Source organism: Bos indicus, chromosome 15 (genome assembly GCF_029378745.1).
Source record: "Bos indicus isolate NIAB-ARS_2022 breed Sahiwal x Tharparkar chromosome 15, NIAB-ARS_B.indTharparkar_mat_pri_1.0, whole genome shotgun sequence".
NCBI lineage: Eukaryota > Metazoa > Chordata > Mammalia > Artiodactyla > Bovidae > Bos > Bos indicus.
The window spans coordinates 39,926,846-40,503,561 of record NC_091774.1 but is presented as its reverse complement, the minus strand read 5'-3'; the positions used below and the strand labels follow the sequence as shown (position 1 = coordinate 40,503,561).

The following is a 576,716-nucleotide window of genomic DNA, read 5'->3' as shown; positions in this document are numbered from 1 at the left end:
GATTTCTATGTGTAAACTACCGTGCAATTGCAGTCATTTCACATGCTAGCAAGGTAATGCTCAAAATCCTTCAACCTAGGCCTCAATAGTACATGAACCAAGAACCTCTTGATGTACAAGCTGAATGTAGAAAAGGCAGAGAAACCAGAGATCAAACTGCCAACATCTGTTGGATCATAGAAAAAGCAAGAGAATAAAAAAAAAATCTACTTCTGCTTCGTTGACTAGGCTAAAACTTTTGACTGTGTGGATAACAACAAACTGGAAAATTCTTAAAGAGATGGGAATATCAGACCATGTTACCTGCCTCCTGTATGCAGGTCAAGAAGAAACAGTTAGAATGGGACATGGAACAACAGACTGGTTCAAAATTTGGAAAGGAGTACATTGAGGCTGTATATTGCCACCCTGCTTATTTAACTTCTATGCAGAGCACATCATGCAAATGTTGGGCTAGATGAATCACAAGCTGGAATCAAGATTGCTGGGAGAAACATCAACAGCCTCAGATATGCAGATGATACTACTCTAATGGCAGAAAGTGAAGAGAAACCAAAGAGCATCTTGATGAGAGTGAAAGAGGAGGAGAAAAAGCTGACTTAAAACTCAACATTCAAAAAACTAAGATCATGGCATCTGGTCGCATCACTTCAAGGCAAATAGATGGGGGAAAAGTGGAAATAGAGACAGATTTTATTTTCTTGGGCTCCAAAAGCACTGCAGACATCGCCTGCAGCCATGAAATTAAAAGACACTTGCTTCTTGGAAGAAAATCCATGACAAACCTAGAAAGTGAAAGTCACTCAGTCATGTCTGACTCTTTGTAACCCCTGGACTGTAGTCTGCCAGGCTCCTCTGTCCATGGAATTCTCCAGGTCAGAATACTGCAGTGGTTAATCTATCTCTTCTCCAAGGAATCTTTCCAACCCAGGAATCAAACTAGGGTCTCCTGCACTGCAGGCAGATTCTTTACCAGCTGAGCTACCAGGGAAGCCCATGACAAACCTACACAATGTATTAAAAAGCAGAGACGTCACTTTGCCGACAAAGGTCTGTATAGTCAAAGCTATGGTTTTTCCAGTAGTCATGTACAGATGTGAAAGTTGGACCACAAAGAAAGCTGAGTGCTAAAGAATTGATGCTTTCAAACTGTGGTATTGGAGAAGACTCTTGAGAGTCCCTTGGACTGCAAGGAGATCAAATTAGCCAATACTAAAGGAAATCAGTCCGGAATATTAATTGTAAGGACTGATGCTGAAGCTGAAATTCAAATACTTTGGCCACCTGATGTGAAGAAGTGACTCATTTGAAAAGACCCTGATGCTGGGGCAGATTGAAGGCAGGAGGAGAAGGGGATAACAGAGGATGAGATGGTTGGATGGCATCACCAACTCTATGGACATGAGTTTGAGCAGGCACCGGGAGTTGGTGATAGACAGGGAGACCTGGTGTGCTGCAGTCCATGGGGTCACAAAGAATCAGACATGACTTAGTGACTGAAAAACAACAAATGATATAAATGCTCCATGATGGACCTCTTCAAGCTACCTATGTGACATCACTGAACACAGAGTAAAAAAGAGATGCACAGTGGCTAATCACTAAATAGTATTAATATTTCCACCATTTAGTGTCAATAGATGGAAACAACTCAAGAGCATAGATAAAAGTAAAATGTAGCAAAGTAATTAAGAAGTGATTAGTTTTGACTTTGTAGTATCTTTGTTTTTAGTATAATTTCAAATTATATATTTATAAATTTTATTTTTAATAATGGCTACATCCAATAACCAGCTCACAAAATTCCTAAAAATTGAACAATCAGCTTTTGTGAGCTGGCACACCACTGGATTCAACCTGCCAATCTGAACTTAACTTCCCACAGAGACCTTTCATGGCTCTTGATGGCTAGGAGATATATCTTCTCCACACTGGACTTCTTCTTCTCACACTTCTCACACTTCTGCACAGACAGGTATCTGCTTTACTTATGTTTTGCCAAGGCAGGAAAGTTCTCTGAAGACTTTTTGCTATTTTTTTGCTATTTTTTGCTATTTACAGCTTAGGTCATTTCCCTTCCTTTATCTTGAGTTAGAAAAGGGGGCAAAATGCCTACTAAATTATTCTTAAAATGAGTTATTGAGAAGTTACAAAATGTAGTTATATTGTTGATAAAAACAGACATGGGTCTTAATTCTTACCATACTGCATGTAAGCTGTTGGCCATTGTTCGATCTCCCTGAGTTTCAGTATCCTCATCAGTAAAAGGAATTATAACAACTTCATGGGTGGTTGTGAAGATGAAATGATGTCTACAAAAAGGCACAGTGTCTGGGACTGAGTAAGTGCTCAACACATGGTGTGTGCTGAGTCACTTCAGTGTCCAACTCTTAGCAGCCCCATGGACTGTAGCCCGCCAGGCTCCTCTGTCCATGGAATTTTCCAGGCAAGGGTTGCCATGCCCTCCTCCAGAGGCTTTTCTCGACCCAGGGATTGAACCCGAGTTTCTTATGTCTCCTGCATTGGCAGGCGGGTTCTTTACCACTAGCGCCACAACACACGGTAACTGTTGACATTATCTTTTAAAGGCCAATGTTATGCAGATACACATATGACGCAACTTATGAAAGTTTAGAATAATATCAACGTCTCGTTTACCAGCTCATTACCAAAGCAAAATGCTTTCCAAAAATCACATTATTTCCATATTCACATTCAAATATTAAAATCAGGAATGTGTCCAGCCACCAAAACACCCAACCTGCTTTTTCATACCATTGCGGTAGAGAGGCTTATTGATTTATTAGTCTAGTTTTCCAGGCATGGGAAATACATCATTTAACAAGGTTGATACATTCTTTGCCCTCATGGAACTTAAAGGCTTGTTGGGGATAAGAACATGAACATAATCACATAAATACATAATTTCACACTGAGATTGAAGAGCAAGGAAAAGATGTTATGAGAAATTATAATCTGGAGTGTTTAGGGGAGCTATCTGTTCATAAGAGACATTTAAGCTAAGATCTAAATGATCAGTAAAGGGACTTCCCTGGTGGTCCAGTGGCTATCACTCTGCATTCCCAATGCAGGGGGCAGAGTTCAATCCCTGGCCAGGGAACTAGATCCCACGTGCCACAACTGAGAGTTCACGTGCTGCAACTAAAAACCCCTCCTGCCACGTGCCTCTACAAAGAGGGAAGATTCCATGTGCCGCAACCAAGACCCAGTGCAGCCAAATAAATAAACATATAATTTTTAAAAAAGATATCTGTTTTAAATAAATAAATAAGTATAAATTAACTAGTTACAGACTAGGGGGAAATGGTAAGGGATCAGCCTTTGCTGAGACCTTGAAGTAGGAGAAAGCTTGGCGTGGTCAAGGCACTGAAAGAGAGGAGCTACATTGTGTAATAAGCATAAAGAAAGGCTATGTTTGTTGTTAATATTAACTATATTTGTTATTTCCCAGTCACTTACTCCCCACTCCCACCTCTCCACTTTCTCCACCTCTCCTCTTTCTAAGGGGGTGAATATTATACCTAAGGTCCCCTTGTGATATGTTTGACTGCACCAATTTGGAGGTAGAAATTGGAACCTAGTTGAGATCAAGCTTAATTACTCAGCAGATTAACAGAATGAGAAATTTAAGAGTGAGCCACAGGGAGAAGCTGAGACACAGGGAGGTGGCATACCATACTGGAGAAGAGAGTTTCAGCTAGTAAGTTGGAAAAGCTCACAGAAGACCAGAGACTAGAAGGAGGGCAGAAGCTGAGGGGTGGACTCCCTATCTCTCTGCCTGCAGCTGGGTCTCTAGCAGCAGCTGCATCTTTGCTGGTAACTTCAGATCCTGCCAGACAACCCTTGGTCCCAGCTTCCATAAGGAAGTTATGGCCATGTTGCTAGCTACTACCAAGGTACCAAGTTCTAGACCTTGGTAACACGTCTCTTCTCAGTGTTCCTTCAACTCAGAGGACAACTGTAACTTCCTCTTATTGCTAATCCTCAGTTGACTCAACTTCCCCTATTTCCTTTCTATTTGAAAAGTGGCTCAAGACCAGCAGCACTGACGTGATCCAGGAAGTTCTTAAAAACACAGAATCTCAGGCTCCACCTCAAACCTATTGAATCTGCATTTTAAACAGGTGATTTGAACACATTACAGTTTGAGAAGTAATGACCTATTTGCGTCTTCAGGAAGATTATCCCCTAAGTAACAAATGCTGCTGCTGCTACTAAGTCATATCAGTCGTGTCCGACTCTGTGCCACCCCATAGACAGCAGCCCACCAGGCTCCTCCGTCCCTGGGATTCTCCAGGCAAAAACGCTGGAGTGGGTTGCCATTTCCTTCTCCAGTGCATGAAAGTGAAAAGTGAAAGTGAAGTTGCTCAGTCATGTCCAACTCTTAGCATGAAAATGAAGTCGCTCAGTCATGGCTGACTCTTTGCGACCCCATGGACTGTAGCCTACCAGGCTCCTCCCTCCATGGGATTCTCCAGGCAAGAGTACTGGAGTGGGTTACCATTGCCTTCTCCAAAGTAACGTATCAGATCAGATCAGTCGCTCAGTCGTGTCCGACTCTTTGCAACCCCATGAATCGCAGCACACCAGGCCTCCCTGTCCATCACCAACTCCCTGAGTTCACTCAGACTCACGTCCATCGAGTCAGTGATGCCATCCAGCCATCTCATTCTCTGTCGTCCCCTTCTCCTCCTGCCACCAATCCCTCCCAGCATCAGAGTCTTTTCCAATGAGTCAACTCTTCGCATGAGGTGGCCAAAGTACTGGAGTTTTAGCTTTAGCATCATTCCTTCCAAAGAAATCCCAGGACTGATCTCCTTCAGAATGGACTGGTTGGATCTCCTTGCAGTCCAAGGGACTCTCAAGAGTCTTCTCCAACACCACAGTTCAAAAGCATCAATTCTTCGGTGCTCAGCCTTCTTCACAGTCCAACTCTCACATCCATACATGACCACAGGAAAAACCATAGCCTTGACTAGACGGACCTTTGTTGGCAAAGTGATGTCTCTGCTTTTCAATATGCTATCTAGGTTGGTCATAACTTTCCTTCCAAGGAGTAAGCGTCTTTTAATTTCATGGCTGCAGTCACCATCTGCAGTGATTTTGGAGCCCCCAAAAATAAAGTCTGACACTGTTTCCACTGTTTCCCCATCTATTTCCCATGAAGTGATGGGACCGTATGCCATGATCTTCGTTTTCTGAATGTTGAGCTTTAAGCCAACTTTTTCACTCTCCTCTTTCACTCTCATCAAGAGACTCTTTAGTTCTTCTTCACTTTCTGCCATAAAGGTGGTGTCATCTGCATATCTGAGGTGATTGATATTCCTCCCGGCAATCTTGATTCCAGCTTGTGTTTCTTCCAGTCCAGCGTTTCTCATGATGTACTCTGCATATAAGTTAAATAAACAGGGTGACAATATAAGCCTTGATGTACTCCTTTTCCTATTTGGAACCAGTCTGTTGTTCCATGTCCAGTTCTAACTGTTGCTTCCTGACCTGCATACAAATTTCTCAAGAGGCAGATCAGATGGTCTGGTATTCCCATCTCTTTCAGAATTTTCCACAGTTTATTGTGATCCACACAGTCAAAGGCTTTGGCATAGTCAATAAAGCAGAAATAGATGTTTTTCTGGAACTCTCTTGCTTTTTCGATGATCCAGCAGATGTTGGCAATTTGATCTCTGGTTCCTCTGCCTTTTCTAAAACCAGCCTGAACATCAGGAAGTTCATGGTTCACATATTGCTGAAGCCTGGCTTGGAGAATTTTGAGTATTACTTTACTAGCGTGTGAGATGAGTGCAACTGTGCAGTAGTTTGAGCATTCTTTGGCATTGCCTTTCTTTGGGATTGGAATGAAAACTGACCTTTTCCAGTCCTGTGGCCACTGCTGAGTTTTCCAAATGTGCTGGCATATTGAGTGCAGCACTTTCACAGCATCATCTTTCAGGATTTGGAATAGCTCAACTGGAATTCCATCACCTCCACTAGCTTTGTTCATAGTGATGCTTTCTAAGGCCCACTTGACTTCACATTCCAGGATGTCTGGCTCTAGGTCAGTGATCACACCATCGTGATTATCTGGGTCATGAAGATCTCTTTTGTACAGTTCTGTGTATTCTTGCCATCTCTTCTTAATATCTTCTGCTTCTGTTAGGTCCACACCATTTCTGTCCTTTATCGAGCCCATCTTTGCATGAAATGTTCCTTTGGTATCTCTGATTTTCTTGAAGAGATCTCTAGTCTTTCCCATTCTGTTGTTTTCCTCTATTTCTTTGCATTGATCGCTGAAGAAGGCTTTCTTATCTCTTCTTGCTATTCTTTGGAACTCTGCATTCAGATGTTTATATCTTTCCTTTTCTCCTTTGCTTTTCGCTTCTCTTCTTTTCACAGCTATTTGTAAGGCCTCCCCAGACAGCCATTTTGCTTTTTTGCATTTCTTTTCCATGGGGATGGTCTTGATCCCTGTCTCCTGTACAATGTCACGAACCTCATTCCATAGTTCATCAGGCACTCTATCTATCAGATCTAGGCCCTTAAATCTATTTCTCACTTCCACTGTATAATCATAAGGGATTTGATTTAGGTCATACCTGAATGGTCCAGTGGTTTTCCCTACTTTCTTCAATTTAAGTCTGAATTTGGCAATAAGGAGTTCATGGTCTGAGCCACAGTCAGCTCCTGGTCTTGTTTTTGCTGTCTGTATAGAGCTTCTCCATCTTTGGCTGCAAAGAATATAATCAATCTGATTTCGGTGTTGACCATCTGGTGATGTCCATGTATAGAGTCTTCTCTTGTGTTGTTGGAAGAGGGTGTTTGCTATGACCAGTGCATTTTCTTGGCAAAACTCTATTAGTCTTTGCCCTGCTTCATTCCGTATTCCAAGGCCAAATTTGCCTGTTACTCCAGGTGTTTCTTGACTTCCTACTCTTGCATTCCAGTCCCCTATAATGAAAAGGACATCTTTTTTGGGTGTTAGTTCTAAAAGGTCTTGTAAGTCTTCATAGAACCGTTCAACTTCAGCTTCTTCAGCGTTACTGGTTGGGGCATAGACTTGTATTACTGTGATATTGAATGGTTTGCCTTGGAAACGAACAGAGATCATTCTGTCGTTTTTGAGATTGTATCCAAGTACTGCATTTCGGACTCTTTTGTTGACCAGGATGGCCACACCATTTCTTCTGAGGGATTCCTGCCCGCAGTAGTAGATATAATGGTCATCTGAGTTAAATTCACCCATTCCAGTCCATTTCAGTTTGCTGATTCCTAGAATGTTGACATTCACTCTTGCCATCTCTTGTTTGACCACTTCCAATTTGCCTTGATTGCTGGACCTAACATCCCGTGTTCCTATGCAATATTGCTCTTTACAGCATCAGACCTTGCTTCTATCACCAGCCACATCCACAGCTAGGTATTCTTTTTGCTTTGGCTCCATCCCTTCATTCTTTCTGGAGTTATTTCTCCACTGATCTTGCTCTGTTCTTTTAAAGTTTGGACTTATTTTTAAAAAAATGATTCAACCTTTCCCAAGAGGTGAGGCCATGAGATCTCCATCCTTTCTCCCCCTGTGCACTTGGGCACTGCAGTATTCTTCTTTAAGATCTACACATGGAAAAGGTGTGGATGTACTCTCCCCTGGGCAGATCTGCTCCCCTCAGCTCACCGTGAGACTCGGCAACAGAACAAAATGCGTCCTTTCTTTAGGTAGGGAGATACAAGAGTGGTCCTGAATGTGGCCGAGCCAGACGTGTCTAGTTCCTTCTTCCCAACTAACCAATGAGGTGAGTGACTCCCTCCAGGGAGACTGAAGTAGTGAGCAAGAGATCAAGAGTTTTACTCTAATGGAGATCCTTCCACATGGAAACATGAAGCCAGAGAAAGGGAGGTTGCTTCCAACACCTACAATAAAGAATTATTGTGAGGATGAAATATGAGGCAGTATATACAAAATACTAAGCACATTGCCTGGCACATGGTCCCTAGTCCTGGGCTGGGTAGGTAATTGTCTCACTTGACTAGGCAGGACTAAGGTGCGTTCTCTCCCACTGACTTTTGGGGCAGATGCATTCATTAGTTCTTTGGTCAGAGCACAAAAGACCATATTCTTTTTCCTGCCTCTGCCTCCATTACCACCCCATCTTTACCTACTACACTGTTCCTAGAACCCTACCATTTCTACTAGAGTGTTTCCCCTTAAATAGTTACTCATTTCCAGTTGCAAGATACCACATGTCCTGAAAATTTTGGCTTCTGCCTATATATGGAGTAGAACTTACGGAATTGAGAGGATAGGATCAGTTCTATCAAGTTCAAAAGATAAACCCTAGATGCAGGAGGGTTGTAGCAACATAGGGTTTGCTGATATTTGGGGTCACTTTAGACTCCTCCTCCAAAGGGGGATCCATGCTTTCTAAAGGAGAGTGTAGTCTAGGATGCGTGTCTTTCTCAACAGTACAGCTGGAAGGAATTCTCCCTCAGACTGTGGCACATGGTCTTCTCCTTAGCTTCAAACATTTGTCTTTTTGCAAATCATCAACAAAGATATCAGACAATATACTGGAACCTGGTAATCTGCTGCCATAACAACAAAGGCTAACTAACATTGGTGGATGCTGACTACGTGCCAGCAGTGTGCTGTTTATTTTGTGTATACTGCCTCATATTTCATCCTCACAATAATACTTTATTGTAGGTGTTGGAGGCAATCTCCCTTTCTCTGGCTTCATGTTTCCATGTGGAAGGATCTCCATTAGAGTAAAACTCTTGGTCTCTTGTGCACTACTTCAGTCTCCCTGGAGGGAGTCACTCACCTCATTGGTTGGTTGGGAAGAGGAACTAGACAAGTCTGGCTCGGCCACATTCAGGACCACTCTTGTATCTCCCTGCCTAAAGAAAGGACGCATTTTGTTCTGTTGCCGAGTCTCATGGTGAGCTGAGTGGAGCAAATCTGCCCCAGGGGACAGGCCTGTATTTCCATTTCTTCCTGTACCTAGCGATGTTTTCAGTGTTGTGGTATAGGATTAAGAAGTACATCATTTCTAAAACATCCAAGTTTTCCAAACAGCCTTATTAGTAGTACAGCAACACTGGATATCCATCCATCTAACTTCTGCCCTTTCAATTATTGAAGTATTGGGAAGATGGGAAAGCATTTGTTGATCCCTTAAAATCCTCAAAGTGGGAATTATTAGTATCTTCAGTTTGTCATGTAAACACAAGCACTGAGCCAACTTATCCAAGGTTCCACAGCTCATCAATGACAGAGCATGGATTCTTACACAGTGGGTGCACTCTAGAGCAAACACCTGACCGGCAGGCCAGGCTGACCCCTGTAACTTCCCTGCTCCCCATGGCTGAACATCATAAAATCTCATTACACCTTTAAGACTGAGTGATAGCACCATCTGAGGAAAACCCCACCTATCTTTCAAGAATCTTCTGTGGAGCCTTTCCCAATTCTCCCAGACACAGTTAGTGGGTCCATTCTCTGTGTTATTTCTACAACCTTCTGTTGGACAGCAAAGATTCATTCAGTTACTGGATTATTTCATTTATCTCTCTAACCTTAGCATCTAGCACAGAGTAGCTGCCAACGTGGTTTCTGTTGAATGATACTCAAAGACATAGACTGACAAATACTAAATTCTCCGAAGCAACCACTTTAAGCACAAAGTCTACACAGATTCTAGAATGGATTCAGTTCTGCTTTATTTAAGTTACAAGACTTCCTTGGTTCCATTTAGTATTGAGGGAGGGTGTGTTTTTGTTTGTTTTTTTCAAGTTCCTTCTATGCTTGCCTTTAGAAGTTGTTGTGCTGGGAGGCAGTAAGCTGGCAGCATATATGATGTCTGTTAGCATTGTTTTGTTCTTGGTGATGTTCAGTTGCTAACTTATGTCCAACTCTTTGAGATGTTAGGGACTGCAGCATGCCAGGCTTTCCTGTCCTTCACTATCTCCTGGAGTTTGCCCAGATTTATGTCCATTGAGTCGGTGATGCCATCCAACCATCTCACCCTCTGTTTCCCCCTTCTACTCCTGCCCTCAATCTTTCCCAGAATCAGAATCTTTTCCAGTGGATCAGCTCTTTGCATCAAGTGGCCAAAGTATTGGAGCTTCAGCTTCACCATCAGTCCTTCCAATGAGTATTCAAGGCTGATTTCCATTAGGATTAACCGGCTTGATCTCCTTGCTGTCCAAGGGACTCTAAAAAGTCTTTTCCAGCACCATAATTTGAAAGAAACAGTTCTTCAGCCTTCTTTATGGTCCAACTCTTAGATCCATACATGACTACTGGAAAATCCATAGCTTTGTCTAGACAGACCATTGTCAGCAAAGTGATGTCTCTGCTTTTAAATATGCTAAGTTTGCTATAGGTTTGCTTCCAAGGAGCAAGTGTCTTTTAATCTCATGGCTGCAGTCACTGTCCACAGTGATTTTGGAGCCCAAGAAAATAAATCTGTCACTGTTTCCACTTTTTCCTCATCTATTTGCCTTGAAGTGATAGGACCAGATGTCATGTTCTGAGTTTTTTGAATGTTGAGTTTTAAGCCAGCTTTTCACTCTCCTCTTTCACCCTCATCAAGATGCTCTTTGGTTTCTCTTTACTTTCTGCCATTAAAGTGGTATCATCTGCATATCTGAGGTTGTTGATGTTTCTCCCAGCAATCTTGATTCCAGCTTGTGCTTCATCCAACCCAGTATTTTGCATGATGTACTCTGCATATAAGTTAAATAAGCAGGATGACAATATACAGCCTTGGTGAACTCCTTTCCCAATTTTGATCCAGCATTGTTTTACTGAACCCAATTTAATTTCACCCAGAATTACTACAAGAAGCCAAAATAACTGCAACATTCACAGAACACAAAAATAATAACTACTACTTATCAAGCACTTATCATAGGCCAAACACCATGACATCCAGTAGTCGTGTATGGATGTGAGAGTTGGATTATAAAGAAAGCTGTGCGCCGAGGAATTGATGCTTTTGAACTGTAGTGTTGGAAAAGACTCTTGAGAGTCCCTTGGACTGCAAGGAGATCCAACCAGTCCATCCTAAATGAGATCAGTCCTGGGTCTTCATTGGAAGGACTGATTGAAGCTGAAATTCAAATACTTTGGCCACCTGATGTGAAGAGCTGACTCATTAGAAAAGACCCTGGTGCTGGGAAAGATTGAGGGTGGGAGGAGAAGGGGACGACAGAGGATGAGATGGTTGGATGGCATCACCGACTTGATGGATATGAGTTTGGGTAAATTCCGAGAGTTGGTGATGGACAGGGAGGCCTGGAGTGCTGTGGTCCGTGGGGTCGCAAAGAGTCAGACATGACTGAGCGACTGAACTGAAACACCGTGACGCACAGTCTACACATATTAGCTCTAAGCATCACAAGTAAGTATTGTTATTTCCATTTCACAAATGAGGAAACTGAGGCTCAGCGAGACAAGGAGATTCGCCTGCTGCCACCCACCAGTAAGTGGCAGAGCATAAATGAAATCAGTGCTGTCTGGTTCCAGAACTGGATCTCTTTCCCTTTCTTCAGTGTCCTCTGGAACATATAGCAGCTGTTGTGATGATTAGAATAGATAATGGGTGGGAAAGTGCTTGGAAAACTCCACAGAGAACTAAGCATGTGAGAGATTATGAAGACTTGTTGAGAGCTTTGGCAAGGGCACTGTGATAATAGCCCCGGGGAGGGGAACAAATTGATCTGGCTGGAGTTTAGGGACATTTCCTATTAGGTAATTGTTCTGAAGGCAGTGTTTCTGAAGCAGTGGAGATGCAGACCCTCTTTTCTTTGTGAAACAGTCCTCATTTCCAGGAACAAAGACAGGAGAGGTTAGTTTGGTTTAAACCAGTTCTTTTCTTCAAGACAAATAAAAAGGTCAGGGAGGAGTGGTGGTGGTGTCCACTTGCTGTTGGGTCTTAGACATTGATTCTGGACTCTCCTTCGAGTGAGAGCAGTAACTTACAACACATGCTGAATGTTTTTCCATTAAAAATGCATTTCAAAAACACAATAGGCCCGCATGTTTATTCTCTGAAGTATAGCACAACAGAACGCACAGATTATTACATATGTTCTGAATGTTTCACCAGACTTCAAAGGCAGAGAAAGGCATTTTCTGTTCTCTTCTTCACCCAACAAACATTTATTGAAAGACTTCTGTATGTTAGGCATTGTGCCAGGCACTGAGGAACATAACAGGACCCTGTTGTCAAAAAAACCCAAAAAACTAAAACTACAGGGTGTTAAATCACTTCAGACTCATTGCAACCCCATGGACTATAGTCCACCAGGCTCCTCTGTTCATGGGATTCTCCAGGCAAGAACACTGGAGTGGACTGTCATGCCTTCCTCCAGGGGATCTCCCCAACCCAGGGAGTGAACCCACATTCCTTACATCTCCTGCATTAGCAGGCAGATTCTTTACCACTAGCGCCAGCTGGGAAGCCTCAAAACTACAGTAGGGGAGATATAAACTAATTTTAAATATTATGATACAACATAAGTGCTGGGCTTCCCTAGTGACTCAGAGGTAAAAGAATCTGCCTTCAATGCAGGAGACACAGGAAACATGGGTCGGGAAGATCCCCTGGAGAAGGAAATGGCCACCCACTCCAGTATTCTTGCTTGGGAAATCCCATGGACAGGGGAGCCTGGCAGACTACAGTCTATGGAGTCCCAAAGAGTCAGCCACGACTGAAGCAACTGAGCAAGCACAACATAAGGGCAACAGGAGCACACACATGATAAAGAAAATTGGATAAGAACATGGTGGTCTCCACCAAGGAGGCTTTTTTCAAGAATAAATGATGTCTGAGCTGGTTTTTGATGATCAAACTGGAATTTTAAGCTGCCCAATCCCTATAATGTGCACTTCGCCCCACTTTGCATATATATCTGGTGCTTAGAAACACACTAAAATGCTATTTGTTATTTTAATAATTATTTAGTAAGCACCTAGTACATGCAAAACACTATGTTAATATTTGTGAAAAATGCAAAGAATAAAGTATCATTCTATCTACCTACTCTATCAAATGGATCATATTAGAATAGAGAAACAAGACATGTTCCAAAATAATAAAAGAATGAGCAATAATGGGGGAAATATTTGCGTAACATGCTATGAAAGATCAAAGAGACAAAATATAAACTCTGAATCAACAGAGGCAGAGAATGGGGTCAATGACTTAAGCATCCACCTTAAGAAGCTAGAAGAAGAGTAAATTAAATCCAAAATATCAATTCATAGGAGGGACATAGTTTCTGGAATGATCAATAGAATTGAAAAAAACTAGCTAGATTTCTCAAAAATAAAAGAGAATAGATACAAAGCGCCACTTTAGAAATGAGAGAAGGTACATAACTATAGATACAGCAGATTCAAAAAGGACAATATTATGAACAGCAAATATGACAACTTTGATGAAATGGATAAATTCCTTAAAAGTATACAACTTACTAAAATTGACTCAAGAAGAAATAGAAAATATGTATACATCCATATTTTATTAAAGAAATGGAATTTATACCTGAATACTGTTATGGCCTGAATATTTGTGTCTTCCTGAAATTCATATATTAAAGCCTAATCCCAAGATGATCCTAGAGGAGGTGGGGTCTTTAGAGGATGATTATCTCATAAGGATGAAGACCTCCGAATGCGGTGCCCTTATAAGAGGCTAAAGAGATCAGAGTTTTCTGCCATGTGGGGACAAAATGTTGGTGAGGACATAAAACAACTGAAACTCACACCCTGCTAGTGGGAGTGTAAACTGGTGCCACTTTGAAAAACAGTTTCTTAAAAAGTTAAACACCTTGCATGCAACCCAGAAATTCCATTCATAGGGATTTACTCAAGAAGACTAAAAACGTATGTCAAACAAAAAAGTGTACACAAATGTTCACAGCAGCAATTTTTATATTAATAGTTCAAAACTGGAAACCACACAATGTCAATTAGGAAAAATGGTGAATAAATGAACAAATTGTACATTGACCCAATGGAGTACTATTCAGCAATAAAAAGAAACAAGCAACTGATATGTGCAATAACATGGATAAATGTTAAGCAAGAGAGCACAAACCCCTAAGTGTTCATATTATATGAATCTATCTGTATGAAGTTCTAGAGAAGCCAAAGCTAATCTATAGTGAGAGAAAGATTAGCAGTTACCGGGGTTGGGTTATTCTGTGATGGAACTGATCCCAAAAGGGCACAAGGGAATTTTTGAGCACAAGGGAAACATTTTTTTATTTTAATTGTGGTGGTAGTTATCAAGTGTATATACATTTGTCAAAATTCATCAAACTATTCAAAATGAGGGCAGTTAGTTGTAAGTTAATTATATCTAACTAGAGTTGACTTAAAAAGAAAAAACAGCTGGGTACTTCCCTGGTGGTACAGCGGTTAAGACTCTGTGTTCAACAAAACACTCTCTGACATACATCACAGCAGGATCCTCTATGACCCACCTCCCAGAATATTGGAAATAAAAGCAAAAATAAACAAATGGGACCTAATTAACCTTAAAAGCTTCTGCACATCAAAGGAAACTATTAGCAAGGTGAAAAGACAGCCTTCAGAATGGGAGAAAATAATAGCAAATGAAGCAACTGACAACCAACTAATCTCAAATATATACAAGCAACTCCTACAGCTCAACTCCAGAAAAATAAACGACCCAATCAAAAAATGGGCCAAAGAACTAAATAGACATTTCTCCAAAGAAGACATACAGATGGCTAACAAGCACATGAAAAGATGCTCAACATCACTCATTATCAGAGAAATGCAAATCAAAACCACTATGAGGCACCATTTCACGCCAGTCAGAATGGCTGCGATCCAAAAGTCTACAAATAATAAATGCTGGAGAGGGTGTGGAGAAAAGGGAACCCTCTTACACTGTTGGTGGGAATGCAAACTAGTACAGCCACTATGGAGAACAGTGTGGAGGTTCCTTAAAAAACTGGAAATAGAACTGCCTTATGATCCAGCAATCCCACTGCTGGGCATACACACTGAGGAAACCAGAAGGGAAAGAGACACATGTACCCCAATGTTCATCACAGCACTGTTTATAATAGCCAGGACATGGAAGCAACCTAGATGCCCATCAGCAGATGAATGGATAAGAAAGCTGTGGTACATATACACAATGGAGTATTACTCAGCCATTAAAAAGAATACATTTGAATCAGTTCTAATGAGGTGGATGAAACTGGAGCCTATTATACAGAGTGAAGTAAGCCAGAAGGAAAAACATAAATACAGTATACTAACGCATATATATGGAATTTAGAAAGATGGTAACAATAACCCGGTGTATGAGACAGCAAAAGAGACACTGATGTATAGAACAGTCTTATGGACTCTGTGGGAGAGGGAGAGGGTGGGAAGATTTGGGAGAATGACATTGAAACATGTAAAATATCATGTAAGAAACGAGTTGCCAGTCCAGGTTCGATGCACGATACTGGATGCTTGGGGCTAGTGCACTGGGACGACCCAGAGGGATGGTAATGGGAGGAAGGAGGGAGGAGGGTTCAGGATGGGGAACACATGTATACCTGTGGTGGATTCATTTTGATATTTGGCAAAACTAATACAATTATGTAAAGTTTAAAAATAAAATAAAATTAAAAAAAAAAAAAAAAGAAAGGTAGTTAAGAGAAAAAAAAAAAAAGACTCTGTGTTCCCAATACAGGTCGCCTGAGTTCGGTCCCTGGTCAGGGAACTAGATCTCAGTTGCTGCAACTGAGAGCTGGGACACAGCAATGAAGAGCCCGAGTACTGCAACAATGACCTGGAACAGCCAAATAAATAAATAGATAATTTATTTTTTGAAAAAAAAGACTAAAGAACAAGGAAGTGTGATGCAGGAAATAGATTACAGACTGGTATTCAGACCAATTGGGTTCAAATCCCAGCCCTTGAATCCCAGAGATGATGTGACTTTGGACAGATTGTTTTCCCTCTCAGATTTTCAGTTTCCTCATCTATATGGTGAGAGTACTGATACCTATATCAAATAGTTGTAGTAAGGAGTAAATATATACACAGAGGAGTAAGTATACATATATGTATTTATATATATATTAATTCAATAGACAATACTAACAGTGTTCTAATATTAATTCTCTTGTATTTAACTTCTACCAAGGAGACAAAAGAACCGGAAGGCTGTGGTATTTCTTAGAAATGTTTAGCCAGCCCTTTGGACCCAAACAGTCCAGAAGTAATTATGGCCCCGAGTCACAGATCAGGCTGGCAGACGCTGGTTTCTACCCTGGATAATGGGACAAAAGACAGGAAATTGTGGCTTGGCAATGGTTCTTAGATAAAAGGAAGGCTTGTAGGACAGACCATCTGGAGGGAGAAAGATGGGTAAGAAGCAGGGAAAGGAGATATAAGCTCAGCTGTGGAAAACAAGGTTTTCCCTCTCTGCTGTGATTCCAAGTTTTTCTTCAGTTCTATGATTGATGGTGTCTGCAGGTAACAAATAATTACCGTGTCCAGTGCAGGGTAGCCTGGTGGAAAGAAAACAGCCTTTGAAGTTCTCAGCCTTGAGCTTGAGTGCCAACTTTTCCATTCCGTGAGTGTGTGATCCTTGGCAGATAAGGTTGGATCTCCGAATCACAGTCTCCTCATTTATAAGACAAGGATAATAAAAGAATCTTGCTCCAAGGGTGTCCTGGGCATTAAATAGTGCAGACTTCCACTGCAATCTATTAGAGACAGAGTTCTCAAAGACAGGAGTTACTGTGAATGCAGGACAAAGGATGAGGCACAGAGCTTCTGGAGGCAAGTCCAGATTGGATGAGAATGTTCCTTCAGCCAGTTGGCCCAGCACCCCAGCCCCGGGGTCAAGAGTGAGCTACTTAAGATCTTGGTGGGTCATGAAAGGATCTGTCCTCACCCTGGTCCTCACCCACATTCCTCCGGGAGGACCTCAACTCTGCTCCCTACTACTGTTGATCTCTGGCCCTAGAATTGCAGAGCAGAATGTGTGTCCTTCCCGTGGGGAAGCATTGCATCACAACTGGGTACGTTCTGTCAAGTGTTTGCCCTGCCTGCTCTTGGTAAGTGACCCCTCTCCTCTGAGGGCCCAAGGCCTCCTGTCCCAGTTGGCATAAGAGTGTCCCACAGCTGCCGCTAGGGGGCGCCTGGGCTGGGAGGGCTGGGAAGTTGGACCACTCGAAGTCTTCCTTGCGGCAGGAAATTTTGTGGTGGCCCTAGGTCTGTGCCTGCAAGGACCTCGCTCTAAATAGACCAGTAAAAGCAACTATACTCCAATAATAAATAAATAAGTAAACAAACCATTATTCACAGAATATTTGAGAAAGGAAAACTGTCTAACGCTGAACAAAAAATCTCTCTTCACCAGTTATGAGGCTAGTCTTTTTCCCATGCATCCTTTTCAAAAGTCACTTCAGAAGCTGTGTAGTGTATTAGTAAGAACAAGGGTCGGAACTCATGGACTGAAGACTGTTTTGGACTCTCCCTGGTGATGAGAATTTGGACCTGTCTCTACTTTTCTGAACTGTTTCTTATTAATAATATCTGAAAGTGTTAGTTGCTCAGTCATGTCCAATTCTTTGTGACCCTGTGGACTGTAGCCTCTGTCCACGGGATTCTCCAGACAAGAATACCAGAGTGGGTTGCCATTCCCTTCTCCAGGGGATCTTCCCAACCCAGGGATTGAACCCAGGTCTCCTGATTGCAGGCAGATTGTTTACCATCTGAGCCATTTGTTGGCTCTGTTCCCTGGGTCGTGCTGCTAAAAATTACCTCATTTTCTACTCACAACAATTATATGAAGGAAGTGTTTGTTATCCCCATTTTATAGACTAAGAAATGGAGGCCTAAGAAATCACTTGGGGTTTCCCTTGTGGCTCAGTGGTAAACAATTCATCTGCCAATGCAGAAAACGCTTCCAATGCAGGAGACATAAGAGACTTAGGTTCAGGAAAATCCCCTGGAGGAGGGCATGGCAACACACTCCAGTATTCTTGCCTGGACAATTCCATGGACAGAAGAGCCTGGTGGCCTACAGTCCATGGGTTGCAAAGAGTTGGACATGACTTAGAGACTAACAGCAACAACAAAGAAGTCACTCGCCCAAAGGTTTAGGCCAGTAAAAGTTGCTGAGATCTTTCTGACTCCGAAGTTTATGCTGAAGCACTTTTATCTCCAGTATGCTCTCTGATTTTTCAATGTACCTTACTTAGTAATAATAATAATGATGATGATGATGATATTGTCTTTATCACATATTTTGTCTTGCAAACTTTAAATTTACTCAAATGATTGTATTCAAGATTATGGCCAAGGTCACAGAAAGACCCTGTGTTTCAGGATGAGTCACCTACACAGAGGTGAGTAGGAAGAGATCTGTGTACAGGGCTGAAGCCAAGACCATGATCATGAGCATGGCAAGGGCCTTCTTAGAGCCCGCTTCAGGAACACACATAATGTCAGCCTGCTTCTCCTGCCTTCTCCCTTTTCCTGCCACAGGTGCTGAGACATGTGGGACATGCTTCCTGGCCACTCCTTTGCCCTTGGGCAGGGCTCTCCAGTCCTCTCATGGAGAGTTTGATGATACAGTCCCCTTTCCTTGGTGCAGTTATGCAGGCTGGCTGCAGGCTGGCTTTATTCTTCTTCTGAAATTTACAGCATCTCCCTCAAAATACAGCCCTGCCATTTATCTAAAATCTTCCTGGGACTTCTCTGGCAGTCCAATGACTAAGACTCCACGCTCCCAAAGCAGGGGGCCTGGGTTCTCTCCCTGGTCTGGGAACTAGATCCCACATGCCACAACTAAGAGTTCGAATGCTGCAACTAGAGATTCTGCAAGCCACTACTAAAGGTCCCATATGCTTCAACCAAAGATCCCACCTTCTGCAACTAAAAAGATCCAGAATGTTGCAACAAAGATAGAAGACCTTGTGTACAGAACTGGTGCAGCCAGACAGATAGATAAACTTTGGCAAAGTCTTCCTCCATTCTACTCCTCTGTTCAGCCACCAGGGCAGCACGGCTCATAATAGGTAAAACCTGGAGCAACTTGCATGTCCCTCCATAGAGAGCGAATTAAACACATTACGCTACATCCTTTCGTGTGTGCGTGTCCGACTCTTTGAGATCCCTTGGACTGTTGCCCAGCAGGCTCCTCTGTTCATGGGATTCTCCAGGCAAGAATACTGGAATGGGTTGCCATGCCCTCCTCCATGGGGATTTTCCTGACCCAGGGATCGAACCTAAGTCTCTTATGTCTCCTGCATTGGCAGGCAGGTTCTTTACCACTAGTGCTATCTGGAAAGCCTGTGCTACCTCCTTAACATTGTTTGTGAGGCATCTAAATTTTAAGTGCAGTTAAAATAAACACAACTCAAAGTCCCAGAGGACAAAGTAGGGACTCGAATGGCTTAAGGATATATGGCTTCAGGTCCAGTGGGAACCAGGTATCCAAACAATGCATTCAGGAAGCTGCTTCTTTTCATCTCTCATCTATGCTTTCTTCTTCTCTATATACTTCATGCTCAGGAAGCAAAGACAGCCAACAGCAGCTCAGACTTTTATGCCACAAGATTCACTACCCCAAAAGGTAAAGAGTATCTCATGCACTAGTTGGAGCTGTGGCTGACCATTTCTGGACCAATTTTGTGATTCAGACCAGGCCAAGTGTTTAATCAAGGGATAGATATTACATAAAGGGATAGATATAACATGAAATTTCTAGAAGGAAACATGATAATAGCCTTGGAATAGGCGAATATTTTCTTAAACATCAAAAAAGAACTAATCATGAAAGCAGAAAAAAATCATAAATTGGACTTAAGCAAAGTGAAAGGCTGTAGTTTTAAAGACACCATTGGAAATGAAAAGGCAAAATTCAGACTAAGAGAAAACAATAGATGCCCCCTAAGCTGTAAAATAATTTTGTCACTGTAAAAAATAAGTGGCCTGTCTCTATATGAAAAGATCCTTAGTATAGGGATTTCTGTCTCACTTACCACTCCATTTCTATCACCTAAAATGGTGGACAATCAAAATTTTTGTTGAGAGATTGAACTGCCAAAATATATTTTTAAATTTAAAATAATGCTATGTACAGATTGATCTCATTTATGTTATAAAATATTTTTATATATATGTAAATGCACCAAAAAAGGATTTAAAGGGGGAAGAGAGAGGTGAGCTTTTACTTTCCCATACTTATGTAGATGCTGGAATTTTTACCAAAATCAATAGAAAACATAAAAATCATAAGGCTAGTGGATTTCAGGGCCTGATCTTTGAGCCCTCAGGCCATGCCCCGCCTGGAGCAGAGGAGCCGTGCCTAGTAGTTTAGGGGATTACATCAGACTGTTCCCCAAGCCTACTTCAAAGTTTCACTCATGATTGATTTTTCGAGTTTTAGTCCAATTTGAGCTTCTCACTTGTGAGTCAGCTCCTCTGAATCGACAAATAGACTAGCTTTTCATTTGTCTTTTCTACAAGATGCTCTCTCTCTCTAGTCATTCCCTCAGACCATCCATTTCAGCTCTAGTGTGAATGATGCCCCAAACTGCCACTGACTCAGGTTCCTCAGATACAGGAAGGTCCTCTTTAGAACAGGATGGGGAATCAAACTGACCCTGGCTCTCTGGGTTGAAAACTTTGCAAGATGCCTTCAAGTCACTGGAATTATGAAAGAGTGTAAGGAAAAACTGCCTTATGCTTAACATGTTTACTCTTTTCACAGACTAAGAGCAGAACAAGGATTCAATATTATTCCCATTTTAAAGAAAAGGGAAGCTGCAAGTCTGAATAACATGCCGGAGGTCACACAGCTAGAGTGGCTCTGGCTCCAATGAAAGTCTCTTTACTGAAGTTTATTCTCTCTTATTCAACTACATCAAGAGAATATGAGCAGGTTCCCCAAGTCTCTTCATCCAAATTTGAAACTAACAGAACTCACCTAAACAATGAAAGAAGTTTCTACTCTAATTGTCCCTGCAGGTCCCATAACTGACACTGCTATGAGAGGGCCCAGGTAGGAGCCATCATGAGTAGATGGATACCCCATCATCTGAAATGTATCCCAGGCTGGGCTTATGAAAACTTTTAAGTGCAAAGATAAGAAGATAATTCCTCAAGAGAGCTTGATTATTTCCCACTCACCCAAACCAAAAGGAGTAGTTTCTCTGGAAACAGATTCCAGAACTTTCAAAAGTGCTCCAAGAAAGCGAGTCAAGATGTAGACATGTGCCTTATAAAGAGTTGGCGCATAATGTCCTTCCATTTGATATCCTCTTGGAAAAATAGCCTCGCCTCAGTACAAAAGTGGGAGCTCTATACGCTATGTGACCAGGTGCCTGATGGCAGTTGACTGGGCCAGAAATGAAGCTGGTCAGACCCATGGCAGAGGCGCTCTAAACTCAGGGAACACATCAAGGCAGTGGGGAAGCACTGGCTTGAATACTGAAGAAAGAAGTGAAAAATCATCAAACTGATTAGAGGCTCCCTAGGACTTTCAAAGTCAGGAGTGTACCCCTGCTCAAGAGAAAGGACTTACATATACCAACGTTTTAATGTCCCCTCAAGGAAATGGCCAGGTTAGCCCTAATCAGTGAAGTCTGCTAACAACCTCCTCCCACCTCCTTCTTCTCTCTCTCTCTCTCTCACACACACAGACACACATGTATCTCCAAACATTTAGTCTCTTCTTTTCTCAAATGTATGTTTTTAAAAAACAAGATTCCCTAGACATCTAGAGAAAGTTTATGTTTTAACATAACAGATTAACATGAAATGAAGAGACAGGAGAAAGAAAAGAAGAAAGAGAGAAAGAGAGTAGTGTAGAAAAATTATAAACAATACAAGAAATTAATAAACATTTCAAAAATTATAATATACTCAAGAAAAATCAGATGAGATTATTGAGTAATGTGAAATTAGATAACCAGTCTTCTGCTGAACTTTACAAAAATTTTTAAATCTGTTCAGAATCACTGAGGAAAAACAGTTAAAATTTGCTGGGCCAAGATGTGGGAGAAAGCAGAAGTATGGTGGTATCAGGAATTTGGAGTTCCTTTAACTAGAGACATTTACCAACTCCAGAAGTGAAGTGAAGTCGCTTAGTTGTGCCCGACTCTTTGCGACCCCATGGACTATATAGTCCATGGACTTCTCCGGACAAGAACACTGGAGTGGGTATCCTTTCCCTTCTCCAGGGGATCTTCCCAACCCAGGGATCGTACCCAGGTCTCCCCCATTGCAGGCAGATTCTTTACCAGGTGAGCCACAAGGGAAGTCTACCAAGAGTTTATTTTCTTTCAGTGTCTTGAGACATTTATTCTCTTATTCTTCTGGACAGAAGTTCAAAATCAGTTTCACTGGGACAAAATGAAGATGTCAGCAGGGCCACATTCCTCTGGAGGCTCTAGAAGAGAATCTATTCCTGCCTCTTCTGCCTTCTGGAGGCTCTTGGCATTCTGGGACTAGTGGCAACATCACTTGATCTTCAAAACCAGCATCTTCAAATCTCTTTCTTCTCCATTTTCACATGACATTCTCCCCTGTGTGCCTATGTCAAACCTTCCCTTGTTTCTCTTTCAAACATGACCTGTGGTGGCATTTTGGGCTTATCCAGATAATCCAGGACAATCTTCTCACTTCAAAACCCTTAACCTAATCACATTTGTAAACCTCATTTCCAAATAAGGTCACATTTACAGGTTTCAGGGATTAGGACCCAATATTGGTAGGGGTCCATTTTTCAGCATTCTAAAAGTAGCATCAAAAAACATCAAGTTCCTATAGTAATGAGTTTCCCCAGTGGCTCAGGGGTAAAGAATCTGCCTGCAATGCAGGTTTAAGATGTTCAAACCCTGGGTCGGGAAGATCCCACGGAGGAAGGCATGACAACCCATTCCAGTATTCTTGCCTGGATAATCCCATGGACAGAGGAGCCTGGTGGGGCACAATCCACAGGGTCACAAAGAGCTGGACATGACTGAAGCTATCTGGCACACATGCACCTATAGTAATAAATGTAATAAAAGATATGCAAGACCTCTACACTGAAAACCACATAATGTAATTGAGAGAAATAAAAATAAATCTGCATAAGTGGAAGAATATACCATTTTCACAAACTGATGACAGTATTTTAAAGATACCAACTCCACAAATCGATTCTATAAATTGTGTGTACTCCTGATCAAAAAGTCAGCAATGTTTTATTGGGAGAAATTGATAAGCTGTTTCTAAAATTTACACGAAAATGCAAAAGCTGAGAAGAGCCGAGACCAACTTGAAAAAAGAGCAACATTGAAGGACTTGAACTACTAGATACCAATAAAAAGTTAAAATATAAAGAAGATACATGACAATTGAACTCTAAAGCAGCATTTTGAAAACTCTAACATGTACAGGGCAACCACATAGGCATATCACTTAAATTATATCTTCCACTCACTGATCCCGCTTTCCAGAGTAACAACATTCATTGCAATGAGGGCTTTTGTTTAGAATAAGTAGAAGTAGCTGCTCAGTAAATATTTGCTGAATTGACTTTCATAACCCAGTTCTCCTGGCAACTTTTTAAATAATAAATATCATATCAACAAAAGGACTAATATCTTCCCATACATGTCCATTAGTGGTTTGGAGAAATGATAAGTGATCTTATACTAAACTTGAATATTGGATATTGGTGAGGCAGTTTTCTAGGAAGGCTTTTTCCCAAAACAATGAGCTACAGACCAAGATGATGGGAACAGTTCTGTACTTGGCTAATATCTAGGAAGCACTCAATAATTCCCTCAGGTTAGGTGTGTATTTTACATCAGTACTTTTATATACACAAGTGGCCCTGGGATCTCAGTCTATTGTGATTCAGCAAACAATACTAGCTATGACCTGAAATCAGTTGCCTATACCAATAATGGCTCCAATGGACCTTATCTTTCTATTGTGGCTCCTAAAATTAGTGTTTCTTTCTGTTATAATGAAAAAGAACAATCCCCATTGATTGCAAAGAGCAATGCCTGATATTACAGAATGATTATATTCAGAATAAATTGAATCCTGCATTGTTCAGTAATAATTATCACGTTAAAGAGATTTCAGTTCACAAGATAAGAAAAAATCCTGTCATTAAGATAATAGCCAATAAGCCAATAACCAAGCTGCACCAGTACATTAAATATAATTAGCCTTAGGTTTTTAAAAACTATTCAGAGGCAAAGTCAAGCCATTCCCTAGGAAGCTGTTACGATTGCCAAGTGCATTTACAAGTCACTCCCCTATCTAAGACTGACAGAGGCCTAGAAGAGGGCACAATGTTCAAGAACACAGTGTGAATAATGCTTTTACTTTATTGTTTTATTATTTTATTTAATGCTTTATTGTCCTTTGTTCCCACTATAATAAGCTAGTTTAGGCCCTTGTCACAGTGGTAAAGAATCTGCCAGCCAATGCAGGAGACACGGGTTTGATCTCTGATCTGGGAAGATCCCACAGGCTGCAGAGCAACTAAGCCCATGTGTCACTCCAGTATTCTTGCCTAGAGAATCCCATGGGCACAGAGGCCTGGCGGGCTACAGTCCACAGGGTCGCAGAGTCAGACGCGCCTGAACAACTGAGCACACACGCACAGACTTCACACGCTTGTCTTAGTTCATTCAGGCTCCTGTAACAAAATACCACAGACGTATAAAGAGCAGAAATCTATTTCTCACAGTTCTGGAGGCTGGATGTTTAGATCAAGGTATCCACTTGGTGTTTAATCACTAAAAAAAGAAAGGAAAAAAAAACTACGAAATGAACATGGCTACATTCCAATAAAACTTTATTTTCAAAAACTTCTGATGTTTAGCTTTTGCAAAGATGGTTAGCAAAAGCTACAAAAAATTAACAAATTCCTTCCTCTGTTAAGAGTCACTGGGAAATAACTGCCTAGCTCTCCTTACAACCAGACATAGCTAGTGGGATACGGGCAAAAGGCATGAGTATCATGATTATTACTATTACATATAAAACACTTACAAAGTGCATGGACTTCCCTGGTGGCTCAGACGGTAAAGAATCAGGTTGTAACGCAACGAGACCTGAGTTCAGTCCCTGGGTTGGGAAGATCCCCTGGAGAAGGGAATGGCTACCTACTCTAGTATCCTTGCCTGGAGAATTCCATGGACAGAGGAGCCTGGCAGGCTACAGTCCATGGGATCACAAAGAGTCAGACACAATTGAGTGACTAACACTTTCCCTTTATAAAGTGCATAATATGTATCAGATATAGATAAGTGTTAGACAAACATTAACTAATTTAATTCACATAACAATCCTATAAGCTAAGTTCTATTATTGTCTCCATTTCACAGACAAAATTGTAGTTGAACAATTACTGAATTTTTACTGAATAATTAGTTGAACATAAGTCTCAGAGATGAAATTCCAACCTAAGACATCTAACTCCAGAGTCCTTACTCTTAACCATTGCATTATGCTTTTTCTTGGGCCAGGGCCTTTAAAAAGCAAATCGGGGTTCCCTAGCTACTCAGTGGCCTCAGGGGATGGCAGAGTCACACGATTCAGGGTCCTGGTTTTCTGATTAGCAACAGGGAAGCAAGGTGCCTGCTAACCATGAACTCCCACACTAGACCACCGCATGAATAAAAATAAACTTCTGTTGAGTCAAGGCACTGGAATTTTGACTTTGATTGTTAGAACATCTAGTGTTCCCCTAACTCACACACATGACAACCAAGACCCACCACAATTTGTCACGGTCCAGAGTCAGAGACCTGGATTCTAGCCCTAGCACAGGCTCTGGCTTAATGGGTAACCTTAGAGAAGCACTTTCCTCAAGGCTACATTTGAAAGGTTAGGGGTTGGACTGGATCAACATTAAAATCAATATTTAATTTCCTATCTTGAATATATTGCTTGCATCTTCTTTGAAACAGGACATGATGGCCAAATAAAGTAAGAAATTTTTGGATACTACTCCCTCATTAGAGATACCTAAGTCTTCACTGATTGAAGGCTTTGAGACAACTTTTTGTAAGGACTTTAACAATAATCATTACATGGAGTTGACCGCAGAACCTCTTAATATTTTTTCCATTGGGAGAAATTCATTAATAATTAGAGGTAACTATAGTTAATGATACTGTATTGTATATTTGAAAGTTGCTAAGAGAGTAGATCTTAAAAGTTCTCATCACAAGAAAATAATTTTGTAACTATGTGTGGTGATAGATATTAAAAACTTATTGTGGTGATTATTCAAATTATACAAATACTAAATCTTTACATTGTATGCTTGAAGCTAATGTAATGTTCTATGTCAATTATATCTCAGTTAACACAATACTTAAGAGGGCTGCTGCTGCTGCTGCTAAGTCGCTTCAGTCGTGTCCAACTCTCTGTGACCCCATAGACAGCAGCCCACCAGGTTCCCCCGTCCTTGGGATTCTCCAGGCAAGAACACTGGAGTGGGTTGCCATTTCCTTCTCCAATGAATGAAAGGGAAAAGTGAAAGTGAAGTCGCTCAGTCGTGTCAGACTCTAAGTGACCCCATAGACTGTAGCCCACCAGGCTCCTCCGTCTATGGGATTTTCCAGGCAAGAGTACTGGAGTGGGGTGCCATTGCCTTCTCTGCTTAAGAGGGATACTAGTGTACTAAGAAGTGTATATTGGAGAATGGTGAAATAGAATTCTAATGCTATTCAAAGTTCTAAAAATGCTCTCATTGGTTTGTTACCTTACCAAGTTTTCCCATACACAGATCCAATCAGGTTACCTCTTTATTGCCACACAGATATGTAGCAATATTACCACTGAGAGCTGGGAACATCTCACATTGTTTTCTGAAGCTGGAATGATCCTTCTCATCTCCACATCACTCCAAGTCTTTCCTATACTTCAAGTCTCAGCTCAGCTCTGTGCCTGGTTCATGAAGACCTCACGGGGTGATCTAACCCACACAATACTTCTCTCTTTACTCAATACACATTAAGCTGTGTGGTCCTTCCATCAACATTTTAGGCTTGGACTTTCTTGAAAAGTTTCCTGAAAGAGGATGTTTGTAGGGCAAGAGATAACTAGAAGACGAGTTCCTTGAGCTATTTTGATATGCATTGCTTGAACAAAGGCAAAATTAGACTGGAAACAGTCACAAACAGGAAATATATGTATTTGTTCCTTGAGGGAGAAATGGGAAAAGAGACTTTGCAGACCTTAGTCAGGAGAATCCATGAGGATCAAATGAGAAGAGAGATGCAGCTCTAGTTGGAAATTTCAAAGTTAGTCTACAAACAAGAAGAGGTTGTATATTGAGATTCACTTATAACGTAGGTTTTCATGTTTAACCAGGCTGAACATGCATTGACTACATACACGTGGCTATGTATTCAGCCGTGACACAACTAAGCCCGTGTTCCACAACTACAGAGCCCACCTGCTGTAACCACTGCTGCTGCTGCTAAGTCGCTTCCGTCGTGTCCGACTCTGTGCGACCTCATAGACCGCAGCCCACCAGGCTCCCCCGTCCCTGGGATTCTCCAGGCAAGAACACTGGAGTGGGTTGCCATTTCGTTCTCCAATGCATGAAAGTGAAAAGTGAAAGTGAAGTCGCTCAGTTGTGTCCGACTCTTAGCGACCCCATGGACTGCAGTCTACCAGGCTCCTCTGTCCATGGGATTCTCCAGGCAAGAGTACTGGAGTGGGGTGCCATTGCCTTCTCCACAACCACTGAGGCCTATGCAACTAGAGCCCATGCTCTGCAACAAGAGAAGCCACCACAATGAGAAGCCCATGCACTGCAATGAAGTGTAACCCCTGCTCGCTGCAACTAGAGAAAGCCTGCACGTGGCGACAAAGACCCAGTGCAGCCAAAAAGAAAGAAAGATAAGACAAGAAATAATAGTAAGAGTTGGCAGGGATGTGGAGAAAAGGGAATATTTGTGCACTGTTGGTGAGAATGTAAATTGGTACAGTCACTATGGAAAATAATATAAAGGTGCTTCAAAAAATTAAAAGTAGAACTACTATATGAGCCAAACTTTCACTGCTGAGCATTTATCTGAAGAAAAGGAAAACACATGCAAGGAGAAGGGATTATATGTATACTTAAGGCTGATTCACTTATATAGCAGAAACTGACACCATAGTATAAAGCAATTATACTCCAATTAAAAAATAGATTTTAAAAAAAGAAGAAAAGGAAAACACTAACTTGAAAAGATACTGTACTCCATGTTCATTGAAGCACTATTTACAATAGTCAACATATGAAAACAACCCAAGTATCCATTGATGGATGAATAGATAAAGAAAATGTGATACACACACACACACACACACACACACACACACACAGGAATATTATACTACCATAAAAAAGAATGAAATCCTGCCATTTGGTACAACATGGATGGACCTTAAGGGCATTATGCTAAGTTAAATAAATCAGACAGAGAAAGACAAATACTGTATGATCATACTTACAGGTGGAGTCTAAAACAACAACAAGAAAAAAAGCTCAAAGATACAGAAATCAGATTGGTGGTTGCCAAAGGTGAGGGATAGGAGAGGAGATAAATGGGAGAAGGGAGGCAAAAGGCACAACATTCCAGTTAAGAAATAAATGAATTATGGGTATACAATGTGCATTGTAATGGTTATAGTTAATAATACTGTATTACAAATTTGAAATTTGCTTAGAGAGTAAATCTTAAAATCTCTTATGACAAGAAAAAATTTATTTCTAACTATGCATGGGGATGGATATTAACTAGACCTTGTGGTGATCATTTTACAGTGTACACAAATATTGAATCATGTTCTATACATGAAACTAATATAATATGTCAAAATATCTCAACAATAACAAAAATAAGTTTAAAAAGTTTATTTAATATTATTAAATGACAATGAAAAGAAAGTGAAAGTTAGTTACTCAGTCATGTCCAATTCTGCAGCCCCAGGGACTGTAGCCCACCAGGCTCCTCTGTCCATGGAATGCTCCAGGCAAAAATACTAAAGTGGGTAGCCATTCCCTTCTTCAGGAGATCTTCCCAAACCAGAGATCAAATCCATCTCTCCTGCATTTCAGGCAGATTCTTTACCATCTGAGCCACCAAGAAAGGCATGGTGGCAATACTTCCCTAAATTGATCTACATATTCAGTACAATCTCTTCCAAAATTCCAGTTGATATAGTTTCAGAAGCTAATCCTACAATGCTTATGAAAATGCAAAGAATCTTTAAAAAGTAGAATACAGTAAGAAAAATATAACTTCTTTCCAAATTTACTAAAACATTACAGTAATCAAAGCAGTGTGGTACTGACACCAGAATAGACATGCAGACCAATAGAATCGAATTTAAAGTCCAGAAATATGTCTATGACCAATTGATTTCTGACAAGGATGCCACAACTATTTAATGGGGAATGAATAATTTCTTCAACAAATAGTGTGGGACAATTTAACATACAAAGCAATAAAGTTAGGTCCTTATTAACTCAAAATGGATTAAAGATCAAATATCAGAGCTAAAACTGTGACACTCTTTGAAGAAAACATAAGGGTAAAGCTTCATGATCTTGAACTTAATCAGTAGAAGTTTAGATGTGACACCAAAAACACAAGTAACAAAAGAAAACTAGATATATTCTACTTCATTAAAAGTAAAAGCTTTTAAGCATAAGAGGACACTATCAAGAAAGTCAAAAGACAAACCACAGAATGAGAGAAAATATTTGTAAATCATATATCTGATAAGTATTTAGTGTTTATAATATATAAAGAACTCTTATATCTCAAAAAAATACATAATCCAATTAAAAAGCAGCTGAAGACACTTCTCAAAAACATATATACACACAGAAGACCCAGGATTGCAAAGCAATTCTGAGGAAAAAGAACGAAGCTGGAGATACAACCCTTTCTTCCAGACCTCAGATAACACTACAGAACTACAGTAGTCAAAAGCAGCAAGGCACTGGCACAAAAAACAGACACATAGAGCAGTAAAACAGGGAGCCCAGAAGTGAACCCACAGACCTGTGGTCAATTCATGCACAATAAAGGAGGCAAAATATACAATGAAGCGAAGGCAATCTCTTTGGTAAGTGTGTTGGGAGAGCTGGATGAAAGTGAAAGTCGCTCAGTCATGTCCGACTCTTTGCAACCCCAGGGTCTGTAGCCTGCCAGGCTTCTCTGTCCACGGAATTCTCCAGGCCAGAATACTGGAGTGCGTAGTCATTCCCTTGTCCAAGGGATGTTCCCAACCGAGGGATCGAACCCAGGTCTCCCACATTGTAGGCAGAGTCTTACCAGCTGAGCCACCAGGGAAGCCCGGGAAAGCTGGATAGCTACGTGTAAATCAGTGAAATCAGAACATTCTCTAATGTACAAAAATAAACTGAAAGTTGTTCAGAGACCTAAATAAAATACATGACACCATAAAGCTCCTAAAAGAGAACATAGGTAAAATATACCTGGACATAAATTATAGCACTATTTTCTTAGGCCAGTCTCCTAAAAGAAATAAAAGCAAAAAATAAGCAAATGGGACTTAATCAAACTTGAAATCTTTTACATTTCACACAGTGAAGAAAACCACAAATAAACAAAAAAAATCTATGAAATAGGAAAAAATACTTGCAAATGACACAACTGATAGGAGGTTAGTATTCAAAATTTACAAGCAACTCAAAAAACTTAGTATCAAAAACCAAAACAATCCAATCACAAAAGCAAACAACTCAATCAAAAAATGGGCAGAAGAACTCAATTGACATTTCTCTAAGAAAAACATACAGATGACCAAAAGGCACATGAAGAGATGTTCAACACTGCTAATTATTAGAGAAATGCAAATCAAAACTACAACAGGTGTCACCTCAAATCAGTCAGAATAGTTACCATATAAAAGTCTGCAAATATCAATAATAAATGTGGGGTAGGATGTGGATAAAAGGGAACCTTTCAAAACTATTGGTGGGAATGTAAGTTGGTACAGCCACAATGGAAAACTTAAAGAGTTTCCTTAAAAAACTAAAAATAGGCCATCATATGATCCAACAATTCCACTCCTGACATTTATCTGGAAAAGATGAAAACTCTAATATGAAAGGATACATGCGTTCCAATGTTCATAGCAGTACTATTTACAATAGCCAAGATACAGAAGCAACCCAAGTGCTCATCAACAGATGATTGGTTTAATGAGAGGTGATATACACATATATAGAGAGAGATAGAGATATAAACATAGATAATGGAACATCACTTGGCCATGAAAAAGAATAAATGTTGCCATTTGAAGCAATATGGATGGACCTAGAGAATATAAAAATAAGTGCAGTCAGATAGAGAAAGACAAATACCATATGATATCACTTATTGTGGAATCAGAAAGTAATACAAATGAATCTATATACAAATCAGAAACAGATTCACAGACATAGGAAACAATTTTCTGGTTACCAAAGGGAGAAGATACAGGGGCGGGAAGGAGTACTTCAAGGCTGTATATTGTTTATTTAACTTATATGCAGAGTACATCATGAGAAACACTGGACTGGAAGAAACACAAGCTGGAATCAAGATTGCCGGGAGAAATATCAATCACCTCAGATATGCAGATGATACCACCCTTATGGCAGAAAGTGAAGAGGAACTAAAAAGCCTCTTGATGAAAGTGAAAGTGGAGAGTGAAAAAGTTGGCTTCAAGCTCAACATTCAGAAAACAAAGATCATGGCATCTGGTGCCATCACTTCATGGGAAATAGATGGGGAAACAGTGGAAACAGTGTCAGACTTTATTTTTGGGGGCTCCAAAATCACTGCAGATGGTGACTGCAGCCATGAAATTAAAAGACGCTTACTCCTTGGAAGGAAAGTTATGACCAACCTAGATAGCATATTCAAAAGCAGAGACATTACTTTGCCAACAAAGGTCCGTCTAGTCAAGGCTATGGTTTTTCCAGTGGTCATGTATGGATGTGAGAGTTGGACTGTGAAGCAGGCTGAGCGCTGAAGAATTGATGCTTTTGAACTGTGGTGTTGGAGAAGACTCTTGAGAGTCCCTTGGACTGCAAGGAGATCCAACCAGTCCATTCTGAAGGAGATCAGCCCTGGGATTTCTTTGGAAGGAATGATGCTGAGGCTGAAACTCCAGTACTTTGGCCACCTCATGCGAAGAGTTGACTCATTGGAAAAGACTCTGATGCAGGGAGGGATTGGGGGCAAGAGGAGAAGGGGACGACAGAGGATGAGATGGCTGGATGGCATCACTGACCCGATGGACGTGAGTTTGGGTGAACTCAGGGAGTTGGTGATGGACAGGGAGGCCTGGATGCTGCGATTCATGGGGTCGCAAAGAGTCAGACACGACTGAGCGACTGATCGGATCTGATCTGATGGGTCTAACAGATACAAACTAATATACATAAAACATATAAGAAATAAGAATTTACTGTATAGCACAAAGAACTGTATCCAATATCTTGTAATAAACTGCAAAAGAGAACAATCTGAACTTTAAATACGTATATGCATAGATGTGAATAACTGAATCACTTTACTGCACACTTGAAACTGACATAATGTACTAATAGTAAATCAACAATAGTTCAATAAAAAAACATGAAAAGTTGGAAAATAATTTGAACTCTATAAAAAATAAAAACCTAATATCAAAATTTATGGGATGTAGCTAAAGCGGGGATTAAAGGGATAGTTTTAAACACCCATATCAGGAAAAAAATTAAGGTCTTAAAGCCATTTGAGTTGTAAATTTAAAATTGGTGAATTTCATGATATGCAAATTCTACCTTAATAGAGCTTTAAAATGTGACTATATATGCATATATATCTATCTCAATAATCACATGAACGGATGTTTGACATCATTTGTCCTTGAAAGAAAAAGAAAGTGAAAGTGAAGTCATTCAGTCGTGCCCTGACTCTTTGTAACCCCACGGACAGTAGCCTGCACCAAGCTCCTCTGTCCATGGGATTTTCTAGGCAAGAGTACTGGAGTGGGTTGCCGTTTCCTTCTCCAGGAAATCTTCCCGACCCAGGGATCGAACCCAGGTCTCCCGCATTATAGACAGATGCTTTACCGTCTGAGCCACCAGGGAAGTCTCGTCCTTAAGAAAACACAAATCAAATCCACAGTGAGATATCGCTTCACATCCACTAGGATGACTATGATCCAAAGACAGATAATAACAAGTGTTGACAAGTATGTAGAGAAAATGGAGTTCTCATACATTGCTGTTGGGGATGTAAAATGATGCGACCACTTTGGAAAAACAGTTTGACAATTCCTCAAAAAGTTAACTGTAAATTTATCACGTGACTCAGCAATTTTATTCCTAGGTATATACCCAAGAGAATTGAAAGCATATATCTACACAAAAATTCGTACACAGATGTTCACCACAATTTTACTCAAAACAAAAAATGAAAACCATCAAAACTTCCATCAACCAATGAATGAATAAACAAAATGTCATCTATCCATACAATGGGGTATTACTCAGTCAAACAAAGAAATGCAATACTGATTTATGCTACAACATGAATGAACCTTGACACATTATGCTAAATGAAAGAAGCCAGACACAGAAGGTCACATCCTGTTTGATTTTACTTATATAAAATGTCCAGAAAAGGCAAATCCATAGAAATACAAAGCAAAACACTAGTAGCCAGGGTCCAAGGGAGGGAGGAATGGGGAATGACTGTTAATGAGTACAGAGATTCTCTTTAGGGCAATGAAAATACTCTGGAATTAGATAGTTATATAGTGGATAATTAGTTATATAGTTGCCCTTTTTGGTGAATAGTAAGAACCACTATCTAGAGGTAAATTTCACAGTATGAACATTCTTAAAAAAAAATATATATATATAGCATAGAAGACGTTATTCCTTGAAGAGAGCTCCAGCAATAAGAATTGGGGCAAGGTACTTAGTCTTTTAGGACATCATTTCTTCATTTGCCAACTAGATAAATACCATCATCTTCACAAGTTTGTGGCTAACTCAGTGTGATTGTATATCTACCCCATGACCTTCCCTGGGGGCTCAGTGGTAAAGAATGTGCCTGCCAATGCAGGAGACGTATATACAATCCCTGGGTGGGGAAGATCCCCTGGAGAAGGAAATGGCAGCCCATTCCAGTATTCTTGGCTGGGAAATCCCATGGACAGAGGAGCCTGGCGGGCTACAGTCCATAGGGTCTCAAAAGAGTCAGACACAACTTAGCAACTGAACAACAGCAGAAGTCAGTATACATGCAGTTCTGAGCCCAGGGCTCCTCAACCTGTTAGTACTCTTGGTTGAATCTGAATCCTTGTATTTTGATAGTATTGCCATCTGTCCAACCTAGCCTTATCTAACCCACTAGATGTTTTCAGTTTCTTTGGTTTGGTTTTTTAATGCCCTCTAGCTTCCTGAAAATTCTGGAAGTCCTCTCCTTAGAGAAAGTAACAATCACTGAGGACCTATTGTGTGCCAGACTCTGGTGTTCAGTTCACTCGGGTCCAACTCTTTGCGGCCCCATGGACTGCAGCACACCAGACTTCGCTGTCCATCACCAACTCCCAGAGCTTACTCAAACTCATGTCCATCGAGTTGGTGATACCATCCAACCATCTCATCCTCTGTCGTCCCCTTCTCCTCTCGCCTTCAATCTTTCCTAGCATCAGGGTCTTTTCCAATGAGTCAGTTCTTCACATCAGGTGGCCAAAGTACTGGAGTTTCAACTTCAACCTCAGTCCTTCCAATGAATATTCAGGACTGATTTCCTTTAGGATTGACTGGTTGTATCTCCTTGCAATCCAAAGGACTCTCAAGAGTCTTCTCCAACACCACAGTTCAAAAGCATCAATTTCATAGTGCTCAGCTTTCTTTATAGTCCAACTCTCATATCCATACATAACTACTGGAAAAACCATAGCTCTGACTAGACATACCTTTGTTGGAAAAGTAATGTCTCTACTTTTTAATATGCTGTCTAGGTTGGTGGTAGCTCTTCCAAGGAGCAAGCACCTTTTAATTTCATGGCTGCAGTCACCATCTGCAGTGATCTTGGAGCCCAAAGAAATAAAGTCTGTCACTGTTTCCACTGTTTTCCCATCTATTTGCCATGAAGTGATGGAACCAGATGCCATGATCTTAGTTTCTGAATGTTGAGCTTTAAGCCAACCTTTTCACTCTCCTCTTTCACTTTCATCAAGAGGCTCTTTAGTTCTTCTTCGTTTTCTACCATAAGGGTGGTGTCATCTGCATATCTGAGGTTATTGATATTTCTCCTGGAAATCTTGATTCCAGCTTATGTTTCATTCCACCTGACATTTCTCATGATGTTTTCTGCATATAAGTTAAATAAGCAGGGTGACAACATACAGCCTTGACGTACTCCTTTCCCAATTTGGAACCAGTCTGTTGTTCCATGTCCAGTTCTAACTGTTGCTTCTTGACTTGCATACAGATTTCTCAGGAGACAGATAAGGTCATCTGGTATTCCCATCTCTTGAAGAATTTTCCACAGTTTGTTGTCATCCACACAGTCAAAATCTTTGGTGTAGTCAATAAAGCAAAAGTAGATGTTTTTCTGGAACTCTCTTACTTTTTTTATGATCCAGCAGATGTTGGCAATTTGATCTCTGGTTCCTCTGCCTTTTCTAAAGCCAGCTTGAACATCTGGAAGTTCACAGTTCATGTACTGTTGAAGCCTGGATTGGAGAATTTTGAGCATTACTTTGCTAGCGTGTGAGACGAGTGCAATTGTGCGGTAGTTTGAACATTCTTTGGCATTGCCTTTCTTTGGGATTTGGAATGAAAACTGATCTTTTCCAGTCCTGTGGCACTGCTGAGTTTTCCTAATTTGCTGGCATATTGAGTGCAACACTTTCACAGCATCATCTTTTAGGATTTGAAATAACTCAACTGGAATTTCATCACCTCCACTAGCTTTGTTTGCAGTGATGCTTCCTAAGATCCACTTAACTTTGCATTCCAGGATGTCTGGCTCTAGGTGAGTGATCACACCATTGTGTTTATTTGGATCATGAAGATCTTTTTTGTATAGTTCTGTGTATTCTTGCCACCTCTTCTTAACATCTTCTGCTTTTGTTAGGTCCATACCATTTCTGTCCTTTATTGTGCCTATCTTTGTATGAAATGCTCCCTTGGTATCTCTGATTTTCTTGAAGAGATCTCTGGTCTTTCCCATTCTATTGTTTTCCTCTATTTCTTTGCATTGATCACTGATCAACACCATAAATACAATAAATACCATTTATTTATAAACATATTTATAAATAAAAATACAATAAAATACCATAATTCAGGCCTCCAGCAGTGGTATAGGTCAGTTGTATTTATTTCTAGTTTAAAGAATAGAAGCTCAAGCCTGGCTTACAAAATCCTCTTTAAGTCACACCATTAAGAAGAGTAGCATGTTGGATTTAGGCAGGCTTCAGTTCAACTGTGCCTCTCAACAAATTTTATGCCTCCCATAAACATTCTAAGCCTCCTGATCTTCAGTTTCCTCATCTATAAAACAAGGACGATGGAAGAACCTTTGTTGTGGATTGGCTTTGAAAATTAAGTGTTGCAGAAGTAGCACACAGCACAGATCCTGAAATACAAGCTAGCCATTGTTTTCCTACATGGACCTGGCTGGTGGCTAAATTTGGAATAGAAGCTCTATGTGTGGCATTCCAAAGCCTTCTCTCCCACTTCCCCATGTTGCCTCTTCTCTTCTCTGTACCTTCCAAGCTACTCACCCTATCAGTTGACAAGCAGAGTGGGTGTTGAAATGTGAGTCAGCAGGGAGAAAGACTAAGAACAAATTATCCGTAGGCATACACATCCAGTTTCCCACAAACTTGTCATTTGTCAATCACAGTGCTTCTTTCATAGGTGGTCTGATGGTTGCCCTCTCTCCCTCTCCCTCTCCTTCCTTCTTTCTCTCTTTCTCATACACGGTGTTTTCTTACTTTTTCTGAATAGCCAGCCCTAATAGCTTCCTGGAAAAATGAATGTAGCTTGAATCAGAATTTCACTGGAACATCTACAGGAAGTCTCACTTCTTTAGCCTTTCTCAAAAATTCTAAGACACAATCTAAAAGCTTGCACAAGCCTCTCCACTTACCCTGTGTCTTCTAGTAAACTGGCTTCTGGCCTCCCACAGCTACATCTGGTCTCTGTGGAATGTGCTTATCAATTTTACTCCAGGGGAATGAGGCCAACAGCCTGGTGCCCTGGTGGCTGAGGAGGCTTGTACAAGCTTATGACATGTCACCAAGTGAGTTGACACGGATTTCAATTTTTTATCTTCTGGTAACTTCCATATAACTCAGAATTCCTCCCTGCATTCACCACCATTTCAGATTCATTCTCTTATTCTGTCTCAATCCCATTCGCTTTCCCAATCAGCCTATTAGTATCAGTGGAGCATTAGCTCTCACTACGATCATTATTAAGTGTTATTATTGTAGCTTACAGTAATCACTGGTCCAGTTGGACTTCAGCTGGACTCCCTGGTAGCTCAACAAAAGGACTTGCCATTCCCTAAACGACACCATGGAGTGACAGAGGGATTGGTTTAGGGTTGGACAGGTCTGACTTTGAATCCAGCTTTCAATTCTAAGAGAACTTGAATACAGTCCTTCTCTTGAACCTGTATCCTCATTTGTAAAATGCAGCTGTTAGTCCCCACCTAGCCAGTTTTTGGTAGGAAGTAAATGAGGTGATATAATAGGCACCATGGTGGTTATAGACATTATCATTCCTGTCACTGTTGTCGCTCTCAGGATTCCAAGAATCATTTGATAGGAACACTTCAAAGCATGCTCTCAGTGCAAACTGTTACCCTGCTGTTAAAAAAATTAACTAGGAGATGTCTAAACCTCATGATTATAAAACCTTTTATATACAGATACCCAACCTCTAGAACTTGAGTCTAAAGAAATGATCATGGATTCAGGGCAAAGATTTAGCTGTGAGAATGATCATCGCATTTCTTTTTTCGGTCATGCCGCATGGCATGTGGATCTTAGTTCCCTGACCAGGGATGGAAACTGCACCCCCTGAAGTGGAAGCATGGAATCCCAACCACTGGACTGCCTGGGAAGTCCTGATCATCGCATAGTATAGTTTATGATGCTGAAAAATTAGAAACAACCTAAACATGAAAAAATGACTTCTTACGTAGAATACGGAACTCCAATTCAGTGGATAACTAGCAAGCTTTTAAATGTGGTAAGAGAATTCTAATGACATGGAAAGGGGCTGACTGTATATATTCTGGAAGTTGCAAAATGCAGTTACAAAACAGAATTGAGAACATGGTACTGAAGGAAGGACTGAAGAGGACATATGAGTGTAAAGAGAAAAGGCCAAAAGGATAATGAGTAAAATTCTTAAGGTGGGTATTCCCTTGCAATATTTTTGTATTTTCTAGATGTTTTACAATGAAAATATTGAGGAAAAAAATTAACTTTAGGGGTAAAGCAAAACACAGACATCAAAAAGCTCACAAATTCTAGTACAGCTTGATGAATGTTGATAAAGTAACACATCTTTATAATTAGCACCAGTTCTGAAACATATCTTTCACCAGCACCCAAGTCATTACTCACCCCACATGGATAACCACTATTTTGATTTCTAACAGTCTAGACTGATTTAGTTTGATTTTAAGCACTTTACAAATGGGAATCATCCCCTGTGCTTTGTAAAGTCTGTCTTCTTTCATTGACATTGTCGGTGAGTGCCCATGTTGTTGTATGTAATAGTCGTTCATTCACGCTCAACCCTGTATTCTATTATATGAACATATAAACCCAATTTATCTACCTATTCTTCTCTCAGGGTACATTTATACTATTACTTTCTTTTGGTCCCATAGATATGCTGCTGGGAACATTCTTGTCCCATCTTTTGGTGAATTCATGTTTGTATGAAATTGCTGATCTGAAGAAATGTGTATGTACAGTTCAGTAGATACTGTCAAACAGTTTTCCCATACAATTGTTCCAAAACACACTTCCACTAGCAGGGTGTGAAAGTTCCGGGCACTTGACTCCAGTTACATGTCAACACTTGACACTGTCTGGTGTTTTCATTTTGACCATTTCTAGTAGCACCACCTTGAGACTTTAATAGACATTTCCCAAATAACTAGTAGAATTTAATATATTTTCAGATGTTTATTACCATTTAGATACTCTCTTTTGTGAAGTATTGTTCAAGTCCTTTGCCCACTTTTCTATTAGGTTACCTGCTTTTTTCCTTACTGAGTTGTAAGAATTCATATAATCTGTACACAAGTTATAACAGACACATATACTGCAAACATCTTTTCCCATTGTGAAGGACTGATGTTTTCAATCTCTAATTGTGTCTTTTGATGAAAGAGAGTTTTAGTATTAATGCCCTGTAGTTCAATAGGATTTTTGCTTTGTGCCCTGGCAAACATGAGCTTCTGATCATCATTCAGAGGCACAAAAGGCAAACCCATACTCACAATGAGTATCTACGCCTGTGAGGATGAAATACAAGCCCTCTCAGAATGAAAAAAAGTGAAAGTTAAAGTGTTAGTCATTCAGTCATGTCCGACTCTTGGTGACCCCATGGACTGTAGCCCCCCAGACTCCTCTGTCCATGGAATTCTCCAGGCAAGAATACTGGAGAGAGTTGCCATTCCCTTCTCCAGGGGACCTTCCTGACCCAAGGATCAAACCCTAGTCTCTCGCACTGCAGGCAGATTCATTACTGTCTGAGCCACCAAGGAAGCCCCCTGGAATGGAAAGAAACCAATAATAATATTACTCCACCCTCAGTACTACTTTTGTTATCTAAGTCCTTGAGAAGGACATGCCATGATGAAATTAACTATGCACCGATTTTCATTTAAGAAAATGGAAACGGAGCTGCAAAAACCTCAGAGAACCATCAGACCACAAATACAGGAGACCCAAGTGTTGGAGTAAGAAAAGAAAGTTTGGGTAAAAGCATCCTAGACTGTCATGGATGATTTTTTAAGGTTATTGGGGAATCCTTGAGCTGAAGTCCACTGTTAGACTTCAGAGTTATCCCATGTGGATCTGCCTCAGTACCCTTTCCATGCTTAATCATTACTGGCAGCATCCCATGGGAAACATGGTCTCAGCACAAACACAGTGATGCAGTTCAGAGTACAAGGGGTCCATGGTCAATTACACTCTCTGTAGTTCAAGTTCTGGTAGGTGCCTTCTCGGAGCCTCTGCATCAAGGTAGGGAATATGGGAGAAGAAGTAGCAGTAAGTAGGGAAAGTGACTAATACGTTCATTTAAAAAAATATTGAGTTTGATATATCTTTTCCTCTTACTGTTTGGGAACCAGCAAAATATACAGAATTTAGCAAGTGGGTCTGGGTTGCTCAGATAGGACATCAGGGAGTGGCCCCTGGAAAAGCTTTGCAAGAAAAGGACTCTCAGGTATCTCCTTACAGGAGACATAATAGTACCAAGGGATCCAGGGGATTTCAGTGACTTCCTGGTTTTTCTACCCAAAGCTCTTTCTAAGCAGTTGAGGAGGTGAAGAGCAAACAGGGAAGAACAAGAGAGAGGCCTTGTGTAGTAGACCACAGGGCCATGCCCAGACTTAGGGCTTCTCATTACCAAAACACCTCCCCAAACATGGCAGCCCAAGATTGCTGACATATTTCTGCTCTATTTGTTTCAGCAGAGCAAATTGGTTTTCTCATCTTAAAATTGAATGTGGCCCAAAATGATTTGTATCACTTTCAACAAGAATTTTGGAGGGAAGCCAGTGTGCATTCATTATACATATGAGTGAACTTCCACGCATGCTTACACACACACATACACACACACACACAAGGTACAAGGATGTGAGCACTCAGATGTGGTCAATCACAGAATCTATGCTCTGCAATCTGGGAGAGAGCGTGTGGGTCCGTGAGTTAGGATTAAACACCACAGCGACCAAGTCACTGAAGCTTGCTGAGTCAGATAGCAATTTCTGCTTAATAGAGCCCTTAGGTCTCAATAATTGCTTTGAAATCTACACATCAACATGCAATTCTCATACTGGGGAAGCCAGAAATCCAAATGGGAGGGCAGAACAATCTCTCCTATGCACGTTTAAGATGCTGAAAAGGCCCATAGTTCTGACTCCTTCTCACATCTGTAAATGAGTATCTGAGACTATCCTTTTAGTACTGTCCAGTCACCCACACTCATCTTTGGGAGTTCCACAGCAGATTGGACTGGTCTGTGAATGAGAGCAAGAAGTGGCCCGTAAATTAAAATTTGGCATTTGCTAGCAGATCTGGCACTGATCCATACAACCAACAAGGGCACCTTTTTCTCAAGACACTTTTCTTCTTACATCTGAAAATTGTCATCATGTACTTTGTTAAACAATTTACAGTCACCTTTCAGGAAAAAAAAAAACTGCTGTAATAAATATGAATATTAATAATATCTACTTTTAGAATGAAATGGCAACCCACTCCGGTGTTCTTGCCTGGAGAATCCCAGGGACGGGGGAGCCTGGTGGGCTGCCGTCTATGGGGTCGCACAGAGTCGGACGCGACTGAAGCCACTTAACAACAACAACAACAACAACAACTTTTAGAATGGAAAATGTGGGAGTAGTCATGCAGACAACAGTACATGGCAGCCGTCTCATCTCAGCACCCAGGAATTGTCCTTCTACTCTTTGTTTTCACACTATTGAATTTAACATACTACATTTATATGTCTGCTATTAGTTAGCAAAACAGCTATTTCAGCAGGCTGGGTTCTGTGCCAGGAACTTCAGGCTGTAGATCCTCATGGTTTATTTGGAACGACAAGCGGAGCCCAGGGAAATGGAGGAGGCAGAGACTTCCAGCTTAAGAGATACTCCAGAAACCTCAACAAACCTGGAGAACAAGGGAGCCCAGGACACTGCTCCCCAGACGTTTGCAGCCTGGAAGCTGTTCTGTACCTGGCTTTATTCTTTGGCCTCTGACTTTCTGGCTCTTTCGCACTCTCCTCGTTCCCCTTTTCCTCACTCCCAGAGCCCCTCTGCAGCACCAACTGTGGCTGCTTGAACAGAGAAATGGGAATTCCCTGGTGGCCCAGTGGCTAAGACTCCACCCTCCCAATGTAGGGGGCCTGGGTTCGATCCCTGGAACTAGATCCTATGCGGCAATGAAGAGTTGTCATACCACAACTAAAGACTTCACATGCCAAAGATCCTGCATGCTGCAAGGAAGACTGAAGATCTATGTGATGCAGTTAAGACCCAGCACAGCCAAATATATAAAATAAATAAAAATAAATATTAAAGTAAAAAAACCAGAGAGGTCATTGGTTGGGAAACACTGAGAAAGGGAGTGCTCTCTCCCCCGCTCTCCTGGACAAGCAGTGGTCACTGTGGGGTGGAGCCTAGCCTGGTCAGAGAGTGTCCTGGAACAGAAGCCTCTCACTCTGTACGGCACTGCTCAGGAGCCCCAAGCACAATTATGGACATTTGGATCGAGAGTTCAGTTTAGAGCTTTAAAATCTTTTTATTCCCCCATATTTGAAACAATACAAAACAGGGAGTTCCCTGGTGGCCAAGTGGTTAGGACTGTGAGCTTTCACTGCCATGGCCCAGGTTCAATTCCTGGTCAGGGAACGGAGATCCTACAAGCCATGTGGCACGGCCAAACAAACAAAAAACTATTATGGAAAAATAACAAAAAGAATAAAGAATAAGGTAAGCTTCCCTTACTCTAGTTAACCAGAAATATTTTTTTGTCTATTTTTTTGTTCTAGTCATATAAATAATATATATAGTCATTATAGAAAAATCTGAAAAATAAACAAATATTAAGGAAAAAACTTTATTTGTGCATCATTCAGTGTCATATTAATTTGTTCTTTGTCTTCTTTCTGTGCACATCACTTTAAAAACAAATGAGATTATACCATATATATAGTTTACTGTGGGTTTTTTCCATTTATATTCACTCTATGAGCATTTTTCCTAGTAATTTTTAAGTTTGCTTCTATTTTTTTTATTCTTAAATTTTACTCTTATTTTTTTTATGAACTGATATATATATTCCATTTTGGAATGGGTTATATATATCTACATTGTACAAAATTTGAAAAATAAGAAAGAACATAGAACGAATGGGATGTTTTCCCTTCATCTTACTCCCCAAAGGAGCCATTAACATTAACAGCTTTTTATAGCCTTCTTGAGATAGTCTATAAATTTACACACACACACACACACACACACACACACTGATACACACATTAGTGGTATATTAGTTTTTGTGCCACACTGTTTTGATTTCATACAGACTTTTATTTAATATATAATTTCACAGAAGTCATCAGCTAAATAAAATATCTCACTCTTTTTTTCTTTTAACTCTTTGTTTTGTATTTGGGCTCCAGAATCACTGCAGATGGTGATTGCAGCCATGAAATTAAAAGACGCTTATTCCTTGGAAGGAAAGTTATGACCAACCTAGATAGCATATTCAAAAGCAGAGACATTACTTTGCCAACAAAGGTCCGTCTAGTCAAGGCTATGGTTTTTCCAGTGGTCATGTATGGATGTGAGAGTTGGACTGTGAAGAAGGCTGAGCGCCCAAGAATTGATGCTTTTGAACTATGGTGTTGGAGAAGACTCTTGAGAGTCCCTTGGACTACAAGGAGATCCAACCAGTCCATCCTAAAAGAGACCAGTCCTGGGTGTTCATTGGAAGGACTGATGCTAAGACTGAAACTCCAAAACTTTGGCCACCTCATGAGAAGAGTTGACTCATTGGAAAAGATCCTAATGCTGGGAAGGATTTGGAGCAGGAGGAGAAGGGGACGACAGAGGATGAGATGGTTGGATGGCATCACCAACTCGATGGACATGGGTTTGGATAGACTCCAGGAGTTGGTGATGGACAGGGAAGCCTGGCATGTTGCGATTCATGGGGTCACAAAGAGTCGGACATGACTGAGTGACTGAACTGATAGCCAATTTGGAAAAGGCAGAGGAACCAGAGATCAAATTGGCAATATCCATTGGATCATAGAAAAAGCAAGGGAATTCCAGAAAATATCAACTTCTGCTTCATTGACTATGCTAAAGCCTTTGACTGTGTGGATTACAATAAACTGTGGAAAATTCTTCAAGAGATGGGAATACCTGACTATCTTACCTGCCTCCTGAGAAACCTGTGTGCAGGTCAAGAAGCAATAGTTAGAACAAGACATGGAATGATGGACTGGTTCAAAATTCAGAAAGGAGTACATCAAGCTGTATATTGTCACCCTGCTTATTTAACTTATATGCAGAGTATATCATGTGAAATGCCAGGCTGGATGAATCACAAGCTGGAATCAAGATTGCCAGTAGAAATACCAACAACCTCCAATATGCAGATGATACCACTCTAATGACAGAAAGTAAAGAGGAACTAAAGAGCCTCTTGATGAAGGTGAAAAAAGGTGGCTTAAAACTCAACATTCAAAACACTAAGGTCATGGCATCTGGTCCCATCACTTCATGGCAAATTAGATGGGGGAAAAATGGAAACAGTGGTAGACTGTATTTTCCTGGGCTCCAAAATCACTGCAGATGGTGACTGCAGACATGAAATTAAAAGATGCTTTCTCCTTAGAAAGAAAGCTATGACAAACGTAGACAGCATATTAAAAAGCAGAGATATCACTTTGCCGACAAAGGTCTATATAGTCAAAGGTATGATTTTTCCAGTAGTCATGTACAGTTGTGAGAGTTGGACCACAAAAAAAGCTGAGTGCCAAGGAACTGATGCTTTTGAATTGTGGTGCTGGAGAAGGCTCTTGAGAGTCCCTTGGACAGCAAGGAGATCAAGCAGTCAATCCTAAAGAAAATCAACCCTGAATATTCATTAGTAGGACTGATGCTATATGCTTTGGCCACCTGATGTGAAGAGCCTACTCAATGGAAAAAATCCCTGATGCTGGGAAAGATTGAAGGCAGGAGGAGAAGTGGGGGGTGACAGAGGATGAGATAGTTGGATAGACATAAATTTGGGCAAATTTCAGGAGATAGTGAAGGACAGAGAAGCCTGGTATGCTGCAGTCCACAGGGTGACAAAGAGTCAGACACAACTTGGCAACTGAACAACAACATAGCTGATTAACAATGTTGTGATAGTTTCACGTGGACAACAAAAGGACTCACCCACACATACACATATATCATTCTCCCCCAAACTCCTCTTCCATCCAGGCTGCCACATAACATTGAGTAGGATTTCCTGTGCTATACAGCAGGTCTTTGTTGGTTATCCATCTTGAATACAGCAGCGTGTACATGTCCATCCCAGACTCCATAGCTATCCCTTCCCCCTGGCAACCGTAAGCTCCTTCTCCAAGTCTGTCAGTCTCTGTTTTGTAGGTAATGAACTACCTGACAACAAACTGTGGAAAATTCTTAAAGAGATGGGAACACCAGAGCACCTTACCTGCCTCCTGAGAAATCTGTATGCAGGTCAAGAAGCAATAGTTAGAACTGGACACGGAACAACAGGGAAAGGAGTATGTCAAGTTGGGAAAGGAGTACGTCAAGGCTGTATATTGTCACCCTGCTTATTTAACTTCTATACAGAGCACATCATGTGAAACACCAGCTTGTGCTGAATGAAGCACAAGCTGGAATCAAGATTGCTGGGAGAAATATCAATAACTTCAGATATGCAGATGACACCACCCTTATGACAGAAAGCAAAGAACTAAAGAGTCTCTTGATGAAAGTGAAAGAGGAGAATGAAAAAGCTGGCTTAAAACTCAACATTAAAAAAATTAAGATCATGGTATCTGGTCCCATCACTTCATGGCAAATAGATGGCAAATAAATGCCAAACTGAGACTATTTAGGGGGGCTCCAAAATCACCGCAGATGGTGACTGCAGCCATGAAATTGAAAGACTCTTGCTCCTTGGAAGAAGAGCTATGACAAACCTAGACAGCATATTAAAAAGCAGAGACATTATTTTGCCAACAAAGTCAGACATGACTTTGCCACCTAGTCAGAGCTATGGTTTTTCTAGTACTCATGTAAGGATGTGAGATTTGGACCATTAAAGAAAGCTGAGTGCCAGAGAATTATGCTTTTGAACTGTGGTGTTGGAGAAGACTCTTGAGAGCCCCTTGGACTACAAGGAGATCCAACCAGTCAATCCTAAAGGAAATCAGTCCTGAAGGACTGATTCATTGGAAGGACTGATGCTAAAAGCTGAAACTCCAATCCTTTGGCCACCTGATATGAAGAACTGACTCACTGGAAAAGACCAATGATGCTGGGAAAGATTGAAGGTGGGAGGAGAGGGGGATGACGGAGGATGAGATAGTTGGATGGCATCACTGACTCGATGGACATGAGTTTGAGCAAGCTCCAGGAGTTGGTGATGGATGGGGACGCCTGGCATGCTGCAGTCCATGGGGTCACAAAGAGTCAAGCAGGACTGAGCGACTGAACTGAACTACCTCTTTCTTTTTAACAGCTAATAGTATGCTACTTTTGGGGGGTTTTTTGGCCATGCCATGGGACATCGGGATCTTACTTCCCCATGTGAACTCATGCTCCCTGCATTGGAAGCATGGAGCCTTAACCACTGGACAACCAGGGAACTCTCTAGTATTCTGCTTTTAAAGTTGTGCCATCTTACATTCACCCAATGCTCTATTGGTAGACACTTAATCGTTTTCAGCTTTTGCCACTAAACCAATACTGTAATAACTCTCCTTGTATATATATGATAAGACATAAATGCAAATAAATCTGCAGGATAAATTCTAAAAGTAGAAGTCCTAAGTCCAAAAGTTTGTGTATTTTAAAATTTGATATAAACTGTTGTTCATTGCAGCACTATTTACAATAGTCAAGACATGGAAGCAAACTAAATGTCTATCAACAGATGAATGGAGAAAGAAGATGTGTTATGTGTTAAATACATACAATGAAATATTACTCAGCCATAAAAAAGAATGAAATAACGCCATTTACAGCAAAGTGGATGAACTGAGAGAGAAAGACAAATATCATATATCGCTTATATGTAGAATCTAAAAAAACAGAAGATACAAATGAACTTATTTACAAAACAGAAATAGACTCACAGCACGGAAAACAAATTTATGGTTACCAAAGGGGAAAGGGCAGTGCAGAGGGATAAATTAGGAGTTTGAGATTAGCATATACACACTGCTGCTGCTGCTGCTGCTGCTGCTAAATCGCTTCAGTAGTGTCCGACTCTGTGCGACCCCATAGACAGCAGCCCACCAGGCTCCCACATCCCTGGGATTCTCCAGGCAAGAACACTGGAGTGGGTTGTCATTTCCTTCTCCAGTGCATGAAAGTGAAAAGTGAAAGTGAAGTCCCTCAGTCGTGTCCCACTCTGAGTGACCCCATGGACTGCAGCCTACCAGGCTCCTCCGTCCATGGGATTTTCCAGGCAAGAGTAACAATATATCAAATAGATTGCTGGGACTTCTCTAGATTTCCAGTGGCTAAGTCTCTGTGTTCCCAATGCAGGGGGCCCGGGTTCAATCCCTAGTCAGGAAACTAGATATCACATGCTGCAACTAAGACCTGGTGCAGACAAATAAATAATTAAAAAAAAAAAAAAAAAACAGATAACTAACAAGGACCTACTATATGGCACAAGGAACTACACTCGATATTTTGTAATAACCCAAAAGGGAAAAGAATTTGAAAAAGAATATGTATATACATATAAATAACTGAATGCACATATATAGTGTATATATATATATACACACATACACACATATATAGCATATATACTATACTATAGTGTGTATGTAGGTATATATGTATTATATATATTATATATTTATAACTGGATCACTGCGCTGTACACCTGAAATTAACATAACACTGTAAATCAATTATATTTCAATTTAAAAAAATAAATTGTTAATTATCTTTCAAGAAGACTGTGGAATTTATCTTCCCACTTGCAGAGTATATGAGCCTCCTGCTGCTGCTGCTGCTGCTAAGTCGCTTCAGTCATGTCCGACTCTGTGCAACCCCATAGACGGCAACCCACCAGGCTCCCCGGTCCCTGGGATTCTCCACGCAAGAACACTGGAGTGAGTTGCCATTTCCTTCTCCATATGAGCCTCCTAGATGGCCCTTATAATCCTTATCTGTTATTTATGTTCTTAAGTGTTCTCCTTCTACATTAAATCATAGATTTTCCTGTATTTAAGAGCATTTAGACCATCCCCATGGAAAAGAAATGCAAACAAGCAAAATGGTTGTCTGGGGAGGCCTTACAAATAGCTGTGAAAAGAAGAGAAGTGAAAAGCAAAGGAGAAAAGGAAAGATATAAACATCTGAATGCAGAGTTCCAAAGAATAGCAAGAAGAGATAAGAAAGCCTTCTTCAGCGATCAATGCAAAGAAATAGAGGAAAACAACAGAATGGGAAAGACTAGAGATCTCTTCAAGAAAATCAGAGATACCAAGGGAACATTTCATGCAAAGATGGGCTCGATAAAGGACAGAAATGATATGGACCTAACAGAAGCAGAAGATATTAAGAAGAGATGGCAAGAATACACAGAAGAACTGTACAAAAAATATCTTCATGACCCAGATAATCACGATGGTGTGATCACTGACCTAGAGCCAGCCATCCTGGAATGTGAAGTCAAGTGGGCCTTAGAAAGCATCACTACGAACAAAGCTAGTGGAGGTGATGGAATTCCAGTTGAGCTATTTCAAATCCTGAAAGATGATGCTGTGAAAGTGCTGCACTCAATATGCCAGCACATTTGGAAAACTCAGCAGTGGCGACAGGACTGGAAAATGTCAGTTTTCATTCCAATCCCAAAGAAAGGCAATGCCAAAGAATGCTCAAACTACCGCACAACTGCACTCATCTCACACGCTAGTAAAGTAATGCTCAAAATTCTCCAAGCCAGGCTTCAGCAATATGTGAACCGTGAACTTCCTGATGTTCAGGCTGGCTTTAGAAAAGGCAGAGGAACCAGAGATCAAATTGCCAACATCTGCTGGATCATGGAAAAAGCAAGAGAGTTCCAGAAAAGCATCTATTTCTGCTTTATTGACTATGCCAAAGCCTTTGACTGTGTGGATCACAATAAACTGTGGAAAATTCTGAAAGAGATGGGAATACCAGACCACCTGACCTGCCTCTTGAGAAACGTGTATGCAGGTCAGGAAGCAACAGTTAGAACTGGACATGGAACAACAGACTGGTTCCAGATAGGAAAACGAGGACGTCAAGGCTGTATATTGTCACCCTGCTTATTTAACTTATATGCAGAGTACATCATGAGAAACGCTGGGCTGGAGGAAACACAAGCTGGAATCAGGATTGCCGGGAGAAATATCAATAACCTCAGATACGCAGATGACACGACCCTTATGGCAGCAAGTGAAGAGGAACAAAAGCCTCTTGATGAAAGTGAAAGAGGAGAGTGAAAAAGTGGGCTTAAAGCTCAACATTCAGGAAACAAAGATCATGGCATCCGGTCCCATCACTTCATGGGAAATAGATGGGGAAACAGTGGAAACAGTGTCAGACTTTATTTTTCTGGGCTCCAAAATCACTGCAGATGGTGACTGCAGCCATGAAATTAAAAGACACTTCCTCCTTGGAAGGAAAGTTATGACCAACCTAGATAGCATATTCAAAAGCAGAGACATTACTTTGCCAACAAAGGTCCGTCTAGTCAAGGCTATGGTTTTTCCTGTGGTCATGTATGGATGTGAGAGTTGAGAGTTGGACAATGAAGAAGGCTGAGCGCTGAAGAACTGATGCTTTTGAACTGTGGTGTTGGAGAAGACTCTTGAGAGTCCTTTGGACTGCAAGGAGATCCAACCAGTCCATTCTGAAGGAGATCAGCCCTGGGATTTCTTTGGAAGGAATGATGCTAAAGCTGAAACTCCAGGACTTTGGCCACCTCATGCGAAGAGTTGACTCATTGGAAAAGACTCTGATGCTGGGAGGGATTGGGGGCAGGAGGAGAAGGGGATGACAGAGGATGAGATGGCTGGATGGCATCACTGACTTGATGGACGTAAGTCTGAGTGAACTCCGGGAGTTGGTGATGGACAGGGAGGCCTGGTGTGCTGCGATTCATGGGGTTGCAAAGAGTCGGACATGACTGAGCAACTGATCTGATCTGAACTGATCTGATATCTCCTTTTCTGTGAGCTATGTATTTTTTATAAATACAGCAGACCATCTATATCCACAGAGGATTGGTTGCTGCATCTCCACAGATACAAAAATCTGCAGATGCTCCAGTCTTTTATATAAAATGGTAGAGTACTTTCATATAACCTACACATATCCTCCTGTATACTTTAAATCATCTCTAAATAATTTATAATAGCTAATACAATGTAAGGGTTTCCCAGGTAACTCAGAGGGAAAGAATCCACCTGCCAATGCAGGTAGAACTAAGAGATGCAGGTTCAATCCCTGGGTCCGGAAGATCCCCTGGAGGAGGGCATGGCAACCCACTCCAGTATTCTTACCTGGGAAATCCCCATGGACAGAGGAACCTGGAGGGCTACAGTCCATAGAGTCACACAGAGTGGGACACAACTGAAGCGACTTAGCACACACGCAATACAAAGTAAATGCTATGTAAATAGTTATAAATACAACATAAATGCTATATAAATAGTTACTGGTTCAGAGCAAAGTCAAGTTTCATTTATTAGAATTTCCTGGAATTCTTTTTTCAAATATTTTCCATCTGTGATTGGTTCTTTATACAGGTACGGAATCTACAGATATGGAGGACTGACTGTAATATTTTCATGGTGGCATAATATTCCACTCTATAAGTTTAATGTGTCTAATTTAATCATTCATTTATTATTAGACACTGAAGTAAATTTCCATTATTTTGGTATTAACAATACTGGAATAAACATCAAAAATCTGTGTTCGTATAGCTGATTATTTCCTGAAAGGAGGTTGTTATAAAGAAATTCATGCAGTGTGAGACAGATATGTATATAAAGAGCTGTCTCGAAATCTGTCTAACTTGTTAAGGGTCCTTATACAAACCAGCAAACTCCTTTTCATAAATTTTGTTAATGTATACTCCTGCCCATCTCACCCTCATCTTTCACTATAGCTAGTATTATCATTTAAAAAAACGTGTTGCTAATCTACATGACAAAAATGACCTTGTGCTACCAACACTGCTTTTGAAAAGCATCCTCATCAAGAACTCTAACTGAAACTGGGGTTGCATCAAGATATGATTACACAAGTAAGGGTGTCTCAGAGCCTCTGGCATCGTCCCAGATTCCCACTGGGACCTGAATGTCACCTGCTATGATCTTACGTTGGACAATAGCACAAACAAAGGCAGCTGTTAGGGTCGTCAGGACCACAGAAGCTGGGATCCTACTGCGCAAAGCTTTGGCCACAGCAGATGCCAGATTTCTGGGGCACCTCTGATTACACATATTCTGGTCATAATCCCACAATCCCACACATGCTTGTCAGACTTTGTGTGCTCAGATGGGGTGTGGAAAATGTGGACACAAATCTCCTTACACATGCATCTTCTTGGTTCCCACTCCCCAAGCCTTGAAACAGCAGGGCAAGCCATTTAGGACAATTAGAACACCCCCATGAATGGAGGGTGTTTAGAGCCCAGGGCCTCAGCTTGCCCCTCAAGCTAGCTAAGGGGCAAAAAGCTCCTGAAAGGCGCCCAGGGCAGTGAATTTCCTGTTTATGGAGGTTTAGAATTCTCCAGGGCAGAGGAGGCTCTTTGAGGAAGCCTCACACCAAGAGTCCAGGTGGTATTACTTAGACTGCAGGCGTCCCTTCCTGTCCAATCCCAGTCTGTCCCACTGAGTACTCCGGATCCTGCTTTCTTCTCTGACATGTCTGCCCGATCCTGCCCTGAACATTCTCCCAGGCTTACCGCCAGCCCCTGGCTTGCTGGCCCTGCTTTCAGCCTGTGACAGCATCCAGTTTCCCTGCCTGCTTTTCTCACTTGGAACCAACGGATCGCAGGCCTTCCCCAGGACCTTGTGATATTAACAGAAGTAGGAAACTATCTGCCTGCTTCCCACACCTCAGGTTAGTTTGGGCACTTTGGGCCAAGGCACACCAGAGACCCTTAGCAAAGGCTCTGCTTTCCTGAGAAAGTGGCTATGCGTCAGTCCCTTCCGCTTCCCATACGTGTAGTGACTTCATGGTCCAAACAAACCCAATCAAGACATCTAATAAAGCAGAGCTATCTCTCATTGTACTACTTCAGAAATTCTCTTAAAGGTAGGGAATTATTAAACAAGTAGTTTTTACATAGGGGAAGATCACTTACAAATAGGATATAAGGTAAAAGTTCTCAAAATATTCATCTCCATCTTTTTTTCTTTCTGGGAACTTCCTGACCTCTTTCATCATAAGTAAAATCATCTATGTGGCTCTAAGAAGCAAACGTTTTGAGGGGATGGGTTTGTGTTGTTGTTCAGTCACTAAGTAGTGTCCAGTTCTTTGTGACCGCATGGACTGCAGCACACCAGGCTTCTCTGTCCTTCACTGTCTCCCAGAGTTTGCTCAAACTTATGTCCATAGAGTCAGTGATGCCATCGAACCATCTCATCCTCTGTCATACCCTTCTCCTCCTGTCTCCAGTCTTTCCCAGCATCAGGGTCTTTTCCAGTGAGTTGGCTCTTAGCATCAGGTGGTCAAAGCTTCAGCATCAGTCCTTCCAATGAATAGTCAGGACTGATTTCCTTTAGGATTGACTGGTTTGATCTGCTTGCAGTCCAAGGGACTCTGAAGAGACTTCTCCAACACCACAGTTTGAAAGCATCAGTTCTTTAGCACTCAGCTTTCTTAGCAAGTCTCACATCTGTTTCCCAGCGCATATAAAAGTTATGCTTACACTATTACTGTAATCTATTGGGTGCAACAGCCTTATGTCTAAAAAACAATGTACACATCTTAATTGAAAAACACTTTATTGTTAGAAAATGTTAACCATTGTCTGACAACGCGGGGTTGCCACAAACCTTCAATTTGTTTTTTAAAAAAATGCAATATTTGCAAAGTGCAATAAAACAGAGGTCTGCCTATACTCATATGACCAAACACTAAGTGAACAATAAGCTACTCTGTCCCAGAGACAATGCCTAAGAAGCCAATCTTAAAAATCAAATCACACTCATCACTGGCAATCTGGAAGAACGTGTGACGCACAAGCCTGCAGCGTCTCAGAACGATTAGAGAAGGAACCTCCAGTTACCAGTCGCTGGCTGAATGTGGTGCAAACATGTAACTATCTTGAGTTGTGATAGCAGATGGCAAAACACAACAGTAAAAGGTAGCAGATCTAACTGGCTAAGGGGGCTTAAGCACAACCTTTGACCAATTAGTGACTTATGCTGACCATGGAGTGACTCTTAGGTATCCAGGCTAAAGGATAAAAACAAAGGGAGAAAACCTGAATAGGTACATTAGAGACTTCATAACACAGGAGAAATAGACTTTGGACAATAAGTTCATCCAAGCTGTTAAAGGAATAAGCAACCAATCAAGCAAAGAAAAAAAGAACAAAAACTTCGTGGGAATGAGGTAATAAGTATTCAAGTTGCCACAATATAACATTTAAAATGTCAAATTTTCAACAACAACAAAAACTATTTCGGAATTCTGAAACCTGACTGGATACTTAGAATAACAAGAAGAGTGCTTGTTTCAGTAGACATGTCCTTTAAAACATAGGAGAGTATAGTGAACAACTTTATGCTAATAAAATTTAAATGAAATTTAATATATAGCAAACTATATTCCCAAGATTAAGTCCAAAAGAAATAGAAAACCTACAGGGTTATTGTTACCATCTTTCTAAATTCTATATATATGTGTTAGTATACTGTATTGGTGTTTTTCTTTCTGGCATACTTCACTCTGTATAATAGGTTCTAGTTTCATGCATCTCATTAGAACTGATTCAAATGTATTCTTGACACTGATGTATAGATCAGTCTTATGGACTCTGTGGGAGAGGGAGGGGGTGGGGAGATTTGGGAGAATGGCATTGAAACATGTATAATATCATGTATGAAACGAGTTGCCAGTCCAGGTTTGATGCCCGATACTGGATGCTTGGGGCTGGTGCACTTGGACGACCCAGAGGGAGGGTATGGGGAGGGAGGAGGGAGGAGGGTTCAGGATGGGGAACACAGGTATACCTGTGGCGGATTCATTTCGATATTTGGCAAAACTAATACAGTATTGTAAAGTTTAAAAATAAAATAAAAAAAAAAGAAATAGAAAACCTAAATAGACTGAAGGTTATTTAAGAAATTGAATTAATAGTCAAATATCTCTTCCAAAGCACCATGTGTTATGAGTGAAGTTAAACAAACTTTTGAAAAGGAAGATAATCTTCTTTTATATAAACTTTCAAAAGAAGAGAAAAAGATGATAAGACATTCAATTTCTTTTATGATTCTAATAAGACACTGAAACTAGACAAGGATGATATAGGAAAAGAAAATTATGGACACATCTCTTCAAGAAATCTAGAATCAAGAATCCTAAAAATCATTGGCAAAGTGAATATAGATGTTTATTAAAAAATAAGTTTCTTAATTTGGATTTATTCAAGAATGCATGATTTCACATTAAAATATCAATCAATTAATTTACAGCATTAATAGATTTTATAAGCCATGTTATTAGCTTCCAGTTTAATTTGTGCTAAAAAACTCTACTAAGAAAATCTCAACTTCGTTGTAACAAATATATTAAACAACACTTTTTTAATATTTATAAATTTTTATTATTTTAATTATACACTCAACATAAAATTTACCATCTTAACCATTTTTAAAGTGTACAGTCCTATAGTGTAAAACACGTTTATATTCTTGTGCAATCTACTTCCAGAATCTTTTTCATCTCACAAAACTGAAAATCAGGCCTTACCTGGTGGCTCAGTGGTAAAGGAATCTGCCTGCCAACTCAGGAGACACGGTTTAATCCCTGGTCCGGGAAGATCCCATATACCGCAAACAATTAAGCCTGTGCTCTAGAGCTGGTGAGCAGAAATTACCAGCTTATATGCTTGACTAGTGAATCCCACGTGCCCTAGAGTCTGCGCTCCACAACAAGGAGGCGACTGCAATGAGAAGCCTTGGTACCACAACTAGAAAGGAACCACCACTCTCCACAGCTAGAGCAAAAGCCAACGCAGCAGCCAAGACCCAGCACGGCCATAAGCAAATAAATCAATTAAATAATTTTTTAAAAAACAGAAAATCTATATCCATTAAACAACATCTCCACTCCACACTCCTTCCTCCCCCAGCCCCTGCAACCACCATTCCCCCTTCTGTCTCTATGAATTTGACTACTCTAAGGACGTCACACAAGTGAAATCATACGTATTTGCCTTTTTGTGATTGGTGTATTTCACTTAGCATAACATCATTGAGGTTTATCTATGTTGTACACATACCAGAATTTCCTTCCTTTTTAAAGCTGAGTAATCGGAAGAAGCACAAGCTGGAATCAAGATTGCTGGGAGAAATATCAATAACCTCAGATATGCAGATGACACCACCCTTATGGCAGAAAGTGAAGAGGAACTCAAAAGCCTCTTGATGAAAGTGAAAGAGGAGAGTGGAAAAGTTGGCTTAAAGCTAAACAGTCAGAAAACGAAGATCATGGCATCTGGTGCCATCACTTCATGGGAAATAGATGGGGAAACAGTAGAAACAGTGTCAGACTTTATTTTGGGGGGCTCCAAAATTACTGCAGATGGTGATTGCAGCCATGAAATTAAAACACGCTTACTCCTTGGAAGGAAAGTTATGACTAACCTAGATAGCATATTGAAAAGCAGAGATATTACTTTGCCAATAAAGGTCCATTTGTCAAGGCTATGGTTTTTCCTGTGGTCATGTATGGATGTGAGAATTGGACTGTGAAGAAAGCTGAGCACCGAAGAATTGATGCTTTTGAACTGTGGTGTTGGAGAAGACTCTTGAGAGTCCCTTGGACTACAAGGAGATCCAACCAGTCCATCCTAAAGGAGAGGAGTCCTGGGTGTTCATTGGAAGGACTGATGCTTAAGCTGAAACTCCAATACTTTGGCCACCTCATGCGAAGAGTTGATGCATTGGAAAAGACCCTGATGCTGGGAGGGATTGGGGGCAGGAGGAGAAGGGGACGACAGAGGATGAGATGGCTGGATGGCATCTCCGACTCAATGGACATGTTTCAGTGAACTCTGGGAGTTGGTGATGGACAGGGAGGCCTGGCGTGCTGTGATTCATGGGGTCGCAAAGAGTTGGACACGACTGAGCGACTGAACTGAACTGAATATTCCATTGTATCCACATAACACATTTTGCTTTTCCATTCATCTGTTGATCGACACTTGGGTTGCTTCAACTTTTTGGCTACTACAAATAACACAGCTATGAATCTGTGTGTACTAATGTCTCTTTGAGACCTTGCTTTTCATTCTTTTGAGTGTATAAGTGAAATTGCTGGATGATATGGTAATTCTGTGTTCAATTACTAAACTAACCACCATAGTGTTTCCCTTATTGGCTATATAATTCTACTTTCCTATCAACAGAGCACAGGTGTTCCAATTTCTCTACATCTTCAACTTCTTACTTTCTGCTTCTTTAACTGGAGCCAACCTAATGACTATGAGATAGTATCTCACTGTGGTTTTTAACTGCATTTCCTACTGATTAGTCATGTTGAGCATATCTTCATGTGTTTGTTAGTCATCAAAAAGTCATTGGAGAAATGTCTACTCAAGCCTTTTGTCCATTTTCAATCAGGTTGTTTTGTGTTATTGTTGAGTTTTAGGAGGTCTTTAAATATTCTAGATATTAACCTGCTATCAAATACATGGTTTGCAAATGTTTTTCCAATTAGGTTTCTTTTTCACTGTTCATTGTATCCTTTGATGCACAATTTTCCGTTTTTATGTAGTCCATTTAACTACTTTAACTTTTGTACCTGCACTTTGGTGTCATATTGAATAATACTTTTAAAATGTGGTATCAGTTAGGCAATATCAGTGGTGTAGATGGTGGGGTCTCCTATCTGGAAGCTACTACAGACAACAGAAGAAAATTGAAAGTAAATTAGTTATTAAACAAGCATTTTAATTAACTGTAACTAACATTTAAAAAAAATTTCAACAGATAATCAGCAAATATTTTTAAAAAGTCAAATGGAGGCCTTCCCTGGTAATGTAGTGGTTAAGAATGGGCCTGCCAACACAGAGGACACAGGTTCAATCCCTGGCCCAGCAAGATTCCACATATTGCAGAGCAACTAAACCTGTGTGCTACCATTACTAGCCAGCGCTCTAGAGCCCACAAGCCACAACTACAGAAGCCCATGCACCCTAGAGCCCGTTCTCCACACCAGGAGAAGCCAGCTCAATGAGAAGCCCAGCCCACAGAAAAGAGTAGCCCCTAATCACGGAAACTAGAGAAAAACTGCGCAGCAACAGAGAACCAGATAAATAAATAAATCTTAAAAAAAAAAAGTCAAATGGAACTTCTAGAAATGAAAAATAAATTATAACCAAATTTAAGAATTCAAGAGACAGGCTTAGGAGCAGTTTACAACAGAGCAAAAAAGAGGATTAATAAACTGGAGGTGAAAAATACAGGTTGAAAATCAGAGTGGTAAAAAATAAAACACTGTAAAAGAAGTATAGGATACAGTGTGAAAATTTAACACATATATAACCGGAATTCCAGAAGGAAATGAGATGAAATATCAACAGATGAATATTTGAAGATACACTAAACTCCAAATTTCCAAACTTAAAGATACATATCAAATCACAAATTCAAGGGAATTTCCCAATTCATTTTATGAATCAGCAAAATTATAATAAAACCTGAATAGGACATTATAAGATAGGAACATTATAGATCACTGTCTTTCATGAAACTAAATAATAATTCTATGTAAAATAATAGCAAACTGAATATGTGCATGCATGCTAAGTCGCTTCAGTCATGACTGACTTTGCAACCCCATGGACTGTAACTCCCTAGGCTCCTCTGTCCATGGGATTCTCCAGGCAAGAATACTGGAGTGGGTTGAATACAGGGATACTTAAAAGGGATAATGTGACCAACTGGGCTTGTTTCAGGAATGCAAGTGTATTAGTTATCTGTTGCTGCATAATTACCTCAGTATTTAAGAGTTGAAACAAAAAAATACCTACTGTCTCAAGTTAGTATGGATCAGGAGTTTGAGAGTTGCTGAACTGGCTCTCAGGATCTCTCATGAAGTTGAAGTCAAGATATCAGCAGAGGTTATAGTCATTTAACGGTTTGATGGAGACCAGATAATCTGCTCTGAAGATGGCTTACTTACATGGTTGTTGGCAGGAGGCCTCTGTTCCTTGCCATGTGGGAAAGGACACAAAAAGCAGCATATTTTATGATTTCATTTATATAGAATTTCTAGAAATAACAAAATTACCCAGACAGAAAGCATTTCAGAGGTTGCTTAGAGTCTGGAATAAGAACTCCAATGAACTGCAAGGGGGGAGAAGGAAACATTTGGGGCAATAGTTTGTTACAGTGGTGGCACAACAGTGTATATTTCCTAAAACTCATCAAGCTATGCATTTAAAATTTATGATTTTAAGATATGTAAATCACACTTATTTGTTAAAACATCAACCAATATAATTCACCACATTAATAAAACTGTTGTTAGTTGTAGGTCAGTCCCTAAGAATGTACGACTTTTTGTAACTCCATGGACTGCAACATGCCAGCCTTCCCCGCCTTCACCATCTCCTGGAGTTTTCTCAACTCATGTCCATTGAGTCAGTGATGCTATCCAATCATCTCATCCTCTGTTGCCCAATTCTTCTCCTGCCCTCAATCCTTCACAGCATCAGGGTCTTTTCAAATGAGTTGAATCTTCGCATCAGGTGGCCAAAGAATTGGAGCTTCAGCTTCAGCATCAGTTCTTCCAATGAATATTCAGGGTTGATTTCCTTTAGGATTGACTGGTTTGATCTCCTTGCAGTCCAAGGGACTCTCAAGAGTCTTCTCCAACACCACAGTTCAAAAGCATCAATTCTTTGGCAGTCTGTCTTCTTTATGGTCCAACTCTCACATCCATATATGACTACTGAAAAAACCATGGCTTTGACTATACAGACCTTTGCAGCAAAGTGATGTCTCTGCTTTTTAATATGCTGTCTAGGTTTGTCATAGCTTTTCTTCCAAGGAGCCAAACGTCTTTTAATTTTGTGGCTGCAGTCACCATCACAGTGATTTTGGAGCCCAAGAAAATGAAATCTATCCCTGCTTCTACTTTTTCTCCATCTATTTACTATGATGTGATGGGAATGGATGCCATCTTAGTTTTTTGAGTGTTAAGTTTTAAGCCAGCCTTTTCACTCTCCTCTTTCACCCTCATCAAGAGGTTCTTTAGTTACTATTCACTTTCTGCCGTTAGAATGGTATCATCTGTATATTTGAGGTTGCTGGTATTTCTCCTGACAATCTTGATTCCAGCTTGTGAGTCATCCAGGCCAGCATTTTGCATGATATACTCTGCATTTAAGTTGAATAAGCAGGGTGACAATATACATCCTTGATGTATTCTTTTCCCAATTTTGAACCAACGCATTGTCCATGTCTGGTTCTAACTATTGCTTCTTGACCTGCATACCGGTTTTTCAGGAGACAGGTAAGGTAATCTGCTATTCCCATCTCTTTATGAATTTTCCACAGTTTGTTGTGATCCACACATTAGGCTTTAGCCTAGTCAATGAAGTAGAAGTAGTTGCTTTTTGGAATTCCCTTGCTTTTTCCATTATCCAACAGATGTTGGCAATTCAATCTCTGGTTCCTCTCCCTTTTCTAAATCCAGCTTATACATCTGGAAGTTCTTAGTTAGCCTATGTTAGCCTTCACCCTGTTTCATTTTGTATTCCAAGGCCAAACTTACCTGTTACTCCAGGTATCTCTTGACTTCCTACTTTTGCATTCCAATCCCCTTGATGAAAAGGACATTTTTTTTTTTTTTTAGTGTTAGTTCTAGAAGCTCTTGTAGGTCTTCATAAAACTCTTCCAACTTCAGCTTCTCCAGCAGAATTATATAAGTTTCTCAATAAATACTAAAAAGGATTTGATAAAATTTAACACCTATAAATAATAGAATCCCAGAGCAGGTTAGGAATAGAAAAGAACCTCTGTAATTTGATAACAAGGGTATTACAAAAAAAAAACAAAGGAAGGAGAAAGAAAAACTAAATTTAAAAAAGACTAACACCAAATGTTGTTGAGGATACAGAACATTTGGAACTCATACATTACTAGTGGTAATGGAAAACAGCACTACCAGTATCATACACTGTTTTGAAGTTTCTTTTAAAGTTAAACATAGACTTAATCCATAACCCAACAGTTCCTGTCCTAGGTATTATCCGACCAGAAACTAAAGTTTGGGTTCACAAAAGGACTCGTATGGAAATGTTTATAGTAGCTGTATTTATAATATTTTCAAATAGAAACAGCTTAAATGTTCATCAAATAGACAAATAAACTAAAATTTATGGTATTTATGGTAGAGTGAAAATATTTTTCTGAGCAAATATGCCAAACACAAAAGAATACATGCTCTACAATTCCATATAAGTGAAATTTTAGAACAGAAAAAAGTAAAACCATGACAGAAATCAGAACAATGGTTGCCGATATGCTGTATGTAGTGACTGAAGGAAGGCAAGACAAAATTTGGAATGTGGATATAAAAATATTTAAGGCTTGATTATGGTACTAAATATATGAATATATTAAAATTCATCTAATTATATACATGTGCATTTTTTTCTATGTAAATTTTACTTTGAATTAAAATACTTTAAAAATCTTTAAATATTTACTGCATTCTCAGTCTTAATTCGGAGAAGGCAATGGCACCCCACTCCAGTACTCTTGCCTGGAAAATCCCATGAATGGAGGGCCTGGTGGGCTGTAGTCCATGGGGTCGCTAAGAGTCGGACACGGCTGAGCAACTTCACTTTCACTTTTCACTTTCATGCATTGGAGAAGGAAATGGCAACCCACTCCAGTGTTCTTGCCTGGAGAATCCCAGGAACGGGGGAGCCTCGTGAGCTATGGGGTCGCACAGAGTCAGACATAAAGTGACTTAGCAGCAGCAATCTTAATTAAAAGTAAACTATTTTATTTATTCTTTATTGGTCATTTCTAAAAATTGGCTTCTGCATTTATGTAGCATGTCATAATAATTCATATGGGACTAAAGGATATTTTTTTTAAATGGTTATGAATTTTGAACATGGGAGGAAGAAAACCCCAGAAAAATCTATGATTGAAATAATACTGAAGGTGAAATATTAAATGTTTTCTCATTGATCTCAGAACTAAAGCAAGTATGTCCATTATCACTTTTATTCAGTTTTATACTGGAGAGCCTAACTACTATAATAAATCAAGTAAAACAAATAAAAGTAAACAGTAGAAATCAAGAAGAAAAAGCTAAAATTGGCCTTATTCATGGAAATATGATTGAGTACATAGGAAATAAAAAAGAATCTATAGGAAAAACTATTGGAATTATTAAGCAAATTTAGCAAGTTGCTGGATATGAAATAAAAAATGTTAAAAAAAAATTTTTACATACCAATAATAAACATTAAAAAATTAAAGAACACCATTTTCAAACAAAAACACCAAATATAAAGAAATAAATAAAATAAAAGATATTTAAGATCTCTACATTGACAATGATAACACTGCTGAAAAGAATTTAAAACATATGTAAATTGATTCAATATTCAAAAACCTATCAATATAGCCACCATATCAAGAGGCCAAAGAAGAAAAAACAGACAATGATATCAACTGATGCAAACAAGCATTTGACAAAATCTATTTCCTATTTGTGATAAAAACACCAAGCAAACTAGGAATAAAGGGGACATTTCTCATCTCGAATAAAGAGCATCTATATAAAAAACTGTCCAATAATATCATATTTAATGTTGAAAGACTGAATACTTTCTCCCTAAATTGAAGAACAAGACAAGGATACTCACTCCTTGCTTTGCGCCCCAGCATGCAGGATCTTAATTCTGTGACCAGGGATCAAATCTGTGCCTCCTACGGTTTTAACCACTCCCAGGGATGCTCATTCCTACCACTCTTGTCCAACATAGTGCTAAAAGGCCTAGCCAGCACAATATGGCAATAAAAGAAAATAAAAGGTACATAATTTGGAAAGGAGGAAATAACACTGTCCCTATCTCTAGATGACATAATTACCTACATAGAAAATCCCAAGGAATCTAAAACAGTAACATAAAAACAACCTCCTAAATTAATAAGTGAACCCAGTATCAAGGACACAGGGAACAAGAACAACACACAGAAATCAACTGTATTTCTAGATGCTAGAAAGGAAGAAGTGGAAAATGAAATTTAAAACAGAGTACCAATTACAATCACTCAGAAGGAAAATATAATAAATTGAAGCTTAAATATTCCCTATTCTTGAAACACAACATTGAGTAAGCAAGAATGCAAGCTCAGGGCATGGGACAGATATTTGCAGTGTACATCTCTGTCAAAGGAATCTTATACAGAATATATAATATGTTCCAGCAATTCACTAAATAAAAGGTGATTTTCACAAAAACTGAGCTAAAATTTAAACAAGCACATCACAAAAGAGGATGGGCAAATCACTAATAAATGGATGAAAAGCTGTACAGTATTATCAACAATCTGGGAGACACAAATTAAAACCATCATCAACACTACTACACCCTTATCCTAAAAGAGAATATCAAGTGTTGATGCTAATGTGAAGCAAGTGGAATGCTCATCCAATTTTTAGGAAGTTTAAATTGGTATAGACACTATGTTTCAAAGTGTCTCTTAAACCTGAATAAACTTATACTCTATGACCGAGAAATTCAATCCCTGAGTATGTTCCCAATGTAAATAATTGCTTATATCAATCAAAAACACATGCAAAAATATTCAAAATAAGACTATTCACAATATACCCAAACTGGAAAGCATGCTAATATATACCAACAGTAAAACAGATCAATACATTTTGTTTTTTTCATAAAACGGCAATCTACATAGCAATGAGAAAGTACTAAATACAATGAAATGGGTAAATCTTTGAGACATAATACTGAGCAAACAAATAGAGACACAAAAGAGAAAATTCTGTATGATATCCATATAAGTGAAACTCAAGAACAGGCAAAAATAATGATTGGCATCAGTATAATGGTTAGATTTCAAAGGTATTGACAGTGAAGGAGCATAAGATACTTGTTGTTCAGTTGCTTAGTCGTATCCAACTCTTTGTGAGCCCATGCACTGCAGCATGCTGGGCTTCCCTGGCCAACACCAACACCTGGAGCTCGCTCAAATTCATGTCCATCGAGTTGGTGATGCCATCCAACCATCTCATCCTCTATCATCCCTTTCTCTTCCTGCTTGTCTTTCCCAGCATCATGGTCTCTTCCAATCAGTCAGTTTTTCCCATCAGGTGGCCAAAGTATGGGAGTTTTAGCTTCAGCATCAGTCCTTCCAATGAATATTCAGGACTGATTTCCTTTAGGATGGACTGATTGGATCTCCTTGCAGTCCAAGGACTCTCCAGAGTCTTCTCAAACACCACAGTTCAAAATTTAAACAGGTTTTATACAGGTTAAACTCCATTTTAGCTGTAAAACTAAGATTTGTTATTTTATGGTATGTAAGTTATAATTTGATTTTAAAAAACCTCTCACACACAAATCTACAGAAATTTTTAGAAATTTATTGCTACATAAATGGACCAGTATTCTATGATAAAGAACTCAGAAACAGATCCACATGTAAAAGAATTCACATTACAAAGTGACAGTTACGTATCAGCAGGTATATGTAATTGGGACAACAAACTGGTCATCTATGCAAAGAATTCGAATAATTAAAAAAAAAAAGTACAATTGGCTATGAAACATATACTTTGCCTATTGTTCTATCAGGTTGTTGGGTTTATATTCTAGTTAATTTGTAGGATTTTATTATATTTTCGGTCAATTAATCCTTTGTAACAGGAGTTGCAAATACTTAATACTTTTTTAAAATTTAAATTTATTTATTTTAATTGGAGGCTAATTACTTCACAATATTGTATTGGTTTTGCCATACATCAACATGAATCCGCCACGGGTGTACACCTGTTCCCCATCCTGAACCCCCCTCCCACCTCCCTCCCCGTACCATCCCTCTGGGTCATCCCAAATACTTAATACTTTTAAATAATTTTAATGATAATTCCAGTTGATACTGTGTTAGATGAAAGAAGTTGCCTGAACTGAAATTAACAAAAAAAAATTATCTAAAAACCTCAATGACTGAAGAAAAGTTGTTAAAATCTGGCATTATGATCAATAGAAGACAAAGTACATGAAAATCTTGACTATAACAATATTATTAGTGACCTGCTGAAATGAAGGTAAGAAAAATAGTTTTGTGGAAAATATATAATTAATCATAGATTATATATATCTTAATTTAGTAATCATCTAAACATCAAGAGCCCGTCAGCAAACTCCCACAGCTGCACAGTAATAAGTGAAATTAAATCATATTTATTACTTACTAACTTTTAAGTCTTAAGTGAAAGTCACTCAGTAGTGTCTGACTCTTTGTGACCCCATGGGGTATACAGTCCATGGAATTCTCCAGGCCAGAATTCTGGAGTGAGTTGCCTTTCCCTTCTCCAGGGGATCTTCCCAACCCAGGGATTGAACCCAGGTCTCCCAGATTGCTCGGATTCTTTTCCAGCTGGGCCTCAAGGGAAGCCCAAGTCTTAAAGATAGCTTTATACATTTTTTGTCATGAAAACTGCCAGTGTAAGAGGGTAAGATATACTTTAACAGTCTGTTGTCTCGATTTGGATCTTAAGTATTTAGACAGAAAAAGTGTGGGTCTCCATTTGTACTCTACCCCACACTTTAAAAATGTAAGGAACTGTCTACAAGTAATATGACAAATGGTTAGCAATTTTCAATTCTGAATGGAAGAAACACTAACATTATGTGACACTGCTACATTAACCTATTTGTTGGACTTTACAGTTTAAAATTTAAAATTTTTTTTAGTTTTATGATATGATACAATCAGTTCAGTTGCTTAGTCATGTCCGATTCTTTTACAACTCCATGAATCACAGCACACCAGGCCTCCCTGTCCATCACTAACTCCTGGAGTTCACCCAAACTCATCTGCATCGAGTCGGTGATGCCATCCAGCCATCTCATCCTCTGTCGTCCACTTCTCCTCTTGCCCCCAGTCCCTCCCAGCATTGGGGTTTTTTCCAATGAGTCAGCTCTTCGCATGAGGTGGCCAAAATATTGGAGTTTCTGCTTTATCATCATTCCTTCCAATGAACACCCAGGACTGATCTGTAGGATGGACTGGTTGGATCTCCTTGCAGTCCAAGGGACTCTCAAGAGTCTTCTCCAACACCACAGTTCAAAAGCATCGATTCTTTGGTGCTCAGCTTTCTTCACAGTCCAACTCTCACATCCATACATGACCACTGGAAAAACCATAGCCTTGACTAGATGGACCTTTGTTGGCAAAGTAATGTCTCTGCTTTTTAATACGCTATCTAGGTTGGTCATAACTTTCATTCCAAGGAGTAAGCGTCTTGATACTATTTCCCTTATTTATATTTTTCTCAATTTTCTAAATTTCATAATCATTCTTTTTGTTCAGTCACTAAGTACAACTCTATGTGACCCCATGGACTGCAGCACACCAGGCTTCCCTGTCCTTCACTATGACCTGGTGTTTGCTCAAACTCATGTCCATCGAGTCGGTGATGTTATCTAACCATCTCATCCTCTGTCGCCCCCTTCTCCTCCTGCCCTCACTCTTACCTGACATCAGGGTCTTTTCCAATGAGTTGACTCTTCGAATCAAGTGGCCAAAGTATTGGAGCTTCAGCATCAGTCCTTCCAATGAATATTCAGGGTTCCTGTCCTTTAAGATTGACTGGTTTGATCTCTTTGCTGTCCAAAGGACTCTCAAGAGTATTCTTCAGCCCCACAGTTTGAAAGCATCAGTTCTTCAGTGCTCTACCTTCTTTATGGTTCAACTCTCATATCTGTACATGACTTCTGGAAGAACAATAGCTTTGACTATATGGACCTTTGTTGACAAAGTGATGTCTCTGCTTTTTAATATGCTGTCTAGGTTTGTCAGCGCTTTTCTTCCAAGGAGCAAGTGTCTTAATTTCATGGCTGCAGTTCCCATCTGCAGTGATTTTGGAGCCCAACAAAATAAAGCCTGTCACTGTTCCACTTTTTCCCCTTCTATTTGCCATGAAGTGATGGGACTGGATGCCCATGTTAACAAAATTAACATGTCTAATTTTTGAATTAAAAAAGGCATTCTAAAATTTAAAAGAATAGTTTCAAATGAAGACAACTTTTAGAACCAGTGTTTGCATGGGCCAGTTTTAGCTTTTTAATATTTAAAGAAAAGACTGCTCCAACGGGCCTAGTCAGTCATTCAGAGGCATGCACAGTAGCAACTAGGACAGGGGTCAGAATGTAACAGTTAAAGGGAGAAAGTTAGAATGGATCAAAGGGCTTAATGCAGCACAATCTAATAGGAGTGTGCAGTGGAAGCCATCAGTCGCCTGTTGGGAGACCAATCAAGAATCTTAAGACACATGAACTTATCCCCTACTTTATATGATACCATTGTCTATTATTTTAATTCTTTTATTCCTCTACAAACAGGACACTAAACAAATTTTTTTATAAAATATTTGTTTAGAGTTTGTACTCATGCTCAGTCGCTCAGTCGTATCTGACTCTTTGAGACCCCATGCACCATAGCCCACAGGCTCCTCTGTCCATGGGATTCTCCAGGCAAGAATACTGGAATAGGTTGCCGTTTCCTCCTCCAGGGGATCTTCCCTACCAAGTGACTGAACCTGCATTTCCTGCATCTCTTGCATTGGCAGGCATATTCTTTATCACTAAGACTTCTGGGAAGCCTGTTGCTTAGAGTTACTGACATGTTTATAAATATACCATCTTTCCTTCATGCTCCTCAGATTTCCATATGCATTCATTTTCTTTTTGGCTTAAGTACAGCCTTTAAAATTTCTTTCAGTGAAGATCTGTGGATGACATAATCTCTCACATTTGTATCTGTCTGAAGTTCTTTTCATTTCTAACCCATCTTGACATACAAAATATGTATGTTATATATAGTTTGTGCACAATTTAGAATTGTAGTTTATTATCTCTTGGAACAATGAAGATGCGATTCTATGGTCTGCCAGCTTCGATCAGATCTTCTGCTGTTGACAGCAATCAATACTGCTCCTCTGTAGGTAATGCGTCTTTTGTCTCTGGATGCTTTTAAAATATTTTCCTCCCGCCTTTGGTGTTCTTTATTTACCTGATGTCTCTAGATACATGTTTTGTTTTTATTCATTCTGCTTAGGATTCATTGGATTTCCTACATCTAAAGATGTGTGTTTTTCAACTCTTCCAGAAAATTATCAGTTATTATGAATTTGAGTTAGGCAAGTGATCACGTGGTCAGTCTGGTTAGTCTTCTGTGATTGTGGTTTTTGTTCTATGAGCCACGTCGTGTAGGGCCACCCAAGATGAACAGGTCATAATAGAGAGTTCTGACAAAACATGGTCCACTAGAGAAAAGGATGACAAAAAACTTAAGCATTCTTGCCTTGAGAATCCCATGAACAGTATGAAAAGGCAAAATGATATGATGCTGAAAGATGAACCTGCAAAGTCATTAGTTGTCCAATATGCTACTGGACAAGAGTGCAGCAATAGCTCCAAAAGGAATGAAGAGGCTGAGCCAAAGTGGAAACAATACACACTTGTGGATATGCCTGGTGGTGAAAGTCCAATGCTGTAAAGAACAGTATTGCATAGGAACCTGGAGTGTTAGGTCCATGGATCGAGGTAAATTGGAAGTGGTCAAACAGGAGATGGCAAGAGTGAACATTGGCATTTTAGGAATCAGCTAACTAAAATGGACTGGAATGGGTGAATTTAACTCAAGTGACCATTATATCTACTACTGTGGGCAAGAATCCTTTAGAAGAAATGGAGTAGCCCTCATAGTCAACAAAAGAGTCTGAAATGCAGTACTCAGGTGCAATCTCAAAAACGACAGAATGATCTCTGTTCGTTTCCAAGGCAAACCATTCAATATCACAGTAATCCAAGTCTATGCCCCAACCATTAATGGCAAAGAAGCTGAAATTGAATGGTTCTATGAAGACCTACAAGACATTCTAGAAATACACCAAAAATAGATGTTCTTTTCATCACAGGGGACTGGAATGCAAAAGTAGGAAGTTAAAAGATACCCAGACTAACAGGCAAGTTTGGCCTGAGAGCACAAAATGAAGCTGGACAAAGGTTAACAAGCTTTGCCAAGAAAACACACTGGTCATAGCAAACACCCTAGTCCAAAAACATAAGAGATGATTCTACACATGGACATCAGCAGATGGTCAACACTGAAATCAGATTGATTATATTCTTTGTAGCAGAAGATGGAGAAGCTCTATACAGTCAGCAAAAACAAGACCAGGAGCTAACTGCGGCTCTGATCATGAACTCCTTATTGCAAAATCCATACTTAAATTGAAGAAAGTAGGGAAAACCACTAGGACACTCAGGTATGACCTAAATCAAATCCCTTACAATTATACAGTGGAAGTAACAAATAGATTCAAAGGATTAGACCTGATAGACAGAGTGCCTGAAGAACTATGGATGGAAGTTCGTAACATTGTACAGGAGACCATGACCAAAATCATCCCCAAGAAAAAGAAATGTAAAAAGGCAAAATGGTTGTCTGAGGAGGCCGTACAAATAGCTGACAAAAGAAGAGAAGTGAAAGGCAAAGGAGAAAAGGAAAGGTGTACCCATTGGAGTGCAGAGGTCCAAAAAATAGCAAAGAGAGATAAGAAAGCCTCCTAAGTGATCAATTGCTAAGAAACAGAGGAAAGCAATAGAATGGGAAAAACTAGAGGTCACTTCAAGAAAATTAGAGATACCAAGGGAATATTTCATGCAAAGACAGGCACAATAAAGTACAGAAACAGTATGGACCTAACAGAAGCAGAAGATATTAAGAAGAGGTGGCAAAAATACACAGAAGAATTGTACAAAGAAGATCTTAATGACCCAGATGACTACAATGGTGAGATCACTCACCTAGAGCCAGACTGGAGTGTGAAGTCAAGTGGGCCTTAGGAAGCATCACTATAAGCAAAGCTAGTGGAAGTTATGGAATTCCAGCTGAGCTATTTTAAATACTAAAAGATAATGCCGTTAAAGTGTTGCACTCAATATGCCAGCAAATATGGAAAACTCAGCAGTGGTCACAGGACTAGAAAAGGTCAGCTTTCATTCCAATTTCCATTCACCACTTCCTGCCTTCCTTCCCCTGACAGGGATTCTCCCTTCACCCTCCTCAGGTTCCTGTACTTCACACTGGGGCCATTCTAGTCCAGGAATATGGTGAATTAGATATCCCATATGACTCTTTGTATCAGTTCTCAAATTTGGAAAACTCAGCAGTAGCCACAGTACTGGAAAAGGTCAGTTTTCATTCCAGTCCCAAAAAAGGGCAATGCCAAAGCATGTTCAACTACACAATTCCACTCATTTCACATACTAGCAAATTAATAATAAAAATCTTTCAAGTTAGGCTTAAACAGTATGTGAACTGAGAACTTCCAGATGCACAAGCTAGATTTAGAAAAGACAGAGGAGCCAGAGATCAAATTGCCAACAACCATTTGGATCATAGAAAAAGCAAGAAAATTCCAGAAAAACTATTTCTGCTTCATTGACTAGGCTAAAGCCTTTGACTGTGTGGATCACAACAAACTGGAAAATTCTTAAAGAGATGGCAATACCAGACCATCTTACCTGCCTCCTATGAAACCTGCATGAAGCAGTTAGAACCAGGCATGGAACAATGGACTGGTTCAAAACTGGGAAAGGAATATGTCAAAGCTGTATATTGTCACCCTGCTTATTTAACTTCTATGCAGAATATATCATGCAAAATTCCAGTCTGGATGAAGCACAAGCTGGAATCAAGACTGCCAGGAGAAATATCAATGACCTCAGATATGCAGATGACACCACTCTAAAAAGTCTAAAAAGTGACACAGAAAGCAAAGAAGAACCAAAGAGCCTCTTGTTGAAGATGAAAGAGGAGAGTGAAAACGCTGGCTTAAAATTCAACATACAAAAAATGAAAATTGTGGCATCTGGTCCATCACTTCATGACAAATAGATGGAGAAACAATGGAAACAATGACAGACTTTATTTTCTTGAGCTCTAAAATCACTGTAGATGGTGACTGCAGCTAAGAAGTTAAAAGACGCTTGCTCCTTGGAAGAAAAGCAATGACGAACCTAGACAGCATATTAAAAAACAGAGATATTACTTTGCTGACAAAGGTCTGTCAGGTCAAAATTGTGTTTTATCCAGTAGTCATGTATGGATGTGAAGAGCTGGACAATAAAAAGGCTGAGCCCCGAAGAACTGATGCCTTCTAACTGTGCTGCTGGAGAAGACTCTTGAGAGTCCCTTGGACAGCAAGGAGATCAAACCAGGCAATTCTAAGGAAATCAACCCTGAATATTCATTGAAAGAACTAATGCTGAAGCTGAAGCACCAATATTTTGGCCACCTGATGTGAAGATCAACTCTTTGGAAAAGGCCCTGATGCTGGGAAAGATTGAGGGCAGGAGAAGTGGGTAACAGAGGATGAGATAGTTGAATGGCATTACCAACTCAATGGACATGAGTTTGTGCAAACTCTGGGAGATACTGAAGGACAGGGAATCCTGGTATGCTGCAGTCCATGGGGTCGCAAATAGTCAACACGACTGAGCAACTGAGCAACAACAAATGAATTTGAATATTGGCTCTTTCCTATTTATTACCACTTCTAAAACAGCTTGTGTTTGTTGTCTAGTCACTCAGTCATGTCTGACTCTTTGTGACCCTATGGACTAAAGCCCGCCAGGCTCCTCTGTCCATGAGATTCTCTGGGCAGGAATACTGGAATGGGTTGCCAATTCCTTCTCTAGAAACATCTTCATTGATATACAACTTATATACCATAAAGTTCACCTGTTAAAAGTGTACAGTTCTTTATTTTTTGGTATATTTAGAGTTGTGCACTATGACCATAATTTAATCTTAGAATACTTTATAACCCTAAAGAATTCTTATACCCATTTAGTAATCACTGCCCATCCGTACCTCACCAGCTCCTGCCTAGGCCTGGGAAACCACTAATCTGCCTTCTTTTTCTATGTGTGCTCAGTTGCTTCAGGCATGTCCAGCCCTTTGTGACCCCCATTGACTGTAGCCCGCCAGGCTCATCTGTCCATGGGATTCTCCAGGGAAGAAAACTCGAGTGAGTTGCCATGCCCTTCTCCAGACGATCTTCCCCACCCAGGAATTGAACCTGCATCTCCTGCATTGCAGGTGGATTCTTTATCAACTGAGCCACCTGGGAAGGCTTCTTTTGCTACAGATCTACCTATTTTGAAAACTTAATATAAATAGAATTCTACAATGTGTGACCATTTGTTAGTGGCTTGTTTCACTTTCCATAATGTTTTTGAAATGATTTCACGTTGGAGTATTTATTTGTACTTTTGACAAATGATATTGTTGTATGGATATATCACATTTGTTTATCCATTCATCATGTGGATTGTTTCTACTTTTGGCTATTGTGAATATGCTGCTATGAATATCTGTGAATTAGTTTTTATGTGGATGTATGTTTTCATTTCTCTTGTAAAATACTAGTGGAATATTCAAATCATACACTGTTTATATTTAAGATTTTGAAGAATTGTGAAACCATATTCTAAAGTGGCTATACCATTTTACATTTCCACCAGCAATGTTTGAAGGTTCCAATCTTCCCATTCCATTTATCTCCTTTTGGAAATATGACTAGACATATGCAGACCTTCTCAATAGAGCTGCCATATCTTGCACCTGTCACATTTTCCTTTTTATTTATTTATTTATTTGGCTGTGCTGGGTCTTTGTTACAGCTCTCGGGATATTCCATCTTCACTGTGGCATGCAGGGTCTTTAGGTGCAGTATGTGGACTCTTTAGTTTTGGCACATAGGATATTTGGTTGAGGCAGGTGCACTCTTAATTGCAGCATGTGGGATCTACTTCCCCAACCAGGATCCAACTCAGGTCCCCCTGCATTAAGAGTGCAGAACGTTAGCCACTGGATCACCAGGTAAGTTCTGTAATGTATCATATTTTCAAACTGTTTATATTACATACAAATTCATCCAACTTTATTCAGTGGTAGAAACTGTGTTCAGTGGTGGAACCCACATTTCAAACAGGTGTTTTATTTTCAATTATTAAAATTTTAATTTTGAGAATTGGTATGGACTTCTCTCAATTCTGTCAAGTTATTCCATGCTCTGTTTCAACCCTGTCTTATATTTATGTAAATATATTATATGTACTGGTGGCTCAGATGGTAAAGAATCTGCCTGCAATGCAGGACACCTGAGTTCAATTCCTGGGTTGGGAAGGGAAATGCAACCCACTTCAGTATTCTTGCCTGGAGAATCCCATGGACAGAGGAGCTTTGAGGGATACAGTCCATGGGGTCAAAAAGAGTCGGACCCAACTGAGTGAGTAACACACACACCATATTAATCAGCTTGGGCTGCCATAACAAAATGCCACAGGATAAGTCGCTTAAACAACAGAATTTTATCTTTCACAGGCTGGAGGCTGGACAGTCAGAAGCAGGATACCAGCACAGTTGGGTTCCTGGTGAGAACTCTCTTCCTAGCCTAAGATGGAACTTTCTGGCCACATCATTAGATAGAGAAAAAGAGCAAGTTTTCTGATGTCATTTCTTATAAAGACACTAATCCTATGAGGGGTTCACTCTCAGGACTTCATTTGACCTTAACTACTTCCTTAGTCCAGATACTTTCACACTGGGGTTAGGACCGCCACACATACATTCTAAAGGGATATGATTCAGTCCATAAAACACATTAAAGTTAGTTTTACTTTAAGTCCATGTCCTTTAGTCTTGTATCTGAATACATAAAGGCTCTATTTCTGCCTTCTATTTTTTTTCTTCTTGTTCTCACAGTTGATGCCTTGCTTCTAAATACGTGATGTTGTTTTACAATGCATTTCTCATTTGTATTGGAACTTCATCTGTAGGAATTCTTAGAGGCCTGGATTGAGTTTGAATTTTTCCAGGGATGATTCTCATCTCTCAGTCAATGAAGGGCCTTACAACAGGGGACCGCTTTGAATACTACAATCATCTTGTATTTTCCTTTACAGAAAACTCTGTAAACCCATGTGCTGGTCAGTTTTGGGTTACAGATTTTCAGATGATTCTTTTCCCCAACATCCAGTACCAAGGACAAGAAGTGTATGCAAGATTTCCTGTTTCCTTTTTTTCAGTAAGATTGTTTTTCTCATTCACCTTAGACTGAGAATGGGGTCCAACTTTATGTAAGGGTCTCATGTTTTGATTCTCTTCCTTTGGAACCCTTTGCTTTGTCTTATAATGCCAATGCATCATGTAGCTATTAAGATAGAGCTTAAGTTCTCCAGCGATGGCAGAAAACCTCAAGGAGAGAGACAAATCTTGGAGTTGCTTGTCTCCTAATTTTTCTGCTTTTACTTTGTTTTGGGTTCTATGGATTGTTAAATATTCTTTCCAGTTCAGAGAAACATTTAAAATAATGGTTTGAAAAAAATATTTTAACTGACATTGTAATCATTTAATTAGGAAAGTATGCTAAATCGTTACATTCATGGCCACCAATGAATTATGTCTTTCTGTGCTCCTCTGTGACGTATTAATAACCTGCTGCTTTAGCTCCAACCATCAGGAAGTGAGGGTTTGTTTCCCCATCCCTTGAGTCCGGGCTGTCCTGTGACTTGGTTTGACTAATATAATGTAGTGTAAGTGATGCTATATGACTTAACAGACCTTTCAGCTTTTGCTTTCCTGAAACACTTCCAGAATCGTGTAATGAAGTCCTACATGAAAGACCACATGAGGAGAGACTGAGTCATTCGAGCCATCTCAGCTGATACCTCAGAAATGTGAATGAGGACATCTGTGAAAGGCCGTTCTCCATCCAAACCACTATCTGAATGCAGTCACATGAGTGAGTCTAGCTGAGACAAGCAGAACCACCCAGTCAGTCCAGAGAATTATTAAAAATAATAAGTTATTTTGTTTCAAGCAACTCAGTTTTGGGGTGGTTTGTTACATATCCATAGGAAACTAGTGTTGTTCGGTTGCTAAATTGTGTCCAACTCTTTGTGACCTCGTGGACTGTAGAATGTCAGACTCCTCTGTCCTCCACTATTTCCCGGAGTTTGCTCAAATTCATGTCCATTTAGTCGGTGATGCTATCTAACCATCTCATTCTCTGTTGCTCTCTTCTCCTCCTGCCCTCAATCTTTGCCAGCATCAGGATCTTTTCCAATGAGTTGGCTCTTAGCATCAGATGGTCGAAGTATTGGAGCTTCAGCTTCAGCATCAGACCTTTCAATAAATATTCAGGGTTGATTTCCTTTAGGATTGATTGGTTTGATCTCCCTGTTGTTCAAGGGACTCTCAAGAGTCTATTCCAGCACAATTTGAAAGCATCCATTCTTCGGTGCTCAGCCTTCTTTATGATCCAATTCTCACATCCATACATGACTACTAGAAAAACCATAGCTTTGACTAGAGGGACCTTTGTTGGAAAAATAATGCCTCTGCTTTTTAATATGCTGTATAGGTTTGGCATAACTTTTCTTCTAAGGAGCAAGTGACTCCAGTCACTCCACTTTAATTTTGTGACTGCAGTCACAATCTGCAGTAATTTTAGTGCCCTAGAAATTAAGATCTGTCACTGCTTTCAATTTTCCCCTTTCTATTTGCCATGAAGTGATGGGACCAGTTGACATGATCTTGGTTTTTTTTTTAACGTTGAGTTCCAAGCCAGTTTTTTCACTCTCCTCTTTCACCCTCATCAAGATGCTCATCAAGATGGTATGGGGAGGGAGGAGGGAGTGGGGTTCAGGATGGGGAACACGTGTATACCTGTGGCGGACTTATGTTGATGTATGGCAAAATCAATACAATACTGTAAAGTAATTAACCTCCAATTAAAATAAATACATTTATATATATATATATTTTAAAAGATGCTCTTTAGTTTCTCTTCACTTTCTGCCATTAGAGTGGTTTCATGTGCATATCTGAGGTTGTTGGTATTTCTCCTGGAAAACTTGATTCCAGTTTGTGAGTCACACAGCTCGGCATTTCGCATAATGTACTCTGCATATAAGTTAAATAAGCAGGGTGACAATATACAGCCTTGTAGTACTCTTTTCCCAATTTTGAACCAGTCAGTTGTTCCATGTAAGGTTTTATCTATCGCTTCTTGACTTGCATACAGGTCACTCAGGAGACAGGTAAGATGGTCTGGTATTCCCATCTCTTTACTAGTTTTCTACAATTTGTTGTGATCCACACAGTCATAGGTTTTAGCATAGTCAATGAAGCAGATGTTTTTCTGAACTCCTGTGCTTTCTCCATAATCCAACAAATGTTGGCAATTTGATCTCTGATCCCACTGGCTTTTCTAAACCCAGCTTGTACATCTGGAATTTCTCAATTCACATAGTGCTGAAGCCTAGCTTGAAGGATTTTGATCAGTACCTTGCTAGAATGTGAAATGAGAGCTATTGTGTGGTAGTTTGAACATTCTTTGGCATTGCCCTTTTTGGGGACTGGAATGAAAACTGACCTTTTCCAGTACTGTGGCTACTGCTGAGTTTTCCAAATGTGAGAACTGATACAAAGAATCATATGGGATATCTAATTCACCATATTCCTGGACTAGGATGGCCCCAGTGTGAAGTACAGGAACCTGAGGAGGGTGAAGGGAGAATCCCTGTCAGGGGAAGGAAGGCAGGAAGTGGTGAAGGGAAATTGGTTACAATCGGGAATTAATAAAATCATATATTAAGAAAAATAGGAGCCAGTATTCTCACTGTTGGAGAAGGGAGTTACAAATATGGAAATGTTCTTTTTTTCTGGCTAATTGGTTCTTTCAGTTGATCTCCACGTGGGCTTCTCCACAGGACTGTTGGAGTGTCCTCACGATGCAATGACTGTCTTCCCCCAGAATAAGCAATCCAAGAGGCAATTCAAGCAATCTGAGGCAAAGGTTGCAACATCTTTTACCACGTGGCCTCTAGGTACCTGCTCTCACTTCTGTAGTATTCTCCTGGTCACACAGGTCACCCCCAAATACAATGCGGGAGGGGACTCCACAGGCCATGAATACAAGGAGATAAGAATCTTTGGAGCCATTTTGAAGTCTGACTACCAACAAACTCACATTAACCGACAAAATAGCTGACCTATAGTCCTCAAAACCATTGCAATGATGAAAGTTAAGAAAATGCTGGGAAGTAACTCATGTTAATGGAGCCTAAAGAGACATGACAATCAAACACACATGAGACATTTTCCTTTGCTATAAAGCACACTGTTAGATAATTGAGAAAACTTGAATGTGATTTGAGGCTTATGTGGGTCAGTGTTAATTTCCTAATTTAGATGACTGTATAAGGTTATGTATTTGGAATGCTCTTGTTTGGAAGAAAGATACACTGAAGATTTGGGGGTGATGGGGCATCATGTTGGTAGCTTTCACTCATCTTTTCTGAATATTGAGATTGTTGAAAGAAAAACACACATCTTTCAATGCAGAGAAATGATTCAAACTACTTAAAATACACATAATCAAGAAATGTTATGCTGCAATTCTTTAACTCAGACACTTTTTTTGGCAGACTTTCTTTATAAGAGTCACAGTGCTTTAAACTTGAAGAACACAGAAAATACCAAAAAAGAAAACAATCACCTATAATCTATAGTATTAATATTTTGGCATGTAGCTTTCCGGTCCTTTTCTGTGCAAACATACATATTCACATATACTGTTATTTTAATCTGAAATTTTATTTTGGTTCTCTCATGCCTAACTTTTTAATGGATTAACTTGTTTTTTATACAATTTTAAAGTTTATACTCCATTTATAGTTATTACAAAATATTGGCTATAGTTCCTGTGCCGTACAATATATCCTTGTAGCTTATTTTATACATAATAATCTTACCCCCTTCTCCAATTTTGCTCTGCTCCTCTTCACTCTCCCCACTGGTAACCGCTAGTTTATATCTATGAGCCTATTTCTTTTTTGTTCTATTCACTAGTTTGTTGTATTTTTTAGATTCCATCTATAAGCGATATCATACAGTATTTGTCTTCCTCTAACATATTTCACTTGGCACAATAGAGGCATACTATTTCTAACGCACCACCTTCATCCTCAGGGCATTTACACAGCTAATAGTTGTCAGTCTCCACTTCATAATATTCTTTTCAGGAGGTTTATTTAAAATAGTACTTTGTGGTTTACCACTGGCCCCTTTTGAAGTGATGATAGAATATGTCAGTATATGAGTCAATCAACCAATATTTGAATATCCACTATGCACAAGGCTCTGCCTCTCAAAACTCTTGGGAGTGCAAAGATGTGAGTGCTAATTTCTTGCCAGAATGCACACTGAGATTCAACTAGGGACAGAAGACAGATATACATATGACAGTGCACAGTAGCACCAGGCAGTTCTGTGCTCGGTGGTGGGGTCAGTGAAGCACTCGGCCTTCTACTATCAGAAGGAGTTCATTGAGAAGGGGGGACTTGGGCTCAGCTTCCGATGACAAAGAGATAAATACAGAGCAAGTATTTCTGGCGAGAGATTAACAAAGCTGCAGGACAGGAATGTTTTAGACACCTGTGGATGGTGAAGAGATGAGTATGCCTAAAAGGTGACAAAGAGAAAAATAGGCCAAGGATTGACTGGGGGGAACCCTGCATGTCATATCCTGAACAAATTTTATTAAATAGGAAGCAACTGAGTTAGATGAAAGCTAGGCTCTAGGTAGGAAATGAAGGTGTAGACAGCTCCCCAGGGCCAACTGGTAGGTAAAAAAAGGGGAAGATGGGACAGTGGCATAAGGGTCCATTAAGGTTAACAACACTGGGTAAGCTCCATACTTGGTGGAGAGGAAAAGATGAAGATGATGAGGAGAAAGAGAATAATTAGTAAAGCATGTTCCCAAGTAAGGTGAAGAGCAGAGAATCCATAACACATCTCTTGATGGAGAAGTGGGTGGAGGAGCTCCACCTAAGAAAGAAACTACATACTCTGAGATAGAAGGAGCAGAGACTGGCCTAAGTACAGAGATGGAATGGTCTGAAGCAGGGACAAGGGTAAAGACATGTTTTGGCAGAGTATCTGCCTAGGATAGGCCTAGGCTCAGTGGGTCCAGGGCAGCAGGTGAGGAGCTATCTGGTCTGGAGAGTCCTGGGGATTATTTACAGAGAGATGGCTTGGAGGATAGATGGAGAAGAGACAGAAAACTTGGAGAGAGTGCACAGATCTGCAGAGGCAAACCCATACCCAGAGACCCATGATTTGGGACCATTTTCCTTGCGTTTAGTCCTTGGTTTCTTCTTCTTCCATGGCCTGGGAATTCTCTGGGCTAGGATTATCTGGGTTCTCCGGCAGCACCATTCAGTAGAACTTTTTGTGATAATTCAAATGTCCTAAAATTTGCACTTTTCAACATGGTTGTCAATAACTACGTGTGACTTTTGAGTAGCTGTGATGGCTAGTGCAAGTGAGGAACTGAATTTAAAATTTTACTTAATTTCAATTAATTTAAAACACCACAAATAACTGATGGCCATCTTATTAGACAGAGCAGCTAATAAGTATCTCCTTTCTTCATAGTAAAGAAGGGGATAAGACCTTGCATAGGAGTGGAGGAATGCATGGTGTCAGATAGAAGAATTTGGTATTGAGAGCCACTAGTTCTTCCAGTGACTACTCTGGGTGACCCTCCCAAGAGTAGGTCTGTAGTTTCAGAAACTCCACATTTTCTTTTTTTCATGATAAGCAAACTCAAAAGGATCAATTACTTTGGAGAATCATTTTTTAACGCATGACTAGATTCTGTGTACTTTAAGGGCAGTCTGTCCTTAAATCATTATGCCTGGGAAGCTGAATTAGTTATCCCAATGCTTCCTGATGAGAAAATATAGAAACATAGGAGACAATTCCACTCAGACCTGAGTAACTTCTGAACCTCTTTTATGCTCAAAAGGAGAAATTCTGGAGTCCTAAAAATAACTCTGGCTTAGCATCAAAGGGATCTGGATTCAAACCTTGGTACTTGAAGAAGTTATCAAACCATTTTTATTCCATATCTATAAAATGGAAAGAATGATACCTACTTAAAAGGGGCTTTGCAGGTATTACATGTAATCAACAACATATTCATATTTATTCCACACTAATTGCCAGGTAGTGTGCTAGGTACTAGGAATCAAATGGCAAGCAAAGTATATATGATTCCTGTCCCACTAGCTTATTCCACTGGTTTATTTTAGTGTGGGAAGATAGGCATTAATCAAAGAGTCACAGAAGTATATACACAGACTGTGGCAAGGCCAGGAAGGGATGGTGTAGGTGAAGTGATTTTTAAAATATGCCTGCAGATTTTTTGACATTCCCCCACTAAACAATAGAATCTGATCCTGCCCACCCACCCCCCGGATGTGGGCCAATCATAGTGACTCACTTCTAACAAATAGAGCACAGGAGAAGGATACTCTGTGGCTTCCAAGGTTACTCATAAAAGAATACAGCTTTTTGTCTGCAGTAGCTCTCTCTCTGCACCTCCCAACCCTCCCTCTCTCTCAGTCTCTTTCTCAGTGCTTACCTTTGAACTCAAAAGTCACCATCTTGTGAGGAAGTCCAAGAAACTTGGAGAAGTACATGTACAGAGAAAGTGAGTTCTCTTGCCAAGAGCCAACACCAACATGGCAGTTATATAAGCAGAGAGTCTTAAAGTGAAAACTCCAATCCCAGTCAAACCTTCAGATAACTGCATCGCCAGCTGACCTCTGACTATAATCTCATGACAGACTGTAAGACAGAACCACCGAGCCAAGCCATTTCCAAATACTTGACCCATAGAAACTATGAAAGATATTATCCTTGTTTTAAGACATTAACTTTTTTTTTTTTTATGGAGAAGACATTAACTTTTAGAATGATTGGTTACCTAGCATTAGATAACAATAGGAAATCACATGATAAAGTCTGGAGGATCTTGAAAGACCCACTATATGAAATAACACTTAAGCTAACAACAGGGTTGGAGAAGAATGAATTAGACAAAGAGGAAGGAAAAGTACTCCAAAGAGCTGTGCTAACACAAAAAAAGACCCTTTGGACAAGTGATAAACCTGAGGAACTACTAATAAAAGTTTTCCAGTGTGCTAGGGACACACAGTTGGGATGGAACAGTCAAGATACCTGAAAAGGTAGGGAGATATTGGATCACACGAGGTCTTAGAATGACTTTTCCTAAAGGTGGTAGAACACTACTGAAAGATATTTAGCAGGTAGGGATGTATTCGGAGAAGGTGATGGCACCCCACTCCAGTACTCTTGCTGGAAAACCCCATGGATGGAGGAGCCTGATGGGCTGCAGTCCATGGTGTCGCTAAGAGTCGGGCACAACTGAGCGACTTCACTTTCACTTTTCACTTTCATGCATTGGAGAAGGAAATGGCAACCCACTCCAGTGTTCTTGCCTGGAGAATCCCAGGGATGGGGGAGTCTGGTGGGCTGCCGTCTATGGGGTCACACAGAGTCGGACATGACTGAAGCAACTTAGCAGCAGCAGCAGCAGGGATGTATTAAGCCCATCATCTAGATTTCTGGTGCTTTTCCCAGAGATGAGAAACATCTGACAAAGGCCATATTCATAGTGGAAAATCATAATTTTGGACAGGTTGTCTGACATACTTTTGAGATACCCGGATGATGTTGTCACTCAGAGAATTTTATAGATATAAAATTGTATCGCTGTTGTTCAGTCGATCAGTCATGTCCAACTCTTTGTGACCCCATGGACTGTAAAATGTCAGGCTTCCTGTTCTTAACCATCTCCTGGAGCTTGCTCAAACTCATGTCCATTGAGTCAGTGATGCTATCCAACCATCTCATCCTCTGCCATCCCCTTCTCTTGCTCCCTTCAATCTTTCCCAGCATCAGGGTCTTTTCTAATGAGTCGGCTCTTCTCATCAGATGTCCAAATTGTTGGATTTTCAGCTTCGGCATCAGTCCTTCCAATGAATATTCAGGATTGATTTCCTTTAGGATTGACTGGTTTGATCTCCCTGCAGTCCAAGGGATTCTCAAGGGTCATCTCCAATACCAGAGCTCAAAAAGCATCAATTCTTTGGTGTTCAGCCTTATTTATGGTCCAACTCTTACATCCATACATGACTACAAGAAAAACTTTAGCTTTGACTAGACAGACCTTTGTCGGCAAAGTAATGTCTCTGCTTTTCAATATGCTGTCTAGTTTTTCTTTCAAAGAGCAAGCATCTTTTAATTTCATGGCTTCAGTCTCCATCTGCAGTGATTTTGGAGCCCAAGAAAATAAAACCTGTCACTGTTTCCATTGCTTCCCCATCTATTTGCCACGAAGTGATGGGACCAGATGCCATGATCTTCGTTTTTTGAATGTTGACTTTTAAGCCAGCTTTTTCACTCTCCTCTTTCACCTTCATCAAGAGACTCTTTAGTTATTCTTCACTTTCTGCCATTAAGATGTTGTCATCTGCACATCTGAGTTTATTGATATTTCTCCTGGCAATCTTGATTCCAGCTTGTGCTTCATTCAGCCCGGCATTTCACATGACATACTCTGCATATAGGTTAAATAAGCAGAGTGACAATATACAGCCTTGACGTATTCCTTTCCCAATTTTGAACCAGTCCTTTGTTCCATGCCTGGTTCTAACTGTTGCTTCTTGACCTGCATACAGGTTTTGCAGGAGGCAGGTAAGGTGGTCTGGTATTCCCATCTCTTTAAAAACTTTCCAGTTTGTTGTGATCCACAAAGTCAAAGGCTTCAGCTTAGTCAATGAAGAAGAAATTTTCCTGGAATTCTCTTGCTTTTTCTATGACCCAAGGGATGTTGGCAATTTGATCTCTGGTTCCTCTGCCTTTTCTAAATCCAGCTTGAACATCTGGAAGTTCTCAGTTCATGTACTGCTGAAGCCTGGCTTGGGGAATTTTGAGCATTACTTTGCTAGTATGTGAAATGAGTGCAATTGTGCAGTAGTTCTTTGGCATTGTCCTTCTTTGGAACTGGAATGAAAACCAACCTTTTCCAGTCCTGTGGCCACTGCTGAGTTTTCCATATTTGCTGGCATAATGAGTACAGCACTTCGACAGCATCATCTTTTAGGATTTGAAATAGCTCAGCTGGAATTTCATTACCTCCACTACTGCTGTTCATAGTGATGCTTCTTAAGGCCCACTTGACTTAGTACTCCAAGATGTCTGGCTCTAGGTAAATGATCACACCATGATGGTAGCTCCAGAAGGAATGAAGAGGCTGAGCCAAAGCAGAAACAATACCCAGTTGTGGATATGTCTGGTAGTGAGAGTAAAGTCCAATGCTATAAAGAACAATATTGCACAAGAACTTGGAATGTTAGGTCCATGAATCAAAATAAATTGGAAGTGGTCAAACAGGAGATGATAAGAGTGAACATCGACATTTTAGGAATGAGTGAACTAAAATGGACTGGTATGGGTGAAATTAATTCAGATGACCATTATATCTACTACTATGTATAAAGAGCTTCCCAGGTGGTTCAGCTGGTAAAGAATCCACCTGCAATGCAGGAGACCTGGGTTCAATCCATGGATTGGGAAGATCTCCTGGAGGAGGGCATGGCAACCCTCTCCAGTATTTTTGCCTGAAGAATCCCCATGGACAGAGGGGCCTGGTAGACTACAATCCATGGGGTCACAAAGAGTTGGACATGACTGAGCGACTAAGCACACATATATAAAACATAAGACCCTGTTTGGGAAATTGAGAGTTATGTAGAGCAGGTCTCCTCCTTCCTGTGCAGGAAATGAGGTTGTTACATAGTCCCACCCACTATAGAGAGTGCCTCCCAGCTTCATTTGAACACAAGGGCTGGTCAAAATTCCTGGGAGTACTGTATCCCAGGAGCACTTGAATTGAGAGGCTGGTTGACAGAGCTGACAGTTTGCAGAACACAGTCAGTGACCCTATTCAGTCAGGGAACTTGGGGTATGGGTTAGCTTGAGTTAAGACAACTAACAGAACTTCAGCAGCTTTAGGGCTAATTCTCGCATTACCCTTGGGCAGGAAATCTAATTTGTAGTTCTTCTCATTGCAGAATACAGCCTTTAACCTGTCTGACCAGGGAATCTAACCACAGTACATGGGAAACATGTACCCTTCAACAGTACTACACACAGTGGCACTTGAACAGAGAACACAGCCTATGGCTTCCCTCATTTGCAGCATAAAATGGTAGCCCTACCCAACCAGGGAACTTACTGCACATTCTGGCTTGATGTGGGTCCCCAGACAGCAAACTGTACAGGCTAGGGTCCTGGTTCTGCTGCCCTCCTAGGGCACAGAAGCTAACTCATAGTCCCCTTGCTATTGAATATAGTACCCAGTCCTGACCACCTAGTAAACCTGAGCAGAGAATCCAGGCAACTGCAGACCCCATCCTAGAGCCTCACTTGAGTAGGAAACTATGCTAGCACTTCTATCCAACTGTTCTCAGCCAGTGGCATATGCCTTCCATCCATGTCCTCAGAGCTTGAACAGTTGCCTTGCCCCCAAATAGACCATAATAGCTGGCCTCACCTGCCCCAGTATATTACCTGCAGACATACCCAGAAACCTAATTAAGTTGACTGATGAACTGCTTCTGTCAAGTCACATACGTAAAGTCTGGAAGAGGAACCCCATTATGCAAATGCACAGATACCAACATAAAGAATCAAGGATCATGAAAATTGGGTAAATTATGACACCACCAATGGAAACTTTATTAAGTTCTAAAAACTGACCCTAAAGAAATACATATCTATGAACTGTCACACAAAGAATTCAGTATAATTCTTTAAAGGAAGTTTAATTAACTATAAGAAAACACAAAAAGACAACTAAATGAAATCAGAAAACTAATGCATGAACAAAATAAGAAGTTCCCCCCCAAAAACTGCAACCTTCAAATAACAAAAACAAAAATTAAACCACCAAACAGAAATCCTAGCACTGAAAAATACAATAACTAAACTGAAGAATTCAAAAGAGTTTCAAAACACATTCAACCACATAGAAGAAAGAATCAGTGACTTGGAAGATAAGACATTAGAAATCATCCAGTAAAAGGGGCAAAAAGACAAAAAGACTGAAAAAAGAGTGAAGAAATTCTATGGGAATTATGGGGCACAAGGAGAAGAAACAATAATTACATTGTGAGAATTCCAGAATAAAAAGGGACAGATAAAGATATAATGGCTGAAAACTCCCTGAATCCAGGGAGAGAAATGGATATCTAGATCCATGAGGCCCAAAGGACTCCAAATAGATTGAATTCAAATAAGGCTATAATGAGACATATTATAATTAAACTGTCAAAAGCCAAAGAAAGAATTTTAAGAGCAGAAAGAGAAGAAGGAAAAGTGATATGCAAGTAACCCCATAAGACTGTTAGTAGAGTTCTCAAAAACTTTTCAGGCCAAGAGAAAATGGGATGACATATTTCATACATTGAAGAAAAATAACTGTCAAACAAGGATTTTATACTCAGTGAAGATTTCCTTCAGAAACAAAGGAGGGATGTAGACTTGCCCAAACAAACAAAAGTTTGGTAATGAAGTTCATTACCATCAGACCTGCCTCACAAGAAATGTTATAGAGTTCTTTGAGTGGAAGTAAAAGAATACTAATTAATATCATAAAAACATAAAAATGTAGTGTAAAACTCACTGGTAATGGTAAATACATAATCATAATTAGATTCCACAATTTGGCAATAGTGGTGCATAATTCACTTACAATTTTAGTTAAAAAAATTTTAGTAAAAATAGCCATAACTATAATAATCTGTTATTAATTAAACAATATTTTTAAAAATGCAAAGTGTAACATAATAACCTACAATGTGTAAAAGTTTACAAATTCTACTGAAGCTAAGTTGCTGTCCATTTAAAATAGAGTGTTAGACATTTAAGATATTGTGAACTTCCTGATGTTCAAGCTGGTTTTATAAATGGCAGAGGAACCAGAGATCAAATTGTCAACATCCGCTGGATCATGGAAAAACTTAGAGAGTTCCAGAAAAACATCTATTTCTGCTTTATTGACTATGCCAAAGACTTTGACTGTGTGGATCACAATAAACTGTGGAAAATTCTGAAAGAGATGGGAATACCAGACCACCTGACCTGCCTCTTGAGAAATCTGTATGCAGGTCAGGAAGCAACAGTTAGAACCGGACATGGAACAACAGACTGGTTCCAAATAGGAAAAGGAGTACGTCAAGGCTATATATTGTCACCCTGCTTATTTAACTTATATGCAGAGTACATCATGGGAAACGCTGGACTGGAAGAAGCACAAGCTGGAATCAAGATTGCCGGGAGAAATATCAATAACCTCAGATATGCAGATGACACCACCCTTATGGCAGAAAGTGAAGAGGAACTCAAAAGCCTCTTGAAAGTGAAAGTGGAGAGTGAAAAAGTGGGCTTAAAGCTCAACATTCAGAAAACGAAGATCATGGCATCCGGTCCCATCACTTCATGGGAAATAGATGGGGAAACAGTGGAAACAGTGTCAGACTTTATTTTTGGGGGCTCCAAAATCACTTCAGATGGTGATTGCAGCCATGAAATTAAGATGCTTACTCCTTGGAAGGAAAGTTATGACCAACCTAGATAGCATATTGAAAAGCAGAGATATTACTTTGCCAACAAAGGTCCGTCTAGTCAAGGCTATGATTTTTCCAGTTGTCATGTATGGATGTGAGAGTCGGATGATGAAGAAAGCTGAGCACCGAAGAATTGATGCTTTTGAACTGTGGTGTTGGAGAAGACTCTTGGGAGTCCCTTGGACTGCAATAAAATCCAACCAGTCCATCCTAAAGGAGATCAGTCATTGGAACTGGGTGTTCATTGGAAGGACTGATGTTGAAGCTGAAACTCCAATAGTTTGGCCACCTGATGCAGAGTTGACTCACTGGAAAAGACCCTAATGCTGGGAAGGATTGGGTGCAGAATGGAGAAGAAGACAAGTGGACAAGAGTCTAGTGGACAAGAGGAGAAGGGGATGACAGAGGATGAGATGGCTGGATGGCATCACCAACTCAATGGACATGGGTTTGGGTAGACTCTGGGAGTTGGTGATGGACAGGGAGGCCTGGCGTGCTGGGATTCATGGGGTAGCAAAGAGTTGGACACGACTGAGCGACTGAACTGAACTGATGGGACTGGATGTCATGATCTTAGTTTCTGGAATGTTGAGCTTTAAGCCCACTTTTTCACTCTCCTCTTTCACTTTCATCAAGAGGCTTTTTAGTTCTTCTTCACTTTCTGCCATAAGGGTGGTGTCATCTGCATATCTGAAGTTATTGATATTTCTCCCGGGAATCTTGATTCCAGCTTGTGCTTCCTCCAGCCCAGTGTTTCTCATGATGTACTCTACGTATAAGTTAAATAAGCAGGGTGACAATATATAGCCTTGATGTACTCCTTATCCTATTTGGAACCAGTCTGTTGTTCCATGTCCAGTTCTAACATTTGCTTGCTGACTTGCACACAGGTTTCTCAAGAGGCAGGTCAGGTGGTCTGGTATTCCCATCTCTTTCAGAATTTTCCACAGTTTATTGTGATCCACACAGTGAAAGGCTTTAGCATAGTCAATAAAGCAGAAACCACAAGAGACCCCAAATAGACAAAGAAATCCTGAGAAACAACTAAGTAGGAGGCAACACCTCTCCTGATTCTAAGGTATACTACAAAACAATATGGGACTGCCATAAAAACAGACATCTAGACCAATGGAACAGAACCAAGAGCCCAGAAATAAACTCAAGAATAATATTTGATAAGCGTGCCAAGAATACTCAATGGAGAAAAGATGGTCTTTTCAATATGGTGTTGGGATACTCAGATATTCACATGCAAAGGAATAAAACTGAACCCATAACTTATGCCACCCAGAAAAATTAATTCAAAATGGATTAAAATCTTAAATGTAAGAGATGAAGAAACTCCTAGAATAAAACATAGGAAGAGAGGTCCTTCACACCGGTCCTGGTATTGACTTTTTAGATGTGACACCTAAGGCACAAGGCACAAAATTAAAAACAAACAAGTGGGACTACATCAAATAAAATTTTCTACACAACAAAAGAAACCATTGACAAAGAAGACAACACAGGGACTGGGAAAAAATTTTTGTAAATCATACGTCTGATAAGGGGTTAATATCTAAAATTATGAGAATTCACATAACTCAACAGCAAAACAACAACAACAACAACCCAACAAATAACCCAATTACAAAATTGGCAAAGGATCTGAACAGATATTTCTCCAAGGAAGATATATGAAAGGCCAACAGGTAAATCCTGAATGTCACTAGTCATTAGAGAAATGCAAATTAAAACCACAATGAGATATCATTTGTGTCTGCTAGAATGGGCACTATGAAAATACAAGAGAAGATAAATACTGACAATGATGTGGAGAGTAGGGAACCTTTGTGCACTGTTGGTGGGATTGTAAATTAGTACAAACCCTATAGACAACAGTACAAAAGACTCTCAAAAAATTATAGAACTACAATCAGTTCAGTTCAGTTGAGTTCAGCCGCTCAGTTGTGTCCGACTCTTTGCGACCCCATGAATCACAGCACGCCAGCCCTCTCTGTCCATCACCAACTCCCAGAGTTCACCCAGACTCACGTCTATCGAGTCAGTGATGCCATCCAGCCATCTCATCCTCTGTTGTCCCCTTCTCCTCCTGCCCCCAATCCCTCCCAGCATCAGAGTCTTTTCCAATGAGTCAACTCTTCGCAGGAGGTGGCCAAAGTACTGGAGTTTCAGCCTCAGCATCATTCCTTCCAAAGAAATCCCAGGGCTGATCTCCTTCAGAATGGACTGGTTAGATCTCCTTGCAGTCCAAGGGACTCTCAAGAGTCTTCTCCAACACCACAGTTCAAAGGCATCATTCTTCAGCGCTCAGCCTTCTTCACAGTCCAACTCTCACATCCATGCATGACCACAGGAAAAACCATAGCCTTGACTAGCCGAACCTTTGTTGGCAAAGTAATGTCTCTGCTTTTGAATATGCTATCTAGGTGGGTCATAACTTTCCTTCCAAGGAGTAAGCATCTTTTACTTCCATGGCTGCAGTCACCATCTGCAGTGATTTTGGAGCCCCCCAAAATAAAGTCTGACACTGTTTCCACTGTTTCCCCATCTATTTCCCATGAAGTGATGGGACCGGATGCCATGATCTTCGTTTTCTGAATGTTGAGCTTTAAGCCCACTTTTTCACTCTCCTCTTTCACTTTCATCAAGAGGCTCTTTAGTTCTTCTTCACTTTCTGCCATAAGGGTGGTGTCATCTGCATATCTGAGGTTATTGATATTTCTCCCAGCAATCTTGATTCCAGCTTGTGCTTCCTCCAGCCCAGCGTTTCTCATGATGTACTCTGCATATAAGTTAAATAAACACGGTGACAATATATAGCCTTGACGTACTCCTTTTCCTATTTGGAACCAGTTCAATGTTCCATGTCCAGTTCTAACAGTTGCTTGCTGACATGCCCACAGATTTCTCAAGAGGCAGGTCAGGTGGTCTGGTATTCCCATCTCTTGAAGAATTTTCCACAGTTTATTGTGATCCACACAGTGAAAGGCTTTGGCATAGTCAATAAAGCAGAAATAGATGTTTTTCTGGAACTCTCTTGCTTTTTCCATGATCCAGCGGATGTTGGCAATTTGATCTCTGGTTCCTCTGCCTTTTCTAAAACCAGCTTGAACATCAGGAAGTGGTATGATCCAGTAATTTCACTTCTGGGAGTATATCCCAAGGAAATGAAAACACTAACTGAAAAAGATACGTGTTCTCCCATGTTCCTAACTACATTATTTATAACAGCCAAGATATGAAACCACCTGAGTTCATCAGTGGATGAACAGATAAAGAAGTTGTGATACACACACACAGGAATATTATTCAGCCATAAAAATGTGGAAATTCTATCATTTGGGACAGCATGGATGAATCTTAAAGGAGTTATGCTAAATGAATTAAGTCAGATAAAGAGAAATACTATGGGATTTCACTTATATGCAGAATCTTAAACAAAACAAACAAACTCAATAGCAAAAAGCCATAGAAAAAGATCAGACTTGTGGTTACCAGAGGTGGAGGAAACTGGAGCAAGATAGTAAAATGGTACAAACTTTCAGTTATAAGAGAAGTAAGTACTAGGCATGCAATATATAACATGAGGACTATAGCTAACACTACCATATGATTTAAAGAAAAGTTGTTAAGAGAGCAAATTCTGAGTTCTCATCAAAAGGAGAAAAACATTTCCTTTCTTTTTATTGTACCTATATGAGAAGATGGATGTTAGTTGAACCTATTGTGGTAATTATCTCACAATATATATAAATATTATGCTGTATGCCTTATACAGTGATGTATGCCTATTATTTCTCAAAAAAACTTGAAACAAATTGTGAAATATACCAGGTATGTAAAAAAGAATGCTTAAAACAAATATATAATCTAATTAATTATTATTATAAACGTCCATGTAACCTATAAAACCTCTCCCATGTCTCCCCTGTTTGCCAGAACATCCTATCATTCATGATAATCACTAATGATGGTTATCATGATTACCAATAAATCATGAAACCAGATTTACTGGTAATTACTTCATGTTCTTCTATCTAGTTCTCCTCCCCTTCTTTCTAGTTTTGAATGTAATTATATATCCCTAAACAATGCTGTTAAATTTTGCTTAAAGTTTGTATAAACACAATATGGATATTTAAAATTTTATGCTTCTTTTACTCAATATGGTATTTTTAGCCTTTATCCATGTTGTTGTATGTAACTGTACTTTACTCATTTTCAGCCCTGTACAGTATTCCACTATATGATTATATCAAAATTCATTTATTCTATTATTAATGGACATTTGGGTTGTTTCTTGCTTGGGGTTACTACAAAAATGCCCCAACAAACATTCTTGTACATGTGTCCTGGTGCACACATACCTGAGTCTCTCTCTTGGCTGTATTTCTAAGAGGAACTTCTGGCTCACAAAGTATGCATAGCTTCAATTCCACTAACTAATACCAAACTTTTCCAACCTGGTTGTACCAATTTTTTCACTCCTATAAGAAAAAGGGATCATCTTCTTAGAAATAAGATAAACTGTATCATTATTATAATTAGACATCTTTGTCTTTCAAAGTAGTATCTTTCTGAGCTGAGTGCTTCCTCATGGTAAATTCTAACCACTGGTTCTCCTTTTTAGTTTCAGGTAGACTCAACTTCTATCTCAGCATGACTTGTTACCATTAAGTGGATCACTGTTTCTCTTACATGGTACAAATTAGGTTCTTTCTTGTTAAAACATGAAGGTAACAAACTCTCTTTTATCATAGGTGTTACATATAATTGTTACATTTTGGAGGAGTTACCCCTTGCAGACCTCAATCTTCTGTGTTTGGTATATTACTGAGTTTGGGACCTTTAGTGGAAGGTTAAGAACATGAAATCTGGAACTGAACTGTCTGTGTTTAAATCCTCACTCTGTACTTTCTAGCAGTATCATCTTGACCAAATTGTTTCACCACTCTGATTCTCAGTTTGCTCATTGATGAAATGAGAATACATTAAAGCATCTACCTCATAGAGTGACTGTAGGGATTAAATGAAGTAATATATGGGAAGTACTTAGATCAGTGTCTAGAATTCTACAGCACGCCGCATATATCCATTTCAGTTTTGTGGGCAGTAGAGTGGTTACGAACATATGCTGAAGTCAGAAGAAATTCAGGACCTGGCTCTACTCTTTTCTGACTATGGCACCATAGGCAAGTCATTATTTCCCTAGAGCTCACTTCCTCACCTGTATAAACTGAGCCAAAGACTGCTGCTACCTTGTACAGGTGCCATGAGGATGAACGGAAATGGTAAATGCAAAATGCCACGGGCTAACTAGTAGTAGTTCAGCAGGTGGGAGCTACTTTTCCTGTCCTCAGATGCTGGGGGTGAACAGCTCCTGGGCCTTTGATTGTTAGCTCCTCTTCACTGACCAATGGATGGATGAGGAGAATAAGACTGTGTGGAGGTTATGGTGGAGAGACTACAAAAGTTATTCCCATTTATGTGGAGGTCCCAGGCAGTGTACCGTTAGCTGAATGAGACCCAGTCCTCTTTCTAATGGCTCAGAAACAGGACACCCCAGTATGTAGTTAAGTAACAGAATACAGCTTCCCTGGTAGCTCAGCTGGTAAAAAATCTGCAATGCAGGAGACCCTGGTTCAATCCCTGAGTTGGGAAGATCTCCTGGAGATGGGAAAGGCTACCCATTCCAATATTCTGGCCTGGAGAATTCCATGGACTATTCCATGCAGTCTCAAAGAGTCAGACATGACTGAGTGACTTTCTCTTTCACCATAAATCAAGTAGTGTGTCTGAGCAAGGAGTTTTGAGGGTACTAGGGAGGAAATATTTATGTGAGTAGTCTACCTGGAAGAAAAGGCTTTTGAGGAGAATCTCAAAAAATATGCACGTAGATGGGAGAAGTTGGAGAAAATACTGATCATGAAGAGCATTGAATCACAGGCAAAGGATTTTTCCCCTGAATTCATTAAGGACTGGGAGACCTCATAATGCCAGGTGACTGTGAGATGGCAGCTAGTGTCAGAAAGGCACCCAGGTATACTGGGCTAACAAATAGTGATTTTGAAACCTTACTATCTGGAACTGCTGTTAGACTCTCTCTGGCGTGTTTAAAAAGATGGTATTTGGAGACAGATATGCCCTGTACAGCTGTAATGCCAAATTAATTTTATGTTTTCCTAACAAATGTCCAAAAACCTGAGTGTTAATGGTGGCTAGTCATTACTGAGAGCCTCATTGTATCACTGTGTTATTGCATGCAAACTAGATAGAATTAAAATGAATCAGTACCTGACTGTGGTGGATACCTAGCCACCGCAGAAAATTGTATTGAACTAAATACAGGCACACAAAAATGAGTACAAGTAAAATGGGAAACGTGTATAAGATGCGGTGGATTCTATCAATCTCAATATTCCGACTGTGGCACACACAAATGAATACAAGAAGGGAAATGTATATAAGATGTGGTGGATTGTATCAACGCCAATATCCCCATTGTGATATTACAGTTAAGACATTACCATTGGTGAGAGAAATGGGCAAAGTGAACAAAGGTTTTCTCTATATTGTTATTTTTTACAACTGCATTCCATTCTCTGAACAAAAATTTCAATTAAAAACGCGCTAGTAGAAGCTATGCTTTGTAGAAAATGTGCTGTCTCCAGTCACATTCCGCTTCTCTCAGTTACCCATATTTAGGGGGCCTCCTGGGGGGCACAAAACAGGCGGTATTATGTATGCTGGTGGCCCCAACTAAAAAGGACAGCAAAGTGCTCCAAGGAAAGAAATCAACAGGGCAGGATTGCTTTGCTACTTTGATCTTAGTGAAACTGTCGGTTACCAATTACCCCCAAACTTTAGACAGTTCTGCCACAGTAGCTCAGCTTTATCCAGGTGTTTTCTGATTTTATCCACGGCGTCTGCTATGTCACTTTAGCGTCAGTACTTCGAAAGGTAGGGTTAAAGTTATTCTATGTGTAAATGAAGTTTACCCCTCCCCCCACGCAAAAAAAAAAAAAATGACGTGAAACTGTCGGAGGTAGCCTTTAAAAATTTTGGGAGTTTTTACCTGACCCATTGCTTTCGAAAAGTACAACTCGCAGGGATGAGTGAACTCGATTTCTTGAGCGACTCGGAGGAAACCGTGTTAGCAGGGCAGGATTATTAGGAACTCCGCAGTTCTCTTTTCTTTGCTATGCTAAAGGTTTCCCTTCCGAACAGTAGGTCTGACTTCGACTTGAATGAGAGCCCTGAACTTTTGTAAAGTGGAAAAGAGGGGAAGTCATGGCAGGCTGGGAATCCGGCCCCGAGAAGGCGTCCACCGCGCTTGAGAACAACGACGTGAATTTTCAGAACAGAAACTTCTCTTGCCCGCACTTGCAGACTTCCGCGAGTTCAGGAGTGCTCCAGGCGGCCGCGCGAGCTTCCGCGCCCGGGAACAGGGAAACTGAGGCAGGGCCGGCGCGGCGCGCGCAGCTCCGGTCTCGGCGCCCGCCCGGAGGAGGGAACCCAGGATTCCAGAGCTCTCCGCGCGGCGCAGCCACCTCAGAGGCGCCCTCCCCGCCCTGGTCCGCCCCGCCCAGCTCGGGACAAAGCCCGGAGCCCGCGCCGGGAAGGGGCAGGGCGGCTCCCGCGCGCGCCCCGCTCCCCCGTGGGCGCGAGACTCCGCCCCGCCGCCCCTCGGGATGGAGCCCGCCCGCGCCCCAACGGCTAGGCTGCCCAGCCGGGCCCGCCCCGAATCCCCATGACGTCACCGGCGGCGGCAGGCCCCGCCCCGGCCCCGGGCGGCAGGCCGCATGACGTCACCGAGGCCCCACCCCTCCGGAGCGAGTTCGGTCCTGGCGTTCATTTCATTCCTGTCCTCATTCCGAACATTCTTAGCATCGCTCGCGCCGTGCCGCGCCGCCCGAGCCGAGCCGAGCCTCTGCAGCCGCCGCCGCGGCCCCGCCGCCCGCCGCGGGCGCCCATCAAGCACTTTGCAGACTCGCTTCCACCCTGCGGGCCAGTCCGCGCGGCGGGGCCCGGGCTCGGGGCGGCCGCGTCCGGGGACAGGCCATGCAGTGAATCCCCCCCACCCCGTCCACCTTTGCCCGGAGCCGCGGGCAGGAGCCCAGTTCGTCCAGCCGGCCCCGGGGCAGGAGCGGTGCTAGGCAGGGGTGGGGTGGCCCAGCCCGGGGATCGGGAATCGGGGAGGGAGCCGGGCTCCGAGCTGAAGGCGGGGGAAGCGGCGCCGAAGTTTGCCTCGGACTCGCCAGGCGCTGCGGCGGCTCCCTTCGCCGAGGTAAGTTGGCGCGCGGGGCTGATGCTGGGTGCGGGGGGCGCGCGGGGCGCCGGGGGCGGGGGCTGGCCCCGTCCGCTCTTTCTCTCCGGAGTCTGCTTTGTGTGCGGCGGACGGGCAGAGGAGCGGGCACGCGGAGGGCCGGGGCCGGGCCCCCGCGCCCGCCTCCCGGCGCTCCTTCAAGGTGAGCGGCCGGGCGCCGCCGCGGGAGTTGCCGGGACGCCAAGTTGGGCCGCGCGCAGCGGAGCCCGCGCGGCAACAGGCGGCCTTGCAGGCGCCGGGCCGGCCGCGCCGCGCCCCCCGCGCCCCCCTCTTGCGCCCGTCCGCCTGCCGGCGCGCACACGCACACACCCTCGGGCAGTTTCCACGTTTTTCTGGGAGAAGTCAGAAGTTCGGAGCGAGCGCGGGCGGGGAGAGCCGCCGGCGCCGCCAGGGAGCCCGAAGCCGGCCCGATCCCCCCCGCCGCGCCTCCCCTGCCGCCCCAGGCGCCGGGGTCCCCCGAGGCCGGCCCGGGGGCTGCGCCGACTTGTGCTGCTGGCGGGGGTTTCGCTCCTTCTTCTCAAAGATGAAAGGAGGCACGGTCGTCTTTGCCGCTTCTCCAGGACTGTTGCTGCCGCCGCCGCCGCTTCATTGCACATTCAAGTGGAAAATTTTCAGGAGTCAGCAGAAACATTGTGTCCAAAAAAGACTGAGTCGCAGTTACCACCAAATCCTGGAGGAGACTCTCCCTGGAAAACTTCCCTTCGGTAGGAAATACTGGGGGATTTGTTTGTTTATTGGAAGAGAAATGATCCCCAGAGGGGAGAAAATCAGTGCATTTCTTCTCTTTGTTCGTAGCAGCAACATTTGTTTTGTTCTAAAGTCCACAGGCCCGCTTTAAAGAAAGTTCAACTTCTATGAGTTTCCTTTTTTTTCTTTTAATGTTTGTAATTTTTTTTTTAAACCGGAGCAGCTTTTTAAATGAATTGAAGACAATGGAGGGCTTCACACCTCCCTTCTTTTTCTCCCACGAAAATAAAATCCAGATCCTAATTTTCTTGGCTTTTTAATTGTTTTAAAAGATTTATTTAAAATTGAATGCTGTCACTGTATAAAAATATTTATGAAACAATGAAATACCAGCCATTAGCATTTCTCAGGAGGCTTGTTAACTTCTCAGAAGCAAGTGGCTGCCTGTGATTTGCAGAAATGAAAATTGACTTCACTAAGCCCTGAAAAGTTAGAGACAGATGATGTTCCAGGAGCGGGTCATGTAAAAAGGCCGAGTTTTAATAACAGTGCCTTGGAGGAAGCCCAGGTCTTGGAACAGAAAGGTCTGTAAGACCTATCAGCTTTCAAAAGAGTTATATATATATATATATATGTGTGTGTATTTTAAAAATGTTACAGATAGTACAATGAGTAGAACACTTGTCTAGTTCTTCAGGACAACCAACCCACATGTTTCTTCCTCCCCACCCTTTCCCTTGATTGTTTCTGGAAGTTTAGGTGGTCTGATGGCTTGGGGTGTGCTGGGTGCCTGCAGGTGGTTACCTGAATAGACAGATCCCTTCAGGAAGATGTGATCCCACTGCAAATTCAGATCAGGGAGTGGGCTCTGTTCTCTGCACTTTGCAGTGAATCTTGATTGGTGTCTTATGCACGGGGGCTTCTCTACCAGGGTACTGTGAGGTGGTTGAGGAACAGACGTCAGGCTTTGCCCAGTGCTTCATCCTTTCACTGTTGGGCTTGTGCCCTTCTGTAAATAGCAGAAACTATGAGCACCAAGCTCATCTGAATGCTTGTAAGGGCCAGACTTAGATCCAACTTTGGTAAGAATCTTTCCTTTTTAGAAGGAAATAGTAGAACTAATTACAAAGTCGCTCTGAAAAGACAAATGTATTAGTTGAACCTTTGTCAACAGTGAGGTTTTGAATTGTTGATTGTTTTTTAGGGAAAAGGCTGATTTTTTTCTAATTTCACTATTTCCATAAATGGTCACAGATATTTTTGTTTAGTGTTTCTTTGTATGTGCAACTCTGTGTTGGACTTTCAGGTTTCAGGTTTTGGACCAAGTTTATAATTCTTTTGTTGTTGGTGTAAAATAATGAGCTGATAAGCTGTATCCATTACTGGTTCTTGCCGATGGTATAAAAGTGCCAATGTAGACCATTTTATTTTTACTTTAATGATTAAGTACTATTTAGTTCACAGTTTTAGGAGAATATCAGACTACCTTTCCTTTCTTTCTCCCTCTTTCTCTTTACAAGTTTGAAATAAAACCAGTGTGACACTTAAGAGTAAAAAACGATTAAAGAAAAGAATTTTTGTGTCGATTCCTCCTCTTTGTGATCTTTTATGAAGTAACAAATAGGACTCCATTCAGGGAACATGCCTGAGAGAGATTATTGGAGATTTTTTTTTTTTTTTTTTTTTTGCTTCTTTTCCCAAAACATAAACCAGGACTCACCATGGCATATACTTAATGAAATTTAATTTAAAGAAAGAGGACATGATATCTTAATTTGAGTCAGACTGAACTGAATATCTCATGGAGAGGTGCTTCCTTGCTTTATGTTACAGTGTGTACCTAGACCCCAGCAGCGTACTAATACTTAAGAGCTGCTGGTGGTGGGCTTGAGGGGGCAGCCTGGGGAAAGTCAGCTTCCTCCTTTCTTCTCCTCTGCCCCTCCCCCTCTTTTGCTTTATATAGAAAGAATACGTTCACATACACACTTTGGGCACTGGTACCCTCAGGTTTTTTTTTTTTTTTTTTTTTTTTAAGAAAAAGGACAAGCAAGTCATAGGGAAAAAAATGTTCGGGTATTTTGCTGCTTTAGTTTCAGTCATTAACAAACAATTCTGAATTTGCTGGTTTTGACAATACAGGACAGCAAGTTTAAGAGGGCATTTCTTAATGGGAAAATTTGGCGGAATATACATACTTATGGGGATCTAGATCATATTTGTTGTCACATTTTCAGTGGGAAAATGTGTGATGGGGACAGTTAGAAAATGTAGATCCCAGATGGTAGATAGGCCTTTGAAGGAATGATCTGTGCCATTAACAATATTTTAAGTTTCTTGCTTCTGAAATGGATTGATCTGTTGTACATGGTGGTGGGACAGGAGTTTGTGCGTCTTTGGGATTACTCTTCTCTCTAATCTCTTGTGTTATCATGTATTAATCATGAGCATAATTAAACTGCCTGCAATGATAATTGTGGTGTCTTATCATTGAAAAGGTTGATGCAAATAACTGCCTGTATGATCACATGTATGGAAAATGATTGTGCTCACATACAAACTGTGTAGATAACACTTTTAAGCATGTATTTTAGGCATTTTATCTTGTTTTCAATAAAGAGATTGCGAAAGGAGAGGAAAAATACTGCGGAGTGAAAGCTGTGCTTAGAGGTTGGATCTGTTCAGTGATAAAAACTTTTGGGTTTTTTTTTCCCCAAAGACTGAAGAATACTGGCCAGAGGGAGTGTCCAGCTTTCTTTGTAAAACCGCAACGAAATCAGAGCCCACCTTTCTGTTGATAAATGCGGGCATTACAGCTTCCTCTTTCGAGTTCAGTGACTGGAACTGCAAAGTGCGAATGTCCTACTTCTGAACTCGGCAAGCAAAGTGTATTGTAAGCTTACTGCCCTTTGACAGACTCCGGCTGTGCTGCTGGGCTATTGGGGGACTGACCGGTGACTGGCGTAATCTCTTACAGCTGCGTGGCGCTTTTTCTTATTTTATCTGTAGAAGCCACAGATTACCCTGTGGTGTTTAAATTAGATCGCAAATCATGTTTGAACAGTATCTATGATGTATTTTAGTTTCTTGTTCACAAAGGTGATAAAATCAAGTAATTCAGATCCATAGTAAGCACCTTAATGTTTCAGAGTTGGCCTTTTTGACAGATACCAATGCCAATTTTGACCCCCTTGTATTGCAATTATTGAATACTTCTGAAATCAAGGATGTTTGGGGGCTTCCCTATTCTGGGATAGTTTGTGGAATGCTAGAATGTTTGGATCTGAATATCTGGAGTATTTTTGTGTAGGTTTTTACATAGCTTTGTTTCAAAGCTGTGGACAGTTGAGAGTTTTCAGTCTGTAAGATTGTCATCATAAGCTTCCTCGACACACTCCCAAGTTTGAACTCTGTGGAAATCCAACCGTTTCTTAAGATACATTAGGGCTTTGTAGTGGTGCAGCATAAGAGAATTTTGAAATGTGTATTTTTATTTTAGTCAAAGCAAATGGGATGCCCTGAAGAGTGGGCTTTCAGGACAGTGTTTCTTACTGGGTGGGTCGCTTTCAGCTCTTAAGTTCTCCTTTTGTCCACTGGCTTTTTGCATGGTTGGGAGGATTCACAGAAAATACTTTCCATAGTCTGGGAGTCCTGCCTGGCTAACTGTGAAACCACTAGTCTCTCTTCTGATTGGATAAGGGGTGGGGGGAGTTCCTAAGAGGCCGTCTTTTCTAGTTTTATGGCAGGCGCAGAGAGGAAGGCTCTGTCCTGGTGGTATTACTGGCCCCCACCCCCCAAGTATTTACCATCCTGATGCAATGCTTCCTGCCCTTTTCACATAAGTTTTTAAGGCTCTGTCATTGGATTTCACTAGTAGTTTTAGTTTGAGGAGCTGGGCCCAGAATTGGAAAAGGGGATTAAAAGAAAAAGTCAGTATTGATGAACAAGTTAAGCACCACCGTTGTTTCCGTTGGGAAATTCTGGTTGCTTTGGAGCATCTGACAGGTTTAGATGTGTATGTAAAGTGACTGAAACACTGTTGCTGGGGCAGATACAACAATGGCGGGTGCTGTTGTTTTTACTGATATATAAACTGAAAAACTGCTGCTAATGGTGGGAAATGTTAATTATGTGAGAACATATTGAACTTATATTCTCTGGCATGAACTTTTAAAAAAAATGCATGAACTGTGCTGCTTTTTTATAGGCACAGCTTTCTAATTATCATAATTCAGTTCAGCTCTGCTCTTGGATGGAGTTCAAGTGCAATCTCAATTTAACTTGAAAGGAGATTTTTTTTTAAACTGAGAACGTTTAAGAAATTTTGAAAAGTTCATCCAAGAATGTTGTCTGCTTAGGTGTGGTTAATTGGGGGGATGAAATGAGTGGCTTTGTATAATAGTTAATTAGATCTGAATATTAGGAAAGAGACCTTTTTTTTGGCTTTGTACTGTATCCAAACCTGCATCTTGGGTATTTTTGCATAACCAGATGCTATATGCTGTTGAGTTTTCTTTGGAAACCAATGTCTTTTTCTGATAGAAAATTAACTAAGTAGATATTTTATTACATCAATGATATAATCTCTGGAAAGACAAACTTTCTTTTGAGAGAATAGAAAGAAAGAAAGGCAGAAATCTTATAAATTCGTTTGACAAAAATCACTGTTAACCTTTTATACCAACCAAGCCTTTAGAAGGTCCTTATGTGGTCATACTTGATGGCATTTTGTGAAAGGGGTCATCTTTGACAGTATTCATTCCAGTGTCCAATGTCCTTTATATTTTCCATGACCTTAGTGTCTTTTCAAAAAAAAAAAGCTAATGAAGCCCAGGTGCCAAATCCTCTCTGGAATCAATTTTAATTGGAAGTAAGAACAACTTCAGCTGGACCTTCCGACTTGCATCCAGTCTGATTTCTGCTGCTGAAATGCAAAGGGAGCCCACGGAAACCAAATGACTTCATTTGCTCTGGCACTTAAGAGCCGGATTCACTTCCCTGGTGGTGAAATAAAAGGAGCCAAGTGTTTTAAATAGCCACTCCCTGAGGCCTGCCCGCCTGAGTGTTTGGAGAAAAGCGCATTGTCTGCTTGCAGCTCTAGCTAGGAGCTGGCCTGGCTCGCCCTCCCCCATCAGGCAGCTCCGTTTCTGAAGTTGACATCTGGTTTTCTCTCTGTTCACCTGATATATACCCACACACGCGCACACATGCAGTGTGCACACATGTGTCCTGCAGGTAACTCGGATCTCTGACATTGAATGTGTGTGTGTGTGTGTTTCAAGTCACTCCTGGGATAGGGAGAGGCACATAGCTAATAGCGCAAAATAAAATGTAAACACAGTAGCCGCCCCACATGCCGCTGCTGCTGGGTTTCTGTCCGACGGTGCTTTCTGGGTAGGCGTGCCTATTGTTATGGCAGCAACAGGCGGCAGAAGTTGGGGCACCATATGGCGGATGTGGGCCTCAGATAAGCTGTCTGGTAATTTAGCTCATCAATAGCATTTTGATATGCTTCATTTTCAGATCACCCATCACCATGGCTGGGGGTGTCTTGGGGGCTAACTGATTCCAAAACCATTGAAACGTCTGTGAGCTGATGCTTCCTTTGGTGGAATCTCTTTCAGCCCTTTCTCCTTCACTGCCTTTTCATTTCAAAGCTTTTTGGAGACAATAGTGGTTAGAGTTAGAAAGGGCTCCATCATCTGAGGGAACCCTCAACCCTGTCTTGAAATCTGGAATACTTAGAAGACCTCATCAGGTATTTTCATTGAAAGGAAAAACAGAAAACAAGCTATATAATAGCATTTCATACTGGCAGAGTCAAGAAATTCCTGTAATTCAAAATTTGCTTTGGTTGTAAATAGTTGGGAGGATAAGACCAGCATGGTGCTTATTTTGACAAAATGTTTCTAGTTTTTTTGTTCATTAAAAATACCTCCTTAATTTTCTTCCATCTTTGCATTTTACCTTATCATTGAGTGCATGGGAAGGAAATCTAAAACAGAGGAGATATATGTATATGTATAGCTGAGTCACTTTGCTGTACAGTAGAATCTATCACAACATTGTAAAGCAACTATATGCCAATAAAAAAAATCAAGTGTGAAAGTGATTTCAGAGGAAGAGTTATCTGTGATTTGGAGGCAAAAAGCAGCTTTCTTTATGACTAGGAATTCTTAAAGAGGGAGATGCTTCTAGAACATCTCTACTCAGATGTCCATTGAATCTGAGCCAAAAGTTGAATCTCTGCGGCTGGTGAATCCAGAGGGACTCCTGCCTTGAGTTGCTGGGGCCATTTCAAGAATTCTGCACACAGTAGGTATATTAGTGGAAATTACATGATGTGCATGACTATGTGTTTATCAACCGCATGAATCTCATTCAGTAAATATTTGTGTCCCTAATGTGTGCCAGGTACTGGGGGGGCCAGGGTAAGACTGTGTGTCTCTTTCCCTACCCAGCCTTCCTCAACACTCTCATTCTCCCTTCCAGGCCTCTCACCTTTTGACTTTGGGATTTCTAGTTCTCGGAACACAGATCTGTTTACCTGGCTAATTCAGGATGGTTCTGACTCAAACCCAGGGCAGCCTCTTTCCATTCTTGTCCCCGGGAGCCTCTGCCTCACCAGTGGTTCCCACCTGAACACGTGCATCACAGCCTCTGTGGAGCTTTCCACAGACTGGGTTATCAGCCCTGGGGCCTTAGGAGGGTGGGAGAGGTGCAGTGTTTTTATATTTCTAAGAGACCTCAGATACTGAGAATTATTGGAAATTATCTGATTGAGAATTAGGTATTCTAGGTATTCTAATTTTTACTTTCAGATGGAATCAGGCTAAATTTGCCCATGCCTCCTAACTCTAAATGGGCTTTTTCCTGTATTTGTGAGGTGATGTACCTAAGAGTGTATACTAAGTCTTCATGGAATTCACTAAGATCTTGTTAGTTTTAAAGATATGACTGCACAGAAATGTGCAAGAGAGATGATGAGCAGAACTACTTTTTTTGTGCTCAGTATGCATCTGTTACCCTCTGGTAAGGTAGCAGTTGTTTCCAGATGTGATTATAGAGGTGAGCGTCAGGCTCCTTGGCAAGGGGTTTAAGGACTAATTCTTGCCTGACTGTTTGCAGAGGTAGTTTTCATGTTTGAGTAGTGGGGATGTTCATGGAGGGTCTCACATGGTCCCCCTTGATACTGCAGAATAAGGGCATAGGAAGGCTGATCGTGACAGCATCCCAGAGATGAACATGGCTTAGGCACTTAGAAATCTAACATTCTTAGGCACTTAGAAATCCAGATGGTCCCAGCTTTGCCTAGAACTGTTACATTGAAACCTTTGTAGGTACTACCATTTGCCTGGGATCTGGTGATCCAGCCAAGGGTGGTCAATGAATGACCATCAGTAAAACACCCCTGCAGAGCTTCCAATTTAGCAACGAAAACAGGCATGTGAAGAGATTAAAGAGATCACAGTCCACTGGGGAAGCTGTGTATTTCGTATTTCAAGAGTCCCAAGGTGCAATTTTTTCCCCCTTACTTGAATGTTTCCAAAATTGGGATGCATCCTACAATCACGGCTGGCCAAGTGGTGGTCATGACCCTGACGTGGTTGCATACACTCATCACAGCCTGCAGAACAAGTGCAGTGGAGAGGAAGAAAATTCCAAAGTCAGTAGCCAAGCAGTCCTAAGAATGCTCTTGATGTCGCCAGTTCTCTTGTTGGCACAGAGGGCAGCAGTGTGTGGAAAGGCATGGGTGTTGATCTCTCTGAGAAGTTTAGTATTATCTAACCCACTGTAGTTTGCCTATAGTTTTCTTTTTATGCCTTCATAAGACTGACATATGATAACATTTCAATATGTATAAAATACAATTTTTAAGTCAGAAGGCGGTGCTCTGGCAAGGTGTTTCACAACAATATTTCTTAGAAATAAAATCATACTGCCTTTAACAGTCACTGGTGTCTTGAGTTGATGAAATTTTCATGAAATGTGTTTGCATCTCTATCCAAAAGGATGTGGGAGATTATATATTATTGATGGGTTGGTTTGAGGGAGTAGATTGGGATGGGGAGATGCGTTCATTTTTACACATTTGTAGTTTTTAGGAACATGTGTTTATGTAATATCAAAGGGAAAAAATATCCAATGGGGAAACTTGATTGTAATCAAGTTTTAGATCTATACCAGCTCATGACTGGCAATGAACCTTCTGTATTACTGTTTGAGGGTTATGTTCATTACTCATGATATAGCCAGAGAGCTGTGTATGCTCAGTGGTGGGGAATGAGGAAAGCTTTGCAGAGGAAGTGATGTTGGAACTAGGCCTTGAAGGGAAGGTTTTTTAAAATTAAAAAACAAATTTTTTTTTTTTTTGCCAGATACCATTTTGGGATTAGAGTGGGACCCAGTTGTTAAATAAACACCCTCCCCAACCCTGCCCCTGCCGCAAATAGCCTCCAGAGTGATGAACTCGACTCTCAAATAGTAATACAGACAGTTCATTGCCAGTTGTGAGCTGGTATAGGATCTAAAACTTCATTATGTTCAGTTAATGAAAGAAGCAAAAGGGAGGGAGGGGACTAGTTGTGGGGAGCTGGAAGCTTCCTGATTCTGGTTTCGAAAAAGGCAAGATAATAACGTACCTGTGTTTAAAAACACAGGTTTGGAGTTGGACACACCTCAGTTGGAGTCTTGGCTCAGCCGCACTTGTCCTATGTCCTTGGACAAATTGCTTCCTGTCTGAGCCTCGGTGTTGCCATCGGTAAATTTTAATAGAATGCCTCCTGTGTGCCTGACACTTAATAAATGCTCAGTAAACAGCAACTTCACATGCTATCTTGTATACCAGGTCTTCCTGGATTTCCTGCCAGGTCAGCCTGGGCACTGACTCTTGAAGAACACCCGAGGCTGAAGCAGTTGCTACGAAGAGCCAGACTTACGGTCTCAGGCGAATGATTGAGATCCAGGAGAGGCTGAGGCATCCCATCAAGTCTGAGACTATTAATCTCTTTGAACCACACTTCCTCTATTCATAAAAGTAGAGGAAATCCATCAGTAAATACGTAATATTTGAGGCTATTCCTTGCCAAGTGGTAGCGCGAACTTCTAAAGGTGGGTGGCAGGGTACACCTTCATCCACTCAAAAGGAAATGTCTTCCTTAGATTCTGGCATGGGGGCCACTCTCCTGACTTTGGGACTGGGTTCTAAAAGTTTTTCCCCTAGGTGGTTGTATGGAACTTGTCTTTTGGTAGAGTAGCTATTTTCAGGGCCCTGGACCTGCTGGTGGAGCCTTTGAGGAATCCCTGCTAGAGTTCTGAAGGCTTCAGCTCTAAGTGTGAGATGAGAGAACAAGAGGCAGACAGGTGCCTCCCCAACCTTTGCTGCCCTCTTTGCCCTCAGTTCTCATCTGGAAAGTGGGCTGCTGTTAACTATTTTGAAGGGCTGTGATGGGTGTACATAAGACTTATCTCAGTAGGCTGGAGCTACATGTGTTTTTGTTGTTCAGTCACTAAATTATGTTCGACTCTTTGCAACCCCATGGACTGTAGCATACCAGGCTTCCCTGTCCTTCACTATCTCCTGGAGCTTGCTCAAACTCATGTCCATTGAGTCGGTGATGCCATCGAACCATCTCATCTTCTGTTGCCCCCTTCTCCTCCTGCCCTCAGTCTTTTCCAGCATCAGGGTCTTTCCCAGTGAGTAAGCTCTTCACATCAAGTGGCCAAAGTATTGGAGCTTCAACTTCAGCATCAGTCCTTCTAATGAGTATTCAGGGTTGATTTCCATTAGGAAAGCAGAAACAGGTATGACTGCTATCAAATTATCTTGTTCCTGAAAGTATGCAAGGCTCTGGAGTTAAATCTTTGCCCCTCTCATCAGATTCCTCTGTTTAGGCCTTAAATGTAATTCAAATAATAATTCATACTCGTGTGTGAATGGCAGACTGACCCTTTGCCAGTTGCATATTTAAGAGAATGTTTATTAATCCAAGATGACTGTCTACTTGAGTTAGTACCTAGGTACTTCCTGGTACATTAGCTGAATCTTTTCTGAAAACTGGTGGATTTGAAAACTGAAAACCTGTGTTTTCAAAGCCAGAGGCCCTAAGCTGGTCTTGTTGCACTTGATAGCCAACTACACTTCAGGGCGTGTCTCTGTCCCCGTGTTTTCAGATCGGGGCCACTCCCAGTGACAGGTCTGAGCTGTTAAGACTGCCTTGTGTGAACCTGGGCTGAAGACCATGTGCAGTTTTGTCTTCTGCTGTAGTCAACCAGGGTACATAGAACTGTGTGTTAATCTGGTTTCCTAGTTTAAATTAAAAATTAACAATTGTTAGGAGAGATAAGATAAATTGGCAATAAAGGCTTTTAGAGGCAGGGGAGAAAGATTTAAAAACAATGGTTTACAACCTGTGAATCTATTAAAAGTCACTGAATTAAACTTTTAAAAGGATGTGTGTGGAATTTAGAAAGATGGTAACGATAACCCTGTATGCGAGACAGCAAAAGAGACACAGATGTATAGAACAGTCTTTTGGACTCTGGGAGAGGGCGACAGTAGGATGATTTGGGAGAATGGCATTGAAACATGTATAATATATGTGAAACGAATCGCCAGTCCAGGTTCGACGCATGATACAGGATGCTCAGGGCTGGTGCACTGGGATGACCCAGAGGAATGGTATGAGGAGGGAGGTGGGAGGGGGGTTCAGGATGGGGAACATGTGTACACCCGTGGCGGATGCATGTTGATGTATGGCAAAACCAATACAATATTGTAAAGTAATTAGCCTCCAATTAAAATAAATAAATTTATATTAAAAAAAGAAAAAAAAGGATGTGTGAATTATATCTCATAGAAGAAGGTAAAGCACAGTGCTCCCAGAATTCCTTATGTGGTGAGTCCATTTGTTTAACTGGTCAATTAATTAAGATTGATATTCAGAGCGATGACTTAATAAGAGTTTATATCTCTTTTACTTTACTGGTGTTAGTGTGGAGCCTAAAGGTATCAGTTAGAACTATCTACAGTGGAAAATTTTTTTACTTACGAAAGTATAACTTCAGTGTTGAGGGATGACTCGCTTCTTAATGATAAATGTTGACCATGTTAACCACCCGTATGGCTTACAGTTTAAACATCTGTGAACTAAATGCTAGAGGATAAGTAAACTAGGAGATCACAAGGGAAAGAGACCTGGAAGGCATGTGAGGCCACAAGTCAAGTCGTGAATCTGATTTGTAAGTTGATTTAAGATAGGGATATAGATTAATTTATACTTCAAGTTTCAGGCTGTGCTTTGCCCTTTTTTTTTTTTTTATAATTTTACCTTGGGCTTTTTTGTTGCTGTGTCCTCTGACCAGATGCACAGTGTCATAATAACTGTCTGTGGTGGTTTTATTCATTTATATTACCAAAGGATTGTTCTCTACTGCTCTTCGTGGCTGTGTAACTTCTTGCCTGGCATGGTCCTGGTTTGTTCTGCTTGTCATGGCACAATCTTTAATAGTACCCTCGTTTACTCAAGATGTTCCAGTTTGGAGGATAAACCATATGATCATCCTACTAACAGGAGCTGATGAGGAAGCTGGCTAACTCCCTTCAATTAAGCAGAATAGAGAGAAAAATCTCAAGCAGGAGACTTCTGTGGTACCCTGTATTGAGCTCATAACAGTGTTATTTTTGGAGTGTTCCAGGCTGTTTCTGAGCTTCAACAGAGGGGAATTTCAGAGAACAACTTTGGTTATAAACCTGTGCTAGTTTCAACAAATTGTTTCAAACCCTCTGCTATTCTGTGGATCAATTCATAACGAATTTAAAAAAGCGTCTCATCATTCATAAGAATGATTCAGCTCTGTTTCATTTCCTTTTGGAATTGCAAAGTTCAGAAGTTTTTCCCAGTGGAATTCTGACAGGTTTGTACTGTGTGAAATTTGGGGATTTCAGATTACAGATTTTAGAAACTAGTCTTGGAGCTCTTGACACTCTTAGGTTTCAGACCTGCTCATCTTTGTTCCTTGGGAGACTGTGTAATGACATCCTGTGATGTGCCTAAACACACTGGAGCGGGTATCCACAGGGAACTGGTTCCAGGACCTTTGCAGGTACCAAAACCCTGTGGGAAATGGCAGGTTTTTTGCATCTAGCCTACACACATCTTCCAGTATACTTTAAATCATCTCTTTAGATTGCTAGAGACTTCCCAGGTGGCACAGTGCTAAAGAGACTACCTGCTAATGCAGGAGACACAGGAGGCTTGGGTTTGATCCCTGGGTTGGGAAGATCCCCTGGAGTAGGAAATGGCAACCACCTCCAGTATTCTTGCCTGAGAAATTCCATGGACAAAGAAGCCTGGTGTGCCACCGTCCACGAGGTCTCAAAAGAGTCGGACACTACTGAGCGCACACACAGCCCAGCACAATACCTGATACAGTGTAAATACTACGTAAGCAGTTGTCAGTAGGGTGTAAATATTATACTGAATGTAAATAGTTACCACCTTGTGGCAAATTCAAGTGTGTTTTTGGTAAACTTTCTGGATTTTTTTTCAAATTTTTTCGATTTGGGGTTAGTTGAATCTTCGGATTTGGAACCTGTGGATACAGAGAGAAGACAGAGTGGAATCTTAAAAATTTAAGAAATTTTAGAACTTTGCCCAAAACCAAAAATAATTGTAAGGACACTGCTCAATTCCAGATGGTTCTTTTGACAACACTATTCAGTTATTTTATCATGTGCTTTAGGCAGTAACTTGGCCAGGTGTTGAGTTTGAAAGAATGGCTTCTGGCCTTCACCGTTGAGAACTGGGAGAACTGTTTCTTCGTTGGAGCAGTTCACTGGGAGAAGGCATTTGAGAGTCCCTCCAGGGCTAGGATCTTGGTCCCTTCACTTCCAGCTGTAAGGGTTAGATAGCCCCTCACTTGGCTCTTCCTGTGACCTTGGGGAAGTCGCTTGAAAACTCTTTGCTTTCCCTTTCTGGGAAGATACTGCAGCCTACTTTTGAGCTGAGCTGTAGATTAAAGAGATAAAATGTTAGAGCCTTAGGCCGAAAGGTCCTGGAGGGGTTGTTATCTGAGTCATCCCCAAACTCCCCACCCAAATCGGGGTTTTGTGGAGGAGGAGCCATACTGCTGAGTTCACTCCACAGCTCAGTTGTTCTCACTCTTTGATTTATGCTAATTCCCAGGCCACCCTGGGAGAATTTGGATAAGAAAGGAAGGCTGACAGGCCAGGTTCTGTCTTGAGCCCATTCTTCAACATTACCTTATTTAAACCTGAGAGCTTTATTTGTGGTTGAAGAAAGTGAATCTCAGAGAGGGTTAGTAACTTGCCCAAGGTAACGCAGCCAGATGAACAGGGCCAAAATTTGATGTCAGTTCCTAGATCCCACGGACTCCACAGCTTTCAGGCTAACAAAAGACTGCATATTAAGCACTTGTGGCATTTGTTAAGATAGATTGTGACACTGAAACAGAAGTAGACTTGCACTCTTCTGGTGTATTTGTGCAGAGTACTTAATGCTTTATTTTGTTTTGTGTTCTTGATGGCCCATTTAACCCATGTTTTCAAAACAAACATGTAAATGTTGGGTGTGACCCACTCCAGCCTTTACTCGGGGATCCCCCGGCTCCTCATGTTGAGAGCGGGCAAGATTCTCTTCTCCCTTTTAGTGTCAGTCTTCAAAGCCTGGGGGTGGGATGAGGGGAGAAGGGCGGAACCTCTCCCCTGGCTCCCTGGGCTTTTGTTGTTCAGTCTCTGTCGTGTCTGACTCTTTGTGGTCCCATGGTCTGCAGCAAACCAGGCTGGCCTTCACCATCTCCCTGAGCTTGCTCAGACTCGTGTCCATTGAATCAGTGATGCCATCCAAATATTTCATCCTCTGTCGACCCCTGCTTCAGCATCAGGCCTTCCAGTGAATATTCTGGGTTGATTTCCTTGTTGGGGACATGGAGGGAGAAGCAGGTCTGGTTTGGAGCTCTGGGCCTGGACCTGCCAGTTTATCTGGTTTTTCTTTGGAATGTGCTCTGCAGTTGAGCTGCAGAAGCTGGCCTGCAGGCAGAGATGGTTAGCCCCCTCTACCACCCTGGAAGCCTGGATGTGGAAATACCCTCATGCTAGGGGTAGAGTTGCTAGGTAGATGACCTTGACTTGACCCCTTGATAGTGGGATTGCTTGGGAACATGGGAGATACAGGTGAATCTCTCCCCTCCCCACCCAGGTGACCAGCTGGAAACTATGTCTTAGCCTGTGGAATGTGATGGACAGTGGCAGGGGCAGGAGGGCAAAGGGAGTTAACCGCTCTGTTCAGTTGTTGTTGTTCAGTCGCTAAGTTGGGCCCGACTCATTGCAACCCCATGAGCTGCAGCATGCCAGGCTTCCCTGTCCTTCACTGCTTCCCAGAGTTTGCTCAAACTCATGTCTATTGAGTCGGTGACGCCATCCAACCGTCTCATTGTCTGTTGTCCCCCTTCTCCTCTTGCGTTCAATCTTTCCCAGCATCAGGGTCTTTTTCGAATGAGTCGGCTCTTCCTATCAGGTGGCCAAAGTATTGGAGGTTCAGTTTCAGCATCAGTCCTTGCAGTTAATATTCTGGGTTGATTTCCTTTAGAATTGACTAGTTTGGATCTCCTTCCAGTCCATGGAGTCCAAGCAGTCCAAGCCCTTAATAAATCAGGTCTCTGAAATAGATAATAAGGACTTTGAAATGGGATTGCCAGTGGGGTTGCTACCCATCTTTGATATCTTGGTTGGCTTTTAGTCCAAGGTTATGGGATGGTTATGGGATGGTTGATACTGTCTTACTTTTGTTCACCTAATTCTGGTGACTCTGAATTAGACTAAATTCTGGGCTAAAAGGGGTCGGGGCCACTGATGGCCAGGACTTGTGCTCCAGTCTTCCCCTCCTTCCCTGTACTGGTTTGCCCACTTCTTACAGCTGTCGTATACCCAGTGCCTTTTGGGTACTTCTGCTCTTGGCTATTTTGGTGTTTCCCTGACTTGGTGTAGATCTCACTAGCACTTTATATATTTTGCAACATAGCCTAAAAGCATGGCTTTGAAGTCAGACCCAGTCCCAGTTATGCTTATTGGCTATACGGTCTTGGGGAAGATGATTTAATCTCTCTGGGCCTCTGTCTCTTTATCTGAAAAATGAAAATATTAAGATAAAGTGAAGTATGACAGAGTATGACGAACAGCCCACAGTGGGCTTCTCCACGGGTCGTCCCAACCCATACTGATGTTTCCTGCTTCCTCTGCCCTCCAGTCCCTGGTCCAAGACCTGAGGGTTTTGTCCCATCCAGAACACCAGTCTGACAGGCGCTCATTTATTTGCTTTTCCATCTTCCTCCTCTGGGTTTAGTTTTAAGCTTTTTTCCAGCTTCTCTTCGAGCTGGATTTCCTGCTCTGTTTTTCTCTCTTCAGACAGTTTCCCTTTTGCTTTCATATTTTCACACACGCACACAGAGACACAAAACATGCTGTCCAGTTTTTTGACCCTTTCTCTTCTGCTGTTATCATTTTGAAATCTAAAAGAGACTGCCCCTTCAGTTTCCTAGGTTTCACCAAAAATGGTCAGCGGCAGAGCACCACTTCTTGATTTTGCTGTCTTCTTGCATTGAGAGCATTGGATCTCTTGGCTTAGAGTGTTACTGGCACTCTTAAGAGTTACTGTTTTGAAAAGGCTTAACTCATTCTGATTCTTACTACGTTTATGAATTTGTGGAATTACACACATTTCTTCCACTTACTATTTGCTTCTGGGCAACCTCTTTATTCTTTTTGAACCCCAGTTTCTCACTTGTAAAATGGACATGCTAGTGCCTTTCTCATGGGTTATAGTGAGAGTTAGCTGAGGGTTTGCATGTTGCCTGGCAGAATGTACCATTAAAGTTATCTGCTGATTATAGTTATGGCTGTGATTACCATCACCTGGTGGCTAAGAATTAAGAGTGCCAAGTATCTCTTCCTTTCTCTTAACTTGAAGGAAAAAGACAGGAACAGTATCTTATTATTTTTATTATTTTAGACTTTCACAATTTTTATTGTGCAAACTTGAGTAGAGGGCAGTGAACCACCCTGGACCATCATCGCTTAGCAACAGTTTTCAACCCCTGGCCATTCTTGTTTCTTTCAAATCCCAGCATCCTCTCCCACATATTATTTTGAAACAATCCCAAAATGTCAGACCATGTTATTTGTGAAGTTTTCAGTATATATTTTAAAAATTATGACTTTTAAAGAAAGACCAACTGTTGGTGTTTAAGAAACACCACTTCCTGGTGCTCTAGTAGCTGATACTCCACAGTCCCACTGCAGTGGGCCTGGGTTCGATTTCTCTTTAGGGAACTGGATCCCACATGCCACAGTGAAGACCCAGCATGGTCAAATAAATTAAAAGAAAAACAAAAACAAAACTGCAATATCATCACACTAACATTTTAATCCTGATTACTTAATATAAAATGTCTAGTGAGGCTGTAAATTTCCTGTTCGACTCATCAGTGTTTTCTTATGGTTGGTTTGTTTAAATCAGGGTCCAGACAGAATTGAAGGTTATCTTTAGTTGTTCTGTTTCTTAAAACTCTTTAAAGATTGTGTCTCTCTTTTTTCACTCTTTACAGGTGATTTGTTAGAAAAGCCTTGTTTCTCTTGTAGAGTTTCTCTCATTCTGGAATATGCAGTTGCATTCTCTTGGTGGTGTTTATCCTGCTCCACTGTCCTCAGTCTCTCCTATAAATGGGAATTTAGACCTAGAAACTTGATCTGTTTCAGGTTCAAGGTTTTGGGGTTTTTGTTTTGTTTTTTTATGACAGGAATATTTCATAACTAGTAATCTGCCAGGAGGCACATGATGTCCAGTTGTCTCTTTCTTTGTGAGGTTAGACACTGATTTATGACCTGTGCCTGTATCTGTTGTTTCACACCGGCTTCGTAAACTGATCATATTCCAGTTCTCTTGTTCCTACTTCATTTATTAGCCAAGATTCTCTCATGGAAACGTTCTGTCATCAGTTGTTTGGTTAACCTGGCATATGGTTGCACAGAAAAAGCAGGTACGTGGTTTTCTTTTTTTGTTTCTTTTAATATCATTATGCAGTTGTAGATTTTAAATTATTGGATGCTTTGACTCCATTGTAGTTTCCTCTTGCATGCATGATGATATTGTTGGGGTCAGTTTACAGCCCCCTTGGACTGTAGCCCACCAGGCTCCTCTGTCCATGAGATTCTCCAGGCAGGAGTACTGGGGTGGGTTGCCATGCCCTCCTCCAGGGGATCTTCCTGATGCAGGGATTGAACCCACGTCTCCTGCATTGCAGGCAGATTCTTTACTGCTGAGCCACTGGGGAAGCCCAGTTTCCTCTTACTGATGTTCGCATTATAGAGTCTTTGGGCCAGGGGAGTATCTTTAGTTGGCTTCTGTGTCCTTTTGATGTGACCCTTACAGTTTTAGGTAGCAGCTTCCTTGCTGTCCCGTGTCTTCTTGTGTATTCTTGGATTTAGAGTGAACCAAATTCTGCAGAACTTTGATTCCTTTTGGTAGGAAATGCTATTTCAGAGCTACATCTTGGGTAGGGTCTCTATTACCCCCTAACCCCCTTCAGAAATGGATCCCACCTACTGTGTCAACTTTTTGATTCATGGTAAAATCTTTCTTTGCACATTTATCTCATGCTTGGCTCCTTTGGCTCTCATTCTACATTTCTGTGCTTGGGCTTGTCATCTTGTCCTTTTCTCCCTTAAGAAAAAGACCAAACTGAAAAATTCCCCCAGGCCAGTTCATGGTTTGACTCTCATGTTGAAGGCCAGAGCTCACATTAATTTAGGCTTCACAGAAGACTTTTAATCATTGCCTTCAGTCCTATCTCCCTGATGGTTTGTTCTGCACCTTGTTTAAATAACCAGAAGGTGAGAGATTCCTTGTCTTATTACTACTCTGAGCCATTCAGACTGCAGGCTATATTTTGATGATATTGTTGGGGTCGATTTTACATGCCTGTGTTTGAATAAATGCTTGTTGAATTAAGTTTTGTACTTTTCTTTTCTGAAATGTTTAAAATAGAATATATTTAATCTCTCACTCATTTAAAGAATTTATCACTAATACATTATTTTTATGAGCTAAAAAATTTTAAAGCTCTGTAATTTTAGGCAGATTTGTTTATTGGAGTCCTAGATGGAACACAGCTATTGTTGGAATAGCTGCCATTGTCGGAATACAGTAGTAAACCTTTAAGTCTAAAATGAGTGTTTTTTTGTTTCATGAGTCTCCTGTTAGACTTATTTTTAGTAATTTCTATCTTTCTATCTGGCATTTCTATGTTTTCGTAATTCTATCTGTAATTCCATTACTAATTTAGTAATTTCTCTCTGGCATTTTGGAAATTGTTTGATGCCCAACGCTGGTGCAGCGCAGAACATGCGCTTTGGCTGGGAAAAAAGAAATCTCATTTTTAAATACATCTACAGTGCTCTCTTCAGAGGTTCCATTTAGGCCTGGAGTTTCAGCTTCAGTAATACTTTTTTTGTTGGTGGCAAAACAAAGCCGAATGCATTCACAGTGCAGCCAACACAACCTCACAGCAAAGTGACTAGCACTGAAATTATCATCATTCATGACATCCTAGGAAATTAACCAGCATCCTGTCCTGTGAAATTTTGGATACTCATTTAACATCTCGCCCCATCACAACCCCTTCCCACCTTCCCCCTCCTTCACCCCCCACCCACTCTCTGCCCCCCCGCCCTCCCCTTTTTTTAAAGCACCAAGCTTCATTTAATGGTTCATCTGTATTAAGTACAGTAGAGTAGGGGCTTATTCCCTTCCTCTTCCTCCAGGGGTACACAGAGAGGGCGAGGGGTCTTGTAATTCACAGGCAGGCCTCCATGCCCTGAGGTTAAACTGGTTTCACAAAGGGAATTTTCTTTATGGTCCTGTGGCTTCCTAACACAGTGGAGGCTTCAGGAGGCAAGTGGTAAAAGCTACCAAAGAAAAAGCTGGACTGGAGCCACTGACGTCATGTCAGTAAATCTGCTGGAGGAGCCCAGCTGGGTAGTGCCTGCCAGGCAGCCCTTGCACTTTGGCCTTGCCTGGTCAACTGGTCTTACTGCTTCTTCCATCCCCGCACCCTCCCCTTCCCCCACAGCATTCTATCCCCCCACCCCCTCATCCCTTTCTCCCATTTTTGTTTTTTTTTCCCCTCTTCCCTCTGTGTGACTGGGCAACTGGACTTGTGTTGAAACCTGAAATTGTTTGAAAGCCACCCCTGAAACTCATCCTGATCTTAATGCCCTTAGGGGAAGGACCGGGGCAGGGAAAACCCAAGGGCTGATGGGCCAGGAAGGCTTGAAAGCCTTTCCTTAAGTGGGACTTTTTTTTTCCAATTATTTATTTGCCTGCACCAGGTCTTAGTCGCGGCCTATGGAATCTTTAGTTGCAGCATGCGGGATCTAGTTTCCTGACCAGGGCTCATACCCGGGCCCCCTGCTTTAGGAGTGTGGAATCTTAGCCACTAGGGAAGTCCCTGTAGGGGAACTTCTTGATGATGAATGAATCTATAGGGACTTCATGGGGAGCAGTCAGAGGTACCAACTCCCGACAACTTTGAGAGCGGTTTGCTTTTCAGGGGGGGTGTGTGTGTGTGTGTGTGTGTGTGTGTGTGTCTAGTGGAGGAAAGAGAAGTCTGGTCAGAGGATGGGTGGAAATACTGAGTTGCAGTCTTCCTGTAATGGATGATTTAAGAGAATGAGTTCCACCATGAGCCCTTTATTACCTATTACTCACTGGTCAGCTAACCCTGAACTCTCCCTGGTTTGCAGTTGTAACAGTTAAATCTAGAACTACATGCTGCTTTCCGACTTTGGTTTTTTCGAGTCACCGCTCCAGATGCGCCTAAATTAAAATATTGCCGTGCTAAATCTATTTTTACATCTAGGAGAATGACATCTAAAAATAAACCTTATCCCACCTGTTTTTCACTTTTGGGAAGTTTGGCTTCCCAAGACTTGTGCTACCAAGTCACAGCCCACAGATCAGGCTTTTGATCACAGCTTCCAATATCAAGTCCACATTCTGCTTTTCCTGCTGTGGGTGTGATATTTTCATTGTTTCATTAGCCATTGTCCTCCTGTTTATTTTGCTATGAATATATTCATTTGTAAATAAGGGTGAAGCATGGGTTCAGAGTGGTTTTGAAGTTCCTGAGTCTTAGGGTCAGAAACATATTAAAAGTAGTATCTTATCCATGAATCATTAGATGAGTCAGTTCCTGAAACCACTACAAGCCTCATAGTTCTTGGCTACAAGCAAAAGCAGGAAATCCAGGCTTCAATAACTTCCTTTCCCAGTCCTGGCTATAGTCGAGTTGGTGGTTAGGTTCTGCTGCCTGCCTTTATAAAGCGGTAGGAAGATATATGTCTGAGGAACAAAGACACTCGAGTCAATTTACTGAAAGTGTTTATTATTTGTGGTCTTGCTGTGAATGTCAGGCTGCATTGGCATACCCTGCCCTGCACAGCTCAGGCCAGGCAAGGCGGCTGGCTGGTCCAACAAGAAGACCCCACAAATGCACGGGGAATGTTTCAGGGAGCTTTAGTTAGGGTCCAGTGAGTCCTCAGACCTGAGGGCATGCAAGCAGACGTTAGGGGCAGAAAGCTCTGGAGTCCATATGTATAGCTGAGTATCCACTGCCTTTGTTTTGTTTGCCTTGTCGGGAGACAGAACAGAGAGGAAGGGAGGGGAGAACACGCGAGTGCCAGCCCGCCCAGCTCTAGCCCGGCTCTTGATCTTGCTTGCAGTTTACTTCCTTCTGTACAGGGTTTTTTTTTTTTTTTTCTTTTAATTCCTTTTACAGTGTTTCAGGCCAGTCTTACTGACTTCAAAATCAATTTGATAACTCTTTTATTAAGTAGTGTAAAAAGTACGGGAGAAATGTGAAATGCTGCCTCCCAAAGTCATGGGTCTCTGTGCTCTGTGTTCTGTGTTTATTTATTCTCTTATGAGCAGCTTCCCCTCCTCTGCCTTGTCAAGTGGGCACAGACTCTGGTGTCTCTCTGTGCTTTTATGCTTTGCTTGTGAGTTTATGGACTTTTCCCGTCTTAAAAAAAAAAATCAAAGTGAGTGTGATGCATTTTCATTTATCAACGCTAATGTTCTTCCCCGATGTTAATTGGTGTTGCCTAGCTAGGGGGATTTGAGAAAGTGGGACTGAAACTAGACTTTTTTCTGCCAGTTTTACATGGAATCATTGGAAGCTCTGATAGGAGTCTAAAAATAGAGTGGATAGACAAATCTTATGAAAAAGATGAGGAAAGAGAAAAAAAAATGAAACCGTGAGCAGTCACTTTTTGGTGCCATCTTTTAACTTGAGCTTGTTTCCAATTCATAGCTGGCAATAGCTCAAAAAGGTCAAACTCTATTTCAGCCTTTATAAAGGCTAAAGTAAAAGGAAATGCAAAAGTTTGCCTGCCTTCTTAATGAAGCCTGGCTGATTCAGAGCACAGCCAGGCTGGTGGGTGCCACTTTGTTCTTACTTGTCATTTGTATTTTGTGTTTGGGTAATTCTCTCTTCAACTTCAGTCTGAGTTAAGAGGTTCTGATGAGCTTTTGAGCAAGTTGGACTCGTTTTGATTTCAGAGGTTAGACTGAAAGTCATAATATCTGACTTTGGTTTTCCAAATTTCAGGCTTGTCCAAAAAACCCCCTTAGTCCTAGGTGAGTCTGTTAGGAAACCACTGGAAATATATTTCTCTTATTAATGTGTGAAGAGTAACTGTCTAAACTTGGAAGAGATTTTTTCCTTATGTTGTGAGAAATACAAATCCAATTATTTTTATTTGTCCTACATTGATCTGAGAGTTAACTTCTTTTTAATGTAGCTTTCAGGATGGGAGTGCAGACTGAAGCTTGAATTGCTTACCATCTCTGGACCAAGTTGTTCAGGGCCAGGGATTGATTCATTAATTAAAATCAATGTAAATGGATTTGTAAGCCTCCTGTAACAGATTATCTTATTAGCAACCACACAGAGCAGCCCATGATCTGGGAGGAATGTGTTTGTTGCCCTAGGTGCAATAGACCCCCCACTGATGGACTCTTTGGGTCTACTTTATGAGAAACCCAGAGGCTTTTGTAAGGAAAGAGCCTTGCTTAACCTTTACAGTGAACAAATTCTTCCTGTGAAAAATGATTTTTAGTATGCCTGCCCCAGAAGGCTTTAGTTCCGTGTGTGTGTTTTTCTACCATGACTGCTTCTCTCCCCCACCTTTACAGTCATGATTCAAGGACACTTCCGTGTATTGGCCAGGTTCGGCCCGTTTCCAGGCAAGATTCCCGCCAAAAACCCTGCTCTAAAGAGAAAAGGAGAAACCAGAAATAAATTCCTTTTTGATAACAACAAAGTGCTTTCTTTCCTCCGACTCAAGCGACCAACAGGCAAAGTACAAAGAAGACATTTATCTGTTATTTGAGGATCTGGCTTTACAGCTGTGCTTCCTTGGAGTGATGATAAGACAAGATGGTACCTTTGGAGAACCTTGTGGTTTTAACAAAAGTCAAAGTTCATGAAGCCGTTGTCATTTCTATTGTTTTTTGTAATTGCGCTGGACAGGTAGATATCCTCTATCCTTAGAGCAGCTCTCCCACCTCTTCTCTGCTGTCTGGATCAAAGGGGGATGTCTTACCCAAGCTGAGTTGAATTCTGTCTCCTGAATATTTTGGGATTGAGACAACAATCCTAGTTGGTCTTTGACGCTCACCCTACAATTCTGGGAAAAGTTAACAGAGGAGTCGCTGTGTGACCCATGGGTATACAGAAGCATGGAATGAAAACTGCTCTGCAGAGAGGAAAGAACAAAGTGGTTCTACAGAGGAGGAGATGAGAGATCTTGGGAATAGTCTCATTTCCGGATGGTTTTCCATTTCCTGGTTTCCATTTCCCATGAGGGCTGGCTGCAGTTCCTGATTCGGGGTCATTTGATAGACCCCTTGTCCTTATAATGAACCCACGTTCCCCTACTCTTATGTGTTTTTTTTTTTTTTCCTTAGGTTAGTGGGAGTGGGTTTCTGTTAATTGAAACCAAATGGCCGACTAGTTTGCTGGGAAACAAGTCCTGTGTAGTGCTCTGGAGAGGCCCTCCTCAAGAGTGATAGCGCATGGCTTCTGCTTGGTCTGCAAGGCAGGGCTGCTGCCCTGGACCCAGTTTTCTAGTTTGGATTCTGTTTTGAGGGAACTAACTAGGTCAAAACAATAAGGGTTACCCTCCAGGGAACCTGTGTTTTAGACTGGAACATTTCAAGGCCTTATGTAGGCCTTTCTGCTGGCTGGTTTGCCACTCAGATTTAGGTAATGCAGCAGCTTGATTGAAATGTGGCAGGTAAGGAATTTTCCCAGTCATACCCCGGGGCACTGAGGAGTTCTGGGTGGTTGAGCACCTGGAAAGAGGCAGGCCAGGTGTGTCATTAGACCTGGGTGCCCTGCCTGGTGGTGCCACCCCTTCCTTCCTCCCCTCCCATTGCTGATCAATGTGGAAAGCATGCGCTCGGTGCCCTTTGGCAGATGCTTGGTGATGATAAATCCAGTGTGTATATCGTGCACGTGTGTCAAGCTCCCTCTGTCAGAGAACTTTCCAGGTTCAATGGATTTTATTAGCAAATGGATCAAATAGCACACGCCTCTCTTAAGACCAATAAGATGTGTGTGTGCCCCTGGGGGTGGTGTAGAGACAGAAGGCCTGCTTTACCGGCTCTTCCCCAGGCTGGGGGGCTGTGGGGGTGGCAGTGTAAATGGACAGGAAGAAGGCTCAGGTGAGACTTCACTTTCAGAAATAACAAAGGAGAAGTTGTTGAAGGGGAGAGGATTTGTTTTGGAAAACCCTTACCAGGTGGATTAGGAGACATGTAGTATTTGTTGGCATCTTTTTTAAATTTGAAGCCATTTTTCGTTCAGGCTTGATACGACATGTTCTACCTGTGGGTCTTTTTTGTTTTTTCTTTTATTTAACTGAGAAAGTTTGGAGACTTCTTCCTTTTTTTTTTTTGATGTGTAGTTGATGTATAATATATAAGTTACAGGTATATAAGAGTGATTCACAATTTTTAAAGGTTATATGTCATTTATAGTTATTATAAAATATTGGCTATGTTCTCTGTATTGTGCTATATATCCTTGTAGCTTATTTTATACATGATATTGATGGTTTGTTCCTCTTAATCCTCTTCTCCTATATTGCCACTACCCCTTGCCTCTTTTTGCCGGTAACCACTAATTTGTTGTCTATATCAGTGAGTCTGTTTCTTTTCTGTTATATTTACTAGTTTGTCGTATTTTTTAGATTCCACATATAAATGAGATCATACAGTATTTGTCTGTTTCTGTCTGACTTACTTCACTCCAGGTCCATTCATGTTGTTGCAAATGGCAAAGTTTTATTCTCTTTATGGTTGTGTAGTGTTCCACTGTGGGCTTCCCTGTAGCTCAGCGGTAAAGAACCCACCTGCCAATGCAGGAGAAGCAGGTTTGATCCCTGGGTCAGGAAGATCCCCTGGAAAAGGAATTGGCTACCCATTCCAGTATTCTTACCTGGAAAGTCCCATGGACAGAGGAGCCTGGTAGGCTGCAGTTCATGGGGTCATGAAGAGTTGGACACGGCTGAGCAACTTCACTTTCACTTTTCACTTTCATGCATTGGAGAAGGAAATGGCAACTCACTCCAGTGTTCTTGCCTGGAGAATCCCAGGGACAGCGGAGCCTGGTGCGCTGCCATCTATGGGGTTGCACAGAGTCGGACACGACAGAAGCGATTTAGCAGCAGCAGCAGTATTCCATTGTGGGCTTCCCTGTAGCTCAGCAGTAAAGAACCCACCTGCCAATGTAGAAGAAGCAGCTTTGATCCCTGGGTCAGGAAGATCCCCTGGAAAAGGAATTGGCTACCCTCTTCAGTATTCTTGCTGGGGAAATCCCATGGACAGAGGAGTCTAACGGGCTACTGTCCATGGGGTTGCAGAGTTGGACATGACTTAGCGAGTAAATAACAACTACCATAACAGTATTCCATTGTATGTGTGTACACACACACACACACACACACACACACACACACACACCATCTTCTTTAACCATTCATCTTTTGGACTCTTAGGTTGCTTCCATATCTTGCCAATTGTAAATAATGCTGCTATGAACATTGGGGTAAGTTTATCTTTTTCAATTAGTTTTTTTTCAGATGTATGCCCAGGAGTGGAATTGCTGGGGTGACAGAGGATGAGATGGTTGGATGGCATTACTGATTCAATAGACATGAGTTTGAGCAAACTCTGGGAGACAGTGAAGAACAGGAAAGCCTGGCGTGCTGCAGTTCATGGGGGTTGCAAAGACTCAGACATGACTTAGCGACTGAACAACAATGGTAGTTCTGTTGTTCTGTTTTCAGTTTTCATGTTCTACAAGTTTTGTTCATAGTGTTTAGTTTGTATATTTAGAAAGTGGAAACCTGGAGAATGTTTTTTCTTTTTTTTTTCTTCTATAAATTGAGAAGAGGTGGGAAAGGGGGACAACGTAGATATTTATTGGGACATGGACATGAGGGGTTCAGACCGAGACACGTATGTTCCCTATGTCACATACCTAATAAAAAGCATCTAAATTTTACATGATACTTTACAGTTTAAACAGTTCTTTCAATAGCATAACTTACTTAAACCCTTATAACCACTTGGTTTGTGTAAGTGAGGAAATGCAGTCTGAGAGATCAGGAGGCTAACCTAGACTCACACAGCCAGTAGTGGTTAAACAGTGACTGGGTGAGCCGTCACCAGGATGCCGCTTAATGCTTGTGGGCCTCCCCTGCTGTGTTCCCTCACCTTTGTCAGCCTCTATTGTAACAGGAGAATATGTGAGGATAAGGCTGCAGTGAGGTGATGTGAGCACGGGGTTGAGGGGGCTAAGAGTGGGAAAGCAGTGGTTTTAAACTACAAGTTCAGACAGGTCTCTGCAGTATTCAGAGCTCAGAAAGAGCAGGAAAGGAAAGGACTCACAATCTTGTCCACTGGACTTCAAACTAGGCTGAATACCTTTGTCACCTCAGGAGTTAGAAAAAAAACGACTCCATTTTTTTTTTTTTCCTTTTTTAAATGCGTAAGACATTTCCCCAGTAATTTCAGAGACAGCCTTTTGCATGCAAATGGAAAACCTAGAAACCGTAAAGGAAAAGTTGATAAATCTGATGTAAAATTAATTTCTGCATGGAAAGTTATGTAACAGGAAATGACAAACTGGGAATGAATGTATGCAATTCCCCCCATATAATGTTCTGGTCACATTCCACCAGTTTGGGTATAGCAGTGTCTCCGTTTTAGATCATTTTGGTTAGTTTTTTTTTCAACAAGGGAAAATAAAATATTGTTGCAGAGAACTTTGGACTTATATTCTGAAATCCCTTACTGAAATTCACATCACCTGTTTATTAAACCCTTTCATTTTGGATACAAATACCCAACTTGTGGGCTTACCAACGGTAAAGAATCCACCTGCCAAAGCAGGAGACGCAAGAGACATGGGTTTGCTCCCTGGGCCAGGAAGATCTCCTGGAGCAGGCAGTGGCAACCCACTTCAGTATTCTTGCCTGGAAAATTCCAAGGACAGAGGAGCCTGGAGGGCTACGACTGAGTGAGCATGCATGCACACAACTTGTGAGCACCTTGTGGACAGGATTAGAATCCTCCTTCATTTTTGTAACTCTTAACATCTAGTTGCTTGATGAAAGCTCGAGTAGTGAGAGAAAAACCAAACTCTACCATGTATTTTAAAATTGTTAGAAAGGTGACATTTTATGTGTAGAGTGCAGTGGGAATCAGTTTTGCATATGTTTTAGTTTCTGCTGGCTTTCTTAAAAGCCACACTGATCTTAAAAAACTTTCCCTTCTATGATGGAAGAATTTCTAGAAATTGTATTTCTTGACTCACATTTACTTTCCCCTCACTCTGAAATGAGAAGTGTGGGATATTTGGATGGCGTTGGTCAGTCATTTTAAACACTGCTGCTTTGGCTCTCTAGTTTGTGATTTCAGGTCTATATTTGGAATAAATTGAAACTCCAGTGCTCTTGGAGGCCTTTAACACATTTGCTGCCAAGGGGCTTGGTTTTGTAGATTTTATTTAGTTCAGTTGATTGTTTTCAAAATAATTTTTCTTGAAGAAACAATCACAGTATCTCCACTGGTTGATTCTGTGGTCATCTCCTTGAGCTCCATTCGAGATGAATTGAGAAAAAGCAAGTCTGTCTCTTAACACATCTTTGCTATATAATCCACCTTTTGAGCAACAAACCATGGCGCTTCCCCATGATGACCCTGTTGTCCACCCCTTTTGAATTTGTGTTTGCTTCTTCATGTGGACAGTGTACACTGTTTGAAGAGTGTGTGTAAGCCCGTTGTGTTTTCTTTAATAAAACTGCATTTATCCTTGTGTAGACAGATTGTGTTCTCTGAGTCTAAATTCTTAGAGAACACTGGGAGCTGTTTACTTAGATCTTTTTTCTTTCTTTAAATAAAGCGCTTCCTCTAGTTTATCAACTTTAAAACTGTTAAAAGTCAGCTGGAAAAGTTGGTTGCAGGGAAAAGGCCTTATTCTGAAGTGGTATGAATTCAGTAACTGTATTTTGGAGGGAAGGCCTTTTATGTCCCCATAAGCCATGTCAGACAAAACAAAACTATAAAATAAGATACAGGCTAAGGTCATAAACCTAAATTAGACCCTTTTTTTTGATCTGGTAAGTCAGGTTTTGAGGAATGAGGGAGGCTTGAATCCATGTGGTGTTGCTCTGTTAAAACACTTCACTGAGTTAGGGGCACAGTTGAGTAATTGGAGCAGATTGTGGATTCTCATTGTCTTTGGGCTTCAAAAAATGGGGAGAAATTTCAATTCACTTTATGCCAGGGTCTGTGTTGGGTGGTGGGTATCCAGAGAAGGAGGAGGACCATAGACTAGTTAAAGGAACTTTGAGGAACTCCAGAGTAGAGGGAGGGAGAGAGTTGTGTTAAGGGGGACTATTCCAGTCTTCTGTGATGAATGGTGTGATGGGGAGGCGTGGGGTCTGCTGGAGAAGAGACATGGGGCTGGGGCTTCTGAGTTCCTTCCAAAGGTACAATAAAGAGAACTTACATAGGGAATGTGAGCTGCTGATCTCTATGGCTTCCTGGACTATGTGGACTACCCTTAACATGAAAAAGATGAGTTTCTGTAAGAAATCCTATCCAACAAGTGACAAGATAATGCAGGAAATATAAACAAACACTTGGCTATAATGGAAGACCAACTTGCTGGAGGGCTGCCTGCTGCAACCTTGGGGGCTGGTCTTCTTGTCCCCATCTCTGGCTGACTCCAGAACTCTTCTTTTGATCTGCTTCAGATCAGATCAGATCAGTCGCTCGGTCGTGTCCGACTCTTTGCGACCCCATGAATCGCAGCACGCCAGGCCTCCCTGTCCATCACCAACTCCCGGAGTTCACTCAGACTCACGTCCATCGAGTCAGTGATGCCATCCAGCCATCTCATCCTCTGTCATCCCCTTCTCCTCCTGCCCCCAATCCCTCCCAGCATCAGAGTCTTTTCCAGTGAGTCAACTCTTCGGATGAAGTAGCCAAAGTACTGGAGTTTCAGCTTTAGCATCATTCCTTCCAAAGAAATCCCAGGGCTGATCTCCTTCAGAATGGACTGGTTGGATCTCCTTGCAGTCCAAGGGACTCTCAAGAGTCTTCTCCAACACCACAGTTCAAAAGCATCAATTCTTGGGCGCTCAGCCTTCTTCACAGTCCAACTCTCACATCCATACATGACCATGGGAAAAACCATAGCCTTGACTAGACGAACCTTTGTTGGCAAAGTAATGTCTCTGCTTTTGAACATGCTATCTAGGTTGGTCATAACTTTCCTTCCAAGGAGTAAGCGTCTTTTAATTTTGTGGCTGCAGTCACCATCTGCTTACAGGCTTTATAATCAGAGAGCTGGAGGAGATAGAGCCACCTGGTTTTTCCATGGGTTTCTTTTATCCCCAGGGCACCCCATAATGGTGAATTCTGCTGTCAGCACTGGGGCCTGTCCCATGAACCAAACCCTGGGCGGGGTGTCTGGGAGGCAGGCAGTTCCAGATGTCACTGGTGCCACCTTGCAGCTGTGCAGGGCAAGGATGTTGGAATTGATCCTCAGTCTTACTCTGGGAACGTCATGGACAAGGTTCAGCAGAGTATCTCTTTTTCTTTGGGCTCCTTCCCTAGCCTGGTCCCTCATCACAACTCCCATCTGTACAGTTCGGTGGCCAAGTCCCCTGTCGTTTTTACTCCTCTTAATGATGCTGAGTGTAGAAAGGGTAAGGAATGTTGACTCCGTCTTAGAGATGGAAGATTTGAGGCTCAGAGAAGTGCAAGGGTATGTAAGGATCAGAGTCCAGCACAGTGTAGTCCTCTGAGTCTTTGCCAAGTGCTTTTATGGCTGAGCAGCCCCTCCAGCAGCACTTCTTTTCTCCCAGGCTGCAAGCCTTTCCTCCCGCTCCGAGTTCTCTTCTGTCTCAGACCGGTTACTTCCTTTCCATCCCCCTTAAAGCTGCTCCCATCCTCTCTTGTCTGGATTACTCTAGTCATCTCGGAGATGATCTCCCAACTTCTGGGTGTCTCATGTGGTCACCGTCATTATCCAGTGATAACTTCTGTAGAAGTTTTTATTGGGGAACATTATTCTTACTGCTTTGTAAATTCATTTAGTGTCATAATTCTCTGAATTAGATAGTATTGTCATCCCCATCTAATAGATGAGGAAGTAAGTAGAGGCACACAGAAATTAAAAACCTTGTCCAGAGTTACACACCCAGTAGGTGTCAGGGCTGGCTGGCCCCAGTGGCCCTTAGCCACTATGGCTGATCCTGGATTCTTGTTGCTCAGAAGCTTCCTCTTCCCTGCGTCGCTCATCACTCAGTCCAGAATCTCATTCTCCTGGGCCTGGTAGATGAGGCCCCCGCCGTGTGATTTCAGTATATCTTTCTAGCCTGGTGTCCTGCAGTGTGTCCTTCCAACAAATTGGATTTTCCTCATATCCCATAGGGGCTTCCCTGGTGACTCAGATGGTAGAGAATCTGCCTGCAATGCAGGAGACCCAGGTTCGAGGCCTGGGTCAGGAAGATCCCCTGGAGAAGGGAGTGGCAACTCACTCCAATATTCTCGCCTGGGGAATTCCATGGACAGAGGAGCCTGGCGGGCTACAGTTCATGGGGTTACAAAGAGACAGACAGGACTGAGCGACTAACACTTTCACTTTCATATCACATACAGGCTTTAGTCATGCTGTCCCTCTACCAGAAAAGCTTCCCTTGGCAGAGAAGCCTCTGCCACCCACGCTGTTTGTGACATGGTGCTCACTGGGATTTCCATGCCCAGTCCAGAGGGCATCACCTGGCACCCTGGTTTGTAGGGCTCAAAGAAAGAGGAGCACCTTCTCCATCTGTCTTGTCTGTAAACCTCCTCCATTTCTCTGTGGATACTTCCTTCAGGAAGTCTCTTCCTTCTATACCAGAAGAAACCTTTACTTCCTTTGGCCCATCAATGCTTTAATCGCACTTTGCCCATCCAGCATGTTTTACTGGCTTTTGTAGGTTTTCAGGGTTCAGGATGTGGCTTGCACAGCCTTATGATCTCCATGGTACTTTGCATATAATAGACATTCAGAATGTATCTGCAGAGTGAGTGAATTTCGGGCCCCTGGGATTCAGTTACTGCATCCCTTGGAGAGCTGGGTGAGCAGTGTCCAGTGCGGTTTACCTGCAAGAGCAGCTGTGTATTGCATGGGCTCTGGGTTCTGCTCTTTATTGAATTTCTTCCCTCTTACAGCCAAGATCCTTCCCCTTTATTTCAAACCCAGTATAATGCAAATTTGTACAGCCATCTTATAAGCAAATTGGCTAAAACCCCAGGTATCCTGGAAGTCCAGTGACCTCGGACGTGCTTTTTAAAAACTGCATGGGTTTTAGTGCATGGAAAGAGTTATGTTAGAGGAACTCGACTCCTGCCAAGTTAGAGACATGTATTATATTTATCTTCTATTCTGGCTGAGTCGGCATTGTGGTTGGTTTGTTTGGGGAGCTCCCCTCCATGTACCTAGACCAGAGGAAGATGATGTATGTATTGGCCAAGCCTCCCGCTAAGCACAGGGAGGGTGCAGTGTGACCACTTGGTTTGGTATGTGGAATTTGCTGGAGGAGCAGCTCTTTGCACTTCATAGATGATTGAGGTGTCTGAGACCAGACGACCCAAATCATACTAATCCTGCTGATGAGAAAGTCTTGCTGCTCCCTTGCAGCCTCCTGGCCAGCCACTCCCACCCACTGTTCCTCGGTTTCAGCCACACTCGACTGTCTCTTCTGGCTGCATGCCTTCACTTCCTCCTGCATCTACTGGGATATGTTCTTGCTGTCGTTCAGCCAGTGCTTCTCTCTAAAGAGAAGAATATGCAGCATTTCACAGAAGCCTTCTCGACTCCTGCAGGTTAATACAACTAAGGCTTCTTTCCCTTCTCTAGTTCCCCATCGCCTCCCCTACTTTGCCTTAGCATTGATTGCATTGCCCTCTATATCTTGGACCTACTCCATTCTCTCCCTCTGAGTCCCTTGAGGGCAGGAACTGAATCTTATCTGTGTATCCTGCCTGGTACACAGAAGCTCAGAGCGTGCTTGCACAAATCAAAGTATTTGGATGTTATAGTCATAGTTAGCATTTGCCAACTGCTCTACCTGTTTGGTTAACAGAGGTGAGTTCTGGTGGTTGATAGTCACTCATTTTGGGTGTCTTCAGGTTACTTTTAAGGGTATGGAGGAATGCTCCAAAATAAAATATAATTAAGTGTATGTTAATGAAAACATACCCACGCATATGGCTTGTGAAGTAGACCTCCAGTGGATGTCTGTGCGATGACTGAGTTAACGCACAAGTGAGTGGATGAATGGAATGAGCCTCTGTCCTCTGGGAATGGGGAAAGGGTGGGAAGGGAGATAGGGGCTGCAATCTTCACTGCTCTCGAAGCTGCACACGTTGCTCAGCTTGAAGGCTGAGGCAAGAGCTGAGCTGACAGAAACTCCCCCAGAACCCACATTTCTTCTTTCTCATCATTTCTGTTTTTGAGAACCAGCAGCTCTTGAGTATCACCTCGCATGTTCCTAGATCCCAAGGTTTTACCCTGTTCTTCAGAGTCCTAGAGTCCTACCACCAGATCTCAACATGGAACATGCACTGCAGCACCCGTCTTCACCTCACAGTCCTCCGTGACTGTGACTGATATCACTGTGGAGTGATGCATGTGGAGAAGGACCGAATGCTCCCCCTGGTTAGTGAAATACCGGGGCTGGGTGACTCCTGCTCTTAGGATGCGCCCCAGTGGAAGTGTGAATGGTGGCGGTTGTCAAAATTTTGCCTGCATCTGTATATGTTTATCTAGGCAAACATGAGAAAAACCAGTTTTTTTCCACACTTCTGACACACACACAAGTGAAGAAAATTTCATCTTCTATTGTGAGAACAATGGTAGCAAAAATTGCCAAAGGTTGGTTTGTATACAGCTGTTACCAAAAGTTGTGTGTTGTAAATATATACAAAATTCTACTTATTCAGTAGATAGCATTTTAGAATGATGCTGTACATGTAATATACAGTGTGGACCTTATTCTACGACATTGTCTTTTTATTTTTATTAGTTACTTGTAATGACATGGGTAATAATTCTTAGAAGTTTACTTCTTCATGCTGCAGTTTGTTGACCGCTCAGGGAAAGGTTGAGCTCCAGATAATTCAGATGAGGCAATAAATCACTTTTTTACATTTGTTGACGAAATCCATTACCTAAATCTCTCAAATATAATTTGGTACCCTCGCCTGTATCTTGCTGAAACTTTTACAATAAATTGAATGAGCTCCATTAGGCAATATGGGTTTGTGTTCTCACTGTGCGTATTTACAAAGGCTGGTATAGGGTGTCAGTGATGAAATCGAAACTTAGTTTGAACTTAGTGTGCGAAATGAAATAAATTTGACTCTTGAAATTTTGCATAAATATCTGTCAGAGCCTGGTACCAAGCATCTGGAGATTTTCAGAGCTGACCTCAGAGAACGTTGAATTATGTTCCAGGATACGTTTTAACAGTGCTTTCCTCCACAAATAAAAGCCTGAATTAGTCAGTGAAACCACTCTTCAGCTCCCTCCAAACTGAACATTTCCCAGTAAGACATGTAATCCAATTTGAAATAAAAATTTCCTATTGTCCTAAGTTTAGGCTTCTGGTTTAATTGTATGGATTCCTGAAGCTGTAAGGAAAAGGTTAAATAGGTATCACTTGAATTATTTTTGAATCAGGATTTTGTATTCCTGATTTATATTCCTTTATATTTTCTATATTCTAGGAAAAATAAAAGGGAAATATATTAGATGCTTTATTTGGAATTAAACTTACAATCATGAGAGCAGCCTCACTGTGTTTATAATAAATAATTACTATAAGAAATTCAAATACCACTTTTTGCCTATGTTATATTTTGGGGGAGTATGTAAATTTTCCTTTGACAGAGGGTGATTCTGCTGTTAAAAACCATTACCATGATGGAGTTCCCTGGTGGTACTGTGGATAAGAATCTGCCTGCCAAAGCAGGGAACACGGGTTCGATCCCTAGCCCAGGAAGATTCCAACTTGCCACATAGCAACTAAGTCCATGCACTACAACTGCTGAGTTTGTGCTCTGGAGCCTACGCTCCACAACGAGAGAAGCCACCACAATGAGAAGCTCTTGTACTGCTGCAAAGAGTAGCCCCTGCTTGCTGCAACTAAAGAAAGCCTGCACGCAGCAACAGTGACCCAGTGCGGCCGAAAATAAATAAATTAAAAATTAAACCAAACAAAACATCGCCATATTTTTAAAGCTGACAGTGGAGCTTCAGGGCAGCAGCCTGCTGTGCTGAATGAGAAACTTGTCATTGAACCCCTTTCCTCCTGGCTCCATCTAGGACCCTCAAGATCCTCTGGGGTGGCTGGACCAGATGTGACACTCTCCATGCACGTGCTCCTGCAGTTCCTGAACGCTCCAGGCTCCAGTGGGAGGGGCAGCCTGGCTGACCCCAGTGGAATCATGGTGGTCACAGCCATGTCTCCTGACACTCCCCAGGACAGTCCTCTTTTCTCAGAGAAGAGCAGGTGTCAGCCCCATTTTATGCTGATGGGAAAGCTAAGCTGAGCAAGGGCCTATAAGATTGGCCCAAGGTTGTCCCTGGACCCTGACCCCAACACTCTTTTTCACCAGGTGATTCCACACTTGCAGATCTCCCTAGCTGTGCCCAGGAGGAGAGTTGTCATTTATAAAACCTGTTAGCTCCAAATTGTTGGCTAGTTGGAGATTTTTCAAAAAGCTTAAGAAAGGGAAAGCAATAACAACATTTGCAACACAACACTTTTTTTTTTTTTTTTAGCAGTAACATGCCAGCAGAAGACTTGTTTACTTGCGGTACTGTCCTTGTGTGCCTGGATGTGCCTCTTGTTTTCTGTGGAGGAGACCAGTTGATGTGTTCTTTCGAAAACACTGGACCCGAGACCTTAGGATCACCCTTCCACTCCTCCTCACGCTTTTTCCTTTGGCGGCCAACCAGCTGCCTGCCTCTGTGTGTCAAAGATGAAATCCCTCCCCTCAAGGTTGTGCTGGAGCTGTCTGCAAGCCATTTTAAGGCACACGTTCAGTGTAGTGATGACTCTTGAATGAATATTCTGTGCCCCAGAATATTTCTGTGATTCTTCGCTGTCAGCTTAAACGGAAGTCACTAGACAGAAGCATGTTTCCTAAGGATCACAGTTGTATCACGAACACCCACAGGAGAGTTCACCGCTCAGAGCAACAGGGCGATGAAGGCTGAAGAACCCCATTGTAATATACTTTTAGAATGTGCCTACTGTTGTGTTTGTCTCAGCTGTCAGCTTCTCTCCCTCTGGCAGGGGCCCCTTCTCTACTTTAGAGCCATAAGTGGTCCCCTCCAGCCATGTATGCTGCGGGAAGCAGACATTAAGCAGGTTGGAATTGCAAATACATTAAGAACAAATTTCCCTGGTGACTCAGACAGTAAAGAATCTGCCTCTAATGCAGGAGACACAAGTTCAATCCCTGGGGTTGGGTAGATCCGCTGGGGAAGGGAATGGCTACCCATTCCAGTATTCTGGCCTGGAGAGTTCCATGGATGCTCCTGGAGAGGAGCCTGGTAGGCTGCAGTCCATGGGGTTGCAAAGAGTTGAAGGGAACTAAACAATTAACACTTTCTAAGAACAAACAGAGCAGAGTAATCACCTTAGTGATGTAACTAATCTTGGGGAGGTCGCCTGTGAGTGAAGCATAACTGCTGTGGCAGTTCCCAGAATCCCTTAGAGAACAAGAATAATTGAAGGGGATATCCATTCAGTACATAAAGGATTGTACCTGCTAACCCCGACCTTCCACATCCTCCCGCCCCCAACCCCCTCCCCCGTGCAATCACAGGCCTGTTCTCTGTGTCTGTGACTGTGTTTCTGTCTCATAGGTAGGTCCGTTCGTGTTGTACTTTAGATTCCACACGTGAGTGTGAGGAATCCCTGAGAAATTCTGTGCATGCGTGTGTGCTCAGTTGTGTCGACTCTGCAGCCTCGTGGACTGTACGCCAGGCTCCTCTGTCCATGGGATTCTCTAGTAGGCAAGAATACTGGAGTGGGTTACCATTTCCTACTTGAGGGGATCTTCCCGACCCAGGGATCAAACCCAGGTCTCTTGTGTCTCCTGTGTTAGCAGGCAGATTCTTTACTACTGGCACCACCTGATTCCACATGTAAGTGATGTCATAAGGTATTTGTCTTTCTCTTTCCAACTACTTCACTTTATGATCATCCCTAGTTGCATCCATGTTGCTGCAACTGGCATTGTTTCATTCTTTTATGACTAATATTCCCTTGTATATGTGTACCACATCTTTATCCATTCATCTGTCAGTGGACATTTAAGTTGTTTCCAAGTCTTGGCTACTATGAATAGTGCTGTATGAACACAGAGGTGGATGTATCTTTCTGGATTAGAGTTTTGTCTGAATATATGCCCAGAAGTGGGATTGCTGGTTGGTTGTTCAGTTGCTAAGTCATGTCCGACTCTGTGACCCCATGGACTGCAGCACACCAGGCTTCCCTGTCCTTCACTGTCTTCCAGAGTTTGCTCAAATTCATGCCCATTCAGCCAGTGATGCTATCTAGCCATCTCATCCTCTCCCCCGCTACCCTTCTCCTTTGCCTTTAGTCTTTCCTAGCATCAGGGTCTTTTCCAGTGAGTCGGCTCTTCGCATCAGGTGGCTAAAGTATTGGAGCTTGATTGCTGTATCATATGGTAGTTCTGTTTCTACTCAAACTAGGACTTTAAAACATTCATTAATAAAGGAATAGTTGAATAAACTCCAGAAAAACCATGTAGTGAATATTATAAAGTTTTTTGAAAATGATGAGGTCATCTTGTACTAATATATTGTTATGGAAAGATGGCAAAGCACTTATGTGAGAAAGTTAGATTATGGATCAATATGTGTAGTGTGATCCTATTTTATTTTATTTTTTAACTTTACAATATTGTATTGGTTTTGCCATATATCAACATGAATCTGCCACAGGTATACATGTGTTCCCCATCCTGAACCCTCCTCCCTTCCCATATTTTATACATAAGTGTGTGTATGAAATGAGAGCATGCGTGCTAAGTCATTTTAGACGTGTCCAACTCTTTGCAGCCCCGTGGACTGCAGCCCACCAGGCTCCTCTGTCCATGGGATTCTCCAGACAAAAATACTGGAGTGGGTTGCTACACCTTCCTCCAGGGGATCTTCCTGACCCAGGGACTGACCCATGTCACTTACATCTCTGGCATTGGCAGGCAGGTTCTTTACCACTAACACCCCCTGGGAAGCCTCCCCTTTTCCTTGTTGGTAAAGACTACAAACAGGCCTTTCACTCTCCTAGGTTTTACTGAGAATCATTGAAAGGAAACTGATGAAGCAAAGGTAACAGAGTAACAGAGGTAAAGTAGCAAAGATGAAAGAAGCAAGGTGACAAATGGACAACAGTAACAGTGAGGCAGGCTTGCGGTCCCTCAGAGGCTCTGCTCCTGCAAAACTGTTGTCCCTGAGCCTTGGTCCCCAACTCCTGGTCAGATTCCTGGACTCATCTGTCACTCCCCAGGGTTGAATGTGCCAACCTTCCTCTCTTCTCAGCTCCCCACTCCATGTCCTCCCAGTATCTTTTTCCATCAGGTCCCTCAGCCCAGGGTTAGGCATCCGCGTGTAATTAAGGTGCCCTCGGCTAAATGTGGAATGTCCGTGTTCAGGTCCCCTGGGGAGTTTACATCTTTTGAGGGATACTCTCTGTAAAAGCCCTATACAGGGGCCGTCGTCTTAAATTATTTCTTCATGGACTCACTCTCGTCCTCAAAATCTTCCACCTGCCCATCCATTTGTCCTTTCATCCCTTTCTCCTTGCTCCCTTGCTCCCTTGATTAAAGCTCCTCCTTGGAGGATCACTGGTCTAGCCCTCAGATATGAAAATGTCAAGGGCCTCTCAGGCCTTTCCAACCATCACTGGCCCTGCCCTCTTCTGTGAGCCCTGTTTACATTTCTGCACTCACCCAACTTTGGTTGATGCTCACGCGTGACTCCTACCCCAGTTATCTACTGAGTGCCAGAGTGTGCCAGGCCCTGTCCTAGGCACTAGGGCTATAGCTGTGAGTGAAACAGACATCTAAAGATCCCTGCCCGTATGGTGCTTGCCTTGGGATGGAGAATTGAGTGGTCCTCAAGTCACCGATTCTGGCTTCCGTTTGGGACCATATAGCTGAGTGTGGTTTCAGCACCTTCTTCTCCCACAGACTCCTTATTACTGTAAATGCCATGCCCTGGAGTCGTTCCTTCTCCAGAGACAGAGGTGTGACGATACCTTGCGACCTAGTGTAACCAGCAGAACAAGTGTGAGAGAGAAGATGTTGTTTCTGTAATAGTTCAGAGGGGCTTCTTGAGAGATTGGAGAATGGAATCTAGCCTGGAGACTGAGGCTAGGGGAGAGGGCAGGTGTTGGGTTCAGTTGGTGGTTGAAAAGGGGAAGCAGGGTAACTGCATCTGCTTTGACTGGGTGCTGGTCACATCTGTGGGACCTGGGTCCCCAGGTCACAGGTGTTCTGCTCCTGGGGAAGCTTGTTTCTGGAAGTAGCGGCAGACCAGCCCCATCCTTGGGAGCAAGTGGGGCTCCTGGAGGGTCTTCACCAGGAGGGGCTGGGGTCAAGGGGGTCACCTCCTCTGCTTGATATGGATTCTGTGTTGGGTTGCCAGATAAAACACAGGGTGTCCAGTTACATCTGAATATCAGAAACAATCAGTACTTCTTTAGTGATAAGTCTGTCTCATGATTTGAATTTCAGAGAAGCAATATTTGGGTCAGAGTTATAATACAAAATTATTCGTGTGTTTATCTGAAATTCAAATTTAACTGGGCATCCTGTATTTTATTTCTAAATCGGGCAACCCCAGCGCTAGGGGTTCCTGGCTCAACAGAGGTGGCGAGGAAGATGAGGAAAAGGAGGACGATAATAACCCTAAATCAGCTGTGGTTTTTTTTTTTAATAAAAGCTTGACATGGGAATACTGTGCTCACTTCCTAGTTTACCTCAAACTGAGACTGTAATTTGCCTCCTTTCTACTAAGAAACATCACAAAGAGGTTGTAGCTTAGTGACTTGGGCTAGTTCTCAGCTCTGGTGAGAACTCCAGCTGGTTCTCTCTGCCCTGCCCTCATTTCTGTTGCATTGGAGCAGCAGGGCAAGCAGAATCACTCGGCCCCTGTCCAGCCCCACTTACTCTCTGAGATAAAGGGGATGTCTGAGGGGGTGCAGTGGGGAGTGTGGCTAGAAATGCCCCAGGTTTTCCTGCTGTCCTTGGGCCACTCATTTCCTGCTGATGTCTCTTCCCCTTTCATTGGGTACCAGAGGTCCTTGATCCTGAATCCTTGAACTTGAACCATTGATCAAGTGGTCCGTTTGTGTTTTTCTCCTGGGCTCCTTTTAGGTTTTGTCTTTTTTCTAGCAGTGCTTTTATTTTAAGTCAGGGGTCAGCAAACTTTTTCTGTAAAAGGCTAGATAGTAAATATTTTTGACTTCGCAAGCCATGGGATCTCTGTCTGTGCTACTCAGCAATGCAATTGGAGTCAGAAAGCAGCCAGAGATGAAATGCAAACCAATGGGTGTGGCTGTTTCCCAATAAAATTTTGTTTATAGATGCAGAAATGTGAATGCTATGCAATTTATTATTCTCTTGATTTTTTCCAACTATTTAAAAATGCAAACGCCATTCTTAACTCGTGGGCCATACAAAAACAGATGGCAGGCCAGATTTGCCAACCCTGTTCTAAGTCAGCAGCAGAGACCATTACAGATCCGAAGCCTGGCTCTAGTCCCCCACTTATGAGCTGAATGGCTTCTCGCCCTGAGGTTACAGCTGCTGCTGCTGCCACCAGGTGACTGAGTGGGCTGGGATCTTAGGCAGTGGGTTTGCATTTCAGCTTCCTATGATGTAAGTACAGACCCACATCCCAAAGTTTGCTATACAGAACAGGTTCCCATGTGGGTTTGTAAACCTCTTTTATTTGTTATTTTTAAAAAAACTTTTAAATTTTGTATTGGAGTATAGCTGATTAGAGCTTCCCTGGTAGCTCAGTTGGTGAAGAATCTACTTGCAATGAAGGAAACCCTGGTTTGATTTCTGGGTTGGGAAGATCCTGGAGAACGGGATTGGGTACCCACTCCAGTATTCTTGGGCTTCCCTGGTGGGTCACATGATGAAGAATCTGCTTGCAATGCGGGAGACCTGGGTTCGATCCCTGGGTTGGGAAGAACCCCTGGAGGAGGGCATGGCAACCCATTCCGGTATTCTTGCCTGGAGAATTCCCACGGACAGAGGAGCCTGGTGGGCTACAGTCAGCGTAGTTGCAAAGAGTCAGACACGGCTGAGTGGCTAAGTGCAGCATAGCTGGTTAACAATGTTGTGATAGTTTCAGGGGGACAGCAGAGGGACTCAGCCATACAGGTATTCATGTACAAGTATCCATTCTCCCCCAAATTCCCCTACCATGCAGGTTGCCATGTAACATTGAGCAGAGTTCCCTGTGCTACACAGTAGGACCTTGTTTGTTATCCATTTTAAATACAGCAGTGTGTACCCGTCGATCCCAAACTCCCTAATTCTCCCTTCCTCCCATCCTTCCCCCTGGCACAATAAGTTTATTTTCTAAGTCTTGTAAATCTTATTTTGAAAATGAGCCATTAATGGTCAAGTCTGTGCATAGAGTCAGTAGTACAGTGAACATATAGGCATTCCTCATTTTATGAAGCTTTGTTTTATTGTGCTTTGCAGGTACTGCATGTTTTACAAATTGAAGGTTTGCGGCAACCCTGCTTTTCCAGGTGCCATCTCTCCACCAGCATTTGTTCACTGTGTCTCTCTCTCACATTTTGATAATTCTCACAATATTTGAAACTTTTTCATTGTTTGCTCTATTTGTTATTTTCATTATATTTGCTGGGGTGATCTGTGGTCTTTTCTGTTACTATTGTTTTCGGACATTATGAACCGTACCCATTTAAAACAGTGAACTTAATCCATAAATGTATGAGTCTGACTGTTCCACCAAGTGTCTGTTCCCTCATTTCTCTCCCTCTTCTCAGGCCTCCCTGTTTCCTGAGACACAGAAATATTGAAAGTGAGCCAGTTAATAACCCTACAGTGGCCTTTGCTCAAGTGAAAGGAAGAGCCATACCTCTCTCACTTTAAAATCAAAAGCTAGAAATGGTGAAGCAGGAAGTGAGGAAGTCATGTTGAAAGTTGAGACAGGCCCAAAACTAGGCTTCTTGCATCAGTTAGCCAAGTTATGAAGGCAAAGGAAAAGTTCTTGAAGGAAATTGAAAGTGCTACTCCAGTAGCACTTTAAAAGAAAATGAAACAGCTTTGTTGCTGATTCATGGAGAAAGCATCAGCGGTCTGGACAGAAGACCATACTAGCCACAACCTTCCTTAAGTTAAGGACTAGTCCACATCATGGCCCTGACTCTCTTCAATTCTGTGAAAGCCACTATTGGTGAGGATGCTGCAGAAGGAAAATTTGAAGCTAGCAGAGTTTGATTCCTGAGGTTGAAGGAAAGAAACCATCTCCACAACATAAAAGTGCAAGCTGCAAATAAGTGCTGATGTAGAAGCCACAGTAAGTTACCCAGAAGATCTAGCTAAGACCATTAATGAAGGTGGCTACGCTAAACAACAAATTATCAGATACCCTAATATTGGAAGAAGGCCAGCTCAGTCTTTCATAGATAGAGAGGAGAAGTCAGTGAATGCCTAGCTTCAAAGACAAGGTTAATGCAGCTGGTGATTTGAAGTTGAAGCCAGTGCTCATTTACTGTTAGGGAAATCTTGGGGCCCTTAAGAATTATGCTAAATCTGTCCTGCCTCTACTATGTAAAAGGAAGAATAAAGCATACCTGGTGACAGAATGATTTGCTGAATATTTTAAAACCATTGCTCAGAAAAAAAGATGGTTTTCAAAATATGACTTTTCATTGACAATATACCTGGTCACCCAAGAGCTCTGATGGAGATGTACAATGAGATTTTCATGCTTGTTAATACAGCATCCATTCTGCAGCCTTGTGGGTCAAGGAATAATTTTGATTTTCAAGTTTTATTATATAAGAAATACATTTTGTAAGGTTATAGCTGCTGTAGGCAGTGACTCCTCTGATGGGTCTGGGGGAAAAGTAAATTGAAAACCTTCTGGAAAGAATTTACCATTCTAAATGCAATTAAAGACATTCAGGATTCATGCAAAGAGGTCAAAATATTAACATTAAGGAAAGTTTGAAAGAAGTTGATTCTGACTCTCCTCTGTGACTTTGAAGGCTTTAAGACTTCAGTGGGGGAAGTAACTGCAGATGTTGTAGAAATACCAAAAGAAAGCCTAAAGATGTGACTGAATTGCTACAATCTCATGATAAAACTTTAACAGATGAGGAGTTGCTTCTTATGAATGAGCAAAGTAGTTTCTTGAGGTGGAATCTATTCCTATGAAGATGCTGTGAAGATTGTTGAAATGATAACAAAGGATTTAGACTATTACATAAACTTAGTTGATAAAGCAGGGTTGAGAGAAAATTGACTCCAATTTTGCACGAAGTTTTACGGTGGGTAAAATGCTAACAGCATTGCAGCTACAGAGAAATCATTTGTGAAAGGGAGAGTCAATCCATGTAGCAGCCTTTCTTGTCTTATTTTAAGAAATTGCCAGAACCACCCCAACCTTTGGCAGTCACCACCCTGATCACTTGGCTGCCATCAGCAGTGAAGCAAGACCCTCCACCAGCAAAAAGATTATGACCTGGGCTTCCCTGGTGGCTCAGTGGTAAAGAATCCACCTGCCAGTGCAGGAGACAGGGGTTCGATTCTTGGTTTGGGAAGAACCCACATGCCACAGAGAAACTAAGCCCATGCATCACAAGTGCTGAGCGCACGTGCCGCCAGCTATAGAAGCCTGTGCACCCTAGAGCCTGTGCTCTGCAAGAAGAGAAGCCACCACAATGCGAAGCCCACACACCGCAACTAGAGAGTACCCCTGCTTACTGCAACTAGAGAAAAACCTGTGCAGCAATGACAACCAGGCACAGACAAAAATAAATAAATAAATAACTGAAAAAGAAAGATTACAACTTGACAAAAGCTTGGATGATGGTTAGCACTTTGTAACAAAGTATTTTGAAATTAAGGTATGTGCGTTGCTTTTAGGTATACTGCTATATTGCACACTTAATCAACTACAATATAGTATAAACATTGTTGTCGCTCAGTTGTGTCTGACTCTTTGCGACCTCATGGACTGCAGCACACCAGGCTTCCCTGTCCTTCACCATCTCCCAGAGTTTGCTCAAACTCATGTCCATTGAGTCGGTGATGCCATCCAATTATTTCATCCTCAGTCATCCGCTTCTCGTCCTACCTTCAATCTTTCCCAGCAGTAAGGTCTTCTCTAATGAGTTGGCTCTTTGAATCAAGTGGCCAGAGTATTGGAGCTTCAGCATCAGTCCTTCCAAGGAATACTCAGGATTGATTTCCTTTAGGATTGACTGGTTGGATTTCCAGGGTCTTCTCGCAGACTCTTCCAGTCCAAGTAGTATAAGGATAGCTTTTATTAATATATGCACTGGGAAGCCAAAAAACTTGTGTACCTTGCTTTTAGTGTGATATTTGCTTTATTGTGGTAGCCTGGAACAGAACCCTCAATATCAAGATATAACTGTAGTTTATAGTGACCATAGGCAACAGTATCAGGAGTAATTTGGGGCTAATAAATAAGTAAGCAGAGGAATTGGATATGAAACACTTATATGTCTCTGTTCAAATGCTGCCTTCTACATATAGATGTGTGTGTTTGGTACTGTGTTTTTAAATGGGAAGATCAGGTTAGGTTTGACTTTCTGTCACCAGATGGAGTCTAGCTGTACCTGAAACACGGGTTAGGAGGCAGGGCCTTTCATTCCTGAGTGTCCTGACTGATGGGGGTCTTGTGTTTTATGGATATAAGATGTGCTGGGTGAGGAAAACAATGGAATTACGCTTCCCACAGAAATCACTCCTGGACTGAGAATCGAGTTTGCACGTGTGCCCTGTAGCATTCGTTCCTGCTGAGTGCTAGGAGATGGGTGGTTATTAGGTTATGTCAAAGTGGTGTTTGCCTTAATACACGATCCTCCTGCAGTAACTCAATAAGGGGAGGTGGAAGGGGGGCAGGGATAGAATGTGGTGACCTGCATGTTTCTGAAACACGGCGCATCTGGAAGTCAAGGAAGCTTCGTGTGGTGATATCAGGGAGTTCTTGGGGACCTGCACCCAGACCTGTGGCAGGTTTGAATTCACGAACGCTGGCATCTCGTGTGAGGCAGGATAGCTTAATGGTCAAAAGAACAGCAACTGGGCCCAGACTGCCTGGCTCCTGGCTCCTGGCTCCCAGCCCACCAGTTTCGAGCCTTTTGCCTTTGGGCAAATTACTTAACCTTGCTGTTTACTGAATAGTACAATAGGGGCATTAATAGTTCCTACCTCATAGACCTGTTGTAAGAGTAAAAATGACTTAATGTACGTGAAGCGCTTAAGATTGTGCCTGGCCCGTGCATCCTTATTGAGATAAAAGTATGAAGAAGTGGCTTTCTTTTCCTTTGACCTCATGCTGTGAAGTCTGGAAAGTACAACTCTGGTAGGAATGGGTCAAAACAGGCTCATAACTCCACCCCCTCCTCCCACTTTCTCATACAGAGATGCATGAGCATCCCTGGGAAAGATCCTGGGTGTTCTTTGTGAGTAGTGGTCCATGGATGATGCTTGGCCCTGACATGACCCGTGGCTCACCTGCTTGAGCTGTCACTTGTTGGCTGTGGGACCTTCAACAGCTTCCTCCCCTCTTAGAGCATGAGACAGATTCGTGGGCATCTCCACAGTCCCCACAGGACTGTCTTGGGGGCATCAAAGAAGACAATGAAAGTGAATAGGCTTTGTAAGCTGCAAAGTTGCTCTTCAGAGGCAAGATGTCCTCTCGCATCCCCTTGGTCTCTCTCCCCCTCAGCCTTTGTGGGACAAGGGCTTTGAGATCATGTTTATAGAGTGACGTGGTTCTTCTGTAAGGATTTCGCTATCTCCCACTTTTTTTTTGGTGGAATTAATTGGCAAAAGTAAAATTTGAATTTGTGTGATAATAACATTTTGATTTCGTGTACTGGCATTTCTGAGTCCAATTCCAAATCCTTTTCCGTAAATTACGTTCTTGTTTTATCCCTGTGGGGTTCTCAAGCATAGGGCAAGGCTAGTTTAAAGTCAGATGTCTTTATATTTATTTCACTGTGATTCAGGCTTTTCTTTTAAAGGAGAAATTCCATAAGTTTCAATAACCAGCATCCTAATGGTATCTAAAGTATCTTCGTCTACCCTGCTTTGGGCTGAGTAGTATAAATTTTACTTACATATGCTTTACATGTAATCAGCGTATTCAATGAAGGGCAGTTCTTTAACTTTTAAGAGTTGGAGAAGTTTGCTCTGGCGTTTTCTTGCAGTGGATATCGTCCAAGAGTCTTTTGAGCAACCGCTGCTGAATTGTAGTTACTTTCTGTGACTCTCTTATAGTGACATTTCCAGGAATCAGGAAAGGGTTCATTGCCCTGGCCTGAGTCACAAGCCCCCTCCTCAGGGTCTCTGCAGGAGCAGCAGCCCCTGTTTGCTCACCCCCAACAGAATAGAAGAAGAGTAGTTAGTTTGAGGAGGTGATAGAAGGTGCCTGGGGATGGGGGAGTGACTGCAAGGGCTTGCTGTAGCATGCTATGGAGGATGTCCTTGTCCCACAGTGAGGGAGGGAAGGAGAGGGTCCCGCACACATCCAGGGTAGGATACTGTCCCACAGGCTCCCCGAAACCTGAGATGCTACTGGTCAGTCAGCCTCACGCCTTGCCGGACCCCTGCACAGTTCCTGGCCACGCAGAGCGTCGCTGAACCCCTGAGATTCCGTGCCATGTGCATGATTCCAGAGGGCTTTCGGTACACCGCTGTCTCTCCCCCTCCTCCTCTTCCACTTTTTTGGTCAAAAGGCCAGGCTAGGGACAAAGATGATTTTGCACCCAAAAGGACAAGCCGTGCTGAGATATGTCTTGGCAGCCTTTTCAGAATCTGATCAGGGAGAAGCCCTGGGTTGGAGGTGTAGGTCATGATTTAAGCATGAGATAGCTTGACCAGCTCTACCAGTCTGGAGCTTTGAGCCCTGAGACTCTGTGACTTTAAAATTCTGCTTTGGGAAATGAATATTGGGGGCATGGCCTCCCAAAGGAGGGGAAGGCAGAGTGGGAGGAACATTTGCCTGGTAGCATTGTCCATAATAAAAGTTCAAACCCTTCCACTCCTCAAGGCAGGGTGTGCTGGTAAAGGGAACCGGCCATGGATTCCCTAATCTGTGTCCTTCTCAAAACATGAACGAGTCCTTGAATCCCCAGAGCCGGTTGCTCCATAAATAGTTACTGAAGTGATTTGGACTATAGATTTCTTTTCTTTGGGAAGGAAGTTTGAAATCTAACTCGATCGTTTTTCTGGGGCCCTGGCAGGCCAGGTGACCTTTCAGATCCTAGCCTGTAATTGGTCCAGCTGGAGAGCCACGCCCAGCTTCTCCTCCTAAGGGAGGGGCATTTCTCTTCATATTGTGTTGTTGTTCTAATTAAATCATGGGTAATGTCTATGGCATGCTTAATTTCTAATTAGGTGACTTTATGGATCAATTTGCATTTAATGTTAAATCTAATGTGGAAATCATTAAAAAGTTTGATCCCTGGGGAGAGGAATAGATACTTATTCTGTGCCTATTAAAAATAACAAATATATGTCCTGTATTAGCAGATGGATTTTTTTTTATGTGGAATTGGAAAAAGTGGAGAATGCAGGACACATAGGTAGCGTGTGTGCTTGTGCACTGGGGAAACGTCTAGTGTTCCGATTTTACGGTGCTTCCAGTTGTAATAGGTGCCATCCACTGGAACTTGACTGCGTGCCAGTCCTGTGGCAAGTCCTTTAAGGGCATTGTTTTACTTAACCCTCACAATAACTCTCTGAGGTGAGCATTAGTGTTATCCCCCATTACAGATGAGGAAACTGAGGCTTGGGGCATGAAGGCCTTGCAGTCAGAAGATGGTGAAGGCAGAGTTTGAATCCAGGCCAGTTTGAGTTCATAATCGATCTTGACTCTTGATTACGTGGGGACGTGCACCCATGGGTGCTTGATAACTGTAGCCAGTAGAACCCTGCAAGTGGTCTGGGTGTCACTGGCGTCTAAAGTGTTTGCAGCTGATGGGAATTTGGGGTCAGCGTAAGCGCTACCATTAGTGCATTCAGGGAGAGAGATGGGTCCTGAGGTGAGCAGCTGAGGCTCTCACAGCATCCACAGGCTAAGAGGCAGCTCCAGCAAGGGCCACTTCCTGTCCACAGCTTGGTGTGAGGTTGGCCCCGGCGCTCCCTCTGGGAAACCTCTTCAGGTTTACTCCACACCTTTGAGCGTGTGTGTACAGCGTGTTTCCTTTGGACAGTGGATCCTCTCTAGGACCTTCTTTTAGACTTTATTCATTCTCTTATTTTTCGTGTTTGACTACCTTGTATTTAGTGAAGACTGTAGAGAATGTGCTCTTGAACCCAGAGTCTCTTCCTTACTGCCTAAGTCTTTCGGTAAACCATCTAGTCCTACTTGCTAGTCTGTTGGATGTCATCTAGTCTGCTGGGTGTCTGAGGACCTGTGAGTGTGGAAGCACCCGGCCCACGTGGTGGGCATGATGTGCACTTGGTAAACAAGTTCTCCATTCCTTTCTCCTGTAGGAACAGTGTCTGTTTATGGATGAAATGACCAGATCCAGGAGCCCTCACGTTTTTTTCTGGCTCTTGCTGGTGCCTACTGTTCATTCACTCAACCACTGTTGACAAATGCACAGCATCCCAGGCCCTCTTCTAGCATCTGGGACACAGCATCACTGCGTAGGACACGGGATGCTCTGCACCCCACCCCCACATCATGGGCCTTTCTGCATGGTGCGGGCAGACAAGCAAGCAAAACAAACATTAAGTGTAGTTGGATGCAAGATATTGCCTCACCACCAGCTCGAGCAGTCATTCATGTCTCTGCTTCTTCAATAGGCGGTTTGAATACCTATTATGTTCCCAGCACTATGGTAAACACGGGCGTGTGAAACTGGATAACACTTGGGAGCCCAGGACTTCTTTCACCAGAAAAAGAAGTGTCTGAGGAACACAGATTACCCTCTTGTGTTTTTCCATCTTAAACATTAAAAAGAAAAACATTTTCACTCTTTGACGATGAATACTCATTTGAACAAGTACAAGCTTCTAAACCTAACCTCCTCTCCAATCCAGGGGACTTTCTTATGTGTGGGGAGGTGGACATATGAGTTGGGTGTTTGCATCTGGCAGATGTTTGCAGGATTTTTACCTGTACTCTGTTGTGCTTATTCTGGCAGTCGTGTCTGACTCTTTGAGACCCTATGGACTGTAGCCTGCCAGGCTCTTCTGTCCGTGGGAATTCTCCAGACAAGGATACTGGAGTGGGTTGCCGTGCCTTCCTCGAGGGGATCTTCCCAACCCAGGGATCAAATCCAGGTCTCCCGCATTGCAAGTGGATTCTTTACCATCTGAGCCACCAGGGAAGCCCAAGAATACTGGAGTGGGTAGCCTATCCCTTCTCCAGGGAATCTTCCTGACCCAGGAATTGAACCGGGGTCTCCCGTATTGCAGGCAGATTCTTTACCAGCTGAACTACCAGGGAAGCCCAGGATTCTTAACTAGTGGTTCTCAAGTATTCCTGTGCAGAAGAATTGCCTGGGCAGCTGGTTAAATTCAGATTCAGGTGTTCCACTCCCAGATACAGATCTTCCTCGGCAGGGTTACATCCTGATATTCCTTAACTTTTACGTACTTTAGTTGTAAAGAAAAATCAGACTTCTTCTGCCGTGTAAAATTGAGAAAGTATTACAGATCTTCCTCCCCTTAGGATGAGTTATGTCATCAAACTGATAAAACCCATCCTAAATTGAAAATAGTGTAAGTTGAAATGCATTTGATACACTTAAAACCTCCTAAACATCACAGCTTAGCTTGGCCTATCTTAAATGTGCTCAGAACACTTACCTCAGCCTACAGTTGGGGAAAATCATTTAACATAAAGCCCCTTTTACAATAAGTGTTGCATGTCTCATGTAATTGATTCAATACTGTACTGCAAGCGAAAAACAGACTGGAAGGGGAAGAAGTTCCCCCTTGTTACTGCTGTCCAGCATCACGAGATAGTATTGTACTACTTATCGTGACCTAGGGAAAAGACCAGAAGTTAAAATTTGAAGTATGGTTTTTATTGAGTGTGTGTCACGTTTGAACCTTGCAAATTTGAAAACTCTTTCAGTTGGACCATCAGTATGCCTAGTAGAATTGTCACTAATTCACCAGCTCTGGTTGGGGACCGTTTATCTGAGATTTCACCTGCTTTACAGGTGAGTTGGACACAGGCTGTTTATGAACCATACGTGGATGGTTCCACACAGTGCTGGAAGAAAGGTGAATCTCTTCATTTTATTAAGGAGGAAACTATTTCCCAGAGACAGGAGGGATCTCGAAACCAGCAGCAGCAGTTGACAGGACGGGCTGGGGCCTTGGAGCAGAATTGATATAAAATCTCATCCTGTCTGTCATTTGTAGCTTAGTACAGATTTGGGTACCTCCTCCTGCTTCTCCGAGCATCTGTTTGCTCATCAGCCTACCTCACGGGCTGAGAGATGTGATAGGAGGGACCCAGGCAAGCTTAGGATAGAGACTAGTGCTAGAAATTGTTCCATGTCCCAAATCAGCATCTTGGTTTCCCAGATTCCTGATTCATCCTTTGAATGCGAGTTGAGCAGCTGCATATGCACCCAATGATTTTTCTTTTTTCACAAGATAAAATGCTATAACCACAATAAAAAGATTGAAAAAAAGAAAAAAGTTCACCCACAAGCTCGCTATCCTCCCACAACTGTTTTCATTTTTCCTTTTAACCCTTGTCTGCATGCAGACATATTTCTGTATAGTTGTAATCATATGTAGACCCAATTTTGTATTCTGCTCTTTTCAGTAAACCTTAAGCAAATGTTTTCCAAATGGTTACATAGTCTTCAAAATGATTTTTAATGGTCTTACAATCTATCATCCCACAGGCTGAATTTATTTAACCATTCATCTATTATTGGACATTTAGACTTTTTTTCCCCCTACAGTTTTGTGCTATTATAAATAATACTTGGAGATATGGCTTCATACTTATTGTAGATTAGTTCCTTAGGGTGGATTCCCAAGAGCAGGATTTCTGGGTTAAAGGGCGCAATTTTTTTTTTTTGGCTCTCAATGGATATTTCTAAATTGCTTTCCAGAAGACTTGTGCCAGTTTACAATGCCACCAGCAAAGCAGTAAGGTACTAACTTCAACCACTTGGCCTACATTAGATAAAGTCACTTTTACAAAGGCTTGGCTCAATGATACCTCATTGTTTACTTGGTATTTCTTCAATTATGCTAAGGTTTGAATCTGGTTGAATTTATTATTACAATGCTTTTTTCTTGGCTGTGTTGGTTCTTCTGTGTACATCGCAGGCTTCTCTAGTTGTGTGTGGGCTTAGTTGCCCTGTGGCACATTGGATCTTAGTTCCCCAACCAGGGATTGAACCCATACCCGCTGTGTTGGAAGGCGGATTCTTAACCACTGAATCACAGGAAAATCCCTATCATTATCTTCTTTAGGTTTGCTTCTGCTTCTGCTAAGTCGCTTCAGTTGTATCCGGCTCTGTGCGACCCCAGAGCTGGCAGCCCACCAGGCTCCCCTGTCCCTGGGATTCTCCAGGCAAGAACACTGGGGTGGGTTGCCATTTCCTTCTCCAATGGATGAAAGTGAAAAGTGAAAGTGAAGTCGCTCAGTTGTGTCCAACTGTTAGCAACCCCGTGGACTGCAGCCCACCAGGCTCCTCCATCCATGGGATTTGCCAGGCAAGAGTACCGGAGTTGGGTGCCAGTGCCTTCTCCATCTTTAGGTTTAGTTTCTTTTTTTGTTGTTGTTATGGGCAGGACCTAGCCTTGTGAGGTCAGATTTTCTGCTTGGAATTTTTTAGATTCTTAGATTTTACAGTTCAAAAAAGAAACCAAATTCCCAGTACCTAAACCCAGAGGCCATCTGTATAATAAACACTTCGGACATATTTTGCAGTTGGATTCACTGTTTGGGATCTTAATGTCCTTGCAGGTCACTGGTTAATCGGGTGATCCTTGCAAAGGAGAGGGGCCCTTCCTCTTCTCCTTAGAGTCCACTTTGTTCTTTCCTTTTAGCATTCAGCACCCCACTTCCTGTCCCCCACCTCCCCTGTAAGCACTGTTTTTGTCCCTTTGGAGATAAAACATGAAAGGATCATCTTTTTAGTCCTGCTTCTTCAACTTTAAAATGCAGGTTGCCTAAATTATGTAGTACGGAACCAGGATAAAGAAAATCACAGCGTTGTAGCAAATTGCTTTTAACTGCACTGCAAAAGCAGTCGTCTAAGAATCGCAGGAAGGTGTATTTGAGGGTGTAATCTTAGCTTGCGGTGAAGGGGAGTCTGACTTGTTTTTCAAGTCGGTCTTGAATAACTTTGTTCTTTCTGGAATGCTCACCATCCTTAGCGTGACAGAGTTTGCTTGATGGCAGACTCTTTCACTGTGATGTACATACCAGGGCCGCAGAACTGGTTTGTTTATTTGCCTGGGGTAAGTGATTGAAACTCCTCCCTTTTGCAGCAGCGCCCAGCGCGAGATGGGTGACTCTGGTCCCCCAGGTGCCCTTACAGTGGCCCCTGGGATCACACCATCCCCTCTCCAAGGACCATGAAAGGGATAAAGGACGTGTACTCCTCTCAGCAGGAGACACAGGTTTCTCAACGTGTGGACCTTGGGTAGTGCCGCCCCAAATGGGCCACTGCCTGGAGTTGGCCGAATAGCCGGACGTCTGTACGTAAGAGAATGGTCATGGCTCTATTGCAGTTTAATTTGTTAATGAAACAAGACGGAGTGCATTTTCCCCTCCCGCACACCTCCCGGGCTGTTTGAGATGAGGCACAATTAATTTATTTGTACTGTCTGTGGAGGCGTATGCCAGCTAATGTAGTGCAAGAGCTTTTATCTTTCTGTTTGTAATGAAGAGGGGCAGGCTGCTGGCACATCGACAAGGATTACTGATGACTCATTCTCAGACTGCAAAGTGCTTTCTTCTGAAATAATAAAACGCATGTACACACATACACGTACATGCAAACCTAGTTCCTGTTTGAAATGGGCAGAGTTAGTATGGGAAATTTCAGACCTCCTGAAAACATTGCAGGAGAGAGAAAGGACAGATGAAGCTCTTTCTCCAGCTCCTTGGCTTGGCCTGCCAGAGTGCAGCAGGAGATAGACACTTCGGAGATAGACACTCCCTACCTAGCTCGGATGCCTGGCTCCTTTGTGCTGTCCTCTGCGCTCCAGTAGGCAGCCTCCCCTATGGCCACCTCCCAGTGGGGCCTGGCAGACAGATGCCTGTTTACCTGGGGGGCCTGCCCTCTGGACTGCTTGCTACCTCAGATCTCTGGGCAGCACGTCTGGGGCTTGGTTTTGTGCAGCCATGAATTCCGGGCCTGTTCGATGTTTGCCCAGGAGTGGAGTGCACTGGGTTTCTTCTAGCTTTTCTCTGAGTTCCCCAGGCCTGGGCCTGGCCACTGGCAGTATTATTTGTGGACTGCTCTGTCATCTCACTTTGACATACTTCGGAAGAAGTAGTTTCTGTAATAGTTTACATTCACTTGGTCCTTTACAGTGTATAAGGCATTCCGGCCATTACAGCAACTCTGTGATCTGGTTATTTTGTTGCCCCTCTTTTATGGATAAGGAAATTGATGACCAAGTGGCTAGCAATGGCACTGAAAACCAGGACTTTGGAGTCTGAAACCTGACCTTGTGATCTTTTGATGATGTTCATTCATTAAAGGCAAAAATTAACCATTTTCTATTTAAGAAATTAAAAGATACTTGCCCCTTGGAAGGAAAGCTGTAACAAACCTAGACAGCATATTAAAAAGCAGAGACATCACTTTGCCAACAAAGATATATATAGTCAAAGCTATGGTTTTTCCAGTGGTCAGGTAGGGGTGTGAGAGCTGGACCATAAAGAAGGATAAGTGCCAAAGAATGGATGCTTTCAAACTGTGATGCTGGAGCAGACTCTTGAGAGTCCCTTAGACAGCAAGGATATCAAACCAGTCAATCCTAAAGGGAATCAACCCTGAATATTCATTGGAAGGACTGTTGTTGAAGCTAAAGCTTCAATACTTTGGCCACTGATGGAAAGAGGTGACTCATTGGAAAAGACCTTGGTGCTGGGAGAGACTGAGGGCAGGAGGCGAAAGGGGAAGCAGAGAATGAAATAGTTAGGTAGCATTACCAACTCAATGGACATGAATTTGCACAAGCTCCGGGAGATAGTGGAGGACAGAAAAACCTGATATGCTGCAGTCCATGAGGTTGCAAAGAGTTGGACATGACTTAGCAACTGAAAAAGAACAGTGTAAGAAACATAAATGATAGGCTAGGGAAGCTATTCAAGAATTACATGAGAGGGACTTCCCCATCAGTCCAGTGGTTAAGACTCTTCGCTTCCATGGCAGGGGGCCTCGGTTCTATCCTTGGTTGGGGAACTAAGATCCTAAATGCTTCTAGTTGCAGCCAAAAAAAGAAAGATGTACATGAGAGAACATAGACATTTCTGTAGTTCTCTGGAATAGCAGGAAGTTTATAGGATACTTTTTAAAGACCTGAAAATAATCTGGTTTGCCCCCTTTTGTACTGGTCCAGAGAAATAACCTTTCAAGTGCAGTCTGAGTGTTCTTTCCTGTGTCAGATGGCTGGTCAAGCTGGTTGTGCAATGTGGGCTCAGGGTAAGTGCCCCATTTGGTATTTGTGACCCAGGCGTGAGCAACGCAAGTTGCTCCATGGCCTTGTCGACTTTCACAGCTGAAAGGAACCATGGAGATTTTACAGAGGAGGAAACTATGGCCTAGAGAGAGAGATTTTGTGTTAGGAGGGATTTCATTCATTTATCCAACCATCCATCCATGCATCTGGCAAATATTTATTGAGGCAGTACTATGTTGGGAGATAAGGCTTGGGCGATGAATGAAACAGTCTTGTTTCAAGGAAGTCCAATAGTGGGTAATACAGGCAGGCACTCACAGTATGGGGTTAAGGTTTGGAGGTGTGAAGTTTTGGGGGCTCTGTTGGGGGCATAGCTACAGAGGCTTCCTTAAAGGAGTGGTGGCTACAATGAGACTTGAAGGTTGGAGCTGCAAGTCACTGAAACATGGAGAACCTATGTCAGCTGAAATCTGGGGCGTCCCCAAATTCATATCCAGCAGAAACTGGTGCCACTGAAAAGGCTTTATGTATGTCCTCTAGGTACTTAGAAACAGCAAGAGTTAGGCCCCCTGAGACTCAAGCATGTGTAAGACGTGCTCGCAGTAGGTCCACCCCGTGCAGTCCATAGCCACCAGCCACAGTGCTATTCAGCACCTAGAACTGAGTTGCTCCATCAGTGTTCAGTGGCCGCTGGACTTTGAAGACTTGGTACTAAAAAAGAAGGTGAAATACCTCATTGGCAGTTTTTTTTTTTATATTGATTAGAGGTTGAAATAATATTTGGGTGTGCTGGGTTAATAGAAGTTACTGAAATTAATTTCACATTTCTTTTTTCCTTTTGTAATGAGGCTAGTAGGAAATGTGTGATGGCATGTGTGGCTTACCTTGTGTTTCTGTTGGGCAGCGGTGCTGGGTGGAGAGGCGCCCGGGAGAGGAAGTGGGTCGGTGATGAGAACACAGGATTTAGAAGAGATGGAAGCTGGGTCCAGAGGTACAGCCTGTGGCAAGCCTGCACGCCCCTGCCCTTCTGTGCAATGTGACACTAACAGCCTTACAGCTGGGCCTGAGAATAAAGTCAGAATGCCTCTGAGAAGTGCACCGTGCTATGAGCTGTGATCCTCCTGATGATAAGACAGGTTAGTGGGAAGACAGGATATCCCGTACAGTATATACTGATGTTTTAAAAGGCAGATGAGAAATTTGGCCAGTCAGAGAGTAAGAGGCTGGAGTGTGGGAAATGCGTGCAGTACACAGTGAATTACAGACTGGGGGTGGATCTGTGTGACATGCTGTGGATAAGAAAATTCCATTTCTGTTGCACTTGGCTTGCTCTGCTCCAGGAATTCCCTCATCTCTCACACTGGAGTTTGCATCCAGGCTTTTTATAGTCCTCGTTTCTTGTTTTATTTAGTCTCCAAAGGTCAATAAGACCTAATAACCGTTTCTTTATTTCTTTTTCATCTTTGGGTATTTAGTATTCTAATCCTAAAACTCAGCACTCATTAAATGCTTGATGAATGAATTGTCATCATTCTGTAAGTTTTTTTTACTGAAGACCTAATATCTATCTTCTGGGCTCCAGAGATACTGCACTGAATAGAAGGCCAGCCGCCACCCCAATGTGCTCACTGTGGGGAAGGAAACAGTTACTAGTCTAAGGTAGAGAGGACCTACAGGAGAAGTGGAAGGCTTTCCTAATTGCTAAATCTTGTAACCGGAAGGATAATTTGGTTAAAGATAGCAAAGGAGACAGCTTTGAGACAGTTGCAGCTGACCGGAGTATGCTTTCTTATAATTCCCTTTTGCACAATAAAATCCAAGAACTGAGTTTGCCTGGGATCCTACCAGCCCCTGAGGGTTTCCAGCACTGTGGCAGTATTCCATATTAGTATCATGTTTGTATGTTAATTACATTTTCTGTTGTCAGTTTACAGACCCCAAAGATGTTGCAGAATTCTTAGAGCAAACTGATAGCCCTCCCCATTGGGACTGACCTGGGCTAATTGGAAGCCTCTTGCAAGACTGGTGGGGGCAGAGACAATCTTTTAAGAGCCAAGTAGGGGCTATTTGGGGGCATGAAGTAGCTGTGACCTGGCATCGAGGTGGCAGGCGGGCAGACTGTCATTTCAGCGGGAGATAGCATCTGATACTCATCCCTTCAGGCTAGTCTTATAATAGCGGCAGATAAATAAGCTGCCTCCAGTATGTTCCCAGAATATCTCTGTCTGCAAAATGTCTTTGAGGGGATATTTGACTTGTGAGCATGTGGTTGATAAAATAAATACATTTTTAAAATGTAAACCTCTCTGTGAGAGGTTTAGTCTCTTCTGTCCCTCGGGAAAAATCAGGCCCTTCTTGAACCTCTTTTCTTTCCTCAGTGTAGAATTCCTGCCATGCTTTGTAAGAAGAAGTATTTTTGGAATGTAACACCTGCAGAAATATAAAGGGGCTGTGCCCAAACCATTGAGCTGTGGCTGTTGTGTGGGTGGGTTCTCCGAGGTTTGTGAAGAGTTATCAGCCCTGACACCTGCAAAGCATGTGAAGCGCTGGGCCAGGGTTGGAGGAGCTGGAATTCAGAGGCACTTAAATTGTTTTTAGCTGGATTTTGTGGTCAGGGAGCGGGATGGGGCCATTCTCTGTGGTATTAGAGGATCCTTACCATTCAATTACACCTGCGCGAACAGACTTGGTGCCTAGGAACATGCTTGGAGTCGTATAGGAACATAATATATGGTTGTTGAGTGAGCGAATGGCTGAATAAACGAGTGAGAGGCTGAGTCAGTCCTTTTGCTGGGCTTTGGAGAGAGAGCTTGTTGGATGAGCATACTCCTGGCCCTTGCTTCTTGAAGGTAGTCTCTACATTGGCGGCAGCAGTCTCACTTTGTTAGCATAGGAATCATCTGGGGATCTTGTGAAAATGCAGGTTCTGATTTCGTGGAGCTGGGACTTGGCTAGGCAATCAGCACTGCAACATGTTTCCATATTGATGTCAGTAGTGCTGGCCCTTAGGCTGTACTTTAAGTAGGGGTTCTGGGGTGTTGGAGCTGGAGTGCACGTCCAGTCGTGTCTAATTCTTTGTGACCCCATGGACTGTAGCCTGCCAGGCTCTTCTGTCCATGGGATTTTCCAGGGAAGAATACTGGAGCAGGTTGCCATTTCCTCCTCCAGGGGATCTTCTAGACCCAGGCATCAAACCCGTGTCCTCCTGTATTGGCAGGTGGATTCTTTGCCGCTGAGCCACCTGAGAAGCCCTAGGGGTTCTATTAAGGTTCAGTCGAATCACCAATAGTCATTTGTGAATTACCAGCAGCACTAGGGGTTGAGGATAAAGATGGAAACCTTGGTCCTTGTTTCAAGAAAATGTCTTCATGGTGAAAAATCGAGACTCAGCCTTAGAAGTTTGAGAAAAAGCAATCATTGTTATACTCTGTGGTGTCAGAAGTCAGAAGAACGTTAAAAGGAGTGGAGGACCTCTTCGTGGAGGTGATGCTTAAACACCAAGGTAGAATCATATGATCTCGGAATTAAAGCTTTCTGCTTCCAGTGGAATAGGATCCCTGTAACTGCCCATCCAGCTCCTGCATAAGCTCTCATGACAGGAATGTATTGTCTTTTGCTTGTATAGCACTTTATTGGTTATAAAAGCAGTGTCACAGGTTTTATCTTGAAATGTCAGCTTTACCTTGTGAGGTTGTATACATTTTACTGCCATTTTACCGTTGTGGAGACTGAGACTCCTGAAGATTGTGACTCGTCCACGGCTGTGTTCTTTCCAGTGCTACTGCTGGGATCTGAACCTTTGATTCCCAGTTGGATGTTCTTTGAGCTGTACTCCGTTGGCTCTGAAATGGTGAGAGAACAGAGAACTGGATCCTAAAAGCTTGAATGAGAATGTGAACTTACGTAGAGAGTGAAATAGAGGTATTATGGATTCTGCAGCATAGTTGACTTGAGCAGTGTTAAAGGATTTGGAGTGTATAGATTTAGGAGAAGCTGACCCTGTACACCGTGGAGGCTTTCCCTGCAGTACATCCCCAGATAGTCTCAAAGCATTCTAGAGGCACAGCCTTTTTGATGGAGAACTCACCGTAGCAGTGGAACTGTTTATTTCTCTCACAGACCATTGTCTTATAGCGAGTCAAATAAGGTCTCCTAGAAACTTCACCCATTTATCCCAGTCCCCGCTTTCCTGCTTACGTTACAAACCTAATTCCTCTTCTTATATGTTAGAGCTTTTAGATAGCCCGTTTTCTTTTGAAACATTTATGAGAGTTTTTCTTTCCAGATTTACAGTGTATGTCCACTGTGAAACACTGAGAATATATGGAGAAGCAACATATAGAGAAGTAAAAAAGAGAATTGGAAACTGTCAATAACTCGCCGCTCATAGGTAATCAGTGTTGTGAGCTTCATACCACATTGTCTTCCATTCCATTTTCAGTGCGGTGTTTGCTGTATGTGTATGTTGCTGTTTTTACAGAATGAATCTGTGTGTATAGTAGTGTGTAATTTTCTTTTCCTTATAGACAGAATTTTCTTACTTTCCTATCAGTAACTATTTATGATATTGCAGTTGGTAACATTTTATGATGAGATAGGTAATGTATTCAGTTTCATCAGATATTTTGCCTGTTCCCTCTCATATTTTAAATCCCTGCTTTTGGGTTAATGTCAGTGCCTCTATAAGTTGCTGCTGCTGCTGCTAAGTCGCTTCAGTCGTGTCCGACTCTGTGCAACCCCACGGACGGCAGCCCACCAGGCTCCCCCGTCCCTGGGATTCTCCAGGCAAGAACACTGGAGTGGGTTGCCATTTCCTTCTCCAGTGCAGGAAAATGAGAAGTGAAAGTGAAGTCGCTCAGTCGTGTCCGACTCTGTGCAACCCCACGGACGGCAGCCCACCAGGCTCCCCCGTCCCTGGGATTCTCCAGGCAAGAACACTGCAGTGGCTTGCCATTTCCTTCTCCAACCTCTATAAGTTAGGTCAGCTATATCTCTGTTGTCTATTTCTGGGAGCGGAATGGTAAAGTCCAAGACTAGTTAGAAGATGACTCTTGTAGCCATGTACCTTGTTTTTACTCCAGCTTCACGATCCTCATTCCTGTTAGGACATGGTGTCACCCTCCTGTCAACTCTCTGAAATGTGCACACTTCTGACTGTTCATCCCTGTATGATTGCTGGGACCCAGATTTGAGATCTCACTTTTCTTACTGTGAATGCAGCATTCTGCTCAGGGCAGCCTGATATTGCATTTGCTTTTACAGGAGCCTCATCACACTGAGTCATTGAGCTTTTGGGCAACCCAATCCCTTAAGACTTTCTCATGTGATCTTCTCTACCCTATACTTGTGAGTGGGTTTTTTTTGGACCTAAGTGCATGACTTGACATTTATCCTTATTAAATTTCTACCTTGTTAAAGTCAGCTGGTCATCATTTCCTTTGAGATGGTATCAGGAGCAGACTCTCTCATCCTTCAGAGTGACTGTCCCTTCCAACTCCCAGTCACTGGCAAATTCTAGTGTCAAATGATTCAGCAGATCCTAGCAGTCATTTATGTCTCCGTCTTCCTCACTGAGTTGTGAGTTGTTTGGGGCCAAGACCATATCATATTATTTTTCTTAAAAAACCTAATTCCTACTTCAGTTTTTATTTTATGTGACCTAGCAGTTACCCAAAAAATGTTGACATATGGATATTTGTTTTGCTTTCTCTCCAGGGATGAAGGCTTGGTGGTAGTGTCATAGTGGTGACAAATATTAGAGAAGTCAAGCCTGGGTTTCTGGGTAAGGAGCCTACAGTGGGGTTGAAGAGAATAAAACCTGAGTATCAGATATAGTAAAGATAAGCGTAGAGACCTCTGAGGTTGCTCAAGCATTGCTCGTTTGGGCTGAAGTTAATTGTTGAGAAGGATCTTCCTGTCTTCCAGGAAGGCAGGCGGTGAAGGGATTCCTCTGGGCGCAGTAGGTGAATGTCTGAGGCTGTGAAAACCTGAGCTGAGAGAACAGCAATGGTAGGGGACAGGGACCATGTTGTTTGCTGAGAGAGCTGATGATGGGAAACACCACGCAGCTTCTGAGAACTGAGCTGAATCATGGTCACAGAGAGGGTTCTTATTTGACTGTATTGGAAGGTGGCGAACAAAAGTTGGCTTCTCTTTTCCTTTTATAGTCATTAAGCTTAAGGTTCACCAAGGTAAGACCTGTTTCCTGTTGATTCCCTTTAGATTAGAGTTGGAGGGACACCAGAGCCCAGGAGCTCAGATTCGGCGCCCTGGGCCAGTCACGATGGTGTGAAAGTGGCCTGGGGCTCCTCCATTTACCCACTGTGGTCTCTGCCTTTGGGCCCTGATCAGCCCTTCTGATCCTCAGACTCCTCACCTCTGAAAGGAGAGTAATACTGCCTCCTTGCTTTTGTGAAACATACATGAGATGGTGCCGTGAGAAGTGAGGTCTGAGCGTTGGACTTGGGGCATAGCTGCTGCTAAGTAAAGGCCTGCTGAGGTAGATGGCAGTGAACTTGGCAGCATTTCTTAACCTCATGAGGATGGAGGGACAGCAGTGTGAAGGTTCCAGATCCCTCCATGTGGCAGTGGGCTTTTGCAGGCATGAAGGCAGTGCTGGGGCCCCTGCTCCGCAGCCCCCACACCGCCCCTGGCCCCCAACAGTTTCGGCTCTCTTAGTTGGGACAAGGGCCCTGTTTATTGAAAGGCAAGATTTCCTCCAGGAAGAGGGAAAGGGTTTTTTTTTTTTTTTTTCTTTTTAATTGGAAGCTAATTACTTTTACAATACTGTAGTGGTTTTGCCATACATTGACATGACTCAGCCATGGGTGTACATGTGTTCCCCATCCTGAACCCCCCTCTCTCCTCCCTCCCCATGCCATCCCTCTGGATCGGGAGAGGGTCTTTAGGGGCTGGGTCTAGTCCCTGGAGTTTGTTTACCTCCAGCCCTGGTCTTCTTGGGAATTTCATGGCTTCTTCAGTGCATGGGACCTTAGTTTTTGGTGCAAGGTGAGGTTGTAGGATTCTGGGGTAGACAGTCAATTTACCTTTCCTGCTGCCTCCCGTACATGCTGGCATCTGTCACACTCCCCTCAACTATGAGGAGGCTGGTTTATATTTGTATGTAGATGCACACCTACTTGAATAATGCATGTATATGTGTGCATATGTATATAGATGTAAATAAGTGAGCAGTCATCACTAGATATACAAAAATACACAAGCAGCCGTTTATTTAAAAAAAGAAAATGAAAGATCTAAAATTATGTTTGAGCTTGGTTTAGTCTTTTGTGTTGATTAAATGTTAATGTGCTGCAATTATTTTAATTTAGTAAAGGAAGTTCAAACAGGGAGATGGGAAGAAAATAACTCGAGCTAATTGGCGAGAGTCCGAGGCCATCCAGAAAAGCAGTTTAACCAGCAGAAGTTGAAATGTTTTAGGTATCTGGTTCAGGAGTTTTTCATTGGTTTTTGTGTTTTCCCTTTTCTAGTTTAGAACTACTGATGGCTTCCCCTCCAAAGGATGGCCATCTTTTCTTCATAGTTAGCCAGGGTTCTCTTTCCGTCTCCCTTCCTCCCACTTCCTTTTTTGGTTCATTCACTCTGAGTCTTCTGAGTCAACTTTGGGGAAAGGAGGTTTAGCAAGAAGGGTTAGAAAAGGGAGAGAAAGAAGTAGGAAAAAAAAAAAATCTCCTCCTGCAGTGGTTCTCTGCCATTCCTGGTCCCTGCCACAGACCAGGGGCTGCCTTTGGGCAGAGATGGGGTTAACATGTTTGCCAATCCAGGCATTTCCCTGTATGTTAGCTCATCACTGCCCTGGGAGGGAGCACATGAGGACACTGGGGCGTGACCACATTACACACGTTGCCCTGGTACAGCAGCGAAGTGGTGGAGTGTGCATTCCAGCCCAGCCCTCCACATCAAGTCAGGCTCCCGACCCAGCTCCAGATCCTCAAGGAGATCTTTGCCTGCCCTCCCTGACTCCTAAACCTGCTTTGTGTTTTTCAAGCACCTACTCTGTGCTGTGTACTGTTTTGGATTCTCAGGTTTCAGCTGATGTGTCTGTCTCTCACTGGGCTGTGAGATCTTTGAGGGCGGAGTGCGTGTTTATTACTCATCTTTATCTCTCCAGCGCAAAGCCGGCCCAGAGTTGGCCACATGCCTGTTTAAGGCTAATTGAACAAATGCTTGTATGTGTTTTATGACACCGAAATAAATTATGAGCAGTCCAGGTACCTAACACTTCTGTGTCCCAGCCCCACATAAAGCAGGAGTGAGGAGGGAAGTAGGAAATGTTTCTCTGTAGGCCATGCTTTATCTGCACATCTACAGAAGGGAATAAGGCAGCCCCTTAAGCGCTGTATCAGTATGTGTGAACTGTGAACACAGTCTCCTTTAAAATGTTAATATGATTATGATATTTGTTTACTCTGGCAAATTGCCTCTCAGATTTCTTTGAATCTATATGTAATATCCTGAAATTCCGAATGTATCCTTTTTCTTCCTCTCATGTACTATTTCTGTTCAAAACTGGAATGTGTGAACATATTTACTGCCTGTTAAGACCAAAGAGATTTTTTTTATTTTCTAGACTTCGTGTGTGTTGTGTGTGAGTGGATGTGCACATGCCACTGCCCTCTCTGGAACAAACTTTTCAGGAAACACAGGATTGCATAATAGCAATATATATTAAAATAGAAATAATTCAATTTAAAGAAGGCACATGGAATTGGGAGTATTATTTGTATTTAGGATTTTAGATACTTTGTTGAATTCAACTAGTGGTAAAGTGGAATCGATGCGGTCATCTCTCTTCTTTAGAAGATAACAATTGATCAGTGATTATTCTTTAAACCCAAAAAATCTCAGTGTCTGAATAATCACTGTATTTTGAGTTTCAGATGAAGGTATAATCCTCAAGCTTATTGAATGGGGCTTGAACATATTAAGTAAATAGGGAATTTTTATCAATTTTGATGGACATACGGAATGTGATGGACTCCAGCTGGAACCTGGGTTTTTGATTCCTGTCAATTCATGTCAATTCATAGGTAAAGCAGGGGTGGAAAGGGAAGCAAGAAGTATTTCTTGGAGATAGACAGCCAAATGAAGCTTTTACTTCTCTTTTAAATGAGTTGTTATACATGAGAATGTATTTTCTTTTTAAAACTTACCCATAATTTTCTTAAAAGATATTAAAAGCCTTTAGAAACGGTTGGACAGAATTATAAACACTATTTTTTTTTTATTTTGTCACAGTCTGCTTCTTTCAGAAGCAGCAGTCTGTCAGGATGTGCATATATGTGTGTATGTGTATGCATGTTTGTATATATATATACACACATATACACACACACGTGTATATGAATGAATGATGTGGTCAGTAATATTTAGGAGACTTTAACAAGATTCAAGTGTTGGACAGTCCACCCATGTTTGGGCCAGAAGTTAATAGAATCTACTTTTGACAGCTACTTTAAAGTCCTCTTTTGGCTCCCTTGTTTGTAGATGAGGAAAATTCTTTTGCTAAAGGTTATGTTATTGTCCTGTCTTATCTTTCCCAGCAGAAATTAAGTCCTCAGAGTTAGTGTTGACACATCTCTGTCCCCATAATTAATGTGTTTTAATCGACTAAATTGACTAAAGAGTTTGACTAAAGAGGCAAGATTAAGCAAAAAAAATTAAAAAAAGGGAGAGAGACAAAGTAATCATGATCTCAGTTTAAAAATGCCCTTTGAGTGTCAGTCCTCTCTGTTTCAGATCCTCAAATGTCCTTTACTTATGATTTTTTGTGAATGAGTAAGAACAAAACCTAACATTCATGTAAGGACTTTGCTTACTGATTGAGGGTTTCCAGAAACACACAGGCAGGTGTATCTCTTACCTTGACAGTCTTTACTTTCATTTCAGCGTGACCTGGTTGGAGCTGTGAGTAGCTCAAATGTGTACATGTGCCCTAAAGTCAGCTTCATGCTGGAATTCACTTACACTCTTCATTTGGGTCCTATATGCTTTGCATAGTGGAGTTCCAAAGTGGATTAGCCTTGCTCTTCATAGTCTGCCCAGTAATTAGGAGGGTGGCGGGGGAGTGTAAAGAAAACACACTTGCTCGGTAGCAAATCCAAAAGTTTGTTCTCCTCTGGGAGGCATGCACCAGACTTGGAGGTATGTGCAGCAGAACAGTTTTAGGGGTGGTGAAGTAATTTATATGGCAGAAACACTTACAGAGGAAATTCAGTACAGGTACCAGCTGCCTTGATGAAGGGAAAATGGTCTAGGCAAAGAACAGCAATTACCTCCCCTGCCTTTTGGACTGACCCCTCAGTATTGATAAAGATTTATCAGCCTTTAAAGAATGTTTTCTAATTTTAGCCCGAAAGATAGGTGCCTGACGAATTGATCTAACTGCTGTTTAAACTTTTGTTCCTGCAAAGAAGAAAATATTCCCTTGACTTCAAGAGAATTTGAAGAGGCGATGTGTTTAAGCTCCTGTGCCGCGCCTGGCACCTGGGTCTCAGTCTGGGTATTAGAAGATGGGCACGGAGCTGTACCTCTGGAGGGGAGGGGTATAGATTCTGGAAATAAGCTGTTCACATACACACACACACACACACACGTCCCCCCTTTTCTAATGGAGGAGTAGGAACCTGTCTGGCCATCTGCAGTTGGATTCCCTGCCCCATCCCACTCCTCCTGCTTCCCCCTCCCCCACCTTTTTTTCAGTTTCAAGTTAGAATATCTTTGAGTACTGTTGTCCATTGGTATGTGAAGGAGCTGGTTCAGTGAGCCCCCATACAAACTAGAATGTGTGGATGTAGATTTGTCCTTTTGTGACCTAATTTCACTTAGCATAATGTCCTCAAGTTTTATCCTTGTTGTGGATTTCTTTCCTGTTTGGGGATGCATATTCTTCAAGGCCCTATTTTATTTTAACCCCAAGCATGTGTGAAATAGTCACCCACCAACACATGAATTCATTCTCTACTGCCTTTAATGAGTAGTCACTCATGCAGTTTTCTGGCTACCCATTCATCCTTCTTCACTTTTTCCCCTCCCTCTTTGATTACATGTTACCTGCCAGACATTGGGCTAGTGACCCATAAGACAAAGACTACCTCTGTTTGCTTCCCATCCCAAACTTTTAGTCTGTGAGGAAGGTGGACTCGGGCAATTACTAAGCAGTATCAGTGAAACTGTAGTTGTGTGTTTGAAGTTCCATGAGACATGAGAGGCAACGTAGCAGATGACTTGAGAGCCAGGCAAGGCTTTGCTGAAGAGGTAGCACTTGAGTTGGCCTCCAAAGTATATGTGGCAACTGTATAGGTGGCTAAGGGGAGGAAAGATGTTTCCGAAAAGGGGCCCAGCAGAGCAGCAGCTGGGAGACTTGTCTATACCTCACGCAATATCAGTTTAGACTCTGCAGTCAGACTGTTCAGATCCTGGCTTTTGTCTCTTAGTTTCCTTGTCTCTAAATGGGAATAATGATAGTACTTTTCTTATAGTCTTGTTATGAGGGTTAAATGAACCATGTGGGAAATCTACTTTCTCTTTCTGTCTCTTGGTTTCCTTGTTTCTAAATGGGAATGATGAGAGTACTTTTCTTACAGTGTTGTTATGAGGGTTAAATGCATTGACATATAAACTGCTTAGAATCCGGTCAGGTACAGAATACATGCTGTCTGTAAGTGTTAGCCATTATTGCTGCTGAAATGTTTAGAGGAGCTTTAAGTCCTTAGGTCTGCCTAAAGTCGGCTGTAATCTGTGCACTGTTTCTGCATTTGGAGGTTGTGAAGGCTAGATGTGGAGTTTGAGATTGGTTGGGTGGATCCTAGTGGTAAAACAGGGTTCAAGTGTTCACAGATGCCCAACCTCCAAGCTTTCTTGTATTTAGGTACTTGAATATCTCTTGTATCTGAGTCTACTTAAATTTTCTTAAAGAAAGTCAGGATAATTTATTAAAAATTACAAAACAATGAAACATAAAAAGTGTAAAATAAAAACCTATCAGTTCAGTTCAGTCGCTCAGTCGTTTCCGACTCTTTGTGACCCCCTGAATCGCAGCACGCCAGGCTTCCCTGTCCATCACCAACTCCCGGAGTTCACTCAGACTCACGTCCATCGGGTCAGTGATGCCATCCAGCCATCTCATCCTCTGTCGTCCCCTTCTCCTCCTGCCCCCAATCCCTCCCAGCATCAGAGTCTTTTCCAATGAGTCAGCTCTTCGCATGAGGTGGCCAAAGTACTGGAGTTTCAGCTTTAGCATCATTCCTTCCAAAGAAATCCCAGGACTGATCTCCTTTAGAATGGACTGGTTGGATCTCCTTGCAGTCCAAGGGACTCTCAAGAGTCTTCTCCAACACCACAGTTCAAAAGCATCAATTCTTCAGCACTCAGCTTTCTTCACAGTTCGACTCTCACATCCATACATGACTACTGGAAACCTGTAAAGTGTAAAATAACAACCCTCCTAACAGTAACAGTTTTCTTTTTCACTTCTGTAGACATAGCATAGAGTTGTAATTATATATGTATACACACATATACATATATACACACAACTTTGTAGATAATACATATACACACAGTTTTGTATTTTGCTTTTAAAAAATTTGTATTTTTGTATTTTGCTTTGAGAAACTTTCCTTTGTTTGTCTATTCTTTTTGATTTTTCTTGTAAATGAACACACAGTTTTCCTTTGCATTTGTGCTGTGGTTTTCTTAATCATTCTGCCATTCATAGTAGTACAGACAATTCTATAATGTAGGTCTTTGTGCTTCTAATTTTTTTTTTCTCCCATGGGGTTTTCTCTTAATAAATTTCTAGTGTTAGGATTATTAGGTCAAAGAATTTCAGCCTTTTGAGACTCTTAGTAACTATAGCCATTTGGATCTTCACGTCCCCAGTACCTCTAGGATAGTTCCTGGGTCATATTCACTACAGATGTTATTGCTCTTTTAAGGTTTGCTGATTAGGAAGTTTAAAATAACACTTTAAATTTGCTTGAATTTGCCATCCTTTCTCCCTCCTGGTGAAGAGGCATGTTTTGTCATATGCTTATTCTCCTGTGTGACTTGTTCACTCATTTCCTTTTCTGGTTATGTTCTTGATATTTTCCAGTACAAATTTGAGTCGTTAATTTACCATAAATACTAGCTTTGTGTTGGAAAAAAAATTCAGGTATAAGGGTCCGAACTGTTTCCCTGTCCTGCAGTAGCGAGGGTCTCATCTGTGCCACTGCATTTCTGAAGAGGGAGAAAGAGGCATCATTGCTTGCTAGGCCAGCTCTACTGGGGTCCCAGTGGCCAAGAGTCTGGACACTCTCCAGTGACCTTGCTTTGTAGCTGCTTTTTATTGTGAAAATAGAGCGTCTATCCATTACCTTGACTCTAAAAGTGTGCCAACTTCATTTATTGGCTCTTTCCTACTCCTCATGCCCAGTGCCTGCTAGCCAGCATACAGTAGGCAATTTGTTTTCATCTGTCATAGATCAGGGGTTGGAATGGACCTTCTCTGACATTCTTCCTACTCTAGTCCCCTCCACAGTATCCCTGTTAAGAGATTGCTCAGCTGCTCCTTGATTACCTCCAGTGATGAGAGGTTCACTCTATCACAAAGACAGACCTTGAACTCAAGGTGAGATAGGTCTGGGTCTGGATTTTCTGTTTTATCTGTGGATAAAAGCCTGTTTCTAAACCTTATTTGCTTCATTATCTGAATGATGTATATGGTAGTATACATCTAATATTAGAGGTAATATATCTCTACCTAATAGTGTTGTAATGAGTATTAGAAGAAATAATAAAAGTAGAGTCTTAAACCCTGTTCCTCACACACAGTAGTGAGGAATAAATGTTAGCTCTGAATATTATTTCCATCTACTACTGCAAGGTGTTTCCTTACATTTTAGCTATTATGTTTGATTTTAAGAATCAAAAATATTTTTATACCCATCAATTAGAATTTTACTGATTTTGGAAAGAAACCTTAGCCCCCGTAGTGACTTGGAGTTTGGAGTATATTCTTCCACCATGGAGGTGAGGATGGACATTGTCTTTGAGCTGATTGCAGCTTGAGCCACCTTTCCAGTGGCTATACTGGACAGTGCTGTAATGTATCCAGGCTGACACCTTCTTGGTTTTGAAAGCCTGATTTTACAGACCCCTTGTTTGTCCTTCTTCCCTTTCCTGGCTGGTGTTCCTGCCCTGGCAGCCCCAGTAAAGGATGGACAAAAACATTTGAAGGAAATGAAACTCTGTTCCACAGATAACAGAACTAGTTATCTGTTCTCTCCCACAGAAAACAGTTAGCTCTGTAAAGAGAGGGCTAAGGTAGAGGTCATGCTTCCAAGTGCATAGTGATAATGCCCTGCCCCACATGCTGCTTTTATTGGTATTATAGAGTAATCCAGTACCAGGGTGGTCTGGGCATAAGTTAGGCTGTCCTGACTCCTTTTATCTCTAGACTTCAGCATTTCTGTATTTTTGCTTTAGCTTGCTGAGACTATAATTGAGGATCTGAGAGCTCCTCCAAGTCTCCTGTGATTTAAGCAGATAACTTTTACCCTTGGGGGAACCAGTGTCATTGGTGTTTCTACTAGGTCCATGACCCTCAGGATTGTGATGTTTGTCTTTGTCTGAACCAACTCACTGTGCTTTGTAGAGAATAATTTAGTGGGAACTGCCCACCTCGCCACCCCCACCCCCGCCCGCCCAACATCTTGGTAAGTTCTTTCTATTAATTGTCCATTTCAGTTTTAAAGATAGAATATTAGAGAATGAATTTAAGAAACAGCACTGATGTGATGGTAATGAAGATTTTAAACAGTGGTATTTGAGGAACTGGTTGGAGGGGAGGATTAACAAAATTTAAAAAGCATATCCTGAGTTACAAGTGGTATGTGAAGAAGGGTGATGTTTAAAATATTTAACAGACAGTGTGGACATCAACACAGTGGAACCCACTGGAGGCCCCCAGGTGTGCCAGGCACTTACCCTGTACTTGCTGAGTAGTGAGGCGGTGAGGGGCCCTGGGAGAGGGGCGGGAGCTAAGGGGCCAGGCACTCGTCAGGCTTGGGTCCCCGTCTCTTTCCAGCCTGTGTGGAAGTGTTTCAGTGTCTTAAACAGGTGCTGGCAGGGGCGGCGTCTGAATCACCTTTGACAGATGTTAGGAAGTGTTGGCTCTGTGCCTTGGCTGTCTTCCTTTGTCTCAGTGCTGAGGGCCCTTGGTGGTATTGGCCTGGTGATCTCTTGGTAGGTGCCTGGAATGTTTCACATTAGAATTTAGGGGTGTCTGTCTGGAAAGTGCTGAGACACATTGCTTTAATCAGAGAACACTACAGCGTGATAGGCACTGTCCCTGTCTTTACGAGGCTCCCAATCTGTACCAGTGGCTTCAAGTTTCTCCTGCCCCTGGATTCTAGGAATCTGTCGGAAGTCACTACAAGGATATCTGCCATACAGTGAAAAGTTGGGCAAAATCTAAATGTCGAGCCGTGTGAAAATAGTCAAATAATAGTATATCCACGACATGAAATTATTATGCCTCTTAAATTCATGAATACAGAGGATATTTCAGGACTCAGAAAAATGCTGAATGTGAAACCTTAGGTGGACAATAAAAGAACCTCACACAATAGGTAATAGTAATAATAATGTTACAGTACATGAAAATACATTAAAATGCATTGTTAGCCCTGACTATTATTTGGTGGAGGGCAGTGGGTAGAGTTAACGTGTGCTTCTGTTTCCATTCTTGTAGTCACCTGTGGGCATTAACTTTATAATTAGAGGCATCCTATAAATACTGTATTTCTAAAATCCAGTTTAGAGTTTTAAAATGTTATTTGTATGATCAGCGACCAAATATTTTGAATTTAATCAGGGAGAAATACTTTTGAAGGCTGTGTTTATCGTCTGTAAAGGAAGCTGCTGACTCGGTGGAATAAAAAGTAAAAGCCTAGGTCAGCCTGCCGATGCTGGGGCCCCAGCTTCCAGACTGCAAGGGCTCCGAGAGGCCCTAATGTACTTGTTGAAAGGCCCTCCTTGGCCTCGTATTAATGTCCCTCACTGAGCCGTGCTCTCCTCTGCCGGCTAACCTTGTCAGAAGGTTACCCGTGGCTCTCCAGGGCTCGTCTAATTTTAAATCCAGTGTGCCGGCCAGCGTGGTGGCGTGGCATTGGGCTGCGGGGACACTAACACTCCCTGGAAGATACGGCTGGGGAAAGATGAGCCGAGTCCCTGGGTTTTTCTCATCCTCCTGTAAGTGACCAGGCCTGCTGAACAAGCAAAAGAGAGCTGGGATAATAATGAGAGCTTTTATGGTAAAAATCAGGATTATTAAAGATCTTTTAGCAGTGGCAGTGCTGCTGGATAATTGCACGGTGTGGTGTGTCCTGCATGAGTTGTGTGAATTCTGACCGCGTGAGCCTGATGGGGTCCTCTCTTCTGATGGGGAACTCGACTCTGACTGTTTTTAAAGCAGAATGAAGCTGCCTCTCATTTCACTGTTGATTTGATGCTCCTCTGCATTTATAGAGCTCAAACTCTGCTGATAGTAGGCTCCTTTTCTGAAGTTTTTTTTTACTGGTTGGATTGGGAAAGAGCTATTATTTCTTCAAAGCTAAAAAATAAAAGATACCAGAATCTTCTTACCTGCATGTCTATCAGCTGCTGTTGGCTACCACTAGGATTATCATTTTAAAGATCCCCACGTCCCCCTTTTAAGTATTTGCAATAGAGTCCTGTTTAGAACACTGCTGAACCATTTAATACTTGTAACCCTGATGTTTTAACACGAAGCAAACATTGGTAACTGCAAAATAATATGATGTTGGGGAACTTTTCTCCATCATAATTAACTTTGAAAAAGAGAACAGAGAATCCTTTTTTTCTCCCCCATTTGGATTTTTTTAATTTTTTAAAATCTTCCTTCTCTTTCAACACCTTCAGGCTGGTAAGGTGCCTATTAGAGTTAGCTGCCAGGGCATTCACAGCGACTCTCACGTGTACGAGATTACGATGGGAAACTTCACCCACCTGGTCCACTGCCTGGTCTCTGGTTTACCTGCCCAATGGAAGAAGGGCCTCCTTTCCTTGTAGCTGGGTCTCTATCCACCCTCTTATAAAACAGTTGCGAGGAGCCAATTAAACAGGCATAGTGTGTGGAGTAAACCAAGATGAAAGCACAATGGATGGAGATTCAATAACCTGCTAACTCCCTGCGGTGATTGAAGTCAACTTTGAAGTACCCAGGCTGGGTCAGACCACATCAAGCCAGCAGTGTTCCTACACAAGGGTAGCGTGAGAGTTATCTGTAATTTTATTTTAAGGAAAAAAAAAGTGCATACATGTTTTTCATTGGCCTTTTATTTTTTGAAGGTCTGTCCCTCCTTCTCTAGGCCTAATTAGCTCTGTCACGTTTGGCTGTAGTTTTGAGAAAATTAGAGCTGAGTAATATTGGGAATTGTTGAATGGGAATACTTGTTGAAATCTTTATTGACCCAACTCTGACTTTTCTAAATAGTATTAAATAAGCAAATAAAAAAACCCACCCCCTTCTTACCTTAAAATAATGTTTTTAAAAGCACGTTTAAAGTAGTTAAGTATAATATAAATATAAGCTACTCTGGCTTGGATGCTAAATAAATGAGTTATTGCAGAGGCTGCAGTGGCGATGTTAAAAGAGTGTACTTAAGAATCTAAAGTACGTTTTATGAAACCCAGTTCCTCTTCGACTCAGATGCAAATGTCTGCTTTTCTTCGCCTGGTTTTCTCTTTCTCGCCTCTTCCCTTCTGCACTTGGCCTGCAAGCCTTCCTGGTGTAGGCCTGCTGTTATTTTTGTGGTAACCTGACACTTTGGCCAGCGACTGCATCCCCCAGGCCCCCGGGGGGTGAACTGGCTGTGAGCTGAAAAGCCGGGCTCCCGATCTGATGATCCAGTGTCCCGGTGTCCCATGCGGAGCAGCTGCTGCATCAGGGCTGGGGGCCAGCAGGGTTGGGGGCTGGGGGCTCCGGGTCATGATGCCACAGTCTGGGCAGGAAGGGTGCGTGTCACAGTTCAGACCTCAGATTGTGGCTTCTTAGGTCATAGGCCCTACTTTGAGTTGGGAGTCCAGCAGAGGCCAGCTAGTCAGGGGTTCTGGAGACTGGAGGAAGGTTTTGAAACTACTGTGTTTTTTTATTGCATTCTGTGGGTCTCATCTAGACTATGCCTGAGGCTGTCTTTGTAATGCCTTAGACAAGGATGAATTTCTTAATAGTCATGAAGATTGTATTAATATTTTATGTTAAACTAATTTCATCTCGCTGGGGTAGGGAATGAGGTACAGAAATGAATGGGACAGAACCCCTGTTTTCTGAAAATGTGCAGTGTAGCAGGAATGACAGATATAGAAGCACTAAGTATTAATTATAGTCGTGTACGTTCGTTCAACAATTAGCTGAGGACCTGCAATGTGTCAGGCACAGTTCTCAGCCGTGTGTGCACAAATACCCACTGATCTGTAAGCGTACAGATGAGTAACGTATGTAATGACTCCCGAGGATTGAGACGTCTGTACTTGTATGGATCATTTAATCTTTCAGCAGGTAGGTAACATTAATTCCCATTTTGCATGCATGCACATACACACGTCACCCTGAGACATAGCTAACAAGTGGAGAGCTCAAAATAAAAACCTCTAGGATTCTAAAACTGTGTGTATTCTTTATACGTACATATTTTTTTAACTGTTTGGCCATATAGACTCTCCAGATGCACAGTGTCCTCTCTAGAATGGTAGGAGTGCCCACAAAGGGAAGCATTTAGCAAAAAACAAAAAAACAAACTTTTTTTTTAAGTTTCAGCAATTCGTCTGGTATTGAGAGGTGCGAAACATAAGAATGTCAAAGAGCTTACTGATCAGCTGGAGATAGTATCCTAAGAGAAATTTTGATGAAGCGTACCAAGTATGGTGTTAGAAGTTCGCTTGAGGTGCTTTGAGGACAAGGAAGTGACTTCTCCTAGTGGAGAAAGCTGTCAAGGTTTCCCGGAGGAGAGGTTGGTGACTTTAGTCTTGAAAGGACTGGTAGACATTCTTTAGATGAAATTGCTGGTGAGACAAGCAGCTGAGCAGAGGGACCCAGGTGGCTGAGGGGGTGAAGCAGGCAGCCTGCTTGTGCCTGGGCACCTTGGGCGCCCTAGCTATGGGGTACTGACTGCACAGATGCCTGCAAAGCAGGCTAGTGGCAGGTGGTGAGGGCTGTGAGTGTCCTGCTATGCATTGGGTTCTGGACGGGGTGGGCATCTGCTGAAAGACTTAAAATGAATGTAGGATGAAAGCCATGTTTGCATTCTGGGAAAACTTCTCTGGCTGTAGAATAGCATAGGAGAAGCTGGCTAAAAATACATGAGCTGGGGATTCTGATTCAGTACTTCTGGTATTGTGGCTGAGATCGATATTCTTAAGAAGCCACTTATGTCATCCTAATGTTCTTCCAGGCTTGGGAACCTGGCAGAACCAGCTTGTTGGTAGTGGTGGCATTGTGGGGATGTAGGGGACAGCCCAGTTCAGAGAGCGGTGATGAGGTCCTGCCTGTCAGACAGGAGCAAAGTTAGTGGGCTGGGGAGGAGCAGAGGGGATGCAGTTGAGAGATGAGGGGCCAAGCGGACATTCTTGGTGACAAGTTGCAGAGAAAGGGATGGGAGAAGCTTGAGATGTTGGCCTTCCTTTGGGCGCTGATTCAGCCAGGTTCTCTGAATGGAAGAATCACTCAGAGCTGGGCTGAGGGATTGGGTTCCCTCCCCCAGGGCCGGGAACACCCTTTTTGGATCTTCTTGGGTGCTTTTAGAGACAGATGGTTAATATACAGAAGTGCCCTGGGAGGTGTGAGTGTTGGTGCGCCAGGTCTGTGTGTGTGTGAGGTTTGCTGTGCTTTGCCTTTGGGCCTTTTGGCCTCTAAAGTCTCGCCCTGGAAGTAAAGTCATCGTTAAATTTGGACTGAGGGGCCATCCACATTGTGAATGTCTGAGACTGGAAGGGCTTTAGTGGCAAGTCATAGATATAATTGGAAATGGGTTGCATTTTGATTAGAGAGAGGAGTTCCTTCTTCGTCTATCAAGGTTAGCAGAATCTGCAGGAGGAAGAGATCCTAGAAGGAACTACACATCCCTCCCCTTTATTATTGTCATTATTATTTTTTTTTCCCCTGAAAACTCCGTGTGTCTGTGTGTGCGCGTGCGTGCATGCACGCACACAAGCTTGCAGAAGTGCCGCTGGGGAGGTGCAGAAATATTGATCGAATCAAGCCCTGGCCCTTTGCCTGTTTTGCTTGCTACAGCTGCCTCATTCACTAGGGTGAGGAATGTCCGGGGTGAGGAGGGAGGAGTCTGGTGACAGGTGACATGGTCAGGGTCAGCTCTCCTTCAGAGCTCCCGGGGCCTTGCAGAAGTGAAGCAGGTCCTGATAGCAGAATTGGGTGCTTCAGCCTTTGTGTCCAGGACTCTCTTTGCCTGGGTGTCTTCTGGCCCCACTACATTCCCGTGATGTGCTTATGGACTGCTTAGGGCTGGTGTGCACCCAGTCGGGGCTCAAGTAATACTGGGTTAATTTGAAAGACTGGTGTATTGTCTAAGGAAGAATAATACTTATTCTGCCTCAGCCGGTTTCCTGCCAAGAATCTTTCTCCTGTTGAGGTTGCTCTGGGTATAAAACAAGGGTTTCGATTTGGGGAGTGGGGGTGGGGGTGAGGGTGAGGCTTTAACTGGCCCCTGAGTTTGCGTCCCTCTCAGTGTAAGACCGGTGTTGCACCTGCTTCATCCCTGTGTCATCCATGAAATGGCAGGTTCCTCACTGGAGGGGTGGGGACTCCATTGTGTCAGCTACCCTGGGAACGGGTGGACATTTGTGAACAAGCCGTGTCATACATTTTTGGTTCATTGATATACTTGCTCACAGTCCCATGAGCCGGCATTTGAACATGGGCCGTGCACACACGTGAGTGTCACCGTGTGAGCACAGCGTCCTAGTCCTCACACTGAGCTCAGGATGACTGCGCTATCAGCGAGGGCTGTGGAGTGCTCCACGACCAAGTTGGAGAGGGTGTATTGGAAGAGCTGAGTGACTGGGCACAGAGCGAAGTTAATCCTGTGACTCTGGACTGCTTAAACCAGCACACCTGTATAAACGGTCACTGTCTTTTTGTGCATTAAAAGTTTTTTATAAATTTGGAACGCTCAAGGGATGTGTCACATTGTAACACCTGAATTTGTCTAGAGAACTTTTTTGGTCTTGAACCTCACTGAAAATGCTTTGGATTAAAAAATGTGGATTCTAAATTTATAAAACTACCCGTTCTTCATCCTTTATTCCCCCAAACACATACCATACACTAAGATACAGACTCCTTTAAAAGTTGCTTATACACTCCTGACGTTGTTGGGGTTTTCTTGTGGCCTTTGTATGAAACAGCTCAAGCTTTTTTTTTTTATATTGGAGTATAGCAGATTAACGGAGAAGGCAATGGCACCCCGCTCCAGTACTCTTGCCTGGAAAATCCATGGACAGAGGAGCCTCGTAGGCTGCAGTCCATGGGGTCGCTAAGAGTCGGACACGACTGAGCGACTTCACTTTCACTTTTCTCTTTCATGCGTTGGAGAAGGAAATGGCAACCCACTCCAGTGTTCTTGCCTGGAGAATCCCAGGGACGGCGGAGCCTGGTGGGCTGCCGTCTATGGGGTCACACAGAGTTGGACACGACTGAAGTGACTTAGCATTAGCATTAGCATAGCAGATTAAAAATGTGATAATTTCAGGTGTACAGGAAAGTGACTTAGCCATACATATGCATGTTTCCATTCTCCCCTAAACTCCCCTCCCATCCAGGCTGGCACACAACATTGAGCAGAGTTCCCTGTGCTCTACAGTAGAACTTTGTTGGTTATCCATTTTAGATATAGCTGACTGTGCATGTCAGTCCTAAAGTCCCTATCTATCTCTTCCCCCATTCATCTCCCCTGGTAACCATAAGTTCTCTTAAGTCTGTGAGTCTGTTTCTGTTTTGTAAATAAGTTCTTTTGTATCATTTCTTTGTAGATTCCTCCTATAATTTGCATCATTTCTTTTAAATATCTTTAGTTTCCTTATATTAGTAATAAATGATATTTCCCTTTCTCTGTCTGACTCCACTCAGTCTGACAGTCTCTAAGTTCATCCATGTTGCTGTAAAGTGACATTATTTCGTTCTTTTCATGACTGAGTAATATTCCATTGCATATGTGTACTATATCTTCTTTATCCATTCCTCTGTCAATGGACATTTAGGTTGCTTCCATGTCTTGTCTGTTGTAAACAGTGCTGTACTGAACATTGGGGTGCTTATACCCTTTCAGACCATGTTTTTCTCCAGTTACATGCGCAGGAGTCACCTGCAATGTGAGATACCTGGGTTTGATCCCTGGGTTGGGAAGCTCCCCTGGAGGAGGGCGTGGCAACCCACTCCAGTATTTTTGCCTGGAGAATCTCAATGGACAGAGGAGCCTGGTGGGCTACAGTCCATGGGGTTGCAATGAGTCGGACATGACTAAGCTCAGCACAGCACATGCCCAGGAGTAAAATTGCAGGGTCACATGGTAGCTCTGTTCTTAAAGCCTTCAAACTGTTCACCGTAGTGGTTATACCAGTTTACATTCCTACCAGCAGTGTGGGACTGTGGTCTTTTCTCCATACCCTCTCCATTTGTTTGTGGATTTTTTGATGATAGCCGTTTTGAGTGGTATCAGGTGTTATCTCACTGTAGTTTTGCTTTGCATTTCTGTAATAATTAGTGATGTTGAGCATCTTTCATGTGCCTGTTGGCCGTCTGTATGTCCTCTTTGGAGAAATGGAGAAAGGTTTTCTGCTAATTTTTTTGTTTTTTTGTTTTTTGATTGGGTGAAACAGCCCAAACTTTTTGTTGCTAAGTGTCTGGTCCCTTGTGATCTGGCTCAGTATACCTTTCTGTTATCATGCTTTGTCCTTTCTTCACCATATCCTTTCCACAGATACCCTTCTCAGTGTAGGCTTCTGTGAGCTTTTTCATAATTGGCTGGGTAAATCCTACTTAGGCTTCAAAACCAGCCTAAGCACCACCTCCCATGAGGCCCTTGTTGACCAGAGAGACAGAATCAGCTCCTATTTCTGTGCTCCAGCAGCACTTGATTTATTCCTTTTTTGCCATGTTATATTCAGGCACTTGTTCATTCGTTTATTCACCCATGGGCTCATTATTTTAGGCATCCATCAGGTCATTATTTTGGGGGAACATTGACTGTGTGCCATAGCTTCATTAAATGCCAAGGATATGCCAAGGAAACGCCAAGGAAAAAGACTGCAGGCATAGACCTAAGCCTTAAAGATCTTACAAACAAGATGGATTTGCCACAAGGACAGGATCATTCCTATGCAGTGAGTGAGGGGTTCCATTTGTCCTGAGGAGCAGAGGTGCTTCCTGTAGGAACACGGAGGGAGTGGGAGAGTGGAGGACGGTCAGGCTTCCCTGCAAGGGGATTGAAGTCTTGAAGGATAATTAATGTATTTCTCTGTCTCCCTGCTGGAGGGGTGTGCCATGAGGGCAGGAGGGGAGCATGCTTATTTTATCTCTCTAGTGCCTGGCACATTAGTTGGGGAGGTGTGGGGTAGGGGGTTTCAGTAAATCTTTAATCACATTGAATTGAAACAGATAATACAAAAAAACGGAAATAATTTCCCCTTCGATATGCTATCCTGTCTTGTTTCAGGATTGATCTAAGGCAGCTTGCAAGTAAAATAGCATACATAAAAAGTACGGAAAAGAAGGAAGAAAAAGAAGAGAACTGAGGTAGGGACCTAATGTGGGCTTGGGAATGAAACCAGAACTGCTGACCACATGACCTCTGGGCTTTCTCGGAGAAACCTGCCAATGGGGCTCAGTGCTCTTTCTTTGGCAGCCAGCGAGGACGCCTAGTTGGGTGAACAGGAGGTGAAAAGCACATGGTGTTTTGTTGGTTACTGAACTTTCCTTTGGGACCTTTGTAAAGAGCATTCTGTGTGATGTGATGAAGGACATACTCCTTGGAGAACATCCAGTGACTAATTCATGCAATATTTCTGAGTATGCTGATGGCGTCACATAAAAGCATAATTCAGTTAAAGTTTATCTGGAGCTTTTGGGATACACTTTTCTAACTCCACTAACTGTGGAATCACTACGGATGAAATGGAATAGTAACAGAAATGGTTAGTTCTACCTGTTGTTCTGTCTTGTCCCTCATGTATCCAGGGTCCTGCTTCCACATACCACTACCCTTGGTCCTAAAGGTCACATAAGCTCTATTTCTGCTCCCAAGGTATTTTATGATCAAGCGTTGGGACTCAGAAGTACTCATGAATGATATGAGATCAGTCTGATCAGATGTATTAGAAGTGAGTATTTAAAGCAAGATGGGCCAGACTATCACTCATACAAAAAAGTAAAATTCTGATTTGTGATGGTTGAGAGGATGGAAACGAACAAAATTTGTCATCATGCATTAGGGTCTTGGTTACCCTAAGTTGGGGCTTCCGTGATGGCTCAGAAGGTAAAGAATCTGCCTGCAATGCAGGAGATCTGGGTTTGATCCCTGGGTTGGGAAGATTCCCCTGAAGAAGTGAATGGCTACCCACTCCAGTATTCTTGCCTGGGAAACGCTGTGGACAAAGGAACCTGGAGGCCTACAGTCCATGGGGTTGCAAAGAGTTGGACACGACTGAGCGACTAATCCTACTCTAAGCTGGCAGGAAAGAGCAGTTTTTTCCTTCTGGGCATATTGGAGTCTAGCTTTTGGATTCTCTGATGTGGTGCTGTTGATATTCACATGCATCCCTTGGATCTTTAGAGAGCATTTGAATGCCGGTGTACCTAGTCAGAGACCCAGAGCAGAGCTTGGACCTCACAGTTCAGTACTTTCAAATGCCATCTTGTTCCAGTTTTCATTGTTGATTGACTTATGACCCAACCATAAGTGACCTGTGGATTTATCTGTTCCTACTTTTCCCTAGCATGCTGTAGAATAATCCAGGGTAGATGGTGGCATGGCCACAATGGGAGAAGCACTCCCAAGTCATAGAAACTGGAGAAGGCAGCCCAGGACGGTTTCTCTTTGTGGGGTGGGGAGGGCCGCTTCTGATGCAGCTGAACTAGGATTTCTCAGCAGCCAAAGGAGCTGCATCTGGTCAGGTCAGCTGCTGGGCCTCGGGTCAGTTCAGAGCCAACATACCACTACGTTGGCTGGCAGTGAGCTGGTAACACTAAGTGAGTCTCCACCAGCTTTTGTAAGAAATATGACTCCCCAGGCATGACCTATAGACTTGCCACCCAAGGACCAGCACCTTGATGGCATGAGACCCATTTGTAGGCATTCCCTCCGGCATGGGGCTGAGATGGACCTTTTGAAATACTTCTTAGGGTCTGACCAAATGTCGTGTATTTATTTATGTGATGAGTTGGTAGTTCTTAAAATATGAACTGTATACTTGTGACTTATAATTTGTACTCATTGTCATTTAAGATGCTAAGGCATTGTGATAGTCTGAAGGCGCAGCTTACCAACTAAGAAATTAACATTATCTGTAACTTAGTGACTTAGGAGTATTATTTTCCTAGTAGTAGTTTTCTTTGTTTTTAGTAAGCATCAGAATTGATGAGTCTATTTTAAATGTATGTTCACTCTGCAGGCCTGCTGGAATGAAGGAGTTAGTTTGGGGGTTTTCTTTGACTATTATCACTCTTAGGAAAGGGCTTAGGCATCTTCCTTTTGAAATGCTACTTACTGCCAACGGTTGTGGCAGTTTTCCTTTTTCTCTTCTTAGACCATTCAAGGAGCTTCTGTTTTTGACTTTGCTATGTGTTTGCCAAGGTTAAAGAGCCCACCTTCCAGGGATCCATGACTCAGGCTACAGGTCTTGTCATCCAGCTCATGCTCCCCTTACAAGTGTACTGTCTTGATAGCAAGTCTTCACTTGGAATGCTCAGATGCCATAGACTGAGTGCACTTGCCTGTCTTTTTGAAGAAGCCTACTGATGAAGGAGAGCAGTGGTGGTGAAGGGGAAAGGAACAGAATAGGAATCTCTATCCTCAATGGCTAACAGATTCCTGAAGCGGATGGGCAGGGCGATTCCTTTAAAGGCTGGTAATACAGAACTACATAGCGTGAAATCAATCAGAGACTTTCTCGAGTTGTCACCTGGGTAGGTTCTTGGGGCTGATGGAGCAGAGAATTAATCAAGGAATCTCAGGAGGGTAATGCTAGGTCCTTTGATGGGGTGCTCAGTACCGGGGTCTCGGTGAAGAGGTATTGGCTTGTTGATGGATCCTGTTAATATAGAAGTGATTTTCGAAAATAAGAGGGAGTAATTACGTGCTTCTTCCTGCTGAAATTAGAGGAACTATTGGCAATTGGAGTATATGACACTAAGGCTCACTGGCTGCTATTGACTACACGGCAGATGTTCCATCTCTCTGGAGGCTGCCTTCAAAATCCAGGCTGCTGCTCTTCACTTGTATTTTGCAGGCCACATGTGGGCAAGTTTGGCTAGTGTCTGAAATGGTAAGAAAAGAAAAGCGTGTTCCATTTACATATGCAAACGCGATTAACCATCATTAGTGCCTGACATTCCTCCCAAGTACCCAGGGAAGTGAGTCAGTATCATAACTATTCATTAGGAATTAATTAGACTGTGCTTGATGGTGTCAGTTGTGGACAGAGCTGAGAATTCAGCACTGCCTACGTTCTCTCCCATTGGAATCCAGCCTCCAGCTCCCTGTCTAGTGAGGGTGGAGTTTGCGTCTTATGTTCCTATGGAACGCGCATTCTGTCTGGAGCAATCACTGCTGAGTATACATGACTCTGGTCAACTTATTTAGAAGCACTTTTTTCCTAGCTTTGTTATTGAAGGGCAGCTTTTCTCTTTTAAGGAAAAGTTGGCCAGTCACTAAGATCACAGTGATCTGCCATCAAATACTTGGTTGCATTGTCTACTACAGATGTCCTTCCAACTACTTGATTTTCTTTTTTTTAAATCCTAAAATGGCTCCCAATTGTGCCTCCTTCCACATTCTCCTGAGCATTTAGTGTCTTTTTTTTCCCCTTTCTTCTCAGTACCACTCCCTATATATTGCCTTTTTCATTCACCTATGCAGTTAAACTTGCTTTGCTCCCATTTTTTACCTCTTTGGATTTCTTTTTGTCCACCACTTGGCTTCCTGTTTTCAGATCCTCACGACTTATCTGTCAGGTTCTGGTTCTCATCTCTTCCAGTGATCAAATGAAAGGGGAAGGAGATAAGGTCAAATATTGCATCTCAGAAACTACTATTCCACTCCAAATAAGGTTTATTTGTTGTAGAAGAAGCTTACCTCCCAGAAGACCCAGACCATATCTATCCCTTTGACACAGAAGGCTCTTGGTTGTTTGCAATCATGATTAGTAAATAAGAAATTGAATCAGCCAGCCAATTCTTGGTTATCCAGGCAGTGCTTGGCATTACTCTGTCCTCTTACATCTTCCTGATTTGCTGATTTCCTTTGGATTCTTAACCAGTCATTAGAACCTTAGCCAGAGTCAGGGTGAGGAATGGGAAAGGAGATGAAACTGTGCCCCTTCTCATGGAAAGCTTGGGTGATAAATTCATTGACATTGTTACCCAAAGACTGTTCCCATCATTTGTTTGTTGGTTCATCCTTTATTTCTCTGCATATTTATTATGCCAGGTACTGTGCTAGCACAGGGGATACTGTGGTGATTGTAGTAATCCCTGCCCTCACAGACACTGGGGTGCAGATGGGAGAAGTGATAACAAGCCAACTTAAACTAAATTCTGTTATAAGTAGTCTATGGAAACACAGATGATGAATGATGAAGTTGGTATCCTTCAGTGTTAGTGCTGGAAACTGAGGCACATGGCAGGTACTGTGTGGTCCTGGGTTACTCAGATGGAGGCAGAGTCCCAACTTCCAGTCCACTTCTTTTCTTGGTGCCTCATAGAGTATGAATACATTGACTAAAATAAGCTATATGGACTATTTTTTTTTTAAATCCTTATGTTCAGTGCCATTTCTTAATCATGAAGGTTAGTTATAACTTATCCTTTTATTTAAGAGCTCTTAAATCACCCATAAGTGAGATGCTTACATTATGAGAGACTCGCAGGAATTAACATGAAAGGAGCAGCAGTTCCTGTGTCATGCCCCTTGTGCATTCGTCCCTTGAATACAGTTGGTGTCAGAAGCACCTGCATTTGATTAACTAACCTCCTTCTTCCCCTAGATTTTTATATTAAAATATGTATTGGTTGAATGTGCTGCATGCTAAGTCGCTTCAGTTGTGTTCCACTCTTTGCAACCCTGTGGACTGTAGCCTGCCAGACTCCTCTGGCCATGGGATTCTTCAGGCAAGAATACTGGAGTGGGTTGCCATTTCCTCCCCCAAGAAGATCTTTCTGATCCAGAGATTGAACCCAAGTCTCCATCCAATATCTCCAGCATTGCAGGTGAATTCTCTACTAGGGAAGTCATTGAGGAAAGCCCATTGGTTAAATATACGTGGGTTGAATATATATAATGTCATTCCAGTGTGCTCATGTTACCTGTCTTGAAGAGTCAGTGGGTAATCATGAAAGAGTGATTCATTTAGAGAGTGTTGCTATTGGGGTGGTGAGCAGCGTCTGGTAACATTTCTCTTTGGAGCTTATTCTAGTGTGGCTGGGAAGAATTTCAGGAAAAAATGGAGCTTTTAGAAAAGCATTAATGATGGAGACTGAGGCATATGGAGGCTATGTGATACACACTATATTTTCAGTAAAGAAGAGTTCCCTTCTCTGTCTCTTTTTAGACATTCATTAAGGTTTAAGATTATCCCCCTAAACCAAACCTCCCAGAAATAAATATGAAAACTATTGAAGTGTGTGTGTTAGAAGTACAGGTGTTTGTTACCTATTTAAATTTTCTGTTCAGGCAACTGAAGACCTTAAGAAGAGGATCTTTCAAATTTATTTCCCAACGAGACCTTTCATTTATTTACCATCCCATTATCAGTTGGTGTTCGAGGATCACAAGGTCCATACCACTGTCTAGAGATGATAGACTTGAAAACATCTTCTGTTCATGGTTGTTCAGACGGTAGAGCACCTTCACTCGTTATCTCACCAAATATGGTGGCTCCATGGAGTAGGGTCTCATGATCTCAATGATTTTCTGCATTGGGATTGCATTTGTTATTTTCATTTTATAAATTAAAACCTGAGCTTCTAGAGATTAACCTGTTTAGTCTGGGCTACATGGCCAATAGGTGAGCTAGGTTTGGTACCCAGATCTCTTTGAATCTTAATAACGTACCCACCCATCCCACCCCGCAATACTGTGTTCTTCTTCATTTACTGAAGTGAATGAGAGTTGACTCCCTTGCTAAATGGATGTATGAGGAGCAGAGGACATCAGCTCTGCAGACACAGGTATTCTATTTGTCATTCACCTGATTAGATCTTATTGTTGATAATAAGCAGGTACTTGTTACTGTACGTTCAGAAGCCAGGTAGATTGGGTGGTAGTTAACTAATTCCACACATTTTTGGGGTACTCTTAATGTGAGGCTGATTCTCTCAGAGCCACTGGATACAAGGATGGTTTCTAGGATGAGGTGGATTTTGAGCCTGGGCTAGAAGGGAACTGAGGGATGGAATTTGGTAGCTAGTACGGGGAGCGTTTCTTGGCCAGTCTGGTGATCGGAAACTCTCTGCCCATACAGGGCCTCATCTTACAGTTGGGTTGTAAAACCAGGGGTCTGTAAAAGTCTGTGGATTATGTATCTGGTAGCTTCTGGGGCTGTGTCTTGGCCCTTGTCCAGAGTTGGTAATTCCATCCTGCTGAGCTCTAGTTGACCAAATGAGAGAGCCTGGACGTAGAATTCTTCCCTGAAGTAAGTGAATAAAAACACGGGAGCATTTAGAATAGCCCCTGTGCTTCCTGAGTGGATGGATTAATTGATGCTAGTTAATATTGCACTCCCCACACAACAAAGGAGCTGCGACCCTTAGCTTTAGGGGTATCTGCAACTCTGCTATCTTTCTTATAAGGCTGTCTACCACTTGTTGAACTAACAGGACATTTTTCCTTATGTCAAGTGAGCTATAACCTTCTTTAGGACTTCCACAAAACAGGTCCAACACCCTGCCTGTATGTAACACCTTCAGAAGTTGTTTGGTGTTTGAGGACATTAAGCTTGGCGATTATGATTCAGAAAGATCTTTCCAGTTTTGAGTCACTGACTAAGGCTAAAAATAATGGAATTTAGTAGAATAAATATAAATTCCTGGTGTTAGCTCCTAAACCAATTGATCAAGAGTCAGAATTTAGAAACAGCACATGGAGGATTGGGGCTTAGTTTTATGGATCATAGTCTTTCTCCGAGTGTCATTTACTGAAGATTGTGTACACACTGGGCTGGGCAAGAGGGGTAATGTAAATTGTATCTAGTCTGGAACCCAGTCAGCAGACTGAGGGCTGCTCTTGTCATACCCAAGTGGATGTCTCAGGGTAGATTTGCTTCCCACTGCATGGATAGACCTCAAGGATTAATGGGTAAAACTTAACCAGGAGATGGATTTTGTCCTAGTAGATGAAAGAATTTCAATATGTTAGTTCAAAGGAGCTGGTATTGGGAAGGCAGTAGGTTCCTTGTCGTCAACTGTGTTCAAGCGTAAATCCAACAACCAGTTGATGAGATGTGTCAGAGGGGACTTCAACTGTTGGATTAGGAGTACTGTGTTTTGGTCTGGAGCCTCTGAGGATTTCAGTTATATAGTAATGATCTTTTTAAAGTCAAATAACGTTCCCCTGGTCCCCTGGATTCCACCCTTCTACTATAGTAGAGTGCCGGACATGTCCACAGTTTAATCTTAAAATATGGCTCCCTGGAGAGAATTCATACTTCTTCAAGCTGCCTGGAGCTGAAGAACTGGCCTGTGCTTTTGTAAATGTCTGGTTTTGTTTGTTTTGTTGAATTAGGGGCTAAGGTGGAGAAGGAAAATGCTGGCAACTAGCCACTGCTCAAAGAGTTCACACATATTCTTATAATTTCTCTAATAATACTTCTTTGGAGCTAGAACAGACTATCCTAGAGTTCTCCATTGGAATTTTGTAAGATTCTTAGACCCAAACCAGGAAAAAAGTGTAATAATTTGAGAATTCAAAAGGCCCACACAGCAGGCCTTGTAGAGTTCGTCTAGGGGTCAGTCACAAACCCTTTCTTGTGGCATAATTTATACCTTTAACATTTGGCAGTTTTTAAAGTCCTGTGTCAATGTACATGTGTTGGTAAGAAGTAGTAAATATTTTGCTGACAAGTTCTTTGAAAGACGGATCAGTGGCAGCGTTTAAAGGCAGACAACCTGAGGGTTTCTTTCATCCAGGTGCTGCCAAATCTAAAAAGCCGTCAGGGTACGGAGCCAAACGCACACACTGGTCACACCATTTATGGTTTAATGTTCCTGTGCCTCGGAGTGTCTGCACCTGGGATCTGTTGATATCCACAGTGGGGGATGGCAGGGGAAAGGGATTCAGCTGGGAGAGCGAAGGAGAGGAGGCAGGGTGCTTGCTCTCAGAGGTGACTGACCTGGGATACAGAGCAGAGCCTGGTACCTAGTGGGGCCGCTCGCATCTGCTTCCCTTCTGGCTGCCTCTGTTGTAACGTTGCATGAACTTGAGGTGGCAGAAGCGGATGGAGTGGTGGTTGCATCCGCTGAGCTCTCTCACCCTCCTCAAGCCCTGCACCTCCCTTCTTCCCATCAATCCCCCAGAGCAATTCTTATCCCTCTTATTTGTTTTGAATGCATGATCTGATGCCTTTTCAACAAAGGAATATTGATATTTTAGTGTGCAGACAGCAGGGGGTACTGAATTAGATCATTTTCACATTGGTATTGGTGCCAGTTTGACATTTGTTTGGAAAGCTTATCCCTTTATGGCCATAGGTTACATGCATAATTTAAGGGGAATAAATCTTTGTGAAAGATTTCTTTTGGTTCTGTAACCATCAGTGGTGCAGACACATAAATGGAAGTCTCCCCCACAGTTTTCATGTGATCAGGAATTCCAAGGAGGCTCCCAGATGAAGTAGTCCATGTGGGTATAAAATGTTTTTGCAAATGTACTGGCCTCTTGTGGTAGTCGTTTAAGGGAGGGCAAGAACCGGGGACAACTTGGTTCCTGCTTCAGAAGGTTTCAGAAGTCGAAGGTGGTAAAGTGACCTGACTGTACAGGGTAAAAGAAAACCCTGTGGATAAATGCTGTAGGATAGCAGGTCCAGGTCTGCTGGCATTGCTATCTGTAGAATGAGTATTCGTGTTAATCTCCCTCCTTCTGCCCACCATTCTGCTGCCATCTTGCATCTTGGTGATCCCAGTGACAAATTCTGGGATGGTGTGACATTTCAGAGTTATCATACCAATTGCCACAGTGAGGCAGACATCTTTTGTTTTACACTATTTTCTTTTAAACAACTTGTTCTGAAGATTTGATTATTATCGAGCAAAGTGCTTCTAGTAGATAGTAGGTACTTAGCAAATGGTTTTGCATGATTCATTGTGAACTTGCAATTCAGAGAGTACTATTCTCAGATGAAAATTTCCTGTCATCTGTGAAGATTATCCAGCTTCTGCCTGCTGTTGCATTTCTGTATGAGTGCCTAACATGATACATAAAGAACAAAAGCCACTTAAATCTCAGAATTCCATCTTCTCTGTTAGTAGTTATTCGCCAAGCAAAGCTGGCGAATGGAGAGAGTGCAGTAGAACCAGCAGGAGCAGTGTATTGATGGCTACCGTGTCCTTATCATACTATCTTTTGGTTTCTCTCTTAGGTTTATTTTCTTGAAAAGGCTCCAGGCTTCGGCTTGGAAAATCCAACCGCCAAAATTGAGCCCAGCAGCTGGAGCGGCAGTGAGAGCCCTGCCGAAAACATGGAAAGGATGAGTGACTCTGCAGATAAGCCTATTGACAATGATGCAGAAGGGGTCTGGAGCCCCGACATTGAGCAGAGCTTTCAGGAAGCCTTGGCTATCTATCCACCATGCGGGAGGAGGAAAATCATCTTATCAGACGAAGGCAAGATGTATGGTAAGTGATTCAAATGCTCCTGGGAAATGCTGCAGCCCACTTTTGTGATTAAGAGATTATCATAACTAGCCTTCTACTAGGTGAGACACATTCCTTGTATGGGGTTGAATGATCTTTGTAGAATTCTAGTTGGCCATTCAAGGGACTGAATCTCAACTGAAGAGGAGAGTCAGTAAAGGACCATTGGGAAATCATTCCCTGGGGCTTCCTTTTTTATATCAAAAGCTCTCAAGGACTCCTTAGGAACTTAGGTAGTTGCAGTGGCACATGCAGACACCAGACACGGAGACTAATTCTTCCGAATGCATGCCCCATCTAAAGGAAGTGCTGCCACTTAGCTCCAGATAACTGACTGGAGCTGCATAGCAGTGGAGCCACATGCTGCCAGATCTAGCAGGCTAGATGTTTACATTTTTAAAACCCAGCATTTTTTTTTTCTTTTTAACTACATAGGCCAGATAAAACTGCTCAGGGACTTGATCAGACCTTTGAACTACCAGTTTACTGCCTTGTTACCAATCTTCAGTTGAATGGCCAGAAAAGGCACTGACCCCCAGGCTACTCTCTCCAGTCTCCCTTTCTACATGGGGACCCCTCACAGTGCATTAGAAACTCCCAAGCGTGCCCAAGAGGATGAAATCGGTTGACCAGATGGCTGGGGATGCTGAAGGTGGCAGCAGGCACCTATCCACTAGTGTGGGGTGTACAGGCTGGGTTTGGACCTTCCCTGCACCTTCAGCTTGTACTTTTAGGCTGTTTACCTTTTGGGAAGCAGATGGCAGGTGGTTACGTATACATTCTGCTTGTCTAATTGGGCACGTTGAGTTGACAGAGTTTGCACTGTGGCTGAGTCTAAAGAGATGCAAACGAATAACCTAAACTCAAAGAGAACTGGCTCAGCAGCCTACTGGAGGTTGTTAACTTATCACAGGAGTGATTTATTTCTAAACAATTTGAAAGCTTTTCCATAATAGGGTGTTGTACCTTTAATACTGCAGCTCCTCTATCAGGAGCCGTAGGAGGCTACAGACCAGGCTAGCACACACTGCTAAGGAGAAAGCAGATGGTGGTGCAGCTGCCACCAGCTGTGCCCCCACCCTGCCCTCCCCCTCTCCAATGTGGATGATGTAATGGAAACAAGGAAAATTTTGCTTTCTGCAGCATTAGAGTGTCTCTTCCTTGGCCAGTCTGTGTCACACACACACACACACACACACAGGAGAGAGAGAGAACCCAAACCTTCCGAATTTGTTTTATGTTCTCATGTGATCCTTTGTAGCCAAAGAAGCTTCTTCATGTTTGGTGAAATGGACTCAGGGTGAAACATCTCAGCTGCTGTGGGTAGAAAGTTTCAGGGCCTCTGGTTTTCTGTGTGCTTGTATCTTTCCTGGGCTACCCTTTCTCAGTCTGGCTGTTTGCTTTCAAGGTCTCGTTTTCATACCTAAAAATGCAACTTCCCCATTTTAAAGGCAGAGAAGAGCACTTTAATCTGTGAGCCTTCTTTGAAGCAGATTTTATTAGGAGTAGTGAAGGTGACTTCGGGCCACTGTACCTTGTACAACACCCATTTGTTTACCCAGAAATTATTTTAATCTAAAAAAACTGGCCTAGTGTTGGACATGCCAGTTGGGAAGAAGTACTCCTGCCTTTCATTTCTCACTGGGAATACTGGGAATGGCACTATCCCTTTAGGAACCAGGTTTCTGGACTAGGAATAGGAACACAGTTCAAAGCAAATGTTATTTTTTTCAACTCCAGTTTTTTTTCCTCCATTGCTTTTACTTTTTAGGCAGCAGCCATGGTAGATTGAACCAATTTGCCTGTAACTCCATCATAAAAATCATTTTTCTATGAAAATAATTTGTGAAAGGACACTTGATGTTAGTTTGGGGTCAAAAACAGTAGGCTAGGCAAGAGAACTGTGAGAAGCTCTGGATTTGAGTCATCTACCCATAGTGAACTTGAATGATCCTGCCCTTGGTCTGTGAGTTTTCTCCCTTGTACAGAAAGAGGGTAAAGTAGATGATATCTGTGATCCTTGGGGCTTGGATGTTTTATGATTCTGGATTTGTGACTTGTCCCTCAGTAAGAGTGATCAATCCGTTGACAAACATGGCGCTGGTCGTGGAGCATGTTGTTAATACTGAGAGTAATCAGATTCCGAGTGCTTCCTGAGAGTGCGTGTTCTTGATGTGTGTGTTCTTCTTTCCCTGAAAGCCACGTTACATTTTCTGACAGTGTTGGTGATCAACCATTATTTAAAACTGGGCAATCATTTTGAGCGAGCAGCATTAACGATTATAACTGCAAGATTGTGTGTCCTGATTAGGGGTGCAAGAGACACATTTGCTGTGGTAGCCCTGCAGTGGCCTCCTCGTCCAGGCAGCTGACCAGTGTGGAGGAGCTTGGCTTATCCTGATGCTTTGGAAGGGAAACGTGGTTATCATGTTTATGGGAGGTAGCGACTGGACCCCTTAAGAGAAACTGCCTTGGGTGCCTGGGAGCAGCTGCCTGTAACCCACCTGTAACTGAGGATGAGAGAAAATTGGTTTGAGAGCCTCCACAGTGACGCTCCAGCCACTTGGGGATAGAGTCATGTGAGCGATGTGGGGGCCGAGCTGCTGTTCCTTGGCTTCAGGCCTGTTCCCCATCTTACCATATGTGAATTAGGACACAAACCAGACTGGGAGCCTGGGTTTCTGAAGGTCCTAAGAGCATGCTTTTTCTCTTAAGCATTTTGAAAATGAAAACATTGAAAGCATTTAGGATTCCATGGAGTGAGATCAAAATAATTTAATGCCTTTTAGTGAAATACCAAGTGTTTTTGACTTGAGGGGGTTATTCCGATATTTTCTGAGCATCTGTTGAGTATTGTGATGTCACTAATTCTGAGCCTTTGGAGAGGCAAGGTCAAGTGCAGCACTGATTTATTTGGTAATGAAATCTCCTCTGTGGTTGGCAATAGGGCAAATGCAGTCTTAGAGAGGGGAAAAATTGGAAAGCTCTCTTTATGATGAGGTTTGGGCCATTAGAAAAGATGGCTTAATTTTCCCTATGCTACCTGGGTCTGCGGAGAGGCCAAGCCTTTGTGTGGTTCGTCTCCATGTGGACAGATTATTTCTGCCTGCAGCACCCTGTGGGTCGGCAGTTGTTCTTAGGGATTATTAGAAGGAGGGTGAGACTTCTTTGACTGTTCCCAAGAGCTTGCAAGCTCATTCCCTCTCTTCTCCGTGTTTTCTTTTTCTTATTTTTACATAGATGTTCCTCTGTGTATCCTCGTAGATAGTTGTGGAGGAGATAGCAGGGGGACAAGATGATAGAGACTTTCTTGATCAGCAAAGCTGTCTGAAACTGAATTTCATAGGAGCAGCCCACAGTTTTTAACACAAGACAGAAACAAAACAGTGAAGCAGAGGATTTGTCTAGATGTGCTTTCTGTTGTACCTGAAAACTGTAGTCAGGCAGAGTGGTCAAGTATCTCCCATAATCAAGTTAGGGACCAGAGCTAAACATTCACTGGCTGCTTGCCTCAGAGACATGCAAGTGTAGCACCTTAAATCTTGGCCTTTGGAATTGTTATGAAGCCTGGCTCTACCCCTTCTAGACATTAGGCTCTGGGTAAGTTGCAACTTCCATCTCATGCTCACAACATTTTGAGGTCAATTTTGTGAGTCTCACTTTGCAGATGAGGGAGCTAAAAGGGATAAGTGGCTTGTGCATGACCAATATAAATGGTATAGCTGGATTCTTTCAAAACTGACTCTATCTGACTCCCAAACATGGGCTCTTTCCTTCCTTGCTGGAGGTCATTGTAAATAAATCCAACAAGTCAGTATTAAGTGCTGCCTGTATTCCAGCCCCCATACTAGGCATTTTCAGGGATAGAGCAGTAAGCCAGACAGACATGATCCCTGCCCTTATGGAGCCATCCTAAGTTTATTTGCAGGAAACACTGACCTGAGGTCAGGACTGCGTGCCAGAGCTTTCTGGGAAGTCTGAGGGCCTTTGAAGATGGTCACCTTCCACTTAGCCTTTTGAAGCCTGTTCTTGGCCACCAGTGTCCAGGGCACCTGGCCCAATGCTGGCAGGAAGAAAGCTTCTCAAATATCGTAGTAGGGAGGATCCTAGATCACAAGGCTGGCCTTGGTGGCAGCCAGAAAGATGTCTGGAAGATTCTGGTGCCCTGGGATCCCATAGGCAGCTTGGGCAGAGCAGTTGCTGAACAATGACTTTCTCCTTTTGTGAGCAGTTATCTTTAGGGTTCTTGCTCCAGATAGCTCCAGGGGTGCCCCTTTCTTGCTGGGATGCCAGGCCTACTGATCAGCCCTAAAGAGCTCAGTTGTGAGGCATAGAGAAGATGAAGAGGAAGGCATCTCTGGATTAGGCCTCTCTAATAGGTCTTCCCCTGTTGCTGACCTGAGCCTTCCCAGCCAGGAGAGCATAAGAGTTGGACTTGCCTCTTTGCTTACTTCATAGAAGTACAAGATAGAAGGGAAGAGGGGCAGGTTCAATGAGGTGGGGCAGAGCTGACAAGGGGATCTGAGAAGGCGTGCACACAGGCAGGCACAAATATTACCAGTTAATCAGTGCAGGCAAAGAGGCTGACATCTGAGGACCCCCGGCTCCTCCCGATCAGAACTGGTCAAGGGAATGTAGGGGCATCGCTGTGTTAGACAGTGAACTTTCCCATAGTTTCTGTGAGGACCGGAAGGTGGTCCACATCTGTGGAGGCCCCAGAAGCCCTGATGCAGAAGTGGCTGCAGACTCCAGGCCCTAGAGGATCGCCAGGCTTTGGGAGAGTGAGCCTTGTGGCCTGAGCTGAACTTGTTCGTCCCAGTTCTTCATCTGAACATCATGTGGCATCTGTGATTTCATCTTTGTGTCTGACTTGTGATGTGGGATATTATTTCCAGTAAATTGGCAAAAAATGTAAAGCACAAAGCATTGTGCCCTTAGAACAGGCTAGAAGCCCCACAAGGCAGGGGCTGTCTTGCTGGACAGAGAAGATGTCAGTGATGTTTGTTGAGTGTATGCATGTGGGGGTTATTGCTTAAGACAAAGAAAGATGAGTAAGTAAGCCTCTGAGCTGCAAGAGGAGCTGGCTGGAAAGGAAGGGAGAAAACAGAAAAAAAGAGAGAGAAAGATGTTTGTATATCTCATGGTCTTCCTAGCCTGAGAAGGAAGAAACTTTGGTTTTTGCTCTGTGTGCTGCCGGATGTTAGTTCAAGTGGTAGGAAGGATTTCTACTCACATTGGCACCATGGTAAAGCAAGGGTTAATTCTGGGATCCTCAGAACAGATGAGTAATGGGGGATTTTGAAATAGTTTCGTTCCTCTGAGAATAGCAGAGCCAACGTCATCAGTGTTTGTGTTGGGAAAGTTTAACATAGCGGGGGTCCAGCCTACAAAGGTTTGTGCACAAGGTGTGAGCTCTTGTGCAATTCAGATAAAAAATAGCTACTTAGGATGGCTTGAGAATTGGTCATGAGGGAGGAAAAAAAAGTAAGAGACAGAGAATCTTAAATTATTACCAAGTTGGAAAGTTAAGCTTTTCAACAACTTTCTGTGGCAGCGGGTGAGCCCTGGCATTCAGAAGACATGGATTTGTAAATCAGTTAATGAGTGCTGTGGACCCGTACTGTGCTTTGACTGTGAATGGGGCCTACAGATGTAGGATAATTAAGAGAACTGACCTGTGTGACCACTTACCGTGTACCAGGCACTTTCTCGTTGCTTTAGAATGTGTTGTCTTGTTTATTCCTCAGAACAAACTGATGATGTAGGTTACGCTGTGCTTGTGTGCTTAGCTGCTCAGTCGTGTCTGACTTTGAGACCCCATGGACTGTAGCTGCCAGGTTCCTCTGTTCATGGGCATTCTCCAGGCAAGAATACTGTAATGGGTTGCCACGCCCTCCTCCAGGGGAACTTCCCAACCCAGGGATTGAACCCAGATCTTGTTCATTGCGGGCAGATTCTTTACTGCCTGAACCACCAGAGAACCCTTTTTACATCCAGGAAAGCTGAGGCCCACCAAAATCAAGTTACGTGCTCAAGGCCACAGTGGATAAGTGGTGGAGTTGACATTTGAATGTCAGCTTAAAACAAGAAGCCAGTTAAGACAGCGAACCACAGTACTGATATGGAAGGAAGTACACTGTGTACTAGAGATATCGACAGTTCAGTGGTAGGGCAGCAGAAAGTGTGATTATTTATATGGGGAAGGCACATATCTATATTTAAAAATACAAGAGAGTGGAAGAATCAGAGTCTGAGAGGCAGATTTAGGTGAGCCAACTTTCAGTGGGAAAAGGCCACTTAGTGTTTTTTGCTTTTTTAAATTTTTTAAATGTTTTTTGTTTTTAAACTTCTTTTGGATGGCAGACCGCCCCCCCCCGCCACCGCCCCCCGCCCTCCACCCTTTTCTGAGAATCTACAGAAAGTTGTGGATCTCATCTTCAAAAAATATTCAGGCTTGTGCACAGTTACAGAGTTGTTGCAATAGAACATTAGGGGATTTCTGAAGCCTAGGTTTATATTTACTACTGTGGGGAGAGAGAGAGAGGGGAAGGGCATTCAGGGAATTCAGGCATAAGGGAGCAGCATGATAAAGGCACAGAGTCCTGAAGGGACCCACTCTGGTGCTCTTGGAAATGAGGATGTGCCCTGGAGGGGGATGGTAGTTGAGCCTGGAAATGTGGGCTGGCAGTGTGTCGTGGAGGCCTGGAGTGCCACGCCGTCGTGTCTGGTGCTCATCCGGGGGACAGAGGAAGCCACTGCGTGTTTTCAGGAGAGATGGTTGTGACTCATCCTGTGTTTGACAAAGCCAGCTTTGAAGGCGTGAAGACAAGTTAGATTACTGTTGCAGAGGATGAGCTTAAACTGCAGTCCTGGTGGAGAAGCTTCATGGGTAGAACCTATAGGACTGGCTGACAGGATGCGATTTGTGAAAGAGAAGGAGGGGTTGAAGATGATTCCAGGGTTCTTTCTGCTTGGGCGATGGGGAGAATGGTGGGACTATTAAATGGATGGGGAATGAAAACAAGAGATGCAGCTTGTAGAGTGGAGAAATGGGGAGTTGGATTTTGTCATGTTCTGGACGTGTACTTGGGGGGCCGTCCACATGAGGATGATCTGTGGGGTTTGGAAATTCCTGCTTGGAGCTCAGGCAGCCTGGAGTTGCAGGGGTAGTTTGGGGCCTCATCAGCAGAGAAGAGATGAGAATGGGCGATATGCTTAGGCCCCCGTGTATTGTGGTTAGACCAGCAAGGATTTTAAATGGGGTGTCTGTATTTGTGGGAGAGTAAAGAGGTTGCCTTTTTAAGAAAAAGGGAGACCCATCAGTGGTTCCTAAGCCTGATCATCATCAGCAGAAGCACTCGAAAAGCTTAAAAAAGAGAGACATAACTGACTCAAACTCATTGAATCAGAATCTCTGAGTGTGGTCTGAGAATCTTATGTTTTTAAAAGCTCTCTGGGTAATTTGGGTGATCAGGCAGGTTTGAGAGTCACTGGGCTAAACTATTACCTGGGGCCAAGAGGAGAGGGCCACATTTCTAGAGCTGGTAAAAGAAACTAATGAGCAGAGAACGAGACTGACTTTGAAAGAGTCCTTGGAAAGTTTGCGGATAGGAAATGAACTGTATAATTCAGTTAATGCTCCCTCTGTATAGAGAAGAAAGATTACCATGGCCCAGGTTTGCATGTACAGGAAGAGCCTTGAGATGGTATCTTAAAGTTAAAGGAAGGCATAGAAAATTAAAGGAGGGCTTATTTTAGAACAGGAGAGAGAGACTTGGCCATTTGGTTAGTAGTGAAAGTGAAAGTCACTCCGTCGTGTCCAGCTCTTTGTGACCCCATGGACATTCTCCAGTCCATGGAATTCTCCAGGCCAGAATACTGGAGTGGGTAGCCTTTCCCTTTTCCAGGGGATCTTCCCAACCCAGGGATTGAACCCAGGTCTCCCTCATTGCAGGTGGATTCTTTACCAGCTGAGCCACAAAGGAAGCCCTTGGTTAGTAGGGCGGGAAAAGTATGTAATTGAGGAATTATTTGATGGAATAGAACCAGGAAGAGACCTTAAAAGGAGAAGGGCTTCTTTTACTCTCATGCATAATGGCAGGAGAAGGTTCAGGTAGAAGGTGCAGGGAAGGCATAGTGATTCCTGTCTTCAGATGAGAAGTAAGGCCATGTGGGCTGAGGTGGGTTATGAGCTTCTGAAAAGTAGAGCAAGCTTAGTAGAGATACTGTAGGGGAACTGGATATGGGGGGACAGGGGTGAGTAAAAGAATTGTGAGCAGTGGAGGAAGGGCCTGAGAGAAGTCGGAGAACATTCCTTTCTTCTTTTAATTGAAATTTTTATTGAGATAATTGTAGATTCACATGCAATTGTAAGAAATAGTACAAAGATTCTTTGTACACTTTGTACACTTTCCCCCCAGTGGTTACATTTTGCAAAACGGTAATATCAAAACCGGGATATTAATGTCAATATAAACTACTGATCTTACTCAGATTTTCCCAACTCTACTGGTACTCATTTGTGTATGTGTGTTATGTTAAGTTGTGTACAGTGTTACCACCTGTGTGGTATGTGTATCCACACCACGACGATGCAGAACAGTTCCAGCACCGCAAGGATCCCCAGGGTTGCCCTTTGTCACCATACCCATCCCTGTTCTGCTTCCCCCGACCTTATCCCTGACTCCTGGCAACCATGAGTTATTCTTTATTTCTAAAATGTTGTTGTTTCAAGCATGTTATCTAGTGCAGTCATACTGTATGTAACCTTTTAGGGTTGGCTTTTCCCCATTCATCGTAATTCCCCGGAGATTCATCCAGGTTGGTTGTGTATCAGTAGTTTGTTCCTTTGATTGCTGAGCAGTTCTCTAGCTTGTATGCACCAGTGTGTTTAACCATTCACCTGTTCAAGGGTATCGAGTTAAATCTAGCTTTCGGCTATTACAAATAGAGCTGCTATGACCATTTATACACACATTTTCTAAAAAGTTTATACATGTATACTTGGCTGTGCTAGGTCTCTGTTGACGGCGCGGGCTTTTCTCTAGCTGCGGTAAGTGAGGGCTACTCTCTAGTTGCGGCACACGGGCTTCTCATTGTGGAGGCTTCTCTTGTGCAGCAGGGGCTCCAGGGCGCGCGGGCTTCAGCAGCTGTAGCACGTGGCTCGGGAGTTGTGGTTCCCAGGCTCTAGAGCATGGGCTCTACAGTTGTGATGCACGGGCTTAGTTGTTCCAGGACATGTGGGATCTTCCCAAATCAGGGATCGAACCTGTATCTCCTGTGTTACCAGGTGGATTATTTACCACTAAGCTACCAGAGGAGCCCTATATACAGTTTTCTGGGTAGATGTAGTTTTCATTTCCGTGGGATAAATGCATTCATTGCTGGGTCAAACGGTAGTTGTATCTTCAGCTTTCTTTCTCTTTTTAAAAAACTACTCAACTGTTCTTCAGAGCAGCTGTGCCATTTTACACTCCCCTGCGGTCTAGGTTCTCTGCATCCTCACCAGCATTTGGTGTTGTCTCTATTGTTTGTTTTAACTATTCTGATAGGTGTGTGGTGATACCCCATGTGATTTGAAGTTGCATTTCCCCAGTGACTAATGATGTGAAACATCTTTTCATGTACTTATTTGCCATCTGTATATTCTCTTCAGAGAATATACAGAGATATACAGAATATATGGAGAAATGTCTGTTCATGTCTTTTGTCCCCCTTTTAATTGGATTATTTATATTCTGATTGCTGAGTTTGGGGAGTTCTTTATTTTAGATATGAGTCCTTTGATATGTAGTTTGCAGCTGTGTTCTTGTCAGTAGCCTATCTTCTCATCTTCTTCACATGTATAAGTGTTACATTTTGATGAGATCCAATTTATTAATTTTCCCTTTTATGGTGCACAAGCTTAGTTGCTTCATGGTTTGTACTTTTGATGTCAAGTCTAAGAACTCATTGCCTAGCCCTGGGCACTGAAGATTTTCTTCTGTGTTTTGTTCTAAAAGGTTTCTGGTTTTATGTTTTACATCTCAATCTGTGACCTTTTTTTAAATTAATTTTTGTGTAATGCAAGAGTATTTCCTTTGGGAAAAGCCACTGGCATTATTATGTGATACATACGTATTTTTTCTGCTAGGGGATTATTGGTGTATCTAAATTTTGACATTGTCAAGGCTCGGGACCAGAGACACTAAAGTGCTAGTGAGTGCACGTTTGCACCAGTCTAGGTGGGGGCAGGGACAAGGTGAAGCTGGAGCTGCTGACGAGTCATGACGTGTACTCTTAGAGGCTCTGTACACACAGGAGAGGTGGCTGGAAAGGAGGCTGTGGTCACGCACGGGAGAGGAAGCATCTGAGATTAGAGGTGGAGAGATTTCAAGTGATGAGTTTCGAGGTGTGGCTGCAAATATGGTCAACTGATACGAATGTGGGCGATGGCTACTGGAGACGAGGAAGTAAGACATAGGGAGACTCATCAGCATTGGGTTGGTTAATCACGTTGATGTTGAAGTCTACTGTAGTGCACTGTGAATTTGTAAATAAGCCTACCAAAGTAACCAGGTGTTAGGGGGATTTCCTGGAGAGGACATGACCCCATGGATGTGAATGGAGAGAATTTAATATTGTTGTGAATGGCATGGGGCTAGTGAAGAGCAGGCAGCAGAACAGCCAGGCAGAAGGAATACTGGGGTTACAAGAAAACCCTAACATTTTCCACCTCTCTCTTCCCAAAGTCTTTGGCTGCTCTGAAACTTTACCTCTTTGCAATGTATCTGTGCCTTGTTGCTATCATCTGTAGAATGGGGTGAGAAAATCAATTTCTCCGTATCTCTCAGTGATGTTGAGAAAATGCCATTATACACGAGAAAATGCAATTATGTGTGAGAAGATGTTTTGAACTAAATCCTATAACAGGGGTTAAGCCTGTTCCCAGCATGTTAGAAAGGTAAGAACAGATATTTTGGAGCAGCCACTCAGGTAAGCCTGCCTAGCCTATGTAGAGGGTTGTTTGGTTAAGGGAGCAATTGAATGGTATCCCCCTTTCAGAGTTTCTGCTGTTGGAGAGGGGAGGTCAGGATACACTTGTCTGGGTCAGAGTCACAGATGATGGAAGGGATCAGTGGGAGTGGGCAGGTCCCGGAGTAGCATGGAAGGCGATGGGGGCTTGGACGGCTCGAGAACCTGCCGGTTCTTAGCTGCATGGCCCTGGGTTCCAACGCCTGTCTTTGTTCTGTCCCCACTGACTTCCACATCTAGAGCTTCAGTTCCTCTCCCCTCTAGAGCATTTTACTTGGGATTGGGTCTTAATTTCTTACTACTGTTGTGATTTATATATATCCCATTTCTTTGATAATGAGTGTTTAAAGTGGTCATTTTCCAGATTAGCATTGTTATGATATTGTTCTGCTGATCTCTGTAATAAAGAGCCTATCTTAGAGAATGCTCAACACAGTAAATGAAAATATATAAATATATTGTGGTTAAGGTCATAGAAAAAATTTGAAGGAATTCAAAACATGTAAATAACAGTTGCTTCAGGGGATGGATTCATGGGGAACTCCGTTTCTATTACATATTTCTGTATTAATGGAGTGTTTTTTTTTCCCCCCCTAATAGTGAACATATGTTACTTTTGGAATTAGAGGAAAAATAACTATATCATTTATTTTTTTCCTCTGATTCTGAGCAAGAAAGACTCATTAAAGAAAAATGTGGCAAATACCAAGAATGAGAAGCAAATCGTATCATCCAGGTCGACACTGGAGTGATGTTTACCTGGGGTTTTGTTGTGGGAGGGGCTCTGCAAGGTCCTGGTGGGCAGGAGAGGGGTGCTGGGGGAGGAGCTGGTGCCAGCAAGCTCTCCCTTCCATGGGTGAGTGGCCGAGGCACCGATCTGCAGAGACAGGTGGTCAGAGAGTGGGGTGCCGTGGCCAGGAAGCAGGACAGGGTGTTCTTACTATACGATTCAGGACATTGGTCCGGGAGTTCAACAGGTGCTGGGTCAGTTGAATCTGTCAGTCAGCTCTCCACACTAAAAGTGGCATTACTCTGACATTCATGTTTTATGGTGCTATGGTGGTGGAAGAAAGACTGGAACATGTTCAGATCCATTCATCCAGTGTCCACGTGCTCACAGCAAGCTACTACAGAAGAATAGACAGGCCCCACGTCTCTGCCGAGCCAGTATTTATTGTTTCACTTGTACTGTAGGGCGGACAAGCTTTATTCTTGGAGGGCTGCGGGCCTGTCTTTTAAGAATGTCGGTAGTCTTTTTAATGGTCCTGTTATTCTTTGTAACAGATTCCTGGCAGGTAACCTTGTACTTGTGTTGCCTTTAGGCAGAGGTGGGTGGCTTTTAGAGTATGAAAACACTCTGGAGACTGTACAGAGTGCTATAAATTCTCCTTTGATTATAATCATTTGATTTAATCACAGGTATATTTCATTTACCTGATGTTTACCTGCTATGCCTTCACTGCAGATTATTGCATCTGCCCACCTTCCCTTCTCTCAAATGCTTCAATTCCAGGTATATCGTAGAATCAAATTGTTCTTCAAAATCCATATGAATATTATTTCTTTAAAGCCTCTTGCTATATCAGAATACACCCCTCTCCTTTTTATCCTTTTAGAATGCAGTCTGAAAGGTGTGACAGTGAAATTTCCTGCCCAGGACATTTAATGTATTAAAAAAAAAATTTATATAATGTTGTGGCTTTTTTGACACCCTGCCCCCCAGCAGTGAAATTGGTCATTAGCTGACCATTTCTATAGACATTGTTCTTTTTGGAATGGCTACAGCAACTTTTTAAGTTACCTTCAAAGCAAGTGCTATTGGGGAAATGTAATTGATCACTCCCCAAAGCTTTGCAGAATCAGGGTAATATTGAAAATATGTTAATAAGCTGAGTCATCCCCCACCCCCACCCCAACCATTTGCAAATGTCCCAATTACTCCCTCTGTGCCTACCCTCTTCCCTGGGTCTGCCTCTATGCTCCATGACTTGCTTGCTATTGTGCTGAGATGGGTTTTGGCAACTGTCTCTTAGATGAATGGATCTGTTACAAACATGGTAGCTTCTGTGACTGCTTAAAAAGATTGTTGTTTATGACTGCTTTTTATTGAGAGATGTTTGGTGCACGTTAATGTCCTGATAAAGACATTTGTACCTATAAAGTAGCCACCGCCTTACACGTATTTGATTGTGAATAAGGTGCTGGGGCTGATGACATGCCAGATGTGAGGTATTGGATTGCATGTTTATTCAACTGTCACTGCAATCTCTGTACTCGAATGTGCCTTTGTGTTTGCTGTCTCACAGCAACACACCGAATGCAGTGGCGATACGATCCTGACTATGGAAGATGCTATTTGGGTTACTTGGATCGTAAGCTATGAGTATTAGGAAGCATTCTCTCAGTCCCCATGTGTCCTGAGACAGCAGTCATGAACAGTTGTTAGGTGAAGGGAACTGCCAGGTGGGATGACCACATGCATTGGGATAGGGGCCTTTTGAGATGGACAAATCTTAAGTCTGGACTGACCAGGGCAGGCATTGTGACAGGGATTACTGCTAATAAATAATCTATCCAGTGCTTGCAATGTGCCAGAAACTTTTCTAAATACTTAATATCAACTCATTTAAGCCTCACTACAAATCAGTAGCCACCATTATTATTCCCACATTAGGATGAGGAAATCAAGGCCTAGAAAGGTTCAGTAAATTGCCCAGGATCATATGGCTTAGAACTCCTGACATAAACCCCATTCAGCTTGGCTCCATTACCTGAGCTCTTAAGCACCATCTTCTGCTGCCTCTGAGCTGTGACAGAACAGGAACCTGAGGGTCCCTGGACCGTGTCCACGTCCTACGTTGCTGCCTTGTTATGTGGAAGAGTTTTGGTTCCAGGGAAACAGTGCAAAAGGGAGAATGGGCTTTCCTGGTACCCAGGATAGTTTTCTTGTTTTCTGCCTGGTAAACTCCTACTGGCCCTTCAAGACCCTGGCAAAAATGCCCTTCTCGCCCCCAAAGTCTTCTTTAGTCTCCACAGGCAGAGATACATGCTCCCTCCTTTGTGTTTCCACAGTATTTTTTTTTAAGATTTATCTATGTATTTGGCTGTGCTGGGTCTTAGTTGTGGCATGTGGGATATAGTTCCCCAACAAGGGATCGAACCCGGTCCCCTGCATTGGGAGCACAGAGTCTTAGCCACTGGACTAGCAGGGAAGTCCCTCCACAGTATCTGACCACCCGTCAAAGCACTTTTCAGACTCACTTTTAATGTGTGTATTTGTATCTCCTGCCCCTAGCATAGTGCCTGGCACACATTAGGCCTTCAGAATATGTTTGAATTAGTGAAAGTTGCTGGCGATAATAACTTAATCTTCTTTCTCTATGAGATGTTTTTTCCACATCCTTGTTGTCATCACACTTACAGCATTCTAATGAAATAATGAGGGCAAGGATTATAACTCCATAGATTAGAAGCTGAGGCACATAGCCCATAATGTTTTCCATTAGAGCTTCTTATCTTGAGGAACCCCTTGGTGAAGAAGAGCTTAGTGTACACCTCACGCCCATGTTTATTCTTTTCTGTTCTAAGCATATTGACCCTGTGCCTGATGTGTTACAAACGACAACAGTTTTAGTTCACATCTATGGCAATATCACAATGGTTTTATCTGGGACATGCAGGGCTATAAAGGAATACTGAGCTGGATTTGGTTATCTTGGTGACAGAATCTACCCGTTTCTCATCCCAGTTTGATTTTTACAATCAGAAAGTTCATCCCTAGAAAGGTAGCCTTTGACAGTTTTCCCCCAGTAGATACCTGACACAGTATGTTTGTAAACTTATCCAGGATGTCTCTAACTGAGAGATATGTGTGTCCATTGCTCTTTTCAGGTTGACTCTGGGTTTAGGTTTAGGTGTCTGAACATGACTGCAACCTCTGATTGTCTTAAGGTGACATTGTCGATTCCCAGTGACTCACTTCAGTGGAACAATGAACCGAGTAAACTATCTCTGGAGTTCAGAAGATGTTAAGTTAGGGTGGGTTATAAGATCTTTGTGACAAAATCTGGTTAGTGTAGATTTAACTTGCCTCTCATCTAGTTAGACATCCTGGAATGTGAAGTCAAGTGGGCCTTAGAAAGCATCACTGTGAACAAAGCTAGTGGAGGTGATGGAATTCCAGTTGAGCTATTTCAAATCCTGAAAGATGATGCTCTGAAAGTGCTGCACTCAATATACTAGCAAATTTGGAAAACTCAGCAGTGGCCACAGGACTGGAAAAGGTGTTTTCATTCCAATCCCAAAGAAAGCCAATGCCAAAGAATGCTCAAACTACCGCACAATTGCACTCATCTCACACACTAGCAAAGTAATGCTCAAAATTCTCCAAGCCAGGCTTCAGCAATACGTGAACCATGAACTTGCAGATGTTCAAGCTGGATTTAGAAAAGGCAGAGGAACCAGAGATCAAATTGCCAACATCCGCTGGATCATGGAAAAAGCAAGAGAGTTCCAGAAAAACATCTATTTCTGCTTTATTGACTATGTCAAAGCCTTTGACTGTGTGGATCACAAGAAACCATGGAAAATTCTGAAAGAGATGGGAATACCAGACCACCTGACCTGCCTCTTGAGAAACGTGTATGCAGGTCAGGAAGCAACACTTAGAACTGGACATGGAACAACAGACTGGTTCCAAATAGGAAAAGGAGGACGTCAAGGCTGTATATTGTCACCCTGTTTATTTAACTTCTATGCAGAGTACATCATGAGAAACGCTGGGCTGGAAGAAACACAAGCTGGAATCAAGATTGCCGGGAGAAATATCAATCACCTCAGATATGCAGATGACACCACCCTTATGGCAGAAAATGAAGAGGAACTGAAGAGCCTCTTGATGAAAGTGAAAGTGGAGAGTGAAAAAGTTGGCTGAAAGCTCAACATTCAGAAAACGAAGATCATGGCATCTGGCCCCATCACTTCATGGGAAATAGATGGGGAAACAGTGGAAAAAGTGTCAGACTTTATTTTCTTGGGCTCCAAAATCACTGCAGATGGTGACTGCAGCCATGAAATTAAAAGACGCTTACTCCTTGGAAGGAAAGTTATGACCAACCTAGATAGCATATTCAAAAGCAGAGACATTACTTTGCCGACAAAGGTCCATCTAGTCAAGGCTATGGTTTTTCCAGTGGTCATATATGGATGTGAGAGCTGGACTGTGAAGAAAGCTGAGTGCCGAAGAATTGATGCTTTTGAAGTGTAGTGTTGGAGAAGACTCTTGAGAGTCCCTTGGACTGCAAGGAGATCCAACCAGTCCATTCTGAAGGAGATCAGCCCTGGGATTTCTTTGGAAGGAATGATGCTGAAGCTGAAACTCCAGGACTTTGGCCACCTCATGGGAAGAGCTGACTCATTGGAAAGGACTCTGATGCTGGGAGGGATTGGGGCAGGAGAAGGGGACGACAGAGGATGAGATGGCTGGATGGCATCACTGACTCGATGGACGTGAGTCTGAGTGAACTCCGGGAGTTGGTGATGGACAGAGAGGGCTGGCGTGCTGTGATTCATGGGGTCTCAAAGAGTCGGGCATGACTGAGCGACTGAACTGAAGTGAACTGAACTGAATCTAGTTAGTGTCTGATTTGTATGAGGGCTTGTCAGTTAGCTGAAAGGAGTTAAGTTCTTCGTGGTGATTAGGAGCATAGGGTCAGGAGTGAGGTCTGTCTGGGTTTAGATTCTGGCTCTGCTACTTCAGTGAAAGTGTAACAATGGGCAAGTTAGAATTCTTGGATGTCTGTTTCCTCATCTGATAAATGAGGCAAATTCAAGTGCCCATCTTACAAGTTTGATGGGAAGGTTAAGTAAGATAATGCATGAAAACATTTTGCATGCCCAACTTATTCTTTGAGAGTAATGTTAACCTTGATAGCAAAACCAAAGACTTTATAAGAAAACTATCGACCAAAACCTTTTATGAATATCAATGCAGATGTCCTCAACAAAATACTTGCAAACTGAATCCTGCAATGTATAGAAAGGATTCCACACTGTGCCTAAGTGGGATCTATTCCAGGAATGCAAGGTTAGTTTAAAATTTGAAATGAGTTAATATAATACATCTCATCAATAAAGAACAAAATTCACATTATCATCTAAGTAGATGCAGGAAAAGCATTTGACAAAATCCAGCACCTCTTTGTGACTTTACACTCAGCAAACTAGAAATAGAAGAGAACTTCCTCACTGATAAAGGGCATTTATGAAAAATCCACTGTTAACATCATACTTAAAAGACATTCTGTGCTTATGGATCGGAAGACTTAATATAAGTAAGATGGCAGTGATCACCAAATTGATCTATGGATTCACTGTAATCTCTATCAAAACCCCAGCCAATTTCTTTGTAGAAACTGATAAGATCAGATCAGATCAGTCGCTCAGTCGTGTCCAACTCTTTGCGACCCCATGAATCACAGCACGCCAGGCCTCTCTGTCTAACACCAACTCCCGGAGTTCACTGAGACTCACGTCCATCGAGTCAGTGATGCCATCCAGCTATCTCATCCTCTGTCGTCCCCTTCTCTTCTTGCCCCCAATCCCTCCCAGCATCAGAGTCCTTTCCAATGAGTCAGCTCTTCCCATGAGGTGGCCAAAGTCCTGGAGTTTCAGCTTCAGCATCATTCCTTCCAAAGAAATCCCAGGGCTGATCTCCTTCAGAATGGACTGGTTGGATCTCCTTGCAGTCCAAGGGACTCTCAAGAGTCTTCTCCAACACTACACTTCAAAAGCATCAATTCTTCGGCACTCAGCTTTCTTCACAGTCCAACTCTCACATCCATATATGACCACTGGAAAAACCATAGCCTTGACTAGATGGACCTTTGTCGGCAAAGTAATGTCTCTGCTTTTGAATATGCTATCTAGGTTGGTCATAACTTTCCTTCCAAGGAGTAAGCGTCTTTTAATTTCATGGCTGCAGTCACCATCTGCAGTGATTTTGGAGCCCAAGAAAATAAAGTCTGACACTTTTTCCACCGTTTCCCCATCTATTTCCCATGAAGTGATGGGGCCAGATGCCATGATCTTCGTTTTCTGAATGTTGAGCTTTCAGCCAACTTTTTCACTCTCCACTTTCACTTTCATCAAGAGGCTCTTCAGTTCCTCTTCATTTTCTGCCATAAGGGTGGTGTCATCTGCATATCTGAGGTGATTGATATTTCTCCCGGCAATCTTGATTCCAGCTTGTGTTTCTTCCAGCCCAGCGTTTCTCATGATGTACTCTGCATAGAAGTTAAATAAACAGGGTGACAATATACAGCCTTGACGTCCTCCTTTTCCTATTTGGAACCAGTCTGTTGTTCCATGTCCAGTTCTAAGTGTTGCTTCCTGACCTGCATACACGTTTCTCAAGAGGCAGGTCAGGTGGTCTGGTATTCCCATCTCTTTCAGAATTTTCCACAGTTTATTATGATCCACACAGTCAAAGGCTTTGACATAGTCAATAAAGCAGAAATAGATGTTTTTCTGGAACTCTCTTGCTTTTTCCATGATCCAGCGGATGTTGGCAATTTGATCTCTGGTTCGTCTGCCTTTTCTAAAACCAGCTTGAACATCAGGAAGTTCACGGTTCACATATTGCTGAAGCCTGGCTTGGAGAATTTTGAGCATTACTTTACTAGCATGCAGTAAAGAGATGAATGCAATTGTGTGGTATAAGTTAAGAAATGAAAAAGTATGAGTTCTCCAATTTTTTTCTTCTTTTCAAGATTATTTTGGTCTCTTCTGGGTCTCCTGAATTTCCATGTGGAAAGTTCATTAGGACTGTCTCATCAGTTAGTCCTAACTGATAAGTATCAGGTTAGGGATGCACCTCAGTGGAATCGAATCAGGAGTCCAGAAATAAACCCTCACGCTTACGGTCAGTTTATTTTCAGCAAATGTGTCAAGATGATGCTAAGTGGAAAACAGTAGTCTTTTCAACAAATGATGCTGGGACTATTGAATATACACACGCAAAGAATGAAGTGTGGATCCCTTTCTCATACACTACAGTCAACTAAAAATCAATCATAGACATCAATGTAAGAGCTAAAACTATAAAACTCCAGGAAAAACAAAACAAAACGTGAGACTAAGTCTTTCTGACTTTGGGTTAGCCATCTTGGATATGACACCAAAAGCATAAGTAATAAATAATAAGTAATAAAAGTAAAAATAGATAAACTGATACTTCATCAAAATTATAAACTTTTGTCCTTTAATAAAAAGACAACTCAGGGAATAAGACAAAACCTTTTCAGATTATGAATCTGATAAGGGACTTGTATCTAGAATGGATAAAGAATTCTTACAACTCTAATGAAAAGACCAAAAAGAATAGGCAGATGATCTAGATAGACATTTCTTTAGTGGAGATAAACAAATGGGCAATAAGCACACGCAAAACTGCTCAACATCATTACACATCAGAGAATTGCCGATTACAAACCACAGTGCGATACTACATCTTATCCACTAGCACGGCAATAGCCAAAAACATTGGCAGTAGGTGTTGGCACAGGTGTAAAAATATGAGGACGCTTATACATTACTGAAAGAAAAGAAAGTGAGATTGTTGGTTGCTTAGTCGTGTCTGACTCTTTGTGACCCCATGGACTGTAGCCCACCAGGCTTGTCTGTCCGTGGGATTCTCCAGGCAGGAATACTGGAGTGGGTTGCCATTGCCATATCCAGGGGATCTTCCTGACCCAGAGACTGAACCTGGGTCTCCCATATTGCAGGCAGATTCTTTACTGTCTGAGCCACCAAGGAAGCCCCCTATACATTACTGGTGGAAATATAAAAGATACCACCATGCTGGAAAACTGTCTGGCAATTCTTCAGAAGGTTCATCATAGAATTGTCATGTGACCTGGCAATTGTCCTCCTAGGTATTGTGTGTAAGAGAAGTGAGAACAGGTGTCCCTACAAAAACTCGTATACCAGTATTTATAGCAACATTATTCATACAGCCAAAAAGTACAAACATCCCAAATGTCCATCAACTGATGGATGTGTAAATAAAATGTGGTATATCCATACAGTGGATTATTATTTGGCGATAACAAGTACTAATAATACACTTGCATAATATATACTTAGCATAATGTGAAAGAAGTGGAAGAAGACAGTCACAAGACTGTCTAAGTGGAACTACATACTGTGTGATTCCATTTGTGTGAAATGTCCAGAATAGGCCTGTCTAGAGACAGGAAGTAGATGAGTGGTTTTTTAGAGCTGGACGATTTGAGAAATGTTGTGGAGTAACTACTAATGGGTTTGGGATTTCTTTCTGAAATAATCAATATGTTCTAAATTGGTTGTGATGAGGCATGCACAGCTCCGTGAGTATACTAAAAATCAATGCATTGTGCACTTGAAATGGGTTAATTGTATGTGAATTACAGCTCAGTAAAGCTGGTTTGTTTGTATATGTATATACTTAGTATCATATGTGGCCCTTTTTGAAAGTGGTCAGTCAATATTACCTACCATTGTAATAAAACTCTCTTTCACTTTTCTAGTAGTAAAGATGAAAGGAGAGGAGAATGCTGACAAAGTCGGTGGACATATCAATTAATTGAGATACAGAGTGAAAGAGAAGGTGGCTGAATCTGTGGACAGCAGTAGGCCAGCAGCTGAACACTGAGTTTGAAAAACTAATGTAAAAGTCCAGTCACGTGGTGGCAGAAGTGCCTGCCTGGTTCATAGTAGGCATTCCAGACTGTTACATACATTGAACTTGGCTACCCTTAAAATGTGGGTGAACTTCGGATCTAGATGTCACCAAACCAGATGTTCTTCACAAAAGAATAATCACTGTTAGTGTGATACAGGCCAGGGGTTTGTCCAGGAGTCACTAAACCAGATGTGTGTGTGTTTTCTTTTTAAGTTACAGCAAGTATGACAAAAACCAGGGTTTTAGTTCTGGCGCTCTGTGTTTTTTCCCAGGCAGTGTCTGGGGAAACTCAGTTTCCCGTAGTCAGTCCAAGGTGAACAGCTTTGCTCTTTGCAGGCTGCCTTTGGGCCAGCATGTTCAAACCTCTCTAGAGATGAGCAGAAAGCCCAGCCCGCATACTCTGCAGCTTAGTCCTGCAGAAGCTTTGCATCAGCACTGCAGATGCCCTGTGCTGGTCACTAGTGCTTTTAGAGCCTGGAAAATATGTGTCAACTAGACAGGAAAGTTCTCTGCTAAGTTGTGTGTATTTGCTAACACATTTCACAGTATTGTTTCCCCAGAGACCTACCTGTGGAAGGAATCTCCCATATTTCAGTTTTGGTGAAAACCAAGTGAGCTGTTTTTCTGATGTTAAGGCCACACACTGGCATCTGAAGTCCCATGGTACTGAGTGGTGGAGTGGGGACTCAGAAATCTCCCAGGTCTGCATGACTGCCAAGATAGTTTGCTCTTAGTCTTACCTACGAGGCTTGACTGCCTTTTTGGAATGGACCAGTAAGAAGAGGAAAACGATCGAAGGCAGAGAGCTGTGAAAACACATAATGTTCTCAGGAACAGTAGGGTTCTGGCAGAGCTGGAGTGTGAGGTGCTAAGAAGGATGAATGAAGTAGAGTGGCTTATGAACTGGGAAGGGCAAGATGAGAGATTGTAGAATAATGGACCAGGCAATTGCTTTGGGGCACCAGAGTTCAACTTCTCTGCACAAGTATCACATTCCTGGAGCGGAGGTGTGGGCCGGGGGATAGAAACTATTGTTTTGGGATATACAAATAGTATTAAAGGAGAGTTAAATTCTGCTTGCAATGCAGGAGACCTGGGTTCAATCCCTGGGTCAGGAAGATCCCCTGGAGAAGGAAATGGCTACCCACTCCAGTATTCTTGCCTGAAGAAGCCCATGGACAGAGGAGCCTGGCAGGCTACAGCCCATGGGGTTGCAAAGAGTCGGACATAACTGAGCGACTAACACTCATATGGCCCATAAGGAGGCTCCTGCAGTACTCCTGGCAGACGGGCTTGAACTAGGTCGGAGGCTATGGGAGTGATGAGGAGGGAGCAGGGTGGGAAAGGTATTTCAGATCAGTATATTTGTGATAAGGTGTTAGGTTAGAGATCAGAAGACATGGTAGGGTTTAGTGCAAGGAAAGAGATGAAGGTGTTTCATCTGCGTGAGCAGCTGTGCATTGATAGAGACAAGGAATGTATATAGCATGGAGGCACAGGTTTTAAGGGGTAGAATAGGGGTCATGAGCTTGAGTTGTATGGAATGTATAAGGTTTAGAGGGCTCTCCATGGAGCGGGAGCCAGCAGGCACTTGGAAATTCAGCATTCTGGGTTGAGAACAATTTTTGGAAAATTGTTCCAGGGTTTGGAACATCTCAGAGTTTGGAACAGAAACCTTGGAGGTTGTCTAGGAGACAGAGAAAAGGCGAAGAGGGAAGGAAGGCTAAGGGAGAGAACCCATTAGAAGCACTGAGTCAATTGCTCAAGTCCCAGCTCAACACTCCTGTGAATATCTTTGGAAGCATGTTGTGTGTCACATGAAACCTTACAAATGCTGGACCAAGGGAGCCTGAGTTCCTGCATTTTTACCATACTAAGTATATTGAAGTGTTTAGCTTTGTCCCTTGGTGGTATGCTGGTGGAAATACCTATGAGATTAATGGGGTGCCTAATGTGTTGACATGTTCTAATCTGTGGCTCCCTAGTGTGTTAATGGGTTGGACCCCAATCCACTGTGACTCCTTCCTTTTTTCTTAAAAGCCAACTCTGATCCAAGCCCGAAGTGTGATTTCCTTCCTCCCAGTCTCCCTGAGCGTGTTGCTGAATTTCCTTTGGTAGTTTGTGAGACATCAGCCACCTGTTAACTGTAGCTCCTGCAACTGAGAAGCGCACACTACAAGTCTGCAGTGAGTAACAATGACAGTCTCCCCAGAGCCCCTCACAGACATGTCACAGTATGGGGAGCATAGGGAATCAGCCCCCTGTCTGCTTCAGTGTGGTCTCTTGGGGCCAGCCTGAGGGCCAAGAAGACTGGAGAAAACCCGGAGGCAGTAGGTGTGACCTGTGAGAAGCAGCAGGGCCTGGCCTCTCTCTGTGTCACATCAAAGACTGACTTTTCAGTCACTCAGCCCTAATGTGAGGATGCTTCAGAGCCAGGGCTGGGCTCCTGGTGGCCTGTGCCTGGGAACTGAGGGGAACGTGTGGGCCTGCATGTGCTCTGTGCAGACCCAGTGGGAGCGGGGCACAAGCACCTCTCCCAGCTGTCCTCTTAGCATTCAGAGCTGCAGGGATCAGACAGATTAGCCCTCTCTCCTCTGTGTTCATATTGGAAGCTGCTGCTCACAGACGCCCTTTCCCCAGTGCCGGTCCTGGGGTTGAGTTGGCCTGGCTTAAGCCCAGCTGCTTCTGCATGGCTGTTCCCTCCTGTCACACAGACCTGGGCTCCAGGATGCCAAGGTCATTCTCGGTTTGACCATATAACTTAGTGTCCAAATTAAGACACTTTGGAGAATAAATGGAGCAGTGTTAAAGGTAACACCTGCAAACAGAAATAAGCTGGGACCTTCCTATGCATACCAGGATATATGATCTTCTCTGTACCTGTGCCAAGCCTAACCTTCTTTCCCCCATGACCCATCTGACTTTAGGTGCCAGGGACTTAGAGATTTTGGGTCCTTGAGATTTGGGCTACAGAATGAAAACCTTAGGGGTCTCCCATGTTGGAAGACTCAGGAGATGAAAAACTTGGTAATAACCAGGGGCAGCATATATCTGAAAAATCCCTTACTATTCAGAACCTTGGTCTGGATAGTTTGGCTATGTCCTGGTTACTTATTTTTATTTGAAGCTCTGAACTGTTGTTTTCATGTATATTCAGTCTCCTCTCACATGTCACAGAAGGTGGCCTGATGATAACAAACAGATAAGGAGAGAAACATCCTCTTCCTGGAGCTTATGGCCCCGTATAGAGTCCGAAACGCAGCTACATGGTCCGACCCGGAGGTGGAGCAGGAGCCCGGGCTCTGGGCCCTGATGGGAGTGTGCAGGGAGCCGGGAGTTAGGGACTTGTTTATGCTCTGTCTGTGTGGTTTTCACAGTCACAGAGGAGAATGCTCAGGGAGGGAACCTGAGCATCTGGGCCTCTCTGAGACCAGGCCAAATGGGGATTTAGGAAAAGAAGGTGTTCCTTTTGGAGAGCAGAGGGGCAGAGTTGAGTACTCTGCCTGCTGGCTTGCTTAGCCTGCATGGGCCCATTTTTCTACCCAAACTGGCAGAACCTGGATCACCAGGGGCCTCAATGAAGAGGGTGTGAGGGGAGGAAATGAGCTCTCCCTTGGCTGTTAATTATGTCTTCAGACCTCTGCCTCAGCCTGGATGACCTGGATAACCTGGGTTTGACCCGTCTGGAGTGAGGACTCAGGCTGTCAGATTTAGGGGGAAAAGAAACATTAGGTTGCAGATAAACAAAATATTATTTTTCGTATACATATACCCCATGCCATAGTCGTATTTTACTTGGCATCCCTGGGTTAGTAGGGCCGGGCCACATTTTGGCTTTCCAGTCGAGCATGGTGTAACCAACTGTTCATAGTGCTCCCTTCATTCAGAGGATGTTTAGTGAGTGCCAGCTATGTGCTGCTCTGGGTGCTGGGCTACAGCAGTGAGCAAAATCCAGCAGGAGTTCCTGACTTCACAGAGCTTACATTTAGTGGGGTTAATAGCTAATGAGGAAGGTAAGTTACTCAATCAGATGGTACAAGTGGTAAAGAGGAAATTAAGGCAGGAAAGGGGTTGGGAGGGTTCACACCTGAAGGAGGTGAAGGGTTGAGGGTACAGGCCAAGCAGACATTTGCACGCACAGACACACTGACCCTTACACACACATATACCATGGCAGAGCCCTAGTGTGCCTAGTGTGTTTAAGGAGCCTGAGGGCCAGTGTGGCTAGAGTGGTTAACAAGGGGGAAATGGGGAGATAAGCCAATGGGTTACAGGCCCAGAGTTTGTAGAGAGCCCTGGAGGTCTCTTTAAGGATTTTGGCTTTCATTATGGGTTGGGGTGCCTGGGGGCAGGGGTGTGATCTGATTAGATTTGAAGGGAGTCACTGTTGGTGCAGAACTGACCAAGAACCACCAGGGTCCCTGACCCCCACCCCCTCCTCAGGTGTGGGCTGTGGGACTTGAGATACATGCTTGTCATTTGGAATAAATGGATGTTGCTCCCTGGACACAGATCTTAAGACTTCTGTTTTCCTAACTTTGGTTGATTTTCTTCCCTGTTTGAATGGAATGTTCCTTGTGAATAAGGCGAGAAATATGTAGTCTTTACCTGTCTCTCTTTGCCAAGCACCGTGTGACGTACCTGGTTTGAGAGACAAGACCTTCATGTTACCCGTTAAACTTGAGAGAAAAGGTTAGTGACTTGCTGGATATCCCTTATATATCTGGGGTTTTCAGACCTAAAATGATAACTCAGTAAAAGTATATCAGTTTTTTGTTGGTATGGGAAGAAGTTGTTTTCCTTTGTATTAATTAATTAATTAATTTTTGTTTGAGAGCTGAAGGGCTTGAAAGCATGTCCTTTGTTTCTAGTCCTTGAAGAGCCACACAGTCTGACTTAGAATTTTTGAACTTCACCAGAATGTGAAAACGATATGCCTTCAGTAGAAACCATACATAAAATTTTGTATTTTGATTTTTTTCCCGGCTGGCAGTGGGTGGTATGATACGCTCTCATGATGCCGGGCAGCATTAGCAGCCACAGCTCCAAATCAGCCATCGTGATGGTGGACAACAGAGACACTTAGAACCATTCTGTACCCATACAACCAGTGTGGTTTTCACTTTCAGTGTATCATTCAGCCCATTACATGAGATGTGCCACACTGTTTGAAGGAAGCTTTGTATTAGATGATTTTGCCCGATTGTAGGCTAATGTGAGTGTTCGGAGCATGTTTAAGGTAGGCTAGGCTAAGCTGTGATGTTCAGTAGATTAGGTGTGTCAAATTAATCTTTGACAATGATATCTTCAACTTATGATGGGCTTATTAGGAGGTAACTCAGTTGTAAGTCAAGAAAGGTATGTGTTACAGAACTTCTCTGCTTTACCTCACTGAAGCAGTCTAATTTTTTTTTAAGCTGACATATTTCACATTTCCAATTAAAGAATGTAAAAACTAAGGAATATATGCATTTTCTTTTATAAAATAATTCTTTGGAGAAAAATACTGAAGCTATGAAAGCATGCCTTTTTGGTCAGTAGGATTATTTTAAATGTCAGCCAGAATTCATGATGAGAGTTATAATTTTTTTTTTGAGAGTTATAATTTTAAAAGGAGTGGCACGTATTTTCCAAATACCCTTGACAGTCCTGTTGTCTTAGAGATGGCACACTGGTAGTTTAGCTTTGGTAAATAATGTTATTAATAAATATTTACATTTTCACATATTTCTGTAAAATTTGAGAAAATGCAAAAATGAAACAATTTAAAAAATGTATAGTGCAGACATTCTAAATGTGAAAATGATGTGTTTTGGCAGAGTTGTGAAAAATGTATTAAGACTGAATCAGTATTTAAGCAAAAATTTTCAAGGGACTGTCCTGTGCTGGTTTATATGCTGGGCATTAAGAATGCAGAATTGCTGGGGTGACCACTAAAACAAAACAAAATCATGGAATGAAGTGTTGTATGTTTTAAAGAGAGGTATATACATTGTGAATTTAGAGAAGTGGGGTTTTTTTTTGCCATGTTGTGTGTCTTGCAGGATCTTAGCTCCCTAGCAGGAGATTAAACCTGGGGTCCCAGCAGTGAAAGTGTTGAGTCCTAACCACTGAACCTCCAAGGAATTCCCGAGAAGTGGACATTTTAGATTAAGCCTTTTCTAAGGCGATGGCATCCCACTCCAGTACTCTTGCCTGGAAAATCCCATGGACGGAGGAGCCTGGTGGGCTGCAGTCCATGGGGTCACGAAGAGTCGGACATGACTTCCCTGAGTGACTTCCCTTTCTCTTTTCACTTTCATGCATTGGAGAAGGAAATGGCATCCCACTCCAGTGTTCTTGCTTGGAGAATCCCAGGGACGAGGGAGCCTAGTGGGCTGCCGTCTATGGGGTCTCACAGAGTCAGACACGACTGAAGCGACTTAGCAGCAGTTGCAGCAGTAACTTTAGCTGTTTTCTTAAGCAGGGACAGAAATTCACTGTAAACCACTTTAATGTAGTTGAGACCCCAACCAGGATAAATTAAGATTTTTCCCACCTCACTTTAGAATTACAAGGTAGAACTGCATTCATTTTAGAGTTAGGAAGATATAGCATCACCACTTCTAGCTGGTTGACTTTGATTTCTCTGAGTTTTAGTTTCCTTTCTGTAAAGTGGGGTTAATGAAACCTACCTTGTGAAGTCATTGTGCCGATTAAATGAGGCGACTCCCATGAGTTCCTTGGACAGTATTGGCAAATAGTAAACTTTCATGCGTGGTGGCCCATGTCATCCTTATTGGCACTGCTTTTATTGTTTCCTAATGAAGATTGTACAGTTTATATTATTTAATGATTTCCAAGGCCACCCAGCTTCAAGTTTGGGGTGGGCAGCTAGAGTCTCCCGAATGCCTTGAGAGAAGAGAGCATAGACAGGAGGGAGTTTGGCTCAGGAATAAGTGGGAGGTGGAAACCCAGGGTCCTGGTGAATGTGCCATTACACTTGACATCACCCTCCAGATGGCTGTTCAGCCAGGTTGATAATTAGCTTCAACAGATGCAAGCCGGGAGGCTCCTGGCTGCTTCTCTACAATGGGGATATGTGGCAAGAGGAGGATGTGGCGGCAGGAGGCCTGAGCATGGCTGGGGTGTGTAGCCGGGCTCAGCTGGTCCGGGAGAGGCATGACTATGAGCTGGGCCCACCTGGGTCTCAGCTGGTGTACAGACACTGCCCCTGTGGGTGGCTGCGGCCCCCAGCTGCTTTGCTGTCTTCTGCGGGCCAGGGCTATGCACGCCTCTGCTCTGCTATTTAAATCCATCATTGCTGGTGAGTGCCTGCAGCCTAGGCAGAGGCAGTGCGCACGCTACAGGTCTCAGCACATTGCCTCAGCGGGGGTCCTGTCGGGTGGCTGGGTACAGAGGCTAGCACCGCAGCCCCCTGTGTTAGTCTTGACCCTCCCAAGGTAGTTGGTGAGTCTGGACCCAGTGTGGGGGCCCTGCTGCCCTTACAGTGCTACTGCCTGCTATGCTCCCCCCACCAGCTCCACCATGCCTTCAGTGGACTTTTCTGGAGTTTTGTTTCCTGCCAGCCTGGTGGGGTACTGTGACACTTGGGATTGTACATCAAGAAAACGTGGACTCAGTCAGTCAGGTTAAGTGACCTTGGGAAAGTTAGTGTAGTCCCTCTATTCATAGTTAGTGTACTTTTTGAGGGCTGTTCACGTATCTTTATCTCCATGTCCCTTGGTGGTAATAGGTGCTAAGCAAATAGTAACTTAACTTTGAAGAATGGAGATGACATTGCCTGCATCCCTCAGTTGTTCTGAGGAGAGACAGGGTTTGCGGTTCTGGTAATCTGTGGTAACAGAGAATTTCCCCAGATTCTGCTCCTCCCTTATCCCTAGTGTCAAAGAATATCAAACACTCAGGATGTAAAAGGAAGCCTATTTGCATGTTTTGATTGAGTTAACTTTTATTGATTAATTAATAATTATTTATTGCCAATGGATCATAACACATCTCTTCAGAGAAGGTACAGAAATAACTAGAAAAGCACATGAAAAGATGCTCAAGATAATTAGCCATTGAAGTGAAGTGAAGTGAAAGTCATTCAATCGTGTCCGAGTCTTTACGATACCATGGACTGTAGCCCACCAGGCTCCTCTGTCTGCGGAATTTTCCAGGCAAGAAGGGTTACCATTCCCTTCTCCAAGGGATCTTCCCAACCCAGGGATCGAACCCAGGTCTCCTGCATTGCAGGGAAGCCCAATTACACATTGCTACTGCTGCTAAGTCACTTCAGTCGTGTCTGACTCTGTGCGACCCCATAGATGGCAGCCCACCAGGCTCCTCCGTCCCTGGGATTCTCCAGGCAAGAACACTGGAGTGGGTTGCCATTTCCTTCTCCAATGCAGGAAAGTGAAAAGTGAAAGTGAAGTTGCTCAGTCGTGTCTGACCCTCAGCGATGCCATGGACTGCAGCCTTCCAGGCTCCTCTGTTCATGGGATTTTCCAGGCAAGAGTACTGGAGTGGGTTGCCATTGCCTTCTCCACAATTACCCATTAGGAGGAATTGTCCACCTGTTTTCCAGAGACTGAACCATTTTACATCCCCATCAGCAGTGTCTGAGGATGGTACCCCATCCTCAACAACACTTGTTAGTCATTTCAATTGCAGTCATCTTAGCAGGTGTGAAGGGGTAGCTCGTTGTGGTTTCAATCAGATTGACACTGCTGATGGGGATGTAAAGTGGTTCAGTCTCTGGAAAACAGATGGACAATTCCTCAAAAGGATAAATGTAGAGTAATCCACTTTTAGGGAAAACATATATCCACACAAAGACTTGTATGCCAGTATTCAAAGCAGCGTTCTTCTTATAGGCTATGTACGAATACCTGGTTTCTGTTATAGACTGGGTGTTGGGACATCCTGCGGAAAAGACCTCCAAGGGTTGGCTGCTCTCCTTCTGGGTCTATCGTGTGGCTCATGCCTAGGAAATGCCTAGCTTTGCCTTTCATGATTTTTGACTTTGAGAGAACTGCCCAAGTTTGGTCTGTGTTTAAGAACACAAATTCAGAGTATCTTTTTGGGCTTCTGTAGAAACCTTTATCAGCTGAAGCTATCTAGTCTCTCAGACTTTGGTCTCCCACATTCCTTGTCATTGGCATGGGATGACCCCTTTTTGTTATGACGTGAGTTTCTCTCAAGATGCATTTGAAGATGCATTCCTGGTCTGATAGAAGATTCTGGCAGTAATGGGATATCTCTGGAAGGCACTGATAAGACCCTTGTCAGTTTCAAGAGTGGGCAGGTCCTTCTTGTAGAGGTTTCTAGTGACGGATATACCCGATCAGCAGGCTTTTTCCTGGCTGCAGTCAATGATGGGTGGGTGTGGGAGTGGAACATATTAGATGCGTCTTTGGAGACTGGGAGTCAGTGAGTGTTGGCCTCCAGGAGAGGGCTTCCACCGTGAGACTTGGGGCCAATTTAAGCTGGTTTTCTACACAATTATTTTCTTGTCTATGAGATATGTTCTTTTTAAAATAAAATTATAATGGAATATGGGAGAAATGCTTTCTTAATAGTAGGCAGAATAAAGCTAGATGACTGTAGGGAGACAGCAAAAAGCATGAGGCAAACTGCCTTATTATTTGGACAACATAGGTGAAGTGTTTATTGTATACAAAGCAAGTTAGACTGAAACTTGTGCAGGAACCATAGTGTATAATTACAGAAACGTAAAGATAGAGGAATAACAAAATGATGACATTGTTCCGCCAAAGGAACAATGCGCAGTAGGAGTGCTTTCAGTGGCAGAGCGGACTTCAGGGAGATGGGCGCTGGGCAAGTGCTCAGGACACTCCTCTATGTTCATGGGGGCACTTTGAGATCACCTCACTGATTAGAAAGTTGTTTGGTGAGTCCAGAAGTAGGACAGAAGCGAGTGAGTGTTTTTGAAGGAGTTTTCCACCGAGCTTTGGGTGATGAATAAATAGCACCTCTCTGCCCTGGGGCATTTTCGCTCTAGGCAGCTGTCTGACCTCTCATATGTTTTTGAGGTGGGTATTTCTAAGGATATTATAGGAGTAATCAGAAAAGGAAAGTAAGGGGGAAAGTATTTGTTTACCGTATAGCACCATGAAGAAAGTTTTGGCCTAGACGTCAAAATGGAGGTAAATCTGAAAACTTGTTGCTTTCTTCTTTAGTTGGCCTTCTTTGATGGAATCCTGTTTATGTTCATGTCCTTGTGATAGTCACTGAAATGGAAATATGAACTTGTTCTTAAGACCTCCCCTGTATCACTGTGTTAGAATAATGTCCTGGTTATGGGCCTGGGTATGCACAGCTTAGCTTATGCTTGAGCAACTCTGGGCAAGTTCCCCAGCTTCTCTTTTTCTTTAAAGAGGGGCATTTATATGTAATACATATGATTACTATGAGGATTAAATGAGACATTCATGAATCTAGTGTAATGCCAGGAACAGGGTAAATGCTAAAATGTTCCATTATATTATAATGAAAGTTATAATTGGAGAATAACATCTAGTACATACTCATTTATTGTTTTCCCTCTGATTATAATATTAGAAATTACTGGAAAAATATAAACAAATAACTTACCATTATTTGGAAGTTAATTTAATATTTTGTTGTGTATTCATTTTTTGTTTTTTTTTCTGTGCCTAGAAAGTTTTGTTTTACATAACTGAACACTAGATTCACAATTAAGATTTTTTGTGATATCATGGAAAATCTATTAAGTTACTTTAAAAAATTATCTATTAATAGAATTGTAATTGTGGAGCCAGTTGCCCTTTTTTGAGCCATTAAAGTAGTTTTACCCTGCCACAAGTAGTAAATGCTCTTGAGTAATATGCCTGATTATTTCTTTAGCACAATTCCAAGAAGTGAAATACATGGTAAAGGGTAGATTGTTTTCTTTAAGAGCTGTAGTAAAATTGCCGATTAACTATGTCCGCCTTACTAAAAAAAGTAATATGAATGCTCATTTCTCCAGTCTGTGATCAGTACTGGGTGTTTAATTTTTAAAATGTCTTTGCTATTTTGATAGATAGAAAATATCTCACTATTAATTCAGTTTGTATTTTCTGTGGTTACAGGTGAGCTTAAATAATAGTGTATGTTTATTATGTATTTGTATTTCTTTCATGTATTATTTATTTAGTATTTTTCCCTTAGAGTATTTTCTTCCATATTATTTGTAGGATGTTGACCCTTTTCACATGTGTTACAGATATACTGAATTTAGCATTTCACTCCTTTTTCCGTTTTTAGGGCATTTTTAGATACCCAGTGACACGGTGACCTAAGACTTCGTTAGGAAAAGGACATGCAGGATGTGGAATGTGAGCCCGAAAGACCTATCCCGATGACTCGCTTACTGTTAAGCCTAGGGATTGTCTGTGATGCAGCAGGCTGGGGGGAGTCTGCTGAGGGCCTAACACCTGGAGCTCATGTACTCATTGTGACCTCACTGCAGCTCATCAGATGCTGCTCCTCACTGGCGAAGTCAGGACACAGGGAATTCCTTGAGTGTGTCCCATGTGTATCTGCAATGCTTTTCTTTAAAGAATTGGTTTTGGATCACTTTCGGGGATAATGGAAGCAGACATTTCATTCTGTAGCTCTGGAGTAAAATGGCCTTGAACTTTGGTCCTCCCTGCTACTGCTGCTAAGTCACTTCAGTCGTGTCTGACTCTGTGCGATCCCATAGACGGCAGCCTACCAGGCTCCCCCGTCCCTGGGATTCTCCAGGCAAGAACATTGGAGTGGGTTGCCATTTCCTTCTCCAACGCAGGAAAGTGAAAAGTGAAAGTGAAGTCGCTCAGTCATGCCCGACTCTTAGCGACCCCATGGACTGCAGCCTACCAGGCCCCTCCATCCATGGGATTTTCCAGGCAAGAGTACTGGAGTGGGGTGCCATCGCCTTCTCCGTTGGTCCTCCCTAACCTACCTTAAATTTTGTTCACTTGGCTAATCTCTTGAGAAACAGCTGTGGGAAGTGTTTGGAACCAGTAGTTGACGTGTGTGACCTGCATAGGTGATATCATGCCACTTAGTTCCCTGTGTTTGCTGTGTTGGTAAAGTGAATAACATATGTGGTTCATTTGGTTAGGGCTCAGCACCCAGTAAATGCTTGTCAATTATTTTTCCTCGTCCCCTCCAAACCATGAGCTTTTCCAGGCTTGATGTCCACCATATCCATCTCTGTATCCTCATGCACGTAACAGTCACTGTGTGATTCCGTGATGGCTGAATGAATGAGGCCAAGGGCAGCAGGTTATGTGGGAGCAAGTGTGTTCCAAAGACCGAGAATTGACTTTAACACAGTCTCTGTACGTCACTTGTGTGTGTGTGTGTGTGATGCCTGGATTTTTGCTGCACCATGGACTGTAGCCTGCCAGGCTCCTCTGCCATGGAATTTTCCAGGCAAGAATACTGGAGTGGGCTGCCATTTCCATCTCCAGGGATGTTCGCCCAGGAATCAAACCTGTGTTTCTCATGTCTCTTGCATTGGCAGGCAGGTTCCATACCACTAGCGCCACTTGGGAAGCCTAAGACTTATATGCCAAGTGGGACATATGTCACTCTTATACACGTTTAAAAGTATTAAAAACACATTCCTCATGGTGTGGGTGACTTTTGGGTAATCGGGGTGCACTGGTTTGGGAGTGTCCTATGTAAACTGGCACTTGGAACCCTCCCTTTGGGACTCATGGCAGTCCTTCTTGGGGTCAGGGCGGGAGCCGATGGGAGGCACTGATTGTTCCTGTCTGGGAGGGCCCTGGGACCTTGGGTTTCCCCTTGTGTGGCCTGTGGGCTCCCTGACAGAACTTCGGGGCCAGAGTGGGCTGCTAGGACTCAGCCGGGCCTGTAATTGTTTTCACTCATGACAGAGCAGAGGTGCTCCTAAACCATACCGGGAGTGCCTGAGGGGGTTTGCAGACACATAATGGGCCCTGCTGCCCTTGCTGCCACCTCCAGTACCCTCTGAGAGGCCAGGTGCTGCAACACTTCTCTGAGCAGTTACTTTTCCCCCCGAAAGGGGATGCTCATCCCCTGGTGCTTTCACTTAATGCATCTAACAAGGAAAAGAAACTCTTGCACTGCACAGCGGGGCCCGCCCCATCGCTATAGCAGATTCGGGCTTGCAGCAGCCCTGCCAAAGAAGGTACCAGTTTGCTAGGGCTGCCATAGTAAAGAGCTAGAAACTGGGCAGCTTAAAGCCACAGAAATAAATGTAACATCTCCTAGATCAGAGGCGGGAAGTATGAAATCAGGGTGTCGGCATGGCCACGCTCTCTCTCGAGGCTCCAGGGGAAGGGCTGGTCCACTCCTTCCTCTAAGCTTCTGGTGTGGCCATCAGCCTTTGGCTTTCCTTACTGCATCTCTCCAGTCTTTGCCTCTGTTGTTTGGTTGCCTCATAATGTTTGGTCCACGTGTGTCTTTGCACAACCTTCTTATAAGCACACCCATCACATTGCCTTCGAGATGGACCCTACTCTAGCATGTCATCAAATAACTGCTACTAACTACTAATGACATCAAATAACTAATCGTTACATCTGAAATGATTCTGTTTTCAAATAAGGTCAGCTTCCGAGGCACCGAGGGTTAGAATTTGAGCATATCTTTTTGGGGGTGGGACAGAATCCAGTCCATGACACTCATGTGGTATACAAGGGGCGCAGGATTATAGAGGATTAGTAATTTGGCCACGTTCTCGATTACGAAGTCCTAGGGCCAGGATTGTAACCCAGGTCAGTCTGACCCCAAAGCCAGTTAATTCTCTTTCCAGTAACCGTTGTTGTGTCAGAATCACTTGGAGAATTAATAAAAAAACACAGGAGGCCTAGGCTCTACGGAGTTGCTCTATCGACTGTACTCCATGGACTGGGGGCAACCCCATCGCCTGGGAGCTGGTTGGAAGTGCAGGTTGGTGGAGCTCCTGCCTAGTGTACTGCTTCTCCATACTGTGTATTGAAATCACTTGAGAAACTCTGAAACAAAGAAAAAGAATGACAGCAGCCTTACCCCGAGCCTTCTGAATCAGATCTCTGAGGAGATGGCTGGCATTGTTTTTCTCAAAAGCTCACCTGCTATTCTGATTCAGTGCCAGAGTCTAGAACCACTGGGGGCCTGGAGGGGCTCGTTGCTGGAAGAGTATGTAGACTTTTCAGTACTAAGGATGGGAATTCTGTCCGCATAAGATTGTCTTTTTATTTCCACAAAGTGCAGAAACTGTGGGGGAAAATGTATTTCAGGGAGGACAGACTGAGCACGGAGTATCACAGGGCACTTCTTTTCTGGCTTTATCTCTTACAAAGTACTCACCGTAGAGTGGAAACCTGTTTATCAAGACTGGGGGCTCGGAGGAGCATAAACAGTGCCATGGAGATAGCACACGGCAGGCCCTGTAGGGGGAACCCAGCGTGGTTTATCTCACTGAGTTTGTCATTTATAGAGCAACCTTCATATTACCTTGCAGTATAAGGAAATGTTACTGGGAGTTTTGTCTTCTCCAGGGTCTGGGATTGTGTATCTTGTCTTCACTTGCCTACTGCAAGGCACTAGCCTGCACATAGAAGGAAGTCAGTGGCTTAAGGTCAGATAAATGCACGAAGAGAATTGAAACCTGTGATGAGTGTATTTAAGTGTGTAGACCGAGAATGCCTTACAGTGTGTATGCCAAAAGTATAACGTTCTCATCTGTATTTACCAAACCAGATCAGCACTGGTTTCTCTTTCTTTGGTACAAATATTGTAAAACCTTGAATGCCCTGTTTCTGTGGAAGGAACATGAACATCTGTGGAGGTGGCGGTTGATGTCAGCTGTCTCAAGGCGGTGCTGTCCCACTGAGGAGGCAAGCCCCAGTGCTGGTGATGTAGGTTCAGTCTGTGAATTCGTTTGCTTGTTCTCTCCTCCTCCCCTCACCTCCCCACTCAATAAAAAAGAAAAGTCTGGCATTGTGCTTGCTGGTACCGTATTAAAATGGAAAGATAAGCGTGTTTCATATCTCTCCACCCACTCAGGTGAAGTTGGAGGTGTCACACTAGGCAACTGAGCATGCACGCACTACACCGCCTTCCTCTGTGAGTGTGAAAGTCATTCAGTTGTGTCTGACTCTCTGCAGCCCCATGGACTGTAGCCCGCCAGGCTCCTCTGTCTGTGGAATTCTCCAGGCAAGAATACTGGAATAGGTAGCCATTCCCTTTCCAGGGGAATCTTCTGACCCAGGGAATGAACGTGGCTGTCCTGCATTGCAGGCAGATTACTTTACCATCTGAGCCACCAGGGAAGTCCCTCTTCATTTGTAGGAGAGTTAAAATCTGAATAAATAAGTGTCATGGAAAAGAGGAATTAACATTTATCTTCTGTTTGCTTGTTTATTTACCTACCTACCTACTTAGCTATCAAATTAGAAATGTGCCAAGCATTAATCTAGTTCAGTTCAGTTCAGTCGCTCAGTCGTGTCTGACTCTTTGTGACCCCGTGAATTGCAACACGCCAGGCCTCCCTGTCCATCACAAACCCCCGGAGTTCACTCAGACTCAAGTCCATTGAGTCAGTGATGCCATCCAGCCATCTCATCCTCTGGCGTCCCCTTCTCCTCCTGCCCCCAATCCCTCCCAGCATCAGACTCTTTTCCAATGAGTCAACTCTTCGCATGAGGTGGCCAAAGTACTGGAGTTTCAGCTTCAGCATCATTCCCTCCAAAGAAATCCCAGGGCTGATCTCCCTCAGAATGGACTGGTTGGATCTCCTTGCAGTCCAAGGGACTCTCAAGAGTCTTCTCCAACACCATAGTTCAAAAGCATCAATTCTTGGGCACTCAGCCTTCTTCACAGTCCAAGTCTCACATCCATACATGACCACAGGAAAAACCATAGCCTTGACTAGACGGACCTTTGTTGGCAAAACATCTCTGCTTTTCAATATGCTATCTAGGTTGGTCATAACTTTCCTTCCAAGGAGTAAGCGTCTTTTAATTTCATGGCTGCAATCAAAGTGTTTTGCAAATATGAATTCATTTAAATGTTGTAACAACCCCATGACATGGATGCTCCCATTACCCTTATTTCATAGATAAGGAATCTGGGCACAGAGTGACTTAAGTGGCCCATTAACATTCATACACCTAGTTCAGGGATATTATTTTTAAGCAAGACTCTTAGCAATGACTATATTTCATACTTCTTGACCTCCAACAATTATTCAGGTGACTAAATGTCTTTTATTCCCAATTGGATGTCTAGTTCTATATCTTTTATCTCCCTAAGTCATTCTAGTTCCTTTTTATGGTCATAGCTGTACTTGTTTTCTCTCTGAGATTGGCCACAGTGGTGTGTATGTGTGGTGTGTGTATCTGCATTTTAACACCTACCGAGAAAATCTCTTCCAGTGCTTTACAGTTAATAAGTGCTTTTTCAGATGTTATCTCCCTTAGTCCAGCAACTCTGGTAAGAAGAGTTATTAATTTCCATTTATTAAATCAAGTAAGTGGCTTAGAGTGGTTAAGAGACTGGCCTGTGGCCTTAACATGATTAGTACATTGGAATTTGAACCCAAGTCCTCTTAATCCTTTGCTCTTCCCATGCTAATATGCTGCTTGTAACTTGGAAAGTTCTATAGTCTCTTATTTGTTTTTCTTGACATGCTTTGCTTTTTTAACCTGGATCAACAATAGTATTTTTTCAATCCATATCCCAGGTCTATAGGGTTGAAGGTGAAACTAGGCAGATTGAGGATGCTGTCTTTCTGAAAGAAGGGAGATTATCAGATGCCACAAGGAATTCTTTTTTTTTCATAGCTAAAGATTGAAAGTTTTGCAGGATTTTCCTTGATATTTTTGGATTCAGGCACCCCAGGGGAGTATGTGCATAATGCTGATAATTAAATATAGTTTCCACTATGGGAATGTTCTCACTTCTAGCTGAGCAGGCCTACAGACTTGGGTGAGAGAGGCTTTTAAGGAGAGATTTGAGGCTGGAGAACCCATTTGTTACAAAAACACCTAGGCCTGAAGATAATTACTTCTTGTTCGTCCAGTAAAATACCTAGGCCTGAAGACGATTACTTCTTGTTTGTCCAGTGCTTAATAGTCCCCCTAGGAACGATCCTGCAGTCACCCTCGGGCAGAGTGAGTGAGTCAGAGCTCTGGGTTCCAATCCAGTCCTGCCACTTAGCTCTGTGATCTTGCCTAATTCACCCACACGCTAGAGACCTCAGTCCAGTTGAGTGTGGCAAACTTTTATGGGGCAGCTCTGTGCCAGGCGCCCTGGTAGGTGCTGCAGATAGAAATGTAAGTTAGATAAGCTTTCTGTTCTCAGAGAGCTATCAGACTATCAGGGGAGACTTCTGGGAAACAAGGTGATGGTCCTGTTGTTCTTGAGATAGAACAACAGATAGATCTAGGCCCCAAGGGCTTGGCGAGGGGGGCAGGGTGGTACATAATCCACACTGTAGATCTGGATGTCAATCAGGGACTGTTCCCTGGTGTGCTGGTTAGATAGCAGCCTTCCTTCTCTCCCCTCCCCATTTCCACCTTCATTTCCCTAGGAGTAGCCCCCCTTGACTCCAGGACTCTGCTTAATTTGGGGACGTTAGTGGTATGATGACAGTGAACATGGCGCAAGAAGGACGAAGAGCCTCAGGAGCCATGGTCTGCTTCTCTGGGGATACTGTGGTCAGGCATCTGATGTTCCCTTACCTTTATCTGTGCCCCAGAACCACATGCATCTCCTAGCACAGGGCTAATCTGTGCTAATTCTGTATATATGTCCCTGTCCCACACTGGCCTTAAGAATGCCTCTCAATGGAGTCAGTTACCTCTGTGTTCTAAACAACAACACGGTGCCTGGCACGAAGATAGTGGCTGGTAAATTGTGTTGAATATGTTGGATGGATGGATGAATGGATGGTGGGTGGGGATTGCTAGATGCCCAGCCTGGAACGAACAGTGGAAAGAGAGGCCAAAATGAGAAGAGGTGCAATGCCACTGGACAGTGACTGATACAATTTAGTACAAGCAGGAAGGAGATGGAATGAAAGCCTTATGAAAAGCTGCCATCAGCAAAGCAAGAGTGTAACTCTTTAGCTTCATAAGAAAGGACTGAGTCTATCCCAGATATGGGCTGGGTTTGACAACCTAGCACCAGTACCTGCAGTTCTTAACTGCAGTAAAAACTTCTCCGGTTCTGGCTGGTGAGTGATGTGGATGGCATGCTGTGGAGAGAAGAGGTCTCTTGGTGGGTGGAAAGGGTCCCAGCTTGGCCTACAAATCCTCTCCTCTCTTTTGATGAATTTGGCTGTGGAGGTAGAAACTAGGGCCTTCCATTTTGTCCCATTTTTAAGAAAAGTAGTAAAGCTTGGAGGCTTTAATTAACATCCACAGTATCTTGAGTACCTGCCATAGGCAACAGACTGGATTAAATACCTTTCACTGAATTCTTGCAAGAACTTTCTGAGCTAGTTATTAGATGTCCTTATTTTGAAGACATTCAATCAGATGCCCCTAGATGTTCATGTTAAACAGCCTTGTTTCTAACATAGGCCTCTGCTTCCAGTGCTTGTGCTTGTCAGTGGATTTTAGTGCTACATGATTGCTGGACTTCCAGATTCTGTCTTAAATCATGAAGGTGGGAGGCTCACAGGCTGTATTGATCAGTGTGTCTTACGAGTTGAAAAGTTGATTTTGCTCTGGGGAGGCAGAATGAATCACACCATAACTTGGTTGAGTTTGGTATTTACTTGATGTGGATATATTTTGTATAAGCCGAAATTAGGCAGAGGGCTGAAGCAGGCCCTCTCAGGTTGCCGTGGAGTAAACAGAGGTAGTTATGCCAGCTCTCTTCCCATTTCACACTTGAGTTTAACTATTCGTGAAGGGAACATAGATCACTGATCTTAACTGGATGCTGCTCAAAGGTCAGCCCTTTAGATGGATCGTTTTCGTCTCAGGGCACCAATCTTAACCTCCAAAGATGAGACCACGTTCCAGGCAGCCAGGTCAGTTGGGATGGTATCAGAGAAGGAAATCCATTAGTGATAAGTCAGATTGCAGTTAAGGGTTTTGTGGTTATTATTTATCGGGCACCCACAATGTGTGGAGCTTACAAATATGGAATGACTACAAATTTCGTTGTTTTTGAGAAATAGCCAGTCACTTTTTCCCCATGAGGAAGATAATCCCAAAGAAGGGGAGATGTTATCTATTCCCCTTTGAATTTATGTTCTACTTTTGTTTTCTTTAATAAAGCATGTTAAGTAAAATATATCTTTTAAAGCAGTTAATATGTTTCTCCACTCCTCCCCGCATTGAATAGTTTAGTTTCGTCTCCGGATGGAGAGGGAGATCGTTTTTATGGAAGTGCCTGGCACATGTCGATGCTGGTGCATCTTCATTCCCCCAGAGGTACTGGTGGCCGGGTGCTGTGCACCCAGGGTGAGATGAAGAAAACGCACCCTTGTCATTTCCTCAGGCATGTGGCAGACCCAGCCGGGTCTCAGGTATTCCAGATATGAGCCGTGTGCTGATGGCGCAGGCCTGGGAGCATTGCTCATGCGGAGATACAGAGGCCTGCCTGCCCCGAGCCCTTTGTTCTCCTGGTTGAAAGCAGTTAATTAGCAACTGTCTCCATAGCAACTACCTCATAGTCCAAAAACATTGTCTAGTTTTTCAGTTTAGCTTATCACACTGTTTACCTGAAGGGCTTTTCACTGCTCTCAGTCTCATTTGAGTTGGCGGTGTGCCTGTCGGGGAAGTGAATTGTCAAGATAGAAAAAACACCATGGTAGCGAGAAGCCGGGAGCCTTCTCCCTAACAGGGCCAACCTGGGCTCCGGGTTCTGCGAAAACAAAAGTTTCGAGGGCCTCACATTTTCACCTATATATATTTTTTTTTGTTGGCTAGAAACGGCCATTCTCTCCACCAGTCTCTGAATTGTGAGGATTTTTTCCCCCCTTTCCCCGAGAGGCTTTCTAAGCTCTTTAATATTCCCTGTTTATAGTACATTTCCATTATTAGTCATCTCGAAACCCCGGGTGTTCTCTGCCACTGTACATTCGAGGAAATTTCGCTTCCCTGAGGGTCTTGGCATTTCTGAAGGCCGCTGGATGAGGGATTACAAGTGTGCATGAGAATTAGTCAGTCCGGCTTTGTTTTTAATTATAATGAGGAAGGCTTCTGCCTTTTACCCATGGCTTGGGTGGTTAAGTTGATCTTGTGTGAAAGACATCTTTAGGTGCCGTGCTGGTAAATAGGAAGGGGAACTATGGCTTTTTGTAAGCCATGCAAGAAAGATAATAATTTTCATGGCTTTCGCTGATTGACTGTCTACTGTGTATGCCTTTGTGCTGGGAGTTTTGGCTTTAGGGAAAGGGGAGATGAGAGGTGAAGAGGAGAGAAGCTTGTATTGCCTGAGTGCCTGCCATGACCCAGTCACTGAGCCGGACCTTTCACAGAGTGGGATCTCCCAGACTCTCCCCAGCATCTCTGCAAGCTAGCCTTGATCATCCATATTTTAAGAGCTGGATGTCAGTGTTCTAAGGAGTCTGCCCAGGACTGCAGAATGCAGACCAGGTCTGTTGATGTATGAGGCATAATCCCATCAGGCAGCATGATGAATGTGGGACCTCCTGTCAGGATTTGGTGGTGGGGTTTTGCCCATCCCCGGTGAAGGGGATTGCATGAGGGGGTGTGTAGCAGTGCTCTGGAAACTTTGGCCCAAGGGACCTGGTTAAACTTTGGTGGCATACATGTGTCATTAGATCCCTGAGTTATGTTCAGGAAAATCACAAAGCCCAGCTGTTATGGGTTTCCCAGGTGGCGCAAGTGGTAAAGAACCCACCTGCCAATGCAGGAGACATAAGAGACATGGGTTCTCTTATGAGAACCTGGGTTGGGAAGATCCCTGGATGAGGGCATGGCAACCCACTCCAGTATTCTTGCCCGAAGAATCCCATGGACAGAACCCTGGCAGGCTACGGTCCATAAGGTCACAAAGAGTCTGACACGAGGAAAGCAACTTAGCATGCACATATGCACACACCAGCGTTTAAATCAGTATTGTTCTTTTCAGAGTATTAACCTGGAAAGACTGTGCTTTATGTGTTTCCATTCTTCAGGCCTTTAAGGGACCTCTACGGGGAAAAGGGCCTCCCAAAATTGAGACACATGGCATTTTGAGTTCAGTTCAGCAGACCACCATCCTTGGGTATTTAACTCCTGTAACTGTGGACTGAAAAGTGTGGTCTTGGCCTTGTGGTGATCAGTCAGACTAGTGTGGATCCACAAGGTGTGCTTTTTTCTTTCTTTGAAAAGTTTATCATTAGACTCATACAGCAGAAAACAGTAGTCAACATAAAGGATAAGTGGGGCCATATGATACAATTTTTAATCATACTTATTTTGCCCAAAATGGAGATGTATTCAGTGTTTTGAATGAAAGGACTACGGTTCTGAACTGCAGCTGGTTGGATGCCTGAGGATGAGCAGGTGGTAAAACAGAGATGGTTTCCTGGCGGGTGTCGTGTTGTCTTGTGCCCAGGCCCACGTTTGTGTGGTGTTCTCGTTGAAATAATATGAAATCTGAAGAAGGAGAGCATGCTCACTGTGAGCCAGAGCTCTGCCCCTGCTAGAGGGGAGTCCACCTAAGGAGGAGGAGATTTTAGAGGGATAAAGGTACCCAGACGTCTCAGAGTAGATAGCATGTGAGTTGGCAGTGCTATGTGAGTTCTGTTGACTGTGAGATTATAGCGAGTTTATAATTGAGGCTTCTGCAGAAATGTGTCATCTTGGGCTGTGTTGATGACCATATTAGGTCATGCTTGTAGTAAGGGTGTCCTGTTTTCTTCCTGTTTACCTTCCTCCCCTTTCTCCCTCCTGTATACTCTGCTGGGTACCTTTCTGTGTGTTGAGGGTCCAAGTGTGGACAGAAGAAGGCCCCCTTTAAAGAGAACATAGACACTGTGGAGCTTGTTCAGAGGAGAACAAGCTAGAGACCAAAAAGCCATGTGCTACACAAAATCACTGAAGGCGCTAGGGGATGCTTGGCCCAGCTTGGAAAAGGTTCCACAAAGACATGTTGCTCTTGTTCAGTCGCTAAGTTGTGTCTGACTCTGTGACATGAGAATTATCTTAAAATAAGTGTAAGATGCTCATCGGTTAAAAGGAAGCATGTTGGTCCTGTAGGACCTAATTATGACGGGAGCAGTCAAATTTTGGCTCAATTATAGAAAGATTATTTTCTAATAGCCCTATGGAGGTGGACTAGGCCTCTGTTTTGGGATATGTGAGTGAGAAGTGTTTAAGCATGGGTCATAGGACAAGCTTGTCATCTGCCTAGGAGACAAATTCTAGTAGTGAAGGAAGATACGTATCACAATTAGCATGACTCCTTTAAATTACTTATTTATCTCTTTGGGGAGATAACTGAATATGATCAACTTTAAAATGTTAGGACATTTGTAACTGTAGTTTATGAAAGGAGCAGTTTTTACTGCAGGCAGTCCTTGCCTTTAGAATCACAGCACAGATTCAATTCACTGTAGTGGTTTTGGCATAATTATATATTGTGGGTGTCTAATTCCCTTTTGAGTCTAAAAGTAAAGATCATGTAGTAATGTATATCCTGGCCATTATAAAAATGTTAACAGTTATTATAAACTCTATCTGTGGTGCAGAACCACCAAAGTTTAACACTACCAAAGGCATTTATCCTTTTTATTTTCAAAATGCTAGATCCTAAAGATGGTATAAATGTCCTATTGTTTTTGATAGTTATGTATCCTAGTTTTAAAAACAACCCTTGGAGTTTTAAGAATTGAGACTGTCTCTCCAAACTCAGGTGTTGAGTAATTAGATAAAGATAAGTAGCCACAGAAATTTGTTGAAGCATTGATTGATATACCTTGTACATTCTGAAGAATTGATCTATTTAAATCAAGTTAGTTTGCAACTCTATTTGTTGTGTCTCTGGATTGATTAGACAGTTTTATGGAATTTCTGTTTATTTTTTCCTAGGAGTTTTGTGGAGTGATTTTTTTAATGCCTGGATTGACTGGCTGGTTATAAATTTTGAAGGACTCTGTGCACTTCTCATCTGTCTGTTTAAATGGCAGCACTTTTGTGTTGAATCTCGATAGACCTGCCCTTAATGTTTATGGTGCCTGAAGCACGAGTGTAAGTGGAAGCTCAATACTATATGTATCAATACTTGAAAATCATAAGTAAAGGTAATATTATACATCGAGGTAATGCATGGTTAACTAACATTTTCTAACCTCTTTGACAAAACATGCCTTCATAATAATCTGGAACCACCTTCAAATTTAGGGCCTGGCCCCATCTGTTCCTACCCCTAGTTGCATCTCGTAACATGTTTGTATAGATACCCAAATTGGGACTAGCAAATCTTCCTCCACTCCCTGCATCCCCAAAGCTGCCCCTTGGCTACTTCTTGCACCTAAGGGTGCACACACCAGGGACAAAAGTGGCTTTTTGAGGCAGACTCAGGGAATAAGCCTGAACAGGCCATGAAGTTGGAATGGAGTTCTTGAACTGGGAGTTCTGAAACCTCAGGACCTTGGTTCATGGTCTGAAAGTGTCCTAAATGGGCTGTCCCCATGACTTTCAAAGATTCCTCACCAGCAGAGGAGAAGTATGCCTGAAAGAGGACCAGGGCAGGGCCTTCTGAGGCCTAGGGTTCAAGTTGGACCTTTTGGCTTGGGCCTAAGGACAGTACTGAATATGGATTAAAACACACACACACACACACACACACACACACACACACAACTTCCAACTGGCTTTTGAGCTTTTTATTGAATAGTAAACTGAGTAGTTGGGTTAACTTAAGTAACTTTTGTCATTTAACCTTGTGAATTATCTAAACATCATGGTCTGAGAGTTGAGTAAAAAAATGAGTGATGATCAGAACAGGTTTGAATTCTGTCCTATGTTTTAGTTTGTAGATGTGCAGACATGCACTATGAAATCCCTGCGGCTATGAAATTGCCTATAAGAATTGTAGGTTGTGCTGAACAATCAAACGAATTGGTAGGTTGGCTCCCATAGGCAAAATCCTGAGATTGTTTGGAAAGAATTACAAAATATAACTAGTAATAAGTGACTTGCAATAAGAATCAAATATAATACACTTTTCTGGGGAAGCAAATTGTGTTGTAGGTTGTTGAAGAATGATGTGAAAATTCTGAGCATAATAGCACAGATAGAAATGTTATGCTGGTTTTCAGAATAAAATCCTCAAATTTGAAAGCTTTCCTTTTTTGCAGAGGTATTTGGAAGCAATAATGCTTGCATGCACAGTTCAGTTGATGACAGTAAGATAATTTTTTGTCCTATGGATTTTGTATTTTAAGGGAAGTGCAGTTGGTCAGCTTTTAGTGTTTTGTCTGTCACAAGGCAGAGTTCTGTTTCTGTCAGTTCCACACACAGTCTTTATGAAGAGTAATTCCCCATAGGATACTTTAAAACGTCTTTGTGTATAGCACATGGTTGAAGAGAGTATAGCGTGATGGTTTAAGGTGTTTAGGTGAGTTCTGAAATCACAGTCCTAGGTCATCATGCTCTTGGCCCTGCCACTTCTGGCTACCTGTGTGACCTTGAGCAAATTACTTAATCTGTCTCTAGGTTTCAGTTTTTTCTTCTGTAAAGTGGATTGAATAATAGCACTTGTATTGTTTAATGGCAATAAGGATTTTAAAGAAATACAACTATATAGCATAGCACATAATAAACTAGTGATAACAGTTAATTAACAGTTTAACAGATGGAAACTATTAATCATCATTAGCTCACCTATGCAAGGAAGGTCTGAGGGTTTATATAACGGCAACGTTTTATGGTAAAAGGGCCTTTCCATGAGAATTTATGAAAACTCCAAAGGGCTGTAAGGAAGATTCCATTGTGGATGATTGGCCTTCTAGAATTTACCTGTTAAGGTGAAGTAGGTGGTGCTCTGAAGTGCTGGCGGTGATCAGACTTGGATGGATGTTGAGAGCTCAGTGGTTCCTCTGGTTTCTGTGTCCCTTCCTGAATGGTAGATTATAGTACTCGCCCATCTACAAGGAATCCTTAGTAGTCAGAGCCCACTATGTATGTGATTTATTGCTTATCTGCAAAGTGGTTTTGAAGAATATGGTTCTTCCTCTTTGAATATAAAATAAAAGAGGATGAAGGAAACACTAGAAGTTTTTTTTTTTTTCCCTAAGTGAATACAGTACATAGCCTCAGAAAAATATAGGAAAAGATGAGGAAGAAAATTATTTCTGTTTCTAAATGGACTATTCATCTCACTTCCCAAGTAACTTGTGGCTATCACTATTTTTAGTGATTTGTGCTTAAATAGTCTCCCTTGGGAATAATCAAATACTGGCCTCAAACATCGACAGGGAAATTACAGGTCATAACAGGCTCATAAAATAGTGCCTCGAGTGAACTTGAGATTGGCCATGGAATGGGGCAGCACACTCCTGCCATTCCTGTGTCCTCAGCTAGCTCTGCCCCGGAGCCCTCTCCAATGAAAGCCACACGGCTCACGTGGGACAGGAGTCCCGGCTCCTTTCTACAGTATTGGGTTTCTAGAATCCCCAGTGAATGTTCCACCCCTGCTCCTTCCTGTTTTTTAAGCCTCAATTTCCTACTTTATAAGGGAGACAGGTGTCCAACTAGCCAAGGTGCTCTGAGACTCTGGGGGGGTAGGGTGGGGGGGAAGCACCTAGCATGGGACTACCCAGAGCATGCAAGCAAGCTAACTCCTTCTTTTGTTCGTGGGAAGGTAGATGGTTGCACTGCTCACCAAGCCTCTCTGGTTTGAGACACTAAGGCGAAAGCAACAGGTGTGATTCACAGAATTTCCTACACAGGCCCAATTTCAAAATTACTGCTATTACTTATCCCCGTACACATTCTTTAAAGTTGTCAGCAATGTTCTCTTTCTCATTGTTGGTACTCGAAAAACTCACCCAAGTTTCCATTTTTTCATCGGTCAAGTGGGGAGAAGAATGGTGTCCTCTCGCTAAGTGGCTGTGAGGATGGAATGATTCGGGTGCAAGGCTGTATGATGCCAATAAATGCAGTCAGAGTAGCTAGAAGAGGAGGAACAGAGCTGTGAGATCTTTTTTGAACTGGAGTTTTGAATTCTGAGCCCATGCTATGACACCCCACTCCAGTATTCTTGCCTGGAGAATCCCATGGACAGAGGAGTGTGGCAGGCTGTAGTCCATGGGGTTGCAAAAGTGCTGGGCATGACTTACTAATTAAACATGTGAAGAAAAGGAATGAGACCCATCCCAAAGTAGAAATCAGAAGAGTCGTATTGAATATGGCATCAACACTGGTTTTCTTTCTTAATGAGTGTTGTAGTGATTAGCGTTACATTCTTCCTGAGCTAGCAGGAGTGAATGAACCCACGGACCCTCAGAATCCGAGAGGGGACAGGCTTAGAAGGCAGAGTGGTGTACTGTCAGTGATGGACTCTCTCACCATCCGATCCTAACCCCACTAGTCTCATAGGTCTGTGTAACCTTAGGATATTTGTCTTCAGTTTCCTGTTCTTCTTTATAGTTAACTCCTTACCATTCCCCTTGCTCAGTGGAAGAGCTTTAAATTCCTCTCTGCATGGAGGCACATAGAATCTGGAAGATTCAAACCCACTGCCTTGCCCACTGGTAGGCAGTGTTACAGGGAGGCATGGTTCCACCCCTCCCAGCCCCGTTTCTGAGCCCAGCCTATTATCTAGCAGACATTCCAGAGGCCCCACTGGAGGAATGGCCCCGATGGGGTTCATGTCCTGGGTGCATGTCCCCAGCTCTTCAGAGACCTCGGTTCCTGATCTGGTCATGAGACCCTCTTCCTCCGCAGTCTTAGACGCAGCTAGGAGGCTGGGCATGGCCTTTGCTCACCTCTGCGGGTACCGTGCATCTTTACAGCAGGCATAAGCTGATAATGCTGCCACTTTGGACTAAAGCAGGGCTGCCAAAATCCAGCTTCCGGTGCTTTGCCCCTGGGGGCCCCAATGGGCAGCCGCCAAGGTCTGTGGAGACTTCTGTACCAGGAGAAGTTAAGAGAAACTTTCTGCTCCAGCTGCAGCTACAGGAACCAGGCTTTACCTCGTGTTCTCTGAGCCCTGTCCTGACAAGTCAGCCGTGTTCTTAGGGAGATACCCCCAAGGCAGGAAGACTTCTTCAGAGCAACAGAAAGGGAAGGATAAAGAAGAGAAACAACCCTTGTTAATCCTAAGTAACTAGTAACAGGTGAAGGCTTTTTAGGCGTGAAGGAGCTTGGGAATTTCGACACAAACATACGGAAGCTGGAGCATTCTGTCCGTGAGGGTTTCAGCCTGGGAAGATGGCCAGAGTGAACTCGGAGACATTTCCCCGTTTTCTCCAGCGCGGGGTGTGCTGGGAGAACGCTGGGCTCCCTGCCTGCAGGAGAGCTGAGGAGGCTTTTGTCTTGACCTTTCTGGCTGAGGCGCATTTTCTTCCCTCTCCGCGTCCGTGTCCGTCTGCTGAGTGTCTGTGAGCTCAGGATTCGGGTCCGTGCTTTCTGGTGTGACTGGGAGCCGCGCCACAGCATCCTGGGCTGGCGGGGTGAGCTCAGGATTCGGGTCCGTGCTTTCTGGTGTGACTGGGAGCCGCGCCACAGCATCCTGGGCTGGCGGGGTCGGCAGCAGTGGGTGGGTGTCCAGCACTCCCTTCTTCACACTGGTGTCACCCCTGGGGGTTCCGTTGTGGTGATGCTCTTACTGTCCCTTTTGGCCACTGAGGTCTCTGGTGATTCTGCGCCTCTTGTGACGCTGTTGCCTTGTCCTCAGTCCTGAGATGCGTTCCTTGGGGCTACTGGCACCTCCTCACCTGGTGGCTGGCTGCAGTAATACTTCTCTGCCTGTAAGACTGGGAGTCTTTGGTACTTTAACATTCCAAAGCTGTAGAGGACATTTTGGGAACCTCAGCACCCATTATCTTTGCCTTAAGAAAAGCACACAGGCTAGCCTTCACCTCGTTCTCTGGGCTGGGGCCACCCTCACTGGCCACTGCAGAGGTGGGCGTGTTTGATGGAAGCCAAGCAACTTATGCCCACAGTGGTTGCTTGCTTACCCACTCAGAGCCGGTGCAGTCGATGTTCCCCCCCGCCACCCCACCCCCTGGGGCTTATAAAAAATACTTTTTCTGCAGAAGCTTTCAGAAAGAGAATCTCACAGCCTGTGGATGGTGTGATGCAGGACATAAGGTTTGCAACTGTGGTGGCAGTTTTATTCTATGAAGAACCTACACATGTACAGGACTAGTCATTGGTGTGGAGAAGGCAATGGCACCCCACTTCAGTACTTTTGCCTAGAAAATCCCATGGATGGAGGAGCCTGGTAGGCTGCAGTCCATGGGGTCGTGAAGAGTCGGACACGACTGAGCGACTTCCTTTTCACTTTTCACTTTCATGCATTGGAGAAGGAAATGGCAACCCACTCCAGTGTTCTTGCCTGGAGAATCCCAGGGATGGGGAAGCCTGGTGGGCTGCCGTCTATGGGGTCGCACAGAGTCGGACACAACTGAAGCGACTTAGCAGCAGCAGTCATTGGTGGGAACCAGTCGCTCATCTAGTGGGAGAGGCAGATTTGTGATTATGTCCTCTGAGCTGCTGGATTAAGACTTAAATGAGGCACTGCACATCCTTACTTAACTGAGCATCCTTCCCCCATCCTTTGCTTAAAAGCTAGTTTTATTGTTTCTTGGAAGTAGTAACCTGACATGAAGACTCTTTCCAGTCAGAATTTGTTGAAGAATTTGCAACAAAGTCTCCTCTGAGTCCTTATCTTGGCTGAGTTGGCACCCATAGGGCCCAGTGCCTTCCTGCCTGACAGCTGTGGTCAGTGGGTTGAGAGGCATAGCTCCCGTCTCCTGCCCAGTGGGGCCAGGACAATGATGTGTCAATGTAGGTTTCTTAGTTGTAGTGAATGTGCCATTCTACTGGGGGATATTGGTAATGGAGGAGGCTTCCTGTGTGGGCGCAGGGAACTCTTTCCGTGCCTTTCCTGGTGGCTCAGAGGGTAAAGAAACCGCCTGCAGTGCAGGACACATGGGTTTGATCCCTGGGCTGAAAAGATTCCCTGGAGAAGGGAATGGCAGCCCACTCCAGTATTCTTGCTTGGAGAATTCCATGGACAGAGGAGCCTGGTGGGTCTCAAGAGTCGGCCACAACTGAACAACTGACACTTTATACCTTCTGCATAATATTGCTGTAAACCTAAAACTGCTCAAAATGTAGTCAGTAAAAAAAACAAAAGTTCCCTGCATGGAGATATAGGCCCTCAGTTATTGTAGGCTGTGGGGATGGGATAGGGGTGAGGGTGGCATGGAAGTCCAAATTCTATCATACTTAAGGAATCTGGGCGTGTTATAGATATAACTTCTCCCTAAGTAGTCTCTGCTTATTTTGCTTGTTTTGTAAAACTCTTGCCTCTGTCCTGAAAAGAGCCAAGAGGCAGTCTCTGGTTGGATAGATCATCTTGTCCACGGCTGCTATATGCCAGCCAGAGCTAACCACAGGGGCACGGCCATGCGCAGAAATACTGTCTTTATGATGCACATGGGTTTTTGAGCTTGTGGCTTTGGGCTTGTGGTTGTGGACTGAGCAAATTGCTTCCTGGGTTTACAGGGAAGGTAGGGGAAATGACCCTCTTGCCAGCACTTATTCAGCGATGACTTCCTGGATTGAGCACTTGGGGATGGATGTGAGTGAAAGAAGACTTCAGGGGTTTGCAGAGAGGTGTTTGGGTAGGCAGGGTGGAATAGTACATCCTAGTACACAGGGCTAATCCCTCTCTGGTGTTTTCTCATTAGAATTCTGTAAAGGCGCCAGTTAAGAGACTTACCTGCCAATCCCTGGGAGATGGAAATCATAAAGATATTAGTCTATATCTGAAGGAGCTCTCAGCCTTACATGGACATCAGATCTGTAATAAGTGGGATAAGTGACAATAGATGAAATTCACACTGGCACATATTTAAAAATTTTTTTTTAAAAACAGTTGTGCTGATAGCCAGTCTTCTTTCAAATGTATTAATAGTACCTAATATGAGGCTTACGAAATTTATCGAGAGAAAACTTCACATCTTGGAAATGCTGCAGGCCCACCATTTTTCTCCAGTTCCACTTGGTAAGCTTGAACCCTCTACGTTCAGGACCAGAAGGAATCAGCCATGTGAATCACTCCCTTTGGAGAGGGTGGCACCTGAGCTGTCTTCTGGTTCAGGACCCTGATCTGGAGAATCGCCCCAATGAGCTTCAGAGAGGTCATCTCTATACCCAGTGATGAGACAGTTAAGTAGAGTGATACCTCTTTGAATTCAGACACTTGGCCAGGCTGAGAAGAAAGGGCTTGGAATGAAGGAAAGGGTTAATGACCATGATGTTCGGGACAGAGAGTCAAGGCACAGGGTCTGTGGGAGTGGGGTGAGTGCTGGTGGGCAGAGTCACTGGTGCTCGAGTGCTCCTGCTAGAGCTCTGTCAGTGGGCTCTGCTGGGCAGATGTGAGTCAGGAGGAGCAACTAAGCCAGACAGCTAACAGCGGCCTGGAGCTGGAAGGGAGGAGCTTAGTCCTGGTGTGGACATTCACAGGGCTGAGGGTGTCGGAGCTGGAAAGGCAGGGAGGGTGAGCCCGGGTCTCCCTGGGAGTCCTGGCCACAGCTTCTAACACTTAGGATGCTTGAGAAGTGAGAGGAAGCTTTTGGGGATTTCTTTTCCCTTATGAAATTAGAGACATGCCATTTTTCAATCAGCTGGTGAGGAAGCCCCCTTGAAGAGGGCTTCTTGTGAGCCAAATTAGAAAATAGGGAGGGAAGAGCTGCTGTTTTGAAAGGATCACTGTGGGTCACATTCTGCCCTTTTGGCGGCCCGTACGGACATTGCATCCCAGGTTTGGGCCTGGGAAAATAGTGTGTGTGTGTTATTCTTTACGTGGTACTTTTGATAGGCAGTGTGATAGTAAAGCCAAGACTGTGCTTTTCATTACTGGAAATGAAACAGAAGGAGCCCAGAGGCCTCCCTCTAAGATAAGAGCTGTGTGACTTTGTGTGAACTTCTGTGAACCTCAGTCTGCCCTTCCTATGCAAGCGTGTGGAAGAACTCGATGCAATGATACCTCACCCTTCCCTTCTTTAGGGAGGGTAGTGGTGCAGGAGGACAGCGCACTGAGCTGCAGGTTCGCCTGGGACCTTTGCATTTCATTTGGATTTAGCTGGGGTGCTGGTGTCCCCACCTCCTGCAGCCAGTGTCTTGAGTCACTGCCCATGGCGGAGGAGAGAGGGTGGGGCCCGGCGTGGGTCCGGCTCTCTTGGACACAGCTGGGAGGTGCTGACCACAAGTCTGCAGCCCCAAACAAGTGCTACAAGGAGGGTGTTTCTTTCCTCATTGGCACTGCATCCAGGTTCTCAACAGCTGGACACAAACAAACTGTTTTGCTGGCTGTTTCTCCTTCCCCTTTGCCTCCTGCCTGCTGCCCGCCACCCTCACTGGTCACCGGGGCTGACGTGTTGAGAGGACACTGCACGCCATTGTTAGCTGTCTGCGCAAGAAGGCTGGCTGGCTGAGGCCAGAGACCACACTCTGGCTGTCGAGGCCGAGGCCGCAGGGACGCCTGGGCACCCTGGGAGTGCGTATGAGCTTCTGTGTTCAGAGGGTGGTGTCCGGGGCCACTGATCCTGTGTTTGAGTGCCGGTTCCGCTCTTGAAAAGAGAGCCTGTTCCCTTTTGAAACAGATTCGTGTGTAGCCACTGGGCATCTCCGAAGATGGTAGAAACCAGTGTAAGAATGTGTGAGACAGGTTCTGGCCAGCCCCGAAGTGGGGTTGAGATCCCTGACCGCTCCTTGAGCCCCGGCTGGTCTGGCTAGAGACCTTGGGTGGAAGAGGGGTACCCTGGGGCTGGGAGGGTACTTTTGGCTTCAGGGAGTCTGAGGGGCTTGTCTTTGTCAAGAGTGCCAGGGTCTATAATGAAGGGAAAGTCCAGATGAGAAGGGATTCACAAGTCAAATGAGTGGATCAAATAACAGCACTTGAGAATCTTGCCTGTGTTGTCACTGTCATCTCCCAACAGTAGGGAGGGCGTAGAGATTTAGAAAGGTCACATATGTCACATAGAGAGCTGAGAATCCCCATCTCGAGTCTGGCTGTCCTCTGACTGTCCCAAAGCTGTGTGTGAGGTGTGTGTGTGGGGGGGTGTGCATGTATATATGCCCACCCACCCATCCGTGGATGCTCCCTCCCTGTGGGCCAGGCGCATGCTTTTTTCCTTTTATTATTCTCAGGAACAGGCACCCAGTGCAGAAGTGGGCCCCATAATGGCTGCTGACTAAGTGCTTAATGGAGATGTTGCTGCTGATAAACCACAGTTGAAAAGGGAAAAAGGCAAGCAAGCTGGCTAACATCAAAGCCCGTTTTTGTTTACAGATAAGAGTAGGTTTCAGTCTGTGGGCTCCAGAGCCCCTGTCCTCAATCCTCAGAGAGGGTGAGGTTAAAATGGAAGCTGTGTGGCTTTCTTGCAGCGGCTGGAAGACAGGCCTGCCGGGGCCAGGAAGCCTCCCTCCCTTCCTTCCCAGACAAGCCAGGCCACTGCCCTCCTCTGCTGTGGAGGTCCCTGGGGAAGAGAGAGGCCTCCCAGCTGCCTCTGGGATAAGCAGTGCTGTCCCCACCCCAACGCTTTCCATTTGGTTTTTGTTCTTCGGAACATGTCTTCTTAAACACTGCGTTTTAAATAATTCAGAAAATATGGATAGTAAATAGAGGAATCTGGGGCAGAAAAGAGGTCCCAGAAATATAATGGACCCAAGCTGCAAACATGTGGAATACACTGTGCAGCTGTGTGTGCAGTGACTGCCCTCTTTAATTAAAACTCAGCATGGATATGAGGTCATGTCTCTGGTGACAGGTGTTCCTGCTGAAAGATTTAGCTAAAGGTAACCAAGTAATAACTAATTTCAGTGGATTGGGTGATGATTGGACGAAATTGTAATCTAGGCTGAAGCATAGGGATTTGACAGTTTTCATGAACGTTTTTGCATTAAGGGGAACGCGTGTGCTTGCGTGTTGTATATACATTCTTTAAAACGTGTGCTGTGCCGTGCTTAGTCGCTTATTCTTTTCCGACTTTTTGCAACCCCATGGACTATAGCCCACCAGGCTTCTCTGTCCATGAGGATTCTCCAGGCAGGGATAGTGGAGTGGGTTGCCATGCCCTTCTCCAGTGGATCTTCCCAGCGCGGGCATCGAACCCAGGTCTCCTGCATTGCAGGTGGATTCTTTACCATCTGATCCTTAAGAACCTAGGTGGAGCCAAAGGAGAAATGTGTGTTGTCAGCACTGGGATGCATAAGAGAGCTGGTGCTGGCCGCACCAAAACAGGTCAATTGCTGCCTGCCTTAAAGGGTGATGAATTTTCTCTGTTATTTTACCAGTTCTGGAGAAAAAAAGAAGGCAGCCAGTCGGGACTGTAAATACAACTTAAACCTAGTCCTTTTAGATTATTTTTTATAGCACTTTAGTTTCGATTTGGGCCTCACTGAAATCCTTTTCACTTTTCAGAGGATAGAGGCTTCTGAGGACCCCAGGCCAGACCTCTGTTGCGGCTGAGCGAGCTGGGGACTGACGTCTCCTCCCCTAGTTGGGAAGCACCATCGGGCTGGTGCCGGGTGTGCCATGAGCCATCCTCCTGGGCACCAGGCCAGCACCTGGGAGGTTTTCTGTCACCCTGGTGCCAGTGCACACATGGTCGCCACCTGGGGCTGGGTGGGGGTCAGACTGCCTATCTTATGGTCATTCTCTTATTCTAGTGCCCATGGGACCACATGCCCACTAGGCCCTCTAGAAAGCCCCATAGAGTTTTGGAGAAGCCTTCTGGCGGTGGTCCAGGTTTCAGGACCCTTGAACCAGGCTGCTTGTCAGTTGTTAGCCCCTGGGTGCCTCTTTTGTCTGCATATTTATTTTCTGGGGGATTTCAGGGTTGGTTCAGCAGTTTAACTTGTCCCACCCTTTGCTGGTTTTCCTAGTGGCTTACAAAACCCTAAAGTAATGGAAAGTGTTTGTTGGTTTATTCAGGGCATTTTCACATGGGTCCCCTAATCTCCGAGATCAGGAGGATGGCCCTTTGGGTGACCTTTCACTCTGCTGGTGCTGCTGTGGATCAGTGCAAGGAAGAGGCTAAGTTTAGTTTGTACACGTGGGCCAGATGCAGGATTTCCAGAGTGGGAGGGAATTTACACCCTGTGGCTATTCACTTACCACATCTTTTGTGCAAATCTCTGTTGCTAGGGAGAGGGATACCAAGACGAATAAGACCTGGCTCTTCCTCTCAAGATGCTCACGGTTCAGTGGCAGAGACAGCTGGACACAGGTCACCACGGTGTTAATAGTGTGAAAGTAGAGGATTGAGAACAGGACGCCCCCCTCCCTTATTCCCTGTTGAAGCTGTCCTCTCTGGGCAGCATGGCGGGAGGCCTGCTTGCCTTGCATATTGTCTTCCCCTAGCTGATGAAGTGTTTTTGTCTTTGATGGGGCAGCCTACGTGAAGTTTATGCACCCTGCACCACTGAAGAGAAGATACCAGCTACCAGATGAGCAGAGCCTCACAGCAGACTCTCCCTGGACACACACAAGCCAGGAGACCCTTGTTCTTTCAGGCCAACTGTTAATGTTCTTGGAATAAGGGTACTTCAGAGTGGGGATAGGTTGAAATAATTCTTCTGTTGTGTAAAAGTTAGCAAATTTTATTTTTTGAAGGAGGCAGGAATAAACATGGCGGTCAACAACAAGGGGTATAAATTGCCAGCATTTGAGGCTTTTCTGTTCTTGTTTATAGAGACTGCACTGGACTTGATTCTCAGCTTGTCAGTATGTTGGACCCTGTTTTAATCATTTTGCCATTGAAACATTCTTCTTACTTTGCGTACAGTGTCTCTACTCCATCGCTTACAGTTACTGTATTCTGTGTGTGAGTGCCGGCCTCTTCCAAACTGTTGACTTCATCATCTGTGTCCCTTCTGGAAATGAGATCTTGATGCTCCCCAAATGAATTATGAAAAGCTTTTCATACTAATATAATTGATCCACTGTTGGCCACACTTATAAAAAAAAAATCAATGTAACATGTTAATATTTCATGAGTGCCCACGTTGCCAGCTCCTTGCAATGGGACCAAACTCTGAAGAATGAGAATTGTTTCACAATGGCCCAGCACACGGATGCAGTGCCAGCAAAGAGAGTTTGGGGTTGACTCGAAAGTTTGAAGTGCAACAGGGCCATTGAAAAACAATCCTCTGACTCATGTCAGATTGTTATAATTATTTAATGCCCACAATACAGCCTTGTCCCCACGGATTTATACTGGAGAGGTTTCTTACCCACACAATGTGGTTATTAGCTGTAAAGAAAGCAGCGTTTGTTTATGGTGATACGGGATATATCTGTATGGCAAAGAAAACACTGCAGATTCTGTCTCCTTGTGAAGGAAGGAGGCAGGAATTTGGCAGACAACCTTTAGGAAATCGGGAGACGTGTTCTCATTACTTTTCATATATGTGGGCGGTTGTAGCTCATAACCATTAAACACCTTTTATTTGTAACCTTTGTCCTAAACTATTGAGAGAATGAAAGTGCGTGCGTACTTTTGATCATATATTTTACAGCTGATGTGCTCCAAACTGTAACTAGAATCCATCAAATATGGAGTCACCAGCATTATCTGTGGAACCACGGTTAACATTCGTATGAAGTGTGGATGTGTTCTAAATAGTTCTCGCATGGCCAGACCTCATTAAGCTCTTTCAAAGGACATGACAGTGTGTTTTTTTTTTTTTTTGAGTTGAGAAATAAAAGTTGAGGAAGCAGTGCTCTGGGGCCTCTCTGGGGACATGTTGGTTTGGAGATCAGTGCTGGTGCTAATGACCTAGAGTCAGGGCGTCCGGCTCCTTGGGAGATGAAAGCCGTTTGAGTCTGGGAGGGTCAGTTAAGTCCAGCTCCTTAGAACTGCCCCTCTGTCTGTGCCTGGCTTGGCCCTCCCCTCTTGCCTCGCCTCACACGGAACTCTCATAATTGCCTTTGCTGTCAAAGGAAATTCAATATCAATGGGTTTCTCAAGCTTAGAGGGCGACCGGGAGACACTGAAGCAGAGTAGTGTGAAATTGTCCTGAGGCACTCACAAGCTGGAGTGTGCAGATGCAATTCATAACTGCACTGGAAATAACTTGTAGCCTTTATCATGCATAGTGGTGGAGATGAGAAAACCTCTGTGATTTAACTTAGGACTGACCTGGGACCCCTGTGACACAACTGAGTCCTCTTAGGTTTTTTGAGAGAACTACAAACAGAAAGCAGACACAGAAAACAAGCTACAGGAAGAGTAAATAAATTTTGAATCCCAAATTAGGGCTCACGGTGTGTTCAAGGTTTTTTATGATGCTTCTGGTTCATCAGAAAGTCCTGGAGATCTGTAGGAATTTGAGGTACTTTTGGTGGTTTATAGAGACCAGAGAACCTAAATTTTGAAATTTGGATTGTCCTGGGAAATGTGGAATGTATACTGACTGAAATACAAATAAAAGGGCATTAAGAGTGATGCGAATGATGAGCCATTCAAGAAAAAGATCTGCAATTCAGCTTCTCCCACTCTTACTGGTGACGAAGGCTTTGTGATTGCATTATCACTGCTTGTTCAGAGGGGATTGTTTAATTAAACAATATTGAGTCACCTATGTACTTTTATGTGTGTATGTTTTATTTCACCGTAGAAAAAAACTGTTTAAGAGACGAACTTATTTTGTCATTATATTGGCCCAGTTTTACATCATTTGGAATGATGGTTTAAAAATATGTTGTTACTGTTTCACATAACAGCTTAATGGTTTACTGATTTTCATGTGATAAACATGTACTCAAAATCTTTATTTTCTTAGCCAGATTGTGAGCTCTTTGAGGGTAGGGTCATACATACTTCTTGGGGTTAGATGTGGAGGAACTGAGTAAGCAAAGTGGGCCCAGTGGGCAGGGACATGGGTTGGGGCTCAGGGCTTGTGTGGGGAGGGGAGGAGGTGGAGAGGCTGGTGGCAGGTCTCTGAGGGCACCGTGTGCCATGCCGTGGAGTGTAAACTTTTCCATTTGTGGAGGTGGCAAACTTCTCCAGGTGGCAAAGGTGCTGAACAGGAGAGACTGTTGCAGAGAGTAGTGACATGATTCAGTTTGAATGAGATATGTTCAGGCTCTTGCCCTACAGAAATTTTCTGCAACCCACAGGACACTGCTATTCTGGGGACTGGAGAATGGCTTCACCATTAAGGCAGAACCATGGCTGTGTTGCCTGGGAGCCATAGGCGTCCCCTGCCCCCACCCACCCACCCACAGGGGCATTTCAAGCCTTCATCTCTAATAGCACTTTGTCTCCTGAGAAGAAAGGCACCGTTGTTTTTCCTTTCTTCCTCTCCCTCCCACCCTCAAAGCATATTCTCCTGCTCACCCAAACCATGATCTCAGACCTTAGGAGTTACAAGTCAGACATGTCACAGAGCTTCTGAGATCAGTTGTCTACATTGGTGATGAAATTGAAGTGCCCTAAAAGAAGCCTTTGGAGTAGGAACGTGCCAGGATCATTAGATATGCTTCGGTTGTGAGTGGAAATGTGATTACATGAAAAATGTGGAATACAAAGTAGTTCCTATTCCACGACTGTGGCTACAGTTTCAGGGGACAAGGACCAGAAGGGAACCCAGAAGATGAAAACTGTTGGCTTGTAAGGGATGTGGGATTGTGAGGGCTGGTTTCCTCATTTAAGTTCATTATCATAATGATTTTGTTGGACATTGATGTACGTTAATTTAAAGAAATCAAAGGTGACAGTTATAAAATGGCAAGAGTAAATCTGAAAATCAAGCTGGGAACCAAGGAAGGTATACTGAAGATTAGTCTACCTAAGGCTGATGGTGGAATGGGCTTGGAGGTAAGGGAAGTGTGTGCAGCCACTGGGGAGCTTTGCACCTCTCTGCATGCTTGGTTCTGTTTTTTGCTTTGACCTCCCCGCTAGCCCATCTGACCTTCACTTGAGGAAGTGAACTCTTGCTGCTGTGCAGGGCTTCCCGTAGCAGAGCTCATCGTCTCCAGTTTGTTGTTATCCACAGGCAGGATCTTTGTGAGATGACTTTCTTCAAGGCGATGAGCGATGAGCCTAAGACTCAGTGCTTTTGTAGTAGGTGGTGCTTTCAGATCAGCGATTTGCCATTCCTCACATGAAAACATGAAGTAGAGATTTGTGAGTTCTGGCCTCAGTTCCAAGCCCTGTGACCCTGGTCTCGTCCCAAAAGTCTGAGCCTTTATCTTAAAAAGAAACTTAATTGGACCACAGGAAATGATCCTTGTGAAAATATTTAGATGTTGTTAAAGCTGTATGCATTCATGCTGTATGCATTCATGAGAGGCTGTCTTTATTCATAATTGCCTCATAACTTAACATGGACACGGAGGAAAGTTGATGTCTGTCGGAGCTTAGTTTCTTCAGTAAAACGGGAACATAACTGAGGCCTTCGCTGGGAGTTCCCCTCAGCACGAATGGAAATTTAGAACCTCAGCTACACAGCCCAGGGGCAGATAGAATATCTTTGGGATGGAGGTAGGTTGCCCCCTGTCTGGTGGGGCATCTAAGGTGTACAGGTGGTACTGGGTTTAGAAGGCATTTGTGTCCCACAATAGGGTGGCCTCTGAATGGGTGGATAGGCTGCATCTCATTTCATTCATGGCTTATCTCTTTGGCTTCCATTTGGCCATGTGGGTTGGGATTGTAGTTATGACTGAATCGTTTTCCTGTGGTGTGTCAGAATTGTGTAAGGAAGACAGGACGTGAGTAAACAATGAGGGAATCCCAGCAGAAGAGCTAGGGAGCATTGATACTGTACATCTCTAGTCAAGGCCGAGTTGTAACAGGAAATCTTTGTTTCATGTGAATGAAGAGGTAGTACAGTTGCAGTGCTGGGGAGCACTGCTCAGAACGCAGAGCCCTGGCTCCAGCCTGCCACACACTGGTGCTATGGTGTCCACCTGGTCAGCTCACCTCTTTGGGCCAGGTTTCTCATCCAGTAAGTATAATTACAAAATGTATGCATGCTTAGTCGCTCAGTCATGTCTGACTCTTTGTGATCCCATAAGCTGTAGCCTGCCAGGCTCCTCTATCCATGGAAACTTTCCAGTCAAGAGTAGTGTAGTGGGTTGCCATTTCCTCCTCCAGGGGATCTTCCCCACTCAGGGATCGAACCCTCGTCTCTTGTATCTCCTGCATTGCCAGGCAGATTCTGTACCACTGTGCCACCTAGGAAGCCCAGTTACAAATAGGAGGACCAAGAGACAAGACAAAATGTTAGCAGTTACTTCTATGACAGGGAAATACTTTTGGGCACAAGAACCGTAATGTTTTCAAATGTGTGTCGTCTTAGTGTGTTTGGGCTACTGTAAGAAAACTCCATAGTCTGGGAATTTATAACAGACAGTGACTTTTCACAGTTCTGGAGGCTAGAAATCCAAAATCAAGGCACTGGCACATTTGGTGTCCAACGGGGAATTCATAGTTCATAGATGCCTGTCTTCTCTCTATGTCCTCACATGGCAGAAGGGCTGCATTCTGATCTCCCTAGGCCCCTTTAAGGTCACTAATCTCATTCATGAAGGCTCTACCCTCATGACCTCTTTACTTCCCACCTCTAAATACCAGCACTGGGGGTCAGGATTCAACATAGGAATTGGAGGGGAGAACAAGCATTTAGTTGTAGCATGTACGTTGAGGAAACGTTATACATAAATCTAGCATGATAACAACATTTTTATAACTTATTTTATATAGGTAACTTGTTTTACTCCTCATTACTACCTTATTATGTTGCTATTTAATAGGATGGTGGATTTCAAATCCAAAGCTAGTAAGTGGAAAAGTTGGGATTTGAACCTAGGCAGTCTGGCTCCAGAGTACCTCCTGTCTATTCAGTCTGTTTCAAGTTAGTAAGACCCAAATATTCTGGGTTTGATATTCTCCACTTGAGAGAGTCGCATTCATTTGGTGACATGCAAAATTTGTATGCCACAGCAAGAGAAACCAGAGCCCCAGGTTACAGAGTTCCATGTTCAGTGGGATCTCTTGGTGTGTGGTGATGGCGATGGTTCTGTGAGTAATGCCCAAGTGACGTGTCCAGCTTCATGGAGACGGCTGTTTAGGTACAGCTTTGTGACCCTCATGTTCTCTGGGGCTTGAGGAACTTGCCTTCGTGTACCAGGGGTATCACAGACCACAGTTCACTCTGGTTTGTCTTGCAGACTGTCTCCTTTTCTAGGCAACATATAGGTTCTGTCCCCTGGCTTTTCCAGTACACGCACGCACACACACACACACACACACACACACACAGGTGTGTGCACACACATAACGCCCATGCACATACACAGACACACCTTTCTTTCTGATTATAGCAAATGACCTGGAACCCTGAGCCCCTAGCCCTCCTGGAGAGTCATGGCTTCTAGGTTTTGACTTCATAGTGCTAAGGACATCATAGAAGGTCACCTGGAAGCTTCTCGAAAAAGTGAAAAATGATTTTATAGAAAATGCCCAGGTCTATTTTTCTGTATTTTTACTGTTGATTAGCCTGGGTGGAACTTGTAGCCAGGCTGGCAGGCTGGGCATTGGTAAAGCGTTGCGGTGTGCGCCCCTGGCCCCTGCCCTTCACACCCTCCCCTGCTTCTGTCCTCTTCCTTCCTTCCTTTGCTTTTCCTCCTCCTTTTTCTCCTTCCCTTCTCCGTGACCGCTTTGCCTTCCCTTCAGGGAAGCGAGAGGTCCCATTTCTCACATACGGGCTCTCTGTCAGGGAAATCTGGAGCACCTCTCTCACACGTGTAGAACAATTACTGAAATAATTACTTTGAAGGAACCATTACATCAGGGTGCACATACCCATTGCAGATGAAGGCTTGAGGGGCGATAGGTCCACCTTGTCATATTCTCCCAGGGTGAGAGCTCAGATAATTTACCCCAAATTTCTCATCCTCAGCTTCTCCACAGGAGTCCAGTGGAAAACGGAGTGATGGAGGCCTTGAGTGTGAGGTGTCTCTGTTAGAAGGAAGATGAAGAAAGCCCCTAGCTGGAGAAGGCCCATGCTTCCTTCAGGCACCGGGGCTGAGGAGTGTCACTGTGCTCCCCTACTCTGCTGCTTCCAGCCCAGCAGAGACCCGGGAACGTTCCTCAGCCTGGCCACCTTGTAGAATGGGGTGCGGTGGAGCTTTGCTGAAGGGACTTCTGTTTCACGAGTGCTGTCCTTCTATTATCAGTGTGGTTGCACAGATAAAATTAGCATTCGTATTAGTAACACCCAACCCCAAGAACCATGCAATTATCTGATGATTTTATTTAATGATCGTGCTTGTTTCAAAGCTTATTGGGGGTAATCTTCAGACCATGTCTTGATTACATGTTGTACAGACTACATAACAAGTGAACTGAAGAGGCAATTTAGACCTAGCTCTAGTTTAATTTGTAGTTTTTACATTTCAAGACAACATTCTTAGTAGGTAATTGTCCAGCATTTGTGTGTATATATTGTGGCAGGGGAGAGGGGGCATGTGTGAAATTTTACTTGTTTAACAGTTTACATCCCCCTGCACATCTCCTCTTTGGTCATGACAGTGAGGAAGAGAGAACCGTTGTCCTGGTTCTCCTTCACCTGGCTCATTAGGCTGTTCCTCTGAAGGCTTTAGAAACTGTTTAATGACTAATGAGATCTTGCAGGACATATGTGTGGAATCTTGGGGGTCTTTTCTAAATGGGAAGCTGATTTGCTGCTGTGTGATCTTGGGTTCATGACTTGGCTTCTGAACACTGATAACCTTTGCTTGTAAAATGTTCCCACTTTATAGTTGAGGCCTGCTTTGCAAGGTTGTGTCAAGACTTAAAGGAAATACTTCTGGGCCAACCCCTGCCTTGACCATGGAAGGCCTTTGAACGTCATTTCCCAGGGGTAGGGCAGGGGCCAAGCCTGCCCAGGCTGGTGCGCAGGTGCAGGTGGTAGGGACCTTCCATGAGACCTAGGGCAGGGAGAGTGGGTACTTCCTTGACATGGGTAATTTCTTCTTCGCCACACCACTCTGATGGAGACCAAGCTGTATGTGGGAAAGCTACAAGGCAGGGACTTGCCACATCACATAATGCACCAGTGCTGGGTGACAGGACTCTAGCTACAGTGGAGTATTTCCAGTATCATGTTTTCTTGTCCAGAAGACCATTGCCAGAGGAAAGGAGAAGGAAATATTTGTGTGGCACCTCTTAGCCACAAGGCACAGGGTCGACACAGGCAAGAGGGATGGTTGTTGGGGTCTGGGGAGGACAGAGGATGAGAGCTGGGGTGAGAACTAGAGTTAACGTGCAGAACATGATGTGAGTGTATAAATGGAAGTATGCAAAGGGCGCGTGTGTGTTGCCCCTTTCCCTTCAGCAGATGGGGGTGTCCACCTGCCCCACCCCAAACTAAGTCTTGTCCTTGAAGAAATTGATTGTGGCTTTTTGCCTCTTTGAAACTGATCGTGGTTTTTCACCTAAGTTACTGGAAGATGAGGCTTACTGTAAAATTAGAGAAATGAGCTCTAGTTCTGCCTGTAGAGGTTTTCTCTATCTCTGGCTAGCTTTTGAATCCTTGTAAGAGGTTTTTTATTTTTAAATTATTTTCTGTGAAATTCCTACTTTCTGTGAAATCCCTGATGTCCAGTCTGTTTACGGGGTCCATTCATCCTTCCCTAGCAGATGGATTCCAATGTGTGATAGAATATGTACCTTACAGAGAACTCGGTGTATACCGCGGGCATGGTGCCTGCACTGGGTGTTCAACCATTGTCTGCAGGCATGTCTAATCGTGTAAACAGCAGTTGTTGCAGGCAGGTGTGGTGACACAGGCTGGCAGCTGTGTACGGGATAGAGTGTGAATGTGTGTCAGACCCGTCCGTCCCGTGGAGCGGTTGGATTTGGAACGCCCATCGGTGGCTTTTGCTGGGGCATCTAAACTTTCACCTTTCAGAGCAAACAAGGTCTTTGGAACCAGTGTGTTCTTTCAGACAGTGCTACATGGTGCCTGATAGTTTCCATTCTGGAACCAAGTTTCTTTCTTCTTCTTCTTCCTTTTTTTTTTTTTTTTTTAAGAAGTCTGGCTTTTCTTCTTTCTTTAAAAAAGAAACTGTTGTGTGAAAATTGCTGAGTGAGAACTCCCACTGGAGGCTTGCTCTCTTCCAGACCCTGGCACAGTTCACTCCCCTCTGGCTCACGTGCCGATGGGGGAGAGGGTTTGGGCCAGATTGCTGGAGCCCCTTCCCTCTGGACCCTTCCAGAATTAGACTGTGGGGAGAGCAGAGGGTGGAGAGAGTTGGTGGGGCTGGGCTCCTGGCCCACGAGCCTTCCTGACCTGGAGGGTGTTCAGCAGCTGGCAGTGATGTTATCTTCCCCAGACTGGCCTGCCCCTGTTTGCCCTCCTGCATGTCACCTTGTCTCAACTTGACGCAGTCATCAAATAGGACAGTGCTGCTTTTTCATGTATTAACATTTAGCTTTTAGTAACTTTATAGTTTTTTTTTTTTTTTAATCTATTAGGTGACATTTTTGGTTCTTTGTTCTTAATTTAAAACACAGTTTGTAAGTATGTTTTTCATTTGTGTGTGATCATGGGTCATCAGTATAAGAAAATATTTATCCAGCTCTGTTTCATAAAGTCTTCAGGAAAGATAGTAGCTTGTGTATGCTGCTTTGTGAAAGATTTGAATATGGCTTCCTCCTAAGATTGGGAGCAAGGCAGAGGTGTTCATTCTTATTATTTCTATTAAAAAGTATACTGCAAGTTAAGACATGAAAGATATCCAGATTGTAAAGGAAGAAGCACAACTGTCTTTATTTGCAAGTGGATTGAGCGTTTATATAGAAAATCTTGACTACATACACATACACACCCACAGAAACCTCTAAGTTCATTAAGTTTATAGGCAGTTCAGTTCAGTTCAGTTCAGTCACTCAGTCATGTCCGACTCTTTGTGACCCCATGGACTACAGCACACCAGGCCTCCCTGTCCATCACCAACTCCCAGAGTTTACTCAAACTCATGTCCATTGAGTCAGTGATGCCATCCAACCATCTCATCCTCTGTTGTTCCCTTCTCCTCCCGCCTTCAATCCTTCCCAGAATCAGGGTCTTTTCAGATGAGTCAGCTCTTCGCATCAGGTGGCCAAAGAATTGGAGTTTCAGCTTCAGCATCAGTCCTTCCAATGAATATTCAGGACTGATTTCCTTTAGGATATACTGGTTGGATCTCCTTGCAGTCCGAGGGACTCTCAAGAGTCTTCTCCAACACCACAGTTCAAAAGCATTAATTCTTTGGTGCCCAGCTTTCTTTATAGTCCAACTCTCACATCCATACATGACTACTGGAAAAACCAAAGCCTTGACTAGATGGACCTTTGTCAGCAAGTTTATGGGAAAGAGGATCAATATACAAAAACCAGTTGTATATACTAACAAAACACAATCTGAAAATGAAATTAAGAAAGTAGTTTTGTTTAAAATAGCACCAAAAATTAACTTCTTAGGAATAAACTTTGCAGAAGTACAGGATCTGCACACAGGAAACTGTAAAACATTGGGGAGAAAAAGAAGATCTAAATGAGTGGGGCGATATTCTGTGTTCATGGAAGGAAGAGTCAGTGTCTGTTTATTCTTCCCAAATTGATTTATAGATTTAATGCCATCCCTATAAAAATCCCAGAATGATTTTTTTTTTTTTTTTTTTGGTAGAAATTGGCAAGCTGTTCTTTATACAGAAAGGCCAAGGATTCAGAATAAAGAAAAAAACTTTTTTTATTAAAAAAATAAAAATAAAGGAAGAAAATAGAAGATTGCACTTTTGGTCTCAAAACTTATTAAAATACAGTAATCAAGACAATGTGTAATTGGTGTAAGGGTAGATCAGTGGTACTGGGTTGAGAGTCTAGAGATAAACCATTATATTTATTGTCAATTGATTTTTCTACAAAGGTGCCAAAGCAATTTAATAGTGAAAAAATAGTCTTTTAAACAAATGGTGTAGGACAATTGGATATCTATGCACACACACAAAAAGATCAGTTTAAACTCTTCACACCATACACAGCAATTAGTTCAAAATAAATTGTAGGCCTAAATGTAGAAGGCAAGTACAAAAGCTAATACTAAAACTTCTAGAATATAACATAGTAAAAAGTCTTCATGACCTTAGGTTAGGCAAAGAGTTCTTAGATATGAAACTAGAAACACAGCATGCCAGACTACTTTGTAGAAGGTTTGCTAGCATTGAAAAATTGTCTTTCAAAAAATCTTTAATCATTCAGTGGATGAAAGTGAACACATTATTTTACTATATTCTCTTGTTCCTAGTAAGGTTGAATTGAAAAACCTGATTAACCCCTCGGGCTTCCCTGATAGCTCAGTTGGTAAAGAATCCTCCTGCAATGCAGGAGATTCCAGTTTGATTTCTGGGTCAGGAAGATCTGCTGGAGAAGGGATAGGCTACACACTCCAGTATTCTTGAGCTTCCTTTGTGGCTCGGCTGATAAATAATCCACCTGCAATGTGGGAGACTGGGTTCAATCTCTGGGTTGGGATGATCCCCTGGAGAAGGGAAAGGCTACCTACTCCAGTATTCTGGCCTGGACAATTCCTATACAGTCCATGGGGTTACAATGTCGGACACGACTGAGCGTCTTTCACTTTCACTTATTAACCCCTCAAAATTATTAAAACTTTGTGGACCTTCTAGCTCTCTGTCCTTTTTCTAATCTACTAGACGTTTCAGGAGGAAATATTTTCTTGGAAAAGAACATAAGTTTGTGGGGCTTTGTACTTTGGGTTACACTTTGCTTATCAACACTGGTTCGAATGGTAGATTCATAGTGTCTTAGCCCTTCTGCAAGGAAAATAGTGTGAGTGACTAGTTTTCAAGAAACTGAACAGCATAGCAGAAGATGGACCTGCAATAATCAAGTGCGATGAGAAATAGTGTAGAATTTGAAATCAACATGCTTGTGTTGAAATCATAGTTCTTACCAGCTATGCAAACCCTGGGCCAGTTGTTTAACCGTATCAAGTCCTTAACTTCACCTGCAAAATAGAGATCTGATAATTACTTCTCTCTCAGGGTGCTTTAAGCATCAAATGCAATAATGTGTAAAGGTTTGTTAGCACTCTATCTGGTAGATAGGAGCCCATTCAGTTTTTTTGTTTGTCTTGTTTTGTTTTGTCAAGCTGGATGGCTTGTGAGGTCTTAGTTCCCCGACCAGGGATCAAACCTGGGCCTTCTGCAGTGGAAGGGAGAGTCCTAACCACTGGACCGTAAGGTAACTCCCAGGAACCCACTCTTAATGCATATTGTTAGAGTTCAGATTTCCCATCCTTGGGCTTAGAGCTTCCAGAAGGAGGTCCTTCCAGGTGTCCATGTAGGCTTCTCTTCTTTTAAAAGTACAAGTCACTGGAAGGGTTGGGGGTGGATCTTTCTGTCCCTAAAGACAACATGTCCTTTGGGGTCACTGTGTTCCCTCTGGTTTCAATTCATAGAGTGACTAAAGGGCAAGAGGGAATCCCTCTCGTCTCTGAGCATACCTCTGGGTGCTGCCGAGATACCACTCATCAGTTCTGTTGTTATTGTTTTTAGGGCTGTAAGCCTTCTGGATGGAACCCAGTGGATTTTCTTGAGTGCAGAAGAATTAAGTCAGTTGAGGGGAAAGCATTTAGACTTTATTACCTCCAGCGAACCATGCCTAATCCTGCTTTAGCCTTAAGCGAATACATCCTGCCTCTAGCTAGCCTTTGAGTTCTTCACAGGCAGGAAGACTGCACCTTTTCATTCTCTGCATCTCTGAGGCACCTGCCTTGGTGCTGAGCAAACATTCAGCATTCACAAGGTGCTAGGTTTATGCCTGGTGTTTTCTGAGTTTCCAAATAGACCAAGTTAAGGAATTATATTCATGTCAAATGATGTTTATCTGCACAATGTCATTTCATTCACTCAAAAACCCTTCAGGGAAGGTTGTGGGAGTGAGAACACTTATTATCTGTATTTTACAGATAGAAAAATTAAGGTCCAGGTAAGTTAATGAGTTGCCAAACAGGATTCAGCTCTTGAGAGAGAGAACACAGATTTGAACTCAGATCTATTGGCTCTAGGTCATAAGGTCATTCTTCCTATCGCTTTATGTTGCTTATGCTGCAGACTGTCGTGTGCATCAGATACCACCTGCTCGATGGAGTTTGTCCTAGTGACAGACCACACATCCCACTTGCTTGTTTTCAGATTTGTAGAAGAAAACCACCCCACCCCCACCCCTGTCCCGCTCTCTCCATTCAGTAGGTTGGATAATGAGAAAAATCCTAGGACCAAAGGTATTTACTCCTGCTCCCCCTCCCCCACTTTCTGGACAAATGTTTATGGATTTGATACCATGTTTTGCCCTCTTTGTGTCAGGACAGCTCAAATGGATGCTTTTGTCACCACCTCTCCCCTTTTGGCAGGAGTTAAATTGTATTCCCTAGCTAATGAAAAAAATGAGTGAGAGAAAATGACATTTTCTGGTAATGGAAAGTAACAGTTGGTGAAACTTAAGTGTGTGTGTGTTTCAGTGAGTAAGAAATTGCCACAGTGGAGCAAGTTGTTAGTTTATGGGGCTGAAGAATGTATTTGCTTGCATCACAATTGTCAATAAATATCTTTAAAAACCCTAGCTTGATTCTTGAGGGCCGAGGGTGCTGCCTGCTGGCGCTCTGGGCTGGAGCTCTCTTCCCGGCGACACTTGATTCACAAGTACGCTAATTATTCCTTCCTCATCATGCAGCCTGCTGGAACAATTGCCCCGCTTGTTTGGTGCCCAGTGTGGCGCTGGACAGCAGGCCTTTTTATGGAACTGATGGTCTTGTATGTTCATATTGTTCTTTATGTACTTATTTTATAGCTTATGCAGCAGACATTCGAGTCAATTAGCTTCTTGTCTTGCAAACTGGGCGCTGCTGTTCTAGAACCAAGTTAGAAGGGTGTGTCAGAGGGCAACCGGGCTGACCTCCCTCCTTTCTTTTTGTGCTGTGTAGGTTGGTTTCAAGTTACAGCATTTTTATTGGCTCTTCTGTGCTGAACCTTGGTTTCAAAAGCTGGCGTTTGTGAGTTGAATTTCTTAAAGGCATAGCTTTCCTTTTTGCAAAGTTAAAGTTAAGCAATACACAGCCCACCCCAGAGAGGGTGATTTTTTAAAAAAAATTCTCTATAAAATATGTATTTTGTAGTATTTATAGTGTATACTAACTAAAAATACAAGCAAATGGTTTCTCTACTCACAGTTCCTTCACTGGTATCAGAAGTGTCAACCCAGGCTTTGCTATATAGAGTCTTTGTGTCTTCTTGCTTTTCATTTTTTTGGTATAATCTTATTCCTGCTTCATTTTCCCTTCTTTTTGTCCTCATGGTTTTCTTCACTCTGTATTTTTAGGAACCTGCCTCGAACCCTTTTGAAAACAAGTGAGTATCCATTAGTTAGATTCTGTTCTGTATATTCCCACAAACTACTTCAACAGATGATAATGTTTATGGAGCAGAAATTAAATCACTGATTTAAGCTTGTGAGGACTTTTAAATATCGTATAGAAAAATTACCCTCCAAAAACAGAAGGAAAGAAAAGGAAATTTGCCTGCTACCTCCGTCTCTTTCTCCATGGTTTTAGCCCCTCCACCTGATTAATGTGACTGGTGAGGGTGGATGTAGAGGCACCATGTCTCATTAGCACACCCTAGACCTGAGTACAGTAGGCGGAGTTTATATCCGGTGCACTTTGCCCCAAAGGACCATATGGTTCTGTGTGGCAGAGAGTTTGTGTTTACCCTTGAATCTTCAGAGCCTTCTTTGTTGCCTCACCCAAGACAGAAAATAAAAGAACGAACTAGCAAGTGAGCCCACCCACTCAACTTCTCTCTCATTCTGTGTGAGCATCCTTTAAGCCTCACCCGAACCAGAGAACCATCGCCAGGCCCACTGGGCTGTGCCAAATAACTGTGGGGACCACTCAGGACTCAGAGCCCTGGCTCTGATCTGCCACACACTGGTGGTGTGATGTCCACCCAGTCGGCTCACCTCACCTGTCCTGCAGAGATTACAGAAGCTTCTAGGGGGGCATCCTGTTAATATTATAATTAATTCCTGAATCCCTTAGTGAAATCAGCACTGCTCATCTTGTTATTTCTTTACATATTTTGTATTTATCTTGGCAGGAAGTGGACAGCCTCCCTGTGGTTGTCCCACCTCGTTCACTGGGCTGCCTGGGCAGTTTGTTGCTGCCCTCCAGAGCTGGTGCCATGGCCCCTGAGTCTGTGGCCCTAAGGAGAGCTCAGCTCAAACCCAGCCACCCATTTGAGCAGCCTGGGGATTGGCTTCCCCTCATTGCACACCCGGTTACCCCCAGGTCTGAAGATTCTCATGCTCATCTGGGCAGGAGTGAAGGCCCAGCTCTCAGGATCTCACATCGTCCATCGTTTGGGGGAAATGCCGCTTCCCAAGCAGCACAGCCCCTCCCCGTTTGTTCTTAGGTGTCTGCTGCTTATGTGCATTTGATAAACGAGACTGTTACATGTTCCTTCTTTAAAAAAAAAAAAAAAGAAAATCTGTTAGCACATGCATACTATGCATAAGTTCATATACACCTTTGCTTTACACATTAATTATAAATGAATTAATGTGTGTTGTTTATAATTATATTACGTATACACAGACACACACTGTGATGTATCTATACTTCAGAAGTCATCTCAAATATCACTTCTTCTATGGATTTTTTTTTCCTGCAGAGCCTGCCCTTCCACAGGCCCCTCTGCCACCTAAATAAGGCTTTCTCCTTTCTCTGAATTCCCCCAGTGCCCTGATCTTAAGATCCGCTTTGTTTACCATTAATTAGGTGAGTATTCCCCTCAAACTCCTCAAGGGCGGATGCCAGGCCTCATTATCTTTGTGTTTGAAAAATCTGGTTTTTATATAGTCAAGAAATATTTGTTTGCATTAATTTTTTTTTTTTAAAGATTCTGGAGACGATCTTTTTTTTAAACAAAAGGAAAATATTATAAGTCTGAATTTGTCTGTAACTACATATATTGGCTTTATTTAAGTTTTGCATTGTACTTATTCTTTACTTATTTCTTATTGAAATTATGCCACTTTGATCTAAATAGGAAGCAAACATTGACACTTCTAATATATGCCGGGCAGGAGATTTACTCCGTCCGATAAACATAAGAGTCAAGAAACCCCACCCTCCATCCCTCCCCGCTAGAGCACATGGGCTAACTGGTCTTAGAGCAGTGTCCTGAGGCTCATAACAAGGGAGTCATAGAGTCCAGATTCACACTCACACCTGACTTTTTCCAGTGAACCACACTGCTCCCCAGTAATGATTAAGCTGGTTACTGTGTACACACAAAATGCATTAGTTTGCAAGTTTTGTTTACATTTCCAAGTGTGTTTATGTGTGTTGGATCTTCATAATTTAGGGGTATTTGAAGAATTGTCTATCCCTAAATTAAAAGCAAGAAGCTTAATAAAAAACCAAGATGGAACCTTGTCAGAGATAGTCATTCAGTTAATCTAGATACTGAGCAAGGGTTATAAATACAATATAGATGACTTTTTGATAAAGTGTCCTCAAAGCCAGACTGTTTCTTTAGTAAAACAAGAGAAAAGTAGTCATGTTCCCAAGGCTGTGTTTAATCTATAAATTCTTGGTAAGACCTTATTTTCCCCTCTTTTTCCATTGAGTGTGTTTCCTTCTGGTTCTTGGCACTAATCATTAATAACTATACTGTTGTCACAGCTCAAAACTTTCCTATTGACACTTCAATCATTTTTAAAGATCTTGAATGTTCAACCTTTATAAAGCTAACCTTTTGCACTCTATTAAAATTTAAGAACCGCTTGATTCTCAGTGAATGCCCCAGCTACTGGATCATGAAAGTATTACCTTGTGCCCAGGGCATGAGGCAGTACACTCATTCCTTTTTAACAAATAATAAGAAGTTTGACTTTTCATTTACACATCCTGCCAATTGCTAACAAGTTTCCATCTCGTTCAAACACCAGATTGATCCTAAGAAATTGAAAATATTGATTTAACCCTCTGTCTGATTTGTACTGCAGGCACCTGCTAGCGCGGTCTTAGCACATTACAATTGCTCGGCTGTAATTCCTCAGGGGACCACTAATAACTACCACATCTGTCTTTTCATCTTCCGAAATTATGCTAGCAGTTGTCCAAGTCAATTGTGATTCATTTGATACTGCTCTCCTTCAAGACATATTGCAACCAAATAGACTTGCTCACCAGTAATATATCTGATGACATAGTTAGTTCTTGTTAATTGACAGAATGATTCAGGCTTTTATGGATGGCATTAATTGGTCCCTTGTGTCCATGCTATAATTGACCAGACAGAAGAAGCAGCATTAGCTTTCACCCAGTCAGGAGAGTTTTGAGATGAGGTAAATGTAGTAAGGATGACAAAATGTCTGTGTTTTTAATCAAGATTTTATCAATGAATTGAGGAAAGGAAGATTTGGGGGGAATTCAGATCATCTTAATTATGAACAACATTGCATTCCAGTCTGCAGAGAGGTGCTGAAAGGCTGCTGATATGCCTTCCTCCTGGCCTTCTTATGCTGAAATGTATTATACAGGGCTCAAGTCGAATCTACTGTGTACAGAGCAAAAGAGTACTGTGCATGAATTAAGACAGTGAAAAAAAGAAGAAATATAAACAGTTTTTTGATATCATTAGTAACCGAACAAACTAGGCACATAAAGCCTACCAATGTGGATTTGTCTTGCCTCTTCCTTAGAAAGTAAGTCACCCCCAACCCCAGTGTTTTCTCTTCCTGAAACTTAAATTTATTCCTGTTCCTACATTGCTGAGAAAAGCTTTGGATCACCTGTTCCTGCAGGATAGTTTTTCATGTATAAAAATTGTCACAACCTACCACCACTGTTTATTCCACTCTGTTCTTTTAGGCACACCAAATTACTTATTATGTCCAAGCTCTAATACTGTTTAGCCATTTTAGTGATTCTCACTTATTCCTCAAGAACCCTTTCTGGGTACCCCCTCTGAATTTTTCAAACTGAATTAGCTGCCACCTCTTTGGTGCTTACACACTTGGTTCCTTGTTTCCCCAACTAGACTTTAAGCTAGCCTTGGGCAAGGGCTATATCTGTACGCTTGACACGTGTAATTATGTAAGGACTTAATAAATGCTTGTTGAATTGAGTTGCAGTAGTTATATCTTAAGGGATGAGAATTCCAAGTTTGAATGCAAGAAAGATGACTTGGATAAAATTAGATGTCAAGCAATATGTATTATAGCCAGAGTCAACAAGTGGTTGGCAACCAGTGTTAGGGGGATAATTACAGTTTGGTGTAAAACAAGCCATTTGAGGTGTGAAAGATAAATTACTCAGCTCACATTTGGAGGGGGGAGGATGGTGTGTGAATCACACAGAATAGATTTTCTCGCGTTTGATTTACTTGGACTATTCATCCTTTTTAGGTCATCTGTAACTTAGGCTGGACAGTGGCTGGAACAGATATCCATGGAAGCTTTGGACTTGCGAACATCTGATGCAACCTCCTTTTAAGGGCAGTGCACTCTGACAGACCTGGGCTCAAGTCCCAGCACTGCTGTCCATTAATTTTGTCCTTTGAGTGAGCTCATTAACTGGTCTCAGGTTTAGCTTCCTCATCTGGAAACTGGGAATAATAGTAGTACCTGTCTAATAGAACTTTTGTGATAATGGAGAAGAGAAGTATTTGGGAAATGTGTTGCTCAGTGACTGGTACACAGTAGGCACTTAATAAGTGATACCTGTTACTGATTAAAAATAATGTTTTGATGCTTCCTTCTCAGAGTTCAGAAAGGTGGAGTATAAATACAACTGTGTATGTAGAGGAAATGCTTTATATAGTTTGGGATTTTTACCCTGCCTCTCTCTCATTTTCTAGCTGCATGCAATTGCCATTACCTCTCTGAGATTATATTATCACTTCCGTGGGACTCAGAGCATCATGTGCTCAGAATGTAGAAGAAAGAGGGCACAAGCTAATGCGCTAATACAGCAGTGGCAAATACACGTATGATCAAACCTTGGGGTTTTGTTTGTTTGTTTACTAGAAAGCAGCAGATCCACCCTTGCGGTAGTATTTTATTTTCACTGATTTGGGGTAGATTTCTAGTAATGACAATAATTTATTATCCAATCTAGGTCTGACATTTTACAGTTACAGAACACTTTCCTGTTTGCAGGAGAATACATTTGTTTAGCAGTGAGCTTTTAAATGGTGAAATTTATACCATTAATTGTTGCCTAGATGAATGAATGAATGAACGAATGAATGCCTTAATGTTGCTCTTTGGAGCTTTATTTGAGAATCATAATCATCTTCTTTTAAATTGTTACCGTTCCTGTGATCACAGATACAGGGCACTGAGTGTGGTGTACACAAGGTCAATCAGGTTGATTCCTCGTAACCCATAAGTGGGATCATTACGCTGAGGGAATGGGAATTTAACTTGGAACAGGGAAAAGGCTTAGTAATTTGGAATCTAGCAGACTTTAGGGATAAAGTGGTACCTGAGATCTGAAAAAGAAAATGGGATTTGGGGGAAAGGAGGAAGATAGAAAGCAATTGTTACTTCTTACTAGATTAAGGGGAAAGTGGATGGCCACTTCCACTTCTGTTTAGTGCCACAATAAAAATACAAGTCCTCTCTGTTAGTAAGTAGTCTTACTCTTACAGGTTGGATCAAAAGACTGGTCTTGGATTTATAAGCTTGCCAAGATTTTGTGGATGAGCTGGAACCTGAACACTGCACATTGTCTTTTCAGGGGCAATTTATACCACTTTGCAGTTCCCGACTTCAAGCCTTGGAGGACAACCCATTCTCAGGCCGGGTACTCCGCCTGCTAGTTTCTGTACATTAGGTGTTATTTTGATGAACCTTCACCAAATCATGGATAGAGTGGAGGAAAGGTGAAGAACAAAGTCCCATTTGTTATAAGAAGAAAAAGTAGATCTATTTTTTTCTTTGGCGAAAGTCACCTCTGAAAAGTGTTGTATTATGAAATGTAGTTTCCTTAAATACAGCTAACTCGGCCTAAATATGTGCTTTTTTTTATGTTCAGCAACTAAGCCCAAGTTAATTAACGCTGCACATCCCACAGTGACTCTTTCTGAAGCCAGGTACACTTGCATATACCCTAGTGCATAAAGGCAAACACCTTAATTAACTTACTCTACATCCATAATTCTCTTGAAATTAACTCTTTATAATGTCTAGGCGTTTACACCACAAGCATACCCTAGAAGCTGTTTATAATCCAAGGGGCCGGCATGGTGGGCTACCCGTCATTCGTCTCTTTACCTTGTTGTTGTTCACTCTCTAAGTTGTGTCCGACTCTTTGTGACCCCGTAGACTGCAGCACGCTAGATTTCCCTGTCCTTCACCATCTCCCAGAGTTTGCTCAAACTCATGTCCATTGAGTTGGTGAACAACCATCTCATCCTCTGTTGTCCGCTTTTCCTCCTGCCTTCAATCTTTCCCAGCATTGGGGTCTTTTTCACTGAGTTGGCTCTTCGCATCAGGTGGCCAAAGTATTGGAGTATCTCTTTACCTACTTAGCTGTTAATATGACAAGTAGCCATTCCTGTCACACTCTAAAGCTGTATGCTTGAAATTACTATTAATTTCTGCAATCAGGCACAGTTTCTCTGTACTCCTTTTTTCAAGATGTGTTCATTTTTCACTGAACTCTTACCCTGAGCCTGGCCCTGGGCCCTCAGTAGTGGACAGGGCAGATGTGATTGCTGCCATAAGTGATTTGAGTCTCTTTGAAAGCTATAGACACATTGTGTTGGTTTGATAAGGTTGCTGTAAGTAAAGACCAGAGATGGGGGGGAGGCTTAAACAGCAGAAATGTACTTTCTCATAGTTCTGGAGGCTGGAAGTCCAAGGTCAAGGTGCTGGCAGGTTTGGTTTCTCCTGAGGCCTCTCTTCTTGCAGACGTCCACCTTCTCCCTGTGTTCTCCTGTGATCTCCTCTCTGTGTACAGGCATCCCGGCTGGTGTCTCTTCCTTTTCTTGAACACCAGTCATGTTGGATCAGGGCCACATCCTTATGACCTCATTTAGCCATGATTACTTGTTTAAAGGCTCCATCTCCAAAGACAGTCACATTGAGGATTATGGCTCCCACATATGAATTTTGATGGGACACAATTTAGTCTATAACACATGTTAATATTGGTAGTTACCCAGATGGGTAGGTGGTAGTCCCTGTGTGTGACCCCGGCCTTAGTTGGGGTAGAATTAGTGGGAGGCAGGGACTGTGTGAGATGAGACTGACATAGAAGTAGGAGTTGGTCAGGAAGGTGGCGGGGGAGAGAAATAACTTAGGTTACACATTTGAAGGTCCAGAGAATGTGGAAGAGGATGTGGTGGATAGTTCAGTATGACTGGGCTTAGAAATAGTTTGCTTTTTTTTTCAGTTTGGATTTGAATGCTATGTACACATGAATTGTAGTCTTGAATTGTGTCAGCTCTATAGAATCAGTGTTTTTTGTCTTTGGATTTGTGAGCAGTGCTCCATGTGAAGATGGGATGAAGTGCAGTCACCTTTTATCTGTGGAGAGTCAGGGTTAGGAAACTGATGGACAGAGTAGCCTATCCCCGTGTGCCTGTTCTGCTCTTTCTGGGTTTGTCATCCAGCCTCATCCACCACCGACAGGTGCTGCTTCTGTGCAGGTGATGTGTTCCACAGGTGGGTGCAGAAGTGAGATGGGTTGTCCAAACAAAAAGTAGGGGAGTAAAGAAGGGGAAAAGACCCACCTATAATTCCTATCACCTAAAGCCAGGGATGTTTTAATGTGTTTCCTTCACATGACTCTATTTTACAAAGTTGTGATCATCCTATATGCATATTTTTGTCTTGCTTTCTTAACATACAGCATTAAACCTTTCCTGTTAAATATTATTTTTTAATCCCTGTTATGCTGTACTGAGAAGGAACAATGCAATGTAAAGCAACAATAAAATACCCATTTTTCCCTGTACTAATTTTCTGATGTTCCTAGGGGCAAATATTACTGTTGGAGGTATTTTCTTATTTTATCAAAGTGTTTCTATTTCTTCTTTTGTGACTTAGCTGTCAGTGTTTTTTGTTTGTTTTTTTTTTGAACCATTCTTTCACAGGTGCAGTGACACTTTGAAGGGAACAAAAAGTTGCAGGGGTCTGATCATTCTCTTTCCCCTCACTTAACTGCCAGTGATGAATGCTGGAGGAGGGTGGGGGCCTGCTTCTGTTGGACTGAGGGAGTAATTGTATTCAGATCACATTTACAGTAATGTGGATGAGAAATTGTAATAGTGATGAGAAATGAATTCACTTATAGCTAATTTGGGATTCAGCTAATCTGTCCAGGGTGTTTGACATGTGCCAGAGACCATGCCAACTGATTTCACAGAAACATTCTTTCTCGATCCTTATGACACTTTACAAAGGGACTTTTAGACCCTTTTTATGTATAAGAAAACTGAGGTTCAGACAAATTCAAACGAGTCTCCAGACGTACCGGCCAAGGACCCTTCCTTCTAAACCATCAAATCTGCCTTGTATGTAAGATCTGGTACCAGTATTTTTATATAAGTATCTAGTTTAATTTTGTGTTGGCCTCTGGAATACCATGCCCAGTGTTAGGCTGCTCCTTCAGGAGGGTATTGAGAGATGAGGATACTTGCTGGCCGTGAAAATGATCCTGGGGGTTGCCTTTGGGTGGACTGATGATATTAGGCTCCTTCTGTCTGAAAGAAGAAAGGTGAAGGGAGTCATCAAGGAAGCTTAAAATCACAAAAGGTGTATGTGGATTTATCCAGTGTTTTCCTAAGTGCTGCAGTGTAGATGTGTTTAGAATTACAAAGAAGGACTTGTAGAACAGAGTTACATAATACATTTCAAATTTTATTACTCTGTGTATCTTAACAGCTGAGGTTTAATTGGCACAGACATTCTGTGGTTGAAGGAATGATCCATAGAGAACGGTTCAGAGATTGAACGGTTCAGCGAAGCTGTGTAGTTGGAGAGAGGCTTCAAAGTGTTTGAAGTTGAAGTTATAGATGGAGGACCACCAGACTGTCCTCCAGCAGATCATAGTTGCCCACCTGGGCCAGGCCGGGCTGGGGGTCAGAGCAAGAGATATGAGCCATCACTGTCCCAGTAGACCACGCTTTATGGGATAAAAGCAAGGATTCAGGTGACAGCTTAAGCCATCTTTCGTGTTTGTGGATTTGCTCAAGTTTAGTCTTTTTGCTTCCTGTAATCTCTGTCATGTCATCTATCCAGTTAAAAAAGAAGATATTTTATTCTTTCTCTTCAAAGCTCATGGAATTTTGAAAAATCTCCTGTCACTTCATGATATACAACATGCCTTATGAATTCCAGTAAGAGAAGTTTTGGATTCGTGTGACTATGGGACCTTCTTTCAAGAAACTTTGAATACATTCAGGAGGAATGTGTGACAGACAGGGTTTCACTGTTGAGGGGCTTGGGAACCTTGTATTGTCCTCGGATAATATTGAATGTAGACAGTGCTCTGAAGGGGGTACCCAAGTGGTGCAATGATAAAGAATCCGCCTGCCAGTGCAGGGGACACATAGATGCTGGTTCAATCCCTGGGTCGGGAAGATCCCTGGAATAGGAAATGGCTACCCATTCAGTATTCTTGCCTGGAAAATTCCATGGACAGAGAAGCCCACTGTTTTTGGGTTTATCTTTGCTTCAATTTTCTCAGCTGTAAAGAACGTTGAAATTGTTGAAGTTATCCTTAAAGTGTCTTCTGAAGCCAAACATTTCTGACTATCTTTAGTATTAGAATAACTAAGAGAGTTCCTTTAAGTCTAATGGTTACAAATATTTTCATTGTTTTCTGGTTGGTCTTCATGATAATATTTTGTCATTATGAGGCCTGGGAAGATGAGAAAGCACACACATGGTATGAAAGGATTTCTCAGCAGAAAATCTGTGTGGAAAACAGGTTATAAATTTCTCCTGAAAAACATGTCACCACACAAGCGACTCATGAAAGACCTCTGAGCATTGCCTTTCATAGACATAGGAAAATTCCCAAATAATATTTTTTTTCAAAACAATATTTTTCTTCCAACTAATTAATTTTTTTTTTTTTTTTAAATATTGTGAGCTTCAGAAGGAAGTTCTGTCTATCCTCTCTGTACATTTCTGGTCCATTCATTCAGTCAGCACTTATTGATCATATGCTATATGCTAGGTGGTATCCTGGGGGGGCTGGGGATTAGAGGAGTTACAGAAAAAAGCTCCTGCTGTCTGGCACCTGACCTTCCCTGGTGGCTCAGTCAGTAAAGAATCTGCCTGCAATGCAGGAGACTACCTGCAATGCAGGAGACCCGGGTTCAGTGTCTAGGCTGGAAAGATCTCCTGGAGAAAGAAATGGCAATTCACTCTGGTATTCTTGCCTGGGAAATCCCATGGACAGAGGAGTCAGGTAGGCTACTCTTGCAATCCCATTGCGACTAAACCGCCACCATCTAATACCTAGGACCTGGACTAGTAGGGGGTGTGGTTGTGGAAACAAATGATGGTAGAATGTAGTTTTGAAATCAGGGAAGTATAAGGAGCCTGATCAGGGAATCACTAATTGTAGGTCATGGAAGGCTTTATTGAAAAACGAATAGAAGTTTGCAGGTAGCAGCAAGGATAGGCGTTCTTGGTGTAGGGGGCTGCATGATAGAATACCCAGGGATAGGAAGGTGACATTGAAAGAAACGTGATAAGACTTGTTATTTCAAATAAGATCATTCTGGTTGTAGCCTTAAAGAAGGTGGTCGTTGGTGGTGGTTGGGTGGGAGGGGCAGAGATAGGGTGGAGTGGATTGATGATAAGGAAACCAGGAAGCTACTTCAAAAGATACAAAAGAAAAGGCAGGGAAGGTTGGAGGTATGGGCAGGTCTGAGAGATGGATATTTATGCAATGGAGTGATTGCATAAGGATTGCATAAGGATGGGGAGCCAGAATGGGAAGCCAGACGTGATTGTGGGGTTTCTAACCTGTGGGAGTTGGTTGGAGCACCCTTGAGAAATTCATTGGCAAAGGAGTAATCTTTGGATCCTCCAGTGTGTCATCTCTTGTTGAGTTAGGAACCTGCTGCCCCTTTGGTGGTGACTTTAGAAGCAGTGATTGGAATTAAGAGGTGGTAACCAGTGGTGTATTGGTAAATACTTTAAACCAACTACAGTCACACACACACACACACACACAGTATTGATTAAGGTTTTTACTAACATAAGGCATGTATAGCACACAATTAATTTTAAATTACTAATAAAATATACATGCTTTTTATTGGTGGTCCCACATAACTAATTTTCCTCATAGAATATTTTCACTGATGATCTCTTCCATCCAAGTCAAACTGTGATCGCTGTTGACCCAGGAGTGTCATTACCCTACACCCCCAGTCTTTACATAGGTCTGGGAAAGTCCTCACCTCCCTTACTCTCCACCAGAGGTCTGCTCGATGCACACCCCGCTTTGTCAACACTTTGTTCCAGACCACACACCTTTCAGTAGCTGCTTTTGGATACGTTTCCATTCATTCTCCTACTTCCTAGGTTGGTGACCAAAGTCTCGGCATATGAGACCATATGAGTCATGTAAAATCTCAAAAGGCCCCTTGATCCTTAAAACCCCACTTGAGAACCAGACTGAACTGACCAGACCTATACGTGGGCCACAGCTACTTTTGCACATGAGGGTATTTACTGTAGCATTGAAGAGATGTAATTTAATGTGTCCCATAACATATCCTCATAGTTCTCACCCCACTGGACCTTTCTCTAGTATTTTGTGTGGTTGACTTCTTTTAGCACTCTTTTTTCAGCTTTATCTCTCCTGGCTTTCCATGATATTACTGGACCAAGTACATTTCTCTCTCTCTCTCTGCCACCTCTGCTGATTCCCTTTCCTCTGTTCTACCATGAGTTCTCCCCAGTGCCCGGTTCCTTTTACACTCCTTGTCTGGATGTAATCCATTGCTCTTGGTTCGGTTATCAGCAACAGGCTGGACCTGTGTCTCCTGCTCCGCCTGTATCTCTTAATCTCCAGCCTTGCACAATCACCTACTTGCTGAATGGCTCCAGATGGACATCCTTTCATGTCCTCAAATGAAAATATCCTAAATGAAATGAAAATACTGCAAATGAAACCTATTGCCTGCCTTGCTCCGGTCTCCTGAATTTCCCTTATTGTTTCTAATTTGTTATTACCATCTTGGAGCTAAGAATTTCAGCTGCCATGGAAATCCTTTCTCTCCATCCACACCAGATTATGTGTTAAGAAGTCCTGGCAGGTCTTCGTTTTGATTGCGTCTCCTCTCCTGCTCTCTTCAGGTTTGCTCCCCACCTTCAGGCCCTCATCACTTCTCAATGCAACTTTAGCTCTAGAATAGAGCTTGCTTATCTCCCTGCCTCCAATTAGTCCCCTCAATCTAGTTTTCATCCTGTAGCTAGCTTTCAGGTCTTCATTCCACTGCTAGATTTAGCTATTCAAAATCCAGATAGGATGTTGAAGCATCCTTTTTCCTTGAGCACATCTGATGGCTCTTTACATTGTCTGCAGTATACAGTCTAAACTCAGTATGGCTGGCCCGTCAGCAAGCTTAACTCATATTCCCCCATTCCTCTAGCTGCTCACTTCATAAACCAAGCTAAATAAATACTCCCAATTGCTCAGTCACGCTGAAAGATCTGTAATTAAATTGTAGAGAAAGGTCAGTCAGAATTTATATGATGAAGATGATTCTTTCTGAGTAAAGGTCTTTCTCCACTTTTCTTGCATTCATATTCATGACACAAATGACCATCTGTTGGCCCTTGATGCCTGGGTCTTAGGGTTCAGCTCATGTCATAGCGTCTCTTTGTGTCCGTCGCGTAACTTGGGAGTGTCGGGTCTATTAATAGGTACATCAGCTCTTTGCGTGTCTCCTCTCGAGGGGAGAAGGGCCCCATTCACACCAGAAACCTCATTTCCTCAGGAATAGAAAAGTGAGACACAGGCTTCATATTAAGGGAGTTTATACATGCATGACAGCTCCCTGTATGTGACTTCATGACTGGAATGGAATTGGATATGCAGTGGCTTTCAGAGTTCTGGTAGACATTTGATTGTTCCCCCTGGATGGTAACTTTATGGTTTTTACAGGGAGAGTCGTACTGGAAATTTACCCTCTTTGTCCTTCAGCTGGTTTGTCCCTAAGCCAGACCTGTCTGAAAATTGAAATGGAGTACCTTTTCTGTCTCAAATTATCAGTCGGAGCTGTCAGGAATCTGTTACTGTCTGCTAAAGCCTTTAAGCATGATAACATGCTACAGGCAGTACTCCCGTGGGAAGTTACAGTATTATGTGGATGCAGAGAGGGACTTCAAACTAGATGATTCCTGTGTTGGGGGAGGGAGGGAACAGAACTGGGACTTCCTTGGAGGTTCAGTGGTTAGGGCTCTGTGCTTCCACTGCAGGAGGCACAGGTTCGATCTCTGGTCGGGGAACTAAGATCTTACATGCTGTGTGGTGCAGTCAAATTTTTAAAAAAGACAAGAATTAAAAAGGAAAACCCTTATAACCACTGTGGATCTGCCTTTTCTTCCTACCTGCATCTCTTCTATGCCACAGGGCAGACGGAGTGTAAGCTCTGTGGGTGCAGAGGTGCGGCCTTTCGTCCTCCTTTGATACTCTTAGCAGTCTGCCCCCAAGTCATTTCCTTTTTGACTTTAGATAATGTCTCTGTACTCTGAGCACAGCTCTAGAGATGGCGGGAGTGGATGCTGATTAGAAAGTGTGTTCCCTACCTGACACACAAGCTGGACTTACTCTCCTTGAGCATTTTTCTCCAAGAGGAACTCTGTGGTGAATGTTGGTTTTGCCTTGTTCTTGGAGGGTTTGGTTTAGAATCCTCTTGGGCTTTTCCAAGAATCCCTCCATACCTCCCCTTCCCCCACTACTGCTCTCCTAAGAGTCCTTCTTTCGCTGCTTGGATTTCCTGGGGAGGATGCCGTCTTTCTTTGGTTTGGACCCTGGAGACTCAGCTCTTTCAGTATTCAGAGGGAACTGGAAGGTGGAGGATCAAAGGACACCAGTGCTTTCCTGGTGTTCTCTGACTGCTTGTGTTTGGTAGTAAAGCAGTGAGATCTCATCATGATTTTGGAAAAACTGAGGCTCAAAAAGGTTAGTAAAGCCTGAAATCAGTGGATCAGATGGTAAAGAGTCTGCTTGCAGTGTGGGAGAACCAGGTTCAATTCCAGGATCAGGACAATCCCCTGGAGAAGGAAATGGCAGCCTACTCCAGTATTCTTGCCTGGAGAATCCCATGGACAGTGGAGCCTGGTGGGTTGGACACAACTGAGTGACTTCAGTTCAGTTCAGTCGCTCAGTCGTGTCTGACTCTTTGCGACCCCATGAATTGCAGCACACCAGGCTTCTCTGTCCATCACCAACTCCCGGAGTTTACCCAAACTCATGTCCATTGAGTCGGTGATGCCACCCAACCATCTCATCCTCTGTCATCCCCTTCTCCTCCCGTCCTCAATCTTTCCCAGCATCAGGGTCTTTTCAAATGAGTCAGCTCTTCGCATCAGGTGGCCAAAGTATTGAAATTTCAGCTTCAGCATCAGTCCTTCCAATGAACACCCAGGACTGATCTCCTTTAGGATGGACTGGTTGGATCTCCTTGCAGTCCAAGGGACTCTCAAGAGTCTTCTCCAACACCACAGTTCAAAAGCATCAATTCTTCGGCACTCAGCTTTCTTTATAGTCCAACTCTCACATCCATACATGACCACTGGAAAAACCATAGCCTTGGCTAGATGGACCTTTGTTGGCAAAGTAATGTCTCTGCTTTTGAATATGCTGTTTAGGTTGGTCATAACTTTCCTTCCAAGGAGTAAGTGTCTTTTAATTTCATGGCTGTAGTCACCATCTGCAGTGATATTGGAGCACCGCCCCCCCCCATTGGAGCACCGCCCCCCCCCAAAAAAAATGAAGTCAGCCACTGTTTCCACTGTTCCCCCATCTATTTGCCATGAAGTGATGGGACCGGATGCCATAATCTTCGTTTTCTGAATGTTGAGCTTTAAGCCAACTTTTTCACTCTCCTCTTTCACTTTCATCAAGAGGCTCTTTAGGTCTTCTTCACTTTCTGCCATAAGGGTGGTGTCATCTGCATATCTGAGGTTATTGACATTTTTCCCGGCAATCTTGACTCCAGCTTGTGCTTCTTCCAGCCCAGCGTTTCTCATGATGTCCTCTGCATATAAGTTATATAAGCAGGGTGATAATATACAGCCTTGACGTACTCCTTTTCCTATTTGGAACCAGTCTGTTGTTCCATGTCCAGTTCTACTGTTCCTGACTGCATGCAGGTTTATCAAGAGGCAGGTCAGGTGGACTGGTATTCCCCTCTCTTTCTAAAATCAGTGGCTAGTTGATAACAGAGTTCTAGAGTATGCACCACACTTCCCTGTTCATATGGAACATTTTTGAAAGGTCTCCTTTAAAAATGTATCATGACATTATGAAGTATAAGCTTCCAGGTTACATATGTTTAAGAAAAGCAGTCAGTTTTCCTCAGGTGCTGAATACTGGTGAGCAAGCTGATCCTAACCTCTGAAATGATTTCTACAGAGCAAAGAAAAATCAGTCAGACTAATGTTAATCATGGGATATATAATCAAGTGATATATAACTTGTCGTAACACATTATAATATTACAGCAAATGTATTTAACTCACAGAACATTCTCAGGGGACTCTTAACTCCCTTTAAAATCAAGCTCCAGGCCTCTTGTCAGGCAAGATGGAGCTGACGAGTTCTGTCTGAAGCTGCCACACCACTTTGGCCAAACCAGTGTTATGAGAATCCCTTTCGAAAAGCCTTGCACTGTTTCCCTGGGCTTAAAAGTATGTTTGGTTTTGTCAGCACCTGGAAACGGGAAGTTGAGATTCGAGGAGAAACCTTTGGCACTAAGCTTGCTGCGGAGTTGTAGTCTCTGTTGCCACGGAAACCGCACTGCTGCCTCATTTATTAATGGAGGCTCGGTGAACTTCCGGAGGTAGTCCTGCCTTGTCCTGTAAATTCATTCTAGAGAAATGCAGGTTGACTTTTCAGATATGTCTTTGTCATTTCTCAGGCATTCCCTCCTGGGTCCTCGTGAGCTCCAGAAAATTGCCTGTGTACTAACTATTGCAGAACCACCAATTTTTATCTGGCAAGCGCACGCGAAGGCCGTTTCCTCTCTTTCATGCTTAAATCGTGTTTATGCCTGCCTGCCTTGTTCAATAAGTGAATTTTTTTTATTATGCCGCCTTTAAGAATTATGCATTTAAAATAAAGGGATGGAAAAATTAAGTAATCAAATGCATTGAAAACCTTGATCCTAGCTTTAAGGGAGTTATATGTTTCTAACTTTTAAATTTCCAAATTTGTTTTTTTATCTAAAATGAATGGTTTGTTTCTTCCCACTCCAAAAAGACACTTTCAGAAAATGGCTCAGACAAATGTTTTTAAAGTAAGTCTTCATTTTACTAAACTAACGCTCCTCTACCAGGTATCTTGACAGTATTGGAAGCTGCCTCCAGAAAAAAAAAATTTTTTTTCATCTAATTGTTTATCTGGGAGGATGCAAATAGTAGTTTTAAGCCTTTTAAGTCATCCATCATGCCTGGCAGCCTCTATTGTCTCATTGTTGAGTTGGAGCCAAGTGAGAGTCTTTCTTGGTCTTGGGAGGGAGGTACACTGATCTGACTCTGCCAGAGCTGTGGTCTCAGGGAGTCCGAACCCTGCTCTAAGGAAAGGCAGTGTAGGCAGAGTCAGACTCAGACTCAGAGATCATGGGTCCCTGCTTTCTGATGTTACATTAATGAAGAAACTAACACTCTGTTCAAAGTAGAAGTGATGGGACGTGTTCTCTAGGTTCTTCTAGTGTCTCTGAATTACTGTTAGTTTTTAAATGCATTTTTGTGGATGTAATAAAATACTGTTTATAGTCAGCTACAAAGTAAGTAATTATGATGCGGCAAATGAAATTCAATATAGCTTTTGTCGTGGTTTTTAAAATTTTAATCAAACCAGTCTTAGGGTAAATTATAAAATGCCATTGCTTTTGTTGTGATAAGTGACATTGACAAAATATTAATCTAATGGATTGTTATTCACAGAAGCTAAGTGTCTTCTCTAGTCTTCCAGCTTTGAATGTTTGCTTTTTGTTTTAATTTTCAGTATATGCTTTTTAAAAATCCAGAGGAAAAAATTAAGTTTTAAAAGCACATGAAGTAAAAACTCTTATGTATGGCATATTCCATCGTTGATATCTTGCCAGCCACAATTGCGCATGTCTCATTTATGGCAGTAAAAAAATTTTTTTTAAAAACCAGATTTCTCTGTGGTCACTTTTTGGGTATCGTTAAAACTGGAGCTGGGATAAATAACCAACTGTTGACTACAAAGTCTAATATTAAGGGAATAATCAACCTGTGTTCCTAGTAGATCATTTCCCCTTTATTCTACTTTGTAAATTACCTTGTACTGGTGCTTAAAAATGGCATTTCGTTGGTTGTGTATCCCCTTTGTAGGTAAGTTATCCAAGTTATTTTCTTTCTAGAGTCTTTTAACTTGAATTTATATAATAATCTATTAAGAATATATATTTTTTGAGTATATTAAAAACTGAGAAGCTAATTTTTCTGTCAACTTATTTGCTTCCCTCCATCATGGCTCGACACTTGTGTTTTAACATTTTGTTGTTTAAAATGAATGTAAAGAATTTAATTCTTTAAGTCTTCACATTATTTATACAAGAGTTTTTAATAACATGAATTTCAATCTAAGGATAAAATCTATTCATGTCATTTGTCTCCTTTTACTCATCAAAGTTGACCGGTTGGAGTGAATTGAACGGTTGAATTGAACAGAATTGAACGGTTGGAGTGAAATTACTCTCACCCCATAGCTTTTCCTTCGATGTGTTATAGAAATACTCTTTTTGAAAAGGAGAGCTAGTTACTCTGGTGTGTGGAGGTTGAAGTGGGGAGGGAGGCTGTGGTAAAAATTACATTATTTAGTCAGTTTCCAAGTATGGTCATATGTATTTTTTAAATCTGGGGATTAAATTGCTGCTGCCACTACCGCCATCAGCTTGTGAGGGGCAAGGGTGGAGAAGGTGCGAGACAGTTGGTTGTAGACACCCAAATATGACAGCAGAATAATCTCTGCAACAGTATGGCTGTGGTGCATTTGCTGACTTCAGAGAGCCAGATCAACCCCAATATTTTTTCAGGGACGCTAAACCTCTTGTAACTGCTAAATTGGATTTGTCACTGAATGAAGTATCAGCTGCTGTTGGACAAGGCCATAAAAGCCATCCGGCTGGCCCTTTGTAGGCAGGGCTTACCCAACGATTGATATGTTTTAGCACTTTTGGGATTATTGTGATTAAGAGGAAACCATTCTGAATGAGAGGGAAAAAGGGGTAAGGACGCCCAGCTCACAGCTGGCGAACAGCATGTGTTTGCTGCCGAGGAAGTCACCATGACAGCTTTCTCTGAGCTCCTACCCTGATTGATGGGTATGAAATCCTTATATGAGGAAGCGGTGTCCTCATTTCCTCCAGTTGCAACTCTCCCTGCAGGGCAGTAGGCGTGTGGAATGTTGTGGACTTGAGAATTCTGAATGCTTGTCAAGCGCTCAGGCACGCATGCGTACACGCACACACGCGCACACGCGCACACACACACACACACACACACACACTGCCTAAACGCATTCATCTATACACACGAGTTAATTGAGTTAACATATGGGGGTTTCAGCACTAACAACAGAGCACCCTCTTTCATTTCCCAGACTCAAAGCTCGGTGACATGCCTTAAATAGATACCTCCGTGTAGTTTGTGTCTGAGTCACCTGTGTGCGTGATGGCTAAGTGGAAACTCCACAGCTGGTGGGTTTGTAAACGCGAACACCTGGCTGAGGCTTTATTAAGTACTGGAACATCTTTTTAGAACAGGTTTATTTTCAAGAACCACCTGCTCCTGAGAGTGGGCGAGGTTTTGCACGTACCTTGCACCAGCTCAAGGCAAGCCTCTTCTGAGAGGCAGCTTGTTGAGCGGGCTGGAGTTTGAAGCTGCCCCGTATTTGCAGATAGACATAGATTTGGTCGCCTCTCAGCCACCCCAGGAGGATGTGCTTGGTTCATGCTCAGAGTTTGCTCAGCGTACCGCACAGGAAAGAGGCCGGCTTGCCAGGTTGTCCAGAGTGTCTTTCCAAGCCTGTGAAAAGCACGAATCATCCAGCAGCCGAGTGTGCTTACAGCTGGCCTTTTGCTAGCTTTGATCTGCGAATCAGGCCGCACCATGAATGCCCTTATTGTCATGTTATGTGTACACAGTGTGTGAATTATTGAAAATAGGGAGGCCTGAGCCTCATCTGGTAGAGATTACAGTGCAGGCATGCTGGGCGAAGGTCTGTAATTGAAAATCCCCAGATGCTGTTTATTTGGCCTTTGTCACATGACCTACTGCAGGAAGATTGTCTGAACAAAATGTTGCCAGCATGGAGAGTGGAGCCCGCCCTCCCCCACCTCCAGAGCTTCCCTAGGCTCAGTCTGTACACAGCTTAAACACCTGCCCAAAGGATTTTTAAAGGCTTAAAATAGATTCGCTCATAGCATTTAAATAGAGGGCATCTTGCTTGTTGGTTTAAACTGCTTAAGCTGTTGTTGACTTGTGGAACCTTCTATCCACCAAGGGTTTGCTGGATAATTTCACTCTGAGATATCTTTGCAAAGGAACCTTCAGGACTGGAGTCATGAAAAGTAGTTTGGACTCTGTCTTTTCTTTAAAAAAAAACTCAAACTTGTATGTGGTGAATGAACTTACAGATGAAGCCTAATCAGCTGTGTGTATTTTTGTCTTTAAAAAATATTTTGGCTACCTAGAATACAGCCTTGAGTGAGCTGGTTTGTCTGCATTTTATCAAGTGTATTCTTCTTCTTCTAGCTGTTTCCTTAGAAAATTTATTTTTCTGAGTTAAATACTGAGTGGTGTCCTCTGTGAGGGTGGTGAATTGAGGCAGATGCTAAATCTGAAATTGTCAAAGATCACAAGAATTAAAAACAGAGTGGTTTGAGCTAATTTTGAAGAGGGAAAGCCTTTAAGTTTTCCAGGTTCTGTCCACTAGGGCGTGAAGCAGCCTTTCACACCGTGCTTTATTGCCCCCCGAACCTAGATATGATAGTGGGTGCCTCATGCATTTCTTGGAATTTTCGAGGAGGAGAGGTGCATGGGTACCATGAGCTGAGCCTTCTGCTGGACTGTGAGTTCCTCGAACTCTGGCTGTGTCCCTGTATATCCCAGTTGCGCAGCACAGTGCTTTTTCTGTCCTTCCTGTCCCTTCTCCCTCCCCGTCTTCCTGCCTCTTCAAAGAAAACATTGTCACCACCTCCTGTGTGCCATGATGTCACCTCTTCAGATATTTTTTTCTTTCAAGAGGGGGCTGAAATCAGCAGCAGTGCTATCATTAAGTAGCAGGCTCTCAGGACAATGCCAGGAGTTAGAGGCCGAGGGAGACTGTCAGAGCAGGATGTAGGCCGTGCTTTGAAGAAGCTCCTAATTTGTCAAAAAAAAAAAAAAAAAAGGAAAGGGGAGCAAAAACTCACATAGGAAGAGCCTATGACAAGGGCTGTGCTAGAGTTTGCATGCAGGCTGCTGAGCTGAAGAGGCAGAATAAACTAACTGCCAGGGAGCTGGAGGAGTGCCTTTGGAACCACGTCTTAACAACTCAGAAAGAAGTGTTCAGCAGATTTGGGCAGGGCAGAAAGGCGAAGGCAAGTTCTCTACACAAAGGGAGTAGCCCCAAATGGACAAGACCTCTCTGTGGAGAGAGGGAAAGGGAAAGGGCAAAAAGTGGATTTGTACATGTAGCAATTTCTTTACAGGGAAAATATATTGCATATTACCTGAGTAATTAGAAGTTTAAAAGGGGAATAAAAATGGGTTAATTCTCCTGAATCTAAAGCTCAACCAAAAGAACTAATCTGTTTGGTTTGCTTGATGATCAGCTAAAATGAAAGCCCACTTCATAGGCCACTGCTTTCTCGTTAATGGCATTGTTGCCTTTGGCTACTGGTTTTGAAAACAGTCAAACCCTGGGTAAATGACAGAGCGTGGAGGAAGCACGCTTCCACTGGAGGAAGCATCTCTGAACTTTTCTGACTATTCTTCAGTATGTTTCCTCTCCTTCTAGATATTCTGCCTTTTATTACAGTTGTGTGGCTTCTTGCCTAAATTCTTCCAAAATACAAATTCCTTTGGAGCAGAGAATATATATTGTTCTAGCATGTATCTCCTTCAGCACCTAGTGCAATGCCTTTTGTATAGAAAATGTTTAACAGATATTATTGAACAGGGAAGAGGGGCTGCACTGGGGGCAGATGATGAAGGCCTTGAAGGTGGTGTGCCTTTTATCTTGTATTGTAGGTGGTGAATGGACTTTTAAAATGGTATATATACAATTTAGTCCACTTCATGATTGGCTTAGTCCCCCTTCTAAGATTTTGTCTTCGTTAAGCACTTAGTGACAATCTTGTGAGAAGTTTAACTTATTATAGAGGCTATTTTCAGAGCAGTAGGTCTGATGTTAAGCATAATGAACTTGGAAGACAAAGCTGGCTTCAGATCCCAAGTCTACAACTCAGCTAGTTTGGGAACTTGGGCAAGTTTCTTCTTTGAACCTCAGGTTTTAAAAAGAAAAACCTCAGCATTTATAAAGTGTTAATAAGGTGGGAATGAAGGTTAAATATATGCATATATGATTATGGTTTCCATATTATTTTTTTAAAGAATTAATAAATGCCTAGACATTTAGAATTCTTTTTCTTATGTTTTCTAAGCAGCAGGTAATCCCACGTGAGTGTCATTTTGATTTAATGCTTGCATAACTTACCTTTGTATAGCTATTGCTGTATAACTAATACTTGTGTTTTTACACTGAGAACTAAATTCTGGAAATCCAGTGGTGTGTATGCTGTTTATTATTCTTTTTTCCTTTAAAATAATTTTTATTAAATTATAGATGTACAATAGCTTCCTAACTCTGCATACCCACTAAAAATTTTTAAAGGAATAACGTTATGTCTGTTCCACCAATATTCTGGCTAATAGCCTCCATAACCAGGGCCGCCTTGAAAATAGCCCTATCCAGATCCTCCTCCATACCCATGGTCAGTCAGTTCAGTCAGTTTAGTCGCTCAGTCGTGTCTGACTCTTTGTGACCCCATGAACCGCAGCACACCAGGCCTCCCTGTCCATCACCAATTCCCGAAGTTCACCCAGACCCATGTCCACTGAGTTGGTGATGCCATCCAACCATCTCATCCTCTGTCATCCCCTTCTCCTCCCCACCCTCAATCTTTCCCAGCATCAGGATCTTTTCAAATGAGTCAACTCTTCGCATCAGGTGGCCAAAGTATTGGAGTTTCAGATTCAACACCAGTCCTTCCAAGGAACACCCAGGGCTGATCTCCTTTAGAATGGACTGGTTGAATCTCCTTGCAGTCCAAGGGACTCTCAAGAGTCTTCTCCAACACCACAGTTCAAAAGCATCAATTCTTCGGCACTCAGCTTTCTTTATAGTCCAACTCTCACATCCATACATGACCACTGGAAAAACCATAGCCTTGACTAGACAGACCTTTGTTGGCAAAGTAATGTCTCTGCTTTTAAATATTCTGTCTAACTTTCCTTCCAAGGAGTAAGAGTCTTTTAATTTCATGGCTGTGATCACCCTCTGCGGTGATTTTGGAGACCAGAAAAATGAAGTCAGCCACTGTTTCCACTGTTTCCCCATCTATTTCCATGAAGTGATGGGACTGGATGCCATGATCTTCGTTTTCTGAATGTTGAGCTTTAAGCCAACTTTTTCACTCTTCTCTTTCACTTTCATCAAGAGGCTCTTTAGTTCTTCTTCACTTTCTGCCATAAGGGTGGTGTCATCTGCATATCTGAGGTTATTGATATTTCTCCTGGCAGTCTTGATTCCATCTTGTGCTTCCTCGAGCCTAGCATTTCTCATGATGTACTCTGCATATAAGTTAAATGAGTAGGGTGACAATATACAGCCTTGACGTACTCCTTTTCCTATTTGGAACCAGTCTGTTGTTCCATGTCCAGTTTTAACTGTTGCTTCCTGACTTGTATAAATCCAGGATCACTTTCCATATCCGTCAGCTCCTCCTCTAAAGTCCCTTCTTGGTCCTGTACCAGAGTGTCCACCATCACCACTGTGAGAATATACAGAACTAAACTGACCTCCTAGGTGGAGACAAGGCCTCTATTACTTCTGCATGGTGACCACAGATGGCATGGCTGGGACATGCTCTTTAATACAGTGCCTGCAGCTGATTGATAGAGATAATTTTACAATTTGCCATAAATTATAAGGATTTTGGCCACATATAGCTCTTGAAGTGAAAGTGAAAGTCACTCAGTCATGTCCAACTTTTTGTGACCTCATGGCCTATACAGTCCATGGAATTCTTCAGGCCAGAATACTGGAGTGGATGGCCTTTCTCTTCTCCAGGGGATCATCCCAACCCAGGGATCGAACCCAGATCTCCCGCATTGCGGGCGGATTCTCTACCAGCTGAGCCACAAGGGAAGCCTAAGAATCCTGGCGTGGGTAGCCTATCCCTTCTCTCATTTAGCCCTCAGTGAGGACCTAATTCCTACTGTTTTATTCATGGAAGAATCTATTCTAAATTAAAAGTTCATTGCAGCAATTAAGTGTAATAGTTTACATGATGTTCTCTTAATATTCAGCTTTCACCATTAAGGGCTTTTTTTACTTGCCTGGAGAATTCCATGAACAGCGGAGCCTGGTGGGCTACAGCCCATGGAGTCACAAAGAGTTGGACATGACTGAGCGACTAACACTTTTACTTGGAAACAAGTTTTATGGCCATATTATTGGACAATTTAAGGTAGTGCAAAAATTTTGAGAACCTTTTCACTGTAGCATGGAAAAGATGTTAATTTCTTTTTTTTTAATTAATTAATTTATTTTAGTTGGAGGGTAATTACAGTGTTGTGGTGGTTTTTGCCATACATCAACATGTATCAGCCATGGTTGCATATGTGTCCCCCCCTCCTGAACCCCCCCTCTCACCTCCCTCCTCACCCCATCCCCTGGGTGGTCGCAGAACATCAGCTTTGAGTGCCCTGCTTGAACTTGCACTGGTCATCTATTTTGCATATGGTAATATACATGTTTCAGTGCTAGTCTCTCAAATCATCTCACGCTCGCCTTCTCTAGCGTAGTCCAAAAGTCTGTTCTTTACAAAAGATGCTAATTTCAACAACATTGAAAATAGACACACTGTAGGTTTATACGAGACATCATGTAGTAAGGTGTCTTAGACAGAAACTGTCTATATCAGTTCAAATAATGAAAAAGAGATCCAGAGAAATGAAGCAAGTTTTCCTTGCTCACACAGCTAGTAAGTACAGGTTCAAATTTCCCAGAAAAGATCTAGGCAATCATACATCTGAGTCCAAAAAAAAGAAAAGAAAAAAATTCTACAGTATGGCTGCGATTAAAGATTCTCCATTAAAGACCTACAGTTTTTAGCACTTCAGATGTGTGGATTTCACACATCTCTGAGGCCAAATAATTAATAAATAAACAGAGTGTTCTTACCAAAGTTTTTCATTAACATGACTCTCCTGGGTTAATGTTGAGATTACCTTTTTTTAAATTTTTGGACCAGATCCATATTACTGTGGCACATGGAGGTCATCAGGGGAGGGAGGGGTAAGGAGGAAAAGAGTATGTGTTGGTCACTCTTGTGCCAAGGCAAGAGAGCACAGCGAGACTCTGGAGAGTTGTGCCGTGTCTCACTAAAAAGGTCACAGCTGTTAAAGGGCCTACAGATTTCAGCTGATATCGGCAATGCTGCTATCGAAGTTAGGTACCCTTTTTCTAGATCATTTTCTTCCTAACTATCTTCATATGGAAGAGAGGAGCTCTTTCATTCTTTTTTTTTTAATTGAACACATTCATTGATCACCTACTTATGTGCATACTAAGTCACTTCAGTCGTGTCCAACTCTTTGTGACCCTATAGACGGTAGCCCACCAGGCTCCTCAGTCCATGGGGTTTCTCCGGGCAAGAATACTGGGGTGGGTTGCCATTTCCTTCTCCAGGAGATCTTCCTAACTCAGGGATCAGACCCACATCTCTTACGTCTTCTGCATTGGCAGGCAGATTCTTTACCACTAGCACCACCTGGGAAGCCCATTCATTTTCTTTTTTAACTGAAAACATTTATTGATCATGTACTTAATAGGTGTTAGATCTGGAGTCAGAACCAGAAGGGTTCTGTTCATGGAGCAGTCACTGTCCTAAGAGGGGACTGGATCATCCTTTAGGTAAGTAAGGGCGGTGCAGCAGTAGCAGCAGGGCTATGTGCTCAGAACGTGAGTACATGAAAGAGAAATGAGTAACTCAGTTTGGAAACCTCCCAGAAGACTTAAAGGAGGAAATGCTTCAGTTAGGGTTTGCAGGGCTGAATAGGAGTTTTACAGGCAAAGAAGAAGAAAAGAACATATCAAGACAGATGTTTGCACAAAAGCATGGCGATAGCTGTGCTCTTTGAAGCTACTATAACAGTACAGGAATGGGCTGTTAGCCTTAGGTGACAAGCTAAGGAGTGTGTGACTTTCTTTTAGTGGATGGGGACGTACTTTTCAGGAGCTTATGATCTTTTACTCACGAAACTCTTAGTAGAGCCAGGATATGGGCAGTGCCCTGACCCATGCAGAAGTCGAGCACTTTGGACCCAGGTAATGTGGGGAATCTGTGCTACTTCCCAGTCAGAGTCAAGCCATCGCCCTCCTCATATATACTGGACAGTTTGTTTTTAACTCACAGAGTCTTTGTTTGTAGTTTGCTTTATAATATTGTGGTCTTTCACAACCACTGGTCTGTGAGGTGAGCTCCAGGTGCCTGGCTCCCTGGCTCACTCCTCTTCACACACTCCAAGCGTAGTGCATATTTCAGGCCTTACATGGACTTTCGTGGAGGAGACACTCTTTGAGCTGGACCTGGAAGGCTTTTGACTGGTGCTCTTAAGGTATCTTGTACCCGTGAGCAAAACCTCTGAATGGCAGTTTGGTTCAGGGAACTGAAAGTTAGGTGTCCTTTTTGATGATGATAAAATGGGTTAGAGTGATGATCGTGTGTCATAAAAAAGTAGTTAGGGCCAGATGATGGGACCACACTGAGGAGTTTGACCTTTAGACTATAGTCAGAAGTCTTGAAGCAGTGGAGGGGCTAAACCAGAGCCGAGTTTCAAGTAGCCGTGTGTAGGATTGGTTAGAAAGAACAACCAGAGGCATAAAGTATGAAGGCTTGGTGAATTATTCCTTAGAGGGTTAAAAAGTGATTATATAGCATCTCTTTTTTGCTTCATAAAGAATGAGCCATTAAAAAATCTGTATGCATCTATATATTTATTTTTTCCTTCTAGAAATAAATAACAAAAAGAATTTCCCTCCTACATTGCTGCTGCTACTGCTGCTAAGTCGCTTCAGTTGTGTCCGACTCTGTGCGACCCCATAGACGGCAGCCCATTAGGCTCCCCCATCCCTGGGATTCTCCAGGCAAGAATACTGGAGTGGGTTGCCATTTTCTTCTCCAATGCATGAAAGTAAAAAGTGAAAGTGAAGTCACTCAGTCATGTCTGACTCTTAGCGACCCCATGGACTGCAGCCTACCAGGTTCCTCCATCCATGGATTTTCCAGGCAAGAGCACTGGAGTGGGGTGCCATTGCCTTCTCCACCCTCCTATGTTAGGGATTGTTAACCTTCAGTCCATAACATTAGTCAATTTTACTTGCTGTCTCTCTTTGACCCTTGTTGTCTAATGCAGAGGTGTGGTTTGTTAGCTCTCCTGCTCAGATGAAGGAGAACGCAGTGTTTTATGGGGCCATCACCTGATAATGTTATCAGCTGCCATTGACTGATAGGAACTTGGAGAAGATGGGACCTGAGTTACTCACAGACGTTTTGAAGGGATTCAGGGAATAAGCTCTGACCAACCAGGGTTAACACAGCCTTCATCTGTGTATTCTTCCTTCTAAAGCTGTCCCTTGTAAGCCTCTGGGTGAGTGCAGACAAGGTGTATTTTATTTTAGGAACTTGCTGGTGTTCACCTCCTGAAGGCCATCAGTTCATTTTGTAAACCTTTAGATCAGGAACATGCAGTACCAGCCCCTAACAACCCAGAATGGGGTACCTGGCTCATTCTGGTGATTTTCCATGTTGGTTGGTGCTGATGTTTGGTCAGTGATTTATACTAGGGATTAACTGAGACACTGGTGTCTAAACTTCCTCATTTGCAACACTCTGGGACAATTGTGAATGCTCTTTTTCATGAGCCTTCCTTCACCCCCAAGCTCAGCCTTGTACCCCTCTCCCACTCTGGTTCTCCGTCCCTCTCATTCACTTATTCATTCCATCACCATATGCTTTCTGAGGACCCATTGAGTTTTGGCACTAGGGGTACAGTGGTGAGTGAAAACACAGGGTCTGTGCTCCTTTGGAAATTCGTGTCTTCAATGGGGGAGACAGGTGTTCATCATACAGTCTTTCAGATAAATGGAACATGCCATGAGTGAGAGGCATGGAGAGGGGTAGGTGAGTCTGTTCTCATGGATGAGTGTCCTTCACAGATGTAAGCTCCCTGAAGGCAGAGACGACATCTCTTTACACCCAGAACCCTAGTATGTTCTTGAACCCTGTAGGTGACTAGTAGGTGACTGGCCAGCTTTGGTAGACCTCCTTTCTTTCCCAATGTTGATGGGACGATGCAGCAGCGTGGAGGAAATGTTAATTATTAACTCTTCACAGGTTAGTGAATAAAAACGGTCTACGGCCTCCTCTGGCAGTATCCATAGATACAGACTCCCAGGTTTTTAGCAGGATAGGGTCACTAACCATGTTCTGTAGACCTCTCCCTCACTGCTGACACTGGTTCCTGCAGTGTACTCTACATTTGTGCTTTTTGGTTGTTGGCTTTAATGTGCTAAGATTCTTTTTCCTTTAATATGAGCCTCAGGTCACACAGAGGGGTCCATGGCCGGAAAGTATTTTAACACTATCTCATGGAATCTTGCCTAAGAATTTATTGTTCAGTTGCTCAGTCATGTCTAACTCTTTGCAACCCCATGAATGGCAACACGCCAGGCTTCCCTGTCCTTCACCATTTCCCGGAGCTTGCTCAAACTCAGGTCCATTGAGTCGGTGATGCCATCCAACCATCTCATCCTCTGTCATCCCCTTCTCCTCCTGCCCTCAATCTTTCCCAGCATCAGGGTCTTTTCAAATAAGTCAGTTCTTTGCATCAGGTGGCCAAAGTATTGGAGCTTCAGCTTCAGCACCAGTCCTTCCAATGAATCTTCAGGATTGATTTCCTTTAGGATTGACTAGTTTGATCTCCTTGCAGTCCAAGGGACTCTCAAGAGTCTTCTCCAACACCACAGTTCAAAAACATCCATTCTTTGGCATTTAGCCTTCTTTATGGTTCAACTCTCACATCCATACATAACTACTGGAAAAACCATAGCTTTGACCATACGGACATTTGTCAGCAAGTAATATCTCTGCTTTTTAATACACTGTCTAGGTTTGTCATAGCTTTTCTTCCAAGGAGCAAGCATCTTTTAATTTCGTGGCTGCAGTCACCATCTGCAGTGCTTTTGGAGCCCAAAATAAAGTTTCTCACTGTTTCCATTATTTCCCCATCTATTTGCCATGAAGCGATGGGACCGGATGCCATGATCTTAGTTACCTGAATGTTGAGTTTCAAGCCAGTTTTTTCACTTTCCTCTTTCACCTTCCTCGAGAGGCTCTTTAGTTCCTCCTCGCTTTCAGCCATAAGGGTGGTGGTCTCTGCATATCTGAGGTTGTTAGATATTGCTAACAGTATTGCTAGAGGTTGCTATTTCTCCCAGCAATCTTGATTCCAGCTTGTGCTTTGTGAAAGTGAAAGACACTCATTCGTGTCCAACTGTTTGTGACCCCATGGACTATACAGTACATGGAATTCTCCACGGCATGTAGTCCAGCATTTTGCATGATGTACTGTGCATATAAGTTTAAAAAGCAGGGTGAGAATATACAGTGTTGATGTACTCCTTTCCCAATTTGGAACCAGTCTGTTGTTCCATGTACAGTTCTAACTGTTGTTTCCTGACCTGCATACAGGTTTCTTATGAGGCAGGTCAGGTGGTCTGATATTCTCATCTCTTTAAGAATTTTCCACAGTTTATTGTGATCCACACGATCAAAGGCTTTAGCGTAGTCAATGAAGCAGAGTAGATGTTTTTCTGGAATTCTCTTGCTTTTTCTATGATCCAGTCATAGAAATTGTCTATGACTTTGTCTAGACATATTGTCTACGATTGTCTAGACAATTGTCTATGATCAAATTGTCAGTTTGATCTCTGGTTCCTCTCCCTTTCTAAATCCAGCTTGAACATCTGGAAGTTCTCAGTTGACATACTATTGAAGCCTGGCTTAGAGAATTTTGAGCATTACTTTGCTGACATGTGAAATGAGTGCAATTGTGTGGTATTTTGAACATTCTTTGGCATTGCCCTTGTTTGGGACTAGAATGAAAACTGACGTTTTCCAGTCCTGTGGCCATTGCTGAATTTTCCAAATTTGCTGACATATTGAGTGCAGCACTTTCACAGCATCATCTTTTAGTATTTGAAATAGCTTAGCTGGAATTTCATCACCTCCACTAGTTTTGTTCTCAGTGATGCTTCCTAAGGCCCACTTGACTTCGCGCTCCAAAATATCTGGCTCTAGTTGAGTGATCACACCATCATGGTTATCTGAGTCATTAAGATCTTTTTTATATAGTTCTTCTGTGTTTTCTTGCCACCTCTTCTTAATATATTTTGCTTCTATTGGGTCCATACTGCTTCTGTCCTTTATTATGCCCATCTTTGCATGAAATATTCCTTGGTATCTCCAATTTTCTTGACGAGATCTCTAGTCTTTCCCATTCAGTTGTTTTCCTCTGTTTCTTTGCATTGTTCAGTTAGGAAGGCTTTCTTATCTCTCCTGGCCCAAGATAGTCCTTTGTCAATCGTTGCCTCATTGGGCATTGCTGCCTTGCGGTGTCATCACTTTGTAGAAGGCATCTTTCTTTGCTTCTTCCCACTAGGTCATCTTTTTCTACTTTCTGCTGATGATTCTGGAGAAGGCAATGGCACCCCACTCCAGTACTCCTGCCTGGAAAACCCCATGGATGGAGGAGCCTGGTAGGCTGCAGTCAGTGGGGTCGCTGAGGGTCAGACACGACTGAGTGACTTCACTTTCACTTTCATGCATTGGAGAAGGAAATGGCAACCCACTCCAGTGTTCTTGCCTGGAGAATCCCAGGGACAGGGCATCCTGGTGGGCTGCCGTCTATGCGGCCGCACAGAGTTGGACACGACTGAAGTGACTCAGCAGCAGCTGATCATTTGGTGTCATTTGCCTCTTATGCTCCTAATGACAATCCATTCCATAAATATTGAGCTGCCTGAGATGGGGAGGCAGAAGAAAAGATGAATGCCAGTGGGTTTGTTTGTTTGTTTTTGGTGCTTTCGGCTTATGGGATCTTAGTTCCCTGAGCAGGCGTCAAACCTGGGCCCTTGGCCATGAGGGTGGGGAGTCCTAACCACTGTGCCACTGGGGAATTCCCTCATCTTGTTCTGAGTGACTTTATGATCTGGTTGGAGCCATGGCATGTGCCAAAATGATTGAATAGAGGGCAGGGGGAAACAAATGAACCAGCAGCAAAGAGACCGGGGTCAAGGGCAGTGGGTGTTTAGGGAAAGGGGCAGCCACTTGCAGCTGGAAGACTGATGAAGGACAAGGCATTTGAGATGTAGGCAGAATCCTCACATATTGTAATGGACAAGGAGATGCAGGCTGTGAAAGCAATTGTGTAGTCAGCTACAGAGCTCAGGCATCTCGGGCTGTTAACGAGAAGCAGTCTTACAGTGCCCTTGGGCCAAGTTAGGGTTTATGAGGGGGTGTGGAAGATGTGATGGCTACAACCATAGCACCGGTGCCTGTGTGAAACAGCTTTGGTATAGCAATCAGAAGCTTGAGTGTTCTTTCTGATTCTCATTCTTTCAACATGGGAAAAAGTGTAGGGTTTCCTCCCTTGTCCTCCCAGCAAAGAGTGGGCCATATGGTACCCTAGTGCAAGACTCTTCCCCAGACCAGGATATGTGTTTGCCTTCAGACTGGCCGCAACCAGGAAAGAGGAGGTTCCATTTATTGCTTCTTTCTTTGTGGCTCCCTGACTCCATTCAATTACAAAGTGGCTCTTACACTGTTAAAGCCGAGTGTCTCTGGGCTACAATTTCTAGCCACAGACCCTGCATTTGCTGTGCCTCAAACATGACCTTGAGGCCACATCCCATTACACCCAAGCCCACAACAACGTTAACCAGCTTTCTCCCTGGGTAAGACGAGCACAGCACAAACTCCATGCCTTTTTGCTGGCATCTCTGCCTCTCTTGCCCCTTTAGCACAAAATTTCACGGCAATCTGGGAGGCTGGAGAAGCCAATGATGGCCTCACTTTCAACTGTGTTATATTATTTAGGAGAAAGGAAAAAGGAAATAAAAACTAGATCGCTGCGCCTGGTGAGTATCACAGTATAAAGCGACAGGTCAGGGTGTATTTGTTTTTGCTGCTGCCTCTTGCCTGTGGGAAAAGCAAGGGCGGCTGCAGCTGCAGCATCTCAGATTTAAAGCTGTGATACAGTGTGCATTTTTCTAAAGGGCACTGTGCGCTACAGAGGAGCTGTAGTACAGTGACACCTAGTGGTGAAGTGTGACATTGCCACTCAGCTCTATAAGCTATTACAGGTGTTTACAGAGAAAGGTCCATCTAGTCAAGGCTATGGTTTTTCCAGTGGTCATGTATGGATGTGAGAGTTGGACTGTGAAGAAAGCTGAGCCCCAAAGAATTGATGCTTTTGAACTGTGGTGCTGGAGAAGACTCTTGAGAGTCCCTTGGACTGCAAGGAGATCCAACCAGTCCATTCTGAAGGAGATCAGCCCTGGGATTTCTTTGGAAGGAATGATGATGCTAAGGCTGAAACTCTAGTACTTTGGCCACCTCATGCGAAGAGTTGACTCACTGGAAAAGACCCTGATGCTGGGAGGGATTGGGGGCAAGAGGGGAAGGGGACGACAGAGGATGAAATGGCTGGATGGCATCACCGACTTGATGGACATGAGTTTGGGTGAACTCTGGGAGTTGGTAATGGACAGGGAGGCCTGGCGTGCTGCGATTCACGGGGTCGCAGAGTTGGACACGACTGAGCGGCTGAACTGAACTGAACAGAGAAGAAGGGCTTCCCTGGCGAATCACCGGTAAAGAATCTGCCTGCATTGCAGGAAAGCTGGGAAGATCCCCTGAAGGAGGGCATGGCAACCTACCCTAGTACTCTTGCTTAGAGAATCCCGTGGACAGAGGAGCCTGGCAGGCTGCTGTCCATTGTGTACAGGGTTGGACATGACTGAAGTGAGTAAGCAGCCACAGCATCAAGAAGAATGAAGGAAATTAGTTGTGGATACCATGAATGTATAATCTAGAGATTTCTGGGCTCAGAAAGATAGAGTGTGCAGTGGTCAAGGGGGGCTTGAAGATCATCATGCCTGGTTTTTAAGCTGCAGTTTCCTCTGTATATTTTTTTAATGCTGCTTCCTTTGTCTAAAAGGATCTTCACCCTACCCCCTCCATTCTGCCTGTCAAAATCAGGCTTATCACTCTAGTTAATGATAATGCACACTGAAGGATGTAGGGAGGTGATCATGCCTGCCGTTTATTTTGAAACACAGCAACAACAGAAAACAGCAAGTTAGCTCAGTGGATGGATAGAAGAATGGACAGGTGGAGTGACATGTTATAAAGCAAATGTAGAAAAAGTGAATGGTAGGGTCTGAGTCATGGGTGTATATAGTGTTCACTGTGAAACTGTCTCTGTGGAAGACTTCTGTATGTTGGAAATTTTTCATAATAAAATGTTGGAGGAAAGGGCTTCCCTGGTGGCTCAGACAGTAAGGAATCTGCCTGTAATGCAGAAGACCAGGGTTTGATCCCTGGGTCAGGACGATCTCCTGGAGAAGGGAATGGCTTACCCACTCCAGTATTCTTGCCTGGATACTTCCATGGACAGAGGTGCCTGGGGGGTTATACAGTCAGTGGGGTGCTGGAGAAAGTATAATCTGTCTTTAAAAGCTAGCTTCTCTTCCAGAACTTTGGGAAAGGCTTTCTAGATTGATGGAATTGTTTATGACTGGTGACCCACATGTGTTGCTAAGAGCCACTCTCAGTGGCTGGCTGACTGGTCGAGCTGATCTCCGCGATCTTAGCAATCTTGTTTTGGACAGTGAACTCCTTATGAACAGCAGACTAGGCTGTCTTTAAATATTGGATACATCAGACAGGCACCATGTAAGACACAAAGGAGAGATGGTTCCCACATGACTGGAGGAAGAGTTTAGGAATATCATGATACAAGTTAACTTGGTTGAAAGTCAGTTTTGTCATGTAAGGTTTATGGGACCAGCACCACCGTGTGCGTATACATGCTTGTGTTCGGTCGGGTCCGGCTCTTTGTGACCCCAGGGACTGTAGCCCACCAGGCTCCTCTTCCTGTGGAATTTTCCAGGCAAGAACGCTGGAGTGAGTTGCCACGTCCTACTCCATGGTTGTGTGTATACGTGAGTGTTTTTTTGGAAGTGAGAGGAAAATGAGGGTTAACATTTCTAATATCCTGCATTCTTCCCGGCTGTGAAACAAGACTGCTGTGTGGACCAGAGTCCCACCACCAGTCACATCAGTGATGTTTTGTGTCTCTGGGTTTCCTGTCCTTGGTTGGAGCATTCTGCACCTCAGTTGTTGTCGTGTGTGTGTGCTCAGTGTCTCGCTCTTTGGGACCCCATCGTGGGCCACAGCTCATGGAATTTTCCAAGCAAGAATACTGGAGCAGGGTGCAATTTCCTACTCCTGGGCATCTTCCTGACTGAGGTAGATCGAGGGTTCGAACCTGTTTCTCTTGGGTCTGCTGCATCGCATGCACATTTTTCCCCACTGCACCACCTGGGAATCCCTTCTGTACCTTAGTACCGTGAGTCAAATCTAGGGCTTTGAACTGTATGGATCCACACCATTTGGAGGGTCATGCTCTGGAAATACAAATAGAGCTCAGAATGTCCTATGAAGGTTGCTAACAAGAATTCATTCAGAAGCAGGCACCTGGAAAGAGACTCCAAAACCATTTGGAATGACATACTTGTTCCCTTAAAGAGTAAGCATATTATAATTCTGGTAAGATTTAGAATATAAAATTTTTAATATAATCAATACCATAGTGTTTATATTTTTATCTTAAGGATTTGTGAATATGAGTTCTTCAGTATGCGTATTTAAAATAGTTTGGCTCACATAACAGGTTAGTCTGTATTTCCAAATTAAAATGTGCAATGAAGTAATTGACTTAGACTTGATTTTGGGGAAGGGTTGAAGTCTTAACTAGATTTGTAAGCGATGTTGGCACACTCAAGAGAATTTATTAGGTTTCTAAGAGTTTAAGGGAAGGTTTTGTAAGTTAAAGAGTTCTAATATTTAAAAAAATTAAATTAACTATAGATTAGGTACATAGTTTAAATGTTTGAAGGAGTTTAACTAGGTTTGTAAAATGGACCAAATATTAAACCAGTGGCCCTTTGAAAGTGGTTATAAAAATTATAGGATATGTAAGTCGAATTGAAAACATAAAGAAAAACTAGGGCATTAAAAAAAAAATAAACAAATGAAATAAACATTTTAAAGCCAAGTAAACCTGACTAATGTTTATCTGCACAAAACCACCCTTAGAATCATTTTTTAAAAAAACAACACATAAAATAAAGTGACTGACGTTACGCTTTGAGTTCACGGTAGATGTTTGGTATTAGTGGAATTTGAATTTATAATTTGAATCAGCAATATTCCTTTTGATGAGGCAAGAAGAAACACACAGCAACCTCAAGTTAATTACTCTTCTTGGCTTGAAGCATGGTTTGAAAGAACATAGAATTTGAAAGGAGATCTCGCTCATGTAAAGAACGGGGACGTGAGAGTCACGACAGACTTTGCACGATACGACGTAGCGTCATGCTCAGCACGTAGTAGGTGCTCACTGAGGGCCTCTTGTAGAAGTAGTGATTTTTAGAAGCACTTTAATCAAAGTATAAGTTGACATTGTTTATGCCACTGCATAAACCACAGGGTGTACAGTCAAGTGTGGCTTCCAGGGGGCTGATCTCATTCATTCGACCAAATGCCATAAGAAATTAAAAACTGGAGATATAAGTTATAGGCCACTTGGATCAAGCTATTCTGTCTGCTTTCAGAGAAAAATAAGCAAGTCTGGGGCCAGGAGGCGTTTTTGCCATCTGGACAAGGTTCAGATGAAATTGCATGTAATTCAGAGCCCTAGATTTATTTCATCCCAGCCACTCAGCCCTGAACAGGGTGCACGGTGAGGCCCCAAGCTGGAGGATGCTTGGCCCCTCTGCAGACATTGTCATTTAGGTCTGACTTCTGGTAATTAGGCACTCCTAGCTGGGCTCTGCTGTCAGCCAGCCTTTGACACAAATTGCAAAATCTGTACAACCATCTGAGAGATGGAGAAGTAGACCCAATGACACTACAGGGGATATTGGTAGTTCTCAAAAGTTGAAAGAGAATGCTTTGAGAAGCAATCCTCAGAACTGAATTTAGAAGTCCTTTTCCTGTGGTTAAAGAGTAAGTTCAGTCAGTCACAGAATCAGGATTGACGACTTGAAGGTGGAAACGATAGGCTTTATCTAACAAAATGAACTGCAGTAGAAATAAATGTAATGTTTTGTATTTGGATCTGAAAATCCCAACTATGCACGAAAAGACTAGGAACAGAGGTAGGGATATATCTGAGAAGTAGCTCATATGAAAAAGACCTTGGAATTAATTGACTTCAGTTGACAGTTTATTGTAATCCCCCCAAATCTAGTGCGGTGCTGGGCTACATCAACAAAGATGGGTATTTAGGACCAGGCAGGTGACTATAGTTCTGGGCTCCAGGCTATGAAAGGAAATGACAAAGGATGGTCACAGGATGGAGGTGGGAGTGTTCCAAAGTTTGCCACAGATAACAAAAGAACAGGAAAGGTTTAGCTTGGATAAAGCGCTGCTGGAGGACCTTAAAGCTGTCAGAAATTTCTGTGCATTAGGAACTAACCTTCTTCTTGTTAAGAGATACAAAAGAATCTGGGGGGTGAAATTTACACAAAACCTCAAATAAGGAGGGTCTTTTTATCTTTCTGTATGTTTTAAGGCAGAATGGGCTTTTTCCTTCATTCTGTAAGGACTCAGACTTTTAGGTGAGAAAGAGTGGCTCAGAAGTACTTTGCAGCCCCAAGATTCCACAATTCCTTTGCCTTCCAGCAGTGACTGTGTTCTGCACACTCCTAACACAGGCAGGTGGAGAACAGAGCCATCATTCCAGGAATGTTCTAGGCAGCAATGGGAGAGGTTTTCTGAATTATTAGGCAAGATTCTCATCAAGACCCTCTCACCAGAGCCTTCAGTTCTTTTCTCTGCTGGGGAGTTCTGAGGAATGCAGTTCTTCCCTTTCACCAGAGGCTGTGTTAGTGTCTCATTTTTTCTTTCTGTGCGCCCAGCAGTGTGCCATGTGCTGGGGAGACCTTGGGGGCAAGACCAAAGCTCTTGCTGTCTTCAGCTGTGCAGTATGTGGAGAGTGAGACGGTACACATAAATCAGACCACTAGCTGTACTGTTAGGCTTAAAGTGACAGTCTGGACCCATGTGTCCTGTATAAGTGCATTTTTATTTCATGTAGTATTAGTAATGCATTTCCCCACTTGGCTTTGGGGATTTATTTTCCCATTTATATTATAGTTCAGGTCATCTGTTTGAGATTTCTCGTGTCTTGGTGCAGTAGGGACAAGAGACATTTGTTTATACTTTAAGGCACTTTCCCCCCAAAGTTTTGAAGGATGGAAAAGATTGAGTCATTTTTTTCCTTCCCACTGACAGTTTTGTGTATAGTTTATTACTGATTCAGTGACTACCTTTGGGGGCTATCTGCCTGCATACTGTAACTTCTTTCCCTTGTGTTTCTGTGGTCACAGCAGTTCATCCTCTCATGGCTATAATAACACTGCTACCACTGCTGCTGCTAAGCCGCTTCAGTCGTGTCCGATTCTGTGCAACCCCATAGACGGCAGCCCACCAGTCTCCCCTGTCCCTGGGATTCTCCAAGCAAGAACACTGGAGTGGGTTGCCATTTCCTTCTCCAATATAATGACACTAACTGGAGTTAACGATGAGTAGAAACCTGGGTGAGAAGAAATGGCTATGAACAATAAAACCAGAACGGAAGCCCGTCTGTGTACTTCCACACTAAGCCTTGAATTTGTTTATACAAGTGACCATCCATTTAGGGACAAGCATGCAAACAAACAAAAGGCACATTTTAATTGCTGATTGTAGTTCATGATTAAATTCCCTTCTTCCTAATTTCCCTTAGTAAATATTTTCTGCAAAAATTATACTTTTAATTTTTCTAACATTAATAAACTTACAGATACAACTTAAAAATTCTTGATTCTGAATTCTAGTCTTAGCATTCAGAGGCTCTTTAGACCTCACCCCTGTCCCACTCACACACCAAAGTAACCCACTTTATTGTAAATTCTTTTTTCTTTCAGGTAGGAATGAATTGATAGCCAGATACATCAAACTCAGGACAGGGAAGACGAGGACCAGAAAACAGGTAAAATAACCGACCTGGAAACTATGCATGTCAGCGAATGGCCCACGGAGGCATTTTGGCTGCAGTGGCTGTCTGTGCTTTGGCTCCTAGGAGCCCCCAACCGGAGTTCCCTGTAAGGACGTCAGTGTTGTAGGTGTTTGAAATTGGCTCCGTTTTTACTGCTCCTCGTTTCAGTGACCTTTTATTCCATGGTCTCTGGAGTTCCTTCTATACACATATGGAAAAGTTTCACTGCTAAGGACAGTGTATGAACTGTTCCTGTACTCTAAATCTTTAATTTTCTTCCCCAAACTGTGCATCTGCAAACATTGTAAAAGCTGCAGGTGCAGATACACTTTGCAAGTCATGAAATTTTGAGATTTTGCGCATTGTAAAATCCTGGAACAATTACATATTAGTCATCATTTCACTGCAAAAGTAACACTAGCAGCCGTGAGCATTGGCCAGAACATGAGGCTGAATGATGTGCGTCCAGGGAACTGTTGCTCCTTAAGCTATGGCTTTTTGTCAGTAGCTGCTGTGACTGAAATGAAGTTACAACTTAAATACCTTTGTGCAGCACTGGGTCAGGAATTTTCCTCTGCCCTCCTATCAGGGCTGTGGCGCGCTTCACTCCTTGTGATGTAAAGCAGCCCAAACCTCTGACCCAGTTCAGAACTGGAATGGATGAGAAATTAACATTTAATGAAAAGCAGAAAAAAAAGAAATGGAAAAGGGGGAGGGAAATCAAACCTACCTCATGGGTGAGTTCTCAACAAGAAAAAAAAGAAATATTTATAATATGTGTTTCAGTGTTGACTATGCTGCCTGATTCGGCATGAATTTTAAACACTTATAATCAAACCAAAAGGCGAGCTCAGTTGTGAAACCCTGAGCAGTAGATTCCAGTCCTCTGCTTGGGTGATGAGTTGTTTTTCTGAGTGTTTATGACGGGGAGAGCTTTCCCTGGGAATGCCCCGGTGCCCCCGCCGGGAGCCCACTGCTGAGTCAGCACAGAGGCAGGTGGCCTCCCGCCAGTGCTCTGAGGCAGGGCATTGTCTGTTCAGTGGGTGTCTCCCCTTCTGTGGCCCACAGCAAGCCAGTGGATCACATCAAAACAAAATTCGGGTGAAAGCAGGAGCTGGATGGAGAGGTGAAGAGGATGGGGGAGTTCCTGCTTCTCCGTACTTAAAAAAAAAAAAAAATGTAAAAGCAATAGAAAGAAAAAAATGATAATTGATACTGGAAAACAAAGTTAGAGATAAGCGGATCAGTTATTATCATAAAGCCTGTTTTTAAGTTCACTAGAGTGTTTGAAATCAAGTAATGGCCTCACAGTCGAAGTCGCTGAACTTCTAAATGGAAGCTTCTAAATTTCTGAAACAGACAAATCTAATTCCCAACATACTGAAAGTCCTGGACCTGGGCTGTCTGCTGATCTGTGAGCTCTGGTCATGTGTCCAACCCCTTCAGTGAGGGGAGGCTTCTAAATTTAACCAAGTCCTGCTGAAAGAGATGCAAATTTGTTTACCCAGTGGAATCATTGTGTTTCAGAAGCCTGGCTTGGCTCGGTTTCCACACCCCGGCATCCTGGGGATGTTTTTAGGCAGCAGTTGGTGATACCTCTCCAATGTGAATTTGTTGTTCAGCAAATCCGTGTGGTTTTTCAACCCAGATTTTTAACAGGATGGCTGGCTGGCTGTATTCACACTTTTCGCTTTGTAATAATATGCAAATCCACTTGGCGCCCAGTCAATACCCAAAAGAGTGGAAGGATTAAAGATATTTATAAGGGCAAAAAAAAAAAAAGCTCTGCTAACTGGGTCTTTCCATTTCTCTTTGAGATCTAATTTACATGTCAGTATTATTTTAACATTTGCTACAGAATCCAGAGCTCTTAATGAGATCAGAATACAACCGACAGCTTCAGCTTTTTGATTCTGCAGAATGTGCTAATTTATGGATAGTCTCTTCTAAATTGAGAAAAAGGGATTTTCCCTCCTGATACTGAGAAGCTATAAATATTTTCGTTTACCTCTACCCCCACCTTTTAAATTTTATAAAGAAAACAACCCCACTCTCCCCCTCTCATCCCGTGGCCCGCGATTTCTCCTGAGTGAGAAAACTAATATTAGCTTCAACTTTCATCCTGAATCCAGTCACTGCAGTGATGACCCAGTCTGAAAAGCTTAGAGCAGCGCTGGGGGCTTGGTGTCTGGCTGGGACTGTGTATTCCTAACTGCAGAGCTTTGTTGAGATGCAAATAACCTCCCCCCCACCCCCCACCCTGAAACCCTCCCAAGGAGTAGCGATTTTATATTTGATTTCCTTTTTTTGTTTTGTTTTGTTTTGTTTTGTTTCCCCTCATAAACCCGAACAATGTAGGTGTCTAGTCATATACAGGTCTTAGCAAGAAAGAAAGTTCGAGAAATTCAAGCCGCCATTAAGGTACGTCTGGCTTGCCCAGTTGTAGGGGGCTTTTCATCTCCATGGTTACAGGCTTTTCCTTTGTTTTCCTCCCTTCCCCTACCCTGCAGGTGTCTAGTCACATTCAGGTTCTTGCCAGAAGGAAATCTCGTGATTTTCATTCCAAGCTAAAGGTATGCGCTTTCCTGCTTTTTGGCTTGTGGTTGCTATGCATCTCACTTCCTGTTTTCCATGGTGACTGGTGAATGCCTGGTGCTGGGATTCTGGTAACCTAGTTTCCTCGCATGTGAGAGCTGTTTACATTTCTTTGTGTCTAATCTCTCTGTTTCTGTACTAGCCTCACATTAAGCTTAGAGTGTGTGGTGTGTGTGTGCGCGCATGTGTGTGTGAGCGCGCGCGCGCGTGTGTCCCCCTAATAACAATGCAAATGCAGCAGAGAGCTAGTCTTGATAACTTTAGCACAGAAACATTTTTTTTTTCAGTCTTCAAATACCTACCAAGAAGCACTGAGCTAAGAGAGGGAAAAAAAGTCCAAGAGATGCAAAGTTGGTGTAGAAATTATACATGAATCATTTCCAAGAGATCATCATGAAATTACTTTTTGAAATATTTAGAAATTATTTTAAATTTGTGTTTTTGATGTATTTTCAATACTTATGAAAAATACATCTTCTTCATGGAGTTTTTTATGTGTTCTTCCAACAGAGAATATTTTCTGCCAGATTTCTTCCACATTTCTTAATAATATTTTTTAAGTGTGTGGCTTTGTTAATTAAAACAGAAATTTGAGGTGAGGCCTTAAAAAACAAAAGATGGATCTTAGAGATGAGAAAGCTTTTGATCAAATCCATGTTTGCAATTCTGTTTATACTTGAATTTAATTTTTTTTTCTTCATGTGCCTCATTTCCTAGTGTTTTAAAATATATTTCATAGCAAAAACAGAGGCATGGACAATTTTAAAATGCAAGTTCTCTTGTTTTCTCCCTTTGCAAGGTTTGCAGTAAAGTATACATGACTCTTTTTTCCCCCCTAATGTCCTATTTTAGAAATGCAAAGGGATTACAGTTTGCATGGAGGAGCTTTATAATAAAAACGAATCCATAATCCATATTGTTGTCTTTCTACCATGCCTGTTCTTGGTTCTGTTTTGATTTTTTTTCCCCGTATATTAAGTAAATGTGTATGTTTGTTCCAAGCTGAAGAACAAAGTGTAATTTCACAGCCCTAAATGGTGAAAGCCAGGACTCTTTCCAAAGTCCTCCAACTTTTTAAATGCAAACAAGGCTGGCTGTGGAATAGGACTAGTGACCAGGAAGGCGCATTCGGTGTGCCCTCTGCAGTGGGCAGCATGCTGGCTCGCTCGCACGTGTGGCTGATGGTGGCTGGCTTTTAGCTGCACTGGCTGAGCAGTTGGAAGACTAAAATAACTTTATAGCTCCTGCTTTTTAACCAAAGGTGCAGTCCTTTCTATATGGATGTAACTACCCCAGTGTTTGCTCAAGTTCTCACTCTGTTTCTAGTTTCTCTAATGGATTAATGATGTGCAAAGCAGTTTACAGACACCAACTTTGTGTTTCCGATCTGCGATGTTATAAGTTGCTCTATTCTGCACTGCGTGGTTCCCGTATGCTCACCAGGGCACACAGCCCTAGACCGAAAGCCCTGTAAATGGTGGATAAAGCTCTCCTGGTCAGCGGGGATCACTATGGGATTCCACAAGCACTCTTTTTCTCTCTTGGGGACTTTACAAATCTTCCTCCGTGGAAAGAGTTTTGCCGTTTCGTTATGCCTGTACATACATACCAACACACAGTTGTATTTGTTCTTTTAAAAAAAAAAAAAATGACCTCTCCCCACTTTCAGCCAGCGCTGGGCCATTTCCTCTGGAGTAGGCACGAGGGGGAGGCAGGAACAGAGGCAGTGGGGTAGCAAGGCGCTCGGCATTTCAGCTCCAAGAACCACCTCCATCTTCTTACAGTTCGTCTCCTTCCTGCCTACCTCATTATTCTGGGAAAAATGGAGGCCTTTGTTCTTCCCATCAGCTAATACCAGTTGAGTGTTCCAGGCATGGCGCTCATCATGGTGGGCAGCTAACAACCAATCCTCTATTCATAGAGCTGGCTGTGGAGATGGGAATGTGAAATACAGGGCACTGTAGGGTAAGTGCTAGCAGAGAGAGCCAAAGGGAAACGTGCAGGGAATCCCAGGGACGAGTTGCATGGACCGTGTCTGCCGAGTCTGGGGATGAAAGAAGGAGTTAGTGCAGCGCAAAGCCTCGTGTGTTCTCTCGCATTAGCTCCCTACAAAGTGAGTTCCGTTCTTCAGATTTTGAGTAATACTATTGAGGAAACCAGGTCTCCAAAGGTTCAGTTAACTCACCAAAAGCCACCCAATGTAGGGAGAGGCCAAGTCAGAATTTGAACTCAGATCTTTCTGAATTCTAAGCCACTGTTCCTTCAGACGGGGTTTCATCCGGCAGAGGCTGAAGTGGTTTTTAAGCAGCAGGCTTCATGCCAGTATATGGGGTAGACAACCTGTCACCACCCCTCATGCCCCTTGGAGCTGGGCAGACAGCCCCTGCTTCCCATAATCCCTCAGCCTCCACATTTTAGACATAAGATGATTTTTAAATTTTTAGCCATTGGTGGAAACAGTGTAGGCTTAATTTGGGATTGATGCTGTGCTGATAATAAGTAAGACAGGGGCGAGGTGCGTTCCTAGCTGCAGAGCCCCTGCGTCCCCACTTGGAGGGAGTCAGGACGGCCGAGGAGAATAAGGCCGCCTGTCACCTGCCTTCGTTGTTGCTGCTCATCTCCTACGGGCATTTTATGCTAGAGATGCTCTCCTTCATCTTCCTAACCAGCCCTTCCTGGGAAGTGGGCTCAGCCCCATGAGCCTGGTAGGAGAGGTACATCTCCCCAGGCGATCTGCACTTCCTTGTTCAGCTCTGGAGTCTAATAGTCACGAGAGGCAGGGATGAACATCCTAACCAAACTCCTGGTGCAGTCAGGCTGATAGCCTCTGTCTTCTTGGCCTCCCAAATAAACTCACTGCTGAAAGTTGAAGTCATCCCAATAGGCAAAAAGGAGAGCTTCTGAGCAGGGGTGGGGATGGCAGGAAATATCCAGACCCACAAAAGGGGCCTTGCTTTGTCTGAGGTGGTGTGACCAGGCTTCCTGGAGGAGGTGGCTGTTGACTGACCATCTCAGGACCTGTCCTTGCTGCGCCTGCCCAGCCAGGCCCCTCCCCATTTCTCCGCATGCTCAGCAGTCAAAGGATTTCTGTTCTCTGGGGTAGACAGGCCTGTGGCCCTCCTATGAAGACTGGAGTTAAGTTTCATTTCTGTCCTCCCTCGGAGTTTGAAAAAGCAGTTTACTCGTAGCCAGGGCCAGAGCCGGGTGTGACTTCCAGGGCGCCCTCCTGCCTGTGAGCCTGTCTTGACTTTCCTCAGAAGGGTGCGGGAGAATTCTTTAGGCTAATGATTTTCTAGCCTTTTTAAAGTAGCAAAATTCACATTTCAAATTGAAATCTTACTTGAAAATTTCAATATATGAAAATGTAAAAGCTGTTTTAATTAAAATGCTCACTCTCTCATCCTTAGCAGCAGCCTCTTTGGCTGGTTCTATTGAATAAAGTTTGAAAACCCACTGCTTTAGACAGAAGGTAAAGGAAAGGGCCATCCCTTTCAGCCATTCCTCTGGCTTTCTTTATACCAGACAGCTTGGGGATCCCACTGAAAGCCCACATCTCCTGAGTCCCATAGCCTATTCTGCCATATTCTTTTGCAGGAAACAGGCTGGGGAGAGAGTGGTTAATCTCACGGATGAGTCATTCTAGCTACAGAAGTCACACTCCTGAAAATCTGTTAGGATGAGTTTCAGAGATCGGCTTTAGGCTTTTGCTAAATGCAGTGTTTCTCAAAGTGCTTGTTTGTGAGCCAGATCACCCCCGAAATGTGTGGACTTTAATTTCTGCTTAAAAAAAAAAAAAAAAAAAAAGGTTTTAGTAGAAGTTTAAGATTTCCATGTAGATTTGAGCTTTAAAAGCACAGAAATGATTACTTAGTGCAGTCCAGTAACTGTTCCATTGAGAACCTATGTGTTCTAGACCCTTTAGTTGGGCCTGAAAAGTTGAATAAGCAGAGTCTCTGTTCCCGAAGAACATTCGTCTTTTCTGTTATTTTTGGCCACATTTGGGGAAAATACAAGATTCCCAGTGGATTGTCTCCAGCTAGGGGACTCTGCAGTAGATATTTAACAGAGTGGTGCAAAGTTCGAGCAGTGAAAGAATGATTAATTCTGAGTGTGGGAGAATTAGAGAAAGCCCCATGGAGGAGGTGCCCTTAGAACTGGGCTTGAAGGAAGGCAGAGACTTCCCACAGAGAATAGGGGGCTGGGGATCCATGAAGAACAGCATCTAGCTGGAGGCAAGGAATGAGGCAGGAGGAGTGAGGTTCATGTGAGGAGCCTGGGGAGCATGCCGGGGTCATTCACAACCATGCTGTGGAAAGGATCCCTCCAGCCATTTTCGGAGGACAGCTAGGAGGGAGGCAAAGCTGACGGCAGGGAGGCTAACTCAGGGGCTACTGTAAGAGGGAGGGAGGTGTGGGCCTGGACCAGGAGCTGACCAAGCACCCCGGGGGCCCCACTCTCAGCACTTAACCCTCCTTATTGTCATCACTGGCTGGTCCCCACTTCAGTCCTCTCCACTGCTGTGTCCTCTTTCTCACTCATTGTTTCTAAACAGCAAATTATGTTTAAAAGTTCCACTCTTATTAAGTCTGGAACGTGTACATGGAAACTTTGCAATAGCAGCATTTAAAACTTAGGTTATTAAAGGCTGGGTTCTCTTAAAGGAATGGCCATTAACTGAGCGTGTCCATCAAAATTAACTATGATGTTTTTGTTGCTGAACAACAAATAGTTAATAAGTACAGAGAATGACATATTAAACATTCATGTTTGTACAATCTAGAAATGATTATTTTCATTACATTTCCTTCTAAGTTTTATTTTTTTTTAGCTGAAGGAAATCAAGGGCAAAACATTATTCTTCCTTTTTCTGATTTCCTCTGCCCATTGTCCTTCCTCAGTTAGTCTCAGTCTCCCCCCTCTCCACCCCGTGACCCATCATCTTTCCTTGCCACTTACTGTCTCCCTGAGAAAGTCATATCCAGTGAAAATTATATCTTCTTCTTTTGACTTTATCCTAGAACTGATCTAGATTTTTTTTTTAAACCTGTTGTCTACTGTGAACTTGTCCTAAAGCCACTGGCACCAATGTGAAACTATTCATCTACAGTTTCTCCTGGCCTGAGCCAGGACAGACTTGACCAACAATTCAGGATGGCCTTGGACACAGACTGCAACCATGAGAGAGAGATGCAAAGGGCAAGAAAAACTAGGGAATAGTTGGAGAGTTCAAGGAGTGATGTGAGGAGAGCAAGAGCCAGGAAAGACTGGGGCAGTAAGGGGAAGGGGTGAAAGGGTCAGCAGAGTGCAGGTGAGATTCAGAAGCCCTGAGACAGATGGGAAATGCAGGGCATTTGTAGCCAGAGTGCCAGGATATGGGACATGAAGTATGTATTTGCAGTTTGGGGTTTTGTTTTGTTTTTAATTTTCTTGACCAAAATGTCTAAACTACAAGTCAGAATGTGATAACTACTGCTCTAGAAAATACTCAGTTCTCTTAGTGATGAGAGGACCACACGTTTGACCCCTATCCAGACACAATTCTTTTGACCCATCAGTCTTCTGATGCTTGGTTCTAGTTATAAAGTAGAAGATACAAAAAGTACAGTGAAGTTGCTCAGCCGTGTCCGACTCTTTGCAATTCCATGGACTGTAGCCTACCCAGCTCCTCCATCCATGGAATTTTCCAGGCAAGAGTACTGGAGTGGGTTGCCATTTCCTTCTCCAGGGGATCTTCCCAACCCAGCGATTGAACCCAGGTCTCCTGCATTGCAGGCAGACGCTTTTACAGTCTGAGCTACCAGAGAAGCCTCAAAGGGGAAGATGGACCCATGCAGTTCCAGCATGCAGATGGCTTGTAGGTTTGGAGCATGCATCAAGCAATTCCAAGGACACCGACTGAGAGAGATTGCTCTTGGACCTTATGTCACCAGCTGCGTCTCCAGCAGTGTTACCCGCACTGGCTTCATATATTGTCTGCCGTCTCCTCCCCTTCCACCTAGTTTATCCCCTCTTTGGAATCTGTATTTGAGCAGTGAGAGGTAGCAGCCTGTCTGGAAAACAGTGTGGTGTGATCTGAGGACCAGCCTGCAATTGCAGAAAGGATTCTCTACTTAAAATTATTTCACTCGCCATTATTTTATCAAAAAGTCTTCGTTTTTTTTTGTTTTTTTTTTTAAAGCTCCAGGGATTTATCATCCCAGCATGTAGAAAGACTGAAGAAAAGAAAAAAAAGAGAAAGAAAGATTGTAGAAATACTCTCTGTGCACTAAGCAGTCTCTTCTTTCCTACTCAGAGTTCCTACTAGAGTTTCCTGCTCTGAGTCTCTAAATGTTCGTTTGTCCCAAGAGCTTGTCCAGTCCCTGCCCAGAAGCCTCTTCCACGATAGCAGCAAAAAGGCAGCCCTTGATTTGCTGGCGTCAGAGGCTTGTGTGAGTGGCAGCCTGCTCACAGGCCACCACCACGCTGTGGACCGCCTTTGTCTTACCCTGAAGGTGGACCAGGCCACTTCTGCTGGGTGTGTTTTGGTGAATGCATGACTCTGGACAGTCCTCAGAGGAAGGGAAGTCTTCCTTCTGTCCTGACCTCAGCAGGAATACATCTTAGGCAGTAGACGTGTTCGTGTCAAGCTCTGGATTGTATTGAAGAAAAGCCTGCACTTGCTGACATTGCATCATCCCAGTAGAGCAGAAAAAGGCCTGAGCTCCTCTGATTGTGTCCGGTCGCTGGTGACTAATTTATGAGCTCCATGTGCTCCCCGGGGCCATTTTCTTCATTCTCACCCTGGTGGCCTTTGTCGTTTGATTTCTGAGTAGGCCGTTCTTTCCAATCTGCCTTTGCTTCCAATAAGCAGAGAGCTTAAAGTTCAAATTGTGGATTTAATCCTCTTGATAAGTTCAAGAACTTTGCTAGGGCTCTGCTGCAGCCACATGGCTGAATCCTGACCAAGTCACCACTGATTCTGTCCAGGAATGGGCCTGCCCGCAGGGAAGACACACTTCCCTCCATCCTGCGGTGTTCCCTGTGGCCCTCTGAGCTGCTTCGCTCCTTCGAGCGTTGGCTGTCAGCAGAACACACAGCAAAAGAAGCCTGAAACTACCGTGTCCTTTGTCTCAGCACCAGCTGAGACACTTGGTCTTGTCGCGGGATTTGGGAAATGATACACCGCCTTTCCTGGCATCTCCCAGTCTTCAGGGAGTTCTGCATTCATGACATATACCCTCTCTCCTCAACACGATTTTCATTACCTTGTTTTCCATTTGCCTGGGTTAAGACCAAGATTGGAGACATTTCATTTCTTGTGCTTAGAGTTAGAACTTCTCATCAACCACGTGATGATGCAGAACTTACAATGTAAACTGAGGAAGTGCATACTTCTCTATTCTATGTCAGCCGAGCTCGGATTTTTTCTTTAAAAGCAGCAGAAACAGCCTCGTTCTACATTTTTTTCCCCCTTCATAGAGAAATCCCGTTATTAACTGGCCTCTGATATAGACAGTGCCCTAGAATCACATTGAGCCCAGAGATGATGTACTCCGGACCAGGGCGTCTAAGCATTTCAGGTCTCGAGCAGACTTGAGCCTGGACGGTGGGCCACATGGGCCCTGAAGATGGCAAGTCCGCAGAGTAGCAGGCACACACTCAGTGGCACAGTGTGCTCAGAGCGCCGGATGCAATTCTCAGGGAGCTCCTGAAGGTGGCTGTCGCCCGCACTTTGCGTACGAGGATGCAGAGGCTTGCCGTGGTGGCTAAGGGACTCACCCAGGGTCACAAGACCGAATTTGACCCCAGGGCTATCTGTTGCCACAGACCAAGCTCTTCGTGTGATAGCACGTTGCCTCCTTACGGGGTCCTTGCTGGTCAAGGATGAGGGCTCGTTGCCCTGGCTCGAGTTGCTTTGCGCTGTCTCCCTCAACCGAGCCCTATTTTCACTGTGCCTGTTGAATTAAATAGAGAAGATGAGTGGTGGGAGCTGGTACCTTCTGGCTTTTCAAGGGAGATTTGCCCCTCACTTCTTGCTGTTAACCTCCCAGGGAAATGGGCTAAAGGTCAGAAAGGTGCCTTCTCCCCAAAACCCGGACCTGGCATTAGATGACCTAAATCCCAGGCTTCCTGGTAGAGAGGCACCAGGCACACCTACAAATCACCTAGACCCTTATCTGCAATCCTTTATGATGCTAAGCCGCGCATCACAATGAAAGGCGACACTATTGACAATTAGAGAATACTAAATATAGCCCAGTACATTTAAAAATGGACAATGGTAAAAGCCTTGAAAAATTTTTTCTTTGATGTGAATGGAGTCTTTGGCATTTGGAAATACAATAAGATGAATTAATTGCTACTCATTACATGGCAAGTCAGGAGAAGTATGAATGTGCCTTGTCTCCTCAGCATTAGCTGTTGCCCGACCGGAATAGGCCCTTTTGTACTTACTTCTGCTTTCTCTAATAATAAGCAAATTAGAGATCATGGCTAGAAAAATTCAAGTGCCCTCCATCCTTTCTCCAAAACCGTCATAGACTCTTGTGGTGTTTATCTGCTCAGGAGCAACTGCTAATAATTGCAGAGGTCATGTGAATCCACATAGTGTAAGATTAGAAACAACATCTGCAAAATTACTTCTTAGGAAAGTGTTCTATTTTGTCTTCTTCTGAAAAAGTGATTTTCAAGCAAATTGCTATTTTTCTTCTCATGTACTGTATTTTTATACTGCTGAGAGAAGTATATTTGGAGAAAAACATTTAATAGCTCTCAGAAGTTTTTGAATCCAGTCTTTTTTCTTTTTGATCGTACATGTTTTTCCTGATATATTGGTGGACTTTCATATGAATACATTAGATTGAAATCCTTAATTCTGAAATGATGGCCCCTGGTTAAGCAGGAGTGTGTTCATTCAGACTTCATATACAGTCACGATAATATTGTACATGCAAGCAGGTGCCGTTTTATATTATCTTTAAAATTAGTTTATAGCTAATGCCTAAAAATTATGAGATAATTGATTCCCCAGAAAAATCCAAAGCTGAGAAAACAGAGGGGAGACGAGTCCCCACCTTTGCAGAGCCTGGTTCATAAAATATCCTTGAGTGTGCAGAGCACACCAGTCCAGCCATGTGCATCTGTGGTAGGTTGCCTTCCCATCATGGTTATTACATGAAGACATTTTCCAAACATTGTGTACATTTCCACCGTAGGAAGGAGGCAGTCAGCTGAGCCCAGAGTTGTAGTGGCAGCCTCGCTCTGCTTCATGAAATATGAAAATCTGTTTACTTAGTAACAATAACAGTTTGAAAGGCTTCAGGCTGAGGAGTTTATGTCTGCCACTGCCTGCTGGATCCCCCGTGGTGGAGGTAGGGAGGCTGCTGACAGTGCGGAGTGCCAGGCATGGGGCAGGAAGAGAGTCAAGTGGGGACCGAGGCGTGCACCCCGCCTTGGAGTGACTCCTGTGCCTTCGCTCTCAGGTCACATAGGCCGTTTGTTCTTAGCACTCCATTAGTAGACTGAGACCCGTGTTTCCTGTTCCATAAATAATTCCCACATTTCAGGTTGTGGGCTTGAGTTAGGGTTTGGTTGGAGAAGGGAGATCTGCCTTTTCTTTCCCCTCTTCTGCTTTTTGTGGCCTCATTCTTTACAGTCTTAGGAACAGAGGGGCTTAAAATCAGCAAAAAGGAGTCAGTGTGAAGTTGTCCAAGCTTTTTCCTAGGGCATATTTTTTTTTCATGCGTGCTTATATGTACACATGCATACACTCCATATTTCCTGTAATCTAAGACATCATACATTATAACTCAGTATTGACTTAATCACGGTTTTTCAAGATAAAACAATGTGTTCATCCCTTGTAAATCCCATCACATCTCAGAAACGTTAGTGTGAAAACATCTTAGAATAAAATTAATGCGGTATACAAATGTCACATATATCTTTGACTTTACTTAAGCTACTGTTGTTTGGGTAGATTAGCAACCCCACCCTCTTTATTCTGGGGGTAAGTGGTGATGATAGAGTGCAGTGTTTAAAAGTCCGAGGTATTAGGCCAGAATGACGCAGAGAAGTCATTTACTCAGGTCTGACACTGAGAGTTATAATTTCTCCAAAGCCAGGCATGTATCTCTAGGCTGAAAATGACAGTTTAGAGATGCTTCTATTGAAATCTCCCAGCTCAGTGTCCTTCTGTGCTCCCATTTCAGGATAAGTAGATCTACAGCCAGGCTCTCTGTTCTGATATCCAGATATCCCTGGTGGTGCTTGTTATCTGCACGGTTGCTTTAGATTTTAAACAAAAAATTTTAATCTTCTTAATTTTCCAATGTATATAATAGATAGAGGGGAGATGTTATAAAGTGAAATGAGTACTCAGAATGTCGGCACTACAAAAAGTAGGAAATCACTGGTATAGACATTTTAGTCCATTTGTAGAAAATTGCCTATTCTCAAATAGGTAGGTCAAGTGCAGAAAGAACCTCTACTTGAGATAAAATTTCCTCTCCGCACTTGGCTTTCTCTCTATTAGGACAGGCGGCTGAGAGCTGCCTAAATTTTAATATCCTGCTGTCTTTTCACTAGTGGTTTTCTGGCTATATGTATTAGGACATATTTGCTTATAATAGAAGTCAGACTCATAGCTACAAATACTTTTAGAACCAGAAGACCTTTAGCAAATAAAGTGCAACTCTTTCCTTCCTAGATGAAAAAAATTAGAGTGTTAAGTGATTTACACAAGGTAATACAACCCATTAATGCCAGATGGAGGGCAGGTTTGAGACCAGGTCTCCAGACTCCCCAGCAGGTATGCCTTTTACTGACAGAGAGCAGGTTGGTGTGCTCAAAGCAATAGATTTGCTCTCTTGCTTTGGACTTCTATTTTCATTTGGGTACCTGGTGGAATGCTGGGTAATAAGAGAGTCAAACCTGACTTTATTTAACAAAAGACCGTATTCTGAAATGTTCTGAAGCTTTGTGACCTAAACAGTAAAGGTGGTGACTTTTCTCCTTTCCTCATTGACTGATTTCCCTGTTAAAAAAGTATCAAACTTTTATGAACATTTCGAAGAACTTTTCCATCAGCCTAGCATAGGGAAACATCTCAGGCAACTCTAACACCACAAGAGTGGGTTATGAAGATGTAGGGACTTGCCTACATTTGGACCTGGACTTGATACTTCCTGGTCACTCCACCCAAGTGTGCACAAACACACTCTGTGTTTGGGTGAGCAGAACTCCCCGTCGTCAGCATTTCATAAACAGAACTCTCATGTTTGAATGTACCACCACCACCCCCCCACCACCCCATTACATAGTTTTGGAATAGAGCCAAGCCCACAGACCTTTATAGTTCTTCCACAGGGTTGGCATTAGCCAGGCAGACAAGAAACCTGGGCTGCCGTTTTCTCGGCTATGCCTGCCTGGGCCCTGGAGAGATTGTAAGTCTTGTGGCTCATTGGGAAAGGACCTGGGGTTATACCTGGGCCATTCATTCAGTTTCAAAAATCACCTTGAGAGTATTGATAACCCCTTATTGGGGGTTAAATGACTTGAGGGCTGGAGTCCAAAGTAACCGTCCAAAGAGAAACCCACAAGCTTGTACTGATGTCAAGATGCTCTTGACAGAGAAGGAAGTAAGTGTGTCTGACCCAGGTTTCCCATTTATTATACTTGGGTACCCTCTGAGAGGGTGGCCAGGCAGGTGGAACTGCAGGACCAGCTGTGGGTAGACTGATGAGCGCTGAGATCTCGTGGGCTCAGTTTGGCTGTAGGGCATTTACACACACATAGTTTATCATAGAATTCCACTGACTTCAACATTTGTCTCTTTTTGCCCTGGCATCTCATTGTCTGAAATGTTTCAGGTCTTAAAAAAGTTGCCAGAGGAATCTAGCTTTAGGTTAGAAACTTCAGCAGGTTAGCAAATGGAGCTTCAATGTGAAGAAATGCCATCTGACCAGAGGCAGCAAGGGGCATCACTTCAGTCCACAGGACCCTCGTGTCATTGAGCTGCCACAGTGCCCTGACCATGGGTATTCCCCAATAGCTGTTAGATAAGGCTCATTTTTCAGTTGAGAGCCAGAGAAATGTATAAAGTATAAAACTTTATGCAAGTCTTAGGCCTGTTTTCTAAGGGTTAATATACTCCTTTGAACATTCACATGGTGTTCCTGGTAGTTATGGGGCAAAGTGGTGTCTGTGCCTTGGGACCACCTGGTTGATCTTCTTGGAACCCTCTAGTTCTTGTCCTTGTAGGCTTTGATTTTTCTCCCTCCTCCTCTTGGCCTTCCTTTGGCACCTCAGCATGTTTATTCATCACCTTTGGGTAAACCTGTAAACCCTGAAGCCACCTCGCAGCTGGTACCCAGTGTCTTAGCCTGAAGCTCCCCTTGACCTTCACTCTCTTGTCTGAACTCTGAATGGCAGCTCTGGCGAGTGCTCTTTCTACTTTGATGTCACCATTTTGCTCCTGCTTTGATGGGGTCTGGGCCCGGTGTGTAGGGTGTGTAGACCTGCAAGCATCCGGGAGCCTCAGCAGGTTCACTGAGTGTGAATCCCTGCCCCTACCGTCAGGGCGTGTCACACACCAGGGGCCTGACCATTTTTCCATCTGTCCTGGGGAAGCCTCAGAATCAACTCAGAGGAGCTGGGAGCCGGGGTTGTTGGTAATTGTCTTTCTAGATAGATAGGGTCACGCATTTCTCCTAAAATGCCAGGGGGAGGGGAAAAACCCACACCCCTACACATTTTATTGTACTGTGTGTTTGTATATGTGTATATTTTTTAACTAAGAAGAAAAATAACCCTGCCTTTGTACGCAATCATTTTAACAAATTGTTTATTGTTGTATCCAGGTAACAAGCATGGTAAGTATTTTCACCAAATTGAGTATTCTGTACTTGAGCTGTGCTTGGCAGACTTTTTGGCGAGCTGTGTGTTACCAGCCTTGGCTTTCCTAGAAAAGACCCTTTTAGGAAAAGGAGAAACCACGTCCCTGGTAGAACCCCCTGCGTCCTTGGCTACAGAATGAACCGGCCTAGCCTTGGACCCCGGCGGGGATACCTGAGAAAGCATGCCCCCCGCCAGCATGCTGCTTGGCCCCATCCTGGCCCCGCCGCCCCGCTGCTTCTGAGCCCCCCACCAGGTGTCTGCCAGGGCTCCCCGGCCGCACACAGACGGGCCTCCCGGCACTGTGGATGGTCCCACCCCAGATCCACAACCATGCCTCTTCTCTCGCCCTCCTCCCATCTGTGTGCTTCAAAGCAGGGCCATTTTTTTTTCTTTTTTCTTTTTCCTTGTTTCTTTCAGTCTGTTAAGTAATTGGAGACATCTCCTTTTGGAAGCTGGAAAAATAAATACATTGTCCACTCTCCTCAGAGGCTTCCCATTCTGTTGGAAAATGGATTAAAAAAGAAATTTTTTTTTTAAATCTTGCTACTGGGTGTTCTCAGTAAACGTCCAGAGTTACAGTAGGTTGAGGCCGTTTGGGCCTTCTGGCTGTGTTTATTTATCCACGCATGTTTGCTTTTCCAGCCTCTTCTGTGGCTCTGTATTTTAGTCCCCGTGCTCGCGGCTGTGCCTGTCTGAGCCGCCTGGTAGTCGGGGGTTGTGTATTAAGTCTGTGTGTACTGTCGCCTTCAAGGATCAGACTGCAAAGGATAAGGCCCTGCAGCACATGGCCGCCATGTCGTCAGCCCAGATCGTCTCGGCCACTGCCATTCACAACAAGCTGGGGCTGCCCGGGATCCCACGCCCCACCTTCCCGGGGGCGCCGGGGGTAAGTTACCAGCTGGGTCTGGTAGTGATGGCCCCTGAGCACATGGAGCCGACGTGGCCGAGCATGAACCCATGTACCTGGCACTTCCTGTTAATTGTGCCAGGTGTAAGAGAGGGGAAGGACCACCTCGTGGTGCCCTGATGCTGGGTGCAAAATGGTGAGAAAAGCGGAGCTAGGGAGAGGCGGAGAGAGAGAGCATTTTATTCCTGGCCCTTAGTCTCTGTTCCTGTGTCCTCGGGGTCACTTTATGGCAACTAGCCTCTAAAGAGACAAAAGTATTCTTTACTACTATTTTCATTTTGCACCTGCCAAAGGCTGAGAAGCTTAATGTTGTGGTCTCATTTAATCCTCACGGTAATCTTAAATGCCTCTTACTGTTACTGCCATTTTACAGATTTACATTTTACAGAAAATTGAAGTTAATTAGTAACAAAACCAGAGTTTGGGTAACTCTATCATAGTCACATGGAGAGCCATGTCGGGACTCAAACCCAAGGCTGTCCAAATCCCTTGACATCTGCCGCTCCCAGAGGCTGTCGGCAGGCACCAGGGCCTAGGAAAGCCCACAGCAAAGGAGGTGTCTGCACCGTCCTGGTTCTGAGCTGTGTTCTCCCCCCAGGCTGTGAGCTGTGGAGGCAGAACGTCACGTAGGAAGTGTTGCAGAATGAAGGGAGGAAAGGAAGGGTGAGCGGGCACATAGATGAAGCAGTCAGAGGAATATTTGTGAACCCTCTGTAATGTACCTGGATTCCTATTGGGTGTCAGGTGAACTCTTGAAGAGCTGGTGCCTGCCCTCAGGGAGGTTAACATGTTCTGCAGGACAGCAACCTGTGGTATCTGCATTTAGGCTGTGTCACTTGGCAGCTGGCAGATGATCTGCGCCCCCTGTTTAGCTGGGATTGGAGTGCGTAGACATCCTGAGCAGTGCTTTGAGGTGAACTCCTAACCCTGAGGCTCTTTGCATTTTGCTTTCCAGTTCTGGCCAGGAATGATACAAACAGGGCAGCCTGGATCTTCACAAGAGTAAGTCTGAGGAGGGGCCGGCACTGACAACCAACCAGGGGCTGGTCACAGCCCACCCCGGGTTGAGGTTTCCTGGCACCAGACTGCCTGGGGCCTTGCGGGGGGCGGGGGGGAGGGAGATTTAACCTGACATCACCAGCATCATCCCCCACTGTTATCTCCTGACGCCAGTAGCAGGAAAGAGATGCTCAGATTTGGGAGACGTGTAAAGACCTCAGTCCCTCCTTCAGCATTAGTGGTCCTGCAGCTGGCAACAGGAGGAGGAGCTCCGTCTTTTCATGGCTTTGAGGGGGCAGAGCCTGGGGTCCTCCCGAGAGAGGACAGTGGAGGTGATCCTATAGTCCATTTTCTTCCGGCTTTCCCTGTAGTGGGGGAAGCTAATAGAAAATCCGACTGATGCTTTGAGAGCATGGGAGGTAAGCTCAGTAAACCGGAAGGCGAGGACAGATTGGGAATAAAAGCAGAAAGGAACCTCCTCCTGTATATTCTCAAAGGAAATGGAGCTACTTGGTCTAGAGAAAGAGAGCCTGAAACATGTCCCAAATCTTGCCTGCCCATGATGACTGCTGACCTCGGTCTCTGCAGGGACCAGAAGCGAGGTTCAGAGGTAGATGCCACAGCACGTGCAAGGCAAGCTGACCTCTGCCCTACCTGTGCCGTGGAACTGGCATGAGGCTTGGTGGTTTGGTCATCGGCACCCAGCCGGCCCCTCTCACTTGCACAGCACAGCTGGGTCTCCATCTTGGTAGAGCTCTGCCTGGGCTGTGCTCCCACCTGCAGATAGGGAAGCTCAGAGTGAGGAGTCCCTAGCCCTGGGAGGCCACGGCCAGACCTAGGAAGTAGCTGCTGCTACAGCCATGGTTTCTGACTCTCTCTGTCCTCTGTCTCCAGCGTCAAGCCCTTTGTGCAGCAGGCCTACCCCATCCAGCCAGCAGTCACGGCCCCCATTCCAGGTGAGTCTCTGAGGAACCCTCTCACTTTGTTCTCCAGCTGCACAAACTCCCTCCCCTGCAGGGCCATGGACACCCCTTTCTTGCCACCACCCTCCTTAAGGCAGGGTTAGCCCAGAGCTCAGGAGGGTCGCTGGTGTCCCCTCCCAGGTCCTGCTTTGCCTCCATCATCTCTAGAGAGCTGTTCTGATGGGCTTTTTTTAAAAAAAAACAACAGGAAGCCTGATCACTTTCACTCAGGGCCTTGGGTCACCCTTGAAAGGAGAAGTTGCTCTGGTTCCTTCCTCCTCATAAACAGGCCACATTGGGCGATCTCAGTCTTGTGGGCAGACGGTTTTATTTGCTGTTTCTTAGAGAAGTGTATTTCAATTCTGAGTACCCTTTCTTTAAAGGAGTGCTTACATGGAAGCCCAGGTAGAAAGCATGCATCTGGCCAAGCTGCCTGCCTCCCAACACACACACATGCACATGCACACGCACACACTCTTCATTATAAGCTCCCAGACTGAAATGCATTCACACGTTGCTCTCTGCTCCAGCACCACAGAGCATCCCAGGAGAACATTCCACTGTGCTGGTGACTGCAGTCTTACTCAGGAAAGGAGCTGGAAGAGCACAGGGAGTGCCCACATCCCTGTCTCACAGGAGCGCTTTGTCAGCATCCACTTCCACACTTCATCTTTCTTGCCGTGGTCCCCAGCGAGGCCCCCTTGCCCCAGGTTAGGTGTCCTCGCCCCCAGCCCTCAACCTGGGCTAGTACCGGCTTTAGGAAGAACCACCTGCGTTGCGCTTCTCCGGTTGGCCATGCCTCTGGGCTCCTCTGCCAGAACCCACCGCTGCTGGCCTAGCTCCACCCCTAGACTCTGGTGGACAGACCTGTTAGCTTTGCTCCTGGGTGGTCCATTTTGTAGGCCCCTGCCCCGGGGGTGGCCTGAGACCTGATGATGGCAGGCAAGGAGCTGGGTTTAAGGTAATGATCAATTTGTATTTCAGGGTTTGAACCTGCGTCAGCCCCAGCTCCCTCGGTCCCAGCCTGGCAGGGCCGCTCCATTGGCACAACCAAACTTCGCCTGGTGGAATTCTCAGCTTTCCTTGAACAGCAGCGAGACCCAGACTCGGTGAGTGTGCTCAGAGTTGGGTGCCTTGACCCCAGGCTTTGCTCCTCTTACCCTGCCTTTGAGCCTGACAGATCAGATACCCTGCGTGAAAGCAGACCTGGGTAGGGAGGGCTGAGCAGCCCTCCAATGAAGTAAAAAGGTATTTCTGTTGACAAATATGTAAAACTTTAGAGCTAAATGGTTATGGATGCTCTGGACTGCAAACTCCAGGAATTACTAGAGCAGAAGAGTAAGACCTTAACAGGCTCTTGCATTTAAAGACCCTGATACTGGGAAAGAATGAGGACAGGAAGAGGAGGGGATGACAGAGGATAAGATGGTTGGATGGCATCACCAATTCAATAGACATGAGTTTGAGCAAACTCAGGGAGATAGTGAAGGACAGAGAAGCCTGGCGTCCTGTAGTCCACGGGGTGACAAAGAGTCGGATACGACTGAGTGGCTGAACAACAACATTTTTTGAGCCCTGACTGGCTTGTATTGTGTAAGGCGATTAATAGATATCATCACATTTTACTCTTAAACAACCCCATAAGGGTAGGTGCTGGAAAACATGAGATAACAGAGAGGTTAAGTAACTTCTCTGTAGTCACACAGTTAGTATCTGATGGACTAGAGATTCAAATTCATGTCTTTAAAACTCAAGCGTAAACTCAAGCCTATTTAGCCATTATTCATACTTTTCAAAGCTGTGTTTTCTCAAGACAGCGAATTCTTAGCTTCTGAAGGAGGAGTAACAGGGTAGTACTTTAGCAGTCTGACATAGAATGCGATGCATCTTAATACCCTAAATATCCATTAAGTTAGCATCTGGACCCGATTTGTCATTTTCCTCCTTCCTGTCTCCCCACCCCATCTAGTGCCCATCCTCCTCCTGTCCTCAGCTGGGCCCACCATTTCCCCTACACATGTGAGCCTCCCTTCTCTCCACCCGAAAAGCCCAAGACCCTTTCTTCACTCCCACTCCTTGGCTGTGAGTACGAGCATTGCATCTGTGTGTGGGTGAGCCCAAGGCAAAAATGGAAGGAATCATGAGTTTGTCTTCGGGATCTTTACCAACTCCTTTCCATATTCTCTACCTCACCCCACCCAGCTGATCTTGGCGGCTCTCAAAAGTACACAGGGGCCACTCTGTTTGTCTGCTGCCTTGCTGCCATTCTGTTACCAGGAGAAAGCATCACGAGTGAGTTCATCATCTGTTGTAAATAACTTGGGTGTGAACCACAGGAGGTGACCTCTCCCTGAAGCGTTTGTGCTTTGGCTCTGAGGGTAGGACAGGAAGACGCCACGAATAGAGGGGTTTCCACCAGCCATCACCAGAGTGGACACTCAGGAACCCACATGTGGCCCCCTGGCATTTCTGCCTATGAATTGTGAATCCTGGTAGAAAAATAGAGTCGGCTCCAAAATTAGGATAAAATGAAGAAAGAGAGTAGTCATTGGGCCCGTCGAGGCAGGCAAAGGAAAAGAAGAGTATTGAGAACAGGGAAGAGAAGACCAGCCTCCTGGGTCACTCTTCACAAGTGTCTGAGTGGCTGTACCAGGAGGGTGACAGTGAGTGCCTAAACCCTTGTCTGTGGGAGCACTGAAATAAACAACCAAGGAGATGACCTTTGCAACTCTTTGCTTCCTCCTCCTTCAAGCAAATGTAGATATTTCTTCGGCTGAAGGCTGGGCTTCGGCTTAGTTCATGCTTCTGCTCTGAGTAGCTCGTGTTTGTATGACGCCTCATCGCTCACAGAGCGCATTGTCATTGGTTATGCCATTTTGTCCTCCAAGTGCTAGTGGAGTGGATTTTGTTTTACCCATTTTACAGGTGAAGAAACTGAGGCCAAGACACATTAAAAGATGTAGAATATTTAGCCAATGAGCAGGAGGACCCAGAGCCCAGATCTTCTGTTTCAGTGTACTCTTTCACTGCTGTGAAGCACCACCAGTGGTGAAGGTCTTGAATTGTGCATTCAGTCTGTACTCTTGGGTGAGCAAACGTGTTTACTTGTAAACATTTCTTTTTTAGAAATAGAACTCCAGGACACTAGGAAGCACAAGTCCCAAGATGTTAGTTGTTATCCTTGTTAAAAGACTCAATATACTGTTTTATCACAAAACAAATTTTTATTTTTAATTTAAGAAGCTTATGGAGCACCCTTATGGTAACTGTCCTTCTCAGTTATGGACCTACTGGGGCCCAGAATGCCCATTTCCTCTTCTTCTAGTTGTTAGTGGTAATTGGGCTCCCTGCTGTGCATCGCTGAGAAGTTCCTTTTGTCCATCCTATAAACAGTTATGAGCACCCATGTGTGCCTTCTGGTGCTGCCCTGGTGGAGGCTGACGTCTAGTGGGTGAGGCCGTCATCCCCTGTAGGGTCACTGGGAAGTGTGATGGCTAGGGCTGCTGTGAGTGGACAGGAAACTGGGCAGGCTTTGTGGAGGAACCAGCCCTTATGCAAAGAGGTAGAGGATCCATATGGGCCCGGAAGAGTAAGGAAGAAGAGCATTCCAGAGGCGATGACTCTGGTGTAGATAAAACAAGAGGTGAAAGCTAGTGAATAGTTTAGAAAGGCAGGACCTACCAAGGCCTTGGAGTAGTGTCCAGATATGTGTGTTTGATGTACATTCAGAATTAAGAGTCTGGCTGGTTCAACTAGAGTAGACCTTTTACTGATGAATGAAAGGCTTAACTCTGTAGAACTCATGTAGAACATGACTTCAGTGGTGACAATGATAAATGTGGTTAACTAGAGAGTGCGTTTCCAGAGTAGCTGGGACAAAGGGTGTCACCCTGGACCAGAAAACGAGGTTCTCCTCCTCCAGGCTTTGTTGCTCCTCAGGTGTGCATTCCTGCCTGTGTCCTCCTGGGGGACCATATGGACAGAGAAGGTTCAGACCTGGCTGCAGCCATTGACAGCCACCTCTCCAAGCTTCTTCTATAGAAAGAACTAGAATTCCCTACCTCTTTGGGCTGTGATATGGATGGAAAAAATCACACTGTACCACGCTCATTACTTTATTTGTTTGGTCTTTGCCAGCACTACCCACAGCCCTTTGATTCCAGTGAGCCTGAGCTCTTACAGAGACGCAAGGGGAGATGTGTGTGCGTGTCTGTGCGCAGACAGAGATTTGCAGGATCTAAAGTCAGATTTGTTTAGGACCCATAACTATTGATCACTTTGTTGGCTTCCTTATCAAATTAACCTGCTTAATGTTTGATGTTAAATTTTAAGGATAGCATATTTATATTTGTTTAAATAAATGTACCAGCTGAATTTATTTTAGACGGCTCTGAAAGTTTGAGAACCAACGAAACCATTCCCATACTCCACATTTTTTCAATGTGACCTTGGACCTCAAGGGCCTTTACATGTTCATTTGCAACAGCACCTTATGTTTGCAAAATAAAGCACATATTATATAATTTGAGAAGCTGGTGCTTAGAAGACTTGTCAGAATGCTTTAAAAAGTCTTGTGAATTCTCTTCCATTTCAATTAGCTGTCTCTCTTAGTCCCAGTTATTCTGGAAATTCACTCTTGTTTACCACATGTATCACCACTGCCAACACTAAAGATTCTTCACAGCTCTCTCACCCCGATCAGTAGTCATATTGGCGATAGCCTGCATGATGCATTGTCTTACCCAGCCCCGTGACACAGACTGCCCAGTGTTCAACCAAGATTCAGAGCTAGATGTGTTGATTCCAGTAACCAAAAGTTGCTGGGTTCCTTTGCATCTGATGAGTACCTGTAGCCAGCCAGACTCTACAAGAAGCCAAGGTAAGACTAATCCAGGGGATGAGCGCCCCCTGCTGGCTCTGCATCCTCTGTAAACCAGACATTGCCCCTGAGTCAGTGGCTGTTTATGTTGGTGGAGAACCAGCAAGTCAGTCCCTCTGTTACCTTTGGCTCCACTAGAACCTGAGAGAAAAACAGCAGAGGGTGAAGAAAGGAAGATCTAAAAAACAAAGACTATTTTGGAAGTGGTTAGTAATGCTTAAAGACACACTTTCTACAGGATTTCCATGTTGCGTTATCAAAGGACTTTCAGTGTTAAGTGCGAGATCTTCCACCTAGGGTGGGCTTTTTTGAAAGGGCCTCCTCACCTGTCATCAGGGCCCAGTTCCAGAAGACCAACTTCAACAGCTGCAGTTTCAGAGAGATGAAAACCCAGCCTTCGTGGGCTGTAAGCTGAATCCCAAGTGTGCATGAGGACTGGTTTTCCTGCCAAACCCTAGTTTTGAAAGTTTGAAGTTTTAGTCACTCAGTCATCTCCGACTCTTTGTGAGCCCACAGACTGTAGCCCACCAGGCTCCTCTGTCCATGGAATTCTCCAAGCAAGAATACTGGACTAGGTTGCCATTTCCTTCTCCAGGGGATCTTCCCAACCTAGGGATTGAACCTGGGTCTCCTGTGTTGCCGGAGGATTCTTCACCATATGAGCCACTAGGGAAAATGCAGTGGGCTCCCTCTACCCACTCCCTGCGGCAAGCAGATTCCTCCAGCTGCCCGGCAACTCAGCTACATCTTCCAGGCAAAGGCAGTGTGTTTAATGTCAACTGTGATCTCAGAAGAGAAAGTGCGAGGAGTTCAGTTAGGTAGAGTTACATAGCCAGAGAAGGGCAAGCTTTGAGATGGAGAGAGTGGGATAGGAGATTGCTCTCTTTAGATTTTGAAGAAGCACTGCCTTGGGGAAGAAGCAAAGTTCTGTGATATGGTCGCAGGAACAGACCTGAGCAGGGAGTGCACACCTGAGTTCACTTAGAGAAAACCTCCCTGAGTTACAGCTATCAGGGTAACCTCCAGCTCTTGCTGACCTGTGTCGTGAGCATCACGTGCCGAGCATTTGACCCAGATACTGTTCTTACGTCCAGTCTCTCAGTAACAAAACAGATGCTCGGGAACATTAAGGTACGTTATCAAGTTCCACCACCAGGAGGAGGCTGAGCCAAAGTTTGGCTCCACTTTGTATTCTTAACCATGTCACTGTATTTTTTAAGAAATTAAAAATTACTCAAATGCAAAAACAGCTGCCCTTCAAAGCCTCGAGCTCCTCAAGCCCAGGCTGGATGCAGCAGGGCCCTTCACCCTGGCACAGCGAGTGAAAGAGGGTGATCAGGACGTTTGGAGAAAGAGAAGAAAGGACACTTGACAGGAGGAGAGAATCCCTGAATGGTGGACAATGGCTGGTCCTCAGCCAGAAGGCGAGGAGTTTTGCGGTCTGAAGTGACCTGTTTCCTAATCTTTAATGCTAAATGAATGGAACAGCAGAAAAGCCTGAGACTTCCTGGACATGGGGAGTGAGTCAGCAGTCTTCACAGCCCAACGGGGCCCAAGTTCTCTCCTCTGGGGGAGCCTTGCCCTCAAGTTCTGCAAATACATTCTTCTGATAACCTGATTCTTTTCCATATGGGCAGCTGGTTAAATGTGGGCCCAAGGATGATTTCATGTTTTTCTTGCTTCTTTCAAAGGCCTAAATTCACAGATCAACTCAATTTCTTTATCAGATCTCACAGATGCTGACTTTGGTTGGGGAAATGTGACCAGGGCAACTCAGAAAATAGGACATCAGTGAGGCCAGTGGCAAAAAGAAGAGTTGGGTGGCTTGTGTGGGGATTTGACCAGAGAGGTGAGATCAGAAGCAGGGCTTATTAGATTCTAGATTTGGGGCCAGGAGGATCCTCTCCTATATCCTGGGTAGCGTGGAAGATGGCAGGTTTTCTCTGGAGGAGCTTCCAAGCCCTGCAGTGCTTGCTAAGGCAGTCGCTGCCTCTCAGAGCAGGGTCGTGTGTTCATGGGAAACAGCTCTTTGGGCAGATTTGGTTTCTGGTCCTTCAGAAAGGAGGCTCTTTCTCTCCCCTAGTTCATGATTTGTGCGTGGATCTCATTAATAATTAACCTGCATACTAGCATCTGTGTAGCTCCCTAAGGCTCACACAGACCCGTCATGTTTGCTGTTTCATTTGACCTTGCCATTGACCCATGAGATAAGCAGGCCAGGTGTCATCTCTGTGTGCAGATGAGGCTACCCCGGCCCAGATATGTTAGGCAACTTGCCTCAGGCCACACACAGCTCAGAAATAGCAGAGCCTGGATTCCAACCCGTGTTCTTAATGTATGCACCACGTGCTTTGAATAAATGGTCTGAGGGCACATCTGCCTTCCCGGCCTACAGAGGAAGAGTGCAGCGAGTCTGATGGTTGGCTGTGCCCTGCTTATGCTTCTCCCTGCTTTTTCTCCTACGTTTTACCAAGCGTTGCCTTCCACTAGGACATAGGTGATGGAGGGTTCTCTGGTGCTGAAAGTGACAGGTCCCTGTGGTGAGTGTAGCCTTTCCCACCCTGGCCTGCATGACTGCGAACTCTCCCATCAGCTTGTCCATGCCAGTCGCACCCTCTCGTAGCAAAGGTGGGTGGTTTGCTGTTCATGTCTGAGCTTCTCTGGACGCTCACCTCTTTATTCATGACCATTTGGGGATGAGGCAATTGGAAGCATCTGGAGAGCTGGGTTTTATAGGCTTTTCACAGAGGCCCAGCCAGGCTCCATTTGCTTTCCTTGGCAGGTCAGCACCCCACCCGCGTGCCTTCCTGGTCGCAGTCCCTGCACTCAGCCTGTGGGGTTTCACAGCTGCACTTGTGTGTAGAAGACTCCCTTCTAAGAAAACAGCAGCCACTCTATGGAGATGGTGCTGGAATGGGGAGGTGGGGGTGAGATCCAGGAAGGAAGGACTTATTTGTTCCTTGTTTCTTGTTTCCAGTGATGTTTCTTTCTGGGAAGAGCACAGGGAAGAGAGCGACCAGCTACCTCGGGGCCAAGTAGCCAGAGCAGGGCTGGTGCTCTGAGCAGTAGCTGAGGAGAGAGCCTGCGGGACCATGAGCAAGCCCCCCAGCCCTCTTACCCCAACAGGTGCCAAAGATGCAGGTCACTTCCCTTGGCTTGGTCTTGTAGCCACTCCCTGCCCCTGTAGGGCCCGGAGGCCATCGCAGTTTGCCCAGGCTGCTCTGGGGGGTGTCTGAGCAGACTGTCCAGGCAGGAACACAACAGGAAGCAAATGTAGGTGATTTGTCCTTGTCCTGTTTCAACTTGTACATTAGCATCCCTTGACGTGAGTTATTTGTCTTGGTTTCTTTAAATTCCTAAGTGGATTATAATTTTTCTCCTGGTATTATTTGACAGCAGTCATTTTTTAAGGTTTTACAGCGTTCTTCAAATACTTGGAATTTTTGGAACAAGTTTAGGGAAACACCGCCATCTTCAGGTCAGACTGTGTAGTGCAGTGCTGGGGCGTGTCCATGGGAGCCTCTCAGATGCCAAGGGCCTGCAGATTCCTTAGGGCTTTCCCTTTCCTTTTGCAGAAAAAAGTGAACTGCCTCATCAGAGGGCTCTGGATTAGAATGTATTAGCAGCTCTTTGGGGAAAAAAAAAGGAAAGAAAAGAAAATTAAACCCTAGTGGCCATTCTGGGAGTTGTTTGTTCTGGTTTGTCTCATCTGCAGTAATGGGCAACCTCACAGGCTGCCCCAGCCCCACTTGCCAGGACAGACTTTGCATTCTTCACTGGGAGAAATTCAGGGGCCAGATCCCTCTAGGCCTTGCGTGCAGGTCACCTGCACCCTATCCACCTTACAGTACAGGACCTAATACAGAGGAACAGCCATAATTTCAGGTAATCTCACCCGGAGTACAGACACAACATGACTATTGGAGGAAATATCAACAATAATAATAATAATGAAGAGTTGCATGCTTGGTACAGCGTTGTGGATTTTCCATGTGTGATCTCCTTTAAGCCTCATGACACTCCTTCGAGGTAGATACTATTATTATCCCTGGATTACGGATGTGGAGAGGGCTGGAAGCACCCCTCCCCGATGACTCAGCTAGGAAACAAGGCCGGCGCCAGGATTCAGACCCAGACCCCGTCTGACTCTGGTGCTCGAGTCCAGTATTTGGCCCTCCGCCCCGCTGCCCCCGGCAACTTCCCTAAGCAGCAGAGAGAAGGAGAGGCAGAGACTAGGAAGGAAAGTGACCTCTTAGAACCACCTTAGAGGAGGGGAGAACATCCTTTGTTAATCCCCTAGGGTAGCTAAACAGCCCTTTGCAAGTCACTCTGTGGAGATTTTAGGATTACATTTACCTTTGTTACTGTTTACAACTGCTGTGAAGAATAACTGGAGGGATTATAGCAATCCAAAAAGAAAATGAACGCTTCTCCAAGTTGAAATAGGAATCTGTGTGTTAGATTTGTGGCGGGGGCGGCTGGGCCGGGGTCGTCTCTGCCCAGCGGGACTGGCCCCGGTGCGGTGTCAGGTCAAGCCTGCAGGCAGACAAGGGTCCGAGGTCCTGCTCAGTCATCCTCAGCGTCTTGAGCCGGAGGAAGGCTCTGATCTCACCCTCATTTTGGGTCCAGGGAACTTGCGGCCAACTAGAATAAACATCCTGGAGCACGACTCTGTGTGTTTTTGTTTCCCTTTATAGTTCTTTCCTCACGAAACTCCATGATGGTTCGAGATAGCTTTGGATTGGCTGCTTATTTAATTTAATAAAGTAATAGATGTGCTTCATGTGTGAGCCCAGTGAAACCCCAGGCATGGCCTGTAAGGAGAAGCAGCTGTGCCCTGCCCGCCCCACTCCATCTCCCACTCCCCCTCCTCCCAGTCCTCCTCAGGACAGCTGCCTGCAGCCTTTCAGCCCTTGCTTTGTACATGCGCTCCGTATTTCTAAGCAGCGTACTTACACTGCCTAACTCGGTCCATGACTGGAGACCTTATCTGTTGACTTCTTACTGTGGAAGACCAGGACTTAACTCTCTGAATTTAGCACATGACCCCTCTCACCTCCATCCCCACCCCTCCAGTATGGTTATTTCACAATTTTAGGTTTAACACTTAGTTTTTTTTATTGTGAAAGTCATCTTCTTGATTCTAAAACTTGTTTTTCCTAAGGTTTGTCATTGCCTTTGTTTGCTCAGTTTGTATATACCTACACAGAGTCATCCCCCATGTGTCTAACAGAATTCTCAAACTCTTGTCCAGATGGTCAGCTACGTCAGGGACTCCCTCTCTAGCCCCTTTAGGAGCCCTCTGGCTTCCAGGTCTTTGTCCCTCCTGGACTGGCTGTTGTCCAGGTCCGAAGCCCAGCTGTGGTCCAGCATGTTACCGCTTCTGTGCTACTGCTTCATATCCCTCTTTTCTGTTCTACTCCCTCATTTCATAAGAGCACATCCTCCTGTTGCTATCTGAGAATAGCTGTGAGGAAGGACAGTTGTCTGAAACCTGACAGATCTGAGAGTGTGTTCTGTTCTCACATGGGATGGATAACTTGGTTTTCATCTTAAGCTTATGAACCTTTGTTCCCATTTTCAAGGTAAATCCCATATATGTTCTCCTTGTTAACGAATAACACTATATGTTTAGTGCTGGAGAATACGGACATCCATATAAAAAGAGCAGGTGAGTGCTGACAAAGTCATTTGATGTACAAGAAAGGGAATGTTGACTGTCCTTATCCCAGTTTTCTCTCTAGAAATCTTTGAGAACATATATTTAATGGATGCCCAATGGTTCTGACTGCAGAGGCAAGAGACTGGCTCCATGCAGGTTCTTTGAGAAGACATGCTGTTTGTACCATTAGTTCATGGATTCCCTGTGCCCAGCACAGTGCCTGGCACATAACGGACCTTCAGTTCAGTTCAGTCGTTCAGTCGTGTCCGACTCTTTGCGACCCCATGAATCGCAGCACACCAGGCCTCCCTGTCCATCACTAGCTCCTGGAGTTCACCCAGACTCACATCCATCGAGTCAGTGATGCCATCCAGCCATCTCATCCTCTGGCGTCCCCTTCTCCTCCTGCCCCCAATCCCTCCCAGCATCAGAGTCTTTTCCAATGAGTCAACCCTTCGCATGAGGTGGCCAAAGTATTGGAGTTTCAGCTTCAGCATCATTCCTTCCAAAGAAATCCCAGGGCTGATCTCCTTCAGAATGGACTGGTTGGATCTCCTTGCAGTCCAAGGGACTCTCAAGAGTCTTCTCCAACACCACAGTGCAAAAGCATCAATTCTTCGGCGCTCAGCCTTCTTCACAGTCCAACTCTCACATCCATACATGACCATAGGAAAAACCATAGCCTTGACTAGATGGACCTTTGTTGGCAAAGTAATGTCTCTGCTTTTCAATATGCTATCTAGGTTGGTCATGACTTTCCTTCCAAGGAGTAAGCTTCTTTTAATTTCATGGCTGCAGTCACCATCTACAGTGATTTTGGAGCCCAAAAAAATAAAGTCTGACACTGTTTCCACTGTTTCCCCATCTATTTCCCATGAAGTGATGGGACCGGATGCCATGATCTTCATTTTCTGAATGTTGAGCTTTAAGCCAACTTTTTCACTCTCCACTTTCACTTTCATCAAGAGGCTTTTGAGTTCCTCTTCACTTTCTGCCATAAGGGTGGTGTCATCTGCATATCTGAGGTTATTGATATTTCCCCCGGCAATCTTGATTCCAGCTTGTGTTTCTTCCAGCCCAGCGTTTCTCATGATGTACTCTGCATAGAAGTTAAATAAACAGGGTGACAATATACACCTTGACGTACTCCTTTTCCTATTTGGAACCAGTCTGTTGTTCCATGTCCAGTTCTAACTGTTGCTTCCTGACCTGCATACAAATTTCTCAAGAGGCAGATCAGGTGGTCTGGTATTCCCATCTCTTTCAGAATTTTCCACAGTTGATTGTGATCCACACAGTCAAAGGCTTTGGCATAGTCAATAAAGCAGAAATAGATGTTTTTCTGGAACTCTCTTGCTTTTTCCATGATCCAGCAGATGTTGGCAATTTGATCTCTGGTTCCTCTGCCTTTTCTAAAACCAGCTTGAACATCAGGAAGTTCACGGTTCACATATTGCTGAAGCCTGGCTTGGAGAATTTTGAGCATTACTTTACTAGCGTGTGAGATGAGTGCAATTGTGCGGTAGTTTGAGCATTCTTTGGCATTGCCTTTCTTTGGGATTGGAATGAAAACTGACCTTTTCCAGTCCTGTGGCCACTGCTGAGTTTTCCAAATTTGCTGGCATGTTGAGTGCAGCACTTTCACAGCATCATCTTTCAGGATTTGAAATAGCTCAACTTAGGTGTGTGAAAGTCACACATCTAAGGTCACACACCTTTTAGGTGTGAAATCCAGAAAGAAATATGCAAGTGAGTACCTTTTCTGTTGCTGTATTGATATGTTGATCATCAGCATGTCTACTGAGCATATGGGAGACTTTTTTTGTAATTGAACAAGCCAGTGTTAACCTCTGCTTTGGATGTCAAGGAAATTTAGACTTTAATAGATGTAACTTATTGACACTTGCCCTGTTTCTGCTTGTACATTCCCCCACACACTTGGGATTGTTGGTTGTTGTTATTGTTGTTGTTTGTATAAATATTTTGTTTTCTGCCACATAGAATAGAATTGCTCTTTTTTGGTTTTGTGTTCCATTGTTAGTTTTGGGAAAACCATCACTGCTAGAAAGAAAACGGGATTTATTTGGGAAGAAGGGAGAGAAGTGAGGTTCCACCCTAACCTTTTTACCTTAGAAGGAGATCTGGCAGGATGGGAAGTTAGGCCTCACCAAATAGTTTTTAGGGTTTTAATTTTGTTAAAATTTGAACACAAGCATATCAGATGTCTTCTTTTCATCCTTCTAGATGTGGGGGCAGAGGGATTCCTCACCTGGCCAGGTTGAATTAAGGAGAGAGAGATGTCTGTTTGTTCCACTGCTGTGGCCTCCAGGATGCCTTCTTTAGTCCTTTGTATTCTTAGAAACAAAGTCACCTCTTGGCAGGAATAAAGCCACTCAAATGCCAGCAGTCAGGGTTTGGTTTCAAGTCACCAGCCTTGCGAGAGGCAGTGCCCGATTTCCTTTGGCAAAGACAGCCTGCCCGTTCTCAGTTCATTTCAGCAACTTGGGCACAGAGGTAACTTCCTCAGAACAGAAACCTTTGAAGGCTCTATCTGATGCATCTGTGAGTCATTATGTGTGTCCCAAATTGTAATTTCACTTCTCAGAATCTGGAAAACGCTATTCAGCTTCTTTGCTTTTTTTTGAAATCAACTTTCAGAAAAAGTAGATCTGAGTTAGAAGGATCTAGGCATTTATATATTCTCCTGGAGACAGTGCGGTTGATGGCACAGCAAATGCATGGACTGTGGCGTGGATGGATCCAGGTTTAACTTCTTAACTCTCTTAACTTCAGGACTATTCCTGGACGTGTGACCTCAGGCAAATCTGTTCATCTCTGAGCTTCTATTTCCACATCTGTGAAAATGACTTTAATAAAGCCCGCCTACAGTACCATTGTGAGGCAAGGATTATCCGAGGTCACGTTTATCGAAAGCACGTTGTACAAACACTGAACAGACACAGCTCCCTTTCTTCCTGCAGACATAGGTAAGAGGCCCGCACTCCAGCTGCTAGTCATGAGTGGGCCATAATCAAGGATCTGAACAGTCATGCAGCTCCACAACTTGGCTCCCAGCTCTTGGCTTATTTGTGTTTCCTTTTTTCTTTGCTAGGCAGGAGGGATAGCTAAGGCAGGAAAGTTCTTTTGCTTCTACCCCAGGATCTAGTTAATCTCACATAATAAACCGCCACAACAGTAGTCTTAGCAGCTACGATTTATTGAACACTTCTTGTATGCCAGAACCCCCTCTGTGCATCATTTCCTTTCATCTTCCACCCTGTTCAATATGACAGTCACAGATCCCCATTGTACACAGGAGAAAACTGAGATTTCAGGTTCTTATCTGGTTCTAGAGTGCTTTTGCACTCAGCATGTTGATTTTCAGATATACTTCCTTGATATACTGAGCAATATACTCAGTTGCTCAATCGTGGCTGACTCTTGGTGACCTCATGGACTATAGCCTGCCATGAAATTTTCCAGGCAGGAATACTGGAGTGGGCCCACTGAAGAATGGTAAATTTTACCTTCCATTCACTTTCCTGATCTCTGACCCCTGGAGGTCCAGGCTGTGGTCCCTGTGTTCTAAGAGTCATACTTCACCCCAGGTCTGCCCTGGCCCATGGAGGCTGGCGAGGTGGAAGAGCAGGGAGTGAGGTGTGCTTAGCAGAGACTCAGATTCGATTCATGGATGTCCCCAAGGCTCCGTCTGTATTCCATTCTTTCCTGTAAACTCGGTGCCTGTAGACACCACAACAAGCGGCAGAAGCGGTGCCTCTCAGAGTCCAGCAGGGCTCAGAACTTGCTGCAGTCAGAGGTGAGCAATAAGGGTTGGGTGACAGCCAGCCAGCCAGCCAGTTTGGATAATGGAGGAGCAACGCCTTTGCCTCTGCTCCTGTGCTGGTGAGTAACAGAGGACCAGCAGAGGGGCAGACACGAGCCCGCCCCTGCTCATCTCTGGGGACCTTCCACCAGTGTCTGTGTTCCCCGCCCCACCGTCTTGTTTACTCTGCTTATACCCTCTAAATGAGGCTGGAAGTGCCTCAGCATCGGTGCCCCAGATGTTTCTGTGGGCTTTGGTTTGCTTATAATTGAAAAGATGATATGATAACATTTGAGAAAATTTTTAAAAGATCAGAGAGAGGCACTTCACCTCTCCCCGTAACCTTACCTCCCTAACATGACGGTGGCTCCTACTTTGTTTCAAAAGTTCCCCTCGAGCACAGCATACTCTGTTCTTGCATGTCTGTGTCCAGGACTCAGTGCATCCTGAAATCCAGCTGGGATAGAGGCAGGGTCCTTGTCAGAGCTCTAAGTTCTTCTTTCTCGTGTCACCTGACACCTTTTAGGAGTTAGGAAGCCTTGGTAAAGGTGACGCTCTGATGTTGATCAGAAGATGCTAGGTCCTGGCCGCACTTCCTGTACATGCAGTGGTTGGGGACAGCTGGCATCAGATGGGGTATTGGCCCTCCCGCTCTTCGGTATTATGGCCACAGATCCACAGTGTGGGTGGCAAGTCATGGGTATAAACCAGCACTTCTGCAGGATACATTTATAGGGTTTTGTGACCAAACAAGTTTGGAAAACTTCAGGCTGTAGAAAGTTGAACAGTGTTTCTCTACCATAGTGCTTTTAACCTGTTACATTCACTGTGAACCTCAAAGCAGAGATTTTATGAGAAATAATAGTAGCTAACATTTACTGAGTGTCTGCTCTTTGTTGAATGGAGGTGCTCCAGTAAGCCTTAATATGCAGCACCCTTGGGAGGAGACGCCATCACTGTCCCCATGTAGAGGCTGGGAGACTTACCCAATGTCATGGCTGATTGGTAATAACACAGTCTTTTGGGCTAGAGCAGACTGAGCCCAACCTTGTCTCTTAGCCAGCACACAGACTGCTTGTACAGCGTGTACACTTCTTTTGTACAAAAGAAGCTTGGAGCAGCCTTCTTTTATTTGGGACTTCTCATTCCCTATGAGAATATAAGAATATTCCCTATGGGAATAAGAAAGCCTTCCTCAGTGATCACTGCAAAGAAATAGAAGAAAACAATAAAATGGGAAAGACTAGAGATCTCTTCAAGAAAATTAGAGATACCAAGGGAACATTTCATGCAAAGATAGGCATAATAAAGGACAGAAATGGTATGGACCAAACAGACAGCAGAAGATATTAAAAAGAGATGGCAAGAATACACAGAAGAACCATGCAAAAGAGCTCTTCGTGACCCAGATAAACACAATGGTGTGATCACTCACCTAGAGCCAGACATCCTGGAATGCAAAGTCAAGTGGGCCTTAGGAAAGGAGTATCACTACGAACAAAGCTAGTGGCGGTGATGGAATTCCAGTTGAGCTATTTCAAATCCTAAAAGATGATGCTGTGAAAGTGCTGCACCCTGTGCCAGCAAATTTGGAAAACTCAGTTGTGGCCACAGGACTGGAAAAGGTTGGTTTTCATTCCAGTCCCAAAGAAGGGCAATGCCAAAGAATGTTCAAACTACCGCACGATTGTACTCGTCTCACACACTAGCAAAGTTTGACCTACCATCACTCATCTCACACACTAGCAAAGTAATGCTAAAAATTTTCCAAGCTGGTAGGTCAAAAAATACCACCAGTTCACGCCCTGTCCTTTGAAGGACATTGGCAAAGGTCATCATTAGGATCTTATAGGAACAAACAAAATCTCAACGGCTGGAAAATATTTGAAATTCCCCTGAAACAGCTTTCGTAAACCTTACAGAAAATCAACACCCACACCATCAAATTATTTGGAAAATCACAATTGAAAAAGTTGCTATCTATTTAGCTAAAAATGTTCACAGAGGAAAAGTCATAGCCTACAATGATTTCATTATTTTAAAAGAATGCATTCACCTGAATAATTTATGTAATCATTTTGAGTTAAGAGGGTATTTTGATTTTGTGGGCCAACCCATCACAAAACTCCTAGAGAAATGACCTCCTTATGGCCCCAGGATAAGTCAACAGTCATGTTCTGTGACAGTGTTGCCTGCCTTCCAGTGGAAAGATGGGGTGGCGGGGAGGGTATCTGGCTACAGAGGCAATAGTGGTTTCCACATCCTCCTTTCCCACAAAACCAAGACCTGGCTGGGGAAACTTCCTTTCTCTATATTGCTTTCTGCTGCTTTCAACAGTACGTGAACTGTGAACTTCCAGATGTTCAAGCTGGATTTAGAAAAGGCAGAGGGACCACAGATCAAATTGCCAACATCCGTTGGATCATTAAAAAAGCAAGAGAATTCCAGAAAAACATTTACTTCTGCTTTATTGATTACGCCAAAGCCTTTGACTGTGTAGATCACAACAAACTGTGGAAAATTCTTAAAGAGATGGGAATACCAGACCACCTGACCTGCCTTCTGAGAAATCTGTTATGCAGGTCAAGAAGCAACAGTTAGAACTGGACATGGAACACCAAACTGGTTCCAAATCGTGAAAGGAGTACGTCAAGGCTGTATATTGTCACCCTGCTTATTTAACTTATATGCAGAGTACATCATGCAAACTGCCGGGCTAGATGAAGCACAAGCTGGAATCAAGATTGCCGGGAGAAATATCAATAACTTCATATACGCAGATGACACCACTCTTATAGCAGAAAGTGAAAAGGAACTAAAGAGCCTCTTGATGAAAGTGAAAGAGGAGAGTGAAAAAGGCTGGCTTAAAACTCAACATTCAGAAAACTAAGATCGTGGCATCTGGTTCCATCACTTCATGGCAAATAGATGGAGAAACAATGGAAACAGTGACAGACTTTATTTTCTTGGGCTCCAAAATCACTGTAGATGGTGACTGCAGCCATGGAATTAAAAGATGCTTGCTCCTTGGAAGAAAAGCTACGACCAACCTAGACAGCATATTATAAAGTAGAGACATTACTTTGCCGAAAAAGGTCTGTATAGTCAAAGCTATGGTTTTTCCAGTAGTCATGTATGGATGTGAGAGTTGGACTATAAAGAAAGCTGAGCGCCGAAGAATTGATGCTTTTGAACTGTGGTGTTGGAGAAGACTCTTGAGAGTCCCTTGGACTGCAAGGAGATCTAACCAGTCCATCCTAAAGCAAATGAATCCTGAATATTCATTGGAAGGACTGATGCTGAAGCTCCAGTACTTTGGCCACTTGATTTGAAGAACTGACTCTTTAAAAAAAAAAAAAAGAACTGACTCTTTAGAAAAGATCCTGATGCTGGGAAAGATTGAAGGCAAAAGGAGAAGGGAATGACAGAGGATGAGATGGTTGGATGGCATCACTGACTCGATGGACTTGAGCTTGAGCAAGCTCCCAAAGATGGTGATTTACAGGGAAGTCTGGCATGCTGCAGACCATGGGGTTGCAAAGAGTTGGACACAACTGAGCGACTGAACTGTACTGGTGAACTGATGGGGTTAGTACTTGGAAGGACTCTAGTTGGAGAAATGCCAATGTAAACTCGAAAAGTGAATGCAGACTGTTGGGAGAATGGTGACATGGGTTTCTCTTATGAACCCCATTATGTTCTGAGCTCCCAGGAACCTCTGCACGCCAGATGTTTTGGTGTCAGGTTAGGCTGCCTATTCAGTAGAAGAGGCAGGCATGGGGGATCTGGAGTATAGGGTCTAGGCCAGTAGTTTTCCAACTTGGCTGCATATTGAAATTCATCAAGGGAGTATTAAGAATAAATGATGCCTGGCCTCAGTCTCAGAGATGCCAGTTTATCCTGGGTGGGACCCTGGCTTTGATGATTTTTAAATGTTCCTTGGTGATTCTGCTGAAGCCTGGTTGAGAGCCAGTTGTTTGTGGTCCAGTTTACCCTGTCTTATACGGGTAGCAGCAGCATACCAAAGCAAGGAGAAGAAAAGGTTTTCATTTATTAGTTAAATGACCTGAGAGGTTTTGAGTTGTTTCTTTCACTTTTTGTGGATGAGCAACTGGTGTTCTTTTTTTATTGATCCCGTATAGCCTTGCACCATGAGTCCTCTCCATGATCTATACCCATGACTGTAGCTTTGCACTGACATGCACATACTGACCAGCCCTTATACAGAAGTGCTAGATTGGTCACTAAGGGGACGCATGAGAAAGATACTCAGCTCTCTTATTCCTGCTGGAAGAAGTAAGTGGGTACTGTTGCTCCGAGTACTGCATTCTTGCTGTTGCTAAGTGTCACTGGAGTGACGAGTGCTTTCTGGGCGATGGCATCAGCTGCACCACCCATACTTCTTATTGGGCTTTCACTGTAAGTAACAGTCACTGTCATCTTCAGTTGATCAGGTCAAACTGGGTAATGGAATTGTTTCTAGGTTTGGTAATTGGGTCACAAGTCATTTCCTACTGTATCTACAAAAAGACTTTTTTAGGCATTTGGGAAGAAGATATGCCCTTGTCAATAATAGACAATGATCGTTTTAACCCTGAGCTGTAATGACTTTTCTTAATATCATCATCTTTTCAAAGGCATAGACCTGAGGCTGTTCAAGGCGGAACTCCAGGATTTCGAGACCACCACTCCTTATGCAGCTCGAGATGGTTGTGTCCCAGGTTGACCAAAGGGTTTGTAATGGGAATGTTTCTGTTGGTTTCTTGCAGTACAACAAACACCTCTTCGTGCACATCGGGCACGCCAACCATTCTTACAGTGACCCATTGCTCGAATCAGTGGACATTCGTCAGATTTATGACAAATTTCCTGAAAAGAAAGGTGGCTTAAAGGAACTGTTTGGAAAGGGCCCTCAAAATGCCTTCTTCCTCGTAAAATTCTGGGTGAGTAAGACCTTGCCATTACTTCAGTCATTTTTGTCTGAATGGTCGCGTCCTACACCCAAGGGCAGAGCTGCAGTGGTTGGGGTTCCCATTGACTGATCTGCACGGTCGCCAGGGGATCACACACTAGCTCTGTGGGCGTCCTCACGCAAGCCACATGGCACAGCCGCAGGAGGACCCAGGCGACATTGCCGTCCCTGCCGAGACAGACAGGTGGCCCCTTGGGCTTGAGAACTCAGTTGTGCAATGAAAGAAACCTCGCAGATGGCTGGGCTCACAGTGGCAGACGCAGGGCACTAGACTCTCCGTTGGTTCTCACTCCGGTAAGCAAAGTGAAGTCGCTCAGTTGTGTCAAACTCTTTGCCACCCCGTGAACTGTAGTCTGCCAGGCTCCTCCATCCATGAGATTTCCTGGCCAAGAATACTGGAGTGGTTGCCATTTCCTTCTCCAGGGGAATCTTCCCGAACCGGGGATCAAACCTGGGTTTCCCGCATTACAGACAGCCTCTTTATTGTTTGAGCCACCAGAGAAGCCCAGTAAGCAAAGCGACCTATAAATTCCACGGGAGCCTAGGACCCGAGGCAGAGAAGGGACTTGGGCGAAGATAAAGACACGCTGCAAGACTTTAAGGGTCGGAGAGAATATGAAATGGCTCTGCCTATTGGCGTGCCTCATTTGTGCATTCAGACACCAAAGGCATGTTCCTCCAACTGCTGGGACTGTCCCCTAGGCTCTGAGGAGATCTCTGCTGTCTCTTCTCCAGTGGTCAAGCTTGAGCCAGAGGACTGCTGTGGGGTCAGGGGTGTGTCCTGGGGACTTAGACCAGAGAACTTGCTGGCCTTGAGCATTTACAACTCCTCAGTCTCGACGAAAATAAAAAGAAAATGGCTTCACATGTTCGCGCTTCTCAGCGTGGCCTAAAAGGCCCTGCAGGAGCTGGTTCCAGGTGTTTCCTTCCTGTCCATCCTCAGCCGGCCTTCGTGTGTCTGGATGGACTTTGTATAGTTTTCCTTCTTTCCCCCCTTTTGAGATGGTGGCTTCTTGATTATCACACCTTCCTTACATAAATAATCTACTAATTTTTCTTTTAGTCCCATCGCGTTGTGTAGTGCCTCAGTTCCCAGGCTGTGTCACAATTAACTGGGATGTGTGTCCCACTCCTTTCTGGACTCCAGGCTCCTTACTCATTGTGTGGCTACACTGATTGAATGCCTGCTGTGGGCTGTGCGCTGGGTTCACGAATCACGTGCTTTTCCTCCAGTCCTCCCAGGGTTAAGTGGAATTTGCCTCGTATCCAGCTAAGAAAATAGAGATGCAGAGATTACAAAGGACAGGTGGGGACTTGGAGCTTGAAATCAGATCCATTTGAAAAGTGCCTGTGCTCTGTTTACTGGCTTCTTTGTGCCCCCAGGACCCTGCTCACGGGGTCTGTCTGCCATTCTTCGTATCTCCAAAACTAAGCAAGTGCCTGGCACCAAAAAAAAAACAAAACTCCACAAATGTCAGAACAAACAGACTAAGGAAAAATTCATGTTTGAAATTCCTTGGGAGGAAATTTACATATTTAATTTAATTTGTTTTGTTTTTGTAATCCTTGCGTGGTAACTGGATTTCATTTGTCATGCTTCCGTATTGAATTTGGATTGTGGAAGTAGCCTTCTACGTAAATTAATGTTCTCAGGATTGGTAATACATATGGACACCCTGCAAAAGCAGTAACAGTCACTTCCTTTTCCTAAATTAGTGACTGCCACCCAATGGCTTAAATGGTGGTTGGGGGCCAGTTATATGGTAACACTACAGTTTTCAACGTGTGGCCTGCAGACCCGTAGGAGGTTCCTCAGTAGCCTATCAATGGGCCGACAAGATCAAAACTACTTTTATTATGACATTGATATGTTATTTTCTTTTTGAATTCTGCTGATATTCATACTGATGGTTCCAGTGTTATACAGTAAAACTGCTGAAGCCTGGGATCAGACTGGGTTGCATGCACAGTTTAAGAAAAAAGAATTAGTCAAACCAAGAGTGTCATTTATGAAAGTTTTACATCTTAGACGGAGTACACACTAAAATGCATGCAACGAACCTGCCTGCTCCATCAAGGAAAACAACTGATATTTGTTGTCAAAGATAAAATTTGAACTTTCAAATAAAAATAAGAATTTTGGAAAATTTGTATTCACTCTGGTGAACTTGACGGCTTCCCAACATTTACAACTTTTCTGATGGGATCCATAGTCATATTAAAAAATGTGATTTTTTTTTTTATACTGTGCAAGATAAACTAATGGGTTTTTAATGTAACAGTATGAAGAGTTCATTGAGGGATTCAGACTCCACGCTGCAGGTTTCTAACCTTTAGAAACCACTGCTTGTGAAGTTTTGATTTAATGTCAAAGAAAAATGGCCAGTTATCTGAAGAGCCTATTAAAATATTCTTACCTTTCCCAGCCATGTGTTTATGTGAGGCTGGATTTTTTTCATGTATTTCAACCAAAAGTTGAACTGCAAATCATGACAAATTGAATTTAGAAGCAGATATGAGAATCTAGGTATTTTCCATTAAGCCATACATTAAGTATTGCAAAATGCAAATCACTACTACCTTTCTCACTAATTTTTGTTTTTTAAAATATAGGTATGTCCAATTTAAAAAAGATGTGTGTTAATATAAAATAACCTTATATTATTTTTAAAGCAGGTATTAAATATTTTAAAGCTTTCTCAGTTTACATTTCTGATATAGAAAATATCGATAGCTATAACCTACAAAAACAAGAGCTCTTTGAGACCCTCAATAAATCTTAAGAGTGGAAAAGGGGTCCCTGAGATGAGTTTGAGAGCCACTATGGTGAAAGATATAAAAGAGGCTGTTATACCCAAATGAATTAAAATTAATCAGAAAATATAGGATAAGATAAAAATAAACCATTTTCAGTGCTGTCAAATTAATGTTGGTTTTTAGTGTTAATAAGACTTCTTATAACTTGCTTGTTGTTTGACTGTAAAGAGGAATGGAAACTATTGATATTAGAAAGTTTTTATTTTTGCTTGTAAAATTTTCCATTTTACACAGAGGATGATTTTAATAAATGCTTTCAGTGACGGGGTCCTTCAGTCACTAATTCCCAAATAACGAGGTCTAGGTTTGCAAATGTTTAGAGTGTAGTGGCAGGTATGAGATGTGCAGATTTAGAAACAATTTCTATGAGATTAGATATCAGTTTATTAAATTAAGATTTGCAGAATTAGAATTACAACTGAGCTCTCCTATGAGTATGATGAAAGACATAACTCCTTCAGTATAATTGTTAGCAGTACTTAACCTTTATGAAGAAATTCAGTCCTAACTATGTTAGAATAAGTGAGAAAAGGCAGTTTGAATTAGGTCTACACTCTGCTGCAATTTGAAATCTCATTGGCTTCCTCTAAAGACTTAGAAAGTGTGAATTACACTTTGACTCTCTGTGCTTGAATGTTAGTCAGCGTTTCCATTGGGTGTCTCTTAAGCAGGCTTAACCTTCCCTTTAAAATGTCTTTCATATTAGCAGTTTGCTTCACCGATTTTCATTTTCATGTAAATTCAGTACATCTCAACAGAGGTCCTACCCACACATCTCCTTTCTTCTCCCTATTTCCTCTTTCTCAAAGTACCTGCGTCTCCAGGTTATCACCAGCAGGATGACTTAGTTTGTTCATATGTTTAATCGCTCCATGTCCAGCCTGGGCTCAGTCAGGCTGGAGCAGCTCAGGAGTTTGCTGTGGGTGAAACACTGAGTCCACCTGATTATCTGCACTTGATGCCCAAGCTGTGGCCCAACTCTTTGCCGTGCAGTGGTCCTTCCACTGGCTTCAGAGCAGAAAACTGACTGGTCTTCCCAGGACTCAGGCTCCAGAATATACATGAACAGAGCCACAGTAGCGTCCGACCTGAACTTCTTGGAAACAGCAGACGACTGTTGGTGCCCAGGTAAACGGACACCTGAGTGCCGCATAATGACAGATCTTCACAAAGCAATGATGCTGCTTTGCTTCAGGTGCCCTTGGCTTCCACGCACAGACACAGTGGAAAGGACACAGATTCCAGAGTCCAGCAGATCCAGCACTGATGAGCTGTGTCATGATATAGAAGTCACTCTGCCTATCCATGACTCAGTTTCTTTATGTGTAAAGTGGGAATTATCACATGTACCTCCCAGGAATTAAATAATACCCAAGTGTGTGCTTATGCCTGGTATATTCACTAACTGCTTGACTACTTTCAAAAAGCAACTTGGTTTCTTACACACAAACTCACATATACCTACACACACACACACACACACTGAAAGGCTTATTATCGATGTCTAATAAGGTTAAATTATGATACACCCAGTAAAGAGGATATGTTGTCATTAATAATTTCTCACAGATTTGTGAGAAAGCATCTCACCACCTCCTTGTCACCTTAGTTGAATTACTTGCACTAGTAGTATATACTACTATACTAAGATCCCCTGGAGAAGAAATAACAACCCACTCCAGTATTCTTGCCTGGGAAATCCCGTGGACAGATGAGTCTGGCAGGCTACAGTCCATGGGATTGAAAAGAGTTGGACACGACTGAGCAACTAACACTAAACTAAAAACTCTTAGCTTAAATTTGAATCCCCAATTAAAGTGTCTCAGAAAAAATATAGTTTGATGCAGCATTGAAATTGTTGTTATGATTGAGGAGGAGTATGGAACCAGATTTGTGGTTAGTGAGGCCAACATTTTGCACTGGCAGAAAACCATACTTCTTATTTTCCTTTTAAAATAACGATCAGATGCTTTGTGGGCTCTAAGAAAGGATGTCCACCCACAAGTGGACAGAGCTGTGCTTTGTTTCAGAATTGAGATCCATGCAGATGGGTTGCCAGTGATAATGGCAGACAATGCAGCTAATTTAAGATAAAATGTCAGCTGCTTTGGAATTGATTAAAGAGTCCCGAAAGCTGGAAGAGGTGGGTGTGATTCAGTCATACATCCTAAAAGACAGAAACCCAAGTATAACTCTCAGCTCACTTTCGAAAGAAGTTTGATTCCAGCCCCATGTAGTAGTTTTGTTGCTGCTGTTGTTCAGTCGCTCAGTTGTGTCCAACTCTTGTGACCCCATGGACTGCAGCACTCCAGGCCTCCCTGTCCTTCACTGTCTCCCAGAGTTGGCTCAAACCTGTGTCCATTGAGTCAGTGATGCCATCCAACCATCTCATCCTCTGTCATGTCCTTCTCCCCTTGCCTCCAGTCTTTCCCAGCATCAGGATCTCTTCCAGTGAGTCAGCTTTTCACATCAGGTGGCCAAACTATTGGAGCTTCAGCTTTAGCATCAGTCCTCCCAATGAATATTCAGGATTGATTTCCTTTAGGATTAACTGGTTTAATCTCCTTGCAGTCCAAGGGACCCTCAAGAGTCTTCTCCAACACCTCAGTTCAAAAGCATCAGTTCTTCAATGCTCAGCCTTCTTAAGTAGAATAGTTTACTTAAGTAGTAGTAGTTTACTTAAGGGAATAAAAAATGCAGTGAAAGTAATATTTTTGGAGGGGCCTCAAGGTTCTACTCTGTCTTAACAGTGCTCAAAAGTGTCAAGCTTGGTGACATTGGTTAAGAAAGCCACACATTACTAACATGTTACTTATAAACCTTACAGTCAAAAACTATTCAGAAGAATCATTAGAATAATGAAAACTTACTCTCAAACTTTATTTGGAATAATAAAGAAGAAAATAGTATGAAAAATGAGATTGTATGGATCTGTATCCTGTTAGTAAAGAAACAAATTTTTAATATACATTTAATTACAATGCTTCTTTTTTTTCCTCTCAAATCAATTAGTGGCATGTTAGAAATCAGGATATATTCCAAGTTACTCTATGGCTATTTATGTTTTATTTTTTTTAATTTTTGGAATTATCATCCGGTATAAACAATTAACAGTATACTCATAGTCATTCAACTTTCTTAACCTACTTTTCTGGAGGAAGAAAAAGCAAGACTAGTTTTACTAGCCAGAGTAGATGTGAGAAGATATTATAAAACAGAAATGGAAAGGAGTTATCTGGAAAAAAGGCAGCCTTTAGAAGATGCTTTTATCTTGGTAGGAACAAAATCACATTTGCTGGACAAAATGACAGGCACTATAAATAAAACAACTGGACTTTATTTAGGGATAAGAAATCGGGTGCACATGTAAATTGGCCAAATGGACCCCCTCTGGAGTTCCAGCCTGTTTCTAATTGGATTGTGCGTGATTTAGGCTAGAATTGTAGACTCGAGTCTATCATTTGTGACCAAATGTCTCTGTTGCTATTCATGGAAAAGGATGTTAGCAAAATGGAATAATATGCTTCCCACATGTTTTAAACTGTTATCAGTAAGAAAAGGGTCTTTCAGTTCAAGATTTTCATTTCGTTCTACTTCTATCTCATCTCACAATGGTGTTAAACTCTGAAATTACATGAACAATAGGAAATGCTGGAATGATGTAGTGGAAGGAAGATTAACAAGAAACCACCATATTCAGAGGTACTTCTGGGACTAATACGTAATAGATTATCTTTGGTAGACTGTGACTCTCTTATTGTCTTCACCAGGGTCTGGTTTTTTTTTTTTTTTTGAAAAATCATCTCTGGCTAGCAGGTTCTGATATTTCACGTAGAGGGATGAGGGGGAATGGTAGTTAGTAACTTTGCACATCCAACCCATTTTGGTTTGATTTCATGAGAACGGTATCTGGAGCTTGTTAGCACTTGCTGCATTGACTGCAGTCTTTTATTGCTTCCTTCCTGTTTTCCCAGCCCCATGACCTAAACTTCTTTGTCAGCCTTCCCCAGGGAGCAGGGATCCTATCCGGTAACATTTGTTTATGCAGCAGTGCAATGTATGTAGCAGATTCTCAATAGTTTATTTTCTTTAATTTGTTAGATGAGTGATTTCATCCCGTACCCCTAGAGGAACTGCTGTACATGGGGTCCTGTAACTGCCACTGGGCCAGCTCTAATTGTCAGCCTAGACAGTTTGTTGACTAATCTTTCTCAAGGAATTTACTGAAAGCCGGTGGAGGGGGACCTTAAGGGATTCGCACAAAATCTTTCCAGGCTCTCTCAGGAATTTGGGTTCTTATAGAAACAGTTTAATCATTTGCTTTAGCGTTGAATATACATATCACCAGTGAGTCATTCGGCAAATACTCACTGATCTCTACTTTGCTCCTAGAAAGCTGAGGGAGCAGACATGAGTAAGAGGCAGACTTTAGGGTCTGGTGTGGGATGGCAGACACACAGCAGATAAATGACAGCCCTGTAGGGTAGGGGCTGTAGTGGAAATGTAAATACATAGGTAGAGGAGGAATTCTTTTTGCTTGAGAACTTTTTGGAAGGCTTCAGGAAATGTGGCATTTGAGCTGATTCTTGAAAATTTAATCAGTGGAGGGAGAGTGGGAAGGAGTTTGGGTCGGGGCATGGGTTGTGCAGAGACCAGAAATCCTAATGAGAGTTGTCTGAGGGTCCCAGTGGCCGCCGGGCCTTACAGAACCAGGACAATGGTGCAGGTTGAGAGTGGAAACGATACTCTGCCTGACAGTCACTTTATTTAAAAGAGTCTGAATCCCCTGAGAACAGAAGGCAGACCAGGACAGCCTGTAAAGTGGGAGCAGCAGCCGACGGTGCTTTTCCCGCAGGCCCTTCACCTCAGTCCCACCACGGACACTTCTTTTTTTTAACCTGGAACTCTTCAGGATATCTAGGTGGAATCTAAATTGGGAGTTCCTTTAACCTCGTGGAAGAATCCATCTGACAGCTCTTCCTCTCCTGCTTCCCATCCTGGACCATTTGGCTCAGTGGTTGCTAACAAAGCCAAGGTCAGGGATCCATCCATTCTTTGCTGCATGGGGCTGTTTGACTCTGCTCCCTGCCGCAGTTACAGGCTGAGATACAAAGCCACTGTGCCCCGCAGAGCTGCTGCTAACCAGAAGCCTGGGGGAAGCACACACATGTGGTCCACCTGCACCGCCCGGCATCCACCCCATTCACGCAGGCACAGCTGACTTCACTGCTACAGCCGTCCCCGGGAAAAGCCTGAGAAGAAAAGAACCGCAGTGGCACTCTCAGGGTATGTGTCTGCTTATTTCTAGACCCAGTTTTCCAGGGAATAAGTTGATTATCTGGTTATAGTCATAAACCCTTCAAGGATCTTAGTCGTTTGGACCTTCATAGACCCTTGGCGATATGTGAAACTCCCTCTCCCTGTGAGAGTAGAGATTCAGGGTACACCTTACCTTCCCATCCACCCTCATTCTAATTTAATGTCTACATGACAAAAGCAAGAGAAGCTTGTTAAATTTTCCAAGCAGTTCCAAAGACTTTAGAAGGAAGAGTGAGATCTTCCCACAAGCCCTGTGTCTTTCTCAATTTCTTACATGCATCCACAAACATTGTACATACTCCATTTGTTTTTTACTAAAAAAAGTGCTATGCTCCATGTGTTATTCAGCAGCTTCATTTTTTTTTCCCACTCAAAAAATATTTTGGATATGTCTCCTTACAGCAATGAAAACTTGAGCAGAAGTCCCGATTTTTCTTATTCTCTTTGGTAAAGGTGAATTGTCGGAAGAGTTACCAGATTTAGCAAGTTAAAATACCAGCCACCCAGTTCGATTTGAATTTCCAGTGAACAGTGTATACTTCTTCAGTGTCTGTCCCATGTCATCTTTGGGACATAGTGATATGTCCCTATCCCTATGAAAAAGTATGTTGTTTATCTAAAAATCAGATTTAACTAGGCAGCCTATATTTTATTTGGCAGTTCTGCACTTGTTAATTAGTTGATTGATTTGTTGTCATTGTTCTGTGTAAGACTTTTCATGCACAAAAACTCCAGACCAGAAAAAGGCCCTGTTTTGTGCTCTGGAAAGGGTGGTCTCTGGTCAGTGTTCGCACACCTGATGAATGTGCTGGGTGGAGGGCCAGCTCAGCTGGGCGCCCAGGACTCATTAACTGCCTCCATTGGAGGCAACTGGCCTGTGCCACTGCTTTGTCCTAGGGGTTGAGACCTTGGCTCTTTCATCCCAGCCACTGTGTGAAGTCACCAGTGGTGGTTACCTGAAGTTATATGGGTGATGTTAATTAAATTTTTTTTTTTTAATGAATGCCAGTATTCGTAGGAATTTGCAATGCAAACAGCCAGTCTTTCAGACAGTACCTATTGTAATTAGAGCAAGCTTTTAAGGTTCTTTGAAGTACTAAATGTTGATGAAATTCGAATCGGGGTGCCAATCTGCACTATGAAGGGGCTCTTGGCAGTTGTCTTTTAAAATCTTCTGTTTTGTAAATGTAAATATATGCCATAATCAGTGGGAAGTAACTTGGAGAGCAGGGGCTGAGTTTATGCCTATTATTCTTATTTAAAACAGCTGTGGCCGGAGAGCTACAGCTGCCGTCCTGTGTCTCCTGTGTCTCGGGCAAGGGCACCAGGCAAAGTGAATACTCTCAAAGACGCCCTTCCCTTTGGGCAGCTTTCTCACTCCCCTCAAACTCAAGTCCAGTCTTGCTGGGGGGTCGTCCCTTGTTTATCCCAGCTTCCCGCACCCCAAGCTCCGAAGCCACTTGGGGTGGCTTCAGGGGTCGTGGCCAGGGAGCAGATGCTTACAAATGAGTCAGGCAAGAGGGTTGGGGAGCAGTCGTCAACCTCAAGACCCCCCTGCCCAGGCTGCTTTGGGAGTATTTCTGCCTGATGGCTCATGGCGAAGGGCAGAGCGATTGTCCTTTGGCGCCTTGGGGAGCAGCTGCAAAGCCCACGTGGTGCCCGGCGCAGCCGAGCCCTCACCATGTGGCAGGCCTGGATGGACGCCCACGACAGGGCCCGGCTCCCAGTGCCTCCTGCCAAGGAGCCAGATGCTGCCATTGGAAAAAATTGCTTCACAATTTGAAATCTTGGTCCTTTGATCATTGCTCGAAGAGGATGAAGAGGAGAGGTTCAAAGTGGTGGTTTGAAAATGCCAGCGTCTCCTCGCATCCATCAGTGCCTATTATACTGTCTCTTGTCAGGGACAGTCCTCTTGATGTCTTCATTTTTTTGCAACCAAGTAATTCTGCCCAGCCCTTCCAGGCCCTCCAGGGGGAAGGGAGAGACGGGTGGGAAGGGAGCCGTCTGCAGCCTGCTCTTTTCCTGACCCACTACCCCAACCTGCGCCCCTGCCTTCAGGCTGATCTGTTTCCTTTTTTTTCCTGCAGGCCTTTTCTTTCAGAGTCTAGTGACAAACGAGTTGTCCTCAGCCGAATGCTGCGCCCTTCCATTCTGCACTTGCAACCCTAATACTCACTTCCTGTCCTTCAGGCATCTGAAACTAGCTTTCCAGGGGCCTGCGGTTTTGCAGAGTTAACCGCCTGGTCCAGCCCTCCCTGCGGTATGGATCCAGCAGAACTGGGTTAGATCTCATTTTTCTCACCCATGAAATGGGAAGAATCATTCTTTGAAGAATATTGCTTTTTTTGTTTTTCAATTTCAAAAACATGAAACAGTGGAACACAGATGTGAACAGATACGCTTGCTGAATGAGAGGTAATGGAGGAGAAACCAAGCCGCAGACTTGTCTGATAACTTACGTGTTTCGGCTGCAGAAGTAACAAGCGTGAGAGAGGATTATTTAGGGAAGGATTTGGGGAAATGTGACGTTTCACTTTTTCGCTTCCTGGCTGTCTAGTGCAGTCTGCTTTCTCTGCTTGGCATTGCTGTTTTCCAGGACTTGTCCACAAATAGATCCCCAATTCATTCCTCAGATGGTTGATTAATTATTGCCTTGTTTTTTTGTTTGTTTTGTTTTTTTGCTTCCAGACAGAATTTTATGACATCTCTAATCATATCTTTGTGGGAAAGATGGTAATTTTGTACCTGTTTGAGCAGTTATGCCTAAAACCTAAGGCTTGTTATAAACTCACAAATCGAAAAAACTACTACTTTTTCTGTTTGAAAAAAGTCATTGCTGTGTTTGTGCTGCTCACTTGATAAGCATGGATAGGGACTCAGACTAACTCTGGGGGGAAAGCTTTTACCTTGTTTGTTGATTATGAGCCACCGTCTACTTCAGGTCCCACTCTGGAGATGTGGCTTGAGGCTCTGCTTCATCTCTGCTGGTCAGTGTTGAAGTCCATGGGTTGATAGGCACGGCCGTTTATGTGGCATGTTTCAGCATACACATGAGTCTCGTGTGCGTTCTCTCTTCTCAGCACCATGGTGGCCTTTGGAAGCAGGTCTTCTCTGAGTTTAGATATGAGAACAATGAGATGCAAAGGAATGATGACCACTGCCCGTCAGGTGTCTGCGATAAGATGACAGATGCAGAGTCAGAATTCTCGTCTTTGGACCAGGTGGAAGGGAAATCACATGGAGTTTACTAAAAATAAGCCTGGAACTTGGATCCTAGGAAGCTGATAGAACCTGAACAACTTTATGGGTGAGAAGTGGGTGTGGAAGGTGAGATTAGGGGAGAAATAAAAGAGAATTGCAGGGTTGTCTGTCAGCACTGTTCTTAGGCCTGTGTGCTTCCAGAGAGCGGAGCTCTAGGTGGAAGCTGCTGAGAAGCCGGTGGCAACTTAACGGGAATGGTAGGCAGTGTTGTGTCCAAGTTCTTCTCATGGTGCTAGGGGACATATTCCAATACATGGAAAGCGAGGTGGGCGTTGCTAAGAGTAGGCAGGGGAGTATCTTGGGTTATGTGAGTGGGCCCAATGAAATCACAAGTTTCCTGAAGAGTAGCAGAGGGAGGCAAAAGACAAGGTCTAGAGAGCTGACAGCTGGCCACGTGAGGACTCAGCCTGGTGTTGCTGGTCTCTGAAGTGGGAGGGAAGAGACTGAGAAACAAGGACTGTGGAAACTGAAGGAGGCAAAGACTCACCTTTCCCCAGAGTAGAGCCACCAGAAAGGGACAGCTCCAAAACCTTGATCTCAGCCGAGCGAGGGACGTGTTGGATATCCCACCTACAGAAGTAGAGAATCATAAAGTGATGTTGTTTTTAAGTCACTAAATTTGGGAGTGTTTGTTAAAGCAGCAATAGAAGACTAATACAACTCTCTAACACTTAAGTCTGCCCAGAACATGGTAAGTATTTTATTAACTAATGATTTTCCCATATCTAAAGGTATTTAGCCAGAAGACAGTGTAAATCAAGGTTCTGTAGGAAGGATTCCTGCATTGGGTGGTAGGAGAAAGAGCTGGTCTCTGATCCCAGTTCATATGGAAGGTTTTTGTTCTAGGGAAAAATGGGCAGAGATTCCTTAGAGGGGCCCGTTTGCATGGACTTGCCCGCTCCAGCCACATTTGCAAGGTTTATTTTGTTTTTTTGTAGAACATGGTCCATGACCAGTTAGGCAGGAGGAAACTTCCCCTGCTACCCTTCTTATGACTGGACTGAAAATAAAATCGACGCAAGACAAATTAACAGGAAGGAAAAGAGAAACAAATTTTTAATTCATGGCATTGAGGTTTACATAGAAACCGGATCTAAGAAGTGGCCAAAGCAGGCATCTGTCATACTTTTTAGATAAATGATAAATTTATGAGGAATTGACAGGACAAAGAAACATAGGTTTAGAGAAAATCTAAACAGAGTTTGGGCTTGGGGAAGTACATTTTTAAAGTAACAAGATGTGTGTACAGACTTCTCCACCCTAAATTATCCATCTCTGGTGGTAAGGGTCTCCTTCCACCTCCAGATGCAAGTAGGGCACCTTTTACTGAGAGACTTATTTCCTGCTTTGGGGGAGACAGAGGGGAGGGTCCACGTGTCCCTCTTCATTGGTTGTTTCTTAAGTAACTTTAATCCAAAATAATCAAAATGCCATTGGGGCACATTTTGGGACAGTCTGCCCTGTGCCCCAACAGCTGTCTCATCTCCTAAGAACAGGATCTGGTTTGAATTTGGAATTTGCTGGGAAGGTAAGTTTGCTGGTTTTAGTTGTTTCTTGGACTTTTGTATTTATTTGCTCTTAGAAAATATCCTGATTTCAGATAAGAGCTGATTTGACAAAAATAGTTTGTATGTCTGGAAACAGCACACTTTTTTTTTTTTTCTTCTCTCATTTTCTTGCCTTCAGAACTATGTGGAATAGGTTTATCTTGAGTTTTCAGTTGGAAAAAAGGAGTGGAGAGGGTGGATAATGAACTCAGCACGAATCCTAGACTCATTACAGAGTTCACCCCCCCCCCCCCCCCCCGCTGTTGATTTAATGCTAGCATTCTTTCTTTGATATTACCTTTGCTCTGCAGGAGTTCAGTGACCACATTTCTTTCTGGGATAATTGTAATATTATCAGCTAAAGATAATTATCTTTCCCATCAATACCTCCTAGAAAATTCCCAAAGAACAGCTGTGATATGGTTGGATGACTGTGTAATTATTTTCCATGTTCAAAAGTAATTGAGAAGCAGTGGTAATAACAGATTGCTTATTTAGTGTTAGTTGAGAAGTCTTTAAAAATGCAACCTGTTAAATATATGCTAATAATTATATGTGGAGTTTTCTCAAGCTGTTTTTTAAAAAAACAAGATAATTCAAAAACCATCTGTTCCTCTTACCTAAATGAAAGTTGAAAATGCACGTATGTCTCATAACCAGCGATTCTACTCCTAGGAACACCTAACAGGAGTGCGTGCATGTGTTCATGAAAAGTGTATCCCCAAGTATTCAGAGTAGCGCTCTTCATAATAGGTTCAGTTTGGAAGCATTGTAAATGTCCATCCGTAGAAGGGATAGAAGGTGGTATTTTCCATTTAGCAGAGTACTCTAGTGATGGATGAACCACACACCACAGCATAGATGACACTCACCCTGCAATGCTGCACAAATAAAGCTAAACACAGAGGAATCAACAGCATGTGACTCCGTTCATGTAACATTCAAAAACTAGACAAGACTAAAGGATCAGCGTTACTCTTGTGACACAGGGGGTTTGAGGTACACTGAAGGGAGCAGTGTTTGATGTTCACTGGGATGGAGGGTGGATGAGGGGACTTCTTTTCCATGTCCTTACCTGGGCGCTTGATTACATGGGTGTGTTCACTTTATAAAAATTAATCAACCTGTAAACTTGTGATTGGTACACTTCTGAATGTATGTTCTACTTTAATATCATGTAAAAAAGTTAATCCTGGCAACTTGAAAATCGTAGTTTGTCGAGATTGTTTCTGACGGCAGAGTTTCATAATGTGGATTCTTGAATACTTTCATTTTTGATACTTTCTGTCATTATACCTGCAGGTTATCCATTCCCAATTAAAGCTAATTAAATTAAATTTGAGAATTCTAAGGTACAGTGGTGAACCAAAGGTGAGAGGATGGGAATTATCTGCCCCCGATGTAGGCATTAAGGAGTTTTGTTGTACTGAAGTCTAGATGGCAGAACCATCTAAAAACAGCTGTCATTTTCATTATCACCCTGTGCCGATGGTTCTAAAAAACGCCATCAATGAAGTGTTCCTAATTAAAAAAAGCCTTTGTTAGTTTAAGTCTTAAACAATTGGTAAAATTAGTCTTGAGTTTTTATTTCATGTATGTATATATACACACACACCTATATATATTTATGCTTCAAACTAACACACTTGGGTTGCTTATGCATTTTATTACTTATTCTTTCATAGCACATGCTATTACAGACTCACTCTTATATTCACTTCTAGAGTAAGTTCTGACAGTTTGGAACCATTGGAGCTGCAGTCCACACAGCGCTGCTGCTTCCATGATTTGGAAATGAGTGCAGTAACTATGAAGGTGAAAAAGTAGAACTAGAGTTACTTCAATTCTGTCATTCTCTGTTACCACAGAGGTTTTGTGTTTAAAGTTAAAAACAGTGGAACAGTGCTGATTATTACTCAAATAATTGTGATAATTTTGCTAAATAAAGGAAACAGGCCTTGGAAACCCCCCGCTCTTAGTTGTCAGATATGCCGTGTGTGTTGAGGCTACAGCACCAGCCTTACTGAAGTGTGGGAACTTGGAGAGATGGAAACCAAAAAGCTGAAAATTTTCAGCAGTTTTGCTAATATCAATTTACGGCGAATGCCATTCTAAACTTGGGTAACATTTTGAAATTGTCTGTATGGTTGAATTATTTTGCATGTTTATTTCTGTGCTTGCTTTAGATCTTAAGAGTCCTAGTTTGTTTATGTTGTAAATCTTTGGCTTGTTGAAAGTAAAGGCCACTGCATTATAGCAAGTGAAATAAGTAGGACAGAAAAAGATAAATACTGTATGATATCAATTATATGTGAAATCTAAAAAATAGGACAAACTAGTGAGTATAACAAAAAAGAAGCAAACTCACAGAACAAACTAGTGGTAGCCAGTTGGGGGGAGAGGCAGTGTAGAGGTGGAGGAATGGAGGTGCAGACTGCTGGCTGTGAGTTAGGCTCAGGGATGCATGTACAACACAGGGCATATAGCCAAGGTTTTGTAACAACTGAATGGAAAGTAACGCTTAAAAATTGTAGAGAAAGATAATGCCACTGAAGTGAATAAAGTGAAAAATGGAGCACTGGACAAAAAAAAGAAAGAAAACAGTGTACCTAGGGAGTTGAGGTGCCCTTCTTAAGAAACCTCCCTCCTGCTTAAAGCACTGACGCAAGTTGAGGTTGATAGCTCCTTGCGCTCTCCTGTTGACTCCCCCGCCAACTGCTAATTTCCCCAGCTCCTTCCCACACTCCACCCATTACGCCACAAACACCAGACTGCTTTTGATTATTAATCAGTCCTTCATAACAACTTGATTACATCAGAATAATGAATTTAAATTGCAATATTATTTAACAATGTATTTATGGTCAATTAATTTCTCATTTTCAAAGCTGGGAATTTTTAAAAATTAAATGAAAACAAAAGTCAAAGTAGGGGCTTCCCTGGTGGCTCAGTGGTAAAGAATCTGCCTGCCAGTGCAGGCGACACGGGTTTGATCCCTGGTTTGGGAAGACCCCACGTGCTGGAGAGCAGCTGAGCCTCTGTGCCACAACTATTGAGCCTGTGGTCTAGAGCTTGGGAGCTGCAACTTCTGAAGCCCAAGCACCCTAGAGCCTATGTTCTGAAACAAGAGAAGCCACCACAATGAGAAGCCCACAAACTAAAATTGGGGAGTAGCCTCTGCTTGCTGAGACGAGAGAAAAGCCCATGCAGCAACAAAGGCCAGCACAGCCAAAAATAAGTAAGAAGTGGAAGAAAGATTAAATTTTGAAAAAAAAGTCAAAATAATTTCTAATGTACCTTTCCTGCTCTGCCTGTTACTGTGCTGTTGTTGGGAAGCATCTGAAATGTCCATCAATAGAGGATATGTTAAATTATATTGCATCTGTATGATGGAGTGGTATGCAGCCACCAAAAGTGTGGCTGTTCAATTTTCCAAAGGGCTTTTCTTTAAAAAACTGATGCTCTGTATCAGTGTATGTATGTCTATGCGTGTGCTCACTCATGCTCTGGGACTCTGGGGACTGTATAGCCTGCCAGGCTCCTCTGTCCATGGAATTCTCCAGGCAAGAATACTGGACTGGGTTGCCATTTCCTACTTCAGGGGATCTTCCCAACCCAGGGATCAAACCCATGTCTCCTGCATTGCAGGTGGATTCTTCACCACTGATCTACCAGGGAAGCCCTATATCAGTACTATATGAGTTCTAAAAAGTAGTTATTGATTGATCAATTGATTTAAAGCCAGGCTCAGAAGAATGCTATGGTTTGTGCAGAAAAGAGGGAATGTGTATGCTTAAATATGTAAATGCTAAATATCTCTAAGAGGATACTTGAAAAACTGATAACTGGTCACCTAAGGAGAGTGGTAAGCACAGGGTAGAAATAAAATGTACCTCCTTTTTATAGTTTGATTTTTTTTAAATTTACTTGCCACGTATATATTTTTATCTTTGTTATTGTTGCTGTGTGTGCTTTTTTTTTTTTAAGCTAAAACTTGTTCGTACAAGCTACATCATAATAGTAAGAGCACCAGTCCCACAAAGAACATCACTGGTCATCCCACTACCACAAAACACCTGAGCTGTTTCTCCCAGCTGTGTGTATTCTCAGGGGATGGCAGGACCAGCTCGAAGTTCTGTTAGTTCACAGCAGGGAACACCTGCCTGGGAAGGCTGGATGACAGCCCAGTGTCAGAGCTCTTGGGATACGTTGGTACCTTTCACCCCTGAAGGCTGGAGCCCTGGTAGTCCCAGGGCCCTCTCCAGCTTTGGGAAGCTCAGATACAGTTCTCAGGATGAGACCTCTGGTTTCCCACTGGACCGCTGTTTCATTGAGCCACAAGCTCCATTTCTCACCTTTGCATGTGAAAAAAAGGCACACCTAGGCATTTTTAATTATTTGCACTTTATGCCCCACAAAATTTCAAAAAACAAAATGTGAGGGCACATAAATGTATGGATAACATAAAACTGGACAAGTATCAGTGCAAGTAAAAGCAGAAATCCAGTCACAGGAGTTGGACACTGGTTGTTAGAAGTACCTAGGATAAGTTAATTACTATAGTAGAGCATTTAATGTAGCTTTGAATCTCTTGGCACCTAAGAAAAGGGAATATAAAGCATATGGTCCGTTTTATTTGAAGCCAGAATATCCCAAGTTTTGCCTGAGGAAATGGACATTTTCCTGATACTCAATTTAAGAAGGAAGTTGAAATGCAGATCTTTATTAAAAATACATGTAGGATGACTCAGGTCTTTATGGTAGTTAGTGCCTGTGAAGGTATTAACAATCAGTGAGTCGAAATGTGCCGGACCTCACAAAATACAGTCTCATTTTATGTCAGACTCACTGCTGTTTCTCTCTGCAGCCCAGGTGCTTCATTTGACCCTGCTTCCTGCTGCATCTCTGCGTTCACTCTCTTCTAGTGTCTCCAAGTTGTGATCAGGGGTGACTTTCTGGGTTGCAGATCTGATCCTAAACTATCACTGCCCCTATCCTGTGTAAGACCCCAGCCCCCTCCTACCCCTGCCTCTCCAGGCCCGTTCTCTCCTTGCTGTCTGTGTTCCAGCTGTTTCTGGCCATTTGCCCTTTTGCACACTCTCTCACATCATGCTCTGCCTGCCCACGCCAGCTCTTCTCTCTGGATCTGAGCTGCATCATCATCTGAAGCTTCCCTGCCCGCAAGGGCTCCCTCCCTACTGTTTGTTCTCATGTCTCTGTCCCCATCCCAGGAGCGCTTATTTCTGTTGCAATGTCCTCCCTCCTAAATTGTCAGCTGCACGACCGCAGGGACTGTCTCCTGCTCACTCATTGATCCCCAGCTCCACACCCATGCCCAGAGTGCAGGAAAGGGTCAGTGGATGCTCGAGGGAAGGGGGTCTGCCCTCAGTGGTGGAGCCACTGCAGCAGCCTCCCAGCCTCCCTCTGCAGTGGACTTTATACCACGCTGAGACACCTTTTCTTAAAGCACATCTCTGATCACCTCATTGCCTGGTGGTGACACTTTCAAGGGGTCCCCAGTTCCTACAGCATACAATTCACCCCCCTCATTAAGCCCTCCCCAACCCAGGACCTTGCTGCATTTCCACACTCCTTCCTCCCCATCTCCTTCGTCCTTGCAGTGTGGCTAAAATTAAGCACTCCAGGCTGCTCCATGTGCAATACTCCCTTAGCCCATCCCTGCATGTTCAAATCTTAACCATCCTGAAAGTAAATACCTTTAATTGAAAATAATGTTTCCATGGTCCGAAAAAGGAGCAAAGTTTGCTCTTTTGGGAAGCAAGTAGTAGAAAAAGTAGAGGTAAGTTGGCCTCTGTATGCTGAGTGCCTTTGACATGGTACTTACTTTCTATCTGCCGCTGCTGCTGCTAAGTCTCTTCAGTCGTGTCCGACTCTGTGCGACCCCATAGACAGCAGCCCACCAGGCTCCCCCGTCCCTGGGATTCTCCAGGCAAGAACACTGGAGTGGGTTGCTATTTCCTTCTCCAATGCGTGAAAGGGAAAAGTGAAAGTGAAGTCGCTCAGTTGTGTCCGACTCTTCGCGACCCCATGGACTGCAGCCTACCAGGCTCCTCCATCCATGGGATTTTCCAGGCAAGAGTACTGGAATGGGGTGCTATTACCTTCTCTGACTTTATCTAAATTAGAGCTATTTTCTATTTTCTGTACATTTCTCTCATGTTGGCTTGTAGTCTTATATCTACCATGAATCTCACATAGCAAATAGTCATAAGAATATGTTAAATGAGTGGGGCCTTGTATTAACTGTTTTACATCTTTCTAAGTCAGTCTTTAATAGGAACTATTTCCCCTCTGGGTACATAATTAGTAATGAAGTTTCTCTTTTTACATATATAACAAATGGCCAGTCAGCTACAGATTCTCCTTTTAAATATATCCACAGATCAGTGAATATGAATCCAGTTCACATACTGCTTTCTGTACATATTTCAGAGACCTCATGAGTCTTTTATTACAAGGATATATAGTATTCTATACTAAATGAGGACTTCCCTGGTGGTCCAGTGGTTAGGAATCAACCTGCCAATGCAGGAGAAATGGTTCCTTCCTGGCCCATGAAGATTCCACATGCCACGGGGCAGCTAAGCCCACGCATCACACACCAAGAGAACCACCACAACGAAGACCCAGTGCAGACAAAAATGAACCAATAAATAGATTAAATACTGAATGCAAGAAAGTAAAAATGAAATCGATACATGCAGCTTGTCATTATTTCAAGGGAAGACTACCCAAGCGAGCATTCTCTTCAAAACACAATCAATGGGCCATAGAACTTGTTTCTAGCTGAGCATGAACTCACCACCTTTCTGAGCCACCCTGGCCCTCCACTGCCCTCCATCCAGCATGGTGGAAGTCTTCGCCTGATAGTTACTGCTTGTTGCCATGACTCCTGTGATAGAGAGTAACCCTCGCCTCCATTTCATTTCCTACAGGCTGATTTAAACTGCAATATTCAAGACGATGCCGGGGCTTTTTATGGCGTAACCAGTCAGTATGAGAGTTCTGAAAATATGACAGTCACCTGCTCCACCAAAGTTTGCTCCTTTGGGAAGCAAGTAGTAGAAAAAGTAGAGGTAAGTTGGCCTCTGTGTGCTGGAACCTTCATTTGGGGTGGCCTGTCACCTTCCTTTAAATCTAAGCGTCTTCTCCTTCTCTGCCTTCTCCCACTCCCCGCCCTCCATTACTTAAGAAGGCAAAATGATTTGAAAGCAACTGAAAGGAAGAAGGCCAGGAGTAATCCATGCCACCCTCCCTGGCCACCTGAAGTCAGCCCTGCTCTTGCCAGTGGGTCAGTCCAACAGGAGGCCTTGAGGAGGGAGGGGGGCTGAGTGGAATCTGTTAGAGATAGATCCTGCTACCCAGGATTGATCTATCTACCATGCTACCCTCCCACCCCCAAGTTCAAGTGCACTTCCAGGCATCTTGATAATAACCAAGGTGGTCTTCAACTAATTGGCAGCTGCCTTCTAAAACCCACGTGGCTTCCCTGGTGGCTCAGATGGTAAAGCGTTTGCCTGCAATGCAGGAGACCTGGATGCGATCCCTGGGTCAGGAAGATCCCTTGGAGAAGGCAATGGCAACCCCTCCAGTACTCTTGCCTGGAAAATCCCATGGATGGAGGAGCCTGGTAGGCTACAGTCCGTGGGGTCACAGAGAGTCTGACATGACTGAGCCACTTCACATTCACTTATAAATCCCTGCCACCTTGAGTTTGGTCTTGGCTTTTGCCATTTCCACTCCCTTCATCATAATTGTTTTAAATCTATTTCAGTACATACTGGGACCAAAAACTTATTTATGGCTTTTATAGTTCACACTTCCCTCCCTTTCTAAACATGGATGATCATTTTACTGGGGTGGGTTGCTGTTTGTGAATAATGTTTGCAGGTGATATTTCATTCAGAGTTGTGTTTTCCAGTGTCTTCTACCCACCACCCAATTCATCCATGCTCACAGTGGCTTTTATTCACAGGTGTCTAGGACCTCTCAGGTCCAGGAGCCCACCCTGACTTTTGTACCACAGAAATAAATCCTTTCTCTCATGAGACATGAGAGAAGGGATGTATTGGGTGGAGAGAGGGAACGAGGAGATGTTTTTCAAGACTTTGGGATGAACAGGAGGATTGGGGATGCTGTAGGCCCTCATAGCTTCCTGAGCACAAGATGGGCATCCTAAGAATGGTGTTAGGAGGGTTATGCTGGTAGTCATGTATGGACATGAGAGTTGGACCATAAAGAAGGCTGAGCACCAAAGAACTGATGCTTTCAAACGGTGGTGCTAGAAAAGACTCTTGAGAGTCCCTTAGACATCAAGGAGATCAAACCAGTCAATCCTAAAGGAAATCAACTCTGAATATTCATTGGAAGGACTGATGCTGAAGTGTAAGCTCCAGTACTTTGGCTACCTGATGTGAAGTGCTGACTCATTGGAAAAGACCATGATACTGGGAAAGACTGAAGACAAAAGAAGAGGGCGACAGAGGATGAGATGGTTAGATAGCATCACGGACTCAATGGACATGACTCTGAACAAACTCTGGGAGATAGTGAAGGACAGGGAAGCCTGACTATGGGGTCCCAAAGAGTTGGGCGCAACTTAGGACTGAACAAGAACAATGCTGGTAGAGGAAGATGTGAGTGAGTTGACTAGATGGTTGCCATAAACTTAGGTGTTATGAGTGTTATTAAAGAGTGGCAGAGGGGATCTGAGAAGACATTTGGAATAGAACTTAGAAACTGACTGAATATTAAAGATCAAAGAGGAGGAAGAGTTGAAGATAACACATTTTATGCTTCGAAGGACAGTGCAGTCTCCAGCAGAGATAAGTATGTAAGATGTCCAACTGGAAATAGGGATGATTATAGATGCCAGACTAGGATTTTGGAGACAAGTAAAGACTGAAAATATCATTTGGGAATCCTAAGCATTAAAAATAATCAGAGCTATGGGAATGGAGAGCTAGTTGCAGAGAGGAAATAGAAAGAGCACAGAATAAAGAATGAGCAGCAGCCAGCCTTAGGCTCCTCACCCTAAGGAGAGGGTAGGTGAGAAGGTGGCTGTGTAATGAGACATGACTGAGAGACCTGGAGGTACGTGACCTCTATCTCCCCCGGGAAGGAAGAAGCAAAGGTACCTGTCGGTGGTTGGGAACACGGAAGGTTAGTGTTAGGCTTTGCTACCAAATGGCCAAGTTGTCAGGGCTTACCTGTTGCTGGTTGCCTTTGAATGATGAAATTCCAGGAATTTTCATGGAGAAAGCATATACCTGGGGGGCTGTTCCTGGAGTCTGTTCTTTTCCACCCTCTATTTATCTCTACATGTCCCAGTATTGTGTTGATTTGATTACAGTAGCTTTGTAGCATGTTCTGACAAAATGTTGTCCACTGAAGAAGGGAATGGCAAACAACTTCAGTATTCTTGCCTCGGGAATCCCATGAACAGTATGAAAAGGCAAAAAGATATGACACTGAAAGATGAGCCCCGCAGGTCAGTAAGTGTCCAATATACTACTGGGAAAGAGCAGAGATATAGCTCCAGAAAGAATAAAGAGTCTGGGCCAAAGTGGAAATGACGCTCCGTTGTGGATGTGTCTGGTGATGAAAGTAAAGTCAGATACTATAATGAACAATATTCCGTAGGAACCTGGAATGTTAGGTCCATGAATCAAGGTAAATAGGACATGGTTAAGCAGGAAATGGCAAGAGTGAACATCAACATTTTAGGAATCAGTGAACTAAAATGGATGGGAATGGGTGAATTTAATTCAGATGATCATTATATCTACTACTGTGGGCAAGAATCCCTTAGAAGAAATGAAATAGCCCTCATAGTCAACAAGAGTCCAAAATGCAGTACTTGGGTGCAATCTCGAAAACGACAGAATGATCTTGGTTTGTTTCCAAGGCAAACCATTCAGCATCACAGTAATCCCAAACATTAATGCCAAAAAAGCTGAAGTTGATTGGTTCTATGAAGACCTACAAGACCTTCTAGAACTAACACCCAAAAAAGATGTCCTTTTCATAATAGGGGGTTGGAATGCAAAAGCAGGAAGTCAAGAGATACCTGGAGTAACAGACAAGTTGGGCCTTGGAATATAAAATGAAACAGGGTAAAGGCTAATAGTGTATTGCTAAGAGAACACACTGGTCACAGCAAACACCCTCTTCCAATAACACAAGAGATGACTCTATACATGGACGTCACCAGATGCTGAATACCGCAAACAGATTGATTATGTTCTTTGCAACTGAAGATGAAAAAGCTCTGTACGTTCAACAAAAACAAGACCTGGAGCTGACTGTGGTGCAGATCATCAGCTTCTTATTGCAAAATTCAGGCTTAAATTGAAGAAAATAGGGGAAACCACTAGACCTTTCAGGTATGACCTACGTCAGATCTCTTATGATTATACAGTGTGACTAACAGATTCAAGGGATTAGATCTGGTAGACTGAGTGACTGGAGAACTATGGAGGGAAGTTTGTAACAGGAGGAGGTGACCAAAACCATCCTCAAGAGAAAGAAGTGCAGGAAGACAAAGTGGTTATCAGGCCTTACAAATAGCTGAGAAAAGAAGAGAAGCAAAAGTCAAAGGGGAAAGGAAAAGATATACCCAACTGAATGCAAAGTTCCAGAGACTAGCAGGGAGAGATTAAGGAAGCCCTCTTAACTGAACAGTGCAAAGAAATAGAGGAAAACAATATAATGGGAAAGACTAGAGATCTCAAGAAAACTGGAGATACCAAGGGAACATTTCATGTGAAGATGGGCATAATAAAAGACAGAAATGGTATGGACCTAACAGAATCAGAAGAGATTAAGAAGAGGTGGTGAAAATACACAGAAGAACTATACAAAAAAGATCTTAATGACCCAGACAACCATGATGGTATGGTCACTCACCTAGAGCCAGACATCCTGGAATGTGAAGTCAAGTTGGCCTTAGGAAGCATACTACAAACAAAGCAGTGGAAGTGATGGAATTCCAGCTGAAGTATTTCAAATCCTAAAAGATGATGCTTTTAAATTGTTGCCCTCAATATGCCAACAAATTTGGAAGACTCAGTAGTGGCCACAGGACTGGAAAAGTCGGTTTTCATTCCAGTCCCAAAGAAAGGCAAGGCCAAAGAACGTTCAAATTAATGTACAATTGCACTAATTTCACATGCTATCAAAGTAATTCTCAAAATCCTTTAAGCTCAGCTTTAACAGTATGTAAACCGAGAACTTCCAGAGGCACAAGCTGGATTTAGAAAAGGCAGAGAAACCAGAGATCAAATTGACAGCATTCATTGAATCATAGAAAAAGCAAGGTAATTCTAAAAAAACATTTACCTCTGCTTCATTGACCACGCTAAAGCCTTAGACTGTGTGATCATAACAAACTGTGGAAAATTCTTAAAGAGATGGTGTCCCTTGAGAAACCTGTATGCAGGACAAGAGGCAACAATTAGAACCAGACATGAAACAAAGGACTGATTCAGAGAGTTGGGACGGAGTATGTCAAAGCTGTTTATTGTCACCCTGCTTATTTAACTTATATATGGAGTACATCATGAGGAATGCTGGGCAGGATAACTCACAAGCTGGAATCAAGATTGCCAGGAGAAGTAACAACCTCAGATATGCAGAGGTTACCACTCTAATGGCAGAAAGCAAAGAGGTACTAAAGAGCCTCTTGATGAGAGTAAAAGAGGAGAATGAAAAGCTGGCTTAAAATTCAACATTCACAAAACTAAGATCATGCCATCCAGTCCCCATCACTTCATGACAAATAGAAGGGGAAAAAGTGGAAACAGTGACAGATTTTATTTTCTTGGGCTCCAGAATCACTTGTGGAAGGTAACTGCAGCCATGAAATTAAAAGACACCTGCTTCTTGGAAGGAAAGCTATGAGAAACCTAGAGAGCATGTTAAAAAGCAGAAACATGACTTTGCTAAGAAAAGTCCGTCTAGTCAAAGCTGTGGTTTTTCCAGTGGTCATGTATGGATGTGAGAGTTGGACCACAAGGAAGGCTGAGTGCCAAAGAATTGATGCTTCCAAACTGTGGTGCTGAAGACTCTTGAGAATCCCTTGGATTCCAAGGAAATCAAACCAGTCAATCCTACAGGAAATTAATCCTGAATATTCATCAGAAGGACTGATGCTGAAGCTGAAGCTCCAACACTTTGGCTACCTGTTGCAAAGACTCAATTCATTTTAAAAGACCCTGATACCAGGGAAGATGGAGGGCAGGAAGAGAAGGGAGCAACAAAGGATGAGATGGTTGGATGGTATCACCAACTCAGTGGACATGAGTTTGAGCAAATTCCAGGAGATAGTGAAGGACAGGGAAGCCTGGCGTGCTGCAGTCCATGGGGTCGCAAAAAGTCGGACATGACTTAGTGACTAAACAACAGAAGCATTTTCTGATATCTACTAGGGTGAATCAGTCTCCCTACGCTTTCTTTTCACATATTTTCTAGGCAGGTTACCAGCATTTATTCTTCCAAAGTTATGAGATCATTTTAAAAATGTAAAGAAAAACAGAAGTCTTATTTGAGCAACCTAATTGTAATTGCTGGCTTCCCTGGTGGCCCAGACTGTAAAGAATCTGCCTGCAATGCAGGAGACCCTGGTTCGATCCCTGGGTCTGAAAGATCCCCTGGAGAAGGGAATAGCAACCCACTCCAGTACTCTTGCCTGGAGAGTCCCATGGACAGAGGAGCCTGGAGGACTACAGTCCACAGGGTCGCAAAGAGTCAGGCATGACTAACACGACAATAACAACAGCAACAATTGTAATTGCATTAGATTTAGATATTATTTAGGGGCAGTTTGATATTAAATCTTTCTAATCAAGAATCTATTTGCATTTTCATCTCATTTTATCTATTTTAGTAAGATTTTACGCTTTTCATATATAGATTCATCTCTTTCTTGTTAAATATATCTCTAAATATTATATAAATTTGTTAATACAATTTTCAACTTCTAGATTTTAATTACTAGAAGAAACCTCCTACTTTTTGCATATCTATATTCTATTTGGCCATCTTGCCATATTCATTTATTTCTAGTGGTTTTTTCCCTCCAGATTCTTGGGTTTCCTATGATATATTATCTTAGCAGCAAAAAAGGAAGACTTTATTTTATCTCTTCTTTTCCAATGTTCTTGCCACTTTTATTATTATTACTGTTATTATTTTCTCACCTTCTTTTCATTTGCTAAAACTTCCAACACAGTTGTAAAAAGAAATAAAAGAAATAGTGATGGTGAGTATCCTTATATGGTTACTGATGTCGTAGAAACCAATTTGATGTTTTAACATTGGATTTATTATTGGTTTTTATAAATGGTCTTTATTTTATGTTAAATTCTTTCTCTTCCTATTTAATTTGTTCTATTAGTACTAGCTGCAATATTTTATCAAATGCCTTTTCACCAACTCTTACTCTGTATTTCCTCCAGTTTTTTGACATCACAAGTTAACATACATCCCGTGTATGAACCACCACAGCATTCCCAAAGAAAGCTCTACTTTGGTTCCCTTAATGCACTGTTTGCTGTTTTACATCACATGTTTGCATTGCATAAGTGATAGTAGCCTGTACTTTTCTTTTTTTATAAGCTCTTCATCATATGTCAGTATTGAACATACATCAGTTTTACAAAAATAGTTGGAATACCGACCTTTTTCTGTGGTATAGAATAGTTTGAATAACACTGAAAATGTCACAAGATGAAAATTCTTTAAAGGTTACATAAAATTTAGCTGTAAAACCATTCGTTCTTTGGACTGTTTTCAGTGGTTGATTTCTACATAGTTTTTAGTTATTTCTACAGTAATTGACCTTTATTTCCTTTGCATTCATTTGAGCTTTTATCTTTATTAATTTTTAGTTCCTGATTTTCCCAGATTTTGGTTTATTTTGTAGGGTTTATTTTTTAAGATGTGTACTGAGTTCTGTAACTTTTCATCTTTAATAACGAAGACATGAAGCTGCTTTCCTCCAAGTACAGCTTCATTGAGTCCCCAAAATTTGATGTAAATATTTTCTTTTTCATTACTCTTTAGATAGCTTGTAATTTCTTTTTAAATTCCTCTTTGATCCAAAGTATCTAAGAGTGTCTTTCTTCTCTCTGAGTGTTTCAGTGGGATCTTCAGATATGTATTTAAGTGTTTTGTCAGTCACCCAGTCATGTCTGACTCTTTGCAACCGCATGGAGTATAGCCCGCCAGGCTTCTCTGTCCATGGAATTTTCCAGGCAAGAATACTGAAGTGGGTTGCCATTTCCTTCTCATATATATATGTATAAAACATCTTTAAAAATTAAAGACATAACGCAGCCAGGGGCTTTTGATCAGTGTGAAGCAGTTTTTCCTAAAGTAGAGAAATGAGCTGCATTGGTTTTTGGCCTATGAGGCCTTATCACAGTAAAGAAAGATTTTCTGTGGGCTCTTTGAAGAATTGTGACTAGCTGTCACAAATTTCTAGGTAGGGAATCACTCAGCAGGCAATTACATTTTTTTTCCCGACCTTTGCTGAAAAAACATCTATACAACTTTTCATTAAAGTATTTTTACAATTTAAAAAAAAATTCCAGAAAAATAATGGATCCTGAGTATGGTGTTAAAATTGGAGTTAGGGTTTTCTTTAAGTAAAGTACACAAGTAGTGCAACATATAACAGCTGATTCATGTTGAAAAAGTGAAATGCTTTTATAGACAATCATCTTTTTCATGTATGTTCAAGTCAAAAGTATAAACCCTTTTTCCCTCACAGACGGAATACGCAAGGTTTGAGAATGGCCGATTTGTCTACCGAATAAACCGCTCCCCAATGTGTGAATATATGATCAACTTCATCCACAAGCTCAAACACTTACCAGAGAAATATATGATGAACAGTGTTTTGGAAAACTTCACAATTTTATTGGTAACTGTTTTGTCTCTTTCCTGTTTTGTCAGACTCAGCCATGAAGCTGCCAGGGAAGAGGGGCCTGGGTGGGTCTGGGTCCCAGGTGGTCAGTCAGCAGCTGAATTCATGCATCCGTAAGGCAAACTTGGTTTGGCTCAGGTTTGTGAAAGAGAAGGGCTCTCATCTGGCTGGGCTTTCTATGCTTGGCAGAACTGGAATTTGGGGAAGGCAGATAGGGGTAATGAAACTAGATTCTCAATTCTGGTTGCAGATTAGAGAAACCTGAAGAATGTCTTAAAAATCCTGATAGCAGGACTACACCCTAGATCAGTAAACTTAGGAGCTCTGAGGATAGGACACTGGCACATATTTTTCTAAAGTTCCCCAGGTTATCCCAGCAGCAGCTAAACTGAAGTCTCAGCTGCCCCATAGTATACAAACCATAAATGAGGCAAAAGCTGAGTCAGCAGGTTTGTACTTAAGGCATACCTACACTCATTTCAGGAAGGGTTTACAAGGCCTTATTATAAGTAGCATATATTAATATAGCAAAATGTAAACTCTCTTACCAGGAGAAATATTAACTAGAATATAATGGCATAACCAGGAGCAGGAGAGGGGGAGAATATTTATGGGCTGAAAAGTATGGTCAAAACTTAACAGGCAGCTAAAGAGCAAGGAAAAACCAGTAGTGCTCAAGGTCCATGGTGGGAAAATTGTCCAGTTCCCTTGGGCAATGCTCTGTGTGTGTGTGTTTTTTTCTTCCCCAAATATTTAACTTTAAAACAATTTCTCGTGGAGACTTCATTTGGTGACTTAGGAAGGTTAATAAGTACAATGTTCTTCTCAAAATACACCCATAAAATATGTAGTAATGGATTTCATAAGGCTCGTTTTTCAAAAAATAACATTCCTTGGTTAAACCAAAGGCAAAATGCCAAAACAAAATTCAGTGGAAGCAATTTTGCTAAAAGGGGCAGCAGGACAGTATTGTAGTAAAATATTCAGCCCTCTGAAGGCCTGCTTTGTTATTCTTTGTTACCAGACTTTAGAATTAGAATACTTGAAGAGCAGGAATTTTGTACCTGGACTTTGGATCCAGTGGGACATTGTTTTCAATCAGCGTGTATGTTAGTCACTCAGTTGTGTCCAGCTCTTTATGATTCCATCGACCACAGCCTGCCAGGCTCCTCTGTCCATGAAATTCTCCAGGCCAGAACACTGAAGTGGGTAGCCATTCCCTTCTCCAGGGCATTTTCCCGATCCAGGGATCAAACCCAGGTCTCATGCATTGCACACAGATTGTTTCCCATCTGAGCCACCAGGGAAGCCCTGTAATGTACTGGTAAAAAAGAAAGAAAATAATAGGCTGTCCCCTAGTTTCTCCCAAAACCCTGATTTATGGTTTTTGCCCATTTTTTATGATGTAAATATACCTTCCCTGGGCACTTTGAAGCTACAGTGGTCATCTAGCTCGTGAAATTCCTCAATATATAACAATTACATTCAAAGCTAGTAGGAACCAGTTCCTGTATACCACTGTAAAAATAAATACATAAATAAAAATTAAGAGTGTTAAAACCTTCTGTGTATTGGATTCATCCAGGACACTTTTAAAAATTCAGGGGACTTCCCTGGTGATCCATTGTCTAAGGCTCCAGGCTCCCAATGCAGGGGGCCGAGGTTCAATCCCTGGTCAGGGAACTAGATCCCACATGCTGCAGCTAAGACCCCAGTGCAGCCAAATAAGTAAATGTTCTTTAAAAAATTCTGAAGGATGGAACCGAGCAACAGGGTTTTGTTTATTTTTACTGCTCCCCAGGTAGTTCTGGCGTGCAGCCAGGCTGAGACGCATTGCTCTAAGGGATTGGTGAGTGAGCCACAGGGGGCCTCAGTTCACAGACACGTGATTATGGGCAGACATAGGCAGACAGATGGTTTTGTATATTGTTTTCATTTATTCCAAGGAGAGAATCTCAGTGGATTCTCCTGTGTCCATGTCCCTCTGAAACGTGGAAGCTAGTCATCTGGGAGAAAGTTTAAAAAATATATCCTTCACTAACTCTTCATTATTATCCTTTGCTTTAATGATCTTTGGTGAAAATTGAGCAGTTCAAGGTTTAGGATGCTGGCAGGTACTTGGCTGTAGATGCTTTTTGTTGCTACTTAAGGACATACGAATCACCTTAGTGCTCAGATGAGCAGAAGGTGAGTGTGGCATCCTTATGTGGAGGTTAAATAACCTCAGAAGTTAAGCAAAACTCTCTGAATGGATGGCTACCCTCCCTCTCCTGGAAGGAGTCTTAGATGTTTCTTACAAATCAGTGAAACTATTTCAGCACATTAAGGAATACATCCTCAGTCCCTAAAACCCGACCTCAAATACAACCAAAGAATATATGACCTGGGACAGTTGTGAGTATCTATTACCCACGGAACCCATTAACTATTATATTGGTAATGCCTCTTTGAAAACACGGCTTCCATTCAAATAACTTACCAGGTAAAATTAATTTTAAAACATATCAACTACATAAATCCCTTTGTTATAAAGAATTAGTAGCTCTTAATAAATATGTGCTAGGAATGATATTTTTCTGTAGAAAAATGACATTAAGCCAACACTCCTGGGTAATGAAGTCATCTCACTGATAACCAGCAGAGATGGTGCTTTTCAGTGATTCCTTGGAGAGGATGGGGTTACGGACAGGGCCAGGGTGACAGCTGCTGGGCATAGTTGACGTGTTTTACTAGATCATTGAATACAGAACCTGTATGTCACCAGGACCAGTTCCAGGCACTTACTGGCCTGTAGGGTAGTCTCTGGTTTCATCAGGATGACTCTGGAATTGAGGTGACCCTGTAGGTTCAGGGCCCTAATAATGGCAGTCAGGCCAAGGAAGACATTAACTGAATTGTGGGCCAAGGATTCCAGTCATCTTTCAAGGTCGTACTTTGACATACAGCTTGCTAGAAACATTTTTTTCTTTCCTCCTTCATCTCAAGCAAGAAGCATAAATAGGATATAGGATATATTCTTTCACAGAAAGTTTTTAAGAAGGTCAGCTAGATCACAGAGGTTCCAGGCACAATGCTGAATCTTCTGTAGGTTATGAAATTCTCACTGCGGAACTGTGAGGTCATTTGTATTCCCATTTTATGGATAGAGGAATGTTAAGCCTCCCTGAGGTCAAAGAGCCAGTGATAGACATAAATTAAGATTTGAATTGATAGAAAAGATACTTTCCAGGGTATGTCGTGGTCATGGAATGAGAAGACTTGGGTTTAGGACCCAGTTCTACCTATGACCTTGGTTAAGTGACTTAAAATCTCCAGACCTCATTTTTCCTCCATTTACAAAGTGCTCAAGTCTGCCCTCTCCACTTCATTGGTTACTGAGAGTGTTTTCATTTGTTCAGCTAAACTGTGGTGAGGTTTGCTAGCTGCTGCAATGCAGCGCAAATAAAACACAGGAAACGTGAGCCTGATGAGGGAACGAGGCAGATAAATAGATGATGACCTTGCAAGGCCATCAGGGCTGTGGTACACTTGTGAAAAAGAGTAATTGAACTGCCTGAGCAGGCACCTGTAGTTTGAGTGAGGTAGGGAATCCTCAGGGATGTTAAAAGATGATGTTTAAGTTGCCTTGATGGCTAAGCAGATGCATTTTTCAGCTTTACCAAGAAAAGGGTCATTCGACGGGTGCATACTGACGTGTCAGGCGCAGAGCTGCGGCATACTGGACAGTCGGGGCAGGCACCGTGGGGTCTGGTGAGAGAGGTGGGCGTTTGTCAAGCACAGGGAGTCACCAGATGCATGACTCAGCTGTGGCAGATGGTTGATAAAGGTCGGTGCATGGTGCCAAGAGGTGTGTAATGAGAGGTCAGGGAGGGCTTCTCTGAGCAACAAACAACGGAAAGGTGTCTGCCAGGTGGCTAAATAGGCAGAGAGGGGAGAGAATACTGCGTGTAGGAGGAAATGCAGCACTGGGAGGACTGGAAACAGCAGTGTGCCTGGCATAGGGAGAAAGAGGAGGGCTGCAAGCAGGGTGCTGGGCAGGTAGGACCAGCCGGACTGGGCCCTGTCTCTCTCATGCTCATCCTTGTAGGATGAGAACAGGCTTTCTCTTCATCCTGAATTTCAAAAGAGTCCATTCAGGTTTTAAGCAGGAGGGTGGTGGTGTCAGATTTCTCTCTCTTTCAAGGTCACAGTGGCTGCTGTGTGCAGATGGAACTGGTGCCCAGCAAGGGTGACTCCTGGTAGGGGAGTCCAGATCAGGTTTGCTGGTACCTTGGGTTGTGGCAGTGGGGAAGAAAAGATAGATTAAGAACTCTTGAGGAGGTAAAAGCAGCAGAACATGACATTTGTTTGGATGTGGGGATGAGGGAGAGAGATTTCAGTCATGAAAGACTTGCACACTTGGAGTATTTGATCTGTAAGGGAAGTGGCAGGGAGTGAGACTAGAAAAGCAGGTGGATGTTAGTATTGGAAAAACTTTATTACCCAGAAAAAAATAGATGATTCATCATTGTATGCATTCATTTATTTAGAGCAGCATGGCATAACAGGTAAGAAAAAGGTCTTCAGAGTCAGAAGATGTGGGTTTTTTGTTGACATTGAAAGTGAAAGTGAAGGTCACTCAGTTGTGTCTCACCCTTGCTATCCCATGGACTATACAGTCCGTGGAATTCTCCAGGCCAGAATACTGGAGTGGGTAGCCTTTCCCTTCTCCAGGGGATCTTCCCAACCCAGAGATCAAACTCAGGTCTCATATTGCAGGCGGATTCTTTACCAGCTGAGCTACAGGGGAAGCTCAAGAATACTGGAGTGGGTAGCCTATCCCTTCTCCAGCGGATCTTCCCGACCCAGGAATCGAACTGGAGTCTTCTGTATTGCAGGCAGATTCTTTACCAGCTGAGCTAGGAGGGAAGCACCTCGTTGACTTTAGTACAACCTTAAACAAATTAACCCCAAGCATCCTCCATTGTCAAACGGGAATGAAATGATACCTGCTGCTGGAGTTGGAATATTACATGAGATTCTTCCTGCAGAGTGTTCAATACTGAGGAGATGCATAGCTAACAGTCAACAGATGGTGGCTGTTATTCTGTGAATTTCCATCCATTCAGCAAATACAGTAGACCCTTGAACTGCATAGGTTTGAACTGCATGACTGTTCTTTTACTCAGCACTTGCTTCACTGAGTCCAGGCACTACATGTTAAAGTAGTGGTGAGTTAAGTCACTCACAGAGCTATGTCTCCCATTGACTATTGTGCAACAAAATTTAGTAAAGTTCAGGGATAAGATAGGAAACAGTTCCCAGGATAAATGACTGTCCTATGGGACAGAATTATAGAAAATTCTCTATGTTGTTAAAAAAAAAAGTCACAGCCTTCCCCGCTCAAAAAAAACTCACACTAATTCTTGTGGTGTCTTCTTAGGCTCAGATTATGAATGAGACCGCATCTTTAAGGTCTTTCTTACATATGGTAACTAAACTTAGATAGGATTTAAGTTGGACCCTTAGTATCCTGAGTTTGTGCAGGAGGGGGCAGAGTGAGGCTGAATAGATCTCTAATTAGCCGACTTTTTGAACTTTAGACTCTGTATCCGTCTCCGAGTAAACCATTTCATCATGGTACAGGTGGAATATTTTTATTCATGTGGTGTTTGATACAGATATATATGTGTGTGTGTATATATATAAAACTTGTAAAAATTTTATTGAAGTGTAGGGGATTTATAATGTGTTAATTTCTGCTATACAGCAAAGTGATTCAGTTATACATACATACATATATACATGTACTTTCTTTTTCACAATCTTTTCCATTTACACTTTTTTTTTTAACAGGTGGTAACAAACAGGGATACACAAGAAACTCTCCTGTGCATGGCCTGTGTATTTGAAGTTTCAAATAGTGAACATGGAGCACAGCATCATATTTACAGGCTTGTAAAGGACTAAGCGTGGTTATTTATATATATAGATATCTGTATATACACACACACGTATGTGCACACACACACACACTCTCTCCATGATCGAACGACTGACTGTAAACCTCACCATGCAGGGGTGCTGCCCTGGCCCTGAGGTCACCCCGATTTTTCTAAATCCTGTTTGAAGTCATTTTTTCATGTGTTCATACTCATTGTAGCTGTGAAGTTCTGGTACAGTTGTAAAAAGAGAAATTGAGTTGTTTCTGTGTGTTATTCAGATCCACAGCCCACGATTCCTCGGAAAGGTGAACCTTAAGAACCCAAGTCTCTGTCTGCAGAGACCTGTTTCTCATTGTGGTAGGAAAAAAAATTGAGACAGAGCATTTGCCATTGGACATTTACAGCGTTTATACAAATGTATTTAGTGTGTTTTTTTTTTCCAACATAAAATTCTTGTTTTAAGATACAAGTAAAATTAATCTTTAAATATAAATGTAAATTAGTACACAAAACTAAGAATCTTTAGACTTATCTTTGTAACTAATTAGGGTGGAAGTTATGAAAGAATGTAATTCACTAAATTATTTTTTAAATGAAACTCTTCTTTCCTTTTGAAACCAAATGTTAAAATATAGCCTTAAGAAATACTTGGTAGAAATATCCTAATGAGACAAATTTGTACTTTTTTCCTCAAGGTTAAAACTAATCTCCTAATCCATTAAACTCTTGAAACAGGTATTACAGAGAAAGAAAACTTCACCCCTTATCCTTAACATATATAGTATATTTAAAAAATATAAAATTGTATTGTACTAATGTGATGATTATTTAATGAAAAAAAAAGATGGCTCTTTTTGCAATAAGTAGATAAATACTGAAAATCTAAGCTTACAATGTTTATAGTCTTGTGTGTGCAGTTATATTTTATATGGACAACCAAATTTTTTTATTAAGATGAGTAAATATTTGAACCACTGAAATTTAATAACAAAAATTCAAAATTGGCATGAATACTGCACTGTGAGCTGCAAATTATGGAAAACCCTGTGGCTGGGAGAAATTTCATCAAACCAAACTTGCAAAGGCTCATCAGTTTTAGGATTTCTGCTCCCCAGAACATCACAAGCATACTCACCAGCCTGTGGATAAGTTATTTCTGGTGATCCAATATGCATATTAACCTGTTGTAACTATGTGTGTGTGTGTGTGTTTGTGTGTACATACACACATATACATATATAGTTATTCAACACTTATTTATTGAACATCTGTTCAGTGTCACTCAGTTTGCTAGGTGCTGATATATGTATTTCTCAATCTGTGTCCGTAGATCTTGGTGTATTCTCTAAGGACACCCATTTTCTTGACATCTCTCAATAAGTCACAATACTTAGTTGACTGAGGCTGAAGAGGCTCGGCTATCTATCTCTGCCCTTTCCAAACAGGTTCATTTGGGAGGTTTCCTTCCCGAGAGAGATTCAACTTTCCAACCCAGGTATTCCAAAGCATTGTCCAGGCAGAGATGGTTTGGTGTGGTCACATGTCTTGTTACTTCCATACATTGGGAAGGGGACAGGGCATACTCCCCACTTTCCTGGAGGAAATTGACTTGTTGATAATCGTCAGGAATGTTAACACTACAGAACATGAAATGTCTTGCAAGTTTTAAAGCATGTCAAGACTTTTACATCAAGCCAGAAAAATAAAAAAAGACTTTGTACTGTCACATTCAAGTAACCTACACACCCTCTTCCCTTTCCCCTCAACCAACTGTGACCCTGCTTATGTATTGGCTAGTATCTGAGGTCAGGAGCATGAGGGTGTGGCTGGCTTGTGGAAACAGAATGCTGAACCAAGCCTGACCGCACCCAAACCCATGACCCTGGTCCCTGGGAAGACCAGAGGAAAAAGTGCAGAACTTTCCCCTTTTGGAATGCACATCCCTTACGTAAGCCAGCAGGATGGTGTGCATCTTCCCTCCATAAACAGACTACAGTTTGTTCCCTGATTCTGAGGGGACCTTTGAAGAGTTGACCCAGCGGCCCACCCTTCCATCTGGTCTTCGGCCCAAGTATTAAGCTTCTCCCTTGGTCATCATACTTATGACTTCTCTTGGTCACCCCTCTTCCAGGTGCTTCTTTTGCTCCCATCTCCTGCATCTTACTGAAAATTACCCCCAGTCTTCTCAGGACCTAGGGGTGCAAGTGATCTTATGTGGCTAAAAGCCAGGCCATCCCAGAACTTCAGGGGGAGAGGTATTTGGTTCACGTTCTCTCCCAGGAATGGAAGTCTTCCGTGCTGCCAGGAGGGCTCTTAGGATTTACTTTTTTCAAAGCACAAATAGACTGAGACCCTGAAACACCAGCTAGAGACTAGTTCTGTTAACTAAAGAGTAGGTCATACCCTGGCCTCACAGAGTCAGGCTGGGCCCTCTGATACTTGTCCTCTTCCTCCAAATGCCTTTGTAGTTGAGTTTGGGGTCTCCACGGATGACCTTGAGGGTTACTTTTTGCTCTTAAAACAAGTTTGCTTCTTGTCTTGTTCTAAAGGTTTCTTCAGGGCAGGTAGTTTTCCTGTCTTAACCACTGGTCCATTTCTCTGTCTCTTCTAAATTAGACCCTGGAATTAGATTTGTGTGACAACATCTAATCCAAGTCTGATTTTTGGTCTTTGACCATTCATGGCAGAGTCTTATTCATTCGTCAAGCTTTCTGAACCGTAAAGAAGCCTTTCCAAAACTCTGTCCTCACGGCTGTCTTCTGGGTGCTCCATCTCCTGGTTGACCCTCCACTACCAGGATTGATTCAGGGACATCTTGTGCTTTCACTGGAGAGTTTGGAGGCCACTTTCCACAGCCTGAGTGGGGAGAAACTAAAGAACTGATCTTTGGTCTCTTGGCATTCATTTCCCATCTTAGCAAGAGACCTAAGTAAAGTCGAGGTTTTTTCAAAACATGTCCTAGAATCCCAGAATGTCTAAGCTACCCTAGACCAGGGTTTCTCAACCCTTTCTAGACCCTGTTGACATTTGGACCAGATACTTCTTTGTGGTGCAGGGCTGTCCTGTGCCTTGTAGGAGGTTTCGCAGCATCCCTGGCCTCTGCCCACTAGACACACTCTTTCCCCACTTGTCACAATCCCAAGTGTCTCCAGACAGTGCCAAATGTCCCATGGGCCACAGAATTGCCCCTGCTTGAAAAGCACTGCCCTACATCCAAAGGTCACAAATGCCATATTTGACATCTTCTTTTTCCTTCCATTTTATCCTGAGAAAGCTTCTCTCCTGGGAGCCTTGTTTCAGGCCATCAAGAGACAGGTAGGAATATTACTCAAATGACATTTTGTCCATGTTTCTTCCTGTTTCAGAGCTTCTACTTCACAACAGAGTCTCTCAGCTACAAGTATTCTTTCCTTCCTCCCTGGGGAAATTGGGGACAACTGGTTACCAACATCCCTATGATCAACTCATACTGCTTAAAGAGCATTTCTAATTTGCTCTTGATTCCTTATTTCATCTGGTTAGAAAATGCCACCTATTTTCATTATTTCTCATAAGGTTATTGTTCTCATAATCAGACCTTTGATCATTTTAGTGAATTTCTTCTGGCCTTCTACTTTTAGCGTTAGACTCAATGTTTTTTGTAGAATTTATAGAGACTTCTGGAACACTTCATCTTTAAGGATGGAGGAGAGAAGGATTCATTTTGTAAGAGGACTACTAGAGTTTTTCTTTACTAAGCTATGGGAGAGCACAGTCTACAGGCATACCTCGGAGGCAGCACAGGCTTGGTTCCAGAGAACCACGAAAAAGCAAATATCACAGTGAAACAAGTCACACCATGCATGTGAAAGTTAGGTTTACACTATATTGTAGTCTATTAAATGTGCAATAGTATTATGGCTAAAAAAAATCAGTGCACATACTTTAATTAACATATTGCTGGAAAATGCCAAAACAATTACAATAGTAACTTAAAGATCACAGATCACCACATTAAAAATATGAAAATAAGGAAAAAGTTAGAATATTGTGAAAATTATCAAAACAGGACACAGAGACACAAAGTGAGCAAATGCTGTTGGAAAAATGATGCCAGTAGACTCATTTGATACAAACCCTCAATTTGTAAAAACTGCAATATTTGTGAAACGTGAGAAAACGAGGTATGCCTGTGACCTCCTCCAGTTTGTAAATGAGAGAGTTGAGACCCGGAGGAGACATGACTTGCCCAGAGTCACGTGCTGGTCAGTGACAGCTGACTAGGAAGGCTTTAGTTGCCACTAGATCCTTGGCCTTTTGGTGGGGGTTGTTCCTCTTTGGTGCTCAGTGAGGAAGAGAGGGAGAGGAAGACCCTTCTTCTGCCAGAGCAAGAGCATCCCCCAGGGTTGATGCTGCTTCTTCCTTGAGGGTCCTATTGGGGAGGCACCCACCAGCAGACAGGAAAGCTGATGAGCCTTTTCCTTACCCCGAGGACAGTTCACCTGCCACAGGCTCTGAATCAAATTTTTCTTCACAAAACATCCCAGCAGCAAAGTCCCACTCTCAGACCAGCCAAAAAAAAAAAAAACCAGCCCCCATGCCCAGAACTTGATGTTACAGACCCAAGTCTTCTCTTTAGGTCTCAACACTCTAGCGGCTTTTGCAGTTTGTTTTTGTACAAACATAAATTATTTAAATCACACAAGATGACAGTCAACTTTTCAAACCAGGTACCGATCACTTGTATGATTTTTGTGTATGCTCTGGTACACTACGCCTGTGCTAACGAAGGCTAGAACCCATTTTGTGTGTTGGTGTTCACACCTGTGACATTAAGAGGATACGTCTGCATTGCTTCTTTCCTTCTGTTGATGTTTCTGTGGCGAAACCCTGCACATGTCATTTCTGAAAAGCCTTAAATCTTCGCGATGTTGCATGTAGGGTTTGCAGTGCAGAAGGCTGCCTCGGAACTGTGAGCCCTTTTGTAAGCTGGAAGCATTTCTCTTACTATTGTTACTTTTGTAGGAAGTTTTCAATTCAGAGCTGCCAAAGCGTTCAGTAAGCAGTGCCTTAGTGATACTTAGTCGTGCCGCCAGCCTTTTCTCACACCGGTTCTCTATGTCCCTTTACTAATCGGCTCAGTATTTAAAACAGAACAAGCAAGCGTTGTTTTCCATTTTGTTTTTCGTAAGCCCATTTTTCTCCATATCTATAGAAAACTGACTTCTTGGTCTGAAATCCGAAATGAACAGAAGTCAGTTCATTGACCACACCGTCCAATGTCTATACCAAAATGGAAGGTCTTGCAACTTCATAGTTTACTATGAAAAGCAAATTGTATACTTTAAATGTTGCCTTTTAAATCCACGACCAAAAACTTAGCTATTTGTGAACCTTCTGCACTCTAGCATGAAAGTGCCTTTGGTTTGAGATTCCAGCTTAGAAAAGTGCTGCCATAATCATGATAATTTGTAGAGAGACCAAAAATATTCTGAGATCACCGTAATGCCTTTGGTTTACCGGGATGAATAACCAACGACAGGCCTCTGTTCACAAGAGCACGACATGGACCCCGCCTGCTGTGCATCATACGCCGTAGGGGACCCCCCCCACCACTCCCAGCCCTGGAGCCCACGGCAGCAGGAGGATCCCCAGAAACTGGTATGTTTGTGTGCCATGACCCAGTACGCCATCTCTACCCATCACCCAGCCCTGCGTCCGCCCGAGGGGACTTGCACACAACCCGCAGGCTGTCAGCCAGTGGACAGATGTGACCTTCTCCGTACGCTTGTGCTCAGTCTGTAGAGCCTGCCTTTCCACTCAGATGCCAGCGCGCACTTCTCCGGTTTACGCAGTGATACCGTTTTGAAAGTTGGAAGCCTCAAACTGAGATGACAGTGCAGAACAAAAAATGGTTTAGGGTCATCACAATTGACGTGTTCTTCTTAGGGCGAAAATGTTGACTCTGAGTGTTGTCTGAATGTGCTATGAGAAACTCCCAAAGAGTACCACTCACAATTCGGAATTTTCAAAGAATGTTCCAGCCCTCTAAAGGGCAACTCTTTTAGAGTCCCTGTTGGCTTTTATCAAAACTTTGCGTAAATTGGGAAAACTGATAGAGGGGAGGAAGAGGAGTGAAAAGGACGAGAAGGCAAAAACACCAGCCAAATAAAAGCCAGGACAAAAAAAAAAGATTGTTCTTTACCAATATAGACTTTACAATGACATTAGAATCGTTGAAAGTTAGCCTCTGAATGTGTATAATCCATCTGTTTCTACCTGGTGTCTTTAAGAATACCCTCTTTGGGCTCTCTGAAACTTCAGGAGTGATTTCTATCCACACCAAGTTGTGAGTGCTCATAGAAGTTTATACAATGAAAAAAAAAAAGTCAAATGAAAAGGAAAATTGCTCAACATAAGTTATAGTTCGCTGCTTGAATTCAGCCCCTCCCTGTCATGTCAAGACTACACCACAACTTGGAAGAAATTAATCAAATATTTGTTTTCCTGTTTCCCTCTTCAACTGTTCCTGTGCTTTCTTTGGCAATAGTTTTCTCTCATTAACTCATTGCTTATATTGTTAAGAATGAAGGTTTGTGTTTAAAATGTATTGCATTGCAAAGGATAGTTTCACTGAAGTCATGCACCATTAAATAAGATGAAATATTTGTATTTATTGTCCTACTTCCTAAGATGTTAACTTGTTTTATTCTCTGTGAATTTGCATTGAGTCTGTCATATGCCCCACTCCATCATTTTAATATTTGAAATGGCATTCATTTTCCCTCTCTGTTCATCATTAAGTGGGGTCAGATTCCAAAAGATTCCACCTCTCTCAGGCTGGCTCTCTTTCGTCTGACTTCCATTGTGAAAATTTCTCATTCCCCTTTTTCTTAAGAGAGGCTGACAGAATCTAGGTATAAATCAATTGGAAACCAGTCTCTGGTTTTCTCTCTCCCTCCCTCCCTTTCTTTCTTCTTTCTCTTTTCCTTTTTGCCTCAGTCCTTTTCTGTGATTAGTTTCACTGTGTAAATTAGATATGAACTGCACTTCTTAAAAAAAAATCTCCCTGTTACCTCCTTGAAAGAGTCCCTTCCGTAGGCCTTTCTCAGTAGGCTCATGACTGCAGATAAGGAAGAAAAAAACAAGTAAAAACAAAAACTACGTGCCTAAAAATGACAAAAAAAAAGTTTTGTAACATTTAAAAAAGAAACCTGAATAGCCTTTAATTCTTATGAATATGCTTACATTTTATGTAAATTGGTTTTTGCCACGTGTGTTTGTTCACATTCTCAGTGACTTAATGGGATTCTCACAGTCTGTGTCTTCGTGTCACGTGTATAAAATGGGCTTGTGATGTAAGCGTTTCATCTGCTCAGTGGTTCCTTCAATATTGTACTGCTGTTGGGAGCGGGCTGAGGAGTCTGCCTTTGGGCAGTAAGCTTCCTCTTGGAGAGATTGGAGAGATGGGGGGTGGGGGGTGCAAATTCTCACATATGTTTTCTTAACCTATTTGCAGAAGCTTTCAAAAGGCATTTGGTTAAACCTCTTGGCAGTACAGTATTCTTGTATTTGTTAATGTCTGTGTTTAGGTACTGGTACCTTTTTGTTTAAAAATGTTCTAAGTGTTGGCTTTAAAGTGAATTTATCTTTAGTATGATAGTTATATGAAAATTATAGGGTTTGTGTGCAGAGAATTTTTTTATAAAGTGCTTTGTAAAAAAAAAAAAAAATGTATTCTAGCTTTCGCGGTACATATGTGTGATAACTGTAATATCCATGACAGTTAAGTGCAATTATTTCATCACTCTAAAAATGCTATTTTTGTGTCAGTTCCTGCAGGTGTTTTCATGTCTTTGCAAAGTGACACATTTTGATGCCTTCTTGATAAAGTGGTAGACATTTTGTAGCTTTATAGAAACTTTGTATTCATACGGTATCAATGAAAAATAAAGAAAATGAAAGTGTGGGTCACCTTTTTTATCTGCAGAAATGTATGTTGTTGAAAATGAAAAGGTGTTTTGTGTGTTATGTGTGAATTTATGAAGGACAGAGTGCTGCTGCTGCTGCTAAGTCGCTTCAGTCGTGTCCGACTCTGTGCAAACCCATAGACGGCGGCCCACCAGGCTCCCCCGTCCCTGGGATTCTCCAGGCAAGAACACTGGAGTGGCTTGCCATTTCCTTCTCCAATGCATGAAAGGGAAAAGTGAAAGTGAAGTCGCTCAGTTGTGCCCGACTCTTCTCGACCCCATGGTCTGCAGCCTACCAGGCTCCTCCATCCATGGGATTTTCCAGGCAAGAGTACTGGAGTGGGGTGCCATTGCCTTCTCCGAAGGACAGAGTAAAGGAGGTTAAAGTAGTGATCTTTTAATGGTGTCCACTCAGCTCAGTATAGTAACTGCAGCATGAGTGTTAATGTCTATGAGGGTTTCTTCCTTTGTTTCCCTTTTTAAATTGATGTAATTGATTTACATTGTTTTAGTTTCAAGGGTGGAGCAAAGTGATTCAGTTATACATACATACATATGTATTTTTTCATATTCTTTTCCCCTGTAGGTTATTACTCTCTTTAGTAGTGTGTTAGTAAAATTGTTAGCCCGCCGTGCTCAGTGCATGCCAGGAGCCGGGGGTAGAACAGTGGATGTGAGAAAGAGGTAACTAAAGGGCGGTGGGTGCCCACACGGTGCATGCTGAGCTGTAACCCTTGCCCCGTCCTCAGGTGTGTGCAGCACACACGCACACACACACACACACACACACAACAAAGCCTTGGATTCACTAAGTTTAATGCATGCTGGGCACTGGGCCAGTGTGCTGGTACAGCGTGTGACTCTCACAGCTGTCCTGATGACAGTGATGTTATCTCACACATACATGCATGCACACACACACACACACACACACACACACCCCCAGCCAAGCCTTGCTCAGGAAGGGGCAGGTGGTCCAGGGTTGTGACTGGTGAGTGGTGAAGCCTTCAATAGAGCACCCTGGCTTTGACTCTTGGCCCCTGCCTTTTGACTCACTGAGACTCTGTGGAAGCCACTCGAGGCTCAGGGGCAGAAATCTGGGGGTTGGGGGACTTCCTTAAACGACAATAACCGTGGGCTTCTGATAGCAGGACCCAATGTACCCTGGGATCCTTCAGTTTGAACTAGACCTCAGGTGGTCTTGCTTCTCCCCATTTCTTTGAAATCTGAGATGCAACCTGCCTCAAATCCCAAGGCACTGTGCAAGTGGAAACAGAAAAATATTGGGTTCCATTTTCTTTGAAAGAGGCATGTGTTTAGGAAGCTGCTGTTCGAGAGAAGGAGGTTGTCCAGCGAGCTATCCAAGGCAGAGGGAAGCAAACTGGGGTGTTTTGCTGAGGCCCTGTTATATGCCAGTTCCCTTCACACTCACGACATCCTTTAACCCACATCCTCTTGAGTAAAAGAATCATTTCCAATTTTCCAATAAGGAAATGGGAGCCCAGAGAAGCTAATCCTTGTTAAGATCATAAAAGCTAGTAAGTGGCAAGAATTTAGAAGTGGAAAAGCCTCCTCCCTTGTAGTCCTGGCTCTGGTGCTGGCTGTGTGGTACTTTGGCCCTGCACTTTCTGTAAAACAAGATGCTTTTGCACATCAAAAACATCCTTGTTACTGCCTGCAGTTCTAGTTAACTTGAGTTCAGCGGAGAGAGTGGCATGCTAGGGAAACTAACATCAGTGAGGAGAGAGATTGAAGACACATGGGGGAGATTAAATAAGCCTTCTTGTAAGATTGAGAGTCAAGAAATGTCCCTAGGAACCCTGATCATTTCTTCTGCCTTACAGCCGACTGAGGACTCTCATCAGCATGGCTACTGCCTATTGACGGCTAAATTAGCTGCTGCTGTTAAGTGATCAGTGAGCAACTGATAAAGATTCCAACTCAAAAGGCACAAGTGTTGGGTAAGCTTGTGAAGCCTTAGAGTTTTTTAGTTGCCTTTGAACTTCTATTTAAAGCCGCATATGCCAGTTTTATCTAGGTGGTTGTAACTAGCAAAGAGTCAGGCTGCAAGAAGCAATTGCTGGAAGCAATGAGATGAGACGGAGAGGACTGGGGGGAGGCAAACACTTCATCTTGTGAGGCATCTGTTTCAAATGAGGCCTTACCATGGTCTCCAGGCAGAGGGATTGGACTGCTAGCCTGGAAGGTTTCGAGAAATCTGAGGTTCAGCACTCTCAGGGTTCCACCCAGATGTTCCCATTCCGTGTTTCAGTGCCCCACTCCTTATCTATTAGGGCCTCAGGAAACTTGTGAGAGCTGTAAATTCAGCTTTATTTGTAATTTCTGGCTTGATTTCTAGCACCGTCTGTCCTTCAACTGCCTGACCTAAGGATCTCTTTCAACGCTGCCAGGGAGATCTTCTATGCCATGACCTGAGTTGAGCCTGGCATTTTCTTCCTCTTTGCACCAATTGCACTTAGCAACAACCAACCTGTTAATACCACCAACCAATCATAATTAACGCCACCCATCGCTCTAGCATGCTAGAGATGGTGTAAGGTAGGGCATCCCCTTCCTTGTGGAACCAATGCCAGTTTATGACAGGTGCTTAGTCATTCAGTCATGTCTGACTCTTTGTGACCCCATGGACTGTAGCTTGCCAGGCTCCTCTGTTCATGGGATTCTCCAGGCAAGATGACTGGAGTGGGTTGCCATGCCTTCCTCCAGGGGACCTTCCCAACCCAGGGATTGAACCCAAGTCTCCCGAAATCCTCAGTCAGTATTAGGGGGCTTCCCTCATAGCTCAGTTGGTAAAGAATCTGCCTGCAATGCAGGAAACCCGGGTTTGATTCCTGGGTCAGGAAAATCCTCTGTAGAAGGAAATGCCAACCCACTCCAGTATTCTTGACTGGAGAATCCCATAGACAGAGGAGTCTAGCGAGCTACAGTCCATGGGGCTGCAAGAGTTGGACACGACTTGATGAAACCACCACTCCCACAATGCAGGTGGATTCTTTACCGACTGAGCCACCAGGGAAGCCCATGCCAGCTGACAGTAACTCTGCTGTTACATCATTTCAGTGGACCAACTGTCTTAGTTTAGGTTTCCCTGGAAGCAGAACCTGAAAAAAAGACTGGAGGGCAAACAGTTTATTTGAGAATCTTAATAAAGATGTTATTTCATGTGATGAAAGGCTAAATTCACCAGGAAGATGAAATACTTGTAAATTGGTATGCTGTTAATAGGGCTTGCCTTCTGGCTCAGTGGTAAACGAATCTGCCTGCCAATGTAGAAAACACAGGAGACGTGGGTCGATCCCTGGGTTGGGAAGATCCCCTGGAGGAGGAAATGGCAATCCAGCCCAGCATTCTTGTCAGGAAAATCTAAGGACAGAGGAGCCTAGCAGGCTACAGTCCATAGGGTGACAGAGTCGGACACGACTGAGCAACTGAGCGTGCACACACATGCTCTTAATAAAACTTCCTTAATTCTCAGGGAGTGGAGAACTGCAAGGAAAAATGCAAAATTATGCATCTGTTTAAGTAGTTGGTGGAACAAGCAGGCAAATTCCAGGAAATACATTAAAAAAAAGGAAAGTATTGATAATATGTGTACTCTGTCTCCCAAAATTGTCATGCATATTTTTTCAGCCACATGGAATGGTTTGAAAACCATGTACTTGCCAATTTAGCAGTCAGTATATTCCAAAGTATTGTTATAATACCACACAATATTCTCTGACCTCAAAGTAATTAAGGTAGAGTCAATTTAAAAAGAATTTTTAGAAAAGCTCTCATATATTTGGGAATTAGTAAACATTTCTAATTAACCCATGAGAAAGATCACAGAAATTAAATATTGAAAACTGTATGTTAAAGAAATACGACTTACTAAAATATGTGGAATGCAGCCAAAGCAGTGTTTACTAGACTAACATGTGGAGAATAGTCCATATGAGATAAAAAGAAAGACCAAAAATTAACAAACTATTCAATTCATGAAGTTAAAAGAAGATCAAAATAAGCATGCACACACACAAATAGAATGAAGGAACTATTAAAGGGCAAAGTAATGGGATATTAGTAGGAAGTGAACACGATAGAGGAGATCAACAAGTCAAAAATTGGTTTTTCAAAAATACAAATAAAATCTATAAGCCCTAGCAAGACTGACAAGTGAGGGAGAAAGAACCAAACCAACCAACTACACAAAGGAGTCACAGGAATGAAAATAGGAATATTAACACAGATCTTACAGATATTAATAAAAGTATAATAAAATTAAAATATACAGTTATAAACTTTATGCCAATGAATTTGTAAGTGTAGATAGAAAAGATAATTCTTAGAAAACTATAGCTCACAAGGAAGTAGAAAACCTAAATAGAGTAGCCTTAACAACTATTAACAACCAGGTAGAATTTGGGGGTCTCCTCTCTGGCCTCTGGCCTTTCCCTTCCAGGAATCCTTCTTCCCTTCAGCAGCTGTAGTTGCCCTGCACTCGATCTTGTTTTTTATGGGCCAGAAAGATGGCAGCTTTTCCATCAGCACCGCCACTGGCCTGCACAGCACTCCCTGGGCCCAAAACAGCAGATGGGCGCTCACTTCCCATCACTTCTGTCTCTATACATGGACTTCCCACCCAAATCCACCTGCTTCTAGGTACTCTCCAGTGCTTCCATTTTATGTATGTCCATCCAGTAAAATTGTTTTTCGATTTTTTTTTTTTGGCTGTGCCCTGGGGCATGTGGGATCTTAGTTCCGCGACAAAGTATCGAACCCACACCCCCTGCATTGGAAGCGCAGAGTTTTAACCACTGGACCACCGGGGAAGTCCCCATCCGGTAAAATTTTATTCAGTCATGACTGTAAGCAGAAGTCTGGCTGTGATATTTTAGATGCAAGTAAAGTATGAAGATGCTTCTTTCTTTGCAGGTTTGAGCTCCTACGAGGGCTTCCCAACTCTGCTATGAAATCAATATGACATCTAGTGGCTCAGTAAAGAAAATTTGGGCTGATTTTAATCAGTTAAAATCTTAAGTCTGGGGCTCCCTAGGTATGGAGATGGGAGGGGGGTAGTGGTTACAATATCTTTTAAGAATTGATTTTTAAGATATTAGGAAATAATAACTAATCTACATAAAGTCCTGGACTTCAGTCTGCTCATTAATAGGAAAGAAAGATGGAGAGAGGGACCTGGATGGGAAGAGAAAGGAAGGAAATAGGAAAGAAGGGAAAGAAAAAGGAGAAGCATGGAGTGAAGAGTAGGAAGCAGATCAATGAGAAGTGAAAAGGGGATGGTATGGGCAAAGGATGTTATGGGAAGAGGAAGCAAGACTGAAAGCCTAGAATAAGGAAGTAAGTGCCTGACCAGACAAGGGAGTAGCAGGAAACCTGGTTCGGAAGTGGTCTAGCTTGGCAAAGACCTTTCTTGTCCTGGTGCTGAATTTACATTGTATCCAATAGGTGGCACCAATCATCTGAGTCTGTAACCATTAAAGAGCCTCTGCGCCTAGGCCTGTCTGTGTTCAGAGCCACTCCTTGCCTTTTACCTCCTTTAAAATGCAGCCTGCTGATTGTCTTCCCCAGGCTCCTCTGCCAGCTGCTCTCAGTGGAGTGTGGCCATTGGAAGGTCCAGGCAGGCGGGGAAGCAGGGAGAGGCCGGCGCACTGCTCTCTCTTTTTCCATCTCAGGTGGCACCTCCGGCAGCAGGTGCAGTTTCTTCACAGCTCCAACTCCTGCTCGAGGACCCCCGAGTGTTCCAGCTTCCACTAGTGATCTGGGGGTTTGGACTATCATCTCTCTAGTGCTTTCATCCTGGAAGTGAGAGTGGCGTTCTGTTCCTGCTCATCGTGGAGTTTAGCTTTTCAGCAGCCCCGCCACCAGCTTCCTGCATCAGATTCCCTTTGTTGTAAATGCCTGGTTTCTGTTTTCCTAGTTAGTCCCAGATGAACACAGGTGGGGGAACGCATTCTCCCCACTGCTCTGGTTTCCATGGAGAGAGTTTCTTCTCATCACTCCTGGCATCTCTCCCTACCCCTGACCTCTGCCCGTGGAAGTTACATACACTGAATCACCTGGTTAGTGGATGGCAGCGTTTGGTCCACGTTCCCGTTTGGGCGCATCTCCTGGTGGAATTGGAGTGTGAATTTTAGCACACTCTTTAGTTATTGGTAAGCTCTATCCTCCCATATACGTGCTCAGTCTCTCAGTCGTGTCTGACTCTTTGTGACCCCATGGACTGTAGCCCTCCAGGCCCCTCTATCCATAAGATTTCCCAGACAAAAATACTGGAGTGGGTTGCCATTTCCTTCTCCAGGGGATCTTACTGACCCAAGGATCGAACCCGTGTCTCTTGCATTGCAGGCAGATTAACACTGAGCCACCAGGGTAATCTTTCCATGTAGCCTGTTCTGTAAGTTTGATTTTGAATCTTCATCAGTCTAATTCCTGAGTCTGAATTGGTTCCCAAGGCCAGGACAATTGTGGTGTGTGTGTGTGTATATATATATAGATAGATAGATCTATGGAAAGTGAAAGTGATAATCACTTAATCATGTCCAACTCTGCAACCATATGGACTGCAGCCAACCAGGCTCCTCTGTCCATGGAATTTTCCAGGCAAGAATATTGGAGTGGGTTGCCCTTTCCTTCTCCAGGGGATCTCCCAAACCCAGGGATCAAACCCAGATCTCCTACATTGTGGGCAGATTCTTTACCTGGCCAAAAAATTCATTTGGACCTTTCCATAACATCATATGGTAAAACTCAAACCAATTTTTTTGACCAACCCAATATACACTGCCTCAAACTACAGCAGTAACCAGATTAGATTTATGCGACAGCTACATTCTGGCCAAAAGAAACTTAGCACCACCACCCCTCCACCCTGAGTCTGGCTTACTAGAGGAGGCCTTTTCCCCACCTTCTCTCCCCTAACATGTTCTACTAAATTTCAGCTCCTTGGGGACCTATGAAGACTATGACATGGATCCAGAAGTTCAATATCAAGAGCAGGTAATCATGAGGCATGCCAGCTCTGTGTGTGTGTCACACATGGAGTTCACAGGGCCCCCTCCTCCAAGTGCCCATTGCCTGGTTTAATACTCTGTTGTCCCCATCTTGAAATTCATCTTCTAACAGAGTGATTTGCATTTTACCCTGGACCCCTCAGACTTTGTAGCCTGTCCTGATGCTACCTGCTCTCCCTCTTGGGGTACACTTTTCGGAAGGGTAGGTAAGCCCTGGCCATCCAAACTCCTTGGGATTCAGAGTCCAGCAGCACAGCCAGACGCATGCTGGAGTTTTCGAGGGGAACAGCAGAGGGCAGCAAACTACCACTTAACAGTTTCTCACCCAGGAAGACTAGGGTTTGAAGCCAACTTTTCTGAACGTTTATGGGCTGCGAGGCTGTGGGTGCTGTCGGTTGTCTGTCTGCTTGTTTTTATCTTTGAAAATCATCAACTCTTGAGCCCCACCTTAGGCGAGGTGGCGCCTGGCGTTCTGCTACTCCCGTAAAGCCTGTCTGTACTGAGAGCAGTTCCTTTTACCTTGAAAGTGTAAGCCCAGCAGCCAGATGAGCAATGCCCTATGCCTTGCTGCTCCTGCCAATGGTGAGACCTGCTGGGATGAGCCTGCCTTGGGGTCTGGCACAGGGTCTTCCAGAGATGACCTTTAACCCTTAGAGAACGCTGTCCAGAGCTCTATTTTCATGGCATTTATTTATTTATTTATTGTTGGAGTATAATTGCTTTACAGTGTTGGTTTCTGCTGAACGTTGAAGTGAATCAGCTATTTGTATACATAGATCCCCTCCCTCTTGCACCTTCCTCCCACCCACCTCACCCTATCCCACCCCTCTAGGTCATCACCGAGCACCAACCTGAGTCATTTACATTTTCTCCTAGGAAACGAGCCTCAAAATGTAACTTGATATAATTTCTCCACAGGTCACACAGCTACGAAGTAAGAAAATTTGGATTTGAACCCTGTTCTACTTGGATTCAAAAAGGCACCCTCTTTTCACAGGTTTATTATACCCCTACAAAAGTGAAAAAGGAAAATAGCATTTTTTTTCTTGCCTTTGCTTTGTCAGATGGAAACAAGTTCCCCCAGGCTATGCCCCAGCCCTCTCCCAGGCACGGGGAAGGCTGCACACAGGAAATGGCTCATCCACCCAAGGCCTGGGACCTGGATTGCATCTCCCATCAAGCAAAGAAAGAACTTTCAAAATTTCTTTCTGTTTCTTTTTTTTTAAGCAATAATCCAACAGCTCACTCTGCTCTCTCCTATTGTTCTCAGGAGAAGGTCAGCATTGATTCAGCCCAGTGAAAACTAGCTTTAGGGAACACTCCTCATTCCCAGTCAGCTTCTGATTTATGTAAATTACCGGGCTTCCCAGGTGACGCTAGTGGTAAAGAACCCACCTGACAATGCGGGAGACATAAGAGACGTGTGTTTGATCCCTAGGTTGGGAAGAACCCCTGGGGGAGGGCATGGCTACCCACTCCAGTATTCTTGCCTGGAGAATCCCATGGATAGAGGAGCCTGGCGGGCTACAGTCCACAGGGTCACAAAGAGTCAGACACAACTGAAGCGACTTAGTAGTAGCAGTACGAAGAGGACTTTGCAGCCTCGTGGCAAGTCCCAAAACACACAGGTGTCAAAATAAGACAGAGCTAAAATTTGTCATCATCAATGGACATGTCCTGATCCAGGGATTGTGAACTCAAATACACAGCAGGAGCAGACAGCCATCCTGAATGAGAAGAGCATGACAGATGTGAGAGGCGGAGCATACTTTATTGATGGGCAGTCACAATAAAACAACAAAACAAAAAACCATCGCTGTGCTGCCTTGCCCTTCTGAGGAATGATATTCATTAGCTGGTGTGCAGCTTAGCTTTGCCTTGGTAGCTGGATAATGCAGGACTGAATGGATAACGGTAGTAATAGTGTAAGAGAGGAGTACTCTGCAGCGGCTAGGCTGAGGGCGCTAGAATCGGGATTCCAACTGATTTATCAGACTGATGATGGATCTTTTGAAAATTTATTTGAAAGCAAGTATTCTGCAACCTAGATAGCATATTCAAAAGCAGAGACATTACTTTGCCAACAAAGGTTCGTCTAGTCAAGGCTATGGTTTTTCCAGTGGTCATGTATGGATGTGAGAGTTGGACTGTGAAGAAGGCTGAGTGCAGAAGAATTGATGCTTTTGAACTGTGGTGTTGGAGAAGACTCTTGAGAGTCCCTTGGACTACAAGGAGATCCAACCAGTCCATTCTGAAGGAGATCAGCCCTGGGATTTCTTTGGAAGGAATGATGCTAAAGCTGAAACTCCAGTACTTTGGCCACCTCATGTGAAGAGCTGACTCATTGGAAAAGACTCTGATGCTGGGAGGGATTGGGGGCAGGAGGAGAAGGGGACGACAGAGGATGAGATGGCTGGATGGCATCACTGACTTGATGGACGTGAGTCTGAGTGAACTCCGGGAGTTGGTGATGGACAGGGAGGCCTGGCGTGCTGCGATTCATGGGGTTGCAAAGAGTCGGATATGACTGAGCCACTGATCTGATCTGATCTGATTCTGCTCTGGCAAAAGAGGCTGCTGCATTTGCTGTTTAAATAACTTCTGTGTCATGCTTTCCCTAAGTCCACTCAGATGCTTTTGGAAGAGAGGGAATATATTTAAAATTTATAAACAAACAAAAAAATGAGGGAAAATGCCCCCCTTTTGGTCTCTTTAAGGCTGGGAGAGCGGATCTGGCCCTGAGTCTCTGGCATAAAGAGAAGGTTGTGCTTCTTACCCCAGGGGGAAGATGCCCAGGGACTTCCTTGAATTTCCCAGAAAAGCAAATCCTGTTGTCATCCTACCCCAACAGCAACCTCTGTAAATGTGCAAAGGGGTTTCTGCTGGGTTCCCACAGCATGGGAGCCCCCCAGGGTGCGACCCCGCACAGCAAGCCTGCTAAGGACAATGCTGGGCCCTCCCCTGATGAGCTTGGTGGCAGCCAGGAGGCTTTTTAGCAAAGAATTACAGGTCCAACTTGGATGGATGGACCTTCTTCAAAACAGGGCATCAGTGTGGCTGGGAAAGTCCTGAGCTGGTGAGATCCAGGGCACTGCGGAGACTTCTGGAAGAGAAGAGAATCCCTCCTCCTCCAGTACCCAATGGGGTGGACAAAATACCTCTCTCCAGCACAAACTTTGTCTGTTTTTTTCCTCTGCATGATGCTGGAGAAGATTCTTGAGAGTCCCTTGGACTGCAAGGAAAGGAGGTCAAGCCAGTCAATCCTAAAGGAAATCCACCCTGAATGTTCATTGGAAGGACTGATGCTAAAGCTGAAGCCACAATACTTTGGCCACTGATGCAAAGAACTGACTCATTGGAAAAGACCCTGATACTGGGAAAGATTGAAGGAAAAATGAGAAGTGGGTAACAGAGGATGAGATGGTTGGATGGCATCACCGACTCAAAGAACATGAGTTTGAGCAAACTCCAGGAGACAGTGAAGGACAGGGAAGCCTGGCATGCTGCAGCCTATGGGGTCGCAAAGAGCTGGACGTGACTGAGCGACGGAACAACAACCACAAAAGAAACCAGATCAAGGAGGTCCTGTTCCCGGGTGTCCCAAACCCTGAATCCAAACTCCTGCACAAGAATCAGCCTCGTGCTGGGGGGCGGGAGGTGGGCGTACTTTTGAGAAAGCCCAGGATTTCAACAGCTCTGACAGGCAGCAGACCGAGGTCACCCACAGTACCAGTCCTCGGTGACCAGGCTGCCCTATATTGTCTGCAACGTCATGGGATACTAAGTAGATGCACATATTTTAAACCTCGGAGCCAGATTTCAAAGGTGCTTTGCATGTTGTTCTACAGTTAAACTAGAAAATTCGTCTCTTTTGTAGCTGTGCGTATAGCTGTTTGTGAAGCGGGGTGAAAAGCCAGATTCATCAAAGGAGTGAAAACTTTAGAGGCTGCCTCCAATCCTTTTTGGCTGGATGTGAAAATCCATAGATACATGCAAATGTAATTAAACTGTTATCACAAAAATGTAGATCAGTGTCAATTAGATCCAAGACAAGAACTCTGAAAAGTGATTTATGCAGAGAAAGGCGAGTTAAGATCACAGGGAGCTAAGGCCTGGATTTCTAGATTCTGAGGTGAGATACCTAAAGTACTGGGTTGGGTCCTGAATTCATGTACTCTCAAGCTATAATCTAAGAGGCCCAGTCTGTCGGTGGGTGGCCTGGGGCAGACTGGGGAGCTGGATGAGGCCAAATCCCTGATGAGAAGGGGGACTTGAAGGCAAACTGAATTTCCCCTGCGGAGAGACGGCTATTCTCACCACAGAAAAGGAGAACTTGAGAACGTGACCTTTGACTCTTCCCTTCCTGCTCTTTCTCCTTCAGCCTCTTTCCCCTCCCCACCCTCTTTGAAGCTCCTACGGGGTTTGAGTGGCTTTTGAACCCGCCTTGGCCTCTCAGCTCTGTGCCTCCACGCTCAGGAGCCACCTCAAGTGGGAACTCTTGCCTTGGTCTTAACACCCCTCTCGCCCACCTCTAATTTAATCATTGTTTCTTCCTTTGAGAAATATTTCTATGTATTTATTTCTATTCTCTTTCAAATTCTTTTCACATTTAGGTTATTCTAGACTATTGAGCCGAGTTCCCTGGGCTATACAGTAAGTCCTTGTTGCTCTGTGCTTAGTCACTCAGTCATGCCCAACCCTGTGACCCCGTGGACTGTAGCCCGCCAGGCTCCTCTGTCCATGGAATTCTCCAGGCTAGAATGCTGGAGTGGGTAGCCATTCCCTTCTCCAGGGGATCTTCCCCACCCAGGGATCAAACCCAGGTTTCGCACATTGCAGGCAGATTCTTTATTGTCTGAGCCACCAGGGAAACCCAGAGAAATTGTGTTGTGGTTTATTTGCTCAGTCCTGTCCGACTCTTTAAGTTCTTGTTGGTTTTCTTTTTTAAATACAGCAATAGCTTATAGCCCCCAATATAGCATCGGGGGCTTCCCTTGTGGCTCAGCTGGTAAAGTGCAACGTGGAAGACCTGGGTTCGATTCCTGGGCTGGGAAGATCCCCTGGAGAAGGGAAAGGCTACCCACTCCAGTACTCTGGCCTAGAGAATTCCATGGACTAAGTCCATGGGGTCACAAAGAGTCTGATACGACTGAGCGACTTTCACTTTCACTTCAGTTTCAATGTGTACAAGAAATATTTTCTGAATTTCTGTACCACGAGTACTCTTTTAAACTTGAACCTGTACACAGACTAGCCAAACCTGGGAATTCTCAGTGATTAACCGACTCAGATGAAGTCCCTTAAGGTGGAGTCTTGACCCCCTTACCGTTCTTGCTGCCTAATTATTATTGACTTCACTTTAGGCCTCACACTTTACCTCTTAATATGACCCTGGGGGCCTGAAGATTTTCTTAAACCCCAGGAGAGAATTGGCACTTACCGGGCACTTAACTCGAGGAACCAGACTCTGCAGTCTCCCTGGAGGCATTGTCCCCACGGCAGGATGTCTCACAGGGAAGGACTCAGTGTCACATTCTCACCGTGCAGGACTTCAGGAAATATTTATTAAAAGAAAAAGCAATCTTTACAACAGAGGTGGGAGGGGGTGCAGTACCCCAGCTTTTGGCTCCCGGCTGCTTTGGAGGTGGTGGTGATGAGGAGGAAGCTCTGCTGAGTTGGCTGGGAGGCTGGGGCGTGTCTCACTGCACTGTCAGTCTTTCCTGGATGGATTTCTTCCAAGAAGCCCTCCACCTGAAGCCTGGGCTGCAGCACCTCTACATTCCGCCTGCCTGTGATCCTGTCCAACCTGGAAGGATGAGCCAGAGAGTAATTTACAAGCCGGCTCCCCTGACATGGGCTCTGGCAAGTCCTGGCGGGTGTCTGTTGGCGTGGGGTGGGGGAGTAGCCCTGGCTGGTGCAGCCGATGAACACCTGCAGGTACCAAAACTGTCCCCAGCCCTCCCTCTCCTGCAATCTCCTGCTGGATCTCGCGTTCCAGCTCAGATGCAGGGGAGAGAGATCAGACAGAAAATTCCAGGGGCTGAAAATTCCTCCCACGAGGACCTTCCCGCCCCCCCACCCTTGTCAGTGAGGCAGAAATTTTAACTCTTCAGGGCAAATTTTCAAAGCTGAGTAACTACCTATTACACTCTTAAATCCTGTTATTTGTTAACAGCATTTGAATGAGTAACTTACTCCTATCGCTTTGAAAGTGTATCTTTTAATAGGTGAGCAGGGGTGATTAGAGATGAAAAGTGCCTATGAGATGCCTACCACGATGCCAGAGGCTGTTTGGAACTGGCATTCCAAGGCTGTTGAAAATGATTTTTTTTAATTTTTTTTTAATGTGGACCATTTTTATTGAATTTGTTACAGTTCTGCTTCAGTTTTGTTACATTTCTTTGGTTGGTTTTTGGCTGCAAGGCAGGTAGGATCTCAGCTCCCCCACCAGGGTTTGAACCTGCCCCCCCTTAACTGGAAGGCAACGTTTTAACCACTGGACCACTAGGGAAGTCCTGAAAATGACTTAAAAAAAAAAAAAAAGAATGTAGAAGGTGGGTGCCTTCAAGAGGAGAGGAGACAAGGAGGATATCCATGTGGTAGAAAGATTTAGGGACCATCTGCTGACCACTCTGTGCTTGCTCCAAGACTTGTGATCACCAGTCTCAGACACAGGTGAGTGTTATGTGCTGCCCCTGGATTTTCTGGGCTGTTAGAGGCTTTCAGGGTAGAACAGGGGTGTGAATTGAAAGAAAAGCTTCTGAAAGCACCCTCGGGGCTCTTTCCCTTGATCACTCTTGCAGAAGGCAGCCTTCTCCCAGTAATGACCTCAAACCCCCATCCACCTTGCTAATGCTGAGCTTGGCTGCAGAAACTCTGGAACTAATGGATGTTTTTGGTGATGCCCAAGGCCCTCCAACGGAGAAGGCAATGGCAACCCACTCCAGTACTCTTGCCTGGAAAATCCCACGGACAGAGGAGCCTGGTAGGCTGCAGTCCATGGGGTCACTAAGAGTCGGACACGACTGAGCGACTTCACTTTCACTTTTCACTTTCATGCATTGGGGAAGGAAACGGCAACCCACTCCAGTGTTCTTGCCTGGAGAATCCCAGGGGCAGCGGAGCCTGGTGGGCTGCCGTCTCTGGGGTCTCACAGAGTTGGACATGACTGAAGCGACTTAGCAGCAGCAGCAGAAGGCCCTCCAAGATAGACGCTTCCAAGCATCCTGAAGTCCTGCTTCCCAGATGAGGATTGCAAAGCCATCCACGGAGAAGAGGTGTTCGCTGCAGCCAAAGAAGGAGGCCAGAGGGCTCACTGAATACCTGAGACCCCACCGAGCTCTGAGCTCAGCTCAGAGCAAGAGGCAACTCGGTGTACATCAGTGAGTTCTCCAAATTGGTTGCATGGGAGAATCAATGTAGTGTTTTTTTTAAAAAATCCTAATGCTCATTCCACCCTTCCCCCTCAACACACACACAGATGCACAATACCCAATGCATCAAAATCTCTGAAGATAGGACCCAAACACCAGTCACTTTTCAAGTTTTTCAGGCAATTCTACCAAGCAGCCAAGTTTGAGAAGTAGTGATATCAAGTGGTTGAGATGATTCTGAGACTCTGTAGCCCAGTGGGAAGGGAAAAGAATGCTAATCAGCTTCTGTTTGGAAAAGAAGCTAAGTGCTCAAGCAGAGGAGGAGACAAGGAGGATATCCATGTGGTAGAAAGATTTAGGGAGCACCTGCTGCCCTCTCTGTGCTTGCTCCAGGACTCGTGATCGCCAGTCTCAGACGCAGGCAAGTGTTACGTGCTGCCCTCCTCAGAATCCTCCTTCCTTTCCTATGAAAGTTATGATATCCTTTGGGGGTAGAAATAGTTCCACTTCTTCCTTTGAAAGCTTAACTAGCTTAACCTTCTTTTTCAAGTAAACTTGACTTTGGATGTCAAATGTTTTATAAAACTTTTTTTGGAAGTAATTTCAAATTTCACAGAGATATTCAAGAATGATACATATAACCCTTGTATACTCTTTATCCAGAGTCACTGATTGTTAATATTTTGCCATATTTGTTCATATATGATATATATACACACACATATGATATATCTATATACACACACACATATATATACACACACATATACATCTATATCGGAAAAGGCAATGGCACCCCACTCCAGTACTCTTGCCTGGAAAATCCCATGGATAGAGGGGCCTGGTGGGCTGCAGTCCATAGGGTCGCTAGGAATCGGACACGATTGAGTGACTTGACTTTCCCTTTTCACTTTCATACATTTGAGAAGGAAATGGCAACCAACTCCAGTGTTCTTGCCTGGAGAATCCCAGGGACGGGGGAGCCTGGTGGGCTGCCATCTATGGGGTTGCACAGAGTCAGACACGACTGAAGCGACTTAGCAGCAGCAGCAGCATACATCTATATATATACCAATGCACTCATGTACGTACACAACCTCTGTATATGTGTATACACATATGTCCTTTGTATGTTTTTTTTTCTGAACCATTTGAGGGTTAGTTGCATGTATCATACCCCTTCTTTATGCCTGGTACCCCTTTATCTTTAATAGTTCAATGTTATTTCCTAAGCCATGCTTGAGGTTTCCTGAAAATATGAGGCATACTCCTGCCTCAGGGCCTTTGCACTTGCTTGTGATTCTGTTCTCCTATGATCTAATTGACTTGTCTTTCACTTTGTTAATGCCTTTATTCAAATGTTAACCTCCCACCCCCATTCCTGCTCTGTTCTCTAGGAGGTCACTCCTCATGCATTTATCCCCCTCCTCCACATCTGAATGGGCTTTGGCAGTTTCACAGCAGTCTTAGCCCACTTATAGTTTATGGAAGATTGGGAACCCAAATCTCTAACTTCTCCCTTTAATTCCTGTCTGCAAATCAGCCAATAGCTCTGGAACTTTTCTCACTCTCACTTTTTAAAAAATTGGAGTATAGTTGATTTAAATGTTGTACCAATCTCTGCTGTACTGCAAAGTGACTCCGTTTACACATATTACATTCTTCTTTAAATATTCTTTTCTATTATAGTTTATCCTACGAGACTGGATATAGTTCTCTGTGCTATACAGTAGGACCTTTTTGTTTATCCATTCTACATGGAAGAGTTTGCATCTACCAGTCTCAAATTTCCAGTCCACCCCGCACCCTAGCCTCCCCATTGCAAACACAAGCTTGAGCTCAGTGTCTGTGAGCCTATTTGTGGATATGTTCATTTGTGCCATATCTTAGATTCCACATCTAAGTGATGTCATTTGGTATTTGTCTTTTTCTGACTTCGCTTAGTATGATAATCTCTAGTTATACCCACGTTGGTGCAAATGGCATTCTTTTGTTCTTTTTATGCTGCCAGTATTCCAGTGTGTGTGTGTGTGTGTGTGTGCGCGCGTGTGTGTGTATGTACCACATCCGTATCCATTCATCTGTTGATGGACATTCACGTTGTTTCCATGTCTTGGCTGTTGTGAATAGTGTTGCTGTGAACACACGGGGCATGTATCTGTTTGCATTATAGCTTTGTCTGGATATATGCCCAGGAGTGGGATTGCTGGATTATACGGTAATTCTATTTTTAGTTTTCTGAGGAAACTCCATACTGTTTTCCATAGTGGCTGCACCAACTTAAATTTCCACCAACAGAGTAGGCGGGTTCCCTTTTCCTGGAACTCATCTCTTTATTGAAGTGTCTTGTCAAATGCAGCCCATGGCAAGTTTTATTGGAGCATAACTATGCTTCATTCATTTACATATTGTCTATGGTGGTGGTTTTCGTGCTACAGCGGTAGACTGAGTAGCTGCAAAAGAAACTATATGGTCCATAAAATGGAAAAGATTATTATCTAGCTCTTTGCAGAAAAGTTTGTGGACTTCTGCCTTTGACTTACAAATTCAGTCAGCTCACAGTCTGCTTTCCAAGTTATTGTTGGCCCAGCTTTACTCAACTTTTTGCCACTTGCGCATATCATGGATTGCCATCCCTCCAGCTTGACTGCTAATGCCGCACACCTTAAATGTCTTTATTATGGTGATATTCTACTCCAGGTACTGGTCAGGATAATTGACAACTGATTGAAATCTCAGTGGTTTAACCTGACAAAAGTTTGTCTCTTGCTCACATAAAGTCTGAAGTTGTTGGGCAGCCATCCTCTGCCTTGTAGGGTACCACCTGGAGGGCATGGCCTCCAAAGTCACTCAGCAGTTTGAGAGGTGGAAGAATTCCATTCTCAATTGTCTTTCCTTCCATTGATCTGACTAGTTACAAAACCCCAATCTCAACATAAGGGGGATTGGGATATTTAGAGGACAATTTGAATGTTTGATGATTCTAAACATTCTTTGTAAGTTCGATCCTTTATCTCCAAGCAAGATTGGATCTATACTCATCCCTATGAAAGCCTCATGAAGAATCCCATGGAGTGGGAAGTCACAGCCTATTCCAGAGAACCTGAAGTCTTTCTTCATATCTAGCTAAAGCAAGGCAATTCTCTTATCTTGAGATTGCCTGATGCATAGGAAGATATGACTCAATAAAAGGAAAGGGTGTGTATGAAGGAACGTGGCAGGTGGAGGAAAGACTTGTGAGAAAGAAAAGGATACTTGAAGTCAAAAAGACGGGGCAACCAAAATGACAGTCTTCAGAAGCCTGTGAATTGCAGGGCTTTTCAAATGGTGCAATGTGAACAGGCACCATTTAAGCCCAAGCTATCATTACGACTACAAAGCTGTTTATCTATTTAATATTACTATTTAATATAGTGAATCAAACTTTTTATGACTTGAAGTCACTTCAAAAATAAACTTTAGTTTCCTCAAGCTGTTGAAGGAGGGTCTAGAGTTCATTTCTGCTTAATAGATCAAGGTAGCCAATTGCATTTTCTATCAAAAGGAAATGTTTAGAGAGAGCTGGAGGAGGGCTGGGTCCTGGCCTGAAGATAGGAATGTGGGCAGTGTGCCCAACTCTTTCTGAACCTGTTCATGACCCCAAGAAGTCATAGAACCTCCTTAAAACCTCAGTTTCTCCTCTGAAACAATCATCGCTTGCCTCCTTGGGCAAGTTGGATGATTAATAATGACACAGTGTTAGCAAAGTTACTTTGAGGTCTTTGGATGAAAGACAGCCTATAAACTCTGCTAAAGATTTACTGTCTTATTAAAGAAACGGCAGCATATAGTACTGCACCAATAAATGTTGACAAAGGTAATCGTTCTCCATTCATCCTGACAAGGACAGGCTATTCATCTATTGAAAGTAGGGGAGAGAGGGTGTGGTCCAAAGTTACAAAACTTTATCTTAATATACTCAGAAAGATATTTTGGTTTTGTTTATTTTTTGGAGGGAAATCTATATTATCACCTAGAGTATTAACTAATAGAATCAGCCACCTAGACTTATAGGAGGAATCTTTACCACTGGGCCATCTGGGAAGCCTATTATAGGACAACTAATAATAAGCAAAACAAATAGACAGCATAACTTTGTCCCGTGCCTTGGGTATGAAAAGAATGACAAGGATTGGTACCCCAAAATTTGAAATTCTGGTAGAATATGAAAATGCTATGAGAGAAATATGGAGCATTGAATGAGGATTGCCTTTGCTGAGCATCCCAAGAAACTAGACAAGAAGGCCGATGTTGATCACGTCAGGAGGCTATAGGGAGATTTCAGAGCCGCTATTGATTCCTTATATCCAGGTTTCTCATCAACTCAGCCAATCTATAGTCAAGGCTTGAACACCCCTATGACCACTTTACCTGAGAATTGTAGGTGATTTCTTTGGTTATGTGGAAAGAGCTAAGGAATATGAATCCAGGAGGCTGTTGGCTCCGCCACTAACTGCAAACTTGGGGAAACTATTGGGTTGGCCAAAACATTCGTTTGGGTTTTTCCGTAGCACCTTATGAGAAACCTGAACAAACTTTTTGGCCATCCAAACACTTTCTGGATCTCAGATGCCTTATCTGTAAAATGAAGGCATTGAACTAATAATAAAACTACTGCTCACTGAATACATACTAAGTAAAGTAGGAGAGTAGGAGATTTCCCCTGACATTCTCAGGATATTTCAGGAGAAATGTCTATCTATCCTTTCCATTTCCTTTTCATTGCTCCCACCTTAACCCAGGCTCACTAGTTTCTCCCCTTTGCTTCATTCTCTCCCCGCCAATCTCATATATAACTTTCATTTACATAATCTCGAATCACTGTCCTGGCTACATCTTTCCCAGCTAAAAAAAAGCCTTCAAAGGCTCTTTATTACCTACTCAATATAGTCCTCATCCATTGGCGGTCAAGTTCCTCCATACTTGCCTCAGATTTCTCCCATTTTATCTCCCAGCCATACTTCTATATAACCACGTCCCGTCTACTCATGGAGATCCCAGCAGGCACGTGCTTTCTCACTGTCGTGCCTCTTAAGCTCCCACCTTTGTCAGGAACGTGCTTCTCTCCTTCTCCACTGAGTTAGTATCATCAAGGCCCACGTCAAGTCTCTCCTCCCAGTTCACTATGCCCCTAAAGTTCACTAAAGCCATAGCCCCCTGGTTTATTCACCAGCACATTCATGTCCTTGCAGCCTAGTAATATCTCTTGCAGTGTAGTTTTTATCATTTTATTTTTCTACTTTTGTAGTGTATTGAGCCTTTTGCTGGTTATGTCTTCTCTCTGGCTCTGTGATGACCCTCAGCATGGCAGAGTGGGAGAACACAGGTTTTGGAGTCAGACAGACATGAGTGTAATGCCAGTCCTCTTATTGACTTGAGATGTGATTTTGAGCAAGCCACTTCATCTGGAGCCAGAGCTTCCTCATGTGTAAAATGGGGATCATAATGATCTCACAAGATTGTTATGAGACTTGAATAAGACAACACATGTGAGATTGCCTGAGCCTCAGTGGTTCACAGTATTTCTCCCTCGTTGTGTCCTACATGGAGACTTACAATAGCACATTTTGAAAAATCTATTGATTGGTTTTTGAAACATGTCTGTTGTGAATTATGTACCATTAGAGGACAGTCATAGGATCAATACAGACACCTGTTTCTGCAATATGCTTTTGCAAAAGGAAAAGATAAAGGAAGGAAATGCTCAGGGTCCAGAAATGGAGTGGAAGCTGAAAAACAGAGTCTCAGGTAATATCTGATGTTCTGGCTGTCCTTGGAGGCAGAGTTGTCCAGCTTAAGTTTTACTGCCCATTTGGGGACAAGAACAAGGCCTTAAACTGAGACCCTTGCCTAAAGCAAATAACTTTTACAGGCATCTTCTGGAAAAGTCTGCTCACCAGTAAAAGGCTCTGGGTAAGAAAAAGAAAATTCCCTTCTGAGAAGCCAACTATAACTAAACTATAACTAAAAGGTTGAACCCCACAGGGGTTATTCAAATTTCACAAGTTCAAATTTACACTAGCTGAGGGGCAGAGGAGTCCTTCACATGAAAAACACCCTGAGCTGGTGACAAGGCTGGCAGAAGCAAATGCAAAAACCGCTTTGTAGACAGAGTTACAACCCACACTACACAGAAATCCCACTGTTAAACACCCTCAAATATTAGCCTACAATTCAAGATTATAAAATGTACAAGGAAACAATCTCACAAGAAACCGTAGAAATAAGCAAACAACAAAGCAACAGCCAAAGCAGCAGAATTAAGCCCAGGTGAGCAATATTTACCGCAATGGTTAGACCCAGGCCTGTCTTCAAGGAGCATACCATCAGCCTGGGAAGAATTCATGAATGGTGTAAGGCAATGCAGACAAATCTCAATTTAAAAATGGTTTGGGGACATCCCCCTTGGGCCGGGACGTTTCCACATGCTGCAGAGTAACTAAACCTGTGCGCCACAACTGCTGAGCTCACGTGCTGCAGCTGCTGAAGCCTGAGCCCCTAGAGCCCCTGCTTTGCAACAAGAGAAGCCACTGCAACAAGCAGCCCCAGGGAAGAGTAGCTCACACTTGCCACAGCTAGAGAAAGCCCGCACACAGCAACGCAGACCCAGTACAACCAAAATGTTAAAAAAGAAACAAAAATTTAAAAATAAATAATTAAAATGGCTTATATTCCATACAGTAATTTGAATATGATATTCAGCTATCAGAACATCATTTCCTTAGAAAACATTGTTTTACTTAATAGATCACAAAAGTTTCTGGAGTCTATAGGTCAGAAACTCCTGAGGACACAATGGCATGATTTCTAGCTCAAATTTGTGCTGAATAAACACTGGTTAAATGAATGTATAAGTGAATGGATAAAGCAGCCAGGTCTGACCCACGTTCCAGGCTCTGCGGAGCCTGGGGTGGTTTCTTTGTTTATTTCTGCTGTTTCCTGTGAGATTGTTTCCTCCTGTGTTTCAGAATCTCTTGGAGAAGAAGGAGGAAAAAACTTTATTTTCTTTCAGAGGTACAAGCCCAGCTATCTGGAAAGTTTGTAAGTACAGCAGTCCAGACACTTGTCTCCTCCCTCTCTAACTTCTGGAGCTTTCCTCACCGTCCTAAACGTAGGGCTGCATGGATTCATCAAGGCTATGCTACTCCCAAATGCCCTCCTGCCCTTCAGACCCATCTTTTCAGTGCCAGGGATCTGAGGTCCCTATCCTTGGGAAAGCACCCACACTGGGCACAGGGGAAGATAAGAACCGCCATTAACCACCCCTCCCCTCCTACCCCCCAGAGACGGGTGCACCTCTAGGTGATGCTTGTTTCCCCGATTGAGCCTCTAACTGGGATGACAAGTGACATGAATACATTCCAGCCATGTGGTCAGGCTGGGGCTGAAAACCATCACAAGCCCACCTTCTTGAGAGCCCACCATTGGGGACATCTTCATTTATTATTCAGCAAATATTTATTTAAAGCCTACTTCTTTCTGTTCAAGGGCCTGGAGATGCAACGATAAAGAGACTGAAAATAGCCAGGCTCCCATGGAGTTTTCAAGTTAGAAGAGGAGACAGATAATAGTAAATTCAAATACACGGACAAGATAAAAGCAGAGAGTGATAAATGCTGCTTAAAAAGCAAAAGGGGAAGAAGTAAAAGAAAGTACCCCTGCCTCCCTCCCATGTCTTACCTCTGCACTATCACCTCTGTTGAACACAAAGTATTTTTTTTTTTTTTAAGCTTCAGTTTCTTTTGAGCTGCCTGTCTTGGTAGTCTGTCTCTTGAGTCCAAGAGAGGGCAGGGTATATAGGGAGCTGTCAAATATTATAGAAGTGTCTTGACCGCAGGATGATAATTGCTATCACTTTATCTGATTCCTCTATGGTTCACTCACACATGCTCGAGCAGAGTTCTTTCTCCATGTGAGTTTTGAGGTTCTGCTCACCAATGGCCTCTCTCTGCCTTGCTGTTAATTTCAACCTAGAAAGGGAAGTTTTCCCACATGTTACTGTTCCAAACAAAGGCAGTGCAGGAGTGGTGATCAAGGCAATGATTAAGCAGTCACAAGTAGAGTGTGAGCTTGCATTCATTTCTGCCCCAGCATCCGGGGCTCCTTCCTGGAGCTGTTGACAAAGGAACTTGAGAAGGCAGAAAATCCTTCAAATAACAGGAGGAGGCTCTGAAGTGCGGGAACAAAGTTCTGCAGGTGATGGACAGGGGATCACTCTCCTCGGAGTCCCTGATGAGAGACTGCTCAGCCCACCCATAGACCTCAGACACTGGAGCTGCTCAAAGAGCCCTGAGGGGAGCCTCCTGCTACCCCTCCTTTGAAGGATGGTTTCTGTAGAGAGGCTACCTCACATTTAGAGCTTTCCTGAAATTCCTTATCCTCCTGGGAGCCTTAGCCCTGGGGGAGCAGAAGCCTCAATTAAACCAGGAGCTTTCTGTACTGGGCCCACAGATCTCAACACCCTGGAAGAAAAAACTCGGTGACGAGAGCTTAAACTTTCCTCTGTGCAGAATAGAGGGGGGAAAAAAATCCCATTTTTTTCTTAAAGTTTTTTCTTTTACATTTTTTCTATGTGTTGATTCCAGGTCTTGTCTGGTATCTTTCTTAAGAATAAAAGAACCAAAAAATCAGTGTCCCTTGTCCCAGGACGATTTCTCTCTCTCCTTCCAATCTGTCTCTCTGTCTCTGTCTGTCTGTCTATCTGTCTGTCTCCATCTCTCTCTCTCTCATACTCACACCCTCTGCTGAACCCACAGGGCTTTTTTTTTTTTTGCCAATTCTATTTTATGTATTGTCCACAGCCACATTTCTGTCCAGTTCAGCTCTCACTATCTCCCACTAGGACTAGCCCAGTAAGACTCGTGTTCAGCCCTGTGGTCTCACATCAATATTTTTTTTAACTTGGAGGAGAAATGTGGACTGAGCATCAAGTTTCAAGTGTTTCTACTTTTTCTCAAATGTAGCATCATGAAAGGGGTTTGTGGTATGTGATAAAGAAATTTTTCTATTTGAGAGTAGTCAAAATTCAAGAACTATAGAAGATGCATAAACTGTTGGATGTGATTTGATAAAAAAAAATCCTTTGCATTCATAATTGTTGACCTACAGTGATAAATGAATGCTGTCAGAAACCATTCCAATTCAAACTTACATGGGCATATACAGAAAACCCCATATTGATTATACAGATGTATACTGGAATGATAGGGACTTCCCTGGTGGCTCAGATGGTAAAGAATCCACTTGCAATGCACTTTGATCCCTGGATCGAGAAGATCCCCTGGAGAAGGGAATGGCTACCCACTCCAGTGTTCTTGCATGGAGAATCCCATGGACAGAGGAGCCTGGCAGGCTACAGGGATTACAAATAGTCAGACATGAAATGAGCATATTTGCTTGCCATACCGTACCTATATTCTCTTTAGTAAAGTATCTTCAAATCTTTTGCTATTTTAAAAATTGGGCCATTTGTTTTCCTTCAGTTCAGTTCAGTAGTCATTCCTACTCTGCAGCCCCATGGATTGCAGCACGCCAGGCTTCTCTGTCCATCACCAACTCCTGGAGCTTGCTCAAACTCATGTCCATCGAATCAGTGATGCCATTGAACCATCTCATCCTCTGTTGTCTCCTTCTCCTCCTGCCCTCAATCTTTCCCAGCATCAGGGTCTTTTCAAATGAGTCACTTCTTCGCATCAGGTGGTCAAAGTATTGGAGCTTCAACCTCAGCATCAGTCCTGCCAATAAATATTCAGTTTTTGTTTTCCTTACATTATTTAAAAAATCTCTCCTCCACACTGCCTTGGTCCATTATTGTTACAGGAGTTCCTTATTACCTACAGGATAGAATGCAAGCATCTTACAGTGATATAAACAACAGCCTCATAATCTACCCCTGACAGGCTACCCACCACTTCTTTCTGTTCCTAAACATATTTTTTTCATAACAAAACCATACTGTTTAAAAGTTCTCAAGTGCTGCATTGTACTGATTTTTGCACATGCTATGTTTTTTGCCTGCTTTCCAAGTGAGATCTTACTCATTTATCAAGGCTCAGATGAGAAACATTACAAATTTGAGAAAGACATTAGGATTCCTTGCTTGCATTGTTGCTGTAATGTTATATTGCTTATATATTCCTGCAAAACAAATTACCTGAAAACATTGTGGCTGAAAACATGTATTAGCTCACAGTTTCTGTGGGTCAGAATTTGGGAGTGGTTTTGCTGGATAGTTTTGACTTACACTATCTCATGAGGTTACAAGCAGAATGCCAGCAGGGACTGCAGTCGTCTGAAGGCTTTACTGGGCTGAAAGATCCACATTCAAGCCCACTCATGTGGCTTAGCAGGAGGCCTTAGATCCTTGCTGGCTGTTGGCTGGAAGCCTCAGTTCCTCACCAACCGGGCCTGCCTTTTCTCACCACATGGCAGCAACCTCCCCAGAGAAAATGATCCAAGGGACAGAATCGGACATTATGAAAGACAATGTCTTTCATAACCTAGATTTGGAGGTGCCATAGCACCACTTCTGCTGTATTCTACTGGTCACACCAACAGTGGGGAAGTGGCCCACACAGGGTATGAATACCAACAGGCCAAGATCAGTGAAGGGCCATCTTGGAAGCCGGCTACCACAAGAAGTAACTGAGCGCATAAATTCAAATTCATAAGACTCAGGTTCAGATCTTGTCTCTCCCATGTTAGCTGGTTACCATACATAAGTTACTTAACCTCTCTGAGTCCTGATTTCCAATTCTGCAAAATACGTATGATAGTACTAACCTTATGAGATTGATGTTGGGCCCTCAAAAATGATGATTTACAAAAAGTACCTGGCTTGCAATAAGCATTTAATAAATGTTAATTATTATTAAAGTCATCTCAGTTCATAGCCTTCTCAAGCCAGTGGCCCCAAGGGTGCTCCCACACAGCCCTCTCATGCTTTTGCCTGGCTTCCTCACCTGGGTACTCACTCAGATAGAGGTATATTTAGATTTCTCTGTCCATCCCCTTCCTCCACTGTTTTGCTTTGAATAGTCTCAGTCTTCTCTAACAATATTAAGCTGTAATTCTAGTCCCCCCATATTCCAAAGATGTGAGTGAGATAAAGTGTGCATCCTTAGGTTAAAACTTCAAGTTTGGGGACCTTCCTGGTGGTGGTCCAGTGGTTAAGAATCTGCTTCCAATGCAGGGCATGTGGATTTGATCCCTGGTTGGTGAATTAATATTCCACATGCTGCAGGGCAGCTAAGCACATGAGCCGCAACTACTGAGCCCATGAGCCCTAGATCCCACACACCACGGAGCCCGTGCAGCAAAATGAAGATCCTGCATACTGCAACTAAGATCTGACACAGCCAAAAATTAATTAATTAATTAAAAAAAACAAACTTCAAGTTTGGCTGGTTTGTTAACTCCATCTTGTGTGTTGCCACCTGCTCCAGACCTCTGAGCCTCTCTTTCATTAGAATTGTTTCCATGTCACTTTGATTCATTTATCAGCCTTGAGTGATTGTTCATTGCCAGGCCCAGGCTTGGCGCCCAGATTCCAAGGCAAAGAAGACAGGGAGAACCTGGCCTTTAGAACCTCAGCGTTATTTCATGTCAACATTATTCTACCTTCTTTGGATAAACTTTCTCCCTCTTCCTTCCTTGTAGTTTTATTATTAATAACCACCAATTTTTAAGCTCTATCTTTGTGCCAGACTTTACATTCATGTCACCCTCTGCCAATCTACTACGACCCAAAGAAGCAATGAGCATGAGAATTGGGATCCTAAACCTTTCAGTTTCCCACCTAGGACTTCAAGGTCACAAGAGATTCCGTCCAGATTTCTTCTACCTGAATTATTCTTTCTGTGGATTGATTACTCCCTCCCTACCACCCCTCCTCACTGCAAGCCCGCTCTGGGCTGGGGGAGCCTATCCCCTATGGGAAGCATCACGGCAGCCCTTTGGCTTTCTGCGCCCCCACTTTTCTTCTTTTTGACCGCACTGGATCTTCACTGCTGTGCGGGCTTCTCTAGTCGTGGTGAGTGGGGACTACTCTCTAGTTGCGGTGCGGAGCTACTCGTTGTGGTGCCTTCTCTTGTGGTGGAACAGGGGCTCTAGGGCGAGCGAGCCCAGTAGTTGCGACGCATGGGCTGAGTTGCATGTGGCGTCTTCCCAGACCAAGGATCAAACCCATGTCCCCTGTATTGGCAGGCAGATCATTAACCACTGGACCACCAGGGAAGTCTCTGGTTCCCTTTGGATTCAAAGGAAGACATGGGCAGTTCAGACAAAGGGAGACATTGGCTAGAGATCGAAGGGCAGCAGGAGGTGAGCCAGGAGCACCTCTTTGCAGATTCCTCTCTGCTTCAGCGCCATGCCTCCGGTGATAGCTGTGTCCCTCTATGGCCACAGCTGCTTCTGGCTGGATGGGAGGGAAGTGCCTCCTCCAAATCTCTAGCTCTCACTGGGCTCAGAGGTACAATTTCTGCCCCATTCCCTTTCAGGTCCAGGGGTGGTATTGCCTTGAAGCTGTTGCACAGTTTGGCTGATACTAAATCATTTTGAGTCCATGAACTGGTAAAATATTATGCACCATCATCGTTCCCCCACAGCATTTCTTCTCATCAAGGAACACATTTTAACGCAAAAGAAGTGAGGCAAGAGGTCCTTGTCCATGGGATCTGTCTATACCATTCCTACCTCGTAAGAAGCAGCAGGCCAGGTAGATGGTAGAGTGGAATAGCCTACTGCAGACCTATCTGTGGCACCAAGCAGGAGATAACACCATGAAAGTTTGGAGGTTTTTTTTTTTTTTTTTAACAGGATGCAGGATATACTTTGTTTGAATCAACAACCAATACATATTTCTGTTTTCACACATAGGTAAAATATCAGGTCCAGGTATCAAGGGTTGGAAGCACTTATTCAAAGAGCTTTGTTCGGATGTTTTGGGGGCTCTGAGTACCCAAGTGGGAAGAATGATTCCACGAGAGGACACAGCACATTCCGTTGAAGTGAACCATCATGAGCTCATTGGGTCACAAAACTAAAAGGTAAAAAGAGAATTATTCTCCATGCTGAAATTAAAAGACGCTTGCTCCTTGGAAGAAAAGTTATGACCAAACTAGATAGCATATTAAAAAGCAGAGACATTACTTTGCCAACAAAGGTCCATCTAGTCAAAGCTATGGTTTTTCCAGTGGTCACATGTGGATGTGAGAGTTGGACTCTAAAGAAAGCTGAGTGCCAAAGAACTGATCCTTTTGAACTGTGGTGTTGGAGAAAACTCTTGAGAGTCCCTTGGACAGCAAGGAGATCCAACCAGTCCATCCTAAAGGAAATCAATCCTGAATATTCATTGGAAGGTCTGATGTTTAAGCTGAAATTCCAATACTTTGAGCACCTGATGCAAAGAACTGACTCGTTTGAAAAGACCCTGATGCTGGGAATGATTGAAGGCAGGAGGAGAAGGGGAGGACAGAGGATGAAATGGTTGGATGGCATCACCAACCCAATGGACATGAGTTTGAGTAGGCTCCGGGAGTTGGTGATGGACAGGGAAACCTGGTGTGCTGCAGTCCATGGGGTCACAAAGAGTCAGACACAACTGAGCGACTGAACTGACTGACTCTGTGTTGGGGAGGCAGGTTCTGATTACCAAGGAGAAGCTGGATGCCTGTCACACAATGTGGACACAGAGGACCATGTCTGGAACCTAGGAGATGCTTGGGACACCTCTTAGTACTTCCATGTCCAATAGTAATACTTAATGGAAAGATGGGCAGAACCACTGAAGATTCAGACCCTGTAGAAATGAAAGCTGAGGTCATTATAGCAGGTAAAGAAAACACACATGCTGATGTGCTGGCTGAGAGCAAAGGAAGGAAGCACAGAATGAGTAACAGGGGAAGGAAGTTATAAATTTCAACCCTGCCCGGTGATCAGCTACAGAAACAAGGACTGTCACCACTCTGCATGGGTTTTTTTTCTTTACATGTTTGCAAAGGTGTACTTTTTAAAAATTGAAGTATACATTTACATTGTAGTGTTAATTTCTGCCATACAGCAAAGCGATTACAGTTATATACATGTATGCATTCTTTTTAATATACTTTTCCATTACGGTTTATCACAGGATGTTGAATATAGTTCCCTGTGCTACACATTAGGACCTTGTTGTTTATCCATTCTATACAAATTGGTTTTGCATCTGCTAACCCCAACCTCCCAATACATCCCCCTCAGCAACCACAAATCTGTTTTCTATGTCTCTGAGTCTGTTCCTTCTGCATAGATAGGTTCATTTGTGTTAAATTTTAGATTCCACATATAAGTGACTTTGTTTGAACACATTTATACTTAATAAATGGTCTTCCCAGGTGGCTCAGTGGGTAAAGAATCTGCCTGCAATGCAGGAAACTCAGGAGACATGGGTTCGATCCCTGAGTCAGGAAGATCCTCTAGAGAAGGGCATGGTAACCCACGCTAGTATTCTTGCATGGAGAGTCTCATGGACAGAGGAGCCTGGTGAGCTACAGTCTATAGGGTCACAAAGAATCAGACATGACTGAACACACATATATTTAATAAACACTTATGTCTTGTCTTCCTTCCTTTCCCTTGTAATTTATATAAGTACTAGTGATGGTGGCAAATTTTAAAATTACTCTTTGGTTACAAAGCATTCAGTTAGGACTGCTCCGCACATCAACCAGAGACAGATACTGTGACTGTTATACAGAACTGAAATGAAAAAGTGAAAGTGAAGTCGCTCAGTCATGTCTGACTTTTTGCGACCCCATGGACTGTAGCCCACCAGGCTCCTCAGTCCATGGAATTTTCCAGGCAAGAGTACTGGAGTGGGTTGCCATTTCCTTCTCCAGGGGATCTTCCCGATTCAGGGATCGAACCCGGGTCTTCTGCATTGCAAGCAGACGCTTTCTGCCTTCTGAACCACCAGTGAAGATCCTGAAATGGACACATTTAATTTTGAGATTTTGTGCCTCTCTTCTCTGGGAGAAGTAAGGGTGCTTCATTTGTACAAAGGATAGTTGCATTCTGTTAGGCAGAAGCATGCAACTCTATTGCTGTATAGCAGTTTATGTGTGGAAGAGTGTGCATGAATGATGAGCTGCCAATGGCAGGCTGTGCTCATTATTCGGCTCTGATTTCTCTGCTCCAAACCCATCCTTCTAGGCTCGCCAGTTTCACCCTGGGGCTAGGACCCTGTCATTTCTTCACTCGCTTGCCAGTGGCTCACTGTTAGGTTCAGTTAACAAGGGGCACTGAACGGAGCTGGGAGGCAGTAAGGGGAAGAAAGGTCTCACATCTCCCAGTGTTGGCTTCCTGCTCCTGTCAGAATGCTCTGAGCAGTAGTTTGTCACCCGGCAGTGGCCCTTGGTTCCAGGTTTCAGGTTTTTGTTCACACCCCCACCGTCAGCCTCACTGTACCCTCTCACCTAACCAGTACCTGCTAAGGCACCTCTTCTCACAGGTGTGGGAATTAGCTCTGTGATGTCCATGCTCTCAACTCTGGAGCTTTTAGGGGCCAGAAGAACAGGGCCAGCAGGTAGGTAGCATCTACCTCACAGATCTGAGTCCAGTTCTATGGAGTTTTTCCTAGTGAATAATCCCCATCTCCTCCTTGTGTTTCCCTAGCTCTAAGCACAGCATTGTCACCGACCCTCTCTCAAGTTGGTCCCCAGCAAGGGATCTTCTGCCCTCTGTTGCTCGTGCCAGTAGAACCAGACCAACTTCAGTTCAGAAGCAAAGGAACCTGTTTGTTGATAAAAAAAAATGGAGGAGGCTGGGGTCCCCAACCTCCGAGCCATGGACCTGTATCTCCTGCCAGATCTGTAGTGGCATTAGATTAGAAATAAAATGCACAAGAAATATAATGAACCTGAATCTTTCTGAAACCACCCACTCCCCCTCCAATCTGCGGAAAAACTGTCTTCCACCCGTGTCTGTGCCAAAAAGGTTGGGGACTATTGCTGTAGAGTACCCATTCATCCAGGCAGGCCATGAGTGGGGCTGCTTTATAGGGTTCAAGTCAGCGGGGAGGGGAAGGAAGAAAGTGGAGCGCAAGGAGGCAGCCGCAGCTGTGCTGCTCAGGCTCCAGATTGCCCATCCAGGTTCCGCGTCTCTGCGCACGCCCCCACCCCCACCACCGCCGTCTTGAACTGAGCGTCGAGTGCAGCGCTTCTGCACCCGGTCCCAAGCTGAGCTGTCCGCACACTCCACATCTGAAATGCCCAGTGCAAGGCCTCTGCACGCAGCCCCCTACAAGCAGGTGAAACCAGATGAAGCACGAAGGAGAAAAGGTTAGACTTTATTTTATTACCAATATTCTATGTTAATTTGCTGGGAATTGCTAATGGACTTTGCCCCCGCAAATCCCTCTTCAGTTTTTCTTCCCGATCATCACTCTTGAGGGGCACTAGGGGTGCAGGCCCGTCTTCTATAACTGCTTAGCTGGTTTGGGGCGTCGACATAACCCTGAGTGGAGGAGCAGAGCTTCCCCTGCTGCCTTTACATGTACTTGGTTGTCACAGGATAACTGTTCGAATCCCTGAGCGACCGCCATTGGGAGTTTTAGCTTCTTGGAGATGGAGGATTCCGGACAGTTTAGGATGCATGGCCCAGATGTTAGCAGGAGAATAATGGTCACGCATTCCATTTTTCCTACAAATGAAGGTATCTTGGTCTTTGTCTGTAGGCGTAATTGTGCCCTGATGTCAAGGTTCACTGCCATGGCTAAATATCCCTGGCAACCCTTTTCATGATTTTTTGAAGAGACACTTTGGGTCAGAGGGAGGTTCACTCAAGGAGTCAGGGAGTCTATTGCCCAGGTTGGGGCTCAGGGGCCTCCTTGTGATGTTCCCATGGAGTGATCCTGCAGTTTCAGGGCAGGATAGCTGGTTAGGATCACCCAGTGGAGACTGGTCCTCTTAGGAGTGAGCTGACCTTGCAGGCTGCCAGTTTTCCAGGTGTTTAGGTTCATCTGATCTCCTAGCTAGAACTGGGGGAGGGCCAGGTCCATGGTCCAGGCAGCACCTGGTCACCACGTATGTGAGGACTCACGGTTTCTCCTAGCTGGAGGGTGTACTTGAGTTGTTCTGTTTCAAGGGGCTAAGGTATCCCTACTTTGGGGCTGGGGAATGAGTCTACCATGTGTGCATGCTAAGTGGCTTGTGTTTGACTCTTGACGACCCCATGGACTATAGCCCACCAGACTCCTCTGTCCATGGGATTCTCCAGGCAAGAATACTGGAGTGGGTTGTCATGCCTTCCTCCAGGGGATCTTCATGACTCAGGGATTGAACCTGTGTCTCTTATCTCTACTGCAATGGCAGGTGGATTCTTTACTACTAGAGCCACCTGGGAAGCCCGAGTCTCCCATACATGGGTTCAAATGCACTTTGAGTTATCCCTTTAGGCTAACTTCATGTGGAGCAGGGCAATTGGGAGTAACTTAATCCAGTGTTTTTTGAGTCTCCTAGTGTAGAAGTTTGCTAAGGTTGTTTTAAGTTCTAAATAGGTCGCTTTCCTTTTCCCAAACAATTGGGGTGTCCAGGCTGTGTGCAAGTTTCATTTTATGCAGCGGGTACTTCTTATCCCTTTTGTCACTTGAGACACAAATGCTGGGCTATTATCACTTTATAGGGGCCCTGGGAGCCCAAACCTGGGGATTATTTCTCTTAGTAATACTTTAGCCACTGTGGCTGCTGTTTCAGTTCTAGTGGGGAATGCTCTGCCGCTACTGCTACTAAGTCACTTCAGTCGTGTCCGACTCTGCAACCCCATAGACGGCAGCCCACCAGGCTCCCTCGTCCCTGGGATTCTCCAGGCAAGAACACTGGACTAGGTTGCCATTGCCTTCTCCAATGCATGAAAGTGAAAAGTGAAAGTGAAGTCGCTCAGTTGCGTCCGACTCTTAGCAATCCAATGGACTGCAGCCTACCAGGCTCCTCTGTCCATGGGATTTTCCAGGCAAGAGTACTGGAGTGGGGTGCCATTGCCTTCTCCGGGGAATGCTCTACCCACCGGGAAGATGTATCCTCTAATACCAAGAGACACCTGAAGTTGTTTAATGCTCTTGGCATGACAGTGAAATCAATCAGCTTATCTTCAGGATATGTCCTGGATGGGGCTTATCTGGGGGCCTCTCAGGAGCCTGACGTTGAGGTTGTTCATTGTGCAGATGGGGCAGGTCTCAACTATCCGACTGATTATATTTTCGTGCCAGAAGTTACCATGACCTCAACCAAACAACTATACAGAGCTTCCCTTCTGTAGTGAGTTCCCTGATGAGCCTCCCTGGTGGCTTAACAAGCTGCACTTTGGAGAAAGTATTGCCTGTGTTCATTAACTAGAAACACATGGCCTCCTAGATCTTTGTTGAAGCCCCATTTTCAGGCTTTGTCTAAGTCTTCCTTTGTGTAGAGTGGGAAACAATTGGGTGGGTTTGGCCTCTTAGGGCCACCCATTCAGCAGCTGTGTCTACCGTGTTGTTCCCCTCTATTACCTCTGCATCCCTCTTTTGGTGACCCCAACAATGAATCATTGACATTTTTGGGGGGGCAGCTACACTGCTTCTAGGAGTCTCAGTAGATTTAAGCCATACTTCACCTGTTTATTCTCTGCTGTTAGTATACATCTTTCCTTCCAAATAGTTCCGTGTGTGTGTAGGGTGGCATTAACTTTTAAGCTCTTCCTAGTCCTGAGCTCTAAGTCTCAGATGAATCTATCAGCTTGGCCTGTTGGACTCAAGTCCCTGGGGATAGGTTTTGTGCCTCTATGACTTGGGTCTGGGAGGTCCCTGCATACTCTGCTGGCCTTTTCCCCCTCTCTCATAAAACTGCTCTTGTCTAGGAACCATTCCTCTCTGGCATTTGAAAGAGACTCACTTCCTAGGTCAGGGAAACTGGAATAGATCCTGACTGGTTTCTATAAGATCATGCTCCAGTAGCCCTGTTTCTGTGGGTACCAAAGTGGCAGGATTTAGTGGATGGCAGGTTTAGTGTTTGTTTGTTTATATTGAGGTATATTTGATATACAATATTATATAAGTTTCAGGTTTACAACATAGTGATTCATAATTTTCAAGGCTGCATTCCATTTATAGTTGTTATAAAATATTTGCCATATTCCCCATGTTGTACAGTATATCCTTAAAGCTTATTTTATACATAATAGTTTGCACCTCTTAATCCCCACCCCTACCTTCCCCTCCTCCTTCCCTCTCCCTACTGGTAGCCAGAAGTTTTTTTCTCTGTTTCTTTTATATGTTCACTAGTTTGTTGTATTTTTTAGATTCCACATATAAGTAATATCATACAGGATTTGTCTTTCTCTCCTGACTTATTTCACTGAACATAATGCCTTCCAAGTCTATCCATGTTGTCACAGATGGCAAAAATTTTATTCTTTTTAACGGCTGCGTAGTATTCCATTGTATGTATATACTACATCCTCTTTATCCATTCATCTGTTGATGGATACTTAGGTTGCTCCCATACCTTGACAATTGTAAATAAGGCTGCTAAGAACGTTGGGGTGCATGGGTCCTTTCAAACTATTGGTTTTGTTTTTTCAGATAAATGCCCAGGAACAGAATTGCTGGGACAAATGGCAGTATAGCATATGCTGGGTTTTTGTGGTACCCACTGGGCTGTCTAAAAGCATAGCCTGAACTTCAATTGACCTTCGACTGCTTACTAAAGCCTGAACCTGGAGTGGAATCCATATAGTGACTCACTGACCAACTGTTAACTTTTCAGCCTCTTATTGCAGGATTATAGTAGCTGCTACTGCCCAGAGGCAAAGAGGCCTTCCCTTAGTGGTTTGATCTAAGTGTTTAGAAATGTTCTCTTTTGCCCTTTTAGTCTTCCATGACTGGTTAATCAATCCATTATACTGAATTCTTCCTGTTCACACCCTCATGGTTTTCGTTTCTGTTTTTCTACTGGACTTGATACAGTCATCTTTTGGTGCTTAACCATCCCTCTTTTGTTCCCTTAACCCTGCATTGTAAATAGTCCCTTGATCAAGGACTCTAAAATCTGAGCAAATTGAAATGAATTATTTTAGCTGTTGGACTTATGAATGAATGGATAACCTGAAGGGAGCTTGGTGGATCCTGGTGTTGTGATCAGAAGACTAAAGCTGAAGTTTAGATTTGTTAATTACTAGTTCTATGACCTTGGCAACTCACTTAACCAGTCTCAACCCTAGGGTCTTCAACTGCAAAGTGGGAAAATAAAGCCTCCTTTTCAGGGCTATAGTGGAGATGAAGTGCAAATATATGTGTCTGGCACAGTATCTAGCACATAGTAAACTCTAAGAAATGGTTTCTATTATGATTAGAAAATATATCCTGATGTTTGAACAACCAAATTTAAAAATGTCTACTTCACAGGATTGCATGAATTCAATTATATGATGGAGGCAAAGTGCCTAGCCCTGTGCTTGACAGTTAACAAGTGTCCAATAATCATTAGCTCTAAATTTCCTTTAAAAAATTTTTCAATAAAATTTGTCTGTTGGTCATTTTAAAGGTAATTCTATTAAAAGGGATTTAACTTTTACCAAAATTAGGCAAAAACATATTTTATTTATGAACTAGATTTTAATACTTAAAATAGAGAATCAAATAATCAATTCTTGCTCTCTTTCACTGTGTGTGTATCATAACCAACAAAGATTTAGTCCATGAATGCTCACTTGAAAAATTAATTAAAAAAAAAGAATATAACAGAGTTTGATGTAGTAAACTTTCCTTTTCTCAGAAAAATGTAGTTATGTAAATACCATAATGTTACAGGCTCTACATGTATGGCTGAAATTGGTGGTAGATTAATTTATGGACACACTGTTAAAAAAAAATTGAGAATCTATTTCATCTTCCAAGAACTTATAAAATGTGTTGTTGTTAAATATTAGTCCCTGGCTACAATTAACCACAAATTTCCTCATTAACATGTCAGGACTCTTGAGTTAAAATAAATAAACACATTTTTGGGGTATCAATAAAAATTTAAAAGGATAAGATGGTTGAAAAGAGAAAGTGGAGGGACTTTTCAAGGGAGGGACTAAGAGGGGAGTGAAGGTATTAACCTTAGTTGCCATTCCAAGAATATATTTAATATTGGGCTTTGTAACATATGAACCTCCTTTATTGGGGCTGCTGATTTATCTTCCTGATTATGATTACAGACTGACAGCAGAAATATTTAGTATTCCCTAAGGAAATACCTTGGAGAAGGCAATAGCACCCCACTCTAGTACTCTTGCTTGGAAAATCCCATGGACGAAGGAGCCTGGTGGGCTGCTGACTATGGGGTCGCACAGAGTCGGACATGACTGAGGCGACTTAGCAGCAGCAGCAGCAAGGAAATACCTAACTCAGGTAAGACTTGGGGCAGATGTGGGCAGGAGATGGAAGGTTGGAGCAGTGAAGCCCATAAGAGCACTGTAAAAACCAGGGATGCTATCTGGGGATGCTCAGGAGGTTGGCGTAGCTCTGGGGCCCTGTCAATGGGCCCTGTCAAGGACTGTGTGATGGGAGGAGGGCCGTAGGATGTCAGGAGGCCAGCACAGCACTGGCATGTTCTGGAGGCAATGGGAACAAATCCCTGGTCCTGCGAAGCCCCTGGATAACAATAGTGCACATTCTTTCAGGTCTATCTGGATTGTGCTTTTCAAAATTTCAAAACGTTGTGACGTATATTACTTTATTTGAGCCTTCTTCAGGCAAAGAACACTAGGGTGGGTTGCCATGCCCTCCTCCAGGGGATCTTCCTGACCCAGGGCTCGAACCTGCATCTGTTGCATCTCCTGCATTGTCAGGCACCACCCGGGAAGCCTGATGTACACCTGAAAGTGAAACTGTTCGTCGCTCAGTCACGGCCGACTCTTTGTGACCCCATGGACTGTAGCCCGCCAGGCTCCTCTGCCCATGGGATTCTCCAGGCAAGAATAGTGTAGGGGGTTGCCATTTCCTTCTCCAGGGGATCTTCTTGACCTAGGGATTGAACCCAGGTCTCCTGCATTGCAGGCAGACTCCTTACCGTCTGAGCTACTGGGGAAGCCCAAAGTAGACCTAGTGGGGTAGAAAAGAGCTGGTTCAACTCTGCTCTCGGGGAAGAAAGTGAGGATCAGATGAAACAAAATAATTAAATGGCAGAGTTGGGACCAGGACCCAGATTTTCTGTCTCGCAGGCTAGGATTCTCTCTAGAGAGAAAAGACAAAATGACTGCTTGTTGCTGCTGCTGCTGCTAAGTCGCTTCAGTCGTGTCCGACTCTGTGCGACCCCAGAGACGGCAGCCCACCAGGCTCCCCCGTCCCTGGGATTCTCCAGGCAAGAACACTGGAGTGGGTTGCCATTGCCTTCTCCAAGTGAAATGAAAGTGAAAAGTGAGAGTGAAGTCGATCAGTCGTGTCCGACTCTTCGAAACCCCATGGACTGTAGCCCACCAGGCTCCTCCGTCCATGGGATTTTCCAGGCAAGAGTACTGGAGTGGGTTGCCATTGCCTTCTCCTGACTGCTTGTTACTGGAATGTAAATGGAAGGAGAAGTAAAACAAAAGTAAGGATTCAGTGATGACGTAGGAAAGACATACTTCCCAGGAAAGTAAGCAGGGCTGCACCGCTCCAGTTTTGCACGTGATCACAATTAGGTGACCACCAGGTTGAACACAGGGGTGTTGAGGCAGGTGTGCCAGGTCATCTTTTGAGCTGTTCACTGTCCAGATGCTGGTGCTGAACCTCCATCCCTCTTACTTCCACTAACAACCTATTTACATTTCCAGTCAATACCAACCCATACAGGTGGGAGAACATGAAAAAGCTTTTTTTTTTTTTTTACTGTAAAGTAAGGCACAGTTGTAATTATTAACATGTGAAAGCACTTTATAAACTGTCAAGTGTTACAGAATGTCCAATTATTACTATTATTATCACCATCATCACGTTAGGTCTTTCTCCAAGCAGAGAAGTGCACATTCAGTCTCACCTTTTCTCCTTCAATTTAAGTGAATTCTGTATCTCAGTCCAGTTCAGTTCTGTCACTCAGTCATCTCCGACTCTTTGTGACCCCATGGACTGTAGTACGTTAGGCCTCCCTGTCCATCACAAACTCCCGGAGCTTACTCAAACTCTTGTCCATCGAGTCAGTGATGCCATCCAACCATCTCATCTTCTGTTGACCCCTTCTCCTCCTGCCTTTAATCATTCCCAGCATCAGTGTCTTTTCAAATGAGTCAGTTCTTCTCATCAGGTAGCCAAAGTATTGGAGTTTCAGCTTCAAAATCAGTCCTTCCAATGAACACTCAGGACTGATTTCCTTTAGGATTAACTAGTTTGATCTCCTTGCTGTCCAAGGGACTCTCAAGAGTCTTCTCCAACACCACAGTTCAAAAGCATCAATTCTTTGGTGCTAAGCTTTCCTTATAGTCCAACTCCCACATCCATATATGACCACTGGAAAAACGATAGCTTTGACTAGACAGACCTTTGTTGGCAAAGTAATGTCTCTGCTTTTTAATATGCTGTCTAGGTTGGTCATACCTTTTCTTCCAAGGAGCAAGCTTCTTTTAATTTCATGGCTGCAGTCACCATCTGCAGTGATTTTGGAGCCCCCCAAAATAGTCTCACTGGTTTCCATTGTTTCTGCATCTATTTGCCATGAAGTGGTAGGACCAGATGCCATGATCTTGGTTTTCTGAATGTTGAGTTTAAACCAACTTTTTCACTCTCCTTTTTCACTTTCATCAAGAGGCTCTTTAGTTCTTCTTCACTTTCTGCCGTAAGGGTGAAGTCATCTGCATATCTGAGGTTATTGATATTTCTCCCGGCAATCTTGATTCCAGTTTGTGCTTCATCCAGTCCAGCATTTCTCATGATGTAGTCTGCATATAAGTTAAATACGCAGGGTGACAATATACAGCCTTGATGTACTCCTTTACCAATTTTGAATCAGTCTGTTGTTCCATGTCTAGTTCTAACTGTTGCTTCTTGACCTGCATACAGATTTCTCAGGAGGCAGGTCAGGTAGTCTGGTATTCCCATCTCTTTAGGAATTTTTCACAGTTTATTGTGATCCACATAGTCAAAGGCTTTGGCATAAACAATAAAGCAGAAATAGATGTTTTTCTGGAACTCTCTCACTTTTTCAATGATCCAGTGGATGTTGGCAGTTTGCCCTCTGATTCCTCTTAAATCCAGCTTGAGTATCTGGAAGTTCACAGTTCACGTACTGTTGAAGCCTGGCTTGGAGAATTTTGAGCATTACTTTGTTAGAGTGTGAGATGAGTGCAATTGTGTGGTAGTTTGAGCATTCTTTGGCATTGCCTTTCTTTGGGATTGGAATGAAAACTGACCTTTTCCAGTCCTGTGGCCACTGCTGAGTTTTCCAAATTTGCTGGCATATTGAGTGCAGCACTTTCACAGCATCATCTTTCAGGATTTGAAATAGCTTAACTGGAATTCCATCACCTCCACTAGCTTTGTTCATAGTGATGCTTCCTAAGACACACTTGACCTTGAATTTCCAGGATGTCTGGCTCTAGGTGACCTGTCATAATTATCTGGGTCATGAAGATCTTTTTTGTACAGTTCTTCTGTGTATTCTTGCCACCTCTTCTTAATATCTTCTGCTTCTGTTAGGTCCATACCATTTCTGTCCTTTATTGTGTCTATCTTTGCATGAAATGTTCCCTTGGTATGTCTAATTTTCTTGAAGAGATCTCTAGTCTTTCGCATTCTATTGTTTTCCTCTATTTCTTTGCACTGATCACTGGGGAAGGCTTTCTTATCTCTCCTTGCTATTCTTTGGAACCCTGCATTCAAATGGGTATATCTTTCCTTTTCTCCTTTGCCTTTCACTTCTCTTCTTTTCACAGCTATTTGTAAGGCCTCCTTCCACAACCATTTTGCCTTTTTGCATTTCTTTTTCTTGCGGATGGTCTTGATCACTGCTTCCTGTACAATGTCACAAACCTCTGTCCATAGTTCTTCAGGCACTCTGTTTATCAGATCTAATCCCTTGAATTTATTTGTCACTTCCACTGTATAATCGTAAGGGATCAAATTTAGATCATACCAGAATGGTCTAGTGGTTTTCCCTACTTTCTTCAATTTAAGTCTGAACTGGCAATAAGGAGTGCATGATCTGAGCCACGGTCAGTTCCCGGTCTTGTTTTTGCTGACTGTATAGAGCTTTTCCATCTTTGGCTACAAAGAATATAATCAATTTGATTTCAGTGTTGACCATCTGGTCATGTCCATGTGTAGCATCTTCTCTTGTGTTGTTGTAAGAGGGTGTTTGCTATGACCATTGCGTTCTCTTGGCAAAACTCTATTAGTCTTTGCCCTGCTTCATTATGTACTCCAAGGCCAAATTTGTCTGTTACTCCAGGTATTTCTTGACTTGCTACTTTTGCATTCCAGTCCCCTATAATGTAAAGGACATCTCTTTTGGGTGTTAGTTCTCGAAGGTCTTGTAGATCTTCATAGAACCATTCAACTTCAGCTTCTTCAGCATTACCAGTTGGGGCATAGACTTGGATTACTGTGATATTGAATGGTTTGCCTTGGAAACGAACAGAGATCATTCTGTCATTTTTGAGATTGCATCCAAGTACTGCATTTCAGATTCTTTTGTTGACTAAGATGGCTACTCCATTTCTTCTAAGGGATTCTTGCCCACAGTAGTAGATATAATGGTCATCTGAGTTAAATTCACCCATTCCAGTCCATTTTAGTTTGCTGATTCCTAAAATGTCAATATTCACTCTTGCCATCTCCTGTTTGACCACTTCCAATTTGCCTTGATTCATGGACCTAACATTCCAGGTTCCTATGCAATATTGCTCTTTACAGCATCGGACTTTACATCAGAACGTTTCCGCCTCAGTCAATCTTTCCCATCAGGAAGCTTCCATAAGCCTCCTATCCTTCTCCATCAGAGGGCAGACAGAATGAAAACCAAAATCACAGAAAACTAACCAATCTGATCACATGGATCACAGCCTTGTCTAACTCAGTGAACTATGAGCCACGCTGTGTAGGGCCACCCAAGATGGTCATGGTGGAGAGTTCTGACACAGTGTGGTCCACTGGAGAAGGGAATGGCAGACTACTTCAGTATTCTTGCCTTGAGAACCCCATGAACAGTCTGGAAAGGCAATAAGATAGGACACTTAAAGATGAACTCCCCAGGTCGGTAGGTGCCCAATATGCTAATGGAAATCAGAGGAGAAATAATTCCAGAAAGAATGAAGAGATGGAGCCAAAGCAAAAACAACACCCAGTTGTGGATGTGACTGGTGATGAATTCTGTATCTAGAACCAAATAAATTTTAGAATGTCTTTTGGTGTAGAACCTTGTCAGTGTCTCTTAAAAGCTCAAGTAACCTCTGTCCACCTTTTCTACTTTTTTCCTTATTACACTTTCTCCTCCCATTACCCTTTCTCCCCAGAAACTCAAGTGGCCTAGAGACCTCAAATTGGCCTGGCCTTAGGAAAAGAGTTATGGTCAGAGAGCCATAGGGAAGGAAACTTTAAGACTGAAGTTGACAGGTAACAGAGCTCAGACCCAGAGAGGTGAACTGACTTGCCCAGGATTACCGGATGGCGGAGTTGCAGAGTTGAGAGTGAAAGACAAGACTTCTGATTCCTGGCCTCCTGCTTGTTCCACTGTGCCGCACCCTCCAGTGTGCTTTCTTCCTGCTACAGTGTCAGGCCACTCAAGTCCTGAGATTTTACTTTACCACACCATACCTTTACTTACCATACCTTACAGGATGGTTCCATGAGTGTATCTCCCGTTGGCCCCTCTAGGGACTCTCTCATGGATGGAGGTCACCCTGGCATCTGCCAGATTTTGAGACTAGGGACTGGTAAGAAACCAAGGATATATACTGTGTGGATCAATAATCCCCAAATGTCTCTTTTGAGTTCGTTCAAAATTTCATAGTTCAGGCGTGGACTCCTGAAAACTTGCTTACTTTGAGTTATATCTAGAGTGCAGATTCTTAACCTTAGTGGCACCTAAGAGCCACCTGGAATCTTTTTAAAAATACTGATTCCTGGGAATTCTCTGGTGGCCCAGAGGTTAGGACTTCTCATTTTCACTACTGAGGCTGTGGCTTTGATCCCTTGTCAGGGAACTAAGATCCCACAAACTGTTGTGCAGCCAAAAAAATATATCTATATCTATATATTCCTCAAAACAGAGAGCCCAGAAATAAACCCACACACCTATGGACAATTAATCTTTGATGAAGGAGGCAAGAACATACAATGGAGAAAAGATAGTCTTTTCAGAAAGTGGTGCTGGGAAAGTCGGACAGTCACATGTAAATCAATGAAGTTAGAACACACCCTCACATCATACACAAAAAATAAACTCAAAATGGCTTGAAGACTTAAGTATAAGATGTGACATCATAAAACTCCCAGAAGTGAACATAGGCAAAATATTCTCTGACAAAAATTGTATGCATTTCTTAGGTCAGTCACCCAAGGCAAAAACAAACAAATGGGACCTAATCAAATTTAAAAGCTTTTGTATAGCAAAGTGAAGTTACTCAGTCGTGTCCGACTCTTTGCAACCCCATGGACTGTAGCCTACCAGCCTCCTCCATCCATGGAATTTTCCAGGCAAGAGTACTGGAGTGGGTTGCCATTTCCTTCTCCAGGGGATCTTCCCGACCAACCCAGGGATCGAACCCAGGTCTTCCGCATTGCAGGCAGACGCTTTACCATCTGAGCCACCAGGGAAGCCCATAAATAGAATGAAAATATAACCTAGGGACTAGGAGAAAATATTTGCAATGATGCAACCAACAAGGGCTTAATTTCCAAAATATACAGACAGGCTCACACAACTCAATAACAACAACAACAACAAAAAAACCCCAGTTGCAAAATGGGCAGAAGACCTAAATAGACATTTCTCCAAAGAAGATATACAGATGGCCAATAGGAACATGAAAAGATGCTTATCATAGCTAATTATTAGAGAAATGCAAATCAAAACTAAAATGAGGCACCACCTCACACTAGTCAGAATGGGTATCATTAAAAAGTCTACAGATAAGAAATGATGGAGAGGGTATGGAGGAAAGGGAACCCTCCTACATTGTTAGTGGGATTATAAGTTGATGCAGCCACTATGGAAGACAGTAAGGAGATTCCTCAAAAAACTAAAAACAGAATTACCATATGATCCAGCAATTCTACTTCTGGGCATATACTGAGCTGAAACTATAATTTGAAAAGATACATGCACTCCTACGCTCAGAGCAGCACTATTTACAATAGTCAAAATATGGAAAGAACCTAAATGCCCATCGACAGATAAATGCATAAAGAAGATGTGGTACATCTACACAATGGAATATTACTGAGCCATTAAAAAGAATGAAATAATTTGCAGCAACGTGGATAGACCTAGAGATTATCATACTAAGTCAGTTAGAAAGAGAAAGACAAATACCATATTATATCACTTTATGAAGAATGTAAAATACCAATATGACATAAATGAACATATCTTTGAAGCAGAAACAGACTCACAGATTAGAGAACAGACTTGCGTTGCCAAGGGGGAGGAGGTGAAGGGAGGGAAGGATTGGAAATTTGGAGTGAGCATCCTACTATATATAAGATGGAGAAACAACAAGGTCCTATTATATAGCACAGGGAACTGTATTCAACATCCTGTAATAAACCAGAATGGGAAAAAAAAAAAAAAACCTGTATGTGTACCTGAGTCACTTTGCTATACAGCAGAAATTAACACAACACTGTAAATCAACTATACATCAATACATTTTTTAAAAAATAATTGATTCATGGCCTCATTTCAGACCAGTTGAATCTGAATCTCTGGGAGAAGGGTCCATGCACTGATAAGTTTGAAAAGCTCCCAGGTAATTCTGGGTTTAGCCAGAATTGAGAAGCAGAGCCCTGGAATCTAGACATCATACTAAACTCACCACAAAGATCTGGTGTCTTTAATTTGTCTACTTCAAAGTCTGTCTTTAAATCCACTGTTATTCATTCTGGAGAATGGCCTCCTTTGCAGTTAACCCACAGCTAACCTCCTGCTCAGATAAACCCACAGTCTATCCCAATGGAAGAATTTAACCTGCTCAGCCTCCCAGGTCACTTGCAGTGTCCATCCCTTGGGCAGATACACTTTGTCTCCTGGCCCATCATTCTGACACGGGCTGCTTTCAGCCCCACATACCCCCACTTCTTACTGAACTCAAAATTTCCCTCCTTGCCTTCTGCAATCAAAGATCCCTCCCCAGACAACTGAAAATCATAGATATTCTTCAGATGAGGAAATAAGATGAATATGGCTCAGGTCTTCTGAATCCATGATTTGCATTAGTTTCCATTCCATTGCCCATTCATTCATTGACTCTTTATGGAATGTCTTCTGGGACCAGATCCAGCCTCTTTGCTTTTGTGTATCTTGAATAACCCCACAAGAAGACCATCATCTATGCAACCACTGGGCATGTCACTTGCAGGTCATCCACCACCCAGCTAAGGGACAGGCACGGTGAACATGTCTTCAAAGCAGCAGCTAGGACGTGGCTTCCCTGACTGCTAGCTTACTATCCTCTTCCCCTTCCTGACGTCCCTATTTCTTCAGGGAAAGAAGACTGGCCATTTCTCACTCGGGGTTCTTGTGCCACACTGTATGCTTTGACTGAAAGACCCTGTGAGTCAGTCTGTGTGGTGGCAGGTGAACTGGCTCCTCTTAGTGAGTCACTCCAGAGGGTAACATTCATGTACTTGTGCGTCAATATGAGTCTGAAAAAGGAGGCTGCTGTGCGGCCCCAGTGCATCCCATGCAAAACTGCACTGGTCTTTTCAGGGCCTGAACTTCTCACCTGCCTTTTGGTTCATGACTCACCTCCAGTAGACAGCAATTCACCCTCTGACTTCTAGTTTTCTCACAAGCACACTACAAATGCATCCTCACCTTTACACAAAACCATCCCTGCTAACACATTTGAGTTTACAAGCCTTATATCTAGACTCTTCAACGCACCTGACCTTCTTCCTGGGAAACCTCTGGAACTGGCCGGGTCATCAGGATGCAGAGAAGTGAAATATGTGGCATGTGGGCAGCTACTCTCCCCTTTGGCAAGCTTGACAGACATCTCCACTATCTTTCCCTCTAGGCCTGGATGAGGCCTCAGTTTTCCCATCCCTGGATCCAGGTGGTCACTATTATTTGGAGCTGGCAAAAAAGTCTACTGCCCAGCATGGCAGTGGAAGGAAATGTCTTTGGAACTGAACCCACCCATCTGAGTGTCGACCCTATAACTCACCCAACCCGGTTTCTTTATTTTTTTAGACTAGGACCCTACTACCTACTTCCTGTCAGGTGACTGTGAGAATATCTGTAAGACATCAAGTACCCCTCCTAGCCCATAAAACGTGGATTCCTTTCTCTTTTCTCCCCACTTTAGGACATTTCTTTGAAGACTCACTGACTATTAAGTAATTTTAGGGTTGGGGTAGATAACAAAGTCCTTCCCCCAAAATAAAACCAGTGTCTGGGTGAGGGAGATGGTATGTGTAGATAAAAATGATAGGATTTTTTAGAGTTTATAGGAAGAGCCTATGAAAGTGAAAGTCACTCAGTCATGTCTGATTCTTTGCCACTCCATGAACTATACAGTCCATGGGATTCTCCAGGCCAGAATACTGGAGTGGGTAGCCATTCCCTTCTCCAGGGTATCTTCCCAATCCAGGAATCGGACTCAGGTCTCCCACATAGCAGGCAGATTCTTTACCAGCTGAGCCACCAGGGAAGCCCATATAGAAGAGTCTATAGAATCTGGAAATTCTAGCTGTAGAAGAAGCCTCAAAAGGTAGGAAGACAGGACAGTGGGGCTGTGCTTTGGAAAGATAAGAACTGGTAATAAGGGGTGATTATCAAGAAATGAAAGTGAATGACAAATTTAGAAGAAAATGACAAAGTAACATCCTAAGTTGCTGGTAAACTAGCTACCAATTAAATTCTTCTGTGAGGCCCCCACACCTTCTTCCAACTATTAAATCCTTCTTTTTAATGAGTCATCAGGGTGCATAATACACAGAGTGGCCATAAAGCAATGTGATTGATTGCCAGAAGTCAGACATGAGGAAAATTGGTCTTAGTCCTTTAGAGCACATCCAATGAATGCTTAGTCATAAAGAGAATTAACATTTTATTCATTGTTGTCGAACACACCACAAACATGCTCTAAATGATTAGGACACTAAAAAGAAAATGACCTGGAACTGGAAGGCTATGCCTCTTAACTATCCACATAGTATCCATGGGTCCTAGTGTCCTTATCTGTAAAATTAAGGGATCAATGGTATAACAGTTCAGATATTTTTGTTTCTAAGTAACAGAAAAACTGGCTCATATTGACTTAACTTATAAAGGGAATTTACTGGTTTATGTAATTGAAAAGCCTAAAAAGATTTGAAAAGCTTGAAGGTTAGCTCAAACAACTCAACCAGGAACCAGATTTCCCCTCACCATTTCTTGTTACTGCTTCCTTGGTGTGGCTTCATCTTAGGCAGACCTCAGCAGATCATTTGGTTGCAAAACGGCTTCTAGCTGTTTCCTATTTCTATATGCCCCCATTCATGAATAGCACAAAGAAAACATCTTTGTGCCAGTGTTATCAGCAGAAGTTCTGAGATTTACTCTAACCACACCCTCTGAGGTCATGTGCCTGTCCCTGAACCAACCACTGACGGGATGAAATGTGATGATTAGTGGGACTGAGGTCATGTGGTGCTAGGTCCATTCCCATCGCAGAGATTAGAGTCAGCCTCCCTATAGCTGCATTGATTCCCATATGGAATTTGGGCGATTGGGAAGTGAAAAGGAGAGAAGGAAAGATGTAGAGTCAGGCAACACATTTTCATGGCCAGTGAATTTCAAACTTTTGTGTGGAATGGAGCCCCAGTGTATAAAATATACACAAATTAAGCTTCACCAGCTGATATAGGAATGGGGTGCTTAGAGCCCCATCTTCTGTTGCTCCTAGGAGACCTGCTTAGAAACCTGTAGCTCCAGGAAACAGGCACAAAAACAATGTCTTTGGGTCCCTCTAGCTCTATTCTTTGCCATTGCTTAATAAGCAAATATCTCCTAGGACAGCATGTGTTCATATCAACTGTCTCCGGGCAGAAATTGTGCTGTTTATTCTGTGCATGGCTCAGTGAACTACAGAGAACATCAATTTTATTAAGAATATACTTTGTAGTCACAGTTTTCTCAACATAAAAGACTTGTACCCAGCTATCATTTTTCAAGCTTACCAAAGCTTGCAACTGTTTACCTAAGTTTCTCGTAAAGACTGGAGCAATAAATCCACAAATCAGCATAGATCCCTGACAAAGCTGACAAATACATGGAGCCAGGGAGAAAGGATATAAAAGCAGAAGGAAGACATAAGTTTTTCCTTCAAATGAACAGTGATCAGAAATTTATTAGTTTCCTGAAAGGTGCAGAGCATTAGCAAGATATTGTATTTACTTTGAAAATCATGTGAAAAGTATTTTCCATTTTGAAAAGTTGAAGCTTCCTTTGACAAGAGTTTTGGCATAAAAATTCTAAAATATTTTTTTTAAGTATTATGATTTTAAATGGTGGTGAAATGTACATAACATCAAATTTGCAACTATTTTTAAGTACACAGTTCAGTGACATTAAGTTCATTCACATTGCTGTTCTATTATTACCACCTCCATATCCAGAACTCTTCTTGAAAAACAGAAACTTCATGTCCATAAAACAGTAACTCTCCATTCCCCGCTACCCCAGGCCCTGGTAAGAACCATTTTACTTTCTGTATTTATGAATTTGACTATTCTAGGTACCTTATAAGTGGAATCACACAGTATTATTATTTTTTTATGACTGGCTTATTTCACTTAGCATAATGTCCTCAACACTCATCTGTGTTGTAGCATGTGTCAGAATTTTCTTCCTTTTTAAGTCTGAATTGTATGTATTGATACCACATTTTATATATCCAACTATCCACCAATAGACATTTGGGTTACTTCCACCTTTGGTTGGCTATTTAAAAAATGCTGCTTTGAACGTGGGTGTGCAAATATCTATTCGTGACTCCACTTTCAATTATTTTGGGTATATACACATGGAGAAATGGGATGGCTGAATCACATGAATGAAATACTTTTTATGACACAATTTTGTTTTGTAAAATTCTTCAATGTGTACTCCCAAGTAGTGAAGACAGACTGATAATTTAGTGATTTATTTTTTTAGTTTAACAGTGGATACAAAAGAGAAAGCAACCAGACAATCTTTTGTAGGATCAAGTAGCTTCTTTCTTATTCGTGGAGATTTTAGCTCTTAAGAGTTCAATTATATTCTAGGTTTGCATTTGTGTAGGTCTTGCAATCACAAAATCAAGTGTAAGGGATCCATAGTTGAACTCAGGTTTAATTCAGAGCAACAGTCCAAGAAAACAACGCAGTGCTTCAAGAGTGAAACAAAGGGGAACTTCTTCAGCTAGCAGGCAGACACTGCTGGCTTCCCAGATGTAACCCATTTTTGCTTATCTAGCCCACAGCCTTCCTTTATAATCAGATGGACAGGACGCACTGACAATAGAAACATGTCTCCATTTCTTCCTCAGTGGGGGAAAAAGAACATCTCCTTGTGAAGACATTTCATTGTCTCAAAGTTATTTGTATCAAAGGTTCCATTTAATCAAATTTAACATCTTCTAACTATTTCTTAAAGGGAGTTGCCAAGTTCCATGCAGTTCACAACCAGCTATTAAACAATCATGCTTTCAGACCAAGAAATGTGGTATTGAAACTTCTCTCAAATCAATCCACTTTCCTGAGAAAAGAAAGCTAGCATTTTGCTCACATAAAATAGCAGTAACTCAAGTACAGGCCTTATATTGTGTCCTGGGTGGTGAGCAGCTGACACACAATAATTTGGTGTTGGGCAGTTGGAGAGAAAGGGTTTATATCTCTCTATACTGAAGAAAGGCCACACTTTGGGTCAGCTCTATTCTACCCTGAAAAAGCTGGGAAATGTTTCAGATGTGGCAATGAAGACACTGTCTCGTTCACACACTGGTTAATAGTATCACCTTTCATTAACTGGGTAACAACAGATAATGAAAATTAATCACACAAAACCCTCTTTGACTTAGTCTTCAATGGTGATGTCATAGACCATTGACTAGATGATGCCTTTTTGCTGGAGAGATTTCTCTTTGACTGTCCGTGCTGTACATTTGCAGGATGATTTGTGAATCAGGAACTAGGTTGGTTTCATTGGAACAAAGACTAGGAATGCTAAATATCTTCCAGGATGTCTTTCAGGTGACTACACTCATTGCTACCTTAGACTCCCTTACCTAAACATTTCTATGTTATCATCTTGTAATCTAGGCTCCCACCAAAAAGTGAAGATTCCAGAGGGTTAAAACTGAGCAGCTCCCCCCGCCCCCATTCTGTCCTCTCTCTTACCCGCTCCTTCTTCTCAGGGGCATCTCTTTCTCACTTGTCATTTATTGTCAGCACTCTATTGTGTATATTTGTCACTTATATATGATTACCATCTACGGGGCCAAGATGGCCAAAGAGCATTCTCGCTAAGAGCATTCTTGTCTCTGGTTCTTTTTTCTAGAAAAGTTGGGGTCAACCTTTAGTGTGAGTAAGAATCAGAAGAGACTGCTTTAAATGCAAATTTGAGGGCTTACCTCCAGAGACTTTGGTTCACTATGTCTAGAGTGAAGCCAGGAATCTGCATTTTAATAAACACCACAGGCAGTTCTGGGCAGGTGGACCATTGACCCAAATTAAGAAGCAACATCCCAGAGGATGTCCCCAGCCAGGTGTTTGGTTTGACCAGGAATGGGTTCCTTGGATGAGCATGGCAGTTCCCAGATTCCCTCTAGTGCATTTGAGAGCAACCAAATGTTTTTGTAAACATAATTTGCCGGATTATTTTCTACAGTTAATCATTAAGTGGAACTGATTCAGGCAGTAAGTCCAGTCACACTTCTGCAAGCCTCTATATAATTAAGGGCGGAAGTTCCTGTTTGGGGTGTTCCACAGCTGCCATGAACCGTGACTGATAGGTTAGACGGGTAGAAACTCCAGACAAAACGCCAATTCCCACAGAGTTCTGTGAACTGGGAAAGTGGTCAATCCCTTCCCCGTGGCCTCAGTTTTCTCAAGGGTAAGGAAGCTATGTGCTCCCTCTCCTAGGTGTTAGAAAGGTAAGGGACTAAAAAACCACAGTGTTAAATGGCACACCATCCTTGAGATTCAGCATAAGGACATTTTAGCAAAGGGCTCTGCCAGCACGAGAAGAGAAAGCAAAACTCCATTGTGAAGCACATTCTTTAATCCAGGTACTCAACTAGATTCCCCCTTAGCCAATAGCACCCTTAATCTTCACAACCCTTTACATTTTTTTTTTGTGGTCGTGTTTATTGATCTTTTCTTTTGTGAATTTTGATTTTTTATGTACTGTTTATGAATGCCTTCCCTGCATCCAGGTCATAAGTATAATTTTGTATATTTTCCCCTATTGTGAAACCTGTGTGTTTTCTGGCCCAGGACACTGCCTGAATCTCCATCAAGGGTCTGGGCTGGTAAATAAGCAAGAATGCTGAAGTCCTGTCTGGGAAGAACCACTTTGACTTTCAGTTGGATCCGCTGTAGTACTGGACTCAGAGAATGTGCTTCTTAGACAGCCTAATGGGTGTAGCGTAGGTTGTAATAAGAAACTTCTAAGAGACATCATGAAACAAAAAGGAACATTCAAACTACAAATCCAGAAAAGGTATGCAATGGCTTTCTCTTGCTGTAACCTAGGCAAAAATGCAATTGTTTAGGATATTCAGGATAACTCCACACTTGGAGAGAGTCAAAGAATTTGCTTCAATTTTCTGGGCCTTTCCCCAGGCAGCACAGTCTAATGGATATTATATACTATGATCTGTATGGACATTTTAAAATTGCTGGTAGCCACAATAAAAAAGAATTAAAAAGAAACAGGTAAATGCGGTAGAAGTATCTACATTTTGTTTTCCTATACTTTTTTTTGGTAACTAAACATCACTTACATATCATTCTTATGTTGCCTGAAAAACAAAATCCATCAAAATAAATGTGTTGTTTCATCCGTGAAAAAGAAAGAAGTAGGTAAAATAAATTCAAGTATTTCCAAAATAGTATCATCTCAACATGTAATCAATATATTACTGAGTTATTAAATTTTTTGTATGCTGAGTCTTTGGCATCTAGTGTACATTTTATACTCACAGCACAGCTCAGTTCAGCTAACCATATTTCAAGTGCTCAGTAGGAGCATATGTGTAGTGGCTTTTTATTAGACAGTGCAGCCCTGAGGATTAAGACTGAAAATGGCCATGATGTACTGGGAGGCATTTTCTCGGTTTAAGTGACAGCAGTCTGAATTTTTAAGTACCTCCCCTTCACACTTCTTAACAAAAGTGTATCATAACTTCAGTTGATCCTACATACTGAAAACGATTAATCTTCCTAAAGCACAGACCTGTTTAGATTTTTTCCTGGAGCAGATGTTGTTGTGAGTGAAGACTTTTAGGAAGAGGTGACAGTGAAGTTGAAACTTGGAGGGTAGGTAGGAATTAGCCAGGGGGTCAGAAGGAAGAGAGTGAAGAAGGGAGTGGCTGGAGTGTACAGGCTGAGAGTGAAGCAGACATCAGATCCTGAGGGTATACAGGTTCTGCTCATGGGGCTAGATTGGATCCTGAAGGTAATGAGGAGCCATCAAACATTTGTCAGCAGGAGTATGGGAGAAAGGCAAGAAGACAGAGACAAGGCAACTAGCACAGGGCAAAGTGCAGGATCCAGGTAGGAAATAATAAGGGCTTAAAGCTATTCATTGGAAGGAATGATGCTAAAGCTGAAACTCCAGTACTTTGGCCACCTCATGCGAAGAGTTGACTCATTGGTAAAGACTCTGATGCTGGGAGGGATTGGGGGCAAGAGGAGAAGGGGACGACAGAGGATGAGATGGCTGGATGGCATCACTGACTCAATGGACGTGAGTCTGAGTGAACTTCGGGAGTTGGTGATGGACAGGGAGGACTGGCGTGCTGTGATTCATAGGGTCGCAAAGTGTCAGACACGACTGAGCGACTGAACTGAACTGAACTGAAAGCTATTCATTCATTTGTTCATGCATTCATTCTGCAACACTGAATGCCCGCTGTGTGCTCGGCACTGGAGAGAAAGCAGAAAGCAAAACAGTTCTGCTCTCGGATAACTCATTATATTGTGTGAAACAAGGTAGGTAGTGATGATGCAGGGTGGGCCTCAGGTTTCATCTCATCTGGTAAATGGTGGGGTGTGTGTGCTCAGTCGCTCTGTCGTGTCCAACTCTTTGCAACACCATGGACTGTAGGTGCCTATGCTCCTCTTGGCCATGGAATTTTTCAGGCAGGAATATTGGAGTAGGTTGCCACTTCTGTATTCCAGGGCATTTTCCCGAGACAGGGACCGAACTGCATCTCTTGTGTCTCCTGCTTTGGCAGGCAGATTCTTTACCACTAGCGCCACCTGGGAAGCCCCAAAATGGTGGGGCCATTCTCTGAAATAGAGGTTCAGCAGGGAGAAAGGGTTTGGGAAGAAAGATGCTAAGTGCAATTTATCTTTTTGACAAATGTCTAGGGTGTTTGGAGGCCATCTAAGTGGAGCTACCCAGCAAGCAGTTGCCTGTGCATATTTGGAGACAAGGAGATCTGAAAGAGATGCCTAGATTTGGGAGCCATGGTATACTGCTAGTATTAACTCCCTGGTGGTTGGTGAGATAATCCTAGGAGGAGGTGCAGAAGCAGGAGTCACAAACTCAAATGGTTACGGTGGGCAGGCAAGTTGTGGAGGTAGGTGAACTGGGTCATATAAGAGACACAGAGGGTGTTGGGATCATGGCCACTTGGAAAGGGTTTGCTCCATCTAAGATGGCCAGAATTGGCCTGTGGACTTCCTGTTGCAACAGACAGACTTTCAAACTTATCCCTCTGCATCATCTCCAATTTCTTATAAAAAATCTTCTGGCAGGTAGTTAGCTATTCATAAAAACCCACTTCTTCTTTTGAGACACTCACTACATTCCCAGCCTCCCTCCCATTGCAAGTGGCCATGTGGCTGGGTTCTGGTCAGTGGGATGTGAGGGGAAGCAGTGTGCTTTGTTTCTTGGCCAAGGCCTTGAAGAAAAGGCTATGCCCCTTCCTCCTCTGCTTTTCCTCTGGCTGGACTTAGATGATGAAGCCTAGAGGACTTCGGAGTCAAGAGATGGAAAGAACCAGGATCCCTGTATCAGTGTTTGGAATAAAGCGACCTACCAACCAGGATATCTGCTTTTGACTATTGTGTCAGAGAAAAATAAACCTTTGTTACATTTGAGCCATTATACATGCTTAACTCTATTATTACTACAGCCTCACCTAATCTAACAAATATATTTCTAATCAAAAAAATACTAAACTAGTCTTGATTGTGATCTCTGTAAGGGCAGGGACAATGCTTGTCTAATTCATGGCTGTACCCTTAGCACGCAGCCCCCGACACAGGTTGGATGGGTACTCAAAATGTGTGGATAAAACTAGCTATGTTTTATTGAGCATTTATTGTATGCCAGATACCATACTAAATTTTTTATGTGTTGTACATAATTTCATGTTCATGACAATTCTATAAGGAGGTTCTATTATTCCTTTTGTCCCAGATGATGAAATTAAAGCTTATAAAGCTTATAGCTACTATTCATATCTAGGCATGACAACCCCAGAACCTGTACTCTAAAACACTGATACACAGCCATTTGTACAGCCACCTCAACACTTTAATTCATGTAACTTCTCCCATCAACTCCTTTTCTTCACTTATTAAAGCCCTGCTTCTTCAACCTTCCCAGGACCCCTTGATCACTCTACCCTTTAATTACTCCTGCAGGAATGTCATATATAACATTCCTATGACAGGGATTTCATGTAATTATCTGTTACTAAAAAGACACAGGACTGGAAAAGGTCAGTTTTCATTCCAATCCCAAAGAAAGGTAATGCTAAAGAATGCTCAAACTACCGCACAATTGCACTCATCTCACACGCTAGTAAAGTAATGCTCAAAATTCTCCAAGCCAGGCCTCAGCAATATGTGAACCGTGAACTTCCAGATGTTCAAGCTGGTTTTAGAAAAGGCAGAGGAACCAGAGACCAAATTGCCAACATCCATTGGATCATGGAAAAAGCAAGAGAGTTCCAGAAAAACATCTATTTCTGCTTTATTGACTATCCCAAAGCCTTTGACTGTGTGGATCACAATCAACTGTGGAAAATTCTGAAAGAGATTGGAATACCAGACCACCTGACCTGCCTCTTGAGAAATCTGTATGCAGGTCAGGAAGCAACAGTTAGAACTGGACATGGAACAACAGACTGGTTCCAAATAGGAAAAGGAGTACATCAAGGCTATATATTGTCACCCTGCTTATTTAACTTATATGCAGAGTACATCATGAGAAACACTGGGCTGGAAGAAGCACAAGCTGGAATCAAGATTGCCGGGAGAAATATCAATAACCTCAGATATGCAGATGATACCACCCTTATGGCAGAAAGTGAAGAGGAACTAAAAAGCCTCTTGATGAAGGTGAAAGAGGAGAGTGAAAAAGTTGGCTTAAAGCTCAACATTCAGAAAATGAAGATCATGGCATCTGGTCCCATCACTTCATGGGAAATAGATGGGGAAACAGTGTCAGACTTTATTTTTTTGGGCTCCAAAATCACTGCAGATGGTGACTGCAGCCATGAAATTAAAAGACGCTTACTCCTTGGAAGAAAAGTTATGACCAACCTAGATAGCATATTGAAAAGCAGAGACATTACTTTGCCAACAAAGCTCTGTCTAGTCAAGGCTATGGTTTTTCCAGTGGTCATGTATGGATATGAGAGTTGGACTGTGAAGAAAGCTGAGCGCCGAAGAATTGATGCTTTTGAACTGTGGTGTTGGAGAAGACTCCTGAGAGTCCCTTGGACTGCAAGGAGATCCAACCAGTCCATTCTGAAGGAGATCAGCCCTGGGATTTCTTTGGAAGGACTGATGCTAAAGCTTAAACTCCAATACTTTGGCCACCTCATGTGAAGAGTTGACTCATTGGAAAAGACCCTGATGCTGGGAGGGACTGGGGGCAGGAGGAGAAGGGGACGACAAGAGGATGAGATGGCCGAATGGCATCACTGACTCGATGGACGTGAGTCTGAGTGAACTCCTCGAGTTATTGATGGACAGGGAGGTCTGGCGTGCTGCGATTCGTGGGGTTGCAAAGAGTTGGACACAACTGAGTGACTGAACTGAACTGAAAAAGAAATTATAATAACCTTGAGGACAGCACATTCAAAAAACTAAGATCATGGCATCCAGTCCCATCACTTCATGGCAAATAGATGGGGAAATGATGGAAATAGTGAGATACTTTATTTTGGGGGGCTCCAAAATCACTTTGGATGGGGACTTCAGCCATGAAGTTAAAAAATGCTTGCTCCTTGGAAGAAAAGCTATGTCCAATCTGGATAGCATATTAAAGACCATAGACATTACTCTGCCAACACAGGTCCATCTGGTCAAAGCTATGGTTTTTCTAGTAGTCAAATATGGATGTGAGAGTTGGACTATAAAGAAAGCTGAGTGCCAAAGAATTGATGCTTTTGAACTGTGGTGTTGGAGAAGACTCTTGAGAGTCCCTTGGACTGCAAGGAGATCCAACCAGTCCATTCTAAAGAAAGTCAGTCCTGAGTGTTCATCGGAAGGACTGATGCTGAAGCTGAAACTCCAGTTCGTTGGGCACCTGATGAGAAGAATAGACTCATTGGAAAAGACCTGATGCTGGGAAAGATTGAAGGCAGGAGGAGAAGGGGATGACAGAGGATGAGGTGGTTGGATGGCATCACCAACTCAATAGACATGAGTTTGAGTAGGCTCCGGGAGTTGGTAATGGACAGGGAAGCCTGGCATGCTGCTGTCCATGGGGTCGCAAAGAGTCGGACATGACTGAGTGACTGAACTGAACTGACTGAGGACAGCACAATATCGTAGCTATTATTTATCTTAGTGTTCCTTACAGTATTAAGTAAGATTAAGGGCCTACCATGTGCCAGGCAACAAGCACTAAGGACCAAAATATAAATAAGATAGTCAATTCACCCTTTCAAAGAGCTCTTAAGTCTTGAGGGACAAACAGACATGAGGAAAAAAAAAATGCATCACATTGCAAAGTAACCTGTGCACCAAGAGAGGCAAAGAGAAACAAGGAGCCCGTTCAACTTGGAGGAGGAAAGAAAGAATTCCTACACCTCATGTTGTTTGAGTTGAACTTCTGAAGGATGAGTAGGACTTTTCAGTTGTTTAAGAGTGGTCCTAATTAGCAGAGAAAGCATGTACAAAAGCATGAATGCATCAGGATGCAGATGCTTCTCTGAATGAATGAGGTGTTGACTTGCAAGAATGTAGGATTCATTCATTCATCCATTTTTTAAATTCAATAGATACCTAGTAAACCTAGAATGTGCTAAATGCAGAGGATTCAAAAGTGAGCAAAGAAGATATGATCCCTCCCTTTGTGGAGCTTAAAATCTAGGAGGGGTTGCAGCTGATAACAAAGGGACTGCAGCTGATAACAAAGCTCTAGCAATCATGAGGGACAGGGGAAGGAGGCAGGGATAGCCAAGCATGTGAGGGAGGAGCTAGGGAGTGGGCTGGACCAGATTATAAGAGACCCCAATACCATGCTAGGGAGATGAAAATGCCCTTTGAATCCACTACCAAGTCCTGCATCTCCAGCCTCCCTTGACAGCTCAATTTTGTCCAGTCCTCTCACTGCCACTGTTCTCAGGGCAGGCCACCATCTCCTCCTTGAATGAATATGACAGTCTTCTAAAGGGCCACTTGGCATCTCACCCTGACCCCCACCCATCATCCTCAATGCAAAGAGTGATTTTTCAAAATGGAGAATGCTCACATTAGGGTCTCTCGTAGGCAGAAATCTAAGGTGGCCCCATGATCTCCACCCCCTCGTGTTACTCTGGCGATTATCTTACACAGCAAAAGGGATTTTGCAGTTAGTTGAGGCTACTAATCAGCCTTTAAGACTGAGAAATTATCCCAGGGGACTCTGCCTAATGAAACGAGCCCTTTAAAAGCAGAGTTTTCTCCAGCATGTAACAGAAGGGGAAGTCACACACACACAAAAAAAGGGGGGGGGGGGGAAGTCACAGAGACTTCAAGCCAAGGAGGAATCAAAGGATTTGACATGCTGTTGATGGCTTGTAGATGAAGGGGGGTGTGATATGGAAAAGACCTGAGGGAGGCTTCCAGGAGTTGAGAGTAACCCCAGCCAATAGCAAGCAAGGAACCAAGGACCTCATTTCTACAACTGCAAGGAACCAAATTCTTCCAACAACCTGAGTGAGCTTGGAAATGGATTCTTTCCCAGAACCTCCATATGAACGCTCAACCCAGCAAAAACCTTGCCTCTAAACCTTGGGAGACCATGAGCCAGAAGACCCAGACATGCCATGCTGGTCTTCTGATCTGCAGAACTAATAAAAAGGGTGTTATTTAAGCCACTAAATTTGTGGTAATTTGTTAACAACAATAGAAGACTAATACACCATGTGAGTTCTAATACTCCAATAAAATTTCTATTGTAGACTTAACAGGTCCAAGCATCTAATCCTCATAGCAGTCCTTTTAGAGTTATTAGGTAGGTTTTTTAAACATTTAATTGAAGTATAGTTGATTTACAATGTTGTGTTAATTTCTGCTGTACAGCAAAGTGATTCTGTTCTTTTATATATATATATATATACACACACAGTTACATATATACACAGTTACATATATACTCAGTTATATATATATATACACATTCTTTTCCATTATGTTTTATGACAAGATATTAAATACAGTTCCCTGTGCTATACAGTAGGACCTTGTTGTTTATCCATCCTATATAAAATAGTTTGCATCAGGCAGGTATTTGTCTTATCGCCATTTCACAGGTGAAGAGCAGAGAGATGAAATACTTTTTCTAAGGTCGAAGAGGTAGTAAGTGACAGGCTGAGATTTTTCCGCAGGCAGTCTGACCTCAGAATCCACACTCCATGACTTCTCATTGCCCTTAGGATCAGTCCAAATACCGACACATGGAATTGTCCCATCTATTTATTTTTCCTTTGGCTGACTCAAATGGTGCGTTCAGTCTTGCCAAGATGATACTTCCTCAGAAATCCTTCCTCAACTCTTGCAGATTGAGTAGGATACTATTCTAGTATTCCTCTGGCACCTCATGCTCCCTGTTATCAGAGCACAGAAGGTCCTGTGTTGGACACGTTTAGCACCTGTGTTGAATACTGGAGCACAGTGGGTACTCAAATATTTATCAAGTGCATGAATGAATGAATAAATAAAATATTTTATTCAAGAGGCAGTGAGGAGCCATTCAAGGTCGTGAAGCAAAGAAGTGATCTTATCAAGCCTGTGCTCCAAGGACAAGCTGGGAGCAAGACTTGCACACAATGAACCATCCTCATCAGCATTTGAGGATGAAAAAAAAGCTTATTTGCATTTTGGTCTTGGATTTCTTGAGCTGTGCAAGTTGGCTCTTATCTCCACTTGACCACATCTGGGTACCGGGTAATGCCAGAAACTGTCGCGGTAACGACCAGGTTTCTCTTTATGAAGGTGGGATCTGGGAAAAGAGCTGTGATTTGCAAAAGAGCTTGGGCCTGGAACTCCCTCTAGAATCAGGGGTCTCCCTACCAAGAAGGCTATGCGACGCCGAGGCTACGTGAGGAGTCAAAGACACGACGATGCCAGGAAGTACCCCGCAAGTCGAGACTTTACTAATCTAATCTACACTTGCTTCTGGAGCACACTGCCTCCAGACTAAGAAGACTGAAGGCCTTCCGCGTTGTAGGCTGCAGTTACAGATCCCAGCTAGAGGGCAGGTTAATCTTCGTTAGAGATGCCCAGCGTCTCGGTTTCTCTGCGCCGGGGCACTTGTCAGATGGCGCTGCTCTGAAAGTCCAGGAAACGCCCCTGGGGCTCCGAGAAAAATGCGAAAGTCAGTCCAAGCTAGCTCTAGACTCAAGGAGAGGAGCCAGTGGGCCCAGAGAGACGCAGAACTAATCCGCGCCTAGGCACAGGCTCCAGGCCCTGCGGAGGAGGGGTCCCGGAGCCCCCTTCTCACAGCGACGCGCTGCAGAGTCCCCACGCCCGCAGCGCCAGAGAGGGGCGGGCCTGGGCTCGGCGCCTCCCGAGTTCGGGCAGCAGCTCCCGGCTCTGGGAGCGGGAGGGGGAGGAGCCACGTGGGGAGGAGCAAAACCCGGAGGCCCGGGGAACCTTGGGCAGAGCCGAGCCGCGGGAGCCCGAGCCCGGGCGAGCGGCTCTTGGAGCGCACCGTCCCGGCGGAGCACCGCCTCAGCTTGCCTTCCGTGCGCAGCGGGGAGAAGGGCCGGTGCTGAAGAGAGCGAGGGTCCCGAGCGCCAATCCTTCCAGAGCTGCTGGGCTGCCTGCTGCCCCTGCCACCCTAGTGGGACTCGGCCCCCCGCCCCCCCCCCCCAAACCCCGCACTACCTGCGTCCAGGTTGCGCCATGGATCCTTCGGAGAAGAAGATATCAGTGTGGATCTGCCAGGAGGAGAAACTGGTGTCCGGCCTTTCCCGCCGCACCACTTGTTCGGACGTAGTGCGGGTACTCTTGGAGGATGGCTGCCGGAGGCGACGGCGGCAGCGGCGGAGCCGGCGGCGGGGGGCGGCCGGCGACCCGCCAGGCCCAGGAGAGCTGCCGGAACCCCTGGACGAGGACGACGAGGACGACGACGATGAGGCGCTGCCCCAGGGCATGCTGTGCGGGCCCCCGCAGTGCTATTGCATTGTGGAGAAGTGGCGGGGCTTTGAGCGCATCTTGCCCAACAAGACGCGCATCTTGCGCCTCTGGGCCGCCTGGGGCGAAGAGCAAGAGAACGTACGCTTCGTGCTAGTGCGCAGCGAGGCGTCGCTGCCCAACGCGGGTCCCCGCAGTGCCGAGGCGCGCGTCGTGCTCAGTCGCGAGCGCCCCTGCTCCGCGCGGGGGGTCCCAGCGCGGCCCAGCCTAGCCATGACCCAGGAGAAGCAGAGACGGGTGGTGCGCAAGGCCTTCCGCAAGCTGGCCAAGCTCAACCGGCGGCGCCAGCAGCAGCCGTCGTCGCCCTGTTCGTCCACTTCGTCGTCCGCAGCCTCATCCTGTTCGTCGTCGTCGCCGCGGGCCACCGAGAGCGCCTCGGTGGAGCGTATGGAGACGCTGGTGCACTTGGTGCTCTCCCAGGACCACACCATCCGTCAGCAGGTGCAGCGGCTTCGGGAGCTGGACCGAGAGATCGACCGCTACGAAGCCAAGGTGCATCTGGACCGCATGCGGCGGCACGGAGTGAACTACGTGCAGGACACCTACTTGGTGGGTGCCGGGATCGAACTCGACGGTACCGGCCCAGGAGAGGAGCCGGAGCCGGAGCCGGATCCCGAGCCGGCGGCAGCGACGACAACGACGCCGCCCCTGGACGGCGAGGCGAAGGCGGTTGCGCTGGAGGAGCTGGCCCGGCGCTGCGACGACCTACTGCAGTTGCAGGAGCAGCGGGCCCAGCAGGAGGAGTTGCTCGAGCGCCTCTCGGCCGAAATCCAGGAGGAGCTGAACCAGAGGTGGATGAGGAGGCGCCAGGAGGAGCTCGCAACCCGGGAGGAGCCCCCGGACGCCGAGGGCGGCCTCGACGGTGAGCTGCTGCTGGAGCGCGAGCGGGTCCGGACGCAGCTCAGCACCAGCCTCTACATCGGGCTCCGGCTCAACACGGACCTGGAGGCCGTCAAGTCGGACTTGGATTACAGCCAGCAGCAGTGGGACAGCAAGGAGCGCGAGCTCCAGGGCCTTCTCCAGACTTTGCACACTTTGGAGCTGACGGTAGCGCCCGATGGGACTCCGGTGTCCAGTGGGCCCTCGCGGGACCCCGGGCCGCAGGCCTGCGCCGAGGTGTGGGTGGACCAGGCCCGCGGACTGGCCAAGAGCTGTCCTGGTAACGACGAGGACTCGGACACCGGGCTGAGCTCCATGCACAGCCAGGACTCGGACTCGGTGCCCGTGTGCGAATCCCTTGTGTAGGAGGAGCAGGGTGGGAGGGGGAGACCGCCGGCTCTCCCTTCCTTGAAGAACTCCGGCGTGGCCGGCTCAGGGACTTGAAACTCGGAGGGGAGTGGGCCCCGAGCTTTTGCCGGCCAGCAGCCCTCTGACTGGGCAGGGGGAGGGTGGGGGACGCCGGGCCTGCAGCGGCGCTGCTCAGGCCGCGGAGTGAAAGTGGAGGTGTTGCTGGACAAGGAAGCTGGGTCTGCATTACAAGCTCTCTCAGGGGAAGGAAGGAGGGAGGAGGCGAAAACCCCCTTATATTGGATAACAAACGCCCCAGGAAATTGACGTGGTCCGAGCCCATTTTCAAAAAAAGAAAAAAAAAAGTATTATGGCGATTCCATCAATTTTTTGTATGGGAAGGACTGATGGCAGCTAGAACTTTAGTTTGTGGTATAAAATACTTTTTAAAGAAACACTTGGGTGAAAAGGAAATTCCTTGAATGTTAATTGTGACTGTGAACGTGTTAAAACTAGCCAAAGAGGACGCACTGGTGTTGGCCTCAGCCTTACATCTTTGATAAAAACCCATAGGCACCCAAATCCTGGCTGTTTACATTTCTGCATATTTGGGAATTACCCATCTGCTAAACTCCTTGCCTTTTATTTTCTTTCAAAGACTAACTCTGTCTCCTCCTAGCAGATACAGTATATGTTAAAATAGGGTCCTTTTTTTTCAAACTCACCTTTTATTATTCTCAAAGCCAAACCTAACCCTTTGAGATATAGAATCAGGGTGGACATAACCTCTGGTTAAAATTTAATCTAGGCCTTTTACGATTTGCTCCTGCAAAGGTGATGTGTGTTGTCCTTTTATTCTTATTGCCACTTAATCCTTCAGACACTGTTATTCCAGAAAAAATAAAAGGGAAGTTGCAGAATTCAAGTACAACTACATTTGCTGTTTAATGAGCACTCTGATTGAAAGGTAAGCCTTGAAAGCAAAGATCTTTGTTAGCGTTCAACTTTTTAACTAAGCTACATGATTAAAACCAGCCATGACCTCAACAGATTTTACCAAACAAACCCAAGTCTATCTTTGGTCAGAGATTAATTAGTTACTTGTCCAAACCTAAATTGAGATAGTGTAAATATCAAGTTTACTAGATAAGACCTGAAAAGAAAACATAACGTAAAACAATCTAATAGTACATCTTAGGTGAAAAATTTGGTGCACAACGGCACGTAGCCATAGATAAAAGCATATAAAATGGAGCTAAAGACTTGAATTGCTCTTGTCTGGCTCACACCTTTGCAGACACCACAGCAAGCAAGCGCAGTGCTTCTCTCTTAATAGCTAGTGACGGAGCCCTGTGGGGACTCAGTGTAATTGTTCCAGTTATTTCAATGAAAACTTATCAGTTGTAGCTAGTTGTTGCCGGGGTGGAAGGAGCCTGCTGGTGGTGTTCCCTCCGGAGCTCAGAGCTTCTGAGGAATGCGGGATCTAATCTCTGCTGAGGAGGTATTAACAATGGGGTGTGTGTGCGGTGCCAGCCTGGCATCAGCCTCACTGTGTAGGGGCTGGCTCCAGTTTCAGTACTACATGGGAAGATAACTTAAGAGGCCTGACTTTGTAGAGAACTTGCTTTCCTTGGAGAGATTCTCTACTTGTTGCCAAGAGCGATCTGCTCACCTGACCTCCTCAAACCATTTGAGCTGTCTGCTTTTTAAGAGACAGGCTTCCCTGCACCCTCCACCACCACCATGCTATTACAACATGTGTAGATATTTTCAGATTTTCAAGCAAAATGGGAATTAAAAGGCCGTTTTCTTAATTGATGTTTTCCAAAGACATTAGCTGGCATGATTATGGTTTTTTCATTTCATCTGATGCAGAAAACACCTATGGCTTTGGTCTTGAGCGTGATTAAAATGAGGAAGGGACCAAAAGAAACCCACTGTCCCCAGACAATCATCTGATCCCATAAACACAAAGCCTAATAATAGCTTTCTTTTGGAGGCAGAGGTAAAATCCTCATTAGAGTGTGACAAACGCTACTTGTCTGAATGGTTTATGCTGGCAATAGCCTGACCTGGTGGTTTTAAAATTATTGTGATTTTTTCCCCGCCCCCAGGGTGGCAGGGGAGGTGGTTCTTGAACTTTTATTAACTCAAAAGAGAACACAGAAGTTGGCAGAGCAGGACTGCCTGGCAGAAAGGGGCTGTTTTCCTTTTCACTATTATTATTTTAAACTTTGACGGGCTGCTGATGTCAGCAAATATGCCTGAAGCCCATAAAGCAAATAAGCCACATCACAGGGAGGAGGCCTGCAGGGCTTTCTGGTGCCCTCTTTCTAGAACCTTCCCATGCTGGCCACCCTAAGATGCTTCTCCAGCTATCTCTTCAGGCAGTGAAGGAAGTTTTGTTCATAACAAAGGGTGACCCAGTCTGCCCATTTTTTCTTTCATCCAAATCAATTATTACATCCCCCAAAGGCACTTTCTGTGTGGGTAGGAGAAAGGAGAACAGGGTGAAAAAAGAAACAATGGTTCCTTTTACTGAGAACTCTTGCAAGTCTGAGGAAGGTGAAATATGGGGATAAAAAGTACCAAAACAGTGCCTGTGTTTAGAAAGTGCCTAGCAAATGCTAGATAGTCTTAACATTTCATTCACTTTTAAAACAATCAGCATGCCACTAAGAAATGAGAATGAATGCCTGACAGTGAATGCACCAGCACCAGGATTTAAGTGTGCTGGGAAAACCACCTCCTCTCCTGTGCTCCAAGTCTAGCAGAATTCCTGGGGAGGAATCAGCAAGCTTATGGAGGAGAGGATGAAATGGAGCCGACTCCTTACCAACCAACTCCATCTTTTTTTTGGAATTGATAGGATTTATTGTATCTTTGATCTTAGTGATCCCATTCTCAGCCATCTCCCAAACCAAAAAGATTTTATCTGGCATCTCTATCTGTTTACTTTCTCATAAAACACAATAATGGTGATGATGATTTGCTAATTAAAAAATTTATATTCTATAGTCTTTATGGTGGTCCTAAAAATGACAAATAAGAAGGAAGTCACTCAAAACCACATCACCTAAAGTTATCATTATCAACATTTGGTATATTTCCTTCCAGACCTTCTGAATTGTGAAGATTTCATATTTTGCTTCTTTTTTTTAAAATATAATTTTAATGAGATTGTCCGAATGCTTTTAGGCTCAGATTTCGACAGACTCCCTGTATACGGCTCCACCCCCGCACTGGATGCAGCCCATTGCGTGTAATTGTTCTCATGTTATTAGGTTCTTCCCAATATCTTTTCTATTATAAAACAGCACTGTGATAGCTTCTTTGTGTACATATCTGTTCTCCTAATTAGATACTGCTCTCCACCAATAAGATAGGTTCCCAAAAAGAGAATTCTCAGGTCAAAGAGTACAAACACTTAAAGGCTTGATACTCGGTTGCCAAATTGCCTTTCAAAAGATTTGGTCTAATTACAATCTGCCTTGCATAACAGTACATATTTCACCACACCTTGACTCTCACTAGGTATTATATTTTGTTAAGAAAGTATTTTAACCAAAATTAATTAGTTAATTCATTGTGGCCTCTGGAATCCAGGACTGGCAACCACTGACTTAAAATATCCATACAGCCTGAAGGGCAGGTCATCCGACCAGAAGTGTTAAGAGGACAAGGTGCTTTCTATTCTTCCTTCTTCCTTAATTTCCCTGAACTCTTGCTTATTAGTAGCAATCTTGTCTAGGGGACCCATCTGAGCAGGAGGGCCAAAAACTCTATAAGAGCAACTTAAGGGGATTAATGAATGGAATCAGATTTATAGAAAGAAAATATTCACTGTCTTTTTTCCATCTTGAGTCTAGTAGAAAAGATTATCCTCATAGGTGATATCATAGAACATACTTGATTTCATGCTTCTCCCTATCCATCCTATCAAAAATTAAACCAAAATAAATACATAAGCCCACTTATTTACTAACAGCCTCTATTAACAGTTTAGATTTTTCTAGGCATTTCTTTCTATATTTGATACTATACTTGAATTCACCCTTAAATTCTTGAAAAGGGAAAATTTGATCATGACAATTTGTGAGACTTTCAGTGTGAAAGTGTTTGTGAAATGCGTTCTCCTAAAAAGAAATGAAGGGGAATGAGGAGGGACTGTCTATTCTTGAGTGCTTTCCAAATGCCAGGTCCTCATGCTGAGCTCCCAGGCATTTTTTCCTGCATTCGTCGTTTGTGATAGACCTTTTTAACCTCCAGTTTTTATAGATAAAGAAGCTAAGGCCACCCATGTGGTGAGTACTAGATGCAAGAATCTAACCTAAGCTTGACTAAAATCTATGCCCATTTTGCTGCATCACTCCAGGTACATTTACCCAAGAGAAGCTCTGCACACTCAGAAAAAAGATTGCTCACGGCCCACAGAGTGTTGGCACTGGAGAAAGTGGTACTCAGAGACTATCAAGTTTTGTCCAGGTGTTTCCACCAGGGAGATGGAATGATTTTTTTCAAAACCATAGGGCCAGTAAGTGTGATATTTAGGACAAGATGAAGGAGGAGAAATTCCTATGTAAATTTCTGGGCATCTCTCTGAGAGTTGAAGACTTCGCCAGTATTCTCACATAAAATCTGCACCCTCTGTGTCACCACGGAGGCTTTGACTGAGTGTCCCAAGGACAAGGTGCATAGTCAGCAACCTGGAATCCTTGGCCATCAGCGCAGACAGCTGTGCCCTGTTCACAGTCACATCTGGAAGGCGGTACCAACCATGACTGCGCTGGAGCTGTCCCCAGCTTTTACCCAGGCCTTGTTCCCGAGTGAGCCCCTGGTACATGAGGATCGGAGAAGGGTGAAGGGAAGCAGAGTCAGGTCTTCCAAAGATCCCTGTGCCTGTGGTGTTGGGCAAGCACACCTGATTTAGGGCATTTCTGTGTCCATGCTGACTCCACTGCACATGTGGACACCTAGAGTGGATTGCTGTGAAGGACTACTGCCCCAGTCTCTGCCCCTTTCATCCAGTCCCATGCAAAATTTTCCTGTTTCAAACATCTCCAGGATTCCCTCTTGCTTTCAGGATAAAACCCACATTTCTTAGCACAATTTATAAGGTTGTTGGTTAGCCAACATAAGACCTGTCTTCAGAGTCATCCTTTCCCACCTTAAGACCACAGAGTTGAGTAGATTGTATTTCTTCATTAAAGTCACACTGCCATCCTCAGTTTGTACAAGGTCCCTCTTGTAATTTTTACTTCATGTTTCCTCCCCCAATCCTACTTCCATTTCCTTTCTCCTCACCATAGACACCTATTTTAGCGTATTTAGTCTATAATCTTCCAAAGCCGTCTTAACACATTCAGGGCTGTCATGTTGCACACCTCCAGGGGGCAGCATTCCTGCTGTATTCTGGAATTGTGCAGCAGAGGGCACCATTCACATAAGAAACTGTGTGACTAGTAACCCTGAAGTTGAGCAATGTACTGGCACAATCTGTTTGCTTATGTGCGTTTATGTATCCTTGGAAAGTAGAAAGAAACAGTCTGTGGGCTTATGTTTAATATACCTGACCTTTGTTGAGCTACAAAGCTCATTACATTTCTCTCTTTTTTACTTGATATTGTGTTTGTGTGAGCACTCCACACTGCAGTTTGTAAATCTGGTTCATTATTTCTGACCTGTATAGTATACTGTTACTTTTAATTTATACATTTCCTTAGTGGGCTTCCCTGGTGTCTCAGAAGGTAAAGAATCTGCCTGCAATGCAGGAGACCTGGGTTCGATCTGTGGGTGGGGAAGATCCCCTGGAGAAGGAAATGGCAACCCACACCAGTATTCTGGCCTGGAGAATTCCATGGACAGAGGAGCCTGATGAGCTATAGTCCATGGGGTCACCAAAAGTTGGACAGAACTGAGCAACTACCATTAGTGAGAGACATCTACATTGTAACCAAGTCCTCAAACAATGTTGCAGTAATGTCTGCAATGTTGCAGACAGAGATCAATGGCCATATGTGAGAATTGGAGGTTTAAAACCTGGCTGTTTTAGTGCTAAATGGCTTGATTGCTCTTCCAAAAGGCTCCACCAGGTCAGGCTTTCATCAGCAGTGAAGATTCCCATTTCCCACATAGCCTTACCAGCACTTAATATTATCCAACTTTCTACTGTTCACAAGTTTGCTTTACTTGACATTTCTATTTGAATTCTAGGTGAAATTGGCCTTCGTATGCTCATTATCCTTTGGGTTCTTCTGTTCATTGCCTGTTGTTATCAACCATTTTTCCTTTAGGTCCTCTTTCTGGCAGATTTGCAAGAGTTCCTTACTTCTTCTGAATGTTACTTTCTTATTAATCTTAGAACAAGTGTAAATATCTTACTCTAATTTGTCCTTCATCTTTAGCTGTATCTCTGGTATTTGTTGTTGAAAAAATGATTTGATTTTAATATAGTCAAATCTAGCACCCCCATCTTTCCCTTATGGTTTGTGGTTTAGAGTTCTTGGTTAAGAAATTGCGTAAAAGTATGACACTATATTTTCTTCTATTAATATTAGCCTCACATTCTCCACCCACCCTCCTTCATTCTCTCTGTCTTTTCCTTTACCTCACTTTTTTTATCCTCTCCCTCCCTGGTTCCTGTCTCACTCATTAACTGGAATACTTCTAAAGAAAGATTCTCCCTTTGTCAAATGTCACCGTGAAGAACAGTTTAAATGTTGATTATCCTGAAATATAGGATAAAAGCAACATTTCTACATTTTATTTTTATTTATGGTATTCAAAATAATGTGATTTTCCCCTAGCATTCTCCAAAGGTGGCTAATGAGATTTTTATTCATTGTTCGTCCTTTTGGGAATCATTATTAAATTTTGAGCTTAAAAAACTTAATGTGTTTCAGTCTACTATGTTTTTGGTACTATTATTGGCTGAGTGGGAGCTTCTTTGGTTAGTTCTGAATCCTTTTCACACATTTTTCATAATCTTTGATAGCTTCCTTTGCTCTTCGTTGTGTCAAGATGTTCCAAGCTCAGACTATATGTTTTCTGACTCAGACCTGAAATCAACCATCACCATAAGAAGCTCTGATTCCTTTTAATGGGAAATGCTATATCTTTTTAATTAAAAAAATTTAAACTTTATATTGAAGTATAGTTGATCAACAATGTGTTAACAATGTGTTAATTTCAAAGTGATTCAGTTATTGTTGTTGTTTAGTCACTAAGTTGTGTCCGACTTGGTGAGCCCATTGACTGCAGCATGCCAGGCTTCCTTGTCCTTCACTGTCTCTCACAGTTTGCTCACACTCATGTCCATTGAGTCAGTGATGCCATCCAACCACCTCATCCTCTGTCATCCCCTTCTCCTCCTGCTCTCAGTCTTTCCCAATATCAGGGTCTTTTCCAATAGACTCTTCCCAATCAGATGGCCAAAGTATTGGAACTTCAGCTTCAGCATCAGTCCTTCCAATGAATATTCAGAGTTGATTTCTTTTAGGATTGATTGACTTCCTTGCCATCCAGTTGTTTAGTTTTGCTCAGTCATGTCCGACTCTTTGCAACCCCATGGACTACAGCACACCAGGCTTCCAACTACACCATCACCAACTACCAGAGTCTACCCAAACTCATGTACACTGAGTCAGTGAGGCTATCCAACCATCTCATCTTCTGTCATCCCCTTCTCTTCCTGTCTTCAATCTTTCCTAGCATCAGGGTTTTTCAAATGAGTCTGCTCTTCACATCAGGTGGCCAAAGTATTGGAGTTTCAGCTTCAACATCAGTCCTTCCAGTGAACACCCAGGACTGATCTCCTTTAGAATGGACTGGTTGGATCTCCTTGCAGTCCAAGGGACTCTCAAGAGTCTTCTCCAACACCACAGTTCAAAAGCATCAATTCTTTGGCACTCAGCTTTCTTTACAGTCCAACTCTCACATCTACACATGACTACTGGAAAAACCATAGCCTTGACTAGACGGACCTTTGCTGGCAAAGTTATGTCTCTGCTTTTTAATATGTTGTCCAAGGGACTCTCAAGAGTCCTCTCCTGCACCACAGTTTGAAAGCATCAATTCTTTGGTGCTCAGCCTTCTTTATGGTCTAACTCTCATATCCATATATGACTACTGGAAAAACTGTAACTTCGACTATACAGATCGTTGTCGGCAAAGGATGTCTGCTTTTTAATATGCTGTTGTCATAGCTTTCCTTCCAAGGAGCAAGCATCTTTTAATTTTATGGCTGTAGTCACAGTTCACAGTGATTTTGGAGCCCAAGAAAATAAAATTTGTCACTGTTTCCATTGTTTCCCCATCTATTTGCCATGAAGTGATGGGACCAGATGCCATGATCTTAGTCTTTTGAATGTAATTTTAAGCCAACTTTTAAACTCTCTTCTTTCACCCTCATCAAAAGGCTCTTTAGTTCCTCTTTGCTTTCTGCCATTAGGGTGGTGTCATCTGCATATCTGATCTTGTTGATATTTCTCCTGACAATCTTGATTTCAGCTTGTGATTCATCCAGCCAGCATTTCTCATGATGTACTCTGCATATAAGTTAAATAAGCAGGGTAACAATATACAGCCTTGAATGTATCCCTTTCACAATTTTGAACCAGTCCATTGTTCCATGTCCATTTCTAACTGTTGCTTGTTGACCTGCATGCAGGTTTCTCAGGAGGCAGGTAAGGTGGTCTGGTGTTCCCATCTCTTTAAGAATTTTCCACAGTTTGTTGTGATCCACACAGTCGAAGGCTTTAGTGTAGTCAATGAAGCAGAAGTAGATGTTTCCCTGGAATTTCTTTGCTTTTTCTATGATCCAATGAATGTTGGCAATTCAATCTCTGGTTCCCTTGCCCTGTACATTTGGAAGTTTTCAGTTATGCACATACATATATCTATTATTTTTCAAATTCTTTTTATCATTTAGGTTATTAAGCAGAATTCTGTGTTCTATACAGTAGGTCCTTGTTGGTTATCTATTTAAATATAGCAGTGTGTACACGTCAATCTCAAACCCCCAGTCTATTCCTCCTCTTTCCCCCTGATAATGATAAGTTTGCTTTCTAAGTCTGTGAGTCTATTTCTGCTTTGTAAATAAATTCATTTGTAACATTTCTAAAGAGCCCACATATTAGCAATATCTTGTGATATTTGTCTTTGGCTTCTTAGTATGATAATCTCTAGGTCTATCCATGTTGCTGCAAATGGCATTATTTCATCATTTTTAATGGCTGAGTGATATTCCATTGTATATGTGTGCCACATCCTCTTTCCTCTCCTCAGCCCTTGATAACCTCTGTTATCTTCTTTGGAGAAATATCTTTTCAAGTCATTTGTCCACTTTGAATTAGATTGTTTTTGTTGTTGTCACTCTTATTGTTGAGTTGTAGGAGTTCTTCATATATTCTGAATAGCAGTCCCTTCCCAGATCTATGATTTATAAATATTTTCTCCCATTCCATTTATTGCCTTTGTTGATGTGTCTGATGCATAAGTTTAAAAAAAAGTTGTTTTTTTTTATGGACTCCAACTTACTTATTTTTTCCTTTGTTATGTTCTTTTGGTGTTCTATCCAAGAAATCCTTACAAATCCTATGTCCAGAAGCTTTCCCTCCATTTTCTTCTAAGAGTTTTATAGTTTTAGCTCTTACAATTAGGTTTTTGATGATTTTTTTTTGACAGTATTCTTATTGCTTTTATTGACAAGTAGCTTTTTGGAGGTTCTTTCTGTGTCATTCCCACTTAAGTCACTTACAAGATTTTTTTTTCTCTGTTTTTGTTTTTTTTTTTCTTTCATTGGATGGATAGATTTTTCTTTGACTGATTTCAAAGTTATACATTTAATTTTGCTCTTCTATTTTCCAAGCATACTTCTGCTTATTTTTTCTGACCTCTATATAAATTTGTAAGTGCTGTGTTTGCCCCCAAGCAAGATAAGAATCTTAACATACTAGTCTCACTTCTCTGGTCTCTCACCCTCTTCATTTTGATATCATCTATAATTTCAGTTATAGAAAATCTTATGTAGCTAATAAACTTTCTCAGTATATTTTATTGGGATCACAGTAAATATATATATATATTCTTGAGCAGAATTGATCTTTATTAAGTCATTCTGTCCAAGAATATGATAATAATAAAGTATAACAAGTTACTCCCAAATTCACTGTGGCTTAAAATAATATTCATTTGTTCCCACTTATGCACCTGTGAGTCATTTGAGGGTTGGTTGATCCTGGCAAGGCTCCACTGAACTTGGCTTTAATCTGTGGGTTGGGCTTAGGTGTGAGATGGGCTTAATCTGTGAGATGAGTCTGCTGTCCTCTTTGGACCAGAGGCATAGCGCTTTCCCCAAGGTACTCTGGAGTTGTTACAGAGGCCTTAGCCTGGACTTCTTCTTTTTCACACCTTCTTTGAGCCTTGGCTTGCTGAATCCAAGTCAACACGCAAATGTTGAGTTCATGCTGTATACCAGGCCTAGGGGTTAAGCCTGCAACAGCAAAAATCAGTAAAATAGGTAGCATTAAGTAATTTAACATGCCCTTTAAGACACTGGCATTGGGATTTTAAATTTATTAAGCCTTTTGAACTAATATTTTTCCTAAAGAGAAAACTGGTTATGTAAACCATGTTATAGTCATATTATTAAATTGATATTACACAGCTACTAAAATAATTAGATCTGCATTGCTGACATGAAAACAATCATGTATATTATATTGTCAAATAAAAAAGCAAGGAAATGGCAATAGTATAAACTTAGCTCACAACTCTAAAAATTAGACATTTCTTAGCTTTGTCTACAGAAAAGGTCTGGAATCAGTTTCTGCCCAGGAGGATCGCTAGCACCTATATTTGATATCTAAATACCATTTTTTTCTATTAAAAAGACTCCTTGAAGTAATGGTTGATTCCAAATTCATGATGAGAAATAGATAAGATAGGTTTGCTATATCCTGCATTCCAGAAAGCAAGGAAACTGTAGAGAATTTTATGCTATATATAAACTCAGGGGTAACCTGGAGGGGCTTCAAAGTTAAAGACAGGAAAAAACAAATTTCAGTGAGAACAACAGTTATAGTAAATTGAAACATACCATGAATTGAAACAAAAATATGAAAGACTAGGAGTTCACGATGATATTACAAAAAAGTTAACCTATTGATCAACTTTGATTAATATGAGGTGGCTAGGATACCAAGTTGTTACTCTGGAAGTTAGTGATAAAGAGAACATTTTTTTCTGTCTTTCTTGTACATGCTGTGTTTCTAAGTCATCAGTTGATTAGGGAAGGTTTTTCTTTACAAAAGAATTTCATCTAGCAAATCCAGAAGAAATGATAAATTAGAAAATTACCCATATGCAACCCATAACAAATTAATGCATCTAGATAGTGATCATTGATGATATTAAAATGAGCAGGTGTCAAGTTAATGGGAAACTTTATAGTAGATGGATCAGTTGACAACACTGACATCCGAGGGACGTCCAGTCATGATGTACCTCCTACTATGATAAACTAGAAAGCACTTAGCCCCATGTTTTAAATATTCCACCCCAAATAATTCAGTCTGAATCTAATCAAGAGTCTAGTTCTATTGTGGAGTTTATAGGAAACAGGGAGAAGAGAAGAATATGTGGAATAATATTTTGAGCATGTAATAGTCAAATCTAGACTGGGCAATTCTATAGGGCAAAAATCCATGTATAAATAACCTAAAAGAGGGAATGGAAATAAACCATTGTAACTGAAAGATACTAAGAGATATTCCAACAAGTTATGGACTTTATTTGGGATAGTAACTTGAACAAACCAAGGGTTAAAAAAATTTTAGGGACAATCAGGAAAAATAGAAGCAGACTATTTATTAAAGGTTGATTGCTATTTTTAGATATAATAATGGCAAAATGACTGTTTTTAAAAGGTTTTACCTGTTAGCAAAACAAAATAAAATACTATGGTGAAATAAGATAATGTCTGAGATTTGCGAGAATATTGCATGGAAAAGTTGGATGGTCAGGAGAGATAAATAAAATTGGCAAGTTGATGATTTTTGTTGAAGATAGGTGATAGGTATACAGGGATACATTATACTGTTCTCTGGGTTTATGTATTGGTTTGAGGATTGTAATAGTAGAAAGTGAAAAAAATTGCAGAAGATAAATATAGAAAATACATATGAATTTTTTTTTCTTTTTAATAAAACAGAATAATAAACTTTGTTATGCTATTTTCTCTGGTTATCTTTGGGAAATAGGATCAGGGAGTGACATGAGAAACTGCTATTTTTTATTTTATAAATTTGTGTATCATTTGACTTTTTAAGCAAGTATATATAACTTAAATAACTAAAAAAAAGAATAAAGTCATAATTAAGGTATGAGCAATGTACTGTGGGAGACTGTTTTCTTATATCTTGGGTAAACATAGCTGTTGAAAATAGGATCTAAAACCGTGAGAGTGAAGGTTGCACTGAATCACTGGAGTAGGTTCAGCCTGACCCTGAACCAACCAATCTGTAGACCTTCGGGGATAACAAAGTGACCTCTGTCTCTGGGACAGATGATCTTCTCATCATGCCACTGGCAGCAAAGCAGGCTTTTAAGTAGAGTGAGGCTTTGATCAATTGCTTAAAGGAAAGTATTTAATCTGATCATTCTGTGTTCAAGTTTTGAACTAATCTCTTAATGCCTGAATTAATTACTTAGTTATGAAGGTATTAACCAGTTACTCATTTTCCAGCCATGACTGTCTTCTACGTGAGTGCATTTTCTGAGTCAGTCCAGATCCAGGAGGAAAGGGTAGCTGAGAAGCATGAAGGGCTACTGTAGCATAAGTGAGTCTAAACCCCTGTTTGCTTGGGGCCCTGTGGAGTTTTTACAGGGGATCCACACAACCCATACCTACAGCAGGCAGTCAGAGGGCATAATAAACCATCTTTCACATTCATGTACTGCTAATTTGTGAATCTTTGTAGATGGCATTATGATGAATACATAAAATCCTTCCTGAAGTTAGAGGAATCTTAAGATTTTCTGTGTCAACTACTATTACTCAGATATATCTAAACTTTTTGATATTAGAACACGTCCTCATATGGAACCACTGGCCTAGAGTTATTAATTTTATTAATTATTCTTAAGTTGCTCTTCAGGATTGTAAGTTGGGGTGCTCTTTCCATTTGCTGTTTTTCCAAAAGTTAAATCCCAGGCGTATTTCTGCCATACTGTTCATTGAGACATCTGAAGCTGCCATGGCTCCCTTCTCCTTGCTCCCGGGGTGCCTTACACACAGCTCCATTTACACTGGCTGTTCTACCGGTGTCTCCCCCACTACAGTGGCAAGGGAAGGGGAGGTGAGGATAAGGATTCATTGACTTAAACTCATGAGCACCCACGGGCTCAGAAACTAGAGACAAAGAGGTAAACAGGATACACTCCTGACTCTCACAGATCTCACTAAGTAAGACGTGTGGGGATAAAGGACAGACAAACAAGTAGACAATCACAATATGCTATACGGCTCCCGTGGGAAAATTAAGGAGGCATCTAACCCAGATTGTGGAAGTCAGAGACACTGGGAGCAGATGACGCCCAGACTGAGATTTGAAGGACTGGTTGGAGTTGACCAAGTTGGAGGGGGACAGGGAGGGACCAGTTAATGCAAAGTGCAGAAGAAGACAGCACAAAGCCCGAGTTGAGAGGTGGAAAGTGGGGAGAGAGGAGGCTGGTGAGCTGGGTAGGGGCTTGACTGTGATAGGTCCTGTGTGCCATGATGAAGACTGTAGACTTAATCTTGAGACAGAAGGGAAGACATTAGAGGTTCAAAGGCAGAAATCTGCCATGAGCAGATGTGTCTGCTTGAGTCATAACCTTTGCTACAATGTGGATGACAGTTCGTGTGTGCAAAACCAGAAAATGGAGAGATGTGACAGGAGACTGATTCCTAACGCAACAGAGATTCAGGTGGAGGCCTGAAAGAAGGCAGTAGTCATGGAATGAAGAGAGAGCAGACCCCGGGGACACTGAGGAGGTGGAACAGATTGGCTAGGTGCTGGATTGGATGTGCAAAAGGAAGACTCAGGGATGATAACCAGGTTTCTGGTCTGGGAAACGGGTGGCTAGTCACAGAGGTAGGGAATATGGGAGGAGGAGGTGGTTTGAGAGAAGACGGTGCAGGAAATCAAACTCTGTTTGGGTGAGGTTCTTTCTCGGTCAGCTTTTCTAGGAGATGATTGGCTGACAAAATCACCAAGGAAGTGAAAGTTTCAAGCCACAGAGTAGCATACAATTCTTCCTATTTTTGGTATCCAGGGCCATTTGTTGAACATACACATCAGGACTGAAAGGTCGACCTGCAGTTGCACATGATCACACATTGTTTGGAGCAACAATGAAGACAAACCTCTGTGCTTTAAGGAAATGGATACATTTCCTCTTCTGAGGGCAAAACTGTATTGTTTAGAAACAATGCTGCAAAGTAAAATAATCTGGTTAATCCCAGATGGTTGGTGGGACCTAAAAATAATGCAACTGCTAGGAATTCCCTGGTGGTCCAGTGGTTGGGACTCTGTGCTCTCACAGCCAAGGCCCCAGGTTCAATCCCTGGTCGGGGAACTAAATCCCACAAGCCACACAGTATGGCCATAAATAAATAAATAATTCTGCAACTGCTGAGAAAAACTCTAAGACATGGTGAAGAGTTTAAGATTTGGAGCCATAGGTTAAAATCCAGGCTCTTCCACTTGCTGATTCTCTGACTTACTAATTCTATGGTTTAGGTTAAATTATTAACCTAGAAAAGTTAAGAAGAAGAGTAAGTACCTCACAAAGTCATTGTGCAAGTGACATGAATTTTAATTTTGTAGACTTATTGTTTTGGACTAGGCAATGCCAAGTGCCTTGGCCCATTTATTCCTTCTTTTAGTTGTGTATTCACATGTTCATTTGTATAGTCACTGACACCCACTGTAAGTACACACCACATGCCAGCCACTGTGGCAGCCCCAGAGGATGCAAAATTGTGTAAGACATGATCCAATGAGGACAATGGGCTTCTCTGATAGCTCAGCTGGTAAAGAATCCGCCTGCAACTCAGGAGACCCTGGTTTGATCCCTGGGTTGGGAAGATCCCCTGGAGAAGGGAAAGGCAACCCACTCCAGTATTCTGGCCTGGAGAATTCCATAGACTATAGTCCATGGAGTCACAAAGAGTCAGACATAACTGAGCGACTTTCACTTCACTTCACTTCACAATGAGGACAAGAGATAAAAAAACAAAGACAGGGAACACAGTAATCAGGTGGTCCAAAAGTTTGGAAGAGAGATGAGGAGGGCCTGAACTAGAGGATGGGCTTAAGCAGGGATGGAGACCTTTAGAAACTTGCCTCACTCACTGTGCTGTGCTTAGTCGCTCAGTCATGTCTGACTCTGTGACCCCATGGACTGCAGCCCACCAGGCTCCTCTGTTCATGGGATTCTTCAGACAAGAATACTGGAGTGGGTTGTCATGCCCTCCTCCAGGTGATCTTCCCGACCCAGGGATCGAACCCAGGCCTCTCTTACTGCAGGCAGATTCTTTACCGTCTGAGCCATCAGGGAAGCCCTGCCTCACTCACATGTGGAGGTTAATCACTGGTGGAGGATGAGGGAGAATGAGCAACCTGGAATGATTCCCAGATTTTCATGTTGGGCAAATGGGAAGATATGGGTGAGTGCTTTTCTTGAATGGTGTGGACTGGCTCTTGGCATGAAGTGGGAGTGGGAGATGGTGAGCTCAGCTTGGAATCTGTTGTGTTGAGGTGCCTGTGGGTGCATCTGATAGGGGGAGGGAAGCCATGCACAGGGAATCAGATGCTCAAAGAATGTAGAGTGGGAATATGAGATACTGAAGTTAGAGCTCTAGATAACATGGAGGTTTAAGTAGTAAAAAGAAAAAAAAAAGAAGAAGAATTCACAAAGACTAAGAAAAAAACAGAAGCAGGCAAAAGAAAAAGCAACATTGTGGAAATCTAGTTTAGGGAAAGTGAGTTTCAAAACAAGGGTGGCTACCAGTACTCATTCTATTTGGCCGTTTGTAACCGTAGCCTTGGAGAAGGGAATGTCAGAAGACCAGGGGTGCTGAAACCACATTTAGTGGCTTGAGAAGTGAGTGGGAAGTGGAAAGATGGGGAGAGCAAGTAATGAGAATTCGTTTGAGAAGTCTGGTGTGAGGAGAGTGGGGATGTGACTGTAGCGGTTAAAGGATGAAGAGCAAAGGTAGAATGGAAGGTGAGGGGGAGAGTGACCCACGATGAGACTGGAGAAGCTGGCAAGGGCCAGAACATATAGGGTCCAGAAGGCCACAGGCAGGAGTTTGGAGTTTTATTTGTAATGCCCTGAGAATCACTGCAAAGCTTCAAGCAGGGGAATGACATGATTGATTCTTCTGCCTGCTCAATGGATGACAGAGGGAGAGAGCAACTGGGCTTTGAGATCCTCAAGGGGGAGAAGGTCTGTGATGAGACTCTGGGCGTGGATGGCTAAAGACAATGGCTGACATTGAAGGTCATCAGAGCTGAGAGGCCACGGGTGTTGGGAGACACATCCACGTGGATGTTGAAGGTTTCTGTGATGATATCAAGAATGGGGATGGAGAGAGGGAGGGTGACGAGAGAAGGAACCTCAGGTTCCTTCTGAGGGTGAAGGAACAGAGAGGTATATCAGTGGAAGCCACACTGACTGTGGGGGAAGCTTATGTTGGAATGGTGACTAGGAAAGAGAGGGGTGAATGAGCCCATGACTTTGATTATGTCGCTCATGTGCTCTGCATTCATCAGAAGCTTCCTGTTATCCACTGAAGAAAGTCTAAACATCTTAATAGCCTCATCTCCCACTTCCCCCCTCCCCTAGCCTCACTGAACAACTTGAGGTTACCTGTTCATACCTCTCTCCTTTTGCACACCACTATCCTTCCTATATCAAATGTCTGTCCTTCCTCCCACTCTTGCAAGCACCCTTATAACTTAATTCAAATGTCATACTTCTGTAAATTCTTTCTTGAATGCCTCGGCTATTTGGGGAGCCAATATATATTGAACATCTACTGTGTAGGAGGCTCTAAGCAAGTCACACTGTCTTTTGGTCCCTCCTCTGAGCCACCCCATCCAAGCTTTCCAGGTCTGCCAGCAAAGTAGAGCCTGGCTCAGTGTCAGATCTCCCAGACTTGGCTCAATAATCACCAAACCTGAGAACCAGACTCCACTGGAATTTCATCAACAGGAAAGGCTGGGCAGGTTTCTTCCCCTTACTCCCAACCTCAGCAGCTTCTACAGCTATAAACAACAAAGGATACTTAATATGTGAGATGCATTGGCCTGCCTGTGAAGCCGTGCTCCTGATTCATTTGGAAGTTGTGGTCAGATTTTATTGCAATACATGTTTTATATCTTGATTTCTTGGCATCCGTGAGCACAGCCCTGTCTGCATCTAGATACAACACGGTTTTTCACCAAGAGTCATTTGCAGTAAGCAGAATGGAAATAACCGAGAGTTTCTTTGAGGGGTGATATTCTCTCAATAGTGACCACAGGATTGAGAAAGGTGACTTCTCATTGCAATCTCAAAGAAGGGCAATGCCAAAGAATGTTTAAACTACCCTACAATTGCCCTCATTTCACATGCTGGCAAAGTAATGTTCAAAATACTTCAAGCTAGGCTTCAGCAGTATGTGAACCTAGAACTTCCAGATGTATAGCTGGATTTAGAAAAGGCAGAGGAACCAGAGATCAAATTGCCAACATCCACTGGATCATAGCAAAGGCAAGGGAATTCCAAAAAATCATCTACTTCTGCTTCATTGACTATGCTAACGCCTTTGACTGTGTGGATCACAGTCACTGTGGAAACTGTGGAAAATTCTTAAAGACATAGGAATATCAGACCACCTTACCTGTCTTCTGAGAAACCTGTATGCAAGTCAAGAAGCAACAGTTAGCACTAGACATGAAACAATGGACTGGTTCAAAATTGGGAAAGGAGTACAACAAGGCTGTATATTGTCACCCTGCCTGTTTAACTTACACATGGAGTATATCATGTGAAATGCCGAGCTGGATGAATCACAGGATGGAATCAAGATTGCTGAGAGAAATATCAACAACCTCAGATATGCAATGATGCCACTCTAATGGCAGAAATTGAAGAGGAACTAATTAGCCTCTTGATGAGGGTGAAAGAGGAGAGAGAAAAGGCTAGTTTAAAACTCAACATTCAAAAAACTGTCATGACATCCAGTCCTATAACTTCATGGCAAATAGATGGGAAAAAAGTGGAAGCAGTGACAAATTTATTTTCTTGGGCTCCAAAATCACTGTGGACTGTGACTATAGCCATGAAATTAAAAGACACTTACTCCTTGGAAGGAAAGCTATGACAGATCTATACAGCATACTAAAAAGCAGAGACATCATTTTGCCAACAAACTCTGTATAGTCAAAACTATGGTTTTTCCAGTAGTCATGTATGCATGTGAGAGTTGGGCTATAAAGAAAGCTGAGTGCCGAAGAACTGATGCTTTTGAACTGTGGTGTTGGAGAAGACTCTTGAGAGTCCTTTGGACAGCAAGGACATCCAACGAGTCCATCCTAAAGGAAATCAGTCCTGAATATTCATTGGAAGGACTGATACTGAAGCTGAAACTCCAATACTTTGGCCACCTGATGCAAAGAACTCACTCATTTGAAAAGACCTTGATACTGGAAAAGATTGAAGGTGGGAGGAGAAGGGGACAACAGAGGATGAGATGGTTGGATGGCATCACTGACTCAATGGAAATGAGTTTGAGTAATCTCCAGGAGTTGGTGATGGACATGGGGGCCTGGTGTGCTGCCGTCCATAGAGTCGCAAAGAGTCAGACACGACTGAGCGACTGAACTGAACTGAATTGATATATGGAACCTGCAAAACAAAAACAAACATACGAACAAAACAGAAATAGACTTGTAGATCCAGAGAACTAGTGAATCAACAAAGTCAAGAGAAAGTGGGAGGGTGGCATAATAGTTGAAGGTGAAACCAACAGACTTACAGTCTCAACAGATACACAAATCTCACAGTGAGAAACGAAACGGGTAGTGTTCAAGTGCATGGACTGTGTGTAGACTCTCTCCAGCTGAATCGGCAATTCCATTTCCCAGCTGGGTGACCTCAGACAAGTGACTTAACTTCGGTCTTAGTCTCATGAGAATAAAATGAAGATATGGGGCTTCCCCAGTAGCTCAGCAGTAAAGAATCTACCTGCAAACCAGGAGCTGCAAAATATGTGGGTTCGATCCCTGGGTCAGGAAGATCCCCTGGAGAAGGGCATAGCAACCCACTCCAGTATTCCTTCCTGGAGAATACCAGGGACAGAAGAGCCTGGCGGGCTGTGGTCCATAGGGTTGCAAAGAGCTGGACACAATTGAAGTGACTTAGCACACACGTAAAGATTACAACTACTCTCTGGGTTACTGCAGGTATTAAATGAGTGTCAGAAAAGTCCCCATCACAAAATATGTGTTTAGGGTGCTATTAGTAAAAATTGTTTTTGAGAGATGTAATGTTTAATTTTTTTGTCAACTTGACTGGATCACAGGTGCCCATATATTTGGCTAAAGATTATTTCTGCATGTGTCTGTGAAAGCGTTTCTGGATGAAATTAACCTTTGAACTGGTGGACTCAGTAAAGCAGTTTTCCCTCCCCAGTGTGCATCATCCAACCTGTTGAAGGCCAGAATAGAACAAAAAGTTGGAGGAAAGAAGAATCCATCTCTTCTTGCTGAGCTGGGACATCAGTCTTGTCCCACCCTCAGTGCTCCTGGCTCTTGGGCTTGTAGATTCAGACTGAATCAACCATTGGCTTTTCTGAGTCTCCAAGGTACAGACAGCAGATTGGGAGACTTCTTAGCATCCATAATAACATGAGCCAATTCCTTATAATAAATCACTTCCTACATATATATCCTACTGGTTCTATTTTTGTGGAGAACCCTGGCTAATAAAAGATGGCATTTATAAATGGCTATAGAACCACAGAGAAGGATGTTATTCCACCTGCGGGGGATTTGCAAAAGCAGAGAAGATGGGATCCAAAAGATGTATGTGAATGTGTTGGGTGACTAAGAAAAGGAAAGGTATTCCAGACAAAGGGAACAGAGTGTGTGAAGGCATGAAGAAATGAAGACCATTGCATGTAGGGGAAGGTGAAGAGTTTAAAGATAGGGTAGAGATGGAAGACGGTGATGAAGACAAGGTATTAGCACATGACGGGGCATGTGATGTTAGCATGATGGACTTGGGCCAGTTCTGAAGACCCTAGAGTTGGAGGATGTAACATCATCAGATTTGTCATGTCAGCAGATATCTGTGGTAGCCACATGTAAAAGGAAGAGACTGTCCAGAAAGACCAGTGAGGAAGTTGCTTGAGGTCAGAACTGGGCAGACACCAAGAGCAGTAAACAAATGTAAGGGATTTCTCATTTGGAACAGAAAAAGCTTAATGCCTGGATGTGGGTGGTGAAGAAATGAGGGTTGAGGAGTGAAAAATGACAGGTACCATTCATTTAGAGAAAAAATTGAGAGGGGTCTTTAAGAGTTGGGGATAAGATGAGAAACTGGGTTTTGCACATGCTGGATATGAGATGCTTTTCACACATCCAGGTGGAGCTACACAGAAGGCAGTTCTGAACAAATGAGTTTGGGGACTTCCCTGGTGGTTCAGTGGTTGAAACTCTGCCTTCCAATGCAGGAGGTGCTGGTCGGATGGATCCCTCCTGGTTGGGGAACTAAGATTCTACCATGTGGTGTGTCCAGAAAAAAGAAAAAAAAAGAGTTTGGAGTTTGGAAAGCAAAGTGGGAGGGTGATGCTGATTGGGAAATCAATCAGTAAGCAGCAGCTGAAGCTATGGAATCAGAAGATCAGTGTTAAAGAATCCGCCTGTAATGCAGGAGACACAGGAGATGCAGGTTTGATCCCTGGGTTGGGAAGATCCTCTGGAAGAGGAAATGGCAACCCACTCCAGTATTCTCGCCTGGAAACTCTGTCTTGCGTGGACAGAGGAGCCTGGTGGGCTATAGGCCATGGGGCCACAGAGTCAGACGTGACTGACCATATGTGCACACCAAGGAAGTATATGTGATGAGGAGAGGGTACCAAACCTCTCACAACAGGTCATGATTTCTCAGTTTGACTCACTCACCAAAATCCACATCCAGGATGGGAATATGGAACTCAGCCAACATTTTCACAACTCACAGTATAAAAAGGAAGGGAGCTGGGGATTAAATAGGTTTGAGTTTTGACTAAAGAGGTTCAGGAATCAAGGTGTCCAGTTCCAAATATCAAAAGGTATGAATAGCAGTAAGTGATCTTAATGATAACACCTGGCATTTAGAGAACACCTTTCTCCAAAGACCTGAAGTCTCTGCCCAACCACCACGAATCTTCACAGAAAGTTAGGGAGATCTTTAAGAGGTGGGGGTGATTATATTAACTTCTGGCATGCAGGAAAAATAGAATTTGAGAAGACCAGAAAGTTCTCTTTGAGTACAGAGCCAGAGGGTGTTATGGTCAGGCGACCTGGCTCTCAGCTACCCACTGGTGGCCAGCAGTCTGACCTGTCTCCTTTTCTAGCCTTGGCAACACAATCATGCGTACCCTGCCATTGCCATCCTCCAGTTTCAATCCCGTCTGAAGTCAGTCCGGGTACAGGGGAAGTATGTGTCCAGAAGAGAACTTGATTGAAACATGGCATTCCCTTGTGGAGAAAGTAGAGAATTTAGAGTCCGATCAGTCTGAGTCCAAGGGCCTCTGCTGCTGCTTACTGGCTCTGTGATGCCAGGCTTTTCATTTTAAATCTCTGGGCCTCAGTTTCCCAACCTTAAAATAATGGTCAGACTAGCTCCCTCAGGGTTCTGTGAAGATGCATTCATTCAACAAATATTTATAGAGCATCTACTATGTGCCAGGCATTGTTCTAATCTTTTGGTATATATCAGGAAACAAAACGAAGATCCCTGACTTTGGGCTCTTACTTTCCTAGAAGTGAAGGGTGGGATGGAAGGAAAAAGATGATTAACAGTGAAATAAAGAAGAAGCAAATTATCTGGTATGTTAGATGGTGATAAGCTCTGGGAAAAGGAGATATATGATATATCTGACAGCACACTGACTGGCTAGCACATAGTAGGCACTCTGGGGATTCGTGCTACTATGATCATAATTAAGAAAAGATGAAGAGCCTGAGGCAAAATAACAGGCTGCAAAATTTTATGAAAATGTGTCTATCTCTTAAACTTTAATCAGGGGTAAGCAGAAAAATTGCCAGGGAAGGATAAAGGTAGAAGATTACAAAGTGAAAAAAAAATTGACCTGAAATGCTTTTAAGTGGTGTGTAATCAGTTGCATCTCTGCTAACGACCACTAATTAAGCTGTCTCTTGCAGGCTCCCAGAGAACATCGCTTGCCTGAACAGGCAGATTGAAATGAACATTATAAGACCTTCAGCATTTAAATTGAGTTTGATTTTTACCTAACTCAAGAAGTAGTTTAAAACAATTAGGCTATTTTTTCCTAACAGGTATTCTTAATGAGTGACCTTTTAAAACACCCATATATTTTATGAGAAAAGTAAACACTATATTAATGACATTTCTTCCTATACTTCACTCACAGTATCTTCTTCAGCTGACATGAAGGGGTTATCATCAGAGGTTTAGATCCATGCATTTATTAATTTGACTAACAAACATCTGTGCAGTTCAGTTCAGCTCAGTTCAGTTGCTCAGTCGTGTCCGACTCTTTGCGACCCCATAAATCGCAGCACGCCAGGCCTCCCTGTCCATCACCAACTCCCAGAGTTCACTCAGACTCACGTCCATCGAGTCAGTGATGCCATCCAGCCATCTCATCCTCTGTCGTCCCCTTCTCTTCCTGCCCCCAATCCCTCCCAGCATCAGAGTCTTTTCCAATGAGTCAACTCTTCTCATGAGGTAGCCAAAGTACTGGAGTTTCAGCTTTAGCATCATTCCTTCCAAAGAAATCCCAGGGCTGATCTCCCTCAGAATGGACTGGTTGGATCTCCTTGCAGTCCAAGGGACTCTGAAGAGTCTTCTCCAACACCACAGTTCAAAAGCATCAATTCTTCTGCACTCAGCCTTCTTCACAGTCCAACTCTCACATCCATACATGACCACTGGAAAAACCATAGCCTTGACTAGACGGACCTTCGTTGGCCAAGTAATGTCTCTAGATAGCTTTTCAATATGCTTTATATTATATTTATATTATAAAAGTCATAACTTTTCAATATGCTTTATATTTATATTATAAAAGTCATAACTTTTCTTCCAAGGAGTAAGTGTCTTTTAATTTCATGGCTGCAATCACCATCTGCAGTGATTTTAGAGCCCCCCAAAATAAAGTCTGACACTGTTTCCACTGTTTCCCCATGTATTTCCCATGAAGTGATGGGACCAGATGCCATGATCTTAGTTTTCTGAATGTTGAGCTTTAAGCCAACTTTTTCACTCTCCTCTTTCACTTTCATCAAGAGGCTTTTTAGTTCCTCTTCACTTTCTGCCATAAGGGTGGTGTCATCTGCATATCTGAGGTTATTGAGATTTCTCCTGGCAATCTTGATTCCAGCTTGTGGTTCCTCCAGTCCAAGCGTTTCTCATGATATACTCTGCATATAAGTTAAATAAGCAGGGTGACAATATACAGCCTTGACGTACTCCTTTCCCTATTTGGAACCAGTCTATTGTTCCATGTCCAGTTCTAACTGTTGCTTCCTGACCTGCATACAGGTTTCTCAAGAGGCAGGTCAGGTGGTCTGGTATTCCCATCTCTTTCAGAATTTTCCACAGTTTATTGTGATCCGCACAGTCAAGGTTTTGCAGTTAGTAATAAAAGTGAGAGTTTTAAAAAATCCTTCAGTACAAACCAGTTACCAGGTCAAATATTTAATTAATTTTTTCAACAATACCTAATTTAATACCCAATTTAATTTTCTAATTTAATTTTTCAACAACTCTTAAAGGAAAATGTCTTTTAGATAAGGAAACAGGTTTATGAAGATGAACTAACTTCTCATGGTTAAATAACTGGTAAGAGGTAAAGTCAGGATTTGAACCCAGGTCTGACTGATTATTTAATGCTCATATTTGATCACTATGATATATGACAGACCCCATACTAAATAGAATAAGGTGTGCTTCTGGCTTTGTAGAACCTAGTTTTTCAGTTGTGTTGTTGTTTAGCCATTATGTCTTGGCTGACTCTTTCGCAACCCCATGGACTGCCAGGCTCCTCTGTCTGTGGGATTTCCCAGGCAAGAATATTGGAGTGGGTTGCTATTTTCTCCTCCAAGAGATCTTCCTGACCCAGGAATCATGCCCAAGTCTCCTGGGTCTTAGGCAGATTCTTTACTGCTGAGCCATCAGGGAAGCCCAGTTATTCAATGGAAAGAGACATAAATTTTACAGATAATTTCAAGATAACATAATAAGTGCTAAACTAAACATAATAGACATGTTCTGGGAACCCAGGAAAAAAGGAATATCTATTTACATTGATTGCACTGGGAAAAATTTTGCAGAAGGAATTATTTAAGGTGGGTGTTGATGTATGAGTAGGAGTTTGTCTGGAAACAAAGGGCCGATCATGAAGGAAAGAGCATGTTGAGCAAGCTTTCTCTGACTCTGAAGCCATTGCTTTAAACACTATGCTAAACTAACTACCTCCACTCATCTCCACAATTAGTCAGATGTTCACTAAGTATTTTCTTATATTCTCAGGTCTTTTCAATTCAGTTCAATCACTCAGTCATGTCTGACTCTTTGCAACCCTATGGACTGTGGCACACCAGGCCTCCCTGTCTATCACCAACTCCCGGAGTTTACTCAAACTCATGTCCATTGAGTTGGTGATGCCATTCAACCATCTCATCTTCTGTCATCCCCTTCTCCTCCCATCTTCAATCTTTCCCAGCATTAGGGTTTTTTCAAATGAGTCAGTTCTTCGCATCAGGTGGTCAAAGTATTGAAGTTTCAGCTTCAGCATCAGTCCTTCCAATGAACATTCAGGACTGACTTCCTTTAGGATGAACTGGTTGGATCTCCTTGCTGTCCAAGGGACTCTCAAGAGTCTTCTCCAACACCACAGTTCAAAAGCATCAATTCTTCAGCACTCAGGTTTCTTTATAGTCCAACTCTCACATTCATACATGACTACTGCAAAAACCATAGCCTTGACTAGATGGACCTTTGTTGGCAAAGTAATGTCTAGGTCTTTTCAGTTCAGTTCAGTCGCTCAGTCGTGTCCGACTCTTTGCAACCCCATGAATTGCAGCACGCCAGGCCTCCCTGTCCATCACCAACTCCCGGAGTTCACTCAAACTCACATCCATCGAGTCGGTGATGCCATCCAGCCATCTCATCCTCTGGCGTTCCCTTTTCTTCCTGCCCCCAATCCCTCCCAGCTAGGTCTTTTAGGGAGATTAAAAAGGAAAAACAGAAATTAGGTCGAATGAATATTGATAATCAACCTAGATAATTCTGGTTTTATGAACAGATGTTTTCCTCACAGACTTTTGCCTGGAGGCTTTTGAAATGAGATCTGAACTGTGCCCAAGGAGATGAGAAAACTGATGGGCAGGGCACACAGTGCACAGAGTACTTGTCTGTATGTCCCAGAAGCTGCTCACCCTGGGGTCCAACTCTGAAATTTCTCAGTGAAAGTGTTCGTAGCTCAGTCATGTCTGACTCTTTGCAACCCCATGGACTGTAGCCTGCCAGCTCTACTGTCCATGAGATTCTCCAAGCAAGAATACTGGAATGGGTAGCCATTCCCTTCTCCAGGAGATCTTCCTAACCCAGGGATTGAACCCAGGTATCATGCATTGCAGGCAGATTCTCTACCAAAGTTGGTTTTGAGCCACCACCATTGGGAACAGTGGACAGGCTGGAAGCAGAAATCTCAGAACAAGTGATCAGTGGGAACACAGTGAAAATTACTTGTTTTCTGGACTTGTAATTGTCTATAAGTAAGAGAAAAATGATTGCAGTGATGGCTGTTTAGCCTTGTCTCCTGAAGGTGATGGTTTATTATAGTAAAAAGTTTTTCGGTCTTATGAGAAATGAAAATGTGTTTGCATTTCCACTGAGTCTCAGCCATCACATAGCAGAACTGGGCTTAGCCTTGGATGTTCCTGTACAAAGGACTGAAATCAAAATGAAACCTCTAATGTAAACCTTAAAGCAACTGGGCTTGAGATGTGGAAGCCAAACAAGGGAACCATAACATCTAGAACTGATCTGGAGACACAGTTGACATTCAATAGATATTCGCTGGATTAAATAAATAAGCTACTCAAGAAACTGTTGTTCAGTCGTGTCTGACTCTTTGTGACCCCGTGGAACACAGCATGCCAGGCTTTCCTGTCCTTCACTGTCTCCCAGATTTTGCTGAAATTCATGTCCATTGAGTCAGTGATGCCATCCAACCATCTCATCCTCTGTTGCCCCCTTGTCATTTTGCTTCAGTCTTTCCCAGCATCAGGGTCTTTTCCAATCAGTCAGCTCTTCACATCAAGTGGCCAAAGTATTGGAGCTTTAGCTTCAGCAACAGCCCTTCCAGTGAATATTCAGGATTGATTTCCTTTAGGAAAATTGGCTGGTTTGATCTCTTTGCAGTCCAAGGGATTCTGAAAAGTCTTCTCCAATTTCAGAGTCTTCTTCAATTGTTTTAGACAATTCAAAAGCATCAATTCTTTGTCGCTCAGCCTTCTTTATGGTCCAACTCTCACATCCATACATTACTGGAAAAACCATAACTTTGACTGTGTGGACCTTTGTTTGCAAAGTAATGTCTCTGCTTTTAAATATGCTGTCTAGATTTGTTATAGCTTTCTTTCCAAGGAGCAAGCGTCTTTTAATTTCATGGCTGTAGTCACAGTCTGAAGTGATATTAGAGCCCAAGAACATAAGATCTGTCACTACTTCCACTTTTCTCCCTTCTATTTGCAATGAAGTGATGGGACTGGATGCCATGATCTTAGTTTTTTGAATGTTGAGTTTTAAGCCAGCTTTTTCACTCTTCTCTTTCACCTTCATCAAGAACCCTTTAGATCCTCTTCACTTTCTGCCATCAGAGTGATATTATTTGCCTATCTGAGGCTGTCAGTATTTCTTCCATCAATCTTGATTCCAGCTTGTGCTTCCTCCAGCCCAGCATTTCTCATGATGTCCTCTGCACGGAAGTTAAATGAGCAGAGTGACAATATACAGCCTTGTTGTACTCCTTTCCCAATTTTGAACCAGTCAGTTTTCCTCATCTGGTTCTAACTGTTGCTTCTTGACCTGCACTGAATTTTCCACAGTTTGTTGTGATCCACACAGTCAAAGACTTTAGCATAGTCAATGAAGCAGAAGTAGATGATTTTTTTGGAATTCCCTTGCCTTTGCTATGATCCAGCAGATGTTGGCAATTTGATCTCTGGTTCCTCTGCTTCTTTGAAACCCTTCTCGTACTCCTGGAAGTTCTCAGCTCAGGTACTGCTGAAGCCTAGCTTAAAGAATTTTGAGCATAACCTTGCTATCAAGTAAAATGAATGCAACTGTATGGCAGTTTGAACATTCTTTGGCATTGCCCTTCTTTGGGATTGAAATGAAAACTGACCTTATGCAGTCTAGTGGCCACTGTTGAGTTAACAAATAAATACATTTATTCGATTTTCCCTCAGTGTGGGCATTTTAACTAAACTTATGGGTTACATCTGGAGAAGGCAATGGCACCCCACTCCAGTACTCTTGCCTGGAAAATCCCATGGGCGGGGGAGCCTCGTAGGCTGCAGTCCATGGGGTCGAGAAGAGTCGGACATGACTGAACGACTTCACTTTCACTTTTCCCTTTCATGCATTGGAGAAGGAAATAGCAACCCACTCCAGTGTTCTTGCCTGGAGAATCCCAGGGATGGGGGAGCCTGGTGGGCTGCCGTCTATGGGGTCGAGCAGAGTCGGACACGACTGAAGTGACTTAGCAGCAGCAGCAGCATGGGTTACATCTAATTACAAAGGAAAAGAGGATCGAGCATTTGAAGCAAGAGGAGCAGCCTGTGCACTGATCCTAGAGGGAGAATGATGATCCCCAGGAAATGAAAGTCCTCCAGGATGCCTGGAGTGCAGGGGAGGGAGGGGGACATGGTGCCTAAAGAGGCAGGGGAAAGTGGCAGATCCAGACCCATGATCAGGGAGTTGAGAACAGCGGGAGTATTAATGGGTATTAATTAGTTAAGGAATGACTTAGGTCTTTACAGGGCTTTCCTGATAGCTCAGTTGGTAAAGAATCTGCCTGCAATGCAAGAGACCCCAGTTCGATTCCTGGGTTGGGAAGATCCACTGGAGAAGGGATAGGCTACCCACTTCAGTATTCTTGGGCTTCCCTTGTGGCTCAGCTGGTAAAGAATCTGCCTGCATTGTGGGAGACCTGGGTTCAATCCCTGGGTTGGGAAGATCCCCTGGAGAAGGGAAAGGCTACCTACTTCAGTATTCTGGCCTGGAGAATTCCATGGACTGTATGGTCCATGGGGTTGAAAAGAGTCAGACACAACTGAGCAACTTTTACTTTCACTAGGTCTTTACTGGACCACTCTGGCTATGTGGAGAATGGGTCGTAGGGATCAACAGCTGCTGTCAGGAGAGCTGGTTGGGAACCCCTTGCAGGCCTCCAGTGATTGATAATGGACTTACAGCAGGAGTGAGGGGGGAGGATGACAAGGAAAGTGAGAAGATGGATTAGAGAGCAGACAGATAGGACCAGCAGACCCTGAGGGAAAGGGGGAACTTGTCATTGACTCCTGGGATTTTCACCAGAGTGGATGATGGTTTCACGTGCTGAGATGGGGAATAATAGAAGATGAGAATGTATGGAGAGAAAGATGAAGATCCAGTAAGTTTTGGACCCAGTAGGTTTTTTGTGGTTGCTTGAATGACATCCAATGGAGATTTTAGGCATTGAATATGAGTAGAGTCCAGCAGAAAACTTTAGATGTGTGTGTGTTTGTGTATACATATGTATATTTTATTATGCAAAAATAGATTATAGTTTCATACTACACAGCAACCTACTTTGTCTTGGTTTTGTATTTGTTCTTGCTTTTGTGATGATGCCTCCTCTTTCTGGCTGGAAATTACTTCCTTGGTAACATGTGGGGAGGTTTGGCACATTCGTGAGTAGGCTTCAAGTCTATGGGGTTAGGAGCTGAAATTCAGGAGACTGAGTTTGGGGTGGGAGAGTCCTAGTCAGGGATGCCCAAGGGGAAATATGGGAAATGAAGTAGGGATGATGGGGGCCTCCACAGGGCATCCTGACAGGCCTTGCACCCGTGCCCCAGCTACACACCCCCAGTCACAAACAGCTTGACCCCTGTGTAGAAGTTGGCCCAGGAGGTCAGGGGCATGGTGGCAGCCCCCACCTCAGTTGGCTGGCATATGTGACCCAGAGGATAGGGAGAGAAGAGGAGAAAGATGTGGCCCAGAGGCTCTCCCCTATCTGTCTGTACCACCCCCATTCCACCTGGATCTAGCTTCTACTCTGGCCTGGGCAATGTAAGCAGCCTGCTTTTTTGATCTAAAATATTTCTTGCAGATATTTGTCTGATAACCTATACACTTGCCTTATTCTTTTTAATGCTGCATGGTATTCCATCATATATATGCACTCAGTTGTGTCTGACTCTTTGTGATCCCATGGACTATAGCCCACCAGGCTCCTCTGTCCATGGGATTTTCCAGGCAACAGTACTGGAGTGGGTTGCCATTTCCTTCTCCAGGGGATCTTCCCCACCCAGGGATCAAACATGGGTTGCTATTTCATGATATAGATCAACAATTATTTTTCTAATAAAAATTTAAATTATGAAATATTTGAAAACATTAAAGTAGTGAACATATAACAGATATCCACACACCTGTCACCTAGGTTTAATAAATGCTAACATTTTGACTTATTAGTCTCAGATCTCTTCATTTTGGATTTAAAGAGGGAAATACACTTCAAATACAGGTAGGGCTTGTTCCTCTTTATCTCCTCCCTTCCTTCATCTCTTTATCCTTCTGCAGAGCTGACCAACTATCCTGAAGTGGGTATTTGGGGTTTCTGGTCATGCTTTTGTACTTTGTGAATGCTTCTGTAAATAATACAGTCATCCCTAGGTATCCATGAACTGATTCTAAGACCATCTTGGGTGCAAAAATCTATGAATGCTCAAGTTATTTATATAAAATGGTGTGGTTTGTGCATATAATTTACTCACATCCTCCCATATACTTTAAATCATCTCTAGATTGCTTATAATACCTAATACAAAATAAATGCTATGTAAATAGTCATAAATACAATGTAAACATTGTAAATACAATATAATGTTGTGTAAATAGTTGCCAGAGAGTGGGCAAATGTGAGTTTTGCTTTCAGGGATTTTCTGGAAGTTTTTTTCTGAATGTTTTCTACTCACAGTTGCTTGAAACCAACGATGCAGAACCTGTGGATATAGAGGGCTATTCAGCCGCATCTTGAAAGTCCCATAAATTGCTTCATACAGCTACATACCTTTTGGCAACCATTCTTTTCACTTATCATTATATGTATGATATTTATCCACATTTTAAGAAGTTCTCTTTTGGTGGGCACTTTCAATGTATTTTTAATCTGCATTATTCCAACATGAATACGGGGTGGTTTACACGGATACAGCCTTGGGAACATAGGCCTGAAAGGCTCTTTGACCAGATGCCATTTGTGAACATTGGCAAGAAAACCACCACGCATTTATTTCCTGAGCCTAACACTGGAACGCCAGTCTTGGATATTAACCCATGACACCTGCAGCAGGCCGTGCAGAACAGCAGTTATGTAACGTCACATCCTGGTTAGAATGCCCCCACGCTACTTTGTCATCACCTCCGTTCAGAACAGGAACCAGCTGTTGAATGCGCTGGGCGGAGCAGGGCTGTTTCTTCTGGGCGGGGCGATGATGGAGCTGCTTGCTCGCCTTGCCTCACTCTTCATCTTGGCCCTCTCAAACCTTTCTTAATTGCTCCACTCTGGAGCCGACCAGCCAGTTCTTACAGCAAACACTCATCCTACACCCACAGAATTTCTCTTCTCCTCCTTTTTTTTTTTTCTTTTAAATATACACCCAGCACCTCCCAGCTTTTTTTTTGTTTGTTTTTTTAAGAAGAAGTTCTGAATGCTTTCAGTCTCAAACAAAGCTTTATAGATTTGTTGGCAGGAAATCCAGAATGGAATTTGCCATTAAGTTGTAGTAAAGCAACTCTTCAAACAAGAGGTACTGAACAATCAAACACTTCTAATGTCAAACCCCAACAAAAGCGTGCATTGTTGCTGGAGAACCCCTAGTGGCACTAAGCTTCTTAGAGTGGGAAGAGTTTACACAACCATAACCCATTTCATTTCACAAGTTGTGTGCTATACAGAACTTTCCACAATCCACAAAAGTAAGGTCTCTTGATAATACATTTCAATTCAAGTAGCTCTTTAATGGGCAAGTTTTGCTCTTAGAGAAAAGTGACAGCATTTTTTTTTTTCAACTGAGAAAGTTCTTTATAATGACAAAGTAGAACAAAGTTAAATAGAAAGTGTAATTTTGCTCCAACTTTCACACTTCTCAGCTCCTGGAATGGAGCTAATATTTATTGAGCACCTTTATGTGTGCCAGGAAGTCTGACAACAACCCAATGAGATAAGTATTGCCACTATCCCCACTTACCAGATAAGGGGACTGGGGCACAGCACAGTTAGTGAAAATGATCAAGGTCATAGGGCTTTTAAGACAGGGAAGCAGGATTTAAACTCAGGGAGTTGGACTTCAAAGCTCATGTTCCAAAGTGGGTTGTATGGATTTAATGAATTCTGAAAAATCTTCCATATTTTCAACATGGTAAGAAAGACGACTAACCAGTAATGAGTGCCACTAGGAGCCGATTATTGTACACATGCTTGAAAAAAAAAAAAGGTCTCTCAACACCTTGATGAGTGCTGTTTCTTTCCTAATTTATGTATGACGAGGTGGTCTCCAAGGCTTCACCTGCAGAAGACAGACAAGTGGTCAGCTTAAGACCCGAATTCAGGCACATGAGGAAGAGCTAGACCGTCCTGCTTTTCTAGCAAAGGACTGAGCATATAGAAGGTCTTCCATAATGCTTTAGATTTTATAGGTCTCCACCTTCTTTTATTCCCTCTTTCTAATGGAAAGGACACTCATATGATTCAGTGGGAGAAGAATGTCTGACTCTTAGAGCTTGTAAATTTGTTTAAATAAAGTATTAATTTATAACCCAGATGTAAGGATCTGCAAATAAATCAAAATGTCTTCCTATAGAAGATACTAAACGCGAGGCCAGCTGGTAGGGAAAGCCTCTATGACTCTGCAACTGTTGCTTCAAGATCACTGAGAGTACATACGGCATATTTGTGTGTGACAGACTTTACATAGACAAGCATATGCCCAACCACCCCTCTCTCCCCTTAGCCCTGTGTTGTGTGCTCACTCATGTCCAACTCTTTGCGACCCTGGGGACTGTAGCCCTTCAGGCACCTTAACTCTGCCCCCTGGCAATTGTATTCTTCAAAGTTTTCTCATAAGTCCCCAAACATACATTCAGTGGTCTCCTAAGGAATTATTTGGTATGTGAGTTCAAGTTCTGTAAAATTAGCAACAAAACAGAAGAAAGAAGATTGTGTGAAACGAGGTGACTGGGGACGACACAGCTGGTGTTGAAGCGACCGGTTCTTGGAGGCTGATTGGGCTGCAGAGTGGGTGAGGAGAGTGGCAGTTCCCACCCTTGTTCTCTTCAGACTGAGGGCTGTTGCCGAGGCAACTGGGTCAAGGGAACTCTGATCAATCCAACCTGGATGGAAGGTTCTGACCCCTGGTGAGGACAGGGTGAACTCTGTGTGGAGGAGGTTCCTGAGGCGTTGGGTGGAGGCCACAGCCTCCTCTGTCAACAGGCAGCATGGATGTGTCACTTGTAATTTCAGTCTCCAGGCTTGGCCCAGCACTCAGGAAGGAGAGAGGGGAAAGGAGGGGCAGGTGGAGGAAAGAATTTGTTCCACCTCCAGAGCTGGCTAGGAAATACTGTTAGAAATGCAAACAGAGGGAATTTTTTGCAATAAACTGCTTTCATTGCTTTTTTAAGGTGTAGTGAAAGTGTTAGCTGCTTAGTCCTGTCCAACTCTTTGGACCCCATGGACTGTAGTCTGCCAGGCTCCTCTGTCCATGGAATTCTCCAGGCAAGAATACTGGAGTGGGTAGCCATTCCCTTCTCCAGGAGATCTCCCTGATCCAGGGATTGAACTCTGGTCTCCTGCATTGCAGGCAGATTCTTTACCGTCTGAGCCACCAGGGAAGCCCTTTAAAGGTGTTCAGTTCAGTTCAGTTGCTCAGTCGTGTCCGACTCTTTGCGACCCCATGAATCACAGTACGCCAGGCCTCCTGTCCATCACCAACTCCCGGAGTTCACTCAGACTCACATCCATCGAGTCAGTGATGCCATCCAGCCATCTCATCCTCTGTCGTCCCCTTCTCCTCCTGCCCCTAATCCCTCCCAGCATCAGGGTCTTTTCCAATGAGTCAACTCTTCACATGAGGTGGCCAAAGTATTAGAGTTTCAGCTTTAGCATCAATACTTCCAAAGAACATCCAGGACTGATCTCCTTTAGAATGGACTGGTTGGATCTCCTTGCAGTCCAAGGGACTCTCAAGAGTCTTCTCCAACACCACAGTTCAAAAGCATCAATTCTTTGGCACTCAGCTTTCTTCACAGTCCAACTCTCACATCCATACATGACCACTGGAAAAACCATAGCCTAGACTAGATGGACCTTTGTTGGCAAAGTAGTATCTCTGCTTTTCAATATGCTATTTAGGTTGGTCATAACTTTTCTTCCAAGGAGTAAGCGTCTTTTAATTTCATGGCTGCAATCACCATCTGCAGTGATTTTGGAGCCCAAAAAACAAAGTCTGACACTGTTTCCCCATCTATTTGCCATGAAGTGATGGGACCAGATGCCATGATCTTCATTTTCTGAATGCTGAGCTTTAAGCCAACTTTTTCACTCTCCTCTTTCACTCTCATCAAGAGGCTTTTTAGTTCCTCTTCACTTTCTGCCATAAGGGTGGTATCATCTGCATATCTGAGGTTATTGATATTTCTCCCGGCAATCTTGATTCCAGCTTGTGCTTCTTCCAGCCTAGTATTTCTCATGATGTACTCTGTATATAAGTTAAATACGCAGGGTGACAATATACAACCTTGACGTACTCCTTTTCCTATTTGGAACCAGTCTGTTCCATGTCTGGTTCTAACTGTTGCTTCTTGACCTGCATATACGTTTCTCAAGAGGCAGGTCAGGTGGTCTGGTATTCCCATCTCTTTCAGAATTTTCCACAGCGCGCTGAGGTGTATGATCCATAATAAAAATAATAAAGGTGTATGATCCATAATAAAAACACTCAGAGGAAGAAGTGGCCTAGAGTGGAGTGTCCTCAGCTGCTTCCACTCTCTTCACCTCCAAGAGGGGTACCTGATACCAGGTAACTTGGCAGAGCCTCTTTTAAAGAATACAGGACCTCAGAATACACTTGACATCCTCTGAGGTATAGTGAGCAATATTCCTTGTTTGTCCCCCACCACAAAAGAGTGGAATACAAAATAGAATTCCAGCAGAGAAGTCTTGTCCAGGGTTTTGAAGGACAAGGCATTTGGACACCACATAAAAGCTGAGTTGACACAATTGTAAAATTCTAATTTTGCCAAGTACAGACTTCAGTCTCCCCATTCATAAGCAGCCACATGGTACTTAACACATAAATGTTTCAAAGCAACTCTCAAGACCTCTTCATTTCTCTGGAGGTGAGAGTTTCTACTTTTTAAAATTTGGCACAAACAGCAAAAAGACCAATTGCTCACTGAATTATGAAGTCAAACTTTTCAGGTATCAAGGAAGACTCAGCCTAGGTACCTTGTGGTTATTAGAGAAAATATCCTTATTCCCTTAGTTTCCCGCAGGAAAGCTCATGATGGCCAGGAGTCCGGGAAGACTACAAGTGATGTCTTAGGAGAAAATGGTACTCCTTTTCCCGGGGGCTGCATCTTGTGTGTATAGAACTCTGTGAACCTAGAGCAGAGGCAGCCAGTAATGGGGCCAGGGCAGTTCACAGCGCTTCCTTTATCGCAGTGTGTTCTCTCAAGGCCGGGAAAAGTGTTCTTTTATTTATTTCTCCATCTCCTTAAGGGAGTGGCTGGCACACGGTAGGAACTCAGGTAACGACTCCTGAATGAATTAATGGTCACTCTCAGTTTGACTTTTGATAGCTCATTTCGTGATTGCTCTACCCCAGAAGAGGGCAGGACAACCACCGGAAGCCGCTGACCAACTTCAGCATCTCCAGGAGCAGGACAAACAGAGCTGTCGCTCCTGGTGTGGCCCAGTGTGGAGCATGCAGCATCGCCTCAGCGAGTCAGGGCCAAAACGCCCAAAGCCGGCCCAAGAAAAGCCGGCTTCCAGTGTACAGGAATTATGAGGGAGAGAGCAAGTTACATTTTATCAGAAGGAAATAAACTAATATAGAATTTATTTTCTCAAATTTGTTTATTGTTCTGAGAAATTGTTCTCAGAACAATAGATCTAGTTCCTCCCAATGCGTTAGCATCAAAAGCAAGGAAAGGACTTAGGAAAGAGAAACTATCTCTCTTAAAAAGTTTTAAGAGACAGAACAGCCAAATGCAGTGAATGGGTCTGGCATTGTGATTCGAATGCACCAAATGAAGGCAAGAAAGAAGGAAGGAGAGAGGAAGGAAAGAAGGAGAGAAAGAAAAAAGTTAAAGAATCAGAGAAATTTGAAAGCAGACTTGGTATCAGGTGATACTAGATCGTTGTCAGCTTGGTAGGTATACAAATAGTCCTGTGATTTTTTTCTTTTTTTTTTTTAAATCCCATTAAAAAAAAATGCATCCTGAAGTAGGGAGTGAAATGTGAAATGACAGGAAGTCAGAAATCAAGTTTAAAAAAGAGAGAGAGATGAAGCCAGTGCAGCAAAATCTTGCTAATTGCTGGGTACATGCGTTCATTATACTAATTTCTCTACTAGGTGATTATACAATTATAGGACTATAATTGTATGTTCAACACTTTTCATTAAAATGTTAAGAAATTTTTAGAAAGACAGAACATATCCTGGAAAAGATTCTGTTTTCCCCTCTTTCCTTTTCTTTTTTTTTTCCTTTTCACACCTGCAATAAGTTCAGGCATTTCAGCATTCCAAAGCCTTTCTGTTATGTCAAAGCTACAAGGTGAGGTTTTCACTTGCTCAGTGATAATTTACTAGTCGTTAAGATCACCCTTTATTCTCTTCTTTATATATTGGGTCTGGAAATAACTAAAATGAAGCCTTTAAACCTTCTAATTGTGGTTTCAGTCATCTTCATCAGGTCAGGGAAGGGCAGGAGAAAGAAGGGAGGGCCGTTTTGGTGGGGTGGGGGCAGTTAGGATGGGTGAGCAGAATGCCTAACTTCTGGCCCTTGTGAGGCTTGCACAGGTTCTTCTAGGCAACATCTTGGAGACACGCCTATCAGCCAGCCTAAGAGAGGAGAAACAACAAAACAAAGCAAAGCAAAAGACGAAAACAAAGTCAGGTGCCCGGGAGACAGTGGAAAGATTCTGATGTTGGAATAAAGAGCTGGCTGGGAGTTCCACCTTTGTCTGGTTGACTTAACCTCTCCCAGGCTCAGATCCTTTGCTGGTAAAGGGAAGATGACAGCACCCCATTTCCAGTGTAGCTGGGAGGAGTTGATGAGATGATATGGGTGAAAATTCCTAGCATGGGGCTGGACACTTGACATCTACTCAGAGAAGAGGAACTGAATCTGAATTTAGGAAGCAAATATTTATCAAACATCTATTATGTAAGAATTGATGCTTTTGAACTGTGGTAGTGGAGAAGACTCTTGATAGTCCCTTGGACTGCAAGGAGATCCAACCTGTCCATCCTAAAGGAGATCAGTCCTGGGTGTTCATTGGAAGGACTGATGCTGAAGCTGAAACTCCAATACTTTGGCCACCTCACGCGAAGAGTTGACTCATTGGAAAAGACCCTGATGCTGGGAACGATTGAGGGCAGGAGGAGAAGGGGACGACAGAGGATGAGATGGTTGGATGGCATCACTGACTCAATGGACATGGGTTTGGGTCGACTCCAGGAGTTGGTGATGGACAGGGAGACCTGGCGTGCTGCTGTTCATGGGGTCGTAAAGAGTCAGACATGACTGAGCGACTGAACTGAACTGATTATGTGCCAAGTATTGTTACAGGTTATGGGAGTATGGTTAATCAAATAAGATTATTATTAACTCTCTCAGTTGTGTCTGACTCTTTGCGACCTCATGGACTATACAGTTCATGGAATTCTCCAGGCCAGAATAGTGGAGTGGATAGTCTTTCCCTTCTCCAGGGTATCTCCCCAACCCAGGGATCGAACCCAGGTCTCCTGCATTGCAGGCGGATTCTTTACCAGCTGAGCCACAAGGAAAGCCCTTTTATTTGGCTGCACACGAGCTTTCTCTAGTTGCAGCAAGCAAGGGCTGCTCTCTAGTTGCAGTGCATGGGCTTCTCATTGTGGTGGCTTCTCTTATTGTGGAGCACAGCTCTAGGGTGCGTGGGCTCCAGTGCTTGTGGCATGTGGGCTCAGTAGTTGGGGTTCCCAGGCTCTGGAGCACAGGCTCAGTAGCTGTGGTGCATGGGCTTAGTTGCCCCGCAGCATGTGGGATCTTCCCAGACCAGGGATAGAACCTTTGTCACTTGATTGACAGGCAGATTCTTAACCACTGGCCCTCCAGGGAAGTCCCAGGTTATTGCCTTTAAGAAGTTCTTATTTTTGCATGTATTTGGGGATGATAACAGATTGAGCAAGTTTATAAAAATGAACTAAAAATTTGTTAGAGAGCCCAACATTTGTTGTATGATAGTCATTCTGCTTTGCATTTTACCTGTGTTATCTCATTTTATCCTCACAAGCACATTGCAAGGTATAATCCCCTTTGAAAGTAAGTGAAAGTGTTAGTCACTCAGTCATGTCCGACTCTTTGTGACCCCATGGATTGTAGCCTGCCAGGCTCCTCCGTCCATAGGATTCTCCAGGCAAGAATACTGGAGTGGGTTGTCATTCCCTTCTTCAGGGGGGATCTTCCCAGCCCAGGGATTGAACCGGGGACTGGAAGAAACCAGCTCAGAGAAGCTCACAGTTGCCAAGATCTCACAGCTAGTAGGTAATCAACTTGGGATGTGAAATTTCAAACCTCCAATCCTTTGTCCTTTTTCACAGGTAGAAGTCAACTGTCAGGAACTTTTTCATCTTACTGAAGCTAAATTCTAGCCCTGTCTATACCAGCCCCTCACCTGTTCTTATCCCTCCTGTTTGATGGAGAAAGTGTGCTTCTGGGTATCATGTGGATTCTGGATCCCATGACTTCTCTTGGACTTTGCCTTGTGGATTATCTTCTTTCAACTCCTTCATCTCCTTTCCCACTGGACAGCATTCAACACTGCAGCTCTCTGATATGAGTAAAGCCTCCTCCAGCCCTCACATGCCCGTCTATCTCTCCCTCCATCTCTCTACTGACCTTTACATGGAGGCTTCTTGAAAGAGCTGTCTGCAATATAAACCCACTCTGTCTGCTTCCTCACCTTCCATTCCTCTGACCCAGTCTAGTTGGCTTCCTATCTTTACCTCTTCACTAAAGTTGCTCTTGCCCAGTGCCCGGGTCACCAGTGTCCTCCAGGCTTCCCAAACCATCCTTGTGTGTGCATGTTTTATTTTTTTAAATTGCTGTCTATAGAGATAGATCATATGCTAAATATTGTTGCTACCCAGGTATTTTAAAGAACATTAGACTTTTAAAACCACCTTTATTGAAAGAATTCACATACCATAAAATTCACCCATTTTAAAGCATGCAGTTCAGTGGTTTTCAGTCTCTTCACAGAATTGTGCAGCCATCACCATAACCAAAGTTTAGACATTCTTGTCACCCCCAACAAAGCCTTCACCCATTAGCATTCTGTGCCATCCTTCCCTAGATCTAGGCAATCACTTATCTGCTTTCTGCCCACAGAGATCTTCCTGTTCTGGACACGTCATATAAATGGAATGAAACAACATGTGGTCCTTTGTATCTGGCTTCTTTCACTCAGCATGTTTGCAAGGTTCATCCATGTTGCAGCATCTATCAGCACTTTATTCTTTTCCATTGCCAAATAATAAATAACCCATTGTATGAATACATCACATTTACTTTATCTATTCATCGGTTCCTGCTCATTTGCCTTTTTTTTGGCTATCACGAGTAATGCTGCTATGAATATTCATGTACAAGTCTTTTTCTGTGGATATATGTTCTCAGTTCTTTTGGGTATCTATGTAGGAATGGAATTGCTGAGTAAGTCACATGGTAACTCAATGTTTAAAATTTGAGGAACTTCCAGACTGTTTTCCAAAGTAGCCATACCGGTTTCTGTCCCACTAACCGTGTATGAGGGTTCCAGTTTCTGCACATCCTCCCTAACACTTGCTACTGTCCTGTCTTTAGTCTCTGGTCTTCTTCCTTCACAACAGTTCTTTGTCTTTCATGGCATTGACATTTTTGAAGAATTCAACCTCTCTCCCCTTCGGGTTATAGGATGGTCTTCATTTTAGGTTTATCTGATTTCTTCATGATTAAATTCAGGTCATGCATTCTTGGCCAGAACACTGCAGTATCATATCATGTCCTCAGGGTTTCACATCTGGAGGCTCATGATGTCCATCTGTCCCTCTTGGTGATGTTAATTTTGATCACCCAATCAAGGTGTTTGATTTCTCCACTCTTTAGTTACTTTTTTCCCCTTCCTAATAAACAGTCTGTGGGAGAGATACCTGAGAGATGGTTCAAATATTTTACTCTTTAGTCAAAATATCCTCCTAGGCTTTATTTTCATTTATGGTTCTTATTTCATCCTATCTTGATCATGATGGTTGCAAAACGAGCATTTTCCAACCACAGGACTACCTCCACATTCACCAGGTGGCTTTCTACATTTTACTGTAAGCAAGAGTTCTCCATGCATTCATTCATTCATCTATCTATCTTATTCATTATTGGTAAGGACAAACACAGTCTTGTTTTTTCCACACGCTTTATGATGCATTAGTGGACTTAACTGACTTGGCCAGTGGTAGTCCCTCTAATCTGGTTCCTGTGCCCTTGTGGCATGCCCCAGTTTCTCTCTCTCTTTCTCCCTCATGAGCATTCTTGGCATAATGGGATATTCTAGCCTTATTTTCTCCCTACCTCACCTCAACTCTGAAATTGGTCATTTCTCTGAGAAGCCTGTTTCCTCCTAGTGAGGGATGGTGTTAGAGAACAAGATTGGGGCAAATAGGTGTGCTCCTTGCTATGAGGGGAAAGGAGGGTTTGCTTCTTGACCCTTTTGGCAGGCAAGCTTAGGGAATATATACATGTATGTAAATATAAATATATATTCATACATGCTGCTGCTGCTAAGTCGCTTCAGCCATGTCCGACTCTGTGCGACCCCATAGACGGCAGCCCACCAGGCTCTGCCGTCCCTGGGATTCTCCAGGCAAGAACACTGGAGTGGGTTGCCATTGCCTTCTCCATTGTGTGAAAGTGAAAAGTGAAAGTGAAGTCGCTCAGTCGTGTCCGACTCATAGCGACCCCATGGACTGCAGCCTACCAGGCTCCTCCATTCATGGGATTTTCTAGGTAACAGTACTGGAGTGGCTTGCCATTGCCTTCTCCGATACATATGTGCACACAAAATGTGTATCCACACACATATACTTGTTTTAGAAATCATGATTTTACACTTATACCTCCATTTCCTTCCTCATGGAATATTTTCTTGCCTTTTCCAAATCCATATTTTTTCTTTCATTTTATTGAGGTATAATTGACAGATAAAATTGTAAGATGTTTAACATGCACATTATGATAATTTGAAAGGAGTCCCACCATCTAGTTAATTAGCATACACATGTTTATCCATTCATACTTGTATGTCCCTTCTTCCATAGTGGACACCCCGGATGTCAACATTAGTATATTCCTTTACTTCTCAATCCTATAAAATATATACAACAGCTTCAGAATTGCTTCACCTGTGTGCCCTCACAGTAAACAAACCTACTACAATGAGTTTAGGATGTGTTCATAATTCTCAAGATTCATAAAAGTTTTAGTAATAATAATTAATTAGGGTAATAATAAGAAATCTGAAACATATCTTGGGCACTCAGAAACCCTTGATAAAAGTCTGTTACAAGCCTGAAATGCAAGTTCAGTTCTCAGTTTGGAGTTGGACTTTTGGAGATTTTCTTTCTAGGGTGGAAAGGCAGCTGCAGTTTCCTGAGAACAGACTTTAATTGAAAACATGTTTGCAAATCCGCTGCATGATCCCAGACTTCACTCAGATAGACATTTATTCTCAGTGTGTCTAGAGTTAGGCCTTGTCGGAGCATGCCGACAGACAGAGAACCACCGGCTACATTTTCCTAAGACAGTCTGTGCCAAACTGATAACGGCAGCAGACCTACCTGACAGCCCAGGGAAACATGCTCTTTCTCGTGAGACTGAAATCTGCCTGACCTCTTCTCTCTTCAAAAAAGCCATGGAAGCATCAAAAATGGTCTTAAATTATGCCAATGCCAGTCCAGAGATAAACTCAACACTTGTCTACCCTCCAGCCTCCCCAGTCTTGATTTACTTCTTTTATTATAAGCCCTTGACATTTGTTGACGTCTAGCCTCAGTGGCGGAGAAGGCAATGGCACCCCACTCCAGCACTCTTGCCTGGCAAATCCCATGGACGGAGGAGCCTGGTAGGCTGCAGTCTATGGGGTCACGAAGAGTCGGACACAACTGAGCGACTTCACTTTCACTTTTCACTTTCACACAATGGAGAAGGCAATGGCAACCCACTCCAGTGTTCTAGCCTGGAGAATCCCAGGGACGGGGGAGCCTAGTGGGCTGCCGTCTATGGGGTCATACAGAGTCGGACATGACTGAAGCAACTTAGCAGCAGCCGCAGCAGCAGCAGCCTCAATGGAGGGGGCTTCCCAGGAGGCTTAGTGGTAAAAGAATCCACCTGCCAATGCAGGAGTTGCAGGAAACACTGGTTTGATCCCTGGGTTGGGAAGATCCCCTGGAGGAGGAAATGGCAACCCACTCCAGTGTTCTTGCCTGGAGAATCCCATGGACAGTGGAACCTGGCAGGCTACAGTCTGTGGGGTCACAAAGAGTCGAACATGATTGAGCAACTGGGTACACACGCACACAGTGCGTATTTAAATTATTATTTAAATAAAATACTTAGTTATTTGGCCGTGCTGTGTCTTAGCATGTGGGGTCTTCAATCTTCACTGTGACGTGTGTGCTCTTTAGTTGCATCATGGGAACTCTTAGTTGCCGCATGTGGGAATCTGGTTCCCTGACCAGGAATAGAACCCAGGTCCCCTGCATTGGGAGCATGGAGTCTTAGCCATTGGCCCACCAGGGAAGTCCTGAGGATAACACAGATTTTAATGCAGTTGGGAATTCAAGGGCCTGGTAAAATCCTTTCTTTTTTTCTATTCATGTAATATACCAGTTGAGAGATAGGATTCAAGCCATTGGAAATCAACATCTCTTTTAACCCATAACATCTAGGCTGGAGTATATTGTGGATGCTACGTTGCACTGCTCAAATCCACTTTCGGGAATGAAGGGCTCATTCCCCAGCTTCAGGGAGGGCTTCCAGATCCCCATCTGCTGAAAGCCCTTTCTGGGGATTGTCTGAAATGAAGAAAACAGCCTCACCCAAGGTCATACCTTCCAGAGGCAGCCTGAATCCAGTGACTGATGCAACTTGGGGATATGAAGGCCTGGCTCACTCATTGCTACCTGACAGGTCTGTGGGGTGCAGAGGTCCCCTGTTGGAATTGCACTGCTGCTTATCATGTCCCTTCTTTCTTTTCCTTCATTCCACAGGATTTCCTACATGCTAATCTCAGAATTTGCTTCCCAAGGAATCCAGCATGGGATGTATCCATTCAAGGAAAGTGTTCCCAAAGGAGGTTCCATTTGGCTGAGTTTGGGAGACTAAAAGAGAGACAGGCAAACAGAGAGTATATGTGATTCATTTCAGGGATCCACCTAAGTGAAGGTTTCCTGGTGGCTCAGACGGTAAAGAATCTGCTTGCAATGCAGGAAACCCAGGTTCAACCCTTGGGTCAGGAAAACCCCCTGGAGAAGGAAATGGCAACCCACTCCAGGAATCTTGCCTGGGAAATCCCACGGACAGGAGCTTGGCAGGCCACAGTCCATGGGGTTACAGAGTCAGACTCTGAATGACAGCACACAGAGAACTTAAAGAGCTTAAAGACCTTCCCTATCCTGCGCAGGACCTGGCATGGCGCCTGATGCAGTCTTGGTTGAATGAATTAATAATGATAAGTGAACTTTTTCTACTTATTTCAGGTTGTGAACTATGTTCATTTGTTTGTTTTCACAACAAAAGCACAGGAACAAACCATATCTAACAGGAAAAATAATGCTTATCATTTATTGAGCTCTAATTATGTGCCAAACACTTTGTGTATTTTCTTTTATTTAGTTTGCATCATGATTTTACGAGGCAGATACTATTGTTATTCTTACTTTATAAATGAGAAAACTGAGGCCTAGCAAAGTCAAGAAAGTTTCCTCTAGTCAAATACCCTGTTAGACTCTTGGTCACACATATTACAGACTTCCTCAGACAAAGAACCAGGAGGCCGCCTAGATGAGAGTCTCCGGAGTGCACAGGAGGTTATGACCTCTCTCAGATGACCACTGGGGCCTGGCCTCGTGGTGGGGCCTGTCTCGGGCAGCTGGAGGCTGGGAGACCCATGCTCGGACTGTGGCATGGCTTCCGTCTCTCCTCTGCCTCAAGGGAGAGGTGTTAAGCTGAAAGGGCGCAGGTGCTCCTGCGAGAACCACGGTTCTGAAGCTGGTGACAGTTGTTTCTGCTCCGTCTAAGGGAAACTTGATAGACGAGTTTTTCTTGCCTTTGGAAAAAGAGGGTGACAGCATAAGGGCAATGCTTAGAGATCATTCAGAGATGTTTTTTCCAGGAAATGGTGTGTGTTGAAGAAGGGAGTGGGGCTGGCAGGGTCTAAGGGGAGGCCTGTGTCTGCGTTTGCCTTGCAGACGGGATTCTGTGCACACAAGACACAGCATGCCTCTTGGTACCTTTGCTCATCCATCCAGTCATTCGTTCAACAGTATCTACTGGGTGCCTACTGTATGCCAGGCACAGTTCAAGACACCGAGGACAGCAGGAAATCAGACATTTGAAATCCCAGCTCTCATGGAGCTTCTACACCAATGGGGAGAGGATAGACCTACCTGGGTCCCAGCTGTTTCTAGTTCTGGCAATTCCTGCTAAGCCTGGATGGATAACATAGATGGCCCCATTGCTTGCTCAAGGGCAGGTACCTGGGGCTCTGCAAGACCATGGTTAAGGACAGGCAGGGTGTGGAAGTGTTGCTTGTCACCCCCTCCTTGTGTTGGAAGAACTGGGTTCCCATATTGCCCTCTTTTTGTTGTTGAAGTTTTTTAAGAAAGTGTTTCTTTTTGGCTGTGCTGGGTCTTTGTGGCTGTGCAGGCTTTTCTCTAGTTGTGGTGAGTAAGGGCTGCTCTCTAGCTCTGGTGCGGGGGCTTCTCACCACAGGGGGTTCTCTTGTTGTGGAGCATAGGCTTCAGGGAGCGCCGGCTTTAGCAGTTGTGGCTCCCGGGCTCTAGAGCACAGCATCATGGGCTTAGTTGCTCCATGGCACATGGAATCTTCCTGGCCTAGGGACTGAACCCATGTCTCCTACATTGACAAGTAGATTCTTTATCATTGAGTCACCAGGGAAGCCCCCATATTGTCCTCTCAGTGGAGAGAGCTAATGCTGAAGCCACTAGCCTGGGCCTTGTGAGTAAGAGGACCCAGCCAAGACAGCCTTCTCCCCCGTAACCCACTCCTGGCAGAAGTAGTGAGATGGGCCCACACTGCCCTTCTACATGCATCAGAAGCTATTTTGTGGCCAGCTTGCTAACACAGAGACCTGGGAACCTGCTAGACTGGTGCCTGTCACAGGAGGGGACTCCAGGCCCTGCTTTATGAAGCTGGATGCTGCCTGTGCACACCAAGGACTTTGTCCTGATGGGGCAAATCTGCTGACCTTAGACAGACTTTCTTCTTCAGGGCAAGGACTACCACCGGAGAAACAGCTGCAGTGTAGAAAATAGCACTGCACGGTACTGTGAAGCAGGAGGAGTGTGTATTCTAATTCCAGGATCACCACCTTCTAGCTGAGTGATTGGGCAAGTCAACTGACTTTTCTGAGTCAGTGTTTCCTCTTCCGTAAAGTTGAGACCATCCAATAGTCCATAATTGTTGTGAAGACTAAATAAGAAAATATGTAAGAAGGACTCAGGTCTACTGTAAACACTAGTTAGATATCAAATATTATTTGGATGTGAAGTGATCTGAAATCAAAATGGTAACTTTTTTTGCCTGTCCCTGAGGGAAATAGGAAAAGACTCTGATGCTGGGAGGGATTAGGGGCAGGAGGAAAAGGGGGCGACAGAGGATGAGATGGCTGGATGGCATCACCAACTTGATGGACATGGGTTTGGGTGAACTCTGGGAGTTGGTGATGGATAGGGAGGCCTGGCATGCTGTGATTCATGGGGTCACAAAGAGTCGGACGCAACTGAGCAACTGAACTGAACTGAACTGAGGGAAATGAAGGAAGTACAGTTGGTCTTCCTTCTCCATGTGTATGGAATCTTCATATACAGAGGGCCACTGTACTAAGCCATTTTATATAACCAACTTGAGCATCCTTGGATTTTGGCATCTTCAGGGGGTCCTGAAACCAATCCCCACAGTTACAGGTGGACAGCTGTATAAGCCAACATCCCTGTGCTTAAGGAATTTTCCGTAGAATTGGATTATACTCTTGTAGAGTTTTCTAATGATAGTATCAAGTGCTCAGAATTGCTAACAATAAGCACGTGGATAAGTGTGCAGGTGTAAGAATGGATTCCATCTACCTTTGCAGAGACACAGAACTAAGCAGAAAAAAAGTACATGGATGATTTTGAGTTCCCATGCTGCAGCCAGCAGGACACTCAGTAGTGGGGCATACACAGTATTCAGAGTAAAAACTTATGAATAATGGGATGTGGAAGCAGAGGCACCTAGCCTGGGAGTTGTCCTTTCCTATCAGGAGCTAAAAAGAGAGCTGTGCTCAGCAGTGTTGACAAGTGGACATTCACTGACCTTTGGTGATAGGTACTTTACTAAGTGGGCCTTCACTGGGGGAGAACCATGATTTACACGTGAGTTTGTTACGCAAATAGAAACAAAAACAGGAATAGCTAGAGTTATGTACAGATAAGAGAGTTGAACCATATAAAAGGCTGCACACTAAAGAATTGATGCTTTGAAATTGTGGTGCTGGAGAAGACTTTTCAGAGTTCCTTGGACTGCAAGGAGATCAAACCAATCAATCCTAAAGGAAATCAACCCTGAATATTCATTGGAAGGACTGATGCTGAAGCTGAACCTAGGATACGTTGGTTACCTGATGCGAAGAGCCGACTCATTGGAAAAGACCCTGATGCTGAGAAAGATTGAAGGTGGGAGAAGAGGGAAACAGAGGAGGAGATGGTTGGATGGCATCACCAACTCAATGGACATGAGTCTGAGCAAACCCCAGGAGATAGTGAAGGACAGGGAAGTGTGGCATGCTGCAGTTCATGGGGTCACAAAGAGTCAGATATGACCTAGCAACTGAACAACAAAAATGGAAGATGAATACTTTGCAGGTAGAATGCCCCAGAGCTCACCAATTATTATTATTTTAGCCCTGAAAGGATGGGCTGGGATTGAGGTGGAATGTGGCCCAGCACAGCATACACAAGGAGACCTGTGAAAGAATCCCAAGGATAGCTGAAGAAAGAAAGTTAGAAAAAAAATAAGAAAGAGACGCCCACAGTCCCTGTGGCTTGTCCTAGTGGGGAAGACCCGGTAGTGAACAAATGTTTTAATCATGTTATTTTTTTGCTACTGTCAATGAAAAATTGATCAGTTGATCTTAGAAAGAAATGGAAATTTTTATTCGAGCCAAACTGAGTATTATAACTTCAGGAGCAGTGTCTCAGAAAGCTCCGAGGAGCATTTTGCCCATTAGAGGTCAAAACACAGTTTTGTGTTTGACATAGAGGGCTGTATATTAAATGATGTGTTATTGACAGTTTACGCAATCCAGATCTACACTTACGTAGTGGATCATGGGTCATCATGGCCCCTTACAGGATTAAGAGGGAATGTTATCTTTTAAGTTGTCTTGTTGATGTTAGGAGAACGTTGCTTCTTACGACTGAGAGGGTATTTCAGCCAATAGTTTGGTCGAGGCACAGTGCAGATAGACAATGCATGCCAGAGGGGTGAGAGGAGGCCAAAGGGCAGAGAAAAAAATTTATGTTTAAATTTTCCTTGACTTGCCTTAGAGGAGGAATTTTTATTTCATCACTACTTAACTATATTTATGCGTAAGTCAGCCGTTTGTATGGTATGTGTTGTTCATCCCATATTGTGGGCTTGGTCATTTTAAATTGCTTTGCTGACATAACCCCTACAGGTATTGCCAAGGAGGGGAAGTGAAAGGGCAGGTTTCATGTTCTCAGAAGTCACCTGCTTCCCACCACAGGCAGACTAGCCTTTCCTTGGAGCACTGGTTTGACTGGGGGTTGAGCGTGGGCGTGTGTGCCTGCTCAGTCACTTCAGTCGTGTCTGACTCTTTGCTGCCCTGTGGACTATAGCCCGATAGGCTCCTCTGTCCTTGGGATTCTCCAGGCAAGAGTACTGGAGTGAGTCGCCATGCTCTCCTCCAGGGGATCTTCCCTGCCCAGGGATCGAACCCACGTCTCTTATGTCTCCTGCATTGGCAGGCAGGTTCTTTACCACTAGCGCCACCTGGGAAGCCCTGAGTGTTGGCACCTCTCGATAATGTGGAGAACAGGATAACTGTGGGAGGAGTCCACCATCCTGGTTCACCCCTTGAACTTTCTCTTGTCTTTTCTACAGTTGTCAAAGTTGCAGTCAGCCTTGTTTATGGGGGCTTCAGGAATGTGGCCCATCCAACACTTCAGCAACTGAATGCTTGGTTTTGTAAACATTGCGGAGATTTTTGACAAGTGATTTCATGGTTTCTTTTTTCTTATGTGTCAGAAGCAGAATATTAACTTCATACTGTAGCTTGGATGCACAGAGAAAAACATACTTTGTTTTTCCAGTATCTAATGCAGACTTCCTCCAAGCCCACAGCCAACTGGTTAGCAAGGAAAACGTAAGTGTTCAAATTAAAGCCTAACTTGATATTAAACCCAATAATAAAGTTTTAAATTAACCTCTCTTGGATGAAAAAAAAAATCGCTCAGTCTCACAGATAAAATTCTTCCTTGGTCTCTTTTGAGTTCCCAACGATGTGTCCAGACCTGTGTGTGAGGGGTGGTGGTGGCTTATGCAACCCCACGACTGTGGCTATGGGGAGGATTCAGGGTCTTTGTGCCAATGCTCCTGGCTTCCTCTGGTCTCTGCAGAAGGGTGACTTGTGATCTGGCCTTGCCCAGCTTGTTCAGGGCCTTCTAGCTCCCTCTGGCTGATTCACTCTGACCTTGGTGGTCTTGGGCCAAGAATCTGCCTGGCTTTGACTGTCCTGGGTACTTAGATCCCTCAGTCTAACCTTGGGGATGCTTCTGGCAAATTCCTCTGGGCTCTTGGGTATTTCTGAAGCCTGTCTCCGCCACTGGACCGAAGATGACCTAGGAAACTTACACCATGGGCCTGCCTCTGCCTGACTGTGCTGAGCCCCAGGGTGAGGAGTTGGTTCCCAGTTCAGGGTGGACGGCCTGAGGACCAGCCTCCTCCCAGTCTTCACTGGGCTGCAGAACAGAACCTCCAGGCTTCTTGGCTCCCCCAGACTTAACTAACACACCCTCTCCTGGGTCTGCTGGGAGGTGGCCAGCAAGACCCACAGCTTTGTTCTCTGGCCTCTGGGTGCTCCTTCTGTCTCCTGCTACTTTCTGGGCTAGAAAGTGGAGAGCTCGTCTTTTGCTCCATTTCTGCTCACTTGGAATGTACCTGGCTAGATACCCTAGATACCCTAGGTACCTCCCACACCACAGAAGCACTGTCTGAGCCAGGTCTTTCAGGCTTAGACCGCGATAACAAAAGAGGAGACTAAAGAATTTAGAAAAGCAGCTCTCAAGATAGTAGCCTTGGGGGCAACCTACTACCCTGCTGCCTGAAGTGTGATTGCCATAGCTAATTAATAGCTTGCTAATTCTTAGTACACTCTTTCTGTCACAGAATCTAATCTTCCTGAGTCCTTCTATGATAAAGTTTACGTACTTGGGAAGGTTAAAAAAAAAAGAACAGAATCCAAAATATTAACTACTCCTTTTAGACTTGCTTCTCTGGAAAGGTCCTTCCACTCTGGCCCACCACAGCACTGAGGAATGAGAATACTTCCAACTGAGACACACTTTGTCCCCATCAGCCTGATAAATCCCAGTCCCAGCTGAGGATGGGATGGCAATGGCTATAGCTGATGACAGAGGGACCTAAGAGCCCCTGAGTGAAAAAAAATAGGAGGGAAATGTGCCTCACCCAAAAGGCATCTTGAAGGGAAAAAAGGAAGAGCAGCACATGAAGAACTGAAACGAAATTTCATCAAATAAGAACTACTCACTTCTCTCAACTCAAGAAATAACCAGCTAACCAGCAGTCACCCTTCATTTAATAGATGTATTTCAATAGTATCTTTTTTAGGGGGAGGGGGTCTTTGTTGCAGTGCGGGGGGCTTCTCTTGTTGCTGCAAGTGGGCTCAGTTGCCCTGAGACATGTGGGATCTTAGTTCCCAGCAGGGATCAAACCCACGTCCCCTACACTGGAAGCAGATTCTTAACCATTGGACCACCAGGGAAGTCCTCTTCAATCATATCTTAACTGGAACTTTCCTCTCCACCTCCCCCAACCGCAACCTTCTCCAAATAGTTATTTTTATGTATTTGGACTGTATCCACTGCTCTGCTTTCTAGAATGTCACCTGAATGAATGAGGCATCCTCTTTTTATTTTTTAGGTAGAATATTTAAGAAATTGCATCTTGCCTCTTGTTATTAATCAAGCCTTCTGGCATAATCCCATAAACCCAATGAGGAGCCTAAGTTTCTAGAAGGTCCTGATTTCAGGAAAGCTCACAATTCAGCAGAAGAATAGAGGTCTCTAATTGAGTGGTGATTTTCTACTGGCCCCTGAAAGAGGGCTCTGTCTGCTCTCTTTCATGGGAGTAGCTGGGGGTCAACTTCAAGCACCTTTATCTGGGACTGACTCTCTTCCTCTTCCCCACTTCTTCAGCAAGCTGTAGTCTTGACTGGGCTAGTGTAATACATATCTCCTGGAAACAGGGGCACCTAAGACTTCAAAATTCTAAGGAAAGTTAAAACCTAAGAGCTCCATAAAAGTTTTCTGAGATCACTGATTTAATATATATGTATTGTGTGTCTTTTGAGGGCTTCCCCAGTGATTTAACAGTAAAGAATCTGCTTGCAATGCAGGAGGCAGAGGGTTTGATCCCTGGGTTGGGAAAATACCCTGGAGGAGGGCAAGGCAACTCAAGTATCCTTACTGGAGAATCCCATGGATGGAGGAGCCTGGTGGGCTATAGTTCATGGGGTCACAAAGAGTCGGTCATGACTAAAGCGACTTGGCAGGCAGGCAGGTACCTGTTAATTTGCCAGACACCATGCTCAGCACTGGAGATATACGAAGTACGCAAGACACACAATCTGCTCTCACAGAGCTTCTGGGCCAGTGGAGGAGACAGTCATTGTGAAAATATTTGCTCAAACAAATATACAATTACAAGTGGCGGTACGTGCTGTGAAAGAAAACACAAGGTCTGTGAGTGAAAAAGAGCTGACCTGTTTATAGCTCAGGGGAAGGGTGAGATAAAAATGTCTGCCTCAGGAGAATGAATTTTTAACTGAGTCTGAGAGGATGAGTGGCTTGGATAGGAAAGTGGGAAGCTGTGGAACGTATGAAGCTGTGGAAAGTCTATACAAAAGACCTGAAGCACAATAAGTGTGGCTTGTTTCAGGGATTGAACACATGCCAATGTATGGGTTGACTTGTGTCCTGCTGAACAAAAAGATATGTTTGGAGAAAAAAGAAAAAGATATATTGTAGTTCCAATCCCTAGTACCCTAGAATATTACTTTATTTAGAAATAGGTTTGTTGAAGGTTCAGTTAGTAAGAGGTCAAACTGGGATACAATAGGCCTGTGATCCAACATGACTTGTGTCCTTATAAGAAGACAGTCATGTGAAGACAGAGAACACAATGAAAATACCACACATTGATGGAGGGTTGGAGGGCTGCATCTACAGATTGAAGAATGCCAAAGATTGCCAGCAAACCACCAAAAGCTAGGAAGAAAAAAGGCAAGATTCCCTCCCAGCTTTTGGAGGAAGCATGGCTGTATGACATCTTGTTGTGGACTTCTAACCTCCAGAGCAAAGGAAATGGCAACCCACTCTAGTGTTCTTGCCTGGAGAATCCCAGGGACTGTGGGGCCTGGTGGGCTGCCATCTATGGGGTCGCACAGAGTCGGACACGACTGAAGCGACTTAGCAGCAGCAGCAGCAGCAACCTCCAGAGCTGTGTGTGAGACAATGCGTTTCTATTGTTTAAGCCACCCAGTCTGCGGTTCTTTGTTAGAGCAGCCCCGGGCGACTATTAATAATAGAGCCAGTGTGGCAAAGGGTGGACAAGGGAGGAGTGTGAGATGAGTAGGGAAGGGTGGAAGGATCAAACATCAGGGTTCAGGATTTGGAGCTTTGGCCTTCAGTCAGTGGGGCAGTATGGAGGAGTGTAAGTGTGTGAGTGATACTCAACCTACACTCTAAGAAGTTAACCATGACTGCAGTGAGCAGAAAGAGTGGAGAGGGGACTGTGCGAGTGGAGTCCTCTAGAAGGACTCACAGAGACAGTGACAAAGGTTCAGTAGGCCTGCTAGGAAGCTCCAGAGTACTGTTCATCAAAGTTGATCTGCATAAAACTGAAATGACCAAGTGTATGTACTTCCCTGTCACCTGTCTGGGGTGCCCTGGGAAGGGCATCACCCCAGGTGAGGTGGCTGCAGCAGACTCTGCAGGATTTAAGCCTATCTGCTGTCTACACTCCCCATAGCTGGGCAGTAAGTCTTCCTTTGAAGGGGGATCTGCGCTGCATATTCCCTTTTCTACCACAAGAGGTTAACTAGTTGCCAGGGGAAAGATGATGGTGCTTCAAACAGTGTGGGGGGCAGTAGAGATCAAGTGGCCTGGCTCAGGGATGGTGTAGTAGTTGAAATGCTACAGGACTGGAAGGATCATATGTGGACGGGGTGAACGTGTTGAGGTAAAAGGAAGAATTGAGAGTAGTTCCTGGGTTTCTGCTGTTGCCCAACTGGATGAATGGCTGGTACCATTCACCAGGTTAAAGAACTTTGGAAAAGGCCAACTATGAGAAAGCAGAAGATCCTGAGTTAGTTTTGTAATTTATTTAGTTAGTTAATTTTTTGTTGTCGTGGGTCTTCATTGCTGTGCAGGGGCTTGGTCTAGTTGCAGTAAGTGGGGGCTGTTCTTCGTTGCGGTGCGCAGGCTTCCCATTGCGGTGGCTTCTCTTGTTGCGGAGGACAGGCTTTTGAAGTCGCGGCTCACAGGCTTGGTAGTTGTGGCTTAAGTGCTCTAGTGCACAGGCTCAGTAGTTCTGGTGCATGGACTTAGCTGCTCTGTTGCATGTGGGATTTTCCTGTACCAGGGATGGAACATATGTCCTCTGGATCCTAGGTGGATTCTTATCCACTGTACCACCAGGGAAGTCCATGAGTCTGCTTTTGGACATGAAACGTTGAATGATCTGGATACACTGGGGCATGAAAACCCTGAGAAAGAAATATATATATACGTATGCATGTGTGTGTGTGTGTGTGTGTGTGTGCACTCACACACACAATTTGGTTCTAGGAAGAGTCCTGAGTGTTCATATCTCATTCTTAGAAATGCCATCTCTTATAGTACTGTGGATTTTACCTTCTTTTGCTGTAAGTTGAATCAGTATTTACAGCTCACATGATAAATACATTGAAAACTTCAGTGCAGAAAGATATAAAAAGTTGCTCAGGGCATCTGAGGAGTGAGGATGGATCCACACACTGCACAGGAAGTGATTATCCAACACCCCAGCCAGCTGTACCAACCTCAGATCATATCATTCACTAATAAGGGGACTGAACTCCAGAGGTGATTCTGATGGGTTTGGGAGATGAGACAGAATGGTGGGATGGAAGACTGAAGATGAATTTAAAACAAGCAAAGAGTTTTCACCAGAAAACAACTTAGCTAAACAGAATCAGCCCACAAGCCCAAGCAGATTCTTTAATCCAATCTAAGTTCATCAGCTGAATTTGGGCTCTTATAATTATTCTCCCATCTTGGGACTTCCCTGGTGGTCTAGTAGCTAAGACTCCATGCTCCCAATGCAGGGAACCCGGGTTTTCTCCCTGGTCAGGGAACTAGATTGCACATGCTGTAAATAAAGATCCCACATGCTGCAACCAAGACCCAGCACAGCCAAATAAGTAAATATTAACAAAAGTAAGAATTATGCTCCATTTTGCACTAGCTGGGACTGCATCCTGGAACTAGCACCCCTCAAAGATGATGACTTTTCCATGGATATATTCTCTGACTCAGTGAATCCAAACTTTGAAAACATCCAACAAAAGGAAGACTCTCTAGGCATAATGATGTTCATCAGCACATTTTCTATGATATTGATATACTAGAAAACTCCTTTCATGCCAAGAATATGCCTCCACTTTGTGGAGAGTATTAACTCTGATCGTTGTGAAAGCTATTTTGCAACAGAAAAGTGTTCTACTCTTTGTTGAGTGCCACCATGAAGCTTTATAACACAGCTGAACACAAAACTATGCTATGATATAGAAAATAAACCACAGACATGATAAGTAACTTGTATAAGGTCATATAGTAAGAGAGAGAGCTGAGATTTGATTCCAGATCTGTCTTTCTATAAAGCCCAATCATCCATCTTTTCAGTCATTTGACCAATAAATCTGGGTTGATTTATTGGTCTTTGCTGCTGCTGCCAAGTCACCTCAGTAGTGTCCGACTCCATGCGACCCAATGGACGGCAGCCCACCAGGCTCTGCCGTCCCTGGGATTCTCCAGGCAAGAACACTGGAGTGGGTTGCCATTGCCTTCTCCAATGCATGAAAGTGAAAAGTGAAAGTGAAGTTGCTCAGTCATGTCCAACCCTCAGCGACCCCATGGACTGCAGCCCACCAGGCTCCTCCGTCCATGGGACTCTCCAGGCAAGAGTACTGGAATGGGGTGCCATTGCCCAAAAGTTCATTTGGGTTTTTCCATAAGATGTTATGAAAAACGTGAACAAACTTTTTGACCAACCCAATAATTTGACACTTTTTACATCTTTTACTGACTCAACAACATCAGGCCCACAGAGACTTAAAAACTGACACAGACATTTAAAAAACCTCTCAATTATTTCAACAACCTATCAGTTTGACACAGCCTATCAACTTGTATCAGTAACAGTGACCTTATTTATACTGTAGTAACAAACAAGCTCTAAGTCTTAGTTGCTTTAAACAACAAAAGTTTATTTCTTTAGGTCTGTGGGGACTCTGTTGCACTTCATACCTACTCGGAGACCCAGGTGGTGAAGATTTCACCTCTGGAACATTCCCTGTGTTTAGGATAAGAGGAAGAAACAGTGGCAAATCTTACAGTAGCTTAAACACTTCCATGTGTCTGGATGAAGTCAATTATATGACCATGCCCAGAATACAGTCCTTATCAATCATCTAAAGAAGAAACACCAGAAACATTCAATGAAAAACAGTAATGATTACTACATTATTTTTTTCCTCCCTTTTTACATTTTAAATATAACTAAAGCTCAGATGGATTTAATAATTTACCCCAGGTCACATATTTTAACTATAGAAGAGCTGCTGCTTCTGCTGCTGCTGAGTAGCTTCAGTCGTGTCCGACTCTGTGCGACCCCATAGACGGCAGCCCACCAGGCTCCCCCGTCCCTGGGATTCTCCAGGTAAGAACAAATAGAAGAGCTGGTATTTGAAATTAAGCCCACTTGATAGTGGGGTCTACACTTCTTTCTATCAAACTGCTTTTTTCAGAAAGGTTTCCAGAAAAAATGTCCCGCATAATATTTGGGTTCTGACTGGCTTCACTTAAATTATTATTCCCAATAAGGCATTTAACTTGCTAGTCTTCAACCTTGGGTCCATTTCAGGTGTATCTTTCCCAGATATCACGCACATTTTGTCTTTGGTTGGTCCATTTATTGATTATTCTAGAAAAGCCTGCTATGTTTGTCTTTGATATTGCAGGTGTTGGTAACACCAAGGTGAATAATACTTAAGATCTTAGCTTTTAAGGGTTTCATCTTCTTGTGGGGCAGTCAGTAGAAATAGCAAATAATTCCAAAAGTAATGTAATAAGCTGTATAGTAAAGATCTGTCCAGTCAGTCTTTGGAAAGAGGATATCACCCAAAATGAAACTAGGAAGATTTGTGCAAATGAGAGTAACCATCACTAGAACTAACCCAATTCAAATCTGTAAATATAAGATTTCAACGATTTGGGAACACACAAATTCAGATAAGATGCCTGAGCTTTTGCCTTCTCTTGCAAATAAGAGAGCTGGAAGCTAGTGTCAGAGAGGATTACTAACAGAAGGTAGAGGATTTGAATGGGATTTTAAAAATGGGACATTTGAGAGAACTGATATTACTCTATTACATGTGATGTAGCGATTGCCATAGTCACAGAAAAATATAACCTGGGGGAACAGAGCTCAGAGAGAACTAGTGATTTGCCCCAGCTCACGGAATAGAGTAAATGACAGTGCTAGGATTTCACCCCAAGGCTGTCTTCCCTAAAAGCCTAACACCCACACAGGTTCCATGTTACCACCTGCAGCTCAGAAAACCACCCGAACCACTAGCCCTGCAGCTGCCTGCGGGCAAGAACACTGATGGCTCTGTCAGGGGCCCCAGGAAGACTTTAATCTCAGATTCACAAATGCAGCTGCTACCTTGAACTGTTTGAAACTAAGATTACATCTGTATTAGCGCCTTTAAGCCACTGCTCTAAATCTCTGAAGATAAACATCATAAATTTATGACTCTCCATTTATCAGTCTGTCTTTTGAAATCTCCAATTTACAGATGAATTCACTGGGTTGTGCGCCCCTTTCAGGCCCCACCCTACCCTGCTCTCAGCCCGCAGGCTGTAGAGAGGTGCTACTTCAATTTTTTCAACAGTTGGGATGACAGAGTTATAAGTCTTGCTAGAGCAATTTATTAATATAACCATGGCTCCATTACATTCAATTTCTGAAGGTCAGTGGCCAAGTGGTGAACATTTAAAAAATGCCTTAAGCTTCTAGGAGAGTCAAGAGGTGTTTCTTATTCAATTATTTATTTTTTAAAAATTGTCATGCTTGTTAAGTTGGGTCTATGGAGAGTAACTTGATACCTTTGACAACTTATGGGTAATTTCTAAGGAATCTTCCTACACAAATCTCATTGTAGAAGAAGGAAGAAAAATCAAAGTTGACTTCACTTTTGATCAAAATGGAATAATAGGGATTGGATATACCCTCCTTCCTGAAACAACTAAGAATGGCAAAAATATATAAAAGTTTCAGAATACTGATAGCAGGTAATGAAAGACAGTGATCCCTATGATATGAGAAACAAACTTGGTGAGCCCTGTAACTGCCCAAGCTTGCTACCTTGAGACCGTTTCCATAGCTCAGGGAGGGGTGTGTATATGTGTGTGCTAAGTCCTGTCTGATTCTTTACAACCCATGGGCTGTAGCCCACCAGGCTCCTCTGTCCATAGAATTCTCCAGGCAAAAATATTGGAGCAGGTTGGCATGCCCTCCTCCAGAAGATCTTCCAGACTCAGAGGAAGATCCCTCATCTCTTGTGTTTCCTGCATTGCAGAAGCGTTCTTTACCACCAGCGCCACCTGGAAAGCCCGGCACTTGAACTGAGAAGATGAAGCTAAGAGAGAAGGGAGACTAAAGCAGCTATGATATGCAGTACAGGGAAAAGTTCCAAAGAGGAGAGAGCCGCATGGAGAGAGGTCTGCATAGAGTCTCTCTTAAGTTTTTATCTGGATATGATCAGCACATACATGTGAGAAAACTGTCAAAGTTTGGAGAAAGAATCATCAAAAAAAGATTAAAGGAATATGCACACATAGGGCCAGAAACAGTCATGTTTCCACTAGCCACACAGGAAAAGCACGTAATCCATGAGGCAGTGAGGGGAACATGCTAGAAGTTCTTTCCTCAGTAGTGGAGAATATTTATTCCTAGACTGAGTCTTGGGCTTCCCTTGTAGCTCAGCTGGTAAAGAATTAACTTACAATGCAGCAGACCACAGTTTGATTCCTGGGTTGGGAAGTTCCGCTGGAGAAGGAATAGGCTACGCTGGAGGCTACCCACTCCAGTGTTCTTGGGCTTCTTGATGGCTCAGTTGGTAGAGAATCTTTCTGTATTGCCAGAGACCTGGGTTTGATCCCTGGGTTGGGAAGATCCCCTGGAGAAGGGAAAGGCTATGCACTCCAGTATTCTGGCCTGGAGAATTTCATGGACTGTATAGTCCACAGGGTGGCAAAGAGCTGGACACAACTCAGTGACTTTCACTTGCACTTTCAGACTGAGTCTTGCTCTGAGCCTATCTAATGAATCATAAAAGCAAGGACTGAAATGATAACTGTTTTCAAATAAGTTAACTGTTTCTTAGAACAAAGCTCAAAAATATGTTTATAGGAATATAAAAAATTTTATGCTCAACAAGATAAATTTACAGTGTCTGGCATCCAATACAAGTTTCTAGGAATATAAACAACCAGGAGAACTTGACCCAAATATGAGGAAAAAGCAATCAGTCAAAGCCAACAAGTGACACAAAAGAGCAGAAAAAGAAATTGAGTTATTATAACTGCATTCCATATGTTTGAAAAATAAGTAGAAACAGACTTTAAAAAGACTCAAATAAAATTTTTAAAGATGAAAACTACAGAGTGAGATGAAAAATGCACTACCTGAGATTAATAGCAGATTAGAAATCTCAGGAGAAAAGTTTAGTTAACTGTGAAGACACAGCAGTTGAGTCTATCCAAAATAAAACACAGGGGGAAAAGGCAAAGTAGGAAAGAGCATCAGTGACATAGAACAACCTCAAGAGGCCTTTGATACATAAGACTCTCATTCTTGAAGCAAAAGAAAAAAAGGAAGGGAATTGGAATGTATCCAATTCCTAAGAAAACTCTAAATACACAGATAAAACAAGTGTTCAGTTCAGTTCAGTTCAGTCGCTCAGTCGTGTCCGACTCTTTGCGACCCCATGAATCACAGCAGGCTAGGCCTCCCTGTCCATCACCAACTCCCAGAGTTAACTCAGACTCACGTCCAACGAGTCAGTGATGCCACCCAGCCATCTCATCCTCTGTCGTCCCCTTCTCCTCCTGCCCCCAATCCCTCCCAGCATCAGAGTCTTTTCCAATGAGTCAACTCTTTGCATGAGGTGGCCAAAGTATTGGAGTTTCAGCTTCAGCATCAGTCCTTCCAATGAACACCCAGGACTGATCTCCTTTAGGATGGACTGGTTGGATCTCCTTGCAGTCCAAGGGACTCTCAAGAGTCTTCTCCAACACCACAGTTCAAAAGCATCAATTCTTCAGCACTCAGCTTTCTTCACAGTCCAACTCTCACATCCATACATGACCACTGAAAAAACCATAGCCTTGACTAGACAGACCTTTGTTGGCAAAATAATGTCTCTGCTTTTCAATATACTATCTAGGTTGGTTATGACTTTCCTTCCAAGGAGTAAGCGTCTTTTAATTTCATGGCTGCAGTCACCATCTGCAGTGATTTTGGAGCCCGAAAAAAATAAAGTCTGACGCTGTTTCACTGTTTCCCCATCTATTTGCCATGAAGTGATGGGACCAGATGCCATGATCTTAGTTTTCTGAATGTTGAGCTTTAAGCCAACTTTTTCACTCTCCTCTTCCACTTTCATCAAGAGGCTTTTTAGTTCCTCTTCACTTTCTGCCATAGGGGTGATGTCATCTGCATATCTGAGGTTATTGATATTTCTCCCGGCAATCTTGATTCCAGCTTGTGCTTCCTCCAGCCCAGCGTTTCTCATGATGTACTCTGCATATAAGTTAAATAAGCAGGCTGACAATATACAGCCTTGACTTACTCCTTTTCCTATTTGGAACCAGTCTGTTGTCCCATGTCCAGTTCTAACTGTTGCTTCCTGACCTGCATATAGGTTTCTCAAGAGGCAGGTCAGGTGGTCTGATATTCTCTTCTCTTTCAGAATTTTCCACAGTTTATTGTGATCCACACAGTCAAAGGCTTTGGCATACTCAATAAAGCAGAAATAGATGTTTTTCTGGAACTCTCTTGCTTTTTCCATGATCCAGCGGAGGTTGGCAATTTGATCTCTGGTTCCTCTGCCTTTTCTAAAACTAGCTTGAACATCTGGAAGTTCACAGTTCACATATTGCTGAAGCCTGGCTTGGAGAATTTTGAGTATTACTTTACTAGAGTGTGAAGTGAAGTGAAGTTGCTCCGTCGTGTCTGACTCTTTGCGACCCCATAAACTGTAGCGTACCAGGCTCCTCTGTCCATGGGATTTTCCAGGCAGTAGTACTGGAGTGGATCGCCATTTCCTTCTCCGGGGAATCTTCCCAGCCCAGGGCTTGAACCTGGGTCTCCCGCATTGTAGACAGACGCTTTACCGTCTGAGCCACCAGGGAAGTTACTAGCGTGTGAGATGAGTGCAATTGTGGGGTAGTTTGAGCATTCTTTGGCATTGCCTTTCTTTGGGATTGGAATGAAAACTGACCTTTTCCAGTCCTGTGGCCACTGCTGAGTTTTCCAAATTTGCTGGTATGTTGAGGGCAGCACTTTCACAGCATCATCTTTCAGGATTTGAAATAGCTCAACCATCACCTCCACTAGCTTTGTTCGTAGTGATGCTTTAAGGCCCACTTGACTTCACATTCCAGGATGTCTGGCTCTAGGTAGTGATCACACCATCGTAATTATCTTGGTCATGAAGATCTTTTTGTACAATTCTTCTGTGTATTCTTGCCACCTCTTCTTAATATCTTCTGCTTCTGTTAGGTCCATACCATTTCTGTCCTTTGTCGAGCCCATCTTTGCATGAGATGTTCCCTTGGTATCTTTAATTTTCTTGAAGAGATCTCTAGTCTTTCCCATTCTGTTCTTTTCTTCTATTTCTTTGCATTGATCGCTGAGGAAGGCTTTCTTATCTCTTCTTTTTTTTTTTTAATTTTATTTTATTTTTAAACTTTACATAATTGTATTAGTTTTGCCAAATATCAAAATGAATCCGCCACAGGTATACATGTGTTCCCCATTCTGAACCCTCCTCCCTCCTCCCTCCCCATACCATCCCTCTGGGTTGTCCCAGTGCACTAGCCCCAAGCATCCAGTATCGTGCATCGAACCTGGACTGGCAACTCGTTTCTTACATGATATTTTACATGTTTCAATGTCATTCTCCCAAATCTTCCCACCCTCTCCCTCTCCCACAGAGGCTTGCTATGCTTTGGAACTCTGCATTCAAATGCTTATATCTTTCCTTTTCTCCTTTGCTTTTCGCTTCTCTTCTTTTCACAGCTATTTGTAAGGCCTTCCCAGAAGGCCATTTTGCTTTTTTGCATTTCTTTTCCATGGGAATGGTCTTGATCCCTGTCTCCTGTGCAATGTCATGAACCTCTGTCCGTAGTTCATCAGGCACTCCATCTATCAGATCTAGTCCCTTAAATCTATTTCTCACTTCCACTATATAATCATAAAGGATTTGATTTAGGTCATACCTGAATGGTCTAATGGTTTTCCCTCCTTTCTTCAATAAGTCTGAATTTGGCAATAAGGAGTTCATGATCTGAGCCACAGTCAGCTCCCAGTCTTGTTTTTGTTGACTGTATAGAGCTTCTCTATCTTTGGCTGCAAAGAATATAATCAGTCTGATTTCAGTGTTGACCATCTGGTGATGTCCATGTATAGAGTCTTCTCTTATGTTGTTGGAAGAGGGTGTTTGCTATTACCAGTGCATTCTCTTGGCAAAACGCTATTAGCCTTTGCCCTGCTTCATTCCGTATTCCAAGGCCAAATTTGCCTGTTACTCCAGGTGTTTCCTGACTTCCTGCTTTTGCATTCCAGTCCCCTATAATGAAAAGGACATCTTTTTTGGGTGTTAGTTCTCAAAGGTCTTGTAGGTCTTCATAGAACCATTCAACTTCAGCTTCTTCAGCATTACTGGTTGGGGCATAGACTTGGATTACTGTGATATTGAATGGTTTGCCTTGGAAACGAACAGAGATCATTCTGTCTTTTCTGAGATTGCATCCAAGTACTGCATTTTGGACTCTTTTGTTGACCATGATGGCTACTCCATTTCTTCCAAGGGATTCCTGCCTGCCGCAGTAGATATAATGGTCATCTGAGTTAAATTCATGCATTCCAGTCCATTTCAGTTTGCTGATTCCTAGAATGTCAACGTTCACTCTTGCCATCTCCTATTTGATCACTTCCAATTTGCCTTGATTCATGGACCTGACATTCCAGGTTCCTATGCAATATTGCTCTTTATAGCATCGGACCTTGCTTCTATCACCAGTCACATCCACAGCTGGGTATTGTTTTTGCTTTGGCTCCATCCCTTCCTTCTTTCTGGAGTTATTTCTCCACTGATCTCCAGTAGCACATTGGGCGTCTACTGACCCGGGGAGTTCCTCTTTCAGTATCCTATCATTTTGCCTTTTCATGCTGTTCATGGGGTTCTCAAGGCAAGAATACAGAAGTGGTTTGCCATTCCCTTCTCCAGTGGACCACATTCTGTCAGAGCTCTCCACCATGACCCACCCATCTTGGGTGGCCCCATGGGCATGGCTTAGTTTCATTGAGTTAGACAAGGCTGTGGTCCTAGTGTGATTAGATTGATTAGTTTTCTGTGATTATGGTTTCAGTGTGTCTGCCCTCTGATGCTCTCTGGCAACACCTACTGTCTTACTTGGGTTTCTCTTACCTTGGACGTGGGGGTATCTCTTCATGGCTGCTCCAGCAAAGTGCAGCTGCTGCTCCTTACCTTGGACGAGGGGTATCTCCTCATGGCAGCCCCTCCTGACCTTGAACGTGGAGTAGCTCCTCTAGGCCCTCCTGCGCCCGTTCAGCCACCGCTTCTTGGACGTGGGGTTGCTCCTCTAGGCCGCCGCCCTTGGCCTCAGACGTTGGGTAGCTCTTCTTGGCCACGCTTCTGACATGAAGGATAAGTACCTTCTATTATGCTCCGAGAATACTATGAATATAAATAACTTGGCTAAACTTTATTTATATCTCTTCAGTTATACTTTACAAATGGTTAGAGGTTTCATTCAGACTGTGAGAGTCCAGGCAGCCTCTTGGGCCACAGCACAGATGACATAGCAATGCCACCTACTTATGGTATAGTGTACAATAGCCTATAGTATGAAACTGCACAACTGGCCAATGTTTATAGTCTGGGCAGAGGGCTCCTGCCTGCCCCCAAGCTCCCCATCATCTTTGGCCTGCTGGAGAAGTAACACTGCCTGTTTCCCTGAGGGCCTTGACCTTCTTGCCCTTGACCTTAGGCCCCTTTCCTGGATTCCCAGCTTGAGTTCTCTCCACAGTCCTCTGCAAAGTAAGAATGCCTTCCCCTGGCCTCACAGGCCACCATCAGCAGAAATCAGAGGATTGGCCTATAGCAATCCTTGTTCCCTGTGAGATGCCCTCCTCCAGCCTCCCTACCTCCATCATCAGGAGTCCAGACAGCAATCACAAGCCCTGGGTGCTCCTAACCCATGCTCCTTCCTATTTCTGTGTGATAGCTAATTTTATACGTCAAGTGGACTGGATCATGAGATGCCCAGATAGTTGGTTAAACATTATTTCTGGCTGTGGTTGTGAGGGTGTTTCTGGAACGGTTGTAATCTGTATACTGAGTAAAGTAGATGGCCCTCCCCAATGTGAGTGGGCATCATTCCGTATGCTGAGGGTCTGAAAAGAACAAAAAGGCAGAGGAAAGTTGACTTTGCTCTCTGCTTGAATGCATGAGCTGGAACGGAGATCTTTCTACTTTTCAGGCCTTCACACTTGGATTGGAATCCGCTCTACTGGGTCTCTGTCCTTCAGGCCTTCGAAGTACAGTACAACTTTCTTGGGTTTCCTGCTTGCAGACAGCAGATCCTGGGATCTCTTAGCCTTTATAATCGCATGAGCCAATATCTTATAGTAAATCTCTTTGTGGGTGTAAATGTACATAATATATATTTCCTATTGGTTCTGTTTCCCTTGAGAACTCTAGTTAATAGACCTTGTTTACCCTTGGCATTCCAGCTTTACTGCCGTTCTCTGCCTTTAGACCACCAGAACCTATTTCACTGTGGTGGTGATTTAGTCACTAAGTCGTGTCCGACTCTTTGCGACTCCATGGACTATAGCCTGCCAGGCTCCTCCATCCATGGGATTCTCCAGGCAAGAATACTGGAGTGGGTTGCCATTTCCTTCTCCAGGGGATATTCCCAACCTAGGAATTGAACCCGGGTCTCCTGCATTGCAGGCAGATTCTTTACCAACTGAGCTATGAGGGATCAGTCACCACAAGAGGGCCAAGTCTCCCTGGTTATTCCCCATTTCCCAGACTCATCCCCGCGTGCTCAGATGTCACCTAACCAGAGAGGCCTTTCTCACCAAGATAATTTAAGTTGCAAAGCCACCTCTCTACAACCCTCAACCTTTTCCTCTATTTTTATCCATGGTACTTACAACTATTGAACATACTGTTACTGTTTATGATCTTATCCACTAAAATATAAGCTCCATAAGGGCCCCAGGATGGATGCTGTATGCCCAGTATTTAGAACAGTGTTGGGCATATAGAAAGCAGTCAGAAATTAATTGTGGAATGAGGAATGCACACCGTGTCAGCATTTAACTGCTGAAAGTTGTGTCTACAATTTCCTCCTTCAAAAAAGATGGGAGGGGCTTCCCTGGTGGTCCAGTGGTTAAGAATCCACCTGCCAATGCAGTTCGATCCTTGGTCCAGGAAGATTCCACATGCTTCAGAGCAACTACGCCCGTGCACCACGACTACCAAGCCAGTGCTCGGAGCCTATGAGCTGACACTAATGAGCCCACATGCCGCGACTACTGAAGCCTGTGAAACTAGAGCCCTGGTTCAGCGATTAGAGACAGCACCGCAGTGAGAAGCCTGCTCCCCGCAACTAGAGAAGAGACCACACACAGCGATGAAGACCCAGCACAGCCAAAAATAAACAAATGAATCTTTTTTAACAAGGTGAGAGGCCTAGTTCTGGACCAAAATCTGGCACTCGAGTCCGTGGGGTTGCCTCTGAATTAATTGCTCATGAGGTGCTGTTAGGAAAACATCCTACAACATCTCAGGGATCATGTGTCAGCTATCTTTGTCAGCTCTGCCCCACCATCTCTCATCCCCCGATGAAAGTCTTCTATGAGACCAAGAATCTAGAATGTCCCTGTGGCCAGGGATGCTCTCCCAGATCTGCCTCTCCTTCAGTTCTTGCATCTCAGTAAACGGCAACCCTCTTCAGCCGGTTGCTCAGTCTGCACACTAGGCATTATCTGTGATCTCTCTCTCTCTGATCACTCACACTGAATGTATCTCCAAGCCCTGCCTCCTCTTCCTTCCCAATACATTCTGAACCTGGATGCTTTCCATGACTCCCACCCACCCTGGCCCAGCTGCCCTGAAGCAGCCTCAGACCTACTCCTGTCACCTCCCCTCCTCACCCTACAGTCCATCTCTACAGAGCAGAGATTTGTCTACTTGTTTACTACTCATGTTTTCAAGAATATTCTAGTCACTTAGGAAACTGATGAAAAGTGACTCACATGGGTATTTTAAGCATAATTATCTCTGAGTGATGGGATTATGATTTCTATTTCCTACTTTATACTATTTATTTATTATTTTACAAATAGTCTACAAGGAGTATGTGTAGCCATTAAAAAAAATAGTAAGAAAGCTGCTGAGTGGTCAGTGAAGCAGCACCGGCGATGGTCAAATTTATTTAATAGATTTAGAATTTTTATTTAAGAATTTAATTAAAATCAGACTGAAGTCGTTGTTACAGGTCTCTTCTTACATGCCAGTCACTGTCCTTGGTGCTTTTTTCCATACTTTATTTCTGGGAAAGGATTTATTCTGGTTTTACAGATGAGAGGATGGATTCAGAGAAGTTGAATGGTTTGTCCAAAGTCACTCAGCTGAAAAGAGACATGGCGGGTGTTAAAGCCAGGTCTCTAGACCAGGCTCTTTTCACTAACCCCTCTTCCCCATTCTGTTTTCTCACTTAAAGACTGGAGTCCAGGCAGGCATCTCTGGAGGATTGTTGAGGGGCTGAACAAAGATGACAGGAGTGAAGTTATTAGCGTAATTAAGGGAGGATATGGTTTGGTGAAAACATTAATGGTCAATATAAATCAAGTAACTAGAACAACATTTCACAGACATATTTGAACCCGAAACTTACTGGCAACATGGATTTAACTGTCACCTGTAAAAGCAGCATAAAGTTAAACCTTTACTGGTTCTGCCTCCTTGCCCTATAAAAACAAAGCCCACATTCTCAGAGTTGATGAGTCTGGAAAGATGGAAAGAGGGACAAGGGCCTCTGGCTTGTCCACATAGATCCTGACTGTGTGAGGACAGAGGGGAGGCAAGGTGAGAAATGAGAGAGGCAGCTGTTTCCTGTGGTGCTCCCGAAAGACTAACCTTTTAAAAACAAAACCCACCTCCCATTATACTTGGAATAATATCCGCATGCCATGAGCCTAGGATCCTTGTGCCCAAGATCTCTGCTCGGGGTACACCCTGCCTATTCAGCCCACCTCCTCCTTCCCTTTCTCCCTCTCAGTCACAGGGCTCCATTCATTCCAATCTCTGCTGCTTCTGGAGGCCCCGAGTCATTCCCAGCGGGGCCTCCACCCTCCCTGTCCTGCCTTGGGGATCACTCCTGGCTCAGACTTTGCACTGCGTGCTCTCTCTCATCCTTCTATTGTTGTTCAATAGCTCAGTTGTATCTGACTCTTTGTGACCCCACAGACTGCAGCATGCCAGACTTTCCTGTCCTTCACTGTCTCCCTGAGTTTGCTCAAGCTCACATCCATTGAGTCGGTGATGCCGTCCAACCATCACACTCTCTGTCACCCCTTCTTCTCCTGCCCTCAGTATTTCCCAGCATGGGGGTCTTTTCTGAAGAGCCAGCTGTTTGCATCAGGTGGCCAAAGTATTGGAGCTTCAGCTTCAGCATCAGTCCTTCCAGTGAATATTCAGGGTTGATTTCCTTTAGGATTGACTGGTTTGATCTCCTTTCAGTCCAAGGGACTCTCAAGAATCTTCTCCAGCATCACAATTCCAAAGGATCAATTCTTCAGCGCTCAGCCTTTTTCATGGTTCAACTCTCACATCTGTACATGACTACTGGAAAAACCATGGCTTTGACTTTGTCGGCAAAGTGATGTCTTTGCTTTTTAATACATTGTGCAGGTTTGTCATAGCTTCATCTGCGGAGAAATCTTGTCTGATGACTTCCCCTGAGACACCCCTCACTCCCCGTCCCAATCTCTCTCCATCCCCTTACCCTAATCCTTTCATAAGCACAACATTATTATTCATAATACTGAATTTGGAGAATATACAAAGAAAATATGAAAAGAATAAATAAACTATGAAGCATGATAATGTAATAAATACTTATGAGCCCACCAACCAATTTAAGATCTAGAATATCAATTACACTTGATTTTTTTGCATAACATTCATTAAGTATCTGAAATTATATAACGTATTGATGTACTTTTTGTCATACCTACTGGAAGGTAAAGTCTGATGCCTGTCTTTTTTATTGCTGTGTCCCAGAGCTTAGAGCAGTACCTAGAAGATAGGTATTCATAAGTAAATGAATGGCTAACTGAGAGTGAGACAGAAAGGTCAATGGAGTCCGAGGGGTGGGGTGGTGGTCGCAGGTGGCCTGCACTGTCTCCAAGCAGAGATCCACAAGCCCACAAGACAAAACTGCTCACTCCTATGTTTCTCTAAAATCTAGTTAATGAGCAGTTATGAGGAATGAGACATTACATATCTAGCTAGCTGTGTAGACAAAAGCACACAGGGCAAGTTGTTTGTCACTTTGAGACTCAGTTTCTGTCTTGGTAAAATAGACAGTAATAGCTACTTGCACAACGACGGGGTCAGAGGCACAGCCTCCTCACCTCCTCTGCCCTGATCACACCTGAGGGGGCGGGGCCCCTGGGGAAAGGGCGGTCCCTGGTGGCACGCAGCCTTAGACCCGGGGAGAGCTACAGACGAGTCTGGGTGGGCAAAACGGTGGCACCCAGGCCACCCTGGCAGCAGTGGAGAGCAGCTCCCGTCCCTGCAGGGCCCATTGCACGTGCTTGAAGCCTCACAGTGATATCCAAGACCAGGAGCAGAACCCTGGAGCCGGGGGATGGCCGGGCCTGGGCACTGCCTGCTGGCCGAGGCGGGAGTCCTTGAGAACATGCAGGGTCTTGACGCATGAGTGCAGGATGAACACTCATGAAAAGAAAAGTGAAACGTATTTGCTCTTCAGTGAATCAGGGAAAAACTTAAGTAGAGCTTGTTTTTTTTTTTTCTCTCCAGTGCAAGTACCCTAAGTCAGTTTATTCTAAAATTATATCCACACATGTACACCCATGGCGGATTCGTGTCAATGTGTGGCAAAACCACTACAATATTGTAAAGTTATTAGCCTCCAATTAAAATACATACATTTATATTTAAAATAAATAAATAAAATTATATCCAGAGGAATCAGGCTTGGGAACTTTCTTCAAAGCCTCCTTTGCCTGGCAGGTTAATTCATTACTCAGTTTAACCAACATTCACTAAGCAGCAGGGTGGGGATGAGGAGGGGCAGGTGAACAGGTGCAGAGCAGTGTTACACTGGAGGAAGGAGACGCCAGCCGCGTGGAGGGCAGGCGGAGTGGGCCATGCTGCTCCATGCAGCGGGGAGCTTTGGTGGAAAGCAGGAAGCATGAGGGTGTGGGGGCAGTGACAAGGACTCCCTGCCGAGATGGGGGCCGGGGCCACATCTTGAAGGCCTTGCTCACCATATCCTGAAGACAGTGGAGCAGGGTGATCAGATTTGTGTTTCAGACAATCACTGCAGTGAACAATTATTCCTTTTCCCCCTTCAACCCTCACTCGCCCTTCAGCTGGTCATAATATCTCTGTTTTGCTTAGAGGAAACACCCCCCCCCCCCCACCACTGCCAGTTCATACGGTTCCTTCCAGTCCCCGAGTGGACCTATGATTCAGGCCTGGCCGATAAGTGTAAATTGTCCCTCAGCACCAAAGGGCATTGGTCCCCCCACCCTGCGGATACCAAAATCCACAGATGTTCAAGTCCCTTATTTAAAACGGCGAAGTGTTTGCATATAACCTGCAAACCTGCAAGTATATCCTCCGGTATACTTTAAATCATCTCTAGATTATTTGTCACACCTAATACAATATAGATGCTATGTAAATAGTTGTAAATACAATATAAAGTGAAAGTGTTAGTCGCTCGGTTGTGCCCGACTCTTTGTGACCGCATGAACTGTAGGCTGCCAGGCTCCTCTGTCCACAGGATTCTTCAGGCCAGTATACTAGAGTGGGTAGCCATTCCCTTCTCCAGAGGATCTCCCTAACCCAGGGATTGAACCCAGGTCTCCCGTATTGCAGGCAGATTCTTTACCATCTGAGCCACCAGGGAAGCCCCAAATACAACGTAAATGCTATTTTAAACTGTGGCTGGTGTGTGGCAAACTCAAATTTTCCTTTCTGGAACTTTCTGTAATTTTTTTTTTCCAAATATTTCTGATCCGTGATTGAATCTATGAATGTTGAGCCTGCAGATATGGAGGGCAGCTGTATTTCATTATTTGATTCTAAGAGATTGATTCAGAAATGAACATACACTGTTAGACTGTTATTGACACTGTTAGGAGGAAATCCTCTTTTTTGAAGCAGGAAGCCTACTGACCTATGGCTGTGGGCTACAGAGGGAGATGGCTAGGTTGAGAGTGAAACTAACACAAAGGGAAACAGAGTCGAGACAGAGAGAGATCAAGTCCACTGCTAGCATCTCTGAATCCACTTCTTCCTGATGTGAGATGTGCTGGATGGAGGATGTGTTAGAGGCTTCAGACAGGGAGACCAGTTAGGAGACTGTGTGGTAGAACTGGGGAAGTTTGTGAGGGGCTGGCTTGGAGCAAAGCCAATAGGGCAGGAGAGAAGAATTAAAGACATGCTCAGGAGATGGAATCAGCAGGTCCTGGAGACCCCTGTCAGATGTGGGTTGTGAACAAATGGTGAATTCATTCTCAAGAGCATTTTATCTCGAGTTTAGGATATTTCCAGCTTGAATATTGCTCTGACCATTTCAACACAACTCGGATCTATCTGAAGCATCTCCGTTTCTTGATCTCATTGTGACCCCTTGATTATTCTGATTCCTACTTTAAGACTCAAGAATCACCTCTTCCAGGAGGCCTCCCCAGCCCACTTCTCTGACAAAAGGAATCACTTTCTTTTCAGTTCTGTCTTTAAGACTCCATCAAGGCACTCACATCTGCGTCATAATTATGTGTTGACAATTTGTCTCACTCTTAGATTGTGAGCTACTTGAAAAGAGGGACCACAGCATGTTTACCCAGGTGTTCTGGTATCCAATACCACATCTGACTCATAGTGCCTGCGCAGAAGTTGTTTGTGGAGGTAAATGGAATGTTTGAGCTAAAAAAACACTCACATTTTCTAAAATAAGATGTAACTAAATAGACGATAAAGGCAAGTGTTGCAGTCTTAGGAGGCGTGTTTGTCAGGATTGGATTTGGGCTGATTTGGCTGCGGATTTCCAGAAAGCAAAGTTCCTTTCTCAGACAAGTGTTCCTTTCTCAGCCTTCTTCACAGTCCAGCTCTCACATCCATACATGACCACTGGAAAAACCATAGCCTTGACTAGACAGACCTTTGTTGGCAAAGTAATGTCTCTGTTTTTGAATGTGCTATCTAGGTTGGACATAACTTTCCTTCCAAGGAGTAAGCGTCTTTTAATTTCATGGCTGCAGTCACCATCTGCAGTGATTTTGGAGCCCAGAAAAATAAAGTCTGATACTGTTTCCACTGTTTCCCCATCTATTTCCCATGAAGTGATGGGACCAGATGCCATGATCTTCGTTTTCTGAATGTTAAGCTTTAAGCCAACTTTTTCACTCTCCACTTTCACTTTCATCAGGAGGCTTTTGAGTTCCTCTTCACTTTCTGCCATAAGGGTGGTGTCATCTGCATATCTGAGGTTATTGATATTTCTCCCGGCAATCTTGATTCCAGCTTGTGCTTCCTCCAGCCCAGCGTTTCTCATGATGTACTCTGCATATAAATTAAATAAGCAGGGTGACAATATACAGCCTTGATGTACTCCTTTTCCTATTTGGAACCAGTCTGTTGTTCCATGTCCAGTTCTAACTGTTGCTTCCTGACCTGCATACAGGTTTCTCAAGAGGCAGGTCAGGTGGTCTGGTATTCCCATCTCTTTCAGAATTTTCCACAGTTTATTGTGATCCACACAGTCAAAGGCTTTGGCATAGTCAATAAAGCAGAAATAGATGCTTTTCTGGAACTCTCTTGCTTTTTCCATGATCCAGCGGATGTTGGCAATTTGATCTCTGGTTTCTCTGCATTTTCTAAAACCAGCTTGAGCATCAGGAAGTTCACGGTTCACGTATTGCTGAGGCCTGCCTTGGAGAATTTTGAGCATTACTTTACTAGCATGTGAGATGAGTGCAATTGTGCGGTAGTTTGAGCATTCTTTGGCATTATGAAATAGTTAAATATATAATCAGAAATTGTGAAAAACATCATGAAGGGAAAGGACAGTACCTATGAAAAGTTATTCAGAGGTAACTGATTTTCTTGGAAATGTTGGTGTGTGGAGGTCAGGGAAGATTTTTCCTAGGAAGTAACAAATGAAATATGAATTAAAATAGGTTTGGGAGTTGACTGGGGGATGGACTAGGGGTGGAGGACATTCCAGACAGAGGAAATGGCATGCTCAAAGACCTTGGTGTCCTGTCCAACCTCCTGAAGAGCTCCATCATCCGCACAGGCTCTCCCAGTTGGTAAGTGGGGAGGGAAGGGTGATAAAGGTGGCCTTTAAATCCAGTCTTGGCCTTGCTTGGCCCTCGGATGCAGATGTAGGAGATGTAACAGGCTGCTTCCTTCCTTGATATCTCAGTCCTGGTACATTTTTTTCATACTTTTCTCTCTTATAGCAAGCCCCACCCAACCCTACCTCCACAAGTGTTTTGCATTGACGATGGTAAGCACACCTCATATGCCATCCTGCCAGTTTGAAAACTCCATTCTTTCCCCATTTCTTCTATAACAAGAAGGTTTCAGTCAGGTTTATTCAATTACTGTAAGTTTTTCAAGGTCATAGTGATGATCTATTGCTTTTTCCTAATTTAGAATTAGTGCTGGATATTTACTATCAAAGTTTTATTTAAATAATAGACACATGTTTTAAAAGGCAGAATCCACTTGAAAAGTAGACCTTCTATGACACCAAAAGCATAATAGACAAAAGGAAAATAAATTGACTTCATCAAAATGTAAAACTTTTGTGCTGCAAATAATATCATCAAGAGAGTGAAAAGGCAACTCAAGAATGGGGACAATTATTGGTAAATATTTGATAAGTGGCCTGTATGCAAAATATGTAAATAACTCTTTCAATTCATAATATAATATGAATTATATTTCTATTTATATATTCTATTTCTATATATTTCTATATAATAAAAATATAGATGATACAAATTTAAAATGAGCAAAGAATTTGAACCGACATTTCTCCAAATAAGACATGCAAATGGAGCTTCCCTGGTGGCTCAGTGGTGAAGAATCCACCTGCCAATGCAGGAAACATGCATTCAATTCCTGGTCCAGGAAGCTCCTACATGCTGTGGAGCAACAAACCCCCAAACTCCACAACTGCTGCCTGTGCTCTAGAGCCTGGGAGTTGCAACTGCTGAGCCCACGTGCCACAGCTGCTGAGGCCTGCACGCACTGGGGCCCGTGCTCTGCCCAAGAGAAGCCTGGGCACTGCAACTAGATAAAAACATGTGCAGCAACAAAGACCCAGCACAGCCGAAAGAAAGAAATAAAAGTAGTTTTGAAAAGATATATGGAGGGCCCATAAGCACACGAAAAGCTTTACAATGTCCTTGTTCGTTGTTGTTTGGTTGCTAAGTCCTATCTGACTCTTTGCCACCCCATGGACTGTAACCCTCCAGGCTCCCTTGTCCATGGGACTCTACAGGCAAGAATACTGGAGTGGGATGCCACTTCCTTCTCCAGGGGATCTTCCCAACCCAGGGACTGAACCCGCATCTCCTGCATTACAGGCAGATTTTTTATTGTCTAAGCCATCAGGGAAGCCACCAGTCATTCAGTTCAGTCAGTTCAGTTGCTCAGTCGTGTCCGACTCTTTGCAACCCCATGAACTGCAGCACACCAGGCCTCCCTGTCCATCACCAACTCCCAGAGTTCACTCAGACTCACATCCATCGAGTCAGTGATGCCATCCAGCCATCTCATCCTCTGGCGTCCCCTTCTCCTCCTGCCCCCAATCCCTCCCAGCATCAGAGTCTTTTCCAATGAGTCAACTCTTCACATGAGGTGGCCAAAGTGCTGGAATTTCAGCTTTAGCATCATTCCTTCCAAAGAAATCCCAGGGCTGATCTCCCTCAGAATGGACTGGTTGGATCTCCTTGCAGTCCAAGGGACTCTCAAGAGTCTTCTCCAACACCACAGTTCAAAAGCATCAATTCTTCGGTGCTCAGCCTTCTTCACAGTCCAACTCTCACATCCATACATGACCACTGGAAAAACCATAGCCTTGACTAGATGGACCTTTGTTGGCCAAGTAATGTCTCTAGATAGCTTTTCAATATGCTGTCTAGGTTGGTCATAACTTTTCTTCTAAGGAGTAAGCGTCTTTTAATTTTATGGCTGCAGTCACCATCTGCAGTGATTTTGGAGCCCAAAAAAATAAAGTCTGACACTGTTTCCACTGTTTCCCCATCTATTTCCCATGAAGTGATGGGACCGGATACCATGATCTTCATTTTCTGAATGTTGAGCTTTAAGCCAACTTTTTCACTCTCCTCTTCCACTTTCATCAAGAGGCTTTTTAGTTCCTCTTCACTTTCTGCCATAAGGGTGGTGTCATCTGCATATCTGAGGTTATTGATATTTCTCCCGGCAATCTTGATTCCAGCTTGTGCTTCCTCCAGCCCAGTGTTTCTCATGATGTACTCTGCATATAAATTAAATAAGCAGGGTGACAATATACAGCCTTGATGTACTCCTTTTCCTATTTGGAACCAGTCTGTTGTTCCATGTCCAGTTCTAACTGTTGCTTCCTGACCTGCATACAGGTTTCTCAAGAGGCAGGTCAGGTGGTCTGGTATTCCCATCTCTTTCAGAATTTTCCACAGTTTATTGTGATCCACACAGTCAAAGGCTTTGGCATAGTCAATAAAGCAGAAATAGATGTTTTTCTGGAACTCTCTTGCTTTTTCCATGATCCAGCAGATGTTGGCAATTTGATCTCTGGTTCCTCTGCCTTTTCTAAAACCAGCTTGAACATCAGGAAGTTCACGGTTCACATATTGCTTAAGCCTGGCTTGGAGAATTTTGAGCATTACTTTACTAGTGTGTGAGATGAGTGCAATTGTGCAGTAGTTTGAGCATTCTTTGGCATTGCCTTTCTTTGGGATCAGAATGAAAACTGACCTTTTCCAGTCCTGTGGCCACTGCTGAGTTTTCCAAATTTGCTGGCATATTGAGTGCAGCACTTTCACAGCATCATCTTTCAGGATTTGGAATAGCTCAACTAGAATTCCATCACCTCCACTAGCTTTGTTCGTAGTGATGCTTTCTAAGGCCCACTTGACTTCACATTCCAGGATGTCTGGCTCTAGGTCAGTGATCACACCATCATGATTATCTGGGTCATGAAGATCTTTTTTGTACAGTTCTTCTGTGTATTCTGAAAAATGCAAATCGAAACCACAATGAGATATCGTTTCACATCTACTAGGATGACTGTAATCAAAAAGACATAATAATAAGTGTTGATGAGAGTGTGGAGAAATTGGAACATTAGCATAGTATTGGAGGGGATGTAAAATGGTGTAGATTCTTTGGAAAACAGTCTGGCCATTCCTCAAAATGTTAAACTTAGAGCTACCATACAACCAGCAATTCAAGTCTAACATATATACACAAGAGAAATTAAAACATATGTCTATATGGAAACTTATACATGAATATTCATAGCATTTTTCATAATAGCCCAGAAGGGGAAATAACCCACTGTCTCTTACTAATGATAGGATCAATTAAATGTGTTTTACCTATTAAATAGAATGTTATTCAGCAATAAAAAAAGTGAAATACTGATACGTATTACAACACGGATGAACCCTGAGAGCATTATGCTAGGTGAAAGAAGGACCACATACTGTACAATTCCATTTCTGTGTCAGATCTAGAACAGGCCAATCTATAGAGACAAAAAGACTACTGGTTCCCTCCTTAGGAGGGAATGAGAGTGACTGCTAAGGGGCATAAAGTTTCTTTTAGGGGCAAGGAAAATGTTGATTTAATGATGGTCCTACAACCATGTTAAAATAATAAAAAGAGAAAACAAACCAAAACATTGAATTGTGTACTTTAAATGGGTGGATTGTGTAGAATGTGAATTTATCTCTCAAAAATAGTAGGCTCATGATACAGAGTCAATCAATGTTGTCCAATCCGGCTGTGCAAAGAAAATTTTACTCAGAGTCTGGCACTGTGCACAGGTCAGGCAGAGAAAACTTCCTGAATGGAAAAGTATAGCAGTAATAATAACAATAGTTACTATTAACAGTAATAGCTAAAGTCGATATGATCTTTATAGTTAAAGCACTCACATTTATTTGAGTAAATCCTTCCACTCATTGAATTGTGTGAGGGTGGCGTCATTGCACACACCTGACACCCGAGGGAACTGAGTTCAGAGAGTTTAGGAATGGGTGAGATCATCCAGACAGTAAATGCTAGGGCTGGGAGCAGAGCCCCGGTCGACCTACCCAAATCTCATGTCATTCCACTAAGCCTGAGAGGGCAGGAGCCTTGATCTGTCTTGTTACAGTGGGACCCCTAGTGCCTAGCAGGGTGAATGAATGAATGAACAAGTAGCAAACTGCTTCTCTTCAGACTCTGCCAGCAGGTAATGCAGAGTGTGGCTCTAGCTTCTCCTGGAGATCAAGGGGGGCAAGTCAGAAGGTCCATCTGAAATATAATGATGCAGAGTGCTGGCTAGCAGCCTGGTCACCAGAAGTCACACTGACTTGATCCCTTCATAGGAAACAAGCAGGAATATCTCGTCTACCCACTGAAAGTCTCAGAAGGCTGTAGCGAGGGAGGTAACTTACCCAAAACCGACAGTCAGTAAATGGAAGAGCTTGAATTTGATCCCAGGACTCGACTCCACCTTCACATGTGGTAGAATGAGATCATGAATAGGAAAGAGATAAAGTGCACGCTCAAGGGCTGGCTGTGATTTCTGCTGACACTTCCTCCTGGGGCTGGACCTAGAAGGGATGGAAGTGAGCGGATGAGATTTGTGTTTCCCATTTGTCAGGGTGGAGCAGGCGCTCTGTGCCCTTACGAGGGTTTATGACTTGGAATTCTCCTCCTTGGCAGCCTGGTCATGGTAAACGCTGTGCTAGGGCTCCGGGTGTAGTGAAGATAAGTGTCTGCCTGCACACATCCTCAGCCTGGCTCTTTTTATAACCTTCCATTTCACAACTGTCTCTGTGTCCAGGCCACTCTAGGAAGGGATGGGATGCACACAAAGTGACCCTGTTTCCCACACACAGCAAGTCTGGGCTATTTAGGTCGAAAACACTCTTTGTTCCTTTGGTAGTTCCATCTGGAAGTTCACACAAAAGTGAATGACTTACTTTCCTTCTGCGGGTGATTCACCAAAAGGATGGCTGCTTCTCCCCACAAGGGATGGGAAGTTTTATGTGATTGTTAGTTAGAAGGGCCCAGATTTTGGAATCAGACAGCCCCCTATTTAATCCTGGCCTCCCTGGTTATTTCTATGTGATCATCAATCATGCCACTTGACCTGTCTCTATTTCATTTTACACTTTTTGTAAAGTGAGGGTAGTGATACCTCCTTTTAGGGCTGCAAGGACTCTGCCAAGCAGTGTAATTATGTGGCTGGTGCTGAGCAGGCCTCAGTGACCAGAAGGTCCTTTTTCTTTCCTGATTCTGACTCCGCTAAGTTCTCTGAGATATATCAGGGAAGATTTAACTGTACCTCGGACAAGTCTTTGAGGGAGAAGGAGGACTGGGAAGTGTTGGAAATGTTAAAAACAAAAAGAGAAAAGAGCCAGAGGGGGATGTGTAAGATAGTAAGCATAAATAATCAGTAATAATAGTAATAGTCATTGTTGTTCAGTCTCTCCGTTGTGTCCAACTCTTTGCAACCCCATGGACTGCAGCACACCAGATTTTCCTGTCCTTCACCATCTCCTGGAGCTTGCTCAAACACATGTCCATTGAGTCAGTGATGCCATCCAACCATCTCATCCTCTGTCACCCCCTTCTCCCCCTGTCTTCAATCTTTCCCAGTATCAGGGTCTTTTCTAATGAGTCAGTTCTTGCATCCGGTGGCCAAAGTATTGGAGCTTCAGCTTCAGCATCAGTGCTTCCAGTGAGTATTCAGTGTTGATCTCCTTTAGGAATGATTAGTTTGATTTCCTTGCAGTCCAGGGGACTCTCAAGAGTCTTATCCAACACCACAGTTCAAAAGCATCAGTTCTTCGGTGTTCAGCTTTCTTTGTGGTCCGACTCTTGCATCCATACATGACCACTGGAAAAACTGCAGTTTAAGACTTCATGCCACCCCAGAGCTCTGGGCAAGCATGTGAGTGGTAGAGAGGGTGGTGTCCTGGCTGGCCTGACCTGGAAGTTGTCCCTCCACTTCACCTGCTCAGGAGGGAAGTGCAGCTTTTCCCTGTTTATTGAGCAAACATGGTTGAGACCAGAAAGTACAAGGTCTTCTTTGACAGAAGCTGCCTCCCCAGCTCAGATGTGGCATTCTCTCCCAGCAGGCAGCCACTCTGTGTAAAGGAGGTGGCAGGCACTACAATTCTGCCCTTTTCCTTGTGGGGTCTCCCCAGCGTGAAACATCCTTGAAAAGTATAGAACTTGGCACCATCGACAAAGTGCCCTCACATCTATTGTTCTGGAGACCTCATGCCACCTGAGAAGCCCCACATTCCTCCCCACAGCTTGGCACTTATTGGTCACCAAGTCCAACCAATTCCTCCTTTAAAGCTGAACTTGTATGCTCCCTCTGCTCCTTCCCCACTGCCACCACTGAGATCGGGGGTCTGTACCTGCTCACCTCACTTCCCAGCTCAGCCCTGTTTCCCAGCCGGAGCCACAGAGAACTTTCTGAAATAAAACTCTGCTCATGTGTCTCCTCACTGCCCTTAGGACCTGATCAGCCCCTCCACAGGGTGTGAGCCACCCACAGTCCCATCCTTGTCTCCTCAAACCTACTTCTCTTTTGCTTGCCAGGTCCCAGCTCCACCTGGCTGGCCACAGGGCCAGGAGTGACCTGTGATGCCACACACCTGAGTCACAGGGTAGGCGAAATGGCCCTGGAGGCATTTTTCCTCCATGCCTCCCTCCTGCCGTCATCCCCTTGCCCGTACAAACACGTCCACCTTGCCGGATGGCGTCATAGATCTGGGTACACGTGCAGTAGTTTGTCCCAGGGCCCCACGGCAGAGTATGGGATGGGGAGTGAGAATGCCCACCTGGTTTCACTTCAGAGATAGAGGATTGTGGTCTGCAGAAAGATGAAGCAAGGCTCAGCGGGAGGCATACGGGACTCGTCCTCAGGCCCCTTGGTTTCTAGCTGCCATGGGGCCCACAAAGCCTCCCAAGGAAGAAACAAACATGTAGCCATCGATTAATAATGCCACTGATGGCTAACATAACAGCTGTTAAATAAAATACTTATGCTTTCTTCATGCCAGGCACATTATAAGGAGCCCACGTTAATTTATATGTTTTTTTTTTTTTGATGATTTAACCTCATGACAACCCATTTACAGAAAGCTGAGGCACAGAGAAGTTAAGTAACTTTCCCAAAGCAACACAGCTAGTAAGTAGGAAAGCCAAGATTTGGTTCTTAACTCTGTGCTCTTAATCTCTACCTTATTTTGCCAACTTGCTGGAATCAAACCTGCCACCTGCCCAGGGGAACATTGTCCTCCTGTGGCCCCTCACTCACTTGTGCCTGAGCAATGTCTGTAGAATATCTAGCCCCCGACCTGCCCTCCTGTGCTGTCACTCAATATTTCATCACTAAGAGGCCTCATCCTACTTCTCAGCTGGGTTTTATTACTCCCATGTTGGAGGTGAGCAAACTGAACCCAGAAGATGACTGCAAGGCAACACATCCACAGCATTGCCAGGACTTGACACTGAGCCTATCTGTCCACAGTCTGTCTTTCCCCACTCCTCTAGAAGGAAGTGGCAGCCTGGGGCAAGCAGACATTCTACCCATGCCACGTGGGGCATGCTGATCTAAAATGCCGCTGAGACACACAGGCTGCAAAACCTGGATTGTGGCTGCAGAGAAAGCAGGGGGCTGGAGATGTCCTTTCTGTAGTTTACAGAAAAAGAAGTAAAGGAGAGGTTAGGAACTGAAAGAAACAAAAGACAAGTCTTGGGGAATGTCTGCTTAAAGGGGATAAAGTGGATGAGACACAGAAGAGCAAGCAGGGAGGAGAGACGAAAGTGACAGCAGGAGAAAAAAACCGAAGCACGCTTACTTGCGTTATAGATCACAGTGAGTCTTTATGTTCCTTATCTCTTATCGTATATAAACACACATGTGCACAACCTACATATATATCCAAAAAACACTGCAGAATCCGATGGTGGAAGTGAGCCAAGTACTGTCATTACAGCCAGTTCACAGATGTGAAAACTCAAAGTGGGTCAAGGACGTGCCCTATGTGTAACAGCTAATAAACAACAGAACTGGGGTGGGAGAGGGGAGACTTCCTTGGTGATCCAGTGGTAAGACTCTGTGCTCCCACTTCAGGAGGCCCAGGTTCAATCCCTAGTCAGGGAGCTAGATTCCACACGCTGCAACTAAGCGTTCGTGTGCTGCAACTAAAAGCTCCCACATGCCACAACTAAGACCCCGTGCGGCCAAAACATACATAAATATTTAAAAGACTAAAATAAACAACAGACTGGTATGAACCTTTGTATGCTATAGACCCAGCCTCCTTAGTCTTGGAAGCCATAGAGGTACAGCAGTCAGGGAGGGGTGCAGTGTCAATCCGGCATTGACTGAAGGAGAGCAGCATTAATCTGGCCTGTGGAAGCCTAGCAGGAGCAGGGTGAGTGGGAGTGGGCGCCCAAATTGAGGCCTGAGGGGGTTTTCAATTGGGTAATGAGAAAGTGGGAGTCTGGACTAGACCCTTGTTGGAGAAACTGGTGAAGAGGGAAAGGAGAACCAGGAAGCCTTGGGAGCAGGTCATGCCCTCTGCCCGTTTCTGCCTTTCTGCCCTCTCTTTGCTGTCTTTCTCTCCTGTCCCCCAACATGCCATCGTCTGTCCCTGCTCTTTCCCTGCCCACTGCCTCTCCCTCTTTTTCCCCCTGTCCATCTCTCTGTCTCCATCTCTCTCTCCAGTTTCCCATGGATCCCTTTCTGTTGCCAGGGCCCATCCTGTGTCCTCCTGGCTCCATTCCTTTCTTCTCGTTTTCCTCTACCCCTTCCTCAACTATGTACAACTGGAAATCTAAGACACTTTTATTACTAGGTTTACTTATTGAATCAGGTTTATGCTGCTTGTTGTTCCTTTAAAAAAGTAGGAGAGCTGAAATGTTTTTCCTTTCTTTCTAAACAAGAAAAACTCTCCAAAAAGGAGGTACTCTAAAAATATCATCCTTGATGAAACTTTTATGGGCAAACCAGTGCTCTCAAGACGAGAAAGACAGGCTCCTCATCTCTGTGGGAAGATGCCAGGGTCAGAAGAGGACTTCTGGACGGCACAGGAGAGAGAGGGTGTTTTCCCACTTTTGCTCCAAGTGAGACAGGCACTCGTGATCTCCTGATTGAGATCACCCAGCATGCCTAGCAAGGTGCTAAAAACTAAATGCCATCAATGAAGACATGCACATAAATCAGTCTGCCTGACACAGAAAATTTGAGTGTGTCTGCAAAACATGCAGGTAAAGCATCCCTCCAGCTCCTGTGCTATGAGGACAATGATGCTTGACCCACCCGTGTGTAACAGATGGGGCCAGAGCCCTTCTGCACACACACTGGGGGTGGGTACCAGACACCACCTGCTCCAGGGGGACTTGTTCAGGGCTGTGCTGTTGTGGGGATACTGTCAGTAACAGTAGCTTTCAATAGCCCCTTCAGGCTACTTACACCCCTGTCAGAGGGCATCTTGGAACTCACAAGATGTGAGTTCCAACTCACATGTGGTTTCACATGGACTCAAGTATCCAGTCAAAGAGCAGCTCCAAGGGATTCCAAACCCTCGGAGGAAGAAATGAGTGCCACCCTCTCCCAGCCGATCACTGCTATAGAGTGACTATTTTAAAATTTTATTTATTTTTAATTGGGAGATAGTTGCTTTACAATATCATGTTGGTTTCTGCATACATTGATGTGAACCAGCCGTAGATGCCTATGGAGAGGACAGAAGTCCTCTCCCTCTGAACCTCCCTCCCACCTCCCACAGGTAGTACGTCTTTTTACTGCCTTCTGTCTGAAGTCCTGAAATCACCTTTACTGATACTAAATAAAGTTAGTCATTTTCATGACACAGCTGACAGAGTGATAAGATGTTTCCCATCATCTAGTAGGAAAAAAAAAATGCCTCGATTTGACTTTCAATTTATTTCATAAGTCCAGATTCTTTCATCAGTGAATCATTTTGCTGACTTCCTTCCAAAAGACCTGAGACAATGGTTGGCACTTTTGGGCGTGCTTATGGAAGGTAGCAGGCTGGATGCTCCCCAAGCCACTCACGGGACAGAGAAGGGAGACTGGGACCCATACGCAGGTCAGCTTGAGGCTGGGTGCTCTGAAAGGAGGGAGGAATGGCTGAATTACAGAGCCTGGGCTCATACTCTAAAGGTGGGAGGCTGTGGAGAAAGAAGAGAAGGAGGTGAAAGAAGAAGGAAGGAAGAAGAGAAGGAATAAAATCCTCATCCTTTCCTGGATGTCTGCTTCTAGGTGTGCCCTCTTAAGGATGTCCTGTCTCTATGCAGACTTACCTTGAAAGATGCAACGCAGATGAGGCATGTCCCTGGGAAGACCTGCTTAGTCCTGAGTCTGAGTCCATTGGTCCTGCCAATCTGTTCAACTGAATTTTTGATTCTGTCTCAGGATCATTCTAAGTTGGGCTTTCCTTAGAAGCATACCCTAAGCCAGCATACCGAAGCTAAGAAAGTTGAACAGGGAAGGGAAGGCAGCCAATGAAAGTGTGGCCACTGGAGCTCCCTCCCTTCAGGGGAAGCGACCCTGGGAGCCAGTGTAGAATATGCACTTGGCAGTTATCCTGCCAGAGGAGCAAGGGAAATGAGTTCTTTAGTCACTGGCCCCTTGCAGCCATTGGTTGGGTGCTGCTCCTGAGGGAAAGAGAGGGTAGGGTATTCATTCCTAGCACCTGACCTGCTCCAGGTGTGCTCAGCAGCTGGAGAAAGACTCCGGGGCAAGGTGTCGCAGTTGGAAGTCAGCTGGCTGCAGAGAAAGAAGGGTAGAGGCATGTAGGTGGGACATCAACAGCCTTTGCCAACATGACTACAGCATGCAAATGGCCCAAAGCTGACCATAGTGTCCCCAGCCCAGTTAGAAGGACTGAGACCACAGCATTTTGCACTGCATCCACGGATGCAACTGTTTTGAACTTTTAGTCAGGACTCAGAAACGTCTTTGATCTTGGGTGTCTCCGGCATAACTGAGGTACAAGCAGGAAAAACAAAGAAAGCATTTAAAAAGAGACTAGAAGAAGAGAATAGGGAGGACAGAGAAAAGCAAAAAGTATGTAACCCACAATAAAGTAAACATGAAATACAGATCAGCAGAACTCCCAAGAGACCTGGAGTGGGTCACACAGGAGACGCAGCTGATAAACATTTGGGAAGATGACCCAAGAAACAAACGTGGAGAGATTTCTGAGTAAATCCTGAAAGGATTCTAGGCAGCATTCAGCTCAGGACATTTATCTTTCTTTTTCTGGCTAAATCCAAGAAGATCTATAAAGATCTATTTTAAAGAGAGAGAGACATCTCCAATATGGGGCTTCCCTGGTGGCTCAGTGGTAAAGAATCCGCCTGTAATGCAGGAAGTGCAAGTTCAGTTCCTGGATTGGGAATATCCCATGGAGAAGGAAATGGCTACCCACTCCAGTATTCTTGTTTGGGAAATCCCAATGGGCAGAGGAGCCTGGTGGGCTACAATCTATGGGGTCACAAAAAGTCAGACACGATTTAGTGACTTAGTACACACATGTACCTCCAACATATGCATGGTGAGACAATAAGTGATTAATAGAAATTGTTACTGTAATGAAAGCACAGCACCCCTTGGGGCTGAGCAGTCTGGGCAACAGCATTTCAACTCAGAGTGCCCAGTGTGACTCAGACTAGCAGTGGCTTCCAGGGACTCAGATTACTGTGCGTCCTTGATGTATCAATAACATATCATCACAAAGAAGGGTCTTGGTGGGTCAGCATTGTTGCTACCACCAGTTTTTCCTTATCTGAGGATTCTGGGAATTGGATATGTTAACATAAAATGATATGAAATTGAACTCTTACTATCGATTCAAAATTTTGGCACAGTGAGAAGTACCCAATACTCTAGAGAGGTGCTAAACATATCCATTCAAGACTTCTCAAGGGTTAACAAAAGTAGGTCCAGCCACCATTAACCCAACTGGGATTATATGGAAAACAAGAGATTGGCAAGGGGCTCTCTAGGAGAGTCACTGAGGTAAGGAGTCATCAGTTAAGCTGGGAGAGCTGTGATGTTTCTCTTCCCTTTCCCATCTTTCCCAAACTAAGTGAAGAGAAACTGACGAAATTGAGATTGCAAAAAAGAGGGCTGGTATCTCACAGTCCTGATGAGCTGTAGAAACTATGGGTCTCTCTTGAGAGTCATTGGGAGAAAGTGTCATTGTTCACAAAGTGACAATGGCACCCTTTCCCACTTTACCTGCCTCTAAATTTGGAAGGCAAAGGGGTGGCTGAAGTCACCAACTAAGGCAGGATAACAAGAGTGAGCAGGAAAAAGCTTTAGTGTGAAAAGAAAGTATGATTTTCTTTTGGGCTAAACATGCACTGCTGCTACTGCTGCTGCTGCTGCTAAGCCGATTCAGTCGTGTCCATCAGGGGTCGCACAGAGTCGGACACGACTGAAGCGACTTAGCAGCAGCAGCAGCAGTGCATGTTTAGCCCAAAAGAAAATCATGCTGTAGCCCACCAGACTCCTCTGTCCCTGGGATTCTCCAGGCAAGAACACTGAAGTGGGTTGCCATTTTCTTCTCCCAATAAACATGCACTGCTGCTGCTGCTGCTGCTAAGTCACTTCAGTTGTGTCCGACTCTGTGATTCCATAGACGGCAGCCCATCAGGCTCCGCCGTCCCTGGGATTCTCCAGGCAAGAACACTGGAGTGAGTTGCCATTTCCTCCTCCAATGCATGAAAGTGAAAAGTGAAAGTGAAGTCGCTCAGTTGTGTCCGACTCTTCGAGACCCCATGGACTGCAGCCTTCCAGGCTCCTCCATCCATGGGATTTTCCAGGCAAGAGTACTGGAGTGGGGTGCCATCGCCTTCTCTGAAACATGCACTAGGGAAGATAATTGAGCTTGAGATCAACTGGAACTCTGTCAGGGAGGATGATCTAGCAGTTAAGAGGTGACTGAAGGCTGCCGAGTGGGTTGTTGGGGGAAGTTGCTAAGAGTATTGCAAAGTGTTGACCAGAGAGGGCATCTCTCTAGTTGGCGAACTTGTAGTGGAGCTAGTCTTTCAACACGTACAGTTGCCGGAAGGTGTCAGTCCTCTGGCAGCCCCGGAGGAATCTGCATCAGGAAGTGGGGAGGAAGTGAAGAAAGAGGGAAGGAATACAGCATTCCTCTACTTCCCACTGACGATCTGCAAGCCACAGGTCCAACCTGAGCTTAGAGGAAGGAAAGTAGGCGTGAGACACCTGCAACTAGGTGTGTTTCAAGCTTTTTTTTTTTTTAATTTTACCAATTAATTATTTTGGTTTTTTTCTTTTAAATTCTTTCTTTATCCATTGTATTTGTTTCCCAGTCTTCACTTCCTCTTTCTTCAGAATAAGACTTCACCCCTCAATTCCTGCTATTTTCTGGAAGAATCTTATTCACCCTAACTTATTTAATTATAAAAATTGAGGTATAGTTGACATACAATAGTATATGTTTCAAATATACAACATAGTGATTCACAGTTTTCAAAGGTTGCATTCCATTTATAGTTATTATGAAAAATTGCCTATATTCCCTGTGCTGTATATCTTTGTAGCTTATTCATTTTTTACATAGCAGTTTGTACCTCTTAACCTCCTGCCTCTATCTTGCTCCTCCCCACACCCTCTCCCCACTGGTAATCACTAGCTTATTCTTTGTTCCTGTAAGTCTGTTTCTTTTCTCTGATGTTTACTAGTTTATTTTTTATGTTCCACGTGTAAGTGATATCCACTCCAGTACTCTTGCCTGGCAAATCCCATGGACGGAGGAGCCTGGTAGGCTGCAGTCCATGGGGTCACTAGGAGTCAAACACAACTGAGCGACTTCACTTTCATGCTTTGGAGAAGGAAACGGCAACCCACTCCAGTGTTCTTGCCTGGAGAATCCCAGGGGCGGGGGAGCCTGGTGGGCTGCAGCAGCAGCAGCAGCAGCAGTGATATCACACAGTATTTGTCTTTGTCTGACTTATTTCACTGAGCATAATACCCTCCAAGTCCATCCATTTTGCTGCAAATTTCAAGTAGTCACTCTTTTTTACGACTGAGTAGTATTTCACACACACACACACATATATATAGCACTACATCTTCTGTATCCATTCATTTTGTTGATAGACACTTAGGCTGCCTCCATATCTTGGCAATTGTAAATAATGCTGCTGTGGACACTGGATAAATCCTTTCAAATAATTGTTTTGTTTTCACATACCCAGGAGTGGAATTTCCGGGTCATATGATACTTCTAGGTTTCTTTGAGAAGCCACCACACTGCTTCCCTAGTGGCTACACCAGTTTACGTTCCCGACAACAATGCACAAGGGTTTCCTTTTCTCCACATCCTTGCCAACATTTGTCATTTGTGGTCTTTTTGATAATAGACTCCCTGATAGCTCAATTGGTAAAGCATCCCTCTGCAATGCAGGAGACCCGGTTCAATTCCTGGGTTGGGAAGATCCACTGGATAAGGGATTAGGCTACCTAATCCAGTATTCTTGGGCTTCCCTTGTGGCTAAACCGATAAAGAATCCACCGGCAATGCGGGAGACCTGGGTTCTATCCTTGGGTTGGGACAATCCCCTGGAGAAGGGAAAGGCTACCCACTCCCATAGTCTGGCCTGGAGAATTCCATGGACTGTATAGTCCAGAGGTTGCAAAGAGTCGGACATGACTGAGTGACTTTCACTTTCACTTTTCATTCTAGAAAGAATGATTCTGGGAAGAAAAGTGGGAAGATAATTGAGGTGTGAGGTATGAGGTAATATCTCATCATGGTTTTAATTTGCATTTCTCTGATGATATGATTTTGAGCATCTTTCATCTGCCTGTTGATCATCTGTATGTCTTCTTTGGAAAAATATATATTCAGGTTTTCTGCTCATTTTTTAAATTGAGTTGTTTGTGTTCGTGGTGTTGAGTTGTATGAGCTGCTTATATATTTTGGATATTAACTCCTTGTCAGTTATAACCTTTGAATGATTCAAGTTTTAAATTAGACTGAACTCTTTAAATAGGCAAAAGTGACCAGAAAACCATGAAAGGAAGGCAGTGTGGTTAAAGGATAAGAGAAAAACTAACCTGTTTTCTGTTTGTACAACCATTGAATTCATCCCATTCAATAAACTGGTTTACAGAAGTTAGCACCAGATCTATACCAAAGATAAAATTATACTTTATGATTGGTGTGTGCACACACATATATGCGTGGTGTGTGTGTGTGTTTATAAACACTGTGCATAGCTCATCCCATAGTGTGGGTTTATTTGTTAGCACAAAATAGTTTTGCTATCTTTAATTTCTAGTCCTCAGTAAAAAAAAAAAAGATCGCTCTAGGTATCATTAAGGAGGAGGACCTCAGCCAGGTAAGCCCAGTCAATGTTACAATCCCTGTTTGGGGGCCTCAAGTGGGCAGAGTAGGTTCAGAGCAGTCCTGAATGAGCTGCTGGGTAGATGTGGGGGCAAATTGTGTCCTTTTAGTGTCTATGGGAGGAAAGGCAAAGGGAGCCTTCAGCAGCAGCTGTGGTTGACTTAGGTTCCTCCTGGGGAAGAAAAAGCCCATATCTTTATTCTGACTCCTTGATTAATCAAATTCAAAGAATCTGTCTCTGCAGGAATGCAAATGAACTTGATCCCCCTGAATCCTGACCTCGTCTGGTCTCCCTACCCATTCCCATTTTGTCCTTGAGGAACTATCCTTCTGTCTAGAGCAATGGTTCTCACATGAGAAATTATTAATTTTTCACTGATAATTTAAAAATATACCAATGCCAAGGTCTTATCCCCAATAAGTCTAGAGGTGGGGTCTAGACGCTAGTGTTATTCCAGAAGCTCCTCTGGTGATTCTTGTGTTTAGTTAAGGTCTAGAAGATTGAGGAGGATATTCAGCAGAGGCCGAGTGTGCCCCGAGGCTGAGTGTGCCCAGTTATTGTAGACAGCGGAGGCAAATTTCTGTGGAGAGCTTGGCTCCAGGCCGATGCTGGTGGGCTTGGCCACATGAAGTTCATTCATTCATTCATTTTCAGATATTAATTGACTATCTACTATGTACCCTGTGCTGTGCATACAACAGTGAACACAAAAGACCAAATCTGCTTCCCTTGTGGAGTTTACATTCCACTGGAGAGGACTTTCCTGATTGGGAAACCGGTGAGACCTGGGGAAGTCCCTTTCTGGTTCTCAAGTGAGTGAGATTGGGAAGCAGCATCAGAGTACTAACAGACAGCCTGGTTTCATACAGCACCTTCACAGCTGACTGTACCCTCACATAGCTGATCACATCACACTGACAATCATTCTGTGTCCAGGCTGACATGGTTTCAAAGGCTCTGAGTGGAGAGTCCGTGACTTGGTATTCAGACTTCGTATGTTCTCTAACAGCTTTGGTCCACTGACCCAGAGCACCATAGGGACGACATGTGTGGAGCAGGTACTAACAGCCCCGTGTGATGGCATAATCCTACAGTTGTGGGATGTCGTTGCTGATGGTAGTGTTGAGCATCTGCATTTTTAGTTTGATTTAGTATCATATGAGGAGTTTGAGGCTGAGCCAACCTTTGAACTTGAATCTGCCAAGCCCTGATCTAGGCAGGGTTCTCACCTTTCTCTCACTAAGGCAATAGTCAAGTTGACCTTGAGAACAGAGGAAAGAAATTCTAGGAACCTGCTGTGGGTCCTTCTTGGCCCTTGGCTTAATGACTTGATAAATCCCTTCTACTTTTCTTTCTCGGGATAAGGGGCCATGCTGTGCTTTGAGAGACTGGGATCAGAGGCAGCTTTGACCCACAGGCCAAGCCTAATTGCTCTTATCACCACCTGATCTGCAAAATGCGTATCTGGCAGGAAGCATAATTAGAGCCTGTGAGCCTTGGAGGGCTGATAAAACGGAAGCTGGAAGCTGCATGCTGAGCAGATAGAACCAATGTGGAGCAGTGCCTTCACAGCCCAGTGTTGCCCACGAGTCTTCAAAGTGTGGAACAGATAAGATGGAGGAGCAGCCTGTCTTTAGGGTGCTATCATGGCCAGGTGGTCCTAGCACAGAAGAGCCTTTAGATTTGCTTCTGCCCTACTTGCAAGGAGGCCCATTGCTGAGTGATCCCATTCCCATTTCCTGAGTCCTCATTACCTAGCTACCCCAACTCTGGCCCATTATCTTCCTCCTCTTCCCTGGGTTGTACTCATGCCCAGAGCTTTGAGGCTGGAGTCCTGGCAGCATCTGCACCTTTGGTGACCAAGAGGTGGCTGAACCCCCAAACCACTCTGCCTAGCACCTGGGAGCACAGATTCTACCCACCTCAGACTCCTTCAGATGCTCCCATGGGTCCTGAATACTAGTTGGGGGCAGAAGAACTGTGTGAAGAAGAGAGCATCGATGAGAAATCAGTCAGTTCAGTCGCTCAGTCCTGTCCGACTCTTTGTGACCCCATGGACTGCAGCATGCCAGGCCTCCCTATCCATCACCAACTCCCGGAGTTTACTCAAACTCATGTCCATTGTGTTGATGATGCCATCCAGCCATCTCATCCTCTGTCGTCCCCTTCTCCTCTCGCCTTCAGTCTTTTTCCTAGCATCAGGGTCTTTTCAAATGGGTCAGCTCTTCGCATCAGGTGGCCAAAGTATTGGGGTCTCAGCTTCAGTGAGAAATATGTGAACCTAAAACTTTACCCTGAGCCAAGCAACTGTCTTTTTATCCCATTTTTAAGCTTTCAGGGATGGTTGTCTTTTGTGATGCTTACTATGTGTCAGCCATTGTGCTAGGTGCTCCATATATACATATATCTCATTGAACCCTCATAATGGGCCTATGAGAGAGGCCTTATTTTCCCATTTTACACTTGAGGAAACTGGGGCATAGAAATTTCAGCTTTCCCAAGATCCTATCATCGCAGGCACTGGATTCTCCAAAGCCCATGTGTCCTCACTGAGTGGTCTGGGTGTTGGATAAGCTGTCCTGATGGAAAGACTCAGGAATTCAAGCCCAGGTGATGTCATCAGCCCCAAGGATAACAGAAGCAATATGGTGGCAAACAGATGGTTTCCAAACTGCTCACTGAGCAGTGAGCTGGGTCGCATCTAACCACAAGAGCCAGGGGGATGCAAATGGAGCAGTCAGCAGGGAGATGGGAGAAAGATTTCAGCCTGGAGGAGGAGCATTCAGAGTCTGGGTCAGGAACTGGGGCCTTGGCCACAGGCTGAGATGCAGAGCAAGGCCCCTGGCCCAGGGAGGAGGTGTGGCCCTACATGGGAATTAAGGCGAGGAAATGCAGGCAGAGGCTCGGGCTTGGGAGTATGCCCACACAGAGGAAGAGGCATGGAGGGTGTGCTCTGTTAGGGTGTGGAGGATACACAGATGCCCAGAACGCTCTGTAGTCTAGAAGTTCCTGACACAGAAGGAGACCTGAAACAGGGGGCATGAGAGTTGCCACCACTTGGCAGACTCGGATCCAAAACTGACTTAGCAACTGTCTCTGAAACCCTATAAGTTGGAGGGCCTGATGCCACTGATGAATGTCCTGCTTTACTTTGGACAAGCTCAGGACCTGGGGGCAGCATGTGGCTGCCCAGCTTGAGAAGCTGAGGAGGGTGGGCCTGAGACAACGAGCAGGCTTTTGCCCTCTAAGATCCCCAAAGAAGGTTCTCTGAAATTCTACCTCATTCCTACCTAAATGATAAAGCTCCTCTGCTCCCGGCAGATTAGAAAGTAAGACGGTAAACAACCTAAACACAGCCCAGGCTATCTAGGTTGACACAGCAAAGACAAAGATTTTTAATTCGTACTGTTTTATTGCCTGAGAATGACAGAAATTTCTTTATTTCATGGTGGGAAGTGGCTGGTAACCCAAGTAGGATTAGCATAAAATAAAATAACTGACAGATATCAAGTAGTTGCTATATATCAAGCATAATAAAATTCCATGAATTAGATACTATAATTTTTCCTTTTTACTCATGAGGATACTGAGGTTCAGAAAGCTAATAATTAGGCCAAAATGATACAACTCAGGAGTATAAATTCCAGAACTTGAACCAAGGCGAAAGTCTACACTCATAACCACAGTATGTTATTATTCTCCTGAAGCTATAAGCCCAGGGTAGGGTCTCGTACTTAGTTAAGTCACGTATATATACTGAAAGACTGAATCAATGAATAGATGGATGAATATACTCTCAAAATATAATATTCAGACCCTGAGGCCCAGACAGGTCCAGAAGGAGATAGAGTTAAAACCTGGGAGTGAGGCCCCCTCGCCCCATCACATCAGAATTCACTGGGAAGATGTCCCAAGATGAGGCCAGAGTTCAAATGTCTATCAACTCCGGATGAAACGAGGTCCCTGGCCACTCTATGTCCTTTGTGTTTCTTGGGTGTAATTCTCTAAGAGAACAGAGGCCTCATCATTCTCAGAAACCGCAATGTTATCTACGTGATGTTTCAAGTCTTGTTTTCAAAAGCCTATATTGTTAAATATGAGTGCTAAAACTGGGACGTCCCATCTGAGTTTTAGAAGCACATTTCTGGTTCTAGAATGGGCAAAGCAGAGGAACCATGGTCTGGATAAACTTGAGCCTGAAGGATCCATTCTCTTCCTAGAGGTGAGATTCTGTGCTCAGACACAGCATTCCAGGAATGGTCAGCACCCAGGACATGGAAGATAAAGAACAGTGGGGATCCAGGTAGTGACTGAACCCTAGGGGAGATAGGATATCAGGACCCAGTCCTTAAAGAGGGTGGTGAGTACATGCGAGGTCTGGGATTTAGAGTGGGGGTGACGTATTAATACCAAGTAGACTTCCCAGGTGGCTCAGGGGTAAAGAATCTGGCTGCCAATGCAGGAGACGTGGGATTTGATCTCTCAGTTGGGAAGATGCCCTGGAGGAGGCAATGGTAGCCCACTTCAGATATTGCCTGAAGAGTCCCATGGACAGAGGAGCCTGGAGGGCCACAGTTTTGTTGCTGTTGCTCAGTTTCAACCCCGTGGACAGCAGCACGCCAAGCTTCCCTGTCCTTTACTATCTCCCAGAGTTTGCTTAAACTCATGTGTGTTGACTTCCCTCATAGCTCAGTCGATAGAGAATCTGCCTGCAATGCAGGAGACCTGGGTTTGATTCCTGGGTCAGGAAGATCCTCTGGAGAAGGAAATGGCAACCCACTCCAGTATTCTTGCCTGGAGAATCCCATGGACAGAGGAGTCTGGCAAGCTACAGTCCATGGGATCGCAAGAGTCAGACACAACTTAGCAACTAAATCACCACTACCATGTGCGTTGAATTGATGATGCCATAAAACCATCTCATCCTTCATCACCCCCTTCTCCTGCCTTCAGTCTTTCCCAGCATCAGGGTCTTTTCCAATGAGTTGGCTCTTCACATCAGGTGGCCAAAGTATTGGAGCTGCAGCATCAGTCCTTTCAGTGAATATTCAGGGTTGATTTCCTTTAGGATTGATTGGTTTGATCTCCTTGCTGTCCAAGGGACTCTCAAGAGTTTTCTCTAACACCAGAGCTTGAAAGCATCAGTTCTTCAGCTCTCAGCCTTCTTTAGGTCCAACTCTCACATCCATACATGACTATTGGAAAAACCATAGTTTTGACTCTACAGACCTTTGTCGGCAAAGTGATGTCTCTCCTTTTTAATACACTAAATTTGTCATAGCTTTTCTTCCAAGGAGCAAACATCTTTTAATCTCATGGCTGCAGTCACTATCTGCAGTGATTTTGGAACCCAAGATTTTGGGCCACAGTTTATGGGGTCGCAAAGAGTCAGACAAGACTGAGTGACTGAGCATGCACACACAAAGCACCAGGCAGTGTAATTGATCCAGGGCTTTGGGAGGGAACCAGGTGAAGCTAAGTCTTGTGGATGACTACAATGTGGCAGTCAAAGGAGAGAGAAGTGCTTTGAGGCAGTGTGGTTTTTGTCCCATGCTGGGTTCCCTGGTAGCTCAGCTGGTAAAGAATCTGCCTGCAACTCAGGAGATCCTGGTTTAATTCCTGGGTCAGGAAGATCCTCTGAAGATGGGATAGGTACCCAGTCCAGTATTCTTGGGCTTCCCTTGTGGCTCAGCTGGTAAAGAATCCATCCACAATGTAGGAGACTTATGTTCAATCCCTGGGCTGGGAAGATCCCTGGATAAGGGAAAGGCTACCCATTCCAGTATTCTGGCCTAGAGAATTCCATGGACTGTACAGTCCATGGGGTCGCAAAGAGTTGGACACAACTGAGTGACTTTCACTTTCATTTCCTTTTTGATGCCGGAGCTCAAGATGGCTTTCCTGGTGGCTCAGACAGTAAAGAATTTGCCTGGAATGTATGAGACTCACATTAGATACCAGGGCCTAAAAGATTCCCTGGAGAAGGGAATGGCTACTCATTCCAGAATTCTTGCCTGGAGAACTTCATGGACAGAGGAGCCTGGCAGTCTACAGCCATGGAGTCACAAAGAGTCAGATATGACTGACTAATGCTATACAGATCAGAGCCCCTAACCCTTTCTCCAATGGCTCCAGACAACCTTCAATGCCCAGAGCTGGCAGCCCAGCTCCTAACTTTTAAAATTACTTTCCATACAGCACCATGTGGGACATGCCTGCACTGCCCACCTGCTTTCCTCCAGGCTGCTTCAGAGGAAAGGTAAGAAGGAAGGTTTTTTGGTTGTCCTCTTTACCTTACATTCTCTGCTCACACTGGGTCTACTCTGTTTCCCTCCCCACCCACACCCACCATTGTCAAGGACTGAGAACGCTTCAAGTTCAGTGTAGAATATCAGAGAAAATCACAAGTCCCTCCAGGTGTCTCAGAGGCAGATCTTTTGAGATCCTCTTTCTTTCCCTTCTTTGATTATGCTAAATGCAGAATCTTGGTTTCCTTGCAACCTATGCAGCACTGGATTATTTGTTTGGAAACATAACATCTCATCACATCTGTTCTTCCCATCCTTTCCTTTTCTTCCTCTTGGTGTCCAGATTATCCACACAAGGCTCTTGTCTAGGTTTGTTGTTGTTGTTCAGCCACTAAGTCATGTCCCACTCTTTGCGACCCCATGAACTGCAGCACACAAGGCTTCCCTGTCCTTTACCATCTCCCAGAGTTTACTCAAACTCATGTCCATTGAGTCAGTGATGTCATCCAACCATTTCATCCTCTGTCATCCCCTTCTCCTCCTGCCTTTAATCTTTCCCAGCATCAGGGTCTTTTCCAGTGAGTCAACTCTCTGCACCAGGTCTCCAAAGTATTGGAGCTTCAGCTTCAGCATCAGTCCTTCCAATGAATATTCAGAGTTGATTTCCTTTAGGATTGACTGGTTTGATATCCGTGCTTTCCTGTCTAGGTTGGGCAAGGTAAAATGCAGGCCAACCAACTGTGGGAGTGAAAATTACAACAAGGAGCTAAAGAATTTGCAAGCCCGGGATTTTTTTTGTTCTGTTTTGTTTTACAACTAATCACCCTGACTTGATTAGCTGATTTGCTAATGCCAGTACAGTCAGCATAGTTAATTATAGACGGTGCTATTCAGGTCAGAACACATGCAGGTAAGCAAGGTATTGGGCCAGTGGCTCTACTTGAGATCTGTTCTTGATACCAGATCTGTTCCTAGGGTTATTTCTTAGGATTTTTATTGGGCACTGATTTTAGCATAGTTTTTTTGGGGGGGTTGGGGGTGGGGAGGAGGTTATCTCTTCTTCTTTCTGAGAGTCACTTTCTAACCTCAGAGATGTTCAGTGGAATTGATGGGATCCAAAGTGCTTAGAGGAAGGCATAATATATTCTATGAATTTTGGGTGTCTTAACTGCATTCACTTCAAAACTCAATAAGCCCTAATCTTAGCAAAAGGCCTCTATTGTGGGAGAGTGGGGATCTTGTAAATCCTTCCTATTTTGGCTTAGACTTTTCATCAAGTGTGTGCATGCATGCTCAGTCCTGTCTGACTCTTTGAGACTCCATGGACTGTAGACCACCAGGCTCCTCTGTCCATGGGATTATCTCAGCAAGAATACTGGAGTGGGTTGCTATTTCCTCCTCCAAGGGATCTTTCTGACCCAGGGATCAAACCCACGTCTCCTGAGGCTCCTGTGTTGGCAGGTGGATTCTTTACCACTGAGCCACTGGGGAAGCCCTTTCATCAAGTAGATGTAGTTAAAGAACATATGCAGTTTGAGTCACAATGCCCGGATCCAGGCCTTGCCCTGGTGCCCTCAGTGATCTGGGTAAGACAGATGCCTGACATAGATCAGCACAAAGAGACTCATGGCTGCCGGCTATTCAGCCTGGTTCTGGCTTGACCCACTTTTAAAGACTCTCTGGCTCCTTTGTGTGTGTCTCTCTCTCACACACAAATATACATATAAATACACACATTTTAGGCTACCAACTCACATCACCAGAACCATACTCCTCACATTTTCTTCCTTCACAACCTGTAAAGAAGATTGAGAAAAAAACTTCTAAATATTTCCTTCTTCTCACATGTCCTCCCCACCCCACTGTCCCTGCCACCCTCCAACTTTCTCTCTCTCCCTGCCTGGTTCTAAAGCAACAGCAGAGACATGCAGCTGTGCCATGTGCCTGGAAGGAGAGTGGATGTTTGTGGACAGCTCATGCTCCTCTAGAATCCCTCCCACTACTACAGCTGTGCAATACCCCCCACCCCACCCCCACCATCAAGAGCCCCTGGGATTCCTTGCACACAGCACCTCCCCCTCTAACTCCCTTCCTCCCCAGACTGCTAGGATAGCACTTTGCATGTGTCCCTATGGAAAAATAGATCACTTTAGGTTACAATTATTTACAAGTGTTGTGAGAGCTCTTCAAAGGAGGGTAATTGAATTTGTAGGTCAGAGTGGAAATGTGCTAGGATGACAGAGTGGGAGAGGGTGGGGAGGGAATTAGGGCAAGGGAGGTTTGTCAGAGTGGAATGACTGAAGAGTTGGGGCGAGGGAGTGTGCTTCTGGCCTTGGGGCTCAACCCCACTCCCTCTTGGGAAGGATGGGTGGAGAGAGTTCTCGCTGCCTCAGGGATTCCCAGGGCCTGCTGGATTTGCACATCAAGTTCTGAGCCCCAGGAAAGGCCACCCCTGATTTGGGCTTTCTTACATGCCCCCTGCAACCCCCAGGCATCCCTGCCCTGGGGACCATCTCCTCTGCCACCAGCTCTCTGTCAGGACCACCGTCCCCTTACCAAGGCTGACAGTTCAGGACCAAAGTACTTTCTCTTTGTCTAGCAGATGCCAAGCATAGAGCCAAGGTGAGGTCTTACCCCTTCTGGGTACATGCCTGCCTTGTGAAGCTCTGTGGAGACATAATACCCTAACTCAAAGGCTTAGCTCAGTGGGAAAATCCCAGATTTGTAATCTACAGGCATTTACAGAATACCTACCCTAATCTGAGCCCTGGACTGAGAACTTCCCCACCCATTATTCCATTTGACGTGGCAATTCTAGGTAAGTCTAACTGTCCCCATTTTTAGATGAAGAAGCCAAAATTCAAATTAAATGAATTAGCCAGGGGTACAGAGCCAGCAAGCGGGAGAGACGGGATTAAATCTCGTGTCTGTCAGACCTCAAGTCAGAAGTTCAGATTTCTTCCCCTGCCCACATAGCAGCCTTGGCTCTCTCCCCCAGCCTGCATGTGGGCAGGGTACCCACAAGGGACATGCACCCCATCAGCATGGGCCTCTCTTAGGAACATGGACCCAGGTGACAGGCACACACAAGTCTGAAATGGGCTCTGCATCATATGGCAAGGAATTCCAAGGTCTGGCTACTTAGAGAATGTTCTAGAATGGGATTGATGGGCCCTGGAAGGGTACTTTCCTTTAGCCCTGCAGTCTTCTTCTCCTATTGGGAGGGGCACAGCCAGAGAGGGACTAGGATTCGACCCTCTAAAATGCAAGGTTCAGGGCAGGGGCCCCTCTTGCTTGGATCTAAGTGTGCTACTGCTTAAGAATGAAAGGTTTTTTTTTTTTTTTTTTGGCACTTTCCACACTACTGCCTCGCATATGCTTTTTTTTTTTTTTAAGTGTGAAAATATTAGTTGCTCAGTCTTGTCCAACTCTTTGTGACCCCATAAACTGTAGCCCACCAGGCTCCTCTGTCCATCGAATTCTCCAGGCAATAATTCTTGAGTGGATAGCCATTCCCTTCTCCAGGGGATCTTCCTGGCCCAGGGATCAAACCCGAGTCTCTTGCATTGAAGGCAGATTTTTTACTGACTGAGCCACCAGGGAAGCTCCCCTCAAATTTTTAAAATTTATACTCAAAAAAAATTTTAACAGTCCACTCTCAAAATATTTTTAAATATGGAAAAGATGCAAAAATGGTTTAATGAATTCCTTTTTGCTTTTGCTCTGTATTCATACATAGATATACACCTACAATAACTTTGGCTGAACCATTTGAGAATAAATTGCAGATACCGTGATCCTTTACCTCTAATACTTTTCACTGTGTGTTTTCTATAAACAAGGACATGCTTTTACTTAACAACAGCACAGTGGTCAAACTCAGGAAAGTTAACATGAAAATAATATAATTTTACAGTCCCTATTCAGATTTTATCACGTCTGGACAATAAATGTCCTTTAGAGCATTTTTTAAAATGTGGCATTGATTGCTAAATTTCTTTGATATAGGAGCATTTCTCAGCCTTTGTTTGTCTTCTGTGATGTTGATATATTCACAGAGCACAGGCTAGAGTGTACTCAGTTTGCGTTTGTCTGATGTTTCCTCCCGATTAGATTTAGGCCATATGTTTTAGGCAGGAATACTTCCTGAATGATGCTGTGTTCTTTTTGATATATCTCATCAGGAGGCCCGTGATGTCAGTTTGCCCCGTGACAAGTTTGCAAGCTGGTTTGCACGTAATATTAAAACATAAAAACATCCTGCCTGACAATATTGTTTGAAACCTACTTTACTCCATCTTGTAATTTTTATCAAGAACAGTGTTGTCCAACAAATACCTACTCAGCCACGTATTAATTTTAAATATTTGAATACCTACATTAAAAAAAGTAAGAAAAATCAGGTCAAACTAATTTTAATGATATACTTTATCCCAACATGTCCAAAATATTATCATTTCAATGTGTTCCAATACAAAAAATTACCGAAGGGATATTTAAGTTTTTCTTTTAATTCCAAGTCTTCAAAACCCCAATTTTTTTCATATCTAGAGTGCATCTCAATTCAGATTAGCCACACATCAAGTGTTAACAGCCACATGTGTCTAGCTGCTACCATACTGAATGAACAGATCTAGAATGTGCTTTCAATGTATGATAGATGTACCATCATTTATTTAACCATCCCCCACGCAGATAGAAGTTGTAGTTATTTTTTAAAATCTGCCATGATAAATACTGATGCAATGAAAATTCTTGTATATAAATCTCTCTGTGCATATGATTATTTTCTTTGGATACTTTCTTTGGGATGGAATTGATATATTAAGATTATCAAAGTTGTGACAGTTTTGAAATCTCTTAATGTTGCCAAATTTGCCTTCCAAAAAAGACTTCCATTTGTACCAGCAGTGTATGGGAGTCTCATGCTGTTATCAGTACTGGGCTTCATTAAAAGCACAACTGTCAATTTCATAGTTGAAAATGATATCTTGTTGTTTTAGCTTGTAACTTTTAATTATTGATATTTATATGCTTATTGGCCTTAGTGGTCCTACCTTATACAGTTTACTGAAATTTTCTGTTAACTTTTGCCCTTTGGTGTTGGTGAAAGGAAACCCAGTGTCTTGGAACAGCACTGTAGTAGGCTTTGGGGTATGAAGTGTGGCAGTTAAAATTGACCTCCTAATTTCAATTTGGGTCAAGGAGCCCAGGATATTAGAAGCCATGTAGTAGCACTAAATTAAAAAGTCAGCAGGATTGCCATAATAGGTATCAGAGTTAGAATTCCAGCCAGAAGAGTCTTAACCAAGGAAAATGTTAAGACATAAAAAGTAATCAGAAAAGAGATAAATAATTAGGCAGATAAGAGGAACTGCCCTATGGATGTCCTTCAACCTCTTCCAGAGTCACCATGGTTGCAGAGATGGAAGCTTTGTCCGACTCAGCAAAGTGGATTCTCTCTCACCAAGGATAACTAGCTGTTGCTGAGTGTTCAACCGGCCAATAGCGGTGCTGCTGCTGCCAAGTCGCTTCAGTCGTGTCCGACTCTGTGCGACCCCATAGACAGCAGCCCACCAGGCTGCCCCGTCCCTGGGATTCTCCAGGCAAGAGCACTGGAGTGGGTTGCCATTTCCTTCCCAACCCTGAATTCCTAAGATGGTACTCCACCCTGCAGGCAATTGGTTGTACTTGATTCCTTCTGTCATGGAGGAAACAGTGATTTGTCTTAAGTGCAATAGATACTTTTTTAAGGTTTGGATTTGCTTTCCTCTTCACCACATGAAAACAATAGAGAAGTGAACTCTGTGAACTTGAACCACTACCCATTCTAAAAGTTCAGGAAAGTTAATTTTGCATTAAAATGAGCAACTGAAAATTACTGAGATCAAAATATAATACAAAATTATTATAAGAAAAAAGAATAACAACAATCATATCATCAATGAAATGATTGAGAGTAGCATTGAAATACATATACTGCTGCTGCTGCTGCTAAGTCGCTTCAGTCATGTCTGACTCTGTGCGACCCCATAGACGGCAGCCCACTAGGCTCCCCCGTCCCTGGGATTCTCCAGGCAAGAACACTGGAGTGGGTTGCCATTTCCTTCTCCAATGCATGAAAGTGAAAAGTGAAAGTGAAGTCACTCAGTCGTGTCCAACTCTTAGCGACCCCATGGACTACATACAGCCCACCAGGCCCTCCATCCATGGGATTTTCCAGGCAAGAGTACTGGAGTGGGGTGCCATTGCCTTCTCCGAATACGTATACTACTATGTGTAAAATAGATAGCTAGTGGAATGTTGCTGTATAGCACAGGAAGCTCAGCCTGGTGCTCTGTGATGACCTAGAAGGGTGGAATGGGGGGAGTGGCAGGGAGGCTCAAGAGGGAGGGGATATGTGTACATTTATGGCTGATTCACATTGTTGCATGGCAGAAACCAACACAACATTGTTAAGCAATTTTCCTTCAATTAAATATTAAAAAAAAAATGAAAGAATGCTAGAGTGATATACCCACAGGAAAAATCAAAACCATAAGTTTCTATTTCAAAATTGGCTAAAAGACGAGAAGAAAACTGTGAAGGACATGTTAAAAAAAAAAAAACGTCATAAACTGAAAGTCAGAAACCTCAGAAATGAGGTGATGACACTCAAAGGAAAAAATCATAAATAGAAGAAAAAAATAGTCTTAGAAAAGAAGAACAAACTAGAAGGAACACAAGAGTAAATAACCAAAAGAGATAATTTTAAGAAATCAAACTAAAATTAAGAGAAAGATTAAAAGAATTAGATATATATACTTGAAGATAGACAAAGAAGATTTAACATGCAGGTAGTGAAGTCATCTATTTAAGATATTCAAGGAAAGAAAATGTGAGTCATGTATCTAGGAAGAACTTGGGCAGTTAAGGGGGATATTTGCACCCTATAGTAACGTCCTCCACATTCTGCAGTTTTGGAGTTCCTAAATTTAATGACAAGTTCCCTGCCCTAAAGAAAACATTGTTCAGAAGTCCCACCCACGTACCCCAGGACCCCCAGTCTTCTATTATTTGGACCCCCTTGTGAACAGCTCACTGCGGACCATCACTGTGTTAGATACCTCTGCCTGTCCCCCAGGTCCACTCTCTGCCCTTCTCCCTGCTGTGTGCCCAGGAGGCTGGCATGTGCAGACTGCATCGACGAGCTTCCTTGCCCTCCAGCTTCCTTTTTGGTAATGTGATGGGAATTACTGGTGGGAGACGGGAAAGAGGAGAAGAGTGATGTCAGGCTGTTTATTTCCATGCATCCTTCCCTTTTTAGTTGCTGTGGGCTGACTTTTCCCTCTAAGAGACCACAGCTCCTCCTACACAGCTCTCCCTATACAGCTACCTCCTATGCCTCCTCTTGCCCTTTCTGCTCTGGGGAGGTGATGGCTTCCAGCAGTTCTAGCCCCAGGATTCTACCTTATCTCTCATTGGTTTTCCTCCACCTTTCTCACATCTTTATGAATAATCTATTAAACTTTCCTCAAGTTTTCAATTTGAGTTTGTCATCAGTTTCCTGTGAGAACTCTGAATGATAGAGCCAGACATCAGAGAACCTGTCATGATTAAAATAAGGCCAAGATTTACCAATAAACTTACTTCACAGGGAATACATACTTTAGAAAAACAGGAAGAAATTTGTTTTGGAAAGAAAGCCCAATAAATATCTTCAGAAAAAAAATGTGAGACAATATTGCAACCATAAAATAATTATTTTAAGAAAGATACTATGAAGAAAGACCAACCAGAAAGAAAAATGTTTTGGAAATAAAAAAAAAAATGATTACCAAAGCAAAAATCCAAAAAAACGTTTGGATAATAAAGTTTAGAAACTCTTTTAAAATATAAGAATATAAACATATAGCAAATATGAAGGAAAACAGAAGATTCATAGAGACTCAATCCAGATGATCCAGTGCAGATGGAATTAATGTTAATTGATAGAAATAGTACAAGAATGTTTTCCATTGTAGAAGGAAGGCATGAGACTTAGAATTGAAAGGCTCTCTGAGCTCTGAACATGACAAAACTAAAAAACCCACACCTAAGACAACAAAGGGCTTCCCTAGTAGCTCAGATGGTAAAGAATCTGCCTGCAATGCAGGAGACCCAGGTTCAATCCCTGGGTCAGGAAGATCCCCTGGAGAAGGAAATGGCTACCCACTCCAGTATTCTTGCCTGGAGAATTCCATGGACAGAGGAGCCTGGTGGCTACACTCCATGGAATTGCAAAGTGTTAGACACGATTGAGCTGCTAACACTTTCACTTTCAAGACATTAAAAAACAAATAAAAACAAAAAAGCTTCTGAACAAGTAAAATCATCAATAGACAAAGGAATAAGAATCAAACCAGCATAAGAATTCCTATTAGCAACAATAGATGCTACAAGATAATGGATTTAGCTTTTGGTAAAAGCTGCTCATTATTTTGGTCTTCCCTGGTGGCTCAGCTGGTAAAGAATCTGCCTGCAATGCAGGAGACCTATTTGATCCCTGGGTTGGGAAGATCCCCCGGAGAAGGGAAAGGCTACCCACTCCAATATTCTGGCCTGGAGAACTCCATAGACTGTCGCAAAGAGTTGGACACGACTCTTTATTTTACAGGTGATAATTTTGGGTTCAGCAGAAAGTTCATTAGCATTTTTCTATAAGATGTTATGGAAAAACCCGAATGAACTTTGGGGCCAACCCAATATAATCCCTACTCAACAATTCCCAATTCCAACTGCTTGAGAATGTTGATGACAAAAATACAACCTAAATTAACTTGTCATCTTTCTCCACATACCTGCTCCTCTTCCAGAGGCTCATCTTGGTGAAATGCATCATTTCTACCTAGTTACCCAACTCAGAGCCTCCCCTCAACTCTACTATCCAAAGAGACACCATTGCTTACAGCCTCAAGCTTCTAAAAATCTCTCCATCATTTGCTCCTCTCCACTCTCTACTCTTCTCCCCTGGATTGTTGCAATAAAAATGGTTCCTGACTAACCTCCACAAGAAGGAGAGGACACAGATATACTAAATGCTGATTCATGTTGATGTATGGCAAAAGCCATCACAATATTGTAAAGTAATTATCCTCTAATTTGAAAAAAATGGTTCCTGCCTCCAACTTTCCCTTTACCAAGCCATCATCTACTCTCTAACCAGAATGACCTTTCTTAAATTCAGATATCACTCTTTGCTCCCCTGCTTACAAACTTTCAATGGTTCTCTTCAGCTTTAAGATGAGCCTTGGTGTCTTCGGTTTAGCTCACAAGACTCTATTATCTGGCCAACACCAGTTTCTCCACCCTTTGCTCCTTCTTGACGGAGCTGCTTGCAATTTCCTGGACACGTGACACTGTTTCATGCCTTGCTGCATTTGCAAACATTGCTTTCTCTTCCCATTAAGCTCATTCTCCTATTTCATCTAACTGATCACTCCTTGCCCTTCAAAACTCAGCTCATATAGACTCTCTTCTATGAAGATTTCCTTAGTTTGATCCTTGCTCTCGGCAAAACCCACAGTCTCCATCTGTGAAGGAAATCTGGGCAAAACAGCAAAACCTTATTCAGTGCCTACTATGTGCCAAAGGTTGTACTAGATACAGAGTTTACATCAGATCAGATCAGTCGCTCAGTCGTATCCGACTCTTTGCGACCCCATGAATCGCAGCACGCCAGGCCTCCCTGTCCCTCACCAACTCCCAGAGTTCACTCAGACTCATGTCCATCGAGTCAGTGATGCCATCCAGCCATCTCATCCTCTGTCGTCCCCTTCTCCTCCTGCCCCCAATCCCTCCCAGCATCAGAGTCTTTTCCAATGAGTCAACTCTTCCCATGATGTGGCCAAAGTACTGGAGTTTCAGCTTTAGCATCATTCCTTCCAAAGAAATCCCAGGGCTGATCTCCTTCAGAATGGACTGGTTGGATTTCCTTGCAGTCCAAGGGACTCTCAAGAGTCTTCTCCAACACCACAGTTCAAAAGCATCAATTCTTTGGCATAGCTTCTCTTAAAAACTGTACAATGTGGTTAGTGAGCCAGAGGCAAAACAGATCATTTCATCAACATGGGATTGTTGATATATATATTTGGTGCTTTTGGAATACAGAGGTGGAAGCCTGACTGAATTAGAAAAAGAGTGACAGGGAAGGTTAGGGTTGAACTGACCTTGAAGGAGTCTTTGGTAAATTTGGATCAGAAGGAGCCTGGAGAGGTCGGCAGGAACCATATGACAGGGAAGTTAATGCTACACTATACGCAATCACAGTAAATATTAATACCTGTATTTGTGACACCACTTCTCCCTTCCACATTCATGTAGATGTCTCAAATCAGTGACACTCAGCTCACAGACTCAGGACTCTTTTGCATACAAGTACTCCAGACATCAGCAATTGACTATCACAGTTCATTCACTAGCTGAAACTCACCAACTCCCCTCTTCAGATTTGCATGTGAGAACAGATCCCTGTGGCAACCAAGAGGATGGTGGATTCCTTATGAACAAAGGGGCCATCATTGGCCTCAGTCTTGAAACACTGCCTTAGGTATCTGGATTGCAGATTGTGAGGAGCTGTCTTGATAATCATTACTGGCAGATGGTCCCTGTAGGAAGAATCTGAGCCAGGGTGTCCTGGAAGTGGATTGCCCCCCTCTCATATTATGTCTCATCGCTGAATCAAGGTCAACCAGAGATTGTCATGAGAATTTGGGTTCATCTTGGGATGGATTTATTTTTCTAACTTAGAGTCAAGAAAGATCAGCACTCTTCGTATGCTGGGTTACGTGCGCTGATCTTTCACAGTCAAGTCAACTCAAAGGTGTAAAGTGATCTATTTGTACAGTGAAATTGTTATAAGGAACCTGAGCTGAGATACCAGTGACCACTGGGGCTTGTACAATAGCTCAGAGGGGACATTCCCCAGGATCCTATGGTCTCTTTTTCAGCTACCACCACACTTTTTTTCAGATACAAGGAGAACTATTTCCTTTCGGTGTAACTTACAAGGCAGTGTTCCATTTCCCTTTCATTACAGGGTGAGGACAGAGAGCAGAGATTGCTTCATACAGCCAGCTCACCTTACTGCTTTCCTTTTAAAGAGCCTAGGAAGGGTCTCAGGAAACCTGAAGAGATTTCTCCTCTGTCCTAATGAGCAGAAAATGATGAGAAAATAATAGGGTTAGAGGATTAAACTATTGCCCTTCAGACATCAAGGCTGGTGCCCAGCAGGGTCTGGAAACTGTATAAATTGTATAGAAATGTATTTGTTCCAGTGAGTTCCTTTCTAACTTTTCAAACATCTGTCCTTTTCTTTGTGGAATGTGTACATTCAGACAAATTGCTTTCCTGACGATGACAGTCATTTCTCAGGTGTTACTGGCTGCCTACATAATGATGGACCTTTTTTTTTCTTTTTCTTACTTACTGATTGCCTCTCAATAGTTATCCTTTTCCCCTCCTCCCTTAGATTAGGAGCCCACAAACCTCTTATGTAAGGGATCAGATGATAAACATTTTTAGCTTTGTGGCCGGATGGTCTATTGCACCTACTCAATTCTACTCTTGTAGCAAAAGCAGCCTTCAGTAATGTGTAAATGAATAAGTGTGGCTGTGTTCTAATAAAACTTTATTTACAGAAACAAGCATCAGGCCTTCAGGCCATCCTCTGCCAACTCCTAGAATGTCCCACGCAACAATGCACCCTGTTAGAAACTGTCACCTTCTCAGACTCCCTTGCACTAAGGGGCAGCTGTGGCCAATAAGACAGCAGGCTATTGTGATGGAGTTCTGGAAAAGCTCCTGTTTCCTAGTAAAGGTGTTATCACTTCCTCCTTCCTTTCCTTCTTTCTTCCTTCTTTTAACGTGAGCACCAGCAGCCATCTTGTGATCTTTTAGCACAAGTACAAACTGGAGAAGCAGCAGCCACTTTGTGACATGAGGTTACGACCGTGAGAATGAAGGCCTCCATCTGAGACTGAAAGTGTGTCTTTGACAGCAGCGTGGCACTGGCTCAGCCCTGGGCTCTCTACCTCATGACTTCTTATTTTTGAGACAAATAAATCCCTATTTGTTTAAACTACTGTTAGTCAAATTTTCTATTTTGTTAGCTGAATACATTTCTAATAGATATATAAACAAAAGCAATATGTGCACTAAAGGAAATTTAGAAAATACGGAAAAGCCGAAAGGAGAGGAATAATCATAGGCAGTTTCACCACCCATCAACATAGCGTGTCACAGAATTAGGACATCTTACCTTACTCTCAAACTCACATTGCTTGGACCATCGTGAGGTACCTGTGATTATACTTCCAAGTACAAAGCACAGAAAGGTTGAGTTTGACTTGTTCCCATCAGTTCCTTGCAAGAAATCTAGATGTTGCAAACCAAGGTCTTTATGGCATTGAGGTGACAGAATTCCTGAAATTCCTGAGGTTTGTGGGGTGTGCCTATTGTTTCGCTCCCTGGTTCTTGGCATGTATGACCCATATCGTAGATCTTCTTGAAAGGGGGAAGCTTTCTGATACCCAAGAAAATCTTTCAGACCTGACATTCTACCCCAGGATCAAACCCCATCCATTTCTATCAGATACACACACCACACACACATAGTGTGTGCATGCATGCACAGTCCTCCACATTATGGGGCAAGTTGTCTCTAGAAGCAGGAAGAGAGCAATAGGCTGGAAGAACAAACTAGAAAACTTGGCAACTAAAACACAAATGACAGGAATTCTAGTACAACACAGCAGAAGAGGTATAATAACCAAGTACAGAAAGGAAGAATTGTCAATAAATGGTTTGGGCACAATAGGATTTTTAAGCGGGGAAAAAAGAAATTAGATTCCTACTTCACATTCCATCCAAAGTCATTCCTAGGACAATTAAAGACACAAATGTAATGCACAGACCTTTAAATCTATTAACAGAAAGTATATATTATGTCCTTATATTATGTCTTTATGTCCTTGTGGGGAGTGAAGAATTTTTTGACAAGATCCACCATGAGGAAAAGAGTTATGAACATGATTATGTTATATTAAAATGAAAAGCTTTGGTACATCAAAAGACACAGTTTTAAAATATGAAAAGATAAGCCACGGAATGGAAGAAATGTTTATACATGTTGCAAAGTATTTGTATCCCAAATATGTAAAGAAAGCTTGCAAATTAAAAAGTAAAAGACAGGAACCCAGTAGAGAGATGGGAACAGGTATAAACAAGTAAGACGCAGGAAGAGAAAAATTGAATGGAGAGTAACATATGAGAGATACTCACGCTCACTATTCAGTCAAGGTAATGCAGATATAAGTAAGTTATAAGTTTTCATTCATTTGTGTGGCAAAGATTTTAGGAATGATAGCAAATCATTTCTATCCCTGGCAAGGGAAATCCCTGGCATTGTTAAGTCTCTGCACTTTCACTGCTGAGGGTCTGTATTCAATCCCTGGTCAGGGAACTATTATAAGATCCCACAAGCCACGTGCCAAAAAAAAAAAAGAAAAGAAGATGAGAAACAGAAAAATGCAATCCCTTTTGTTCCCCTGGATTTGCTATGAACTCTGCCTCTGAAATCTGTACCTGCTGTAGCCATCTTGCTGGCAGCCTGCAATAAAGCCAGTATCAATGATGGGATGAAAAGAAGTCAAATTCAGGAAAACCTCATTGGGTCGCTGACCATACCAGCCTAAATCTACCTTCTGAATATTTTACCTAAAATAATACATTTGTATTTTTTAGATTTTTAAAAAAGAATTTTTTGGCTGTGGCTGGCATTCATTGCTGAACACGGGCTTTCTCTAGCTGCAGTGAGCAGGGGCTACTTTGTGTTGCCATGCATGGGGTTTTCATTGTGGCGGTTTCTCTCTTGTTGTGGAGCACAGGCTGTAGGCACCCGGGCTTCAGTAGTGGCAGAGCATGGACTCAGTACTTCTGGCTCAAGGGCTCTAGAGTGAAGGCTCAGTTGCTCTGCAGCATGTGGGATCTTCCCAGACCAGGGATCGAACCGGTGTCCCTTGCATTGCCAGGCAGATTCTTAACCACTCTCCCACCAAGGAAGTCCAAGAAGTATATTTTAATCAGGGCATTAAATCTAAAATCTATAAAGGAAATGATTAACATAATTGATAATATCAACTATGACTTATCATATGACTGATTTAATCATAATAAAGTAAAAATAGCAGCACAAGCTTAATAGCTAGATTGGTAAAAATCCACCTGCAATGCAGGAGACACTAGCTTGATTCCTGGGTCGGGAAGATCCACTGGAGAAGGGATAAGCTACACACTCCAGTATTCTGGCCTGGAGAATTCCATGGACTGTATAGCCCACAGGGTCACAAAGAGTTGGACACAACTGAGTGACTTTCACTTCATTAAGCCCTAAGCAGCACAAGGGGAGAGAATATTTGCAAGATACATAATGTGTCAACGGACTGGACTATTACCCTTAACCGTAAGGAAATCTACAAATCAAGAAGAAAATAAAAGACATTCCAATGAGCATAAGATATAAAAAGGCAAGAAGAAATATGATGGACATGAAACATTATAAGTCCATCAGCCTCTCTGGTAATCAAGAAAGTGGAGATGACTTACCAAATCAGCAAAAATGTATATAATGATAACAATATCCATTTTGAGGAAGCAAGTATTGATGGGGTGATAACGTGATGTGGCCTTGGTGGAGGACAATCTGCCAGCTCTACCAGAGTTTGAAAGGTACATAGAGAGTAAGTTGTCTATTCTAGAAAAACGGGCACACAAATGCTCCATAAGAATGTATAAAGTGATCATTGTAGCATTGTTTGTCGCTGCAAAAAAAGAGAAAAGAACCTAAATATTGCTTGACATTTAGAAAAAAGAATAAATGATGATAGATGCAAATTATGAAATGCCATGTAGCATTTCTACTGAGGTAGATAATTATAGCCTGAAACAGAACAATCTTCCAAGTCATATCATTAGGAAAAGAAAGAAAATGACAGAAGATAGTATGATAGACAAACAAGAAAAATCTTATACAAATCAATTCTTATAAAAAATAGATTAGAAATAAATCCACTGTAAGATTCAAGTATTTTTTAATATTTAAAATTGGGATGCATCTCACAATTTCCAGCATGTCATAATTTAACTGGTAGGGTTTTCCTTTCTTGGATGTACAGGAAATAAGGGTACTTTAAAAAACAGATACATCTTAGAGTCACTATAACATAGATGATAGATAGACAGATAGATAGTATATAGATGATAGAGGACTAAAGGGATAAGCATCAAAATGGTAGCAGTGTTTACCACTACTTTTATTTGATTCTATATTGTTTGGACTTTTTTACAGTGAGTTGTATAAACACTTGAAAATGTCTAATCTTCATTACCTTAAATTCTTGCTTGTCTTCTTTTTAAATTTTTATTTCTTGACTTTATTTTTGGCTGTGTTTGTGTTTGTTGCTGCGCGTGGGTTTCTGCTAGTTGCAGTGAGCCGGGGCTACCCTCTAGTTGAGGTGCGTGGGCTTCTCATTGCTGTGGCTTCTCTTGTTGCAGAGCACGGGATCTAGGGCATGTAGACTCAATAGTTGTGGCTCATGGGCTCTAGAGTGCAGGCTCAGCAGTTGTGGTGCACAGGCTGAGTTGCCCCAAGGCATGTGGAATCTTCCCAGACCAAGGATTGAACTGGTATCCCCTGAATTGGCAGGCAGACTCTTAACCACTGGGCCACCAGGAAAGTACTTTCTTGTTTTCTTTTTGCTTGCATTTGCATGCATGTCCATACTGCACTGTTTTACTTTCAATCTTTCAGTATCATTTTAAGTCATCTTTGGTGGAGCAGTCATTGAATTGCTTTATTGTTTTGCTCCAACCTGAATCTTTGCCTACCTGTAAAGGGGTTTAAAAGTGTTAACGTTTGTGGACATAACTGTTATGACTGGTGTTACTCCTGTCATCTTGCTTTATTCCTTACATCTTCTGTTTATGGACAGTATTTTGTTTGCCTTGATCTTCTGCACTGATTTGGAAACTAGACTTCCTGCTTTAAATTTTATGAGTGGTGACTGAATTATGAAGTAATTCTTACAGTCAAATGTATTACCAGGTTTCAGTCAGGAAAATGACTGTCTAGGTATTCCAGGAATGAAAAGTTTAATACAGGAACTAGGGCTGTCCAAATTCCCATGGACACAAGAGCTTGGCAGGCTACAGGACATAGGGTCACAAAGAATCAAGCATGACTGAAGTAACTTAACACAGCACGAGGGCTGTTACAGCAAAGAGCAAGGCTGGGAAGATCAGTGAGTCCACGCCAGGACCTGAGGCTGAAGGTCTAAAGCAGGTGGTTCTTGGGACTCACTGGGAAGCCACTGTAAAGTCGCAGGACTGCTCAGTTTTGTGGTCACAATGACCTCTCCTTCCAGATTTCTCAAAAGCATTTCTCCTGGGCAAGATCTGACCCAGAACCACACAGGGAAGGTGGTTCTAGGAAAGGTAGTTCCTGGCTTCTCTGAAGCCATGCAGAATGATAATAAGTAGGTAATAGACAACCAGTGTTTATTTATTATTTATTTAGAAAGTAAACATTTAACTTTTTCACTCTTCTTTACATGGAATGAGGAACTAAGTTTCTTGCTTTCTCATCTACTTTTCCCCATTTCCAGTAATTTTAACTGAACCATTTAAAGTATAATTTATTCATTCAGTTTTTTTTCTATATTCAAGTCCCTATAAGCCCACGGATAATAATTGTATGTGTGAAAAAGAAAACAAAACAATAATCCTTTCCTCTGGGAGTTCCTTGGTGGTCTAGTGGGTAGGATTCCAGGGTTCAATCCCTGATCTGGGAGCTGAGATCCTGCAAGCCAAGAGTGTGGCCAAAAAACCCCCAAAACCCATAATTGTGTGCGTTTATGTGAGTGTGTGTGTGTGTAACTGATTTCAGTACTTACTTCCAGTTCTTTCTTCCTACTTATCCTAAGATCTTACTCTGGACTCGTTTCATGATTTTCTGGTGAACAGTCTCAGGAAACTTCAGGAGGAGTGATGAGAGGCACATTTTCATAGTTCTTGCATTTCTGAGAACATCTTTCTATTGTCACAGATGAAAATTTTCCTGGATTTATAGGTAATAACCTCCTCTCTACTTGTCTGTGTAGACTCTTCATCACCTCGAGGCATTCATTGTGATGAGAAGGCCTAGAAGGGTCAATCTTTTGTTTTCTTCTTTTAATAGCCTCTTTCTTTTTTTTTTAAGAATAGGCAAGATTAAGATTAATTTCTTATTTTGTAAATTTTTAAAATTGACAATAAATTGTGTCTTTTGATTATTTTGGATAAAAAGCACTAAATACGTACTCAATTAGGTTGTGTTTATTAGATTTTGTTTGTAAAGTCAAGAATATTTTCACATATTATTGCTTCAGCTTTCCTTCTCAATAGTATTAATAAGATAGATCCTGGGATCTGTTTTCTTTACTAGCTATTCTTTATTTCTCATTTACATATTATTTCTTGTTTTCTATTAAAAGTTTCTTCAGTTTATATTTTCATTAATATACTTTCCTAGTGTCACATTTACTTTTTTTAACATCCAACATAGATGCTGATATGTACTGTATTTTGAATTCCACAAAGTCACTTCTAATTTGACTGATTATATTTTCAGTAAGCCCTATTTCTGTTTACTGAAAACTCAAGGCAAAAAATTTCTTAAAATATTTTGACATCATAGTGTAAAAATCTACATCAGAGGGAGAAAAATCTACATTTGATTCCAGAATATTGGGCCATTTTTCTCCTTCTCTTGTATAAAATAATAGATTTTCACAGGCCTGTGTTAATTTTTGTCTCTTTGGTCATCTCTTTAGAGTGAGACCTATTCAGGCAAAGTCTGGAAACTTATATATAATGCATCCAGTTCCAGGCTGAAAAGAGAGAGAATAATAAGTTTTCTGTTCAGTGAATAAGCAGGCACCAAATAGCAATCAAATTTCTATATTTTATCTACTCTGAAGACCTCTTAGGTACTGTTAAAGATAGATGCTTAGGGGAAAGGAAATGGATTATGAAACACATAATCCATTAGTGAAAGTGAAAGTCTCTCAGTCGTGTCCGACTCTTTGCAACCCCATGGACTATATAGTCCATGGAATTCTCCAGGCCAGAATACTGGAGTGGGTAGCCTTTCCCTTCTTCAGGGGATCTTCCCAACCCAGGGATTGAACCCAGGTCTCCCGCACTGCAGGTGGATTCTTTACCAGCTGAGCCACAAGGGAAGCATAATCCATTAAATGTTCCCACATCAAATGGTTTCTGTCCTAGAGTATAAGGCAATGGCACCCCACTCCAGTACTTTTGCCAAGAAAATCCCATGGGTGGAGGAGCCTGGTAGGCTGCAGTCCATGGGGTCGCTAGAGTCGGACACGAATGAGCGACTTCACTTTCACTTTTCACTTTCATGCATTGGAGAAGGAAATGGCAACCCACTCCAGTGTTCTTGCCTGGAGAATCCCAGGGACGGGAAGCCTGGTGGGCTGCCGTCTATGGGGTCGCACAGAGTCGGACACGACTAAAGCAACGCAGCAGCAGCAGAAATGAAAATATCTGGAAATCTGTGATACATGGTAGGCAGTGAGGCATTGCAAAAGAACTCGGTATTGACTGCTGCAAGAGGCGAATGTCAACCCTGACCCATTGTTAAGGAGATTACTTCTTTTTCTCCAGAATCTGGAGAATGCATATCTCTTGCTTTTGTACAGCAAAGACTGGCTCAGGTAGTAAGTGTCTAAATTTTTTAGGGTCAGATGTGAAAAATATGTGATTACCCTGGAATAAATGGATTGGCCATTTATTGGTGTTCCTAGAGATATGAAAGACAAATAGAACTAAAAACAAAGTGGAATCATTTCCAGGCAGAGACTGAGCCAAGAAAGGGGCCCAGGTCCTCCCTTTTATCCAGGGCACCCTTCAGCCCTGGCATCCTGTCCCTTGAATTGGAGTCATTGTGTGACTCTAATGCAAACACTGGCTCCATTGTGATTCTGCAGAGAGGCTGCCCTCTTGCACTGCTTCCACCCGCCTGGGGCTTCTTTGAGCTTATCCCATTGAGCTATGACTCCGGCTGCCAGCCAGGAGGGCCTCTATCCAGGGTGGTGCTTGAGATTTGTGCTGATTTATTGCACAAGAGCTACCAGGTAAATCCCTTTGCCATCCCATGAGAAATGTCAAGTCAGGGGCAAAGTTTGGGTTCTCCCTGTTTGAATCCGGGTCTTCAGGTCAGAATGGATGGTGGCCAGGACCTTTGAGGATACTTAGATGGACCTTAGACTCACTAGAAAGTTCTAGAAAAAAAATATAAGTTCTGCATGTCAGGTCTTCTAACGGATTTTCATGAAGTCTAATGAAATGGAATAGTCTGAGATAGATGAGGCTCCTAGGGTAGCTTACCCTGATGCTGGGAAAGATTGAAGGCAAAAGGAAAAGGAGGCAGCCGAAGATAAGATAGTTAGATGGCATCACCAACTCAATGGACATGAATTTCAACAAACTCCAGGAGATAGTGAAGGACAGGGAAGCCTGGCATGCTGCAGTCCATGGGGCTGCGAAGAGTCAAACAGGACTTAGTGACTGAACAAACAACAAAAGGTAGCTTAGTGCAATGGTTCTCAAACTCACAGTGCATTAGACTTATCTATGGAACTTGTAAACATGCGGACTGTTGACCACATTCCCTGGGCTTCTCACCCATAGGTCTGCAGTTGGGACTAGGAATTTCCATTTTTCATGAGCACTCGCAGCTGATTCTAATGCAATAGGGTCACACAACAAATTCCACTTAGGAAAACACTGATTTACAGGGGCTGTCAGCAAAGGAAGCCCTTAGATCAATCTGTTGTGATAAGCACTGGGCCAAGAATGTAGTTCTTTATCAAGAACTACAGAAGGAGTCTACATGCAAGCAGTCTTCCGATAGTCTCCAATTATATGCATTGTTGTTGGGAGGGGCTATCTCCAAGTAAAGAGAAGACACCTGCCTTCCTTCCATCAGGGTCACACTGATGAGCTCAGCAGGGAAATCCAGTGAGAAACAATGGATTGTGATATCATTCAGAGCCAGTCTGTCCACATCTCTCCACCCACAGCCCCTGATTCCCAGGTGGTCATGTGTGTGTGTTAGTCATGTCTGACTCTTTGCAATCCCATGGACTATAGCCCACCAGGTTCTCCTGTCCGTGGAATTCTCTAGGCAAGAATACTGGAGTCGGTAGCCATTACCTTCTCCAGGGAATCTTCCCAACCCAGGGATCAAACTGAGGTCTCCCGCATTGCAGGCAGATTCTGTACCATCTGAGCCTACCAGGGAAGCTCCTCCAGGTGGCCATATCGAGTACCATATCCTGCCCACAGCTGACTAGACCAAGGATGGGCAACTGAACCCAAGGCAGGTGTTTCTCAGGTGAGTTAGGACATGAACTGGCATGTAAAAAGATGAGCCAGGTAATCAGATTACCTCCCTTGGGAATTTGTTGGGAAACATGGAAAACCCAAACGTTATCAGTCGGAGACAGTTTATCCAAGTGTCATGTCGTGGCAAGAAAGGCTGGGGAAGCTAGGATGAACTGTGAGTAGACAAAGGAAGCTGGTCACTGGGGAGAGGAAAGCAGAGCAGATATTCAGAGAGAGAAGGAATTTCAGGAAAATTTGAGAAATGAGAAAAACGAGAAGAGCACCAGGTAAAAGCAGATTGTAAATGCTCTCCAACTCAAGGGACATGGGGCCTTAACTTGAGCAAGTTTGAGAGGGTCTCCATTTCTGGCAACAAAATACCCATAAACAATGAAAAGGGACCAAACTTAGACTGAATGTTTATGTCCCCTAAAATTCATATGTTAAAACCTGATCTCCAATGTAATGGTATTAGGAGGTAGGGCCCATGGGAGGTGATTAGGTCAGATGGTTGAGGGGAGGGGGTCTCATGAACGGGATTAATGCCCACAGGGAAGAGGCCCCACCTCCTTCCACAATGTGAGGACACAGCAAAAAGACAGCCATCTGGGAACCAGAAAGTGAGCCCTCACCAGACACTAAATCTGCCAGTTCAGATCTTGGACTTCCCAGCTTCCAACTGGAGAAATAAGCTGCTATTTATAAGCCATCCAGTCTACGGTCCTCTTTTTTATAAGGGCCCAAAATTCTCAGACAAACATATAATGAATTCTTCTTGTATGCAAGATACTTGCTGAGTGTTCTTTCTCATTTTTCATTCACAATAGCACTAAAATATGCATTGTAGTGCTTACCTGTTCAATTTTATCACCCTTCTTTTATTTTTTAATTTAATTTTTTATGCTTTTTTTGGACTACACTGTGCAGCATGTGGTATCTCAGTTTCCTGACCAGGAATTGAATCCATGGCCCCTGAGGTGGAAACACAGACTCCCAACCACCGGATGGCCAGGGAAGACCCTGTCACCCTTACTTCAAGTATAAGGAAAATTAACAAATTGATTTGCTTTGTGCTGTCCAATATGGTAGCCCCCATATGGGGCTCTTAGGCACTAAAACTTTGGCTAGTCCAAACTGAGATGTGCTATAAGTATAAAATTCACATCGAATTTTGAAATTTAGTAAAAAAATTTAAAAAGGATGTAAACTATCTCTATTCATTTTTGATTGAGAACATGTTGAAATGATATTTTTAGATACATTAGGTTAAATAAAATATAATATTAAAAATAATTTCACCCTTTTTTTTTTTTACTTTTTAAATGGAGTTACTAGAAAATTAAATATTATATACCTGACTTGCATTTGTGAGTCACATTGTATTTCTTTTGGATAGCACTGTTTTAGCCTGTTGGCTTATGAGACAAAGAAATAATGATGCATGAAAAGGAGAAAAGTGTAATGGGGTCACACTCCCCAGACCTCACATTGGAAAGTAAATTCAACAAAACTGACCAAGTGCCTTGTAGGAATTTCCAGGTAGCCACCACAGTTCTGCTTCTCCCTAAATAAGCGTGCCTTCCCACATCAAGAAGCAGAGTCTGACTCTCCTCCCTTGAACCTGGGCTGGCCTTACAACCTTCTTTGACCAACAGAACATGGTGTCAGTTTTGAGAGTAGCTGTTAAGAGGCCTGGCAGCTTCCACTTCCACTTTTATTCTTGGAAGCCACCATCATGCTATGCTGCTGCTGCTGCTAAGTCGCTTCAGTCATGCTATAAAGAATTGTAATTACTGAATGGATGGATAGAGGCCAGGAGGAGGAGCACGTAAGAGCAAGACAGGTGAGCAAGGCTTTCTAGGATCTTCCAGCACAGCCAAAGTGACCGGCAGAATACAGCCTAACTAGTGTCCCAGCTAATGCCATGTAGCGCAAACTACCCCGTCAAACACAGACCAGAGGATCAACCATGAGAAATAGTAAGTTACTGTCGTTCCAAGCTGCTAAGTTTTCGGGTGGTTTGTTACATAGCGATAGATAAAGTGTAGCTTCTGCTGGCAACACCCTGAGATAGACAGACCCTGGTAGTGACAACATGACTAAGGATGTCTCCCACCTTCAATGAGCCTATGGTCTAAGTGAGAAATCATATACATGTATACAAAAATAAGTTTAGTATGGGATACAGAAACCAAAGTGAAAGTCGTTCAGTTGTGTCCAACTCTTTGCGACCCCATGGATGGTAGCCCACCAGACTCCTCTGTCCATGAGGATTCCCCAGGCCAGAATACTGGAGTGGGTAGCTGTTGCCTTCTCCAAAGCATCTTCCCAACCCAGGGCTCGAACCCAGGTCTCCCGAATTGCAGGCGGATTCTTTACAATCTGAACTACCAGGGAAGCCTGTAGGAACCAAGGGGATTGGCATTTTAAGTTGAATATGGTTGTTGAAGCACCTCACACAGAGCATCACACTGCTTGGAACTAGGGCCTTCTCAGCCCATGCCTGCTAGTTAAACTCTCTCTGCTGGTTTACAGCAGGTCCCAGGGCTTCAGGCTTGGTCTTCCAGCAACTGCCTCCATGTATTAAATCTCTTACAGCCCTTTTCATCCCCACTCAAGCGCGATGAGGAGGGAGGTGCCACTCCAGTTAGTTTTCCTGGCTCGCCTTAAAAAGAAGTTCGCACATCGCGCCTCTGCTGTTCCTAACAGCGCAGCCAGAGAGAAAATAAGCTGCAAATAACACAGGGAAACCACACAGATAGTGGACTCTTTGTTTGTTTCTTCAGTTGCCAAGTCATGTCTGACTCTTTGCGACCCTGTGGACTGCAGCACACCAGGCCTCCCTGTCTGTCACCATCTCCCAGAGTTTGCCCAAGTTCATGTCCATTGAATCGGTGATGCCATCCAACCATCTCATCCTTTGTCGCCCTCTTCTCCTTCTGCCTTCAATCTTTCCCACCATCAGCATCTTTTCCAATGAGTTGGCTGTTCACATCAGGTGGCCAAAGTATTGGAGCTTCAGCTTTGTAAGTGAACTCTTACAAAGTTTTCATTCTTCACTGGGCTAGGTTTCTGACAGCTCCTGAAATGCAGTCAACAAGATCACATAGGGGGCTTACAATCTCCACTTTCATTTCCAACAGTGGTGCTCACCTCTCCTCTGCTTCTGCTCACTTCTCTTCTGCTTCACCTCTCTTCAGCTATCAAGGGTCCTCTGGGCCATTTTCCCCATTGAAGTCTGAAGGTGACATCCAGGCACAAATAGGTGTTGTCTCAAGTTGGCCATTTGCATCTCTGTAGCCTTCATGCCTGGGTGACACCCACTTGATTAAACATTTGCCCCTTGTGGGCTCAGAGTCCCTCATTTACATTTCCCCACAATAGTGAATGGCTTATAAGCTATTGAAATACAGTTGCTAAACTGCTAGTAATTCAGCCAGAAAACAACCCTTTAAGGTTTGGAACTGGAGCGTTTCTGAGAGCTCTACACTCCTAGACATCCATGCTGTGGACCACCAGCGAGGAGTGAAAAAACCAAGAACATCTCCCCTTCGCCCAGGACAGACAATTTGCTGGCCCCTCCCCACCCAGCCCCAGGGCTTCCTCAATAAACCCCTGGAGAAAGGATTTAGTAGTTAAAATCAAACTGACAAAGCAGAGTCACTGTTTAAATTCTATGTTGAGTCAGTGCATGAGACAAAAATCACATATGATCATAATTATCCTTCAGCATCCTTGAATGCTTGTGAATAGAGCAGACATTGTTTTGTGTTTGCAACCCTTGACAGTAAATCTTATAACCGCTGGATGTTCAAGACCTTTGAGATACAAATGAAAGGTGAGAACAAAAGTAAAGTTTGCACCTAGATGTCTATTTTCAAAGCACTTTACCTAGAAGACAACTACTCAATTTTCACTCGCCATTAGTCTTCTTCACACATTTCTAGTAGGGAATGGGGGATTGGGTAGAGAATAATAATAAAAAAAAAATCAATGCGTGTGACTGTCAGATACTGTTCTGTCTTATATGGATTGGTTCATGCAGTTTTTACTATATGAGGAAGCACTATTCCGATTTTACAGAAGAAGAAATTGAGGCATACAGAGGTTGTAGAAATTATCTGAGATTTCTTACTAGAACATGACACCTTTCTCAGGAGTAGGTGGTATAAGGAAGGAAAAGTAGGATTTCAATAAACGGAACTGAGGAATAGACCATAAGGGTATTTGGAGTGGAAGGCACTGCATGAGCAAAGGAACAGAGGTTCAGAAATACAGGGCAGGTACAGGGAATGTTCTTTTGTGTCTGGAGCAAAAGATGAGTGAGATCCGGAATGGGAATCTAAAGCTGGATAACCAGGTGTAATGGCTTATTTTATGTGTCAGCTTGGTAGGGACATGGGTGCCTAGATATTTGGTCCACTATTATTCTGGGTCTTGCTGTAAGGGTATTTAGATGAGATTAACATTTCAATCAGTGGACCTTGATAAAAGCAGATTGCCCTCCCTAACATGGGTGAGCCTTATTCAATCAGTTGAAGGCCTGAGTAGACTAAAAGAACTGGCTTCCCCACACTTGCCAGAGAATTCTCCAGCCTTCTGCCTTTGGGCTTCATCTGCAACCTCAGCTCCTCCTTGGTCTACAGCAGACAGCCTTCAAACAAATTGCAGCATCAACTCACCTGGATCTCCTACCTGCCGACCCACCCTGCCCGTATTGGACTAGCCAGCCTCCACAAGCGCTGTAACACAGCAGCTTCCATAGATACACATCCTGTCAGTTCTGTTTCTTAGAAGAAATTGTGGGAGAGTCATAGAACTTGATATCTGGAAGGAACCCTTAACCCCTCTCTCATTAGAACAACAGAAGAGAAAGAACACCACATCTTAGGGGTTTCAATGGCCAGTGCACCCCACGCAGCAGAGATGTGCAGCAGGAAGCTCTTGGCTCAGAGCTCCTTGCCCATCCCTCTTTCACTGCAGTGTGCCATCTCCTTTGAGTCACACACAGGATGCAGGTGGGGTTCGTGAGGGTTCAGAGCTCTCCTGTGAGCCCCCTGCTACATCCCCTGCTTTCTTTCTCCAAACACGATGTAACATTGGTGTTGGCTCTGAACATGCCATGCCAGGCCCATCTGTCGCCATCCTGCTGTCCAGCACCTTACAGATGGGCTGTTCCCAAGAGCGGACCAGGAGCCAAGTGGGACAAGCAGGCCCCTCTTCCCAGCCTGAGCAGCACTGACTGCTTCCTCTCTTGGCACTACTTTGGGATTTCCCATTCCCTCCCTACTGCATTTCCTGCTTAGAGTAACTTTTTCCCTAGGTCAACTCAGCTGTTCTCTGATTCAGGCAAAACTAGAAAGGCAGGGAAAAATGAAAACTGATCAGAACTATTTTGCTCTATTGTTCACACTACAGAAGCACTAAATGATGACCTAATTCTGTACCTTACCCACTCAGTCCCTATCTCGCAGTCCTGAGTATTGAGTGTTTCGTTGCATTGTTCAAAGATTCCCTTAATCAAGTTCAAATTGACACCTCCCTGATGGACTAGACAGGTGCAGGCAGCATTGTGGCCCTTGTACATTGGCCACTCTGGGCACCGAGTATGAATATTTTGAGTATGAGACATCTCGGCATTGTCCACAGCTTGTCTTGCCCACACTTTCAATCTACTTGTCCACCCCACTGAAAATCCTTTCCTCCAGCCAAACTGGTCTTTTGCTTGTTCCCTGAACTTGCCTTCTGTTTTTCCACCTTGAAACCTTTGCCCCCACCACCTGCCCCCATGGAATGTCCTCCCCACTTCTCTCTACCTAGCCAAATCAGATTCATTTCACTCTTATTCAACACCAAAGGCAGGTGGGCATTGGGCCAACACTTTCCCATGTGTTATCTCATCCTGCAAGGCCCAGCATAAAATTCTTCTTATCTGTGAAGCTCTTTGGGGCTCTCCCAACTGGAAGTGACCACTTCCTCCTTTCTCTTACACTCATTGTCTGTACTACTCATTTGGCACTTAATACATCCTAGTACTTTATAATTAATCATTCACTCACTCATTCATTTATTTAAACAACTATTTCTGAGTAACTCTTATTTTCTGGGTCCTGTGCCCCTCCTAGCTAAGCTCAGCTGGAGAGGACATCTTGGTTGTCCCCATGAAATTCAGGTGTAGCAATGAAAACCAAAACATAAGGAGAGGATTGTCATACGAGTTCAGGTTCAGACTGCCTGTGTGAGCTCTACCCAGGTTGAGCCTTGATGAATCAGTAGAAGTCATCCCAGTGAAGATGGGGAGACAGCATATTTTCAAAAAAGACAAAAGAACAGGGGCCCAGAGCCGAGGAGTGGACAAGTGTGTAGGAATCTGCAAGCAGCCACTTGTTGCTGGAACAGAGAACGTTGCTAAAGTATAGAATGATAGAATGTGCAGGATATAGTGGGAGGGCCTGGAATACCAGGCTTAGATGTTCTGATTCATCCGGAAGGTCATGGTGTGCCACTGAGATCTTAGGTAAGGGATAGACTCAAGATTTGTGGCCCAAGATCACTGTGACTACAGTGTGAAGAATGGATCAAACCAGGGAGAGCTCTGAAGCCAAGAGCTGTGAGGAAGCTGTGGTAAGAACCCTAGTCAAGAGATAGGAAGACAGTGACACCTGCACCAGGAATGAGATTAAACTGGAGAAACACACAAAATGTAAAATCATGCTACACAACCCTAGAAGGCCTCACAGATAATGTAGAAAATAAGTACGATGCAACGTAGGGAAACTACCATTGAGATTGCAAAAGGGCTATCAGGGGAGATAAAGGCTGACACAGTCTAAAAAGTAGGGGACAGGCCATCAATTTGTCAGTCATATAACCTGAATATGTATGTGTCATCTCCTCCTAGACCGCAGGTTCACCAACGGAAGAGGCTGTGAAGATACTAAAGCACATCAGCTCTTATGACAAACCAAGGTCTGTGCTCTCCTGTTAAAAGGTAGATTATGTCCTGAGAACTCTGTCCTGCAGCAGGCAAGCCAAGAGTTTCTGTAGCAGGAGCAGGACAGAGAAGAAGCATCGAGGCATGTTCCCCACAGGCCATGAGGGTAATGCCCAGAGCATGGAGGTGGAGCCAGGCAAACCAGAACCTAGGAGAATTGTGAGGAGAGAGGACCTGTGAGTGGCAATGATAACACATTTGATGGAAGCTTTGAAAAATGGGTGGAATGGAACCAGCTGAGGTGCGTGACACTGAAGGAGTGGGTGGAAGGCAGGGCTCTCTAGGTGGATGCACAGCCTGGTTGGAGAAACCAGGTGATATCTGAGACCTGATGAGTAACCAGGATGTCTGGAATACAGGGCTTTGGAAGGGGAAGAGGACCGGAAAGCATATGGCAAGAGCGGCTTTGGGACCTATCCTTCAGTCTCCAGGAGGTGCTTGTGGGTGTCTATGATGCATCCTCTGCACAAGGGGGGCTCCCTCTCTTTCTGGAATGTAGGTGCCTGGGATATGTGTCAACCCTGAATGAGCTCTCACTCAGGAATTGGGGGCCAGAGGGCCTACCTAACACCTTTCAGCCCCCAAGGCTTCCCACACCACCTCAGCTCCAGCCACCTGGCTGGCTGGTAGGCTTCAGCGAACTGCTGTTGGCAGTGGAAACTGTATATTGCTTATTCTGAGATGCTAACTGTTTAATCGAATTCCACGTTAGGAAACTTGGGACTTTGGACAATTTATTGGGAAAAAAATTGGGGCCAAACTCAAGCAATTCTTCCATAGGCGTTTGACTCATATTTGAGTCACATCCGCACGTAGATCCTCCCCACACACCATAAAAAAATTCAGCTACACAGGACTTTCTGAGCTTGTGACCCACCATTGAAAACACATGCACAGCTCCTCTATTCCACAGACGATCATTTTCAAGGGACATTTAGTGCTTTACCATCTACCTTGTTAGGTGCTTTCCTTGAGTTACTTCATTTATCCTCACACTCAACCCGTCAGGGAAGCACTAAGATTTCTCTTGTAGATAAGGAAACCAAGCTCAGAAGGATGAAGTAACATGCCCAAGGTCGCACAGCTGGTGGGCGGAAAGCCTGCACAGGCCTTGAGACCTGTCTGGCCTAAATCCTGTGCTTTCAGCTATTAGGCTCTATACCTTTTTCAAAGACAAGGTATATTGACTAGACTTTGGGGAGCCATCATGAGTACTTTGGGGGAAAAAAAAAAACTTGTTTACTTTAAAATAATTACAGGTTCACAGAAAGCTGCAAAAAGAAAAAAAAAAAAAAAAGTAGCCTTGCCTAAGTAGTATCATATCAAACCCAGGGAATTAACATTAGTATAGTCCAGACGCTCAGTTGTGTCTGACTCTCTGCAACCCCACGGACTGTAGCCTGCCAGGCTTCTCTGTCCATGGAATTCTCCAGGCAAGAATACTGAAGCGGGTTGCCATTTTCTTCTCCAGGGGATCTTCTCGACCCAGAGATCGAACCTACGTCTCCTGAGTCTCCTGCATCGCAGGCAAATTCTTTACGCTTAGTCACTGGGGAAACCCAGAGTTTATTCAGATTTCACTAATTTCACCATTCGGGTTACTTCTAAATTAAACCAAAATTTCCAGGGAAAACAAACAAGCAAAACCAAAACCAATAACTTTCTAAAAGGCCCTTCAGATCCCCTTCTTCCCTGGACACTTGACTGCTCAGTCACGTCAGGGGCTTCCTGAGACAGCAGATCAGAGAGGGGACAAATCAACATATACAGAGAGGTCTGTTTCTGCCATCAAGAGCCCCAGGGAGATGCTACGTTGCCAAGGGAACTCACTGAATCCCCACTGCTTTAATGAGAAAGGACCTCTGGCCTGGGACCTAGACTAACCTGGTGAGACTGCCGAGTCTGGTTGTCTGAAGACCTCTAAAACCCCTGGGGTTACCTAAGACCCGGCCCAGCCAACGTGCCTCTTTGCCCCTATTGTCTGTCTCCTGGCAGCTGATGATAAGTGATAAGCATGAAAGATAAAACAGGTTTGGGGCTGTGAACCTGCCTGAATCACTGGCAGACAACCAGGCCATTTTTTATCTGGAAAAACTCCCCCCAGGACAGCCCAAACGAGTGTTTGGAAACCCGACTGAGGGAACAATGGCGGGAAATGGAGGCCCAGCTTGGGCGTTAGGGCCCTACCACCCACACTCCCTTGCACTGTTATTCCTGGCGAAGGCAGACATTTGCTTTCGTTCATAGACTGTGGGAAGAGGTGCAAATGGGGCTTGGAAATTAAAAGGAAGTAGTATGATGACAAAGGAAGTGATAGGAGATTGTTTTCCAGGCTTTAGAGATTTCGTTATAAATGATTCTGAGAACTGCCTCCCTGGATATATATGACTGCCATGCTGTGTGTGTGTGTGTGCTAAGTTACTTCAGTCATGTCTGACTCTTTCCAACCCTAGGGACTGCAGCCCGCTAGGCTCCTCTGTCCATGGGATTCTCCAGACACAGATACTGGAGTAGGTTGCCATGCCCTCCTTCAGCAGATCTTCCCAAGTGAAGGATCGAACCCACCTCTCTTACCTCTCCTGCATTAGCAGGGGCTTCTTTACCACTAGCGCCCTCTGGGAAGCTCCCTGATTGCCCTACTAGTAACTATGATAGCTTCTTGCTCACCAGGCCAAATGTTAAAGCCAGTTGGGGGCTCATTTTCTCACCAAACTGTTTCACTTCTGAGTTGTAGAGACCCTGGAACAAATGAGATGTCACTTATTTTATGCAGGCAAACATCCATCCTCCTTTGGTGTGGCCTAAGGGGTTTTTCGGAGAAGGCAACGGCACCCCACTCCAATACTCTTGCCTGGAAAATCCCATGGATGGAGGAGCCTGGTAGGCTGCAGTCCGTGGGGTCTCTAAGAGTCGGACACGACTGAGCGATTTCATTTTCACTTTTCACTTTCATGCACTGGAGAAGGAAATGGCAACCCACTCCAGTGTTCTTGCCTGGAGAATCCCAGGGACAGGGGAGCCTGGTGGGCTGCCGTCTATGGGGTCACACAGAGTCAGACACGACTGAAGCGACTTAGCAGCAGCAGCAGCAGCAAGGGGTTTTTGGGCTCTGGTCCCTGCCCATCCCTGAAGGTAACCCATGATTAGCCGTATGACAATTGTCACTGTTGTTTAGTTGCTAAGTCATATCCAACTCTTTGCAATCCCATAGACTGTAGCCCACTGTCCATGGGACACTGTCCATAGGCCCCTCTGTCCATGGGATTTCTCTGGGAAGAATACTGTAGTGGGTTGTCATTTCCTTCTCCAGGGGATCTTCCCGACCCAGGGATTGAACCCTTGTCTCCTGCATTGCAGGTGGATTCTTTACCAGTGGAAAAGCCTATGCCCTATGACATCAGGAAATGGTTGGACTGACATGGCTTGTTCTTAGTGGACTTACTTTAGTTTCTGGAGTTGACTGATTATTTTACAAAATGCTCAAAAGCTTGAGCATGGTTGTGCTTCCCCAAAATTCATGTGTTGAAGTCCTAATCCACAGTGTCTTAGAATGTGACCTTATTTGGAAATAGGATCATTGCAGAAGTAATTACTTAAGATGAGGTTATACTAAGTAGACTTCTAATCCAATGACTGGGGTCCCTATAAAGAGGAGAAATCTGGATACAGGAGAACATCATGTGATGATCCAGGCAGAGCTAGGAGTGATACTTCTCAAGGAACACTGCAGATTGCTAGCAAACTACCAGCAGCCAGGAGAAAAGCATGGAGCACATTCTCCCTGAGAAAGACCACCCCGGCCCACACCTTGGCCTCAGACTTCTAGCCCCCAGATCTGGGAGACAACACACTTCTGTTGTGGTACTCTCTGTCCATCGTTCTTTGTTATAGCAAGAATTTTATTTCAGAATATTTCTCAGAATTGATTTCAAGGTCACTAGGCCATGCTGTTTGAAGTCCACCTTCCTTCCTTTTTTAGTATTGGAATGGATCTTACCACATTCCAACACTTCCTCCATTCTCAATAATGCCAAAAACAAAAACAAATAAAATGTTTGAAAGTGATTGTGCTTAAATTAGGGTCGATCTCCTCTTTCTGATTAAAATCCCTCTGTGCCCATTTCAGGGGCTATATCATACTGGTTCTTAGTCCAAATGACTGGAAATTTGTGGTGGTAAAGGGACTACTGCATTCTTAGCTGGCACATTACACTTGCATTGGGCATAAAGGGCTCCTTTTCCTTGGATCTCAGATGCACAGAAAAGGGAGAGTCATACTACACACCCCAAGGAGCAACTGTTGCTGGCAGAAAGATGATCTAGGAAAACAAAAGAAGCTGCATAATATGATCCCCAGCCCTGTTGAACCAAGGTAGGGAGTGAGGGGTCCTTTTACTGCATCCAAACCAGTGGTGCCCTTCAGACAGGGACAAGCAGACATCTGGGCTCCAGAAGGCCCAACAGAAATCCCTGTGACCCGCAGATCACAAGTCCACAGTGCGCATGTCTTCCTGGCCGTGGCATCATGGCACTTTGGCCCCAGTTCCAAACCCTACTTGCTCCAGAGTGCTGGCTACTGTAGATGTAGGACAGTTAATCTTGAAGACACAGCTTGGAACCCTTAGTACTTCCTTTCCTTCTTGAGATGTTCTTACGGCCTCCTATTAAACTGTAGGTCAGACATGGGCAGTTGGCTGCAAGTGTCAGCTGAAGGGATGGAAGACCATCCCCTTCCTCCCATTTCCCAGGGTTTCCTCAAGCCTGACATACAGCCTTGCTTGGTCTTTGCAAGATCTTCTGCTTTTCCTGCCTAAAGGCAAGTGGTTTTGTTATGGGTGGAAGGAGAGAGAGGCATCAGGGTATGGGGAATGGGGGTAGGAGCTTTACCAGGAGGCTGGGCTTGAACATGCCTCCAGGTGGTGCTGGGTTTGGAAGATCAGGACGGGGCCCTTTGAGGAACCAGCCAGAACTCTCTTTCTCTTAACTAGACAAACTGTAGTCTCACTGCAGCTGCCCTCATTCAGCTTGTCCCCAGCCCGACCCTCAGCTGACCCATTCTCTAGAGTTCCCGAGGTAGAGAAGGAAGGAGTTGGGGAGGGCCTGGGGAGCTGCCTGAGAAGCCTGGAAGCCAGGCACTCAACCAAGTGGAGAACTGACCTCCGCAAATGGGATCCATCCCTTTGGTCCATGGATTCACTCACTGATCCAATAGGTTCCACCTTGGAGGCATCCAGAGTCCTTTCTCTGACTAGTTGCCTGCCTGTTTTGCCTCCCCCATAGTAACCTCAGTCTCTTTCTAATCTCTCTTCTCCTGCCTGGCCCCAGCTCCATCCCAGGAAGATGGAGGTCTCATCCACAGATTCCTGAGCATTGCAAGAAGAGGTTCAGATCTTTTCAGATTCTTCAGAAAAGCTCACTGACACAACAAGCCTTTCTGCTAACATCGACTGCCCCTCCTAGCTAAGCTCAGATGACTTGTTAAGCCAACAAAGTCTGTTTGTTTAAACTATCTTACAGGATAACCCAGAGAGAGGTGAGAAGGGAAGAAAATTCTGTCCTTCCACAGAAGCAGAGTAGAAAAGAAAGCCCCCCAGCCCAGCTGCACACTGTGAGGCAGAGAGCAGAGTGTAGAGCTGGGCTGAGCACGCGGTGCCCTGATGGCGAAAGCTGGGCCTTCCAGCCAGGGACATAAAGAGTTAAGGAACTGCATTTGGACAAGCAGGGTAGCCTGAAACTCAAGCTCCCAAGGTCTCTTTCAGAGTCCAGGGCCAGGGAAGTGTCTATTGTCAACAAATGCCAGCACTGAACCAATAGCAAGCCCGAGTGTGGTTCTGAGATAGGGGCCTCTGCATGTCACCAGGCAACAGGCACAAAGAAGGCTGGATCAACCGCCCAGCGGGCCATTACACCACCCACGCCCCGCCCCCTGCAGCTCCCACTCCAGCACAGCCAGGCCTGAGAGTCCCTCTGCCCCAGATTCCCCCAAGATCACATTACCATCAGTCTTGGGATTTGGAGGGAAAGGAGGTGGTGTTGGAAAGTATTTGGAAACTTCAGTGCAATTTAGCTTATTGGAAACCTGGGCTGATGGCAAAGGCAACGATTTTCAAGGAAAAAGATGTTGCTGCTAACTACAGCAAGACTTGTGTACCTCTCCTGTCTCATGTTGCTACAAGTCAAGAGATGGGCACATCAGTTATACCTCTGATATAACTGATGTCCTTATAAAAAAGGCAACTTTGGACAAAGACATGAGTACTGTAAGAATACCATGTGAAAAGACACAGGGAGTAGATGGCCATCCACAAGCCAGGGAACACCTGAGCCTACCGGAAGCTACGAGAGAAGCCTGGAACAGGTTCATCCCTATAGCCTTCAGAAGGTGCACAGCACTGCCAATATTTGATTGGAGACTTCTGGCCTCCAGAAATCTGAAAGGATGAATGTCCACTGTTGTAAGCCACACAGTTTGTAGTGCTTTGTAAAGGCAATCCTAGGAAGCTAGCACACCCCCATTAAACATTGTCGAAGAAAAAAGGATAGAAGCCTCCACTGAGTCTTCCCCTCCATCACCATCTCTATCCCTCATCTGGAGCTTTATACTGTAAGTCACAAACTCTGTTCATTCCACCTGCAAGACACCTCTGCCAACCACCCCTTATATCTTTATTTCTCCTGCTACCATCTTGGGTCAGGTCACCATGATGTCACCAGAATCATTCCTAACTAGCCTTCCTGACTTCATAACAAGTCCTGCCAATCTATTCCTCAAATTTCAGCCAGAATCATCTTTCAAAGGGCAAATCTGAGATGTTGTTTTCTTGCTTAAAACCCTTCAATTTTTTTTTTTTTTGTCTGTGCCTTGTGGCCTGCAAGATCTTAGTTCCCCAACCAGCGATCGAACCGTGTCCCCTGCATTGGGAGCACAGTCTTAACCACTGGGCCACCAGGGAAGTCCCCAGATGTTCTTCCTTACTCTGAGAATAAAGTTGAATCTTCCTAAAGGGCTCAGAAGTCACATGGTAACATGGCCCCAGCTCTCCTCTCTGTCCCTTCTCTTGCCAGTATTATTCTCCGGCTATACCAAGCTTCTTTCTCTTTCTTAAATGTGCCAGGTTCTATCTGGCCACCAGCACGTACACATTATCTCTTCACGACAGCAGCTAAACTCTTTACACAAGAGCTGAGGCTGAACACCTGGATAAAGAACAACTGGGGCCAAACCCGCACTCTCTCCCCATCCTCCAACTTCCCCCTCAACACCCCCAACAAAAAAGCCCTGAAAATTCTCAGGAGGTCATAAGTTGAGTGAATGGTTGTCTGATTTCCTCCAAATGTCCCCTGGGGTGGGGAGAATTTTTCTGATTACCCTTTGTCATTCTGAAATCTCTCCTGCTCTAATTTAATTTCATCCCCTCTTGTTAGTCTTTTCAGACATAAAGAATAATTTGTCTTTATTCTTTGCATTAAATCACTGCTCATACTTGAAGTCAACAATTAAACCATCCATTTACTGTCTCTTCTCCAAAGAGAACAAATTTGATTCCTTAACTGTTTTCTTACTGAATCCATTCACTCTCCCCCAACCTTAATTCCTTCAGGTCATTTTAATCTCTTTCTCTCTCTTTCCCTGAACCCTCTAGTTCAAATAGATGGATTAGAACTGAAAGTGAATCATAAAACCAAGAAAGTCTTTCGTAAGATAGATGAGGTGTCCTTGGCAGAGCAAGAAAAACAGTCCCTTCTGCATAGGAATGTCCGCATGGTCCAATACAGTTCATGACCAACCCAGGGGTGCATATGTCATCATGTTGACTAGAGAGGACATAATTGATCAGAAGGTCCATTGACCTTGCAGAGTTGCCAGCTGGTCTCAAAAGCCCCAGAGGAGATAAGCATGACCATCTGTTGATTCAACTGGTGTGAAGTTCGAGGGGAGTGTGCAGGGTGGGTCATCATCCCACTATCTTTGAGTTGGTAGCCTAAAGCCAGTATCATGCTCAGAACATGGATGAGTGACCCTAAGTGCACGCAAGCACACACACACACACACACACACACCAACCCTGAGGCCCAACAGTGGACGTTAGTAGCCCAGGGCCAGGAACTCATTCTTAGTGGTACATTTGTGGGAGTATCACACTCAGCATGTCAGTACTGTTTGGGCAGCTACATCTCATGCAAAAGAAATGCCATGCCAGCCCAACAGAAGTAATTGGACTACCAGGCTGCTCTCCTGGAAAGGAAAAAGGGGACATCTGGTCAACTCCAGGCATGGGTGGAAAGTCAGAGAGAGCTTCCAAGGGAAGAAACAAGGCCAGGGTCTATGGAAGTCCCATCTGAGGTCAAGGCATCCACCAGGACAGCTCTGCCTGGTCCTAAGCACCAGAGAAGCACTTAGAAAGTTTTAACAAAGTCACTGTAAAGTGTTTGTGTATATGTGTGTGAGGGAAGGATAGGTTCTTCTGCAGGTGGGGGTCCTGACAGGGGTCCCTTTTACCTGGGTTAGGGTTAGGGTTGACATCACATCCCCAGTCCTCACCTATATACAATGTTGGGAATCACACAAAACTCCTTATTTATCTTTTTTTTTTTTTTTTTTTTTGAACTAGGCCTTCATTGCTGCGCGTGGGCTTCCTCTAGCTGCGACGCACAGTTGTCTCACTGTGGTCCTTCTCTTGTTGAGGAGCAGGGACCCTAGGGTGCGCGGTCTTCAGGAGTTGTGGCACGCAGCCTCGACAGTGCAGCTTCGGTAGTTGGGGCGCACAGGCTTAGTTGCCTCACATGTGGGATCTTCTTGGACTAAGGATTGAACCAATATCCGCTACATTGGCAGGTGGATTATTAATCACTGGACCACCAGGGAAGTCCCCAAACTGCATTTTTATTGACAAAGGTAAAATTTAAAGTTTAGATAATGAAGATACAAGTGTGAACAGACCTCCTGCTTTGCCCCCTTTCTCCTTTGTCCTACCAAACGTTATTTCTGTCCTGCAACTGTGACTGGTCTTGACAACCTTGCCTTCTCCCTAGGTCCTGCCTCCTTTTCCTCCAATACTTCTCTTTATTCACCCTGCTGCTGGTGAGACCATCTCATAACTTGGGAGCTGGGCACAAGGCACTAACGCTTCCTGGCAGTGTGGGGCTAGAATGGGGAGCTTGTAGGGCTGGATTTGTTGAGCTAAGGCAGAGTCAGGCAGAGACTAATTGGGGCAGGGCAGGGCCTGGAAGAACAAATTGAAGATTAGGGTTATTTATGCGTCCATTTCCAAGCAGTGAATTAACTCTGAGGGAGGGACCATGCCTTTTATATTCTCTTTATCCCTTCATTCCTTGAACAATACCTATCACCATTCATGTGCTAATAAATGAAAGGACAAAAAGATGAATGCTTGAAAAGCCCTGCCTTTGCCGGTTGAGATTGGCTCAGAATTTGGGACAGGCTTGACCTTGAGTTAAAAGCACCTGCAGATCCACCTGCAAGGAGTAGTGAAACCAGTAGAGGAAGCGGATCTGAGATTTGCTGATGAGCTGAGATTCTGAGATGTCCCTTTCTCCCATACCTCAGAAGAATTTCCTTAATTCAATATTTTAAGAGTTCAACTTGTGACTCAGTGTTGCCCTCATGACACCACCCTTACTCCTCAATAACAACAGTGTTGCTCAGGGAGAACTCTGGCCCTATCAGGGACCCAAAAATCCCTAATGTTCCCTTTGAACCTCATCGCTGTCCCTGTGAGCACTTTTGAATTGTGAAACAATTAAGTGGGTCACTCTTACTTTTTAAATTCTTCCCAAGTGAGTTCCTCCCCCCTCTAGTAACTATAAAATCATGTCCCATCTGAGCTACTCAGGAGATTTATTCATTGCTGTTTGCAGTCACCCAAGCATCCTTTTTTCAAATAATTAACAGCTCCCTCAGAATGCTTACCTTTGCAAAATACTGCGTGCTCATCTGAGCATAAAGAGGCTCCTGATAGGAATATCAAAATCACCTTTGAATACTGGATAATTTATGGGTATGTTCATACCCTTCACTAAGCTCTAGGTGACAGCTTGGCATGCAATTAGCAAAACAAAACAAAACCTGACCTCCCATGTGTGGAAAAAAGCATATTGAATAGGCCTATCTCACAGATGGTGACGCCTGGTACCTTTATGCTGAGAGTGGTTATGTGGAAGGGAGTGTCATTAGAGAGGAAGCCCAGGAATTATGAAGGCAACTGCTGCCAGCTGTGTTAGGAAAACAAGATTTAAAACCCAGTGCTGGGTTTGGGCTAGAGGAAGATCAGACACCAGAGCTGGAGCAGAAACCAACCTTGCATTCTTGGGATAATTGTCATGCTATATGGAGCTTTGTATGTGCTGCTGGATTTGGCTTACCATTATTTCATTGACTATTGGTTCTTTTGGTCTTGTTTTTACTTCTTTTGTCTAGCCTGTGTATTCTTGCTTGTATGATGTGTCCTTATCATCAGAATGGTAGGAATCCAAGGACTGAGGTCATAGCTGGATTAAGAAGCCATCTGACTTGGCAGTTGTCTGGAGCACCACCTATAGGAGGAACTGGAGTACAAAATACAATAGCAAGTAACTCATGCTTCTGTAGGCTGCTCCTTCTATCATTTGTTCTCAAATTTCAATATGTGAAAAATCACCTAGAGTGCTTGTTAAAACACAGAGTTTTGGGTCCAACTCAGTTTCTGATTTAGTAGGTCTGGGATGAGGCTCAAGATCTGCAGTTCTAACAAACACCCATGTGATGCCGATATTGATGGTTCATGAATCACACTTCTAGCAGAACTCTTTCACGTAACTGGCTAATAGTCAATTTTTCAGTCTCCCTCTGAAATACACAGAACCTTGCAAGAAAAATTTAAAAAAATACCTCTCATGCCTTAAAACAGTAACACCGTTAACAATGGGACACATTCATTATTCAGATATTTGTTTCTAAATACTGTTCTCCAACTCAGTGAAGCAGGGATCCTTGAAGAAACAGTTAACTCTTGAGCTGGGATAGAGAAACTACAAGATGAGCATGGAGTATTTTGCAGTGCACAGAAAGTAAGGAAGTGCAACAAAAAAGGATGGAAACATATCAAAACTGCATAAATATACATGAGTTTATAATGATATAATTAAGTGAATGAGTAAATAAATAATAGGGATGAGGGATAACTTCCTCACAGAAAAATCTAAATATATGTGGATGTTTGTCCTTCCAGGAGATAGAACTTAATTACCCTCTCTCTCCTTGAGTATGGGATACTTAGGGAGACTTATCGACTCCCAAAGAATATAGAAACCTTGTAGTGGAGAAATCTGGCCAGCACCGCCATAAACAACTGGTCCATATCAACATCACCAGCAATAAGTTATGCTGCTAGCATGCACCCCAGTATGTGCCATGAGAAGAGCACCTCACTTCTGTGATATTTCTCCCCAAATCCTGTAACCCCAGTTTGATCATAAGAAAAGGTCAGACAGACCCACACTGAAGGCACAGACTGGGAGAAAATACTCACAAATTGTATGATTGCTGAAGAAAATTTTCCCCCAGAAAATGTAAAACTCTCAAAACTCAGTAAGAAGACAACCTGGATCCTTATAGAAAGCATATTAGTGGCTTCCTGGGAGCAGGAGGATGAAGATAGTGGAGAGGGGCAGGAAGGAGCAGTTACCAAGAGGGACGGGAAAACTTCAGGATGACAGATATTTACTATCTTGATTGTAGTGAGAACTTAACAGGAGTATATGGTACACTTTCAGTATGTACAGCTGAAATCATTCCTGATGACCCTTCCCTGCTGCTGCTGCTTCTAAGTCACTTCAGTTGTGCGACCCCATAGACGTCAGCCCACCAGGCTCCCCCGTCCCTGGGATTCTCCAGGCAAGAAAACTGGAGTGGGTTGCCATTTCCTTCTCCAATGCATGGAAATGAAAAGGGAAAGTGAAGTCGCTCAGTCGTGTCCGACTCCTAGGGACCCCATGGACTGCAGCCCACCAGGCTCCTCCATCCATGGGATTTGCCAGGCAAGAGTACTGGAGGGGGGTGCCATTGCCTTCTCCGTTGTCTCACTGGTGATACCCAAATGCCCATCACACCTCCTCTACATACCACATGACTGGAAAGCAAGGCAACCAGCATTGATTGAGTAGTCATTATGTTCCTGAAACTTCCACACAATAAATTTAACTTATCCTCACAGCAACTCTGAGAAGAAGGTGATAATACTGCTACCTTCCATATCAGAAACACGTTGCTGTATGACTTGCCTTATCTTACAGATAGTCCATAACAAAGAAGGGATTCAAAGCAGTTTAAAACTCAGGGGTAGGGACTTCCCTAGTAGTCCAATGGTTAAGAATCTGCCTGTCAATGCAGGGGACATGGATCCTATCCCTGGTCCAGGCAGAGTCCACTTGCCAAGGGGCAACTTAGCCCACACACCACATTTACTGGAGCCTGCGTGCCCTAGAATCTGCATTCCAGCAAGAGAAGTCACCACAGTGAGAAGCCTGTGTACTGCAACTAGAGTAGGCCCCACTCACTGCAGCTAGAGAAAGCTCACGTGCAGCAATGAAGACCCAGTGCAGCCAAAAATAAAATGATCAATCAAAAATTTAAACCCAGGGATAGGTGGTAGATGGGTAAAAACTTGTGTAACTGTGTTTTTGTAAATTTCTTTAATCTCTGGTGAGTAACCTAATGCTATCTAGTTACAAGTGAGAGAAAAATCAATGAAACACAAAAATTAAAATAAAAATTTTAAATAAAAATTAATATATTGTTTACTTAATATATCAATGCTTTGTTTTGAAAATAAAGAAGACCTCTTTTCATAGCATTTGTATTGAAAATTGGTGTTTTCTTTCCACTTCTGTTAGATGAATGTAGAAAAAAAAGTGAATTAGACCTGACTGGGACAGATAAGATGGTTGACTTGAGTTTGAGCAAGCTCTGGGAGTTGGTGGTGGACAGGGAAGCCTTGTGTGCTGCAGTCCATGGGGTCGCAGAGAGTTGGACACAACTGAGCAACTGAACTGAACTGGGGCAGCTACATGACTCTGTCTGGCCCCAATTCTGATTTGAGTGTTGGTTTAGAAGAAAAGGGGGAAAGTGAGAGGTTTTTGTTGCATCTGATAGCCCTGATCTTGCTGAGGCCTCCACCTCCCTGGATTTCTGAAGTCTCCTTTTTGGATCCTCCAGTCAGGTGTCCTGTCTGTTGGGATAATCATACCTCCAGAATCACTGATGCCTACCATTTCCCTAAACCATACCTGGGGATTGCTGCACCCAGAGATACTGTGCTTAACCATTGGGTTGGCTAAATCTCTCTTCTCTATTCACTGGGTCAATTATTAGGCCATCTTTCCTGGATTTCTCTGAGTGACCACGCATGCTGCTGACAAGTACTGAGATTCACAACTCCCACAGTCACAGACTTGTTTCATACTTTCTTTCTATCTTCCCTAGCTTGCTCTCTGTGTGCTGTTCTCGATCGTGTCCAACTCTTTTGTGACCACATGGATTGTAGCCCACCAGGCTTCTCTGTCCATGGGATTTCCCAGGCAGGAATACTGGAGTGGATTGCCATTGCCTCCTCCAAATCTCCCCTAGTTTTCACAATCTTAACTGGCCTCCCAGCCTCCATTCAGAGTGATCTTTCCAAAATGCAAATCCTGTCATGCCATTTCCCACTCCTAGCCACTTCATTGATGCTTCCTTACCCCAGGCTAGTGCCTAAGCTCCTGGCCACCTACCTCAGACTGTCATCCTATCTTTACTTCCTGTCAGTCTCCGCACCCCAAACAGCCTCTGGTCTAGCCTCAGCAGCCACCCACCATTCTAGGAACAAGCCTCGTCCTGTCAGGCCCCTTTCTTCTTCCTCTGTCGAGAAAGCCTTTTTCACTCCCCCTTTCAACTCAGAGGTCATCTTCCCCACAGTGGCCTTCCTGACTCTCCAGGTGTCTTCTGTGTCCACCCACGCATAGCCCAAAGCAAAGCTCTGTTTCTGTATTTACTCCTTCTGTAGACTGCAAAGTCCTCAAGATGGAAACTGTTGGGTCCATCTTTGGGTGACCAGGGCTCTGGCTGTCTCCTTGTCTTACAGTTCTGTGATCCACATGTGTCATCTGTGTTCATGCCAAGCCCACCTGGGTGCCCCCATTCAATAGCTCCCGAGACCTCTGATCCATCCGGGAGCAATGCAGGCTGTGTGGGAGTGGTGCAGGGTGACTCACAGGGCACACCTCACCACAGACAACTGAAAACTGTTCATCAGAAGTCTTACCATGAAATTCCTTCCTTGACCATGCCACAACCAGGGGCTTTTCTCTCTTGATTAGTCATGTCTGACTCTTTGTGACTCCATGGACTGTAGCCCACCAGGCTCCGCTGTCCATGGGATTTCCTGGGTAAGAATACTGGAGTGGGTTGCCATTTCCTTCTCTAGGGGATTTTCCCCCTTCTTCAAAGAGCATCTGTTGTGTTGGCTCTTTTCTCCTCTGTTTTTATGTATGTATATATGAATGCTGCTGTTGATAAGAATTGATTTTAAGAATGTAAGCAGAACATAAGAGTACAAAATTAAAGTACTGTGTCTCTTTTACACCTAGAAATGACTGCTTTTAACTGTTTCTATTTTGAGTTTTTCTAGTGCTTAACCACCATGACTTTAACTTCTGATACTTAGATCTTTATTTCATGATTTATCCATCTAAGACAGTGTCTGTTGACTCCTCAACATGAAATATGGTGAAATCAGCACACTTATTCCATATCCCACTTCCTTTTCCCATTCCCTCTCTCTTTTCTTGGTTTTTATGAGTCCTAATTTGAGTTCTTCTGATGATCATCATTAAATAATATATCTAAACCTCTATATCTTGATCCATCAAATTTGTGCATATTAATACACTTGCTTTTTATTAGAAGCACCTACCCTATCATCTACTTCTCCCTTATTATCCACTCTCTTTTAGTCAAGGAAACATATTTTAGACATTCATAACATTTGAATATTATAGTGTAGTTATAAATGAGTTTGCTTGGTCGGTGAGTTGATTTTTCTGTTCCTATTAAAACAGAAAACCAATAAATAGAATTCAAATATTATGGCTATGTAACAATTACTCACTGTGACTGAGTTATAAGAAAGGGAAATGGATTAAACAATGATTTTGTTCCTAACCTGGAAAGCCATCTGGTCCTAGGAACTCTTCTAGTTGTACATCTTTAATCACCTTTCAAAATAATGGCAATTGGTCTGTTCCAGTGTCCCTCGTCCTCTTAGCTCAGTGTTAGTAATAAGTACTGTGCCAGGAAGTCATCTTTTCTCTCTAAATTCTTAAATCTGTTGCCACAGGGTTGAATCTCTCTTTTTTATTTTCTCTCTCTTTTATTTTTTTTTTAACTTATTCAAGTTTGTTTCTTTTTTCAATTAATTTTTTTGGAGTGTAGTCGCTTAACAATGTTGTGTTAGTTTCTGCTGTTCAGCAAAGTGAATCTGTTATATATATATATATATATATATATATATATACATACACACACATCCCCTCTTTTTTAGATTTCTTCCCATTTAGGTCACCACAGAGCACTGAGTAGAGTTCCCTGTACTATATACAATAGGTTCTTATTTTATACATTATACCATGTATAAAACAGACAACTAATGTCAATTCCAATCTCCCAATTCATCTCACCCTCCTTTCCCTCCTTGATTTCCATAAGTTTGTTCTCTATATCTGTATCTCTATTTCTGCTTTGAAAATAAGTTCAACTGTACCATTTTTCTAGATTCCACATATAAGCAGTATTATACAATATTTTTTTTTCTTTTTCTGACTTACTTCCCTCTATATGATGGTCTCTAGGCTGATCCACCTTATTCAGGTTTCTTAAAGGTTTAGCTGTTTTAAAGAACCAGCTTCTAGGTTTACTTAAACTTTTAAATGAATGTCATTAAATTAAATTTTAATAAATCAATAAATTAAAAATTAACTCATATTTAACAAAATTTTACCTTTATTTGTATAAATCTCTTCTTTCTAGTTTCCTCTGGTTTTATTGTTATTTCACTAGTTCTTTAAGAGAAATCCTTTGTTCCCTTATTTTTAGCCTTATTTCTCCAATTACAAGAGAATTGCAATAGGTCATAAACATTTTTCTCAGGACAGCCTTTGCTAGGTCATTGATCTTAGTTTTACATTTCTCCTCTTTATTGCTTTTAAGCAATAAAAATTTCCCTTTTGATTTGTCTCATTAAGCCAAAGATTTTCTAGGTACATGCTTCTTAATTCTTAGGTAAAATTTTTTCTTCACCTTTTAATAATTTATTTTTAAAGTTATTATATAATAATCAGAAAATCTGCCTGGTTATACGTCAATTGTATCTCAATTTAAAAAACAGAAAAGAAATTTTGACTATAAAATTGCTATTTAAGAAACTCTATTTAGGGATGGAGGCTCAAAAGGGAAGGGATATATACAGAGTTATGACTGATTCATATTGTTTTATAGAAGAAACCAACACAACATTGTAAAGCAATTATCCTCCAATTAAAGAAAAACTTTAAGAAAACTGTTCAACGCCTTTTTTTTTTTTTTTTTGCTTACAAGTAACTGTAGTCTGCTAGAAGTAAATATAACCTTCAATGAATATAGTTCAAAGACAGCTTTCATTGTTCCCAGTATAGGGTTTAGTAACTAGAAAGCGATGGGGATTTCCCTGGTGGTCCAGTGGTTAAGACTTTGTGCAGCGTGCATGGTTTCAATCCCTGGTCAGGGAACTAACATTCCATATGCCACACAGCAAAAAAAAAAACAAACCCTAGCAAGTGACAATTTTAAGGTTCATTTAGGCAAGCAAGGTGGATAGAACCAATTCTCTATTCAGTAAGCCTGATGGTGGCTCCGTCCACATTGGTTCTCAGCCAAGAAATCTTGGCCTTATCCTTGACTCCTCTCTGCTTACATTCCAATTAGGCAATCCTATTAGCTCTGCCTTTAAAATACATCCAGAATCCGACTACCTGCAGTGCCACCACGCTGGTCCAAGCCCCTTCATCTCTCCCCTTTGCATCAGTAGGCTCTCACAGGTGTCCCTTCTGGCAGTCTCCCCCTTCACTGTGTTTCTAGTACAGCAGCATCGTGAACCTGTTAGAGATAAGAAAAGAATGTGCTTCTCTGCTCAGGACCCTCCAGTGGTTTCCTGGCCAGTCCGTGGAGGAGCCTTCATGGTAGATAGGGTCATTGGCATCTACTTGTCAGGCTGGAACAGCAGGGAAGCTTCCAGATGAGTGGGCAGCCAACCAGGAGAAGAGAGTGAAGGCCCTACCCTAAGGTGTCTGTGCTAAGAGGCTAGAATGGGAGCTTTCTGAAATACATAACCAAGGGACACTGATGGGAGCTGTTTATTGACAATCCAGTTGCTGAGATTAATGCCATTGTCATTTGGTTACTAAAAGGAAGTGTAACTCTCTTGGTTAAAGGATTTTAACTCAGGAATCATTTACGTCACAGTAAGTTTTTCATTTTGCCAGAAGCATCTGTGACTGTGCTTATGATAACACCATCTGATTAATGCAAATGTGTGGGTTCATCTTAGCTGCGCATTCTGTAAGCTAACCAGTGAGGCAGCCTTTGTTCCAGCTGACCACATGAAGTGGCAGGAGGTGTTCTCTGTCCCTCTGCTGGGTTGGAGGATGGCCACTCTTTATTGTCCTTGGAAGAGCACGTCACCTGAAACTGCGCACACCGGGATGAACACAAGAGGCCTTTATCTTAGTTACCCGATCACAGTCCAATGCAACTTTCATTACTTGATTGGCTGCAAGAGACAGGAAGGGTTTTCCAAGGAAGCCTCAGATATAACAGCACTCTTGGGAATTCAACAGCCTTTGTAGCTGGGGCACTGGCCCTCCCTATAGAGACAGAGACCAATGTCATTTTTTACCTAAGAAACCTCACCCTGGTGTGTGTGTGAGAGAAAGAGAGAGAGAGAGACACTCCTGGGATTTATATAGTTTATCCTCTCTTTTTACACCTTAAAAATATTTTAGAAAGGAACTTCCCCACAATGTGTCTTGGGCTGTTTCCTGTCCCCATTTCCCTGCACAAACACAGGGTTGCTTCTGTGAATAAAACCCAAATCGTCCCAGAAAGCAGAGCCCAGCAAGCCCAGGAACCTTGGCCAACATGTCAGCTGTCTGGTTCACTCAGAAGGGAAGGAAACCACACATCTATTGAGCATTGACTGTGAACTAGACACTTTGCGTATTTACTTACCCAAAGCTTTAAACCTTATTGTCTCTTTCATAGGATGACACATGGAGATTCAGGGGGTTATAGGCAGTCCCATGGCCCCCTCCTTAGTCTGAGCTCGCCCCACACCCATCTCTGGCCTGGATTCTTACAATTGCTTTCTGGCTGATTTCTCCACTTCAAAATCTTATCACCCTGCAGCCAGAATAAAGTTTTCAAAATACATATCTGATTAAGAGACATATATATATACTCTTCACCTCCGCTCTCCCTGCTAAAAATCTCCCTTGTCATCTCATGCTCTTGGCAAAAGACCAGGTCCCCTGGGGTATCTGACACAGCCCTGCACAGACTGTGTCCTCCTCTCTCAGCCTCATCTTCTCCTGCTTTTTCCTTCACCCCCTGGGTTCCAAACCAGCTCTGTAATGTGCCCTGGGGACACAGGGCTGTACAGGGCTCATGCCCTTCCCTCAGTGCAAGGTGGAGACAACACCCAGACAGAGGTGTGGGGCATACTGCGTCAGCTTAAGGGGTGACTGCTCTGTGGACACAGAGTGGGAATTAATGATGCTGTCACGTAGAGTGGGGAAGGTGGGGTGTGCATGCGTGCCTGCTCAGTTGTCTCCAACTCTTTGCAACCTCATGGACTGTAGCCCCCCAGGCTCCTCTGTCCATGGGATTCTCCAGGCAAGAATACTGGAGTGGGTTGCCATTTTCTCCTTCAGGGTATCTTGCTGACCCAAGGATCGAACCCACGTCTCTTGTGTCTCCTGCCTTGGCAGGAGGAATCTTCTACCACTGCACCACCTGGGAAGTCAGACACAGAGAGAAGGTGTGGTTTCAGCTAGTTTTTAGGATAAAGAGAATTTCATCAGACAAGGAGGGAGGGGTAACCCAGATGAAGGGAAGAGTATGAACAAGGTGTGTGGAAGCCGGGAATAGCAGGTGTTTTTGAAGAACAGTGGTATTTTGTACAAGCTGAAGCATGGGGTATGTTCCGAGTAGCATGACTGCATCAGTTATGAGGGTCCACTGGCACACTATTAATAATGATGGAGGAGTAACAGGCATAAGCCAGGCGAATTAGACTGTACGGTACCTGGATAAGCAGGAAGGATAGCGGCAGTCGGATCCTAGCCTGGAATGCAGGTGGGACAGGAATGGAAGAGCTTAAACTGCTTGGGAGCTAGAATTTGATCCTCACCGAATTGAGTTGTGAGGAACGCCGAAGGATTTTAAGCAGAGTAGTGATGTGGTGATCCTTGTGTTATAGGAAAATCACCAGGCTAGCCATATGGAGGAGAAATTTCAGGTGTGCAGAAAAAGAGCTAGACAGTCAGCTTTACAAGGGTGTATCCCATCCTTTTATTTGGAATCTGTGCCTGATGGATGCATCGTGGCCAGCACAATGTCCGGCAGAGAGAAAGAGCTTAATAAAAATTTTGACTGCAAAGGCCTTCCCTGACCTCTGCTTTAACTTTGCAAACTCTCTCCTCCCATTTTGCTAGTATTCCCTTTCCTGCTTCTCTCCATGGCTTATCCCTCTCTGACTTGCTATATGTGAGTCTGTGACCTTTCTCTAGAATGTAAGTGCCACCACAGCAGAGATTTTGATGTTTTGTTCATCGCTGTTTCTTCAGTGCCAGGTGCATGGAAGACAATATATGTTCATTGAAGGAAGCGGGGGAAGAAGGCCAGGAGACCGGGGGTCTCAGACAACTGTGCAGGTGTGACAGAGGAGGATCTGAAATGGACAGCATGGTGGAGATCAAGGCAGAGGAAACTTGAGACTAGTCTTGTTTGCTCCTCCTGCGATCGTCTTGCATGGAGCCTTTTCATTCCTGCTGTTCTTTCTGTGGCTCTTTGTGCCGTGAGTCTGTGTTGAAGGAGTCTCCAGGCCTCTTGGCTGTAAATCATTAACATCTCCTCCACCCTCTCTTTGACTGCCTGGCCGAGGTCACCATCATTTCCTGCACAGCCTGATTCCCAAGTACTCATAGCTTGCTTGTGAATGTTTGATGGGAGGATGGCATTTGCCACATTAGTGAAAGGAAAGGAACATAACTTCACAAAGTTTATTTTCAAGCACTTTTTTCCCCACATCCATGATTTTTAGGCATCTTTCTCTGCAGCTACCTAGCCCTTTCCAATGGCTCTCTCCCTCTGCACCTGCTTCCAGACTCCTCTCCTGAACTCGTGGGCCACCTCTTCCAGCAGGGGCCTCTTTCTCTCGGGCTCTTTTGTCTCTCTTGCATAACTTATTTTTCCTGTGTCTCACCCTGTCTCCAAATAAATTGGACAAGTGGGCCTATCCTCCCTTAGGATAAATTCAACCCACGACCAACCATGCCCTGGAACCCAAATAATGCAGCACGTAAGAGCCCTCCAATCTGCTGTCTCCACTTGGGCCCAGTGACAGTCTCAAGCCTTCATTGCAGTTTCTTCTGGGAAAGCTATGGGCCGTCCTTCATGTCAACAAAACTCCTGGCGACCTGCCCAGGCCTGCCTGGACGTGCCTGAGATTATGGGGTGGGGATAGAATGGGCTTCTCTGTCACAACCACATTCCACACTGTGCTGGCACCAGCTGAGGATGGAGGAGGGGCTGGGGGTGTTGTGATGAGAGTCCAGTGCCCCGGGTCCTGCCCTCTGGAAAGGACAACCGATGGGGACCAGTTGGAGATTTGGGGGCACTGGGGATTAGCAGTGAGCAGATCTGATGCAGCAGATGCAGGACTCAGGGTGGAATTCTGAAGCAGGTCAGCATCCATCAGTGAGTGAAAAGTTAAGAGATGGATGTAGACGCTCTGGTGGACTCGGAGAATCTGGATGCAGAAGTTGCAGAGGAATTAAAAACTAAGAAGACAGATAAAAATACATAGGTCCATTTTTAAGAGTAGGGCCTATTGGAAAATGGGATCAACAGGAAAAGACCAGGAATGTTAGGTGAAGACATACAAAAAGAGCATTAGGAACAAGGAGTGATTCTGGTCCTAGGTCCAGTGGGTAGGGTCCCCTAACACTCTCACTCTGTATGGGCTCCCCTCATATCTCAGTCGGTAAAGAATCTGCCTGCAATGCAGGAGACCCAGGTTCAACACCTGGGTTGGGAAGATCCCCTGGAGAAGGAAATGGCAACCCACTCCAGTGTTCTTGCCTGGGGAATCCCATGGACAAAGGAGCCTGGTGGGCTACAGTCCATGGGATTGCAAGAGTCAGACACGACTTATCCACTAAATTTTCAAGAAAGCATACAGTTCAGATATCTTCCTGGGTTCAGCCTTCTCTTGGGATTGATTCTGATAGCTGGAGTTCATGGTTTTTTCATTGACTCACAAGCTCCCATTGAGTCTTTTAGCAGGTCCCAAGCTTGTCTTGAAATACGGCCCTGGACAAAGCACAGTCCTTGCATTCAGAAAGCTCTCAGTCCAGTGGCAGGGCTAGCTAGTGGATAGGGAACGACAGGTCACTGTGATCAGTGATATTATGAGGGCATGTCCATAGAGCTGCAGGAGCACATAGGAGTGCCATCCTAGGCTGGGTTTCCTAGAGGTTGGTGCATCTGATAAATTCCTGACTTTTCAGGCAGTGTTCTCAGGAGAAACCAGTAAGAGAATAGGGAAAGGACAGGGGAAGAGACCCAACAAGGTAAGATTTGAGGTACAAGTCTCACTGCAAGTAGCTTCCACCTGACCCCACAGGGAAACTCTGGAGTACAGTAAGTCCCCTATATACGGATGAGTTCTGTTCCGAGAGTACCATCGTAAGTTCAGTTTTTTCATAAGTGCAATAAGTTAGCCTAGGTCTCCAACTAACACAGTTGGCTAAATAGTACTGTACTGCAATAGATTTATAATACTTTTCACATAGCAACCCACTCCAGTATTCTTGCCTGGAAAATCCCACGGATGGAGAAGCCTGGTAGGTTACAGTCCATGGGGTCGCAAAGAGTCGGACACGACTGAGTGACTTCACTTCACTTCACATAAATAATACAAACATAAAAAACAAACACAAAAGATAAAACGTCTATTTTGTAAGTTTAAACTTACTATTTTGTATTGGAGTATAGCCGATTAACAATGTTGTGGTAGTTTCAGGTGAACAGTGAAGGGACTCAGCCATATGTATGAAAGAGAGTGAAAGTGAAAGTCATTCACTCCAGTCTGACTCTTTGAGACCCCACGGACTGTAGCCCGCCAGGCTCCTCTGTCCGTGGGATTCTCTAGGCAAGAATACTGGAGTGGGTACCTGTTCCTGTCTCCAGGGGATTTCCCAACCCAGGTATCAAACTGGAGTCTCCTGCATTGCAGGGGGATTCTTTACTAGCTGAGCTACCAGGGAAACCTGTATGTACGCATGTATCTGTACTCCCCAAACCCTCCTCCCATCCTGGCTGGCACATAACATTGAGCAGAGTGCTATACAATAGGTCCTTGTTGGTTATGCATACAGAAATGTGCACCTGACCTTCCCAAAGTCCCTAACTATCCCTTCCCCCCAGCAACCATGAGTACGTAAAGAAAACATTTTGAATCTTACCATATAGTGCCTTGAAGAGCACAGTAGTACAATACAACTGGCACACAGGGGTGTTCACAGCTTTAAGAGTTCCCAACGTGAAGGTTCGTATGTAGGCAACTGGCTGTATAAGCCAGATCTCGGAGTTTGTCCCAACAAGGGAGGATGAGCTTTCAGACTCCCGCCCTTCCAGTCATTGGCTAGGGACTGCTGCAAGGGCAGAAACACGCATTCTCCGACTCTCCACACGTGCTAGCCCCAGTGGGCCCAGGGCAGTTGTCCTGGCAAGCTGCAGGGAGCAAAACCTTCCAAAGGGGAAAACAGAAGGAAGCCAGGGAGGAGCACGGAGAAATAGGAAAGGGACCTGAGGAGATCTGGATGGAGCATCAACATGTGATATAAGCACTCAACCCAACTTTATGGATCAAGATAGACTTCCTCAGCAGGATACATCACACCCTGGGAGAGGGATGGGAGTCACTCAGCCAAGGATATGTGAGAGGCTTGGGAGTTGGCAGAGGCGGTTGAGCAGGCCATGGGGCAAATGCCCTGTGATAATCATGTTCAAGGGGACCCCTCCCCTCCCTTGGGTGGCTGCTTTTCCCAGATACAAGCAATTTGTAGTTACCAAGATAACAGGATCAGAATATCCAACACCTTTTCTTAAAAAACATAAATGCACATTCCTACCCAGTGTCCTTTGCAATTCAGTATTGCCTTGTTGAGAACAATGTCTGCTCTTGACCTCAGTGGGGAGCTGTCAGTAACACCAGTTCCTTTATAACCTGTACCTAAAGCCATGCCAGTTGGCTGCTTCTGAGTCCTCACTCAGGAGCGCCTGCTCTCACTGTGTCCTCTGCCAAAGCCAGCTGCCCCAGCGACCCAAGACAGCTTACCCTTTAGAGGAAGATATGGTCTTCTATTTGCTTTTCAAACTAAGTTCTGTTCAGGGTAGACAGGAGAGTCATGTAGCTGGGGAGGAGATGAACCTCCTCAAATTTTCTGTTGGAAATATTTTCAAGTGAAGGCAAATTAGCCTTTTCTCTTGCTTCCTCCAGTTCCCCTTTTAATTTTAAGAGAAATCTGCCCTTTGTATGGCCTTTGATTCCAGAATATCTATACATCAGTGATTGCAGCACAGAATGATTCTACCTCTGGACATAAATATAATATTTCTGTCTCTGCCTCAAACAGGGACATGTCATTTTTTAGCCAGTGGGGTGTCCAAATACATTGGCTGGCAGGTTCTTTACCACCAGCGCCACCTGGGAAGCCCAATATGTTCATTACCAAGGGTAAAATAGATAGCTAGTGGGAAGTTGCAGTATAGCAAAGGGAACTCCAACCACCTAGAGGGTGGGATGGGTGAAGGGAGGTTCAAGAGGGAGGGGATATATGTATACTTATGGCTGATTCATGTGTGGCAGAAATCACCACAACATTATAAAGCAATTATCTTCTTAGTAAAAATAAATTTTAAAAAATCTGTATCCCTGGCAAAAAAATAAATTTCAGTGGATAAGCAAAAGGATATTCCAAGAATGCTTACTTTAAGTAAACAGTTGGGGAGAAACTGAGAGGGGCAGGGAGGAAGGGGGTGGCAGCCGGGGGGCTAATAAACTATCTTTCTCCAAAGGGCAAAGGTATTTCATTGAGAAATAAAAGAAATTACTTTTAAAAAAAGTATTATGATAAAGCAGAAAAGTTATTGAGTCTTAGAGGCAGAGTCTAGAGTTCTGTTCCTAGGATGTCTTATATGACATGGGCAAGCCTTTTCCCTTCTCTGGACCTTAGTGTCACCACCTGAAAAATGGGAGTGTTGGGCCAGAAGACACCTGAGGAACTGTCCAGCCTGACTCCCAAAGCTCACCTCGGCTGTGTCCCTGATTGCTCCTCTTCCTCAGACAATCTGGATGCCCCCCTTGTTCCGCTGTTCGTTTGTCCTTCTTGTGATGGCAGGTTCCGTAATCTCCATCCCTCCTGAGCCCCGTGGTCTCAAGGCTGACAACTGAAATCTGGAATCGAGAACCAGACGTTTGAGCAGAGGGGATGTGAGTAGCCACATTTTCAGCAGCTCAGAATGGGCCACCATCCTGCCAAAGAGGCAGGGACCGCGGGGGCCAGAGAAATCCATTTGGACTTCTTTGGACTTCTGACCCCAAAACCCATACTTCATTTTTACCCAGGAAGTGATGGACATCATTTAAAACCCTATTTGATTAGTAACGGGATGAGACCCTTCTAACGGAGCTGTCGCTGGGAAACTGTGGCCATCTCTTAACAATGTTGCCTAGTACATGTCCCCTAAGTGGAAATATTCTCTTTGCCCCTCTGCCATTCACGAAGTTTCTGCTGAAACATCTTAGGTATGGTTTATGACCAAATGAGGCTTCTAGTTGTTGTGGCAAGCATCTCCTTCGCAGGTGTTTTCTGTGCCCTGTTGGGCCATGTGGTTGGCTTCTCCTCCATCCTGTCCTTACAAATGTGTGCTTGAGGCAGGGTGATCACTCACTCCTGAGTGTGTGGGTACATATGAGAGTTCTGCTTCCCCTCTGGTTTATACAGGAACTTTTTGTCCCTTCTGTGTTACTGCGTTAGTCTGCATACTCTAGACAAACAGACCAATAGGATGAATATATATGTCTTCTATACATACATCTAAGGAATTGGCTCATGTGATTATTTGTTGTTGTTCAGCCACTCAATTGTGTCTGACTCTTTGCAACCCCATGGCCAGGCTTCCCTGTCCTTCACTATCTCCCAGAGTTTGCTTAAACTCATGTCCATTGAATCAATGATGCCATCCAGCCATCTCATCCTCTGTCACCCCCTTTTCTTCCTTTCCTCAATCCTTCCCAGCATCAGATCTTTTCCAATGAATTGGCTCTTCACATCAGGTGGCCAAAGTATTGGAGCTTCAGCTTTAGCACCAGTCCTTCCAAAGAATATTCAGGATTGATTTCCTTTAGGATTGACTGGTTGGATCTCCTTGCTGTCCAAGGGACTCTCAAGAATCTTCCCCAGCACCACAGATTGAAAGTATCAGTTCTTTGGTGCTCAGCCTAGCAGCTGAGAAGTCCCAAGAGCTGTAGAGTGAGTTGTGAAGCTGGAGACCCAGGCAAGCTGATGCTGCAGCTCCAGTTCAAAGGCTGGCAGGCCCAAGACCCAGGAAGAGCTGATGTTTCAGTTTAAAAGCAGGGAAAGAAACCAATGCTCCATCTTGAGGCTAATAGGCTGGAAGAATTCCCTCTTAGTTAAGGGAGATTCAGACTTTTAAGACTTTTGCTGACTGAATGAGGCCCACCCATGTTAGGGAGGGCAATCTGCTTTACTCAATCTACCAATTCAGATGCTACTCTTATATAAAAACACCCTCAGGGCAACACCCTGAATAATAACCAAATGTCTAGGCACACCATGGCTCAGTCAAGGCACATAAAATTAACCATTACACTTTCCTAAAGAATTTCAAAGCAATTTGTTAGCCAAGGGAATGGAATTTCTTTGGACGTGTGCGTCTTTCTCTAAGCTGCCAAAATTATGCTACAAAGAAATTAGTAAGAAAAGTCCTTCTTCTTACCCTAATGGTTGGACAGCCCATTCCCTGAGACATTTTGCTAATTGAAGCTTATGGCATGATTGTTCTCATTTTCCTTATTTTACTGTGTTTGAACTTTTAAAGAGTAGCCAATTGGTCTGAAAGATAAATTATAGACACAAGTTTTATCTGGTATTAATCCAAGAATAAACCTTCCTTGAGTTTTTCAAATAGTCATTTACAATTCCTTTAATCAAGAAAACCACACCAAATGATTAATATTTCTCTATGATTCCAAGTCACCTCACCCCATAATGAAAAGAAGAAGCTCAGTTGTGAGAATATGGAACCAAGCTGTGATTATGCTAAGGAAAATGATCATGTAAGAATCATTTCAAGAAAATAAATGAGATATATTCCTTCATTTGGCTCCTATATAAATGAAGGGGTAAAAGTTCTAACATCAATATCAGTTTAAGGAAAGCTCCAGATTATTTTAATTCAGCAGTGGGATCATAATTAAGCTGCTGCTGCTGCTAAGTCGCTTCAGTCGGGTCCGACTCTGTGCGACCCCATAGACGGCAGCCCACCAGGCTCTGCTGTCCCTGGGATTCTCCAGGCAAAGATACTGGAGTGGGTTGCCATTTCCTTCTCCAGTGCATGAAAGTGAAAAGTGAAAGTGAAGTCGCTCAGTCGTGTCTGACTCTTCATGACCCCATGGACTGCAGCCTACCAGGCTCCTCTATCC

At 43.4% G+C, this 576,716-nt stretch overlaps 2 protein-coding genes across 14 annotated transcripts; both read left to right on the top strand.

The window, feature by feature from the left end:
• Positions 1-94,087: 94,087 nt before the first annotated feature.
• TEAD1 (TEA domain transcription factor 1) lies at positions 94,088-368,280 on the top strand. Of its 13 annotated transcripts, XM_070803658.1 has the most exons (17): positions 94,339-94,463; positions 95,063-95,206; positions 153,087-153,191; positions 172,555-172,634; positions 181,688-181,943; positions 288,771-288,835; positions 291,200-291,262; positions 291,352-291,414; positions 304,276-304,287; positions 305,064-305,198; positions 306,175-306,221; positions 307,113-307,174; positions 308,165-308,289; positions 326,314-326,487; positions 346,417-346,557; positions 354,255-354,407; positions 360,246-368,280. In XM_070803658.1, exons 5-17 carry the CDS (start codon positions 181,787-181,789, stop codon positions 360,357-360,359), a joined length of 1,311 nt encoding a protein of 436 aa, XP_070659759.1. In that variant the 5' UTR covers positions 94,339-94,463; positions 95,063-95,206; positions 153,087-153,191; positions 172,555-172,634; positions 181,688-181,786; the 3' UTR covers positions 360,360-368,280. The 13 variants fall into 13 exon arrangements, with proteins under 13 accessions (XP_070659762.1, XP_070659761.1, XP_070659760.1 ...); XM_070803660.1 differs by lacking the exon at positions 95,063-95,206 and having other exon boundaries at positions 94,333-94,463; XM_070803657.1 differs by lacking the exon at positions 172,555-172,634.
• Positions 368,281-427,198: 58,918 nt separating this feature from the next.
• Positions 427,199-429,903, top strand: RASSF10 (Ras association domain family member 10). Its single transcript, XM_019975818.2, has one exon. The coding sequence runs from the start codon at positions 427,455-427,457 to the stop codon at positions 428,988-428,990; it is 1,536 nt and encodes a 511-aa protein (XP_019831377.1). The 5' UTR covers positions 427,199-427,454; the 3' UTR covers positions 428,991-429,903.
• Positions 429,904-576,716: the final 146,813 nt, after the last annotated feature.

Coding starts and splice junctions, on each gene's coding strand:
- TEAD1 (XM_070803650.1), top strand. CDS start 112,221: ATGGTTGCACAGAAAAAGCAG. Junction 112,242..181,687: donor TGGTTGCACAGAAAAAGCAG/GTACGTGGTTTT, acceptor TTTCTCTCTTAG/GTTTATTTTCTTGAAAAGGC. Junction 346,558..354,254: donor AAGTAGTAGAAAAAGTAGAG/GTAAGTTGGCCT, acceptor TTTCCCTCACAG/ACGGAATACGCAAGGTTTGA.
- RASSF10 (XM_019975818.2), top strand. CDS start 427,455: ATGGATCCTTCGGAGAAGAAGATATCAGTGTGGATCTGCCAGGAGGAG.